At 43.7% G+C, this 544,941-nt stretch overlaps 10 protein-coding genes, 2 long non-coding RNA genes and 2 pseudogenes across 29 annotated transcripts; 7 read left to right on the top strand and 7 right to left on the bottom strand.

The window, feature by feature from the left end:
• Positions 1–2,893: 2,893 nt before the first annotated feature.
• On the top strand, positions 2,894–14,978 carry NENF (neudesin neurotrophic factor). Its single transcript, XM_087439342.1, has 4 exons — positions 2,894–3,107; positions 12,574–12,634; positions 13,393–13,496; positions 14,434–14,978. Exons 1-4 carry the CDS (start codon positions 2,934–2,936, stop codon positions 14,608–14,610), a joined length of 516 nt encoding a protein of 171 aa, XP_087295468.1. The 5' UTR covers positions 2,894–2,933; the 3' UTR covers positions 14,611–14,978.
• Positions 14,979–107,277: 92,299 nt separating this feature from the next.
• LOC147917774 (uncharacterized) lies at positions 107,278–133,011 on the bottom strand. The gene is made up of 4 exons (XR_015548850.1): positions 132,705–133,011; positions 131,147–131,250; positions 108,809–108,983; positions 107,278–107,472 (listed from the first exon to the last, which is right to left on the bottom strand). It is a non-coding gene; the product is annotated as an uncharacterized LOC147917774 (long non-coding RNA).
• Positions 133,012–144,496: 11,485 nt separating this feature from the next.
• Positions 144,497–197,408, top strand: ATF3 (activating transcription factor 3). Of its 3 annotated transcripts, none has more exons than XM_014783333.2 (4): positions 144,497–144,519; positions 190,487–190,730; positions 194,662–194,769; positions 195,948–197,408. In XM_014783333.2, the coding sequence occupies exons 2-4, from the start codon at positions 190,491–190,493 to the stop codon at positions 196,143–196,145; spliced, it is 546 nt and encodes a 181-aa protein (XP_014638819.1). In that variant the 5' UTR covers positions 144,497–144,519; positions 190,487–190,490; the 3' UTR covers positions 196,146–197,408. The 3 variants fall into 3 exon arrangements, with proteins under 3 accessions (XP_014638819.1, XP_014638818.1, XP_004424951.1); XM_014783332.2 differs by lacking the exon at positions 144,497–144,519 and adding an exon at positions 184,862–185,041; XM_004424894.3 differs by lacking the exon at positions 144,497–144,519 and adding an exon at positions 184,863–185,023.
• Positions 197,409–201,472: 4,064 nt separating this feature from the next.
• GARIN4 (golgi associated RAB2 interactor family member 4) lies at positions 201,473–203,324 on the top strand. The gene has a single exon (XM_004425164.3). It carries the CDS (start codon positions 201,473–201,475, stop codon positions 203,213–203,215), a length of 1,743 nt encoding a protein of 580 aa, XP_004425221.1. The 3' UTR covers positions 203,216–203,324.
• A 45,914-nt stretch (positions 203,325–249,238) lies between these two features.
• BATF3 (basic leucine zipper ATF-like transcription factor 3) lies at positions 249,239–261,326 on the bottom strand. 2 transcript variants are annotated; one of them, XM_014783247.2, is made up of 3 exons: positions 261,183–261,326; positions 258,339–258,443; positions 249,239–249,740 (listed from the first exon to the last, which is right to left on the bottom strand). In XM_014783247.2, the coding sequence occupies exons 1-3, from the start codon at positions 261,258–261,260 to the stop codon at positions 249,555–249,557; spliced, it is 369 nt and encodes a 122-aa protein (XP_014638733.2). In that variant the 5' UTR covers positions 261,261–261,326; the 3' UTR covers positions 249,239–249,554. The 2 variants fall into 2 exon arrangements, with proteins under 2 accessions (XP_014638733.2, XP_087295433.1); XM_087439307.1 differs by lacking the exon at positions 261,183–261,326 and adding an exon at positions 258,726–260,598.
• Positions 261,327–294,934: 33,608 nt separating this feature from the next.
• Positions 294,935–331,860, bottom strand: NSL1 (NSL1 component of MIS12 kinetochore complex). 2 transcript variants are annotated; one of them, XM_087439280.1, is made up of 7 exons: positions 331,613–331,860; positions 328,177–328,255; positions 323,375–323,505; positions 321,542–321,596; positions 301,734–301,811; positions 297,754–297,821; positions 294,935–296,459 (listed from the first exon to the last, which is right to left on the bottom strand). In XM_087439280.1, the coding sequence occupies exons 1-7, from the start codon at positions 331,844–331,846 to the stop codon at positions 296,181–296,183; spliced, it is 924 nt and encodes a 307-aa protein (XP_087295406.1). In that variant the 5' UTR covers positions 331,847–331,860; the 3' UTR covers positions 294,935–296,180. The 2 variants fall into 2 exon arrangements, with proteins under 2 accessions (XP_087295406.1, XP_004424952.1); XM_004424895.3 differs by lacking the exon at positions 301,734–301,811.
• A 102-nt stretch (positions 331,861–331,962) lies between these two features.
• Positions 331,963–351,694, top strand: TATDN3 (TatD DNase domain containing 3). 5 transcript variants are annotated; one of them, XM_087439232.1, is made up of 10 exons: positions 331,963–332,067; positions 333,499–333,531; positions 334,435–334,508; positions 334,726–334,810; positions 338,393–338,455; positions 339,604–339,713; positions 339,879–339,934; positions 341,753–341,865; positions 348,722–348,799; positions 350,599–351,694. In XM_087439232.1, the coding sequence occupies exons 1-10, from the start codon at positions 332,002–332,004 to the stop codon at positions 350,740–350,742; spliced, it is 822 nt and encodes a 273-aa protein (XP_087295358.1). In that variant the 5' UTR covers positions 331,963–332,001; the 3' UTR covers positions 350,743–351,694. The 5 variants fall into 5 exon arrangements, with proteins under 5 accessions (XP_087295358.1, XP_087295348.1, XP_087295370.1 ...); XM_087439222.1 differs by having other exon boundaries at positions 348,719–348,799; XM_087439244.1 differs by lacking the exon at positions 331,963–332,067 and adding an exon at positions 332,090–332,251 and having other exon boundaries at positions 348,719–348,799.
• Positions 351,695–359,110: 7,416 nt separating this feature from the next.
• On the bottom strand, positions 359,111–389,814 carry SPATA45 (spermatogenesis associated 45). 2 transcript variants are annotated; one of them, XM_004424896.2, is made up of 4 exons: positions 389,509–389,814; positions 387,352–388,958; positions 365,207–365,521; positions 359,111–359,362 (listed from the first exon to the last, which is right to left on the bottom strand). In XM_004424896.2, exons 3-4 carry the CDS (start codon positions 365,481–365,483, stop codon positions 359,343–359,345), a joined length of 297 nt encoding a protein of 98 aa, XP_004424953.1. In that variant the 5' UTR covers positions 365,484–365,521; positions 387,352–388,958; positions 389,509–389,814; the 3' UTR covers positions 359,111–359,342. The 2 variants fall into 2 exon arrangements, 1 of the variants encoding a protein (XP_004424953.1); XR_015554330.1 differs by lacking the exons at positions 359,111–359,362; positions 365,207–365,521 and adding an exon at positions 383,417–383,986 and having other exon boundaries at positions 389,509–389,811.
• Positions 389,815–398,150: 8,336 nt separating this feature from the next.
• Positions 398,151–398,750, bottom strand: LOC101391309 (dynein light chain 1, cytoplasmic pseudogene; annotated as a pseudogene).
• A 2,388-nt stretch (positions 398,751–401,138) lies between these two features.
• Positions 401,139–404,209, top strand: LOC147917773 (small ribosomal subunit protein uS8 pseudogene; annotated as a pseudogene).
• Positions 404,210–404,676: 467 nt separating this feature from the next.
• FLVCR1 (FLVCR choline and heme transporter 1) lies at positions 404,677–446,360 on the top strand. Its single transcript, XM_004424897.3, has 10 exons — positions 404,677–405,625; positions 410,559–410,703; positions 418,559–418,699; positions 434,758–434,825; positions 435,807–435,910; positions 438,487–438,597; positions 439,306–439,411; positions 439,634–439,745; positions 443,656–443,723; positions 443,890–446,360. The coding sequence occupies exons 1-10, from the start codon at positions 404,888–404,890 to the stop codon at positions 443,962–443,964; spliced, it is 1,668 nt and encodes a 555-aa protein (XP_004424954.2). The 5' UTR covers positions 404,677–404,887; the 3' UTR covers positions 443,965–446,360.
• A 3,210-nt stretch (positions 446,361–449,570) lies between these two features.
• Positions 449,571–464,660, bottom strand: LOC147917772 (uncharacterized). 2 transcript variants are annotated; one of them, XR_015554323.1, is made up of 5 exons: positions 464,546–464,660; positions 455,202–455,423; positions 454,656–455,063; positions 453,681–453,872; positions 449,571–453,592 (listed from the first exon to the last, which is right to left on the bottom strand). It is a non-coding gene; the product is annotated as an uncharacterized LOC147917772 (long non-coding RNA). The 2 variants fall into 2 exon arrangements; XR_015554324.1 differs by lacking the exons at positions 454,656–455,063; positions 455,202–455,423.
• An 11,804-nt stretch (positions 464,661–476,464) lies between these two features.
• On the top strand, positions 476,465–513,974 carry VASH2 (vasohibin 2). Of its 5 annotated transcripts, XM_087439169.1 has the most exons (9): positions 476,465–476,639; positions 477,053–477,096; positions 477,266–477,717; positions 485,901–485,989; positions 489,674–489,730; positions 490,208–490,282; positions 496,164–496,545; positions 497,744–497,859; positions 504,804–506,325. In XM_087439169.1, exons 3-9 carry the CDS (start codon positions 477,442–477,444, stop codon positions 504,895–504,897), a joined length of 1,089 nt encoding a protein of 362 aa, XP_087295295.1. In that variant the 5' UTR covers positions 476,465–476,639; positions 477,053–477,096; positions 477,266–477,441; the 3' UTR covers positions 504,898–506,325. The 5 variants fall into 5 exon arrangements, with proteins under 5 accessions (XP_087295295.1, XP_087295303.1, XP_087295313.1 ...); XM_087439177.1 differs by lacking the exon at positions 477,053–477,096; XM_087439182.1 differs by lacking the exons at positions 476,465–476,639; positions 504,804–506,325 and adding an exon at positions 510,774–513,974 and having other exon boundaries at positions 476,700–477,096.
• A 189-nt stretch (positions 513,975–514,163) lies between these two features.
• Positions 514,164–532,622, bottom strand: ANGEL2 (angel homolog 2). 4 transcript variants are annotated; one of them, XM_004424900.3, is made up of 9 exons: positions 532,421–532,622; positions 529,651–529,976; positions 524,856–525,112; positions 523,770–523,839; positions 522,283–522,704; positions 521,255–521,381; positions 520,784–520,841; positions 518,148–518,311; positions 514,164–516,588 (listed from the first exon to the last, which is right to left on the bottom strand). In XM_004424900.3, the coding sequence occupies exons 1-9, from the start codon at positions 532,477–532,479 to the stop codon at positions 516,437–516,439; spliced, it is 1,635 nt and encodes a 544-aa protein (XP_004424957.2). In that variant the 5' UTR covers positions 532,480–532,622; the 3' UTR covers positions 514,164–516,436. The 4 variants fall into 4 exon arrangements, with proteins under 4 accessions (XP_004424957.2, XP_087295290.1, XP_087295284.1 ...); XM_087439164.1 differs by having other exon boundaries at positions 532,462–532,621; XM_087439158.1 differs by lacking the exon at positions 532,421–532,622 and adding an exon at positions 532,040–532,267.
• Between the last annotated feature and the right edge of the window lie 12,319 nt (positions 532,623–544,941).

Raw genomic sequence — 544,941 nt, 5'->3', positions numbered from 1 at the left:
GCGCATAAGAGACAGAGTCAGAGAGGTAGGCAGAGGCCAGATCGTGGAGGCTGGGTTGTGCTGATCCAGCCCTTGCCTCCCCTGCTCAGCACTGGGTTGCAGGGACTGGCCCTGTGGGCTGGGTTTCCACTGGGTTCAGTCAAGAGGAAGCACTGCTGGGAGATTGGAGGGGGTCAGGGCAAAGAAGAAACCAGGGCTTTTCTTTCCCTTGTTCTCTGCCTCCAGCAGCTTCCCTTCCATGGCTCCAGCTCCTGATGCAAAAACAAAGGCTTTTTGTGGTTTAGCTTCAGCCAGGTGACCCAGGCCCCTAGACTCTAATGATATGATCTCCTCCCTTCCACTGGCAGGATGTTGCTAATCTTCCTGCTGTTGCTAATCTCTGGGTTGCCTCGGGGTTGCTTCTCAGCCTCTTCTATCACCTGTGTAATCAACTCTCAGCATCGCAGCCATTCTTTTTCACAATAGTTCCTATTTTCCTTGCAGGTGACTGACTGATTCCATTTCGAAAAACAAATGTGGGTTCGAAAAACAAATGTGGGTTAGAAGAGAAGGGCAATCGGGGGATGCCTGGAGAAATCCAAGGGCGTATGAACATGCTATTAAATGATAGACTTGTACTCAGCCTCTGAGGAAGGGAGAAGCTTGATCTGATCAGTAGAAATTATAGGCAGTATCTTTTGGCTCAAAGAAGTTCCTAACAAACAGAACTGTAGAGAGAGCAAGGGCTCAAGCAGAGAAGCAGCACACGGTATGCCAGGGATGTTATCAAGGAACATGATGCATCAGGAAGGAACGATATTCTATTCAAGGGTGTAGAAGGGCCTCTTCTAACCCAGAGATCCTGTGACACAGTGTAACATTGATACTGCACGCCGAAGTTTACACAGCCTTTCACGTCCATTGTCATTTTTAGTTTCAACAAATCCTATCAAGGAGGCAGGCCAGTATGTTACTAACGTGGAAATCGAGACTCAGAGTGTTTGTGGACAGATCCTGTGTAGGATCTCTCAGACCCCATGTCTCATCTATCAGCTCTGCACTAGCAGCCCATTCTGTTGAATAAGTAAATGTAGGAAAAGGTGGTGCAGTCACTGAGCAGAGGCGCCGCCTGGTGGTTAGGGGCAGACTCTGAGACTCAGGGCCTGTGCTGGAATCTGGGCTCTGCCACCTACTGTGTGACCTCGGGCAAGGTACTTAAGGTCACTGCCTTTCAGTTGCATCATCTGTAAAATAGATGATAATAATAGTTCTTCATAGAATTACAGTGAGGATTAAATGAGTTACTACACATAAAAGTGCTGAAGCAGACTTGGCACACTTGGCACCCTGAGCTCTGCTTTGGTCTCCTTTGCCAGTTCTCCCAACCACAAAACATTGGCGGGCCCCAAGAACCCAGTCCTTGGTCCTCTCCTCCCTATCTACGTGCACTTCCTTGGCGATCTCATCCACTCTGTGGCTTTAAATACAATCTATATGCCAATGATTTCAAAATTTGTATCTCTAGCCTGGAACTCTTCCCCCAACTCCTGACTCATATACCCAACTGCCAATTTGAGACTTCCACTTAGATATCTATGTTCTCAAACTGAACAAGCCCCACACTGATCATAATCTTCTCCCCCAAAACCTGCTCTCCTACCATCTCTCCTTATCTCAGTTAAGTTGCAACTCCATCCTTCCAGTTGCCCAGGCCAAAACCCTCGGGGTCATCCTTGACTCCTTTCTGTCTCTCAGACCCCATGTCTCATCTATCAGCAAATCCTGTCAGCCACACCCTCAAAACATATCCAGGATCCACCCACTTATCCCTTGATACCACCCTGGTTCAACCCACCATCATCTGTCGCCTGGATTATTGCAGTAGCTCCCATACTCCAGTCTCTTCTCAATAAAACAGCCAGTCATTCTGTTAACATTTTAACTCATCCCTCTGTTCCATTCACTCAGAGCAAAAGCCAAAATCTTTAAAAAATAAGCTGTGAGGTACCAGAGATCTGCCCCCCACCTCCGCCTCATTCACCCCTTTACCTCTCTGACCTCATCTCCTACCCGTCTTCCCTCCTTGCTGTTCCTCCAACAAGCAGGGCACTCTCTGTCCTCAACATTTATGCACAGGGCTTTCCCTGTGCAGAGATTTCTCTCCCCTCCAGGCTACCTCCCCACCTCCCTGAGATCTTTATACAAATACCCACTTCACAGTGGAGTCTTCCCTGGCCAGGCTATTTAAAATGGCATCCCCAATGCTCCCTATCCCTCTGCCCTGCTTTATTTTTCTCCCTAGTATTTATCACCATCTAACTTACTACTTAGGTATCTTACTTCTAGTCTCTCTCTCCTCTAGAATGTAAGCTCCAAGTGAGCGTGGATCTGTGTTGCTCAGCGATGTGTCCCCAGTGACCTGGCACATGGAAGCCCTCAAAAAGTATTTGCTGAATAAATTAATGAAGGAATCCTTGCACAAATGTTAGCTATTATTTCAGTGCATATCTGTGCCGTGCCCTACCTACCCTTTGCAAAAATCCCCTTGGGGACCCGAAATTTAAATACAACTGGGAAGAAAAAAAATCAGCCAAAAGTAAAAGTGAATTAATAAAGTTGAGGTCCTAGTTTATAAATATACCCGGAATGTTGGGCTGTGTCATCTATGTACCTAATCAAGGAACTACGTAGTGTAACGTACGTCGTTCTTTGGCTCAGCTTTCAGTCGGCCGTTTGGAGTCGGGAGTCTTGGGTTGTAATCCCAGTTCCAAGTTTCCAGCGGCGCGGTCCTGGCGGCCGTGCGCGCCCCGCAGCGCGCGGAAGGCGCGGCGTCGGGCTCCCGGCTCTCGGCCCTCGGGGCGCCGGGCGCGCGGGGCGGGGTTCCGGGGCCACGGGGCGGTAGTGCGCGGGCTCCAGCGCCCAGGCCGCCCCCGGCCCTACTCTGCGCGCTCACCATGGCGGGCCCCGCGCCGGGGCGGCTACTGTCGCTGGCAGCGCTGGCCCTGGTGCTGGCGCTGGCCCCGGGGCTGCCCGCAGTCCGGGCCGGGCAGGCGCCGCGCCCCGCCGAGCGGGGGCCCCCGGTGCGGCTCTTCACAGAGGAGGAGCTGGCGCGCTACAGCGGGGAGGAGGTAAGCCGGCGAGCGCGGGCCGAGGGGAGGCCGCGGCGGGCGCCCCCTCCCGGAGCCCGCGCTCGGAGCTGGGCGCGAGGCCGCGAGGCCTGCCGGGCCTCCTCTCCCCAGGCCCGGACGGCCGCCCAGGGATCAGGGGCAGCCCTCGGGAGTCGGGGCGCCCTGCTTCCCCTTCTCCACCAAGCCAGACACCCCAGCCCGCTCTTCCCCGCTCTTCTCGCGAGCTGCCCCTTAGAGACGCGGTTTGGCTAGTCGTCTGTACACAATCCTCAGAACTTTTTTGTTTTTATTGTTAACATCAGCTGGGGACAGACACTTCTGCCTACTCGTCGGGGGCAGTGGCAGTGGAGGGAGGGAGGGAGGCATAGCCTGCTCCCCGGTCTTGGTGGGAATTGGGGCAGGCCCAGGGACGAGCCAGGCTTTCCCTGCGCCTTGTTTCCCTGCCCCTATAGCCCAGGCCTCCTCTCAGACCTGCTCTTAGTGCCTGTGCCCTTGGGGCTGAGCAGGAGCTGGGGGGAGGGCAGAGAGGGAGATGGGAGGTTAGAGACAAAGAGCCCCACCCCAAACACACCCACGTCAAACACACCCACCTGAGTCAGTAGTCTGGAGGTATCCAAGAAACTCCTCAACCACCTGTCCATTTGGGCTGGTGGGGCCCAGTGTGATGGCTGTGGAGGGTGGGAACAAGATGCTGCACGTAAGAAGGGCCGTGGGGGGCTGATGTTACATCGAGGAGGTGGGAGGAACAGTTGAGTGGGGAAATCATTCAGAGTTCAGAGTTAATATGAACCAGCCTCCTGCTTTTACACATGAGTAAACTGAGGCATTCCACCAGTTAGTGGTAGAACGAGCAAGGGACCCAATGTTCTCTTGTTAAAACCCTCTGGCCTGGGCTCCCTAAACCCTAAGTTAACTAAGGTTAGACAAGACTAGGTTCGCAAGGGGAACTCAGAAACCTGGCCCTTAGGCAGTGAAGCTAGTTTGGGCATCACTGTAAAGAGAGGTTGGTTAGAAGCCTGAGTCAATGAGAACACAGAGGGACGGAGGCAGGGATGTGATTGGATGTTAAGGGACACCATGTTTTGGGGCAGCAGGGAACCAGATGGTGCAGAGTCAGGGAATCAGTGCAGGATAGAGTTAACATAGCAGGCCTGTTCTCCTTTGAAAGGCCTGCTTGCAAGAGGGGCTCTTGACTGGTGTCTGGATTTCTAAGGTGTTTCACACATCCCTAACGGATACGGGTGGCTCAGTGTGGGCTCTTTGTACAACAGTGTGTTTATGTTGAACACTGCTAGGCAGAGAGGGCCTACATGGCCAGCCCCCAGTAAAAACCTTGGGATCTGAGTCTCCCCTGGGCTTCCCCGGGCAGAAACATCACACAGGTGTTGTTGCATTTTGTTGCTGGGGAAGAGAGTACTCTGTGTGACCCCTCATGGGAGCGGGGGAGAGCATAAGGAAGTCCACACATGGATTTCTCTAGACTCCGCCTGTGTTGTTTTCCCTTGTGATCCGGCTGTGTGTCCTCATTACATTGCTGTAATAAATCTTAGCTCTGAGTACAACTAGGTGCTGGGAGTTCTGTGAGTCCTGGTGAATTGCCAAACGTGGAGGTGATCTTGGAGACCCCCAGCACAGAACCCAAGGGAAGAAGGAGTTCAAAATGGAGGGTTCGTGCAGCAACAGTGCAGGGGGCTGCGGGATGAGGACTGAGAAAAGACCCTGGGTTTTCTATGCTGGTGTTATTGATTGACACTTAACTGAGGGAAGGAGAGAGGGAAGCTTGAGATGGAAACAGGTTAAGGAAAGAATTGTTTGGGTTGTGGACCCCACCCCAAACCCACCCCACACACTTGTGGGTGTGGAGCCCAGAGGATGTCTGTAGGCAGAGAGAGGAAGAGAGTAAGGGAAGAGAGGGGCAGTGGAGTGTAGCTGGTTGGAGCCGTGCTCTGCTGTGGTTTGCCCTAGGTGGTTCTGGTTTATGCCTGTTGTCCTGGGATAATTATTAATAGCACCCCCTTTCACTCAGAAATGTCACTGTTTGTATAATGCATTCTATGGTCACCCTAGTTAGAGCATTATATGAGGTATTTGGATCATACCTGGGTTTGAGTGCTTGTTCTGCTGTGTGACTTTGGGCAAATTACTAAACCCCTTAGGGTCTCAGTTTTTTTTCAATCTGTAAGATGCTTGTATCAGTCAGGGTTCCACCAGAAACAGAACCAGTAGCATATGTATATATAGACATATATATATGGTTTATTGCAAGGAATTGGTTTATGAGATCATGGGAGCCGGCCAGGCAAGTCTGAAATCTGTAGGGCAGACTGTTAGGAAGGGCAGGCCAGAAACCCCCGGGCAGGAGCTGATGTTGCAGCCCACTGGTGGAATTTCTTCTTCCTCAGGGAAACCTCAATTCTGTTCTTAAGGCCTTTCAGCTGATGCAGTGAGGCCCACCCAGATTCTCCAGGATAAGCTCCTTTACATAGAGTCAACTGATTGTAGATGTTAATCACATCTACAAAATACCTTCACAGCAACATCTAGATATGTTTTCGGTTGAGTAACTGGATACTGTAGCCTATCCAAATTGACACAAAAAACTGACCATCATAATGGCTATAAGAGGAGTTCCTACTTCTATGTATGGGTTTTGTGAGGATTAAATGAGATAGTGATATGCAAAGTGCTTAGCATAGGCCTGGTGTAGTCCCAGCATAGTAAGCCTTAATAAATCTTAGTCGCTGTTATTTTTATTAGCTTATTATTAAACATACAAGCAAGAGGCAGTATAACAGGAACATAATCCTCTTATGCAACTCAGAAATCGAATAAGCTCTGAAAACCAGAAGGTTTTTTTAATAAGTCGATTGACTGCAAAACCTGACCTGATCTGAACTCTTTTGGTGATGGAACCTTTGTTGGAGCTTAGAGGAGTCAATTTATAGTCTTTATTTGTCCTACTTAGTGTGAATATTCTTGTTCATGCTTTACTGTGGAAATATTAATATAGTTGATTATGGGGTGCTGCCTTGGACCTCCATAGATGTTATGGTATGTGCCCCATAAAACCTTTCTAAAATCTGACGAATTCTGAATTCCAGAACACATCTGACCCCGAAGAGTTTCCGCTGTGGGATTGTGGACCTGTATAACAAGTCTTTCTGAAACATCTAGCAATGAATGTCTTGTTTCTACTGTGAACTTTTTGGATGAGAGCCAAGGCAGGCCCACCTGTCCCAGTCCCGCGTTCTGCCGTGTGGTTTGTGGTGAGAGCTCCGGCACCCAAGCAGGGAGCTGCGTAGTGTCTCCAGTGGAAGCTTCAGATTGGAAATCACGAAAGACAGAAGTCCTGGCTGCTGGTGTCTTTCACGGAACCATATATTGTGTTCTGGAACTACCACATGAGGCCCTATGCCACTTCCCTCCTTCGGGGCATGTTAGGTTCTCAGAGTGGTCCACAGTGTGGCTTCCTGAATCACTCACGTGTAGGAGTGTGAAAATGGCTATACTTGGGCTTCGGGCATCAGTCAGTCCTCTTGGAATCCCTGCTGAAAATCCAGCCTCCTTGGTGCCTCTTCAAAGCCCATTCTCCCCGTAATTCTAATAAGACTTGTATAGACGAGGTCATCTGGAGGACCACTCTCGTAGAGAACACATAGGTCACAGAGTAAGCATGTTGAACTAAAATGAAAGTAGGACGAGAAAGGTCTAATCTGTTCCAGAGGGCCTTCCTGTGGTCCTTGATTTCTTCAGCTCTGGTCAAAAGTGCCCTCGGACATAGAGATGTTGATCGCATACTCGCATGGGCAGTTTTTGTCTTGTTGCATCGGCTGTTCTTATAGCAGGGTTTCACTGTTGACAAATTACAGGTCCAAGATTGGCGTTCAGATTTTCAATAAGGAAGAATGTCGTGGGAAGGGCATAGGCTTTAGAATCAAACAGGTCTGAGTCTGAATTCTGGCTTTTTATTTACCAGCAGAGAAACTGTCAGCAAGTTATTTAAACTCTAAGCCTCAGTTTCTTCATCTACAAAATATGTATAGCAATACCTTCCTCACAAGGTCATTATAAAAGTTGTCGTAAGTGACATATGTAAGTATAAGCAATCATATATAATAGATGGAGAGCACCTAGCACAGTAGATACTCAGTAAATGCAAATTTCCTTGCTCGCCCTTTGATTACACCTGAAACATATTAATTGTCCTGAATTACAGGCCCCAAGTAGCCAGCATGTATGGCCGAGGGCCCAGCCCAGGCAACATGATCAAAGTAATATTCTTCTATGACTTACCCTCACATTGAGCTTTTAGAATTGAAAAACAGCATGAATCACAAGCCATTCATGAATTTTGTCATTGTTCTTCCTCGAGAAATAAATGCATTTCACATAAATGTGGGGTGAGGGGCGTCTACCTTCTTCTTTGCTGCTGGTGTTCTAACCTGTATGTCAGATGTTGGCATCTTCAAAAGTTTCCCCGGTGGAGATGAGTCAGTGGCACACGAACAATATTTTCCCCTGCCTTAGTGATGGAGGAAACAGACTGGGGAAGGATTGGTTTATTAAGGAAAGCAGATGTCATGAAGCGGTTAGCTTTAGGGGAGGGAAGATGGGGTGACTTCGAGGATTCTCAGTGGTCCAGAGGGAATGTCATCCTCCACTCTCTAAGTGCAAAACTGATTTTTGCCATCCTCAGAAAATACGTTTTCTGCCTTAATTGCCTTGTAGGGTACCAAGTGCAGGGAGGACCACCCCGCCCTCCCATCCCGGTCATGACTTCTGGGCCTGGGACTAAATGTATGTATTTAACAAACACTTATATAGAGCTAACTCCACCAGGCACTGTCCTAACCACTTTAAAGCATTAACTCACTTAATGATGTCCACACCCCCTTGAGGTAGGTGCAATTATTATCATCTCATTTTTCAGTTGAGGCAAGAGGCATAGGGAGGTTGAGTAACTTGCCCAAGGTTGCACAGCTAGTGAGTAATAGAGGTGGACCAGGCTGTGCTCGCTCCGGCTTGTACAAAGAAAATGAACCACCAAGACCTCCCTCTCCATGGCTCCAGGCAGTGACCTGTTCCAGGGCTATATTGTTTAGTCTAAGAAGACGATATCAGAGTGCAAGCATGACGGGAAGTGTAGTTTAGCTTCTGGAGTTTATTTAGGGTGACGCTGGACCCTGAGCTTGCCAAGGCCCTTCTAGGCTTCAGAGTTATTCTTTGTAAATGGAATTTGTGTGTGCTCAGTCACCAGCTCTCCTTGGAATCTGTGCTAAGAGGGCACGGGGTTACATTTGTTTTCTGCTTTTCTAAAACTTAGCGATAGTGAAAAGTAGGACTGTACTTCCTCCAAAGGAGCCTTCTGGACAGACATGAAGAATATACAGACTGTGAAGGCTGGTGGATGGAGGCAGGTGAATAAAGAGGTGAAACCACACTCTCTATGCAGTAGAATGCTGGCTTGTAGATGTTTTGGTTGGGTTAATGAATATCCTACCCCAGTATACACACACACAAGCTGAAACAAAAGTTCCACAAAACAGTGTTTATTCTTACTATGTGTTTTCTGTTTTCTGTTCTATTTTAAACTTTTTTTTTCTGTTTCACTTAAAAAAAACCTGTTGATAAATCACTAATAGGTTACCAATGCTAATTACAGTTAGAAAAACATGGCCTTAGACCCTTGGAGGGCCCAGTTATTTCTGCGGAAGAAAACATCCTCAGCTGGTTCCCTCTTTTCCAAGGAGAAGAGTCTCCAGGGAGGGACTTCTGCTCTGTCCCAGCTCCTGGTGGAGAGTCTGAAAGTGTCAGCGGCTCAGAGCCGCTGGCTGACTGCTGGGCCCCACCTTCCTGCTGCACCCAGGCTCCAGGTCTCTCTCCCCCAGCTGTGGAAGAGACCCTCCTTCCTCTGCCTGCTGCTTTTGTATCCCCTTGTCATGGTAGCTTGCGTGGCGCTCTCTACTGGCGCTGCTTGACGGAAGGCAGAGAGGAAGGCCAGATGGTAAGGCAAGCCCAAGACCCAGAGGGAAGATCAAGGCCCGGTCTCGTTTATGCAGGCTGTTCCCCTGCTGCCCTCCGTCTGGGTACCTCTGACCCACTCCCCCTGTCTTTCCTCCTGGTCCTGGGTCTTTTGGATGAATTTCCCAGGACACTCACACCCTCTCCACGTCCCAGGCAAGTATGCCGTCCTCGTGCTGTGTGCCCTCTGAGGGGGGCAGGCCAGAAAGCAGACTGAGCCTTGGGTTCCAAGGCTCCAGGTTCCAGAAGCTGCCCTTTCTCTAATTCGCCCTGTGACTCTGGGCAAGTCTTATAATCTCCCCGGCCTGGGTAGCATCCATAAAATGAAGGTGTTAGATGGATCATCTTCAGGACCTCTTCCAGTTTTAACTTAAAATTCCTCCAGAGTCCTTATCTGTCACTTGGGAATTACATTTTTTTCTATCTTTCCTTTAGGAAAATCTCCCGTCTCCTTCCACTTGGTTATCTGATTCCTCTTTGATCTTATAACTTTCAAAACCTAGAGGAGGATGAAGGAAACTTAACATTTCCCTAAACTGCTCCCTAAAGTGCTTTATATCTCTAGCCTTGGTTACAACAGCCCAGTAAGTGGATACTTTTATTATCTTCCTAGTACAGAGCAGAAAACCGAGGCACAGATAGGGTAAGTAATATGCCCAAGGCAACGCAGCTCATAGGTGGTGGCTCAAAGCCAGGCCTGTTTGACTTGAAAACTTATGCTGGGACCCATGACACCATAGTGAGTCCTCCTTTGCTCTCATGGAAAAAGACAGCCCTCCTGCTGTTATTTCAAACTCACTGTGGGGACAAAAAGTGATGTATCCTTCCAGGTGGATGAGGGGGTGGGGGGACCCTGGTGTGAAGCTGGTACTGAGTGTGCGTGTCTTTATTGTGTCCTGTGGACGTTTCTATTCCTGAGTATATGCATTTATGCTCCCAAAGCTTCCATCTACCTTCCTCAGTTGCCATCTCCTGGCCTGAACAGCCATGCCTGCTGGCTCTGCTGTCAGCGGACATCCAGACGTCCGTCTCCACATGATAAGAACTCACCCCCCAAGGCACACTGGTGTTTAACTGATCAGGCTGTTCCTTTCTGTGCAATGTCTGCGTAACAGGAATGCCTCAGAAGTCGCTTGACGTGCCTTCTACCCCTTTGCTTCAGTTTCCTTTGAGCACTTACACCTTCGATGCATAGTTTGATGAGGAGTGAATATTTAACTGTCGAAGAAATGGAGAGTGTTAGTGATCAGATGCCTGTTTTTATATCTTATATACGTGAATGTCAGGTGTATATGCCTGTTTGCACACAGACAAGTAATAAATATCAAAGAAAAAGCAACAGAATGGAAAATATGACAAAATTCCATGGGTAAAATTATAACTATAATATATTTTAAAAATTGATAGGGGCCTGGCTCTGTGGCTGAGTGGTTAAAGTTCCATGCATTCTTCTTTGGTGGCCCAGGTTCGCGGTTTTGGATCTCGGGCGTGGACCTACTCCACTCACCAGCCATGCTGTGGCAGTGTCCCACATACAAAAAAAATAGAGGAAGATTGGCACAGATGTTAGTTCAGGGCTGATTTCCTCAAACAAAAAAAACAGAAGAGGATTGGTAACAGATGTTAGCTCAGAGCAAATCTTCCTCACCAAAAAACCCCCCCAAACCCCTAAATTGATAAAAATACATAATACCACTTCATAAGCAATTGAAGTCAAGGAACAAATAATCACCATGAGGGAAGGGCAGGAAATCATTACAGAATTGCAGCCTGGTGGCTGATTAAGCCCCGCCATTTAAATAACCCTGTTTAGATGAGGGGGAGCAAGTATCCACTGAGGCAGCAGGAGTTCTGGGGACTGTCTGTAGGAGCTAATTAGGGAATAAGAATAACCGACCATTTACTGAGCTCCTGTGCTGTGCCTGTGATGTGCTCACCTACTCTGTTCCCTTCAGCATTCCTGCAGGGCCCGTAGGTGTTATCCCCATCTAACGGTTAGGGAAACTGAGGCCTGAGAGGTTATATGACAGTGAGATATGTTTCCCTGGCCAAGTTCCTTGACTTCTCTGAGCCCCATTCCTCTCTCTGTCAAATGTGGTCATGAAAACACTTGACCTTCAGCTCCACGAGGGCAAGAACCCTAAGGCCCACCCCAACCCCCGGAGAAGGCCAAGCAGCTTGTTCTTGGAGAACCTGAGATTCCTGTACACCCAGCTGTGACGCCCACCCTCACCCCGGCCTATGAGCTGCCTGGCTGGTGTCCCTGTACCCGCGATGGGGCTGAGACAGAGGAAAGACCTGGTCCTGGGTGTCCTGGAACTGTGCCTCTCACCCCAGCCTGAGCCCGACGGGATGGAAGTTAGATATCCATGCCGTCTGCTTTTGCGTTATTCTCTTTTGCGGGGGGATTTTTAAGGTAACATTGTATACCCATGAATATAGCAAAAAATAAAGTATAAACCCATTTTTAGAACTGCGGGGAAACCGTATAGCTTGTATATTTCTAGCACCGTGAACGGTTTTTTGAAGGACAAACTGGGAAAATATGAAAAGTGATTACGTTGTTCATATCCTTTGGCCTGGGAATTCCATATATTGAAATAAGCCTCGGGCCGGCCCTGTGGCTTGGTGGTTAAGTGCGCGCGCTGCGATGCTGGTGGCCCAGGTTCGGATCCCGGGTGCGCATCGAGGCACCACTTCTCCGTTCATCCTGAGGCCGAGTCCCACATACAGCAACTAGAAGGATGTGCAGCTACGACATACAACTATCCACTGGGGCTTTGGGGGGAAAAATAAAATAAATAAAATCTTAAAAAAAAAAAAAAAAAGAAATAAGCCTCAAGGAAATAACTCACCAAATTAGAAACTAACTTGTAGAAAGATATTCCTAATGCTGCCATTTCTAGTTCTAAGGAATTGGAAACAACCCAAATACCCAAAATAGAAGAATAGCTAACCAAACAGGTACACAGTATCACTAATATAAATAAGATACAGCTGTTTAAGTGACAGGCACTTTGGTTATTTCAATACATGGAAATGTTTATACAAAGTAATGTTACCTAGAAGAAGGAAAATATAAAATAGATCATTTACACTGATTACACCCATGCATGTATGTTGACGAAGATGAAAGGAAACTTGGACTGATTTAAATAATTTATCATTTAATATTCTTTTGAATTTTTATCTGCATAGAGTTGCTTCAGTTCCTGATTTTTTAAAGAAAGGTATTGCCATGGGCTTGTCATCATACTTTGTAACTTTTCCAAGTTTTTGTGGACATGACATTGTGCAGGTAGGGGCGAGCTCGCTGAGGACTGGCTGCTTTGTAACTTCGCCCACTGCTCTCTGCATGGCCCTTGGTGGGAAGAGGTTTTACTAACTTGAGCGGGAAGAACTGGGCTCTCCGCCTCCTCCTCACAGCTTCTCTCCTGCTTTCTAGGAAGATCAGCCCATCTACATAGCAGTGAAGGGAGTGGTGTTTGATGTCACTTCTGGAAAGGGTAAGTGGCTTGGCTTTCTGAATCCTTATTTCTGGGGATCTTGGCAGCCAGAGTAGGCACTGAAGGTGTGAGGAAAGGGAAGGAATGCCGGGCAAGTTCCTTCCCCCAAGATTGAATTAACAATCTTTGTCAGTGTTGTACTTCAGCAATTTTTTCCTAATAATGTCATGCTGCTGCTCAAAAGCCTTCCTTGGCTCCGTGTTGCCTACAGAATCAAAGTCAAACTTGATGGTTTACCCTAGTTGAAGCAGTGAGAGGAAAAGTGCTACTTAGCAAAGAGTTGGGATCATAGAACGTTATAGAACATTTTAATGCCATTTCATGGTTTCCCTGATGGTAACTACAAGTGATATCATGGAGGTAGTTTTGTAATGGTTCATTGTTTACTTGATGCCAAACAAAAGAGGTTGAACGGAAATAGACTTGGCTTCCACCAACATTTAAGACGACTGAACATTTTTCCTGTTTGCATTTTCAATATTTTTAAAGCCATTATTTTCATTCTGTATTTTTAAAAAATCACCTCTCAGCCCAGCGTGTATGACTTGTTCCATATCCTGAATTAGTGGAATCTAAACTGATGGCTGGAGCCGGCTAGTTGGACTAAGCGTCTTCACTGCTCTCCCTCTCCTCTGGCCTGGAGCCCTTTTCAGGATTGGGTGGGGTCTCGGAAGCCCCCTCCCCCTGCCGTGTACAGTCCTCCGGCTGCTCTGCATGCACATCCACACTCACACCCTCTTCCTTCCTCCCCACTGCAGAGTTCTATGGACGAGGAGCCCCCTACAATGCCCTGACAGGGAAGGACTCCACCAGAGGGGTGGCCAAGATGTCGCTGGATCCTGCTGACCTCACCCATGACACTGTGAGCCAGGTTACGAGCCTTTGTCAAAAGGTCCCACCCCCCAGTCATGGCCTTTTATCTCTGGGCAGTAGCAAAGCTTCCTAACTAGCTTATTTACATCTCAGTCCACTCCGTGTGGTGGCCAACTATCTTCTTGACATAGAAATCTTACTGTGCCACTCCTACTCAGAAACCTTTCATGGCTCCCCGTTGCCTACAGAGTCAAGTCTAGACTCTAGTGAACTTGTGATCAAACACAGTGATCTTCACAGTTTGGCTCCAGCCTTGGCAGCCCCATCCCTCTTGCAGTCTGCACCCATGGCCCCCAGCCTCTCACAGATTTGCTGTTAGGCTCTGAGACCCACTCCCCAGGCCACTGTTGGTGGCTCAGGAGATGAACGGGGTGGAGAAGCAGAGTCTCCTCCATGCTCATGTTTCTGTGAAGGAGAAAATAGCATTAACAAAAGCCAATTCAGAGTCTAAGTAATCCCAACAGAAAGCCTGGTATTCACCCCAGTTGTGCTCAGATGAGTCAAACTCTTAAGCTGCAACGTTACAGAAACAAATTAAGAAATTAAGGAGGGGGAGGGTGTATAAATCTATAGTGGGAGGTGTGTACAGAGCCGTGGGATTATTTAGGCAGGAGGAGGGGGATGCAGACTGCAGAGTGCGCCCCCATCAACCCCAGGCTGGGGATCTCTGGAGTCAAAACATGATGAAGCCATTGCTCCCCTCCCGTCACCACCTCCCCAACACACACATGCACGCGCGCGCGCACACACACACACGCGCACAGGGTTATCTCTTAAAAAGTCAATTGTCCCTTATTTGGTTTGTTGAGATATTTTTTCTCTTGCATCAGGGGTGTGGGGAGAGTAAGGCGGGGATGGCGAGAGGCTAGTGCCGAGCCCGATTCACTCATCCCCACCCCCGTGTTTCCTGGGCTTTTCTCCGCAAGACGGGCCTCACGGCCAAGGAGCTGGAATCCCTGGATGACGTCTTCACCAAAGTGTACAAAGCCAAGTATCCCATTGTCGGCTACACGGCCCGAAGAATTCTCAACGAGGACGGCAGCCCCAACCTGGACTTCAAGCCTGAAGACCAGCCCCATTTTGACCTAAAGGACGAGTTCTGATGTCGCCTCTGCAGGAGCATGTTCTTAGAGGGTGAGGCAGGGAGACACTCAGGTGCAAAATCTGCAAAATTGGCTGCATGGGCCTCTGGTCCCCGGGTCTGAATAAAGCAGACATTTAACCTGGAATGCTGGATGCCTTTCATTGTCCTTGGTCAAGTGTTCTATCCACCTGAGTATCCTGCCTGCACACCAGCCAGGATAGTAAGAATAGCAGAAGGGGGAAGCCTCCCATGTGTCAACATTGGCTGTCTGGGCGGTGGAATTATGAGTGACCTTTATTTCTTCTTTATATTTTTCTGTACTTGCCAACTTTTCTACTGTGACCATGTTTACTTTAGAATAAACTTCCTGTTTTCACAAAAGGAGAATTCTTCCACAGGTGCCCTCTCCTTGGAGGCTCATCGGCACCCCTTGTAAGGGGCAGCCTTGTGCCGCCCTGTCGGAGTCCTGCTCTCTGTCTCCCTGCCTGGGAGGGGGCCTGCAGCAGGAGGCATCCCCAAGATATGGCAGAAATGGGGAGGATTAGGTGGAGGGGTGGAGAAGGGGAACAGGAGGTATTAAAGGGTCTGGCTTCACACTACACCCGGGAGAGAGTGACACTGTGAATTGGCTTCAGCCCCGTGTGCAGCTAGAGAGTGGTGAGGAGGGCCGGGGCCCAGTGTGGGCAGAGCCTGGTCTGGAGATCATTCCAAGGATGGAGAAGAATCCGCAACACGCTGGACTCAGGTCAGATTTCATAAGGAAATCCCTTTTGAGGGGAGATTTTTCCCTCTAAGGGACATTTGGCAATGTCTGGAGAAATTTTTAAATTTTTAGTTTTTATAACTATAGGTTGCTACTGGTAGATCTAGTATCCGGGGATGTTGTTAAACATCCTACAATGTGCAGGACAGCCCCCCACGACAAAGAAGTATGTCAATTGTGCCAAAGTTGAGAAACCCTGCGTTACACTCATCCTGGAAATTTTACAGTAGAGGTGAATTTTTTTGACATAAAACTTTGTCTTTTATTAAAATAAATAGCAACTACTTCCAAAAGACAATTTTTACCTTGAGCAGAAGAATCTCCTGGGGTTCAAAATGCTGCTTCCTGGGTCCCACTCCCAGGGCTTATGATTCGGTTTTTCTAGAACATGGCCTGGGAACTGCACTTTTAATGATACAGATAGGCCCAGATACACTTTGAGAAACATCACCTGTGCCTTACCAGTCACCACAGGCAGAACTCGTGCAGATCCTCTCTGAGGACCAGGTTGACCTCGCCTTACTCTTTAGTGTGTCCAGACTAGAGAGTACAATGGTGAACTCCTGGGTCCCACTCAGGAGGCTGGGAGCTTGACGGCCATCCAAGAATAGTGGGCCTGGAACTTATCAGACAGGACTCTTTGGCTTGGAATTCAGGAAGTTCATGTGGCCAAGGTAGACTGTCCTGGCACATTCTGCCCCCAAACAAATGATGTACGCATGAATACAAACCTTTGTAAGTCCTTGAGAACACCCGAGAGGTGAAATTTTTTCTTATGTGCTACCTATTTCTCACATCACCAAGCAATGGGTGGGCTAGGATTCCATTCCGTAGAGCCCCGTCTCTGCAGGTGGGCAAGGTCTCCAAATTCAGGTGCCTGGGACCTTTCCAGAACTGCTGTTTTCCCTACTCCCCTCTCCTCCCTATGCCCCCATCAAAGCACAGGTTTCCCTCAGGGCCTCAGCCCCCCACCCCCCCAGCCCTCTCAAGGCATTTCTGCCCAGTTCCCTACCCTGCACGCCGAAGGCCACCTCCTACACCCCAGCAAGGGTCTTCTGTGAATAAGAATGTCTCTCATTTAGAGATTCCAGGTCAGCCTTTGCCAGGACAGAGTGCACAAAACCTGAACAGGCTCCACACAGGGTGGGTGTAGCTCAGGGGAGGGAGACACATACTGGCCTGGGGATTTGCATCACTGTGTGTCTGTAGGACCCAAAGAAAGAAACACACAGATCCCAGGAGCCCAAAGCCTGCACACCATTTATCCCTACACGCACCTCTGCTTGTCATGTTTTCTTTGCATTAAAGGCTTACATCCTCTTTGTAAGACAGCCTAGACGCACCTCTGCCAGGAAGCTTTCCCCTCCTCTGGGGTTCCCTATGGCTTAGCACTCACCTGCGTTGCTGTGATTGCCTATTTATGAGCCTGTCTCCCCCAGACAGGAGAGTCTTGACGGCCCCGCACAGACACTCATCTAGGGTGGCCAACCTTTCCGGATTTTCCGGGTTTTGCACTGAAAGTCTTGCATCCCGGGAAACCCCTCAGTCCTGAGCAAGCCCGAGGGACCGAACTGCCGCAGCTGCTGAGGCAAGGCCTCCTCCCAGCGGAGGGGCTCCAGGCATAGTGGTGAGGCCGTGCGCCGTCTTGAGATGAAGAAGGAAGAAAGGAGTCATGATTCTCTACCTAGGAGAAGAGAAGCCTGAAGGAAAGGCGCTGGGAGAGTTGAAGGGGGTTGGGTTCTCAACCAATCCCCACACAAGGGCAAGTTCAGCCTCTCGGAGGGGAAGCTCGATGCCTCGAGGTCTACAGCAGGTGCCCAGGGCATTGGAGGGTTGTCAATACTGGTGTAATTTGTGAAGTGCTTCCCCAAATCTAAGTTCCTCGTATGAGGTGCAGTCCCTCATAGTCTCCCCTAGGGGAAGCAGAGCTCCTCCTGCTTCACATTTCCCTGCACCCCAGGGTGCTGAGCAATGCCCTCCCTCTCTGTGCTCCCCAGGCCCACAGCTCTACAGGGCCTTCCCCCTGCAGATGGCATGGAGCCAGCTCCTTTGCCATAACAGGGAAGAAGAGGCTTAAAGGCTTAAAAAGGCAGGAAACCAGGCCCTGGAGCATGGAGCCTAGTTCTCTATTTAGAAAATAAGACCATTAAGTATTAAATGCCACAGAGGAGTGAGCGATGGAGCTAACCAGCCCGCAGAAGAGCGGGGCAGAGGGGCCTGACCTAGAGGTGGTGTCATGCAGAGGGCATCTGGCCCTGGTCCCAGCCTGATCCTGGACAGCAGATCCAGACTGAGACACCTCACGTCCTTCTTCAGGCACCCGCTCCAGAGGTCTCCTCACCACATCATTAGCTTCCAGGAGAAAAACCAAGGGTCTGAATAAAGCAACCTCACCCTCTACATTGGCTTCCTTCAAAGGGCCGCTTCTCAAAGTCCCTGTCTCCAAAAAGCATGGTCTGCCTGGGCACTGTCAGCTCCTGGAAATCCATGCCCAGAGCCCATCCCCGCGAGGCAGTGAGTGCCCTGTCCCTGGGCCATCCCCAGGGATCACCTGCAGGGCCCAGAGAGTGCAGATGGCCCTGCTCTAAAGGATGCTGGCTTTGAGGGCACAAAGGCCTTCCTCAGGCAGGAACAGGCTTTTCTGGAGAGGCAGAGCAGGCTGCCCCACAGCCGGTGGGGAAATTGACCAGGCAGAGGTTGGCCCTGCAGCTCTCTATCCAGGACATCGAATGTAATCATTGCCTGGAGAATTATTTAATACCACGTGTGCCGCTCATCTTTTATGCTCCGTTTCACAGCCTGTCAGCCCAGCGCATGTGGTGTAATCTCTCAGTGCCAGAGTTGGCTTTCTCCCCTGGGCTCCCCTGCCAAGGGAGCTGCTCAGGCCATTCTGGGGCATTCCCAACTGGAAAGTGCAAGGAGTTACCATCTCCCGGAGCAACCGTCCACCAATAGGGGCTGGAGCCAGCAGATCTGCCCTCACCCTGAGGTCCTGAGAGGGTCTGGTTCATCTCAGGGGATGCTGAGTCCCAGCTGCACACAGCGTAATCAGCTCATTAACACACCCTTGAATTGGCCGAGCCTCCTTTCCCGTTTCATTCTTCCCAGTCCCCTATGCCTGATCCCATGGATCACTTCCCAGATGTGTGTCCCCGCACATAAGCCTCCACCCCAGTCTCTGCTTTGGGGGAGAACCCAGATTAACATGCAACTTTACTTCCTCAGACACCGACACAATCCCCTTAGGCCAAACTCAGGTTTACTAATAGCATCTTAGACATGTATAGCACTTTACAGTTTACAAAGTGCTCGTTCCACTGACTATGGCTGTGGAACAAATTATCCCCAGAACTTAGTGGTGTGAACCAGCTATTCTTGGTGCTCAGAGATTCTGTGTGTCAGTAACTGAGAGGGCACAGTGGGAACACTTGCCTGTCTTTGATGTCCCCGGCCTCTGCCGGAATGATGGAGGCTCGCTCACTCACAGTTCCGGTGGTGATGCTGGCTGTCGGCAGGGAGCGCCATTCCTCTCAAAGCACGGTGGCCGGGCTGTGCCCCCTTTTATGGCCCAGCCTCTGGCATCAGCAGCATCACTGCCTCTCGCCAAGGCAGCCACAAAGTTCCACATAGGGTCAAGGGGCATTTTGGGAAAACACACTCTGCCACAGTCCCCTCCTGCCTGATCTCATTCGATTCTCATGAAAGATTCAATTTGATTCTCACTCAAACCCCCTCATCTTTGGGTTTGCAGGGCTTAGCTCCATGCCCGGCCCGTGGCGGCTGTGCAGCAAATCACATTCGTCTGGTAGAGAGAGACAGGTCTTAGAGTCCCACTCACCTGGGTTTGACTCCTGGTTTCATTCCTTACTACCTGTATGGTCCTGGAGAAGTTATTTAGCGTCTCTGAGCCTCAGTCTCCTAACCTTTAAAGTGAGGGCCAAAATACCCCTTTCACAAGGCAGGTGTGGTCACTTATGTAATGTGCCGAGCAGACGCCTGACACCTGGCAGTGCTCACTTCCTCTACATTTCCTCCCCTCCTGGAGCTCCACGCCACCCCCACAAGGACTAATGGCTTCTTGGACTTCTCAGTAGGTTCATGGACTGAGGTGAGAAGAAACCTTTCGTTATATGTCCAGGATCTTGGCAACAGGCTGGGGTTGATAGAAGCCAGGGTGACCAGCTATGGTGCTCTCTCTCTCCCCCATCCCTGGGCACTTGCTGCTCAGCCCAGAACTTCGAGCAGTAACCCAGCTCCCCTGATGGAATCTCCCTCCAAGAGCTCAGACGCTGGTTTCCCAGATGCCCTGGAGATTCTCGCAGAGTCCCAAGGGTATTGGGGAAACCCGCTCCTTCCCCCAGGGCATCGCCTGGACTGCAGTCCTGCTTCCAGAGCCTAATATGGGGTGCCTGGGTATCCCCACTGTGGTGCAGCTTGTCCCACCCCCAACTGTACCTGATGGATTGGGTCCCTGCCCAGCTTTCACTTCCCCTGGGGTTGGCCCCTACCCTACACTCCAGAAGTTAAATGACCTGAGTTCCAGAAGGTGCCTTACTCACAGTCTCCCCTTGGCCCTTGCACATGCTCTGCCTGGAATGCTCTGCCCCTTTGCCCACATCACCTGCAAAACCTTGTCTTTGCTTAGATATCAGCTCATCAAGGAAGTGTTCCCAGACCCCTCCCTGCCAAGATGGTACCCAGCATACCTTTGTGGTGGCACCCATCCCACTGCTCTGTAATTGTGTTTTAATTTGTCTCTCTCTCCACCAGGCTGAGATGCACTGCCCTGTTCTCAGCTGTCTCTGCACTACCTAGCACAATGCCAAGCTCCTTCTGTGTTTGATAAAATGAATGAATGAGTGAATGGATTGGTGCTCCCACACCCAGGGCACCCCTCTCCTTGGTGGCCCTCTCCCACCCTACACTCAGGGACGTGGGTCTAAATCCTAGGCCCCGTCCTGGGGTGTCACAACAGCTTCCACCCTCCAGCCAGGGTCTCCAGCGGAGTCCGTTGGGCATCACTTTCAGGATCACTCCTGGACTGACCACACCTGAGCCTTTCTGCAGCCTTGCCATGCGGGGAACATACGAAAATAGTAAGTGGTTTCCCTGGCAATCACCATAGCAGATGGTAAGCAGCATGGACAGTCTTGGAAAACCTTGAGGCTGGGAGGAAAAGAAACCCTGCCTGACTGGTCACTATCCTTTCTGGGCCGGGCAGGGGTCCATCTAAGCTGCCTCTCCTTCTCTTATGGCTTCAGGGCACCACCTGCTCTGAAGCCCAAAGGGGAAAAATGCGACAGAGGTGCTGCCCTTCTGCCCAGACTTCATCCCTGTCAGTCCCTGCACTGCTGCCCCTGTCCCCTCCCTGTGGGGTCACTGAGGTCCTCCACTGGCTGCCCTGCCCTGTCCAGTGCCTCACTTCAGAGGCCACCAGCAGGAGACTCAGTCTTGCTGCCAGAGACCTAGTCTCAGGTGTGCCCATTGTGCCGAGCTTGTCCCAGGCCTCACCTGGACTGTTTGGGTCTCCGCCCGAGTCCTTAGTCCCCCTGGCTCTGGGCCCTCCTCCACCCTCCAGCCAGGCCCACAGCCTTGTCCCTGCCACTTCCCCTATGCCTCAGTCCAGGCCCTGCATGAGACCCTGCTCTTGTCACCATCCCAGCTCCCCTCTAGGATGAGTACAGGGCTTGGGGCTCCCATAGGCTGAGGTTCTGGAGGCCACTGAGGGTGGGAGTCAGGGGGCATGAGCTTCAGAGTGTGCTGGGAGAAGAGAACTGAAAAGCGGTGCCAAAAGGTGAAGCCAGAGTGAGCTGCAGACTGTCTGAGGGAGGCCAGGCTCTAACAGAACCCAAGAGAGGGAAAAACAAGCTGCTGAAAGGGGAAGGGTGAAGACAGAGCCTGGATGGTGACCCTGAGCGGTCAGTATGTGGAAGCCCAAGGTCTCCAGGGGGTGGTTGGTGGAGGTGGTCCTATTTTGGAGCTGGCCTGGTCAGTCACGCTGCAGCTGCCTTCTCCTTGTTTGTGAGCGTGACTTCTGCTCCCCTCTATCCCCCACCTCGCGGGATATCGAGTTTGCTGCATCTTCTTGGCTGTGGTCACCCACACACAGGTAAGCCCACCCCTGTGCTCACCCTTCCCAGCTGAACCCTGCTCCCCGCCTCTACCCACTCACCCCATTAGTGTCGCTGCGGGCCCAGCAGGCCTCCTGTCTCGGTCCACTGCCGTGTTGAAGACAATTACAGTCGTGGCACCTCCTTGAGCCAGGCATGAGCCATGTGCCAGCACAAGTATTTGCTATTTCACTGGATCCTCTGCAAGGAGGGACTGACATTTTACAGATGACAAACTGGGTCTCAGGAAGGACAAGGGAGTGGCCAGGGAAGCCACACCTCTGACAACTAATAGGTCCTGGAGCTGGGATTCCAACACAAGTCTGACTTCCGTCCTGTGTTCCGTCCACTCTGCCTCCTTATACCCGAAGGTCGAGTCTTCTAGGGGACGCCCACCCCGGGGTGGCTGGAATTAGGACGCGGCATGCTGGGCTGGTGGCAGAGACTCTAAAATCCTTGAGGTTCTCTTGAAAGAGACTCTTTTAGACTAAGGACAAGTGATAGAGGTTCAGGGTGCTGAGCCCCGTGGCATCACCCAGAGGGAGGCAGTGGGATCCAGGCCCACCTGTGGGAACTCACAGCCCGATGGTGGCAGCTGCAAGCCACCCCAAAGACAGGAGGCGCTAACAACCACCGCAGGGCCAGCCATGCCCACCTAGAGGCCAGCTGTGCAGCGGCTGGGGGCTGCTTGGGCCCATCTCTCCCATATTCCTGCTGCGGCTGCCCAGGGCCATAAGGTTAGGAGGTGACCCCAGCCTTGAGCAGTCTCTCACTACCCGGATTCCTGAAATACCTCTGCTGCCTTCCTGCCTGAGCCCTCTCACCACCCCCTTCCCATTTAGCCATGACCCTGCCCTCAACCTATAACCAGAACTGTATCACCCTACACTCTCACCATTCCCTCAACACTCAGGCAGTTTCCTTTCCACAATTTATTACACCGGATTTCACATGTCCATCCACCAACTAACCAGATGCATGTTTCATGCCTACCACATGTCCAGCACTGAGCTAGGTCCTGGGGGTTGGGTGGGGTAGGGTGAGGGGAAGAAGCCAGGAAAATAAATCCAACAATTGTGCCTGCTCCTAGGGGCCCCAAGAAGGAGAGCAGTGAACTGAGCTGCAGAGGTTTCCCTAGGACCAGGAGCTGGTGTTCTGAGGGGACCCCAGCCACAGGTCCTGAGCAGGACCAGGCTGGGGCATGAGGTTGCTTGAAGGGTGTTGGGATTTTCATGGAAACCTCTGGGTTGATGGGATGATAGTGCCCCCTGGTGGTTGATTCATGGAACTCTCCAGCAGCTGTTTTGTAAAGCCCTGAGGATTAAACACCCCTCAGGAACTTCTATTTTTGGTTCCCAATATTTCCACAGTGAAAAGCTGACAGGAGCATGAGAGGGATTCCCAAAGGACCCGAAGGCTGCACTGCTGAACTCCCGTGTTCTCCAGCTCTCTGTTCCCCAGGGGTCAGAGCTGCTCCTGGTTCTCAGGTGCAGTTCTCTCTTCCATACCGTTTGATTAAACGGTCCCAGGGCAGTGACCATATGTTCTGTTTGCCGAGTGCCAGAGGAAAGGCTGTGTGCACATTCAGAGTGACGTGTTGGAAAGAACACTGGATCCAGGATTAGGAGGCTTGGATGCCCGCCCCACGTCAGCCTCTAACTAGTGGTGAGATAATAATAACAATAATAGTTACATTTATTCAGCATTTTTCTTCTTTTTTTGCTGAGGAAGATTCGCCCTGAGCTAATATCTGTGCCAATTTTCCTCTATTTTGTATGTGGGTTGCTGCCACAGCGTGGCCGCCAATGAATGGTATAGGTCCGCATCCGGGAACGGAACCCAGGCCGCTGAGGCAGAGCACGCCGAACTTAACCACTAGGCCATGGGGCTGGCCCCACATTTATTCAGTATTTACCCTGTGTCAGGCATTGCACCAAGAGCTTTACGTACATTGTTGACTTTGATCCTCACAACAAACCTCTGAGGTTGGGATCATTATTATTTCCATTTTACAGGTGAACAAATCAATGCACAGAGAGGTTAAGTAACTTCCCCAAGCTCATACATTGTGTGGCAGAGTCAGGACTTAAGCTTGTGTTTCTGGAGACCCACTATGCAACACTGAATTATGAACCTAAAAGAGTCAGAAACTAGTGGGTCCACAGATTGGTGCTTTTCAATGTTCCCCAGGTGATTGTGATGTGGAGCCGTCTTTGGAATCTCTGGGCTCCCACCAGCTCTGACGTTCAATGAGCCCATTGCCTTCCGAGGGTCAGGAGGTAAAGTTGTGACGAGGGAGAAGCCTGGGTTTGGCCCTAATCCCCTCAAGGGTACGGGACACAAGTGCAGCAGAAACGCCATGGAGAGCAGACAATCCTCCCGCCTGCCGTCCTCTCAATCTGGAAATGGCTTGTAGGAAAGGAGAACAATTGCCTTCCACCACATCCTTCTCAGAGTTTGTTATTCCACATACACTGCTAATTCATAGATCTATCATCCATCAATTTATCGCAGCTCATCTAGAACCATTTTATATTTTTAAGTTGATTCAGTTGACAAACCCTGATAGAGACCTACTATGTGCCAGGCACTGGGCCATGTCCTGAGTCTGCCATGGTGAAGGAAGCTGGCATGGCCCTGCCCTTTTGAGGCTGCTACCTAGAGGAGGAGGTGGGCAATAAACAAACCACAAGAAAATAGAATTGCACACCATGACACATGCTCTGAAGGAAATGACAAGGCAGAGTGATGCGGATCAATAGGGTGGCAGAGGTACCTAACTCGACAGAGTGGGCTGTGAAGATCTCTCCGAGGAGGTGACATTTAAACAGAGACCAGAGGAACATTTTTAGCTTGTCCCTCCTATTGGTAAAGGAGTTCCATTGTGTTTTCTGCGTGCCGAGCAATTTAAGGCAGAGCCTGCTTTTCTCTGAGCTCCTGGGATTCTCCTCCAGGACGGCGAGGCGGGCCCTCTTGGCATTTCCTCCCCACATGCCCAGACGTCCCTCCAGAGATGGAGAATTTTGAGCTTCCTTTTGATAGAAGGGTCTCAAACCAGCGGCTGTTTGTGGGTGGGGTGGTCATGGGGCCCAGGGGCTGGCAGTTCAGAATCAGAGAAGTGCCCGCCAGTCAGGGCCAGGAGGTTTGCTGACTTAGCTCTGACACCCAAGGGGCAGGACTCACACTCCAGTCTGCAGGGAGGGTGCTTGCAGTCCGGGGGTGTGTGTGTGCACGCACACACGTGCACAAGAGCAGTCTCCAGCTCCAGCTCCTGGGTGCACCAGTCTTTCTTCTCGTCTCCCTTCTGTAGGGCTGGGGCTGGCACTGGGCAAACTGCTTTTGGCTTTGCCAGCTGCTTCCTGTGGGACTCTGCCAGTAGGAGGTGCTAGAAGAGGGCGAGAAAGCTGGAGGGGAGAGACCTGTGCTTCCTGCTTCCCTCCGGCTCCGTGAGCGGCTCCGTAGGACTTTCTCACCCCAGCAGCAGCAGTGCCTTCCCACAGCAGCAGCTAAATCCAATTTGCAGTTTCCCAGCACACAGAACCAACTTCGTTGCCTCCCACTCATGCCAGAGAAGTCAACACCAGCTGGCAGGCTCCCCCACCTCAGATGTCTGGGTCCCCTCCATGCGGGGCACTCTCCTATTTCTAAGTTTTAATAATTCCAAATGCTTCCCTTTGTTGCCTCGCCCTAGGGGTGATGTTGCTTCCTGCGGTTGCCACCTCCACGACACAGTTTTGGCATTCTCTGACGTTAGTGTCAGGTGGCCCAAACCATTTCCTGGCCTCTGGGGGCCTTTCGTGCCTTGGTGGGCCCAGGGAAGGTCAGAAGCAGTTTTTCTAACCCCGCAGGCGGTCAGTAACTGCTCTCCCCTGAGAAAGAAAGGACAGTTTGTCCTTCGAGAGGTCAATGAGGCTGTTCTCAGCTCCTCCCTGTGCAGACTCTGCATCTCAGGGAGAAGGGACAGTGAGGAGAAAGGGGATAAGTGCCATCTCAGTTCCAGTCGTGTCTGGCACATCCGACCCCACCTCTGCCTCCCTGCTGAACTGCACCGCACCTCTGGCCTGGCCTGTCCACAGACGTTCCCAGGAGGCAAGGCCACAGGCTTCTCTGAGGCTCACACTGCCCCTGAGAAGGTTCTGGGTAAGGGGTGCTGGTTCCCATGTCACTCTGTGAGTGTGGTGGGGTCACACCTCATCCATAGGGCCAGAGCGGAGGGCTCAGGAGGAGCTACTGCACGACTGAGGCACGGCGTGGCCGCCCTGCCCACCCACCCTGCTCTGTCCCCCACGGCCACCCACTCCTGCAGCTGACCCACACGGCTGGCCAGCCAGCAACCACGCCCTGAAAAGGTGGACCCATCAGTTCTTGTCTTGGAAAATTCCAGTTGGGGATTATAGAAACTGAGCAAGCTGAGGGCCTGAGGTGACAGCTCATGAGATAGGCAGCCAAGTGTGAGCAGAACTGAGGAGGAGGCTGGGCAGGGGGAGGAGGGAGAGACAGGAGACTCCGGGACCTTTGGGAGAGGGGACAGAGACGTGGCTGCCTCGGATCCTCGGAGTTTCTGTTTCCTTTCTCATTCATGTCTTTCTTGCCGATAAAACCTCTTTTCCTGAAGTAACTTGACTGAGTCTTGCTTCCGTGCTACCAGAAGAGCCCAGGAGATGGGACCTAAGGGGAGAGTTGGCAGCAAGGAGAACCAAAGGAAAAAAAGGAAAAGAAAAAAAACCCGGCATCTCCTGAGGACCTGCTATGTGGCAGGCCCTGTGTTGGAAGCCCTGGACACACACATGACACTTGAGGTCCCATTGATGGGGGACGGGGTGAGGACTCTGTGGGGCGAGGGCGGAAGGAGAGTCTCAGAAGAAAGGGTGATGAAGAGCTGGAACTTGCACAAAGCGGGTGGCACGAGTGGCAGGATGCTGGGCCCCCAGGCAGGATCAGCTCTCTGCTCTTGTATATTTTCCTTTTGTCCAGCTCTTCTGGCTTTACAGTGACGGGGAGGAATACAGTTTCTCAACCAAAAGCAAACAAAGAAACACTGTGCAAAACATAACCCTGTTGCCAGAAAGACCAGGCTGTGTGGGTAAACACTGGCTGGCGTGCGTATCAGGCTTCTGAGAGGATGGGGACAGCTGGGCACACCTCTTCCACAGGCCCGGCCTGCCATGGGGTGTTTCTGAAAGGGCTGATGTAAAACGCCCTGTCTTTGTTGGGATCTTTTTGCACCTTTTCAAAATCTTTCCTAGCTACCAGCTCGGTGATTCTCAAGCATCTGGGACACCCCTCTCCCCAGCCATGCAAGTCTAGGGTGAAAAACAGTCATATGAACAGGAACTAAGTGTCTTTCTCCGGCTTCGTGCCTGCCTCAGCTGCTGGGCGGGGCCTCTGGGTTTCCCCTTTGGAGCTGTCCCAGAAAGCGTCCTACCTCAGCTGGGGAGCTGGGTCCTTGTCTTTCAGCTCCTCCTCTCTGAGGTGACATCTGCAGCAGCTCCCCTAGTGCCTCCAAAGCTCGAGAAGGTGCTATATCAAGCGGCCGGGGAGGGACAGGGTGGGTGGGATGATGGCCATGCAGGTACCGGCTCCCGCAGAGTGAGCCAGACTGCCATGGTGCATGACACCCTCCCCTGAGGGGAGATGTCCTGCCTCTGTCTAGGGCCACATGTCACTTCCAATGCTCGTGGCCTTGGGCTACCCAGGTCTCACCAAGATCCTTGAGCATGCAGCCTTCCCTGTAGTCTCCTCAGGTGCAAGCCCTCAGGGGCCAGGCTAGAGGCTGACCTGGGTGGCCAACACCAAGTGGTCCCCTAAGCTGTCCCTCCTCCATTCCCTCCCCAGGAACGTGCTCATCACTCTTGGCCAAGACCATCTAGCTTTTCTCTTGGGATGCATTCTTTCTCAAAAGACACCAGTGTACTCCTGGCATCCCAGCCCACAAGACATGTCTGAATGTCAGCAAAACCCTACCACCCATAGATGCAGTTATCCTCATGTTATGGTGGGGAAACTGAGGCCTTGAACATTAGATGACTTGCCTGAGGTCACACGGTCCTCAGTTCCCTAACGCCTAGTCAGTCCTACGTTCTTTTCACCACACTACTCATCACCTCCCAGTTGCGCCAGAAGGTTGTTTCAAGATTGTCACCTCGACAGTCCAGGCCCAGCAGGTCTAACATGGGTGCTTTGAGGTATCATTGTGGTGGCTCCCACCCAGGCCCTGCCTCAGAATCACCCGTGGAACTTTGAAAAACATATGCCAGGGCCCAAGCCTAGGAGATCCTGATAAACTAGATCCAGGTGGGCCCAGGCACAGCACCTGTACGGTCGATTCTCATTATTCTTGGTAGTCATGTTCTATAAAGTCACAGGGAACACTGAATTAGCAAATACTGAACCTTTGCCCCTAGGGGAGATGCAGGGTTACATTCCTACCAGCCTCTCGACGCAAACTTTTCATCAACGGATCAATACATAACCTCGCTTTATGTGTGTTTCTGTTTAAAGACACCTTATTTAATACATATTGTTGACTCATGAATGTTGAACTCACAGCTGACAGCACTATAACTCCTGCCTGAACCAAGCTTGTCGAACACTCATCTTTTCTCCCTAATGCACATCCCAGTCTTCTTGTGCTTCGGAACACCAGACAGCACTTCAGCTCTGCCCTGGCGAAATCACCAACAAAAAGCACAAAAATTTGAAAACATGGCACTAACTAGACAATGAAAAGGACACTTGTTTCCAGTATGGGAGCTGAAACACGAAGGCAGAGCAGTGCCTTGTGACCTCAGCTGGGAATGTCCTGGCAGGCAACTCAAGTTTTCACCAGTCTGCGTGTGTCTGCGAATGACCATGGAAGAACCCTGAGTACTGATTTTGGGGGTAACAAATTTTAGCGAGTAGGTGAATTTGCAAACATGAAATCCACGAAGAGTGAGGATCGATTGTGTTTTCAAAGCTCTGTTTGGCCAGCTATGTGCTGGGTCTTATGGCAACTGGCAGCAGAAGTTGGAAGGTGTGATGGGGGGCATAGAGAGCAGACTGAGGGGCGCTGCTCTGGAGGGTCAGGAACACAGCTTGGGCTGATGCCCACGGAGGGCCTCGAAGCCAGCAGAGCAGGCACCGTGGGTTCTGGACTATGACTTCTGCCCTCCCCTCAGCACCCAAATCACCACAAATCCTGGACTTCCCTGCCTCGCCAAGCTGGTGGCTCAGGATTCAGAATTTGGTTTCCCCACAGAAATCATGTTTGGTGGGTTAGTCGTCAGCCTGGGTCACAGAGGCCTGCTTCACACCTAGGTAGACAAAATGGTGGCATGGTGGGGCCCAGGCTGAGCCCTCACCACAGCTCCCCACCCCCACCCCAGCAAGCCTCCCCATGGGGCTCAGGGCTTCAGGCTCTGAGAACAGGGGTCCTCTCTGCTCCTCGGGGTCCTGACATGGAGGGAGGGTCCTCAAGGTCATCTCAGGTGGAGGGTGAGGACAGGTGTGCCGGGCAGGCTGTGGGAGAGGTATGTCTTTTGTAAGGTGGGGTGACAGCCAGAGTCAGTGTTTTCAGTGGGGAAGGGGTGCAGGCATCTGGGGGTGGGGACGGAAGAGGGGAGTGGATAGGAGGTCTGTGAGGACAGGGCAGGGAAGGGACATTCTGCAGCCACAAGCCTCCCTCCACTTGTGGCCTGCTCTGGCACGGACATCCTCTGAGGTCATGGGCAGGGGCCGCAGGAGCACCCAGCAGCTCCGCAGAAGTTTCACAGTTTTCGAAGACGGGGTGTACACCCGGCCCCTGTTAGACCTGAAGCTGAGGCTGAACTACAGTCTTGTTAACTCTCGCTCTGGAGCAGGACCTAGGTTAGGTGGGACCCTCCTCTCCCACCTAGAGCTGACATATATTGAACACCCACCCCTGCCTCAGACTCTTGTTGCCCCGTCCCCCAAGTCCAGCTGAAGCGAGGATGGGTGTGGGCAGAAGGAGCAGCAGGCACGGCCGACAGAGTGGGGCCCGGAAGACACAGGCTACCAGTAAGCACACAACCTCGTATGTGAGAACGACGCTTATCTGACGCACATCATTTCCATAAGGCACATCGAAGCCTCCTTGCGCTCAGGAACACCCCTGGTTTGACCTGACCCCTCCGTCATCACCTGACAGAAAAGGGTGGAGGCCTGACCTAGCCTGATCCGAAAAGGGGTGAACACAGTTCACAGCTGAACCTTCTCACTCCAGGGCGCTCTGAGCCCAGGGCTCAGAGGAGGATGTGGGTCGAGCCAGGCTGCGCTGGGGAGTGGCCTCTGGTGGCTGACGGCCGATCCGGCTCCCAGGGCGCCCAGGGGGACGAGGGCTTTCCGGGCACTGGGGAGGAAGGAGGTGTGAGGGTAAGAGGCCTCCGGGCTGAGCCGGGGACGGGGGACCCTGAGACCGAGCTTGCATTCCAGGCCTGAGAGTCAGCGCCTGCCAGACACCGACCCGGCCTCCGCAGGAAGCTCAGGGTCCTGCCCACCTTTCTAGTTCACTTGGCTCCCAGCTATGTGGGTGGGAAAGGAGGTGGCCCTTCTGGGAAGCCCTTGTCACTGGGTTATTGCAGCTCTGGGGAGTGTGAGGGGGGTCGCGGGGGTGAGGTTCTTACTTAGAACCTGTTGGGAACTGTGACGTGGGAAGCTCCTTGAACTCATCTCTCCAGAATTTGTCTCACTGTCTCTTTTTAAAGGGTTTAATGTTTACAAGCTGGAAACAGTTTATTCAGTAAAATTATTCAGTGAAAAAAAATCCTCATTGATGATAGTCTTATTTCTTCTTTTCCTCCCTCAATGACGAGGTTATCCAGCTAAACAAACCCATTCCCTCCTTCTCCTCCTTCCTCCTTCTTTCCTTTCTTCATTTAAACATTATTTATGTAACATTTGCTACATACCAGGGGCTGGATACAAGCTGGTTTTTCCCCCACATTGATCCTTTGCTTGTGGGTCCCCTCTGGCTGGCTACACTGGTCCCCACTGCGCCCCTCACCCTCACCAACAGAAACCACCACCTCAGGGGACACCTTGGGGGAAGTGCCCCCACCCACCCCAGGCGCAAGCACAGCCTGCCGGTATTCCCCTTGTTCCTGGCGGCCCTGGCTGAGGTGTAGGATCTGCCTTCCTGGTGGCAGGGGCAGCCTCAGGTGTTTTCCTTTCCCACCCCAGCCTCTCCCTTGAGAAGGTTCAGATGGCCTCACCTGGGCTCCACCCCTGCTGTCACTCCAGCGGCCCAATCACCAAGTGGTTGCTCTGCACAGCTGCAGGAATCTGGGCTTATTTATACTGGATTTCTCTTTTGGACTGGTTTGCGCCTGTGTGTGTGTGTGTGTGTGTGTGTGTGTTTGCACCCCCACGCTCCCCCCATCAGACTGGGAGCTCCCCAAGGGCATTTCTCCTCTTCCTCTCTCTGGACACTTGATCTATGGTCCTGACCAACTGGTCCTGGAGTCCCAGGGAAGGGACACTGGGTACCCAGGCAGGATTTCTAGGGGAGAAGGATCAGAAGGCTGTCTCTTCCCCTTCCTCCTTGTTATCCTCCCACCAGAGCCTGGTGTGCTCAGGAAGGCCACCCCAAATGGGGTTTCCAGGACTCTGGCTGGCAGAGAGGGGATGCTGAACCAGGGAGGCAAGGCTCCCTCAAGGCAGGGAGAGCCCAACCGGGAGGACTCTGGGCTGGTTTTTAAAAATGGTGCAAAGACATGACCCAGGGGTTCCTTGCAGGTGGCCCAGGGCTTGGGGAGTAAGGGGCTGCCTTGGGCGTGGAGGAGGCAGGGCCCTGGCCGGCCCTCACGTCAGTCAGTGTAGCTCCTTCGTTTTATCTGCTGCTGTGTCTGCTTGCGTGTGAAGAGCATGCTTCTGCAGTCTCAAAGATTAGCAAACCTTCAGCCTATCCTAAGCCTACAGCTTTCCTGTGTTCAAAGAATCCTCTAGGTCCTCCATCAGGGGCTGTGGGCAGGAGGGAGGTGCCCACAGCGGCCATGTCACCGCAAGACTCCAGCCTTGAGCCCTCTTTCTGTTGCTAGTTGGGGAGGGCAGTGCCCAGGGCTGGCTCAGGGCTGCATGCGCAGGAAGTGCTCGTGAGAGCCTAAATTGGGAGGGTAGGGGGAGACAGGGACCCTGTGCTTCCCCGGCTCTCAGAAGCGGGGTGGCGGGGAGGGGGGTTGGGGGAGGGGGTCCCAGATTTGTGACATTCACTGGGAGGTCCTGCTTTCTGAAGGAAAGAATCCAAAGACATGGGCTCGGTTCTGGCTCCCACTCACCAGCATGGGACCCTAGGTAACTGACTCAATTTCCTTATCCGTGCAAACGGAGGTGACACCATCTGCCTGTCCTTCCTTGTGGGGTTATACTGTGGAGCTCAGTGTGCTTTGAAAACAGTCAAGTGCTGTTCACACGCAAGGTGCTGCTGTGGCTCTGGGCACTGTCCCCAGGAGAGGACGAGGGCCAGGCTGTCCTGGGGCGTTCGGTGCTTCTGAGCCGAGCTTCACAGGAACTGGAGAGTCACCAGCTCAGTCGTGGGCAGAGGTTCACTTGGGAGGTCACAGCCAGACCCACCATCCTTGTACTGTTTGGGCTTTTGGGAGTTTTGTCAAGAATGGAGTGGGTGTCCCTGGTCAGCCTGAGATGGCTCCAGGGGCTTTGGGGACAGCAGAGCTTTTCTGTTGGGCCTAACATTGGGCCATTCAGAGTCAGCCCCAGGATGCAAATCTCTATTTTCACCCTTCAACCAGCTGAGCTAACCGGCCTGCCCCAATCCAGGGCGGGAACGAGACCCAGCCTTCAACCCGGGGAAGCGGGGCAAGATCTGGCCTGCCTGGCCCTGGACCCTCAGCTGAATGGGAGCCCGAAAGAGAGGAAGCTTGGACCCTGGAGAAGCTCGTATTAGCGGTGGGGTGGTAAATGCCCCTGAGAGATGGGAAAGAAGCATCTCTGGGCAGATCAGGAGCTGCTCATGGCAGTGAGAGTGACCTGCCAAAGGAATGCGAAATAACAGGTTTGCAGGTCCCAGGAGGGGAGCTGCAGACGTGCAGGCCCTCTGTAGCCTGTTTCTCTCCCCGCCCCCCCACACCCCGTTCCACCCTACATCCTCCCCTGTCCACCCACAGAAGGCCTGTCAATGTTACAAAGAACCAGGGCGTCAGGAGGGTGGTGAGTCCCAGGCCGCATGTGCTCCCAGGGCTGCCCCGACCGGCAGGCGTCTTGGAGACGCCTCTATTACAGAAGTCATTCGTGCTCGCAGGAAGCAGCAGCGTGAGCAAGAAATATACAGAGAAAACCGAGATTCTCCTCCCTCCCTGCCAGAGGACTCTGGCCCCATTTGAAGCCACGCCCCCCAAAATAAAATAAAATAAAAACTTGGGAAAGCCAAGGATGTGCACTTACATGTCCTTCCACCTGTGGGTGTGCCTGTTGACAGGTATGTCCGTGTGACAGTCCCCAACTCTAACTCCAAGCATGTAAAATGACGAACCCAGGACTTGATTGTCCATGAGTGTGGGCATCAGTGACTGAGACGAACCAAAGCCAGTCCTCTCTGACGCGGCTGCACTATTTCACTTTGTAAGTTATTGTTTGCTGCAGAGTTAGCTTTCTAGATGTGTCTGGTTCCGGCGGAAATGGAGCCTCATTTGGATTATCTGAGCTCAAACCAATCCGTGGAGTTGGGTGGGCAACCTGAACCGTGACGTGGTTTTTGGGGGGAGGTGAGTACTGGTGGGAAAGCTGGAGTGGGGACTCGGCAGCATGAACTGATTTGAAAGGCAAAAGGCCAAACTGTCCCGGGGTGTCTCTCCCCCGGCCGGAAATCTCTGCCTTTGGTTAATAAGGCCCAGTGTGCAGGCAGCTCTGCACTGGCTGTGTGACCTCGAGGAAGAGGCTGGGGCTGCTCTCCATTTGCCCCCCCAGCTCACCCCACCCTTCCCCGCCTTGCTCTGGGCCCCGGGAGCCTGGCCTGAAGCTGCAATCGTGGGCTCCCTCCTCTGGCTTCAGCTGGATGAGAGGAGGGGGAGGTCCCAGTGTCTATAGCCCTGACTCCCTCCCTGCGGGGCTGGGGTGTGGCTGGTTTCTCTCCCGAAGGCCCCACTCCTCATGGGCAGCCCTCTCCTATGGCTATAGCACACACCAGATCCTGGAAACCATCCCTTTCCTTGTCCCATCAGGTCTGGGTGACAGCAGCTTTGCTGGCTCTGGGCACCCACCAGCCCTTGTTGGTCCCCTAACCCTGCCCACACTCCTGTGGATAGTCTTGTCATCAAACCCTTCAGCTCTGTCTTGCATGTGCCTTCTGTTCCTGCCAGAACTGCCTGAAACACTGATGAAGGCTCTGAGCTCGTTTGCCATCCTTCCGTCAGGAACGACGATGACATCTGTCTTCCCCACCTCTGTCTCACTGGGGCTGGTCTTTTCGGATGCGCTCCCCCTTGAGACAGGGTGGCTCTGGGTCACCTCTGTGTCAGGGTCAGGAGGTATAACAGGGAGGATGGACAGGAGGGCTCCCTTCAATGTTTTCCATGGCAGGTCATGCTGCCAGGGACAGAGATTGGGGTGCAAAGCTTGTAAGTATACTGCCTGGCCTCTGCTTGGATGACCAGCTGGGTGGGGCGGCTGTGCTCTGGGATCAGGACAGGCAGGTCCAGACTGTGGCCCAGCCAGGCTGGGAGGGCCCAGAATGACCATGCTGCTGGAGCCCTGGTCTTGCCGCCCTCTGACCATGATTCCCACCCTCCTGAAGTAGGGTGTGGTAGACAGAATAATGGCTCCCCCAAAGATGTCCCCATCTTGATCCCTGGAACCTGTGAACATGGCAAAAGGGACTTTGCAGATGTGATTAAGTTAGGATCTTAAAATGGTGAGATTATCCTGGAATATCTGCATGGGCCCTAAATGTAATCACGAATGTCCCGTAAAGGGAGGTGGGAGGGTCAGAGAGTAGTAGGAGTGAGGATGAAGCCAAGGCTGGAGTGATGTGAGGAAGGGGCCATGAGTCAAGGAATGCAGGTGGCCTCTAGAAGCTGGAAGAGGCGAGGAAATGGATTCCCCTCTGGAGCTTCCAGAAGGAATGCAGCCCTGTAGACACCCTGAGTCTAGCCCAGTGAGACTGATTTTGGAGATCTGGTCTCCAGAACTGTAAGATAATAAATCGGTATTCTCTTAAGCCACTAAGTTTGTGGTAATTTGTTGTACAGCCACAGGAAACTAATACACAGGACAAGGTCCAGGTCCCAGAGAAGTGGAGACCACAATAAATTCTGGGCTCTGCTCCAGCTACAACTGGCTCTGTTCCAGGAGCAGCTGCCCTCTGGGGCCCTAACTGTAACTTCCCAGGGCCTCAGCATCCTCATTTTTGTCTAGGAGGCACATGTATTTTTTTCCCAGGTGAAATGCTAACACCAAATTACTTTATATCTCAAGGGTCTCAAACTCCAGTGTCATCAGGAGCCATAGGAACCTGGTAACTTGACTGAGTGGGAGGGCATAAGGCAATGGGGAGTGGTGGGGCCTGTGGCAAACTGGAGAATAAATATTTTGCTTAATGATGTCAACTTTACATGACAAGAGCAATAAATCCAGCTAAACAAAATCTATGTCTAATCTATTTATGTGGCTTGTGGACTGGGCGTTCAGGATCCCATATTTACCTGCTAGTTTCTGGCTGACCCCAAAGAGAGGTAGTCCATGACAGTAAAGAATGACACTGGATGTGATGAGGGCTTCTCAGCCCTAGCTGTCCCTTGGAGTCATCCTCCACACCCCCACCCAGACCTCGACCACACCTAGCCTCTGTGTTTTCTAAAAGGGAATGTTGATACAGAGCCGGGTGAGAACCACTGGACTTGCTGGCCAGCCAGCTCTGCTTCATCTCCCTCATCCTTCCCCAGCTGCACAAAACTCTCCAAGTCCACTGTGCGGACATCATCCCCTTAGCCCTAGGATACAACCTCTCTCTTCCCTCTCCAATAAGGGAGGCCCTTGTGTGGAACAACTAAGAGACTACTACCATTGAGTCAAGCTCTAACCAATCCAAACCATGGGTAGGGGAATGGGGCATCTCAGAAAAGAAGGATGGTGTCCCAGAAAATGATGAGAACACAGACGTCATGGAAAAGATCATGGGCTTTGGAGTCAGACAGACCTGGGTGAGTCCCCACTTCACCACTTACCAGCTGTATGGCTTTGGGCAGCATAACCTGTCTGAGCCTCAGTTCTTGCATCTTTAAAATGGAGACAATAATATCTTCTTTGCATTGTTGCTGTGAGGATTAAATTAGATAAAGTATGTGAAGGGCAGTGTCTGGCCTACAGGAGGGGCTCTGTGCACAGACTCTGGAACTGGAAAAGTGGGTTAGAATTCTCTTTAGTGGTTGCCTAACCTTGGGCAAATTACTTCATGCTTCTGTGCAGAATTTTCTCATCTGCAAAATGGGTTCACTGATGTTCTCCTAGTGCTGTTGGGAGGATGAAGTGGGATAGCACACGTTGAGGACTTAGACCATGCCTGGGGTTTGTAAGGACTCCATGAGCACGTGAATTATTTATTAGGTCCATTCTGACATTGGTGAGCCTGTGTCTTCTGTACCTGGTGGGCCCTGGGGTGTGTTTCTGGGATGTGGAGTGGAGAAGTCAGATCCTGTTTCCTGGTTTTAGGAGAGGCTGACCATTTTCTCCCCGCACCTGTCTGCCTAGTTCCTTCCCCCAATTCCCCCAGCCTGGATCTTCCTCTCTTGTTACCTTCTGTCTGTGACCTCCCCAGACACCTCTCTGGCAGCCCCTGGGAGCCCCAGGCCCTGGGGAGCAGGACTACTGGTCTCCGTGGTGTGCCTGGGAGGGGCCTGGGGCTGCCCCCTGTCTGAGAAGCCCCATTAGTCAGCAGAGAAGATGAGCATTGCGCTGCCCTTACTCTGCTGGCAACATGCACATGGCAGGCCATCTTGGATGAATCACTTCCCATGCCGTGTTATGATCCAGGCTCACAACAGAAGCCCTGTGTGCTGCTGTTTTGTGTAGTGTTTTTTTCCATTCCATGATTCAGAAACTGCCAGTCACTCAGCCATGTGATCCCCTAATCTTCTGCCAAGGAACTGAGCGGAAAGGTTTGCTGGAAAACCCTCGAAGGATGGGGGAGGGCAGTTGTGACTGCCAGAGAGGGAACTGAGCTGAGAGCACTGGAAATTGGAACTCGTGAAACCAACATCAGGAAAACAGCATTAGGGGGAGACCAGACCACAAGAGCAGCTGCTGGTGGATGAAGGGTTGTAACGCAGCTGCACAAAGATTTCCACCCACCCCACCCCTGGAAAAATAATGTGCCGTCACCAGACACTGTTTTCATCCACCAAGACATTTTCCATGTGTCTTCAGACTCGGAACTGCTAGGTTCTCGTCCACTGAACAACTGGCGGCAGCCTGGGTCTGATCCTGGCTCCTGTCCCAGTCCTGGGGCACTGTGCCTCCAAACACCATGGGGAGATGGGGAGATCTGGGCTCCAGCATCCGGGTTCTAGTCTCAACTTGGCCATTAGCTTACCGTGTGCCCTTAGGCAAATCACTCTGAGTCCTATTCTTCTATCCAGTTAAAAATGGGATGATAATGGGGCTGATTTGCTGAGAGGATGAAAGGCATGAGGGGATATGAAAACTACAAACCTGCAAAATCTCTTCAAATGTAAGGAAGTGCTGACTTGATGCCCACTCCCTTGCCTCTGCTCATTTAACCCCAAGGGTCTTGAACCAGCTCCCCTGCTCCGCAACTGAACTTGGTCTGTGCACATCAACCAAAGGCCTTCCGCAGACATCCCAGGATTGGCTCAGAGCAGGGAGGTCTCAGGATGGGGCGCCGCCAGTCATGGCGGCACCACCCCTGAACATTGGCAGAGCACTGGGGCGGGGAGGTGGGGACAGGCACCTAGTGCAGAAAAATTCAAAGCCCTATTTTGTCACCAGTGTTGAGCCTTGATAACTCCCTTCCCTCATCTCCCAGGCAGTTACTCACGCCCGCCACCACAGGGCTGATTCCCAGGGCCTTTCCTGCTCAGAAGCCTTGGCTGATTTCAGGAACCTTATGAATTCCCCAATTTGTTGTACTCGTTTTACATTGTAGTGAATTTTAGTAAAATCCTTAACTTGAAAAGAGTTTGTATACTTACACCAGGGACAGCAATAACAATGGAAGAACATTAGCTTAGCTGTTTCCAAACTACTTCTTATGTTTATCTTCATAATACACCTAAGAACTTACACACTGGGGATCATCGCCATTCCCATTGTATAGAAGAGATAAAGGAGGCTCGCGGACACATGTATCTAAGTAGCGCAGTGCTTCCTCACGACCCCATTTCCCCTAGAGCTGAGCCAGCTCTGACTTTGTTCTGACTGGCCCACACCCCCGGCTAGTCCAGAGACAGGAAGCCCTGGGTGGCCAGTGCAGCCCCTCCCCACACGGCTCCCTTGGGAGGGAGTGAATCCAAGTTGACCCAGGGCTGGGCCCAGTGTGGACCACTACAGCCAATCGATTCCTGCATCGTGTCTATTGTGTCTGTCAGCACCCAGCTCACAGACTGTCCCCATGTGGATTTCAGAGATGGTGGCCCTTCAGTCACCTGGGAGCATCTCCGACCTTTTTCCACAAAAACAAGACCTGCCCAGTTCATGTGTTGGGGTGTTGACCTCAGTTCCCCTGATCGGAGGCCCTGCTCCCACTCTGTGTCCCCTGACCCCTCCAGGCTCCCTTGAGCCCCAACCGGGAGCGGGGTAGGGGCTGACTCCACCCCGCCCTCCCGGAGTCGGTGTTCCCTCTGCCTGCTGGATGCCCAGCTGCACTCCATCTGCAGCGTGAGCCATTGTCACACACCTTGGGCCCGGGCCTTGCCTAACTGGCGGGACCCTCCCTGTTGGTGGGGTCTCAGGCTCAGGACCCTTCTCCAGCCTGTCCTGATTTACTTGAGGTAAACAGCCATTCCTCTCGACAGGAAGCAGCGGAGCAAGGACTCGAACCCAGGTCCTGTCATGCCACACCCCGAGTTATCTTGCTAGACCAAGGCAAGGACTGAGGAGCCAGCATCCCCCAAAGGCAGCCTTGGAATGGAGGAAGTGAAGCTGAGAGGCGGGGAGTGGGCCATGAAGAGGTGAGAAAGCAGGCGGGACACAAGGCCCTGGTGGGAAGCCAGAGGCCTCATGGGGGGGCAAGTCAGTGGGTGATGGAGAAACGGTCATTGGGAGTCAAGCAGGAGGGGCCCTGTGTGGCACTCAGACCTGCGGCCACTCTGAGGCTGCCCGGAAGACTGTGGTCGTAATCATAATCACAGGTAGTCCGCAGTGAGCATTTACTGCATGCTAAGTATGGGGCTAAAACGCCTTACCTGTATTACCTCATTCTATCTTCACAGTAACCTGACGACATAGGTGCTCCTATCATCCTCCATTTTACAGACGGGGAGGCTGAAGCTTGGACTGGTTAAACAACTTACCCAAAGGCGTTATCTCGTAAGCAGAAGATCTGAGATGAGAGCCCAGAATGTCCGATTTCACACCCCACTCTCTAACTTCTCTAATTGCTGCTTCTTGAAGAAAACAAAGAAATAATCTACCCTGCCCAGAAGGTGGGTGAGGAGTGTCAGGTCTGTTGAGGCAAGATGAACGTGTTACAGGTGTGTGGGCATTTACCTGGCCTCAGTACGAGGGATCCTGGTGACCCCAGGGAGTGGGCGGCCCCGCGGGGGAAGGTAGTCTTTCCCAAATAAAGACGCAGTTCAGGGCCCCGCACCTGATAGTTTTTATTGTATTCAATTTCACTGAAATAAAATGTGATTTGAGAGGCACTAAATTGTTTTCATGACCCACAAATATGTGGCAACTCACAGTTTAAAAAACACTAGCTGACCATGCTGATAGCTAGAAAGGGAGCGGACTGAATAGTTCACCATCTCCACCTCCCTTTGGATATAAATTTCCCCAGATCACAGGCCGGGCCCTCCCGTTAGTTTGAATGCGGAATCTGCACCCATGGACCGTCTGAAAACACAGATGCTGCAGCAAACACCGGGACTCTCCTCAGAGGTAATATTTAATTGGGATTCATTTAGCCATAAAATGACCTTCAGGGAGTGGGAAACAGGTTGAAAGAGGGTGGTGAACAGGATAGAGGCCAGCTAAAGGCAAAATGCTCCCCAAAGTGGTTTTGAGCATCGTTGTGTGACCAGCACAAAGAGGGGGAACAGCAAGTGGTTATGAGCATAGACTGGGGAGCCAGCCTCCCAGTCCCGGCTCTGTCACCTCAGCTGTGTCACTGTGGGTGAGTCCCATTGCTTCTCTGTGCCTTAATGTCCTCATCTGTAAAATGGGGACACAACAGTATTTAGTTCTTAGGGTTGTGACCTAATCAATATGCCAGTTGTTTATGCTAAACATAAAGGTTTAGCATAAGGTGGCTGACCCGCCCACACAAATTAGGCTCCAACTCTTGCCAGGGATAGTCACTATAAAGAGTAGAGCAGCTCCTATTCAGTGGCATATAAGGGGTGGCGAGTGTTAAAGCCCCAGAGCTGCTATATGGCAATGACGACCCCTGCACCGTGAGAGATCAAAGGTAGGATTCAAAACACTCCCATCCAAAGTCCAGGGTGGTCCTCAGGCTCAATAGCATTCAGTAAATTAATATTCAGACCCATCGTTATCTACATCACATTTCTGCCAGGTCACCTGTTTCCTGTGTCTATCTTCACAGCACAAGTTAACCCTTTCAGCTCTCACCAACGTTCTCTGCTGGCGAGGGCCCCTTTGCCACATCTCCAGTGGCGGCAAGTGCCTGCTGGAGCCAGCACAGGGGTTCAGCCGGTGGATGGCAAAGACTTTCAGATGTAGAGTCCTCAACTCTCAGCGTGCGCTCCGTCTTCTCGCAGAATTTCTGCAAAGCCGAGTTGAAGACCCTCTGAGTGTTGCTGCAGATCTCTCAGAATTGCCGTCAATATTCTGGGGCTCAAAATGTGGGGCAGGTCAGTGGCTTCCTTCCATTTTGTGCATAAGGGGGGTAGTGTGGGTGCCTGGGGGCCCTGGCGCAGCTTTGTGACTCCAGCATCACACAGTGTCCCCAGCACATGTCTTGAATGAACGAATAAAGGAAAGAATGGATGAGTTATCTTCTCTCCGTCCCCACTGACACTGCTTTGCTCAGGACCTCGGCTTCTCTTGCCTGGACTAACTGGTCTACCTCCTACCAGCCCTATCCATGTTCCAATATTCCACACTTTGGCTAGAATGATCTTCTTAAAGTGCAAATTTGATAATGTTACCTTCCGTCATTCCTGTATTACAACTCTGCTTGGAAGGCTTCTGACCGCCTGCGATGCATTTCAAACTCCCTTCGAGGCATAGTCTTAGCTCACCTCGTCAGCCTCCCTTTCACCACCTGCTACAAACTCTACTCTCCGTCCAGTCTTACCAAATACTTTGCCTTCCCTGACGATACAGTGTATCCCCGCCTGGCCCGGTTGTAAAGAATTGCCATGCTCAGTAGAAGCATCGTGTTCTTGGGAAGCTTTCCCTGACTGTAGAGCCAGGAGCTCCCGCCATGCTGGGAGGTTGACTGTTGTGGGGAGCTGCTGAGAAGGTTTGACTGGCTTCCCGGCTCTGACCACTAGAGGGCAGTGGAGTGTAGACGAGCGTCTGGCCTGGCCGCCACCTGAGGCTGGGGCGCGCTGGGGAGTCACCCGGCTGCAGACTCTGCTCTCGCTCTGTCCTTACACACATCGCTGTTGGGGTCTCGCCACACCTCACTCTTGCAACATTGCGCAGCCCCTTTGCGCAAGGGTCCCTTGGTCTCCATCGCTCCATCTCCGCTCCTTTCTGCACAGGGCTGCGCCAACTGCCTTCCTTAACCATTATTTCCATTACCTTCCCTCTTCCTCACCTCACCCCACCCTTCCTCCAGAATATTCAGTAGCTCCTTATTGTTTCCATATTAACTCCAAACATCTCATTTTGGGTTTCTTTTCTTTGTTAAAGTGTTGCAACTTCAATAACAATAAAAAAATGAAAGAAAATATAGTTCATAAGTCCATTCCTGATATGTGCTGGTCTCAGCCTATCAATAACCAATCTTGTGGCTGGAGCAGCCCTTGTAGTTCTTATTACAATTGCAAGACCGACTTCAGCAATAACTATCAGGAAACTTTGAAAAAATAAAGGTTAATTGCTTATAGGACCTGGAAATTACACAGCACACCTGGGGCCACACAGCAAGGTCGAGAGGAGAGAGATAGAGCTCATGGGCCTAGGGTTCTGCTTATACTGGGGTCAAGAGTGGGGGCCTAAGGTGTCATGGGCTCACTTTTTATTGGTGAATTTAAAACGTAAGAGTGGGAATTTAGAGGGTGGGAAGAGAAAAAACAAATGGCCTGAATGGTCAGTTATCAAAATCAAGCAAGGTCTCCAAAACAAAGAGCCTCAGTCGGAGGAGGTGGCCTGGCTCTTTATCTAGTCGTGTGGCCAGCAATGTGTGTATTCGAGATAGCCCTTTTGAAGTGGATGCCTGGGCAATCAAAGCTTAAGTCAGGCACTTGCCTTCCAAAAGAGAACAACCGGCTGTCAGGGCTTACACTACAATCCCGTAATTTTCTTATGTTTTGCTCTCTCTCTCTGTATGTGTACTGTGTGTGTGTATATATATATATATAAATTTTTGTGTGTAATTGTGGTCAGGGCATAGATACAATTTTGAATTTAACTGTTTTGGCCTATTTTGAAATCATAGGCAATTTTTCAAATTACCATTTGGCTTTTTTTTTCTTTTCTTTTTTGGTTTATCGTGGTACCATTGGTTTATAACATTGTATAAATTTCAGGTGTACATCATTATACTTCTATTTTTGCACAGATTACATCATGTTCTCATGTTCACCACCCAAATACTAATTACAATCCATCATCACACACATGTACCATTTGGCTTTATAAATATCAACACGAAGGAATGTCAGCTGAGGTCTTAAGACTATGCTTGCCAGACCTGCCGTCCCATTCAACCATTCCCAGCACGGATTCTGCTGCACTTGGAGGCTAGAATACCTGACAGTCTCCATCCTGGTGTCCACACCGACCAGTCCCTTTCTGAAACACTCTCCCCTTCCTCTCTACTAAGCCACAAGGCTGATCCCTCCAGACCTCTGCTCAAACTCCCCTCTACCAAAGGGTGTTTCCCGAGCAGCCAGCCGGCTGCCTTGCCCCTGCTGCCCACCCTCTCCGATGCAGCTCCAATTTCCCGAGACTGAGACTGCGACCTCCCTGAGGGTGGACCCTGGCTGGAGGTCCCTCCTTCCACCGAGTCTATTAGTGTCCTGTGACGGCTGTAACAAATTACCACAGACTTGGTGGCTTAAAATGACAGAAATGTATTCTTGCACAGTTCTGGAAGCCAGAAGGCCAAAATCAAGGTGTCAGCAGGGTCACACTCTCTACAGAGGTTAGGGAAGAGTTCGTTTCTTGCCTCTTCCAGCTTCTGGTGGAGGTCGGTATCCCTTGGCTTGTGGCTGCATAACTCCAATCTCTTCACATGGCCTTCTCTCCTGTGTCTGTCTCAAATCGCCCTCTGCCTCACTTATGAGGACACTTGTCATTGTCCTTATTGGATAATCCAGAGTGATCTCCTCTTTCAAGATTCTTAACTTAATTACATCTACAAAGATGCTTCTTCCAAATAATGTAAGATTCACAGGTTCCAGGGATTAGGACATGGATGTATCTTTTGGGAGGCCACCATTCAACCCACTACAGTCTCGATTATGAGGCTGTTCAGAGCCAGCCCTCAGGATTAGTGTGGAACAAAATGGGGGCTTCCAAACCTGGCTGATCACCAAAATCACAAGTGTGTGAGTGGAACTTGGAAAAATGCCTCACTCGGGCTCCTGTGGTGATTCAGATTCAGGAGGCCTGGGACAGTGCCTGGGTATCAGTCAGGATCAGATAGGTTCTGCTGCAGTAACAAACACCCCCAACCTCCCAGTGGCTTGACACAACCAAAGTTTCTTTCTTGCTTGCTCCAAATGATCACCTTGGGATGGTTTGGGACTCCTCTATGACTTGTCCTCATTCCGGGTCCCAGACTGACAGAGTGGCCACCATCTGGAGTGTTGCTGGCCTCTGTGACAGAGGGGGAAATGTGGTGAATTTTAAACTGGCTTTTAACGTCAGCTCCATCCAGAGGTGACACTCATCACTCTGCTTACATTTCTTTGGCCACTGCACATACCATGGGGGGGAGTGCAATCCCATACTGCACACCTGGAAGGAGAACTGGTGTATCTATATTTTTCAGAAAGTACCACGGTTTTGGGAAGCATGGGACCACATAGCTCTAGAGGAGGATCCCGGTGACATCCTGTAGCACAGAGTCATGACATCTCTGACTTGGGTCTCCTCACTGACCAGGGCATCATGGAGAGGGGGGCAGTGAGTGTAAGGGTGAGGCATGATGACCTGTGGGTTTTACCACGAGTGCTCTTGTGCAAACAGCAGGAACTCACCCTGGTTAATGAGCTGATGGCAAAGGATATTGGATGGTTCACAGAATTGACTAGAAGCCTGGGAAACCAGGTTCAGGAAAATGGGCAAGGCACACCCAAGGGAGGCCAGGCAGCTGAGAGCCCAGTCACAGCCTCTCAGTCTGGTTAAGACGCCAGTGTAGGTGCTGCTACCAGTGCCACTGATTGCTGACTCTTGACCCCACTTCCACTGATAGGAGTCCTCTCCAACTGCCCTCCCTCTAGCATCAAAGCCCCAAGCACAAGCATCCCACAGGCTGAGCCTGGGTCACACAGGGGCCTAGAAGAGTGACTGCCTCCTACCAAGACCACACACTGGTGGACTCCCCAGCTGGGAAGGGGGCTCAAATGTGGGCAGGCAAAAATCAAAAGACACAATCTACTGAGATTCAACTGCTCCCTCTCCAGAAGGAGCTCATTCTGGAGGACATTCAGGAGTTCACTTGATTCTCCAAGGAGCCCCTTCACTGCATGTTTCTTTAGAGGGGGAGTGAAGAGAGAGAGGGGCAGCATTTGCCGGATCATCTCTGCACTGGTTCCCCAGAGGCCCCCAGTATCCACCGGCAGAACCAAGATGACTAGCTTGGAGGTGGTTGCTCCTCTGTTCACCCCAGAAGGAGAGGGCTGGGGAGGAAGGAGGAGGAGGCAGAACAACCATGGCTCTACTACATGCCTTCACAGAGCAGGCAGCAGTCTGTCAGGGGAAGTTAGGATTTCAGTGAAAACACAGTGTGAAGAGACCTATGTTTGGCTTGAAATAGTTGTGTGAAGTGGCATAGCTCTTTGTCATAAACGTTGGCTGCCAATCAAGTTATTTTGACCCTTAAAAAACACTCTGATGCTTCAGGAAATTGAGTCCATTTTTAGGAGCAGCCTTTCCTCCCAGCCCTGGACCCACACAGACACCTGGCGTCCAGGCAGAGTTGCTGGGGAAGGAGCCCTTGGCCCTGCTCAGAAGGAGAGCAGCTCCAGAGATGAGAGAAGAAAAGCAATATGGGAGAGTCACAATTTTTCCTAAAACAGTGGTTCATAAACCGGACTGCACAGCCCCAGGGCACTCCCGGGGTCCCACATGTGCACAGGCCTAGGTGGAGGGCCACCCGTTAAAACATAGGACACCCAGTTAAATTTGAATATCAGACAAACAAGTGATTTTTCGGTATAAGTATGTCTCACGCAATTTTGGGATATACTTATTCTTTTAAAATTCTTTATTTTTCTGAAATTCAAACTTTGGATGTCTTGTATTTTTATTTGCTAAACCTAGCAACCTCACTTGGGTGTGCTGCTTTTCTTTTATTTTGAGGCTTAGGTTAGATTTTCTTAGAATCAAGGTTTTCACTGCCCCCAAAATAACATTTTTGAAAGTCATGGCTGGCTCTTCATTTGTTTTCCACATTGAAAAACTTAGCTGTGTTGGCTGTTCCATTCTTTCAGCCCGTATTTATTCTATGGAACCCCATGACAGCCCAGGCGCTGTTGCAGACGATGGGGCTAAAATGAGGTGAGTAAGGCAGAGCTGCTGCCCTCCAAGAGCTCTCTCAAGTCATCGGAGAAATCACGGTCAACCACCGATCACGTGTGGTCGGAAGTGCAAGGGAGTTAGCAGTGCGCAGATCTCGGCAGAGCCGTGAAGGATCAAGCGCAGCAGTAACGGGATGCTAACCAGGCACTGCCACGGGCACCCTGGTTTCCACAGGCCCTTGGTCAAAGTTGATGTGCACAGCATTTGGGAAGACGCCAATCCTCTTGGACTCGCTCTTTTCTTTTCCTCTACCTTATTTTAATAACTACCCGGTTAAGACATTAAATAGTAAAGCAACCAATTTCTGTTTCGTTGACTTAAAACATATGACATCGGCAAGACATTTCCTCAGGGCATCTTCAGGATCTAACACCAGGGTGCAGCCCGAGGCCTGCTGGTTCGGGCCGAGGAGAGGACACCGTGTAGGTGTCCCAGTCGAGACTGTCCCAGCCCTTACCACTAACAGGAATGTGGCCGAGAGAAATTAAGAGATCCTGAAGAAGAAGCAACGTTCAAAGGGCAAAATGCTCTCCACCTTATTAACTGCCAAGTAAACACCGCAGTCCTAAGTGTGGATGAGTAAGCCAGGAGGGGCCCGAGGCTGAGAAGGGCAGGGTCACTTTCTATCACCCAAGGGAACAGCAAGGGCAAAACGAGAGGGCTCTCTTATCGGGAACAGTGATTAGTGTCCTTTTTTTTTTTTTTTTTAATCATTAGAGGAAATTATTTCCTTTCTGGAGAGTCTTTCTTCTGAGAACTGGGTCTAGCTTTTGGTGACAGTCCTTCCACACTTGGTCTGGATTGGGCACCTGAAGGTGGGTGTCAGACGGGCTCATGGTAGACGGTCTGAGGTTCAGGAGCCTTGGCCTTGGAGCCTGGTCACACTTGCCTAGGAAGGCGTGCGGTCTCCAGCATGTGACTGAGCCGCGATGGACTCAGCAGCAGTGTGGGCCGTGGAAACGAGGTTCAGAGACCTTTCTGTGTGAGACCAGAGCAACCACGTGCAGCCCCAGGATTACTGAGCCGACCGCAGGCATGTGTAAAGCAAGAGGGACGTTTTCTCCTGCTCCCACGGGAGCTAGAAATAGAACTTTGCCCTTTGTCTTTGAGAAGCCAGGCCTGGCGTGGGTGTCGCCGACCACAGGCCCCTTTGTTCCTCTCTCCCTCTCCTTCCCTGACCTTATCCCCAGCCTGTGGACACTGGCCTGCTCTCGGCCCTGGGGCCGGCGTCTGGGAGAAGGTGCTGTCTGGGCCCTGGCACAAAGGGCTTGTCTGGAGGATGTGGAGTGCTCCCGGCTGCTGGCGGAAGCGGTACAACTGTTTCCTCAGGGCATTAGCATCACCACCAAAGCCTTCCTCAAGCTGACCCTGACCCGGGGCCATTGAGAAACGTTCGGCTTCTTCCTGGCAGTAACTTCAGTGTCAGACACATGCTTCTAGGGGTTTTAAAACTTCATCAACCGAGGCCCACAGTAAGAAATAGCGTGCATTTTGCCTTGCGGCCCGTGCACACATGTGTACTGGATGTTTTCCACACACGGTCCTGTCCATGGCTCCCTGCCCTCAGGCTTCTCTGGGGCTCAGCTAGTGGGCCTCTAGGCAGGAGATGGGAGGGAGGGAGAGGAGCGAGGTAGGTATTCATTCCCTGTGGAGGTGGCCACAGGCTGGCTGGCCCCGTCCCTCGGCTGATGATCACAGCTCCTGTCTGAACCCTTGCCACATCACTCTCTCTGACTCCAAGTTCTGGAAATGCACTCCTCCTGCAAGCCTTTAAGCCTGAGGGTGATAACTAAGCCCCATACTTCCTAGACCTGTCCCTGCACTATCCTTCATGATTTCCCTACACCCTGCCCACATCTTTGTAAATAGTCTCTTTATTAAATGCCCCTCAAATCAGTGTGCCATCTTTTTATTGTTATATCCATGTAGTGTGTGTGTAAGTACATACATAGAACATACACACATGTATACATACACACAAAAGACTCAGGAAGTAACACGCACCATTACTCCCTGATATATGTGATCCTATTCTGTCTAATTGTTAAGAATGCTCATCCCATCCACTAAACTGATTTCATGACCCGCTTATGGATCTCAAGCCACAGTTGAAAAGTATTGCTTTAGGGCCAGCCCAGTGGGGGCAGCTGTCAACTGGCCTGGCTATAGCGTCTGGCAGAGGTCAGCCTGAAACATGATGCGGGGGGTGTCAGATGACTCTTCGGAGTGGATGTTTTACCGGGCTCCCCTTGGGAAGGCTGGACTCCTCTCCAGTGGTAGTTCCTTCTGCGGTCATCACGTTCCAGGGGCTGGTTTTCCACTTTGCAGGCTATAAACCTGAGTTGGCTGGGCTCAGGGGTGACTCACACTGCACCACAAGCATAGATACCACAGTGCTGATTCAGCCACTCTCGGTGAGGATACAGTCCTCAAGTGGGCCGGAGAGCCATGCTCACCCATCAGCACCCTTTCTCTGGTGGGGAATTCTATCCAGAAAGCCACAATGTCATCAGAAGTTGCTTGGCCAGCATGGCCCTAGAGCAAAGGAGTTCTTAGAAGCCCAGAGAACACCTGGGTGGCCTGAGCACCTTCTCTTGGGGGATGCCTGCCTCACCGCCTCTCCTTTGTTCCACATCCTTGCTGACCCATCCCCTCTGGCTAACCCATTGACTCTGTTCTGTCCCCTTCTAAGTCTGAGCAATTGAAGCTTCTTATTTCAGTTCTTGGTGGTGGGGATGGGGTGGCTGTGTCCATCATGGCCTCCCACGGCTGCCCAACAGGTGGCCAGCACATGTGTTTGAGGAGTAACAGGAACTCCCTCTACTTCACCTTCCAGGTGGTCCAGAGATGCGCGGCCGACATCGAGCCAATCAGCAGTAACCTTAAGGGCATGTTTATTGAGTACTTTGTAGAAAGCTAAGTATGGTGCTGAGCACTTTATTAGCACAATCCCACTTCTCTCCCATAACAAGCTGATGAGAAAGTACCAGTTTCCCCATGTTGCACAGAAGGAGACTGAGGCTCAGAGAGGTCAGGTGACTTGGTCGAGGTCACAGCCTAAGCCAACGGCCAGGTGGCCCTAGAAACTCTGTGAATATACATGTGTGCTCTGAAAGGACAGAGGGTGTGCCCCCCCGCCCCCTATAAGCTCTCACTCCCTGAAGCAGGGCTGTGCCCCCTTCTGGAACTTCCCTTCCCAACCTGCCAGCTGCCTGCAGCGCCCAGGAGTGCCGTATTATCCGTGCTTGCTGACAGACGTGGATGGGGGACCAGCCTCTTGGGGGAGGGAAGGCCAGTGGGAGCCTCAGACCACAGGGAAGTGACTCCACGGACGCACCAGACCGCGGTGGATGACTCAGCTGCTTGGTTGATGGACGGTGGACGGACGTCAGTCCTCACACTGGGGCCCTTCCCTTTTCTCCCCGGAACAATAACAAATCCTGGCTCTGTGATTTGGTCACCATGGGAACTAGAAAACATTTGATAAGGTGAGGCCTCCGGGACAGGTAGACTGAGCAGGCCTGGATAAAAACAACCCTTTTCTGCCCCTTCACCTTGAATCCCGGGTGTCTCACCTATTTGGAGCAGATTAGGTAAATAGCTAAGGGGAGCCACACTGTCACCTGGGTTGAATGACCTTGTCCACACCAGAAAGTCTGGTGTGGTCACAAGTCTGCGCCTGTGGGATCTGGCCCAACTTGCTACTGGGAAGAAATGGGATCTCAAGTACCCCTGTCTGTCTAGGTGGCTGAGTACCACATGGTGAGCCTACGCCCAGCACACAAGGGCCCTGCCTTGGACACTGTGGGGAAGAAGGGAGACACAGGTCCTCAGGTCAGAGAGCTCCTGGTCTACTGGGAGCAGGACACACACCTGGACAGGTCCCACCACACATCAGAAATCACTGGGAAACAGCGAGGGAGGTGGACGGGGAGGGGGCTTTTGGGAGGGGATGGGTTTGGTGGAGTGAACCAGAACTCCCCATTCCCAACAAGCCCTAACTGAGTGTGGCACCATGCTTACTCACTCACACACGAGGGGTCACAGGTGACAGGCTTGTGTCTCTTACAGGCTTGGCCATCTCTGCCTTCTCTGCCTGCTGCTTTTCAGTTCTACAGTCCTCCCCCTCACTCACTCAATGCATATCTGGTACCCTCTGTGTAGGGCTCTCTGCTCAGATATCTTGAATAACGAGGTCCCAGCCTCCCTAAGATCAAACAGGCTCACATCCAAACTCACCGGACCAAATGTCTCCTCTTCCCTAAAGCGCCGACATTATTCCAGATTTAAAACCATTCTCCATATCCAGACTGTTGCTGACATCTGAGGAACCTCCTTCTATGAGAGTCCCTCACATGAGGCCCTCCCCTATGGCCACCACCCAGGACCATGTGGCCTCGTTACATGACCACGGTAGCCACTTCCTAGATGTTCTCTTGTTTCGTTCAAACTTCTTCCAACCAGCATTGGTGGTCCTGCCCTAATTTCCAACATTTTCAACTTCTTGTTGGGCATCTCCCCAAGCATTTCAGACTCAAAATGTCTGAGACAGGACTCACATCTTACCCCCACAGACCTCCTTATCTTCTTATATTTCCTCTCTTGGATCATGGCCCACCCAGTCATGTAACCAGGAAACCTTGTTGCCACCCTCAATTCCTCCCTCGTCCCCCTCCCACCCCACTGATGAGCAAGGCCTGTTGACTGTGGCCCAGGAATGGCTTCTGCTGGCGTCCCTGTTCTTGCCTGTCAACTGCCCTGGTGCTCTTGTGGATGAGCGTGCCAACCTCCTAACTTGTCCCTGCCTCCTGGCTCTGTCCCCTCATCCTCCTCCATGCAGGGATCAGAATTCAGTTTCTAACACACAGCTCTGGTCTGGGTGCTCCTGCTCAGAATCCCTGATGCTCCTCACTGCAGAAGAGGGACATCCAGGCCCCTTGGCAGGGCAGGCGAAGGCCTCCCTGTGTGGCCCCCAATCTTCCTTTCCAGCCTCACCTCCCAGCTCTCTCTTCTCTCTCTCTCTCTCTCTCTCACACACACACACACACAGCTCTGGCTACACCACTCTGCTGTCTCTGTGTCTTGCCCTTTTCTTGCATCACCCCCTTCTTCATGCTGACTTCTCTGCCTGAAACCCCCAACCCAGGGAATTCCCACTCCTCCTCAGGGCCCCAAGCCCAGCTCAAATGTCTTCCCAGCCCCACCCCATCTCCCAGGTCCAGGGCAGAGTTTATCACTCTCACCTCTATGCTCCCACAGGACTCAAGTGTTTTCCAGCTCGAGGAGAAGTTCCTGTTTCCAGCCTCCTCCACTGGCCTGCGACCCGCTAATGTGCATCCTGTCTGATTCCTCTCTGCGCCCCAACATCTAGATCATGCGAGGTGCCCCATGAGTGCTGCATGAATCCCTGGACCCACCCTCTCAGCCCTTCTTTCTCCGGACCTCTTTCTACCTGGTGCTCAGCATCTGCCTCGACCTCCCACCTCTGTCCTCAGCCTCCTTCATATGCCAGGACCACCCCGACCTGTCGACCTTGTGCCTTCACGTAGTTCCTTGTGGGCACATCACAAGCTGTGCAGCCTCTGTGCCTGAGCTCCCGTCGCTGTCCTGGGAATCTTCTTCCTCCCTAGTCTAGCTTCTTGCCCATCTTTTCTGCCTGGCAGACTCTTACTCATTCTCTGAGGAGGTGCAAATCCCACGCCCTCCTCAGAGATGCCTTCTCCAGTCCTCTCAGTCAGGATTAATCTCCTCCATCCCTTCCCTCACAGCCTGGAACGTGTACCACACCCGGCCTTCCGTCAGTGCTGTTAACCATGTCTGTTGTCTTCCCTTATCCTGTGGGTCCCCCTGGGGCAGGAGGCATGCCTCACTCATCTCCATTTCCCTGTAGTGCTTTGCACCTAATAGCTACCCCCAAAACGTTTGCTGAAGTGCTAAATCCTGCCATTCCCTGTGTAAAGCCCTGCAGTGGCTCCCTAGGGCCTGTGACAGGTTGGCCACCTTGGGCACATAGAAGAGCCAGTGACCTATCTCTGCTTAATTCTTTGGTCAGCGGGGCTGATGGAGTCCCTGCTGCTGCAGTAGGGTACAGGACCAGGAGGGAAGAGTGGCTCCCTCGGCTCTCAGGTCAGCCACCCCACAATAATACTCGGCCTGCCATGCTGGCTGTTGATCAGCAATTGCTGGAAATTTCCTCAGCTCCCTCCCCACCATCCCTCCGATGCTTACCCCTCCCTCACCATGCCTTGCTTCCGTCATTTCCATCATCCCAAATTCCTGGAGCTGAGTGTGCTGAGACTTCACAACTGCCCCGACCCCCACCTCCCGATAACGCCCCCCACCCAATCTGATCATCCTGCATTTAACATACAGTCTCTGGTTAGTCCAGTCCCTCCCGTCCCTAACACTTTACAGGCAATAACTTATGCAATTCTCCTTCCCTGGAACCCCTCCCTTCTTTTCTCCACTGATCCGAATCCTCCCACGCTACAGGCCCGGGTCTGGTTGCCCCCCCTTCTCCGTAAATTCTGACGCAGAACTGACTCTCTGAGCCACATTACAGTCCTGTTGCAATCAGCAAGCATCACAGTGTTTAATATTTAATTATGCTCTGCACTTTTTTTTAAAATGCACATTTATTTTCTTTCCCCACCTAGATTATAAGCTTCTTAGGGGTAAAACTATTTCTTATTTTGCTGGAGGAGGCAGGTGAACGTAGGCTTTCTCTAAACTCTCTTAGCTTCTTGTTTGTGCACACAATTTTAGTAGGATTCTCTATTAAAGTCCTAATGTCTAACTGATGAAATCTTTCTTGGAAAGCTCTGAAAACAGATCACAGATTACAAGGAAGCCTCAAACCATAGGCTTCCTGGGCTGGGAATTTAGTGGACCAGAAACCCAACTTCTGCATTTAGCCTAGCTGGTTGGGGGATTCCCTGGAGGTTAGAGAAATTAGGATTTCCACACTGTGGGAGAAATCATAGCCCCACCATGCGGTAACTGAGGAATGACGTCCATGAGCTGGAGCAATGCTGTGATGGTTTCATGACCTGGGACCTGTGCCCAGGGGAGGTGAACCACCTGTTCCTCTGGCTGGCCTCACAGAGGAGCCTGGAGCCCGGTGTGTGCGTGTGTGTGAGTGAATCCGAGGGCCTCGTGACGTCCCACCTGGCATGGGGACCATGACCACTTCCTCTCCAGGCCCTCCGTGCAGGGCCGGCTTTGAAGAGGGGCTTTAGCAAACTGACTAGGGCAGGGGAACCCCTGGAAATTTTTATTTGACATTGCCCAACAGCTTTCTTCAGGTCAGGCCACACGGATGTCCTTCAGATTAGGCACATGTGTTCATCATGTGGCCTAGCCACAGGCAAGTCCATGAGTACCTGGGGCCCAGTGCCTCCCGGGAACATGCACAGCGTGAGCTCAAGGTTTGGAAGGGGGGGTCCCCTCAGCCATGCCCAATGCCCAGGGCTCATTTTCCTCGTTCTCCTCCTGGCTTCGCCTCCAGATTCTGCACTTTCATCTGCTGCACCTCACATGACTTCTTTCCTGAGAGCTCGTTATCTAATTGCCCAGGCACAAACTCATCAATAACCTCTACCTGACCCATCTGGAGGCTGTCATCCCCCCTTCCTCTTCCTTTCCTCCCTCCGGGAAACTGTATTTCCCAGAGGTCACTGTGGACAATGGTGTTGGCCCCTGGAGTCGGTGAATGTTGGGGCCACATTCCGGGCTCTTCTGGAGTCCACTTTTCTCAGGCCACAATGTTGATTTAACCATTCACTGAGCACTTTCAACGTGGGCTCTGGGGAGAGAAGGAGTCCGACACATGGTGCCTGCTCTTGGGAACTTGTGGTGCAGCAGAGGACATGAGTACACAAGTGGGTCGTTAGAAGTGCTGTGAGGATAGGGAGACATACAGGCTGCAACACAGGGCAGGCAATGAGAGCCATGTTGGGGAAAGTGGCCCAGGGGAAGCGGCAGCCAAGGGGAGGCCTGACGAATGGTTGGTGGTTGGCTGTAGGCTTGGGGAAATTCTATTCTACCCAAAGAGAAGCCAGAGAGAGCGTGGGGTCTTAGGGAACCGCCAGCAGGTCCCTACTGCTCAGAGTGGAGTGTGAACGGGAAGGGGAGGGAGTGGAGGCTGGAGACAGGCAAAGGGAGACCATGCAGCACCTCCAGTTCATAAAAGGAGACTGGACTCAACCCAAGAGCAACGAGAGCTGCTGAAGGGTCTTAAGCAGGGAATGATGACATTGAGTAACCAACGTTGGAAATGTTTATTTCTATTCATATAACAGAGAAAATTCAGAAGGAAGATTGCTCCTGCCCAAGTTCATAGTCAAGGAGTGGACTGAAGAGAGCCTAGAGATTTGCGCAAGGCCCACAGCGAGGAGGGCCGAGCTGGCACTGGCCTGTGCTAGGGAAGGTGGGGGTCTACAAAGAGGGGAGTAAATGGACAAGCTGGGACTCTTAGGTTGTAACCAACAGAAGCCAACTTGATCTGACTTAAGCCAAAGGGGACGTTGCTTATGAGGGTGCAGGCCCAGGGCAGGACAGCCGGAGATCTTCCAGAGGAGCCCTGATTCAGAGGCAGGATGTTCTCAGGACTCATTCTGTACCTCCCTCCCATGCCTGCCTCTGCCCATCTTCTCCACTCCTTCTCCTTGCTGCCCTTCCTCGGGCCCTCTGGCTGCTGGCAGAGCCTGCTCGCCCCTCTCACCTTGAGGTGGTAAGTCACAGGCTGGCTCTGGGTTCCAGGTCCAAGTTCCCAGCAGAGAGACTCTGAGAGCCCCAGAGCATCTAGTGTAAGCTGCTATGCCCAGGGTGTCACACGTACAAACCCTGGGGTTGGGGCTCACACTGGGCACTGGGGGGTGGTCCCCAGAGAAGGGGGACTGTGTATTAGCAGACACCCCAAAACTGTCAAGCTCAACATGGCATAATCTCCACCCCTCCTGGGCGTAGAGTTATATAGAACTTTATAATCCTATAGGAGGAAAATATACAGATCTCTACAATCCAAAGGATTTTAATGACAATAGCTAATATTTCTGAGCACTTACTCTATGTTGGCTTCTTTGCTCAGTGCTTCACATGTATTTTCTTACTTAATTCTTGTGGTCCAGTGAGGTAGATGCTATTATTGTTTCCAATTTACAGACAGAGGATTCTGATTGAGCTTTCCTGTCCAGTTTCTGAGACACAGCACCCCAGTCTTAGGGCACAAAGGAAGAAAAAGGATGCCTTCTTACCCAGTGGTGTGCTGGTAAAAGTTTAACAACCAGCTCTCTGGGAAAAAAGCTCTGGTTTGCTGATTTCTGGGGTGTAAATACTCCCATCATGGCTGATTTCAATCTACCAACTTCCTGGAGCCAGTTTGAGCCAGCTTCTGCACATACCCCCCCTCACTCCTTTTGGGTGACTCTCAGAGCTGTGTCCAGGAGCTATGTGATTTAGAGCAGAGGTTCTCAAGGTGTGGTCCCTGAACCAGCCGCATCAGCCTCACCTGAAAACTTGTTAGAATTGCAAATTCCCTGACCCCACCCCAGACCTACTGAATTGGAAACGCTAGGGGTGGAGGGCAAGAGCAGCACTCTGTGTTTTCACAGCCCTCCAGGGGATTCTGATGCACACTCAACTCTGAGAACCTGTGGAACAATGGGGTAATGCACCCTTTTGCAAACCCAGCTGGTCCCAGGCTTCATCCTGTGGTCGGGATAATGGGGCTCATTTCCCGCTCCTTGGCAGATGAGCAAACCGAAGCCAGAGGGTGAAGGAGTGCTGGAAAGTGGTAGGTGACTGAAGTGGGCTAAGAAGTCAGCCTTGGTCTCCTCTCCCATAAGGTAATGAAAGGGGGTGAGGGTCTCTGCAGAGTCCCTCAGCCCTGGCCCTCCACAGGTCTGTGAAGTGATTTTGCCCATGGACCCAAGGTGAGTGGGAGGGTGGGAAGGCTGAGCTCTGACTCCAGGCGAATGGCCAGAGCAGAGGGAAGGAGGAGAATCCAGGGTCCTCCAGTTTGGGCTCCTCTGAAGAGGGGGAAATGAGGAAAGAGGCACCTAAAATCAGAAGGATTGGTGGTGCCTGGCCCTGGGCCCTCGAGGCTGGTCCAAAAAGGTTCAGAATCTGAAGTAAGTCCCGAGACTGATGCAAGAGGGGCTGGGTCAGCAATCTCTCTGCCTCAGGTCTGAGGGATGGGCTGGGAGCCTCAGGTCCAAGTTCCACCAAGCTCTCTGTGGGACATGTTTGCTGTCTGGTTGTCTCAACAACTTCCCTCCACCCCAATCCAGATTCACTATTAACCAAAGACAAACAAATCAAGAGCCAAGTATCAGAAGTGATGCAAATTCCGTGTCAGCCCTGGGAGGCCGTGAAACACCTGGGTAATCAGCAAGGGTGTGATGTCCTCCGGAGAAATGCTGGGCTCGCAGGCAACTGTGTCACGTGACGAGGCCCGTGTGCTCTGGTCACATGGCCGGGAGGGGGTTCCCCACTGAGCTCAGTGTTTCTGACAGAGAACCAAAACAAACAGAAACTGTCCTGTCACCATGAAATCCGTAAGTCATGTGATGGGACAGTTTTTCTCCTCAAAGTTTTAGTCACAGAGCGAAGATTCAGAGCAAGCATTACGTAGCGGAATCAGGCCCTGCTGCGATGCTGGCCTGTTTTTTGCTTTGGCTGGAAAGTCGGCTCCACTGGAATTTCAGCCACTCTCCTTTCAGGAAAGCAGCTCTGTATGAAAGAGTTTCCTCAGAGGCACCTGCTCTAGAATTTCTTTAGCAAAAATCCTGGACCCAACACCAGCCTTCCCCTTCCGGGCTGCTGTGTCCCTGTGGTGTCTCATTTGGGCTTGGCCTCTATGTTGGTCCCCAGGGAGAGGTGGGTGCCTGAGCCAGCCACTCCTTCCTCCCAACCCAGAGTGGCCCACACTGGGATGCTTAAGCAGTTGCTGGTCTAAGCTAAGGGAAGGTCTGGGCTTTACGCAGATGAAGCATTCTGCCGAGCAAATGCTGAGCAAAGGCTTGGTGGCAAGTTGGAAGTTTCAGGTAGCAGGGAGGTAGGAGGTGTTGGGGTGGAGGAGGCAATGGCCCACTCCATTCTCTTGCCCCCATTCTTCCAGGCTCTCACTCTGAAAAGCAGCTGTTGGCCACCTGGAGTCCTGGCACTGGGCAATGATGTGGGCAATACAGAAATGCGCAGACAGGTCACTGCCCTTGAGGGGCTTACATTCTATTTTGGAAGATCAAACTATTACAGCCCAACACAGTAGCAAGCAATAGGGAACAGTATGCAAGTTACCACAAACCTAGAACAATGAAGCCTAGAGGGAAAAGCATTGATGGTCCCTGTGCTAGACACACCGCACCTGAATTCTTGCCCCACCACACACTAGCAGCTGTGTGACTTTGGCAAGTTGCTTAAACTCTCTGAGCCCCACTCTACACATCTACAAAATGGAGATAAAAATTCCCAACTCACAGGGTTGTTGTGAAAAATGAAATATTGGTTGCAAAACAGCTGGTAAAATGCCCAGCACATAGTACATACTTGATAAATTTTAATAGTCCCCTTGAATTCTTTTTTTTTTTTTAATTTTTATCTATTTATTTTTTCCCCCCAAAGCCCCAGGAGATAGTTGTATGTCATAGTTGCACAGCCTTCTGGTTGCTGTATGTGGGACGCTGCCTCAGCATGGCCGGACAAGTGGTGCGTTGGTGAGCGCGCGGGATCCGAACCCTGGCCGCCAGCAGCAGAGCGCGTGCACTTAACTGCTAAGCCACGGGGCCAGCCCTAATAGTCCCCTTGATTTCTTTTTGGGCCAAGATAGGCTATAAAAGATGAACCTTTTCTGTCTGGTCTCCAAACTTAGAGCAGATTAGAAGCAATCAAGTCAAAGGAGGCTTAAAAAGAGCAAGGAAAATTAACACATGAAAGCCTGACAGTGAGGGAATACCTAGAAAAAGTATAAAAACAGATGTAAAAACAAAATAGCATCTGGGGACCTGTTAATGTGGAAGCAAATGGCCACCCCACCCCACAGCCTCCAGGCCGTCATCATACCACAGGACAGCAGAATGACGATGTTCACGATGAAACCGTGTTCCATAGCCTCCAAGAAGCCAAGGATGAGCACACTGCATTTAAAAAAGATTTTCACCCAAAATATTTAACATTTTTTAAAAACTGCTTAATGTGTGTGGGGCTGATAAACTTTCAGATATCCAGAAAACTCCCCTGCCACAATTTCCCAGTGGTTGGATTAGCTGGGTTCTTTTGGTTTTTTTTTGTGAGGAAGATCAGCCCTGAGCTAAGATGTGTTGCCAGTCCTCCTCTTTTTGCTGATGAAGATTGGCCCTGGGCTAACATCCGTTCGCCCATCTTCCTCTACTTTACTTGGGACGCCGCCACAGCATGGCTTGACAAGCGGTGCGTGTGTCTGTGCCCAGGATCCAAACCTGCGAACCCCGGGGCCGCCTAAGCGGAGCTCGTGAACTTAACCACTACGCTACCACGCCGGCCCCAGATTAGCTGGGTCTTTACTCTACTTCTCATATATTTATCAGAGAGCTTAGAATTCTGCTGTGTATATCATGGGGGCTTAACAGACAGACCCCTGTTTACCAGTAAATCCATACAGTGTTGTAATATGGTTTATTTTGTTTCCCGTTTTCAACCATTCTGTGCATTAACTGATTTGAGGTCAGAACACGGGCCCCATCTTCTCTTTAACAGCAATAACTGATTATCTCCAGCCCCCCCTGCCACCCTACCAACCTGTCCCTCCTTCTGTATTCCAGATTTTAGTTAATGCGCCTTCATCTACCAGACAACAACGACAACAGCAGTAATAACTACGTGAATGAAATTAGCAGGTAACTGTAGTCCCAGGTCCTGCCTAGAGGGGGCACTCAGCCACAGCCGCTGCCCCAGCGCCTCGGGTACTCTCTGACCCCTGAGCTGCCAAATCTGGGGTGAAACCCGTGGCCCTAGGATTTCCCCCGTCTAGGGACACCCTTGTGAGTGGGAGGAGTCGAGTTCTCTTTCCACTTGAGCTACGCAGGGGACCCGAGGGCAGGAATGTGACCCCAGGTAGAGGGTACCCAGAGCTTCGCTGCTGGTCACTCTGCCCAAGGCGAGAATGTTCCCAGGACTCTGAGCAGCCCCGGCCACCCTCCTCACACGCCTGGCCTCTGCCCAACTCCTGACAGGTGGCAGACTACTGGCTGCTGCCCAAAGCAGGAGGGACTTGGTCGTGAGCAGAGAGACCCACCTGCTCCCCTGCCCGCCTGGTCCTGCCACCTGGTGTCAGGCTCCCACCCTCTCCCTTGCCCTGTCTCCGGGGTCCCCAACAAAGGGGGCACTCAACCCTCAAACATGTCTTCTCAGCTTTCCATTTGGCTTTTCACTTTTGTTTCATGTTAATGTTTTTGTAAAAGTATAAAACAGATTAAATTCTTCTGGGAATTAGCCCATAAGTAAATAAGATATCTCTGTTTAAAAATTCCCACTTGGAGCAATCTGGGCACCTGCATTCCCTTTTCCTTCTGAGCCCTGTCAGGGTTCTGTTCTGGAAACACAATGAGAGCATCCCCATCTCTGAACCTTTCACCTTCCTTCCTCTCTACATATGCACACTGAGACTGGGGAGGTGAGCCTGGCAGGGAGAAGGGAGCCTGGCGGATTCTGGTTTAACTCTAGACTGCCCCATTTACTCTCTGTGTGACCCTGAGTGAGTTATTGAATGGCTTTAGGTTTCTTTTTCCTTATCTCTGAAATGGAAACTGGAACTGCTTCCTCACATGTGAGGATAGCAGGAGAGGCCGCCCCTCCCCCACCTGTACTTAATAAAGTGCCCGGCATGTGGTAAGTTCTCATCTGATCCTACTGTGGCCCATTTCTTCCATGAAGTCTTCCTTGATTATCCCAACTGTGGCAGAGACAGCTAACTACCCACCCCATCCCAACTCCCCTCTTTTTCTTTCCTAACAAAATCCCAATTTTATTTTGGGGCAGCAATGTGTCCAGCTAAGAATCTACGTTTCCCAGACTCCTTTGCAGTTAGGATGTGCAGGGATCACAGGTATGGCCAATGAGATGTAAATGTCAGCTGGTGGGAGGGTTTCTGAGAAAGCTCTTTAGAGGAGGCTGACTCAACTGTGCCCTTTTGCTTCCTACCCTTTTCCCCCTCTTTCTTGTCCCGAATGTGAATGTGATATCTGGAGCCACAGTGGCTTCAGCGTTTATGTCACATGAGGGAAGAAGAACCCAGTTATTTAAGATTTCTATTACATGTAGCCCAAGGTAGTCCTTACGGATATGTGGGTTGATGGCCTTGCCCTCTTCTCTGAGCTCCAGTCACACATATAGTCACAACTGTATTCAGGGAGATTTTGGTCATAAGCAAAGTAGGCTAACAATCTAGACTTTTTGGAACCCCACGTATGGGGAGCAGAGAGTTTCTGATTCACATAGTACGTCTGCGCCCCGAAGCTAATGAGTTCCTGCACTCAAGTTGGTTCTCCATCACATGGTACTTATCTTATAAGAGGAATGAAAGGCAGATGAATGCTGATTGCAAAGCAAACACTGTTTGCAGGACTGATGGATTTGTTAACTCAAAGGAAGCATGGTAGGGAGTGGATAAGCAGAGGCCAGCAGACCTCCAACCCACCTCTGAGGCTTTGGGAAAACTTAGTCCATTCTGTTTATAAGTGTATGGGTTCTAGATGATGGAGAAGTAATGATTCCTACCTTGGGCAGCATAATTATTCACTTGTCTGCATTCTGCATCCCCAACGAGCTCAAGTTTGCAGCTAAACTTAAAGGCACTTACTGTGCACTTCCTATGTGCAAGTTTCTGTGCTAAGTGCTAGGGGGAGTGCAAAGATGAGAAGACCCAGGGCTTGCCCTCAGGGAGTTGACAGTCTACTTGGGGGATGGCATAAGCATATACGATTCTCATATGAGTGTGGGAGGTTGTGGAAAGGCAATCATAGAAATAGAGAGGGATGTGGAAAGACAAAGGAGGAGGAGCCTGAGGCCTGGAAGGGAAGTTGCATCTGAGCTGGGCTTTGGAAAACAACTGGTATTTCAACAGGGGGCTTGCCCAGCCTGGAGGAGCAGCGGGAACAGGCCACAGCGCAGTCCCTGGGCATGGACTGATTCCAAAATGGTCACAGTCTAGTAGGGCTACAGTGTTGGGAGCCTGACGGAGTGAAACTTGGGTCCAGAGTGTGGGAAATAAAGCTATGATTGAGTTTAAAAATAAAAACAATGATGGCCAGCATGCACTGGGTGTGTAACATGTGCCAGCCACTGTTGTAAGTGCTTTCTGTGAATTAATTCGCAACAACTCGATACGGTGAGGACTATTATTCTGCCCATTTTACAGGTCAGGAAACTAAGCTTTCACCAAGGAAAATTTGACTAGTGTCAAACCTCTGAGCAAAGCCAGGATACAGCCCAGTTTGGCTCCAGGGTCCACTCTCTTAGTCACTAGGCTATAGTAGGAAGGGATCAGACTATGGCAGGATGGGGGTCTTAAACACCACCCTAAGGGGTGTGGTTTTCCTTGCATAGATCTGTGAAATGAGCCGGGGGGCCATCAGAATTAGACTTGTGACTCTGATGCACCCCTCTGGGGGGCTCCCTGAGGAAGGGCTGGAGCAGGGAGAGAATAAATGCAGAGGACACATTAGGAGGCCAGAGTCCAAGAAATACTTGAGACCCTGGCCTGGGGCAGGGCCAAGGGGACAGACAGGTGGGGTTCAAGCATCTTCTGCCAAGACAGGCCAGGCCAGAGTTCTCAGTACAGGTGATGTTAACCGATTGGTATTGAGGGAGCAAGATGAAGACTTTAGAGCCGAAAAAGGAGGTAGAGGAGCCTGGGAGGAGAAAGGCTGTTCAGATTTGATAAAACTTGTCCCAAAAATTATCCTACAGGTACGTCACCTGCACATGACATAATGTATGGGCAAGCTTATTCACTGCAGTATTATATATGATGGCAAAAGACTGGAACCAGGCTAAAGGTCCATCAACAGGACACTGTTTAAATACCTTACTGTTTATGTGTACACAGAAATACTATGTTTTTGTACAGCCCGTGAGGTAAGCATGGTTTTCACATTTTTAAATGTTTGGGAAAAAGTGAAGAATAGTATTTTGTGATATGTGAAAATTACATGACCTTCAAATTTCAGTGTCCATAAATAAAATTTTATTGGATCACAGCCACGTTTATTCATTTATGTATCATCTATGTCTGCTGTCCCACTATGATGGCAGAGTTGAGCAGTGTGAAAGAGGCCCTATGGCCTGCAAAGCCGAAAATATTTACTATCTGGCCCTGTACAGAAACCCGTAAAATAGACTGTCTCTGGAAAGCTGCACAAAAAACGAACCATAAAAATTGCCTCTGGGTGGGGACGTCCAGAGGACAGAGTCGGAAAGGAGACTTCTTACAGCACAACTTTTGTAATTTTTGAATTTTGAATCATGTGAATGTTTAACCTATCTTTAAGCTTAATTTGAAATTTAAAAAAAAGAAAAAAATGGGCCCTGTTTCCAATCCTGAATTGAAGGAAGAAGAAGGAGACAGGAAGAAAGTGTGGCTGGATTCTGTCCCTTTAGCGCTGGGTCTGAGTGAGGTCATGGGCTTCAGCCAGGAGAGGTCAAAAGGTGAGCCTGGACCTGACCTCAACCTTGCACTTGCTAAATGACCCAGGACAGCTCCCCTTCGCTGTGGGTGAGGGGTCAGTGCTGCTCACATGCCCAGAGGCCCTGCCCCAGAAAGGGGCAAGAAGACTGGCCCCCGTCTCTCTTCCTGCCAAGGGAACAAGGAAAATGGACAAGTGAACACAGACTTCATCCTCATCAGGAGTTGATAAACAAGAAGCAGAGCGGATTGGGGAATGTGCCATGGTGATAAGAACACAAGGATTCCCAACACTGGGTCCTAGTCCTACCCAGTCACCAACTGTCCCTGTGACCTCAGATAAGTCATTTTCCCTTTGGGGCCCAGCTCCATCCCTGTCAAGAGGGGCCTGGACCAGACTGATAGTCATCCAGCTGCCACTCTCCTGTCCCCTTTGCCCACTCCCACCTGCTTTACCTGTTGGGCATTCCCTCAAGCCTTCAGAGGCCTTGCATAGAAAAAATGACAACGAACCAGTCAAAACAATAGCCAGTCTCACCTACATGGTCTTGAGGACCTGTAGTTCTGTCACTCCATAGCATCCCTGCTACAAGCCCTTCAGGCAGGGAAGTCAAGGGAACACCTTCAGTCACTGGCTGAGTAGCGAGGACACCACAGCCCTGGGTGATGGCCAATCTGGCAGAGCAGCAGCAGGCAGGAAGTGGCTGGAGGAGTCAGTGGGTATGGTGGAGGGCCTCTCTTGAGCAAATCCAGCGCAAGTGCTGGAAATAGCTGTAGCAGCTGCAGCCCCAGAGGGTTGGTCCCTGGGGATGTCCTGCTGGGGGTGGGACACCTTCAGCGGAGGACTCTCCATCTGAGCCAGGTATGTGGCTGCATTGTCCTGGCCCTCATGGTAGGCTGGCCCTGAGGCCAGCCAGCATTCTCAGAGAGTGCTAGGTGTACAGCCCATGGTGCCCTCAGGGCTCCCTCAGGGCTCCCTCAGGCCTGGAAGCCTCTTTTCTCTCTCCTCCCTGCAAGTCCCTATGCCTCATTTATTACCCAGCTCAAAACTTTCCTTTTAAACACAGGAGCCAACTTGAAGGAGTTCGCAATGGCCACATTTGAGATAATTTGAGCAACAAAATAAATAATGATCACAATAGATTATAACTTATAGAATAAGGGTAAAATGAGAAATAATGAGTCTATATTGCTATAGATAAATATTTGAATAAATAAATAAGATAGGGCTGGCCCCGTGCCGTGGCTTAGCAGTTAAGTGTGCGCGCTCTGCTACTGGCGGCCCGGGTTCGGATCCCAGGCGCGCACCGACGCACCGCTTCTCTGGCCATGCTGAGGCCCCGTCCCACATACAGCAACTAGAAGGGTGTGCAACTATGACATACAACTATCTACTGGGGCTTTGGGGAAAAAAAAAAAAGGAGGAGGATTGGCAATAGGTGTTAGCTCAGAGCCGGTCTTCCTCAGCGAAAAGAGGAGGATTAGCATGGATGGTAGCTCAGGGCTGATCTTCCTCACACACACAAAAATAACAAATAAATAAATAAATAAATAAATAAGGGAGAAGGGACAACTCTTTCTTACAGCAAAATTCCAATTAATAAATGTTAGAAGGCACAATGGAAATAGAAAACCACCATTTGGCAAACATCCAGACTAATAATTGTTTTAAGAATCATCAATGGAAACAAACATTTGTGGGTGAAAATGTGATGAGAAACAGGATGTTTACATAACCTCAAAGTATTTCCCCATGAGATGCTTATTAATTGCAAAGGGGAAAATAGTAACTTTCCAGTGGAAAAACCTGGCAGACGCCACCTTACCGAGGTGATCAGAATCAACAGAACAAGTAATACAACATATTGGTTTCATGTCCTGCCTGATATGATGTGCCAAGCAGGGCACATCATCACTTCTGTGGTGTTCTTGTCAAAATGTACAACCTGAGGGAACACCAGCCAAACCCAAATTGAGGGACATTCTACAAAAAAACTGGCTAGTACTCTTCAAAAGTAAGGAACTATCCCAGACCAGAGGAGGCCAAGGAAACATGACAGCTAACTGCTATGTGTGATCCTGGATCAGCTCCTGGACCAGATGAAGGTCATTAGTGGGGCAACCGATGACATTTGAGGTTTGTAGCTAACGTTAATTTCCTGGTTTTGATGACTGTACTGTAAATTTATAGGATGTTAACATTTGAGGAAACTAGGTGAAGGGTATTTTGGAGTTTCTTTGTACTATTTTTGCAACATTTATGGAAGCCTGAAATTATTTTGAAAAAAATAAAATAAAAACCTTTCTGCTTTTGTCCAGCTCCCCCAGAGTCACTCCTGTAGCTGTGTGTAGCCGGCTACTTCACACATCGTATTGCTATTTGTTTACATGTCTGTCTCCCTCAGGCTCCGAGTTCTAGGACAGAGACCATGTCTCTTTATTTGACCTCATCTTCTAAGTCTTGTTCAGATGGAAGCTGGCTCTCTGACTTCCTCTTCAAGGAACTCCCTACTCTACTCCCTTCATTGTCCCACTGTTGCACGACTGTTCTTTGAGTTGCTCAGACCAAAATCCTAGGGATTATCTTTGATGACTCTCTTTTTCTCTCATCCCACGACTAGCAAGTCCTGTTGGGATTCTGCAACAGTTGGGGTTCTTCAGAGTTTATCATCAACCAGACTATTTCAACGCCCTCCCCTCCAGTTCTCTGAGCCAAGCCACCATCATTTCTCAGCTGAACGTGAGCCTCATTTTCTAACTTGTCTCCCCCTACTCGACCCTCAAGTCCCTTATCCACAGAGCAGCCAGGGGGATCTTTTAAAGGAGAAAGTCAGGGCACACATCACTCCTTCCAGTGGTTTCCAATTGCAGTTAGTGTAAAATCCAAATTCCCAGCATGTCCCAAGAGGCCCTACCTGCTGCTCTGGCTTCTGCCTTCCATCTGATCTTGCCTTGAACCACTCTCCCTGCTCTAGCCACACAGGCCTTCCCTCTCTCCCGCAGATATGCTAAGTTTGTTTCCATCTCTGGGGTATAGATCTTCTGCAACTCTTCATATGACTGTCTTCTTCTCAACATTCAGGTCTCAGCCCAAACCTCACCTCCTCATATAGACCTTACCCGATCTGTTAGCTAAAGTAATCCTGGTCTTCCCCAGAACTCTTTATTCCTGTGTTAATTTGTTAGGGCTTCTGTAACAAAGCACCACAAACTGGGTGGCTTAAACAACAGAGACTTATTGTCTCACAGTTCTGGAGGCTGGAACTCTAAGACCAAGGCGTCGGCAGAGCTGGTTCTTTCTGAGGGCTGTGGGGAGAATCTCTTCTATGCCTCTTTCCCAGCTGCTGGTGGTTTGTGGCAATCTTTGGTGTTCCTTGGTTTGTAGATGCATCACTCTGATCTTTCTTCATCTTCACATGGCATTCTCCCTGGGTGCGTGTTTGTCTCCAAATTTCCCCTTTGTACAAGGACACCAGTCATATTGGATTAAAGCCCACCCTAATGATCTCATTTTAACTTGATTACCTCAGTAAAGACGCTATTGCCAAATAAGGTCACATCCTGAGGGAATTAGGACTTCAACATATAAATTTGGGGAGAATACAGTTCAGCCCATAACAGTTCCATGACCCTGTTTTATTTTATTTTGAGCCTATATAACCATCTTAATTATCTAATTTATTTGTTTGGGCTCATTGTCTTTGTCCCCCAACTACAACATAAGCTACACAAGGGCATATTTCTGTCCCAACTTCAGTGATTGGTCCTTCTCTTGCCCTGCAGAGGGGGACTAGCCCCTATTTCTACAGCATGGATCAGGATACTTCCCTCAGGTTGCCCCAGATGAGATGAAAAAGACCTGCCCTCATTCACTTTCCACAAGCAACCCACGTGTGTGCTCCATGTTCATCACTTAGCTCAATGTCCAGTCAAATGTTTGTGGCATCCAACCCTGGGTCCAGAATCTCAGAGCCCCAGAAATGCCCTACACGTAGTAGGTGCTCAGCAAGTACTTGTTGAATGAATGAAGGCCACACATAGTTCGGACTGTGACCCAGGTTTCCTGTCCTCCAGCCAGTGCAGCATAGCCCGATGGTTAAGGGCATGGGCTGTGGAGCTGGACTGCTTGGGTCTGTCACTTAAGCTGAGACCTGGGTACATTGCTTACCCACTCTTGGCCTCAGTTTCTCCAACTGTAAAATGGAGACAATTATACAGTTACCTCCCTAGTAAGTTGTTATATGAAATGAGATCATATGTGATGAACAGAATGGCTAATAGGAAGTGCTTCATGCTGACCCAGGCCTCGTCTTCTAGGCCTGGTCTGAGGTCTGGGAAAGCTCCTGGTGGCCAAAGGAACCAGAGCCCAGGGAGGTGTCTGATCAACTGGGGATGCAGAGGCTCCAGGTTTGTGCTCAGGCGCCCCCTTCAGAATCGCCTTCTGCCCCCAAAGAGCAATCTGGCACTGGAGAGATTTTTGACCATAAAAGCCTTGGTTGGTTACTGGGCTGGTGGGCCTTGGAGTTTCACTGGTACTTCTGGCTGATTGAGGAGAAGAAAAAGGAGGATCTAACTCCTTGGACTCTTTCTGAACCGCCAATGCTTGGTGTGTGGCTTCCAGATGACTCAGCAGGGTCAGTTTCCTGGGAATCAGCCACTCCGGCTCAAAACTGTCCGTGTTGCAACAGGCTCACTCAGCCACCCCCAGAAATGCTGATCCTCCATTCAACTTGCTTCCTGATTTAATACTTATATATAGTCCTACTTACAGAGCTTTCTATATCTGTATGCACTTAGAAACCAGTGAGGCTAAAAATACCCCCTCCCCATACCTCATTTCTTTGTTTTCTGTAGGTTCCTTGTTCTAGCTTTAAGCTCAGGAGACTGGAAATTGCTGCCAGAATGGAGTGACCTCTGGCCGTGGGCAGCAGGGGACCAGAGGACAGGCTCTGTTTGGGAGACGGGGGGATCCAGTCCCAGCCCCAGCTCTGAAGTCAATGTGCTATGATGTTTGGGGATATCCTCCTCCTTGCTAGGCCTCAGTGCCCCTCAGCTGAAGAAGGGATTTCACTTGATGATCTGAGGTGCTTTCTTGCTCTTCTGTTCATTGGCTAAGTGCAATGGTGCTAATGGGAAAAGCTGACACACACATACCAGCACCATTGACTCCTGTTCGTTCATTCATTTAACAAATATTTATTGAGCACTTACTGTACGTTAGACAAAAACCTCTACCCTAGGCAACTTATAGTCCAGTTAGGGGAGACAAATAATAAACAAAGTAAACAAAATATATAGTTAGTATGTTTGATGGTGATAAGTGTCATGGAGAAAAATAAAGTAAAAAGAGGGGACAGAAAATGGAGGGGGGTGCAATTTTAAGGTAGGAAGTTAGGGAAGACCTCCCTGAAAGGTGCTGTCTGTATAAAGACAAGGAATGAAGCTGTGCCCAAGAGGAGTGGGAGGAGCATATAGATACCTGGGGGGAAGCATCCCCAGCAGAGGAGATGCAAATGCCAAGGCCTCAAAGTGGCCTTGTGCCTGGTGTGTCTGAGGCCACTCTGGCTGGAGTGGAGTGGGCAGGGAGCGAGCGCTAGGAGCTCAGATGGAGAGGTAACATTGGCCACTGCCCTGGGTGGGATGAGGCACCATTTGAGGGCTTTAAGCTTAGGAGGGACCTCAGCTGACTTTTATCTTCACAGGATAGTCTGGCTGCCGAGTCAGCTCACAACAGACTGCGGGGCAAAGGGTGGAAGCAGGGAGACTGTTAAGGAGACTATTGCAAACCAGGTCAGGGCTGGTGGTGGCTCAGAGTCGGGGGCTGTGGGGTAATGGGAAGAAGTGATCAGAATCCGCATGCACATTGAAGGGTTTGCTGATGGATTGGGCATGAGTATGAGAGAAACAGAAGCCAAGAGTGACTCCAAGGATTTTGGCTTGAGCAATAGTGGAATTGCCATGAACTCAAAAGGAGAAGACTGTGGGAGGAGGAAAGATAAGGAACTCAGTTTTGGACCTATGAGAAGAGAGAAGCCTATTAGACAACCCAGTGGAGGAGATGAGTGGGCAGTTGGATGTATGAGTCTGGAGTTCAGGATAGAGTCTGGGCCGGAGATACAAATTTGAGAGTCATCAGCAGGTACACATATATGTATGTACATATATGGCTTTATGGTACATAAAGCCACAGGCCTAGGTGAGGTCCCGAGGTGGTGTGGGAAAGTCCAAGTGCTGAGCTCTGGGGCATACCAATATTTAGAGATCAGGAGGTGAGAAGAAACCAGCAACATGGATAGAGAAGGATCAGCCAGGGAGGCATGGCAAACCCCTCTCCAGGCTTCAGTTCTTCATCTGTAAAAGGGGGCACTCTCCTGTGTCCCCTCCCACTCTGATACCTGTGCTTATAAGATGCAGAATGGAGCTGTGCCCATATGGCAGCAGGAAACCTTTCCCAGCTCTTCTCCAGGATGCATGTGGGACCCAGGCTCCCACTTGAGTTGCTCCCTGGCACGGGGGCATCTGCAGATGGCTGAAGCTTGTCACAGTGAGAGGTGTGGAGTGGGGAGGCTGGAAGCACTGCCCCAGCAAGCCTTCTGCAGGCCCTGCCCAGGGAGGGGAGAGGGCCAGGGCTGGAGTTCTCACCTGGGCTAGAGAGGTAGAAGGTGCCTTTATTCAGATATACTTTTCCCCTGTGGGCAAAGAGAAGCTTAACTTTTCTCTTGTTATAGAGACCAAAAGGGGTATAAGTGCTTGGGATATTAATCATGCACATGATTCTGAGCATTTTTAACAAAAAGAAGAAGGGTGGTCTCTAACTGACATCTCTGTCCTCTTCCTGTTATCTCTTGGGATCTTAAAACATTTTTTTGCCCGCCCAGAGGTAATGACCGAGTCAGGGTTTTTTCCCAGGATTTCTAAGATCTAACTTTGGGGAGAGCAGAACCAGCCCTGGAAGCAGCTGGGGTGCCAGGTCCGCAGGAGTCCAGGCCTCAGGGAGTGCAGGCTGGACACTGCCAGGGCCTGACCCTGCTGTGCTCCCACCCGGCCCACGAATCGTCCTCAGAGAGCCCACTATTTAGCACAGCTGGGAGCTCTTGTTTCACTGCTACTAGTTAGTCACTTTCATTGCACACTTACTGTGGTAAGCATTTTATACATATGTTAACGCGTTTTTATATATTGTGTGTATATATATAAACACACCTTTAATCCACAAGAATCCTACTGTAACTCATAGTGATAATTGAATTCGGACACAACACGGTTAGCTCCAAGCTCCCCATCTTTTCTTTATCCTCACCATAAGGAGACTCCAAGCTTTATGCAGTTGAAGTCGGGGTTCTCCTGATGGTGTTCTGATCAGGTTTTGCAGTATTACTGTTTCCTTTTACAGAGGAGGAAACTGAGGCTTAGGGAGATTAATTTGCTTACCCAAAGTCACTCAGGAAGCTGGATATTTGTAACCAGGCATCCTACCTCCGCAGCTGATGGGCTTCATCCCCTTGCCATAGGGCTCCCTTATGCCTTCGAGGTCACCTCATTTGACAGGTGGGGAAACTGAGGCCCAGAGAGGAGAAGCACCTTGCTTTAGGTCACAGAGGGCTCTGACAGAGTTGAGACCCAAGAGTCCTTTCACAGGCTGCCCACCATTCATTTAATAAATACACTCTGAGTATACACCATGGGCATTACCTGGGGAGACGGTGGGAGGCTCTTCCCAGGGCAGAGCACCAGCCTGGTACCTCTGATATTCGGTGGCCCTGTGACACTCACCATGGGCCAGAATGGACACTCACCAGGCTAGACAGTGTCCTGAGGCTGGGAACTACCCCGGGGAGGCAAAGATGAGCCAGCAGGAATCCCGCCCTTAACGGGTATACCAGTTCACCCTCCCTGAATGACAGTGCATCATTGCACCTCCTGCCGCCCAGGCTGGGGCCCTCCCTCTCCCTCTCCACCTGCTGGAACCCCAGGCACCTTTCAAGGCCTGGTTCCTTGACCTCCTCTGGTAACCCTCCCTGCAGAACCCAGTCCTGCTTCCTTTCCATTTTGGTACTTAGTCTAAAGGCCTTTCTCTATGCCCGAGTACTTGGCTGTACAGTATTTGTGTCTGTCTCCCTAGGCAGGGAGAAAGCTCCTCAAGCGCCAGAACCACGACTTGCCCCACTCTGTCTATCTCCCCTGAGCACACAGGCTGATGTGCTGGAATTTAACTTGCAGCATTAATAATTATGTTACCAAGTGAGAATTATAAGAATTCAGAAGGAGTAGAGGTTACTTGATGAAAGAGTTGGTATCCTGCTATGCTTTGAAACACAGGGAGAGATTATAAATGTGAAAACAGGACAGGAGGCATTTAGGATGAGGAAGGGCTGGAACAAAGGCATGGAGACAAAAATTCCAAGGAAGTGGAAACCAAGGGTCATGTATGAGAGGCAGCAATTCTGCCTGGCTGGACCCATAAAAGGGAAAAGTATAAACTAAGGCTGGATCCAGATTGTGGAAGGTATGGACTGCAAGGGTGAGGATTGAAGTTCCCTGCGGGCAGTGTGAGGTCTGAGGATTTGGAAAGGTGACCTCACCAGATGGGGAGCAGTGGAAGCAGGGGGCGTTGTATGGTGCTTTGCAGTTTCCAAAAGGCATTCTACCTGCATTTTTGGCTCACACAATTCTTACCATGTATCTTTTGGATAATATTGTCATCATTTTATGGATAGAAAAACAGGCTTGAAGTCACTTGCTCAAACTCACAATGATAATCATAAGCAGCACAACTGGGCTTGACTCCAAGGCTGGGAGGAGGATGGATTGGAATTGGTAATGGTGGTGTGGCCGGGAAGAGTGGTGATGGGAATGGAGGAGATGGGCTGGTGGGGAGCGGGTGTAGTGAAGAGGGTAGAACTTAACACCACATTTAAAGGGAGAGGGAGAAGGAGGAAGGACAAAGGACAAAGACAGTGCTGGCTTCTTGAGCCTGACTAGGGGAGGAAGGGAGTGCTGGATTCCCCCATGCTGCCTTTTCCAGCCACACCACACTCCGTGGAGTCAACAAGTCTCAACTCAGTGTACAGAAGAAACTGAGGTGAGCATACCAGAAACCAGGTCACAGAAATACAGGAATCCTACGGGGTCTGTCAATACACATATATTTTTTAATCAGGTGAAATGGCAAAAGAAAGAAGCTCTGGCCCTGGCTTTTGGACTCAGTCACAGGTGAGCTCCTGTCCCTACTGTCTCCGCACACAGAGGTCCAGCTGGGAGCACATAGGAACATCCTTTCCCTCCAAGGACCTTGTGGGGACATCAAGAGGAAGTGTGTTTTTGTGGCAGAAATGACTCTGAGTTCACTAAGCCTGTTTCACTTTCCTCCTGGGCTCACAGCTACCTTCATTTCCAGCCCTCGCCCCTCCCCATGTCCACTGAGTTCTGGCCCACAGAATGTGGAAGAGGGAGGTGGCCACTCTCTGACCTGCCCCACAAATGCCTTCCATGTGATTCTTTCTTCACCTTTTTCCCTCATCTGCCAGTAGGATGTCATTGCCCGGGATGACCTGGAAGCTCTGTATGAAGAGGGGAGCATCTCCTTAACCTGGGCTCCCGAATGACAGGGTCCCCTCCCAACCAGGAACCCCTGCACTGGACAGTGAATTAAATAAGATTTTATTATGGTAAGCCACTAAAATCTGGAGTTCTGAGCATTATCTTACCTAATATAGTGTGGAAAAGCTTTTTGAGAGCCATAAGATGTTGTAGGACTGTATGGTATTTTATCGTGTTCATATTTTAAAATCTCAGATTTTCTAGTCTGAGAGGGACAATTTGGAAGGGCTAGCAAAGCCAGGAGATGCTGGTTTGGGTTGTGTCAGGACCAAGGAGAGTTCCCCACACACCAAGGCCCAGCGCCCCCCTGAAGTGACAGCCACCGTCTGTATGAAATCAGCCATCTCTCTTTGCACATCTGAGCTGCTGAGCCCAAGGACCACTCAGAATAAGCCCCTCCTTCATTGTGCAGATGAGGTCACAGAGAGAAAGAGACCTGCCTAAGGTCACATGCGCCTCCCTGGTGCTGTGTGCACACTGGCAAGACTCATTGTCATGGTGGGTGAATTACTGTGGTAGGTTGTTACGGTGATGGCTCCCAACCAATATGCCTCCCTGTTTGCACACCCTTGTGGACTCCCTGCCCACACTGGCTCTGGGCCTGACCAGGTGATCTGCTTTGGCCAATGGAACATCAGCAAATGCGATGCAGGCAGAGGCTAGAAAAGCACTTGTGCACTGGGGCTTGCTCTCTCTTGCTGCTGGGCCCCCTTCTGCTCTGCAGAAGTCTAGGCTAGCCTACTGGAAGATGAGACTACGGAAGCAAAGACAAGTCTTCATGCTGAGTTCTCCTGGACCAGTGGTTCTCACCAGAGGGCAATTCTGCCTTCCAGTGAACATTTGCCAATGTCTGGAGATATTTTTGGTTGTTCTAATTTGGGGGCGGCGGTGGGGGGAATGCTACTGGAATCTAGTGGGAAGAAGCCAGAGATGCTGCTAAACATCTTATGAGGCACAAGACAGCCCACCACAACAAAGAATTATCTGGTCCCAAACATCAATAGTGCTGAGGTTTAGAAAGCCTTCTCTCAACCAAGCAGCCCCCAGCTAATCTCCCAGCTGGCTGCAGCCCCATGAATTACCAGTGGGACCAGGGAGAGCAACAGAAAAATAGCCCCGCTGATCCCAGCCTAAATTGCTGACCCACAGAATGTGAGCAATAAGATAGTGGTTGTTTTAAGCCATTAAATTTTGGGGGATTTTTACATAGCAAAGGCTGATAAAGCACACCTGGCTAATGGTGGTCCATCACTGTGTATTTGCACATATTCTTTATGTAACAGGGCATGCAGAGGTTGCTGAACCCTTGTGCATGGACGCTCCATCCCGTGGATATTTACCCAGCTTGGTGCTGTTTATTATACCCACCCCCCGCCCCCACCACCACCACACACACACACACACCTCTGTTATGGGCCAGCTGATGTTCTAAGTATTCTACCTGTATTTTTTTTTAAACTTTATTTATTTATTTTTTAAATTTTATTTTATTTATCTTTTCCCCCAAAGCCCTAGTAGATAGTTGTATGTCATAGCTGCACATCCTTCTAGTTGCTGTATGTGGGCCGCAGCCTCAGCATGGCCGGAGAAGCGGTGCGTCGGTGCGCGCTCGGGATCCGAACCTGGGCCGCCAGCAGTGGAGCGCGGGCACTTAACCGCTAAGCCACGGGGCCGGCCCAGTATTCTACCAGTATTAATCAGTTAATCCTTACAACAACCCCTTGGAGTATTGCCCCCATTTTACAAAAAAGAAGCTGAGGCTCAGAGTGATTAACTTGTCCAGGGTCACATGCTTACTAAGTGGGGCCAGAATTTGGACATTTGGCCCTGAGTCCATGCCCTTGACTACTACTCCATGCTGTCTCCTGTCAGTTACTCTGCTTTCTGGCTTCTGTGCTCAGGTCTCTCATGGCCCGGCTGCCCCCTCCCCTGCCCCACGACTGCTGCCCACTGGGCTGGTTGACCACTGCTGCTCTCAGGTGGCCACAGGTGTGCCTCTCTCGTGACACGTTGTGCCTCGAAACAGGCCCCTCCAGGAGGGCAAGAGTGACCCATGGTTCCTGGGGTCAGAATCCATCCTAAAAGCCCAGCTCCAATAATTATTCACTATGGGATCTTGAGGATGCCTCTTAACTTCTCTGAGCCTCAGTTTTTTTACTGGCAAAATGGGGCCAAATCATCAGTATACAACCATCAGTGAAGTGCAAGACACAGGTCTAGACACTGCTGATACGAGATAAACTAGGTGCATGAGGTCCCTGCCCTGGGGGAACTCACAGTGGACGGGGAAGGGAAACACAGTGAGAAGGGGGATCCATGTGGACCTCACCGGGTATTTGTAAGGATTGAGTAGGCAATGATTATGAGACCACTTAACACGTGTCTGGTGGAGTAGGTGCTCAGTAGATATTAGTGGAGGCTAAATTCCAGGCTCAGTGGTGGATTTCTATGTCCATGGTTGCACCTTGCTCTCCTTTGGGGGCTCAGGTGCTGGAGCAGGAGGAGGGGAGCCAGCAAAGTCTTGGTGACTTTGAAGACCTTTGGGAAATAAAAAGTAGCTTTTCTTCCAGAAAAGAGTGATAATCCCTGGAATTGTAGCATTTCTCTCACTCTCCCTGGTTACAGTTATTCTCCTCCTACCATTGTAATATAGAGGTTACCAGTCCAGTCCCTAGAGCTGGATGCTTGGGTTCAAGTTCCTTGGGCACCTTGGGCAAGTGCTTAACTTCACTGGGTCCCAGTTTCTCATCTGTCAAATGGGGATAATTACTGACCCTCTCTCATGAGGCCATCGTGAGGACTAAATGAGTTCAAGCACAGAGCAGCACACTGCATGCACTCAGTGTTATTGAAGCTTTAGCTGGTTTTTATCATTCTGCCTTGCCACGTCCCTCTGTACCCTTCCCAATGTGACCTTCAGGCTGAAGGTCATTTGTACCTTTTAGGGGCCATGGAACTTTCCCTCCTACCGTATTCACTCTCCTTTCAGGATTCCTCACTTTGTTCTTCGTTATTGTTATTGTTGATTGCAAGTACAAACGGAATGTGTGATCATTGTACAGAATTGAAACATACAGATGAGCAAGAAGAAATTAAAATCACTTCAATCCCACCATTCAGAGAGAACTATAGTAACATTTGAGGGTCTCTCTCTCTTCAGACTTTTCCTCATTCAATATATTTGTTTAAATAAGTATGTGTATACACTTAGGCCAGAGGGTCAGCATGCTCAGCCTCAGGCCCTCCTTGCAGGCCCACTTATTTGGTTGGGGCACCAGACCACTGTTGGTGGCTTTGAGCCCAGGGCCCTGCAGGTCGGGGGCAGGACCTTTCCACCTGACACCAACATGCTCCCTGCCCCCAGCTGAACCTGGAGCTGCCTTCTCCCAGCTCTGCAATGAATGCCCCATCTTGGAGCTGCTTTTGATCCCTTCCACGGAGGCAGCTTGTTGTGTGGGACGATTGCGTCAGAAGGAAAGCTGTAAGCAGGCCCCTGGGAATGAATTGGGCCTTTGTGTGAAGAGCCGCTCTCTGCTGCACTCCCAGCTCCTCCTAACCCTCTGAAAGCTGACCATGACATTGCTAATAACCAAGACATTGAGGGGATGTGGTGGGAGTCTGCAGAATAGCTGTAATCTGACAACAGCTGGAGAACTTACTAGCAAATGCAAGGGTGACATTTTTCTTTTTTTTAATTTTATTTATTTATTTTTTTCCCCCAAAGCCCCAGCAGATAGTTGTACGTCATAGCTGCACATCCTTCTAGTTGCTGTATGTGGGACGCGGCCTCAGCATGGCCGGAGAAGCGGTGCGTCGGTGCGCTCCCGGGATCGAACCTAGGCCGCCAGCAGTGGAGCGCACGCACTTAACCGCTAAGCCACGGGGCGGGCCCGCAAGGGTGACATTTATCCAGGCTTTCTCAACTCCTCCCAAACCTGGGCCAGTGGAGTCTGCTTTCACTCTCTACCATGGACTTTCTCAGAAATCTTTAAAATCATAATGGCGATAATTTATTGAGCATATATTCTGTGCCAGGCTGTTTACAGAAATTATATTTAATCCTCACCTCAATTCTACAAGGTAGGTAAGGATACAGGCTCAGGAGGGCCAGTGGCTTGACCCAGGCCAGGCCATGAGTAAGAGGAGAGAGAGGTTTGAACCCAGGTAATCGGACTCTAGAGCCCATGCTCTTTATTTTATTTTTTGTGAGGAAAATCAGCCCTGAGCTAACATCCACGCTAATCCTACTCTTTTTGCTGAGGAAGACAGGCTCTGAGCTAACAGCTATTGGAAATCCTCCTCCTTTTTTAGGAGTAGATAGTTGTATGTCATAGTTGCACATCATTCTAGTTGCTGTATGTGGGATGCGGCCTCAGCATGGCCAGAGAAGCGGTGCGTCGGTGTGCGCCCGGGATCGGAACCCGGGCCGCCAGTAGCGGAGCGCGCGCACTTAACCGCTAAGCCTTGGGGCGGGCCCACCCATGCTCTTTATTTTCACATAAAAATTAATGTTTATTTTACCAAAGTGACCTATCCCCAAAGTTAGAAATCAAATAGAGCTACAAGACACGGTGAAAACCAGCAGCCCACAGCCCCAACCCTCTCTCTGTAGACCTCTGCCCTGCTCCCCAGAAGCAACCACTGCCAACTCAGCAGTGGATTTTTTCTGCTCTTTACTCTACATTTTTATACATTTTATAATAAATGGCATTTCCTATTAATGCCATTTCTTATACAATTTTTTTTCTGGAATAAATAATCTCCTCATCCTCTTTCCCATTTCTTAGTTTCTTTTGCTTATTGCAATTTCTCCCAGTTCCTTTAATGGTCCACCAAAGGCCTAGCAACAGTTTTCCCACGACACCCCTGCCATGTCATCTGTCAGTCCTTGCCCTCTCTTCATTGACCCAGCCTCCTCCTCCCTGTGCTCCGTCCTACTGCTTCAGGCTGGGCTGGCTCCTCACTCCTTAGCCCCTCAGTCTTCCCTGTGCCTTTTCCTTTGCTGGAGCCCCGTTCCTGGATGCCATGGCTTGCTCTTTCATGATGAGTGCGGTTTTTGAGTCCTGCATGTCTGAAATGTTTTTATTTTCCCTCCACATTTAATTGAGCATTTGGCTGAACATAAAATTTGGGGTTAAAAATCATTTTCCTTCAGAATTATGAAGGCATTTCTCCATTATGTTCTATTTCAGTGTTTCTGGAGAGAAGTCTGATGCCCTTCTAATTCCCATTTCTTTGTTGATGAGGTGTTTTTCTCTTTCTGGGCTTTCCCAATGTCCTCTTCATCATTCATGTTCTTGAATTTGATACTGATGTGATCTGGGATGAATCATTTTTTGCTCACTGTACTGGGCAGCTTCTATTGAAATTTTTTTACTTTAGTTATCATATTTTAAATTTCCAAGAACTCTTTCTTCTCTAATTATTCCTTTTTCAGGGAATTCTATTCTTACATCATATTTTCTTGAGGGTACTCATTTATAAGTTCTTTTTTTTCTAATTTTAAGGTTTTTCTGCTTGCTGCATGGTCTCTGTTTCCTCTGAGATCCTTTTTTTTCTGTTTGTTTTGACCTCTCTCTTTTACTTCAAATGTCTGGTGATCCATCATATTTAAGAGAAAGGCAGGCTTACAGTGTGGTAGACTTCACAATAGAGTGACCAGATGGCTAGAAGGCTGTTTTACTGGGAATCCTCAAATGACATTTTATTGAGGTCCTTTCCTAGGAGCAGAGGAAGGGGATGAGGAAGAAGTTCAGTCTATCCAGTCTTCCAATGCCTGCCTGGATGGGAAGTGGCACCTAGCTGCTGTTGTTCTAGGAGCAGTAGGGAATCTGAGGGTCCGTAATTTATTTATAGATTTTAATTAATCTCCCATTTTCAAACTTCTACCTCACTGTCACCCTCTGCTGCAACTAGTGTCCTGGAGTCCTGAGCGTCTCCAGGTCAACTTCTACAGATAATAACTCTGGTCTCTCCCACGGAAAAAGAAAGTTGGGGTGGCTTCCTGTTTCTTAGTCCTGGGCCTCTCTCCTGCCTTCTGTGGTACCTGGTACCTTTAAGCACTCAACCCTTGGAAATTCTGTGGAACTCCCTGGTCCCCTTCTTATCACTTCCCTTTTTTGTATGTGGACCGTGACTTTCTCAGCTCTACTCAGTCAGATACTGCTCTACCCAACTGCCCGTCCATAAAAATGTTTGGAAGTCTTTCCTCCCCAGTGGTCTTCTCTCTTCTTCTCTTCATTCTTTTGGCTTAATGCCTTTATAATTCCTGTTAGTGGTTATTTGTGGAAAGGGGTGAATGAGGTGGGATTTGGGAGGCTGTATCAGTTATCCATTGTTGCATAACAAATCACCCCAAAACTTAATGGCTTAAAACAACAATAATTTATTATTTTTTTATGATGCTGTGGACTGAGTGGGTGGTTCCCCTGCTGGTGTCACCTGGGCTCACTCATGCAGTTGCACTCAGTTAGCAGTTGGCTGGGCTGGAAAATACAAGTCGGCCTTGTACATATGCCGGTGGCTGGGACTGGCATTGGCTGGTGTCTCAGTTCTCCTCCATTGGCCCCTCATCTTCCAATAAGCTAGACTAGCTTCCCAAAGGGGTTATCTCAGAGGACAATGTTCCAAAGGGTTAAAGGCAGAAGCTGCAAGGTCTCTTATGGTCTAGCCTTAGAAGTCATGCAGCATCCCTTCCACTGAATTCTATTGGTCAAAGCAAGTCAGCCCAGATTTAAGACGTTTTCTCTTGATGGGAGGAGTGGCCAAGTCACATTGTAAAGGGGCATGTGTATAGGGACAGGAGAAATTGTTGCAGCCATCTCTATCCTATGATAGAGGGAGAAGAAATAAATGTAGGAGAGCAATCCACCAGGTTTAACTGGAAGTCTTCTCATGCTCCTCATAGTACCTCACACCACCTGGGTCTGTTTCCTAGACATTAATATAGGATCTTTTAAGAATTTTGCTGATCAAACCCCCATGGTCATTGGTAGTTGTAAGTATATATATCGTAACCCCACACTGGGGAGAGGGGTAGAGCACATTTGATTGGGTTTCGCAGTAGAGAAACTTGGGATCAAATCACACTTCCACTAAGTACTAGCTCTGTTACCTGAGGTATGTTACTTAGTCTCTCTGAGCCTCAATTTCCTTATCTACAGAATGTGGTTTGGTGTATAGTAAATGAATTAACACATGTAAAACCCATACTTACACAATGTTTGACACTGAGAGGTGTTCAGTCGTACCAGTAAGTGATTTTTTTCTGGGAAAATATCACATTTCTAATAATTTAACCACTGGAGATGGAATTTGAGGAAGAGCCTAATTTAAGTCCAGGCTCTCTACGTAAATGCCTTACAGAGCTGCTGTAAGGACCCAATGAATTCAAACAGATAAAGCAGTAGAAGAGTGCCTGACACATCACACATGCTCCATACATGTTTGTGCACATCCCTGCTTTCTCAGATGGAAGCACCAAGAATAGCTAGGCTCTGACAGGGCCACTGTGATGAACACCACTGCTTGTCAGGTATGGGGGCATTTGCTGCATACAGTGGGGACCAGGCAGCAGCATTACAAGTCACTGTGTCTGCTCTCTAGGGTTCTTCTAACCTCTCTCTCACTCTTGGACAGTCAGCTCGCAGGTGTGCCTATGTCTACAGCTGTGGTTCTTAACCTGGGTTCCATGGGTGAGCCTTGGGGGCTAAGAACCACCTGATAATGCATGGAACACATTGGAGGTGTATGCATTTTTCTGGAGCTAGAGTTCACAGTTTTCATTAGATTCTCAGAGAGGTCACTAACCCCCCAAAATATTGAACATCTCAGCTCTAGAGGCTCTTCCGTCCTTCCAATGTGTATGCTTCTAATGTGATATGGGTTGAGAAATAAAATCGTTTATCATGTTAGAATTATGATTAAAGTAGGAGTCCACGGGACCTGAGAAAGAGCCAGATGGGCTTTCCTGTTGGGGACGGGGTGAGCTTCACAGCAAATGACAATATGGACTCCCGTTGTGCTGCCCAGAGGCCTGCTTTGCATCCTGGCTGGCCTCAGCTGTTTGCAAAATGTGGATGACTGATAAGCGACTCCCAGTAAAGTGGTCTTCACCTTGCCAATGCCATGGACATTTTCAATGTCTGTCTGGCAGTCCATGTGTCCTGAGCCCTGCGTGTATGCTCCATCCTAACCTCTGGGTTGGGGTACCTCAAAGAAACCCCTCACGCTGCACCCAAGAGCAGACAGGGAAAGGTCGGCCCTGTCTGGTGACTTGCAGTGACATCTCTCTAAGGAGATCATCTGCTATTCCTTGACACATGTTTTCTCATACCAGTTCTTCTAATATAGTCACATTTCTGACTAAGAGAGTCAGCTTTTAAAGCTAGTTTTCTCACGAACATGGTGTTTTATAGTTTTTTTTTTCCCCCTAAAGCCCCAGTAGATAGTTGTATGTCATAGCTGCACGTTCTTCTAGTTGCTGTATGTGGGACGCAGCCTCAGCATGGCCGGAGAAGCGGTGTGTCGGTGCATGCCCGGGGTCCGAACCTGGGCCACCAGTAGCGGAGCGCACGCACTTAACCGCTAAGCCACGGGGCCGGCCCATGTTGTATAGTTTTTAAGGAAAAAAAGCAAGCACGGCAGAGCTGCAATATCTAAGCAAGTCTTCCTCTGAAGCTTAATTCTTTTTCATCTTCTTTTGTGACTCAAAGGCAGAGAGAAGAGGGTTCGCCCAAACTCTGTTAAATATTTGTTGGCTGACCCAGTCCTGGGGAGGGTTGTGCACATCCCTTGGAGAGGAGTCAGGGAGTGACCTGGAGCCTGACTCAAAAGCATCCTGGGAAATTCAGTGGCAAGCAGAAAGAGAATTCTGGAGCCTGTTGTGGCCCTTGTAACGTCTAAGCAAATCTACCACAGGGCCCCACCCTTCTCCAACTGGAGGGTGCCTGCCTTCCCCACCCCCGGCCCTCATCCACCCTCGTCACTGGTCAATGCTGACCCTCTGGGAGGGTCTGGAGAGGTGGCCAGGGCCAGGGCAGCTGGGGCCCACAGTGCCAGAGTTAGCCTGCCTATGTATAAGGCCCCTTCCTCTGTGCCTCTCACCGCAGGGATTCGGTGACTCACTCTGAATAAGGCATCATAAATTTCTTCCTAATAACACACTTGTCACTGAACCACTCCAACAATTTGGCACGGCAAGCAATTTGGCTCAGGGCAGCAGGGCCAACAGTTAATCCTCTGTTTATAAAGTGTTTCCCATCGAGGGCTGGTGAGGGGCAAGGACCACCAAGTCAATGTCACACATTCTGTTTCGAGCTGAAATGATTATGTCCCCTTTACAGATGAGGAATGCAGTGACTCAGCCCCTCCAGCCCAGCTGGGACTGACCCCCACACCTCCACCCCAGCAGGCAGCACTGTGGAGGGTCTTGGTGGTAGATACCTGGGGTTTGAATCCTGGCTCTGCCACTTCCAAGCTGGGCCACCTTAGGCAAGGTCTTTAATCTCTTTAGCCTCTCCTTCCCTCATCTGTGAAATGAGGATCATACTAACTCGTGAGGCTTTTGTAAAGCTTCAGTGAGGTACACGTTAGGTAATAAGCTTTCAACACAGAGCCAGCACGCAGCAAGTGCTCATAAGTGCAGCTCTGAGTATTACTGACTCCTTCCAAGGCAGATCCTAGAGCCCACAGGGTCCTCTATCTCTCCCCTGCATTAAACTTTGATTCATGACTCATGACCACCTCCACTTGGCTTCCCGTCATCCTCTTCTTTGTCCCTCTGTCCTTTCACTCTTTCTTCTGAATAAAGAAAGGTGGCTGCTCCTACACTATGTTACTTAATACTGTCAACTAGCATTTGAGGGAGGGATAATAGTTGACAAGGGTAGGAACTGAGGCCAGGCGAGTTTTCGTGACTTCCCCAAGGCCACCAGTAGAGGCGGGACAGAGTCAGGATTTGAGCCTGAGTCTGACTCCCAGTTCATTCTCCAACACAACAGCTCCCAGGGGAAGCCCATGATCAAGGACCAGCTGCCACCGGGAAGTTCCGGATGTGGCCGAGTATTTTTGTCACTGCATTCTTCCCAGGCAGTTCACTCTCTGGACTCTGGACAGTTGCCAAGGAGGTGTGAACGAGAAGGCAGAAAGAGGACTTCCTTTGGGGGTGCAGTGAGACAACCGAGCTGCCATTTACTGAGCCCTTGCTGTGTGCCCTCTATGCTAACGTTGTACATCTCCTTGAATCCACACACACTCCTGAGAACCTGGCCTAGTGCAGTCTCTACTCACAGAGGAAAATGAGGCACAGAGAGGTCAGGTCACTTGTCCCAGTCTGTACTGGGTGTCTGACTGTGTTGTAAATCTCTCCACCCACTGCCCCCATCAGTGTGGCATAAAGCTCAGCCAAAGCAGTCAGCTTTGGAAATCACATCCGAGCTAAATGACCTCAACTCACCACCACGGGCAGAACTGGCAGACCCTGTGTTCCCTCAGGAGCCTCCCAGGCCTCTCACTAAACATCCTTGAGCATCTTTGAGTTCTCGTGCGTTTGTAGTGGGGACGCGGTCAGTGAGGGGCATCTCCTGCTATTTCCATGCATCCCGGTGTTGGGGTGGGGGGCAGAGGCGGCATCAGCTCAGGCAGCAGGATTCCCCTGTGTATGTCTGCAACGGAGCGGGACTTCATTAGAGAGCAAGGCAGGTCCTGGAGCCCACAGGGTCCTCTGTCTCTCCCCTGCACTAAACTTGCCCCTACCCCCACCCCACGAGGATGGGGGCAATCTGCCTGAGAGCAGGTGCTCTGCCTCATTCTCCTCTGTATCTCCATCACCCAGAACAGAGCCTGGCCCTCAACAGACATCTGACTGACAGACTAACAGATGATGGTTTAGCTCACAAAAGCCAGCCAGCCCCAATGATAATCAGAAGCCAATGTGGCAGGAATTTGCTGGGCTGTTGAAGGGTGAGGGGGTCCAGACCACTTCCCAGGCAGCTGCTGTGTGGAGAGCTGAGGTGGAGTGGCACAGGCAGGCTGGACATGACTCAGGAAAGCACAGGTTCAAACCAGAGGAGGGCCACTGCCAACCAGAGAAGCCAACAGGCCAGCTGGGGTGCCACAGTTGGACAGTCCAGGGCTGCCCAGCTGCGGCCTGGGCCTGTGTCATATGATGTCAGGGCTGCTAAAGGACTTCTGCCCCGAGCATTGCCTCCTCTGCCATCACTAATGCTGAGAGTCCACGTGAGATGGGGCTGTGGGGTTGTGGAAATTGTCTGGACTGGCAGCTACAAGATCTAGGTTGGAATGAGCCCCTCTCTGTTTGCTGTGTTTGCCCTCCTAGCAGGTGACATTGGGACTGTCCCTCCATCTGTGGGTTGTTTCCTCTCAGTCCCGCCATCGGTAAAATGGAGATGATGTCTCCCTCACAGGACTGCTGGGGATGAAAGAGCCTAGAACTTGCCCTGCACCCCCACCCTGCCCCGTCACAGTTGAAGATGCTGACTCTGCCAAGATGCCACCTCCCTCAGACGTCTCCCCAGTGTGGTCTTTGCATACCCCAGCTCAGAACACAGAGCGGCTCCAGGCATGGTTCCTTGGGCTTTTCCCTCCAAATTCCGCATCTCCTCCCTACCCACCCTCCCAGCCCCAGAAGCCCAGCTTCCCCGTGGAGCAGTCCCTGACTCGGAAAAGAAAATAATTAGCATAATCACCAGGTCAATTCTCTGCACTCACTTCTCTGTGAAAATAATTTCCCGGTGCCCAGAGGCTCCTCTCACAGCCCCCAGACCAGGGGGATGGTGAGGCTCAGGGAATTGTAGAATCTCAAGCTAATTAAGTGGAAGCTCTGCATTCCTGCTGCTCTGAACACATCACATTAAACACAAAAGAAGCCTCTGGAAAATGTGGGAAGGCACGGAAGGATGGGAATGACAAAGATGATTAGAGGGCTGGAAAATGAGATGGATGTGAGATTAAAGGTTAAGTCAATTGAAGTATTTAGCCCGAAGGAGAAAGGAATGAGGGGCAGGCAACTTAATCATCCCTTCCTGTGTTGTAAAGAGAAGACACCCCCTTGGGTCTTCCCTCCCCTAAGCCTGCATTCTCTGGTCCTCACTCCCTTTATCTCACCATCTTTGTGTTCTATTTATTTACTTGTCAATTCATTTTAACCATTATTAAGCACCTAGGCTGTGCCAGACACTTTGCAAAGTTCTGGAGATGAAAAGACAGAGTCTCTGCCTTGCAGGTCAAGTGGGAGAAATGGGCCCCAAACTGCCCATACTATATATAGAACTATATATAGGACTGGAGGACTACAGGACTGTCCTCTCTCAGAGATAGGAGGAACTGAGGCTTCAGGTGCTATGGGAGCTCAGGAGCAAAGTGCGCCTATCTGGGATCAAGGGAGGTTTTCTGCAGGAGATGGTGCCCAAGTGGAATCTTGAAGAATGAGTCGGTGAGCCAGGTGAGAACAGGTGGGAAGAGCATTCCAGGCAGCGAAAGCTGTCCAAGCAAAGGCCCACGATATAAAGTACGGAGTGAACACAGGCAACTACAAACTGTTGGGCTTTACTGGAGCAAAAAGTAGAGACTGATGTGGTGTGAGGTATGGAGAGAGGGCCAGGCAGGGCTCAGATCCCAAGGCCCTGGGCCCCGTGGTAGGGAACATGGGCTTTATCTGGAAGCAGCACTTCCCAGAATAACACAGATTACATGCAGTGTTAATAGATGTCCCCCTAAAAATAAAAGGTGCTTCTTGGTTAAATAAGTTGAGGGACATTGGTTCTCAACTGAAGGGCAATTTGCAAAAGGGGTCATTTGGCAATGTCTGGAGATACTTTTGGTTGTCCTAATTTGGGCGTGGGGTGCTATTTTGCACCTAGTGGGTTGAGGCCTGAGGTGCAGCTCATCATCCTACAACGCACAGTACAGCACTACAAAAATCTCTGCCCCCTCCTCAGGGCTCCCACAGCCCCTGCACCGGCCCTACTGGATCATTCATCTTTCTGTACTATTATGGTCTGTTTGCTAGTTGGTCTCTCCACTGGACTGTGCAGGTTGAATGGCTGGGTTCAGGTACTCAGTATTTGGGGGAGGGAGCAAGGAAAAACATGAGAGAAGGGGATGTTTTGACAGGGTGGGGTGGTGGGTGTTGCACTGGGTGGAATCTGGCTCATGGGGGACACTCCTGCCAGCAGGATTGGTGAGTGATTCTAGGGGGTCTTTCCATCCTAGCAGCCCCCACCAGCTGTGGCTGGGAGATGTAGGAATCAGACCTGGCCCTGAGGAGCTCACCAGATCAGAGTCAGGGACCCACTCTGCTAGGCACAGAGTGGGCGCTGGGAAGAGCATCCCTTATGGCCAGGTTCTTCTTCCCTGTTTTATTTTTCTCCATAGCATATTTTAAAATACCTCTTTTTTAGTTTACTTGCCTGTCTCTTCTCCTCACTTCTCTTCCTGCCCTAGACTGTCAGCCTCACAAAGCAGGATTTTAATCTGTATTGTTCACTGCTTTATTCCCAGGGTCTAGACTAGTGTGTGACACAGAGTATGTGCTCAATTAAAATGTGTCAAAGCAATGAATGTCTGAATGCCCCCCGGCTATACAGCTCAGAGAGCCTGGGTGCTGGGGCCAAAGTCTACCCCACCTGGTCCTTCCCCCTCTGCATCAGCGGGACCCAGGGAAGTCCCAGGAAGTCTCCCTTCTAAACTATGCAGCAGTTTTTCATTGTCTAGAATGATAATTGCAAAGCTGCTTTAGGGGGAAGATGCAGGAACTTCATACACACACCCCGGATCTTCCCTGAAAAATCTGGGATGATGGACTAACCAGTGGCTGAGGGAGGAGGGAGCCGGCCAGGAGGATGCAAAAGGCCAAGCAAGCTGGCAGCCAAATGAAATTGTAGCCAGTTGACAGGACAACGGCATGAACAAAGGCCTCGCTGCCTCCTGGAACCGTTGCCAAGCATTGTGACACACGGGGCTAATCGCATCTGAGCGAGGTGCTGCAGAGGAGCGGCCCACGCGGCTGGCAGGGCTTCAGTCACTGCCCGCTTGCCTACGGAAGCTCATTCATCACAGCGCTGGGCCAACCGGGCGCTCCCCAATTACACACAGGGAGCACGACCAAAGCGGGGAGAGCAAGTGCCTGCTGGTCCCCTTGGAAACAAATGCAAGAAAATAAAAACTCGTGGGTAGAAGCAGGTGTCCAGGTCTAGCCAGGGTTGCCAGGGAATTTCTGTGTTAATGGGGGGACTGTTTATCCCCAAGGCTGCAGCCCACGGGGCTTCTATTAAGCTTGGGCTCATGGCCTGGGCTATGGGCAGAGCAAGGCTGTTAGAAACTTGGGTTCAAATCCCAGCTGGCCTCCAAGCTGGGGCTTCCAGGCTGCAGAGGCTAACGACCTGACCCTGTGCCTTTGAGCTTTGTGGCCTCAGGCAAGTCAACCATAAAAAGTGTATGTGGGTGAAAGGAGGGTTTGTGATCTGCTCTGCTGACTTAACAGGCTAATCGGGAGAATCAAAAAGATAGGCCAAGTGGAAGAGTCTTGAGAACTGTACATCATGGAGCGCAGGTAGGCATGAGGGGGACGCAGCTGTGTCCTCCCCCTTCCCCCAGGAGGGTGCTGTGAGTAGGGAACAATGGCACCTGGGGGTGGCCTTTAGTTCCCTGTGGAAACCAACTGGCTTTCACAGTACACGCCTTACCTGCAGGAGATGCCTTTTCAGACCTTAGAGTGGTTCTCAAAATCCCATTTAAGGCCCCTTAATGGACAACCTCATGGAGGCCCAGAAACACACAGTTCATTTGGGTTGTCTGAATGTTTACTTTAAGCAGATAAATTTATAGTCATCTCATAATCATATAGAATTTTTCATTTCGTAAAATGCATACAAATTTAATCCTTAAATAACACCAAAAGATAGGCATTATTATGCTCATTTTACAAAGCACAATTTTAGAGCCTCAGAGAGGTTGAGTCAGTTTCCCAAAGTCACACAGCCAGTTTGTATCAGAGACAGGCTTTGAATCCAGTGCTCTGATTGCAGGTTAGATTGGTGCCTGTGGTATAGCCATGACTGTCTCTGCTTCCAGAGTGCCCTCCTCCCCTTCTTTTTTAGAGTCTTTGGTTTGGGGCCCACTTTTGTCATTTGCATTGTTTAACCACCTTCCCTGACAAATCTAAGCAGAACTCTCCTTCTGAAGAGGACAACCTGGAATACAGAACTCCCCCTGGAAGAGCTAATGTTCCAAGAGCTGAGCCTGGGCAACTTCCTCAGTGGGTGCTATTCCATTGGGGTACTGAGCATGCAGGGTACCTTAACCTGGTGTGTACCACACCTGCCCTGAGGAACTGCAATCCCGGGTAAGGCAGATATGACTACTCCAACACCTACAGTCGCCTCTGAAGGTGGTTACAGTAGATCTCCTAGATATGAGATGATGGACACTCTCTCTCCTTAAAATAAGTACGGTCCTCTTACTTCCGTGTGGAGAGCTTGTGTCTAGAATTTGAATGCTGAGACTAAAACAGAGGGAAGAGAACTTTGGTTTATAATAAACATTAAAGGGCTGTCTGATTTTGAAACGGTACTTCACATATGGCCAATCAAGTTCACATCCATTACCACACTTAATCCTTACAATAGCACTCTGAGAGTAGTTATAAACCTGTGAGGTATTATTATTCCCATTTTAAAGATGGGGGAAACCAAGGCTCAAAAATACATAGACGACTTGCCCAGGGTCAGAAGGCTGACACATGGTAGAGATGGGACAAAGACCTATTTCTTCTATCTACAAGTTCAGGGCTTCACAGATGGCCACATTTTTTACTTTCCATGGGTGGGAAGTTAATTAAAAGTAAATTCACGGGCCGGCCAAGTGCTGTAGTGGTTGAGTTCACGTGCTCCACTTTGGCGGCCTGGGGTACACAGGTTTGGATACTGGGCACGGACCTACGCACCACATATCAAGCCATGCTGTGGCAGGCGTCCCACATATAAAGTAGAGGAAGATGGGCACGGATGTTAGCCCAAGGCCAATCTTCCTCAGCAAAAAGAGGAGGATTGGCAACAGATGTTAGCACAGGGCTAATCCTCCTCAGAAAAAAAAAGTAAATTCAAAGATTGGTTAGAGTTAGGGACTTCTAATGGGAATCTCTTTAAATTCCCTGTAACATTATTACTAATCTCTTCTCTAAGAATCATAAAATCAGGCTAATGGTATCTAACCAGCCCTCACCACAAACCTATGCTCCAGTGTCACGGCAGATGGTGAATGAAGATGGAAGGTACGTATTAACAGACTGGCTAGTCACTGCTTGAGGTTAGGTGCATGGGCACTGCCTGGGACCTTGCCTTTAAGAGAGTCCAGGCCTGGCTAGTGTTGCACTGATGAGCACTCACAGAGCAGTGATAGGTTTCTTGCTTGGAAGCCCAGAGGAATTTAAGAATAAGCGTTAATCATAGTCCCTCTCTTCAAGGAGTTTACAATTTGGGAGGAAGGTGAGATTTGTTATGAAATATTTGAGTGGCATGTACAAAACAGAACGGAAGTAAGTGCCCAATTGTTTGGTATATAGTCCAAGAAGGCTTCATGAAGGAAGTAGGCCTTGAGTGGGTCTTGAAAATGGGTAAGACTTGAAGGGGGAGGAAGGAGAAAGGTTTCCATCTGGCAGAGGATGAAGTGCCAAGCAGCAGGCAGGCTGTGGGGGATGCATGGCTCCCAGCACCCTGGTCATGCTGCACGCATTTCCTGGGTCCTAGGACGGCCAGGTTTTAGCGCATCTCTGAGCCTTTGTACCCACCATTTCCTCTTCTAGAAAGAACCTCTCTCCCTTGCTTTCTTGTTCCCCTATCTCTCAGGCCCCATCTACCTGTTAACCCCTGTCAGTTCAACCTCACTTCTGCTGGGAGACTGTCTCTGAACCCCTGCAGAGCTTTGCTTCCTCTTCACGGCACTGACCCTGTGGCCTAACGGTGTGTTTGTAAGCCTGTGTCTACCACGTCGTGACCTTTGAGAACAGGGACTCCCTTCTGTTAATTTTTGCATAGCCATTTGTTGAATAAATATAAATGAAAGATGGAAATACTGATTGACTGACTGAATGAATCTGCAAAAAAGAGAGTCCTGCTACAGGAACATATGGGCTGACACCGGGAACCAGTGGTGCCCCAGGCCAGTAGATGTACTATGCCTAATAAATCTGAGCAGAATTAATGATTCTTCAATGAATGAATGATTGCTGGACTGACTGAGCTTTATACACATTATGTTGAAACCCATCATCACTATTCAGCTAAGTTGGTTGATGTTTTTGTTCTAACCTTATTTCCCTCAAGTCGGTGAGGATGAGACCTGAAGGATCAGAGGGAGTTAACCCAGGGAGGGGTGCAAAGCATGCAGGGCAGCCGTGCAAGACCTGGAGGTGAGAGGGGGTGAGGGGTTCAGCAACAGCTGGCTGGCGATGGGCAGTCTGGAAAAGCAAGAGAGGGAGCCGGAGAAGCGAGCAGGAGCCAGACTGTGAAGGGAATTCAACTGTTTCCTGAGGACAGTAGGACACAATTAGACCTTTAAGCAGTGTGTGTTGCAAGTTATTATTATTATTTTTGTTTTTTAAAGAAAGAAGACTCTGACTGAAATGTGGAGAATGGGTCAAGGCAGAGCAAGGCTTAGAAGCCAGGAGACTGGTTTGAAGGATGTTGCAGAAACTTGGGTAAGAGGGGCTGGGGGCTGAACTAGGGAGGTGGCTGTGGGCACGGAGAAAAGCGGAGAGATTTGAGAGTGAAGGAGGCAGAATGGACAGGACTTAGTGACGGCCGGCATTGGCAGGTGGCCAGTGGTACTGGTGATGGGAGCGGAGGCAAAGGAGTCAAGGATGAGAACGCTAAGGAATCTGGCTTGGGAAACTGTGGATCCCAGCTGAGATGGGGGAATCTGGGGGAAGAGGGACAGTTAGGCTGAGAAAGAGGAAATAGTGAGTTATTTCCATATGCACACTTTGTTCTGAATCTTAATTACATGATACGTATAGATGTAGGTCTAGGTATACATAGATACAGATATGTTACGCTTTTTCAATTAATGTAACAATGTCTTCCCATGTTATTATGGACTCTTCATAAACATTATTTTTAATAAGGGGCAAGCTATAACTATATATGCAAACTGTCAGAAAATGAGTTAGATATGCTGATTGAAGAGGGTTTCCCATGCTCCACACGTGCAAGAGCAGGTCAGCCGCCCATCAACAGCATCTTCCGGGAGAGGCCTGCTCTCAGTGTGGTGAGTAATAAAAAGAGCTCATAAAGAGTCTAAGGTGGTACCCAGGAGGCCCCAGACACTCAGCAGGAGCTGGGGTGTGGCTTTGTCACAGGCAGATAGCCCACAAAAGGGGCAAGGGACTCAGAGGGAAGTCTTGGCCTCAGGGGATGGGGTGGCGAAGATCTGTGACTATGAAGGGGGTCTGAAGAAAACTTTCCCAACCAGCTGGGAAGAGAAAATGAGACTGTGTCTTTAAAAGTATTTTGTAATCTCAAAAGCTGAATACAAATTTAATGGACTATTCATCATTATCCACATTCAAAATCATCAACTTCAAACTGATGAAAGTTTTATCCATCTATAAATATCTATCTATAAAGCAACAGAGGTAGAAAGGAGACTTTTTACTACATTCCCCTTTTGAATCATTCAACAATAATTTAAAAAAATTCTTTAAATCTATGCAAACCAATTTTCTCTTATTAACAGTAGTGATGGAGAAACAAGTCAGATCACCAGGATTTTTTGGCTTGTCCAGAAAGAAACCACAGAAAGAAAGGCACTGACTGCATCTCACAGTGGCTTCGTTCATTTGAAAAGCATGATGCCCATTCCTAGAATAACATTACGTGATCACATATTGAGTTAAAAGAAAATGAGCCAGAGTCTCTTTGGGGGAAAAAGGCATGGCATTAACACACAGGACTTAGATTCCAGTTGAGCTAAGCCTCTTGGTACCACAGTTTTTTCACCTGTAAGATGGGTATAACAAAACTTACCATGAAGAATCACTATGAGACTCAATGGAGATACCCTGCATGAAGGCAGCTAGCACCAAGACCTACAACTCTGTACGGCTGTCTGTGGAATCTTAGAAATACCAACTTTCATGTGCATCCATAGGAATGCTTTTGACTACAAATAACAGAAAACCCTGACTACAATGTCTGAGATAAATAGGGGCTTATTTTTCTCGCTATATAATAAGTAGTCTCTGGAAATAAGCAGTCCAGGGCCAGGATAGAGTGACCAATGCCCAGGTTTGCCCAGGACTGTTCCTGTTTTAGCATCAAAAGTCCTGCATCTTGGGAAACCCCTTGGTCCCAAGCAAAGCAAGAGGCTGACCAGCCTAGCAATAACGGCCATTAATGACACAATCAAGAAAGGTACTTTCTTTTTTTTCACTTGGTTATCCTGACTATTGCTTGTTGCCTCATGGTTGCAAGACGGTTATTGCACCTCCAGGCATCATGTCTGCATTCCAGGTAGAAAATAAAAGGCAAGGGCAAAAGGATCAAAGGCTTTCTCTTAGAGAGGTTTGCCTCTAATTCTGCAAAGAAAGATTTCCTCGAAGACTTGCACTTACATCTCATTGGCCTGAGGTGTTTCATATGGCCACCCCAGCTGTGGGAATAGCTGGGAAAATTGAGTATTTTGTTCCCAGCCCCACTGTAGAAGAAGGCAAAGGGAAAAGGTCCTGAAAGGCTTTTGGGTGGTCAATCCACAGAGTCTGCTACACGTCCTCCCTCTCTATTACCCCCAGCCAACGTTGTGCACCTTCTGTGTGACGGGCACTGTGCTAGGATCTGCAAAGGGTAGAAAGATGAATAAGATACAACCTCCGCACCAAATAGGCTCACGGTCTGGTACAGGCTGACATAAGATAGAGGTGACTAGGTCAGAAGGCAGCCATGACAGAGTCGGAAGTGCTGTGCTGGCAAACATCGCCCAAGGTGCAGGTGAGAATGACAAGGCTGGTGGACTAGCAAGACGACAACAAACACTATGTGCCTTCCAAGTAAGGATCAACCCAAAGATGTGAGGGCAGGACTTGGTAACAAGAAAGCTCCAGGAAGAAGAACCTGTGGGTGTGAGAAGAAGGAACGTGTGTGTAGGTGTAAGTACCTCTCACGTACAAAAACGACCTGGCTTTGGGGACCTCGGATCATCGTTATGGCATTAGGGAGCCATTTTGAAAACAGTGTGCGCATAGGAGGTCTGAGCGACCTTGGAGCACACCCAGCAAAGGGCCGTAAGAACTCCTCACTGAGACAAGTCATCTCAAGTAAATGAGATTCCAAACCTGCCCCTGAGAAGGAGAAGACCAAACCTACATTCTCTGTCTGAGGATCCTGTTGGGTGCACAAGCCCTTGCCTTACCCTTGTTTCCTATCCTTTTGGCCTCTGAAGCCAGCTCCCTCTTCGCTTTCCAGCTTTCCAGCTTCCCAGCTTCTCTGCTTCCCCAGCTCTGTTGCTGGATCCACCTCCAGGCCCAGACCTGGCCAGCCTCTCAGCCAGGCAGTGCAGAGGCTGCTGCCTGTTGCCAACCAGGGGCAGTGCCTGATGCCAGCGACCTGCCCAGGTTCCTGGGCAAGTGGCAGCATGCCCTACCTTGCCCCACTGGTGCTGGCTTGGGTCACAGTATAGCTCCTGCCTTAATCTGCTCTCAGGCTGCTGCTGAGCCACTGGAGCAGACCTGTAACTGTCTTTCACATGCCTTACATTATCTCATAGAAGCATCAGAAAACAACCTCACAAGACGGGGAGAGTTATCCCCTGGTAGCCAGGGAGGAAATGAGGTCCAGAGAGGTCAGATAAACTGCCCCAGATTATCCAGCTGCTTAGTGGTAGAGGTGGGACTCAAACTTGGTTGGATTGTAAGGCCCCTGCTTTCCCCACCATTTGGCACCATTTTTCTCTACACAGCCGAGTCTCTCACCCTGAGTCTCTCACCCCAGTCCCCTTGCCTTGCAAGCTTGTCTGTGCCCAGACCCCTGACTCTAATGGCATCCTCTGGTTGAGGGTCTTGATCACCAGGGACTGTGATGAAGCTCCATTTATTCCTCCACTCAACAGATATTTATTGAGTATCCCCTACATGCCAGGCACTGTGCTGGGCCATTGTATTATTTTCTGGCTGCCTGAATTTGTCCACAGCTGGGACAAGGATCACAGGCTGCCAGAGCTTGCTTTGTCCTCAGAGCACCATGGCAGAGCTGCTTGTGGCCAGCTCAGGCCAGCCCCAGTGGCACAGCTGGGCTCCTCTCCATTTCCCCTGTGCCTTAGTGGCCCGCTCTGGCCTTGCTTCTTGCCCTTTCCTGCCAGACCTGTTTGCAGTCTGGGCCTGGCATGGTCACATCTTAGACTATTCCAGTTATGACAACTCAACTAGTCACTGCTGTCATCAAAGTGAGGTGGTCAGAGGATGGGAAAGAACTGAAACAGCCACCAGATCCATCTGATTCAGGAGAAACAATATGGTGAAAGTGGAGGTTAAAGGAGAACACATTTTGGGGAGGAGGAGCTGCCAATAATCACACTCTCCAACTGGGCGGGCTGTCCTAGAGGGGAGCCATGAAGGTTCAAGAAACAGACTTGGAAGGGTAAAAGGACTAACCCAAGTTCACACTGTTATTGTGTTTTTTCTATTTGTAAAAGGAATACATCTTCATTGTGGAAAATTGGAAAGGACCAAAAAGTACAAAGAAAAAATTAAAAAAGAAGAAAATGGGAAAATACCAAAATTATAAAGAAAAAAAATGAAAATACTCTGTGATACTATTACCCAGAGATGTTAACCACTGTTAACATTTTGTATGTTTACCTCTAGTTTTTTTCTATGCACATGTGTGAATTTATTCTGTGCATACTGTTTTATTTATTTATTTATTTTTGTGAGGAAGATCAGCCCTGAGCCAACATCCATGCTAATCCTCTTTTTTTTTTTTTTTGCTGAGGAAGACCGGCTCTGAGTTAACATCTATTGCCAATCTTCCTCCTTTTTTTCCCCCCAAAGCCCCAGTAGATAGCTGTATGTCATAGTTGCACATCCTGCCAGTTGCTGTGTGCATACTGTTTTATATCCATCTTTTATCACTTAACATTATATTGAGATCATTCCCCCTTAACACCCAAGCGTTTTATGAAAAGGTGGCTGCATAGTATTCCATTATATGGGTGTGCCATAATTTATTCTTTATTTTTGTGTGTGTGTGTGAGGAAGACTAGCGCTGAGCTGACATCTGATGCCAATCCTCCTTATTTTTGCTGAGGAAGATTGGCCCTGGGCTAACATCCGTGCCCATCTTCCTCTATATGGGATGGTGCCACAGCATGGCTTGACAAGCAGTGTGTCGGTTTGCACCTGGGATCCGAACCTATGAACCCAGGGCCGCTGAAGCAGAGTGCGCGAACTTAACCACTACACCACTGGGCCAGCCCCAAAATCAAGGATGAATCCAGTAGTGTGGTTTTTTTTTTTTTTTTGATGAGAAAGATTGGCCCTGAGCTAACATCTGTGCCTATCTTCCTCTATTTTATATGTGGGATGCCTGCCACAGCATGGCTTGATAGGCAGTGCATAGGTCTGCGCCTGGGATCCAAACCCGACAACCCTGGGCTGCCAGAGCGGAGTGTGCAAACTTAACCACTACGCCACCAGGCTGGCCCTGGGTGTGCCATAATTTATTTGACCTATATTCCTAGCTATTTGGGTTGTCCCCCCCCATTTTGTCCTATATAAATAATACTAAGATGAACATATTTGTATATAAATATTTGTGCACATATCTGATTTTTTTCTTGGGCTGAGTTCTGAGGGACAAACCACTTTGGCATGCTCTGTCTCTCTGCCCAGAAAGGGGAGATGGGGGGCACTAGTCACCCCAGGCTTCCTAAACAGGGGTTTAGGGGTACCCAAAGGGGGAGATGCTGAAGCCGGGGACATGGGCACCCCAAAGCTTCACTTCTCTTACAGTTTTTTTTGAATGATCCCTGCTTTATCACTCAGAATTCTTTACTTCAGGAATCTGCCAAAACCAGCTCCAGCAAACAAAAGAAATGGAGATAAGAATGTGGGGCAGGAACTTAACCAGTCCTCAGAGAGGGCCTGGGCAAGAGAAATACCACCCGGACTTCCTCTCCTCTCCCTGCCAGTTCCTGTGGGGCAGTGGGTCTCAAACTCGAGAGTGCATTGGCATCGCCCACAGGGCTCATTAGAACACCGATTGCTGGGAAGCCCACCTCCGAGTTTCTGACTAAGTAGCTCTGGGATGGGCTGAGAACTTGCATTTCTTTTTTTTTTGTGAGGACGTCAGCCCTCTGCTAACATCTGCCAGTCCTCCTCTTTTTTTGCAGAAGAAGACTGGCCCTGGGCTAACATCCGTGCCCATCTTCCTCCACTTTACGTGGGACGCCGCCACAGCATGGCTTGCCAAGCAGTGTGTCGGTGCGCACCCAGGATCCGAACCGGCGAACCCCGTGCCGCTGCAGCGGAGCGTGCGCACTTAACCACTTGCGCCACGGGGCCCGCCCCAAAGAGAACTTGCATTTCTAATGCGTTTCCTGGTAATGCTGATGCTACTAGTCTACGGACCACACTTTGAGAACCATTGCTAGAGTACCACACAGGTGCTGGGGGCAGGACAGACACCTTCCAAGATTGCTACCACATCCTGGTTTGTGAGTGAATCCTACCCTCTCACTGTGATCTGCCTGGTGGCACCAAAGCCAGGATGTTACCACCTCCTGTCAGAAAGAGAGCTCCCCGCCAAAAGGATTAGGCCCAAGAGGAGGATGAGGGTGCTATGACCTTTCCCTGAGGTTATTTCTCTCCCTCAGGGCCTTTTTCTGAGAACTGACTCAGTCAACTCTCAGGCAGTTCTCTCTCAGCCAGACTGTCTTTCCTCTGGCCTGATACCTGGATGCTGAGCAGTGGTTAAGGAGGGTCTCCCCATCTCAGGCCACTTGCTCAGAGGGGCTCCTCCGTTCCCAGTGACAGTCAAGCAGGGATTGCTGGGGAAGTCTGGGCAGCCAGGGCCCTCCTCAGGGTGTGGCCACAGTGAGCCCCGGGCGTGGGGTTGCTTGGAGGCTCACCAGACAGTGACTCCAAGAGGCAGCCAACAGGGGGGAACTTATCATCCACTGTGAAGCCATGGAGGAGCTCACATTCTGGTGAAAACAACAAAGTGACATCCGTGAGAAGTCCTGTAAGATTATAAAGAAAAGGAACCAATATTTACTGTGCTCCTACATGTGCTGGGCACCAAGTGCCTTATATTGATCACCTGATTTAATCTTCCCTCAAAACTGATGAATGCAGAGATGCATCCACATGATGCAGATGAAGAAATTGAGGCACAGAGAGCCTAGGTTCCTTGCTCAAGCTCTTAAGCACTACTCAATAGCTGCTCTTGGGAGAAGCCAGAAAGCCAGAAAAGGGCAGAGGGGAGGAAACTAACCCTTATATTCTTTTACTCAATCATTATATGAACACTCTAAGGAAGGAAGGATTATCCTCATTTTATAGGTGAGGAGACTGCAGCTTAATTAAGAAGCTTCCCAAGGTCACGCAGCTGGTGAGTGATGCCCCAGGCATGGAGCCCAGGCTTGTTAGTGCCCAAAGCCCAAACTCTGCCGTGCCCCACCCACCCCCACTCTGCTTCCCCGGAGTGATTCCAACCCTGGCTTGTCAGTCCCCAAAGCCCAAACTCCCCCCACCCCACCACCAGTGATTAATTCCAACCTGGGAAGGGGGCAGGCTTCAGCATAGATGGCATCGGAACTCAACAGTCAAGTAAGAGTCCAATGAACAGAGATGGGAGGGCTGTAGGCCTGGGAGAGCAAAGTCTAGGGCTTGAAAACGCATGGACTGTCTGTCAGTAGAGGAATGGCACATAATGGCACATTCTTTTAATAGACTACTAACTGGACAATAAAATATCACATATGAATATTTTGACATGCAAAAATGATTACAAAAGAAATATACATTGAAAACTCAGGATATAAAATGATACACGCTAAGATTCCAATTTAGTAGAGATACATACATACGTGCATATATATATCAGCCTGGCAGAAAATACACCATCTTGGTAAGGGAACTTTTCAGGACAGTAGGCTCTGAATGATTTTTATTTTCTTATTTTTTACTTTTCTTTCTGTATTTTTCAAACACAAGGATGTTGTGTTAATTTTAGAGCCATTAAGAGAAATCTTGTTTACCAAGATGCAAGGGCACAGATTCTTTCCTGACACCATCAATGGGGAGAGGATGAAACTGCTTATCCTCTGACCCTCTTCTTCTCCTGCCTTCCTACTTCACAAGTTGATTTTCCAAGACTTCATTTGTGAGCTCTTGATGTTTAATTCACCTGTTCAAAAATAATTTTTGTGAGAGTGGGAGAGATGGCGTTCAATGGGATTTGCTTTGAAAACCTCAGGGAGGGCTCTAATTTAGCCACGCCTGGAACACACACACAGAAGTCCTAGTTTTCTCAGAGCTTTTCCCATCTAGCCAGACTAAGGTGTGATTTCCCCTGAAATCCTCGGCAGACTTCTGGGCACATAATGCTTAAGATCATCTTGCTGTCTCTACCTCCCTCTGCCCTTAAATCATTGCTTGTGTAGAAAGCAAACCCTCAAACTCAAGTTGAAGTTTCTTTGATCTTTTATTTTTTTTTTTTAATTTTTTGTTTATTGCAGTAACATTGGTTTATAACATTGTAAAAATTTCAGGTGTACATCATTGTACTTCTATTTCTGCATAGATTACATCATATTCACCACCAAAATACTAATTACAACCCATCACCACACACACGTACCAAATTATCCCTTTCACCCTCCTCCCTCCTCCCTTCCCCTCTGGTAACCACCAATCCAATCTCTGTCCCTATGTGTTTGTTTATTGTTGTTATTATCTACTACTTAATGAAGGAAATCATACGGTATTTGACCTTCTCCCTCTGACTTATTTCACTTGGCATTATACCCTCAATGTCCATCCACAATGTCACAAATGGCTGGATTTCATCATTTCTTATGGCTGAGTAGTATTCCATTGTGTACATATACCACAGCTTCTTTATCCATTCGTCCCTTGATGGGCACTTAGGTTGCTTCCAAGTCTTGGCTATTGTGAATAACGCTGCAATGAACACAGGGGTGCATGTACCTTTACAAATTGGTGTTTTCAAGTTCTTTGGGTAAATACCCAGCAGTGGGATGGCTGGATCATATGGTAGTTCTATCCTTGATTTTTTGAGGAATCTCCATACTGTTTTCCATAGTGGCTGCACCAGTTTGCACTCCCACCAGCAGTGTATGAGAGTTCCCTTCTCTCCACATCCTCTCCAACACGTTGTTTCCTGTCTTGTTAATTATAGCCATTCTGACGGGCGTCAGGTGATATCTCATTGTAGTTTTGATTTGCATTTCCCTGATAGTTAATGATTTTGAACATCTTTTCATGTGTCTGTTGGCCATCTGTATATCTTCTTTGGAGAAATGTCTGTTCAGGTCTTTTGCCCATTTTTTAATTGGGTTGGTAGTTTTTTTGTTGGTAAGATGCATGAGTTCTTTATATATTTTGGAGATTAAGCCCTTATCAGAAGTATGGTTTGCAAATATCTTCTCCCAATTGTTAGGTTGTCTTTTCATTTTGTTGATGGTTTCCTTTGCTGTGCAGAAGCTTTTTAGTTTGATGTAGTCCCATTTGTTTATTTTTTCTATTGTTTCTCTTGCCCGGTCAGACGTGGTGTTTGAGAAGATGTTGCTAAGACCGATGTCGAAGAGCGTACTGCCTATGTTTTCTTCTAGAAGTTTCACAGTTTCAGGTCTTACATTCAAGTCTTTAATCCATTTGGAGTTAATTTTTGTATATGGTGTAAGGTAAGGGTCTACTTTCATTTTTTTGCGTATGGCTATCCAGTTTTCCCAACACCATTTGTTGAAGAGACTTTCTTTTCCCCATTGTATGTGCTTGGCTCCTTTGTCAAAGATTAGCTGTCCATAGATGTGTGGGTTTATTTCTGGGCTTTCGATTCTATTCCATTGATCTGTGTGTCTGTTTTTGTGCCAGTATCATGCTGTTTTGGTTACTACAGCTTTGTAGTATATTTTGAAATCAGGGAGTGTGATACCTCCAGCTTTGTTCTTTTTTCTTAGGATTCCTTTAGCTATTCGGGGTCTTTTGTTGTTCCATATAAATTTTAGGATTCTTTGTTCTATTTCTGTGAAAAATGTTGTTGGAACTTTGATAGGGATTGCATTGAATCTATAGATGGCTTTAGGAAGTATGGACATCTTAACTATGTTAATTCTTCCAGTCCAAGAGCACGGAATATCTTTCCATTTCTTTGTGTCTTCTTCAATTTCTTTCAGAAATGTTTTATAGTTTTCGGTGTACAGATCTTTCACCTCTTTGGTTAAGTTTATTCCTAGGTATTTTATTCTTTTTGTTGCAATTGTAAATGGGATGGTATTCTTAATTTCTCTTTCTGCTACTTCGTTGATAGTGTACAGAAATGCAACTGATTTTTGTATGTTGATTTTGTATCCTGCAACTTTACCATACTTGTTTATTACTTCTAAAAGTTTTCTGGTGGATTCTTTGGGGTTTTCTATATATAAAATCATGTCATCTGCAAATAGTGACAGTTTCACTTCTTCCTTTCCAATTTGGATCCCTTTTATTTCTTTCTCTTGCCTGATTGCTCTGGCTAGAACTTCCAGTACTATGTTAAATAGGAGTGGTGACAGTGGGCATCCTTGTCTGGTTCCTGTTCTTAGAGGGATGGCTTTCAGTTTTTCACCATTGAGGATGATATTAGCTGTGGGTTTCTCATATATGGTCTTTATTATGTTGAGGTACTTTCCTTCTATACCCATTTTATTCAGAGTTTTTATCATAAATGGATGCTGTATCTTGTCAAATGCTTTCTCTGCATCTATTGAGATGATCATGTGATTTTTATTCTTCATTTTATTAATGTGGTGTATTACATTGATTGATTTGCGAATGTTAAACCATCCCTGCATCCCTGGAATAAATCCCACTTGATCATGGTGTATAATCTTTTAACGTATTGTTGTATGCGATTTGCTAGTATTTTATTGAGGATTTTTGCATCGATGTTCATCAGTGATATTGGCCTGTAATTTTCTTTTTGTGTTGTCCTTGTCTGGTTTTGGTATCAGGGTAATGTCAGCTTAGTAGAATGAGTTAGAGAGCTTCCCCTCCTCAATTTTTGGAAGAGTTTGAGAAGGATGGGTATTAAGTCTTCTTTGAATGTTTGGTAGAATTCACCAGGGAAGCCGTCTGGTCCTGGACTTTTATTTTTGGGGAGGTTTGTGATTACTGTTTCGATCTCCTTACTGGTGATTGGTCTATTCAAATTCTCTACTTCTTCTTGATCTAGTTTTGGAAGGTTGTATGATTCTAAGAATTTATCCATTTCTTCCAGATTGTCGAATTGGTTGGCATATAGCTTTTCATAGTATTCTCTTATAATCTTTTGTATTTCTGAGGTGTCTGTTGTAACCTCTCCTCTTTCATTTCTGATTTTACTTATTTGTGCCTTCTCTCTTTTTTTCTTGGTGAGTCTAGCTAAAGGTTTGTCAATTTTGTTGATCTTTTCAAAGAACCAGCTCTTGGTTTTATTAATTTTTTCTATTGTTTTTGGTCTCTATTTCATTTATTTCTGCTCTGATTTTTATGATTTCCCTTCTTCTACTGATTTTGGGCTTTGTTTGTTCTTCTTTTTCCAGTTCCTTCAGGTGCATTGTTAGATTGTTTATTTGAGATTTTTCTTGTTTGTTGAGATAGGCCTGTATAGCTATAAACTTCCCTCTTAGAACTGCTTTTGCTGTATCCCATAAATTCTGGCATGTCGTATTTTCATTTTCATTTGTCTCCAGGTATTTTTTGATTTCTTCTTTGATTTCTTCGTTAACCCAGTCGTTGTTCAGTAGCATTTTGTTTAATCTCCACGTATTTGTGGCTTTTCTGATTTTCTTCCTATAGTTGATTTCTAGTTTCATACCGTTGTGGTCAGAAAAGATGCTTGGTATTATTTCAATCTTCTTAAATTTATGGAGACTTGTTTTGTGGCCTAATATGTGATCAATCCTGGAGAATGTTCCATGTGCCTTTGAAAAGAACGTGTATTCTTCGGTTTTTGGATGGAATGCTCTGTATATATCTACTAGGTCCATCTGTTCTGAGGTGTCGTTTAAGGCCAATGTTTCCTTATTGATCTTCTGTTTGGATGATCTATCCGTTGGTGTAAGTGGAGTGTTAAAGTCCCCTACTATTATTGTGTTACTGTCTATTTCTGTTTTTATGTCTGTTAATAATTGCTTTATATATTTAGGTGCACCTACATTGGGTGCGTAGATATTTACAAGTGTTATATCCTCTTGTTGGATTGTTCCCTTGATCATTATGTAATGCCTTTGTCTCTTTTTACAGTTTTTGTTTTAAAGTCTATTTTGTCTGATATGAGTACTGCTACCCCAGCTTTCTTTTCATTGCCATTTGCGTGGAGTATCATTTTCCATCCCTTCACTTTCAGTTTGTGAGTGTCTTTAGGTCTGAAGTGTGTCTCTTGTATGCAGCATATATATGGGTCTTGTTTTTTATCCAGTCAGCCACCCTATGCCTTTTAATGGGAGCATTTAGTCCATTGACGTTTAAAGTAGCTATTGATAAGTATGTACTTACTGCCATTTTTTAACTTTTTTTTTTCTCAGTGTTTTAGTAGTCCATCTCTGTTCCTTTCTTCTTCTATACAGAATTGATGGTCACTTTAGTTTGACCTCTGTCTGAAAGCTGTACTCTTTAACGCCCCTCCTCCCTCATGTTTTTGATATCATATCTAACCTCTTTGTTGTGCATTTGTATCCATTACGTTCTAATCATGGAAATAGATAATTTTTCCTATTTGTGGTCTTTTCTTTTCTTTTCCCCTTAAATCAGTCCCTTTAACATTTCTTGTAGCACTGGTTTCTTGGTGACAAACTCCTTTAATTTTTGCTTATCTGGGAAAATTTTGATCTCTCCTTCCATTTTGAATGATAACCTTGCTGGGTAGAGTATTCTTGGCTGTAAGTTTTTTCCTTTTAGCACTTTAAATATATCGTGCCATTCTCTTCTAGCCTGTAAGGTTTCTGCTGAGAAGTCAGCTGATAGCCTTATGGGGTTTCCTTTGTAAGTAACTTGACATTCTCTTGCGGCTTTTAGGATTCTCTCTTTATCTTTAATTCTGGACATTTTGATTATGATGTGTCTTGGTGTGGGCCTCTTTGGGTTTATCTTGTTTGGGGCTCTCTGTGCTTCCTGTACCTGGATGTCTGTTTCCTTCCTTAGGTTAGGGAAGTTTTCATCTATTATTTCTTGAAATAGATTCTCTGCCCCCTTGTCTCGCTCTTCTCCTTCCGGGACACCTATAACACGGATGTTAGTGCGCTTGATGTTGTCCCAGAGGTCCCTTAGACTGTCCTCACTCTTTTTAATTCTTTTCTCTTTTACCTGTTCACCTCGGGTAATTTCTTCTAGTCTTTCGTCCAGCTCACAGATCCGTTCTTCTGTATCCTCTACTCTGCTTTTGAGTCCCTCTAATGAATTTTTCATTTCCAGTATTGTATTCTTCATTTCTGATTGGTTCTTTTTTATATCTTCCATTTCTTTGTTGACATTCTCACTGAGTTCATCTATTCTTCTCCCCAGATCAGTGAGCATGCTTAACACTCTTAGTTTGAACTCTCTGTCATGTAGGTTGCTCATTTCTCTTTCCCTTAGTTCCTTTTCTGGGGTTTTGTCCTGTTCCCTTACTTGGAATGTATTCCTTTGCCTCCTCATTTTGCCTCTTTTCTTGTGCTTGTGTCTACGTATTAGGTAGGTCATCTATGTCTCCTGCTCTTGGATAGGTGACTTTATATAAGTGATGCATTCAGAGACCTGCAGTGTTCTTCCCTCAGTTCTCAATGTTCTAGGGGTGACCCCTATGTGGGCTACGTGCGTCCTTCTGTTGTGGCCTGTTTGCTCTCCCTGTAGGTGCCCAGGGAGGCTGAGTTATGCTCCTGGCCAGCTGTTGTAATGCTCAGCTGCTTGTAGTTGTTGTGGGCCCTTCAGTCTCTTTATCAGGTGTGGGGATCCCCAGCACAGTTGGCTGCAAGTTCTAATACCACATTTGTGTTGCAGTATTTCTTTTAAGTGAGTAGGCCCCCACCCTGGCAGGTTGTTAGGCTCAGGGCCTTACAATTGCTGTAAGCCTCTAGCCTATTATGTCTCTTGTCAGCTCTCTGAGGATTGCAGCTGGGTGGGGCTGGCCTCAGGCACAGGAGCACCCAATTGTATCAGGTTTTGGAAGGTGGAGCAAACCTCCTATGTGGGTCTTTGAGAAGTACAAGTCTTCTGCGGCTGAGAAGCCCTGCCGCCCACAGGTCCACACACACAGTCAACACAGTCCTGCCCCGTGTGAGTGCCCCGACCTCCCCAAGCGTACCCAGTCTCTCCACGGCGGGAGCCCCACACACTCTGCCACCACCCCACACTCTCCACCCGCTCCTTGTGCCCACCCTGCCCTGCTCAAGTCGGCTCAGTTGCCAGGCTGCAGAGAATCCAGTCACCAATCTATGCAGGCCCACAAGTTGCCTGAGGGCTTGTTGTTGGGTGGGGCCAGTCTCTAGGGTGGGCTGCCTGCCCTGGCTGAGCTGGATTAAATCGGTGCTCTAGTGGGTGGAGCAGACCCTGGGCTAGCAGGCCTCAGGGAGAACTCCAATGGTGTCTGTGTCAGCATGCCCACACCAGGCCACAACAATGGCCGCTGCCAATGTCCCAGTCCCTGGAGAGGTCTCACCCCTCACCAAGATGCACTCAGGGCCTATTAGGTGAGTCTCTTGTCACCAAAGCACTGTACACCTTTCTTTCTGGTGATTTTAGGGTGCTTCCTGAAACGGGTGAGTTTGCGTGCGGGCCCTTTAAGAGCCAGTTTTAGTTTCTTTGTGAACCGGGTTTTCTGGGGGTGCTCCCCAGTGTTTTAGTAGCAGGCACAGTCAGATATTATGCCGCTGGTGTCGATTGTGCTGGGTCCACAAAATGCCCACAGCGGGGGCGCTCCCCGGCTCAGGACCCCGTGCCTCCAGGGAGGCTGCGTACCTGTGAGCTGCTCCCGGCGGCCGTGAAGCTGGCGGCTTGTGAAGGCGGCGTTTTTCCTCTCTGGAAGGGAGTCTCTGCCTCTTCCACCTCAGTTAGGATTGTCCGTTGTTGCAGGAGTTCCTCTCATCCAGTTTTCAGTTCTGTCTCAGGGGTAATTTTTCCACGAGTAGTTGTAAATTGGCTGTGTCCACGGGAGGAGGTGAGTTCCGAGTCTGCTTACGCCGCCATCTTCCTCACTTTCTCCCTCTTTGATCTTTTAAAGCTTTTAAAAATCAAACTTACCTGGAACTTAATGATATATAAGGATAAAGTTGACTCCATTTATTTTCCTTTTTATGATTTCATTCTCATACATTTCCATTTATATTTGGGGGAATTTGATACAGATGCTAAAGTATTATGAAAAAAAACTCTGGAGCAGCTATCCCACTACTGGGTATTTATCCAAAGAACTTGAAATCAACAATTCAAAGAGACTTATGCATCCCTATGTTCACTGCAGCATTATTCACAATAGCCAAGACGTGGAAGCAACCTAAGTGCCCATTGACTGATGAATGGATAAAGAAGATGTGGTATATATACACAATAGAATACTGTTCAACATTTAAAAAAATCGTCCCATTCACAACAACATGGATGGAACTTGAGGGTATTATGTTAAGTGAAATAAGCCAGAAAGAGAAAGACAAACACCGTATGATTTCACTCATATGTGGAAGATAAACAAACACATGGACACAAAGAGAAAAGATTAGTGGTTACCAGAGGGGAAGGGGGTTGGGGGGTGGGCATAAGGGGTAAAAGGGCACAAATATATGGTGACTGACAAATAATAATGTACAACTGAAATTTCACAATGTTATAAACTATTATGACCTCAATTAAAAAAAAATATAAAACTCTGGAGCTAAGTAAAAAGAAATCACATACAAAGAATGGCTACCAAAGACTGAAACAAAAAAGTAGCTTCAATTTAAAAACTAGTCCTTGGGTTGACTTAAAAAAGAACTCAAACATTTTCCCCCCCTAGATTTGAAAAGAAACTCTCTTCCTCCCCCTGTATAATTTTTTTAAAGGTCTTGGGTTCCATTTTCAAAATAAGTTCTATATTTTTAAGGTTGACACATACCAAGTAACCAGAAACTGGCCTTGGCTTGGAAAACCTCCCGCTTCTCATAAACATGCAATCACTAGTTTCTTTCAGGATGATGAATACTATTGATTGGCTCAGATCAGCTTGTGACCCAGCAGTGGTATTAGACACTGGCTATAAAACATCTCCTTATGAATTTTTCATCAGCTTGAGTGTCTGCAGAGCTGGGAAGCTGCCTCCCCGAGTGCTCACTCTCCCTCTCCCCCTCCCTCCTCTGAGGGCTGATGATGCCACTCTGTAGGGCCACCTTATTGGATCAAAGCGATTAGCTTTACAGCCTGATTTTCTGAATCGAATCCAATTTCTTTTTCAGGTACAGGGAGCTTACGAGTAGTCACGTGCTTTTTGTTTTGCGATGGCATCACAGGATTACTAGCAGATGCAGTAAACTGAAGTCATTTCCCATTAACTGTATTCCTCATGATACTAAGACAATGTGTCACTCTGCACTTGCACTCCCAAGCATTTTTCAGAAGAAAGAGTGCTTTCAGTAGCTCAAGTAAAAGCTGACAAAGAGGCAAACTCTCGAGAAGCACTGTGTCAGGCACTTTCAAATACCTTAGCTCGTGATTCTCATAATAACCCAGAGAGAGGAGGAACATTATTCTCCCTTTGACATTGATAGAAACTGAGACTCTGAGAAATTTGGTAATCTCTCAGAATTCATGTTGTGGATTTATCAGGCTCACACTGAAGTCAGTGGTAAGGAGAGACCCCAGGTCTCTAGACTTGATCAGGTGGCCAGAGCAAACCCAAGAGTCACCTTTTTTCAAGAGAAGAGGAAAAGCTTCACTCAGAGCAAACCTGTCCCGTTATATCCCCAATGATTCTTACATTCTAGATCTGGACTGCATGAAAAATTCAACTTCTCATGTCTAGAAATTGGGCTTTATTCCCACTTACATTTGTATCCAGGTGAAACTCAGTTAAGGTAAACTTCAAGCACCAATTTGGGGGAGAAAATAAATAACACAAGGTGAGGGAGTGGTCTGTGGAATGGGGAGGGGTAAGATCCGTGGTGACTGGCATAGCGCAGAGGGTTGACAGATTAGCTGCAAGTGTGTATAGCAGCCTTCTCTCTCCTGCATGGCCCTCTCCCTGGCCCTGCTTTCTCTGTAAAGCACAGAGAGTCTGTGAGAAACGTGTAACACACAGTGAGTGAGAGCTCTGAGTCTCTATACTGTGGCTGACTATTGCCAAATACTTTGTTGTACGCTTAAAGGAGGAAGGAAAAAAGTGAAGGAATCAGGAAGTGCCACGTTGTAAATGAAAGCCAGAATTCTTCCTGGTGTCAGTCTCTGCTAAGGGAATCTAGGCTCCACGCGGGAACAGTGGCCAATTTTAACAAAGTGTATCGTTCATTTCATTCACACCAACCTGCATACCTGAGCAATGAGCCTATAACTGCCAAAAACAACAATGCCAAAAGAAATCTTGCTTTGTATCCATCTCCAGGGTGCTTATCACCAGAGCACGACTGTGCCATTTACTCGAGTTTTTGATGTACAGTCATGTGTTGCTTAACAACAGGGATACGTTCTGAGAAATGCACCATTAGATGATTTCGTGGTTGTGTGAACATCACAGAATGTACTTACACAAACCAAGATGGTACAGGCTACTACACACCTAGGCTATATGGTACTAATCTTATGGGATCACCGTGGTACACGCGGTCCGTCGTTGACCGAAACATTGTTATACGGTGCATGACTGTAAATTGTTAGGTAAGATTGAAGACCAGAAACAAACACACGCCTAAGTAGTACCTTCTCCAGAGGCCAGTTAAGACGATTGTGTTGAGATTCCTAAGAAGACTATGTTCTTTTTGCTCCTGGACATTAGACCTTTTCCTATATCCACTGTTTGATTTTATACACTAAAAGTCTCAAATGATCCCAGAGAAATTCCCAAAGTTAGTTATCTAAACCAGATTAAATAGAAAAGTCATGTTGTGGATTCTTCAAAATTCATCAACCTGGCACCTTCATTGGGATATCACGATTTTCTAGACAGCAGCTGTTAGCACATCCATTTCAAGATTATTAAAAACTCACTGGATGACAGGATTCTTTGCCATTCTTTGGTGATTATCTCATACCAATTCCACAGTTTCCAAGCCTTCAGAACTTTCTTGAAAATTTGTATTTATTGGTAAATTTCTAATCAAACAAGATGTACAAAGTAGTGCATTAAATTCAAGGATAGTCATTCTGGAATATCATAGGTGAAAGGAACTCCCACCAGTCCTCTAAATTATTGCCTAGACCCTCAGTCCTCAGTCTCAGTGGACATCTTCTCTGCTTCTTGTTGTTTTATCCTGAGGAAATAACAGTCCTTGGTAGAACATTATAAAGTCATTTCCTTACAACCATGCTCTCCTGAAGATTTGGAAGCCTCACTTCCCCTGTACTTTAGACTTTTCTTAGTAGAGTATCCAAGCTAACAGTGCCCCCTGAGAGAGCTAACTAGTTAAGCCCATAGCTCTTAATGCCTTTTTAACTTGGAAGGGATCTTAGAGGTCACTTTGTTTAACCCCAATATTAAAATTGAAGTGGCTCTTAAGAAAAGGGTCTGAGGGCCGGCCCCGTGGCTTAGCGGTTAAGTGCGCACACTCCGCTGCTGGCGGCCCGGGTTCGGATCCCGGGCGCGCACCGACGCACCGCTTCTCCAGCCCTGCTGAGGCCACGTCCCACATACAGCAACTAGAAGGATGTACAGCTATGACATACAACAATCTACTGGGGCTTTGGGGGAAAAAATAAATAAATAAAATTTAAAAAAAAAAAAAAAAGAAAAGGGTCTGATATCAAGCGATATTAAGAAAGATAAAGTTCAGCCAACTTCTTTGAAACTACAACTGTGATGATGGGGGCTAAATGGCAGGAGAGGATCTTGGAGTCACATGGGTCTTTGAGGGGCACAGTCCTGGTCTCATGACAAAGATGACACAAGATGACAAGGCATCTGGGGAGGCTGATTACATCTGCCTTGCAGTTTGTGGGTGAAAGAGTGGGTTGATTCTGATGACTATGGTGAGCTCTTCCTTCCTCCTATTCCAAAAAGGTGAGTGGCCAAGAATTGTGTGGTTTTGAGATGGCCCTTCACATGAATATCATAGATGGTGCACATTTGTTTATTTTTTATTTTGGTGGAAAATGTTTTTCCTAACTAGTGTGGTGATCATGACGTATTTCTGAATTTCATGAAGTATATTTCTGCATCAAGGTCAGAGAAATAGTGGGGGAGAAACAAAAAACAAGCATAAAAAACCATTTTCTTCAGGCTTTAAGAAGGGGTAGCTACCACCATGGTCAGTGAATAGCTTTCAGGATCACTTTTGTAATCTCATTCGCCCCTAAGCCCTCCACGTCCACTGTGGTCAGGGTTTCACAGGCCCACAAGAAGGCAGTCCTTACGTTTGTGTTGTCTTTAAGTGTGTCCTACAGATTGACGGTCGCCTTCTCTTCCCCACTCTAATTAAAGCCAACCTTCAAATTCAGCTTAGGGACACCCCTCCTGCTATTCCAGCCCCTCACTATTCCAGCTTAGAAGCCATCAGTAGACTCATCCCACCATTAAGCAGAGACTTTACTCAACCCCCAGATTTATCCCTTTATCCTTTAGATTTATCCCTTTAACCCAGATCCCAGTACCTGGTACAGAATGTGAGGTCGATGGTGTCAGTGAGCCAAGTTGATTACTTCTGGCTCTGCTCTTTGTGTGGTTCTTTGCTGCTTCATATGTAGTTTCTCCCAATCTGCTGTCTCTTGCTGTTCCTTATATTTATACTTCTGCATCTTCTTCCAGAGAATCCAGTCCATGCTGCTGCTTTAGGAGGTCATCAAAAACTACTTGTGACTGGCCATTGGCAATGGAATATATCATGGGACCTTATGTGACAGATAGACCTAAACTGTACTAGTGTGTAGTTTGAGAATTTGGGGCAAGTTATTCACTTAATGGTGGGGCATTTACAAAGAAACTAGTCAAACACCTCTATATTTTCTCTCTCCTCCCTCCCTTTCCCACCAAATTTCTTGAGAGAGTAAACTGTATCTACTCCCTTCATCTCATACCTTGTCCATTTAAATCTGATTTCATTTCCCACACTCCCTCCACACATATGCAAACTCTGAAACACTCACTGTAACTTCCAGATGCAATATAGCTTTTCTTGAATTCTATCCTCACTAATCTTACTATTAAGTTTGATGTAGCTGTTAACTACCTTTTTTTTCCCTTAAATATAGATGAATCATACTTCTTTAAAAAAAAATTTTTTTTTTCTTGTGATGAGAATTTTTTTTTCCCCTCCCCAAAGTCCCAGTGCATAGTTGTATATTCTAGTTGTAAGTCCTTCTAGTTCTTCTAGGTGAGCCCCCATCATAGCATGGGTACTGAAAGACGAGTGGTGTGGTTCCATGACCGGGAACTGAACCTGAGCTGCTGAAGTGGTGAGAGCCCCAAACTTTAACCACTAGGCCATCAAGGCTGGCTCTTAACTACCTTCTTGAAAATTGTCTTCCTTCGTCTTCGATTGGAACACAGTTTGCCTCCTAACTCTGACTAACTTACTTCTATCTCCTTCGTTGGCTCCTCTTGTGCCTTACTTAAAATACAAGTACATCCCAAGATTTGTCCTCAACCCAGTTTCTCTTCCTTGTCTATACCTCTTTCCTGGTGATTTTAAGTACTCATACTGTTTCAATTAACACCTCTATGCAGATGCTCCCAGATCTTTACCCCTAGTCCAACTTATGTAGAGTTCAACTTTCATATTTTCAACTGTCTGCTGGATCATGTCTTATAGATAATCCTCCTACTCTTTCAAATGCAGCAGTTTAAAAGTGAACAAATCTTCACCTCCAAACCAGCCCCTCCTCCTAACTTCTCTATTAATATTTGTGCAAAAAAACATGCCACAAACATTGAAATAAGTTTAAAACTGAATAATCTTTCACTCCGCCATCTCCATCAATCCCATGTCTAATGAGGTGACGTTCATTGAGGTGACATATCTAACGAGGTGGCAGTCATTGAATGCCTACTATATGCCAGACTCTGGGGATGTAGTGTAAAAAAAAAATAAAAAAGAGAGGTCTTACCCTAGAGAACCAATTACAAGGGGAGGATAGAAAATTATTCACTCATTTGACGAATATTTATTGAATACCTACTAAAAGCCAGGCACTGTTCTGGGTGTAAAGTCCTTCAATCCTACCTCTGCAGTGTCTCTCAAGCCTACTCTAGCCCAGCTCAGGCCTGGTTAGAACTTCCAGATCTAGATATATATATATATATATATATATTTTTTTTTTGCTGAGGAAGATTTGCCCTGAACTAACATCTGTTGCCAATCTTTCTCTTTTTGCTTGAGGAAGATTCATCCTGAGCTAACATCTGTGCCAATCTTCCTCTATTTTATATGTGGGTCACCACCACAGCATGGCCGCTGACAAGTGGTGTAAGTCTGTCCAGGGCACAGGAACCAAACCCAGGCCGCTGAAGTGGTGCACACTGAACTTAACCTCTAGGCTATGGGGCCGGCCCCCTGGATCAATATTTTTAAAATGGGAAAAATGGGCTTCTTGCCTTTAGTATTTTATTTTTTCTACTAGTAATTATCATATTAGCTGTGGGCTTAAAATAGATACTTTTAAGAAGTATTTGTTTATCCTAAATCATTATGACCAACTTTTCCTTTTTCTTTTCTATATTAAAATTTTATTTGTTCCTTTATCTTCCAAAGCTTCTTAACAGACCCTCCATCCTCCATCTCTGCATGCTACAACTCAGCCCTTATGCTGCCATCAGACAAATATTCCTGTAACAGAGCCCTAAGGTTACTTTCTTGTTTTAAAATGTTTGAAGGCTCAACAAATATAATCCAAATTCTGCAGTTAGGAAATCAAGACCCCCATCCTGAGACCTGAGCTCCAATCTCTCCTTCTGGTCTTACCACCCAGTTCTCTTTCATGTATACCTATTCTCCATCCAAACAGGATTACTCAGTGTTCACAAACATCTGATACTTTCTTTTCTTACCCAAAGTTGTGCCTTCCACTTGGAACACCATCTGGTCTATCTCTATTCACTGAAAGTTTTCTTTTCTCTTTCAAAGTTCAGTTAATTGCTTTATCATTATAAATATTTGTGCCTTATTCTCCCTTATACCTTCCATGGATGGCAAGGACAGAGTTCTAATCACATATATGATAAGTCTATCCACGACTCCACATACAAATTGCAAAGGGGCCTTCTCATTACAGATGCTGAGTAAGTATTTACTAAATAAATGTTACCAGAAACAACTCTCTAGTAGTTTCACATGTGTACATTATTTCTTTTCAACATGATTATAAAGTCTTCAAGTGCAGGAACAATGTTTCTTCCCTTTCCCTTTGTTTTCTACATAGTTCTTGTGCAGAACTATAAACAGAGGAAGAGAATAAATGTTAGCAGAATGAATAAGTGATAAGTTATGCTTTTTCATAGGAAAACACAATATTATATTAAAATCCATAGTCATATTCTAAAGTCTAAGATTAATGCCATGTTTGGAAACTAGGGAAAGAAAAAAACTGTAGCTGGCATATTAAGATCCATAACATTCTTTGGCTATTTTTTTATGTTTTCTAAAGAACTATTGCTTCTCTATAATAAATCTATCATTTTTTATGTGCTTATTTTGTAACTCTACCTCACTGAACTCCACTATTAGTCCTTTAAAAAAATTTATCTTAATTTTCCTAGGAGATAATCATTATTTGTAAAGATAATTTTGTCTCTACTTCAAAATAGTTATATAATTGCTTTCTTTTTCTTATCATATTGCATTGGTTAGAACTTCCAGATCAATATTTTTAAAATAGAAAGAATGGGCCTCTTGCTTTTAGTGTTTTTTTCCTACAAATAATTATCATGTTAGCTGTTGGTTTAAATTAGATATTTTATTTTAAGAAGTATTCATCTATCCTAAACCACTGTGTCTAACTTTTCCTTTTTATATTAAATTTTTATTTGTGCTGTTATCTGATTGCTCTCTCAGAACTATGTAACTTAAGTGAAGTGGAGATTTGGCAACTGTTCAGTGATATGATCAATTATAGACAGCAAAGCCAGATAACTTAAATCATGAGTCATTTTGCCTATCTTTATTGATAAAATTATCAAGAGAACTGATGAACATACATTAGCCTTTGTACCAGTTAGACATGAACTCTCTGGAATAAAGGTAACAAAATATGAAAATGCCAGTGAATTCTTCTATCCTTTCATGCAGTCATTCAACAAATATTTATTGAGTGCTGTGCCAGACACTATTCCAGGGCTGGGCTATGGGAATGAATAAGACAAAGTCCTTGTTCTCATAGGGCTTTCGTTCTAGAGAGGGAAAACAAGAAATTAACAAATAAGTGAGCAAGATATTTTCAGATATTCGTTAAGTGCTATAAAGATAGTAAAAGATGATGATGTATTAGAGAGTGACTGATAGGGATAGGTTATTTCAGCCAAGGTGGTCACAGAAGGCTTCTCCAAGGAGTGATATTTGAAAAGAGACCGACATGACAAGAAGGAGCCAGCTCTATGAAGACAACAGGGAGAGAGCATTGCAGGCAGAAGAAATAGCAAATGCAAAGACCCTACAGTGAGAATGATCTTGGCATTTTGCAAGAACAGAGAGGGCTGAAGAGTAGTGATCAGAAGGAGAACAATAGGACACAAGTTTGGAGTGGTGCGAGGACCAGGTGACGGTGAAAAAATCTAGATTACATGTACTGATGGAAATCATTTTTAAGGATGAGGATAATAATACATTTGCCAAGAGGAAATATTTATACTTAGAAGATTTACAATGCAAGTTATAAACACTTATAAAATTAACTCAAATCTTAAGTAGAAAATAAGCCTAAATAAGGCGAACAAGCTCTCTCCTACATTCTATTCCACATCAACATTCTCATTTACTTGTGTTTTGTCACCCTGAATGGCAACAAAGATCTTGGAACGATAACACGCATTCCCCAGAGCAAAATTTTCTTATGCAACAGATTGTGAGCCAAGATCTTTCTGGCCGTTTAGGCAGTGCAGAGAGACACATCATCCCAACCAGTTAGCCATGGGCTTTCCAAAGCTGAGGAATCACATCATCTATACTAGTTGCAACCTTCATGGTAAATTAAACAAAACCACATGACTTGGTTCCTTTCTTTGTACTCTTATTTGGAGAGAAGAACCAGCAAATGAAACAGTTTCAGTCCCCACTAAAGTTATCCAAAAATAAAGTATGTAACAAGTCTGGGTGACTCAAGATGGTCACTCTCCATGTGTCTTGATTTAGACTATGGGGCTATTTTTGGTTTGTCATAACTGGCTGGCTGTTGTGGTCTCAGACCAGGCCCGGTACCCTGGTCAAAGCAGTGCTTTGTCACAGGACAGAAGCTTGTGGCAAAAAACCTGGCCACTTACTTACTGTCCCTTTGTGAAAGAAGAACACTGAATCCCAGTTGCGGCTAGATCTGCTGCAATGGCCCCCAAAGCGCTGCTCAAGCCTTTGTTAGACTGAGTTTTAAAATTTCATATAGTGATCATGTTTTTGGAAAGAGCAGCTCACCAGTGAGATCTTTTAGGTCCTAATGGTTTTCATGGAGATTAGAATCAGAAATAAGCAGGGGCAGGCTCCTCTACTCAAACATCACCAGGACGTCATCACTCCTTAGGCAAGCAAAGCACTTAGCATAGGGCCTGGAATAGAGTAACCCCTTCATAAAAGTCCCCTAGTTATTGTTGTATCTTACATTTATCTGGCCCCAAAAAGGATTCTTTGGAAGTTTCTGGAGCAGCATTCCAAGACCACTCTAAGAATTAGGCCAGTACTTTTTCACTGGTCTCCAGAAAAACAAGAAAAAAAATTTTTAGAAAACACACACGCATATGCATATGAAACAGTTTAAAGTTATCATGTATCACTTCTTGTTGATTGCCTTTACTCTGATATTTTTGTCCTTCTTACTGAGTTTTTCTTTAAGGTCACATATTCTTTCTTTTAGTAAAGAATGTTGCTAGTAAATGGTAGTAGTTGTTGTTTTAAATGTCCTTATTTGGCAAAATTAAACAGTGGCATCTCAATGCCAATCTCCCCAATTTTTTGGAAATTCACTGGACTCTAAACCCTAAATCTGGGAACCACTAGCCTAGATGTTTATAGCCTCTAGTTGTCTGGCCTATCTGGTCCCTACTATAGTATATGGGATAGATAAATGCGCACTCTGTAGCCTCTTTACCAATTTACATCTTTCTTCTATGTGATGTCTTGTAACTGAAAGCTGGGGACCTGCAAGGGAGGGAAGGGGTGTGGTAAGGAAGCAGGAATAAATATTAGCCATTAATATCACTAGTATTTATATTAGTATAAATATATACTAGGAGCAAGAGGTAAGGCCAAATAAATAAAACACACAAATTCTTAGTGTGATAAGTATGGAAGATCAGGAGGTTTTTCTAATATCAACTTGTAAATGATTTGTTTTGTAATAATATGAACATATTTTAAATATTAACTGCTTCTGTCCCTTCAATGTTTGCTGCCCTTAGTTTTCAATATAAATTGTGCTTTAGACATTCCTTTTAAGAAATATTTAATACCCCAAGGCAAATAGGTTTTTCTATAATTAAATCAGTCTAAATCATTGTTAGATCATGCTTCATGATACGGCTTGTATATAAGAACGTAATAACTAAGTGGCTATTTTTATACTAGCAGGACATCCTGGCTAGAGTACAGGACTCTGAGATGCAGGTCTTGTATTCAGCTAAGTCACTGATTTACCGTATCACATTGGGAAAATTGCTTAAGCTGCCTCTGTTCCATTTTTATAAATTTGCAATAGTAAAATTTGTCACTAATAGCCCAACATCAAGGTTGTTGATGAAAACAGATTATTACAAATGATGACCTTATCTACTGGAGGGTAGTTACCTGTGTATTTGAAGGTCATATAACTACCATATTACATCTATAATTAACAGCATAAGGAAAGAATAAAAATCTGGATTAATAAATTTGCAATGACATAATAACAACTACCATTTATCCAGCATTTATTAGGTACCAGGCATTACACTAAGTGCTTCATGAACATTGTCTGATTTACTCTTTGAGGAAGGCACTTTTACTGCCTTCAACTTACAGTTCAGGAAATTGGGGCTTTTGGAGATAATTCCCCATGGGTAACAAATGCCAGGCTGGGAGGCCTCTTGGGAGACAGGCAGCCCGCCTATTCCCATGGAGCAGTATTGACTCCCTCGGAATCTGTGTGTGTTGACGGGAATCTGTGTGTGTTGACCAGGCTAGTGAGTATGCATTTCCCCCTCCAACACCTAATAAGGTAATATTTTCCTTTGTATTCCTCTAGTTCCTTACATAAAGAATTCTTAATTTCCCTTTGTCTTTTGTCATTTGACTTTCACTTCCTGTTTGGGGTTTTCTGCTTTTATCACTGAGTCTTCATCACTGCCCTGCTTCATTCCTCTTCTTGGTGGATTTGACCTAAGTTCCAGTTTTGGTGCCTTTTCCTTCGTGTTTCGGTTCCTTACGCAGTCTGTGTTTAGCGAGTGAAGTTACCTTTTATGGTTTCCTTCTCTTTTTCTTACTGGAGGTTTTCTAGTTTTCCTATATTCTTTTGATATGTATATGTTTACCTTAAAGTGGTTTACTTTGGAGCCCTCTGGGTTAGACTTCAAAAAGAATTTTCTGAGATAAGTGCTGCAATGTATTAGAATATATATGTGTATATATTTTTTTGTGAGGAGATCAGCCCTGTGCTAACAACTGCCAATCCTCCTCTCTTTTTGCTGAGGAAGACTGGCCCTGGGCTAACATCCATGCCCATCTTCCTCCACTTTACATGGGACACCGCCGCAGCATGGCTTGCCAAGCAGTGCGTTGGTGCGTGCCCAGGATCCGAACCGGCGAACCCCGAGCCGCCGCAGCGGAGCACGTGCACTTAACCACTTGCACCACCAGGCCGGCCCCTGTATTAGAATATTTTATTGAAGAGGATTATAAATGCCTACAGGTTTTTTGTTTTTATTTTTATAAGGAAAGGATAAACAGTGACAGAAAGAAGATGGATGGAGGAATTTGAATGTTATCTTTCTGAGACGCAGAAAGAGAGAGAGAAATTGATGGTCTCCAATGATAGACTTCTACTTGGAGAATTCTGGCCTATTTGTATGATTTCAGTGTCTAGAATAATAGAACTCATAAACAGAAATTATCATCACATTAGATATTTTGCTAGGTAAATTTTGATTTGTTTAGAAACAAAGACATTATTCTACCCAGTGTGCTTTTGATGCATATTACTGGGAGTCCAGGTTCTAAATGGTTTAATGAACTGGCCATGGCAGCGTAGTATACGGAAACAAATACTGGATTGGGAGGAGACCTAGGTCTAGTCCTGGTTTTACCAGTAACTAGCTGTGTAACCTCAAGCAAGTTGTCTATGTTCTCCAAGTCTGTTTCCTTACTAGTACAATGAGTTGAAAGGATTGGGAGACCTACCCCTAAGGTCTTTTCATACCTTACAATTCTCAGTACAACACATTTTTTCCCCTTCTCTGTAAAAACTTGGAAATTTTTCATAACTAAAAGAAAGCTCTCTGGGGAAGGAAGACCATCAGTAACTCGAGTCTTTCCATAGTTAGGTCTGGGTAACTAATACTTCCAAATTCCCCACATATGTGCATATCAGCTATTTTCTAGAGAATGGTAAAATTCTATTGTAATATCCCCTTGTGATTGTGATTATATCTGAATCAAATACCTTATTTAGAGGTTACCTGAACTACACTTACAGAAAGCAACGCATTTTGGGTTTTGTTGTTGTTGTTGTTAAGTAGCAGTTTTACTGCTTAACCTGAAATATTAGATGCCAAAAGTCTGCCTATCTTTGAAAGCACATACAACTCGAAAACAGCTTTTGTGGCTGAAAAGATTATGTAGATACTAAGCAAGATGTTCAGAAGAAACTAAGTGCCCTAGGAAAGCTTCTCTGACCCTAGCATTTGGAAAGCTAATGTTGTTTTCTAAAAGATATAACTAAGGGGGCCGGCCCCGTGGCATAGCAGTTAAGTGCGCACGCTCCACTGCTGGCGGCCCGGGTTCGGATCCCGGGCGCGCACTGACGCATCGCTTCTCCGGCCATGCTGAGGTGGCGTTCCATATAAAGTGGAGAAAGATGGGCAAGGATGTTAGCCCAGGTCCAGTCTTCCTCAGCAAAAAGAGGAGGATTGACATGGGGATGTTAGCTCAGGGCTGATCTTCCTCACACACACACACACAAAAAAAGATATAACTAAGGAAGAAGACCTAAGAGCCTATATTTCAGGATAATGGAGTCTTCACAGAATTTTAAAGTTGGGTGGAGTCTTGATGATCATCTAGTTTAAGCATCTACTCAGCACGGGCATTACCTCCCAACATTCTGGCCATTTGGTGATCCAATCCTCTGCTTTAACATGTCCTGTGACAGGGAGCTTACTACCTCATTATACAGATCATGCCATTGAAAGAGAGCTTTATTCATTGAAAAATTCTCCTGTAAATACTCATTGGGCTAGGTTTGATGGAAGCCATTCTTAGCTGCAAATTGTAGCATATACTTATTCTTTGCCTGCCCCTTACATTTGTGGGTGCCAGGACAAGAGTACAAATGGAGAACCACATGCCATGTGTCTAAATACGTAAAAGTTATAAATCAAGCTAACAAACAGTTAAGTAAAGCATGTTCTATATTCCTAGCTTGACCTTCACAACACCTATTACGGACTGAACTGTCCTCTCGCTAATTCATATGTTGAGGCCCTAACCCCCATATGAGGTAACACCTTTAAGGAGGTAAAGTTAAATGAGGTCAAAAGGGTAGGGCCCTAATCCAATAGGACTGGTGTCCTTATAAGAGGAAGAGACACCAGAGATCTCTCTTTCCCTGCATGTGCACAGAGGAAAGGCCATGTAAGGACACAGCAAGAAGGCAGCTATACGCAAGCCAGGAAGAGAGACCTCACCAGAAACCAACCTGTGACACCTTGATCTTGAACTTTCAGCCTCCAGAACTATGAGAAAACAACTATCTGTTGTTTAAGCCACCCAGTCTGTGGTATCTTGTTATGACAGCCCAAGCTGACTAACACCCAAGTAAAAACTGGTGAAAGCTGTGGTTTTTATATGAGCAAGATATAAAAGTCAACAGAATTTCCTTATTATTAAATATGTCTGGGTGTCTGTTAATGAGCTGACAATGTTAGATGAGTAAAAAAGACATACATAATTCAAAAATACTTTATTATTGCTCTCATTTCAGTGAAGTCTCTTGCCGGGGACTAAGGTAAGGGTGAGACTGCCATTTTATTCAAACCAAAACCTGTAAACATCACATGCTAAGTCTTTCAGCCAACTCCATATTTGAATTATTATCTTTGTGTTTTAGAGTTGTCTTAGGATACAAGCACCATGTAGAGGTTCAGGACTTTTTCTTAAACTTGAGGGCATTTTATTCAAATGTAAAAACATTTTATACACCAAAGCAAAGAAAAATAAAGAAATGAATAAATCTTACATTGTGCCACAAGAACTGAATCACTGTAATTGCATTGTATTGCACATGCAAGTCTTTGTTTTATTCCACCTCCATTTATCTCTGAGCTGCATTTGCCAAAAAACTCGAAGTTAGATTCCAAAGGCAGAGCAAAGACAAATTAGGATCTCCCTTTTCAATCCTCTAAAAGAGAAGATTATAAGTTTATCTATACTTAGGCAACTATCTTTTTGTCTACTTTAATATCATTTTCTTCACAAATGAAAGAAAAGATATAAAAACTAAGTTAATACCTGCCCTTGGTTTTAAGAAGTGCAAAAGAATATAAAATGAAAAGTAAAAATCTTTTTCTTTACTTTTTATTTTTTTTTGACGAAGATCAGCCCTGAGCTAACATCCATGCCAATCCTCCTGTTTTTTTGCTGAGGAAGACCGGCCCTGAGCTAACATCTATTTGCCAATCCTCCTCCCTTTTTTTCCCCTTTATCTCCCCAAAGCTACAGTAGAAAGTTGTATGTCATAGTTGCATAGCCTTCTAGTTGCTGTATGTGGGACGCGGCCTCAGCATGGCTAGACAAGCGGTGCGTCAGTGCGTGCCTGGGATCCAAACCCGGGGCCGCCAGTAGCAGAGTGCGTGCACTTAACTGCTAAGCCACGAGGCCGGCCCCTCTTTTTCTTTACTCTTATTTCTAAGCCCCAGAAACATCTATGAGAGTTAACGACTGTTAACATTTTCTTGTGTAGCTTTCCAGAATTTTTCTAGGCATATACAAGAACCTAACTTTTTTTTTTTTTTCACATTAGTGGGATCATGCCATACATGATCATCTGTATTTTACCTGTTTTTAAACATAACAATTTATCTTGAAGATATTTCCATTTCATCACTAATAGAACAAGCTTATTTCCTAAAGTTCTTTAAAAACTAAATGAGATAATTGTGTATCATTATTAGCACCAGATCTGGGGTCTATCAAGCTCTCAAAAAATATTAGTTTCCTTCCTCTCTTTCATTTTTACAAAGATCACCTGGATTTGTGATTGTGATTCTGGAGGATTCTATTATTTAAATGTAGATGTAGGTGTAGACAGTCACAGAATTACAGAATTTCTGAGTGGACGGCTCTTACAAGTTGCCTGATTCAAGTGATAGAGCCTGTACCCAAACCAAGTCTTTGCTTTCAGTTTGGTGTTCATTTAATCCTCTTCATTTCTAATATAATTTTGATTTTTATCTATTGTTCATCTTAAAAATTAAAGTAGAACATGTAAAGGTGTTAAACAACGGTAATAAACTAGTTTGTGTATACTGCTCAAAAGAAACAAGCTAGTAATTTTCATTTAGAGAAGGTAGCTCAAACCGAAGATAATATATGGTTTATTTGAAAAATATAAATTGTGGCAAAAATTCAAAAGTATTACTTCTGGGAAGGACTTAGGGTCTAGAGTGGAAGACTACTTCTTACTTCTTCCACTGTCTGAATTTATTTGCACATGCATTCATTTTTCTATTTTAAAAACCAGGATTAATATATGTAGGTATCTGGTCAATGTTTAGTGTCCTTGAGTTTTACTGGGGTGGGGGGGTGGGGGTCCATCCCTCAAAGCCTTTAAAATGCTGATGGAAGGAATGGAGATCCAGTGTTCAGGGTGGAGAAGAGGTGGGTAAACATCAAGAATCCAGGAGAGTGCTCTAATACTGGAAAGGAAACAGAATTTGGGAGTTCTTTGTGGAGGATAAAGGAAATGATGATAGGAGCTTATACCATGAAGCATGGACAATGATTTTTTACTTTACAGTTGTTCCCAAAAACATTGGTTTGTTTGAGCATAAGATACAGAGGCTAGCGAAAAAATGTGAAAAGCACAACTACTCAATTTAATTTGGCTGAAAAAGTTAGGGAATAACTGATTGGGCTAACATAATAGTGATGTAGATTAAGCTATCTGGTTCTAAAGAGACTAGCTTGTTTTCCTCCTAAACATATGATCATCAAAGAAGCCACCTAAAGTGAGGTTAGGCAACCCACCACATGACCAAAGTCACCCACTCAGAATCCCATCTGAAAAACGGAAATTCTGAAAAACTCATGTTTACATCACAATGATGTAGTGAAGGCACAATAGAACAAAGCAAAAAAATCTTAACGCTTAAATTTAGGCAATTCAAGTATTCTGTTATTTAAAAGTCATTCAAAGCATAGAACCATAGCATTGGAAGGAAACTTAAAGGTCACTGAGCCCTCTCATTTTACAGGTGAGGAAACAAACAGGGACCCGGGGACCAGTCTAGGTGTCACAGCTAGTCAGAGGAACACCAGCACTAGAATCCAGGTCTCCCAAGTCAGTGCTTTGGTTGTACTACTGCACCTCCTCCCAGAGAATGTTTACTTCTAGTGGTTTGCCCCATCTTATGCCAATGCCCTCTTTTAAAAATGATTTTATAATTTTTTCCCTCTACTAATTGTATGAAATTATAATTTACTTGGGAAAAATGTTTAACAGACACCTAAATTATATAAAGACACTTACTTCCTTTATGAAAGGTGTAGTAAAGTTACGACTGTCCCTCCAATATTTCTGATCCTAGGCTATAGGTATGGGACAGAAGATGGGTGTGAAAATGTGGGTATCTCATTGAAAGATTCACATTACATACCCACACACAAACCAAGCATATTGACAAAAACAGACCATGCCTATTCAAGGGTATCAAATAGATATTGTAGAAAAAAGGATAAGAGTAGAGAGCCTTATTTGATTCATTCCAAAATACTAGCAATAATAATTCACCTTTTGTAGCTTTTGCTAGTCCTTCAAATTCTCTCAATAAGAATTTATTGGGTGCTGTCTATGTTTCCTAAGCTCTAAGGTTTCAAACATGAAAAGCCACTATTTATCACTTAAGGAGTTCACTATTTATCACTTAAGGAGTTCACAGTCTAGGAAAGGAGATAAGTAGAGGCAGCAAGCAGGTTTGGTGTCACATACTAACATTATAGTTAATTGGACAGTGACTTTTAGAAAGCAAATATTTTATAAAGCACTGTACTTGATCAGTTCTTCAATTTTCCAGTTTCTAAAATGTTTAAGAATATTTTATTTCTATCCCATCACATAATGAATTTAAGACTGAGAAACTTAAGTTAGTTAAACAAAGAACATTATCGGTTCTCCCCATAATTAGATGACATAAATATATACAAGAGATCCTTTAGCTAGTTTAACTGAAGTGTTAGTATATGCTTTTGAATATTGATGGGAAAGCAATGAGTCATAGTTATTAGCTGTTAAGATCCTATGGCTATACACTTACTCTTACATACACGTTACCCAATTTCTCTATTGATTTAAGTGGTATTTTTATATAGCAAAGAGCTTCAGAACTTCTGGATGGAGAAAATACAAGATTCAAACAACTGAAAATTATATTTTTTAATTCTTTTTAAAATTTTTTATTGCAGTAAGAACATTTACCATGAGATCTACCCTCTTAATAAAATATTAAGTGTATAATACATTATTGTTGACTATAGGTTCAATGTTGTACAGCAGATCTCTAGAACTTATTTATCTTGTTTAACTGAAACTTTATGCATGTTGATTAGTAACTTCCCATTTCTCCTTCCCCTCAGTCCCTGGCAACCACCATTCCACTCTTTGATTCTATGAATTTGACCATTTTAGATAGCCAATGTAATTAGAGTCATGCAGTATTTGTCTCTCTGTGACTGACATTTCACTTAGTATAATGTCCTCAAGGTTCATCTTTGTTGTCACATATTACAGAATCTCTTTCTTTTTTAAGACTGAATAATATTCCTTTATATATATATACACACACCACATTTTCTTTATCTATTCATCTGTCAATGGACATTCAGGTTGTTTCCACATCTTGGCTATTGTGAGTAGTGCAGCAATGAACATAAGAGTGCTGATATCTCTTTGAGATCCTGATTTTGATTCTTTTGAATAAATACTCAGAAGTGGGATTGCTGGATCATATGGTAGTTCTACTTGGAATTTTTTGAGGAACCTCCATACTATTTTCCATAGCAGCTGTACCATCTGACATTCCCACGAACAGTATGCAAAGGTTCCAATTTCTCCACATCCTCACCAACACCTGTCTTTTTTTGTGTGTGTGTGAGGAAGATCAGCCCTGAGCTAACATCTGATGCCAATCCTCTTTTTGCTGAGGAAGATCGGCCCTGAGCTAACATCCATGCCCATCTTCCTCTACTTTATATATGACGCTGCCACAGCATGGCTCAACAAGCAGTGCGTTGGTGCGCGCCCGGGATCTGAACTGGCGAACCCCGGGCCGCCACAGCAGAGCGCGAGCACTTAACCACTTGTGCCACCAGGCCGGCCCCTTTGGTTTTTTGATAATAGCCGTTCTGAAAGGTGTGAGGTGATATCTCCTTGTGGTTTTGATTTGCATTTCCTTGATGATTAGTGACACTGAGCATTTTTTCATATACCTGTTGGTCATTTTCATGTCTTCTTTGGAGAAATATCTATTCAAGTTCCTAGTGCATTTTAAAATCAGGTTATTAGCTTTTTTACTATTGAATTATAGGAGTTCCTTATATTTTGCATTAGTGAGGGTTCTCCAGAGAAACAGAACTAATAGGATATATACATAGATATATATAAGCAATATATTATAGGAATTAGCTCATGGGTTACGGATGCTGAGAGGTCCCACAATCTGCCATCTGCAAGCTAGAGAACCGATAATGCCAGTGCTATAATTCAGTCCCAGTCTGAAAGCCTGAGAACCAGGGGGAATGCTGGTGTAAGTCCTGGAGTCCAAAGGCCCAAGAACCAGGAGCTCCTAGTTAGAAGCACAAGAGAAGATGGATGTCCCAGCTCAAGAAGAAAGAGAATTTACCTTTCCTCTGCATTTTTGTTCTATTCAGGCCCTCAATGGATTGGATGATGCCCACTCACATTGGTGAGGGTGGATCTTCTTTCCGCAGTCTACCAAATCAAATGCTAATCTCTTCCAGAAACACCCTCACAGACACACCCAGAAATAATGTTTTACCTCTTGGAGATTAACCTCATCTCAGATATATGGTTTGCAAATATTTTCTTCCATTTTGTAGGTTGCCTTTTCACTCTGTTCATTGTTTCCTTTGCTGTGCAAAAGCTTTTTAGTTTGAGGTAGTCCCACTTGTTTTTTGCTGCCTGTGCTTTTGGTGTCATATCCATGAAATCATTGCCAAGACCAATGCCATGAAGCTTTTCCCCAATGTTTTCTTCTAGGTGTTTTACAGTTTCAGATCTTACATTTAAGTCTTTCATCCATTTTGAGCTTATTTTTGTGTACAGTGTAAGAGAAGAGTCCAATTTCATTCTTTTGCATGTGGCTATTCAGTTTCCCCAGCATCATTTGTTGAAGAGACTATCCTTTCCCCATTGTGTATTCTTGGCACCCTTATCAAATATCAGTTGACTGTATCTGCGTGCATTTATTTCCACGCTTTCTATTCTGTTCCATTGGTCTATATGTCTATCTTTATGCCAGTACCACATTGTTTTGATTACTGTAGCTTTGTAATATATTTTGAAATCAGAAATTGTGATGTCTCTAGTTTTGTTCTTCCTTCTCAGGATTGATTTGGCTATTCGTGGTCTATTATGGTTCCATATATATTGTAGAATTCTTTTTTCTATTTCTGTGAAAGACGCCATTGGGATATTGATAGGGATTGCATTGAATCTGGATGGCTTTGGGTAGTAGGGACATTTTAACAACATTAGGTCTTCTAATCCATGAACAAGGGAAGTCTTTCCATTTGTTTGTGTCTTCTTTAATTTCTTTCATCAATGTTTTGTAGTTTTCAGTATACAAGTCTTTCACCTCCTTAGACAAGTTTACTCCCAAGTATTTTATTCTTTTTGGTGCTACTGTAAATGGAATTGTTTTCCTAATTTCCTTTTCAGATAGGTTGTTGTTAGTGTTTAAAAATGTAACTGATTTTTGTATGTTGACTTTGCATCTTGTAATTTTACTGAATTCATTTATTAGTTCTAATAGTTTTTTTTATAGCATCTTTAGGGTTTTCCATATATAAGACCTTGTTGTCTACAAATAGGGACAATTTTACATTTTCCTTCCAATTTAGATGCCTTTTATTTCTTTTTCTTGCCTAACTGCTCTATGACTTTCTGTATTATATTGAATAGAAGTCATGAGAGTGGGCAATATTCCCTTGCTCCTGATCTTAGAGGAAAAGCTTTTAGCTTTTCACTGTTGAGTATGTTAGCTGTTGGCTTTCCTTATATGGCCTTTATTATGTTGAGGTACTTTCCTTCTTTTCCCAGTTTGTTGAGGGTTTTTATCGTGAAAGGATGTTTAATTTTGTTAAATCATTTTTCTGCAGCTATTGAGATAATCATGTGATTTTTATCCTTTATTAATGTGAGGTATCACATTAGTTGATTTCCGTATGTTGAACCATCCCTACACCCTAGGCATAAATCCTACTTGGTCATGGTGTGATTCTTTTAATGTGCTGTTGGATTTGGTTTGGTAGTATTTTGTTGAGGATTTTTGCATCTGTATTCATCAGGGGTATTGACCTGTACTTTTCTTTTCTTGTGGTTTCTTTGTCTGGCTTTGGTATCAGGGTAATGCTGGCCTCATAAAATGAGTTTGGAAGTGTTCCCTACTCTTTTAATTTTTTGGAAGAGTTTGGGAAGGGTTGGTGTTAATTCTTCTTTAAATATTTGGTAGAATTTACCACTGAAGCCATCTGGTCCTAGACTTTTCTTTGTTGGGAGGTTTTTGATTACTGATTCAGTCTCCATACTAGTTTTAAGTCTGTTCAGACTTTCTACGTCTTCATGATGTAGTCTTGGTAGGTTGTATGTTTCTAAGAATTTATCCATGTCTTCTAGGTTATCCAGTTTGTTGGCATATATTGCTTATAGTAGTCTTTTATGATTTTTTAAAATTTCTGTGACATCGGTTTTAATGACTTTTTTTTCATCTGACTTTACCTATTTGGGTCTTCTCTTTCTTTTCTTAGCTAGGTAAGGATTTGTCCATTTTGTTTATATTTTTAAAAAATCAACTCTTAGTTTCACTGATTTTCTCTATTTTTCCTCTTTTCTATTTTGTTTATTTTTCTCAAATCTCTATTATTTCCTTTTTTCTTCTATCTTTGGGCTTAGTTTTTCATTCTTTGTTTTGTTTTTTTAGCTCCTTGAAGTATAAAGTTAGACTGTTTATTTTGAGATCTTTCTTCTTTTTTAATGAGTTTATTGCTATGAACTTCCCTCTTAGTACTGTTTTTGCTGTATCCCATAAGTTTTGGTATGTTATGTTTTCATTTTTGCTTGTCTTGACATATTTTCTAATTCCCTTTTTGATTTTTTTTCTTTGGCCCAAAGATTGTTCAAGAATGTGTTGCTTAATTTCCACATATTTGTGAATTTTCCAGTTTTCCTTCTGCTATTGATTTCTAGTTTCATTCCATTGTGGTAAGGAGAGATACCTGATATGATTTCAATCTTCTTAAATTTATTAAGACTTGTTTTGTGACCTAACATGATCTATCCTGGAGAAAGACTATGTGTACTTGAGAAGAATATGTATTCTGCCGCTTTGGGGGGAAATGTTCTGTATATGTCTGTTAGGTCCATTTGGTCTATAGTTTTTTAAGTCCTCTGTTTCCTAACTGATTTTCTGTCTGAATGTTCAATCCATTATTGAAAGTGGAGTTGAAGTCTCCTACAATTATTGTATTGCTGTTTATTTCTCCTTTCATTTCTGTCAATGTTTGCTTTATATATTTAGGTGCTCTGATGTTGGGTGCATACGTATTTAGAATTATTATATCTTCCTGGCAGATTGACCCTTTTATCATTATATAATGTCCTTCTTTGTCTTTTGTGACAGTTTTTGACTTAAAGGCTATTTTGTCTGATATATGTATAGCCACCCCTGCTCTCTTTGGTTACCATTTGAATGGAATCTTTTTCCATCCCTTCACTTTCAGTTTGTGTGTGTCCTTTAAATCTAAAGTGAGTTGCTTGTAGACAGCATATAGTTGGGTCTTTTTTTTTTTTTTTTAAACCATTCAGTCTTTTGATTAGAAAGTTTAATCTATTTACATTTAAAGTAATTATATAGGCATTATAGTAATTATGATAGGGAAGGATTTACTATTGCCATTTTGTTAGTTGTTTTCTGTTAGTCTTGTGGTTCTTTTATCTTTTTCTCTCTTGCTGTCTTCCTAGATGCTTTGTTGATCTTTTTGTATTGATATGCTTTGATAGCTTTCTCTTTTTCTTTTGTGTAACTTCTATAGGTATTTTCTGTATGTGTGGTTACCTTGCAGCTTACATAAAATATCTTATAGTTATAACAGTCTATTTTAAGCTCATAACAACTTAAGTTAAATTACATAAAAAACTCTACACTTTAACTTCTCCTCTCCACAGTTTATATTGTTGTTGTCACAATTTATATCTATTCATATTGTGTCTCTTTTAACATATTTTTAGTTATAGTTATTTTTAACACTTTTGTGTTTTAGCTTATATCTAGAATTAAAAGTGATTTACCCACCACCATGACAGTAATACAGTATTGTATATTTGTCTATATATTTACCTTTACTAATGAGTTTCATACTTTCTTATGCTATCATGTTGCTATTTAGCATCCTAGCATTTAAACTTAAGAATTCTCTTTAGAATTTCTTGCAGGTCTAGTGGTGATGAATTGCCTCAGCTTTTGTTTGTCTAGAAAAGTTTTCCTCTCTCCTTTATTTTGAAAGGCAGTTTTGTTGAGTAGAGTATTCTTGGTCGGCTTTTTTTTTTCTTTCAGCACTTTGAATATATCATCTTATTCCCTTCCAGCCTGCAAAGTTTCTGCTGAAAAATCCACTGACAGTCTTATGGGGGTTCTCTTGTACATGATAAGTTGCCTTTCTCTTGCTGTTTTCAAAAGTATCTCTTTGTTTTTGACTTTTGACAATTTGATTATAATGCGTCTCAGTGTGGATTTCTTTGGGTTCATCTTGTTTGGTGTTTTGGGGGCTTCTTGGATTTGGATGTTCATTTCCTTCCCCAGATTTGGGAAGTTTTCAGCCATTATTTCTTTGAATAAGCTTTCTGGTCCTTTCTCACTCTCTTCTCCTTCTGGGACTCCCATAATGTGCATATTGGTCTACTTGATGGTCTTATAAGTCCCTTAGGTTTTCTTCACTTTCTTTCATTCTTTTTCTTTTTGCTCCTCTAACTGAATTATTCCCAATGACTTCTTCAAGTTTGTTGATTCTTTCTTCTGCTTGATCTAGTGTGCTGTTGAACACCTCTAGTGAGTTTTTCAGTTCAATTATTGCATTCTTCAGCTCTATCATTTCTGTTTGGTACTTTTTTATATTTTCTATCTGTCTGATGAAATTCTTACTTTGTTCAAGCATTTTTCTTTTGATGTCAGTGAGCATCTTTATGACAGTTGTTTTGAATTATCTATCAGGTAAATGATATAATTCCACCTCACTAGGGTTGGTTTCTGGAGATTTATGTTGTTCCTTTGTTCGGAACACATATGCCTGATTCTTCATTTTCCTTGACTCTCTGTGTTGGTGTCTGTGCACCAGACAAAGCAGGTAATCCTCTCAGTTTTCACAGACAGGCCTCGTACAAGAGGAGATCCCCACCAATCAGCCAAGCCAGAGATTCTGGGGCCCTCTACCAACTCTTTCCCTCCCCAGGGAGAAGCTGGAAGTTGTGATTTTAGTCCATGCACTCTGTTCTGATCTGGGGGGCAGAGAGTTATAGCATTTACCCATCCAAACCACTGTCTCTATTCTCCCCCAGGCAGCTAGACTGCATGAGACCCATCAGAGCTCCAAGGTGCTAGTTCTTTAGGGAGCCCTGGAGAAGTTGGGGCTCTGAACATATGGATCAACTCTTTTCCTCCCCAAGGGGTGGCTGAGAGCTGGGGTGGCTGAGAGCTGGGAATTTCATCCACTATGTGCTTAGCAGCGAGGGAGGATTTATGGCACCTACCAGTGCACGCCACTGTCTCCATTCTCTCTCAGGTAGCTAGATTCTGCCAGACCCATCAGAGTTCCAAGACTTGCAAGACTGAAGCCAGTCCTCTGGGGAGCTTCCCTGGAAAAGCTGGGGCATTGCATGTGTGAACCAACCCCTTCCCTCTCCTGGGAGAAGCTGGGAGCTAGGGAGTCTCTTCCTGATTGTACAGTGCTGTGCCAGGGGCAAGATCTCTGGTGACAGGGTGTCCTGAATCTCCTTACTGGCTTCAGTGACTCTGGTTTCTCATTTGCGTGGAGTGCAAGAGCCTTTCAATTAGTTTCTGGATTTCTCACAAAGGGAATCTGTCTATGAAATGTAGCTTAATTGGCATGTTTGTGGGGCAAGGAGGGTCCAGGGCTTCCTATTTCACCATCTTGCTGACTTTACTCCTGAAAATTACGTTCTTCTTATATAGATTTTTCTAAAGTCAAAATAGTTTGCTAAATTTGTGGGGGGGTGGGACTACAAATAAAAAACTCTTCAACATCTGTGATATAGTCTCACTTAAAAAAATTATTTCTAAATTTATGACAGTTCTATTTACAGGAATACATCTTTCAGTACTTCAGAGATCATTGTTTATAAATCATACCAAGTTTGAGAAAAACATTTTTCTGTTTTTAAAAAGAGCTAAAAATTAACAGTAGTCATGAAAAATAAAAGAACTGGTTAGATATTTTTTACAGTAATGTTAAATGTAGATTTAACTGTGAAGAAATATTATTTCATTGAATCTTCATTTAATATATAGTAATTTAGTTCAGGTCAGAATAGAAGTGTTACTATGGACTCTATTAGGTTACCATGGCATTTTTTAGTCTTCAATTTCAAGCATTTCTAGATTCTATTGAAGACAACAAAAATGCTAGCATACTAATAACTGGCCTGTAAGTGGCAAGCAGGCAGTTTATTACTTTGAAAAATAACACTATTAATAAGCTTCCTAGAAAACAGCAGTTAATAATCCTATACAAATAGAAGTCTATTTTAAGGTTTTGAATTTTAGGATGTCCGAGAGACTGAGCTATTTATGTGTAAATAAACATATTCTAATAGACACAAAACAGATAATAGCATAAAATTTATCTTTCTAAAGATTAGTTCAAAAGTTACTTAAAAAATATATTTATTTCCAATGCTTATTCAATAACTAGTGAAGTATAGGTTAAACAATGGCAAATACTCAATGAGTTATAAAAATTATACTTGATTTTCTATTAAGAATTATTATTAATGGAAAGTATATCAAATGAAAGGATAAGGGGTTGAATTTTTCAAAATTGAGAACTATACAAGTGATATAGTAAATTCTCATCAATGGCTAGGGGTTGATATGCAATAGATAACTGAAAATTCTAGTTAGTTGTCCAAACTTTATAGCTTCTAACTAAATGCAATCCTACTTATTAATATAAGCCGTGTCGTAGGAAATAAATGTTTATGGAAGATTGCTTTGAAGAACATGATAGCTGAACGTTACTTGTCGAAGGAACAAGTCCATCAGAAAGTTTTCTGTCTAGATTGTATTCAGAGTTAGTTTAATGGGAGGGCCAGAAAATCCAGTCTAAAGGTACTAAAACATTATTGAAAATGTAAATGCACTTGAGAAAATTGTATTTACCAAAATTTCTTTCAGAAATTAAGATAGGAAGGCATACTCTGATTAACCATTTGGGGTGGGACATGAGATCACAGTGAACATGCTCCAGTCACCAGACAGGTGCTAAACTGCCTCTTAAGGAGGGCAACTACAGTTAAGAGCTCTTGTTTTGCTTCAAGGGGGCTAGTGTGGGGCAAGAGCTACACTGTGCAAGATAACAGAGAGACTAACCTGCCAACCTCCTTCCAGCCTCCCATGAAGTTTAATGGGGTGCCAATTAACAATAACCTGACCAGCCATTCACATGCCCTTGGTTCACCTCAGAGAGCACTATTTAGTCCTTACAGAATTGCCTTTACTTAATAATGCTTTGGGGCCATTAGATATACTAGAAGAAACAGTCACACGAAACACGACAGTCTATCGTAGGGCAAAGGATCCTTTACATAAGATCCACAATAGGTCTTTTGGGAAACAACTGCTTTGTTTTTATCTTAAGGATATTATGCAACTTGCGACTAAGCATATTTTCGCTTTTGCTTTGGATGTTAGGAAACTTAAGGGCCAGATTTGCCATTCCATTCTTGAAACTGTATAGGTTCAGAGCATGCATTTCTCTCCCTCTTATCTCTAGCTTCTGTTTTCTTACCTAATTTTCTTTCACCTGTCTCCTTCAACTTTTTATTTCAATCTTCCATATTACAAATAGTTTTGAAAGTTACCTCTATTCCTTTGTAACACTAGTTGGAGTCCCTGGTTCCAGCGTCTCACGCATTCCTCTTGGTTTATTCCCTCATTTCGATAGAACACCCCCTCCAGTAGTTTCCTAAGACAAGGGTAAATGAGATGTAACTTTTTTGAGATCCTGCTTATTTGAAATTGTCTTTATTCTACCCTCACAGTTGATAGTTTGGTTGGGCAGAGAAAATTCTTTTTTCTGTGCTTATTAGTCAAGAAAAGTGGCATTCTTTGTTTCATTATGTTCAAAATTTAGCTGCTCTAATACCATTGTACTGGTGAAATTATTTAATAACTTTAGGAAAATAGAGCAGGCAAACAACTTTGAACCACTGTTTTCTGAACCTTAATACTATGTAATATATACAAATTAACACTGTATAAAAGTAAGCTTTTGCATTCTTGCTTTATTTTTTCCAAAATATTTAGATACCTATTTTTTCTATGTTGTTTGTATAACTTCCTTACTCTTTTTTTATTATAGATGTCATATGACAAGATGGCTTTTATAGGACAACCTTACTAGCTCTTTTTTGTTGTTTTGCTCTCAGCTTACTCATTCATTCATCATTCATTCAATCATTAATTCAGTAAACATGTCTCCCTTTCTCAATTTCCCATCATGTCTCCTTTCTCTTCTCCATTGCCACTCTTCCTTCTGAAATCTTAACTACCCAGCTAAAAATAAAATAAAGTTTTAAATTCAATTTACAATTTAGGTGCAAAACAAACTTTTATTTTCATGAGTGAAGGAGGTCTAGTAATTTTTTGTATTTATAATGCTAATAATCCAATTTGATATTATATAATTCAATATATCAAGATTTTAAAATAGGATATAAGAAAAATGTTATACTTTTTAAAAATAAAAATTTGGGGGTCCAGCCCCGCAGCGTAGTGGTTAAGTTCGGCATGCTCTGCTTTAGCAGCCCAGGTTCTCGGGTTCAGGTCCCAGGTACAGACCTACACCACTTATCAGTCATGCTGTGGCAGTGGCCCACATATAAAGTGGAGGAAGACTGGCACAGATGTTGGTCCAGGGCTAATCTTCCTCAGTAAAAAATAAATAAATAATAAAAAAAATAATAAAAATCTGGATTGCAAAACCTTTATTATATGGGCCAGCCCCATGGTGTAGCAGTTAAGTGCACGCGCTCCACTGCTGGTGGCCCAGGTTCGGATCCCGGGCACACACCGATGCACCACTTGTCAGACCATGCTGTGGCAGCGTCCCACATAAAGTGGAGGAAGATGGGCACGAATGTTAGCCCAGGGCCAGTCTTCCTCAGCAAAAAGAGGAGGATTGCCAGAGGATGTTAGCTCGGGGCTGATCTTCCTCACACACACACAAAAAAAACACCTTTATTATAACCATGATGTTCCCACACAATGCTCTATTTTTAAAAAATACCTCAAACAGAAAATAGCAATCTAAGTCTGTTAAAAATTTCAATGATTTAAACTTTCAGAATATTAACCATAAATGCTGCTTATATAATATGCCAAAAACTCTACATTTAATAGTTAAGGACGAAGAATTACCAGCTAGCTTCATTACTTGATAGATGTATGCATCCTAAAACATAATTGTAGCTCAGCTTCTAAAAAAGGCAAAAGAAAAGAATGTTTTCAACAAAATTTGGTTAAAAAAAAAATACCATGAAGGACACAGGAAAGGGTAATGCAGTGATGTCTTCTCTTTATTAAGGTTTCAATAGAAGCAAATACACTCAAGAAACCATTTACAAAGGACACAGCCTCATAATTGTTTTAGAGACCAAAGTCACTTCCCTGCCACTGGAATCTGGTTTGTAAAGACAGAAGCAAATTATACACTAAAGTTCTCAATTTATATTTTTAGGATCCCTACTTTAATACCCTCTGTTTTTGTTTTGTTTTTTTTTGGTGAGGAAGATCAGCCCCGAGCTAACATCCATGCCAATCCTCCTCTTTTTGCTGAGGAAGACTGGCCCAGAGCTAACATCCAGGCCCATCTTCCTCCACTTTATGTGGGATGCCGCCACAGCATGGCCTGACAAGTGGTGCGTCAGTGCACGCCCGGGATCCGAACCCGGGCTGCCAGCAGCAGAGGGCGAGCACTTAACTGCTATACCACAGGGCTGGCCCCAAACAGAGGCTGGCCCTCTGTTTTTATTCTACCAGACATACCAAAGCCAACCAAGTCAATTTAAATTAGGAGGGGTAATGTAATTCCAAGCCCTGGAAACCCTGGAATGAATATACTATAAACCAGGAAGAGCTCTCTCACCTTGATTAAAGCAACATAATTGTGGCAGATGTCATTTGTCAATCAAATAATACACACCTGATTATTTTTGTTTCCTAATCTAGAAGAGGAGTGCATTTTTATTTGTAGCTTTGACAAAAATATCCTTTTAGTGTATTGTGCTTGGTAAATTAACTTTTAGAAGAATGGAAAATACCTTATGTAATTTAATACGTGACAACTATCTATAACAATTGCCCTCTCCCAGTGAAGCCCATCTTCCAAAATCCAACTTAAAATTTTTTTTTTTTTTTGGTGAGGAAGATCAGCCCTGAGCTAACATCTGATGCCAATCCTCCTCTTTCTTGCTGAGGAAGATTGGCCCTGGGCTAACATCTGTGCCCATCTTCTTCTACTTTATATGGGATGCCACCACAGCATGGCTTGATAAGCAGGGCGTCGGTGCACGCCCAGGATCCGAACCTGCAAACCCTGGGCCATCAAAGTGGAGCACACGCACTTAACCGCTGCGCCACCAGGCTGGTCCCAAAATTTTCATTTTTTAGAAGCTAGACAGGCTCAGCCTATCTTTTGAATGTCAATAAAATCTGATTTTGTCCGTGCGCTGTTTAAAATATTCTCTAATGTTTTTATCTTTAATAATATAACAAGGAAAAATAGCATAAAAAATCTGAGAGGGAGAGAAAGTATTCAAAGCAGCACTTTGTTGGGAATGACTATGTTCTGGATATTAAAAGACAACTAGCTTTCTAAGAGCAAATGCTCCAAGGCTCTTCACGAAAAAATGCTGGAGAGCAGTATTATGACATTCATGATGTCTATATAAGGTGTCCTAGGATGTAACAGATTAGTGCCAACTAGCTAAAAATTACTCTAAGAATTTTTATTCTTTCCAAAATTGTAATCAATAAACTTAATAAACAATATTTATTAAAAGTACATAGATCAGGGGCCAGCCCCATGGCCTAGTGGTTAAGTTCAGCATGCTCCACTTCGGTGGCCCGGGTTCAGAGCCCAGGTGCAGACCTACACCACTCATAGGTGTAGGGAGACCATGCTGTGGCGGCAACCCACATACAAAATAGAGGAAGATTGGCACAGATGTTAGCTCAGGCCAATCTTCCTCAGCAAAAAAAAAGTACATAGATCATGGAAGTATTTTTAATTAAATAAGCAATCTCTGGGACGTGAATTCATAAGTCTGAACTCAACCAAGTGAAGTCCCTGCAATGACAGTTGCTTCTGTTGGGGGGAGGGGGTGGAGAGGTTAGAGTCCTAAATTGACAGTGACATGATGGCAGGAGTGAGTCAAGAGTAAGCAATAAGAAAGTTTGGTCCTAAGGAGGTAGCTGAGAGAAGGGAAGCTCATGGCCTCACTGAGCTGTACAGTCAGGGATTGGTGCCTTTCAAAGAGGTGAATGAAGGGGACTGAACAAGGATTCAGGTAAGATTCACTAGTGTAGAGGGAATTCGTTCAAAGGGTTATGTGAATAGAAAATCAGAAAGCTTGGAGTATAATTAGAAAGCTGGGAAGTTATTCTATGGAAGGAAATGGCTGTGCTGTGTGTGCTACTGGGTAAGGGGATTCTGAGTTGGTTACTGATATTTAAACACCTGTACTAATTATGTTTGCCAAGTATGACTGGGGTGGAAGATCTGACAGACATTCTAGATGAGGGGAAAAAAGACCCAGAGATCAAACTATTCTGTGAATCCTGGAGTGGGATGGAGACATTGTGACATAATGTTAAGAGTATGAGCTTTGGAAATCAGATAGATTTGTATAATGGCTGATTTGTTAACTTTACTGGGCCACAGGGTGGCCAGATATTTGACCAAACATTATTCTGGGTGTTTCTGTGAGAGTGTTTTTGGATGAGATTAACATTTAAATTAGTAGACTGAGTAAGGTAGACTGCCCTCCATAATAAAGGAAGGCACTCAACCTTCCTGCCTGATGGCCTTCAAAATGGGACATCAGCTTTTTCCTGCCTTTGGACTCAGAATGGAACTACACCATTGGCTCTCCTGGGTCTCCAACTTGCCGACTCACCCTGCAGATCTTTGGACTTGTCAACCTCCATAATCATGTGAGCCAATTCATTATTATAAATCTCTTTACATATATAATACATGTAACACACATATATATACACACACACACACATCCTATTGGTTCTGTTTCTCTGGAAAATCTAATACACACTGGGTTCAAAATCATGGCTGTTTCTTAACAGCTGTGTGACCTTAAGCAAGCCCCTTAACCTCCCTGAGCCTATAAAATGGAAATAATAATCCATTTAGCACAAGATTGTAGCAAGGATTAATTGAAATAATTTCATAAAGCATTGAGTACAGGGCCTTGCACATATGGCTCAATAAATGAAAGTTGTTATTTTTACTTGTAAGAAGAGAAAAATCCACAAAAAATTAAGGATAGAACTACCATATGATCCAGCTATTCCACGGGCGGGTATTTATCCAAAGAACTTGAAAACACCAATGCATAAAGATACATGTACTCCTATGTTCACTGCAGCGTTATTCACAATAGCCAAGACTTGGAAGCAACCTAAGTGCCCATCAAGGGACAAATGGATAAAGATGTGGTATGTATACACAATAGAATACTACTCAGCCATAAGAAACGATGAAATCCAGCCATTTGTGACAACATGGATGGACATTGAGGGTATTATGCAAAGTGAAATGTCAGAGGGAGAAGGTCAAACACCGTATGATTTCTCTCATTAAGTAGTAGATAACAACAACAAACACATAGAGACAGAGGATGGATTGGTGGTTACCAGAGGGGAAGGGGGGAGGGAGGAGGGCGAAAGGGATAATTCGGCACATGTGTGTGGTGATGGGTTGTAATTAGTATTTGGGTGGTGAACATGATGTAATCTATGCAGAAATAGAAGTATAATCATGTACACCTGAAATTTATACAATGTTATAAACCAATGTTACTGCAATAAACAAAAAATCAAAAGATAAAAAATAATAATAATAAATAAAAAAAAGAGAAAAATCCAAGTGGAACAGGGACTAAAGATGTATTCTTGATGAGGAGGATGATACGAAAGTCAGTTGGAATTGTCCAAGCTTAACCTAGCCCACAGCAAAGTGTCCCTTGTTCTTTCCTTCTAGTCTTCTCACCTATTTTTATGAAAGCTACCTTCTGTTTCATCACACTCATGTAATTCTTGGTGTGGAAAAGTTCAGCTGAAACGCTTTCTAAAACCCTAATTAAAATCTTGTTAAAAATATTCCAAATACATATCACTCTTTCCTTACTTAATTAAACATAGTGAATATAAAAATGTGGACCTTTTGATTTAGATTTTGCAAACGTACTAGGTTATTACTGAAAATATCAGTAATCACTCTAACATATTAGATATTTATTTCCAAAACTAAATCTCTGATAGCAACTTAATTTGCTGTCATTAGCCCTTCATAAAATTGAGTGTGACATCAATTCCAGTTTGCAAAGAGTTCTGGCTAGTAAAACTTGACTGTAAAAATCTCCCTCTCTTTGACAACAGTAACATCTAAGGAAGAGAATAAGTATGATCTCTTCATTTTATATCCTTAAATATTCTCTCAGGGTAAGCATGAAGCATCATTGTGCAGAAACCAGTTCTATTTCAAATGTAACCATTCATTTAGCAACCAGTCTTAACTATCCACAGAAGCAGCAGAAGTTCTAAAACTCCTATTTTTTAAAAAAGTGAAGACTAGCCAACCCCTCTGTGACAAGAAGCTGACTAACATCAGTGTGTAGATTACAGTTATGGCCTGGAGAGCTGGAAAAAGTGCTAACAATCTTGAATCTAAAAGTACGCCACACTACTTAGGTCCCAAATAATTTAGAGTTTGGTTGTTGGTTTTATTTTCCTTGGTTCCCTCCTCATGGATGGTGGAGGTGGTGGGAAGGGTTAGGGTGGGCTTGGAAAAGAGGAAAATGTGTCCCCTACAGCAGCAACATAGGTCTGCAGCTCAATCCTCTGAACTATGAAAAACTCTCCCTTCCCAAAATCTGCAATCTGGTTTGGGAAACCCACATTTATTCAACAAAACAAAACACTACAAAAACGGTAGCTCTTACTACATGCTGGCACTATTCTAGATGCTAGAGATACAAAGATAGACACTAGTCCATAGCCTCATGATTTTAAGTCTAGTGGGAGAAACAAACTTGTAACCAAACAATCACAACACAATGAACAATAACTGAACAACAGATGTAGCTCAAAGACAGCAGGTACAACTTGGGGGCAAGGAAGACTACAGAAATGCTAACGAGCTGCCTACAGGATGCAGGTGGCCCATTCTAAGGCAAAGTAATTTTTAAGGAAAAACTCAATTTCCGGACTAAGAATCTTAACTTCTGAATGTGAGGGCTTTTATGTTAAGGTTCTTATACATTATACATACACACACAATAATAACCCACACAAAGGGAAATTAGCTCACTTTGAGAACATGATTCACCATCATTCACACCTGCTCAATTTAAGACCCTCCCAAACAGGCATTAGGGGAAAATGTGGTAGCAACTGTACAAAACTAGGACAGAGAGACTTCTGTTGCTATATGAACAATATAAAACAGTAGGCATACTTCTGGATGTATTTATTAGATTATAACTGTCAGTCCTTTTAAACTGTGTTAAGATGGTTACCGAATGGGGAATAAAGCCCTCAACACTCGAAGTTTTCATATTTACATCAGAAAAAATCTCCAATTTACGAAGGCTAATGTTTATTTTTGCAAAACAAATGAAAATCACACGTTTGGATTTACAGATTTGTCATCCATTCATGTCATAATTCCCAAAGCTATCCTTCTTCCCCAACGAACTTTCCATTTCTTTTTAAGGGCACAGTAAAAGGTTTTTTAAGGTTATAGCCATCGAAAACTTGAAAGAGAAATTTTCAACGACTCAATAATTACAAAATGATCCCATACTGACATTCCCAGTTTATCACTGTATTTAACACTCTTTTGTAACATCCAACATCCTTCATCTAACAAGATCAAAGGCTCCCAGAACATTGTTTTGTAAGCTGCCTAGCAGACAAACCCTATGAAACCTGAGGTCGCCACGCCAACAGAATGCAGGTCACCGTACCACGGCGGACCACTCTGCACAGTCAAAAGTGCCGTTCACTTTATGCTGACAGAGCTTCTTTCCAGAACCGCCCCCTCCTCCCCCCAAGAACCGGAGAGTGTCGATTTCACAAGGGGTCTGGCACTGCTTTCTTTAAAAACGAAGCTTTTATCTGGTCCCTGGAAGGTCACCTTGGTACCCGCGCGGCTCGGGACCAAGCGTCTGGGCTTTGGGACAACAACGTTGGCTTCTCAAACCGCGACCTTCAGGCCTCTGTGCTTGCCCTGACCCTAGCACGGCCACCGCCCTTCACACCACGGAGGGCACCGTCCCTCCCACTGCCACGCCGAATTCGGACCCGGCGGCTCAGTGGGGGTCCCAGGCGACCCCCCCCCCCAAGCCCGGGGCCTCTCGCCCGGAGACCGCCCCACGGTAGTGACCAAGAGCTGACGCCCCGACAGGCTCTGTCCACTCCTCCTGCCCGAGTCCTCGCCGACCCCGGCTCCTGTTCTGACTTCAGCCCACACCGCACCCCGGCCACCAGGGAACGTTCCAGAACGCTGGCCCTCTCTGGGAAGTCCCAGTCGCCATCCGGGAGGGAAGCCCGATTCGTTTATGGAGCGCCCACTCTGAGGCACGCCGGGCTGGGGGCCGGGCTCGCACGCGGGGGAGACCCTTCGGGCCTTGCCCCGGGAAGCGCCCGCGCTCCAGCACCTCTAGTCGCCGGCGGGCACCCCTCGGGCCGCGCCCTCGTCCTCCAGGAGGACCGACGGCGGCGCAGCAAGGGACCGGAAGAACCGCGCCCCCAGCCCGCGTAGACCCCTCTACCCCCTTTACCTCGCCCGACCCCCCGGAGGCAGCCGGAGCTAAAATTAGAAACAAGCGCCGCGTGCGCTCACGTGCGCCCCGCCGGGCGGGGTCCGGGTGAGTCACGACCCCGCCCCCCCTCGCCGAGGACGCGCTGACGTCAGCCGCTTCCCCGAAGGATGACGTAAGCGCGCCTCGGGGAGGCCGCGAGGCCTGCTGTAGAACGTTCACAGAGTTTCGGTGCCTTAAAGGGACCAGGCTTTGGATCATGAAAAGTCTGGGGCGACTCCACTCACCCACCCGTGGAGTCGGAGCCCATCTTATATCTCTTTGTACTGAAAAGTGTTGGCTGTTGAGATGGTGTTGAGAAAAGGAGAGCAACTGAGCCACATTGGAAACTCCTGGAAGCCTCAGAACCTCCTCCTGGAAGCCCTCTTTGATTAACCAGAATCTGATCCTGACTCAAAAGTCAGGAAGTTTTCCGTGGCCCTTGATTCGCTACCCGTTCACTTACAGCCCCTCTCCATACACTTGTATCTCTGCTGGTAGAGAAAGGCTGTGGTTTGAGTGTTTATTTATATACTCCATCAACTTGGGGCAGCTTGGCCCATTTATCTGTGTCCAGACTCTGTCATTAGTCACGTGACCTGAAACAAGTTATTTAACGCTGGGTGTGAAGTTCCTGAGCTGGTCTCCAAACCCTCCTCTTATGCTAATATTGCCCGAGGAAGTTTCAGAGGCAGGAATCCTGTCCAACGCCTGATCGTTCAGCACTATTGCAGCCTCACAGGGAACCAACAACTTACTGAGGTTTACTGTGTGGCAGGTATTTTCATTATCCTCCCCGTCCCCCTCGATTAATCCTCCTGTCTCCTCTCTGAGGTAGATATTAATTGTCCCCATTTTACTGATGAAGAAGGAAATCTAAGTCTGTTTCCCCAGGTTACACAGCTAAAGAATGGAAAACAGGAAGTCATTCCCAGGTGGGTTGGACTCCGAGTCTGTTTTTTGGTGATAAAGGTGGGCTGTGAAATGTCTTATTCTGGGTGTACTGAGTCCCCTAGAACCAGCTTTTTTCCTTTTAATGCAAGCCCAGTGCCTCTGAACAGGTAACCCAGTCCACGCCAGAAGATCCCCAGAGAAGGAGGGGCCAGGCCTCAGGCCTGGACAAAGGTGAGGCGGGGGGAAGGTGCTCACCCTCAGGTGCTCATGCTGCACTTGGAGGACCTTGAGGGGGAGTGCCTCCTTGACGTTTGCAGCTAGGCACCTCACTCGCCTCACCCTAGTCCCAGCCCCGCCAGGCCCACCCTTGACTCTGTGTTTCCTCTCTTGAAACTAGAGAGGGCATCCTGCTTAAAGTGTCGTCACCTGGCACACCAGCAGCCAGCTCTACCCAGTGCAGAAGAAATACCTTGTTTCTCCTCCATCATAATCCCCTCTCTATAAAGCAACAGAAAATCTCCTATTGGAACAGCATGTTCATGCCAAAAACAAATTAAAGACAGCAACAGCTTCTTGAAGTTTTAAACAAAATGATGGTGCCTGTGTACTGGAAAGGGAGCCAGGTGGGTGAGCTGCTGTCACTGTTATCTTGTGACAGTTATTATTGGTCCTTGGCTGAGTGTCACAGCCCCATCCTCAGGCTACACATGCCAGGTCTACCAGGGGCACTTTCCTCCCCCAGCTCACCCCTGGGAGGCATTTAAACTGACCCCTGTTCCCTCATACCCAGTCTCCAGCCACTACAAAGCTCTCTCCTTTGTGTCCCCTGCTCCTGTCCCCTCTGTCATGCTCCTGACCCCTTTATCAATGGGAGTCACTGCCCACTGCTCCTCTCGTACCTCCAGGTTTTCGGAAGCCTGTGACCAAGCACACTGTGTGTGCTCCCACCACAGCCTCAGAAGGAGATGGGAGGATACCACAGGCAGCCTCAGCTGTGAATACAGCGGTTTCTTCCCTTGTACTGGGGCTGGACACACAGACATGGAAGCTCAGAGCGCTATGGTACCTTCAGGCCAACCAGTCCAGCCCGTTTTATAACAAAGGGGCTAAAGTCCAGGTGAGGTGACATGCCCAGGGTCACAGGGCCTGTTAGGTAGAGAATCCTAGTCGCTTGACTTCCCAGCCCACTGCTCGCTCCATGGATCACACCTCTGTAAACAGTGGGTGTAAATGTATATGGTAAACTGTAACGTGTCATATACGTGATAGAAAGGAAGACAGATGGTGACTTGAAGTAAATATAGAGATGAAATCGTAGGAAAGAATCGGAAAGCACAATTTCTGAGGACCCCCCGCTATTCCTTCTTCCCTTTTCCTCTCTCTCTCATCCAGTCTCAAGATAGGTGAGGGGGTTACTCCTCCCCAGACCTAGGAACCATTTCCCAATGGAATGACGGGATGAGTGGGATTGCCATTTTTAAAACTTCAGTAATCAAGGTCTTGTGTGTCGTTTCAGGTTTTGATTTTTTATCTCCCTGCCTTCACTTCCCATCATTTTCCTATCTCAGAAGCCCCATTAAATGTCATTAAGAGCCATAAATGTAACTGGCCACTAATGTGGAAGGATTGTGATCTCCAGCAAATAGCCCCAGCAAAGAAAGGAGCAGGAATCCTGGGTCTGTTCCCAACCGTGCCAGTGACTCACTGGATGACACAAAGCAAAGGAGTGCCTTTTGTGGAGGGGAGAGACAGGAAGACACACATAGCTGCTTGCCTGACAGAGGCGAAAAGGTGGAGGAGAAGCCATTCGGCAGGCTCCCAGCATAGTGCAAGCTCAGGGGTCCCTGGGTGAATCCAGTTCCATAGCAACTGCTTAGCAATGGCCTGCTGGGTCAGCCCTGAGCTCTGGTCCACTTGAGTGCCCGCCTCTGATGGAGCCACTAAGATGGCTTGGGCTGGATTACGGCACTTACCCTTCATGACATCATTCTCATTGGTTAGGAATGCACCCTGGTTGTTCCTAACTCCACTTTAATAACTTGTTATAGATCTGCCCTCCAGGAATTTATTTGAAACTTGCTTTAATCTATTTATATTACAGCCTTTTCAGGCAACAAGTAGATTTACCATTTATGTAAAAGCACTTAGGTCTGAAAATACAGAACATGCTATATAAGGGTTCTGTTTATAATAATAATAATAATAACACTTCTATAATTTTGTTACATATAATAAATATAATATATTATAATTTGATGATAATCACAGTTAATTCAGATGGTCTCACAGGCTTATTTTTGGTCACTCACGATGTTTGTCTTTGTCTTTATCTCTACACACACCACTCCCCACCCATCAAAAAGTATTTATTAACGGAGTGAGGTGCTGTCATGGGCATAACTCTGCAAGCAAACTTACGCAAACACATTCAGTGTCCTCTAAAGACTTATCATCTATGACCAACATATAGTAGGTCCTCAGTAAATACTTGCTGGGTGGATGGATGGATGGATGGGTGATGGATGGAAGGAATAAAAAAAGAGAAACCCTGTGTGGTAATTGGTGAGACATATTAGGAATGACTGTATTGGGGGCTGGAGGATAAACCTGAGAGTATCATTGGCATGAAGGAAAAAGGGAATGTCCTGATTTTATGGTAGATATGCGTTTATGAGCTCTCCTCAGATTGGCCCTAGAGCTTCTCTGGTTCCTAGGCTGCTGAAATGATGCATGGACAAGGGATGCCAAAGGGACGCCCCCCTGACAGGTGCTGTATGGGTGGCAGGAGTGAGGAGGTAGGTATGTGGTCCAGAAGAGAAAGCCCAGCTCTGTGGCTATCTCTATTTTCAATAGGAATCATACCAGAGTGAAGTTTTAAAAGCCAGGTGATTCAGTAGGTGAATGGCCAAATAAACTGTGGTACATCCAAACAATGAATATGATTCAGCGCTAGAAAGAAATGAGCTATCAACCCATGAAAAGACATGGAGGAACCTTAAGTGCATATCACTAAGTGAAGGAGCCAATTTGAAAAGGCTACATACCATATGATTCCACCTATATGACCTTCTGGAAAAGGCAAAATTATGGAGACAGTAAAAAGATCATTGGTTGCCAGGGGTTGGGGGTGGGGATGGATGAAAAGGTGGAGCACAGAGTATTTTTAGGGCAGTGAAACTACTCTGTATGATACTATAATGGTGAATACATGTCATTATACATTTGTCTAAACCCACAGAATGTATAACACCAAGATTGAACCCTAATGTAAACGATGGACTTTGGGGGATTATGATGTGCCAATGTAGGTTCATCAGTTGTAACAATTATACCACTCTGGTACATCTAGTGGGGGAGAGTGTGTATGTGGGGAGGGCAGGGGGTATATGGGAAATCTCTGTACTTTCTGCTTAATTTTGCTGTGAACCTATAACTGCTCTGCAAAATAAAGTCTATTTCAAAAAAAAATCCAGGTGAGGTGATAACACCTTTCTGTATGTAGAGTTCGGTCCACTGTGGAGCCACAGAGACTTGGGCTGGAATCTGAGCCCCACCATAACCAGCTCTGTAATTTTGGGAAAGTTACTTAACCCCTTTGATCTCAGTTTCTGTAACTCCACAGGGTTGTAATGCCTGCCTCAGAGCACTCTGAGAATTAAATGAAAAACTGTATGTAAAATGTCTAACCCATTACCTGGGATATACGACATGGTAAGAACACACAACCCTCCTCCGCAATTCCTCCCTAATGACTGTAATTATTAAACATTCTGATGGCTGCTAATTTTAAAGCCTGGCCAGTTGAGGAAAGCTGTCTGGGGTGAAAGTGACCTTCTACTAGGAAAGGAATCTGCATGTGGGAGTGGGCATGTGTGTCCTCACATGCTCAGTCAGATGCTGGCCACAGAAGGTCAGATGTGGACTTGAGCCCCGAGAGGCAGTGTCAAGCCCCTCACTCAGCTTTCTCCCATGAAAAGGTCAGGATGATGGCAGGCTGTCATATTTAGATGATGGCTCGCAGAGAAGCCTCGGTGGGTTAGTCACCTATGATATGACATCATATTGCCGCTCAATATAGTAACAGCTTTGGGGGGCAGGGGCGGGGTCAGCTCTTGTTGACCAATCATGCCTTGAGGATAAATTGGATGGGACCAGCCAGGAGTCACGATAAGAGGAGAAATGCTCCTCTAAATTGGTTGTTCCACAGTTTCCTAAGGATTTTCAGCACCTCACCCCGAAATGTGAGTCTTGACTTTACTTTGACTTTGGGGCCAAGCAGGGGAAATGTCAAGGGAGAAAAGTATTTGGTCAGGAAGCCTCTAGCTGGGGGAATACCCATGACGGCCAGATTAACTGTGGTCAGAGTTGGCGCCACTCTGAAGAGGGGTGGAAAAGTGACAAGTTTGGTGCACCAGCTACCTGATGTCGGTATGGCACCCAATGAAATGGTCCGAAGGAGGGGGACTGAAAAGTTGCTGCCGAATTGGGATTGGCAGGTTGGGTTAGGCGTTTTACCCCTCACAGGTTACATGACATTCGTGGGGCAGATCAGCACCCCACTGAGGCAATGATGTTGTCTCAGCCTTTGAACTTAGCCTGAATGAAGGCATGGTTTGAGGATACCACTGATCAGTGCTGTAGTTCATCTGGGGTATTGATTAGTCATATCATAATGGAAAGCCACTGGATTTGGTAAACCCCTTTCTTCCAGTGTATTATCCTCCTTGGCATCTCTACCTCTTGTGGGGCCTTGTGCTTTGGAAATAGAATGCTTTGTATCGGCGGTGTAAGTGCAGAGGTTCACTGGGGAGAGCTGACTCTTCCTGTGTCTAAACTGGAATAAGTCCAGAGAGAGGAAGTCAAGAGGTGAGAGAGAAAAAGGCCTGGACCAGGGGTTAGGAGACCTTGTTTGGCAGCTGGGTCTGCCACTTTTCCAGCTGTGTGACCTTGGGCATCTCTTCAGATTTTGGTTCCTCGTCTTGTCTGTGAAAATATGTGCATTTGGGGTCCTTCCAACCCTAACTGGCAGCTTCAATCCTTTAAGTGTGGATCTCTGTTCTGTTGTGGACAGAGTAGAAAGGGCCTGGGGTCTGAGTGTGTGGCTCTGCTACTCACTGTGCGACCTTGCACTCGGACGCCCCTTTTCTGAACCTCAGTTTTCCCACTTGTAGGGTTATTATGACACATAGGTGAGATAATGTACCTGGAAGCCTTTTGGGAGGCACTACGTAAATGTGTTTAAATGATTCTGAGTTCCCAAGGGAAGGGGGGCGGGGAAGCAGGCTGAGGACCTGATGGTTGGGCTTACTGGCAGTTTGGACTGTGACCAGGGCTAGGAGTGTGAGGAGGTGGGGGTTGTGGTCAGCCCGGCCATGAAAACCTCCAACCCTGTCCTGCTCGGTTCCTCCGTCATTTCCCAGCAGCTCAGCAAGGGGAAACAGTTGAGAGATTGTAAATGATGCTGAAAACAGCCCAAGAGAGTGGCTGCAAACTCTTGTCTGAGAGGACCTGCAGCCTGAGTGGGCACAGCGCCAAAGCGAAGAGGGGCGTGGGGAGCCCCACCGGGGTCTGGAATCCCCCTGCAAATGAGCAGCCTCCTAGCTCCCATGGATGCCTCAGGGTAATAGTCCTGAGCCTTGCACCTCCGGGGCTGCTCAGCATCACCCCCACGGTGTGAAAACACCTCTGAGGGGGAGCCCTGGAGATAACAGATCACAACTGTATATTGACCCGTCTCAACTCATCCCTTCCAGAAAAATCACAGATCCTCCAGAGAAACTCGCCAAATTCCTGTTTATTCTTCATGTAAATGGATTAACCTAGGGTTGGCGATTTTACTTCGACTCTCCCTTTCATGTTGCAGCGAAAATGAAATTGACTCCTTTGAAGCTGTTCTTTGAGCCATAAGCATAATTTCTCTTCACTCCCACCAAAAGGGGGTTTCTCTCTTTTTGAATTTTTTTTATTTTCGAAGCCCCGGGCTCTGAAGCTTGAGAGGCTGGCAGGGGGTGCGGCTGCCATAGGACCAGCATGCTGTCCTCCTGCTGACTCATCTGACATTAACATAATTACGTTTCAGGAGTCAAAGTGATTTTCAAACTATGAGTAATGCGAGGTATTACAGAGAATGTTTACTAGGCAGCCGGCATTTCAGCACTGGAAAGGAACCAGCTGCTGCTAACAGCTGAAATGAGTGAGGGAATAAGAAAATGCTCTCAGGAAAACAACCTTTCTCTCTGGACTCCACTTTTTTGAAAAGGATTCGCATGTGAAAGGCCAGTGAACTTAGAGTTCCTTGAGGAAGGATCCAGATCTAGCATCCTTATCTGAATTCCTGGGTATCTGATCATTTTGTATGAAAAAACTTTTTTTTATAGTCTTTGTTTTCATTTACCCAACTCCAGGGAAAGATGGATTAAAGACTTCAGCAAATTATTTCTTAAAGCCAATTTATTATTAGTATTCATAATTAAAATAGATTAAAGTTGTGTGAAGAAATGTGCTGTTCCTTCGAAGGCAGGAAAGAGGACACAAATCATTTCCCAATTTTAAAGATGGGGAGCAGAAGCCCGTGGGTAGGTGAATGCCTTCTTAAAGGTCCTTTGTCGAATTAGTAAAAGTTTGAGAGCCATCGAGTACAGTGAACCTCTCCTCAGGAGAGGAGAGAGGGGCTCCCGTCCGGTTCCAGAGCTGTGTCTGTCTCTTGCCTCTGTTTCCTTGTCTCATAATGGGAATATTAATAACACATGCTCTCCCTACCTCCCAGGAACAGCCTTGAACTCTGGGAAGGCAAAGACAATGTCTGCCAACCATGTACCCCATATGTCTAACTTGGAGCCTGCACAGAGTAGGTGCTTAGTAAATATTTGCAGAATTAAGGAATGAGATAAGAGCTTTGAACACCAGAACTCTGCTCTTCTGTTTAGTTGGTCTTCTTGCCTTTAGTTCCCCCCGGCTGGGGCCAAGGGAGCTCAGCAAGTGGGGCCGTGCTTGGAGATGCGTCTACTGAAGGCACTAGCACTAACGGAAAAATAACTGCTCACATCCTCGGGGACTAACTGCTGAAACCAGATCAAAGTACAACACTCAACTGAGAAACTCCTTTAGAAAAGGCTCATTCAAAAGCATGGCAGGCGGTCTTCCTCACCAAAAAGAGGAGGATTGGCATGGATGTTAGCTCAGGGCTGATCTTCCTCAAAAAAAAAAACAAACAAAAAAAACGCATGGCAGGACTTTTAATTTCTTTATATGTTGGAGGTAAATCAGGAGAACTGTCTGGCTTCATTTCACCTGCTGATTTTTGTGCTGAGATCATCACTGCAGGGGTAATAACAATCAAGTTAACTGGTGTCTAGGCATTGTGATGGCAGGTGAAAGAGAGGTATTTGGACTGGATAAGCCTTTAAAAAAAAGTTCCACTCTCAGATACTCGTTTAAAGGTATAAAAGAAAAGGAGAAATTATGAAAAATTTATCCTGCCATTTTTTTCATAGGAAAAAATATCCACTTGATTTTATATGCGAGGACGTATTTCTAGATTTTGATAAGCGCTTACAGGTATAGATGCAGTCTTTTACAGCATCTGCAACAGATGACTCTGTTCTCTGGTTCTTTCCCTTCCTGCTTTGGCCTCTCTGCCTTTGTCTCCTTCTTTTCCCTCTCCCCTCCATCCCTAAGTTAACTCCTTCCTTTGATCTTGTTCTCATGTTGCTCTCCTCCCCAAGCATTCCTTCTCATCTTGTAAACTTTCTTATAGCTTCTAGCTAGGTGTTATTCACATGCTGAGTGGTCAATAAAGTTTTTTTTTAATACGAAAAGAAAAAGTCATGAACTAATTATAAGCTCCCTCATAAATAAATTGTTCATAAATAAATCATTGATTACTTTTAAGTTACCAAGCTTAATCACACACACAAATATTCCTGTTCACTTAGGAATGTCTTTGATGAGGTAGTAAAAGTTAATTTTATTAAATTTCATCCCTGAGTTCACGCCCTTTGAATGTTCTTCATTGGCACCATGGAAAAAACGGGGACCCCCAAAGAAAGACACAGAGAACCCTAATCTGCCCTCAACTGAGAAGCCCCAGTGGGTGTGGTTTTTGTGGACTACCTGCATTGACTGATCTCTCCTCTCCCCCCCATTAGTAGTAGTGTTAGGATTACTTCAAGCAGTAAATATAAACCAGTGCATTCAGGGCTAGTCAACCCAAAATGTTTGCTAAAAAGAATCAGATCTGTGGTCCCCTCCCAAACATCAGAGGGTGATGCTAGGAAAGAAAATGTTGCATGCGCTCCCAGTGGCTGTCATTTGGTGCTTCTGCCCTAGGCCGACTCTCCAGTGGGGTAAATCCAGGCTGGGGACATTTCTAAGGTTCTGAACCTCCATTACTCTCTTTGTATCAGAGCTGCGGGTACAGGACAGTCCTGATTGCACATCCTCTACACCATTGTTCCTGCAGGTACATTAATGTTTGTCAGACCAGAAACCCTAATTTGGATTTGGATGACATGGTCACTGTTTCCTAAAGCATCTCAAGTAAAAGGGCTCACTTTTGATCCTGATTTATTTTATAAATATTTATAAATAATTTAATATTAATTTAATAATGTTATTTAGTAGCAAGTTGCTAAACATTTGAGATCCAAATGTCTAGTGCATATCCTAAAATAAACTTTGGCTGTTTAGAACCCTTGTAGAATAAACTCATTCTAATTTTCCCCCATATTCCCCCTTGATCGCCTTCCCCCTTCCTTCCTTCTCTTTTTCTTTCTCTTCCTCCATTTTTACTTCCCTCTCTTCCTTTTATCCTCTTTCTTTGTTTTGTTTGTTTGTTGCCTTTGGCAGACGTTTTTCTAAAAAATATATCTAGAAGAAGTTAAGAAAAGCTGGTTAAGGTGTCTAGGACTGACAGAGACTTTTCATCATCTGCATTTTTTGACTCTTTCCATTTTTAATCATGTGCACATATGCTTTTTCCCAATTAAAAAAATAGTTACCCAAAACAGTGTTTTGTACCCTTCCTGTTTTCATTTTTTAAAAGTGTCTTATTTTTTCCCCCAATTCTAATGCCAGCGTATTTCCTCCTCCCCAGAAGTGAGAGACAGGAACAGCTTCCAAAGAGAAATGGGGAAGAAAGGGAGAGAGCTGACAGAAGTGAAAGGCCTGTGTGTCCACAGCAGGGATACAGGGGAATGGGTTAGCCTAACAGGATAAAGGAATTTTTTGGCCCTTTTTTTTTTTTTTTTTTTGTAAACTCAACATGTAAACATCTTCCCACATCATTAAGTATTCTTCTACAATATCATTTTTAATGGTTGTACAGGAGTCTTAATTTAATATCTTTGTACTGTAATTTATTTATTTAATACTCTATGTTAAACATTTGGGTAATATCTGATTTGCCAATATTATAAATAATGCTGCAGTAAACATTCTTGTAGCTAAATCTTTGTGCATAGCCATTCTTATTTACTTTGAATGTCTCTTCTCAAAGGAGAATAAATATATTTCTCAAATGAAAATAAATCAGAGTATACAAGTCCTGGGGCTTTTGATATATATATATATATTGCTCCTGATGTAATTTTAATTTAAATTTCTGTAGACATGAAGAAATTTCCCCCTGTGTTTATTAACAAGTTTTATTTCCTCTTTATGAATTTTCTGTTCAGAGTCTTTGCCCACATATCTATTGGTATCTTAAAATTTGCAGTGATTTAAAATGTTTTACACATTTATCAAATATATAGACAAAGACTTCCTTGTCTAATATGGGTTTTTTAAAATAATAATCATCCTCTGGCTTAATATTTGCATTTTAATGTTGGCTGTATTGATATATTTTTTGACACACAAAGGTTTTTAGATTTAAAGTAATCAAATCTATCAATCTTTTCCCTTCTGAAGAATCTTTTCTATACAGAACTTTGAAAATTATTTCATATTTTCTTTTAGTTAGGAAAAAACTTTTGAAGGTAAGGTTTACATATTTACAGTGAAATGTACAAATCTTCAGTGGCTCATTCAGTGAGTTTTGATTTGACAAATGACAAATTCATAAACCTACCAAGATCTAGAAATTCAAAGAGTATGGGTTTCTTTTTGAGCTGATGGTTGCACATATACATGATTATACTAAAAACCATTGGTTTGTACACTTTAAATGGGTGAATTGTATGGTATGAATTACATCTAAATAAAGCTGTTAAAATATAGAGAGAAATTAATATCATCCCAGAAAGTTCCCAGTGTCACTTCCCAATAGATCCCACTCTACCCCAGAGACAACCACGGTTTTTAGGTTTCTCATCATGGATTAGTTTTTCCTATTTTAGAACTTTATATAAATGGAATCATACAGCATGAACTCTTTTGTGTAAAGTTTCTTTCACTCAAAGTAATGGTTTAAAAATTCATCTGTGTTGGTGTTTCCGGAGTTTCTTTTGGTTGCTAAGAGTAATATTTTGTTATATGTGTATATTACAGTTTGTTTATCCATTCCTCTATTGATGGACACCTGGGCTGTTTTCAGTTTGGGGCCATTCTGAACATTCTTGTACATGTCTTCTTGTGGATGTATGCTTTCCTTTCTCTTGGGGAAATATCTGGGGGTGGAATTGCTGAGTCATAGAATAAATGTATGCTTAGTTTTATAAGAAACCACCAGATTTTTTCCCAAAGTGATTGCACCATTTTACACTCCCACCAACAACACATGCGAGTTCCAGATGCTCCGTATCCTCGCCAACATTTGAAGTTGTCAGTCTTTTTCATTTTAGCCATTCTGTTGGGTGTGCAGTGGTAGCTTATTACAGTTTTAATTTACATTTCCTTGATGACTACAATTATTGAACATTTTTTCATGTACTTCTAGTTTTTTAAATTTTATTTTAATAGTTCTGTATTACATTTAATTACATCTATTTATCCATCCTAAGTTATTTTGATTATGATTTGAGGTAAATCTCTAAATTTATTTTTTTCTAAATAATCAATTAACCCAACACAGTTTATTAAATAAGAATTTTATTCCCTATTGATTTGTGATGCTTTCTTTATCATAGATTAAGTTCTTATAATGTGGTTTCAGCATATCTATTCTGTGCAATTGATTTGTACATTTATACATTTGTTCTTTTGTCAGTTCCACACGATTTTATTGACACTTGCTTTTAAAATGATTTAACACCTGGCAGGCCCACTGTCTCATCATTCCTTTCCATGTTCAGCATTTTCTTTGCTGTTGATACCTAATTATTCTTTCAGTAAATATTAGAATGATAATGTCAAATTCTGAAAAGAGTCTTACTGAGATTTTTATTGAAAGTATATTGAGCATACAAACTAATTTGAAAAATACTGACATAGTTGCCATAGAACTTGAATATTCAATTTTCTCCTATATTTGTCAGTAACATTTTGTAGTTTTTATTATATGGATCCTTCACATTCTCATTAAACCTATTCCAAGCTATTTAATAGAGGTTTTCAATGTCTTCATTGTTAATTTTTACTATCGTAGGTTAATTTTTTCATTATATTTTTCCACTGGATAGTATTTCTATATAGAAAAGCTATAGGCTTTTGTGTCTCCTTTGTATATTTATCAGTTTTCTTGAAGTCTCATATGAATTCTAATAATTTTTAGTTGAATTATTCTTTTGAGTTTCCAGGAGTGTAATTATATCATCTACAAATAATTATAAATCTGTTTTCTCCCTTCTAATATTTATGCATCTTATTTTTATATGCATACTATTTAACTGGTCAGAACTTCCAGATAAAAATTAAAAATGGCAATAAACTATATCCCTGTTTTATTCCTGAATTAATAATATTGCCTAATAATAATAAAGGATGGATTTGACTGTTTGAAATAAACATTTTGTTATATTAAGAAGGAGTTCTTAAATTTGTAATCATTTTTTAGTAAGGACTAGCTGTTGAATTTTAATCTCTTCTTCATCTGTTGAGAATCTCATTTGGATTTTCTTTTTTACTAGTGGATGTGATATATTATACTATTGGATTTTTCAAATATTAAAACATAAAACCTTTTTGTTTTAGGTTAAACCCTGCTAGGATTGTTCTTTGGATACTCTGTTATCTGTGTTTGGATTTTCTTCTCTATGTTCGCAGTTTAGACAGGTTTATTATATCTTGTTTTGAGCTGTATTTTTCAGGGTTTGACATCAGGCTTATCTCTGTAAAGTAAATTAGATACACTTTCCAAATTTTTCAATGTTTTGAAGAAATTATTGAAGCATAGTAATTGTGTATTCCTTAGGAACTGAAAGATTTTCCCTATAAAGTTTTCTAGGCCTGTATTTTTTCTGGAGGGAATTCTTTCTCTCTTTTCTTTCTTTAGTTTCTTCAGCTGTGATTAGCGTATTTAGGTTTAATACTTCTAATTTTGGTAATGTATATCTTTCCAGAAGACTCTCCATTTCATCTAGGTTTTCAAATTTATAACTTACAATTTTGCTAAGATTGTCTTATGTTTAAAATATATCCTCCTTATTTGATGTTAAATCCCTTCTTTTTATTTCTAATGTTATTATCCACAGGGTTTTTTTTCTTCTTTACTCTCTATAAAGTTTTGTCTATTTTATTGTTTTTTCAGAAAATAAGCTCTTGAATTAATTCTATAATTTTTCCTATTTTCTAATGCATTTAGTTTTGCTTTTGCCTTTATTTTTTATTTCTCGACTTTTTAGGGATTTTATTGTTGTTTTTACAAATCCTTGAGTTGAAACTTTCATTTTTCCTTTCCTTGAAAGTAAGGAAAACATAGACTGTAATTTCACCTTTCAGGACACTTTATTTACATTTCATAAGTTTTAATATGGTGTGTTCTTATTTTAATTATCTTCTAACTGCTATGTTCCTATACTTTAATTTTAGTTTTGTTGAATTTTTGTTCTGTCTTTATGCTTTAATTGTTATTTTGTTTTAATTTCTATTATTAACAGTTTTATTGCCCCTGTGATTAAAGAATTAAGCTTGTCTAATTACTGTTTCTTAAAATATCTCCTATTTTGGTTATGTGCCTTGCAAATACCTTCTCTCATTCTATAATTTCTTTCCATTGTTTCTCATGTCTTCTTTAGTGCATAAGTTTTTTTGTCATAATGTAATTAAATATATCCCTCTTATTTGATTGTTTGTATGTTTGTATCTTATGTCAGAAATCTTTCCCTACTTGGTGATAATAAATGTATTTTCCTATATTTTCTTCTAAAAGTTGCAAACTTTTGCTTTTCACATTTAGGTCTTTAATCTTTATGGCTGGTGTGGGTAGGAATCTAATTTCTCTTTTCTCCCACACAGATAACCAGTTATCCCAATCCCACCATTTTCCCCATTGTTTGTGATGCTACCTCAGTCGTATATAGAGTTTCCTCATTGTCTAGGTTATTTCTGGGCTTTTGTTCTGTTCCATTCATCCATACATCTAACCCCTGGGCCAATACCATCACAGTCTTTTTAATATCTAAATAGCTAATAAGACAAGTCTTGCTACCCCTTCTTCTTCAAAATTTTCTTGACTCTTCTTGTCCATTTCACATGAATTTCAGAATTAGCTTATTAAGAATCACACACAAAACACACACACACACACACACACATTTTTGGGATGTTTAAAATTAAAATTCCATCAGGTCTATAGATCTATATAGAAAAAGATGAACATTTTTATGTTATGGAGTACTCTAATCAATGAACATGGTATTTCTCTTCCTTTATTTAGGTCTTTCTTTATATTGTTCAATAATACTTCCACAGTTTTGTTCATAGAGGTCTTGCACATCTTTTAACAAATTTATCCCTAGGTGCCACATAATTTCTGCTACTGTTGTGAATAGGATTCTTTTTTTTTCCTATTATTTTTTCTAATTAGTTATTATTATTAGGAACACTATTGATTTTTGTATCCTGCATCCTTGCTGAATACTTTTTAGCCCTAAGAGTTTCTCTGTGAATTTTTTTTGAGTTCTTTATGTAGACAATCACATTTTCTGCAAACAAGAATAGTTTTCTTTCTCTTTTCAATCTCTCTCTTTTTCCTTTCTTTTCCATTGCATCAGTTAAGACCTTCAGCACAAGGCTGAATAGAGGCTTATAACTGGTATCCTTATGTTATTCCTGACTTTAATGGAAATGTCTTTAAAATATCACCAGTTGGTATAACATTTACTTCTAGAATTTTTACAAATGGCCTTTATTGGGTAAAGAAAGTTGCCTTCTATACCTAGTTTCCAAAGATTTTTTTTAACCATGAATGAATGCTGCATTCCATGAAATGTCTTTTCTGCATTTATCAAGATGATACTAAAAAAATAAAAAATAAAGGAAAAAATTTTTCTCTTTTAATCTATTAACTTTAGTAGGTTTTCTAATCTTGACTTATACTTTCAACTTAGATTAAATCCTATTTGGTCATGAGTTTCCTTAAGATTTTGTATCTACATGAAAAGTGAGACTAAGTTATAATTTTCTTTACTTGTGCTTTCCTTGTCTGGCTTTAGCATCTCAAAAAATAAGTTGGGTAGTCCTTTTCCTTTTCTTCCCATTCTCTGAAACAGTTTTTTGTTTTTAAACATTGTTTATTTATTTTTTGAAGATCTGGTAAAACCATTTGGGCCTAGTGTCTTTGGAGGTGGGAGACCTTTTGATTAACAATTTAATTTCTCTAATGGCTAACGCTTTATTCTGGTTTCACCTGAATAAATTACCAAAATTTTATTTTTTCTTAAAAATTACCCATTTATTCTAAGTTCCCATATTTATTGGTATGAAGTTTTTATAGTATTTTTTAATGTATTTTTACATCTCCATTATATCTATATCTAACCCCTTTTTATTCCTATATTCTGTGTGTGTTTTTTTTCTTTTTCTTGACCAGTTTTGCTCAGGGTTTGTCTATTTCTGTAAGTTGTTTCAAAAAACCAACTTCTGGTTATATTTGTCTTCCTTGAATACTATTTCTTTAATTTTTTGTCTTATATTTATTATTTTCTTATTTCTGGTTTAGGTTTTTCTGTAGTTCTTTTCTTAGTTTCTTAAGTTGATCACTTTATTTATTTATTGACTTTTTTTTTCTTTTTTCCTTCTTTTATTTTTAAATTTTTTATTTATTTATTTTTTATTGCAGTAACATTGGTTTATAACATTATATACATTTTGGGTGTACATCATTATATTTCAATTTCTGTGTAGATTACATCATGTTCATCACCCAAAGACTAATTACAATCCATCACCATACACCTATGCCTAATCACCCATTTCACCCTCCTCCCTCCCCCCTTCCCCTCTGGTAACCACCAATCCAATCTCTGTCTCTGTTTGTTTGTTTGTTGTTGTTTTTATCTTCTATTTATGAGTGAAATCATACGGTAATTGACTTTCTCCCTCTGACATTTTGCTTAGCATAATACCCTCAAGGTCCGTCCATGTTGTCACAAATTATTGACTTGTTTTTGTTTGGTTTTTCATTTTATTTTTGCAGAATATGTTTCTAAGGTATTAAGTATTCATTGTTCTCTTGGCCAGAACATGGGCCCCAGCACTTTTTAGTGACCTGTTGAACTCTGCTCTCCATCTTATTTTTGTTCTGGAGTTGTAGTTTCACCCTTTTAAACATAAAAAATAGTTATTTTTTACAATTAATGGTCAATTATGTTTATAATATCCTTTAGTAGTTCTTTTAGTGACAGTCTGTGATTGGTAAACACTCTTGGTCTTTGTATGTCTGAAATGTCTTTATTTATCAGGTATAGAATTCTAGATTGACAATTATTTTCCCTCTGCACTTGGAACATATTACCCTTAGTGTCTTCTAGAATCTGTTGTTATCTGTGAGAAGGCTGCCATCAAGCTCATTTTCATTCCTTTGCGGGTAATCCATCTTTTATCTCTGTTAACTCTTGATTATCTTTATCCTTAATGTTCTGCAATTTTGCTGCCATGTGTTTGGGTATGGATTTATTCTTATTTCTATGCTTGGTACTCAAATATACTTTTGATTTGAAGTCTTTAATTCTGAAAAATTCTCAGCAATGATCTCTGTAAATATTGCTTGACTGTCATTCCCTCCTTTCAAAGTTCCCATTAGATGATGGTTGGTTCTCTCAATTGACCTTCCGTGTCTCTTAGTACTCTCTCTTCCCTGCCTAGACCCTGGAGTGTTCCTCATAACCATTTCCACTTCATTATTGTGTTTATTCAGTCCAGAAATTTTCTCATCCAGGTCATTTTAAATTTCAATGATTATATTATTTATTTCTGAGATCTTTAGTTAACTCTTTTTAAAATAAACTTGGTATTGTTTTTACCTCATTTGTTTTATAATTTCTTTTTTTTTTTTTTTTTTGTGAGGAGATCAGCCCTGAGCTAACATCTGCTAATCCTCCTCTTTTTTTGCTGAGGAAGACTGGCCCTGGGCTAACATCCATGCCCATCTTCCTCCACTTTATATGGGATGCCGCCACAGCATGGCTTGCCAAGCAGTGCATCAGTGTGTGCCCGGGATCCGAACTGGCGAACTCTGGGCTGCCGCAGCAGAGCCCACACACTTAACCGCTTGCGCCACCTGGCTGGCCCCTATAATTTGTTTTATCCATCTCTTTTGACACCTCAAATGTACTTATTTGAAAATTTTTGTTAGGCTGGTCTATAAAATCAGTTTCAATGTGGAGTGAAATCGTATCCTGATTATTGACTTCATTGGCTGTCTTTCTTAGCATTAGATTTCTTCATGTATGTTGAAATTTGGATTTGCAGGCTCATTTCAGATGGAAGTCGTGTTTGTTTTGTTTTGTTTTCTTTCTCTCTTTTCCTTATTCTGCCCTCACCCCTCCCTTTTCTCCCACTATTCCAATTGTCCCACCTGGTCCTCCAGCTTCCCAACTCTGAGCCAGAATTTCTGGTGGTATTTCAGGGATGCTACTGCATGGTGGTGGTAGGGACACAGCAGATCCAGTTACTCACTCATTCCCAATCACCAGGCTCTGTCTGCATCCTCCTACACCCCTAGGCCTGCAAATTCTAGCAGCTAGAGCCCAGGCAACTCTCTAGAGCTGTTTTTCAGCCTCTCTTCCCAAGCTTGGGAAACTCAATTCCATGTACCTCCCCCACCATAAAATCATAAGCTCCAAAAGGAGAGGGACTGTATGTATTTTGATCACTGTATACCCAATGCATTAAATAGTACCAATGCACAGTAAACTGAATGAATAAATGATGGCTAACGTTGAAAACTGAAGGACTACACCTTTGGAGTTGAACCTGGAGCTTTGTTTACTCCCAGTCCCCCTGGAGAGTGGTCAGCCTAATACAGAAGGGAACTTGTGTCTATAGAAAGGAAGAAACACTGGTGTAAGAGTTCAGAGACCCTGGTTTCAGGATGGCTCAGCCCCTTACCTAGCTAAGGCACCTAATCATCCTAAAGCCAGAATTCCTCTTCTATAAAATAAACAATCCCGTGGTTGGATGGCAACACTCTATCCGGTGGTGACTGCTTTATCAGCCTATGTTCCAGAGTGAGAATAACAGAGCAGATCCCCGTTGACCCATGATGGATATATAGTGTGAATGAGAAACAAATTCATTGTTTTAAGGCACTGAGAAATTTAGAGTTGTTTGTTACCACAGCATAAGCTAGGCTATCCTGACAGATACGCTTACTTACCTGTATTCCTCCTCTCTACAGATTTTGAGCTCTGTTGGAGGAAGGATCCTCTTGTTTTCACTACTATTTCCCAATTTCCAGTTTAGTATGTAAATATGATAATCGTTCTTTACTCTGTTTTCACCGCTAAGGACAAACATTAAAAGCCAGTAATTATCCCGTATTTACAGTATTCCAATTTTCTGAGAAAATTGTGACATTGTCTAGAATCCTCAGAACTGTCATAAGACTTTAAAAAAGTGTCATGGTGCCCTTTCTGGAGATGAAAAGACAAAACTTTTGACCGGAACATAATTTAATTTTTGTGTGATGACATGCAACATTATTATATGCCTTAGTAACTCAGTGATGCCAACAGGGGCCGACACAATGTGAGGCTCTGCTGGCCCCGAGAGGAAATGCCCCCTCACTGTGATGCTCTTAGAGTGCTTGGTCTTGTGTTTCAATAGGGCTTCTGCTCATTCACTTCTGCCTGCTCTCAGTGTGCGTGCCTCTAGTGGAAAGCTCAGCCACCTTCCTTTGCTCCTGACACTCCCTCAAGGTGGAAAACATGAAAACCAAGAGCTCAGAGGAACGATGACTGGAAAATTCAGTTTTGAGTAGATATCTACAAAAAAGTTTGGCAGTGCCCTGAGGAAAGTGCATAAGCCCCATGGCATCTCTTATGGGTGTCGTGGAGTTTTATTTTCTTGTTGTTTTCACCAATGGAAGCATGCTTTATTGAATTTAAAATGTAAAAAATATTTGTGGTTCCGTAGATATTTGCTCTGCCATAAATGTTATACTTTTTGGTATTATGGTTTAAGAGAAATAAACAGCATAAACAAAATATGGCCTAAACTATGAAAATGCAAACTATACAAATTAAAAACATAAAATAATTACTCATTATCCCAAGGAATACTTAATATATACATGTGAAATATCTTACACGTGTATACAATAAGAGCTTGGCAGTGTTTTGATAGTTGAAGTTGCTAGATATGTGGCCTCTAGATAAGGGATATAGTTACATATTCTTAAGGAAATACAGTTTTATTACGTTCAACAACCTAAACATTAGAACTCAGGTAACAGAATGTTATTTAGAGTCCTCTTTTAATGAATACAAAGAAGCACTTTATAAAAAGCACATTGGTTTCTGAAAAGAAAGCTTTTAAAATGTGTGAGAGGAGCCTGAAAACAATATTCTCTAAGACCAGTGAAACATCTCTCTTCCCGTGACCTATACAGCTTCCAGATTTAGCAAATAAAAATACACAATGCCCAAGTAAAGGGGAATTTGAGATAAAAGCAAAGAATTTTTAGTTCAAGTGTATCTCAGATGTTACATGGGACATACACAAAAAATTATTTGTTGTTTATCTGAAGTTCAAATTTACCTGGGCATCCTGTTTTATCTGGCAGCCCTACCCACCTCACTTTTTTTAACCCTCATTTTGCACCATCCTCTGGAAGGAACCTCGCCAGCCTCTGTCCCAAACTCCATAATTTCTGTATTAGTAAGCTTGCATTAATGCATTTCCACTTACACACTGTGAGGCTTATAAAGAGACTAGGTTCACCAACCAATGGCTCTCAAACCCATTGCGCCCTTGTACAGCACGGCAGCCTGTAGAACTTCTGCAAGGGGAGGGGTGTGTGGGCTCTTCCCCATAATGCCCTATTTTAGTCACAGTCATTAGCGCTGGAGAAAAAACACACTGGTCATGAGATTCACCTTTTGCCATGTCACAAGAGACTCAGTAAAACTAAATGCCTGAAAGATAGCTTGGGAGAAAAGATCTGTCTCCTGGGCTGAGGACTCTGGAAGCTTCCTTCTGAAACAGAACCATGATTTTTTAGCAGTCAAAATCCCTGACATCTCTCCCTGCACAGAGATTGAGCGGCATTTTTTTAACCTAAAATAGAGACTGAGTGATTTCAGGCACATATTCAGGCCTTGCCACGAGACCTGAACTTAGGAGAAACAGGAGGAAACACTAACTTTACTGAGCTCGTGATATAAATACATTGATTTATTTACTCCTCACTCCCACCTGCTGTAGTATGGCCCCATTTTACAAACCAGGAAACAGAGGCTCAGAGAAGTCAAGCCCCTTGCTCAGAGTCACATAGCTAGTGTCAGAGCTTGGATTGGAATTTGGGTCTCTGGGGCCACAGAAGGCCGAGCCCTATTTCCATGGCACCACTTTTCCTTTCTGGGAGGAGGGAAGTGCTAAAGAATGCCAGGGTTGTGGAACGTTCTAGAAGAGATCATGGGATGTCATGGGGAGAATTCCTAACCAATTTCTGGGAGAAGAATAGAGGTCGTGAGGTATAAAAAATGGGCTTCAGTGCTAGACACACCTGGGTTCAAATCCTGCCTCTACCACCTTTTAGCTTTGTAACTTTGTTACCTAATTTCTCTTTATCAGTCAGGATCCCAGCAGGAAAATGATGGTGCACACGAAGGTTTAACTGAGGAGAGTTTAACAGAGAGACTATTAACTGAGGCTTTGGCAACATTAAGGGAACCAACAAGGGATGGTGAAGTACCGAGAGACCGGTAGTAGCAAGAAGCCATTATCACCCCAGGCCCGAAGGGCAAGGGGAGGAAATATTTTATTGGATCTTGGAAATTGGAGCCATGAAAGAGGAGCCGCCTGACAGGAGCTGTGGCCCTGGAGGAACACAGCCACTGTCAGAACCATACCCTAGAACAGAGGTCCTAACCTTGACCTCTCTTTCCCTGGCCAGGAGCCCAGGTAATATGTCTGTGGAGGTCAGCCTCCCAGGGCCCAGAGCAGGGCAGACAAGAATGGAAGGCCTTGGAGGTGGGGCGATATAATCAGAGAACGACAGCACTCAAGCTTAGCATCAGTTTGCTTTTTTTAAAATGGGAATCACAGTACCTACCATGTTGCGTTGTGGTGAAGATTAGAAATAACTTAACTGGCTCATTCAACAAGTATTTACCAAGAACCTACTGCGTGCCAGGCTCTCTCCCACAGAGTGGTCACGGTGATGACCCAAACAGACAGAATCTCTGCCCTTAAGGAAATTATACCTACAAAAAAACCAGATGTTACATAAGTATTTACAAGGGGGAGGAGATAAAATATCACCAGAGGGCACTCATAAATAGTAGCTATAATTATTTTTTAAAGTCTCCCAAAGAGACCCATGTCACATGGCACTTCTCGATTTCTTATATCAGTGTTTATTAACAACCTTCTGAAGAGAGAAAACAGCTGTTACTACCTATATTAGTCACGGTTCTCCAAAGAAACAGAACCAATAGGAGAGATGATAGATAGATAGATAGAATGATAGATAGAAAGAAATATAATAGATAGATGATAGATAGACAGACAGACAGACAGATAGCTAGATAGACAGATAGATTATAAGGAATTGTCTCATGCAATTATGGAGGCTGGCAAGTCCCAAGATCTGCAGTCAGCAAGCTGGAGACCCAGCAGAGCCGAGGGTGTAGTTTCAGTCTGAAGGCCAGCAGCCTGAGACCCAGAAAGAGCTGATGGTTCAGGTTCGAGTCCAAAGAAAACAATATCCCAGCTTGAGGGCAGTCAGGCAAAAGGAGTTCCCTCTTACTCGAAAGAGGGTCAGCCTTTTTGTTCTCCTCAAGCCTTCAACTGATTGGCTAAGGCCCACATTAGGGAGGGCAATCTGCTTTACTCAGTCTATCGATTTAAATGTTAAACTCATCTAAAAACATACAGAAGAATGTTTGACCAAATATCTGGGCACCCTGTGGCCCAGTCAAGTTGACACATAAAATTAACCATTACACTATCCTATAGTCAAAATTCTTTATTAAATTACCCCTCTCTTTCTCCCTCCTGGCTAAATATGACCTCTCTCTTTCCCCTGGAATTTCTCCGAGTGTGGCTCCCAGGCCACCTGCATCAAACTCTTGTGGGGGCTTGTTAAACATGCAGATTGCAGGGCCCCACCCAGGCCTGCTGCATGAGTGTGCCTGGGAGGGAGACTGAGGAATCTGCCCATTTTTAAGCCCTTTCATCATCCAATGGTGCCCCCTCTCCAACCTGCTGGATACCAACAGGGGGAGGTAAAGGGAAGCTCTACAAGGGAAGGTCACCTCTGAGGGCCAGGAGGCCTCCAAAGGCACAGGGGAGAAGGGCCTTGATAGTGAGGCAGAACCACAAGCACAGTGAGGAAAGAGGAAGGCTTGTTAATGAAGCCAGGGGTGGAAGAAGGACTTCTGTGTGTGGCAGCTTTGGGGCTGCTAACTACTGGAGGGCCCAAAGGCCCTGCTGGATCTGCCTGCATATCTACTTCTTCAAGCTCACCTTTTCTGCTCCGTCACACTGAAAGTCTTGCAGTTCCTCAAACAGCCAAGCTCTTTCCTGCCTCAGGACCTTGGCTCGTGCTGTTCCCTCTGCCTAGAACATTCTTATAACTCTTTGCATGCCTGGCTCCTTTTCATCCTTCAGGCTTCAGGTTAAAGAAAGAGAGCCCTCTTTAAAGGGCCCTCCTCAAACCACCCTATTCAATATAGGTCCTCCCTTTCAGCCTGTATTTCACCACCTGTTTGTTTCTCCAGAGAATTTATGAAGATGTGTGATTTTTTAAGTTTGTTTGTTTGTGAAGCAGGAGCAAATTTCATAGGCCACATACTCATAAGTGTAAAATGTAATAGATGATATTTTGTCATTTCTAATTTCTCTGTCCCAGGAAACATAACCTAGTCTTCTTGGGATAAACTCAGCCAGATTAATGATTACAGAGTTATTTCAGGTTGCCAACTCAGTCAAATTCAACATTCTGCCCTTGGGCCTGTTTCTTAAAATGATGGTTTTCCTAAAGTGTAGGTTTCCCTTAGACTTTGGTTATTGACATCCCTGGCTTCCTCCTAAATGACCCAGGTTCCTGTCGTGGGCTCCAGTGCCCTCTGCATCCTCCTTTTCCCAAACTCATTGGGTCATCCAGCCTCTCTCAACTCTCCTGGGTCCTGCCTGTGGGCAGGGGGGGTCTTGACTACTCTTCCTGCACTAGGCTGTGACACTGTCCTGGGCCCATCCGCCTGGATGCCTCCCTCAACCATGCCTCTTCTACCCTTGCACACAGGCTTCTTTGGGAAGTTACTGTGGAAGAGGGTGCAAGTGTCCTCTGTTCTGAGGTTCCCCAATTTTTCATGGAGTTTCTATTATCCTCTGACCCCAGAGATGGAGGGAGACCCACAAAGGCAGCTCCCCTTATTTCTCCCTTTCCTGGTTCTCCCTTCTCTCCCAAACTGATAGAACTTTATTTGGGGTGGGGGGAGGTCAGGGAGGAAATACTCTTCTTGGGCCTTGGTACTTTCTCCCTCTGTACTGCTCAAAGTGCGGTGTTCATGGTGTAGAGGTAGCCCCAGGAGGACATCCTCAGCCCTGAACATGGTGCCCAGCACACAGTAAGCCTTCAGCAAGTATTTGGTGAATGAAAGAACGAACGAACATGGGACTGTATCACCATGAGTTTGCCATCTTGGATGATACTCCTGCCCAGAATAACCTTGGAGAAAGTGCCAAAGAACTTAATTTGGTGACAGTTTCAAATGTCCACTGCAAAGTAGTTGTCCCCTCTCCTCATGAGTGAGAGCATCGTTCTCTGCAAGCCAAAAGTGAATTGGTGTACAAGAAAATAAACACATGCAGTGCAGCACTGGCAACATGCTCCAATCACGTTTGAATTTTATGGGAAGGCAAAAAATAACCAACAGTGATGAGCGTCAAGGCTTAAAATGTGACTTTTTGTTCATGTCAGTGCTACAGCCTTAGGAATCCCTAAGATAGTGGATGAAGAGCTAATTCCCAGTCTCACACTAGTCAGTGCGATGCCCTGGAGAAAGCACAATGAGTGACTTTCTGGGACATCCGTCCACTTGGCAGAAGAGTCTTCTAGGTGCACGGGGCATCATTAGGAGCTTTCTGTCTCTGATAAACATTTGCACTGACTCTGACATAAGCTTTGCTTTTTTCTCTGAAAGTGGGGCGGGTGAGTTGGGGGAAGGAGAGAAAGGAGTTATGTTTGGAAAAGAGATGACCATTTGGAAATTAAAAACAAGGGAAACCAAAAATTGAGCAAAGTGATGTATTTAAAAGATTGTGTTTGATAGGATCTTATGATAATACAAGGCTCAAAATACACATAATTGGCGTTCAATAAATTTGGGGAATGAGTACATTAATAAATAAGAATATTCGCACCTGTGAGCTTTAAATAGACTCTTGAAGCTGGCCTGGGAACTAAAATATTCCTTTATTATATCGTTTATAGGAAAATATGTTTTGCATTCCAAACAACTGACTTGCAACTGGACTTTTGCAGAAGTTGGGGTTGCTGCCAGGGGGGTGGGTGACGCCACCATCTCCAGCCAGGGCCTCTGGTGATCAACCCACAAGTTTGGAAGCCCACAGGCTGGGCTCAGGGAAGCAACCATTGGCCAAGGGACAAAGTATTGTTAACAGGGAAATACCCTGGAATGTGAACCCACAACAGAGGGCAGAAAATGGTAAATAAAATCCAGCCTTTCTGTTTTAAAGTCAGTTGCAACTTCAGTTAAAATGGAGCATTAACCATCATTCATTTGTTCACTCACTTAGAAATACTTGTGTATCTCCATTCTCTCTCCCCACAAGCCCTTTGAAAATAACACCAAAGGGATAAAAAAGAAAAGTATATTAACTTATAAGGGCAGAAAGGACAGGAGGATAGATAACAGCAGACAAGAGATGTCAACAGAATTGTGGAAGATGGAAAGTGGAGGTGGAATGGGGCACATGTAATTAATTTAGCAAAGCAGGAGTCCAAGTGAGGTGCCTGCTAGGGGCATGGGGGTCTCTCTACAGATCCCTGTGAGGCTCAGCATTGGGGGGCACCAGTAACTGCTGGAAGTGAGGGCGAGAGGAGAGGCTGAAACCAGGGAGACTACTTATAAATCTGAATCAAGAGGGTGACCCCTTAAGTAGCTTCCCAACCCCCTCTAGCCAGGTGACTACCCTCCCCACCTTGAAAAGCTTCTCTTAAGGAGAAATTGAAACTGGAGAGGCTCGAGACACACAGATCCCAGGCATGGTGTGGACTTGGACGAAAACGAGGGGATTAAGCGAGACTGCACATTCTGAACTTTGGGACGCTTGGCAGCTTCCCACCCTGCTCACAGACAGCCCCCAACGGGGCCTGTTATCACCAGCCTCTGCCAGAGGGAAGTTAGAGAAAAAACTTAGGGTCTCAACATTGAGGTCTTCCAACGAAGAATCACATCTCATCACCTTAGGGCTTCACCACCAGGCGACGAGGCTCGCCCCACACGGAGAGCCCTGATCCTTTTTTTAGTGCCTCACTCTCAGCTATTAGATTGGGTCAGCAGTGATTATCTTGGGAGTGGGATGAGAGGGTCAGTTACTCTCTTTTTAAATTTAAGTTTAATTTGTATCAAAGTAATACATGTGCAGAGTTTTAAAAGTCCAACAATACCACAAGGCTCCATAATGAAAAATACAACCATCTCCCAGTCCAGGCAAATCCACCCCTGATTTCCACTCTCTGAAGGCAATTGTTTTGCATTCTTTTAGCTGTTTCTTCTCCATATTTATAAATAATGTGCTTATACTGCTAATTTCCTGGTTTTTCCATTTTGGGCATTATCTCTTGACTTCTAACTTTGGATATTTTGGATTCAGCTCTTTTCCTCCACCATCTGCATAATCCCTCCTTCAAATGCTCACAATAATGCCACATATTAGTTGTCTTCATACTGGGTCAATAACTTCCTTTTCAAAAATAAAGGTAATACATGTATATGATTTTTTTTCTGTGACTATGTAGACATGGTTATATTTTTAAAAAGAAAATCATTGTCCCAATTGGAAGCCAACTAAAACATAGCATCATTTTGAGCATAAGAGAGAATCCACGTGACTGGTTTTGCTAGGCATGTTCTCCTTTAAGTGGCAGAGAGGTGGTGACTTTGACCTGGCAGAGAAGGAAATATGATCCTAGCATGCCCCTGGGCATCACAGTAATCCAAATTTACATAGTCATAATAATGCAAACCCTGTCTATTTGCTTTCCACTCTTGAAATCAAACTACCCACAAAGCAAGAAAGACTTAACTATGGTGACGGAGTTGATTATAGATGTTTCCATTCTTGACATAAAAGTAAAGGTACAAATAGCAGATAATGGGAAGTAGATGGGAGAGATGGAAAGAAATGAACTGAGCTAATATCCTCAGCTAACATAGTGGGGATTCAAAAGGTACTGCGTAGACGGCAGAAGAAATGGAGGATTAAGTAAATCATGTAAGTGTACAGAGGGAACAAATAGAAGGACTAAATTGTAAATCAGAAAGCTGGGGGCAGGGAAGTAGGAAGCTAACTCCTCATATTTCATAGAGGTGAGTCAATACACAACATCTTAAACTGACCAAGAAATTGTTTTTAAAATCAGTCTGAATAACTCTTAAAAATAATTTTTAAAAGAGATAGTTGAAAGTAGTGGTCTGTGGAAAGTGGCATGAGTGTAGGGTAAGCACTCTTGGTTTCTTTAGTTTCTCCTCAATTATTGGCTTTTTAAAAATCTTGTGCATATATTACTTTAATTTTAGAAATGTAAAAGAGAGGAATGCATTTAAAAGCACACATTTTTAAAAGTTGAACTCACTGTGAACACAGGAGCCGTGACTACAGATGTTCATTTTGTAATGGCAATCTGTATTATTATTCCTTGAAAAACTGCACATTTTCCAGACATTTCTTTAAATGGGTAATATAAGCTTAATGGGTCTCTTGTTGAGAGACTTACGAGGTTAGCATTGGATATGGGCAACATTAGGGGAGCAGGATAATGTATTTTCATTGCTCTTACTGTTAGCTACAAGATAAGTGAGGCGACCATTTAGACAATAAGGAGAGACTACACAGAAGTGAGAAATATCTCTTTACGATGGACCTGGTTTCTTGTACCAAGCCCTATTTATAGTCTGGAATCTTCTTTTGTTACCTAAGCAGGTCTCTTTTACTTGCCCTGGTCCCACTCACATCTGCAAAGCTAGGTTTAAAGGAGGATTGAAGATTCAAGGTGTAACAAATAACTTTGGACCCCATAGCCAGGTGTCCCAGGTTGTGCAGTGGGTAATGCATTTCCCTTCATCCCTCCTCTTGATCACACTTCTTAGTCAGGAGGGAAAGGGGCTGAGTCCATCTGTGCAAAAACTGTGCCCCTTAGTATGGTCTCAATTTGTTGAAAGAATGAAATTCATAGCAAGACATATAAGAGTATCCACACTCGGATCCCAGCTAGCTTTTCCAGACTCTTCTTCACTTCTGTGTCTGTGCAACAGGAGACATACTCCTTTGTGCCCCCATGCCTTTGTATATCTTGATTCCTCTACCTGGAATGCCTTTCCCCACCATCTTAAGGGGATGCCTTCGAGACCACCTTCTTTAAAGGAGCCTCCCCCACTACAGCCCCCTCAAGCTCCTTAGGCAGAGAGGACCCCTCCCAAATGTTCCCAGCAACCTATACCATCCTCTTGCTCAATAGAGATTCCTTACCTGTACTCAACAATTGTCCCCAGGCCCCTATTGCAAGGAAAAATCTAACGTGATATCTTGACTTATACCTGTGGGAAAAATATAATCCAGAAGTTCATCAAACTGGTTGAGAAAAGCATTAGGTGTTCCAGCAAGGGCAGAGGTCAGGAAAACATTGTCACTGAAGGACACTGCTTTGAAAAAGCAAGCACTCTTTAGACACCGATGGCCTATGGATTAGTCATGGGGAATGCAATAGAACAGGCCCTCCCTAGCCCTGCTCCCGCTTCACAGCATGTGCCTTTCCATTCGGCTGGGCTCAGTTATGTTTGCCAACAGATTTGCAGTGTATTCGTTTACCCATGAGAGTCAGGCACTGTGTAGTCATTTAAAAACTTCTTAATTATGAAAATTTCAAACATGCACATATAGAGTCTCATATACCCATAACCCAGCTTTAACAATGACCGATATTTTGCCAATCTTATTTTATCTATCCTTCCACACATCTTTTTATAGGGGAAGGGAGGGGAAGAGTATTTTAAAGCGAACCACAGACATCTCAGGGTATCTCGCTAACCCATAAGTACTTTTAAAAATTGTGGTAAAGTATACATAACATAAATTTTACCATTTTATCCATTTTTAAGTGTATAATTCAGTCGCATTAATTATATTCACATTGTTTTGCAACCATCACCAGAACATTATTATTACCCTAAATTGAAACTCTATATCCATCAACAATAACTCCCCATTCTTCCTTCATCATGGCCCCTGGTAACTTGTATTCTTCTTTTTGTCCCTATGAGTTTACCTATTCTAGATACCTCATATAAGTGAAATCATACAATATTTGTCCTTTTGTGTCTGCCTTATTTCATTTAGCATAATGTTTTCAAGGTTTGTCCGTGCTGAAGCATGTATCAGAATTTCATTCCTTTTTAAGACTAATAAGCACTTTATAAATAATAATCACAACATACCTAACAAAATTAACAATAATTTGCTAATATCATCTAATTAGCCAGTCTATGTTCATGTTTCCAAAATTATCTCTTTAAATGTCATTTTACAGTTAGTTTGAATCAGGAGTCAAACAGGGTCCACGTGTCACATTTGGTTGATAAGTCTCTTAAGTCTCTTTTAATCAATGATAATTCCTCCTCCTCTTTTTTTTCATGCTATTTATTTGTTGAAGAAACAAGGTTATTTGTCCCATAAAATTTCCCCCATCCTGGATTTGGATGATTGCATCCTCATAGCATTGTTTAATCATTTCCTCTATTCCCTAAATTTCCTGAAAGCCAGTGGTCAGATCTAGGGACTTCATTAGATTCAGGTTCAATTCCCTTGGTGGACGGTGTGCCTCCTATTACATCACGGGAAGAGGTCCGTGGTGTCTGGTGGTCCCACTTCTAGGGATATTAAGATGGATCAGTGAGTTCGGGTGCTGCCAGCCTGATCTACCCACTGACAATACGGCATTTTAAAGTAAGTGTTCTTAAGTCTTTGTAAGTGATATTAAGCATACATATGTGTCTGTGTCTGTATTTATATCAGTCACCATGCTCAGCCCTAGAACTGAGGGCTGTAGATCCTCAAAACTCCCCACTGTCCCTGCTCAATCTGTGATGCTGAATAGCCACTCCTGGAATTCTTGAGTTCTCACATTTCACCTAAGACAGCTATTTCCAGTTAGTCCTTGAGTTGCCTACGAACACGTACCCACTTAGAGCCACACAGATCTACATTCAAGAAATCTTCTCTCACCTGCCTTGATAGTCTCTTCTAATGGCTAAGCTCTCACTGAGAGTGTCTCCCTTCTGTCTAGTTGAGCCCTCTTCCTGGAGTTGAATTCTATTTCCTCTAATTTGGGGCTCCGTGGGGCTGAAGAGCAGCTGGCAAGCAGCCCTTATAGATGGGGGCTGGGGAAAAGACACAAGAGGCTAAGACACATCCCAGGTAGACTACCTGCTTCCTGAATTTAACAAAAGATTGGCAAGGACTAGAACATGTTTTATTGTAACTTCCCAGCCAGGCTTTGTTATTTTTCTTTTAAAATTAAATACAGACATGTTCTTTTTAAAAAGCAAATATTCGGAGAATATGAACTTAAAAAAACCTGACAACATTCCAAAGTTCAGAGTTGACATTGTGTTTATTTTGTGCCCTTATAAATTAGCAGAGGCCAACAAGTGCCAGACTTAAAAAGTCAGTCTACCTCTTACATATTCTGCCTTATTAGGGAAGAAGGATGGAGAACAAGAAGAGAGAAGACAGAGCAGAGACAGTAGGGCAGAAGAGCCTCAGATGAGGGTGGCAGGAGGGAAGAGGAGAGCTTGAGTCTATAGATAGAAACAGAGCATGAGCCAGGATGCTAGACTCTAGATCAGCTATCCAATAGAAATAAAATATGAGCACAAATGTGAGCCGCATATATAATTTTTAATTTTCTAGTAGCCACATTTATGAAAGTAAAATTAAAGTGACATTCATTTCAATCATACATTTTCTTTAACCCAATATATTCAAAATATTTCAACATGTAATTAATGTAAAAATTATTAATGTGCTATTTTACATTCTTTTTTTGTACTAAGTCTTTGAAATCCAGTGTGTTTTACACTTACAGCACATCTCAATTTGGATTAGCCACATTCAAGTGCTCGATGACAACATGTGGCAGATAGCTAGCGTATTGAACTTGAACACATATACAAAAAAGTGTAGATAAGGACCAAATAGATGTGTATCTCTAGGACTCTTTTGTTTGCAAGCGTTAGAAAACCCAGTTCACAATGGCTTAAGCAAAAAGGGGGAATTTACTAGCTCACATAACTGAAGACTGCATAGGTAAATGTGGCTGCAGGCCCATCTTGATGCACAGCCTCTCTCCTCCTGGCTCTGCCCTTTATCTCTGGCTCCATGTGGCAACCCCAGCGGCCCCTGGCTCGCAGCCCCCCACATTCAAGTCCAGCGGGAAAGCCAGTGAGCCTGTCTCTAGCAGCCCCAGCCAAATGCTCCCAGCTGCTCCTTGGCTCTGATTGGGTTCCGAGCCCATTCCTTAACCAGTCACCATGGACCCTGGCATGGTTTGCTTTGACTGGTCACCCAATGCACATGGACCAGGAATGTGAAGGGAAAGGCTTCCCCAGAGGAAAACTGGGAAACTGTTACCTGAATTGGGGTGGATAGATGCTGAACAGCCAAGAAACAATATCAACTATGAACTATGGGAACACAGAGAAGGTTCGACCAGGGCTAGCTTCATGAGTGTGTGATCTGTGCAGTCCCGTTCTTAAGAGGTCTCACACTTGGTTTAATGCTTTGGTGTCACCAGCTTGAATTCTTAATTTTTGAACAAGGGGATCTGCATTTTCATTTAAATTATAAATTACATGGCTAATCCTGGATGTGACTAACATTACATTACATACATAAGGAAATGGCTTTGGAACTGAATTTTGAAAGATAAAATAAAATAGCAATTTTCCAAGTGGAGAGGGCTGGGTGGTGGGGAGGAGGAAGAAATTCCAGGTTGCATAAGCAACAGTGTAGCCATATGAATGAAAGGCTCAATGAGAAACTGAAACCACTAGCGCCTCAAGTGGTTGGGGCTTAAAGTGCCGATGGGGAGTAGCCCCAGCTGAGCTGGAAAGACAGGGCCAGAGAAGGACCTGGTGTGTCAAGCCAGGAGGCTGGCACTCAATAAATAATTCTTGAATGAATTAATAAATACAAGTCAAGTGAATTACAACCTACGAAAAAGTATTTATTTTTTAAACCTATATTATTCCAAATGACCATTACAAAATAACTGCCCAATTTTCCACCTCACTTTTCCACCACAGACTAAGGCTAACTTTTCACCATGTAATGCTAGTGTCTACTGATCTTTTTCCACGGCATGTTAGCAAGGTTAGCATTCCACCTCTGTGACTTCACCATCCAAATATTTATGAATCACAGAGATGTTTCTAAGAACGTGTTTTCCAATTGTTTACTTTATAACAATAATAGTGTGCTTTAATTACAAAGATGACGTTTTAAAACCTAAATAGAACAAGCCTCAATTGTGTGGGAGTTCATTGCTTTGGTGATAAAGAGAAACACAGACAGTGACTCAGGTGGAGCACTGTTTCATTTTCATTTTGTGTTTCCTTTGGTTCTACATGTCAGGACATGTAATAGAACCAGGGCAGAAGTGTGCTATTGGGAACATGAAAGTGAAAACTAAGGCTTTATATGTCAGAATGAAATTACACGGTCCCTATTCACCCAGCCTCTCCCTTTTCAAGGCCAACATGAAAGGGGAAAAAAAAGATGGTGGCTTCCCTCCAGCACATGGATGATGAACTGGTAACATCAGTATTTTGTTCCCAAATTCTTTAAAGGAATGCTAAAGAGACAACACTGCTTCTTCTGAACTGAGAATCTTTTTGAGTTTCTACCACAGACTTATTTCAATTTACATTAAACTTAAGAGGAGAAATAAATATTTGGGTATATGTTAAGTGCCAAGTGTGGACCCTTTGTCCTCCTTGTTCATTCTTGTATTCCTGGCACCTTGAACAACGCCTGGCATGTAGCAGCCACTTGATGAATATTTGATGAATGAGTGAACGAATATATTCCTCACAGCAATCCTATGTAGCTGTGGCAACTTTTCAGGTCAGGAAACAGGGACTAAGATTATGTGCTGGAAATTGAGAGAAAGAGATAATATGTCCAGTTGTCACCGAACCAAGTGGGCTTGCCTCCTGTTGAGTTAAATAAGACTCTACAGCCATCAAGTTGTCTCACAAAGTAAAGTGTATTTGCAGCAAATAGGAGGCCATGAGGAATCATTTCCAAAGTCATGGCATTCCTGAACAAAGGGAAGCAGGAACTTTTATTTTGGTTGGGGAATGAATATTCAAAAAGGAGAGGTAGGTATTCACTTGCACAGGTTCAGTTGGAGAACATGCTTCCACATAATGAGGCCTAAGCTCCTCCTAGAGAGATCTTTGCATTAAAAATAAGGCAAAGGTCATGGCCATAGCTGTCGTGCTGAGGCTTGGTCAGTTTCAGGATGGCTGGTGGTTACATCACCTTAACACACAAAAGGAAAAGAAACAACTTGGAAAAACAGTTAATTGCTTCCAAACCCACCTTTGAGTTTCTCGAGGTGCCTAGTCGGTGACACAGGCAGGTATGTCCAAGGCAGACAGAGACAACACGGGGCTTCCTCAGTGACTAACTTTTATCTGACCAGGTACATGTCTCTTCTGTGGACCTTGGTCAATAGGGAATCATGACAGAAGAAAAGGGACTCTGAATGTGTAACATACTCATCAGATCAACATCTTCATCATCATCGTTGACTGTAGACACAGAGCTTAAATCAAGAATTGAAGAACTGTAAGGAGTTTCAGAATTTATAATACTAGAAGTTCCCGTTTATGGATCATTTGTTATATTCTGGTACTAAGTTACACTATGTTACTATAACTATAAAACTATAATTATAGTTATAGTTGTAACTATATTATATATATAATCAACCCTGCAAGGTAGGTCTTACTAGCTCCATTTTCAATATCCCAGGCCAGCAAGTGTCAGAGCTGGGACTCTTGTTGCCTCCTGGAGCCATTCCCTTAGCACATGTTCCTTGATGAACATAGAAAAAATAGAACATAGAAAGAAAAACTCTCAGAAAAGTACCCAACATTATTCAGTTAGTACAGAATCAGGACTTGAACCCAAGACCTATGTCATTTCCATTTACCTAATGTTCTCAATTTGAGATGAGTACAGTTTGGACTTTCTGTTTTGTTGATGTCAGCCAATGCTAGGTTTAGCAGAACAAAAACTATCTGAGTTTATTGAGGATTAGTCATTCCATTTCCCACCTTAGAAACTATTTTATTCTTTCCTGTATCCCATCTCAGTCCCTGGCATATGGTAGGCACTCTGTATAAGATACACTTAATTAAGCCAGGATTTGATTTGGATGGAATTGCAGTCCTTAATATCCTTCAGTGGCAGGACTGGAAAAAAGTAGGCAACTGTACCCTTTGAAAGGCACAGAATGATACTAGTTTTTACCTTCATTATACTATAAAGTTTATACTTTCATCTTTTAAGAATTAACATGCTGTCATTATAGAAAAGTTGGAAAATCCAGAGATACATAATTAAGGAGAAAAAAAATCACCCACTCATATTTCCACCAACCAGAATAAAGCACTTTTAATATTTTATGGTAATTTATTCTTTTTTTTTCTATTTATGCATGTTGTTTCTTTATAGTTTTTATTGAGTTGTAACTGTTCTGTGTTTACAATATATGTATCTTGCTTTTTTAAACTTAACATTATCCCTACAGCATTCCCTAAGTTATAAGCTCTTTGTAAATATCTTTTTAAATAGAGTCTTATCATAAAAAAAAAACAGACTCTCTCTTAAATGAATGTCTACTTTGTCAATTCTCACTTATGCTAGGCTGAGGATCACTGACTTCTCCTGGTTCCTTGGTGACCATTCCATTGTTCATTAACCACTTTATCAGAAAGCTAGCTAGGATCAACATTATTTTTTTTTAATTGACTATTTTTTTAGAGCAGTTTTAGGTGCACAGCAAAATTGAGAGGAAGATACAGAGATTTCCCATATTACTCCTGCCCCCACACACGCATAGCCTCCTCCATTATCAACATCCGCCATCAGAGTGGTACATTTGTTACAATTAATGAACTCACATTGACACATCATAATCATCCAAAGTCCATAGTTTACATTAGGGTTCACTCTTGGTGTTGTATAGTCTATGGGTTTGGACAAATGGGTAATTACATGTATCCACTGTTATAGTATCATACAAAGTATTTTCACTGCCATAAAACTCCTCTGCCTATCCATCTTCCACCACCCCCTGCCCCCACACCCAACCTCTGGCCACTACTAATCTCTTTACTGTCTCCATAGTTTTGCCTTTTCCAGAATGTCATATAGTTGGAATCATACAGTATGTAGCCTTTTCAGATTGGCTTTTTTCTCTTAGTGATATGTATTTAAGGTCCTCCATGTGTTTTCATGGCTTAAAGCTCATCTCTTTTTATCAGTGAATAATATTTCACTGTCTGGATGTACCACAGTTTATTTTCCATTCATCTATTGAAGGACATCTTTGTTGCTTCCAAGTTTTGGCAATTATGAAGAAAGTTGCTATAAACATATATGCGCAGGTTTTCGTGTGGATATGTTTTCCATTTCTTTGGGTAAATACCAAGGAGTGTGATTGCTGGATTATAAGAGTATATTTAGTTTTATAAGAAACTGCCAAACTGTCTTCCAAAGTGCTTGTACCATTTTGCGTTCCCACCAGTAATGAATGACAGTTCCTTCCTGTTGCTCCACATCCTCGCCAGCATTTGCTGTTGTCAGTGACCTGGGTTTTGGCCATTCTAATAGATGTGTAGTTGTACCTCACTGTTGTTTTAATTTGCATTTCCCTGATGATATATGATATGGAACATCTTTTCATATGCTTATATGTCATCTGTATGTCTTCTTTGGTGAGGTGTCTGTTAAGATCTTTGGCTCATTTTTTTAATCACGTTATTTGTTTTCTTGTTGTTGAGTTGGAGTCAATATTATTGTCAAAGCCTGAGGGAAAACACAGATACAAGCTATGAACCAGTGGGGGCATATTTACGTAGTACTTGGTAATTAACAGTTTGTTGTTAGTGCCTTCCAGTCGATTAACAGTAAATTTCCAATAATCCAAAACAAGATACATTAACCCCTACATTGAACCGTTGGGCCCAGCCTTGCTACCCTTCCTTCTCTCCTCGCTCTCCTCTGAGTCTTTCTGTTGCTTTGATGTCCCCAACATGCTGACGCCCAGGGGCCACTCCCTTCTTTGACATCCTACTGCTAAAACTGTGTTTGTCCCTAGATGAACCCATTAGCCTCCTCCCCACCCCTAGTGCCTATAATACCAATCGGCCCCCTCCTGCCCCACTCCCAACTCTCTGCTCTATAACACCTGAGGTAGGGGACTCCTCTCCTCTCAATCTGTCCTAATACCAAGCTGGTGCCAAAATCCAAAGGCAGGTGCCTGGAAGTTTCCCCAAGTCATCCCCTCCCGTCCATCTACCTGGCCCCACCTCAGTTCAGGCAGCACTGCTTCACCCCAAGGCCCACCAGGCACCTGCTTAGGGCACTGGTAAAGTGAGGAGAAGCCCCCCCAAAATGAGAGAAGCTCAGCTTTAATGAAGAAATCTTGAACTATGCAATGAAAAGATCTAGGGGGAACAAAAGCTATTTTGCTTTTAGCACAGTAGGAGTCTTATGTTTCGTGAATAATTTTTATTTTGAATGAGCGACATATGAGAGTGGGGATACCACCCTCTTCTCAGTTCATCTGGTCTTCACTTGCCTCAGCTGACCAGTGCTGCAGCTTCCTGATGCCTCTGCTGGCATCCTCCTTTCCCATCCAGTCCACCCTCAGCCCTGCACCAGCAATTTTCCTAAACAGCGTCTGCCTGTGGCCATCCACTGCCGAAACACCCTGTGACCCACCTCTCCCCTTTGTCCCTGGGACACAATCCAAACAGATTATTACAACATTCAAAGCCTGTCACAGTCTGTCCCCTGCCACTTGCTCCCCAAATCCCCCTCCCCTCCATGCATACTCCGGCTTGGCAGCTGCTTCACCACTCTCCAAACATGCTACAGGTTTTCACGCTTCTATATTTTCATTCATTGCACACACTTTTACTGTGCCTGGAATGGTGCAAAGAGCTGGGAATGAGCAAAGAGATGAGCAGGGCGCAGCCCCTGTCTTCCTGGCACCCATAGCCTCTGCATATGCTTCTCTCTATGCCTGGAATGCCTTCCTTCCTCTTCTGCCCAGAAAACGCTCAGCCTTCAACATCCAGCTCAAAAGTCACTTCGTCCATCAGCCTTTGCCAGCTCTCCTGGGCAGAGCCTTCCTGCCCCACTTTAGCCCTTATGACATCAGCCTGTCTACCTGTTGTCTCCCTGTGAACTGTGAGCACCTGCAGGGCAGAGCAGTATTACTGTGTACTTGCAGCTCCTGATACAGTCCCCAGCACATAGTAGGTGCTCATTAAATGTTTGCTGACTAAATGTATATATATATAGAGACAGAACATCTGCTTTGTGCTGGATACTGTTTCATGCATGGTAATTTGCCACCTAAACAAGATTTTAAACTCCTCAAGGGCAAGGGATGCTCTTCTATTGCCCTTGTAACTTCAAGGTGTCTACACATGCAATAGGACACAAGCTGAAGAATTGACTGATAGGTATAGACTCCCCAGAGTGACTCACTCCACCCTCAGCCACTTGAGTTTCAAGCACAAGTTCATCATCAGATGATTTCAGTTCATCATATTTTGGGAAACGGAATAAAAGTCCAAAAAGCCCTACTCAGTTTACTCAGTCAATAGCAGGGCTTATGTTTGTGGTTAAAGCAAATTATGGAATAATTGCAAATTTGGCAGATGGGATAGTATCACAGAGGGCAAAGGGATCTGGAATTTGTCAAGTGGGAATCTTCTGGGACTTCAGGAGTACGGGAAGGTCGACTCTAGAAGGTTCCATGCATTCAACAAGGGAGGCAAGGCTAAAGAAAAATAAGCACATGGAAAGCTCTCTAAAATTTGGGGGATAGGATAGCTTAATGGAAGTTTTGAAATAAGTCAGACCTGTGTTTGAATCAAGTGCCTATGAGCAATTTTCTTAACCTTTCTGAGCTCTGGTTTCCTCATCTGTAAAACCGAAATAATAATACCTACCCCACAGGGTGATTATAAGGATGAAATAAGATACTTGGTATTTTTTAAAGTGCTTACCATTGTGCCTGATGTATAATATATGCTCAGTAAACAGTAACTACTAAATATGACCTGGCTTCACATTGATTTTTTTTTTTAATTTGTTATAAAATCAGTCAGTAAGTCAGCCTGAGAGAGAGAGCTTTCCACTGGAGTCTAGACATTTCAGATGTCTCAGGGTCTTATGTGACTTGTTAGCTCCAAGAGTAAGGCATGAAGAGGGAAAAAAGTAATATTTATTGAAGGCCTCCTGAGTCTTGAAGTCTTGAAGGTGCATTGTTCTTTAATCTTCAATATCACCTTGTAAGATAGATATTATCCTCATTTTACAGGAGAAACTGAGGTTTCAGGATCCACCTACAGCCAAGTAAGAGGTGGCAATGTGGGGATTTGAACTCAGTTCTGAGTGCAGATCCAAGGTTCTTTCTGCCTTTCCTGGCTCCTACCCCTCCGCCACTCACCTTTTCAGCTCCAAGGATGCTATGCATGGCCAGTCACTAGTGCACGATGCCCCTGAAATGTTACTGGTCACTCTTCTTAGAATCAGCTGTTCTTCACCTTGGCCCCAATCTTGGCAAATGGAGCATCTCCCCAGGCACAGGGCAAAAAGGGGGCTCAGTAGTCAGATGGCTACCAAGGTTCCTTTCCATGTAAGAATTTATGATTCTGAGATCGTGGAGAGCTGCTTTTCCTCTCTGAGCTGAAACCCACTCATCAAATGAGGACACTAAACCACATCAGCTTCTCAAGTTTTCCCGTGAGCACTTGCTGAGAGGCAGTTTGTGCCGTGGTTAAGCACCCAGACTCAGGAGCCAGATTGCCTGGGCTTGAATCCTGCTGTCGCTCACTAGCTGTGCAACTTCTGGCAATTGTTTCCTCTCTCTGTGCCTCAATTTCCTTATCTGTAAACTGGAGATGTTCACAGTACTTACAGTTGTTATGAGAATTAAAGGCATTAACTATATGTAAAGGGCTTTGCACACAGTCTAGAACACAGTGAGTGCTACATAACAGCATTTGCTGATGTTATTTTACACGGAAAGGCAGAAGAGAGCGAACTAATTCCCCTAGGGTCTAGGTGGTGGCCCATCCCAAGCCCAAAATGTATTTGATATCTTCTCCCTTTCCTTAAAAATTCTCGTGTGACTTACATTTAAATTCAACATATCCATATTTGTTTAATATAAAACAATATTTAAAGCACTTATTAAGACAGACACTTCAGTAAGATCTCCCGTTTCCCTCCTGGCTCTGGTGCACAGTGGCGTGCTCATGTGCATGCTCAGCCCAGTTTGATGGAAGTAAATGACTTCCAGGGTCCTTTTGGCTCTGATGTCTTGTAGTTCAGAGAATTACCACCAACCTGCTCCAGTGGCTGCCTACCTGGTATCACCCATGCCACCGAGCAGAGAGAGATGCCAGAGCTGAGGCGCAGCGAGCATTCTGTCCGGAAGGCATGGGCAGAAGCATTGCTCCAGCTCTTCTGCCTCTGTACCACTCACCCATGCCAGAGACTGGATTTTCTGTCCTCAGGTGAACAAACAAAAAATAAAGGGGGATGGAAAGTAGAGAGGGGAAGGACTAAAGGCGATGCTCCATGGGAAGAAATGCCTACAGGATATTTTTGTTCGGATGTTGGGAAACAAGGAAAATGCACAGGTAGCCACAGTCACTGGGGGCCCTTCCATCTTCCACTATGTCCCGTATAGCACTCAAAGATAGAAATTAAGACCCTTTCTCTAACCCCATTTAAGCCACCTAGGCAATGATGGAATTTGATGTCCGCTCCTCAATAATAAGGATTTAAATTTGTGTAGCACTATAGCAAAATATTGACAACACCTAAATGCTAAAAGTAGTGAAATGACTGAGTAAATTATATCACATCCATTGGCCATTAAAAATTACGGTGCTAAACCTCAGGAGAGTGGTCACCTCTGGGAGGTGGAGAGAGGCAGGTGTGATCAGGAATGGTCACCTGGGGCTTCTAAGTACTAGAGGTGGTGCTGGTTTACTTCTTAACTTGGGTGATAGGTCTCGATGTTTGTTTTATTATTAAAATGAATATATATGTTCTATACAATCAATCATCTGTATGTACGCTACATTTCACAATAAAATGAAAAACATATTTTTGAGAAGAAAAAACTATGGTAATAAAGACCACATACAATTCACAGTCATACGCAAAAGAGCAAATTTAAAAGTTGCATGCAATCTGAGTCACAACTATGTTTTTAAAAATCATATGCATGAGAAAAAAGACTGGAGAGAAACACACCAAAATGCTAGTAGTGTTGAGATTATGAGTAATTTTTTTCTCTTGCTCATTTCCCAAATTTTCATAATGGTAAAAAAAATTATACTAAGAATATTTCCCCTAAAGGAATCTTTAAAAGGATGATTCTTTTAATTATTTTCAAATCACTCTCACATCTATTATCTCATTGATTCTTACAACAACCCTTTGGGGGAGTTGATATTAAATAGTTCTATTTTATAGGCTGGAACACAGAAGAAGTGTTTATGACTTGCTCTAAGTCACTCGGTTGGTTGCAGGGAAACCTTCAAGTGGATTCCAGGTCTCCCGAATCCTGATAATCCCCTGGCCGCTGGGACTTCATCTTGGATGCCCAGGGCTCCACTCTTATTAAGTGTTATGAGAATTAAAGGCATTAACTGTATGTAAAGGGCTTAGCACACACTCTGGAACACAATGAGTGCTGCATAACAGCATTTGCTGATATTATTTTACCTGGAAAGGCAGAAGAGAGCAAACTAATCCCTCCAGGGTCCTAGGAATATAACTTTCGGTGGCTCATCCCAAACCCAAAATGTATTTATCTTCTCCCTCACTCTTAAATCCCTACTCTTAAATGGGAATAGCTGCTACCTGGGCTTTGGTCCAATGGTCCAAGGTGGTTGTCTATGGCAGTAGAAGATAGACTACAGACAAGAAGGTCCCCAAAGATGCCATCTCTGCCTGGGGTGCACCTACACCCCCTCCTTTCTATCAAGGCACCAAGTCCGTAGGTAAAATTCCTTGGAAATGTTGACAGAGCAAGAGAGAGATTGAAGACAGGTTGTCAGGACCACCGGCTGTGTTTGAAAATCAAGTTGTACAACGTTTGTCAACTCTAGTCTTTGGAAGGGAAGAGATGATTGAAATGAGTCTGTCCTTGTGCTATTCAATCCCTTCCCCCTGCTTCCTTCTCTCCCTGTAGCTTTCTTAGGAGAGGTTGCCAGGGACTCCTGAAGCAGGATTGTCTCAGCAGAAGGTGTCCATTCAAGAGCCCCAGAGCTCAGTCCAGCGCCCCTCATTTCAGAAGGGAGAGTGCCTTGCTCAAGGTTATCAAAGGCAAAACCAGACCAGAAACCAAACCCCCTGCTCCCATCCCAGGGCATTACACTGGGTCATTGGGAGCCTGAAGCACTGGTCTGCCCTGCTCTGGGGAGAGCCTGGGGTGTGTACCAGAGTCGCGTGGAGAATGGGGATCACTCTCATTGTTTTCTGTGTGGAGTATCGTCTCTGCTCCCCTGAAGATGGTCATCTCTGGGTACAACTCGACTTCATCCACAACTATTTGCCACTGACTAGGGGGACAGAATGGGCTCCGGGAGAGATTCAGGGGTATCCTCAGAATGCCCTCCTTGATTCATAATTAATGATACCACTACTGAAGACTGGCTGTGTGCCCCATCCTCAATGCATCCTCCCAACAAATTTACGGGTTAGCTGCTAGTGTCAGTGCCATTTTTCAGCTGTGGAAACTTAAGTGCAGAGAGTGAAATGACTTATCCAAGGTGACGCATTCGCTACGTGCTGAATCCAGAACCAAAGAGCCAGCTTCCACACTTCAGAGCCCACTTCAGAGCCGTGCTTCCCTGAGGTTCCCGAGTCACATTTCGGAGATTCTTAAATTAGTAATCCCCACATTCAAACTGACATTATAGAAGGTTTTGGCTTTGGAAAGTAGGACAGAGAGGAAGAAAATCCACCCCACTCCCTTTCTGAGGTGAAGAAGTGGGTTGAGCCAGGAGGACAGGGCTGCCAGTACCCTGCTGCTTCCTGGAATGATCTTACCTGGTGTTTAACCCCCTCCGTTGCTCTGTGAGCAAACAGGATCTTGGGGTTTGAAGAAGAGTAATGGGGGTGGAGGCAGGAGTGGAAAGGGACTGTTCCCTGGACCAAGAAACTGCTAAAATCTTTAAATATCTCTTGAACTTTTTTTTTTTCTTTTGGCTCCCTGCAATGTTTTGGTGTTTAGATTCGGTTGCCACGAGGGGGGCTGTTTTTAGCTGCCTAGTTCCTTCCCCTCCCCTTTTAACTTCTTTCCCTTCCTTTTGCACATGCCCCAGCACGAAGTTTCCAATTCTTATCTCACTCAGCAAAATATACCAAGGCTGGTCTCAATGTGGATTCCCCAGGCGGTTCTCCAGTGTGAAACCTCAGCAATATTCAAGTCTCTGCTTAACCCTCTTTCATTGAGGATTAACCCCTGAAATAACCCTAGCCAGGGCTTCCTTCTCAGGGGGGAGAGGCATTCTTTGCCTTTGTATGGAGAAGCATTTTGGTCTGGGGAAGTTTTCCTGCCTCTCCTCTAGATGGTACAGAGTGTGCACATTGGACATTGGTGGCATTAACTAAAGTCAGGGTAAAATGAAGAGGCACAGGACTCAGATACTGATCACCCTGGTGGCACACACCTTGGGGATCTTCCCTTCCACTGCTCTTTCCTAGTCTCTCTCCAGGCATTTCACAGTTCTCCTGGGGGCTGGGGGCAGGGAGGCAGGCTGGAGTAGTTTTTGTTTTCCTTGGATAAGAGTTTCATTCACAAGGAGGTGGACTTACTTCTCTGTCAAGATTCTTATGCTTTTAGAGTTTCAGTGGGAAAGCAGGCAGAGAGTGTCAGGCTCTGACTTCGGAGAAGCGCTGACAGCATTTCTATCCAGGTGTGACTTGGAGATTCAAACTCAAGAATTTTATTAGAACGAAACAATGGGAGGCAGGATGGTAATAAAAATAAGCTGACCAGGGGTTGTGGACTTCGCTGTCTTGATTACCTTTCTCTTGCATTGTTTTGTGGAGGCTGTTCTGTTTGTTTACCCTATGCCCTAAATGGAATTTCCCCTTAAGGACAGGACTAAGCCTCCACGAATGTGGCTTGGATGTATTAATGGAATAATAGTTTAAAATGTAAACTGGTTCAAGATTTCTGTAGGCACTTCACAGAGGGGAAAAAAAGAAAAAAGCTTTCACGTGTTCTCCCCCATCTCCTTGTTTCATTTTATAATGGTGCAATTTATTCAAAGCTAGTAGATAAGTAGATATAACAGATAAGTAGAGAATCCCTAAAACTTTCATGTGAATTTGCAAAACACCCTTCCTTCTGGTCTCGCGGCGTTCTAGGGGTTGTGCCTACATGCCCGGGGTTTACCTGCCTGCGGGGTTTACCGCAGGAGGGCGGGGAATGGGAGTGCGGAGAGGTGTGAGGCGGTATGGGCGTGGAGGCTGGAGGGTGGCGCCGGGAGAGCCGTTACCACGGCGAAAAGTAAAGCAAAAACAACCGTCTCACGCTTCCCGCGCGACGCTACTGGAAACCTGGTCATGTCCAGGGCCACATCGCGGAGGATCCTGCGTGGAACCCCGAGGTTCCCAGACGAGCAGGAGGAGGGGGCACTTCCGAGGCCACCCTCCTCCTTGTCCTGGGCCCAAGGCTTGGAGGGGTGGGGGGTATTCTAGGTGAGGCTGGGGCTTGGGGGAGAGGATCGCGGGTGTGGGGGACTCAGTTTGACCTGCAGCTCAGAGGGTCTCTGCCCCAGACTGCTGGGCAATCGGAAGGGCTGGGGAAAGGGACAGGGATTTCCCGCGGGTGCGGGACTGTGTATTTAAGGCGGAGGGGGCTGCAGGTGCGGTGGGGTGCGACTGTGGGCTAGACCCGGACTCCGAGACCCTTCTGGCTCTTACCCCAAATTGCCAAACTATGACCGTCAACCGCCTCTCTCCCAAGAGGCAGGTAGAAGAAGGTGTTTCTGCCCCCGGCCGTGCCCCCACACCCCGCGGGCGCGCGCGGGTCACCCGCCCAGGCAGGTTCGAAACGTCGCAGGCTACACTCGCGTCCATGGGTGTCCTTGGGCAGTTGAGAAGGTCCCTGGTTCTGCCGCTTTCGAAGCCGAGACAATTGGAGTCGGAGAATCGGAACGGGGAAATCGATTTTTAAGGTTCAAATCCAGTTCTGCTGAAGCCTTGGCTCGAAGCTGGGGCCATCGGACCCCGCCTTTCCCGCCACCCGGGCTCGAGGGCGGAAGGGATTTCTGCTACCCGGCCTCATTTCGGCTGCGGTCAGTGCGCCCCGAGTCCGGGCCGTCCTGTCGCAGCCCAATCCGCTCTGGGCGCAGAAAAACGTGTGAAAGCCGAAGATGGGTTTTCCCTAAATCTTGCCTGAGATCGAGGTCACCCTTGCCCCGCCCGGCCCGCGGAGACCGAAGCACCTTCTCTTTGCTCTCTCCCTGGCCGCTCGGCTTCAGCCCCACTCTTATCCCCTCTGATTCGCCTCTGATCTCTCCAGGTCTCTCGTCTTTCGATGGTCTTGTTCGTTTCACTGAGAATCTCCCTCTCAAACACTTTGTGGTTGTTAAAAAATCCTAATCCACACCGTCCTACCACTCGCCCTCGCCCCAGAGGCGGGTTCCCAAACGGCCCGGAGGCGGTTCCGCGTGTGCGCTCGTGTCGGCTGTGCCGGAGCTGCGGGCGCACGGTGCCCGCCCAGCGCTGCCCTCCGCGACTGGGTTAACCGGCAGCCTCCTCGCGGTCTCTGCCGCGGAGGTCACCCCCGGCGGGTAACGGTGTGGAGTCCCGGTAGGGTGCCTTTGGGCACCTCTCCCACACCGGAGACCAACGCTTCTGCCCCTACCCCGCCCCTTACTTGAGAAGGGGGTGTTTAGCGTGGGGAGGAGATATTTTCTTGAAGCTCTAGAAAATGACCACGCATTTTAGAAAAAGGTCGTGCCCGTTTCCCAGCCTCACCTAGTCTGGGCTGCGGCCAAGACCCGCCTCTCCATCTTCCCCCCCAAACCTAGCGGAGGGAGAGATGCCAGCGCGGTGGAGTCATGCCGCTGGCTTGGGCACCATTGGCTCATGCCTGGAACACGCAGCGGCGAGTACGCACATCTGGCGGCCAGCCCGAGCGGCTCCGGTCCTGATATGGAGAGAGAGGACGGGCGGGTGTGTGTCCGAGCGTGCGAAGCCGGGAGAACGCGCCCCGGCCGGCTCCTCCCCAAGCTTGCATCACCAGTCCCCGCTTTGGCCCCTCCTTCCCCCGCCCCTCCCTTTGCCCAGCCTAGTTCGGCTGGTTCTCTGGGGAAGCTATTAATAGCATTACGTCAGCCTGGGTCTGGTAACCCAGAGTAAACGGGCGTGTCGCCAGCCTGAGAGCTATAAAAGGGGTGATGCAACGCGCTCCAAGCCACAGTCGCACGCAGCTAGACGCGCGCTGCACAGCGCTCTCCCGGCGCAGCAGTCCGAGCCGACCCACCAGCCCGCGCGCCGGCCGTGCGTCCTCGGTGTTCGCCCGCCGGCCCCACAGACAGACAGACAGCCCGACCCCGCCCTGACCCCGCCCGCCCTCTGGACCCTGGCCGCCCGGAGGGGAGACAGGAGGTGAGCGCTGGAAGACGAGTGAGTGAGCGCTGCGAGGGTGGCTCGCTTTCATTCCCTTTGCGACCCTCTAATAACCAGTCCCCCGATCCCTGCGCCCACCCCCGACCCGCATGCCCAGGCTCCAGCTTCGAAAGAACTCTGGCTGAACTTCTCCCAGACACGGCTGCTCCTCAGCACTTGGGAAAGTTTCTCGCAAAGAACTTTCTCTTTTGACATGGGGCGCGAAAGGTTTCTGGTGAACAGGAGAGGTCGGGCTTCCGCTCCTCTCCGCCCTCGGCACTTACTTACCCCACTAGGAGCGGGCGTGGGGAAGTGGGTGCGCGGGGGTGTCTGAGACTGTCCGGCTCGCCGTCCGGCTCCATCCCTCGCTTCGTGTCCGGGCACTGCCACTCCCGAGCCCAGCCTTCCGGAGGTCCGCAGAGAGGCGCGGAGGCCGGGTGCTCGCGGAAGGGCTGCGCTAGGGACCGAACGGAATGAATGGGGAAGGGACGGGCGAGCCGGGGGCGCGGGCGCGGCCGCTGGGGGTCGCCCTGCGCATCGCGGAGCGCTGGCTCAGGACCGTTCAGGGAGCCGGGAGCGAAAGTTAGTTGGGATAAGTTTAGAGGTGGCAAGCACTCATGTCGCTGTCCTGGGGCAGAAGGCGGAGAGGACTCCCGGCACAAGCTGATGTTGGGCTTCTGGGCCGGAGGCTTCCTGTCCAAGTCCCTCACACGCTTTTCTCTCATACCTGTGACTCTCGCTCTGGCTCTCTCTCTGGTGGGTTCTCGGATTTCTTTGCTTTGCGTCCGTGGAGACCCACCGTGGGGGGAAGCGAGGGTGCAAAGCCAGTTCAGATAATTGGGAGAACGGCTTTGTGGTCTAGTGGCCAGGCCCTGAGAGCTTATACTACACTTGATGTCCTTGAGCCTCAGTATCCCCAGCTGGGAGATGTGGGCACATAGGCACTACTGGCCTTCTTTGCTTGTTTGCGAGCACCAGGGGGTGTTTGGACTGGATAACCAGTAAAGTCCTTTCTGGCTAAAGATTTTCAGATTCTAGAGTGGTGTAATTGAAACAAAAGGGGCCGGTGAGGGGACTTGAATGACTTGAATGAGGAGGGTCGCTATCTAATGTCACCGACCAGCTTCTGAGGCAGTGGGGGAAAGGGGCCTTCTCTGTGGGGCATCTCTTCCTTTCCCAACTTTCTTCCCATTGGATTGGTTCTCATTCTCTGCTGCCCCACACCCCATTTTCATTTCATCTACTTACTTCCTTTCCTCCTAACCATTTTCTTTTCCCTAATTTCGTTACCTACTTCGCATATGCTCCCTTACAAATAGAGGAGTTGCTAAATCCTTGATGAAGCCAGAAAAAAAATTGGGGATGCTAGAAAATCTGGGTGCTCTCCAAAGTGTGGGTGACAGTCACATCTATTTGGGGCCTCTGTCTCCCCAACTGTAAACGAAGGGGAAATTGGTATTACTGTCCCCCTTGTTCTGTGTTTAGCATTTGTTGTAGAATAATGCTACAACATATAGGCTCTTGCTTTGAAGATATCCTGGACAAAGCCTGGGGTGGTGGTGGGTTTTGCAGTTGTTAATGTCTGCACAGTTTCAGAGACAGCATGGCAGGTGGCAATCCAGGCCCATACTGTGCATAAGATACAGACAGCACCCAGCACCTCTGGCAGCTGTTGGAGCCTTCTGAGCCTTCTTGTCTTAACCCCACCCTTCTCTCTCTCCCTCTTGGCCCTTCCTCTCCATTGTTCTCTTTCTTCTATACTCTGTCCCTGTCTTAGTCCTGTCAAAGCCTCCTCTGTAGTGGGTACCAGGTTACAGGACTATGAGGGGTAGATGACCCCTCATCTACCTTTGCCTTATTGGTTGATCCTCATAGTGTTGGATCTCTTTTGGTGATGGAGCAAAATGAGCAGCGGGTGGGTGGTCAACAGCTTGGCCTGGGCTGGGGCACTCACCAGCTTTATGGCCTTGGGCAAGTCACTTTCCCTTCCTGGACCTCACTTTACTCAATTACAAAATGAAGATCTGACCTAGATGACTCTAATATTGGGTGTTCTATCCCATTGTATAGAGCCCAGGCAGTATTGGTCTCATTTTACAGACAGGAGACTGAGGCCCAGAAAGCGTGAGTGACTTGTCAGTGGGTGCTCAGCTTGTGAGTGGTAGTGATAGGCCTGGAAGCATGGTCTCTAGTCCTGAAGTCTGGACACCTACACACCTACAGCCTTCAAGTAAGCTGGGAGAAAGACCAAGATATGAAGTTATGAAAGACCAACATTGGCTTCCTACTGTAAGATGTTTTATGAGCAGTGCTTACTGGAAAGAGATGAAAATTAAAAGTGAAAATTCAACGTTGTTGTAGCTACTAGGAAATAAAATCTGGGAGCTGAATTTCCAGTTACAGAAATACATGAGTAAAGTTTCACTTTCTTGAAAATGATGAAACCAGTGATATGACATGATTTCTGATTGGAGATAATGAAGCAGAAGCAAAATGCGGGTTCTTTGTAGCAAGCCTGGACAATTTTAAGATCAAAGGAGAAATTCAACTCAGAAAATCCCCAAACATATTTTTTTCTTCAATGAGGGGGATGTTACAGGGGCTCAACTTTTGGAAAAATTGAAGATTTAACTTCATTTTCCTTGTTGGGACACAGCCTGAGTCTGAGCTGAATCATAAACCTTAAGAGAATCAGTCAAGGAGTAACTAGAAAGTATCTCAAGAAACTAGGCTTTAGCAGAGAAAGCTCAAATCTCTACAGATACAACTGCTTTCCTTTCTGAAAGGCTTTTAACATTTTTACAACCTATTTCCATCCCTAAGTAAGCCCACCCAATGCTTTTCATAAAAACATTCCATACCACTGACATTCTTCAGTTTCTTTCATCAGGACTGCTGACTTTACACTAAGAAGGAAAAAACAATCTCAAACAGCAGACTCCAAGCCCTGAGAGCTCATTAATAAACTTAGTTGAGTGGTGAAATGGAACTACGCTCAACTGCAGTGGAATTCAAACTACCCATGTAGAAGGGGGCCATCCTGTCCTCTCAACAAAGGCCAGCCCAGTGGTAGCTCTGAATTCCATCCCCGATCTATTGGGTTTTTAATAAAGTTGGAAAGGAAGGGAAAACATGAATGCATGGGAGAATCTTAAGTCTCTGGCTTTAGAAGGCTGATTTCTTAGAGTTTATCACCTGCCAGAGATGTATCCTTCCAGCATCCTAACATTATAGGATTAAATTAATAGAAGAAATCAGTTCTGACCCACGACACAGGGCTTTGGGAAGAGAATTACATACATTTCCTGGGTTTCTTTGAATAGTCAACAGTGGCTCCATCAGTGTATCTTAAATCTTAAGGGGGAGTTAGAGGTCAGAGTGTTCTATTCAGAAGTGTTTGAGATCAAAGAGAGTGACCAGTCACCCTCCCACCTGGACCCCACAGAGTGTCTGTCAGAAAGCCAGCCCTGGGCTGGAGAGATCCCTGGGAGGCCCAGTAATAACATACCTCCTCGTTGCATTGTGTTTTCCAGGGCATATTTGTGTGTTATTTCCTCAACTCCTTGCACAACTCTATGGGAAAATAGGGCAATTGTTATTCGCCTTCCTTTACAGAGGAGAAAAAAGGCACTGGGAGGTATAATGATGACATATGAGTAACTGGGCCTCAAATCTTGATCCTCTGACCCCAGTCTGGGAATTTGGTGGATAAAAGACACACTTATACCTCCTCCCGGAATGCAGGCAGCAGCCTGAGTGTGCAACCTGACATAGAAAGATCAGCAATTCATTACACAAAGTTCAAGTTTTCCCTGTGGCTCTTTGCTTAGTTTCCCCTCCATTGCTTCAGTTCCAGGACCCCCATCTACCCCCAAGCCTGCCCCAACCCCCCAAGAAGAATTTGCTCTGTTTTTTTGTTTATTTTTGCAATGTGGAACAATAATCTATATTCTATAAATTAAGGGTGTGAGTTCTGGAGTCAAACTTAATTCCAAATCCTGACGCTGCCTCATGCTAACTCTGTGACTTTGGACAAATTATTTAGCTTGTCTAAACCTCAGTTTAGGGGCTAGGACCTAACTCGCTGGGTTCCCATGAGGATTAAATGAGATAATGCACATAAGGTTCTGGTACGAAGGAGGCACTCATTACATGTTAGTGACTTGCCAAAGAGCTTCCTGTCTGGCTGGACTTGGCTAAGGACCACAGGTCCCCAGATTCAGAGGGATGCTCCAGGGGACCACCAGACAGTCCCCACACTCATCGCCCTTAGAGAACTGACTGCAGGGATGAGGGGGGGCAGCCACTGCTGGAGGGAGTATACGGCAGGGAGAGCTTTATAGGAGGCTATTCCAAATTGGAAACATGGAACTATTAATATTTCTACCCTTTATTTTCCTTTTGCTGTCCCTTTGAGTTCCCTGGGCTATTGAATGATAGAGGTAGATGGGCCCTCAGAGGCCATTTGATTTGACTGCCCCTGCCCCATTTCACGTCATCAGTTGGGCAGTCTCCAGTGGTCAGCAGGCATTGGGAGCAGCCGGTGCCAGGTGCTGGGCCAGGCTCTGGAGAAAGTGACCGTGGAGACTCAGTCCTCGTGCTCCAGGAGTGCTCAGCCCTTTGCCAGATGAAGACTGAGCCTCATAGAGCTCAGGTCACACTGCTCCTTAGTGCCAGAGCCAGTCCCAGTTCCTTGTCTGCCCCAGCTCAAGCCTCTCCAGACACCACAGGGCTGAACAACACCCCCAGAAGAGGTCGAAATTCTTAGCTCTTCACTTTTCTTTACTCTGAAGTCTTTTGCTTCACCAACCTTAACCTTACGAAGGGGCTACTGGTCCCTTGTGACCTGAATCTCCACACCCCAGCCCGGGCCAAACTGGGGCAAAGAAACACACCTGCTACAGTTACCGTCCTCATTCTCATTGACTCGGACCCAACTTCCCCACAGAGAAGCTCCAGAGATCCATTTGCTAAATTCAAGGGTCCCCCACTCCTTGCTTTTACCTCCACTCACTGATAGATCTAACTTGATTTCAGATGCCTTCCAAGTTTCTTTTTGAAAAGGAGACTGAAAATGGGGTTACACAATAGTCTCACTGATTTTTTTTTTTTAAATGCCCTTCCTCTTTCAGGACTGTTTGAGGCTACATTTGCATATATGCACACCAGCCAAAACTAATAGCTCTTGTGAATTCAGAATAGCCTGAAATTCAGAACAGCCTGAAATGCCACCACTTATAAACTTCATTTAGGCATTTTATTCACATTACCAAGCTGTGTATTTTAAGAACCTGTTTTACTCAAGATGAGGACGGCATGAAATGAAAACAAAAGAGAAGCCCGAGTCTTTACGGAACTTTCCTCTGGGGGTGGGGCTCTGGTGTTGGAGGTTGTAGGTGTGGGGGGACTTGACCCCATGCCCCCAAATCCCTGAAGTAGTTTGGGTTTCAATGTGTCTTTCAGCAAAATGATGCTTCAACACCCAGGCCAGGTCTCTGCCTCGGAAGTCAGTGCCTCTGCCATCGTCCCCTGCCTGTCCCCTCCTGGGTCACTGGTGTTTGAGGATTTTGCTAACCTGACACCCTTTGTCAAGGAAGAGCTGAGGTTCGCCATCCAGAACAAGCACCTCTGCCACCGGATGTCCTCCGCACTGGAGTCGGTCACTGTCAGCGGCAGACCCCTGGAGATGTCAGTCACGAAAGCCGAGGTAGGTTCTACCCCAGGTGCCCATTCTTTCAGCACTTATTTATCACACACCTGCTCACCTACCACGTGCCAGGCATGCTCTAGGCAGGAGGCTGCAGTCGTAAATAAAACACAGAACCACTGCCCACAGGGGGCTTACCTTCTACTGGGCAATACACAATATGCAAAATAAGTAAATACATAATATGAGAGACAGGGGCAAAGGAGAAAACTAAAGCAGCGAAGGTGGACAGGGAGAGTGGAGTAGGGGTTGCTGCTTTAAATCAGGGTGGTTAGGGGAGGCTTCACTGATGGAAGAGCCTTTGAGCAGAGACTCCGAGGAGGAGGAGGGGGCCATATGGGTATCTGGCAAAAGAGCAAGAATAGGCCACTGAGCAGGGAGTGTGGTGGGTGCCTCGGAGGAGTAGTAAGGTGGCCGTGTGGCTGGCGTGGAGTGCGGGGTGGGGAGTGAGTAGGAGCTGAGGTGATGGGTGGGGGCAGATCACGTTGGGTCTGAGACTATTGTAAAGATACAGCCGTTTACTCAGTGAGGTGGGAAGCCGTTGGAGAGTTTTTGAGCCAAGGAGTGACATGGTCCGAATTATAGTTTTAAATGCTCACCCTGGCTGTCATGTTGAGAATGGGCAGTAGGGGCAAGGGCAGAAGCAGTGTCTAGAAATGAGACTGTCGCAGTAATCCAGGTGAGCCAAGGAGGGTCTGCATCAGGACGGAAGCAGTGGGGTGCTGAGAAGTGGTCGGCTTGAAGGTAAAGCTGTGTCTTGAAGGTAAAGCTGATTTACTGATAGATTGGACGTGGGGTGTGAGAGAGAGGACTCAAGGGTGACTCCAAAATTTCTGGCCCGACCAGCTGTAAGGATGGAGCACCCATTTGCTGCTGAGAGGAGACTGTAGGAGGTTGAGTAGGGCCAGAGCAAGAGTCTGTCCTATTGGACACCCCAGTGGTGGAGGTATGGAGGAGGCAGTTGGATATGTGGGTCTGGAGTTCAGAGGAGAAGCAAGGCTCGAGATAATTGAGTTGGAAATCTTCAGCGTATGGATGGTATTTAAAGCCTTGAGTCTGTTTGAGGTCATCTTCTTTGTCCAGTTGTTTGGAAGAAGTACAGAGTGTGGTGATTATTGTCTTCACTAAAAGGACCCAGGTGGCCAGAGTGCGGAGCAAGGACTAGCCAGCCGTGCTCACAGCTGTGTGTGATGCTCATAGCCTTGGTACAGGTGTCTGCTCCCCGTTCACTTCTCTCTCTGATGCTTGCACTGCTCCCCACTCAGCAACCTTTTATGAGACACCTGGAGTCACAGACATGGTGAGAAGTCTGGCAGGTGGTTGCTGGTGATGCTGTGGTGGCTCAAGGACTTCAGAGCCAAGGTCGTGGCTGTTTTGTGGTCCTTTCCCTGCTGGATGCAACATAGGTGTGTTTCAAGCTTACCTAATTGGCATGATCACAGCCTTTGGGCAAGGGGTGGTAGAACTGGCCAAAAAAGAACTGAGTTTAAAAGGAGGTTGATTAAAACCTTAACAATTCTATAAAAGGGAGTGAGGGGAGATAATAATGCCTCCTGTGGAGGATTGATCTAAGGGTTCAATGAGATGATATTTGTTGAGGGTCTAGCAGAGGGCCTGGCTGATAGTGAGCATTCAGTGACTGGTAGTGGGGACTACCGTATGATGCTGTATCCATAAGGCATTACTAGGGGCATCGGCTGTGCCCCAGTTAACCTCAGAAGAGGTCATCAGTGCCCAGTCCAATACTGGACAGTGCAAGGTGAACCATGGGACACTCAAGGAAAGTTTTTTAAATGTTCTAATTAAATATCTTGAGATAACAGGATGCAATGGAAGTAGCAGTAGGATCCCCATAGAAGGAAGGAAAGCATTTTGGAAGGATATTTGGAGGGTTCTCCAGAGGAAGAAGCAGGCAGCCTCCTTCATGGAAATACTCCTTACAGCCACCCAACTCACCTACTGTGATTCTGTGTGCACCAAGTGACCTTCTGATCTTACGTCAGTTTAACAAGTAGATTTTCCTACTGGGAAAAGAATTTACCAACTGACCTAGCTGAATATTCTGGTCCCCTGGGTCTCTGTAATTGTCATCTTAAAATAAGACACTGAGCCTGTGAAACTCTTAGGCATCCTGTGCATTTGGGCAGCATGAGCCTGTACCCCATATCCCAGTCCAACATGCTGGAACGAGGCAGCTGTGGCCAGGAAATGACACAGGATGAGGAGCAAAAGGCCTGGGTTTTATAGCCTACTGGTCTGGAGACCATGAGCTGGTGATTCCTGGGCCTCCTTCAGCATATTCCTACCAGCCACTATTACTGCTACTAACAGATCAGTATTTACTTGTTGGCTGAATTCCTCATTTCCATATGAGTAATCCTCAGAGATTGAACTAAATGGCCTTTAGAAAAGCTTTTCCATCTCCGACAGTGTGTACTCTGAGAATTGCTCTACTTCCAAGTACTTCCTCATATGAGAAAACCCTGAATCCTCTCCCACAGATCCAAAACTACCTGTAGGGTTGCAAAGGAAGTGCTGGAGTTGCTGAGTTCTTGATGAAGACATTGATGGTGAGGCTAATAATAATAATAACTAAAGCTTACATAGCACTAACTATAAGCTAAACACTGTGGAAAGCATCTTACATATATTAACTAATGTGACCCTCATCATAGCCCTATTAGGTAGATAAGATTATTGATCCCATTTTACAAATGAGGAAACTGAGGATCAGAAGAGTATGGTTACTTGTGCAAAGTCTCACAGCTAATAGGTGTTTAAGCTGGGATTCAATGGCAATTTAGTCTAAACCTGAATGTCTGCCTGTGTGGTTCTGAGATCCAAGATGTAGAAGGTGGAAATGCCTCTCACCATATTTCCCCCTTGAGCTTTGTTTGTCTAAATCTCAAGGCCTCCCATCTAAGTCCAAGCAGTGTCATCTAATCCAAAGGACTAGTAATGAGGTGATTATGGCGTCCCAGGTTCTCTTTGGTTTGAGGTATGGCTCCTACACCCTTTCCTGCTGTCCAGAGCAGTGACAGGTGACATGACAAGGTCTGACATTAGCCTAAACCATCACCCACTCAGCCCACGATGAGTGCTTCACCCTAGCTGGACTCTGGTCTCTAAGCCAAGTGCAACGGCTGGACTTTGCTGATTCCCCATCAGATGAAGATGAAGTCAGGATCAGAGTGAACTTCCATAGTGGACCAGATCCTAAAACAGGACAGGGTTTTCTTCTCTGAGGATCCCCAGGGCTGGCTCAGGGTGGGACACAGAGGAAGAGATCAGTATTTATTTGGTGGATGAATCAATGGATGGTTCTAGTTCACCACCCACTGGTGGCACCAAGCCATGGACTGATAATGTCACATTGGTTGGGAATGCTCTTGGGTTCCTCTTCTCTAGGAGCTCCACCAGCTTCTCCTGAATTCAGAAAGGAGGTGTATGATGCTTGAAGTGAAGATAGAAATGAATTGGGCTGCCCTTGGGTCTTGAATCAAAGAAGAGGCAGGGGAAAGGGTGGCTAGGTGCTATTCTTGAGGTCATTCCTGGTTCTAGCGGAAAAGTCATATTTACCAAACAGAATCTATTTTCTCTAAATAATTACAGTTGTTATCAGTAGTTATCAATTTGAATATCAAACTTATATTTCAAAATCTAAATGCATTTTTTAAATAGGCCAAATTTGAATTTACTAATATTGCCAATATAATTTTAACTAACAATTCTTTGGTTTTCATTATTCATTCTTAAGCGTGTACGTGTGTGGAGAGGTTTCATGCAAAAGTCTAGGGCTTTACTTCTTCTGGGTCCTTCAGCATTAGGACTGCCCTGGTTTGCCAATTTTTGCTGGCAATAAAAGGCAGTGTATTTGAGGTGGGTCACATTTCTTGCCTCCCATTAAGCATGTGCCTCTTGTATTTTATAGGTTGCCCCTGAGGAAGATGAAAGGAAAAAGAGGCGACGGGAAAGAAATAAGATTGCAGCCGCCAAGTGCCGAAACAAGAAGAAGGAGAAGACAGAGTGCCTGCAGAAAGTGAGTGCCTTTTCCCCTCACCCCTTCCTTTGCTCATGCCTGTTCCCCACCAACCTCATGTAGCTCTCAGGAGAGTTAAAACATCCCCTACCCGGAAGTGTTTTCCCAAGAAGGGCATTGTAGCTGGTAGCAGAAATGCCAGTTGCGGAATGAGGAGGTAACAAAGCTGTTAGCACAATGAACATGACTCTGGATGTATAAAAAGCAGGTGTGTGAATTAAAAACCACAGGATCGTCTGATGTGCAGATTCCTAGCAGCCTCAGCCAGTCCATACACGTCCAACAGCTTCCAGGCTGCAGGATTTGTCAGCCTAGTTAAAGAGGCTTCACTTGCCTGTCTTCCCGAGAAAAGGAAGCTGCCAGCTCGCATTTGGCTCACTATGAAAAGCCTTTAATTAATCTCTTCAAACAAGTCATTTCCTTAATCCACGATCAGTGGTTACACTTTTTTTGTGTTCCGGTTTAGTTCTTGCTCTGCAGCCCTTCTCCTTGGCTCATCCAATAGTCTGAGCTCCTGGCTGCGTTCAGCCGGCTCCCCTTCCGGAAGGGAGCAGCATCGGTGGGAACGGCATCTGTGGGAGGCTGTGGTACACTCTTTCCAGTGTACACCCTCCCCCAAGTGTGGACAGGCCAGGGCCAAGTCTTCACCCAGGTCCCACAGGTCCTCAAAGTTTTGTTGATTGCTTCAGGGAGTCAGTGAAAATTAAGACATTTTGTATGTTGCCATATACATTCCTTCTGGGGAGATGAGCTTCTCAGTTGAATCAGTGACTCACAGAAGACTGAGCACGACAAGTTTGGATTTCTCCCCAGCCCCCAAGGCCCTTGCAAGTCCAGAAGACCTGCACATGGGCTGTTGGCCTCATGCAAAGGAGATCTCTGGGTCATTGGTTCTACTGCAGCTTCCTTACTATTAGTGTCACAACCTGCCTCAACCTTGAGTGGATACTCAAGGGCATCTCTGAAGAAGCCTGCAAGTTCAAAGGCTTCTCCAGGGTCTGGATTCTCCCAAGCCTACTGCTGCTGTCCCAGCTTTGTGGGGCACTGTAGCAGGGAACCAACAGCATTCCCCTCTGCAGGCCATTCCCAGCATGATGAGCCCTGAGATGTCTCCGAGGCCTCCCCCTCCTTGCTGGACCTTGGCTCCATTCCTAATAACTCTGTTGCTTGTCCCCCAGGAGTCGGAGAAGCTGGAGAGTGTGAATGCTGAACTGAAGGCCCAAATTGAGGAGCTCAAGAATGAGAAGCAGCATTTGATATACATGCTCAACCTTCACCGGCCCACGTGTATTGTCCGGGCTCAGAATGGGCGGACTCCAGAAGATGAGAGAAACCTTTTTATCCAACAGATAAAAGAAGGAACATTGCAGAGCTAAGCAGCCGTGGTATGGGGGCAACTGGGGAGTCCTCATCGAATCCTCCTTTTATATCCGAAACCCTGAAGCCATTGGAGATCTGACTTCCTGTGCACCTCTCGAATCCCAGCAGCAAAGAACCATCGAGGCAGGAGGGCCCTTGGTGACTCAGCTGGGCCTTTCCGCTCTGCCCCAGAGTGGACTTTGGACCAGGGCAAGGGCAGCTTTTGCCTCAGCTCCAGGATTTAGGCCTTAATATACTGGCCATCTCCAAATGGCCCCTGGTTAGGGTCCTGCCCGCCTTTTGTCTGGATTCTACAAAAACCAGGACCCCCACCATTAGGATTCATGCAGAAGAAGTGTCTGTACCTTGGGTGGGTGGGGTGGGGCTGCTTCCTCTGCCACCACTGCCACTGTCACTCATAGGGGACATGGAGTGAGAATGGCATTTAGCGAAGTTGTGCAATGGCCAGGGTTGTGCTTTCTAGCAAATATGCTGTTATGTACAGGAATTACTGTGTGCAAGGCATTTGTTTCAAAACTAGGCATTGTGCTCTTCTGATGTTGTTTCACATGACACTGGTGTGACTTTTTCATGACTTTCCTCAGATGTGGTTTCTGAGAGTTTGGAGGGCTATCACCATGTGCAGTGTCTTACAAAATGTTCGGGTGGCCAGAAGAGCTTGTCAGCCCCAGGGGAAAGGAATTCTGCCGGCCAGCAGTGCAGTTTTGTGCCAACAGAGAAGGCCTCCTTTCCCTTGGCATCCAGGCATTAATGCAAAATTCATGAGCATGACTGTAGGTCCTCTGTTGCAAACTCAGTTATAATGTCCCAGGAAGAAAGCAGAAAGAAAGTCCAACTTCCACAGGGTTAGGACTCTCTGCTCAGTGACTTAGGTCAGGAGTTATTTCTAGGCCGGAAGAGCCAAAGAATATTCCATTTTCCTTTTCTTGCAGTTGAAAACCACATTCAGTAGAGACATGTTTGAAGCCAGGTGATGCCTAGGCTTTAGCATTATTGGATGTTAATGGCATTGTTTTTGTCATGCGGATGTTTGTTGAAATCTGGCCCAGAGCATTTACAGCTTTGAGAGGTCATTCACACTGGCCGCAAGGACTCTGGCTGCTGTCTGTTTCAATTCTGATGTTTCTGTGAAATCCTCAGAGTGTTTAATGCAACTCAATAGTATCATTACAATTTTCTGTAAGAGAAAATATTATTTATCCTAGTATTCCTAACCTGTCAATATAATAAATATTGGAACCAAGACATGGTAAACTTAAGTGTTGTGCTGGTTTCTGTTCTTTTAAATTGGTTGGTTGTGAGGTCCAGTTATTCCCTGCCCCTTCCTTCCCCCATTGGAGGGGGGTTGTTTAGCTTTAAATAGTCTCCAAGTGACGTCCTTTGTTCTTACGGGTGCCACTTGGTGGGATAGTTGACTTCTAATCCTATTCCTCAGTCCGTGGCATCTGATGCTCGATTTCTCATTGACAAACTCTGGGACCAAGTATATCCTTTAGACCAACTGTTTGGTGTTAAGATAGAATTTTGATATAAAATCTGAATTGATCAATGCCTCAACTATCAGTTTCTATACACGTATAAATGCCTGAAACGTACATCTGTTGTCCCAACTTGAGCCATGGACACCTGACATTCTTCCACAGAACTCCTCTTAAAGTATTCGCTTGAATTACATCTGTTAATGTCCAAATGTGTGTCTCATTGTTGCAAATATGTATTCAAACATTGGAAAAGAATGGGGGGAGAATGGGGAGGAAGAGAGAGAATAATTTTAGATGGGATAGGTGTGATCATTCAAAGAAAGGTATTCTACCTAATTTTCTGGAATCTCCAGGGCATATGATTCCTTCGGTCTGGAACAGAACCAGGTTCTCTTTCTCTTTGCCTGCACACACATGTTAACACTCACAGGCTAGAAATAAAAATTGGCTACTCTGCTACAGGCTTCCTTAAACATTCGATTCACACACATGAATGGTGTACATGCTCCTTTGAACTCATGTATGGTTCTTTTAAACTAGCACCTGTAACACAAGTGTCCTAATTTTGCTGCTTTAATTGCACATCAGGGCTAGTTCCTAATCTGTAAAGAGCCATCTGGTGGCTCCACTTCTTTCAGGAAATAATCTGTTTTCCTTATCTTGGCGGAGGGGAAAAATTCCTTGCATTTACCCCCTGGTTGTGGGTATAGATGCCACCAACCAGTCATTACGATATTCAAGACAAATTTTAAGCTGCCATGGACAATGGATTGGAGAGGATGGAAAGGGGTAGTGGCTACGGCAAGAAAAATTGATCTGAGAAATGCACTGTATATGGTTAGTGGAACTGTAAGTTCTTTTAAGAAATACATTAAATATAGTCTTGTTTTCTGTAGCCAAGCTTATGTTTTGATACTTTAATAAAAAAGAAGGATGAATATGTGTTTACCATTACGTTGTTTAGTTCATCTTGTTTCACATTTGGCAGAGAGGGAAGGTTGGGGGGGTCTGAGAGAATAAACTTGGATGGGACCTTCGCCAGAGTCAGACACCTAGTTGGACAATGTCTTTTCATTGGGCTGCATCTTACTGGGGTGGTGATGTCACACTGGCAGGGCATGGAAAGCCCTCCCTCCTTCACTCCTTCCCTCCTCTCTCCTGCCCTCATCCTGTCCCCTTGCCTTTTGAACTGGCCTGACATCTAATTCAAGAGTAAAGAGCTTTCAAGGGTTCTGGCCCAGGACGGGTTCTGGAATTGAAACTTTCACTTTCTGCCAAGAGCTAAAATGCTATTTTCCATCTTTATCCTAATTTCTCCCCATGGGCTTTGAATGAACTCTTGAAACCCATACCAAACTTTCTCTTCTCTTCCCCATCCTACACTCTTTGGTTGTGTTCAAGCAGTTTTCTGTGGAGTGAACAGTGTTTTCATGGATCTGCTCGAGGTACAATCTCAGAGGAGGCCAAGTCTGCCTGTTGAGCATCCTTCTGTGTTCTCATGGTGGCTGTAACCCCAGAAGCTTCTCTATTTATCTGATCAAAAACTGCTCACAGGAAGGAATTCACACTGAGGCTTAAAGGGCCAGTTGAGAACTAATGCTAATAATAGCTAACATTTATTGAGTGAGACAATAAGCTCAACACTTTACATGCATTCTCTCATTTAACACTCACAGCAACTGTTAATAATGCCATTTTACAGGTGAGGAAGTAGAGAGCTAAGTAGCTTGCTCAAGGTCACACAGTTGACCTTTCTAAAGCTGAAACCTATGTTTTCTAACTATAAGCGTTCCGAGCAAGAGTGTATATTTGTATGTGTGTGTGATAAAATACGCATAACATAAAATTTATCATTGTAACCATTTTAGCGTGTACAACTCAGTAGCATTCGGTTCAATATTGTGTAACCATCACCACTATCTAGTTCCAGAATTTTTCATCACTCCAAAAGGAAATCCTGTATCTATTAAGCAGTCACTCCTCATTCTCCCCGCCCTCCAGCCCTAGGCAACCACTAATCTAACACCTGTCTCTGGTTTTCCTTCTTCTGGATATTACATATAAATGGAATCACACAATATGTGGCCTTTCATATCTGGCTTCTTTCACTTAGCATAATGTTTTCAAGGTTCATCCATGTTGTACCATGTATCAGTACCTCATTCCTTTTTATGGCTGAATAATATTCCACTGCATTGATAGACCACATTTTGTTTATCCATTCATCTGTTGATGGATGTGTGTGTATTTTACCAGAAAGATAGCCTTCACCCCCAAGGAATGGATCTCTAAGGTAGGATTTCAGGCATGACATCAAACTGGGAGATAAGAGAGTTGGGAGCAGGGGTCTTTCTCAGAACTTTCAAGTAACGATTTAGAAATCACTTATTCTGTGGCTAGCTCTGTGGGAGTGGCAATAAGGCAGGGGATACAATCATACATGCTCTCCATGGGTGTCAATGCTTCCAAACCACTTCTGCATGATAGGGAGATTACCACAGGAGGGCGTTAGGAAGGCTCCTGGAATTGAAGCTTACATCTTGGGTTTACTCCCTCCCCATTTCACTGGGGGAGGAGGGAAGAAAACTGGAGGTCTTAAGAGAGAATAGCTAGGTTTCCACACACAGGCTGTTTGCACAAGAGTAATGGAGGGGAGGAACTGAGGCGACCCCCCTGGATAATTTAATCCCCAATTCAGCCCAGCCTCTGTCTGAAGCAGTTGTCTTGGGTTCTCCCCATAACATATACACACATAGAATTATGCAGCTTCTAATAATGCAGCAAATAGGTCTTCTTGAAGGTAGTTAAATCAGTCCAGTTTGAAAACCTTTGGCTGGCCCAAGCTTTCTTTGTGAGGCAAAGTACTGTAGTGGTTCAGAACAGAGGCTTTAGAATCGGCTACACCTGCCTTCAAATACTGCCTCCACTCCCACTAGTTCTGTGAATTTAGGCAATGACACAACCTCAATTTCTTTACCTGTAAAATGGGGACGGTAGCAACGTACCAAACTCAATGGATTCTTCCCAGCATATGTGAAGAACATAGCATGGTACCTAGGGAAAGCAATTTTTAATGTTATTATTAAAAGTCATTATCATCAATGTTTGCTGAGATTTTATGAAAGGACAGGCTAAGGACTAAGACTGCCAATTCTAGGTTATTCAATAAAATTAAACCATGAGCTCAAATGGTTCAATTTATGCCATCATCTTACATTCTTATAGATTTTGTCCAGTTACTGAATCTTTCGAACTTGGAGGAGGAAAAAAAAAGCAGCCACACAAAATTTTCCCATTTGAAGCAATTTTTATTTCGCTACCCACCTCAGTCCCCGGCAGGGTGGGCCTGTCCTCTGTGGTGTCGATGGGGTGTTTGAGGGGAGGATGGTGGCCCTACCCTGAGGGGGTCCCTGAGGGATGAGAACAAAGGGGTATGTAACAGTGACAGGTCATAAAGGGCAGCAGAGGATAAATATGGCCGCGCAGGGAGTTTAGGGAGTGGACACTTCTCTCTCCAGGACTGCAGTTCGCAGCAGCCTCTCAGGGAGATAAAAAATAAGAGGCTGTACATCTCTACAGACCTGAAGAGATTCAGTCTGGGGTCCAGGTACCCTACAGAATCCCCACGGCAATCGTCTGAACTCCCACCCCAGCCCCTGCCTCTGGGAGGCTCTGAGGCAAAGGGGCGGGGCCGGTGGGGTGGGGTGGGGTGGAGAGACTTGCCATAGAGCCACCTGTGTGACACGGGAGCACCGCTGCTCCCTCCTCTGCCAGCAACGCGAAGGAAGAAAAGACCCACGGACCTGCCTTGCCAGCGCTGCTTGTCATGATAAAAGACAGTCATGACCAGTGAGTCCCTGCTACCATATTACACGGCCCAGAGTGGCTCCAGCGTGGGCATGTTCAACACCGCCATGGGGAAACTGCAGCGACAACTGCACAAGGGAGAATACGACATATTCAGGTACGCACCTATATTTGAGAGCGACTTCATCCAGATCACCAGAAGGGGAGAAGTGATCGACGTGCACAACCGTGTCCGAATGGTGACCGTGGGCATCGCCTCCACTAGCCCCACCCTCTCACTACCAGACATCATGCTGCTGGCCCGCCCGGCCACCGGCTGTGAAGAGCACGCCGGGCGTGGCCAGGCCACCAAGGGAAAAAGCCGCAAGGCTACAAAGACCCTAGAGCTCACCAGGCTCCTTCCCTTGAAGTTTGTAAGGATCTCCATTCACGACCGTGAGAAACAACAGCTGCGTCTGAAGTTCGCCACTGGCCGTTCCTGCTACCTGCAGCTGTGTCCCCCTCTGGATGCGCGGGAAGACCTCTTTGCCTATTGGGAAAAGCTAATTGGCCTCCTGCGACCACCAGCGGACGGTAACAGCAGTACGTATGTCATGCCAACGGAGGACACGATATGCATGCATGAGGAAGAGGACAGCAGGAGCCCTGCAGTGGCGGACTTCCAAGGAAAAGGGGATCAGGAGCAGGGCAGCATCAGGAGCCTTCACGTGGTCTCTGAGGTGGCTGGGGCCACCTCTGCAGCTTTTGCTGGGGGGGAGGGGACCCAACATGACTCCCACAAACCCCCTACCATGCCCGATGTAGCCACCCCAAACACAAAACCTACAGAGCTTGACAAAGAGTCAGCAGCAGGGGCAATGACAGAGGCAGCGGCAGCAGCAGGGGTGGCAGCAGGCCCCACAGCAGGAGATTTGAGCTTGGCAGTAATCAAGTCTCCTGCCCCTGAACAGCTAAGCACAGCCACAGCCACCAAAGGAAGCAAAACCAGCATAGCCGTTGAGGACGCTGCCAACACATCCCCAAAGAGCATTAAAATGGCTTTGGCAGGTGCTGCAAACAAGTCCTCAGAGGGTACTTCCAGCGTGTCCACTAGCCTCTCCCCGGAGGCCGGCATCACGGTGGCAATCGCAGGAGCAGAAACTACCGCCAAGACTGCTGAGGAACCGCTCATCTCAACCTTGCCAAGGGAAGGCCACATGAGTGACCAGGCTGGAAGGCAACGGCGAGCATCCCAGGCCAGTGATGAAGCCCACCAGGGAAGAAGGGAGCGAAGGGAGAGAAGGGAAAAGGAGAGAGCGCTCAGGACCTCTGGTCACCTCAGGGCAGCTGAAAGCCGCCACAAGGCAGGGGGAGACAAGATAACCCAAAAACCATCCAGAGGGTCCTTAGCCAGCCCTAGAGCCTCGAGAGATGACAGAAAGGAGAAAAGCCGCAGAAGCCCAGGGGGCAGCAGGCGTGTCACCACGCACAAAGGCATCAGCCGTGCTCCCATCACAAAGGAGTCTCACAAACCAGGGAGGAGCTTATCTACAACTAGTTCAGGTTCCACAACCAAGAGACTCAGCAGGCTCAGCTCTTTCCTGAGGCACGTCAAAGCCAATCTTACTGCAAAAACAGTGGCCTCACCACCTGATAAAGGCGTGGACATCTTGACTGAGACAGTGGAGAGGAACAGCATGGAGGCCATCATAGAGACAGCAGAGAGTGGCCAGGGGCAGGAGATCCTTGGCAGTGTGACATCTGAAATGGTGGAGACAGTGAGCTTTGAAGCCCCTTAGTAGGACCAGAGCTGGAAGCTGCAAAGGGACCAGGGCTCAGGGAAATATCCCTGGAGAGCCTATTCCAACTTTCCTTACTGCAGTTTAAATAAAGAACTATACAATCTGAGAATGGCATGCTGCATTCTGTCTGAATTTTTATGTCCTGCAGCCCAGGAGTGACCACAGAGTGGATTTTGTGATGTCAGCTGTGCTGCAGCCTGAGACCCCAGTGTCCAGTCAAGAGTAGCCTCACCTCACACTTGTGCTCAGCAGAACCAACAGGAGTGCTCCATCTTGCCTCAATTCCTTTCTGGCTTGGTTCCCCAGGGCCATGGCTTAAAGTCAGACAATGGCCTGGGAAGCTCTACCTGCACCATCTCCCTGTCCTTTTTAGAAATATTTCTTCCCCCCGAGAAGGTCCACAGGCAAAGCAAGAACAGGACTCACATCCCCTCGGGCTATTCAGGGGAGGGAAGAGGGGCAGCTGCATTCTTTGGCCATCAGAAGAGGGCGGACTCTTGTCTAGACTCAGCAATTCCATTCCTAGGTTCTTCATTCCTGGAGAAACACGTGTTCTAGGAGACAATCATGAGAATGTTTCTAGCACAAATAATTTCATAGCAAAACATTGGAAATAGCCCAAAGTTCCATCAACAGAATTGATAATACAGTAGGATATGAATAGAGAGGAATATTCAATAGTGAAAAAAGAACAGCAGCTACACACATTAGCATAGATAAACTTCTCATAATTTTTAAAAACAAGTCAGAATAGGATATAATTCCACTTACAAAACAGTTCAAAAACAATATATTGCATAGGCTACACGTTTGATAAAACGACAGAAACAACGGTAAACACCAAATTCAGGACAGTGGTTTTCTCTAGGGTGGAAAGGCAAGAAATCAAGGAGGTAAGCACAAGGCTTTCAGGGCTGTTGGGAATTGTTCTCTTAAGCAAGGTGGTGGGTACGTAGGTGTTGTACTTTTTTCATATTTTAATATCTCCAAAATCAGAGTGGTCCTACAATCGCCACGGCAGTTGTGATGAAGTTATTGCCTCGGACATACCTTAACCAATGCCTTCCCCTTATGTTTTCACTCCTGTGTATGCCCAGAGGTGATAAGTCATATGTCTGAAAAGGCTGGTCTCTTTTGTTGTTGTTAGTGCCATCGAGTGGATTCCAACTCCTAGCAACCCCGTGTACAGCGAAGCAGAACCCTGCCTGGTCTTTTTGTGCCATCTTCTCACCTTCCAGCTACTCCATCAGACAATGCTCTGCTGCTATTCATAGGGTTTTTAGGGCCAATTTTTCAGAAGTGAGTGGCCAGGTCCTCCTTCTTACCCTGTCTTAGTCTGGAAGCTCCATTGAAACCTGTCCACCATGGGTGACCCTGCTGGTATTTGAAATACCAGTGGCATGGCTTTCAGCATCATGGCAATATGCAGCTGCCACAGTATGACAACTGACAGATGGGTGGTGTGGTTCTCTGACCAGGAAATGAAACCCGGATGGAGGCGGCGAGAGCACTGAATCTCAGCCACTAGACCACCAGGGCTAGCCTGGTCTCTTTAAATTACATTTATTTCAGGTAAATTATTACAAGAACCTTTGTTTGGGTATTAGGAAAAGGAGGAATTATACCCCTCTTCTACAGATGAGAACACTGAGGCTCAGAGAAGGTAACTTGTTCCCATCACACAGTGGGACCTCTGCAGAGCAGTGAGCCAGCAGCCCGTTACTTTATGCAAAGCCCTGTCTGGGACCGACGTGGGGATGAGGCAAAGTGAACAAGTCTAAGGAGACAGGGCCAGCACAAGAACCTGAGACATCAGCGTTCTTACCACCATGTTCCAAAACTCCACAGAGATGAGCAAATTTACTGGATTGAGGGGGGGTGGGGCTGGGGAGACTCCTGGTAGCGAGCCACTGTGAGTTGGTTTTCAAACTTAGTGAGCTCATAGTCCTTAGCTGGCCTTATCTCAAGAGTCCAGACCACCCTTGAGCTGCGTCTGGCTCCCAGGCTTCAATCCCCAGCCTCTGGCGTGACTTGCACTGCAGCCATAAACAGACCTCCCGCCTGGAATTCCAAGGACCACTCCTGACTGGGGATGCCTCTCTCTGCAGCCCAGTCCTCCCCCGGCTGTGAATTAATCTTTTGAAAGCTAGGCTCAGAATGGTTACTCCATACCAAATCTTCAGCAATTTGCTTCATCTGGGGTTTTGAAAACAAATCCTTAAACTTCACGTGAGGGACAGTATTTGTTAGGTCATGGCAACCTTGTTGCTCGTGCCTTCACAGTTTGTGACTTTCACAGACCTCATCCTGGGGGGTGGAGACAGGTCTCTTCTGTTAGTAGAGGGAACGGTGGGCATGGGGTAGGGCCTTAGTGAGGGAGGAGGAGAGTCCGGGACCTACACACATCCACTGTTTCCTCTGGCAAAACAAGGTTCCTGACCCCAGGATGGGGAATTATTGGAGTGAGTCAAGTTATTCTTAAGAAAGAAGGGAACATGCCAAAGATTAGATACAAATTGGCCCTGTGAGGAAAACAACCTCAGAATCATTAACCCAGAGCTTCAGAGAAGTCCGGGGGGCTGCAGGGAGAGAGAATTAATGGTTTACTCGTGACTAGCTTTTCCCTGGACTCAAGGTGGGGAAATTACAAAAAGATCACATCACATTCCTTTGATCTTATGATTTACACACAGGCAAGTGCAGGTAAACATGAGTCTGGAGGAAGAAAATGCAATAACAGTATTTGCATAGCACTTGGCTGTTTATAAAGTACTTTAACGGAGGTACCCTCTTCTGATTCTCACATCTCTCCGTTTTGCAGATCATCCAGTGGGCGAGTTCAGAGCATTTAGAGAACTTGCTCAAGGTGGGAGGTGATGGTGCAGAGAGGGAGCAATCCCAGGGCAACACCTTTCCTGTAGCACCTACCATGTACCAGCCCTGGGGTCCTGCATGGAGGTACAGAGATGTGGAGGAAACAGGACAGGTGTGAGTAATTATCACAACTCCGAGTCACAGATACAATGAGAGATGCATGTTCGGGGAACAGGATCCATTCAGAGGAGGGGTTCTGGGGCATGGGAAGGAGTTGGGGGTCAGGGAAGGCTTCCCAGAGGAATTGGCAGTTTTCAGGATGAATAGGGCTCTGCCAGGTGGAGGAAGTATGGTGAGCAAGGGTAAAGGTGGAGGAGGTGCAGGGGAGGGGTGGGGAGAGCATCAGGCCATAGAAAAGAACGTGTGCAAAGTACAAAGGCTTGAAACATCACGTGTGTTAAGCGATTACAAGTATTTCAGTATTGCTGGTTGGAGGGCAAGGGGAGAGGAGGGACATGAGGCTGGAGAATCAGGCAGCTGGATCTTGGGGGGCCTGGGGTGCTGTGTCAATGTCCGGGACTTGTGGAGCCACTGAAGGCCAGTACCTGATAGGAGAAAGATCTCCCTGGCTTCAGGGTGGAGATTGATGGGAAGAGGCTGTCTGGAGACAGGGGATCCTCCAGGAAGCTGTTCCATTAATCCTGGCCAGAGATGGGGAGCCCTGAACCTGGGTGGCGGTGAGGAGACAGAAGGGGGCGGAGTCAAGAGATGTTGAAGAGATGAAACAGGACAGTTTTCCATCCCACATCCTGAAAGACAGGGAGCTCATGATTTAGGCCCAGCACTCATCTAAAAGGGGTGAAACTGACAAAAGTGGAGGTGTCTTCCCCCTGTGGTGACTGTTGGTCAGTAATAGGGGTGGCGAGAAGAGAGGCTCATGGGAAAGCAAGAAGGAATGTGTGAAGATATAAAACGACAGCTTCTAGATGGCTAAGGGGGAAAAAATCAGGATAAGGCAGCCAAGGGGCGCTGTGGGGCTTCAGCACTTGGAGATCTTGGAGAGAAGAGACCCCTGAGCGGTTCCCTGTTCATCTGGGCAGGACGAGTTCCCACAGAGCCCTCATCTACTGGGCAAAGAGTCGCCCGGGAGAGCCCCTTGTGGCCACATCTCAGTACTGCAGGTTGGTGCTTGCATGAGGGGAGCCAGGACTGAGGATGTCGCAGTCACCGTTTGTCACACCACAATTAGCCTAATGCCAGAGGTCTGAGCTGAGGGAGGCAGGGGGGTCTTGGTAACGAGGATGTGTCTCATCCAGGCTGCATGGTTCTATGTCCCTGCACCGGAGTGGCAGAATGTGGAATGGCTGCAAGAAAGGTCCCCTGGGAGGCTGGGGATTCCAACTAAAGGGATAATGAGTAACCGCCAAGAATAGGAGTGGGGTGGAGTTAGTGTCGGGGTCCCTCTGCAGCCTGGAAGTCATTTGAGAAACAATTGTTGAGCACCTACTAAGGGCAAGATGGGAAAGCAGGGACCATGAAGATGTTTGCGCATACACACACACACACGCACGCACACACTAGTAACACAAATCAAAGTGTAGTGGTGGCCTCAGGCAGTATAGAGAAAGGCAGAGAGATAACAGGCTGAGCGCTCCTGGCAGAGGAAACAGCACAATGGAGAAAAAGAAAGACTTGGGAGATTTGGGGGCTTGGGAGATGTTCATAGATGGCAGACATGTGCAGCATGTCCAGGGTGTACTGTGCTTAGGGGATACAGTGGGGTGTGGGAAGTGGGGAGAGGGATGAGGGTGCCATGGGAAATGAGACTGGAAGGAGAAATGAGACCATGACATAGAGGAGAGACCCAGAATGCTGCATAACCCCCCTGAACCCCTGATCTTCATTACTGCAAATGGAACCTGTAATCCAGGGTGAGAGGTATGCAGAGCTGAGTTCTCCAGGAGCACAAGGGCAAGGGAAGCCCTAATTAGTTTCTTAAAGACCTATCCTTTGCTTTGAGATCACATCCTTCCTCCTGTTTTTTAATGTTTTATTTTGAAGTATAACATACATACAGAAAAGTGCACAAGTCATAAGTATACCACTTGATGACGTTTCACAAAGTGAGCAACCCCATGTAACTAGCACCCAGTGAAGAATCAGAACATCACCCCACCCCTAGAAGTCCCCCTTTCAGTCACTAAAAGGTAACCACTATCCTAACTTCTAACACCATAGATTAATTTTCCTTGATTTTCCACTTTACGTAAATGGAATCACGTAGTATATACTCTTTGTTTTCTTTCCCTCAACATCATATTTATGAGATTTGTCCTTGATTTTTCTGGCAATAATTCACTCATTTTCATTGCTATATGGTATTCCATTATGTGAATATACTACAATTTATTTATTCATTCTGCTGTTGATGGGCATTTGGGTTATTTCCAGTTTGGGGCTATTAAGAATAGTGCTGCTATGAACATTTATTTACAGATCTTTTGGTAAAAATATACATAAATTTCTGTTAGGCATATACTTAGGAGTGGAATTGAATATATGCATGTGTTCAGCTTTACATGATACTGTCAAGCTATTTTCCAAAGTGGCTGTGCCATTTTATATGACCATTCTGGTTGTTCCATGTCGCTGTCAACATTTGATATTGCTCATCTCTTTCATTTTATCCATTCTGGTGAGACGTAGTGACTTTTCTCCCCTTTTCATGGTAAAATATACTTTTTAAACATATACTATGGTGACCTATAGAAAACACTAGTTTTGTTGTAATGTCTTTAATAGGCAAGATTAAAAGTTGGCTTCCAAATTAGTTTTGAAATCTCACACATCTCTGAAATCTTGCAAGTCTTGTTTATACATTTTTAAGGATTTTTCATTGCAAGGGGGCTTATATATTTAAACCTCTCCTACCATCCTGTTCCAGTACCTTTTGCTTTATAACAAACCAAAACTTTATGACTTAAGACAACAGTCATTTTCTTATATCTCACAGATTCCTCTACATCAGGAATTTGGGCAGGGCTCAGCTATGCAATTCATCTGCTCCCTGTGGTAACAAGTGAGGTTGATCAGTAGTCTGGTCTGGAGAGTCAAAGATAGCTTCATTCATATGTCTGGTGCCTTGAGGGAAATGGCTAGAATGTGGGGCTCAGCCAGGATTATCAATAGGAATACCTACATGTGGCCTCTCCAGCATGATGGTCTCAGGGAGTCAGATTGCCTTCCCTCAGAGCAAGTGTCCCAACATAACCAAGTGGAAGCTGCTTCTGATTGAGCCTCAGAAGTCACCCAGCATAACTTCTACCACATTCTATGGTTACAAGCAAGTCATAAGGCCAGCCCACATTTAAAGGGAGAGGAACTAGACTTGACTGTTTGATAGGGAAATGGCAAGATCACATTGTAAAAGAACATGTAGGGTGGTAATATTATCACGGCCCTCTTTGGAAAATACAATTCCCCACCCCCCACCCCCATCCTAACAAAGTAAACCTGGCCGGGATGTACCTGGGGAACCCTGAGGTAATTGTGGCAGCCACCCCTATCTTTCATACTTTCTCTCTGCTTATCTCCCCCACTTTTGCTTTTCCCTCTTTTCGCTTTATTTTCTTACTCCCTTCTCTTCCTCCCCACTTTCAGTTAACTGAACTCACAAGGTCTCCTACTGGACATTTCTTAGTCCTTCCTCCCCATCTCTCCCCACATATCTTCAAGCTCTTTGACCTCTGGGTGATAGATTACTGGACACCTAGAACCATAGCATGTCAAGCCCGAAGGGTCTTGACTAATGCCAGATGCACTTTACATATGAGGAAGTTGCAGCCCAGAGAGGAGAGGGATTTTCCCAAGGTCTTACTTCAAGTAAATAGTTGAGTTCTGGCTAGCACAGCACAGAACATAGCCTACAGTGAGTCTCAAAGAATGTCAACACTTACCTTTCATTGCTGACTTCCTGGAACTAAAGCCTCTTGTTTCTGTTTCACGTTCATTTCCTCAACATTACATTGTCGTTTTTGCCTCTTGGTCAAGGAGCAAAACCAATGCTGTCAGGCTTCCGTGCCCAGAGAGACCTGCCTCAGTCCTGGCCTGGGTCCCAGCCTTAGAGATGGATGAGGGGGCTTGTGGGTGGAGCAAGTTGGGATCAGGGTAGCCAGCCCCCCTCAAACCACTCACTACACCCCAGATATAAGTAGCTCCTTTCTGATCCCGAAGTCTTAAGAATTCCCTGAACTCTAACATCGACTAGCAGCCTATGGGTCAGTTTTGAAACTTTCTGGGCATCCAGGGCTGATGAATTTAACTTAGGCTAATGGCAACTGAAGTTGGGTTGAGGATAAATCCGAGCTGACATAGGGCAAAAAGACACAACTCTATGGCCAGGCCCAAGAGACAACAAGTCTGTTATGTTAAAGTCTTGTTCCTCTGATAACAACTCCAAACAGGAGGAGGCCAGGGCCCAGAATGGGGACCCCGGGCTGGACGATCAGATATCCCACAGCGTCAGGGGCTGGATCTTGAGGGAAGACCAAGGGCTGGAGGAAACGCAGGTGCTTGGCAATGGGCGCTGAATAGTTAATGATGTGGAGAACAGCCTGCTAAGAAGCCTCTCATAACTTTGCGATCCACCAGCTCAGTGCTTTCAGCCACAAGAAAAGAGCTCTGCAAACCGGTGATAAGCTGCGAGTGTGACCTGGGTGTGCTGTCAGGGAAGTCACCTTGAGCTAACAGTGAGAGATCCCAAGGCTGTCTGTGTGCCTGGGGCAGGGAGAGAAATGGCATCTGTGGAGGACTCTGTGGACAAGAAGGGATTGAAATAATTATTTTCATTGGTGCAGCCTGTAACCTCCTTTAGGGGAGTGGCTGTGTCATATTGTTTCTGGGTCCCCAGGTGTAGCACAGAGCTTGGCACGTACTAGGGGCTCCATAAATGCTTGTTATAAAGACCTGCCGTGGTCCACCTGTCATTCCATGCACCCAGGCACATTCCATCCTTCCCTATGCCCACTCTTCCCCTCCTCCCAGCAGCCTCTGCCAGCTCTAACTGAGGGGAGGCCCAGGACGTGGAGAGACACCACTTAGGATTTTTAGTCCCTCTTTGCCCACAGATGCCAGACTAGCCGACCCTCCCCAGGGGCCCCCTATTGGGCATGGTAGAAACAAGTCACGGAGGCTCTCACGCCTTTCTTCTTGCTGGGGTCCCTCCCTCCAGCCCATGTGTTCCTTCCTGCCAAAAAAATAAGGGAGCAGTTTCTTTTCCTTCATACTCCCTTTCTGGGAGAAAAAAAGAGAACCATCATCAGCCATCAGTGTCATTTCCCAGCCCATGGTTGGCCAGAGCCCCCTTCTGGTCCTCATCCACATGGCCTGCCGCTGTGGCTGCACCAACTCAAGTGGCAGCTGCCACACTGAGCACAGAGTCAAGAAACAGGGAGCCCACCCTGTGTTTCTCTCCAAGTTCTGCAATCTTTTTGTTGCATCTTATTTGGGGCTGCCGCGTGTAATAATGGTAGTATCCATTCAGTGCTTCCTCTCTGGCAGCTTCTGTCCTAGGAACTCTATAGGGATTACTGTGTTTAGTTCTTTCTCTACAACTCTAGGAATCAGGCGTTATTATTCCCATTTTACAGATGAAGAAACTGAGGCACAGCTGAGTTCAAGTAATTTACCCAAGGCCCCCAGTAGTGAAGCAAGGATTAAATCCCCAAGGGTCTGACACTGGAGCCAACACTCCTGACCCTACCAGGGGCTGACTCCATGGAAAACACGGCCTTAGAAGGTATCTGACCCTACACTGTGGCAAGTGGCCAGCCTATAGCCGGCAATCAATAAACTGTGGCTTAGAAGCTGGGTACCGTATCAGGTACCACCCTCTCCCCTGGCTATGGAGACCACTCCATTTCCTTCTCCTCCTCTGCCACAGGCAGCACCTTTCACTCAGGCTCAGGAGTGCGTGGGCTATTAGGGGAATGAGCTCCATGTATGGGTGGAGTGGCTTGTTCCTTCTTCTGGAAAAACAACCCAAAGTCTCATCCCATATTAAAATCTGCTATCTGCACTCTCAGGCTGTGACACCTCAGACAGTCCCTAGATAGACTCAAGGGATGACTTTCGAGGCCCCAGCAAGAAACTCCAGACTAACCCCTGCCTGGCCAGAGATGAAAGGAGTGGTCCCCAGGGAACCTGCCTGGCCACACACTCTCTAACTCTGATCATTATCTTCCTAGATGACAAATGTCCACTCTCCGTTCTAACTAGCCATGCAACGCTTGCCCACCAACTTGCCTCTACTTACCTATCCATTCTTGCTCCTTCTTACCTCTCCCCTCTCCTTTTCCTACCCCAGGGTTTCCCTCCCCATGGGCTGTCTCAATCTTCAGTGAGACTCTCTGTCTGCCCTCCTTCCACCCCTGCCCCCAGCTTCGCTCCTTTCCTACCTTTACTCAGATCTGAGCATCCCTCCTCACCCAGCTCCTGTCCCACTGAACCTAACCCCCCACACCCACCACATGACTCAGATCCCCTCTCATAGGCACCAACACATTGAGAATGAAGCTTCCATGTCCAGAAAACAGAGGACCCCCAATAGAGTTCTCAGTGTGCCCAGGGTGAGGATCTGCAGGCCAAAGACATGACAGGACCTCTTGCTTACAAGTCAGGGCTGCCTCTCTTTGAGGCTGAGGCTGCCTTCCTCCGCCAGCTCCCAGAGACACAAAAGCTAGAGCCCATTTGCATTGATTCCCTGGGTTGCTTTGGCTCAGAGTCCAGGACTTGGTGGCATGCTAATTCATGCAAACTAAATGCAAATGAATATAGAAAACTATGTGACCCTGGATTTACTGGAAATCAGAGGCTCCCCTGATGGGAAGAATTAGGGAAATTTTGGAATCTACTTCCCAAGAGAAATTTAAAAATAGAGTGGCCTCCAGTTGGGGGTTGGGGAGGGATGTAACTGGAAGTCATTCAAAGGAAGGAGCATATCTGGGTTCCGTGTCGTTTCTAAGTGACCCAGCAAAAGTCAGAGGAAGAGAAAGCATCTGGCCGCCAAGCCTTCCCCCTTTCTCATCTCTTGGCTCTGCGCTCTGGTTCAGCTCCATGCACTGTCAAAACCTACACACTGGAGGGCAAAGCACCCAGGGCGTTACTGCATCTTTGGAAACAGTGGCAGTTTATCTATATCCTACTTCCCACGACCACACTCTGCTATTCTCCTCTCCCATTGCACTTTGTACATTGACCCTCTTCTACTTGTCCCTCATTGGGTATGACTGGTCAAGGGGGTGTGACTGGTCAAGAATGTTCTGGAACCTGGCCAGGCGGCTAGGCCATCTGGATGTTCCTACAAAGAAGGCCTCAGAGGTTAGCTCTGGGGTCAGTCCACTCAGGCACAAAGTCTTAGACACCTCGCTTCCAGGAGGAAGGAGAAAAGGATCACTCCAAGAAAAGACAGGAGAGGAAGGTGGCCTCAGAAACAACAGCCCATTCTTCTGCCCCTAAACTGAGACATGCTGAATAACTCCAAAAGGTAAAAACTGACATTTTCTTAAAGATTTCAAGAGAAGAAAAGGTTTTTCCAAAATGTTTCCAATAGTCTACTCTTTCATCAGAACATTTTTACCTATATTAACATAAATGCTTGGTGCTGCCATGGAAGCCATTTTCTTCTGGTTCTTTCCTCCATGTAACTAGAGATCTGCTGCTCCTGGCTATGAAGGTCATAGTCCAGCAAACCCTTAACACATGCCATTAAAAGACCTTAAGACAAACTTCCCGAAGATTCAGGGACCACCTTGGTGCTTCCCCGGGAAGAGATCACCCAAACTGAACCCTCCACCCCTAGGTGACAAGGAGCAGTGTGTATTGATCCATGTTTCCCTAAATAGAAAGAAAGTTTGTGGAGGGCCAACTTTCAACTAGTCAGTATTTGGGGTTACCCAGAGGAAGGAAAAAGTGCTCATTTGTATATTTAAAAGGAAAGGGCATATTGTGCGTCAAGCATGTTATGTATATTATATCCTGTAAGTCTTACTACAGTCCCACTAGATATGTATCGCTCCCATTGTACAGATGAGGAAACTAAGCCTGAGAGTTTAAGTCACTTGCCCAAGGTCACACAGCTAATAAATGGTTGTGGCAGAACCTTCTATTGCTCGTTAGTGTCCATTTTCTCCTTTTCTTTCTAGGCATTTGTTAAACTACATTTTCCAGCCCTCTTGCTGTTAGGCTGGCCTCATCACTGAGTTCTGGCCAATGAAATGGGGACAGAAGTGATTTTTGTCACTCTCAGGCCTGGTCCATAAAAACTTCTGTCCGTCATCCCCTTTCCCATCACTATCTGGATGACCCAGGGCATCATGAAGCCATGTGATGAAGATGGGAAGAGCTTGGTCTCTGAATGACTACATGGAGAAGAGCACCCTTCTGCCACCTGCACTGGACTGTGACTTGGATGAAATAAACCTTCACTGTGTTAATCCATGGAGAGTTTAGCTTATCCTGACTAACAGCACGATGAAGGCAAGATCTGAAGCCAAGTCCATCAAACTTTAAAGACCATCCTCTCTCATTAAGCCATATTGCCACACAATACAGCAGAAATATAAAAGTCAAACTATAAGATATTATCTAATCCCGCATTTCACCTCTCCCCTGCCATGCGTCTTCCACAACCAAGAACTAGATGCCTAAAGATTTTCAAGGAAATTGGGTAAACAAAAACACAAAATCAAGCAAGCAATCGACAAATATTTGTTGACGACATACTACCTACTGAACGTAGACAAAACTACTCTGTTGTTACTACACGTCTGGAGAAATCCTTTCAGCATTTATGCCAAGAAAGGCTCTCTCCGCCACCTCCACCTGAGAACCACCTCCACCTGAGGCTTCATCCCATGGGTGTGGGGTTATGACTTTGGAGGACACGGAGTCATCCATGGTCATTGTGAAAGCATGCCAAAGCCAGTACCAATGATTTGCAGCTCACCACTGCATCCTGTCACCCCTGCCCCGAGCCAATGAGAGTTGAGTCAATATCGTATAACGACCACACTATGATCATGGCAAAAAGAAACATACCTAATTAATCAGCCTCTCCTCCACAGGCTGTCAGTCTACCAAATATAAACTAAGATTAACCAATAGTTTTGGCGTGATAGACTCAGTCTAATCTGATTTTTAAAAGAGAGGGAGGCAAAAGATTATTGCAAGAAGGGAAAAGAAAGGAGTAAAGGGTTTTAAAATTTTCTACTGAGATAGGAAATTCTGCAAGTGTAGTTTGCAGGGGCTAGAAGACCTCTCCTGTTCCCTCCAAACATTTCCACCGAGGTTCTATGCTAGAGAATTATTCTTAGCCTTAACACTCTGTCTCTCCCCCTTAAAATGATGATCTCTCTGAAAAAATAATCCACAACTGTCTTATTAGTTAGTTATATCTTAGTGTAATGCAAGACTTGGTGGAAACTGGTGTTTATTGAGTTCTTATCATGTGCCAGTTATGGTTCTAGGATCTTAAAGATCCTTAGGCTAGGTATAATGTGGGCATGGCCTTGCGGCAGTGAGCTGGGGTACAGCAGGTGCCCACCCATGCCCAGTCATTCCTGGCACAACAGCAGCTGGGCACCTACACTCACTCAGACCCCTGGGACACCTGTTGTCCCTGAACCTGTGCCCCACCAACAAGTGCTGACAGACCTCAGGATCCTGCTGCCTGCCAGTCAGGGCTTCATCCACCCTGAATTCCCTCAACTCATGTGGGGCCCCAGCATCAGGCCTCAGCTAGCTGCTTGAGAGCCTTGAGGTCATGACCTCTGCCCCTTGCTCTCCCAGGAGTGATGAGGGTGGGGAGGTGGGGATGGAGGATAGGATAGGGTGAGAGGCAGGTATGGGCTTTTTCTTTTTAGCAATGTGATTCTTATCCTTGGTTCTCCCCCTGGGCTAATGAACTGCCTGGGAAGTGTCTGATTTTATATTTGAGAAGAAGAATACAGACTTTTGATCTGAAAAAATTTTTAATTTAAAATACATTATTTTACTCAAGTTTCACATTGTACAGATGGGCAAATTGAGAATCAGAGAAGCTTAGTGATGGCCCCTGGCCACAGTGACAGAAGTAAAATTTGATCTCAGCTTTGTCTGATTCCGAAGTCCCTGCTCATGGCACTATGCTAGTGTTTCTTAAACTGGGCTGCTCTTCAGAATTACCAAGGGAAGAGTTAAAAATACAAATTCCTGGGCCTGTCCCTGGAGGCCCGCATCATCGATGGGGCAGGGCTCAGTAATCTGTGTTTTCACACACGCTGCAGGTGCAAGTGAAGAGGAGCCAAGTTTGGGATGTGCTAGGCTGTGTCTTGCAGCAGGAAAGACAAGACGGTAAGTGGAGCAGGGATGCTGAGGGAATGAAGGAGGAGGGAAACAAAAGGGGCCTTCTTGGGTGTTGCCCAGCACTGGCCCTGCTCAGACTCTGGAGCCTGTCACTTAGGAGTTGAGATCCTGGAAGATAATTAATGAAATCAAGAAAAGGCCTTGCCAGCCAGCTGTTTTCCTTTCATCTCTGCTGTGGAAGGGGATACCATGCCTATGGAATTCTGCTGTGAAAGGTCATCTGCAGACCTATTTTTAAATTCACCAGAAATGAAGAAAGAAAAGCCCATCAGGGTTCAGAATGTGCTAGTCATTTTCCTGACTCAGTCAAACCGCCTTGATTTAGTGCTCAATGAAAGGCAGCTGGGATGGAACTGGCTGCCACACTATCTTGGAAGCCAATTCATGAGGAATGGAGCCCAAATGGGCAGGAGGGTACTGTTTAGCCGTGAGGAACTGCATGGTTACCTGGAAAAACATTTTAGCACATTTCTATACATAAATGGGTGCTGCAGGAGCTCTCCCTGCGAACAGTAGTAACTGCCGCCGTTTATTGAGAGCTTACTTTGTACAGGTTCACAACCCCTTAACCACAGGTTGACTATATAATTTATCACCCAAACTGGGCAATTCTGAAAGTAAAAGCTGGGAGGGCTATTAATAATTTCACCAAGACCACAAGTGTAAACCGATGTCCCAAGTAAACTGAGATGTAAGATCACCCTAACCCTAATCCTAACCCAAAACCCCGAGGCCAAATGTGTTTCAAATTTAGATTTTTTAGATTTTATAGGCAATACTGTACAAATGTGTGTGTGTGTGCGTGTGTCACGCACACATAAATACCCTAGAGGGATCTGGGGCAGCACCTCATAATCACACACATTATATTTCTGCAGCAAATGTATGAATATTCACCATAAGTGGGATAAATAGACACTTCAGGTCAAATGTTGCCACCAATGATTTATGAAAAATACTTTTTTTCAGAAAAATTTGGAAAATTCTTTTCCAAACTGTGGAAAGGGCTTGTAGGCCTGTACCAAGAGCTCTGCTTTCCATAGAGTGGCAGAGATGTCCCACTGTAAATGTCCTCTCCTCCTTGGGTAGCAGAACCTCTAATTTGTATTTGGGCCCACGGCTGTCTGGAATAAAGACTATTTCTTTGCAGCTAGGTGTGGTCACGTGATTAAGATCTGGCCAATGAGATTTGTAAGTAAAGAAGATATGATTAGGGCTGATATTTAACCCGTATGCACAAGTACAAATGTACCTGTTGCTTACAACTGGCATCCATTCTGATTAATTGAAATCCACGCTGTTAAATATTTTGAAAATGACTTCTGGTGTGAAACTTCTAGGAAGTCTCTTTATTTTTTTTATTTTTTTTATTTTTGGTGAGGAAGATTAACCCTGAGCTAACATCTGTTGCCAATCCTCCTCTTTTTGCTGAGGGAGATTGGCCCTGGGCTAGCATCCATGCCCATCTTCCTCTACTTTATATGTGGGACGCCTGCCACAGCATGGCTTGATAAGTTGTGCATAGGTCTGCACCCGGGATTCAAACCTGTGAACCCCGGGTGACGAAAGCAGAGTGCACGAAATTAACCACTATGCCACTGGGCCGGCCCCTAGGACATCTCTTAAAAGGGATGGGATGTGCTCTTCTCTCTCCCTCCCTCCTCCTTCCTGCTGGCGGGAATGTGGGCATGATGGTTGGATCTTGAGCATCCACCCCACTCTGGACCACGAAGATGAGGACCACGCCTTGGAGAGGATGAACCAGAAAGTTGGAAGGATCTTGGTCCTGGGTGACTCCCTAGATGGCCTGACTCTGGACTTTTTATGTGAGAGAATAAAACCTTTTTGATTTAAGTCACTGTTCATTTGTGTTTTCTGTCACTCACAAATCAACCGGTATTCTCGGATTTGCTCTTGACTATGCTTCATAACAAACAACTCTGAAATCTCAGATGGCGATCCCATTTATTTCTCATTCAAATGGCTGCAGGTCGGCTGGGGGGGCTCTGCTTCAGACTGTGGGCAGTATTCACCTCCGTTCCACGCTTCGCTGCATTCTGGACTAGTGGACACTCAGGTGAAGCTCAACCACACAGACACCTTTAAAGCTTCTGCTAGCATGATGCTCACATTCCACTGGGCAAAATAAGTCACAGGACAGTTCAACATCAAGGAGAGGGGATGAGGATAGAGCGAACACCTGCTAGTGGTCGTACACAGAACTAACACTCGTGTGAGCCAGTCCTCCAGCTGCACACGCCTCAGGGGCTTCCAGGCCTCACTCCCAGCACCACGGAGAGCCGCTCCTCCCAATCATTGCCTGAAACTCCCAGTATGCTGCCCTCCCCGCCCTCCTGCCCCCTGAGGGCACTACCAAGCAGATGACAACAGGACAAGAGTCCCTTCTGTTTACTCTCACGTCTCTGTGGCCTCCCCAAGACCACACACCAGGCTGCACAAGAGTATCTGACATTCTTGCCTTAAGCTGGGGGCTCTCCTACCTTACATTTGCATCTGTCTCCCAAGGGCCTCCTTCTCCCAAACTTCCTTTGAGAGTTCCTGCCCTGTCACTGTGTGTAGCCCCCACCCCACATCCAGGGAGAGCGAGGGCACTTCTGGAAGTGTCCTCAGGAGAGTCAGAAAGTGCATTTCCTACAGTTCCCCCACAAACCTCTCCTCAGGCCTCATTGTTCAACTGCCAGGACCCACCCCCACCAAACATTAACTGAGGTTTAGGGAGAAGATGAGGTAAATTAGCATCAGACATACCGAAAAGCCTGAAAGAAAATACCAAGAGAAGTTGGGGGGCCGAGTGGGTGCTGAGGAGACCACCCACTCTTAGCCAACAGGAACCTGGGTCTAAGGGAAGAGCAGACCTGGCAGATTTTGCCTGCCTGACTGTGTAACCTCTGCCAAACCAATCCCTTTTCTGGGCCTCCATGTCTTTATTTGTTAGAAGAGAGGATTATCCTTGATGGCATTTAAGGTGTCTTCCAGTTCTGACAGCCTGTGACCTAAGGGGGAGGGAAGGAAAAGGAAAAGGCCAGAGTGTAGATACTTGGAAGGACACAGCACGGTGGTGGCCCAGTGAGCTGGGGGTAGCATGAGGCTAAAGTTCAAGTTCTTTGGCCCTTATCAAATTGTAAAGTCCACCAAGCTCAGTCCTTACCTGCCTCTGGGCCCCACTCAGGACCATGATCTCAGGCCACAAAAATTGTGCACAGCAGGGGCGCCATTCCCCCTGACTACAGTATGGATGACACCCCCTGGAGTTGTGCAGCTCTGGCCTGGTCTCTCACCACTCCCTGCCTTAAATTCCAGCAACTCCCAACTACTGCTGGTTTCCAGCACATGTGTAGAGACTTTTGGCCTCCAGGCTCTTACTCACGCAGTCCCCTCTCCCTGGGATACCACTGTCCCTTGGCCTCCCCTCCCTCACCCCATCTTCCCTGGCTAACGCCTACTCATCCTCTAACACTCAGCTGAGGCTTCCTCCTCGCTCAGGTTCAGTGCTCCTCTGCGTTGCTCCTATAACGTTTTATCATTGTACTCACTGCATCGTGTTGTCATTATCTGCTTGTGAACTTCGAACTCCCACCCTGCTAGACTTTGAGCTTCTTGAGGGCAAGGACTGCACCTTATCCGTATTCTTTTATGCCCGATATCTTTCATAGCACCCGACACATGACAAATGAGCAATCTATGTTTGATAAATGAATGAATGAATGAACTGGGAGAGAAGAAAGCTGGAAAGAATGTCATATGTGGATGGTGTAGGCCAACTTTATTTTCACGGCGCCTCCATTTGCCACATACATCACATCTGCAGTCCGGTGAAATCATGCTGAATAAACACCTTAAGGTGTTAAAGGAGGTGGCCTTTAAGCTAGGAAAAGAAATCGCCAAGGGAAGAAGCTTGGTATTCGATTGGAGGGAAAGAAAAGCCTTGCTTTAATGATGACGGGGGAAGAGTGAATTTGGGGTGCGAGGTCTAGTGGAGCAGGACAGTCAGGAAAGGAGTCTTGAGGAGAGCGGGCCTTTGAGGAATCATTGAGAAGGCTGGGTTTGGCGGGCAGATAGAAACTGAGCTGTCACACATCTGTGGCTCCCTCTGGACAGGGAAGCCCCTACAGCCCGGCCAGGGAGGAGGAAAGAGGCTCTGAGTGGGAAATCTGAGGGTGAGGTGTGTGAGGGCAGTGGGAGAACTTCAGCTGAATGAGAATGAGTCACAGGGGAACCCGGATGGCAGAAGGATGGTGGGCTCCCTTCTCCCCCTTCTCTCACTCCTCCTTGCCTTGCCCAGAGTGTCCAGAGCTGCCGCAAGCCTGGTGATCTGAGCACCAGTGGTCAATCCCTCCACTGGAGGTCCTGGTGAGAGACTTTGTGATGGTCCCTCAGGAGGCTATTTAGTGGGCCTGATAATCTGGGGGAAAAAATTGTTTTAAAGAAGATGATTAAAATTGCATAATGATTGGATTTGAATATTCAAGTTGAGAGTTTGATAAGGGAATGTTTCTTTTCAGATGATGCAACAACCACCATTGTTGAGTTTCTTTGCCAATGTTGAGTATGCACCAAGAGGAAGGATTTAAATATTTGAAACGTTTAAATTGTAGTGGATGTAGGAGAGGACATTGGACACGCCCTAAGATGATGACCCCCTCTGTGGGCCCTGGTGGGGAGCCTCCTCTGTCACCAGGTGTAAGGATGAATCCTACCCTGAAGCCTCCATCAAAGAGGTCACTTAGCAGCAATTAAAATGCAGGCCATTACCTCAGCGAAGCCCGTGGCTTTGCCCTCTCCAGAGCCAGGAGCAGCCTTCCCAGAACTCTCAAGGCTCCCCAGCCTGACACCAGGCTCGGGTTTCATTTCACGTCTCACGGTAGGATGTCAGCCCTGACTGGGTGCGTTGTGCATGCGCACGTGTTGTGCTGTGTGCACATGTGCAAGTATGTGCATGTACATCACCAGCTGTGCGCTCTCTTGCCCCATCCTTCCCTCCACTGCAGACCTGGGTACCTGGACTCAGGGATGGTGAAACTGATGCTGTGTGAACATATGTTCAACTCGTGTTAATTGGAGGTCGTACAGATGACCAGAAGTTTTGCCTCAATACAATAGACGTTGCAAAATCAGGACCTGCTTCTCTCTGCCTAACCAATTCAGCCCATCCCCAAATTACTGGAGATGGAACCTGTGCCCTGAGGAGCCTCTGCTCCCATCAGTGTCTTCCCTGGGGGGCCGTCAGAGAAGACCCGAGGGAGAAGCAGCTGCAAGTATGGCCCTAAGATCACACTCGTCCCCAGTCCAGCTTCCTCGGAGACAACGTTCCTTCTAATGTTTGCTGTTTGTTTTTAACCATATTCTTCCAACTCCTTGAAGCTGTGAACAGCTAACCACACTGCAAACTTGGCTGACATAAATAGGTGGTAGTGTTGTAATCAAATTAAACTTGCCCAAGAGTTAATAAGACTTGCAAAATGATATGAAGCACATAGTCATTACTTTGCTTCCTGGCAATTCCTCATAGTGGACATAAATAAGCCCAGTCACCACTTGATAAGTACTGCATTTCCCAAGCCACAGGCTTAATAGAGGCTGTTCAAATTCTTGGATATTAACTGGGCCGTCTGGCTTTGGTTTTTCTATGGAGCGTCCAACTCCTTTTCTATTGGAGGAGAATCTCCCATTATATAAGGTCTTGGTAAGTGGCCACTTTGCATACTAGAAAGGCCAAGTGCTCCTTCTCTCTGCACCCAGGTGTCCAGTCATAGGCCTGAATCCCAGCCTGCGTCAACACGATGCTTCTGCCAAGACTTCAATCTTGAATAAGTGATGAAAAGCACAGAGGCACTAGAACTCTTTCGCAGTGAGGTGGGGTCCATACCAAGCCATTCTTGCTAAAAGGCCATTTTTGTGCTTCCTGCTTCTTTCCTGCCTATTTCCTCCAGACTCACCCATACCTTCCTTCCAATAAATGCCCTTTCTGGTTACAACGACCAGACGCTGTCTCTGTTTCTTGGTCCTGAGAGCATTCCTCCTGGTCGTGGCAGGCACTGTCAATAACCCACCCAATAGCTGCTCCAGCGCTTTCTTACTAACAGAACCCCGAGTTTTCATTTGTTTGTACATCTGCCTGGCCCAAGTGGCTGGATCATGATTGGTCAGTGCCAGTCCCTTGTCCAATGATTGGTTTAAGTCTAGACCTGTGACCCAGTTCTGGCCAAAGAGATCACAGAGGAAGCTGCTGGGAGCTTCTGGGAAAGATTTTCCTCACTGATTGCACCCTTAACCCCCTTTCTTCCTGCTTGGGAAGCTGCTACATGAGAAGGAAAGCTTGGCACCACTGCAGCCATCTTGCCACCACTAGAGGAGACAGCGGTAGCCCTGGAGAAGGCAGGGAAAGGAACTGGAAGAGCCTGGGTCCTTGGCGATCTCTCAGAGACTCATGCCAACCCCAGAATCACCTCCCTCCAATCTGCAGATTTACTGTTGTGAATCAGCCCCTATCATTTAGTTCTTTATGTCAAGTGTTTTGTTATATGCAGCTGAAACATGCTGACACACTGATTCACTCACTGTATTCCAAAATAATTAATCACATATTGTTGGAGCTGGAAGAGACTCGGAAGATCAGCTTGCTTTGAGTCATTTTGTAATAGAAGAATCTGAGGCAAATGCAGAGGCAGAACCAGAAGGGGAACCTGAGCCTCCTGAGTCTTACCCCAAGGCAGATTCCTCGAGCCCCAAAGGAGACTGAGCGCCCAGGGCAGGGGACTGGGTGGGGTACCACGTGGACAGAGCCTGGATCCTGCGTCTGAGAGTCGTGGGCAAAGGGGCAAAAAAGAAAGACAGAGCAGCCTAGGCTTGGGTAGGGCTGCAGCCGGAGACACCTGAAACGCCAGAGTCTGAGGAAGGCCAAGATGTGTCCCCAGCTCTTTCTGTCAGAGCTCACACAGCCATACACTCACAGACACACACACACACACGCACGCACGCACACACACGCGCGCACGCCTTTGCCTCGGCTCCACTTCCCAGCTCCCAGAGTCTCTGGGATCTGCTGCTTCCCCACTGGCCTGGCAGCGAGGTCCTTTACCTCTCACAGATGAGTGCTTTTTGTGGTTTCTGGTTGGTTTCCTGCCCTGGACTTTGTTCTCCTTCACAATTTTCCTTGCAGCTGTGCTTAGACCAAAGAGAGCTTGAGGAGAGGCTAGAAGCTAACTTTTAATTTAATTTAAAAGCTGCAAAAGAGTGAACCAAGCCTAGTGGTAATATCGGTTATGGACAGCTGCCAGCTGGCGGAGGTGCCAATGTGCTGTGATTTCTTCAGGGGCTTCAGAAAGACTCCCCTCACCCCGCAGCCACCGCCCAAAATCACACTTTCTTTGCCTGGGAAATCAGCACCTAAAATTCCACCATTAGAGATAGAACGTAAATATTCCTGGGAGACAAAACTATTCATAATATTCCTCAAGGTGGATGAGTTTCTATGATCCGTTCAAGAAGGCAGGCATTGGGAGGACTAAGGGTGGAGTGATGGTTAATTTTATGTGTCAACTTGGCTGGGCCACGAGGTGCCCAGATATTTGGTTAAACATTATTCTGGGTGTTTCTGTGAGGGTGTTTTGGGATGAGAGTAACATTTAAATCAGTGGACTTTGGGCAAAGCACATTGCCCTTCATAATGTAGATGGGCCTCATCCAATCAGTTGAAGGCCTGAATAGAACAAAAAGACCAGCTTCCCACAAGTAAAAGAGAATTCTCTAGCCAACCGCCTTCAGACTTCTCTACGACATCGGCTCTTCTGAAGACGACAGATGGTCTTCAGACTGGAACTGCAGCATTGGCTCTCCTGGTCTTCAGCCTGCTGGCTCACCCTGTAGATTTGGGAGTTGCCAGCCTCCATAATTGCATGAGCCAGTATATACACACACACACACACACACACACACACACACACATACACACAGTCTATTAAATCTGTTCCTCTGGAAAACCTTGATTAATATAAGTGGACCAGGTATATTGGTGGGTTGAGGGTAGCACCAAAAGATTCCCTTTTTTCACCCAGGATAATCTCTGCAAGTCTGTCCTGCTGACAGAGCACACACTGACTGAGCAACAAGAGGGTGGAAGAGACAGTGATATCCCTTCCAAGGAGAAAAGTTGGGCAAGGGGAAGATCAGGGAGGAGGGTGGTTGAGGGTGTCAGGCCATAGTGTGCAGGACCTAAACCATCAGGGTGAGGAGTGAGGAGTTACATTAGTAGTGGCCACTAGGGAGTCACTAGAGGTTCTTGAGGAGGAGAGTGGCATAATCTAAAAGCTAAATCTGGTGGCTGTGCGGAGAGGGATTGAATGAGGGGACTGATGTCAGGGAGCCCAGGGAAGACATAATGAAGGGCTGAACATGGGCATGGGGGGATGGTAGGAAGGTCATGAAAAAGGAACAAAGTAGAATCCAGGTGACTAGGTCCCCAAAGACATGTGGGAGGAATGCTGACTCCATTAAAGGGAACTGGAAAGTGAAGCCAGAGAGCTGGTTTATCTTTGAGTGTAAAGTCCTTGTAGGTCATCAAGTGGAGATATTACTGCAATGATTATTGGCTGACACATGTTGAAAACATAATTTCTACCAGGCACCATGTTATGCCCTTCACATGCATTATCCCATTTAATCCTCACGGCATGCTAATGGGTAGATATTAGTATTATCCCCATTTTACAGATGAGGAAACTGAGGCTCTAAGAGGTTCAGTACTTGCCCAAGTTCCCACAGCTTGTAAGAACCCAAGCTCCTTACTCCAAAGCTCCTAACAACTTCTAGGCTCTGGCACTTGGGCAAGAGGTCAGAAGCTGGTCCATGGCCACAGAGATGACAAGGTGGGGGTCTTAGGAATGTCTGGGACCTCCAAGGAAATTTGGAGGAGGAAAGAGAGAGGAGAACTAATCTTTATCGACTACCCTTAGACAAGTCACTTAACCATCACCACCCGTCCGTTCACCTTTAATCAGACCTCTTAGAGCAATTTCCCTATTCAGCAGGGTTTAAGCGGGGTTTGGAGTTAGTGTTGACATCCCACTAACAGCTCACTAGCCACAGCGCAGAGTCACAAGGTGGGGCCAGGGGTAGGGGGGCAGGTGGGGGTCACTGTACTTTTCACTTATTCCTTGGGAGCTTCACAGATAGTCTGGGATGGGGAGGCACTAAAGAGACAGGAGAGTAGAGAGGACGGCCAGAGGAGGAGGGGAGATGTAGGAGGACGGAGAAACAGGGAAGGAAGGCTCGAGGGAGCTGGGGCCACGGAAGCATTTGCCCTCTCTCAATCCTCACTTTTATCCATCAATATCCCCACCCTGGGCTTCTTGACTCCCTTTTCGTCTCCTAAAAGAAAAGAAACTCAAGAAAACACTTATACTGAAACCAAATTGATCCCCTTCTCCTCCAAGCCAATCCCATGGCCGTGTCTATCAGGGGCACCCCTTCTCTTAGTGCCCCAGACACTATCTTCGATGCCTCCTCCTTCCTCATCTCGCATCCCTGCAGGAGCCAAGTCCAGGCCAATTAACCTCAGAAACTTCTGCTTCATCAGGCCTTCCCTGTGACCCCATGAGAAAGGGGGTGAGCCTTGGGCAGCTGGAGGAAAGCTCCAACTCCTCTACCCCTACCCTCACTCAGGGCCTGGCAGGGAGAGGTGGGGATGGGGCGTGGGCAGTAACCCACCTTCAGTCCTCCCCCTTCAAGTCTGTCTTCCTCATCCAGGCCTGGGGACCCAGCACACCCTGGGTTCCTGACAAGTGTCTGTGGAAGGAATGAATGAATGAACGAACATGAAAGAAAAGGTGCTGAGAGCAGAGGCTGTGGGATGGAGGAAGCTGCAGTCTCCTTGGCTGGCAGAGCAGTGAGTCACAGGGCTCTCCACACCTCCAAGGCAAAGCTCTGAAAACCATTAGCAGGCCAATAGCTCTGACTCAGGCCCAGCTGGCACAGAGCTGGCTTCAGTCACCCTGCTGCAGAGTTCACACACTGGTTGCCCATCCCTGGACCAGCAGCCTCACCTTCCATACTCAACGGCCCCAGCCAGATCCAGTCTCAGACTTTCCACCATTGCCTTATTTGGACAAGGGTGGGGGGGTGGAATCTCCCAGCAGGCAGGGACTTTGGCTCAGGGCCTGTGTACCCCCAGGGTACACCGCAGGTGGTGGATAAATGTCAAGGAAAGAAAATGGAGTTATCAACTGCTCATTGGGTGCTAGTGTCTTGAGCACACAGATGTCATTCAGGCCTGCACAGCAGTTCTGGGAGGCGGGTCCTCCTGAGCCCATTTGTGCAGATGAGGAAACAAACACAGGCGAAGAAGTTAAGAGACTTCCCTAAGAGCGCACGCTATTTTGGTAGCAGAGCCCGGGGGTTGGTTCAAATCAGATATTTTTGCTCTAAAGGTCATATTCCTTCCACTAATCATAAAAACTCCAACGGATCTGGGGCTGGAGGAGGAAACTCGGGCGTCCCAAAGTCCGAGAGTTAGTGCTCCTCCCCTCTCCCAACCCAGGCTGAGAGGGGAGGGCAGCAGCTCCTTCTAGGCCCAGGGATGGCTCCCTACTGAGGTGTTGCTAAGGCTGGGTCTCTGCAGCCTTTCAGATGCCGAGGATGCAGAAAGGTGGACTCCCTTCTGAGACCTACAGGGCCTGGGTAGGGCCTGGTTGTCAAGGATGGGCCTTCTGGTTCCCCCTCAAAGCCCCAGGGCCTCCTCCTTTTACTGGGAGCCTTGCGGCCCAGACCAAACAGCCAGAGGTGAGGATACAAGCCTCACTCTGGAAGGACCAAGTGTCCCGTGAGTGAGAAGAGAGGCAGAGCAAATGAGTCCGCCAAGAGGAGCCCATTTGGCCCTTGACCTCAAAGCAGGGTGAGCTGGTTGACTGAGTGTGCTCGGGCAGAGAATTCAGTCAAGAGTGAAGCCATCGTAGGGCAAGGCCGAGGCAGGTTCACGTCAGCCCACCCAGCATCCAGAAGCATGCTCGGGTGTCTGCCAGGCAGTGTGGAAGGGCTCAAATCACAGTCAGCCGACTCCAACCAAGTCTGTGCTCTGCCATCCAGAGCTCTGTCCCCTTGAGCAAGTCACTCCACCTCTCTGAGAACCCTTTCCTCATAATCATCATACACTTCAGAAGACTGTGACAAGCACCAAACAAGATGGTGCATGTGCGTGAGGCGCTGCCCCACGAGGCATATGGAAGAAATGGAGAGAAGACATTAAATTAACATTTGCTGACGGGAACTGTTCTTATTACTAGCTAGGTGTTGGGTCTTCAGCTTTTACTTGATTGGATTTGGGTTAATATTCCCCCATATCTCCTCATTCTCCCTTTTGATGTGTAGCTGGGTGGTTGGGGAATGACAACGAATATTAATTGAGGGTCTAGTATGTGCTAGATTAGTCCTTCTCAAAGTTTGGTCACAGGACAGATTGTACCAACATCTCCTGAAATGCAAATTAGAAATGCAAATTCTTGAGCCTCACCCCACACATACTGATTCAGAAACTCCAGGGGGGGCCCAGTGACTTGCATTTTAGTAAGTTCTCTGGTGATGCTAATGCATGCTAAATCCACTGCGCTAAGCATTTGACATGATATCTCATTTAATTCCATAAAAGCCTAAGGAAGTGAGAATGAATATCTCTGATTTACAGTTGAGAAATGGGGGTTCGGTGAAGTTATGCCATATCCTCACCTGGCAAGTGAACCCCAGATTTGAGTGACCCCTTGCACTCTTGCCCTTTCCCCTCCTTACTACAGTGCCTCCCAGAAGTGGGATGGTTTTGTTCCAAGAGGGCTTCCCACAGGCAGACGTGGGAGGCAGGAGTAACTGGTGACCATGGAGCATCCCCCTGGGCTGATGAACAGAATAGCCAGCTATTTTTACGTCGTTTGCAAGACCAACCGGACTGTTATCTTTTATGAAAATAGGCAAATATTTGGCACTAGGGCCGACCCACTACTGAGCTGGCGCTAAGAAGGCATCACTACTAGTTTGCAATGCGCCCAGAGCCCCTCCACATGCCAAACGTGAGTTTCAGCAGCTTTGAGACCTGTCACGGCCACTGAGGATGGTGACATCGTCACTGATGTATTGAGCTCCTACTGCTTGAAGGCATTGTTCTAGAGACTTGCAATGTATTCTCCACCCAGCGTTACTATGCCCTTTAATAGATGAGAAAATTGAGGCCTAGAGAGGCTCAGGAACAAAAGCTCTTAAGCAAGGGACAGGGTTCTGGCATGCCCAGCTCTAAGGATCATTCTTTCCATTATGCTACCCTCTAAGAAGCCAGTTCTCAAAGAAAGGCGAATCTGGTCCTGGCCTCGGCACCCAGGCTCTCTTCACCGCTCGGCTCCCCGCCCCAGGATAAAGACAATTGGAACCCACTGGCGCAGGTGGGGAGAGCGCCAGACACCAGAGCCGGAGGAGCCCAAGAGAGACCTGTCAGCGGCCACAAGATGGCGCTGTGGTTCAGGAGACTCGGGCTCCTGCCTGACAGCCTCTCCGGGGATCGAGGACCAGGACCCGGGACTCTTGGACGGGACCCACCAGGTCAGAGCTGGCCCGCGAAGGACCTGACCCCGGAGGCGCGGAAAGAGGCTGTTGAAGACGCTCTCCCAGCTCCCACCGGAGTCTCTCTCCCCTCCCTCCTCTCCCTCGCCCTGGCGTGGAGGCCGCATCAGGGAGCGCATGACCCAGCCCCGGCGCTGGGACTCAGCGACTCCCAGGCAGCGGCCAGGAGAGCCGCTTCTCCCCTCCCCTGCCCGCCCTTCCTCTTCCCCCCTCAGCTCCTCCCCTGCCCCGCCAGCCAGTCCTAGCCACCGCTCTCGCATGTTACAATTCAAGCACGGTCACAATTTGAGGATTTTAAATATTGCAAAACTAAACATCGAAAATGATCTCTTCGCCGTAAGGCACGCTCCTACTTTTAAAACTCAGCCTTCGACGTTCCTTCTTTATCTCAAGCATAAATTACAAATAGAAGCCAGAGTCCTGTGCCTGCTGTCACCTCTCTTTCCTACAGTCCTTTCCCATCTCTTAAGAAAAACACGCACAGGGATGTTTGTGCACACGCGCGCTGAGTGAGGCAGAATTCTAAGTTCAAATCCTGGATCTACCATTAAAAATTTTGTGACACCAAGCAAGTTCTTTAATCTCCTTAAGCCTCATTTTTCTCATGGATAAAATGAGAGTAGTACTAGGACCCACCTCGTGGGTTGTTGGAAAAATTAAATACATATAAACCACGTAGAATAGTGCTTTGACACATAGTAAGTGCTTAATAAATGTTACCATTATTATTTCTTTTCCTCTGACACTATGTGCACCAGGCATTTGGCATTCAGTACAGGCAGCCTTGTGTTTTTGGCTGAGTTTTCATATAGGATGTCCCCTGGCCAGAGGGCTGTCTTAGAGGGCTCTATGCTCAGAAACACCCAGCACAGGCCCTTGCCTGACACGCTGTAGAGTGGGTCATAGGGGTCACCACAAACCACCACCTCTGGCTGCAATTCTGTCTCCATCTTTTCTTCTCTCAGGTGGTGGGTTCTTACACAGACCTGCTGGTGCAGTTGCTGTGCGCCCCCTCCTCTGCCCTTCTCTGCTGTGGGCATGTGGTGCCCAGCTTTGAGTGATGAGAGCTATAGCCTTACATTCTCCTCTAGGCCGGGAAGCCCCTTTTGCTCCCCGGAGCTGAGGGGATCTTTAGAGTGGGTGGTGCCAAAGCTTGTTTTGTTTCCACTCAGGATTGGAGAGCCTGTGTGCTCCATGTAAAGGCCTGCTTGGGCGGAGGGGAAGAAACTGGCTCTAGAAACTTGGCATCCAGAACCTTAGCCAGATTAAGACAGTGTGGAACTCTTGCCTCTGCTGTGCATGGCCACACAGGTTAACAAGTCGGTTTGTAGATGTTTGTGTCTGGAGTTCTTTGGGGTTTCTGTTTATGTCTTTCCTGACTCTATCTCTAAGAGTCAGGTCTTTCCTCAACCTCTCTCTCTGTCTTGCACTAACCAGTGCCTGGCAGAAGGCCTTGTTGGCAGTGCACAATCACTCCATGTGTGTTGACTTACTGTCTGCATATTGGCTCTGGGGGCTCAACCAAGCCGGATCCCAAGCAGATCTTTAAAGAAGCTGCGATCCAACCCATTAGATTCCATCAGAGGGCCCTTCTGAAGCCGTTCACCGATCACTCAGATGTCAATAAAAAGCTAACCACATATGCAAATGAGGGTGTTGGAGGTGTTAGGGTGACCTGGAGTGGAAAGGGCTTCTGGTTCCTCTAGGAAGGCTTCCTGGTTTGGGGGGTGATGGGCTAAAGCCTGTAATTGAAACGGATGCACTTTGACAAAGTGAGAGGAGGGTGTGGTTTCAGGCCATAACTCACCCTTTCCTGGTTCAGGTCCTCACTTGAGTCATTCCAGAGTTCCCCTGCCAGCCACTGGGAACATTCCAGTGTATGACATCTCTCAGGAAGCTAGCTGAGTTTCCCGGAAAACATCATCCACAGAGAGCAAACCTACCACCTCTACCCCCAGATCTTTCTCAGAAATCCTACTGTGTGCAGTGAGGAATGAATGGAATGAAGGTTGAGGATTAATCAAGAACCAAATATTGGGTTTGGGGTGCCCTGGTTACTATCTGGTGTCTAGTCAGGGAGCGTGATGACACCCACTCTCTGGGGGAAGACACATTCAAATGGGAAATGTGAGTGGAGCCCAGGGAAGGAGGTGTCTGGGGGGTCCTGGATATCCTGAGCTCTTGCTCAGCTGGCAGAGTGGGGGTGGCACAGACAGCTGCTCTCTGCAGTCCTTGCCTCTTGTTTCCCTATTGGGACTCTGAGACGGAAATCTAAACCCTGTGTCTCTGATTCATTTACTGTGAACTCATCAAGTTGGTGTTTGGCAAGAGTCCTTGGATGTCTCGGAAAGAGCTTTTGGTTTGGTTTCGTTTGTTTTTGTCGTGCTTTTCTGTTGAAATAGGAAGTCCATTTGTTGCCAACAATAAAATGAAAAACTAGATTTGAGGTTGGACCGGGGCACAGGAATTAAGATTTTATCCTTTGCATGTCCCTATTTTTAACTGTGCAATGCAAAACAAGTAATAGCTAACATTTAATCTTGCAAATTGAGTTCTATTATTATCCCCATTTTACAAAGGAGAAAACTAAACCCCAGAGAAGTTAAGTAAATTGACCAAGACCACATAGCTAGTAAGTGGTAGCCTGATATACCTACGTAGTGCCAAGGGCCTGTGATACTTTTGGGGGCTTATTAAAAAAAATGCTTTTTTTTTTTTTTTTTTAAAAGAAGACACAGGCAGAATTAGAGAATAAAAGTAGCAGTTATCGGGTGCCCACTGCCCCACTGTAGGCTGATCACTGGGTGAAAAGTGACTAGGACACCACGTTGTCCCCTCCCTGGGGAAGCCAGGCCCACATCCTAATACACAGCAGCCTGTGTTTGACAACGTGCTACAGGGTTTGGACCAGGTTGATCACGAGAGGCTTCATGAGGGAGCTGGGATTTGGGGAGAGAAAGAGTTAAACAGGAAAGGAGAGAAATGGGCAAGTGGCGGTATTTTGAGGAATGAGGAGTTCAGGCCTAGTTGTTGCTTAAACTCACAAGGATTATCTTATATAATAGAAGGGTAAACAGAACTTTTGTTTTGGTCCATAGTTCTTTCTTGTTAGATATTAACTAATACTCATTCTTTAGCAGTTAGTGTCCACCAATAATTAGCAAATTGTCCAAAAGGTCAGAAGAAACCGTCTCACTTCCTTATTTTTGCATCTGAATGACAGACTAGGCATTGCAGTGTGGTTTCCATGGAGCCAACTGGTTGTTTACAAACAGGGCTCCCCAGAGCAAGGGCCTCTGGACCAGAGGGATGCCTCTGGACAGGGGACGGCCAGGGGCTGGGGGTCTTTCTCCCTGCTTCAACCTGAGCAAGATAGATATATGTAATATGTGTATGTAGGGCTTCTATGAAAGATTTCATTTTTAAGAAGGGATACCTCTGAAAAATATAAATTTGAAAATCACTACTGTAAAAACTTCAAGAAAGGTAAATAAGAACTCCAGGAACTAATTTATTTATTTATTCTCTGCCTCTTCCCGGAACAACCAAAGGTGACTTACAAAAATAGATATGACATAGCAAGATTTTTTTTAAAGTAAAGAAGGAAATGGGAAGAAGGAAAAACAATGGTCATAAAAAGTGGTAAGGTTTAGGCATCAACATCCCTGCTGAGGGGCTGCCGCTTGTGGGTGTGGTCCCCAGAAGGGTCACATAGACACAGCCATTCTCCATCTGCAGAAAGAGGAGATGACATCCTGGGCAGGGCCCTGAGCTCCCTGTGGACGCTCCTAGAAAATTAGTGAGAGTCCTTTAGAGGAACTGTTTGACCTCGGACAGGCATGTCCTCCTCCCTCCTGGCCACTGTCCTTACCCTCCCCTTCCCTGAAAACCCACAGACCAGGGCGAGGGGAGGGCTCTGCCTGCCCAGCTGGCTGTCCTCAGTCCTCTGGCCACACCCCCCCACCACCACTACCCTGCACACACCAGTCACCCCATCAAAAATTATCAGAGAGTGACAAAACCCAGAATTTCACACTCAAAGATCTCTACTAAATAAGAATAGCTGACATTTATGTTGTGTTTATTCTGTGCCAGACACTGTTCCAAGCACTTCATATGTGTAACTCCTGTGATTCTCACAATGACCCTACGAGGTAGGTACTATTATTATCTCCATTTGACAGATCAAGAAACGGAGGCATAGAGAGGTTAAATAACTTGCCCAAGGTCATACAACTGGTGACAATGCTGAGATATGAACCCACTTTGGCTCTGTGCTCTTAACTAGCCGCCACACAGCCTCTCAGTCTGCCAACACATTACAGCAAGCTGGCTCCGAGTGGGAAGTTAGGTATGCCGTCGCTGAGGCTGAAGTCTCAAGTTTTACCCTCCAGTGGACCTCTCAGCCTCAATCTGGTATGTCCTGTTTGGTGGCTGCAGGGGGCACCTTGCGCTCTGCCTAACCGTTCATTGGTGTGATAGATCCCAGGGTCTGAGGCTGTGAGGGAGCTCAGGGCAGGCCTTCCTCACAGTGGAAAGTGCAGTAGGCAAACTGAATATGCAAGATGGCATCGTGGTTGGTCCCTAGTTTCATCTTATTGACAACAATCATTATTGTGCCTGATGCCATTTAGAGCCAGATGCTGTTCTGGGCATTTTATATTCATTATCTCATTTCATCCTCAAAGCAACTGAGCAGGCAGGAATTATTAGTCTCACTATTCGGTGGAAGTTGAGACGTAGGTAGGTTAAGTAGTTCCCTAGAGGACACAGTTAGTTCACTCTGCCTTCCCCCAGGCCATGGCACCTCTGCTCTCTACGTGGTCTCCACTCTTGTGCCCTTGTGCCCCAAACCCATTTGCACAGAAGTTCCTGTATGAGCGTTCTCTGGATCTTTCTTTGCTTCTGTTCCTGCCTCAGACTGTCAGTTCCTCAAAAGCCAGGGCTGTGTTAACTAGTTCTCTTTATGTCCTCCCCTCTCCAATGCCAAGGGGCCGCACACGAAGTTCTTCACAAGGTGGACCCTAGTTAGATGCTCCAACTTCACGGCTATGACTCTATTAGCAGCTGGCACCTCTGGCAGAAATGCAGAAATGAGCCAAAAATCTAATTCCCTGATCCTTCATCACTCCCCACAACTCCTCACTTGCCTAGATGTGCAGAAAGCATGTATTTGTCTAAACACCCCAGAGAAATGCCTGCCTGTGAGCGTCCAAAACCCAGCCACACAAATGAGACAGTAGCTGTAGGCTGGTTACCAGAGCCATTTGTGGCCACTCACACCCACACAGAGCCCAAATACTGGCAGGAAAACCCTGCTCCTCCAAGCTCATCCCTGCCTTGATGACCCAGGGAGAGACCATGCAGCAATTTCCTCAGCAGCCTCTAAAGCAGCCCCTTGACTTCCCTGCTGATCCTCCTGCACACCCACCCCCAGCCCCACCCAACCCAGGTGGGGAGAGGTGATAATAAATGGGCTGTCCTCGGCTGTCTGTCATGGCAGGGCAGCAAAAATGATCACTCAGCCTTGCTCAGGAAAACACATCCACCCAATCCCCAGCAATCCCTGGGCATACAGGGGCTCGAGAAGGAAACTGATGCTGGCCTGGCTTAGATCTGGGGAAAGCGTCGTTAGTCTGCACAGTGCACAGACTTCGTGACGACGGAGTGTGGGACCAAAGTTTACTTTTGTGCAATCTATGAGGAAACTAATTTCTCAGCAAACTAATTCAATTGTTTGTTCATTTATTCAACACATATATGAGAATGCACTAAATGAGGGCTAGAAAAAAACCTAAAAATGGCCCTTGTTGTCAAGAAAAAAATGCATAAGATAATCAGTCGTAGCACCCTAGCCTATGGGAGAGACTCGGGCATTTCAAACTGTTTCGAAGCCCTCGCGTTTAGCAGGAAAACAGACCTGTGAATCTCAACTTATGCTTCCCTCTTCGTTGGAACAGACTCACTCTTTTTTAACCGTCTGTCACTCAGTGATAATACATATCCTTGAAAGAAATAAAAGCCCTTGTGCTTTACAATATTTAAATAATTTGCTTTTTAAAAATTCGGACTGTGCTCTCTACCTCATTATTCTAAATTAATGAGATGACCCCGAAGAATGACTTTAAAAATCACTTTGGCTTTGGAATGTGCTCGATCCTTGCCACTCAACATTTGGTCCACAGACTGGCAGCTGTGGCATCAGCTGGGAGCTTGTTAGACACGCAAACTCTTCAGCCCCCAGATCTCCTGGGTCAGGATCTGCGGTTCTGATCCCCAGGTGCTACCAACGCACGTCACAGTTTGAGAAGCACTGTATTGGGTATTATCTTCACGGGCAGTGACTTTCCTTGCAGAGTTTTTCTCAGCTCCCAACGATACTTAGAGGGGCTGGTCTTCTCTGAGCATGTGCTGTGTCTGGGGACAGCCAGCCCTGGGCCTTGTTGAGGGTGCCGGGAGCAGAGAGGGAACAACCGGAAGCCTGCAAGGACAGATCACATAGGGGGGTGTGCACGTCGTGACCTTGGCAGCTGGCCTCTAGATCAGGAGGAGCAAAGGGGAAAGAAGCCCAGGAAGCAGGTTCTCCCAGGGGGCAGTGGGCAGCAGGGCGTGAGGGTCTGGACCCTGTGAGGGGAAAACCGGTCTTGATGCAGAAGGTAGGAAGGGAAGAGAGAAGCCCTTCTGCATCAGCAGTGATGCACACACTCTGTTTCAGCCTAGCCCTCAGAGTGGGTGGTCAAAGGCAAGGCACCAGGCTGACAGCTGGGCTCAGGCCCAATTCAGAGGTCCTGGCCTGTCTGCTGCTGACTTGTGCTGAGAATATGAGAGAAACGGGCTGTGTTCCATGGGCAAGGAGATAAGAGCTGGCCTTATGAGCCTCCAGCTGACAGACCACAGGAAGACAAGGGGGCATAGGGCTGGCCCTGTCTTAAGACAACCCACACCAACTGCTGCATGGGAAAGCTTGTGTAATTTTCCCTGGACGAAGCCCGAGCCCCCAGGATGAGCACAGGTAGCAGCCATACCACTTCACTCTTTTAAGGCGGCATTCCAGTACTCTACTCCTCCTCAGCATTTCCCAGGCAGAAGTCAGACACCAGCTCGCTGTGTCCCCCAGAATGCAGCACCTATACCGAGCCCTTTGAGTTACCTGTTGAATTCCTCTTTCTTGACTTGAGGGTATGGAGGCAACCCTCACAAATCCCTTCACAATCTCTTCTCTCCACCCTTTTCTATCCTCGGTGTAGCGGAGAGGTTTCAATAGTCACATAACCAGCTTTCAGCTACTTTTGTGGTAAAAACTGCATACAATCTAGCTCTTCCTTTGGAATGTTGCATCTACTATAACTTGGTAGCTGAGTCAAAACTTCAACATTACTTCTCGTGGTATGTAGAATAGGAAAAAAAAAAAAAACCTGGGAAAACCCTAATTGTTTATCAGTGTTGGTTCAGTAAATTTTAGAACTTCCATTCATGGAACATTATGCAGTGATTAAAAAGAATGAAATCTGTCTCGATGTGTGAACATGAGATAGTATCCAAGATGTATTATGTTAAAAAGCAAGTATCTAGTATTGCCTTATTTGTGTCTAAAAGGAAAGGGAGAGATGTTCACAGACGTGTCTTTATGTGCATAGAATATTTCTGGACGTACATACTAGAAACTGGATTGTCCACTGCTTCAAAGTAAGGAGACTTCAAAGTCAGAATTGTGGGGAGGGACTCAGTTTTTACTGCGTACTATTTGGCATTTCTGAATTTCTTTTTTTACTGTATGTGTATATTACATTTGCAATTCCCAAAGGGTTATAGAGTTATTTTAAATGGGGATTATGAAGACTAATGTAGCAACATGGAAAATTTTATGATGTAATGTTAAGTGAAAAAAACAAGATCTAAAGTCATCATGTATGTTCCAATTTCAACCATGTAAAGATAAGCAAAGAAAAGAAGACTTGACGGAAATGAGTAAAAGTTGAGGAGTTTTGTTATTGTCCTGGGATTTTCCATACATATAAAAATCAACTTTATTGAAGTATAGTTTATATATAAAAATGTAATCATTTGAAGTGTACATTTGGATGAATTTTGACAAATGTATACACACCCATATAACCATCACCACCATCAAGTTACAGAACATTTCCGTCATCCCAAAAAGTTTCCTTGTACCCCATCCCATTCAATCCTGGCCCACGATCAGTGATGTGTTTTCTGTCACTATAAAGCAGATTTGGCTTTCCTAGAGTTTGGTATAAACAAAATCACACAGTATGAACTCTTTTTGTGTGCTGGCTTTTTTTGCTCAGTGTAATGTTTGTATCCATCCTCCCCTTCTTTTTTAGTAACTGAATCCTAGGCAACGTACCTAGCTAAAAGATTACACCTCCCACCCTTCCTTGTGGCCATAGGATAAAATGATGGCCAAAGAAACATAATTAGAAGGGTCATGTGGGAATTCTGGAAAGGCTCTATAAAACTGAGAGACAAACACCCTTTTTCTTTTCTCCTTTCTCTTGCTGTTGGCCTGGAATATGGACCTGATGAATGGAGCTCCAACAGCCACCTTGGAATATGGAGTGAGTCTCAGGATAAGCAGGAAAAGAAAATGAGCCTGGGTTTCTGATGACACAATGGAGCTGCCATACCAGCTTGACTCCCTTCCTTCCTCCCAGACTGCTTTTACATGAAAAACAATATATATGGGTTTTAAGCACAAATATTTAGGGTTTTTCTGTTATTGGTAGTTGAAACTAATTCTAATTGCTCCATAAGCCTTCTAGCACTATTTGATTTTTTTAATTATGCATATGTTTGATTAAAAATTAAATTTTAATTAAAAAAATAAATCTATATTTAGTGTATTTATTATAAAAAACAGTTCAAGAAAAACACCACAGACCAATATCTCTCATGAACATAGGCGCAAAAGTTTTTGACAAAATTTTGGCAAACTGAATCCAGCAACATGTAAAAAGAATAATGATGTGCCATTATCAAATGAGGTTTATCCCAGGAATGAAAGGTTGATTCAGCATTCAAAAATCAATCAAGGTAACTGACCACATTAACAGAATAAAGGGTTAAAATCAAATAATTATCTCAATAGATGCAGAAAAAGTGTTTGAAAAAATTCAATATTGCTTCATGATAAAAACTCTCAGAATAGAAGTGAACATCTTGGGCCGGCCCCGTGGCTTGGTGGTTGGGTGAGCGCGCTCCACTGCTGGCGGCCCGGGTTCGGATCCCGGGCGCGCACCGACGCGCTGCTTCTCCGGCCACGCTGAGGCCGCGTCCCACATACAGCAACTAGAAGGATGTGCAGCTATGACACACAACTATCTACTGGGGCTTTGGGGGAAAATATAAATAAATAAAAAAATCTAAAAAAAAAAAGAAGTGAACATCTTCAACTTGATAAAGGGCAATTCTGAAAACAGTACAGCTAACAACTTGCTTATAGTGAAAGAATGAAGGCTTTCCAGTAAGATGGGAACAAGGAAAGGATGGCTGCTCTTAACACATTCATTAAATATTATGCTGGAGCCCTTAGCCAATGTATAAAGCAAGAAAAAGAAATAAAAGGCATAAGACTTGGAAAGGATAAAGTAAAACTTTCTCTGTTTACAGGCAACATGATTGTCTACATAGAAAATCTCAGGGATTCTAAAAAAAACCCCAACCCAACTAGAATTAATATGTGATTTTAGCAAGGATAAAGGATATGAGGTCAATATACGAAAACCAATATACCAGCAACAAAAACTTGGAAAATTATAATCTTATAAATGCCATTTACAATAACATCAGAAATCATAAAATACTCAGGGATAAATTTAATGACAGATGTGTAAGACCTCTACACTGAATATTATAAAACACTGAATATATACAAAACATTATATAAACTGAGAGAAATTAAAGAACATTGAAAATAAATGAATAGATATGTCACATTCATGCACTGGAAGACTCAATATTATCAAGATGTCAATTCTCCCAAATTGATCTACAGATTCAATGCAATCCTGTTTGAAAACAGCTGTGGTCTTTAGACATTGATAAGGTGATTCTACAACAGCACAGAGGAAGGAAGAATAGCTCTCCTTAGGTAATGCAGAGGAGGCTCCTCAAAGGAGATACCATTTGAACTTGGAGTTGAAAATGACTAAGTAACTTACCAGGTGGAGACATTCATGAAGGGCATTGATTTACTTAAGTTTTGCTAATCTTTAGGAACTAAAACTCATCCCATTTGGTCAAATGAGGGGATTGCATGTGGAACTGTTCAGGAGATAAAGTCTCATGGAAATCTTTGGTGAGACCTCATGAATTCTGGGCTTGGAGGGCACTTCTGGATCGGAGGCTCCTCTCTTGGCCTCAGCAGCTGAAGCCCATAAATCTTTAATGTCATCTCCTGTCTGTGTCCATCCTCTCTTGCCTGCTCCTACCATCTGCTTTATTCTCTCTGTGCTTCTGGGTATGAAGCTGGAAGGATAGGTTAGAACCAGGTAGAAAGGTCTTATTTGGCCAAGCAGGTTGGTTTTTATCATTGCAGCCACTGAAGATTTTTAAGCAAGAGAAAGAAATGATCAGATTTGGCTTTTAGGCAGATAATTCTGACAGTGTGTGAAGAGACTAGATAGGCAGGCAGACCAGGGAAGAAAGTATTCCAAGTAAGACATAGTGAAGGTCAAGACCAATGGATCTCAGGAAGCGGGCCAGGTGGTGTAGTGAGTAAGTTCTCACGTGCCGCTTTGGCAGACTGGGGTTCGTGGGTTCAGATCCTGGGGGTGAATCTACGCACCACTCGTCAAGCCACGCTGTGGTGACGTCCCATATGCAAAATAGAGGAAAATTGGCACAGGTGTTAGCTCAGGGACAATCTTCCTGAAGCAACAAAAGAGGAAGATCGGCAACAGATGTTAACTCAGGGCCAATCTTCCTCACCAAAAAAAAAAAAAGACCTATGGAACTCAGTGAACATGGGGATTGAGTAGTGGCAAAATACATCCTACCTTGGTCAAAAATGTTTACATCCCCTTAGGAAACCGGGGGAAGAGAGTCAAAGCATCTGCATTTTGAAAAAAACTCCCCAGTTGATCTAGTTGAGAACTACTGGTCCAAACAAAGTGACACCTATGGGGATAGAGAATTGAGAACAGATGGAAGACAGGGACTGATCTGGGGACCAACTGTACTGAGTAGAAAAAGAAGTCCAGGTAACTCTGCAATTTCCAGCTTGAGAAGCTAGGTGGATGATGGTTTCATTTCCCAGGATTTGGGAAATGAAGAGCAAAGTAGGTTTATATATGGGAGTGGGGGCTGAGAAAGGTTGAGAGAACTATGTCTGCACATCCCACAGAGAGCTCAGGAATTCAATCCCACTGAGTGTGCCCAACAAGCAGAGAGCTAGATATGGACGGACTCCAGCAAGCCCTTTAGTTTTTGCCTCCATAGAGCAGACCCTGCTGGTGAGAAAGGTGTTCTTTGGGCTAGACAGATGCTGAGTCCTAGGGATCTGAGCAAGCATAAAGCAATTTTCTCCATGGTTTTGTTGTTGGTGTTGGTGTTATTTAGCATGGACTTTGTTAGTCCCCGGCCAACTGGCCCTTGGTTTAGAATGCTGGAACAAATTTGACCAGCATATCAATAAGTTCCAGGATTCCATTCCAGTTGTTCCACTGAAGAGATTTCAATGAAGAGACAATTAGGGATGTGGGCAGGATTAAGGGAACCAACAAAGGGTGTTTGGTACCCAAGAGACATCAACAGTGGGGAGATGTTACCACATCTAAGCCTGAAGGGGCAGAGGGAGAGGATGGTACTACTGGGGCCCAGTGCAAATGAGCTGTAAGGAGGGGCTGCCACTGTAGGAGAAGCTATAGTCACGGAGGAATGCAGGCACTGCCAGAACCGAGGCTCCAAATCAGGGACAGTGGAGACATACCCCAGCCGACCTCTCCCTCCTTTCACCCTGCAGTCTCCTATGGGTGCCTCCCACTGGCTAATGCCAATTGGAAACCAGCCATCAGGGGAGCAGGGGATGCAATATGTAGGGGTCAGCCTTGTGGACACAGAGCAAGGCAGAGAAGGGTGGAGAATGGATCAGGTGTATGGGGGGCAAGTGAGATACACCAACATAGCCTGCATAAGGCAGTGGCCTGGGTAACTCTGTGGAATGACAGAAAAACCACACCACAGGGAGTCAAGATACTTAGATTCCTGCAGGCCTGACCCTGCCACACACCAACTGTCCTAAAGGCCACACTGCTGGCATCTTGGGCGTCGACTGCTTCAGCTATAAAATGAATAGGTGGGACCACATGACCTCTGAAGCCTTTCAACGTAGGGTCCCTTGACTCTACTGTCAGTCACCTTGCTCTCTCGCTGAGCATAGACTGTGCTGGGCGCCGTGCTCTCCGCTCCCAGGGCACCGTGGCTGACAAAGGGCAGCACTGGAGAATCCTGGGACTGGCCAGCACGTGGGACTAGACCTGTGCTCCTCTCTTCCAGCGAAGCCTGGGACGTGCAGAGTCAACGAGGGACTTTCTAAAACGTACTTTTCACTGCGATGAGGTACATTCAAAAAGAAAGAACGGTGTATTCATCTCCAGAGAACAGCAGCTTCACAGACCTGTGCTGCTGCCGCTTTGAGTCCTGGTGCCCCCAGCTCAGTTCCTGATAACTGAAGATGAAACTTGAACAGCAAAAGGGAAGTCTCCTGTCTCCTGCAGGGTATCAAATCCTGTTTCTAGACAGTTTCAGTTCTTAAAGACACAGGATTCCATATTTTCTCACCCAATAAGCTGGAAGGCAAAGAACCTCCAGTGACCACCAACCACATTTGCATGGCCCTGGGGTGAAATGGAAGTGCACCGCAGAGCCTTTCTGAAATCCGGGTTTGAAAGGGGGTCTGGATATTTCTGAAATGTATCATCATCTTTCTCCTTATTCATGTAAGGAATTAGTCTGGGTAGGTGCACAGATTTTGCTCAGTCTGATCTGGGCCCAGAGTGCCTGTTATGCTTTTTACTTTCTTAGCTGTCTACAGGGGTCAGATGACTCAGGGAAATGCATGGGAAGATCTGTGCATGCTGGCTTTGGCGTCACTCTGGGGGTGGCCTCAGGGAGATGTCTGCTCCTTTGTTGTTCCCGTGAAGTGTCCAGAGCCCAGAGCCGCTGGAGAACAGCCCGAGGTGACATGTGTCAGGATCTTGCTGCCTTCAAAGCCTTTATTTGCAAATACAGGTTCAGTTATGTGTTATTAGTTTCGTGGGCTCTGTAGCTTCTTAAAGAGGATAGAGGAGGGAAAAAAGAAAGACAAAGAAGAAAATATGAAAAAGAAAAGTAGTTAGTAAGGGTCTCCAAGCATGTGAAAATATACAATAAAGAAAAAAAGGGTGACGTGTCCACTGAGAAAGAAGAAAAGGAAGTGTTTCCACAAAGATTCTGTTTAGGCCCAAGAAGTTTTCTCACTGAAGCCAGACACCAGAACAGGTAGATACAAGGTGCTGTGGAAACTTTCACATCAGGATCCATTCATTTGCATACTCATTTATTTAAATGAGCAATAACAATAGAATGGGATGTGTGCTATGATTCATGGACAGAGTTAAGGGAAGCACATAGTGAGAGCACCTAATCAAACCTGTCGGGGATCACAGAAGGCTGCTGGAGAAAGTGACGTTTAGCCTGTGACATAAAGGATGCTTAGGAGTTGGAGAAAAATTAAGGAGGAGGAACAGCAAATCTGAGAACTTGATTCAGGATAACACAGCCCAGGACAGCAGAATGGGAGAAATGGCCCTGAAAACTCGGCTCCTTGGAGGTGACAGTAAAGTCAATACACTGCCTGGTTCCTCGGTGTCTCTTTCCACATGCAGTGAACATCTTCCAACAATATTAGGATCATTCGACCCTGTGCAAAATAAACTTCAAAAGAAAGACAAAATCATGGCTTTTATTCAGATATGAAATGAATAGGTGTGAACATTTTTATTTACTAAAGATTAAATAAGATCATAGAGATTAAAGATCATTAATCAATGGCGGAGCTGAGCAGTTATAACCAGTTCAAAAGAGAATCCAAAGAACAGGCGTATTTACAGATTTGAAATATTGAAATGAATGAGCAAATGGAGGCAAACTGGTTTTTCAAGGGAGAGGGAGGAAGGAAAGTAAATTGTGTATAGGACATAATTTGCATGTCAATAGATAAGAATTATTTTGCATTGTTATCAATTAGCTACAATTTACAGAGTTGTGAAATAACTTGAAGACACTGAGAGATAATTGGATAACCTGAGGACTGCCCTCCAGACAACGCAGAGTTTTCCCTTGAACTTTTTCCCTAGGAGACCAACCTTTCCAAATTTCTTTCTTTTTCCCTCCAGGCCAGGGCCACTGGTGATTTGTGTATCCAACTCCTCTCTGCACACATGATAAGTTAAGTAACTCTAAGCAAATATTAAAGACTTAAATAGTAATGATTGTAGAAAAAAATATAATTTTTACATTATTTACATTTAAATACAATTAAAGATAACAACTGAGGAGATTTGTTTCCTCTGTGTATTTCTGCCCCATGCCTCCACTTTCATCATCATCAACCTATAGTCACTTTCAATATTACTGTTACAAGGACTTTATGAAGCAACTTTACTGCTGATTTATGGGAATTCCTAATTTACAACAGGCAAACTGACCCAGATGAAGAATTATAGGAAGAAAGGCAGTAGTTTAGGCCTATGCTCTTAAAGAGGGAAACGATGAGAAACTCATATCACAAATAGAATAATATTAAGTGATTTTGGGGGGTTGGAATGGGGATGAGGGCTTCATTGGTATGAAGATTAGGGAAGGAGTAGCCACTCATTCAATCAATCATTCAAACAGATTATTTTTAGTGCTTACCATGTGCTAGGCACCTTGTTAAGCAAACAGGAATATACAGATAAATAAAACACAATTCCTGTCCTGTAGTTACGTACAATCTAAGCAGAGGTGTTCCCTGTTGGAACCAGATGGAGAAAATCATTAGATTTTCCTCTGCTCAAACTGAGGTCTGAAGGTGAGATTTCAGAAGTTGTATGATAAGGTGGCCCTTCAAGGTGTGTTAGGGGGTGTCTTTCCCTTGCTGGTCCTGCCCACCCCCTACACACACAATGGGTACTTAACTACTAATTGTTTGAACAATAGCTAATTCATAAGTTAGTAATAATAATGAATTATTAATAATTATCTTATTATTTTAAAATATTTTATTATCTGTAAAAATAAATATTGGTTTATTGCAGTAATTAATTAATTAAAATAAGTAATCACTTACAAATAAAGTTTAGTAATGATTAATAATTCTCAAATTTGCCGCAACAGTTCAAGAACTGCCGTGCGGTATACTCGATGGTTCTTTCCATTCTTTTACCTCAGGAGTGGCCACCACTGCTGTTTCTCCAACTCTTTTACTTTCTCAATTTCAAAAAATACTGCTTGGCGAGTCGAGCCTTCTGTGGGTTTGTGACATTTTGGAAGGTACTTTTTTGCCCTGCCGCTGGTCTAGAGGAAAGACTGTGAGGAAGCTCGGTGAGCACCCGGATGCTGGGCAAACAGTCCCGCTTTCCAAGCCCCTGGGCGAGGGTGCCCACACTGTTCATGGATGAGTGGCTGTGGATTCAGACAGCACAGAGCGCGGATTCAGAGCAGAGCAGAAGCTGACGCCCTGCATGAGGTGACTGAGAACTTAACCCAGTTCAAGAAGAGTCTGGATAAATGGATGGATAGATAAGTAGTGGGTTATTAAGGAAAATCAGGGAAATTCCAAGAACATCTCTGGCCTTTCAGGATGGTGTCTTAGAATGCAAACACTGGACTCTCCCTCGCACTTTCCCTGCATTGTGGTCGGAATTCTGGGCCAGTGGCCTTTGGTCTGATCTGTGATGACATTTCTGATCTTCTTAAGAATATCGTACGAGAAAAGGTCATGCTAGAACACCCAGATGAGCAGGTGAGCTGTCTCCAGGGGCAGAGTCTGCACTGAACACAGCCCCAGACCTAGGACACCGGTTCTTCAAGCATGTCATGCGAAGCACACCAGCCCCTGCTAAATACAGACTTTCAGTGTGGGTCATGCCAATGGTGATGATGTCCATGGCCATGGTAGTGACTACATTGATCTCTTTCGTTCCCAAATAGATAGGGGGGATAATTTCGTCAAAGTGGTCAATTTCCAAATGAGCAATCCAGGAAAGTTCTCTTGACTCCAAGCATAGAGCAGTTTCCAGACACTCTGGCCTTGGCTACCTCCACTCTCACACCTTAAGTTACATGACTTTATTAGGGGGCTTCCAACAGCATACCCTCCTGGGGATTCAGCATAACTTTCCCAGGAGCAGGGATGATTTAGGTTCAGAGCTCAAGGATCCCCATCACCCTCTTCCCTTCCTCCTTCCCTCTTCCTTTATTCCTTCTCTTTGTCCTTCCCTTCCTTCCTTTCTCCTTCCTCCTCTCCATTCTTCCTTCTTTCTGCCCCCCCTGGCTTTCTGTTAGAAGCCTGTTTGCTGTAGCATGGATGACTCTGCCAGGACTTCCTGGATATCACGGGAGGGCAGACGTGTCAGTGACATTCGGGGCTGCCCCTTTTCTTCTAGCTCCTGTTAGGGCAGAGCCTGCTGCCCGGGTAAGTACACTGGGACTGTGGAAACTCTAGTATTGATGGGAAAGAGGAGAGGGGCTTTTGGGTCTCTGGCTTTCCTGTCCGTTAGAGTCATCATTCTCAACCTAAGTTTGGGGCCAAAATTGGGGCCTGATTCAGTGATGGAAACCCCAGGCTTCAAGGCTGGGCTGGTGCAATACAGGGCGGGATTGCGGACAGGAAGTGGTGTGGCTGCGTGGGTGGGAAGGAAGGGCTTCCTCCCTCTCTGACACTTTCTATGCTGAAGGGGCCTTTCTCAGCCTGCCTCCCTTCCCCCCAGCTCAACAAACAGCCACTCTGAGACTTAATGCAGTTGCTAGGGATGGGATTTTCTTGGTTGTATGCACACTGCTGCTGTTGTATTCACACAACTGTTCCTCTTGGAATAATATGATAGTTTCTCAAATTTATACAGAATTTCTACTTTTTCAGAGTAGGAGTTGGGGAGCTGAGACAGCTCCTCACGTTACTGGGATCTTGATAAGGATGTTCTTAGCAGCCAAGCTCAGGGAACATTCGGTTTTCAGAACACTAGTCACATCTCCGCTTCTCTTGGAGGGCACTTGGCCCCAGCACCATGACTCACTACCCTGGGCTACCCTAGTTTTGGTTCCCTGACTCCAAATTTACTGTTTTGACATCAAAAGTGGAGGCCTAACCCTCCCTAAACGTGAGCTCAACCTCAATGAATACACAGTGTACGGAGGAAGCCCCTGGCAATCAGCAGCTAATCTGAATAAAGTTCTTGATCGTAGATAAGGCAGTTAGCACATTGGAGCCAAGCTGCTGGATCTGGGGGATTTTTAGGAGACACCACTGAAGGGCTTGGAGGAATCAAATATGATGCTGACCAGGTTTCTGACCAGGGGGATGATGGAGCCCATTATCAAACAGGTAAAAACAGATTGAGAAGCATGTTTGGAGGGAAGATGATGGGATCACGAGTACAGCTTTGAACACGTTGAGTGGGATATGCTTGTGAGGTGTCCTCTCAGAGACATACGATGGGCAGTTGAATAGACAAGTCTGCCCTGAGGAGAGAGCTGGGTTCTGGTACACATGTGGGTGTCATCTGTACAGGGATAGGTGGTGCCTGAGGTCCCAAGAAGAGGAGCCCCTTTATACTGAGAAGCAGGTAGAGAGAGAGGAAGAAATGCAGAAGCCAGCGTCACAGGCTGTTGGGAAGTAAAGGAAGATAAAGCCTGAGATAAGCCCATTCGATTTCGCAACCAGAGATTACTGGGGACCTCCAAGTGGGCAGTTTCAGTGAGGCAGTGGGAGCAAAGGTAGGTCTTCTTATGACAGAGACTGACAGATATTCACCAAATCCAGTTCCTCCACTCCCTGGGCACATGGCTCAATTTCATTTCCCAACCTCGCCTGTAGCGGGGTGAGGCTGTGCGATTGACGTCTGGCCCACAGACTGTGGCAGAAAATGATACACTATCACCTGCAAGATACAGGCCCTCCCCACCATCCTTCACGGGCACCTCCTCCCGAGTCTCCCACTCAGAGTAGAGGATCCAAGGGGACCCTAAGGCCTTGGGGGCACAGAGCAACTAGACAGAAAGAGATTGGTCCCTGAATTATTATGTGGAGCCAGGGGACTCAGGCCAGTGGGGCCCACAGGCACAGACACCATGTGGTTAGCAGTGGAGTGGGTGAGCAGCCAGACAAACAGCAGTGACAGTAGGTGTCAGACAGATCAGCGGTCAGGACAGCAAGAGGGGTCTGAAGCCAGGAGAACACGGAAGTACTGCAGGATCTGGTTGAGACCCAGCCAGAGAGTAAAGCACTCCCTTCAGGGACAGAAAGTGCTGGGTTGAAAGACAGCAGCAGCACAATGCCTGCAGGTATAAGGCACACACTTGATGTGTTCATACTCAGCCACACAGGCCCCTGGGAACCTGGCTCCGAGTTCACCCTTCGTGGATGGGCTGCTCATCTGGACTGCACAGTCCTGGCCAGCCTTGTGAGGTGCTGACAGAGGGTCACACCACATTTAGACACCAGCTGAGCAGGACCCTGCCCCAACTCTCCTTGTGGCATGGCTTCAGCCTGGCTATCAACTCTACAGTGGGTCAGGAGTCACACCACCTGGGGCTGCAACCTGGTTCAGCGACTCACCCACGGGTGACCCTGAGCAATTCGCTTTCCCCTGCTGCACCCCTCATCTGCAAAATGAAGGGGTCAGGCTGGACGATTTTAAAGTCTCTTGTGCTAAATAATTCCACCATTCCCCTGAGACAGCTGCATTCAGGAAGCTTCGGCTTTGTACTGCCAGCAGGCATCAGCCCTGTTCTCTAGCAGCGGCCTTCTGATGCCTCTGACAAGGGAAATCTTGCAGGCAGCCGTCAGCCTGCAGAGTTAGAGACCAGGAAGAGCTCCTCATAGGCAGGGGAAGCCTTTCCCAGGAAAGAGGAGGCTTGTGGGAGTAGCCAATACAAATACTTGCACAAAGTCAGCAAGTCCATTGCCCCTGGCAGGGGCTGCATTCTATCTCTTTCTTGTTTCTTCTTTTTTAACCATGTACATTTACAACAAAGCACTTTCCTTTCTGTTCCCATTTCTCGTTTCCTTTATGATGCAATGTATCCACCCTCCATAACTCCCTCATTCCAGGGAAAAAGAGAATTGGAGAGGGATAGGAAGTGCCCTCCCATTTTGCTTTTCTCGCTGGGGCCACCTTCAACTTGGCTTGGTTCTGCTTTTCCTTAAAGAATAGAGTTGGATGGGGGCTGGCCCCGTGGCTTAGCGGTTAAGTGTGCACGCTCTGCTACTGGCGGCCCGGGTTTGGATCCCAGGCGTGCACTGACGCACCGCTTGTCCGGCCATGCTGAGGCCGAGTCCCACAAACAGCAACTAGAAGGATGTGCAACTATGATATACAACTATCTACTGGGGCTTTGGGGAGGGAAAAAAAAAGGAGGAGGATTGGTAGCAGATGTTAGCTCAGGGCTGATCTTCCTCACAAAAAAAAAAAAAAGAATAAAGTTGGACGGGACTTTTGAAAGGAAAATGTTCTCCTCTCCTAACCTACCCAAATGGTTGTTTAAAAGAGACAGATTTCCCCATTCAATTGGGAATCAGACTAATATAAAGTAAATTTGTCCCCTGATCCTATGCCTATTTATGGAATGGGAGGTGACCCAGGAGTATACAGAGCAGCTGGGAAAACCAGCCTGGAATAGAAAATCCTCCGTGACGGTCCAGCATGGGTGGGAGAACTGACCAAGATGGAGGGCTACGCAAAGCATAAGACAAGCACGAGTCACACCCAGCACGCCCCATCGTGACCCAGCTTGGGTGGCAGGGAAGTCCCATGGGCCTTGACTCTGCAGCCCCCAAAGGTGCCTCCTCCATCTAGCATGGATGTGGCTGTAGGCGAGATGACCAGAAGGGGGATGCAAGACCCACAAGACGCAAAACAACAGAAGATGACCTCTTCAGGAAGAGGAAATGTATTGTGTCTCTAAATTCCAAGAACCTGGCAAAAGGAGAGATGATAATCATCTTTATTACCCAAATTCCAGAGGAAATGATTCTGCATAACAGCGGAACCTACTAGCTGCCAAAGTGGATAAAAAGTGACTCCTGAGGGTGCTCTCCCTGCCTGGATCCACTCGAGGCTCTGAGAGTCAGGTGCCTGCGGGAGTGTCTGGCTGAGCTCAGTCTGCTGAGGACACGGCCGGAGCTCCGAGGAGGTGGCCTGGCCACAGGTCCCTGTGTACACAAGATGCGGAGAGAGCCCTCCTCCCAGGTGTAAAAAAGACCAAGGCTCCTCACCCGGCAGAGGAGGATGGTCCTTGGGCTTCATCGGGGCAGGCAGCCGGCCACAGGGTCCGGCCGTGGCACGGGCACAAAGTTCATGGGGCACAGCAGCAGCGGGCACATCTTCTCATGCTCCTTGAGGGCCTCGCTCAGGTGCTTCAGCTCCTCTGTCAGCTTCCCGATCTCTCTCCGCAGCACTGTGTTTTCTTGCTCCAGGCACTCATATTCCTGGGGAAGGCAGAGAACGGACAAAATCGTCTCTGAAACCACATTCTCTTCCTCTGTCCTCCTGGCAGATCTAACCCGCGCCAGGATGCTCACCTCCTTCCCAGGAAACCTTTCTCGTTAACCATGTCCCCCTCCACCACTCATATGTATTCATTTGTTTAATGTCTCTCTCCTCCCGCCAGGATGAGAGGTTCATGAGGGCAGGGCTTTGATTTTCGAATCAACTTTATTGAGGTCTAATTTACATATAATATCTATTTTAAGTGTATAATTCAGTGAGTTTCGACAAGTGTAAACAGCTATATTGATCAAGACATAGAACATTTCCATCACTCTGAAAAGTTCCCTCATGTTCCTTTGCAGTCAGCCTTTCCTCCCCTCACTGCTGATCTGCTTTCTAAAGGTCTCTGTTGGGTCCACTGTCATAGCCCCAGCTCCTGGAACAGTGCCTAGAATATAACAAATGTTTCTGGAGTGCTGAGTAAATGAATGAAAATACCCCTCGCCTTGGCTTTGCTCCAACAGTCATTTGTTAAGTTTCTACCACATCAGAGTTCACAGAGGCTTACAACTGGAGGGGATCATAGAGAGCCCTTAGTCCAACCCATGCAATGTAGAAAACTTCCCTCTGTAATTCTAGCTCCGTGCTGGGCAGAGGGTGAATTACAGAGGGTGCTGGGCACACTCTCCTTCAAAGGACGGTCCTTGCCATTTCTGAGCTGCTCCATTACAAAGCTCTTCTTTGTACTGATCCAAAATTTCTCTCTCTTTCAAACCCACCTATGGGGCTCGGTTCCACCTTATGGAACCACATAGAGTAAATTCAAAACTTTTTCAACATCACAGTTCTTGAAACATTAAGAGACAGCTCCATACCACTTCCCCTTAGGTGTCCTCTGAGCTCAACTGTCTCAGGTCCTCTGAGTCCCTTGGGTTTTAGGACCTTCAGTCCCTTTGCCCTCCTGGAGGCCATCCCCAACACACACGCCAATTTGCCAGGAGCTCTGAGAACATATTACTCCCAAAACGCAGTGCATGATTCCAGGGATCGCCTGACCATGCAGAGGGCAGATGTGTAGAGATGGTCTGCTCTGGGCTAGACCCAAGCCCACAGCCATCTTGCTCTGGGGATTTTCCCTGAGCTGGCAGAGAAGTGCAAGCTTCATCTGCACCTGCTGCTTCACCGTCTATACTTGGATGATTGAGGTTTTGGAGCCCAAGGGCGGGCTTTACATCCACCGCTACTGAATTTCACCCTGTTCGCTTGGGCATCTTCCAGCCTAGCAAAATCTTTTTGAATCTTGATTGTGTCAGCTCATGGATTAGTGATACCACACAGCTATCAGCTGTCCACTAACTTGATAAACCGGTCTTCCTTCTCTTCATCCAAGTCATTAATAAGTTCTACAATACTCGGCCAACGGCAGAGCCCTATGGCATACCAATAGAGACCCTTTTAAGGCTGACAATCTCATTTAAATCTTGCTGAAATGTTGTTTTCAATAATTTCTAGGTTGATTCATATGGTTAGGCTTTGTTGTACCATGCACACCATGCATTTCCTGAATTGGGGGCCCAATCTTGTGATGGATTTATCCATCACATCTTTCTTCTTACTGCTATTGTTTAAGAAATATCATTAAAAGTCTGATCTTCTTACAGGCCCTGAGGCACACACAAATTCTCAACTCTGCCCCTGTGCTAATGCGGGTTCTCCTCAACTGGACTGCCTTCCTCTTTTTCTGTGTGGCCCCAGCTCAAGCCCACCACCTCCAGGAAGGCTTCCCTCATCACAGCACCTAATAGAACCACATCTCTCATTGTGTGTGCTGTTCAGTCTTGTATCATATTCAATCTTACTTATGTTAAATAAGATCTCTCCCCAAAGATCAGAAATATATAGGACATAGGGGCCTCTGCTACCCTCTCCTGTACCCCTGCCTGACAGGTCCTAGTGCCAGCATCTACGTGCTCAGTGACCCTCAGCCTTAGTCCTCCATCTCCATCTCTTACCCACTTCCTTCCCTCCTCCCGCTCTAGGAACCTTCCTCTCTCTCAGAACAAGGGATCCAGAGGGGCTGCATGCAGAGGCCATTTGAGCTATTCCTCTGCCTCTGCCTTTCCCAGGCAGGCTCTCAGGGTGGTCTGGAATACTCTCCAAGGCAGCAGGCCTCACACTTCTCCCCGCAGGCTGTCCTGGGTCCGTTTGGCTTCAGGAGTACGTGGCCCCATTCTGCCTTCAGCCCTCCTCCATGCCTACCACCCCCAACTCCTCACGCTCTCCTCTCGCCTCTGACAAGCTCTAGCCCTAGAGTCAGAATACAAACCAGCGACAAGCCCTCCACGGGCAAGGGGAGGGTCTGGATGGGAGGATGGGGATGGAGGCCTAGGTATCATAGGAGAGGAGGGAGAGAGGCTGTAGTTCTGTGTAGAGTGCATACACACACACACACACACACCAACACACACACACACACACTCTCCACCCTGCAGCTAGAAATGCTCTTCACCTCCAAGTAAGATGGAGAATAGATTTGAATGGTTCCAATGAGCTAACATTTTAATTAGATTCCAAAGAATAGGAAACTCGCTTCCTGTGGCAGAATATTCCAGACTGCCTTTCTGTATTTACTGAATTGTGTGGCAAGATGCCGTGAGCTTCTGAGCTTTATCTCTTGAAGTCACCAGGGGTTGTGCCGCCTCAGGCCTTCCTGAGGGACCATCGCCTTCCCCAAACCCCAGCTCAGAGGGGCTTCATAGCTGCCGTCACAGGCCACCCAGAAGGCCCCTTGTCTGCCTTCTCTGCAGGGACTTTCTCTCCTGGAATTTAAGTTTTACTCATAAATCTGCTGAGGGACTTTTATCAAGCTGAGGAATCAAAAGGAGAGAAGTCAAAATCTTCTTCAGGTGAGACCAGTTCAACAACAATACAAAGAGGAGCCGGGAAGAGAGGAAGGGGAGGTGAGAGAACACTGAGAGGGAGCAGAGCGGAAAGAGGAAGACCCCCTCCACACCGAGAAGAAATGACCTGGACTCAACACCCGTGGAAAATAATCAGAGCACATTAGACCCTTTGTGATTTCTGAAGAGATGATCAGTTTAGCCCAAATTTTGCTGAGTTTTGAATCCTCTCCCCCAGGAGGTTTTGAGGTTACCGTGCTGCCTGCCCAGGGTATTTGCCAGGACATAGTCACAAAACAGAGACCTAAAAATTAGAGGCGGTGAAATCACTGCAAATCCCAGATCTGCCTCAGAAAGTACTGTCTAGGACAGTGATTCTCAACTGGGGTGATTTGGCAGTCCCCAGGAGACATCTAGAGTGTCTGGAGACAGTTGGGGTTGTCACAACTGTGAAAGGTGGTGCCACTGCATCTAGTGGATAGAGGCCAGGGGTGCTGCTCAGCATCCTACAGTGCACAGGACAGGCCCCACAAGGAATTATCCGGCCCCAAATGTCAATAACGCCGAAGTTGAGAAACCCTGCTCCAGGCATCTACCAGAGGTTGATGGAGGAATGTGGGGCTGTCTGGGAGGATTCGGGGTCCCGGATGCCTTTGAGGCAGAAGAAAGGATCAAAGACTGGTAAAGAAGCTAATGTGGGTACCCGGGACCAGGTGTGACAACGAAGGGGGTAAGGAAATGAGAGGGAGGCAAAGGCCATCAGAGGTCACAGTCACACACAGACCACATTCCACCAGCGAGAAAACAAACTCTGAGAGGTATGGTAACTTTTCCAAGGTCACGCAGACTTGGGACGTGATTGCTGATTTCAAGGTCAACTGAACTCTCATGCGATGACAGCAATTCTGCTTTCGCTTGGCAGTGCCTGGGCCCAAATTTCCCCATGGTGGTTACCAGCAGTCAAGGGTAGTAAGAGCTCAGGATTTTACAATAAGTCTATTTCCAAGCTTTAAGCTAATATACTTCCCAGCACAAAAATTGTGTCACCAGCAAGGGCTGTACAAATTAGTGTCATCATCAGTTTCTAAACCAAGTGGGGACTGACATGAGGCATTCTCTTAGAATATGCAATATCTGAAAAAACCATGGCAACACATACCACAATCATGTTGCCCAAGAATTTTGTCAGTTTGTGACATTTGGGGCTCCTGAGGATGGCATCGCTGCTTTCCTTTTCTGACTCAAAATTCTTTCTCAGTCTTACACCTTGGTGTGCCTGGCTCAAACCAGTCTGACCCACTTCTGAGCCACTGTTCAGCTTGTCTAGAGACCTGGACTGTTCACTTGGGTTCTCATTTGTGAACGTGGACTCAGGCGTGTGCCTAATGTTCAGAGATGAATAGAGGTCGAAATCCCCATGAGAGGTGTAAGCGCCTTGAAGGGATGATTTGAAAAGCCACCGTGAACACCGAGGTACACAGATACTCATTAGGAACCGCTTCTCATCACTGCAGTCCGACTTCTAACAACCACTACCCTGAGGGGAAATTCAGACTGAAGAGCAACCCTAGTCTCTCTCTGGTTTTACCAGCTCAGGCCCTTCCCCAGCCCTGCCCTCCAAGGAGGTCCTGCCTTGATGGACAGGCCTCTGGCTCTGGACATGGAGAACTGGGAGGGAAGGGAGGCAGCCGAGAAACACAAGAGCTGGCACAGGAGAAGGTTTTTCAGGGTGTTGGAGGTGAGAGAGGCTCAATAATAGTTGGGGTGAGTGAGCGAGGTGGGCAGGACAGAAAGGTGGGAATTTTAAACATCTTGCCCTACATATTTCCCTTCATGGTATTCAAGAAAGGCAAATAAAGATCTTGAGTTACTTTGAGATATTTAGCAATGCTACCCCACAGTATGGGACAGAGGAGTTTATGCGATAGAGGCTTCACTCAAAGCTCTTTTGATGGGCTAACCCTGCTCTCCCGAGGGAGCAGCAGGCAGTCATGGCTACCAGGTGGCCTTTTGCTGCACCCCTTGGTGTCTCCCAATTAGCTGGCCTCATTCCAGGTTTGAGGGGAAAGTTTCTATGCACTGTGTCGGGCTCTCACTTTCCCCACCCTAGATGTGGCCTTGGAGCCCCAGGGGCCCCAAGGGGCTTTCTGCCGTGACCCCTAACAGTGTGCTAGGCACCCTGCCTTCAACTCACTAGAGCACAGTAAAATTATTCTTCACGGTACTTTTTTGTGTGTGTGGGGAAGATTAGCCCTGAGCTAACATCTGCTGCGAATCCTCCTCTTTTTGCTGAGGAAGATTGGCCCTGGGCTAACATCTGTGCCCATCTTCCTTTATTTTATATGTGGGACGCCTGCCACAGCACGGCTTGATAAGCGGTGTGTAGGTCCACGCCTGGGGTCCAAAGCTGCAAACCCTGGACTGCCAAAGCAGAGTGCATGAACTTAACCACTATGCCACCGGGCCAGCTCCCCTCAACATATTTTTTAACCAGACACCCACTGTCAATAAGGAGATATTTTTCAAAGTTTAAAAAAGAGTCTTTTTTTTTTTTTTACTACATTTACTTTTTTTTTTTCACTGTGTTGGCCATACAGAGCATAGATCCCTATAACTATGATGCCCTTCTGGAAGGAGCCAAGGAATTAACAGGGGAGGGATTATACATGTGGTGCCCTTCAGTCCAGAGATGACGTTCCTCGTCTGCTACATGTATTTCCATGTTCCTAAGCCAGCCACCTGCTCCCTCACACCATCTTGTGACCAATGACACTTGTGTGTAGCTCGTGACAGCAAAGGTGTGGGCTACAGCTTTGGGGTCTGTATATGGATGGAGCCACTGTCCCGGCCTCCTTGACACTGTGTTTCTCAACAAAACTGGCCTTGCTGAGGTGATCTGCCAGTGGTGCATGATCTTGATCCACTCTCCCACCTCCACAGAGAAAGAGGAGAAGGGGTGTTCTTCCCTGGAGGAACTGGGTTTCACATCAATCAGCCCCATTTCTGGAGAGGGCACTTGGCATAATTAGTCATGTCTACAGATAGCAGAACAGGTTAGGAACCCTATAGAACCGCCTCTCACCCACGGTTCTAAGAGGGAGTAGGCAGAAGTAAATGTGGCACCACCCCTAAGTTTCCCAGGCACCTGGTTCATTTGATTATCAAATCCAGCCATGACAGAAATTGAGAGAGACTTATTTTTTTTAACACTGTAGTAAAGTATTTATGTGACCGTCTGTGGTAGGCGGAATAATGGTCCCCAAAGACGTCTAGATCCAATCTCTGGAACCCGTGAATACGTTACCTTACATGGCAAAAGGGACTCTGCGGATGCGATTAAGTGAAGAACCTTAAAACGGGGAGATTATCCTGGATTATGCAGGTGAGCCCAATGTAATCACGAGGGTCCTTATAAGTAAAACAAGGAGTCAGTAGACAGAGAAGGATATGTGACAATGGAAACAGTGTCAGCCGGCCAGTGCTGGCTTTGAAGATGGGAGAGGACCACAAGCCAAGGAACACGGAAGCCTCTAGAGGCTGGAAAAAGCAAGAAAACAGATTCTTCTCAGAGCCTCCAGAAGGAATGCAACCCTGTCAACACCTTGATTTGAGCCCAGTGAGACCCATTTCAGACACCTGACCTCCAAACCGTATGATAATAAATTTATGTTGCTGTTAAGCCACCAAATTTGTCGTGATTTGTTACAGCAGCCATAGGAAATGAATATATCTTCCTTGGGAACTCCTGTGCTTTGCAAAGACAGGAATGAGAGCTTACTCCTCTCTTTGTGACCTAAGGGCAATGCCTTGCCCATAGGAGTGCTTAATAAATATTTGTGGAATGAATCTACTCGACCTTGCTCCATGAAATATCCTATCCAAGTCATTTAGTCACCGCTACACACATAATCACTTGGGACTTACAACGAAGCGTCTTCTAGTGTTTTTTGATGTTAATGCACCTGGCTGGGACTAGAAGCTTCATGAGAGGAAGGGCCCAGGCTGTCCAGCTGGCACATGTGGTTTGAACACAGGGCCATGCACTGTGAGTAGCAAGTTCCCTCGGGAGTTATTTGGTAACGTGAAGCTAGAACCAGGATTGCTCCAGGAGCAAGGGGGAAGGAAGAGAGGAGGCAGAGGGCATCCCCATTCTTCTGTGGAAATTTTACAAAACAAATAAAGGCTAAGAAGGACCGTCCCTGACCCTAGTCTGAAGACCATAGTTTCTTTCTACGGCCCAGCCTTCCTACTTCTAGGAAAGAATCTGACATTTATAATTTATGCCATGCTATGAATTTTTATCAGTGGGTCACCTCTCCCCAGAGTTTGTGCATCGCATATCTGTTCTCTGTTTATTGTTAAAGGGTTTTCAGAGATTGTCATTCCCCCTCATAACACCTCAGAATCTCCTACGCTGTCAACTCCCCCAGAGTGGCCCTGCTGAGACAATCTACGACAAGAAAGCATGGCAGGAGAGAGCTAAATTAAAATCCTTAATTATTCACACCAACCCTGTGCAAAGACAAGAGCACGGGACTGTCACCAATTCCTTGGACAGATCCTCGGATGCCTTCAATGCCAGGTCCTGATATGGGGCAGTTCCCAGGTCCTGGCTGTGCGATTATGTGGGATTATGTATAGGGGTTGAGAGAAATGGAAGATTTTAGGATAAATCCCAGGTTCCTGATTTGGGTGATGAGAAAGACGTCTAGCTCCATTAACTACAATTTGAAGACAGTGAGAAGAGAAAGTCTCAGCGTAAACAGACACTCCATTATGACTCTGCTGCATCCAAGGAACCTGAAGCAGACCCATTTGGAGACATCTAAGCAGACATTGGAGATATGGGGTCTAGGGCCCAGGACAGAAGTCTTGCCTGGAATAATCAATGCCTACCTGACAGTAATCAATGTTGGCAGCTGATATCGGAAGAACAGATTAATAGATTAAATCTTCCTGGGTGAGAAGAAAAAACAGCAGAGTCTGAAACCCTGGTCACCACCACCATTTAAGAAAACAGACAGTTAGAAAATCTAACAAAGAAACTGAGAAAAAAAGTGGTTAAGAAGGTCAGGGGAAGTAGGAAATGTGGTCTTTTAGAAGCTAAGGACCTTGAAAGCAGGTTTCAAGAAGGGGAGGGTCAATGGTGTCAAATGTTTCAGCAAGGTCAAGCATGACAAGACTAGAAAGAGGGCAGTGCCAGGGCACTAGTGGCCTCAGTGGGTGCAGCCTCTGTAGGAAGAGTGTGTGTGTGTGTGCGTGTGTGCGCGCGCGCACGCGCGCTGGGTGGGGAGAGGGGAGCAGAAATGAAATCACAGAGGATTAGGGAATAAACAGGAACTGAGGACATGGAGACAGCAGGTCTCTTTTTAAGGAGCAGAAAATTGAGGGATGAAAAGAAAAGAAATGAGGCACTAGCTTGAAAGGGAATCAGGATCAAGAGGAGATCTCATTTTGTTTTGATTTATAATGAAGGAAACTTGAGTGTGAGATGCAACCAGTGGGTGAGGGAGAAATGAAGATGCCAGTGAGTGAAGAATCAGAACACTGGGCTGGAAGCATGCAGCAGAATCAGATGTGCATGCGGCTGAATTGGTGACGAGCAGGACGTGACCTCAGGGCCACCACCACAGTGCAGGGCGGAGGACAGCTCCTCTCCGTGGCCCTAACGTGGCTCTGCCCCAACTACAGTCTCACCTCGTGGAGTTTGTCGGCCTTCTGGGTCTGCTTCTTCCGACTTCTCTGAGCAGCAACTCGGTTTTTTTCTCTCCTTCGGACCTTCCTGTCATCATCCTCAGGGCTCTGGGGGAAAGTGTTTGGTCAGGTGTGACGCTGAGGCCCCTCGCCTCACCCTTCTCTGCCCTCTCTTCACTCAGCGTTGCTTATCGAGCTTCACCATCTTATTTGCAGTCACAGGTGCTCGTTGCTACACCAGTAGGAGAACAGGAGCCCCTTGTTATGGAGCATTCACCATGTGCCATGGCTGTGCTCAGCTGTTAATCCCCATGACCACCTTGAGAGTGTGTGGTGTGACCGCCATTTAAAAGATGAGGAATAAGAAACTCAGAGACGTTAGGAACTTACTCCAGGTATCACAGCTAGTAAGTGGGTGAATGGGAAGTGGAACTCAGGTCTGTTGGACTCCAAACCAACGTTCATAAACCTCTACCCCACAGGGCGTGAGCCTGGAAGAGTTGTGGTGTCAACGTTGTTCATCTGAGAAGGGGAAAGGCAGAAGGCATCTGCGATGTGGAACTTGCTATGTGCGAGGCCTTCTATTACCATACACAAACAGGTACTCTTGATATGGTCTGCAAATCGTGATGACACACAACTAATTGCAACCCCATCACTCTATCAACACCTCAAATGATCTTAAACACTACAGGCAATATGCTCATTTGAACAACGCTTGACTGACATTTTCTTTCACAGGTCAGAGCGAATCAGAAAGCACATTTATGATGCGTCTTGAAAGCTCTTGGCTATATAAGAGATTTAACCAAACCTAGTCAAATCCTTCAAGAGTTATCCTGAAACAGGCCGGCAGAAAAATGCACCTACCATGGTAAAAACACTCCATTCAGTTATAGAAAACATGGAGAAGTAAAGCAGTATTTGCTTCCAGAACCCTGTGAGAAGATACTAAGGAGTGGGGGGTAGAAATACTACCTTTAAAGAGTTTAAAAGCCCAGAGGTTAGTGGGATACAAACACAGGAAAGCCACTCAATTATTAATATTAATGGAAAGCAAATCTGATAACATAAAACAATGGATATTTTCAGTTATCATTTTATCTAGTCTCATATTCCAAACAAGAGGGACAAATATCATCTCCCCGAGTTACAGCCCGGTAAAGAATTTTCAGCATATGCAAGAATATAAAGCGATAAAAGGAGAATGAATACCATATACAGAAATAATATAACACACAGAAGAGGCCTGGAGACAGTGTTCAAGGAAACAGACAAGGTGTTAAAACATAGTCTTTTAGAGGCAAAGAAGTCTTGGTAAACACAACCAGAAGAAGACCACAGAGGGGAAATGTGGTGTCAAGGACAGAACTTTAGTGTAGAAATGCATGCTTCTGGTTTTGTCTCTTACTGTCAACTTGGCCTTGGAGACATGGCTTAAATTCTCCGAATTTTCAGTTTTCTCATTTATTGTGTGATTCATTCATTCTTTCAATAAGTATTAACTGTTCCTGCCATGTGCCAGGGGCCTGTCCTGGGCACGGGAGATCCACGCCCTGAACAAACGGTCAGTAATCTCTGCAGCCATCATTCTAAAAGCCTAATGCTTGGGGCTGGCAGAAGAGAAAAGGCGAATTCATCCTAGCTCCTAGCACCCTGTGTGCCCTCAATAACGTCTGTTGAGGTTGCTGCTCCTTTTTAATCAATCCCCCACAGTGCCTGTCACCAAATCATGCCTCTCTGTTCATAATCAGAAAGTCACAGGGCACAACGAAGCAGGCTGCATACTGCCCTCTGGGAGCTGACGCTAAACCGGACTGATCACCTATCACATGGTCCCCCCGACAGCCCAGCAGAAACGTTTAATCAAGACAGGACGTGGGGATTAACATATTATTAACCATATCTCAATTAGTTCTCATAAAAATCATGAGAGGTTGAGATTATTATATGCATTTTACAGGGAGGGAAACTGAGGCTTGGAGAAGTTAAGCAAGTTGCCTAAGGCTACTCAGTCTGTGTGTGGCAAATTCGAGGCCCAAACTCCGATCCGTGTGACTCTCTAGCGTCACCCGATGACACTACGGGCCAGGCACCGAACTGGGAAGAGGGGCATAACGACGAAAAGACTCAGTCCTAAAGAACCTGAGTGGGAAGTTCTCGGACGGCCGTTCCTGCGGGCAACCTTGTCTCAGAGTACGCAGTTGGAAATGTGGCCGGGACAGCGCGGGACTGGATGCGGGCGAGGGGTTTCCACCAGCGGAGGGGTGGAACCTGCCAACTGCGGGCCCCCACCCCGCACCCCCAGGCTGATCGCTCCCGAGTTCTCCATTCGGGCGGCAGTCGGAGGAGGGTAGATGTCGGGAGCGCCTGGGCACCAGCCGCTCCTTCGGGCTGAATTTCCCCTCTCCGCGCCCTGGCCCCCCCGCCTCGGAGCGGCCGGAAGGGCCACGCGCGCCGACGGTGGGATGGCAGCAGGCGGCGGCGCAAGGATGGCGAGACACCCGGGGCAACGCGGACAACACGTGCCGGGGAGCGTGGACCGGGCCCGGCCCCGCCAGGCGTCGGCGCCCTCCGGTCTCTCCTCGTCCCCGGGCGCAGGAGCTGGTTCACCATCCCGGACGCCGCGGGCACTGTGCGTGCGCCCGGGTCGGCCCGGCAGAGACGCACGCCCGGGCTCCTGGACCGCCTTCGGGCCCCCACTCCCTCTGGTCTCTGGCTCCCGCAGCGCCCTCCACCCCAGCACTCAGCAATCACCACCCGGGAACCCAGCGCCCAGCTCCTCGCGCCCCCCGGCACCCCCACCCTCTCATCCCTGCGGTCCTCCTGGGGCTTCTAGTTCACTACCTGCGGCTGCGGCTGGTTCCCGGGTGCCGCGACGCTCCTCTGCAGGACGCTGCCGGCGGCCGGGGGCCCTTGCGACATGCCGGGCGCTCCTCCGGCCCGGCCCGCCCCGCCGCGCAGCCTCGCGGAGGAGCGGCCGCGCGGCCCGCCGCGCCCTGCACGCGGGGCGCTGCCTACCGGCGCTCGCCCGCCACCCGCATCCTCGCGCCCCCGCACCTGCTGGCCGCCGGCCCTCCGCCCCGCCCCCGGGCTTCCCGCTCTCCCGGCTCGCGCGGCCGCTGCGCGTCGCCCGGGTTTCCCCACCCCCCGGTCCCGGCCCGCCGTCCTTCCCGTCCCCAAGTCTGCCCCGCCCCCTCCTTCTCCCACCTCCGCCTCATTTCCTCCTCTCCCCGCCCTTTCGCCGCGCTTCGGGGTCCCAAATCCCACCCCTGTCGCGGCTTTCCGCTGGGGCCCCTCTCTTCGTGGAAGTCACGTGGTGGCTCCGAAACCCTGGAGGCAACGTGAAGCCCACCCACAAGAGGCGACGCTGGGGCGGGCGCAGGTCCGGGAGGCGCGGCGCAACTTTTGGGGTCTTTCAGCCGCTGTCGGAGAACTCAGCTTGAGAAACACAAGTGGGTGGTTTGGGGTTGGTGGTTTTTCCCCGGGTCCCATCACGGCATCTTCCTGAGCATCAGCCCCGCCTCCCCCCAGCGCAGGGGTCACGGTTTCGGGGGACTTTCTCCGCGCGGATCAGTCATCCCGGCGCCACTCTCACTCCTTCCGAGGCCCTCGGTCTTCCCGCCCGGGAGGCTCAGGCCAGGGCAGGGGGCAGCCGGCTTTACCGAGTCCCACTGCGCACCCTGAGAGCCACGGGCGCCCCAGGGCCTTTCTGCGGGGAGCACCTGCTCTGCCTTCACCGGTCCCGCCGGGCTGTGGGAGGGAGCAAGGTGGGAGCACCCTGGGGCCGCCAGGGTGAATTCCCTCGGTGGAGGGTGGGGAGGAGGAGGTTGTCCGGGAGAGAAACAGTGACCGGGCTTCCCTGAGAGCGAATCTGCCACGGTGCAAGTCACTATTGACGGGTTCGGGAATCTGGACTCGCCATGCTAATGTTAAAGGGGCCAGATCCTTTCTGTTTTTCAAGATTCAAGTGGCAGATGCGTGACTTCACGCCAAACTGGGGACGGGTTAAAGGGACTGCGCTTTCCTGTCCACCTACCTGTCAGTTACAAGATGCCAAGTCAAGCAGTGTTGTTACGTGGTCCCAGCAGAGAAACAACGAGCGGTTACGGGTTTGTGGTCTGCATACTGTGAACACGGGCAAAGAAAGATAACCGCGAACCTGGGTGGGAGGGTGAGAACCAAGACCAGGAGATCAGACGTGCCTTTCGAGTGCGGTCGCTTAAGCCTTCAGGCTCGCGGGCAGCAGCGGGGATGCGGCTCGGGCACTTCGGACTCCCAGTCTAGTGCACGTGGCTCTCTGCCAAGATTTAAGACCCTAGCAAAACCTTTGAAAAGCAGCTTGCGTGAACTTGGCTGCCGGGCAGAGGGCAGGAAAGCAAGTGGAGATTCTTGTCTGTGTGAGCAGGGGCTTCAGCCAGACAACCGAGAGGAGAGTGCAGGTTCTAGGCAGCCGGAGGACAGAGGGTGGGCGCAGCACTTTAAGCGACAGTGCCGTACCCCACACCGCCAACGCTGCACAGGGGAGCTATCTCTACACTCGGTTATCTGCCTAGATTTCTCTTCTCATCTCTCTTGTCCTTTTCATCACTCATCATAACTCTTGGTTGCCCGCGGGGCCACGCAGGCACCCCTATGTGCCCAGCACAGCCCTCCACACACAAGTGCTCAGTAAATTTATGGCAGCAGGTCGACTGATAGCCCTCATTCTTGGAAACTTAACAGGACTCTTAACAAGATAGGGAGACCTCTGGGTCAGGTAGTCTTGAATTTTCAGAAGTGCTTTCCCTCCGCAATGTTGTTTATGAGTGGAAAGGGCAAGGTAAAAACACAGCGGACATTTAGGTGCACTCCCACACCGCATTTTGGTTATTGCTACTTTCCTGTTCTCACTGAGCCACACCGCATTCCAAGTCCTCTGGGGCTGTACCTTCCACCTCACTCCTCAGGGAGCCTGAACCCTCGCCCCAACACACAAGAACTCTTCATATAGGCATTGGCCTGCTGTCTTAGTTATTCAAGGGTTTCTTCAAATATATTTAAAGGAAGAGTCTTGGTTAGCTAGTTACCACTTAAGGAACAGATCAGTTTGACCTACATAGCATACATCAAAGTGAATGGATTAAATAATTAGACATAGAAAATAAAATTAGGGAGATAAAGCAGAATTAAATCCTTTATTAAAGCCCTGGGGATAAGACAAAATGGATAGAATTTTCTAAGATGACATGTGATAGAAGAAATCACATTGGAAAGATCTGAATTTAAAAAGAATGTTAAATTGTTTTAGATGACAGTATGACCAGAAATTAAAAATGTATAGATTGGGAAAAATATTCACAGTAAATATGACAAAGAGTTAAAATCTCTATTATATATAAGCCCATGAAAAGGAATAAGAAAAATATTGAGACAATCTCCCAAAGGTAAACTGAACAAGTGACATGAACTGGCATTTCCCAACAGAGGAAATAATCAAGGAAAATAAATAGAGGAAAAATACATATTAAAATAAGAAACGTTTTAAAATATTAAATTAGCAAAATAAAAAGTTGTATCAAATGCTGGTGAGAGTACGGTGAAATTAATACTCTCATATTTCACTGGCATCATTGTAAGTTGGTACAAACCTAATGGAAAGCAATTTTATTGTAACTTTCAAGAACCATGCAAGACTAATCACGTTTTACTGAGTTTTCCCTAGAAAACTTCCAGAAAGTCATCCTAGGAAGATCATTGAAAATACTAAAGAGAAAAAAATACTATATGCATTAAAAGTTCATAATAATATTTTTGAGTGAAAAATTGTAAGCAACATAAATTTCCAATTATAGGTGAATGGCTAAATAAAATATGTTATAGCCATGGGGTAGAATATTATGAATCTTTAAAATTATATGGCAGACAAATTTGCCACATGGAAGATTTATTTAATATGAAGCAAAGTGAGAAAAAAATCAGGATACAAAAAGTACAAGTATAACGTATAAAAATGTGTGCATAACATTACTGTACTGCACACTTAAAAATGGTTAAGATGGTAAATTTTATGTTGTGTTTTTTATACCACAATGAAAAAGTGTGTGCATATGAGAAAAAATTGGAAAAGAATACACAAAAGGGCTAGCTTCTTTGTCTTGGTGGTGGGATTATAAATAATTACTTTTGCTTGTCTTTTTAAACTTTTTGAAAAATGGTTTTATAATGTTAAAACATTTTATATTTACAAGTGATATTGCCTTCCCTGACCCTGAGCTCGTTTGTCACACCAGAATGCCAGCACCTCTCTGACCAAGTAGGATGCTCTAATAACAGCCTGTTTTCTACTTTTTTGTAATATTTGCTGGCTCATTTTATTCTCCTTAAGTCAAAGGAGGAAGAAAAATGAAAATGAAGAAAAGATAAGCAAGAACAAACATTCCAAATGTCTTCTTTTCTTCTTCTACTTATCTTTTTATTTGTATTTTTTTCCTTTGAACTGGGAAGAGAAATTATATTAGAGGATTTGGCAATTTCCTATTACTACCGCAATGACCCTGGATTACATCTTTGGAGGCAGGGAGAGGAGGTGTAGGAGGTTTATAGCTCAGTGATCAAATCCTCTGATGATTCACTTCACAAGAAGACGGTTATTTATAAAAACGAGTTGCTCAAATGCTAGAAACCTTGCCACTATTTCACCTTTATTTTTTTCTTTTAGGGAAACTGGCCTTCCAGGAAAGGCACTTACACTGCTCTTTCTCAGGAGGTGGTCCTGTGGGCTTCTGCTGGGGCTAGAGAAAGGAAAGTTTAAGGCAGAGACCCCTGCGTTTGCTACAGTCTGGCATTGTCTCAGGCACTGTTCTAGGCACTGGGGTGCTGCAGATCCGCACCTCCTGGAGCTCACATTCTAGAGGAGGGAGACAGACGATAGGCAAAAGTATTTAGATGATGATATGGAGAAATATAAAGCAGGGTCGAGAAATAGAGAGTAGTAGAGGGGAAAGCAGAGTACAATTTTAAATAGGGAGGTCAAGCAAGCTTTACCTGAAGGAGGTGAGAGAGGGAGTCATGTGAACAGTCCAGGAGCAATGGTCCAGGCTGCAAGAACAGCAAATGCAAGAGCCCCAGGGAAGTGTGCCTAGCCATTCCAGAAACTGCAGGAGACTCATATGGCTGGAGCGGAGTGAGGAAGGGCTGGATACCAAGAGGTGAGATCAGAAGGCAAAGGGCCAGGTCCTGCAGAGCCATCTGAACTATTATTGGCTTTTACTCAAAGTGAGATGGGAGAACGTTGCAGGCTTTTGAGCAGAGGTGTGACGTGACCTGACTTAAGTTTTTACAGGATCACTTTGGGCACTGTGTAAAGGACAGACTGAAAGGGTGAGGAAGAAACAGGAGTGAGGGTTTGGAAGACGTTGACAGCGATAGAGGCTGAGGCAAATTTGCCAGGAAGTCAATGATCAGAAGCCTCAAGGCCCCTCACTTGCACAGACCCCTTCCAAGGCCTAGAGGGGCCCTAGCAAAGTGTTCACGTGGTGATAGGTTGTAATAAAATTTGCAAAAGTGGGATATTTTAAGCGTAAATGGTTAAGACCACTGTCTCTTTTCACCGCGACTTCCCCCCAGTCCCTTCATGTCTGGTGATGTTGAAGTGGCGGTGGGCATTTGGGGGACCTTGGGAAGGAAGGTTTGTTCAGAGATATATTATATATTGGGATATATGTGTGTGGTTTGCAATCACTTCTGTCGAGAGTCATATTACTGCTAGTTATATGGCTTCCAGGAATATTCCTACTGTCCACTGTGCTAACTCACCTGACAAGGTACATTGTACTGAGACATGAACATTCCTACACTGCCAGCCACCAAATCTATGTGGGTGGCAGAAGAGAAGCAATGTTTGAAGTATACGGCCCTGGAAGCTAATCTCTGAAAATTCTTCAGATCGTCGCACATGTAAAATTATAAGCAGAGGATTCAGTTCTTGTTATGTCTCATCAAAACAGTGTTCCCTCCTGCCAAGAATGAAGTCAACAAGACAGCTTATACAATTATAAATGTACCATAAGGAGTTTGTTGTTGTTGTTGTTAATGGGAGTGGCATATTTAATAAAGCTTGAATATGGCATTTTAACTGCTATTTGGAAATATGTTGTGGAACATTTTCAATCAAAGTTAAAAAGTACAGACTCTTGATTTGTTCTTATATGAAGGGCACCATCCTTTGCCAGCTCTAAATTTATTTGTGTATTAAAAAAACTGGGAACAATGTATAAAATTAATGAAATGTAAAAAAGAGATAAAGATAAGCAATTAAAATCAATCGAAAATTTTCTGACCTCAGTAAGCAAATTGCCAGCTCTCAACTTATTTGTGTATTTAAAAAACTGAGAAAAATATATAAAATTAATGAAATGTAAAAAAGAGATAAAGATAAGTAATTAAAATCAATAGAAAATTTTCTGACATCAATAGCAAATTGTAAAAACAAATTTTGGATTATATTAGAAGCAATAATTCATTTAGAAGAAAAACAGATAGAAGCAATGAACAGGTTCTTGTACTGTCTGATGATCCAGTAATGAGGCAGAGTGGATTATATAAACACAATGGAAAAACACAATTCTTGCTGCTCACGTCTGAAATATTGGCATTGGTGAGGATAATATGCTACTACAATGAGGACATTGGTAACAAGTTGGTTAACAAATTGGTTAATGAGTGTCATCAATTCTAAGAATATTTAAGATGAATCACTGGAAAAGAGAACATGACTGCCCTGAAATATTACAACTTACCCGTTAAAAAACGTAGAGCTTTTCCCAAATCTGACAACAATTCTAAAAAATTACATGACATTACTAATAATGCATTGTGAGGCTAAGAGAAATTATCTGACTATTTTTTTAATCAAATTTTCATTCACCACATGGAAAGACTGAATTATCTTTCTAGTCTATTTATAGAAAAATGATATTACAGAATCATTGTCTTATGAAGAGAGCAAAGAGTATGCAGAAAAAAGTATTATGGAGGTATGTCAGGAAATATGGTATTTTTCTTAATTTTTTTGATGTTTTTGGTATTTGTCAGTTTTTTAAATTTGTCATTTGTTATACCTTTTTCTTTTTTTGGGGGGGTGAGGAAGATTTGCCATGAGCTAACATCTGTGCCAGTCTTCTTCTATTTTGTATGTGGGTCGCTGCCTCCGTATGGCTGACAAGTGGTGTAGGTCTGTGCCCGAGATCCAAACCTGTGAACCCCAGCTGCCGCCGAAGCACAGCACACCGGACTTAACCACTACGCCACAGGGCCAGCCTCCTGTTGTACCTTTTTTTCAGAATGAGAAAATTACATTCTTAATTCTAGTCCTGTTGTTCAACCATCAATGACACTGTAGTCGAGATGAGCAGGTAGCTGGCACCTAATAGTCAGCTACCTAACTTTACAACCTTTAGTATTTTTATGATTCTTGCTCACAGGTGATAGTAAAGTCTAGAATCAATTGAAAAGCACATAGAAGAAAAAGACTCCCTGTTATCCAACCATCCACACAGAGATAACTCTGTTAATATTTTGGCGTATTGTTTTGTTTTGTTTTGTTTTTTTATTTATTTTTTCCCCCAAAGCCCCAGTAGATAGTTGTATGTCATAGTTGCACTTCCTTCTAGTTGCTGTATGTGGGACGCGGCCTCAGCATGGCTGGAGAAGCGGTGCGTCGGTGCGAGCCCGGGATCCGAACCCCGGGCCGCCAGCAGCAGAGTGCGCACACTTAACCGCTAAGCCACGGGGCCGGCCCTGGCATATTGTGATGGTTAATTTTATGTGTCCACTTCACTGGACGAAGGGACACCCATATAGCTGGTAAAACATTATTTCTGGTGTGTCTGTGAGAGTGTCTCTGGAAGAAAGTAGCATTTGATTCAGTAAAGAACATCGCCCTCACCAGTGCAGGTGGGCATCGTCCAATCCATTGAGGGCTCAACTGGAGCAAAAAGGCGAAGGAAGGGTGAATTCTCTGTCTCTTCTTGAGCTGGGACATCCGTCTTCTGCTCTTGGACATCGGAGCTTCTGGTTTTCGGGCCTTCGGACTCCGGGACTTAACACCAGTGGCCTCCTAGTTCTCAGGCCTTTGGGCTCAGACTGAATTACCCCACCGGCTTTCCCAGTTCTCCAGCTTGCAGACGGCAGATTGTGGGATTTCTGAGCCTTCATAACCATGCAAGACAATTCCTATTAAAAAAATCCCCTCTTATGTATATATCTCTATATGTCCTATTGGTTCTGTTTCTCTGGAGAACACTGACTAATACACATAGGTTTCTTTCTCACATTTTTTAATGCAAGTATGTACACATATATGTATTTATGTGCATGAAATCACACTCTAACCTGCTTTTTCACTTAAGAACATCATAAACCTCTTTCCATGACAATAAATATGCATCTACATCATCATATTAAATATGCATAGTATTCCATTGTAGAAATATACCATAGCTGATGTATCTATTACTCTTTGTTTACAATTATTCCATATGTGTAAACAACATTGTTATAAATATCATTGTATTAGTCTGCTCAGCCTGCCATAACAAAATACCACAGACTGGGTGGCTTCAACAACAGAAATTTATTTCTCATAGTTCTAGAGGCTGGAAAGTCCAAGATCAAGGTGCCAGCCAATTTGGTTACTGGCGAAGACTGTTGCTGGCTTGTAGATGGCCGCCTTCTCCCTGTGTCCTCGCACGGTGGAGAGAGAGAGAAGTCCCTCTTTTCCTCTTCTTATAAGATCACAGTCCTATTGTATTAGGGCCCCACGCTTATGACCTCATTTAACCTTAATTACCTCTTAAAGACCCTATCTCCAGATACAGTCACATTGTGGGTTAGGGCTCAACATATGAATTTGGGGGACATAATTTAGTCCATAGCAATTGTTGTACCCACATATTTCTGCATTTGTCTGATTATGGCATTAGCTTTAATTCCTAGGAATACAATTGCTAATCAAAAGGAATATACACATTTTCAAGGTATCTAACACTGTGGGAGATCAAGATTTGGCCACCCTGAAATATTTCTCTTTACTTTGATTATTTTCTCTGACGGACATTTGACCTTCCCCAAACTGCCTGAAGAATTTAACATAGAAGACCTGTTCCAGGAAGGAGTTACTATCTGATGGCTGTAATATAATGTAAAATAGATGTTACAATAGGAAAGGCACCAACGGGCCCCTCTTATCAAAAATTCTGTCTCTTCCCAGCCACATTCTCTAGGTGGCCCTGCTAGGAGTTGCCAGACAAACATTTACATTTATAAGGCAAATCTCCATTTGTAAAGGTATCTCCCTCTCTGTATTGGGAAGAGGGGGGATGACCTCATTTCTAGAAACTTATCAATGTGGAAGGTGAGGCCTTAAATCTGCATAATAACCTTACTCTTGTTTACTGTGCTTTTCTGGTAATCTCCCGTAACTGACTCCCCCCATCCCCAACATCCTCCTTTGTCTTTGGCTGAACACAGTATTTAAGATGAGAATCTCTGCTATCATGTTGAGAAACTCAGTTTCCATGGTTTCTCCCATGTATACATGTTATTAAACTTGGTATTATTTTCTCCTGCTAACCTGTCTTTTAATTATTTGGCCAGCCAGAAGAACCTGAAGGGAAAGGGCGGAGGGAGATTCTCCCTCTTCCCCGACAACACATATTACAAAATAGCCTTGCAATTAATAGACCTGCCAGCAGTGTATGAAACTCCTACTAGCTAATTAGGTACCATTTTTAGATGGATTACAGTTCAGGGTCAGAAGAACTGAACTTGTTTCTCAGGTCATTTGTTGGACTCCTGATAAGGAAGGAAAAAAAACAGGAACAGATACATCTAAGACGAAGGCCTGCCCAAGACAACGTGTGAAGTGTTGTTTTCAGCAACTTCCCTTCCATAGCCCCATCTATCCATTTCCCGGAGCTGTCTCCCTGGTGCCCAGGATTCCCTGAGGGGCAGGCAAACCAGGTGAAGCTCTGGGCTCTACAGCCTAATCCAAAAAAAAACTTAATCCTCCATGCAGACTTCCACCCCTCAGGCTTTTGTCTCCCCTGTCAGAGAGGAAAGGCAAGGACAGCCAGTCAAACTGGGTATTCATACTACCTCTACTAAAGGTGAGTTCATGTTAAAAGGAAAAGTACAGAAGATGCATTGACACAGAGGACAAATACTGAATGGTGGGATTTTAGGTTCTATGGCTCTAGAAGTGGGGAAGAGATTTGGGGAAGAACCTTAATCACATTATATTAGGTTATTATCCTCTTGCTCCTATGTATAGAATTGACCCTGAAAAAGGAGAAAGGAAAAAGAAAAAGGCAAAAAGGGGGGGGGAGGAGACAGAAAAAGAAAAGAAGTTACTCATGGCAAGATGCCAGTGAGTGACTCTATCTGGACCATAGAAGGTTCTGGAATAGAGGCTGAGAAATTGAAGTGACTGGTTCTATACCTGTTCTTGTTCTGTCTCTCTCTCTGTCTGTCTGCCTCTCTCTGCCTCTCTGATCTCTGCAGCTCTGACTGCCTCCTAGTTGTTGCTGCTCTGAGCTCCGTCCTCCATCCTTGGCCCTGCTCCTCCATTCTGAATCTTTCCATCTAGTCTTTCTCCACCAAGACCTTTCTCCTGGGCCTCTCTCTTGGGATAGCCCATGGACACCTCAGCCTCAGCATGAGCAGCACTAAGTTCATCATCCACCCAAACACACTCCACTGTCCCATAGTCTGGTGCCAACAGCTGTCCAGCCATCCCAGCAGAGAGCATGGGGGCATTTTCTGCCAGCCCCACACCCAATCAATCTCTAAAGGCTATGGTTCTTACACCAGGGCTGATCTGGGTTTTGTGGGGCCTGAAACTGATACCACTTAGGGCACCCTCTTTAAGAAAAATAATTAAATTTAGATGTTAAAATTAAAAATTAAATATAAGAAAATAAATCTTAACAAAATACCACAAATACGACGAAAATTCAGAAAATGGCATACCTTTTTTTTTTTCATCAATGGCTAAAATACTCCATATGCTTTTATTTCATATGTTTTTTGGCTGTGTACTGTTTGACCACCTCTTCCTACAACAGTGCTTTTGAAAGTTATTTTTACAGAGATAAGAAAGATCATTCAATGTTTTCTTTGTTTGAAACTATTTTATTACTGATAGTTGAGATACATAAATCATGTAATTCTACAGAGATATACCTGCTGCTCACTCCCTAAAAACACAGGAGTTCTCGTCAATTCTATTCTGTATGATTCCCATCAAAAAGTCTGTGTATGTATAGCTGTATCAGCTGCAATGTCAGATACATGCCAGACAGTGAGAACTGCCTTTTTGACTAGGCTTCTGTGAGAACCAAATCCCCCACTTTTACATAGCTAATGGTTGGAAGAATCAGCCACCGACTAGCTTTGACTCTGTATATTTCAAACTTCCACTGCCCGCTTACTTCTGGTGCTGGCACTGTAGGACACATTCCTATCACAATCACCTCTGCCCTGCACCTTCTCATCGCCATGCCAGGTGAGTTGGTCTAGTGGGTGTTGGGACAATCCTAGAAGCCATTCCTACAGCAGGATCCTGGCAAAAACAACTCTATACTCCCAAACTAATTGTATACCAACTCAACTCCCCTTCACTCTCTCTCAAAAATGCCCATGGTCACCCCAGTGCCACTAACAGAAGAGGAAATATGTTGGAGGGAAAGTTGGAGTGGAAAGAGATAATAGTCTTAACTAAGTGCAGTTAACATATCTTTCTTTTGCAAATTTTACAAAAATATATGACCACATGAACACAGTGCTCTGACCCCACCCGGGGTCTTGGAAGGGTATAAGTGATGGACCTGCAGCTTACATTTCACTAGTTTCACAGTAAATCCATTTCTGCTTCTATCTCCAAACATCTCAGGAATCCCTCCCTCCTTTCATTTCCCCGAACCCCCACATCTTCTTTCATTTGGACCATAGAACAGCCCTGTGATAGGCCTTCCTTCTCCTGCCCTCATGGGCCTTCAGTCCACCTAAAATGCAAAATTGTCACATGACTCCTGTATTTAAAACCTTTCCTTGGCTCTCCTTTGTCACCAGGATGAAGCACAACTCCATTTGGCCTCCGCGGCTCTTCCCACCTCTCCAACCTTCTCTTCCCCCTCAACCCACCTCACCCCTTATGCTCAAGCAGTGAAAGGACTGCTTGGGGTCCTCCAGACCACACCAAGATGTTTCCACTCTCTATGGCTGCTGTCTTTCTGCTTCCCTCTTCTCTTTTCCACACATATCCCCTTCCCACCCTAACTCAGTTGGCTTAATGAACATTTCCTGCTCTCTCAAGAAGTGGCTTAAGCATCTCTCCCTCCATAAAGACTTTCCTTGACAATCGGAATTAACTACACACTTTTTTTCTCCACTACTCTACTTGTTTATAAAGTTTGAAATTTTTTTTATTTATATAAGAAATACATGAATGTACTCCCATCATAAAACACATTGTCAACCATTACAGAAAAATTGAAAGTGACTATCACTCCCTTCCAGTCATTAATTTGGTGTGTATCTTTTTAGTTGTTGTATATATATTAGTGCCCTCCTCCTCATTTACACATCTCTCTTCCCCTACTAGATTCGAAACCCTATGAGGGCAAAGGCAAGGTCTTATTCATCACGCTGTCCCCACTCCCCAACCTAGTGCCTAGTTGTAGGAATATACAGCATTAGAAATAAGGGCATTGAAGCGCAGAGAGCTAAAGAACTTGTCCAGTTTTACCCAGAATAGTGGTGGAATTAGCATTCAAACTCAGGCAGAGCATGCACTTACTAAAGGTTTAATTGACTAATATATACACTGGGGCAAGTGGCATGTGAATTACAAGGGCTGTCCCCAGACAAGGTCCAGCACATAGCATTCAAGTAGATGTGAGTGTGCTTAATGACTTATATAAGCATCACGTTAGCATACTTCACACACAAGTAATTAATTTTTCTTTTTTCCCCCTAGTTTTGTTTCCTATGGGAAGACATCTAGTAAAATAGTGTTTTAATTCACTGTGCAATGCTGGTATCTAGCGCAGCCCTAAATTACGGCATACTATGGGAATTATAATGGCCTAGTATCTGAAGAGATTGCTCATTATTCTCTTCAAGACATTTGTGACTCGCTTTAAAAAACAATTTCACTCATTTCCAGTAGGACCTACCCCTATCTACGACTAATTTGTGGTTTCCTTGGAGGCATCTCTGACTTCTGGTTGAGTCTAGCACAGAGTTGGGCTCATGACACAGGTCACATATCTGCTGAATGAGTAAGCTGTGAAGGACTTCCACTGGCAACGCAGTAGATTTCATTAGAAGGAGAATAATAGCTTTGGTATTCCCCCAAACATTCAAGATAGGTACCTGGGGCTGCTTTGAGATATCTCTTTTCTTTCTTAACGATTGTCCATGCTGTTGGCTTGTTTAGGGCAGAAAAGAGCTTTAGGTTTGTGTAACAAAGCACCACAGCCAGCTTCTCAAAGGGAGTGAGCTAGTTTGTTATTTCTATCCAATAGACCTCAGGTACATAAAATGGGATTAATCTTTATTCTTGGTTCTTTATACTCTGTCATCATTGTTTCATGATGGACTTCTTTTAATTCTTTGTTACTTATTTATTCATTAATAATATAACAAACATCTCTAAACCCATCACCTAACCCAAGAACACTGAAAATCTCTTTTATTTACTTCTATGCTCCTGTCTGTTGAGTCCCCCCTTCCCCCCAATAATCCTAAATTTTGTGTTTATCCTTTTGTTGCTGTTCTTTTATTAAACTTTTTTTTTTTTTTTTTGCTGAGGAAGATTCACCCTGAGCTAACATGGGTGCCAATCTTTCCCTGTTTTTTAGTATGTGGGCCTCCAGCACAGCATGGCCGCTAACAGAGCAGTGTAGGTCTGCACCCAGGAACCAAACCCAGGCTGCCAAAGCAGAGCATACCAAACTTCACCACCAGGCCATCAGGACTGGCCCTTATTAAACGTTTTTATTTTGAGATATTTGTAGGTTCGCTTGCAATGAGATCCCATATGCCCTTTACCCAGTTTCCACCGTGGTAAAATCTTGCAAAACTATAGTACCATGTCACAACCAGATATTGACATTGATACAGTCACAATACAGAACATTTCCATCACCACAAGGATCACCATGTTGCCAATATCTTTTGCTTGGCCCACCCTCTCCTCAGCTTAACCTGCCAATCTGTTCTCCGTTTCTATAATTTTGTCATTTCAAGAATATTGTATAAATGTGGTCATGCAGTATATACTCTCTTGAGATTGATTTTTTTTACTCAGCATAATTCTCTGCAGAATCATCCAGGTTGCGGTCTATCTCAATAGTTCATTTTTGTTGCTGCTGAGTAGTATTCCATGATATGGATGGATCACAGTTTCTTTAACCAACACCCGTTGAAGAATACCTGGGTTGTTTCTAGTTCTTGGCTATTATGAATAAAAGTGCTATAAACATTTGTGTACAGAATTTTGTGTGAATATAAGTTTTCATTTCTCTAGGAAAATACCCAGGAGTGCAACTGCTGGGTCGTATAGTAATAGAATGTTTCGTTTTTTTAAGGAACTGCCAGTGTTTTCCAGAGTGGCTGAACCATTTTAAATTCTCACCAACAATGTATGAGTGATACTGTTTCTCTGCATGCTCTCCACCATTTGGTCTTGTCACTATTTTTTATTTTAGTGATTCTAATGGGTGTGTAGTGATATCTCAGTGTGGTTTTAATTTGCATTTCTCTAATGGCTAGTGATGTTGAACATCTTTTCATGTTTTTATTTGCCATCTGTATGTGCTCCTCAGTGAAATATCTCTCTGTGTTGATGGGGTTCAGGGCAGGCTGCACCAAGATGTGCCACTCTGGTGTGCAGATTATTTTGAGCTGAAGACAATAAAGGCTCAGAAGACTCAGGAAGAACACTTGACCTTCCCCAACTGCCCTAAAATAATTTAACATAGAAGGCCTGTTCCAGGAAGGAGCTAATACCAGATGATAGCTATAATATAATGTAAAATAGTTCTGCTAGAAAGACACCAACAAACCCATTTTGGTCCAGCAAAACGTGTTTAACAAACATTTGCATTTCCATCTTCATGTAAATTGTCTTCCTCCCCTCTGAAATCCCAAATCACTACCCCAGCATCCTCATTGTCTTTAGCTGAAGATACTTAAGCTGGCAGCTTCAGCTAGATGGTGGAGTTGCTCAGTATTTTCTGAGTTTCTCCCATGTATACATGTTATTAAACTTTGATTTTCTCCTGCTAACCTGGCTTTTTAATTATTTGACCAGCCATAAGAACCTTAGGGAAAAGAGGGGGAGGAATTCTCCCTTTTCCCCCAATAATGTCTTTTGTCCTTTTTTTAATTGGATTGTCTGTTGTTATGCCGTTGAGTTTTGACAGCTCTTTATATATTCTAGATACCACTCTTTTGTCAGATATGTGATTTGCAAATATTTTCTCTCATTCTGTAGCTTGTCTTTTTATCCTTTTAACAGTCTTTTGCAGAACATAATTTTTAATTTTGATGAAGTCAAATTTACCAGTTTTTACTTTTATGGATCATGCTTTTGGTATCAAGTCTAAGAACTCTTTGACTAGCCCTAGACCCTGAAATTCTCTTCTATTTTTTTTCTATATGTTTCATACTTTTTATTTTATATTTTATATTTAAGCATGTGATCTTTGTTGATTTTTTCTGTAAGGTGTGAGTCTTAGGTTGATGTTCAATTCTTTTTTATCCATGTATGACCAATTGCTCCAGCACTATTTCTTGAAAAGACTATCTTTCCTCCACTGAATTGCTTTTGCGTCGCTGTCACACATCAGCCGGACATATTTGCATGGGTGTATTTCTGGGTTCTCTCTTCTGTTCTATTTATATACGTATCGATCTCTCTGCCAATACCACAATGTCTTGATTACTACAGATGTATAATGTCTTGAAAATTGATAGACCAATTCCTCTCACTTTCTTCTTTTTCAAGATTGTTTTAGCTATTCTAGTTCCTTTGTCTTTCCATATAAATCTTAAAATAATCTTGTGTATATCTACAAAAAAAATTTTGCTGTATTTTGATAGGAATTGCATTAAATCTATATATAAATTTGGGGAGAATTGATATCTTTACTAGGTTGAGTCTTCCAATCCATGAACACAGTACGTCTCTCCATTTATTTAGATTTTTTATTTCTTTCATTAGCGTTTTGTAGCTTTTAGCATACACCTCCTGTACATCTTTTGTTAGGTTAACATCTCTTTCTCTTTTCTTTCTTGAGTGAATGTAAATGGTATTGTCTTTTAAATTTCAATGTCCATGTGTTCATTTGATTTTTGAAGGTTTATCTTGTGTCCTGTGAATTTGCTGAACTCACCTGTTAGTTTTAGGAATTTTTGGTAGATTCCTTGGGATTTTCTATGTAGGCAATCATGTCATCTGTGAATAGGGACAGTTTCATTTCTTCCTTTCTGATCTGTATACTTTTTATTTTCTTTTTTTTAACCTCACTGCACTGACTAGAATTTCCAGCACTATGTTGAATAAAAGCTGTGAGAGCAAACCTTCTTGCCTTGTTCCAGATCCTAGAAGAGAAAGCATTCAGTCTTTCACCATGAAGTATAATGTTAACTGCAGTTTTTTCGTAGATGTGCTTTATCAAATTGAGGAAATTCCCCTTTATTCCTGCATTTCTGGGAGTTTTGATAATGAATTGCTGTTGAATTTTGTCAAATACTTTTTCTGCATCAATTGATATGATCATGTCATTTTTCTTTTTTAGTCTACTAATATGGTGGAATATATTGATTGATTTTCCAATATTGAACCTGTCTTGAATCTCTGGAATAAACTCTATTTGGTCATGGTGTACAATTCTTTTTATATATTGCTGAATTCTACTTGCTAATATTTTGTTAAGTTTTTCCCTATATTCATGAAGGATGTTGGTCTGTATTTTTCTTTATTTCACACTGACTTCATCTGGTTTGGGTATCAGGATAATACCAGCTTCATAAAATGAAATGGGAAATGCCCCCTTTTCTGTTTTCTGGAAGAGATTGTATAGAATTGGTGTTAATTCTGCTTTAAACGTTTAGCAGAATTCTCCAGTGAAACTGTCTGGTCTGGAGATTTCTTTTTTGGGAGATTTAAAATTATTAAGTCAATTCCTTTAGTAGTTCATAAGGCTATTAAAATTATCTATTTCATATTGGGTAGGATGTGGTCGTTCATGTTTTTCAAGGAATTGGTCCATTTCGTCTAAATTGTCATATCTATGTATAATTACTCATAGTGTTCCTTTATAATTTTTTTGATGTCTAAAGTTTCTCTAGTGATATTCTCTGTTTCATTCCTGATTTTGGTAATCTGTATCTTCTTTCTTTTTTTCTTGGTCAGTCTTGCTAGAGATTTGTCAATTTTGTTGCTCTTTTCAAAGAATCAACTCTTTGTTTCAATGGTTTTCTCCATTGTTTTTCTGTTTTAAAATTTTATTGATATTTATTATTTCCTTCTTTCTGCTTGCTTTGGACTTATTTTGCTCTTTTTCTAGGTTCTTAATGTGAGAACTCGAGACATTTAGTGCTATAAATTTTCCTCTTGGCATTGCTTTATCTATGTCATGCAAATTTTGATATATTGTATTTTCATTTCCATTCAGTTCAAGGTATTTTTTTCAATTTCCCTTGAAATTTCTATTTGACCATGGATTATTTAGAGGAGTGTTTACTCCAAGTGTTTGAAGATTTTCCTATTATCTTTCTGTTATTGATTTCTAGTTTGATTCCAACGTGGTCAGAGAATACTCTCTGTATAATTCTAGTTCTTTTTAATTTGTTGACTTTTGTTGTACAGCCCAGGAGATAGTCTATCTTGGTATATGTTTCATGCACACTTGAAATGCATGCATATTCTGCTGTTGTTGGGTGGAGTGTTCTATAAATATTGATTTGATTATGTTGATTGATGGTGTTGTTGAGTTCTATATCCTTGCTGATTTTTGTCTAGATTGTTCTATCAATGATTGTCAGATATCTTAATTTTTGCCTATCTTAATTTTGCCTATCAGATGGAAAATGTTATCTTATTGTGGGATTGATTTCCATTTCACTGAGTTCCAGTAAGATTGAGGATGAAATTAAATATTTTCCTTCCTCCCTAATTGCACTGTTTAAAACATGTAGTTGCGGCTGGCCCCGTGGCTTAGCGGTTAAGTGTGCGCGCTCTGCTGCTGGCAGTCCGGGTTTGGATCCCGGGCGCACACCGAGGCACTGCTTCTCCGGCCATGCTGAGGCCGCGTCCCACATGCAGCAACTAGAAAGATGTGCAGCTATGACATACAACTATCTACTGGGGCTTTGGGGGAAAAAATAAATAAAATCTTTAAAAAAATAAATAAATAAAACATGTAGTTGAGACTTTACTAATTATTCAAACCTATTGCTTTTTTCTCTTATTTCTGGTTTTCGTTTTTGTTTTTGTTTTTACATATGTAGTGACCCCTGCTGATGCGTCTGAATAGAGAAGCCAGGAATATGTCTCTGGGTAATTCTCCTGTTTCTCCATCTGGCACAGTGCCACAAGCAGCTAGACACACACTTGCGTCAAAAACCTCCAGTGACTCCCCATTGTCTCAAAAATACAGTCCTAAAATTTAGCCTAACATTTAAAGCCTATATGATGTACTTCTGGTTTAACTAACCCAGCTGCGTCAGCGCCTCGCTGCTCCCCAGCTGAGTTGGTCCCTGTCTCCACACTTTCACCCATGTCTTTGCCTCCACCTCGAGAGCTCCCGGTCAACCAAAATCCTACTTAAGTTTAAAATATGGCTCAGGGCCGCCCCGTGGCTTAGCGGTTGGGTACATGCGATCCGCTGCTGGCGGCCCGGGTTCGGATCCCTGGCTGACACCAACGCACCACTTCTCCGGCCATGCTGTGGCAGTGTCCCACATACAGCAGCTAGAAGGATGTGCAGCTATGACATACAGCTGTCTACTGGGGCTTTGGGGGGAAAATAAATAAATAAATAAAATTATAAAAATAAATAAATAAATAAAATAAAATAAAATAAAATGTGGCTCAAATGCTCTGTCTATGGAGATTTTCTTGATTATACCAGCTGGAAGTGATTGCCCTTTCCTATTATCCTACAACGTCTGTCATAGGATTTGTATCACAATGTACACATCTGGGAAACCACTGGGTGGCCTCATGTCAGTGATTCAGACCAGGACTGTCCTGTTGCTTCTTCACATCCATTTCTTGGCTTATAGGCAAACTGCATCTCCTTCATTAATATTCTAGCTCACGTGACGACCAATGTTAAAATTCCATCAAATGACCAAATTCACCAAAAGTGATATATGTAGCAAACCACCAATTTGTTGAGCAGAAATATGTACCACCTATACAAGAGATGGGAAGAATGAATTATTCAGAATACTGATAAATTCATACTGTGAAGTGAATTCTATATACACGTCAGTTGGATGTGGGAGATGAACTATTTTCTCAATAGCAAAACAACTGAAAAATGTAATTAAAAAAATCTAACTTGTTTCTTTGCGAGTGGAAGTGGGCAACACTCCACTGAATCTTTAACTTATATTTCTTCAAGCTAGGTGATAGTTTCAGTAGACTGTATAATATAAAAGGACCTTAAAAAAAGTCCTATTTTTTTTTCCTCCCCAAAGACCCAGTACATAGTTGTATATTCTAGTTGTGAGTCCTTCTAGTTCTTCTATGTGAGTCACCACCACAGCATGGCAACTGACACATGAGTGGTGTGGTTCCGCAACCAGGAAACGAACCTAGGCCACCAAAGTGCTGAGAGCGCCAAACTTTAACCACTAGACCATCAGGGTTGGCTCCTCTATGTTATTTTTAAAGTAAGAAGTCCATGGGCCGGCCCTGTGGCTTAGCGGTTAAGTGCGGGCGCTCTGATGCTGGCGGCCCGGGTTCGGATCCCGGGAGCGACCCGAGGCACCACTTCTCCGTTCAATGCGAGGCCGAGTCCCGCGTACAGCAACTAGAAGGATGTGAACCTATGACGTACAACTATCTACTGGGGCTTTGGGTACAACTATCTACTGGGGCTTTGGGGGGAAAAAACTGAATAAATAAAATCTTTAAAAAAAAAAAAAAAAAAGAAGTCCAGGCAAGTTTCTTACAACTTATCTACATAAAAATAGCCGTGAATTTTTGTGTCTCATATGGGTGAAATTTCACATAGCAGGCAATTCCACTCTTTATTAAAAATTGAACTATAAATTTTTAAGTCACAGAAGACTAGAAGACATTTTTTAAAATAAAGATTATCATCTAATTATAAAAATGAAACATTTATTATAGAAAAATTAGACAATAACAATGATAATTATTATTGATAATTTATAATAAACTATACATTTAATTAATAAATAGTTAAAATAATTATTGTTACCATCCATAATCCCTTTACCCAGCCACAACTGCTGATAACATAAAAGGACCTTGGTGAGATTGTTCTAGATCTTTTTTGTTCTAATCTAGACAAGACTATACCTGATCTATTTTTTTTTTTAGTGAAGAGTCTGTACCTACCCTCAGTGTTCCAGGACTTAATAATGCTGATGGTTGGCAGTTCTTCATGTTTATTTTTGGTTCCACATGCTGTTCTTCAAACCCATTTCCTCTTGTTTTCTCCTCAGCAGAGGCAGAAAAGTGATGGCCTCTCTCCTCTGCCTAAGAACCTTCCACGGAACTGAACCACCACGCCTTCAACCTGCTCTTCTCCAGAAGGAAACAATCAATTGTCTTTCTCCTTGGCATTTGAGTCTTGTTTTCCAATTATTTGATCACTTTGAGGTCTCCTTGGAACCTTCTAAGAGGCTTGAGAGCTGGGCATATTTTTCCTAACAACTCATTGACTTGGTTGTTAGGCATTCTCCTTCCTGATAACAGGGGGCCGGATCAGATGACTTCTGGGGCTTCGTGTCACTTCTGACTTTATGTGCCTCTTTGTGGAGCCTGGCTTAGGATTTTGCACATGGAAAATCTGTAGTAAGCTTTACTGGCTGTCTGACTCAAGAGTGTGGTTCCTGATAAGAGCCACAAACAATAAAGGCAGTTCCAGGAATTTGCTGGTTACTCGGTGGTGGATCAAGCAGAGAAACGATGCAGTCCTCCCGCTCAATTCCCACTCGCTGCTCCCCACATTCATCATGAAAGGGATGGTCATAAAAAACAGTCTGAGGGACCCCTCCTTGCCCCTTGCAATGTGCTCCCTGGCAGGGGACATGCCCTGGGGATTATGTTCTTCAAGGAGCTCAAGCTTCATAGGGGATTCTTAACTCAACGTGGACTGGAGCTCTAGGCAGTTGGGGCTCACCCAGGTTGTCTCCTCCTGGTTTCTTGGTTTCTTTCCAAGGAAGTCACTTTTAAACGTGGTGGTGTTGAGGCTGTGCATCGCTGCACCCTGATACCTGTGAACCTGGGAGATACAGCCATGTTCGTCCTGTGCCTTGATCTGAACCCCTCTAGAAGTAACTGGGAAGCCAGAGTGGGTGGGACCCTGAGCAGTGAAGTAACTCAGACTCAGTAAATGCTCAACCTTTGCAGAAGAATTCCAGACACTGCCAAGCTTTTGCAGAAAGTGCTGGACTATTCTGTCAAACGTCTTCCCAAATTGGCCCTCCATTCTTTGAGAATGGTTATTCGCCACCCCTTTCATCCATCTGACTCTTGTGTCTTGGATTTTTTTTTAAGGTCATACCACTTGCCCAGAATATCCCCAATCAACCTCTTATCTTCTCCCATCATTCAAAGAGTTCCTGAAACCACCTCTTCCAGGAAGCCTTCCCCGACTAACTAGAATAACGAAACCTCCTGGCCTCCCTCCGCACTAACCACTCTCCTCAAAGAACTTCCCCTTTGTTTCCAGAGAACCTGAATGCTGCAACTTATTTATTAGCTTAATATGTGTTTTGAGTACATTCTTAGGAAGGATATAATAATAAGTGATGCCTTTCAAGAAGTAGGATGGTGTCTTACTGATGTGCAAATGACCTCAACACATCAGAGCAGCAAATCAGTGCTATTGCTACAGATGTGACTCAGCAGGTAGTTGCTCAGACTTTGCCTTCAGAACCTGAACTATATTTTCAGTGGTGCTGCTTACATGAGCAACATTAGCCAGAGGCTTCAGCAGTGGTCATTCAACAGATGTTTACTGAGAACCTGCCATGAGCCAAGCACTGTGTTAGATACTGGGGATGATGTGCCCACCGAAAATTTTTAAGACCGTTGTGGTGGCCCATCAATTTGGTGACCCCTGATGACCCATGCCTCTCAGCATTCATGTCCTTGTGTAGCTCCTGCCCCCACCCCTTCTTACATCTGAGCTGGCCTGTCACCTGCTTTAAATAATAGAATACAGTAGAAATGATGTTGTGCCGGTTCCAGGCTTCAGCCCAAGAAGACCTGGCAGTTTCTGCTTTGGCGGTTCGGGGACCCCTGAGCTACCATGTAAGAAGTCCAGCTACTCTGTTGGAGAAATCATGTGGAGAGGCCACTTGGAAACGGAGAGGCCCTGAGACTACAGGGAAAGAGAGAGAAGCTCGGCCATCCCAATTCCAGCTGAACCCAGCCTCCAGCCAACCCACTAACTGAATGCAGCCATGTGAGTGACCACCAGCAAGACCAGCAGAAGAACCATACAGCTGAGCCCAGTTCACATTGTAGAACTGTGAGCAAATAACGATTTGGTTGTTGTTTTAAGCCACTATTGTTGGGATGATTTGTTATACAGCAATTAGTAATTTTTTAAAACTCCTATAATTCCTGAAAACAAGAGAGGAGTATATGATCCTCCAAAGTGGCTTCAAGATACTTTGATAGACCAGATTCTTAGAAATTGCATAATCAAGCAGTGTCATGGTAGCAATAGGTCTTTAAATAAACTAGCCCATACCAAGTTCTTAGATAAGAATTAACCCATCCATCTTCCCTAAAAATAAGCTATAAAATAAATGCAATCCAAAAAAATTACCAACAGGATTTTTTTGGCATCTGATGCTAAAGTTCATGTGAGGATAAGCAAAAGTAGCCAGGAACTTTCTGGAAAAATAATAATAACAAGTGGCAGAGGAATAGTCTTAACGTAAAATAAATATACCATAAATCTATAAAAATTAAATAAGTTTGGTATGGGCATATGAATAGAACAGAATAGAAACAGACCCAAATATATATTAGATTTTATTAAATGAAAAATGTGGCATTTCAAATCAGTGAAGGAAAAGAAGTACTATTAAATAAATAGTGTGGGGACAGGTGGTTAGCCATCTGGAAAAAAATAAAGAGATCAATTCTCCCCCCTAAACTATTACTCTCCTGGGTAGTAGGAGAAAAACATAAGTACTAGCGTTAGTCCAGCTCAGAGAATCCAGTGTAATCCAAATATTTAAACAGTTTTGAGGAGGCTGGCTCTTTTGGATGACTTGGTAACTTTCAGATTTCCTCGTTCTTTGACAAGATTGCATCTTGCATTCAAGAACCATCTGTGCAGGTCCTTGTACCCTCTCTGGCCCCTCTGGTCTCCATGGTAATGCCCCTGTCCACCTGGCATCTGGGCACAGGGGATGTTGTGGTTTACAGGGTTTGGCCCAGGCTTGTGGCCCTCCCTGACCACTTGGCTCACCTCAGCTCCCAGTGGCACTGCATTACCCCTGAAGACAGCTCTGACCCCCATTTTACCCTCTGGTCTGATTGTGATGGATGAGGGGCACGGGGATGGTGTGCTTCCAGGCTGTATTCTCTCAGCATCCCTTCAACCTACTCTAGTCTGAGACCACTCCCCGGAGAGGGAGGTGGGACTCTGAGTCTACCAGCTTCATCCTCTTCACCTTCCCACAACTCACCAGGGGCAGAAGGACAAGGGTCTCCCTTCTCTCCTGGACTGTGCTTATAGCTAGTCTACCAGACCTGGCTCTTAATGTGTTACATGGAGGCTAATGCACATTAGAAAATCCTTTTCTCTATAAACAAAATACGGCACTCAGGACTGGCCTTGAGACTCACAGCTGTTCCACGGCCCTTTGTTCCCGGAGGGGCCTGTGCTCCCCTCCTCAGTGCTCAGCCTTAGACAGAGAAGGCCGGCGGGGCACAAGGTTTAACTGAATAAACGAAAATACGTCAGTTTATTGTTTTTAAAACATTATCTTTGTAACAGACAGTACACAGATTTGGAAAACATACAATTTCAAGAAGTAGTCAACTAAAATTATTTCTTTTATAACTTCGATTAGTATCACACACATGCCACCAAAGAGAAGGACAATGAATTAAATGAGTGGCACATAATTCTCTGAAAAACTTGATGACAACTCTCTGGAGCTTGCTTTGAAACCTTATTAATTCACGGTTTGCCAATTCAGAATTTCTTATAACTGTAATCCTGAACAGGCAGGACTGTTAGCTTCCCACAGTGAAGGAATGGTTGGCTATGAGGATTTATAGTTCCCAAGCAATTAACAGCAAAAGGACGTATTGAATCTCCTTAAGATAATCAACTGCTTTAAACCACTTTGGGCAATTTCTTAGATGCTGCTGTTACCGGGGAATATTAGCTGTTCATTCACTCCTGGAAAATTTAGAAATGTTTGTTGTTACCGTACATTGCTATAGGCCATTAAAAAAAAAAAAAAAAGCCAGCGGGGTAGCTGTGGTGTAATGACAAGGAGATCTGAGACCAGGGCAAGCGCCTTTACTGTGTACCACGGGGAGAGACTGGAGGTGGGGCTTGGAGTCAGGCCACCTCACTCTACTCTGTATAGTCTGCAGACCCTGGGAAGGCGGCGGGTGCATACCCTCTCTCACCTCTCTCTCTGCATCCTGGAAATGGAGATGGTAACAGCCCCACCTGATGGATTGTTTAGAGGATTAAATGCGACGATGCATAGGAAGCTCTTAGCGTGTTCCCAGCACATAGAAGCACTCAACACATGGTAACTACTAGTCTTTTATTACTATTACCTTCAGCAAATAAGTTGATAAGGATGTATTGAAACATGTACAGGAAAGTATTTTTGTACAATTCTGGGCATATAGTAGATTCGTTATATATTTGTTTTAAAAATATGTTGCTTTAAACTGTTCTATAATTCACACTATTTATTAATGGCCTTTCACCCAATTTTGCTGCACTGTTACAGTTGTGGCTTTACTTAATCTCTCCCTTTTCTTTGGGTGATCTTTTATCTTGAACTACCAAGAGTAGAATAAATTGTCACCTCATGCAGCTAGAACAAATCTGACATCGTGGGTTTGTTTAAACAATTTTTTCAAATCGGATTTATGGAGAGATATGAAAGAGAAAAGGAATGTTGTTAGAGAAAAATGGTTTCTGAGAATTCTGAGGGTCTGGTCTGATGCATTAAATAGTGAATGGAACCACGGGCTTATCTGCACATCGTAGATGCCATTCCAAGAGACCTCTGGGGAGTGTGATACTCCACAGACAACATGGGGTAAACTTGATCACGATCCCTTTCTTGGCCACATCGCAGCCTGTCCCTCCTCTGTTCCTCTCTCTCTGATTCAGATAACAGCTGGGGTGGGGTGGGGGCGTTCCAGGGCAGAGCCTCCAGCAAACTGAGTCCAGAGGGCAAGGCTGGGAGTGTTGGGCGTGGAGGGTGGGGATCACAGAGTCCATCACTTGTGCAGAGAGCAGTACAGCGTTTATTTATATCTTTGAACTTTTCCTCCTTTTGAGTGTGAAAGACAAAAGAAATGAGGATTAGTTTTCGTAAGGAATATTTCTAGGGAAGCAATCATTTGTCAAATTTGATAATTTCCTTTAGAGAAAAATGCTTGGGGGGTCAGCCCAGTGGCGCAAGCGGTTAAGTGCGCGCTCCGCTGCGGCGGCCAGGGGTTCTCCAGTTCGGATCCTGGGCGCGCACCGATGCACCGCTAGGCAAGCCATGCTGTGGCGGCATCCCATGTAAAGTGGAGGAAGATGGGCACGGATGTTAGCCCAGGGCCAGTCTTCCTCAGCAAAAAAAGAGGAGGATGGGTAGATGTTAGCACAGGGCTGATCTCCTCATAAATAAATAAATAAATAAAAGAAAAATGCTTGGGTTGGGCTTATAACAAAGACAAATTGCAGTAAGCATTAAGATTTGCTGGTAAATTACAGGAATTTCTTAGTGTTCCATCATAGTTTCTGAAACCAGAAAAAACAATTTCTAGTAAGCCGCTAATTCCACAGACATCTCAAAACCCATGAGTTTCACTCACATCTTCCCTCTGGGAGCCTGGAACCCCACAACAGTGCAGGATTGCCCCCGGCTCCTGGGCCCTTCCCTCCACCCTATTGGATACCCAGCTGCCACTGATGTCTCCTGTGACCAATGGTAGATTGCTTGTGGGCAGGGTCTGTGCCTTGGTTTCCACGCATATATCCACACACCTTAGCGCACTATTTGGATTCAGTGAGTATTTGTAGAATAGAAGAAGGCATGATTATGAAAAATGATTTTAAAATATTGTTTGGAATGTGATTGGGCAAGATCATAAGGCTCAGGAGCTGGGATCTGTGGGACCTGGAGCAGAGGTGTCCTACAAGTTGGCCAAATGTTATATTCTACCTCTGTCATTCCCTAATTTCTACACCCTAACGGGATCAGAGGCGGGCAGACATGGCAAATATAGAATATGACAAAGCAGAGAGAATTCATACCCCGCACTTATTTTAACCTTTTTCCCACCAACTTTTTTCACAGAGAAGGAAATGAAGCAAGATAAGCAGGTCAAAGACTCCCCTCTTCTCCCTTCCTGACCTACTCTTCTGGCTCGACTGTAAAATGGCTCAAAAGCAAAGGAGCTTCAAATGCAGGAACGAAGGAACAAGGGAGCTCGAACCTGGGACAAAGCCGCTGAACCAGCTGCAGAGGGCAGGGATGGGAGGACTGAGCGCTGCTGGGGTGAAGCAGGCAGCAAAGAGCCCTGAAGGGGGAGGGTAACCACAGGCGGCTTCATGGAGGAACTAAACCTCAGAAGAGTTTGAAAGAACAAAAAGAATGAAACGCTCAAGTCTCAGACTTGGTGAAGAGGGGCATGGAGGGGATTCCCATCAAGATGACACAAATGGACAGAGAGTTCCAGTGCCAACATGGCAGATGTGGGGCACAGAGCCACACATGTGGGCAGCTAGGGAGGCCTTAAAATCCGTGACTAGGTATGAGCCCAAAAGCATGGGAGCCATTCTCTGAATGAGGCCAGTCAAGTGACTGTACAGACTGCCCGATCTTGCATAGGCTCAGAATCAGCCGGAGTGGGGGACCCTGAGGAGGGAGTCCTCAGGGGCATGGGGACTAGGCTTCGGCCTTAGTAGCCAGGAGACTCTAGAATTCTAATTCAGGTGAGTTCCCTAGTGATTTGCCCCCAGTCCTTTAAATTCTACCCCTCAACGCCGCCCCCCCCCAACGCGGTGAACCCATCTTTTAAGTTCAATTAGTAATGAATATGAATACCACAAGTCATTAGTGCCTGAGACTGTGATCTAGGGGAACTGACAAGTTAGAAATTTGCAATATGAAATCATTCATTCATTCAACTAATATTTAGCAGAGGGCTCACAGGGTACAAGCAATGTAGGGATACAGCAATGATTTACGGGAGGACTCTTCACCACTGAATCTTCAAATGAATATTATACTAATCTCCCCAAATCCTTTTATATAAAATCCCCACAAACCCTTCAGTGGTTCTCTAGAAAGATATTTTTTTCTTTATTTTTGTACACAGATGCTTGATAATAGAATCTATTTGCAGAACAAATGGTCGGGGGAGGGAAAAAAAACTCCAAAGAAACCAAAACTAAACTCTCAGCTAAAAACAGAGACTACAAGTCTTATCTGAAATATACTGAGATAATGGAACTGAAAGCCTGCGAAAGCCTCTGAGGTATAATTTGTTTCTTAATTCTCAATGATATAAAGAATGGAAGATAGTGTCAATGGTAATTCATATTCACTTGCATATGTATTACAGTTTTAAAATCATTTAAAAATCAAATTTATTTTCACACAAGTATTACATGCACATAATTTAATAAATCATGGATTATGACAAAAGGCTTATAACAAAAAATATTGGTCCCTTGGCCCACTTCCCCACCCTAGGTTCATCTGCAAAGTTAACTGCTGTCCACTCTCTTAGCTGTTTTTTTCTGATATTTACTGAATAATATGCATATTGTCCTATCTCTTGATTCAGCTATTTTAGAGATTATGCACTGACTTTCAATTGTTGCGAAGATTTCACTCCCCAACATTCTCCTTTCGTGGCTGATATTCAGATGGTACGCAGTCACAACCACATAAGTTGTTTCAATACCGCAAAATGAACTTCTGTACTGGTTCATACAGAAGCTTCCCCAGTGCCCCGTCCCTGCCACTCTGGCTGCTCCAGTTCCTATCCTGGGACACCCTGGACTTCCCCAGGACCCAGCAGCTAAGGGGGCCCTCCAGAACCCCGCTGCGGTGCTTTGACCACTATCCATTCTGACTGTCCTGTGCCTGTGCTGTACGGATTAATTCCCAGTCCTCTAACTCTCACAATATAACTGTCCCCATTTTTTATTGAATTCAGATTTGGGGTGTTCATTATTATGTCTATATAAATATTGTTCACTGTGGAGCCAATTTGCAACTATGATTACCTTTATTTTCTTGTACAATTTTCTGCTTTTACTGTGGTGAATAATTGCCTGTTAGTTTATTTCTTTGGACATCTGAATACTCCTTTTTACTCTTTTCCAGGTAGTTAAATTATCTCTTGTGTTGTTGGTTATATTTTCTCCTGACAATCTTTCTTTTGGTGTCCTACGTATTCATATTCCAACCTGGTCTGACTGGACTCTTCTCCAGATCTGCTGAATGTTAGTGTCCTATGGACTTGAGTCTGCTGCTGTCTTGGAGCTTCTCTTTCCTACATCCCATGGCTTCCTCTTTTTTGATTTACTCTTTGAAGTGGAGTACATTCTCTAGCAGTAGCCCCAAACCAGATGCTTTGGAGGTAATTTTATTTTTTTTAGAAATTTTGCATGTCTGAGAACAAAGCTTTTGGCTAACCTCACACTTGATGGGTAGTTTGGCTGGGTATGGAATCCTAGGTAGCAAATCATTTATATTAAGAATTTCCAGGGCCGGCCCCGTGGCTTAGCGGTTAAGTGCGCGCGCTCCGCTACGGGTGGCCCGCGGTTCAGATCCCGGGCACGCACTGACGCACCGCTTCTCCGGCCATGCTGAGGCTGCGTCCCACATACAGCAACTAGAAGGATGTGCAACTATGATGTACAACTATCTACTGGGGCTTTGGGGGGATAAATAAATAAATAAATAAATAAATAAATAAATAAATAAATAAAATTATTTAAAAAAAAAAGAATTTCCAGATTGTAAGTCCAGAGACTTCCAGATTCTAGGATTGTTATTTAGTAGTTTGATGCCATTCCAATTCTCCTTTCTTTATGATCTTTTTCCCCTGGTGGAAGCTTTTAGGAACTTACTCTTTATCAAACATTTCTCAGTGACGCGCTTTGGGGTGGGAGTGATTTCGGTTTTTTCTTTCTTGTCTTTTTTCATTCGTTCTGCTGAATACTCAGTCTCCTTTTTCCACCTGGAGTCTTGGTATCCTTCAGTTCTGGGGATGTTCTTGTATTATTTCTATTTCTTTACTCTCTTTAAAATGAGATATACTTCACACGCCATACAAGTCACCCATTTAAAGTGTACAATTCAATGGGTTTTAGTATAGTCACAAAGCAACCATAACCGCTATCAATTTTAGAGCATTTTCATCACCCCCAAGGGAAACCCCATACTCATTAGTAGTCATTCCCCATTTTTTGCACCCTCTTCCTCCCTCCAGCCCTAGGCAACCACTAATCTATTTTCTGTTTCTATAGATTTGCCTATTCTGGACATTTCATATAAATGGAGTAACACAAGAGTCTTTTGTGAATGACTTCAGCCACTTAGCATGTTTTCAAGTTTCATCCATGTTGTAGCATGTACCGTACTTCTTATTGCCAAATAATATTCCATCAATTGGATATACCACATTTTATTTATCCATTCATCAGTTGATAGATATTTGGATTGCTGCTACAAACATCCATGTACAAGTTATTGCATAGGCATGTCTTCAATTCTCTTAGGTTTAGACCTCAGAGTAGAATAGCTGGGTCATATGGTAACTGCATTATTTCTTTGATAATTTTGACTCCTGTTTTTTCTGCACTCTCTTCTGGAAAGGATATTGATTAGATATTGAACCTTCTGCATTTATTCTCTTTATTTTTCTCTTTTCTAAAGATTTTATTTATTTATTTTACTTCCCCCCAAAGCCCCAGTAGATAGTCGTATGTCATAGCTGCACATCCTTCTAGTTGCTGTATGTGGGACGTGGCCTCAGCATGGCCGGAGAAACGGTGCGTCGGTGCCCGCCCGGGATCCGAACCCAGGCCGCCAGCAGCGGAGCGCATGCACTCAACCGCTAAGCCACGGGGCCGGCCCTATTTTTCTCTTTTCTAATTTGCCATCTCTTAATCTTTTTGTTTTACATTTGGGAAAATTTCATATTATCTTCCAGCCCTTCTACTGAATTTATTTCAACTTTTACACCTTTAGTTTTCAAGAACTCTTTCTTGTTTACTAAAGATGTTTTAATATCATGTTTTTTCTTTTTTTTCTTTTTTTTTTTTAATGGATGCACTATCTTCTCTTATCTCTGGGAGGATGGTAATTATTCTGGCACTTTGTTTTGGATTTATGTCTCTTTTCTTTGAGATCCTATTTTCTCTTTCCTTTTTGTTTTCATTCAGTTAACCAACATGCATTGAGAAACTATCCTATGACAGTCACTATTCTAGGTGCTTGGGATACATCAGAGGACAGAACAGAGATTCCTACCTATGTGGGATTACCAAAGCCTCTGTCTTTGGAGGCTTCCCTCAAATGTCTGGTGAATCTCGATTTGTGTGTGTGTGTTTCTTTAGATAAAACTTACATAAAATGCAGAAATTTTAAATGCATTGCTCAATGAAATTTTACATATGTATACAGCCATGTAAGCACCACTCAACTCAACATAAAGAACATTTCCCTTACCCGAAAAGGTTCTGTGTCCATTCCCAGTTAATATCTCACCTCTCCCCATAAGTAACCACCACAGATTAGTTTTGCCCATTCTGTGATTTCATACACGGTATGTACTCTTTTGTGCCTGGCTTCTTTCATTCAATATAATGTCTGAGATTTAATTGTTGTATCAATAATTCGGTTTTTTAAATTCCTGTGTAGTATTTCATTATGTGTATATGCCACAATTTACTTTTTCATTCTACTACTGATGGATATTTAGGTTCCTTCCAGTTTTTAGTATGCCCATTCATTTTTGAGAGTGAAATACAAAAATGCTTCTGGGAGTGAGTGGGGCTAAGTGAGTGGGGCTTAGAGACTAAACGGCTCCACAGTAGGGTGATTAGATTGGCAAGCTGGATAAGTGGTTTGGGACCACCAAATATCACTATCTGTATATCGTTTCCCTGGGGTTGTTCAGTTTCTCAAAAGAAGGATCATCCAAGGTGTGAGCCAGGCTGCCAGTATTCTGGAACCTCAAGTCTTACCATTCCAATGCAGAATTTCATTTTGACCACTTTTTGTTTGAGTTTCACCCTTCCTCTCCAGGGCCTCTTTCAGTTTTTCCAGAAAACAAGGTCCTTTGGCAGAGGCAATTACTGACAGTGAGTGGAGGGGATGAGGACACGATCTCATTTTTAGGACCCTCCATCTCATGTTAGCCTTTTGTGGTGTCCTCCATCTCTCAGTTGTCTAGAGATTCTGGGGGTGAATTGGATTTTTCTTATTAATGTCTCTCTGCAGACACTTACGTTTGATCTCCCTCTGATCTGCTAATTCATTACTCTTTCCTCCATACACTTTCCTTCTTCATATGCTATGATTTGGGGCAACAGACCTCCTGGTTTCATCAAAAGTTGAGTGTTTCTCTTTCTTGTAATTGCTATTTTGGGGTAAATGCTACACAAAGAGGAAAATGGATTCAATAGATTTCCACTTCCTTTCCCCTCCTTTGTTGAAGTTAATGGCTCCTCACCACCAATTCTAAGAGCTGAAACTGCCTATCTCTTTGGGTTCACCTGTAGCCAGTCTCTTTAGACAAGATCCATATATACTCACCTGATGGTCCTCCAATACACCATACTCTCTCACAACCCCCTGCTTTGGTAAATTCTCTTCACACTACTGGGAATCTTCATCCCTGATTATATGTCTAAAATATTCAGACTGCTCAAATGTCGCCTCCTCCATAAAGATTTCCATGACTTCTGCCCAAAGTTCCCCATGCATACATCTATACAGCATTTGCTGCATCACATGATCGTTGTTCACATGCTCCTTCTCCTCACTAGAATATGAGATTCTTGAAGACAATGTTTACCCCATGAGTTTTCATTTCCTTTATCAAACCAAGTAATAATAGTGCTGATAGAATGCTCACTATGGACACTACATGCCAAGTACTAGTCTAAGGACTTTATATTATGAATTCATCTACTTCTCATAACTCTGAGGTAGGTTTTATCATCACCTCTGTGTTACATGAGAAAACTGTAGCACAAAGATGTTAAGTAACTTGTCCAACGCTATTTAATAATGGTAGTGCAGAAATCTGAACCCAGATGATCTGGCTCAGAGAGTAGGCTCTGAACCTCTCTGGCTTCTGAACTGAGTAGGTGCCTAACATGTATTTGTTGAATGGATGAATAAATGAATGAAGGTGGATAGGGAAAAACCAAGGCTTCAATAGAAGTCAAAAAAACTCAGTCTCAGAGATAGCCACATTTTGAAGCAAATGAAAAACCTGATTTTATTGACCTTGTTCTCTATGCAGCCCAAGCCATGAAGACACAGGAAAAGAGGTCTAGGGTAAGATTTCTGTTGTCTAGTGTTATGGACTGAATGTTTGTGTCCCCTCAAAATCCATATGCTGAAGCTCTAACTCCCAGTGTGGCTCTATTTGAAGATGGGGCCTCTAAGGAAGTAATTAAGGTTAAATGAGATCATATGGGTGGGGCCCAATCCAATAGAATTAATGCCCTTATAAGAAGACACTAGCACTCTCCCTATCCTCCATCCTGCAGGAAGGAAGCGAGACCTTGCCAGAAACCGAATTTGCTATCACCTTGATCTTGGACTTCAAACCTCCAGAACTATGAGGAATTAAATTTCTGTTGTTTAAGCTACACAGTCTGGGCTATTTTGTTATAGTAACTCCAGCAGACTAATACAGCTCCTATGGCTAAAGTTTGGAAAGCACAGATTTTCCTTCACTGATTTCAGAAACCAGCTGCTTTTATAGTGTTCCCTCTCTTAGAACTGGATTTGACCTTCTTGTGTTGCATTTTTGTGTTTGTTTTTGTTGAAAAGAAATTTTAAGACTCCATCCAATCCAGCCTTCTTTTTACCACAGGGAGGTCAACATTTGATTTTCTATTTTTTCCTTCGACATTCCCTACAACTATAGACTTTCTTAGTTTTCATCATCTTAGCTAGCTAGTTCTTTGTCTAAGCAGAAATTCAATTTCTCTCCTTAAAAATGTATACTTATCCAATATTATTACTGACATCCGCCATGTCTATCTTAGTTAATAATACTAATATATTTTCTTTCCCAAAGGTATTTCATTTGGAACTCTGCTATAACTGTGGAGTGCAAACTTTGGGCTCTCTGAGGGATTTCAAGTTTCAACTGACTGTCTGGGGGCTTTAAAATAAAGCAAACTGGGCCGGCCCGGTGGCTTAGCGGTTAAGTGCACGCGCTCCGCTGCTGGCGGCCCGGGTTCGGATCCCGGGCGTGCACCGACGCACCGCTTCTCTGGCCATGCTGAGGCCGTGTCCCACATACAGCAACTAGAAGGATGTGCAGCTATGACATACAACTATCCGCTGGGGCTTTGGGGGAAAAAATAAATAAATAAAATCTTTAAAAAAAAAAAAAAAATAAAGCAAACTTCTTTTTTTCAATTATAAAAATTTCCAAATACAGGACTAGAAAGAATATATCCATCACACAGATCCAACATTATCAAGATTTTTGCCTCATTTGCTTAATCTATATCTTTCCCTCTTCTTTTTTTCTTTGCTGACATATTTCAGAGCAAATCTAAGACATCAAGTCATTAAACTCTAAAAAAGGGAGACATTTTCTTATATAAGCACAACACAATGATCTAATCTAGGAAAATTAACAATACTTTCATGTGCAGGCTTTCGAAGTGAAACAACTTATACAGAATTTTACATTATGAAAAAGTTAGCACTGAATTAGAATAGCAATACTCTGCAGCCTCAAAACAGTTTTAAAGTGAAATTTAGTACGCTCTGAAATGCAGGGTGCTGACCTACCATCCTACTAAAGCTGACTCAAGAATGCCTAAGACAACGCTTAAAAACACACAGTATCAAGATTTCAGTCTTCGTACATTATTTTAATAAAAAAGACACTGCTGTGTACAAATATACAGATCTCAAATTGTAACATTAAAATACAGAATGCAATAAAGTGGCTTTGTAAGTTTTCTTCACTGAGACAGACTTTCTGTCACATTTAGACATTTATGACTATTAAGACATAATAAACAAGAGAAGTACAGATTTTCTGACCTCATGATTAGTAAATCCCTCTGCAAATGAATGAAGGTACACAGTCATCAAAAGAGGAAACAGTTGGGAAGTGAGATGGCTCTGCCTACACTGTATTAATCCGAGTAGCAAACACAATAAGAGCTATAAGAAACTAGCTAAATGTTAGAAGTACAGGCAAAATAGCTTTCTCAGACTTCTACCAATGATGATATCCTCGATATATAAACATCCTTAAATGTAAAATAGTTCAGTATGACTGCATCTATATTTGTTCCACAATGACAATTTGTTAACGTATTAATCTGATATATACTTTTGAACTTGAGTCATCTAAAAGAAATAATGAGAAATCCTGAAAAGAAACTATTAGTCCCGAGTCAAATTATGATTAAAAGTTAAAAGGTCTATGGAAAATAAAAATCTGGGAAAGAAACGTTGGCTACACGCCAATTTTTATTTCTAAGAGAAAGTCTTGCACAAATAATAGTCTTCTTCTTTGTCTTACAAAACAAAAACAAAAAATCCTAAAATTAATCCTACAAATCCAAATTAGCTGAACTTGGAGTAACAAAGCCAAAGCCAGTCTTGTCATCTCCACATTAATTTGATAAATCAAACAGCATCAAAAACAAAAAAAATCTGCTTCAGCTCCTGTGCAGAACTGATGACTACCTCCAGCACTTAACTAAAGACAACTGCTACATAGCTCTTTTTTTAAGAAAGATGTATACCCAAAAAACCCAATAGAATATGTTACTCATGAAATTCCATAAAAGCTGTTAAGGCAGCCAAAAGTGGATGGCACTTGACAGTAAAAGTTTGCACTCTTAATGCCCATTGATGGGCTTTGTGTCAATATTCAAAAATCATGCTTTTCATCAGCTATAGATGAATAGTGAGGAAAGAAATACAATATTACACCAGATCCCAGCATAGAGCTACTATATTTCTATAAAGGAATCACTAAAGAGTTATTTGTTGTTGTAAATGAAGTCCTCTGTAGGCATTAGGCTGTACGCTAAATGCTGATAGTGCCTAATTTCAACTCCCAAGATAAACAAAACGAGCTTATGTATCAAGATTAATTCTCTTTGGCCGCAATGGATACCATTTTCTCTGGGGGCAGTCTTTAGTTTGCTTTCTTTTCAGTACTATGTCAGTGGTTGTCCTGGTAGAAGTCTCTGTTGGTGTGGTTTCTATTTGTGTTATAAGGTTCTCAGGTTTAACATCTGGTTTCCCGTAACAACTGGAAAAGACTTCCTGGTGGACTCTCTGGAGCTGGATAATAGGCTGCATCTTTAAAACTTGGGAAAATCCATCTCCTTGTTCAATTAATGCAGGCAAGGACTTAAAAAAAAAAAAAGAAACAAAAAACAGTTATACGCAACATTAGTCTCAAGTTACAACACAAACACACAGAGACAGGCAGGATACTCCAGAATTTTAATTCTTCGGGTCAAGGTTTTTTCTAAGACCTAATTTTTTGGGTCATAGATATTCGACTTTACCTTAAAATACCAGTTTTAGCTGAGGAGTTTTAGCCAAAAGCTAAGACTAAAAAGATAAGTTCTATTCCTACAATGCCTGGTAGTAAATAACACTTTGGTAAACAGGAGACAGAATTTCAGAGCTAAGGATTTAATGTCTGAAATTACATATTTTAGGATAGTAAGTATTTTAGAAATCTCAATCATCAAGAGCAGGGATCAGCACATTTTTCGTGTAAAGGGCCACATAGTAAATATTTTAGGCTCTGGGGCCTTACGTCTTTGTCACAATTATTCAACTTAGCCATTATAATAGTTAAAGAAGCCACAGACAATAAGTAAATGAATGGACATGGCTGTGTTCCAATAAAATTTTATTTACAAAACAGGTGGCAGGCTGGATTTTAGCCTGGCCCACCACAGTTTGCCAATTCCTGATCAGGAACATGCTAAGAGAGAAGCATGAGCACCAGAAAGCCATGGAATCAATACAAACCACAAAAGAATGTTATAGAAAATTATCACAACAGGGGAAATTCAGGAGTTTAAAAATAATTTTCATATACTAGAAATCCAAATGTTTTCCTGTTTGGGTAAGATCAATGTCAAGAATATAAGCAATTTTATTATCATAATATTAAGACTCCAAGTTGGATATGCCGTATAATATAGCGGTTAAGAGTACAGGCTCTGGAGCCAAACATCCAGGGCTTAAATCCTGGCTCAGTCATTTATTTGGGCAATCATCTTAGCCTCAGTAAAAAAGGGAAACAGCAGTACCTATCTCACAGGGTTACTGTAAGGATTAAATGAGCTAATACATGTGAAGTACTTAGGTGCTGCCTGACCCATGCTAAATGCTCACTAAATGTTAGCTGGTATTACTATCCAAAATTGTTTGATGGACTGCTAACTCTCAGAACGCACATATATAACCAACCTTTAAAGAAGCCAGGTATAATACAGGCACATAGTAGGTGCCTAATAAATGGTAGTTATTCTGAATATTACTGTCGCTTAATAAATTCATTAAAGATCTATTTAAAAGACTGAGAATTCCTGTTACAACAGACTAAGACACATATGGATGTTGAAAGCAAACACTTAGCTATACATGTCCGTCACTTTATAATTTTTTAGCATGTAGCTTTTACCTTCATGACTTCACTCATCTCCTTAGCTATTGTTTCTCCTCTGCATTTCAAATTTTCCATACATGAGGCTGCAAAGAAATCGCCAAACAGTATTTTAGGTTTTTTATCTAGTACCAAGTCATAAAAGACATGCAGACGCTACCTGGAGAACAATCTGTTCGGACTATTCACCTTAGCTCAATCTTTCTTAGAATACTTTGTAATCTATTAAAACAAGTGTCCTATTAAATTTATCTAGATAAATAAAAAGACTGTGAAAATATTACAACAGTAGAGTAAAACTAATACTTACAAGCATAAGATGACAGATAACAAGAGTTGATTATAAGTAGTCTTAACACTGTGTGCTCCTAAAAGAGAGACTGTTCTATATATTATCTACCACTATGTTTAACATCTCCAAGCACTATCATCATATTTTAAAATGAAAATAGGCTAATATTTGACATGTGTATTACTCTTAATTTTTTACAAGTAAAACATATTTGAACTTAGAATATACAATCACGCTGCATCGAGGACACCTAGATGGAATTTCTGGAAAATAAACATCTGGAATAGATTGTCAGTAATATTAATTTTTCTTTCCTTACTTCCTTGATCTTTTCTGATTCCTAATACATTTTAGTTTCTTCCAGTCTTTGTTACAAATGTTCATGACTACCTTCATAACAGAACTGCATACTCAATGATACAGAGGGATAAAAATCCAAAGCAAAATTAGAGATAAGAAAAATCATTTAATTATGAAATCATCTAGAAATTAGTTTTTAGAAGAGCAGTTCTCACCAGAAATTTCTTAAAGTCTAAGCAAGCACCTAACTATGTTAGGAGGGTCACAGCTTTGTTGGCTTCAAGAGACTGGCCAATAAGCCAAGAAAAGAATTTCTTTCATAGCTGCTATTCTTTTCTGACTTTACTTCGCTCAAAAAATTGAGAACACAGAAAAAAAGGAAATGAATAGCAAAAGCAACTGAGAGAAAGAGGGCACTCAGAAGGAGAAAGGCAAAGACATCACAATGGCCTCAGGAAAATAGTTCTTAACCTTTTTTTTGTTACCAGAGATTTCTCTGGCAATTTGTGAAGCCTATGGACCCGTTCTCAGAATATTTTTGGGTATTTGTTTTTTAAATTGAAGTATAATTTACATGTAGTCAAATGTAGATCTTAAATTTAATACTCAATCACCTTTGACAAATGTATACTGAGACACGGGACACCAAGACACTTTCCATCACCCCGGAAAGTTCTCTTATGCCCCTTTGCCAGTCAATCTTCTCTACAAGAAGCAACCACTCATCTGATTTCTATCATTATACATTAGTTTTGCTTACTCTAGAATTTCACAATAATGTTTTAAAATAAAACTTAAAAATTCTATTACTGTGCCAGCCCCGTGGCTTAGCGGTTAAGTGCGCGCGCTCCGCTGCTGGCGGCCCGGGTTCGGATCCCGGGCGTGCACTGACGCACTGTTTCTCCAGCCATGCTGAGGCCACGTCCCACATACAGCAACTAGAAGGATGTGAAACTACGATGTACAACTATCTACTGGGGCTTTGGGGGAAAAAAATAAATAAATAAAATTATTTAAAAAAAAAAATTCTATTACTAAAAAATTTTGAGAGGTAATTTAGTATTCTTGGCCCCTGACTAGAAGCCCCTGTGCTTCTTTGAAATAACAAGATCGAGTGGCAGGTCTAATAATTACCATAATATGAAAATAATGGGTATAAACAATATTGTGATATATCTGTAACAACTGAAATTGAAAATATCTGTGGCTTCAAGTAGCAACAAAAGTTTCAGGTACTCCTAATACTATCAACATTACCTGCATTCAAAATTGAAGGAAATGCTAAATTTCAGTTTGAGGTTAGTAAAAATAACAATGTAGTTTTTCCTATCTAAGTTCATAGCCCCCTCATATTCTAAGGACTCTTGCCTTAGAATAATAAGCTAATTTAATTTCAATTCTTTTAAGATTTGGGGAGATCCCCCAAAAGCACTCAGGCAATTATTTTTTCCTGGGTATGGCAAATAAATGATCCATCCTTTGGTACTCTTGTGGCAATCTGGCTTCCAGGCAGGCCCACACTCACCTTCTCCCCCTCAAACTTGCACATCGATGTGAGAGTTGCCCATTCTTCCAATGTTTATTACATATTTTACCAGCACTAGGTACTCAGCGTAAGGAAAAATGGTCTTTGCCCCTCAAAGAACTTTCAATTTAGAAGAGAGAGACACATAGAAACACGCAGAAACAAGTCAGTATTTTTTCAAAATCAGCTCATTTTCCTGGGCAGTCTCACATTTCCACAAGCCCTGCCACACATTCCACCCCTTGCCTGAACTGACCACTGCCCTGCTACAACAAGCTCCCACTGTGTCCTGAACAGTCCTAGCAGAATACCTGCAAGACTTCATTGCACTAATTTGTTTAGAATATGTTTCTCAAGCCTATCGGACCCAACCTCCCCCTTTAGAATATATTTTGTAAAGCTCCTTTACTATTCTAAAATAAAATTCATAGACAATATTTCTATATACATAAATAGAAATATAAAGGAGAAACAGATATTTACCATAATAGAATATTATTTAATATGTTTAATATGCCTAGATCCACCTATACCAGAAGATGTAATGAAGTATTCAGATACTTGTACCTATTTACATCAAGTAAATTTGGATTTAAGAAAATTTATATCAGAAGCCACTCTATATAGAAAAAGATCAGAAGTATGGGTAGAAAAACTAGTGTTGTATAAGAAATAATAGATTAGATTTATTTGAATACAATAAGAAGGAAGAAATAATCTTAACAGAGTATATTAACATACCAAGACAAAGTACAGGCTGTTAAAATAGTGAAAATTAGGAGCTCCAATATTTCTACAAATGAGACGGCCTTGTTAGAAGTGTTGTGTCAAGGGGCCGGTCTAGTGGCATAGTGGTTAAGTTTGCGTGCTCTGCTTTGGCGGCCCGGGGTTCACAGGTTCGGATCCTGGGCACAGATCTACGCACCGCTTATCAAGCCATGCTGTGGCAAGCATCCCACGTATAAAGTAGAGGAAGACAGGCATGGATGTTAGCCCAGGGCCAATCTTCCTCAGGAAAAAAGAGGAGGATTGGCAGCAGATATCAGCTCAGGACTAATCTTCCTCACCAATAAAAAAAAAGAAAAAAAAGTGGTGTCAAAATAATTCCCTACATTACAACATAGGAAGGTGTAAGATTATATCCTACAGAAAACATATTTCCTACTCTGAAATTCCACCTTAATTCAGGCTACTTTCAGTATATGCATTCACTTAAAAAGACTTTAGAGATCATACCATTGAAAGGCAATGGAGTATAGAGGATGGATTAAGCAAAAACATGAATGTGAGAAACTATAGAGAAAATATGTGATTGACCTATGTGGACAGATTCAGAGTAAGATTAAAGACAAGCAATCTAAAAATACAATTAAATTTTTAATAGATTTTTTAATATTAAAATTTTAATATTCACATTTCTTAGAGTACAAAAATATAATTTTTAGTATTTAATGTGGCAATAATAGGAAATATTTTCAAATCATTTCTATTAATAAAAAGAATGAGATTCCTGCATGTTGTGTATTTCTATTCATTAACATTTGGTTCTAGTCCTATTAAAAGGACTCACAAATCTTCTATTACATATTTCCCATCAGCTTTGTTGCTTTTCTAATAACTATATACTGTACCAAAACTCTTTGCAATTAAAAATGTTGGAAATGCTCTAAGTAATTCATTGTGTTTTGAAAAAAAGGGACTATGAAAGTCCTAACTGAATCTAAAACACTTCATAGTTAATGATAAAACATAGCTCTGGTTGCAAAGATTTGTTTACTTTGTTTCTTTTTAGTTCAATTTACCTTTCCTGCACATGTTAACTAACAGAGATAGAAAGAATACTTGAAGAAATATGATGATGTAAGTCAGAATAGTGGTTACCTCTGATGGCAGCAGAATACTGAACAGAAAGGAGCACAAGAAAACATTTCTGGGTACTGGAAACGTTATATACAGTGTCTGTAAAGTTGGAAAGCAGGATAAATGTGTCAGTTACATTTTCAAATAATATACTCAGTATCTTTTTCTTCAACCTCAAATTGCCTTTTCAGGTGAAATACTTCTAAATTTAAAGCAATGGGTCCAATTGTTAATATGTAAAAAATACAATAAATACACTATTTTCCCTATGTTCTCAGATTTTTTTGGACACTTTGGATTGTATTTATTGTACACATGAAAACATAATGGGCACATTATTTGAAAATATAACCAATATACTGTTTAAACATAAGTTTATCCTGTTTCCCAACTATGCAGACACTCAGTATATCTCGATCACGGGGGCAGTTACATGTGTTTACGTTTATTATGTATATACGTTCAAGTTGTGTTCTGTATGTTATACCTCGATATATACACACATACACACAATAATGAACAAAATCTTTTTTTTAATATAGTACGCTCTCTTTTTTTTTTAATTTACTTATTTACTTAGTGTGTGTGAAGAAGATCAGCCCCGAGCCAACATCCATGCCAATCCTTCTCTCTCTGCTGAGGAAGACTGGCCCTGAGCCAACATCCGCGCCCATCTCCCTCCACTCCATATGGGACGCCGCCACAGCATGGCCCGACAAGCGGCACGCTGGTGCACGCCTGGGGTTCCGAACCAGGGCCACCAGCAGCGGAGCGCACGCACGCACGCAACCGCCACGCCAAGGGGCCGGCCCCCCAAAATCTTTTTTAACATTTACTCTAGAAAGTTATCTTACTTTTATATATAGGGTAAGGCAATTATATTCTTAATGCAATTGTTATTGCATGATTTACAAAATAATCTATCATCTAAGAGATTCTTAATTTTGTTATAAACACGTGCCACCTTCAAAAAATTTCTCTATAAACCCACACTAATGGACAATAGCTATTTTCTCTGTTGCACAATGACAATGTAAAAAGTGCCAAGAGTAGTTTGGTTTTATGTATAAAATGTAGTTAGGTCCCAGGCTTGGATAATTATAAACAGATTTTCACACATGAATGTCTGGTGGAATATTCTAAAGTTCTGCTGGACATAGAAAACATGTAGTATTCCTGGCCCCTGACTACAAAATGCCAGCTGTACCTTCCCATTACTGTGGTAACCAAAAGCTTCCCCCCACTTTTTCAAAAGGGCCGCTAGGGGGCAGTACCGCCTCCAGTGAGAACCATGGTACTACTTATCTTTCAGACTTCCTTGGGAACAAGAACCTCATTCTCCTAATCTTGGACTGCCCAGTGTTGAACACAGTGCCTGACAAGTACAGTAGGTGCTCAACATGTATGATGGGCCAAGGCTATGAGAGAGCGTGCTGTGCAGGCACAAAGGAGGGTGAGGTTAATCTAACAGGAATTAAAAGGAGAGTAAAAGCTTCACAGATGTTATAAAACAGTTGCCTTAAAAGAGGATTTGGTGCTGCATGGCTGGGGGTGAGTGGGAATAGGAAGTATGTGGTAGAGGATGTGCTATACCAAAACAAAGGAATAAATCAAGAAACAAAAAAACACAGGAAACATGATCCAAAACAGAAGAGAAGCAAAGGAAATTCCCAGGAAGGTGAGGAAAGGAACAGACAGGATGAAAACTTTGCAGTAGGCCTAGAGAGCAACCAGTCCCAATTAGAATAGGAAGACAAAAGCCTTCCAGAGGAATATCACCAAGAAAAAGGAAAAGGTTTCAAAAATGAACTTGATGGATAACGTGAAGAGTTTACCATATTTGAGAGGAATTTTACAGTTCTATTGAAGTGTCTGGGAAAGATTTAGCGATAGATACAATAACAAACAAAGCAAACAGAAAAAAAAAAGAAATTATTCCTAAGGGGATGCAAAGCTGTTGAAGAGAATCTAGTAATGATTACCTGACTTATACTGAAGAACACTTATATAGTCATAACAACATAAATACTAAATACTACTGAAAAAAACGAAAGACTAAAAGTGAAGCTGATGAACGTAGATTAGATTTTTGCGAAACTTGGCTACGAAAAGAAAGACAGTTCAGGAAAGAGAAACACAATGAGTGAAAGCTTTCCCTAGCTGACCCTCTGACAGCCCATTCTTATAGTAGTATGGGCTGGCACACACGGCCAATCAATCTCATGCAAGACCTTTAGCAACCCCGTGAAGCAAGCAGGTTTCATCAGCCTCCTTTTATAGATAAGGAAACAGAAGCTGAGAGAGCTGAGAAACATACCCAGAATTGAACAGAATTAGAACCTACATCTCCTAGAATCTTAAAGCACAATGCCTTCTATATTCTATATGTAACTTTTCAAAAAATCACTTTGCCAGGAATTATACCATACTCATAAGAATATAAGTTAACAAATGGTCAAAAATTAGCTCCAACATAAAAATCTCCTGAAATAAAAATAAACTATCCTGGTAAAGAATTAAAAATAGAACAATTTTAGAGTTAAATCTTTTTTAACTATTAACATTACAGTACCTTTTTTTTTTAGTTAAGTGAATTAAATTCCCTTCATGGAAAACTAAGGAGCATCAATAAATTTAAGAACAAAACCAAACACATAAAGATTAAAAAAAAAAACCACAAAGTGGGGAAAAACAAACACACAATTAAAAATGATCATTAAGTATGTAAATATGTTGCCTGTAAATGCATCAAAAAAGCATTTTCCAACATTAATATCTGCTAAAGAAATTTCAAAATATATAAATTTTTCACTCTCACTCAAGATTTATTTTTTTCTCTTTCCATATGCTCTTTTTATTGATGTCACAATAGTTTATAATATTGTGAACTTTTAGTTGTACATTATTGTTTGTCAGTCACCACAGAAATGCATCCTTTCACCCCTTGTGCCCACCCCCCAACCCCCTTCCCCCTGGTAACCATCAAACTGTTCTCTCTGTCTGTGTGTTAGTTTACCTTCCACATATGTCACTCAAGATTATTTTAAACTGATTTTTCACTTTTTGTAACTAGTAAGAGCATACAGGTACTCTTGATACACAAACATTTGACTTCAGAATGTCTCACATGCAGATGGCTGGTCCCTACCATGCAGGAGATGGGGACAGGCTTTCTTCAGAAGCATTCCCAATGGCTTTCTTCTCCATAGCCTTGATGGGAACATCTTCGTGGCACCACTATTTACCCTTCTCCCCACAAACAAAGGTGTTTAGCGATCCAAACTATTCCCCACAAAATCCTATTTAAACATTACGTAGTATAACTACATGTGCATCTGAAATGTGATTTTCCTAATATTTTTCATGATAAATGTGTAGTATTTCAGCTACATCATAGGTTAAATAGGTCTTTAAACGGTAGCACAGAAACTCATCCATTTATAATACCACTGTAAATTTTTTTCAGGGGGAAATGCATTTCCAATTCCAAAGTTCAGATTAAATAGGAATTTTTGAAACATAACCATTTGTAAGCTGGTGACTACTTGTAAATATTCTGGCAGCAGCTTAAGCAAGTCGGCATCATTAGCAAAGAAGAGGAACTGCCTGTAAGGCCTCTGCTTGTAGGGTCAGCAAAAGAACTGGAAGTATCATTAAGTCCACTGTAGAGAAACTTAAAATAGCTCCTTGTCATCACTACATGTTGAGTGACAGGAAAAATAAAAGAAGTTTCTTCAATTAACTTCAAAGAACTCTTTAATAAAGAAGACAACATGGAAGCAATTATTAGTTTTATTAATAGGATCACAAAAAGTTATAACTGACAAATGAAAACTCACCTTACTGGTAGACAGCTAATCAGAAGACTGCTGCAAGGATATTAAAAAAAAAACAAAAAAACACAAAAACAGTTCACTCTTAAAAATGTGGAAGTTGGGCATCCTTGAGTACACTGCCTTCCCTAGTTACTTGCTTTCTAAAGCATAGGGAAATGAAAAAGTGGAAATGAAAGATTGAGTAATGAACCTAGTTTTGCTTTCAGGTCACACTGCAACTGACTAAACTAGGAAACATGAACTTCCAAAGGCCTGCACAAATTCAGAAATTCAGCAAAAAAGCATTAACTAAGTCCTTCCTTTCTATTTCCAATATATTTTATGAATATGAATGAGCAAGTATGCATAACATAGGATATCTGGCTTGTACTGGTTTCTAAAGAGGTAACTAAAGGCATGAATAAGAACCATGAATTGAAAAGTAGCATCTCTGGTGAAAATGAAACCAAAAACTCAGCAGTGATTTATGACATTCTGGAAGATAACTCTTTACTACAACTTAAAGAGATACATTGAACACACTTGCTAGGTGGCAAGTAGATAATCCTCTGCATTCATTCCTACCTGCACCTCACCACCTCCTTCAGGACTGAAGAGTTGAATCTCTCTTAAGGCACCACATACTTTCAAACTCCTAGCTTGTGTTACCTGGCCTCGGCCAAGTCTCTGACCTTATCCTATAATGCTCTTTCCCTCTATTCCCTCTACTACAGCCTCACTGGTCTTTTGTTCCATAAACAGTCAAGCTCCTTCTTGACTTAGGAACTTTGTTCTAGCTCTTCTCTCTAAATGAAAAGCTCTTCCTCTTGAAAGTCACAAGATAAATTCCTTCTTGTCACTTCCTCAGAAAAGTGTTTCCCATCACCTAAACACATCACCCTGGCACTGATGTTACTTATTTATTTTTATATTTGTTTATACTTTTCTTTTCCCACCAGAATGTAAGCTCTATAGAGCAAGGACCTTGTCTGTGTTGCTCACCATTATATCTTCCACAACGGAAAACAGTTCTGGCATATAACAGACATTCAACAAATATGTTCAATACATGGATGAATACCAGTCACTCAGTCAGTATTTACTGAGCATGGTGTTGTATGCTGGCCACATATACTGCAAATACAAAGTAAAAAAAACTCATGGAGCTTTCAGTTTTGTGAGAGACCACAAACAAGGAAATACACAAATACTTATATACTGTAACAAGTGCTATTAAGGAAATAAACAAGTGTTATGACAGAGAACTGGGGAGAGGTTATTTTAACTAGGGTAGTTAGAGAAGATCTCTCTGAGGAGGTAACATTTAAATGACAAAGAAAAATTGAGAACCTTAGAAGCACTGGGGAAAAGCATGTGTGAAAGTGAGGCACTTTCAAAGAACTGAAAGATGGGCACGGGGCTAGACCAAAAAGGAAAGTGCCTGACATGAATTTAGAGAGGTGGGTGGGGGCCGGATCACGTAACAGAAGGCTAAGGAATTTCAAGTTTATTATATATTTTTTAAAATTGGAATATTTTAGGATTTTAAGCAGAAGAATGAAAGCTGATTTGTGTTTTTAAGAGTATCCTAGACTTCTAGTCAAGTTGGTCTTGGAAGTTCACAAAACTATCCACCTTTGTCCAAAACATCACTGAATAAATATAGAAAATTAAAGGGACATACCCCAAGCATATACAAAACAAACATTTTTATGAATCAGAAAAAAGTAAAAGAGAAAAAGCTGTTAAGTCAGGCTACAGCTGCAGACCCACTGGTAGGTAGATGGCAGGTAGGCAGTAGGTAACCAGGAATTTGCTTCCCACAAGATAAAAGGGGCTCAAAGTGCTTCAGAAGAGCAGGAAATAGGGAGAGTCAGCTTCACTGAATGACACCAAGGGCTGAGACGGAGTTTTCCTACGCTGGAAAGGAGGCTGAAAAAAAAATGCCATTAACCACTGCCAGGAGCTGAAGCATATTTAAAGCTACACCAGAAGCGATGGGAAGCAGATAATGCCTCAAAGCCTGGGCCTGGACCAAGCTGTCTGCTGACTCAGTGACTAGATCCACTATCTCCAATATTACAGTGGAACAGGGGCCCCACCCACGCTGCCAATTTAAGACATGGTTGTTGCCTGGGATTGTTCAGGGGCCAGGTGGAAGGTAACCACAAAACTACTAGACAGGAAGCTGGGAAAGCAGCAATAGGAAAATAAGCACATGAAAAATCTTTAGTCAAGAAGTGCTTACAAATCAAAATTCTAAAATACATGAAGAAATTATAACCATGAGAGACAGCTAATATAACCAATATTAAGGAGAGGAATTTACTGTAGATGGAATAAAAACAGAGCAATCTGAAAATAATTTTTAAATGTTTAGGATCCTCTGATAGCTAAACGAAACTGTAACAGATATTGCAAAAAAAAATAAATTATGAAATAAAAACAAAAATAATACAAAAACAGAAGAAATGACAGAGAAGCAAAGTTGAAGGATTAGGTTCAAGATTTTCTAGAAGATGGGAGTCCTCAGATCGAAAGTATACATGCAGACGTGAGTAGGAGATGGGAGGAAAGAGGAAGCAAGCAAAACAAATAAAATACCTCCCCCACAACAAAAAATATGCATATAATCTATTTAAATAAAACTGTGTGTGTGTGTATAAAAGCATGAAGAAATTACCAATAAAAAGCATGCAGTTGAACTATATGTTACATTGTTGAGTGGGGGAAAAAAGTCACAGAATAAAACATTTTTGTATAATACTTACATAAAAAAATAAACAACTCAAACCCCCCTGTCTGCCTGTGTATAAATGCACTGATAAGATCTAAAATTAGACAAGGAAGCTGTTACAGTAGTTGTCTATTTGAAGGTGTATGGGATCAGGTAGACTTGAGAGGACAGATTATGCTGGATTTTCCTTTTCTACTATATATATATACACCATTGATTATTTAAAATTTTATATTAAGCTTACCTTTATTAAGAGCACAAAGACTATTAAAATATAACACAATTTAAAATATAATCACAGTTTAAAATAATAATAAGGTTAGATCTATGCAGTTGAACTGGAAAATTTCCACCATATATTTAGGTTAGAAGAGTAAGTTGCAGATAATTTAAATACATAAACCAATTTTCTGTAAAATAAATTATGGCTCCAAAATGTCCAGTGCGTATGTGTTCTTATATTATTAATATGAGCAGAGAAAAATGAATAAATGCATTCATACCAAGTTAACGTTGGATATCTGAAGGGGTAGAGGATGGGAAAGGAGAAAGCCAAAAACAAAAAGTAAAAAAATAGAATGCTATCCTTATTTTTTTAAAGAAAAGAGCATGTATAATATGATCCCATTTATGTAAAATTATGTATTTATTACATAAATATTTCTTGAGTGTATTATGTCAGATAATGATCTTAAAGCTAAGGGATACAGAAGTGGAAAAACAAAGTCCTTGTTCACAGGGAGTTTACAATACAGTGGTGGAGAAGGGAGGGGAAAACAATAAAATAAACAGAAATTATACAGTAATGTATGTGGTAGGAATAAAAAAAGCAGGTTAAAAGGGACAGAGCATGAGCAAGGGGGTCAGGAGGGATCCGACACAGGCTGTTAGGGAAGACCTCTCTGATGAGGTAACACTTTGAACAGAGAGCTGAATGAAGCGAGAGTCAGAAAGGTAGTTTCATACAGGAACCAGGGAGGAGCAAGTGTGAAAGCCACAGGGCCAGCATGTGTTCGGCATGTCCTTGGGGCAACAGCAAGAATGCTAATGTGGCTGGAGCAGAGTAAGCAAAGGTGAGAGTGGTAAGAGACAGGGTCAGAGAAGAAATCAGAGTAGCAGCCAGGGACCAGGTCAGAGAGAACCTTGTCAACCAATGGAAGATGACAGGGAGCCACTGGAGGGTTTTAAAAAGGGGGTGACATAATCTGATTATGCTTTAAAAGGAATCCTCTGGATGCTGTGTGGAAAACAGGAATGGAAGGAAGGAGACTGGTCTGGACACTATTGTGGTAGTTCTGCTAAGAGAATACGGTGACATGGATAAGAGCAGTAGAGATGGATTTATGAAGTGACTGGATTTGGAATATGCTTCCAAGGTAACGGCAGTAGGATCTGCTGGTGGTCTGAAGGTGAGGGCATCAAGAAATATATCATAATACTGGTCACTGGTCATAAACATGTTTAATAGTGGTTATCTCTTGGGTACGTGATTTCATGAAATTTAAATTTGTGTCTTATGCTTTTAATATTTTTGGAAGGTGCATGTATTTTTAAGTAATCAAGAAAAAGCAATAAAGTTAATGTCAATGTAAAAAATATAAGAAACAAGTACAAAACAAACACCATGCTAGATAAATAAAAATAAATATCTAGACATATCGTGGTAACACTGCAGAACATTAAGAATACAAAGAAAGGGGCCGGCCCCGTGGCTTAGCGGTTAAGTGCGCGCGCTCCACTGCTGGCGGCCTGGGTTCGGATCCCGGGCGGGCACCGACGCGCCGCTTCTCCGGCCATGCTGAGGCCACGTCCCACATACAGCAACTAGAAGGATGTGCAGCTATGACATACAACTATCTACTGGGGCTTTGGGGGGCTGGGGGGAATAAATAAATGAATAAAATCTTAAAAAAAAAAAAAAAGAATACAAAGAAAATCTGAAAAATCAGGAAAGAAAAACTAGATTATCTATAAAAGAATGGCAATTAGATCTCAGGAGACTTCTCATCAACAATGAAAGTCAGACAATCAGATTGGAAAGCAAGAAGTAAAACTATCTCTATTTGCAGATGACATGATATAATCTTTTATATAGATAATTCTAAAGAATCCACTAAAAAACTATTAGAACTAATAAACGAGATCAGCAAGATTGCAAGATACAAGATCAATATACAAAAATCAATTCTATTTCTATACAGTAGCAATGAACTGAAAATAAAATTTTTAAAAATTCCATTTACATTAGCATCAAAAGAATAAAATACTTAGGAATAAGTGTAACAAAAGAAGTGCTAAAAACTAGAAAACTTTGTTGAAAGAAATTAAAGAAGATCTAAGTAAATGGAAAGACATTTGTTGTTCATGGGTCAGAAAACTTCATATTAAAATAGCAATACTCTCAGATTAATCTACAGTTTCAACACAGTCCCTATGAAAATCCCAGCTGGCTTCTTTGCAGAAATTGACAAGCTGATCCTAAAATTCATATGGAAATCCAAGGGACCCAGAGAGCCAAAACAATCTTGAAAAAGAACCAAGTTGCAGGACTCACACATCCTGATTTCAAAACCTACTGCAAAGTTGTAATAATCAAGACAGTGTGGTACTGCCCTAAGGATAAATACACAGATCAATGAAATAGAACTGTAAGCCTACAAATAAACCTGCACATTACAGTCAACTAATTTCCAACAAGGGTGCCAACACCATTTAGTGGGGTAAAGAATAGCCTTTTCAACAAATTGTGCTGAAACAACTAGATATACACACACAAGAGAATGAAGCTGGAGTCCTATCTCACACCATAAACAAAAATTAACTCAGAGTGGATCAAAGACCTAAATGTACGATAAAATTCTTAGAACGCAGAAGCATAAATCCTCACAACATTATATTAGGCAACAGTTTCTGAGATATGACACCAAAAGCACAAGCAACCAAAGGAAAAAAACAGATAAAATGGACTTAACCAATGCTTGAAAATTTGTACTTCAAGAACACCACCAATAAAGGGAAAAGACAGCCCACAGAATGGCAGAAAATATTTGCAAATCATATATCTGATTAGGGACTAATTTCCAGAATATATAAAGAACCATTATGACTCAACAATAAAAAAATAAATAACCCAATTAAAAAATGGTCAAAGGATTTGAATAGACATTTCTCCAAAGAAGATATACAAATGCCCAATAAGCACATGAAAAGATACTCAACATTTTTAGTCGTTATAGAAATGCAAATCAAAATCACAATGAGACATCACTTCACACCCACAAGGATGGCTATAATCAAAAAGAGATAATAAGAGCTGGTAAGGATGTGGAAAAACTGGAACCCTCATACACTGCTGGTGGGAATGTAAAATGGTGCAGCTGCTTTGGAAAACAGTTCAATAGTTCCTCTAAAAGCTAAACGTAGAGTTACCATATAACCCAGCCATCCCATTCCTAGCTATATATACTCAAGAGAATTGAAAACATATATCCACTCAATAACTGTACACATAGCAGCACATTCATAATAGTCAAAAAGCTGAAACAACTAAAAAATGTCTGTATACTGAGTGGATAAATAAAATGTGGTATATCCATACAATGGAATATTACCTGGCAACAAAAAGAAATGAAGTACTGATACATGCTACAACATGAATGGACCTTGAAAACATTATGCTAATTCAAAGAAGCCAGTCACAAAGAACCAGATATTGCATGATTCCACTTATACGAAATGTTCAGAATAGTTAAATCCATAGACAGAAAGTAGGTTAGTGGTTGCCTAGGACTGGGCAAGAGGGATGAGAGACTGGGGGAGAATGGCTAAGGGGTGTGGGGTTTCTTTTCGGAGTGAACAAAATATTTAAAGAATTGATTATGGTGATGGTTGCATAACTTGGTGAATATACTAAAAGCCACCAAGTTGTACACTTTAAATGGGTGAATTATATGGTATATTAATTATATCTCAATAAGGCCATCAAAAAATGAGTGTCAAAGATAATGGTGTAATACATTCAATACGAAAGTAAACAAAACAAAATTCAAGAGCTAGGATGAAATAAAAACTAAGAGTCTACCACCCACAGATTTTTATTCAAAGTACCTGAAGAAGCACTCCAGCAAGAAGAAAAGTGAACCTAGAAGGAAGGTATAAGAGTCAAGAAACAACGGTAATTACAAAATTTGGAAAATTTTGTTGACAAATTTAATCATTCATTCAGTGCAAAAAAGTGTAACCAGGGGCCGGCCCCGTGCCTTAGGAGTTAAGTGCATGCGCTCTGCTACTGGCGGCCCGGGTTCGGATGCCGGGCGCGCACCAACGCACCGCTTCTCCCGCCATGCTGAGGCCGCGTCCCACATACAGCAACTAGAAGGATGTGCAGCTATGACATACAACTATCTACTGGGGCTTTGGGGAGAAAAAGGGAAAAAAAAAGCAGGATTGGCAATAGATGCTAGTTGAGGGCTGGTCTTCCTCAGCAAAAAGAGGAGGATTGGCATGGATGTTAGCTCAGGGCTGATCTTCCTCACACACACACAAAAAAAGTGTAACCATTAAATTGTATTTTTTAACAAGAGAAGAACTAAAATTCTAGATACAAATAAGAAGTTTAATTGGGGAGGGACTGTGCTTATTCAGTGGGTACAGTGTACTAAGGTCTTTGTCCTGCCCAGAAGAGGACCTGAAATACTGAATAATTTCAGACTTGATTAATTTTAGAATTATAGCATGCTAAAATTTTATAGGTAACAATAAAGGAATAGGAACATAGCATATATCTTCCAAACCAGAAAAAAAGAAAAATGAGAAAATAAAGAAAATTCTAACATGATAGAAGGCAAAAAAAAAAAAAAAAGGAGGGAAGGGAAATAGTAAAAGAAAACGCCTATATTTGGAAACTAAAAAGTATTTAGAGCTGAACTATGAAAGTCCTACATGTCAACACTTGGGGATGGAACTAAAGCAAGACTTAGAGACAAATTTGTAGCCTTAAATGCATTTGTTAAAAAATAAGACAGAAATAAACTAAATGTTAAACTCAAGAAGCTAAAACTAACACAGAAAATTCAAGAAAGCAGGAAGACCATACTAAAGACAAGATCAGAACTCAAGGCACCAGAAAACTAAAAAAAACAATAGAGAAACTCAGCAAAAATAAAGTCTGACTCTCTGAAAAGATCAATAAAAACAAAGAAATCTAGAGCAAGATATCAAGAAAAAAAAAGAAAGCATAAATAAACAATATTAAGAAAGAAAATATTCTTTCTCTTCATATACGGAGTAGAGATTTTTAAAATTATAAGCAATTACTATAGACAGTTTCACACAAATATATTCAACACATGGATCAAACAATTTTCTAAACAAATATTACCAAAATTGATTCAAGAAAAAACTAAAAATCTGAAGAAATCAATAACCATTAAATATACTAAATCAGTTAAATCAACATCATCCCCCCACATACTAGGCTCAGATTGTTTTTTAGATGAATCAACTCTTCAAAGAAAAAATAACTTCTATCTTTACGGACTCTTTTATGAGAGCAGCATAATCTTGAGGAAAAATGAGAAAGGGACAGTATGTTTAAAAATACCACCTATTGGGGTTGGCCCCATGGCACAGTGGTTAAGTTCTCATGCTCCGCTTTGGTGGCCCAGGGTTCGCAGGTTTCCATCCCAGAAACGGATCTACACACTGCTCATCAAGCCATACTGTGGTGGCGTCCCACATACAAAATAGAGGAAGACTGGCACAGATGTTAGCTCAGGGACCATCTTCCTCAAGCAAAAGCAAGGAAGCTGGGCAACAGATGTTAGCTCAGGGCCAATCTTCCTCACCAAAAAAACCACATATTCATTTTTTTATGACTAAAGATGCAAACATAGTATAGGCAAACATACTAAATAAAGTACAAGTATAAAGTATAGGAAAATTTAATACAACAGTGTATGACAAAAAAATATATTAATGAGTAAGAGGTTTTCTATATGAATGTAAAGATAATCATCAGAAAAATCTGTCAATGTTAATTTACCATATTAAGAGTTAGAGAAAAAGCATATGATTTTGGGGTACAAGGGAACTTTATAAGGGGTGGAAAATGTTCTACTATATCTGAATTGTGGTGATAGCTCATAGTTGTATATATTTCTCAAAACTAACTGTATGCATAAAATGGATGTATTTTATCATATGTAAATTATTCTTCATTAAGTTGGTTATACAAATATATGATCTCAGTCAATGCAAAAGAAGTGCTCAATAAAATTAAACACTTATTCATAATTTTAAAATTTTATGACCACTACCACCACTACTATTCAACATTATACTGGAGGTTCTAATCACCATAAGACAAAGACGACATGTAAACTTGGGAAAAAGACAAAACCCATCATTACTTGCAAATGATATGATTATCTACCTTTTAAAAAATCTAACTGAAACTAGATAAACCATTAGAACTAATAAGAGGTCAGCAATAAAAATCAATGGTGTTCTTCAGACAAGGATGCCCACTGTCACCACTCCTATTTAACATAGTACTGGAAGTCCTAGCCAGAGCAATCAGGCAAGGGAAAGAAATAAAAGGGATCCAAATTGGAAAGGAAGAAGTGAAACTGTCACTATTTGCAGATGACATGATTTTATATATAGAAAACCCTAAAGAATCCACCAGAAAACTTTTAGAAGTAATAAACGAATATGGTAAAGTTGCAGGATACAAAATCAACATACAAAAATCAGTTGCATTTCTATACACTAACAACGAAGTAGCAGAAAGAGAAATTAAGAATACCATCCCATTTACAATTGCAACAAAAAGAATAAAATACCTAGGAATAAACTTAACCAAAGAGGTGAAAGAGCTGTACACAGAAAACTATAAAACATTGCTGAAAGAAATTGAAGAAGACACAAAGAAATGGAAAGATATTCCGTGCTCTTAGATTGGAAGAATTAACATAGTTAAGATGTCCATACTTCCTAAAGCCATCTATAGATTCAATGCAATCCCTATCAAAGTTCCAACAATTTTCACAGAAATAGAACAAAGAATCCTAAAATTTATATGGAACAACAGAAGACCCCGAAGAGCTAAAAGAATCCTGAGAAAAAAGAACAAAGCTGGAGGTATCACAGTCCCTGATTTCAAAATATACTACAAAGCTATAGTAACCAAAACAGCATGGTACTGGCACAAAAACAGACACACAGATCAATGGAATAGAATCGAAAGCCCAGAAATAAACCCACACATCTACGGACAGGTAATCTTTGACAAAGGAGCCAAGAACATACAATGGAGAAAAGAAAGTCTCTTCAACAAATGGTGTTGGGAAAACTGGATAGCCACATGCAAAAAAATGAAAGTAGACCCTTACCTCACACCATACACAAAAATTAACTCCAAATGGATCAAAAACTTGAATCTAAGACCTGAAACTATGAAACTTCTAGAAGAAAACACAGGCAGTACGCTCTTCGACATCGGTCTTAGCAACATATTTTCAAGCACCATGTCTGACCAGGTAAGAGAAACAATAGAAAAAATAAACAAATGGGACTACATCAAACTAAAAAGCTTCTGCACAGCAAAGGAAACCATCAACAAAACAAAAAGACAACCTAACAATTGGGAGAAGATATTTGCAAACCATACTTCTGATAAGGGCTTAATCTCCAAAATATATAAAGAACTCATGCATCTCAACAACAAAAAAACTACCAACCCAATTAAAAAATGGGCAAAAGACCTGAACAGACATTTCTCCAAAGAAGATATACAGATGGCCAACAGACACATGAAAAGATGTTCAAAATCATTAACTATCAGGGAAATGCAAATCAAAACTACAATGAGATATCACCTCACACCTGTCAGAATAGCTATAATTGACAAGACAGGAAACAACAAGTGTTGGAGAGGATGTGAAGGGAAGGGAACTCTCATACACTGCTGGTGGGAGTGCAAACTGGTGCAGCCACTATGGAAAACAGTATGGAGATTCCTCAAAAAAATCAAGGATAGAACTACCATACGATCCAGCTATTCCACTGCTGGGTATTTATCCAAAGAACTTGAAAACACCAATGCATAAAGATACATGCACCCCTGTGTTCATTGCAGCGTTATTCACAATAGCCAAGACTTGGAAGCAACCTAAGTGCCCATCAAGGGACGAATGGATAAAGAAGATGTGGTATATATACACAATGGAATACTACTCAGCCATAAGAAACGATGAAATCCAGCCATTTGTGACAACATGGATGGACACTGAGGGTATTATGCAAAGTGAAATAAGTCAGAGGGAGAAGGTCAAATACTGTATGATTTCCTTCATTAAGTAGTAGATAATAACAACAATAAACAAACACATAGAGACAGAGATTGGATTGGTGGTTACCAGAGGGGCAGGGGGGAGGGGGGAGGGAGGAGGGCGAAAGGGATAATTGAGCACATGTGTGTGGTGATGGGTTGTAATTAGTATTTGGGTGATGAACATGATGTAATCTATGCAGAAATAGAAGTATAATGATGTACACCTGAAATTTATACAATGTTATAAACCAATGTAAAAAAAATAATAAAGTAGACTATAGCCTATAAAAAAAAAAATCAATGGTGTTCTTAAATACCAGCAATATTCAATTATAATATGTAATCCCAAAATGTTACCATTTACAATAGCTACAAAAAGGCAAAGTACTTAGCAATAAATAAAAGATGTGCAAAACCTATATAGAGAAATTTATAAAACACTATTTTTTTTCTTATAACGATCTTTATTAGGTGTTTTTAAACACTTCTCTACATACATTACAGAACGGCTATCACATCCATCCCCTTAAATAACACTGTTTTCCATGTAGCAAGCAGGCAGCACTCTTACAACCATCTTTATTACCTGCGTTTATAAAACACTATTGAAGGACATTTTGAAAAACCCAAAATGAGATATAATATGTTCACAAATGGGAAGACATTATATTGGAAACACGACACTTTTCTCCAAATTAATCTGTAAATTACATGCAATACCAATCAAATCTCGCTAAGATTTTCATGCAATTTAACAAGATGATCCTAAAAATTCCTATAGAAGAGGAAAGGGCCATGAAGAGGCAACAAAATTTTGAAGAAATTGCAAGATATCAAGCCTTCTTAAAAAACTACAGTAACTTAAAAAGTGTGGTAATGGTACAGAGACAGCCAAGTCAACCAATAAAATTAAAAACAGAGCCCAGAAACAGACCCTTAAAATATGTAGAAACTTGTACATGAGAGAGTGGCATTACAAAGCAGTGGAGAAAAGATGGGACTAATCAATAAGTGATGTTAGGACACCTGGCTATCAGTATGGTAGAAATTAGATCCCTTCCTCATAAAATTTTTTTTAAAATTTCAGATGGATTCAAGGCCTAAACATGATAACCAAAACTGTGTAAAGAAAATAACAAAGGATTTTTATGTCACTTGGGCAGATGATTTCTCAAAGACACTGAAAGAACCAATTATAAAGGAAAAAAACCTGTAAATCCGACTACACTGAATTTTAAAACTTCTGAATTTTAAAACATATATAAGGTCATAAGACAAGCCAAAAATTGAGAACAAATATTTACAGTGCTTATAACCAAAGGACTGACATCCAGAATGCGTGTGTGCATATGTGTGTATGTATATGTGCCTGTGTGTGTTACTCTTAGAAATGAACAAGAAAAGTTCAAACAACCCAGTAGAAAAATGGGCAAAGAATATACATAGACAACTCACAGAAGAAACTGTAGGGTCAAAAAACATAAGAAAGGATGCTCAACCTCACTTTAAATACTACTGCATGCCCACCAAATTGGCAAAAAAAAACCCCAGAAAGCCTGACTAAAAATTGCTGGCGAAATGTGGGGAAGCAGGAACTTGCATATACTGCTAGTGAGAATGTAAACAGATACAACTACTTTGGAGGGGCAGTAAAGCTCAAATATACTAAAACTGAACAGAAACAAACTCTATAACCTAGAAATTCTGCTTCTAGAAATCCATCTCAGAGAACTGGTGGCATATTTACACTATATAAGGAGACAGGTATAAGAACATTCATTGCAATACTGTTTATAACAGCAAAAAAGAGAAACAATCTAAGTGTTCCTCAGCAAACAAATCGATAAACACTGGTGTATTTATACACTGGAATACTATATATTAGCTAAATTAATAGAAAGCTATGTGTGTATACAATGTATACCTTAAAATAATGCATAGCTTATAAGACATCTAACTGGTAAAATCGTAAGAAAATGATCTTTATATTAAAAACTGAGCTGCAGAATGATATGATCAGTATGATAATTCTTTACATAAAAATATACAAACAAATGTCATACGTTTATGGATACGTATCTATAAAGTAAAAAGATAAAAACATGGATAGGAAGGATCCACACAGCTTGAGGATAGTGCTTACTCCTAAAGTAAATGGGATGGTAGAGGGGCACAAAGAAAGTTTCAACTGTTTCCATACACTTTAGTTCCTAGAGGGTCTAAAGCAAGTTTGGCAAAACATGAATAGCCCTTAAATATGGGCGGTAAGTACAGAGATGTTCATTACGTTATACTCTGTATTTTCTTTATGTTTGAAATATTTCAAAGGATTAAAAAAAATCAACTCTACCTGATATATATAGAATGGAACAGAAAAGAGCAAGAGGAAAACATGAAGACTTCCTAGGAAGCATTTGTAGAAACCCTGGCTAGAGAGATGGTGACCTAGAATAGAGGTGACAATAGCAAGATGAAGAGAAGTGGATGAATGTGAGATGATTATTTCAAAGGAATAATTTGTAGGACTTATTGACGGACTGCATATGAGGAGTTCAAGAGAGGAAAGAATCAAGGTTGACTTCTGACTAAAACAATTTGCAGGTGAAGGTGCCATTTACTCAAATGGGAAAAACTGGGAGAGGATTCAGTTAGAGGGCATGAAAGAATCCTATTTGATGTTGCTCTCTTATTTCTTCTACTCAGACAAAAGCTCTTTATGGGGAGAAACTGTCTGTTTTATCCCTGTATCTCCCAAAGTTCCTAACATAATTATGCCAAATCAATGTGATACACATTGCCTACGTATTGTGTTTTGAAAATCAGATAACCTTCTTCAAAAGTGTCAGCTTTCAAATAAATTTGATATCACTTAATATTCCAATGACAAAAAGAAAAAAACTTTTAAGAAGTTCCAACAAAAGTTTTCCCATGCAGCTTATTCAGATTTTTAGGTCCTATATAAATTTATGCTTTCCACTTTCCTCCTAAGCCATTTAATTGGTTTCATATGATTTTACCAGTTAAACGTATTATAAGCTATGCAATATTGTAAGGTATACTACTGTAAATGGGTTAGGATTTATCATAGGGTTATTATTACACAGCACCTCTTTACAAACCACTACTTAACGTATTTTAGTTATAGTGTGTGTATAGAGCCACTTATCTCATCCCATTCATACCACAACCTCTGTAAGTGGGCAGGACATTTCTGTAATATTTAGTGACAAGAGCTGGAATTCACACCTAAAGCATCAGGCTCCAACTCTAAGATTCGCCATAAAGAAACTGAGGCTTGAAGAAGTCAAGTGACTTCCCCAAGGATGTACGACCAGTACGTATAAGCTAATTTTGCTGTGCTTAAAGACCTGATCCTATTCTAAGCTTATGAACATTATGAAAATGTATAATGACAAAATCTCAACATTTCCCCAAAGTTAGATTCTAATTATTCCTTTGCTTACTTTTGAAATCAGAATCATATGATACATAAGATTTTCTCACTTATACTATATAACTGGAATGGTGGGAGTAAAATCACATAGCTTTTCTAAGGATCGTTTAAGTAAATTTGTTTTCCCTCCTAAGAGGTTACCAAGTTTCATTAGAGGTGAATTAAATGTAGCTAAAAAATAATACTTGAGCATATTATGAAACTACAAGTTTCAATTATTATTTTTATGTTGTTCAAAATGAAAACAAATATATGTTAACCACTGCATTTTGGCAACTATCGTTTTTAGTGAACTATGACAATTAAGTGTTGGGCCCTAGGTTAATTTTTATTGTCAAACACAGTGAATGCTGTGATTTTAACCAATTTCAGAATATCTTTATGCTCGTACTTTCCCCTCTCAGTTTATCCCATCAGTTTGGAAGATTTGGAGAGGGGAAGGGGGCGTGTCAGAAAGTAGTTCAGAGTTCGACAAAGGTAAGGTACTCAAAGCCATAAGTATAAATATCCCATACAAATAAATCAAGGTCTTAACTATTTTTTCTAATAGTTCAGAAATGGTAATTTTTTTTTTGGTGAGGAAAATTAGCCCTGAGCTAACACTTGTTGCCAATCTTCCTCTTTTTGCTGAGGAAGATTGGCCCTGAACTAACATCTGTACCCATCTTCCTCTATTTTATACGTGGGATGCCTGCCACAGCATGGCTTAATGAGCGGTGCATAGGTCCGCCCCCAGGATCTGAACGTGTGAACCCTGGGCAGCTGAAGCAGAGCACTCGAACTTAACCCCTACGCCACAGGGCCAGCCTCCAGAAATGGTAATTTTGAGTGCCAAAGGCAAATTCCAAAAGATCTCTTAGGAAAATTGTTACAAATTTTAAAATGTGAGAATAGAGCCATTTAAAAGCATGTATGATCCATATTTCTAGCAATGCCAGTTCTGTTGCTAGATTTTCATAAGTTTGTATCAATTTTATTTGTTTTAGAGGATGCATCTAAACAGAAATGGAATTAAGTTCAAAGGCATAACAAGCATGTATATCTCTTCTTAAGTTGAACATTATATTCTTTTGGATTTTATTCTGTCAACAATGAGAAACCAATGAAAGTTATTGCACTGGGGAGTGACACCGAGAGAGTGCTTTAATAGTATAACTTTGGCTATAATGCAAAGAAAGGATAATATAATAGCAGTTAGAGATGGAACGGTAATATAATAAAAGTTAGAGATTGGGAAAGCATTATAATAGTCAGGAGAGAGCTTTATCAAGTCCATATTCCTGGGTCCTACCCCTGGAGATTCTGAGTCAGTAGGTTTAGAGCAAGTTCTCATAATTCTAAGTGAAGAGCTAAACATGGATGACTGATAGTGAGTTAGAGCATCACAGGGAAAATACTTTTGATGCTGACACCTTTAGAAGAATATCAAGAACTCATAAAAATTACATGCTGATGCTTCATTTCTACCACAAATGAACATTGACTCACCTGGATCAGGATCATATTTTAGGTCCAACGGCTGTACAACTGGGTGGTACTGCTTCTAAACATAATATAAATTAAAACAGATTCAATTTAACCACTTAATGCCTCATATAAATATTTCCTTCAGTTAATGTAAGTAAATATACTACATAGTCAGTAGCATCATCATTTGCAAAGAAAAAAACATTAGATCTTGAAATCTGTAGGGAAGGGAGGGGAAAAGAAGATCAGATCAGTCAAACTAAGTCCGAATTATACCTTTTATAGTATTGCCACCTACTGCATACATTAAGAAATAGCACTATAAAAAAAGTAAAAAGGGGCTGGTGTGGTGGCATGGTGGTTAAGTTCACAAGCTCTGCTTTGGCGGCCTGGGGTTCACAGGTTCAGATCCCAGACGTGGACCTACCCATGGCTCATCAAGCTGTGCTGTGGCAGTGTCCCACATACGGAAAAAAAAAAAATAGAGGAAGATGGGCACAGATGTTAGCTCAGGGCCAATCTTCCTCAGCAAAAAGAGGAAGATTAGCAACAGATGTTAGCTCGGGGCTAATCATCCTCACCAAAAAAAAGTATAAGAAGAAAAAGCAATCAAGCAAATTTAAAGACACAGAGATTGATTTTTGTATTTAAGTACAGGGTAGTCTCCATATTATAAATGGACTGTGTTTCAAAACTTCATTTTAAGACAAATGTTTGGAACTCAGAACTCATATTCTCACAGAAACTGTTTTAAAAAGTGGCGAGGCTACTACCACGTCAGCCCACTAAAGCCTATATACTCTGTGATACACTGGGACTACAGTAGCACAACTAAAGGAATAGGATCCACAGTTCAGGCAAAAAGAAAGAGGGAAATGTTCCTCCTTACTCTTGCCCAGAGCTAGCAGGAGCCAAAAGGTTTTTTTAAAAAGCTGTCTTTTTATCCTCACTCCATCCATTTTGCGTGACTTTTTAACTCTCCACAGGAGTACCTCACCTACGCCTGTGAACTTCCTTGCTTTTACACAATACTGATTACCAGGCTTTTTTTCAGGGAGGGAGGGGTAGGAATAGGGAGGGAGACACTGGAAAATAAATACATTTTGAATGTTTTTCCTGAAGAAACTTTAAAGGGCGGGGGGATAGAATGGGGTATTTCTTTAAAAACTAACTGCTATGGAAGAAAAACATGAAAAATTCTGCTTATAAACACTTTCTTTCTCTTAGAATGATGAAAATGTTGAGATAAAGTACTTGCCTTTGCTGCCCTAAAACAATTCATTAAAGGAAAGCAACTGGAAGATTTATATGTGAAACTATGCTAATTTCAAAAACTAAGGACAAACAGAATAGCATAATCTAAAATCGAAACGTGTTTCTCACTCCAGAGGCAGTGCCACTCCCAGCAAACCTACTTCCACCCTGTCATGATTTTTGGAGCAAAACAAGTTACACACAGTTCATATAGCCAATTTCAGTGTTATAAACAGGTACTCAATCTTCACCATCAATTTAACTAAAAGCTCCTCCAAAATATATAAACACATACAAATAATGTGCCAAACACAAAGGACAAATAGAAATAAGAGGTTTAAAAGATAAATTTCTTTTTCCTTCCTGGTCTCAGAATTAGGAAGTCATTATCAGTCTTCCATCTTCAAATTCTACCTTAACCTACTATAACTTAGAACAGGAAAAGGTCTTCCAAGAGACAAAAGGTAGTAATTGAGGTAGGAAAAACAAAGAAAACAAAATGTCATTTATCTCCATGTGGATCTTATACTTTATTATTTTTTTACTATAGTAAAATAGACATAACAGAAAATTTACTATCTTAAAAGTAAATCGTCTTACCAGAATTTCTTGTTTTGCTTTTATGGTTTTGATGACACATTCAAGGATCTTTCTGGGATACTGCTTACGTTTTGTGGCTACATCTACTATGATTTCATCAAACTGATCTTCAAGCACTTTGATATCAGAATCTATTTCAAAAAAAAAAAATCAAAAAAATTCCTTAAAACACATTGTTTATATTCTATATGGAAATGTAATCTAAGTAAACTAAATTTAGATAACACAAAATAATTAAGGAAAACAAATATGGCAAGTTCATGGATGCCCCTACTTTGGTGACTGACTCATTTACTGATTGAACAATCAATTATTGAGCACCTATGGGAAGCCAGGCCTAAATCAGAGAAATACAAAGATGAACATAAGATGATCGTTGCTGTCTATGAGCTCCCAGTTCACTGGAAGAAACAGACAGATAATTGTAAAGCAACTTGATGAATGCAACAGAGGTATGAGCAAAATGCTATCAGGAGACAGAACAGTGGAACACTAACTCTGCCTGCGGAATTTAAGACTTTAAAGAGAAAGTAACATTTGAGCTGGGCCTTGAAATGTAAGTATAAATCCCCTGGATAAAAAAGGTAGGGGAAAAAATGCTAGAAGCATTTTAGGCAGAAGAAACAGTACTTGTAAGATCACCGAGTATTTAGAAAGAGAAAAAGTTCTAAATGGCTGCAGGATCAAGTATGAGGAAAGAAGGATGGTAAAATATAAAAGAAGTAGATTGGAAAGGGCATTTAATATCAGGGATCCTAACAAGTTTTGACTTTGTGGTGTGCTGAACCAAAGCTGTGACAGTAGCAGTGAGTGGAGTAGCTAGATCCAAAATAGGACTCAACTGGACAGACGGCAGGAAAAAGTGAAAGCTATGGTGACTTTACAGTATCTTTGATGTAGCTAAAACTATTTTATCAGATACTTTCCTGAGTTTTAAAATAGTGACTCTCAAACTTAAGCAGAATGAATAATCGCCCAGAAAACTTGTCAGAAGTTCAGAAAGTATAAGTCAGCAGGTCTCTGGGATGGGGCCCAGAAATTAAGCACCTCAGATAAGATGAATGCAGGTGATACACCAACCTTATTTTGAAAATCATTTTAAAGAGTAACAAATATTAAGTAGTTAAAAATACTGAAGAGCTAGATCCTCAGCTTAACTGATCTAGATCATACGTGTTCTGCTATACCAAATGTGGGGAATGGATCAAATCTATTTATTTTATTGGGTAGAAGCTTTATTAGGGAGAAGTCTGAAACATGATACATATTTTTGGAAACCTTTTGAGAATTGCTGATACATATCAGCATATATGTACATATCAGGTAAAGATTAATAAGGTATATCAGGTATGGTCTTTCATTCATGTAACAAATATTCATTAAGTCCGACTAAATTACTTCTTTTGCGAGTATTATGAAAGACACAGTCATCTCTTATTTTGAATACTCATTTAAATGAGCAGCCTTCCCTAAATTTTAATTTATCCATTAAAAAAGTTAAATCACTAACCTGAAAGGAACAATGTACTATTTCACAATCAGTTAAAAAAACACAAGTCTTCCATCTAAATCGGCTATGTAGGGAGGAAAATGGTTTCTTAGCGCCACCTAGCAATAAAGCTACAAAACTGAAATGTAGAAACAATTTGAGCAGGGAAGAATGTCATTAATTTCACAAATATTTAGTGGGTGCCTACCATGTGCCAAGCTAAGTGCTGAAAACATAGTGATGAGAAAATCAAATATAGTCCCTGCTCTCAAGGAGCTTACATTTTCATTCTTAAATGTGCCTAGTCAAGCCTCCTGAATTCAAGTACTTTCAGAGTAGTTACAGGGACAGGGAGGAAGAAGTTGGTTTCACTTGTATTTTTGTTCCTTCACTCACTCACTCATTTATAAACAATCTCAGTGAACAAAATATACAAAAACCTCTGCCCTTGTGAAGCTTAGTTACTGCTTCTACTTACTAGATCAGATCCAAGTCCCATTAATTCTATCTGCCTGACCCTGTCTTTTTCTCTCCTTTCCCACAGTCTCAGTATAGGACTTCACCATCTTTTTGCTGTACCACTGCAATTACCTCCCTAAGGTCTGCCTGCCTTAAATTTCTCCCTTCTCCAATCCATCCCCCACATAGCCAGCACTTAGCATTCTATAACACAAACCTTTTCATCTAATTCTACTTTAAAAACCTTCACTGGTTCCCCATTGCCTACAGGATAAAGTGTCAATTCCTTAGCATATCCTGCAAAGCTCTTTGTGATCTGGACCTAACTTATCTTTTTTTTTTTTTTAAAGATTTTATTTATTTATTTTTTCCCCCTAAAGCCCCAGTAGATAGTTGTATGTCATAGCTGCACATCCCTTTAGTTGCTGTATGTGGGACACGGCCTCAGCATGGCCGGAAAAGCGGTGCGCCGGTCCACGCCCGGGATCCAAACCCGGGCCGCCAGCATCGGAGAGCAAGCACTTAACCGCTAAGCCACAGGGCCAGCCCTGGCCCTAACTTATCTTTCTGGCCACATCTGTCATTAGTTTTCCCAATTCACTTCTGACATTTCCTAAACATATCACTCCTTTGTGCCTTTATGCATGCTGGGTTTTTTGCTTCAAAAACTACCTTCTTTCTGGGCCGGCCCCATGGCTTAGTGGTTGAGTGCATGCGCTCCACTGCTGGCGGCCCGGGTTCGGATCCCGGGCGTGCCAACGCACCGCTTCTCCGGCCATGCTGGGGCTGCGTCCCACATGCAGCAACTAGAACGATGTGCAACTATGACATACAACTATCTACTGGGGCTTTGGGGGAAAAAATAAATAAATAAATAAATTGTTTAAAAAAAAACACAAAAAAAACTACCTTCTTTCTGCCTAGCACACTCTCATTTATTAAATGCATTTAACAACAACGTACTCTGTCTTCTCCCAGTTCCCAAAGCATATCGTGATTCCTTGTCCATCTTCTTCCATGAACAATGAGTTCCGAAATGGTAAGAACCATGTCTTTTCATCTATTTCCCAGCATTTGGCATAGTGCCTGGCATTTATCAGGTGCCCATGAAAGAAAGTGAAAGTGTAGTATTCTCGACTATTTCTCCTCACAGTTATAAGGGGAAAAAGGGCCAAAGAATAGCTATACTCCGCCTAGTCTGCCCACCTGTCAGAAAATACATACCTTAATCTCTATATTGATGAATCATATTGCTAATGGCAGTGACCAAACAATAAGGCAATTCCAAAGTGACTTCACGGAACAAGTGAGATAAAGACACAGTAAAAGTTTGGGTGATTCTGATACACAACTTCTCCCCTACTAATTGGCAATCACTCTGATAATATTCGGGAAACCTGATATTATTGTTTTTACTGTTTTAATACATAAACCAGAAAGTGAATTTTGTGACTTTGAAGAGACAACTCTAATAATAATCCCAAGGATCACACAGTGAAGTCTTCTGGGCAAAGTATTATCTTAATGTTGAGAAGAAAAATTATAACCAGAGAAGGTTACCTGATAGGCTTGGAATCAGCTCAAGCGTGTAACTGGATAATCTGAACAGCTATCAGTGACATCAAGCTATGCTGATCAGATCTCTGTAATATCACCATGGGGACAGACAAGACACTCTGACCCTCTTGTCAGGGTAGCCCTTCCCCAGGACATGGCTGGAGAATTCTGCCTCTCTTCCCACACTGATCATTCCCTTTCAACCAATTTTTTTCCTTCCTACACTGATCATTTTCTTTCTATTAAAACTTTGATTCCTTTAGACAGGTGAACACCACTAATCAGGGTACAATCAAGTCTGCCTTGGACTGTCTTCTTAAGGAGCTTTCTGCCATTATGGACTTCATCCTTTACATGGAACTCTCATAGTTTAACTTCCCATTCTAAGGGTACTTCACTATCTACTCTAAAGATAACCTGTAAAAATACAGGTCGATGGGGCCGGATCGGTGGCACAAGTGGTTAAGTGCGCGTGCTCCACTGCGGTGGCCCAGGGTTCGCCAGTTCGGATCCCAGGCACGCACCGAGGCACTGCTTGTGGAGCCATCCTGTGGTGGCGTCCCATACAAAGTGGAGGAAGATGGGCACGGATGTTGGCTCAGGGCCAATCTTCCTCAGAAAAAAGACAGGAGGATTGGCCTCAGATGTTGGCTCAGGGCTGATCTTCCTCACAAAAAAAAAAAAAAAACAGCTTGATTTATAAGGTATTAATCATAGGAATTCTCTGGGCCTGTTGCTTCATCTGGGGGTAGTTCTACAGTGTTTTCCAATAAACTATTAACAAGGATACTTTTGATCAGAAAATTAATCAGGGCCGGCCTCGTGGCTTATCGGTTAAGTGTGTGCGCTCCGCTGCTGGCGGCCCGGGTTCGGATCCTGGGAGCGCACTGACGCACCGCTTCTCCAGCCATGCTGAGGCCGCGTCCCACATACAGCAACTAGAAGGATGTGCAGCTATGGCATACAACTAGCTACTGGGGCTTTGGGGGAAAAAAATAAATAAATAAAAATTATAAAGGAATACTTTAAAAAAAAAAAAAAAAGAAAATTAATCAGATGAAAGTCCTTTTGAAAATGCCAAATAGCATATACGAAGGATCTGGTACCTACTGTGTTGCCTGCCAGAGATTAGAATTCAATAGTCTTCTAGATTAGTTTCCTCTTTTCCCCCCCAGGAAAGGATTTTTTAAAAAGAAGTGACACTGAAAATAGGGATTAAAAAACAGCATTCAAAATAAAATCATGTACAAAAATAACTCAGAAATTAATGACAGAAGGAAAAGGTTAAGTCACATACCCATGAGACAATTATCTGAAGTTTCCTGCCATGCTTGTCCATTAATGCTGACATTCTCTTGCACAGCTGACTCAAAAGTCTGCAAAAAATTCACAATATTCAAGTCACTAAAAATAACTTTAAACACAGAATTCAAACACTTTGGCAAACTAACAATATCAGTTTTGTGACAAAGAATATAAAGAAAACTAGCAGACTAGCCTATTAGCATATTTATTCTTTTCAATGAAGATTCCGTTTTCATCAGTGATTCCACCTACATTTAGCTCTGATAGCTATTATGCTACCTATAAGAATATTCGATACAAAATTTTAGAATATTCTTGCAAACAAAAAATATACTTCCTAAATGAAAGAAGATATAAAAGCTAACAAATTTGGGCTCAGTTAAATCTCAAGGGTATAAGTACTACATATGCTGCTGACTGTTAATGTTAACGGGGGAAAACACACGCTTAAAGAAACTGAAATTTATTTCTACTTTGTAAAGGACTATTTTTTTATTTTTTTTGTGTGAGATCAGCCCTGTGCTAAAATCTGCCAATCCCCCCCTTTTTTTGCTGAGGAAGACTGGCCCTGGGCTAGTATCCGTGCCCATCTTCCTCCACTTCATAGGGGACACCGCCACAGCGTGGCCTGCCAAGCAGTGCGTAGGTGCGCAACCAGGATCCCAACCGGCCAACCCCGGGCCCCGGGAGGCCGCAGCGGAGCGGGCACACCCAACCGCTTACGCCACCAGGCCGGCCCCTGTAAAGGACTATTTTTTTTTGAAGTACGTAGGGATGAAATGACATGAGATCTTCGATTTGCTTTAAAATAGGAAGTGTAACAAGATTTTGATCACTATTGAATTGGGTGATGGATGTATGGGTGTACACTGTATTAGTCTATTTTTTGAAGGGTGAAAATGTTCATAATACATTGAAAAATAAAGGACTAAAAAGATTTGGCAGTACCATTCAAATTTTAAAGGCACATTCCCTACTACCTAACAATTTCACTTCTAGTAACGTATCCTAAAGGACTATTCTCATACTATGAATGTTTATTTCAGCACTGTTTGAAATTATGAAATATTAAGGGAAAAATACAAAATCTAAATTCAAAATTAGGAGAAAGGTTAAATATACAATATATCCATACCAAGCAACACTTAAAAAGAATGAAGTAGGGGCCAGCCCAGTGGCGCAAGGGGTTAAGTGCACGTGCTCCGCTACGGTGGCCCAGGGTTCGCCAGTTCAGATCCCGGGCGCGCACCGATGCACAGCCATGCTGTGGCGGCGTCCCATATAAAGCGGAGGAAGATGGGCACAGATGTTAGCCCAGGGCCAGTCTTCCTCAGCAAAAAAAGAGGAGGATTGGCAGATGTTAGCACAGGGCTGATCTCCTCACAAAAAAAAAAAAAAAAAAGAATGAAGTATATCTCTATATAACATTGACAAATAACAGTCAGACATTGGTTTAAAAAAAAAAAAAAGGTTGCTGACAATAAATCAGCATGACACTGTTAATGTAAAAAAATAACAACAAATAACTGAAAGAGAAAGAGAGAGAGAAAGTTAAAGCCATTAAAAAAAAGGGGGGGGCAGAAGGTTTACTCCCTCCAAAATAGCAAATTATTTCCAGGAAGGAAGAGGGATGGGGGAGGAGAATTCAAAGAGTTTTGCTTTATGCTATCTTGAATTTTTTACAATAAGGACTTATTCTGGGGCCGGCCCCGTGGCTTAGCAGTTAAGTGTGCGTGCTCCGCTACTGCTGGCCCGGTTCAGATCCCGGTGCACACCGACGACGCACCGCTTCTCCGGTCATGCTGAGGCTGTGTCCCCCATACAGCAACTAGAAGGATGTGCAACTATGACATACAACTATCTACTGGGGCTTTGGGGAAAAAAAGGAGGATTGGCAATAGATGTTAGCTCAGAGCCAGTCTTCCTCAGCCAAAAAAAAAAAAAAAAGAGGAGGATTAGCACAGATGTTAGCTCAGGGCTGATCTTCCTCACAAAAAAAAAAAAGGACTTATTCTGTAAATTTTGTACAATTAAAAATAAACATAAGTCAAATAATGACTGATATTACAATGAGTTACAGTATATAGTCTACACTTTTAAGATTTTATAAAGTAAAACCTTTACTTTATGTATGAACTTCCAAGGATTATCTGAGAATACAAACTGTTTTCATAATATTCATTGCACAGATGTACCAATACTATTTTTTAAAGAATATCTGCTACTACATTATGTGGTTTTAGATAGATACGTCAACAAAACTAAAACCTCTGCCTTTTATCTGCTCCCTTATTTAAAATAAAACACAAATGAATTCCCTTGGTAGTGAAAATCTTCAAACCTTTACCTTCTAATTCACTTTATTGACCATTAAATAAGGTATAATAGATTAAGCTGAGTGCCTTCTTCTGTACGGTTAATTAAATGCTCTAATTTCCTTAGCACTTCCAAAGATGGGGCAAATTCTAAGATCGTTACACAACAAAGCAGTCTTCTCCCAAAAAACTACTAAAAATGTCCTGAGGTGTGTTTCTACTCTTGCCTTGCTTGCTAAGAGGGAATGACATAAGAGCCACTGTATACAAAACTAGAATCACAACTCACGTAGTGTTTCTTCATTCTTCTTCCACTTAACCTTTATTTTTATTGTTTGCACTGTGCTCATTCACACAAGCGTGCTGCATTATAAGCTGCAAACTTTTTTTCTACATATAGACTGTGTGCTTATTTATGACAGGCACCAACCCCTCAATTTGTTGCGTATTTCCCCCAAAAACTATCTTCTTCAGGGCTTTGCAAAATATCTAAGAAAGGAAAGGGAAACGTATTATAAAAGCCAGTGTTTGATCTTAGATAGCGAAGTTTATACTCAAGACAGCTTCCTTATCTATTTTACCTTCGTAGGGAAAACATATTCACCCTCTTTACAAGATGTTTTACAACAGGCAAAAGGAAAGGCCAAAAGCTAGCCTGGTGACTGACTTCCAGAATTACCTTTTCCTGGAGAATTCCTCATAGAATCTATGTCTGCACCGTCCAAGAAGGGAACCACTAGCCACGTTATGGCTACTGAGGACCTAAAATGTGGCTAGTGGCAAAAGAGATGTACTGTAAATTTAAAACACGAGATTTGGAAAGCTTAGTACGAACAAAGAATGTAAACTATCTCATTCATCTTTAGATTAATACATGTTAAAGTGATATCTGGGATTAAATAAAATTTATTATTAAAATTAACTTCACCGGTTTCTGGACAGCACCAGTCTAAGTAACCCAGTGGACACTATCATCTATTTCATCCCCCAGGCTGCTGCTACGGCGGCGTGAGGGCACCGTTAACGCTGCTGAGGCCTGGCGTAGGCTCACCCTGAGACTCGGGGTGTGGGGTAAGGGGGTGATAAGACAAGAGGTGGCTACAGGGCCCGTACCCACTGCGCATCTCGCAGGGCGGGCTCTCGGATCTTCTCCGGCAGCGCCTCCCCGAGCTTTTGCACGATGTGGCCGCACAGTTCTAGCACTTCCGTCACGGCCCGCTTCGAGGTGCAGTGCACCCGGAAGTCCTCTCGGGCAGCGGCGGGGACCAAGGCCTGGTCGTCTGTCCCGGCCATTCGCTCCACGTCCCGCGGAGGGGCAAGGACCACCGACTCAGGAACCCCCGCCATTTTGCCAGTTTGAACTGTGGGCGGGGACTCTGGGAGCGGAAGTGCGCGTTCCCACTGAAGGAAGGACCCGCTTCCGGCCGGAAACTGGGCCCGCCGCAGCAGCCGCGTTCCGGCTGAGGCTCCGCGGGCCTGTAGCAGGCTGCAGCGGCGCGGTGATGGGGGAGGTGTGCGTAGGGCTGGTGGACTGTCACTGCCACCTCTCCGCCCCAGACTTTGACCGCGTATGTGAGAGCGACGCGGGGCCCTTGGGGGCGGGGAGGTCCCGTCCTTGTCCCGACACGGGCTCGCTTCGACGCGGCGCGTGCTCCAGTTCTGAGGGGAGAGAAGCAAACAGAAAGAGCACACACAATCACAGTTGCAAAATGTTTCACCCGCTACATTGGAAACTAGAGGACGAAGAGTGGGGTCTGTTTTAGGGGGGGAACCTCTCACGAGGCCATGCTTCATTTGGGGCTGGAAAGACAAAGAGCCAGCCAAGCCAGGAGGTGGTGTATGGTGGTGAGGAAAGCAGGCAGGTCGCAGGCCCCAGACAGGATGGAATTTGGCACATTCATGCTACCAAAAGTCTGGATGGAGCCTGATGAGCTGGAAAGAGAGAGGCATGAATCAAGACTGAAGAGTTTGGCAGGAAATAGGTGAGGTAGGTCAGTAAGGAGTTTGAATTTCATTAGGAAAGATAACGCGGATCCAGTAAAGTGTTCTTTTTTTTAACAAAAAGGAGAGTGACAAGATCTGATATCCATTTAAAAACTGTTTCACTGCTGTGTGGCAAATGGATAGAGGAGAGCAAGAGTGGAAGTTAGAAGACCAGTTGAGGGGCTTTTGCAGTATGTAGGCAAGAGATGATGGTGGTTGCAGGGGAGTTTGAGAGAAGCAGATGGAGTCAAGGTATATTTTAGAGATAGAGTCTATAGTACATGCTGAGGAATTTGATGTGGAGAGGGAGGGAAAGAGAGGACTTGAGGATGCTGTTGGAGGATGGTGGTGCTGTTTACTGAGATGAGGGAAGACTGAGGTTGGCCAGAATAGACAGAAGGAATGGGTTTGTTAAGGAGAAAACAGAGTTATGTTTGGCACATGTCGCAGGCTAATATCCAAGTAGAGATGTCATATGATTGTTTTAAAATGTGAATTCTGAGTTCAGGAGAGAATTGTAGGCTGGAGATAACTCAGTAACGTAATGATGATATTTAAACCTGTGGATGTGATCACTTAAGGTGAGTACAGAGAGAGGCGCATGGGGTCCAGAAATCAGATAGAGGAAAGAGAGCCAGTTAAGGAGACTGAAAAGTAGCAGCCAGTAAGAGAGTGGTGTTGCCGAAGCTGAGAGTGGAAAATATTCCAGGGGCAAGGAGTGGACCCATGAGGAGCTCTTCATGCTGCTGAGGGGCAGCGTACGAGGATGACAGAGAAGTGGCCTTTATATTTGACAACAGCAGTTTGTGTTTTAGTGGAGTGAGAACAGGAGCCAGATTTTACTGAGAGAAAGAAAGAATAAACAGAAGGTGGGTCAGTGTAGGCTCTTCGCTTTCCACCAGCCTGTTCCTTGCTATCATTGTCATTTATGGTGCCTCAGCTGCATTGATATTACACAGCCAAAGAGCAGTTACTTATTCATCTCAAATAATTGTGATTACTTATGCTTCTTTTAGGATCTGGATGATGTGTTGGAAAAAGCCAAGAAAGTAAGTTAATATCTATAATAGCCCTTTTTTTTTTTGGTTTTCCTACTAATTTCAAGCTAAAACAGCTTGAAATTCAGGTATACTGTGTTGATGTTGCTTCAGTAATAATAAGTTAATAATAAGTAGCATTTATTAAGTATTTACTATGTGCCAGGCACTGAGCTAAGACCTTTCTGTACTTCATCTCATTTAATGTTTAACAACAAGCTTCTGGGGGAGCCACTATTTTATAGCTAACCATCCCCCATTTTATAGATGAGGAAACTAAGGCCTAGAGATTACTAAGTAATCCAAAGAGACACTGCTAGTAAAATGGTAGAGACAACACAGTCTGAATCCAAAATATGTTCCTGCAGCCACGATGCTTACCAGCAATATGGAACAGATTGATCCATCTGTCAGTTCTGAAGATCTTGGATAAATAATAAAAGTTTTCTGGAATATTTTGATTTATTTGGGAAAAAGTTATTAATTTTTGGAAGTGTTTATGAAATTTGTTATAACTAGTGTTTTGTGGTCTTCCCATGGTGATAGTCAGAAATGGTTGCCAGGATATTTTTATATATAGCTGTCTTTCACTGTAGCAGCTTAATTCGGAGTGTGGGCATTGGAGATACGCAGGCCTAATGATCTTGGGCAAGTTATTTGATTCCATCCAAAACTCTGTCTCCTGATCTAGACAATGGGCTACAGCAATGCCTACCTCATAGGGTTGTGTAGATTAAATGTGGTAATATTTATATTCACTGAACATAGTGCCTGAAAGATGGTAAGTACTCAGCGGTATCCGTGCGTGGATGAGCAAGGATAACTAAAAGCACAGAAAACTTTACAATTTTATTTAATTATGTTAGATATATGTATAGTTTGAGACTCTAACTACTCTGTTCTTTTTTGTTTCAGGCCAATGTTATGGCCCTTGTGGTGGTTGCTGAACATTCAGGAGAATTTGAAAAGATTATGCAACTTTCAGAAAGGTATTAACTTGTTAGGAATTTAAAGAGTTGCCAGTAAGGACATAGTTATGATGTCATATTTATAGTATGAAAGATCATCCATTTTTAAAGACAATGAAAAGGAAAAATCATATTAATGTGGCCCTAAAAAGAAATTCTTTTCTACTTGTTCTTTAGAGTAACATTGTAGTCTACTTGTCTAGTATTCCTGCTTTCTTAATTCATTCTACATTTTCAGGTATAATGGGTTTGTCCTGCCATGCTTAGGTGTTCACCCAGTTCAAGGACTTTCACCAGAAGACCAAAGAAGTGTCACATTAAAGGTAACAGGCATATAAAACAAGAACCATTAAAAAAGATAATACCTTTTGACTCAGTAATCCTACTCTTTCTGATTTATATTCTGAGGAAATAATCCAAAAGAAGGAAACTCTATCTTCTTTCACAAAGATGTTTGTTAAGAATTATTTGTAATAGAGAAAAAGTGGAAACAGCCTAGAGGTTCAGAAATAAAGGAATAATTAGTTAACTTGTAGAGTGTTAAAAATAATGCATTTCTAGAAAATGAGGATTATAAGGTTTATGTAGCAACTTGGAAAATGTTTACAACATAATGTAGGGAAAAAAGCGGAATACCAAATGATCTATTCACTGTGAGTGACATCCATGTAAAAATATATTCTGTACAGAAAAGACTGGAGAGAAAAACACAGAAATGATCGTAGCTGTGATGGTCTGGTAGGATTATAGGTGACTTGTTTTCCCATTTTTTATCATGTTGTCACATTACTTTGATAAAAAGGGATGAAATATCCAGAAAAAGAAAGATACAGATTCATTGGTGCAGTGCTAAAAAGGAACAGATGAGTTCAAGTACACAGTATCTTCTTTGAACATAGAACCATCACTCTAGGAGTGCTCTCAATCTGTTAAACTGCATTGCTTGGGGCCGACCCCGTGGCTTAGTGGTTAAGTGCGCGCGCTCCGCTGCTGGCGGCCCGGGTTCGGATCCCGGGCGCGCACCGACGCACCGCTTCTCCGGCCATGCTGAGGCCGTGTCCGACATACAGCAACTAGAAGGATGTGCAGCTATGACATACAACTATCTACTGGGGCTTTGGGGGAAAAAAACAAATAAATAAAATTAAAAAATATATATATAAACTGCATTGCTTTTATACTCTCTCTAAAAAAATCCTATCGGCAAGATCTCACTGACTCACAATAGTCAATATGTCTTACATTTCAGACTTGTTCCCTGACTCAGCATTAGGGAGGTACTTTATTACATCATGGGATTGATAGCCCTATTTTGATGACGTGAAGACTTGTTGGTACCTATAAAAAAAATTAAGATATGAGGGCTATCATTTTTTATTCTAATGAATCTGTATTCCTACATTGCTGATTTTGAAACAAAATTACTTAAGGTAAAAAGAAATGCTTCTCCTGTAGCTCTCCTGAGTTGTGTTTTTTTGTTTTTTGGGGTTTTTTTTGTGAGGAAGATCAGCCCTGAGCTAACATCCATGCCAATCCTCCTCTTTTTGCTGAGGAAGACTGGCCCTGAGCTAACATCCGTGCCCATCTTCTTCTGCTTTTATGTGGGATGCCACCACAGCATAGCCTGACAAGAGATGCCTCGGTGTGTGCCTGGGATCCGAACTCGGGCCGCCAGCAGCGGAGCGCGCACACTTAACCACTACGCCACGGGGCCGGCCCATTCTCATGAGTTGTTGAGTGTGATAAAATCAGCTAAATTGCCAGAGTTACAGTTCCCAAAATGTTGGGGATCATAGCAGAAGAGCATTTCCTTCATTTATGTAGAGCTTTATAATAGGTATTTGTTTAATGAGTCAGTCAGTGAGTGTTTACTGAACACCTACAGCATGCCAAAGAGCTCAGTGCTCTAAGCACCATAGAGTAAGATCCCTGTCATGGAAGCTGGATTCTAGATGGGGGCAGACAGACATCAATAATTAGATGCAGGAACAGGAAAAATTTAGGGAGCACTAAGTGCTTTGAAGGCAATAAAACAAGATTATGTGATAAGGATTGTGGGTGCTGGTTTTTAGATTGTGTAGTCAAGGAAAGCCTCTCTGAGGCGGTGACATGTGAGCTGCAACCCGAATACTACAAAGGAATCGGCCATGCAAAAAGAGAGGTCAGAGTGTTATAGACAAAGGAAAGAACTAAGCACGAACGTCCTACTGTGGGAACAGGCTTGCCGTGGTCAAGAGATAGAAAGAAGGCTGATGGGACTAGAGGGAAGGGGAAGTAACAGTGGTGAGGTCAGAGGGATCGGGCAGGCATCACCCCATCCAGGGCCTGTTGGATTTTAGTTTACGTCAGTCGGGAATAAAGCGAGGAGTGACAAATGTGATTTAGTTTCAAAATCCCCTTGGCTATGGTGTGAAGAGTGAATTTTGAAGAGGGTGGAAATGGAAGAAGAGAGAATAGTTAGAAGGCTATTGGAAGAGTCCATACGAGAAGCGATGGTGGATTGGACAGGAGTGGTAGCAGTGGAGGTGAAGAGAAGTGAGTGGATTTGGCATATTTGGGGGATGAATATGGAACTGATACGGCTGTTTAACTTAAAAAATAATTAAAATACCAACAATATATAAGTAATTCTAGATTCTCAAAGCAGATATGAACTCATCGATTCTCAGGATAGCCCTCTGGAAAAGGCCCGAGATAAGCAGTTTTTCCTATTTTATTCCTAGTGCGCTAGTAGTCCATACCATAGTGTAGTTTTCCATATTTGTTATAAGCCCCTAATAAGTGGTATAAAGCTAGGTATGTAGTAAGCATTTGTTAAATTAACTTGGTTTATAAAATGAAAATTGCCTATCATCACACAAATCTTTCAGCATATTCCTGAATTAGTTCATTCAATAAGTATTATTGCCAGGCACAGTTTAGGCCCTGGGGATGCTGCGGGAAACCAGTTTCTCTGGCCACAGTCTGCTGCCCCCCTGCAGGGAGGGCATGTGCTCTCCAGTTGGCTCCTGTCCCTACTTGGGCCACTTGACTCATTTCTGTTACAGCCTGACCCCTGTTCGAAAGGTTCTGAAGACTAAATGTTTTCTTGAGTAAAAAATCTGTTGTAATTATTTAAAATCCTTCAGAATAAATCTCTCCTTCCTCCCTTTTGCCTTCCTTCCTTCCTTCCCTTTCTTCCTCCTTCCTTTCCTTCTCTCTCCTTTCTTTCAGCAGCCTGGGCTTTTGAATAGCATAGTGGAAAAACAGGAATTTTTTCGTGTATTTGTCTTTTCCTTGCCTAACAAGGGAACCCTCAAAGGGTGAATTCTCTTTAAGTGGGAATTGTAGCATCACGGAAACTAGTGGTACACAGTTACTTCGATAGTTAACACACAAGCATATATGTGATATTTAATGTTTGTATTGTTGGACCTTTAGGACAAAATAGGCCAAGCAGGACTATAAAAACAAAAGAAATGAATGAAAATAGTGCAAAGGACGTATGGGATTATCACTATTATAAACTCACAAACCATAATTACCCTAAGAGGAGAATATAACTGCACTCCCAAAAACTCACTCACAAAAGTAACCACTCAGTGGCTTTCTTTTCTTGCTCAGCAATTCCAGGAAATCTAAATCAGTCCTCCTAAATGCCAGGAAGTGCCTCCTAAACAGAAAGAAGTGTTTAAGTGGGAATCTTCCTAAAAAGTCATATTCTTGTAACTCGGATGGGTGTGGTATTTTTCTACTCAAGTTTCCATTGTAGAAGGATTACTATTCCTAGTTCCTTAACTGAGGTAAAGGTATTGAATCTATGTAAAGGACCTAGTATAGCATAGTGCCTGGCATATAATAAGTGTTTATAAAGTATCAGTTTCCTTCTCCTTCCATTTTAACAAATTTACTTTTTTTTCTCCCAGGATTTGGATGTAGCTTTGCCCATCATTGAGAATTATCAGGATCGATTGTTGGCAATTGGAGAGGTAAACACGTGTTAGCTGATCAAATGACTTCTAATGCAGACTTTCGTATGATATATGAAAATAATCCTTAATTCAGTGTTGATAGTAACTAACTTGGATAATTATGTTCACCTTGTTTAGCTAAATAGTTTGTTGATACTTCCTCAGTAAGCAAAAGAGCTTAGGGATGAAACAGTAGAAAAACCCCATTATAGGCTTGTGTTAATGGGAGAAAACTACTTTAATAGAATTTCTAGGGCCGGCCCCGTGGCTTAGCGGTTAAGTGCATGCACTCCGCTGCTGGCGGCCGGGGTTCGGATCCCGGGCGTGCACCGACGCACCACTTCTCCGGCCATGCTGAGGCCGCGTCCCACATACAGCAACTAGAAGGATGTGCAGCTATGACATGCAACTATCTACTGGGGCTTTGGGGGGAAAAAATAAAATAAATAAAATCTTTAAAAAAAAAAAAAAAAAAAAGAATTTCTATATGCCTTGCTGTTGTGTTTTTGCTTTTGCTTAAATAATGAGTCATCTTTCTGGTTAATTAAAATACAAACATACTTTAAATAGGCCAAAAATTTGTAATTAAATAACATTTTTAACTTAAATTGTATTTGTAAAAAATTTTTATCACTTGGTAATAAAGTCCACTTCTAATTGAAGATGAAAGATAAGACTAACACTTAAATTCAGAATATGGCTTATAGCAATGCGTGCCGAAATACTATCAAGGGAAGCAGTCATCTGTAATCGTCACTGTCCAGTTGGTGACCACATGCAGCTGTTGAGCGCTTGAAATGTGACTGATCTAGATTGAGAGGTGTTATGAGTATAAAACACACAGAGGATTTCAAAGTCTTAGTACCCCCAAAAAAGAATGTAAAAGAACTCAATTTTTTATATTGATTATGTGTTGAAAGAATAATATTAGTATATAATAATAATATTTTGAATATATAGGATCAAAATAAAGTATATTATTAAAATTAATTTCACCTGTTTATTGTTAGTGTTTTTAATGTGGCTACTAGAAAATGTAAAGTTATATATGTGGCTTGCATGTATGGTTCCCATTATATTTTTATTGGACAGTACAACTCCATAGTACATCTTTTGGGGTTCATTAAACCATAAACATGTACTTCTGGTTTATTTTTCTGTTACAGGTTGGACTAGATTTCTCCCCCCGATTTGCTGGCACTGATGAACAAAAGGAGGAGCAAAGACAAGTCCTAATCAGACAGATCCAGTTAGCCAAAAGACTCAATTTGCCTTTGTAGGTTAATTAATCTTCTTTCTATGTTAATAGCTGTAGAGCAAATTAAATAACGATTCTCCTGAAATGGAGCTCTACATTTATTTTTCTCTGAATTACTTTACTAGAACTAAAATAGTACTTTCAGAGTAAGTACTTAAAAGAAATTTTTTTGTTGTTAAACAGAAATGTTCACTCACGCTCAGCTGGAAGACCCACGATCAGCCTCTTACGTGAGCAAGGTATTTAGGTTCCTGGGAGAAATGTGCCCAATGTTTAGGTTTGACAATTCCCGTCCATATTCTTGTAGAGCAAGCCAGATTTTTAAAGGGAAGGGAATGGGACAAGGGAAAAGGGGTGGAAATAATAAAAGGGGTGGAAATCAACCAAGGTGATTTTGCAAGTCAGCCTACTGTTTATAAGGCTTTCAGTGTGATTATGATATTTACCAGGCCGGGATAGAGCAAATGAAAAATTGGATCAAGTAGTTTATATTCATTGATTTAAAAATTATTAGCTGCGGGCCAGCCTGGTGGCGTAGCAGTTAAGTGCGCACGCTCCACTGTGGCGGCCCAGGGTTCAGATCCCGGGCGCGCACTGACGCCCCACTTGTCAAGCCATGCTGTGGTGGCATCCCCTATAAAGTAGAGGAAGATGGGCACGGATGTTAGCCCAGGGCCAGTCTTCCTCAGCAAAAAGAGGAGGATTGGTGCCAGATGTTAGCTCAGAGCTGATCTTCCTCACAAAAAAATAAAAAATAAAAATTATTACCTCCAGTTTCTTGATCAGCTTAACCAGCTGATTGATGAGAGGGTGGAAAAAATAAAGCAAAGAAAAACAATCACATTGAGTTGCTGTTTTGCATGTTTTCTGGCTGCTGCTGCAGAAGATGGTGTTATACAGATTGTGGCCATCGTACGTAAAATGCACTGTCATCTTCACCAGTTGTTCCTAATGTAAAAATATATCATGTAGCATTACTTTTCAAACTTTTTAAAGGGCCATCTCCAGTAAGAGATATACTTTATTTCAAGACTCAGTATATAAACATACAGAAAACTGACAAAAGTTTAACAAGCAAATTATTTATGTGTATGTGTGTATCAGCACATATAAGTGTGTGTGTGTGTGTATGCACACACATACATATGAAGTGCATACTGGTCAGTTGTGACCCACTAAATTGATTTCATAACTCATAGTTGGAACCCAGTAATGGTCACAACTACCATTTGAAAAAACAGTATGAAATAGAGAAGTAAATATAATTACCTGCAACTAGAAAGCATTGTGTTTCTCAGTGATGAGTACTGAACACTTCTAGAATCACTGAGAGCATGATTTTTATGCGGGCTGAGCAGCCATCCTTTAAGAACTGGAGGTGATTTTATGAAGCCAACTCTGACTATTGAATTTGTCAGTCCTTTAGCTCCCCACTTTTTCTTCCACTAACATTCTTGCTAAGGACTATTTGACTGCTTAGAAACCTCCTATTAGGAACAATAATTTGACAGTTCACAAACTTCTGGAAAAGATTTGATGGTATAGGAAGTTTAAATAATTGTTTAAAAATTTGTATTTCAATTTTAATAATTTTATTCTGCAGATTAAGAATTTACTATATTTTTATTCTACAGTGTTTGAACACTGTACATTTATCCACCCTTTAGAAGTCATAGCACCTGGGGCTGGCCCGGTGGCGCAAGCAGTTAAGTGTGCACGCTTCGGATCCCTGGTTCGCCGGTTCGGATCCCCGGCGTGCACTGACGCATCGCTTGGCAAGCCATGCTGTGGCAGCGTCCCGTGTAGAGTGAAGGAAGATGGGCACGGATGTTAGCCCAGGGCCAGTCTTCCTCAGCAAAAAAAGAGGAGGATTGGCAGATGTTAGCACAAGGCTGATCTCCTCACCAAAAAAAAAAAAAGTCATAGACCTCATCTTTATATCATAATGATCAACGTTTACTTAAAATTTCTGATCTCTGTTGCTCAATTTGACTAATGGGAAAACCTCTCATTAAGGAAATAAAATGGAACCCTAATTTATCTTTAATTTTCGAGAGGTGCTGACAAAGTGCTGCTACATGCATTTGACGGTCGGCCATCTGTAGCCATGGAAGGAATAAGAGCTGGGTACTTCTTCTCAATTCCTCCTTCTATCATCAGAAGCGGACAGGTAAATCCTTTCATTGAACCTCATCTTACACTTTGTGAAATACACTTTAAAATGTAAGCCTTTATTACATACTTCTGATAATATTCTAGTTACATTAAAAAAATTAATCTCAGGTCCCTACCTCACACTTACATAAAAATTAACTCAAAAATGGATAAAAGACCTAAATATAAGAGCTACAATTATAAAACCGTTAGAAGAAAACAGCTCTGAATCTTTGTGACCTTGGGTTAGGCAATGATTTCTTAGATATGACACCAAAAGCACAAGGAACCAAAGAAAAAATAAATAAATTGGACATCATCAAAATTTAAAACTTCCACAATAAAAAATCTTTTTAACTTTTATGTTTCAAAGGACACTATCAAGAAAATGAAAAGATAACCCTTAGAATAAGAAAAATATTTGCAAATCATATACTATCTGATAAGGGTCTAGTATCCAGAATAAATAAAGTACCATTACAACTCAACAATAAAAAGACAAATAACCCAATTAAAAAATGAGCAAAGGATTTAAATAGATATTTCTCCAAAGAAGACATAGAAATGGCCATAAGCACATGAAATGATGTTCAACATGGGGCCAGCTCCATGGCATAGTGGTTAAGTTGAGCATGTTCCACTTCGGCGGCCCGGATTCGTGGGTTCAGATCCTGGGCGCAGACCTACAGCACTCATCAGCCATGCTGTGGCAGCAACCCACGTATAAAAAGTAGAGGAAGATTGGCACAGATGTTAGTTCAAGACTAGTCTTCCTCAAGAAAAAAATGAGGAAAATTGGCAACAGATGTTAGCTCAGGGCTAATCTTCCTCAGCAAAAAAAAAAAAAAAAAAAAAAGATGCTCAGCATCATTAGCCATTATGGAAATGCCAATCAAAGACAAAATGAAGTATCACTTCACACCCACTCAGTTCCTCAAAAAATTAAACATAGAGGATGACCCAGCAATTCCACTCCTAGGTAGACACCCAAGAAAAATGAAAACATATCCACACACAAATTTGTACATGAATATTTATAATAGCATTATTCGTAATAGCCAAAAGGTAGAAATAACTCATATGTCCATCAACTGATGAGTGAATAAACAAAATTGATATACCTATATAGTGGAATATAATTCCATCATTAAAAGGAATGAAGTACTGATTCATGCTAAAACATGGATGAACTTTGAAAACATTATGCTAAGGAAAAGCAGCTAGACACAAAAGACCACATGTTATATCAATCCCTTTATATGAAATGTCCAGACTAGGCAACTCCATAGAGACAGAAAGTAGATTAGTGGTTACTAATGGTAAGGAAAACAGGAAGTGACTGCTAACCAGGAGGGGGTTTCTTTTTGGGGTGATGAAAATGTTCTGCAATTAGATAGTGGTGATGGTTGTACAACCTTGTGAATATGGTAAAAACCGCTGAATTGTACACTTTTAAAAGTTGAATATTATGGTATGTGAATTACATCAATAAAAAAAGAAGTGGAAACTAATCTTAGTTAATTTACCTTATTTCATCAATTTTAAGACACTTGTGTTTTTCATATTTTATTGTCTGTGAAATTGAGATACATGTTTCAATCAATGGCACCTTAAATTGTATGAAATATAGTAAGTATCAGTATTCCAAAACTAGCGTAAGTAAAGAAAGTACAGAATTGAGGTATAGCTAAAAAATTTGTTTAGTATCTCCAATAGCAATCATCTCTCTGTTTTATTGTGTTTTGAATTGTAGTTTTTAAAGTCAGGTTTATTAAAGATTATACCTATAGTGATTCACCCTTTTTAGATAGAGAATTCTGGGTTCTGACAAGTATATACTGTCATGTAACTACCACCATATTCAAGATATAGAATATTTCCATCATCCCAAAAAGTTGCTCTATGTGCCTTTCTAGTAAATCCCTCCCTCCACCCCTAGTCCCTGGGTACCACTGATCTGATTTCTGTCCCTATGGATTTACCTTTTCTAGAATGTCATATAAATGAAATCATTTATGTAGGTGTTTGAGTCTGGCTTCTTTTACTTAACTTAATCCTTTTGGATTCATCCATGTTCCTGCATATATAAGTAGTCCGTTCATTCTGATTGCTGAGTCACTTGCATATGATTGTTCCACGGTGTATCCATTTACTAGTTGATGAACATTTGGATTGCTTCCAGTTTGGGGCTATTATGAATAGAGCTTCTATAAACATTCACATACAGATCTTTGTTTGCACATGTATTTTCATTTCTCTTGCATTAATGCCTAGAAGTGGCATTGCTGGTTCATAAGGTAAGTGTACGTTTACCTTAATAAGAAACCATCAGGGCCGGCCCCGTGGCGTAGCGGTTAAGTGTGCACCCTCTGCTGCTGGCGGCCTGGGTTCGGATCCCTGGTGTGCACTGACACACTGCTTGTCAGACCATCCTGTGGCAGCGTCCCACATAAAGTAGAGGAAGATGGGCACGAATGTTAGCTCAGGGCCAGTCTTCCTCAGCAAAAAGAGGAGGATTGGCATGGATGTTAGCTCAGGGCTGATCTTCCTCACAAAAAAAAAAAAAAAAAAACCCTGTCAAACTGATTTCCAAAGTGGCTGTACCATTTTGGATTCCCACCAGCAATATGTCAAAGTTTTGGTTCTGCATCCTTGGTCTTGTAATTTCTGTTTAGCTATTCTAATACATGTGTAGTCACGCTCATTGTGGTTTTTGTTTGCATTTCCTCAATGGCTAATGACGTTTAAAAGCACATCTTTTCATGTGCTTATTTACCATCCATACATCCACATCTCTTTAGTGAAATTCTGTTCAAATATTTTGCCCCATTTTATTTGGATTGTTTTCTTATTATTGAGTTCACAGAGTTCTTTATATATTCTGGATACAAGTGTTTGTCTGCTATGTCCTGCAGATATCTTCTCCCAGTCCTTCATTTTCTTAACAGTGTCTTTCAGAGAGCAAAAATTCTTAATTTTCATGAACTACAGTTAATCGATTTTTTTTTAAGATTTGTGCTTTTAGTCTTGTATCTAAGAAATCTGTCTAACCCAAGGTCACAAAGATTTTCTGTTATGTTTTTTTCTAGAAGATTTATAGATTTAATTTTATGTTTAAGTGTGTGATCTATTTTGTATAAGATGTGAGGTATGAGTCAAGGTTTTTTTTGCCTATAAACGTCCAGTTCCGGTACAGTTTGTTGAAAACGCCATAATTTCTCCATTTACTTTGGCACTTTAAAAAAATAATAAATTCGCCATACATCTGAGTCTATTTCTCATTTTTTGATTATGTTCCATTGATGTATGTCTGTCCTTATGCCAGTATCACACTATCATGATTACATTAGATTTATATTAAGTTTTGAAATCAGATTGTAGGAGTCTTCCAATTAGTTCTTTATTTTCAAAATCATTTTGGCTATCCTAAGGCCTTTGCTTTTCCATATATATTAGAATCAGCTTGATGATTTCTACAAAAAACACTGGATGGGATTTTTATTGGGATTCTATTGAATCTATAGATCAATTTGGGGATAATTGACATGAACACAGTGTATCTCTTTATTTAGATCTTTGATTTGTCTCATCAATGTTTTATAATTTTTGTCGTAAATCATACACATATTTAGTTAGATTTAGATTTAGTTAAATATGAGAAGTATTGCATAGTTTTCATTCTATTTTAAATGGTACTGGTTTTAAAGTTTTAGTTACCAATTATTCATTGCTAGTATATAGAAATATAGTTGATTTTTATATATTAAACTTTTATCAAGTGACCTTGCTGAATCATTTATTAGTTCTAGTAGAGTTTTGTAGATTTTTCAGGACTTTTTTATGTAGATAATCATGTCATCCATGAATAAAGGCAGTTTTACCTTTGTCTTTCCAATATTTGTGCCCTTTATTTCTTTTTTTTGTTTGTTTGTGAGGAAGATCAGCCCTGAGCTAACATCCATGCCAGTCCTCCTCTTTTTTTGCCGAGGAAGACCGGCTCTGAGCTAACATCTATTGCCAACCCTCCTCCTTTTTTTTTCCCCCAAAGCCCCAGTAGATAGTTGCATGTCATAGTTGTGCATCCTTCTAGTTGCTGTATGTGGGACGCCGCCTCAGTATGGCTGGACAAGTGGTGCGTTGGTGCGCGCTCGTGATCTGAACCCGGGCCGCCAGCAGCGGAGCACGTGCACTTAACCGCTAAGCCACGGGGCTGGCCCAACCTTTATTTCTTTTTCATGCTTCATTTAACTGGATACAGCTACCAGTAGAATGTTGAATAGAAGTGGTAAAAGCAGACAGCCTTGCCTTTTTCCTGATCAGGGGGAAAGCATTCATTCTTTTACCGTTGTTTGATATTAGCTGCAGGTTTTTCATAGATACCTTTTTATCAGGTTTGGGAAGTTCCTTCTGTTTCTAGTCTGCTGAGAGTTTTTATCAAAAACAGATGTTGGATTTTGTCAAATGCTTTTTCTGTGTCTACTGAGATGATCATATGGTTTTTCTTTTCTTTTTTTTTGCGGGAAAGATCAGCGCTGAGCTAACATCCGATGCCAATCCTCCTCTTTTTTGCTGAGGCAGATTGGCCCTGGCCTAACATCCGTGCCCATCTTCCTCTACTTTATGTGGGACGCCGCCACAGCATGGCTTGACATGCGGTGTGTTGGTGCGTGCCTGGGATCCGAACCCACAAACCCTGGGCCGCCGAAGCAGAGCACACGCGCTTAACTGCTGCGCCACCGGGCTGGCCCCCTTGTTTTTCTTTTCTTAGCCTGTAAATTATATTGATTGATTTTCTAATGTTGAACCAACCTTGCTTTCCTAGGATGAATTCTACTTGTTTGTTATATATTATCCTTTTTATAGTTTTTTAAGATAGAACCTAGGATTATTTACTTGAAACTTTTCTTATTTTGTAATATAAACATTTAATGCTGTAGTTGCATTAGCAGTAACCACTTCTTGTAGTTACAATCCACGAATTTTGATATATGCTGTATTTTCACTTTTTTTCAGTTCAAAATATTTTCTAGTTTACCTTGTGACTTCCTTCTTGACCATATCGATTATTTAAAAGTATGTTAATTTCCAAATACTTAGGAATTTTCCTGATATCTTTTTGTTACTGATTTCTAGTTTAATTCTGTTGTGTTCAGGAAACATACATTATATGATTTTAATTTTTTCAAATTGGTTGAGGTTTGTTTAATAGCCCAGAATATGGTCTATCTTGGTGAATAGAACATACACACTTAAAAAGAATGTGTATTCTGCTGTTGTAGGGTGGAGTAGTGTAGAGGTGTCAGTTAGGTCAAGTTAATTGATAGTCCAAGATTATTTTTATTTTTCTTTTATCATTTGCAGAGAAATTTCTTATTTAGTAGTAATCTTTAGCTGTGGTATCGTTTCTTTTCTAAAACTAAAATGCTATTTTTTTCTAATTTTATTTTATTTTATTAATTAATTAATTTATTTATTTACTTTGTGAGGAAGATTGGCTCTGAGCTAACATCTGTTGCCAATCCTCCGCCTTTTGCTGAGGAAGATTAGCCCTGAGCTAACATCTGTGCCTATCTGCCTCCATTTTGTATGTGGGATGCCACCACACATGGCTTGATGAGCAGTGCACAGGACCGCCCCCAGGATTCGAGCCTGCGAACCCCAGGCCATCGAAGCGGAGCACACGAACTTAACCACTACACCACGGGGCCAGCCCTTTTTTTCTAATTTTAAAGATAATATTTGTACATTATAGAAAACTGAAACACCAGAAAGGAACAAATTTCAAGTCAACTTCAAATCCTACCACTCAGAGATAATCATTGTTAACATTGATTCAGATAAAATAAGGAGATACCTTAATCTTTTTGTTTGTTTTGAATGAGCTTCATGGATAGCTGTTTGTGTCTATAAATATGGACCTACCTCATCTTTAAAATGATTGCATAAGATTTCACAATATGGATGTACCATAATTTATTTAAGTATTACCTTAAGTAAAGGTTAAATTGTCTCTAGTTTTTCACTGTTATAAACAGTGCTTCAGTGAATACCTTTGTACATCCACAAAAACATATGCACACTTGTGCAGTTATTGCCTATAAATGGAATCATTGAGGAAGAGGGTGTACAGTTTCAAATGTTTGGTTAAATTGTCACATTCCCTTCAAGAAAGTTTATACCAGTTTAACTTTTATTTACCAACAGTGTATGAGCATACCAGTTTCCCTGCTTTGAAATTTTAATCTTAAAATATTTTATTTTAACAGTGTCCTACTTTGCATCATGTGTCTCCTTCCTATTTTTTATTTAAAAGTGCAGCGGCAGCAAGAGAATTATGTTCTTGGTATAAAACTCCTTGAGTTAATTGCTTTCCTTATAATCCAGTCAGAAAATAATAAACAAGAAAATAAAACCATCTACCACCCGATCTGAAGTTTCAAATGTGCATATGAGCTTTGGATTTATAAACATAAAGCCGTGAGTGACTTAAAGTAGATGGTTGAGAGAAACACTGAGTGTGGTGGTGGTGGAGAAACAATGGAAGTCTCTTCCTGGGATCTTTCAGTGGGCCTGTGATATCAGATGTTTGGCTTTCTTCCTGGGTGTACCTCATTTTTTGCTATTGGTTACTACTCCTTGGATCCCTGGGGGCTTTGGATAATTTTAGGCAATGAATGTTTCTGTTTAAATCTGTTAGTAGTGGAATGAGGACAACAGAGTGAACGTTTATTAACTGAATATTAAAGCATGAATTTTAGGTTCTTGCAGAGTAGGGTTCCTTGGCATATTCTTTGTCATGGTTTAATGCTCCTTTTTTTTTATCTTTATTTCTCATGTTTTATACTTACTAGCTTTCTCTTTTCTCTAAGAAGCAGAAACTCCTGAAACAGTTGCCTTTAACTTCAATTTGCTTGGAAACAGATTCACCTGCACTGGGACCAGAAAAACAGGTAAATGATTTTCTAATTTCTACATTATTTAGATTGTAGCTTTCATTTGAGCTATTTTTAGTTTAGCTGTGTTTCTCTTTATAGTGTGAATACATTGAAATCCTATTTTAATGCTAGATTAAGAGGTTATATTAACTTAATTTCAGGTCTTTTCTAAATATAGCTGTTGTGCTCCAGAGAAGATTATTTGATATGGGCCATGTCCTAATTTATGTAATAATGAGAGCCAGACCAGTATAGTAAAAAGCTCAATGTCTAGATTCAGAAAGACCTGGATTCAAATCCTGTCTCTGCTACCCACTAGCTGTGTGACTTTGGGCAAGTTACTTAATCTCTCTGAAACTGGTTCTTATAAAATGTGGACAAAATAATAAATGATAAAATACTTTAAAGTATTACAGTGAGCAGGGCCGGCCCCGTGGCTTAGCGGTTAAGTGCGCGCGCTCCGCTACTGGCGGCCCGGGTTCGGATCCCGGGCGCGCACCGACACAACGCTTCTACCGCCATGCTGAGGCCGCGTCCCACATACAGCAACTAGAAGGATGTGCAACTATGACATACAACTATCTACTGGGGCTTTGGGGAAAAAAAATAAAATCTTAAAAAAAAAAAAAAAGTATTACAGTGAGCATTAAATGAAGTAATGTATATGAAAGCACTTAGCAGTATCTGGTATATAGTAGATGGTGAATAAATGTTTATCTTTCTTCTTTTAATTAGCATGTTAGGGCCGGCCCCGTGGCTTGGCGGTTAAGTGCGCGCGCTCTGCTGCTGGTGGCCCGGGTTCGGATCCCGGGCGCGCACCAATGCACCGCTTCTCCGGCCATGCTGGGGCCGTGTCCCACATACAGCAACTAGAAGGATGTACACCTGTGACATACAACTATCTACTGGGGCTTTGGGGGAAAATAAATAAATAAAATACAGTTTAATTAGCATGTTATAATGAGGCTGTATTTCTTTCAGTACAAGTATTGATATAGTCATAGATTTATGTGATCTTTGCTGTACATTTTGTTATTGTAGGCCACAAAGAATCATATTTTAAATATTGCTACTATTTTAAATTATAATCTTCTGACAGGAAGCCACAGTATCTGCTTTATTTCCTTTAGACAGTACCTATTACAATCACCTCCCAATGTGTAGCTTACTAAGTGCCCTGCTGCCCGTGAGATCTGTGTCTCTGTGCCTACCAGATTCAGAGGACTGGCACTCGAGATTTAGAGGTTTGGGAGCAGTAGTGATTGTTAATAAACTATGATTATTTGTGATTGCTATGTGCATTTTGCTAATTAATATCCAGTTAGTGGGCCGGCCTGGTGGAGTAGCGGTTAAGCTCCTGTTCTCCACTTCGGCTGCCTGGGGTTCACAGGTTCAGAACCCAAGCATGGACCTATGCACCGCTTATCAAGCCATGCTTTGGCTGCATCCCATATAAAGTAGAGAGAGATGGGCACTGATGTTAGCCCAGGGCCAGTCTTCCTCAGCAAAAAGAGGAAGATTGGCAAGGGATGTTAGCTCAGGGCTAATCTTCCTCACAAAAAATATATATATATATATTCCAGGGCTCTTTTCAAGAGCAACATAGACTTACAATCAATGTTATAGCCATAGCTTTTAAGCTGAGGTTCAGGACCTTCTCCCCAGCCTCACCTCCTTCCGCCACCCCCAATAAAAAAAAAAAAGCTCATCAGGTGTTTTTACCAACTCATTTTTTTCTGTTTTATCTGCAGTCTCCAAGGATTGCTTCCCTTAGGTGTCATATTTGATTTAGTTTCTGCTTTGTTCTGTTTTAGGTACGGAATGAGCCCCAAAACATCTCCATTTCAGCAGAATATATTGCCCAGGTGAAAGGGATCTCAGTGGAAGAAGTTATGGAAGTGACCACGCAGAATGCATTGAGACTGTTCCCCAAGGTTCAGCACATGCTCCAGAAATAGCTTCGAAACCAAATCGACTGCAGGGGGCAGCATTTGAGGACAAGAAGTGTTCTGATGAGGAGTCTGAATTGAGGAAGCTATATTATATAGAGATTTAGAAGATAATACTATTAGAGAAATTTTTCTCTTAGAAAAAACACTGGGCTTGAACCCTGAAACCCTGGGTTCTAATTCTACCTTGCACTGCTTTTCAGTGAAAAGAGTCCTAGCAGGGGCTGGCCTTGTGGCATAGCGGTTAAGTGTGCACGCTCCACTGATGGCGGCCCAGGTTCGGATCCCAGGCGTGCATCCATGCACTGCTTGTCAGGCCATGCTGTGGCGGCGTCCCATATAAAGTGGAGGAAGATGGGCCCAGATGTTAGCCCAGGGCCAGTCTTCCTTAGCAAAAAGAGGAGGATTGGCATGGATGTTAGCTCAGGGCTGATCTTCCTCACAAAAAAAAAAAAAAAATCAGGATGGGAAAGAAGCACATTGAATTTCTCTGGTAACCTTAACCCCAGAGATGTCTTGAGCCATTAGCCCTGAAGGATGCCTTGCAATTGGTCAGTAGCCACAATTGCCTGTTTATTAGTACTTTTATCATGGAAGGCCTCTTGTTGGGGGCTCAGGAGAAAAGCCAGAAATTAATTAGGCCAGAAAGAATACACCCTTTGGAATCAGACAAAGGATCAAGCCTATGAAGTTTTATCCCAAAACTGCGTGCAGAACAAGTCCTAGGGGAACTTCTCCCCAATCCCCAGAGTTCACAAGAGATCTCCATTCAGCCTCATTTCCCAGGGTTCCTCTCTGAACTTGGGGTGTCTCATATAGCTACCCTCAGCAAAGCTCATCAATGAAATGCTGTCACCAAACAAATTTACTTAACTAGTGAACATATATTATCAGGGAAAGTCCATTTTAACAGACATTTTCTGAAATCAGTAGTTACCTATAAAGGAACTCTACATGCAAATCTGTTTTCATCTCTTTCCTCCAACTTGCTTATCTTGGGACCAACTGGAAGCATTTATTAACGTAAGTTAGGGTGTTTAAAATTATCATTGAAATACCTAAAATTCTTTACAATATATAGAGAAGGCCAGCCTGGTGGCGTAGCGGTTAAGTTCGTGCACTCTGCTGCGGCGGCCCAGGGTTTGCAGGTTCAGATCCCGGGCACAGACCGACACACTGCTTATCAAGCCATGCTGTGGCAGCATCCCATATAAAGTAGAGGAAGGTGGGCATAGATGTTAGTCCAGGGCCAATCTTCCTCAGCAAAAAAAAAAAGAAGAAGAAGAAGAGGATTGGCAACAGATGTTAGCTCAGGGCTAATCTTCCTCACAAAAAATAAATAAAATAAAATGTATAGAGAGGGGCCGGCCCCGTGGCATAGCAGTTAAGTGCATGTGCTCAGCTGCTGGCAGCCTGGGTTTGGATCCCGGGCATGCACCGCTTGTCAGGCCGTGCTGCGGCGATGTGCCACATAAAGTGGAGGAAGATCGGCACGGATGTTAGCTCAGGGCCAGTCTTCCTCGGCAAAAAGAAAAAAAAAGGAGGATTGGCATGGATGTTAGCTCAGGGCTGATCTTCCTCCCAAAAAACAAAAAAATAGAAAATTTCTTACAGTTCCTTCAGAGTGCCAATCAGTCTTGCTCTTTACTAAATCTCTCCAGGATTATACCAAGGCTTCCCTGTGGATTTCCCAAGCTATCTGCTAGAGCTGAGGATGGTGGATTTTGTAGTGTGGGGCCCCCTCTCCTCCTCTCTGGTTCTAGGATACATGTGTAAGGCCAGAGTCACCAGATCCACTGCAGCGGAATTCAGAGAGTGGGAAACTTAGAACCATGAGCATTGGCCTGGGTCCTCCAAATGCCAAAGAATCCTCATAAGAGAAAGTGTTATTGTGGAGGACAGCCTCACTGATGGTTAATTTTATGTGTCAACTTGGCTAGGCCACAGTAGCCAGAAATTTGGTCAAAAACTAGTTAGAGATATCTAGAATATATTTCTGTGAAGGTATTTTTCAGATGAGATGAGCATGTAAATTGGTGGGCTTTGAGTATAGCTGATTACCCTTCATAATGTGGGTGGGCCTCATCCAATCGGTTGAAGTCCTTAATAGAAAAAAGCTGACCTCCTAAAGCAAGAAGGAATTCTGCCAGCAGACTGCCTTCAGACTCAAACTGCACATCAACTCTTCCCTGGGTCTCCAGCCTGCTGGCGTACCCTGCAGATTTTGGACTTGCCAGCCTCCACAATCATGTGAGCCAATTCCTTCAAATGAATCTCAATCTCTCCCTCTCTCTCAATATATCCCATATATATAATACACACACACACACACACACCCCACTGGCTTTATTTCTCTGGAAAACCCTAATACGGCCTCTACTTACAGGAATTCCAGGTTGTGATATATTTAACACTGATCAGGAAGCTGTAGAAATCATTGCTGTTCTAACACAATGCTGGCCCTTTCACAACCTCTGATGACTCTGTATTAGCTCATACAAGGGCTAATAATTGGGACTTCTGGGGTCTGGGGGTCGGGGGAAAGAGAGGAGTAGAATGTGAGGTTAAAGGTAAAACTGAAGACAAGTAGAAGATGGAGGAATGCTTTATAGCTATGCTCAGTAGAAGTTTTGGGGGTTACAAATCTGGAGGGGCTGTCTAAACTTCACTTGATCTATCCCAATGCTTCTAGGAAAATAACATCAAAATTATTCTATCTGTTCTCATACATCTGCCCTAACCTAAAAAATCTTCATAGAATAATGTTCTCAGGGACTTCCAAAACAAATGAGCACCTTACAAAGCCAATCAATACATTTTGTTACTCATATCATAGATATCTGATGAATTATCTCTTCCTAAAGCTATGAAAGGACAGTTCAAAGAATTTCAACAATTGGTAAGAAGGAGAGATTTATTTTATCCTAATGAAAAATCTTGGTTATCTAGAAATCTGAAGGGTAATTATGCTGTAAAGATTTTGCCTACGTTTCCACATCATGACTGGTCCTATCTTCGCTGCTGTAACGAAGAGACTAGGTACACACACGAAAGGTTTTGTTCATTCTAATCCCAAAATAATGACAAAAATAAGCAGAGTAGGGAAGCAAATGAGATTTTTTAATGATATGCAGAATTAACGAGCCAAAAGTTTTCATTTTTCATCAGGGAGAAAAGTTCTGCTGAAAAAAGTGCTCTGGAAAGACAGGAGAGAAAAGCGATATATTTCTCCCTGGAGCTCCCTGAGGGAGCCCTCCCTTTGGCTGGGGTTTCGGGAGGAGGGCGACTGAATCAGGATTCACTTGAGGGCACCTGAAGTTCCGGTCAGACCTAGGGCCTGCTCACTCCAAAGAAGGCCTAATGATCTCTGGTTCTTCTACTTTCTCCTCAGCACTTTGGAGTGTTCTACTTTTGTTTTGTTTTGTGTTTTTAGTTTTGGGTTTTTTTTTTTTTTATTGAGGTCATATTGGCTTATAACATTGGGTAAATTTCAGGTGTACATTAGTATATATCAATTTCTATATAGACTGCATCATGTTCACCACCAATAGTCTAGATTTTATCTGTCACCATACATATGTGCTCCTTTACGCACCCCCCATGCACTTCCCCTCTGGTAACCACTAATTGGTTCTCTTTATCCATGTGTTGGTTTATCTTCCACATATGAGGGAAGTCTTACGGAGTTTGTCTTTGTCTGTCTGGCTTATTCCTTTAGCATAATACCCTCAAGGTCCATCCATGTTGTTGCAAATGGGACGATTTTGTTTTTTTTATGGCTGAGTAGTATTCCATTATATATATATACCACATCTTCTTTATCCATTCATCAGTTGATGGGCACTTGGGTTGCCTCCACATCTTGGCTATTGTGAATAATGCAGTGATGAACATAGGGGTGCATATATCTTTTTGAATTGTTGATTTCATATTCTTTGGATAAATACACAATAGTGAAATAGCTGGATCATCCAGTATTTCAATTTTCTGAGAAATCTCCATACTGTTTTCCATAGTCGCTGCACTAGTTTGCATTCCCACCAGCAGTGTATGAGGGTTCCTTTTTCTCCACATACTTTGTAAATATTATAATTTGAATTTTGGTGGGGATAGAGATTGGTTACTCACTTTAATTTCAATCTAGAATATCTATTCTTTCAATGAATACTAAGTAACTGCTATATTCAGGAATTGTGCTGGTGCTATATTGTATGTAATTTGTTTTTAAATACTTCAGGTTAAACAGTATTATACATATGTTTGTCTTAGTTCATCTTCATCTGTATGCTAAGGAGCGACTAGTTAATATAGGAAATGTAAACTCCAGGGGTGGTCAGTTAGGATGGTCAGTAGAAGAGACTGATGAGGGGCCATCTCTGTAGGCCTTACACAAGTGCCTCAGCAACCTTCCATTCAGTTAACACCAGAGGCTTTATTAATTAACATAATGATTTCTCATTGTGATTTCATGGTGAAACAGTGAGGCTCAGATATTTGGATTAGCTAGATACGCCCCTCTTGCATGAGCAAGAGGTATTTTTAAATGGTTGAAAAAAATCAAGAGAATAATAATATTTCAAAATACATGAAAGTTACATGAAATTCAGATTTGTGTCCATAAAGTTTTATTGGACCACAGTCATGCTCACTTGTTTACATATGTCTGCGTTCATTCTACAAGAAAATTGAGGGGTTGTGACAGAGACCACATGGCTGTAAAGACTAAAATACTCATCCTTGAGACTTTTACAGAAAAAAGTTTGCTGACCCCTGGCCTATACTTTTCAGCATTATGCCTTCGGCCTGGGATTCCTTCTAGTCTGGAATTCAGCCCCTAAAGAGGATTATGTCACTTGATTTTGACTGGAAGGCTCAATCCCAGCTAGAACAGTGGTTCTCATTCCTGACTGTACTTCAGAATTTCCAGGGGAGCTTTTAAAAAATTCCAGTGCCTAAAGCCCAACCCAGATCATTCAAATGAGAATTGCTGAAATCAAGGCCTAAAGAAAGGAATTGTTTAAAAGCTCACCAGTTGTTTCCAAGGTGCAGCCAGACTTGAGAAGCATGTACTAGGAAGTGGAGTGACTCATTCAAGAAGGGGATTGTGAGGGTGCCTTAATCTGCAGTGCTTCTCAAACTTTAATGTGTATATAAGTCATCTGAGGATCTTGTTAAAAGACAGATTCTATTTCAGTAGATCTGGGGTGACACCTAGGATTCTGTATTTCAAAAAAACTCCCAGGGGCCGGCCCCGAGGCATAGCGGTCAAGTGCGCGTGCTCTGCTGCTGGCGGCCCGGGTTCAGATCCTGGGCATGCACCACTGCACCGCTTGTCAAGACCGCTTGTCAAGCCATGCTGTGGCGGCATCCCACATAAAGTGGAGGACAATGGGCATGGATGTTAGCCCAGGGCCAGTCTTCCTCAGCAAAAAGAGGAGGATTGGCATGGATGTTAGCTCAGGGCCGATCTTCCTCACAAAAACAAAACAAAACAAAAAACAAAACTCCCAGATAATGCTGATGCTGCTGGTCCATGGACCACACTTTGAGTAGCAAGGCAAGAGCAAGGACTTCATTGAGCTTATGGAACATATTCCACGACTTTTATTTTTGCCTGCTTAGTAATAAATATTTGCGTGGCAGAGTTCCATCTGCTTTAGATGAGGTGGTCGGTAAAGGCCTCTGAGGAGGTGACATGCTAGTTGAGATGCTGAAAGGTGAGGAGCCAGATCTGAGATTGGGGAAGGAGGCTCCCAGGCAGAGGGAGGAGCGGATGTCACGGCCCTAAGGCAGGAGAGACTCACTTTTGAGGAACTGACCTGTCTATGTGACCACAGGTTGACAGAGGTGATGTTTGGTTTATTTCATTGATGAGAAAGATAACATTACAAAAGGAGATGCCTCAGGTCATCCTTGCCGGATACATCACCTTGAAATCTGTTCTTGAAATAGAAAATCAGAGGAAGTCTGTCACCCTGTGCTCAAGGCAAAAGAGAGTTGAGTCCCGGAACCCAAACCTTGGGTGAGTGTAACTCTAGTGTGATATCTGTGCTTCAGATTTTTCTGTAGAACAGCCTCACAGACTCGTGAATGAGGAAGAGGGTCCTCCAATAAAAGAGAGGAATAATTTGAAAGAGGTTTTTCACTAAAACCTCCAAGGGAAACTTCCTCACATCCCCTAGTCTCTGCTCCTCCCCTGGCGCTTTAAGTGGAGCCAATTTACCCACCCATCACACTGTAGGAAAGAGAGAAAAGTGCAGGTTTGGGCAACACTTTCACAGCTGAGTGTCCTTAAACCTGCCCACCCACATCCCTCCATTGGCTGGGTCCACCGTCCAGCCCTAGGATTGCCTCAGCCCCTCTTGTTCAGGAGGTATTATTTAGATGGCAGCGTCCTGGTTTCCACGGCTGCTTGGCTTCTGGCTCTGCCAGGCCCCTCCTTTTGGACACGTCTGCAGTGCCAGGAAAGAGATGTAGCTCTCCCACTGTGGCCTGCAAGACCTTCTCCAGGGAAGAGGCATTAGATGTTGGTAGCTTCAGCAGCAATGGTGGGCCACACTGAAGTCTTTTCTGGAATACCAAGGGTGCCACAGGAAGCCATCCTGCACAGGCATTAGTGGGCTTGACTTGGGAGCTCACCTGCTGACAGCTCTACAGGAAGCCAGAGCAGAAAAGGAGGAAATTACTGATCCCCACGTGGTTACTGATGGAACACATGCATCCACAGATATGAAACACTCCTGGGAGCGTTGAGGGAGGTGGCTGGACTTGTGATTTCAGGTAGGGTCAGAATCTAAAATATATATTGTGACTTTTGAGTTTCTGGTTTTAGCCTGAGGCCATTGTAGGGTATATAGAGGAGGACAGAGTAGAAACACCTAAGAGGGAAAGGGGGTGGGAGAAGGAGGTGGTATTTAAACTAAATTTCATTTAAACTAAAGTTAGCCAGGTGAACAGAATGGGGGCTTGTGGCAGAATAAGGCAGAGAACTGCAAGTAGTTCCATAAAAACAGAGGTGTATGGGGGAGGAGGTAGGAGGGGATTATAGAGAAATGAGGTTAGAAAAGTTGTTAATTGTTTTATACATAATCTGACACTCATTTACTATGTGTTTATCTCCTATGATTCACATTAGATTGAGCCAAAGAAAGATTGATGCTGTATATGAGTCTTTTATTTGGGCTGCTAACTATTGGGAGATAATTCTCCACAGATCTCTAACATTTCTACAATCTTGTGCCAGAATCACTGACAGCTTTTGTTCCAGACTGTCTCTTCAAGGATGTTTGTATGGCCAAGGGCCTTGGGAGACAGATATAAGGTCTCCCACTGGAGCAGAGGGCAGGTTTATTTACTGCCCTGTATAATAAAGAGAATGTCTTCCTCCAGGCTTGGGAGGAAGGTTGGGTTTCTTAAACTCAGGAGTCTTCAGCTGTGAGGCAAAACCTCTACGTGTGTAGCATCTATCTGGGCAGTTCCCCATTGTCCCTGGGGTCTGCAGCGGGGGAGTGTGGGGGAGGGCAAGGGGAACCAACCAGAACATGAGGCTTGTGCTACTTGCTGTGCTCTGAGTAATAAAGGCCTTTGCCTCTGAACCAGGAGTCGTGCCTTCTGTCAATGCCCATGAAACCGTGGCAGGCTAACCTCATAGCTCTTGACACTAGGTGTTTGCCATTTTGAGAAGCAAAAAATTAGCTTTGGGTCTGGCTTTTTTTTTTACACACCCTCAGAGTTGATGAATCTTATCCGCACTGTGCCCTGGTGCAGGCCTAGCTGAGGTAGGGTTTTAGGCCAGTTGACGGATCCATATCCCTTCCAATATTAAAATGCTTTGGTTTATGAATCTGAGCTTTCCATGGAGGCAGAGGGCAACCAAATAAAAAGTGAATGTCTCACTGATGTAAAGACAAATGCCAAGAAGCAGCTGGGTTCCAGACCAGGAAGTGCTCAGCTTGCCATATGGAATAGGCTATTAACTCATACTACAACAAGGAACATAAGCTGAGTTAAAATTTGAAAATTAGGCTGCTATCCAAGAAGCAATGACACAGAGGTGATAGTAGCCAAATAGGATTTGGCCATGAGATGATTCTAGCAATGGCCACTTTGGGGATAGGCAATGAAATACAACAAAAGTCTCTATAGGCACCTTCTCAAGGATATGTACTTATTCAAATTATCAAAATCATAGCTCTAGTGGAGTAAGTTAATGTAATTAAGCAAGAGAAGCAAGTTTTAACTTTGAGAAACTTTAGCCTTCAACTTGATTAGTGGGGTTGGTCAACATATTCCACTAATTTACAGAAACAAATATAAACTATTTAAACATTTTATATTAGTAAAGAGAAGATCACTGTAAAGTGAACTTTTTGGTCATTCATCTTTGAAAGTATCTTTAATAACTCAAATCTTCTCTTCAAAACATCTAAGTCTAAATGATGGAATGGAATGAATGAAGATGAAATATGTTATATGTGACAATAAGATATTTTCTTGGTTATCTAGTGAATAATTTTGTTTGACTTCTTTTATAATTAATATTTGTAAATAGAGAGACAATGAAGAAGGATCAAAGAGGTTGTATTTCTGTGCGTCTCTGGAGATGCACTTTATCCAAATATGGCATTATCTGAAAGAGAAATAAGAAGTATTTGTTATAGAACTTACATTTTATAGTTCCAAAATAGCCCTGAGGGCAGAGAGGATGAGTACTATTTCATAGATACAGAAAGTAAGGTTTAGAAACACTAAATGACTAAAACCATGAGACTAGTCAATGGCAGAAGCAGAACTTGACCCCGAGTGCAATGGACTGTATATCTGTGTCTCCCCCAAAATTCCTATGTTGAAACCCTAATCCCAGTGTGATGGTATTTGGAGGTGGGGCCTTTGGGAGGCAATTAAGTCATGAGAATGGAGTCCTCGTGAATGGCATTAGTGCCCTTATCAGAAGGGGCCAGTGGGGCTGGCCCCATGGCATAGCAGTTAAGTGCGTGCGCTCTGCTGCTGGTGGCCCGGGTTTGGATCCCAGGCGCGCACGGATGCACTGCTTCTCCGGCCATGCTGAGGCCGCGTCCCATATAAAGCAGAGGAAAATGGGCACGGATGTTAGCCCAGAGCCAGTCTTCCTCAGCAAAATAAAGAGGAGGATTGGCATCGAATGTTAGCTCAGGGCTGATCTTCCTCACAAAAAAAAAAAAAAAAAAGAAGGGGCCAGAGAGCTGGCTATTTCTGTTGTGTGAGGACAGAGCAAGAAAACAGCCCTCCAGGGGCCAGCCTGGTGGCGCAAGCGGTTAAGTGCATGCGCTCTGCTGTAGCTGCCCGGGGTTCACTGGTTCAGATCCCGGGAGTGCACCGACGCACCACTTGGCAAGCCATGCTGTGGCGGCGTCCCATATAAAGTGGAGGAAGATGGGCATGGATGTTAGCCCAGGGCCAGTCTTCCTCAGCCAAAAAAAAAAGAGGAGGATTGGCAGACGTTAGCACAGGGCTGATCTCCTCACAAAAAAAAAAAAAAAAACGCCCTCTGTAAATCAGGAAGAGCGCCCTCACCAAGAACCCAACCATGTTGGCACCCTGATCTTGGACTTCCAGCCTCCAGAACTGTGAGAAATGAATATTTGTTGTTTAAGCCACTCAGTCTATGGTAATTTTATAGCAGCCTGAACTGACTAAGATACCCGAGTTTCATGTTTTTCAGGCTAACATGTTTAAGTAAAACTGCCCCTCCAGCGCACACCGACACACCGCTTGTCAAGCCATGCTGTAGCGACGTACCATATAAAGTAGAGGAGGATGGGCACGGATGTTAGCCCAGGGCTAATCTGCCTCGGCAAAAAGAGGAGGATTGGCATCGGATGTTAGCTCAGGGCTGATCTTCCTCACCAAAAAAAAAAAAAAAAAAAAAGGACTGCCCCTCTTTTGGCCTCCGCATCTCCAAGTGGAAGATTGAAGAGAGAGCTTGGAGATCTCCGGCTAAGAAAACTCCTTCTCTGGTCTTCACATCCCTATCGATAGAAGCAAAGAAGAGTCCCCAGAACTCCGAGTGTTCTTAGCAAAATCCCCAACCTCCCTCACCTTTGACACTCATAGCCTCAGCACCACTTGAGACCATTAGGACTAATCTCGTTCTATCCCTTATCACTGTTTCCACTGGCTACCTGAGGAAGCCTGAGAGTTCTGGGTCGTCCCACATGCCCAGGATCCTAACCTTCATATGGCTCTATGGGCAGCAATGCACCCCCTACCCAGCACCTCCTATCCACCCCCACCCAGCTGCTTTATGTTTCCCCAGAGCACTGATCCACTTACCACTACCTGCCTCTACCCACTGAAACCTAAGCTTTACGAGGCAGGGGTTTTATTCATCACTGTATTGCCAAGCACATAGAATAGTGCCTGACAGAAAGTAGACACTCATAAATATTTGTTGAATGAATATGTTTCTTCCTCTAACACAGATACGTACATAGGAGAAGAGGAAAGGGACTTCTAATTCTTATTGTCTATGTCTAGCAAAATGTACCTTCTTATTATCCTCTTCCATTTCTAAACATTATTCTCCAAGGTGCCAAGGAAAACTCTAGGTTTGTGAGCCATGGTCCAAGGGCATGGCTACTGGTCTCAAAAGGAGTGAGGTAAGATCCACCATTACTTCTGGAAAAATATATTCCATGCCCCAATATTTATTCAATCAGCAAACAAATATTTCCTGAGTGCCTAATTTGTGTCAGACACCATTCTAGGGACTGAAAATAAAGCAGTGAAAAAAGTTACCATCTCCGCTTTGAAGGAGCTGAGCACCAGGGAGTGACAAACACTATGGAGGAAAAGAAAGCTGGGGATGGTGTTGTAGGGTGTTGGGGAGTTCTATTTACATAGGGTGGTTTCTGATTAATTGACTTTTGAACAAAGATCTGGATAAAGTGAGGGAAAGAAAGAGAGCAAGTTTCCGGCAGAAGGAACAGCATGTGCCAAGTCCCTGAGGTGGGAACCAGTGTGGTATGTCCCAGGTGGTGGCCATGAAATGAGGCCAGGGAGAGTAGAGGAGATAAGACTGAAAAGACAAGCAGGGACTTGTTCCTGGAGAGCTTATAAGCACAGGATACGTGAGTGTGGTTTTTTTTTGTGTGTGTGAGGAAGATCAGCCCTGAGCTAACATCCATGCTAATCCTCCTCTTTGTGCTGAGGAAGACCGGCTCTGAGCTAACATCTATTGCCAATCCTCCTCCTTTTTTTTTTCCCCGAAGCCCCAGTAGATAGTTGTATGTCATAGCTGCACATCCTTTTAGTTGCTGCATGTGGGACGCGGCCTCAGCATGGCCGGAGAAGTGGTGCGTCGGTGCGCGCCCGGGATCCGAACCCGGGCCGCCAGTAGCAGAGTGCGCGCACTTAACGGCTAAGCCACGGGGCCAGCCCAATGAGTGTGGATTTTATCCCACGTGTGGTGTGAAACCATAGGCAAGTTTTGAGCAATGTATATCTAATGTATTTTTTAAAAAGATCACTCACACTGTTGTGTGAAGAAGTAAATGTGGGAGCAGCCAGAGTAGAGGCCAGGGGAGAGTTGGGAGGCCCCTGCTGCACTTTGGGAGAGAGATGACGATGGATTGGATCAGGGTGGTAGCAGTGGTCAGATTCAGGATGGAGTCTGAAGGAGGAGTTGACAGGACTTCTGACAGATTGGATGTGGGATGTGAGACAAAGAGAGTCAAAGGTACTCCTAGATCTTTGACCACTTTCTGAGATGAGGAGGGGGCAGGGGTGAGTGTGTGTGTTTTGGGGTGGAGGATAGGAATTCTTCTTCGGCCATGGTAAATTTGAGATAACATCAAGTATAGGTGGCAATCTGATCTATGCCATCTGTTAGATGTGTCAGGAACTCAGCAGAAAGGCGAGGGCCAGAAATAGAAATGTGGGAGTCATCAGAATAGAGATGAGATTTTAAGTCCTGTAACAGGTCAAAGACCAGCAATCTGTCTAAGTTGAGATCGCCTAGAAACTAAGTGAAGATGATGAGAAGAGGGCCCAGTAATGAGCTTTGGTGTTCTTCAACATTCAGAGGACAGAAGAGGGCCATCTTATATGAAGAGGGTGTTATTTTAGAGTTAATAATGTTTATCATTTGACTCATTACACATGTTCATATTAAATGAACATATGATGTTATGATGTTAGAGATAATGTCCCATCTCCTTATTAATCCTTATTTTACAAATGAGGATTTTCTCTTTGCATCTGCTGGCCTCCTAGGGGAGAGGGTACACTCTCATCTGTTCTCAGTCTAGTGTGGCAGACCCGAACTTTTGTTTGAAATGAGAGAAGGTCTCTTTTGGGATGAGTTCACCTTTGGAACCCCCAATATACCTTTTTTATTCTTGATTACATTTAAAGTTGAAACCAAAGACCATAAGTTTGAAGCAGAGATTAATGAGAAAACTATGGGAAAAAAAAATTTAATAAGCTCTTGAGAATACACAGCACTGGGTCAACAATTACCTACCATTTGTTTAGACAAGTGGTTCTCAAACTTTTAGGTTTCCGCACCCATTATACTCTTAAAAATTATTGCAGACCCTATCAAGCTTTTGTTCCTGTTTGTTGTATCTCTCAATATTTACCATATTAGAAATTTAAACTGAGAAAAAAATTTAAAACTCAAGAATACAAGTCCACATTCCATTAAAGGTCAGAGTAATGATGTCACTACACTTCACATTGCTTCTGGAAAACCCCATTGTACTCTCATGAAAGCATGAGAATAAAAAAGGCAAATAGTATCTCAGTAACATTATGAAAATAGCTTTGACCACATGCACCTCTGAAAAAGACTTGAATACCCAGGGGTCCCCAGACCACTCTTTGAGAATTACTCGTTTAGACTAATAAAGAAAGAGCATGTATTTACATACCAATCACCATAACCTTCAAATGAAGTCTATACTTATTCTGTATCTTGTCATCATAAAATTGAGTTTCTGTTTAAGTCTGTTTACTTAAAGGGAACTAAGAGCTTTTCTGCAATTTTTAAAGGTTTCTTTTAATGTTCCAGAATTGTTGGCTTATACTCTTGCTATCATTAATGTTGGTTATGGAAATTACATTTGTTAGACTCTGTTTTGTAGAAAACTATGTGTATTCATGTAAAGTGGTAAACTATGTTTGTCACAGGAGGTGGAATTTACCCTCCACTATTAAACTGGTGAGAACCAACCTACTAGCTGTGACTTAACTCATCTAGTTCCAGGCAATTCAATCAGAATAAAAGATTACGCAGATTTGCTTAGAATTAGGAACACTAAGGGCATTCCTCCTTGTGAAAGAGTTCTTTTTTTGAGTAAAATAAACAAATGACTGTTACAGATTAACTTTAAAACACAATGGAGAATCTCAATTTTCCATGCCATTCTGTCACCCTGTCTACACCACTAACCAAGAGCATGAGGCAAATGTAAGTCACAGTCCCCTCATCAAAAAAGTTAGATCTCCAATAGGGCGATTCTTTTGTTTCTGATCTAACTTAATCATTTGTTGGTTGTATTTAATATAATTACATTCTCCTCTCTTTTTTTTTTTTTTGTGGTGAGGAAGACTGGCCCTGAGCTAACATCCATTGCCAATCTTCCCCTTTTTGCTGAGGAAGATTAGCCCTGAGCTAACATCTGTGGCCATCTTCCTCTATTTGTATGCGGGATGGCGCCACAGCATGGCTTGAAGAGCGGTGCGTAGGTCTGCACCCAGGATCTGAACCTGTGAACCCTGAGCCGCCTAAGCAGAGCATGAGAACTTAATCACTGTGCCACCGGGCCAGCCCTTCTCCTCTTTTTTTTTTTTAATAAATGAAAAAATATACCATCAGTTGCTTGCCTTGACTTAGAAACAAATATTCACAATCAAGGTATTTACCAATTCCTCTTGCTCCTCCTGCAAAATAATACTACCACCACCGCATACCCTCTGTGCCAACCTCCCTCCACATTTTATTCTTGTTTCTCAGGGTTTTTTGTTTAATACTTGTCATCAAAATCATTTCCATTGTATCTCAATTTTGCACATGAAATTTATACAGAGGCCACGGAAATTGGTGTGATAGGAGGCTTCAGGAGTCTTCGGTGGTCTATTATAATTTATCTAGAACAACTTTTCTCACAATGTGGTTCTCAGGCCACCAGCATCAGAATCACCTTAGCCTGCTGAGAATGCAGATTCCAGGACCCAAACTAGAGCCCATCGGATGAGCCAGCCTGGAGCTGGAGCCTGCAATTCTGTGAGCAGAAGAAAATGAGAATCTCTGGTCTATAGTAGATCTTACATCAACCAGCCTAATTTCCTGCTGCTTTTAACTTCGGAGAGATTGCCTTTAAACGATCCCAAAGCAATACCTATGAACCTCTTTCAACCCCAGAAATTCTTCCTAAGTTTACTTATAAATCCCTCCTGTTGATTGGGTGGGAATCCTACCATAACATCTTACTTTTTGGTGGAAAGTGCTTTTTCTCCATGTGAACAAGGAGACTCAGCGTGACCCAGAAGCTCCTGTCACTGTCGGGAACAGGTTCTTTGATTTGGGTGTGAGTAAAGGACTTATAGGCACCACTGAAATGCCTCTTTTGAACTCGCAATAAGCTGACTTGATTGCTTCTTTCCACCAAGCAGTGGGAGTCACGCTTTTCATTGATCTCCTCCAGGAGATGTTGTTTATTTGCTTTACGGTTTTTAGTGATTTCACTAGTTCTTTTTATAGATGCCATTGTGTTGACAAATCAGTCATCAACTGATTCTTGCTGTCCTGTAAACAAATGAAAAAATACTCTCAGTTGCCTGCTTGACCTAGAAGCTGGTATCCACAATCAGGTATTTACCAGTTCCTTTCTCCTGCCAAATACCACCACCACTGCGCCCCCTGCCCCACAACTCACTCCCTTTTTTATTACTGTTTCCTAAGGTCTTTTTGTTTTTTGATGTTTCTTCAGGAAAAAAAAGTTCAAAGGAAGAGGGTATAGTAAGAGAATATATTTTGTTTTTGACACTAATACTGTGCATTAATTCTTGCTTTTAGGAATTTTCCTTGTTTCTTCTGATTATAAAAATAATATATATTCATTGTAGAAAATGTCAAAAATACAGAAAAGCATAAAGTAGAAAAACTAAAATCACTCTTGATCCAGAGACAACCAAATTAACATTTTGGATGTTTCTTTCCCAAGAAACATCCAAAGGGATTTCATTACAAAAGGTACAGAAAAATACATTACATTGGCTATGGTAGAACATAAATTTAAAAATGTATAAGTGATGTTAAGAATTTCAGAAGAGCTTGCTTGTGAGGGCTGTAAATTTGTTTTTTCAGGCATTTGAAGTGCTTAAAAATCAGATATATTACATTTACAAAGAAATTTTAAAGTATTTAAAGAACTTGTATTAACTAAGTTTGTAAATGGAATGATTACCTCTAGTGTTTAGTCTTTTCAACTTGGGTTAACTGAACATTAATTTCAGAAAAAATAAAGGTGATCATTCTTTATACAAAAATAACTCGATTTAGAAATAGAATACAAGAGTCATATGTTGAAATCAAAGATTGGCCGACAGGTTTTTAATGTTTTAATTTTAGAAAACCAGTATTAATTTGAAATCCAAATAACTATAAATAGTCCTTTCTACACACAAAGGCTCCTCTCAGACATTAAAAAACAATCTCACATTAACATTTTATATAGGTGAACAGAACTTCCACTTAAATGACTATAGTCATTTAAATATAGATTTAAATATAGATTATTCAGACAAACCTCCCAGTGAAAACTACTAAAAGCGCTAGAGGAAAATATTTTTTTTTTATTTTTTTTTTTATTTTTTTTTATTTTTTTAAAGATTTTATTTATTTATTTTTCCCCCAAAGCCCCAGTAGATAGTTGTAGGTCATAGCTGCACATCCTTCTAGTTGCTGTATGTGGGACGCGGCCTCAGCATGGCTGGAGGAGTGGTGCCTCGGCGCGCACCCGGGATCCGAACCCGGGCCGCCGGCAGCGGAGAGCACGCACTTAACCGCTAAGCCACGGGGCCGGCCCTAGAGGAAAATATTTTTAAAAATTTGTTGATAATAAAATGACAAGAGAGTAAGGAAATATTAGGCCCAAAATGAAGAGAAAGCAAGAACAAGGACCTAGAGAAGTAAACAGAATCTGTGCTTTCCCTGAGGACATTTTCAGATCCCAGAGGGTTAGAGAAGAGGACAGAGAGCACAAAAATCAAAGCCCAAAGCCTATGCACAGTGGAGAGTCTAAAGTAGACCTTTTTCGGGCCGGCCCCGTGGCTTGGCGGTTAAGTGCTCGCGCTCCGCTGCTGGTGGCCCGGGTTCGGATCCCGGGCGCGCACTGACACACCGCTTCTCTGGCCACGCTGAGGCCGTGTCCCACATACAGCAACTAGAAGGATGTGCAGCTATGACATACAACTATCTACTGGGGCTTTGGGGGAAAATAAACAAATAAATAAAAATTATAAAGTAGACCTTTTCCATATTAAGTTGGGACCCAAAGTGTTACCTGCTCAGGGTAAGAGTGAACCAGAAATAAACTCATATTCCATCACCAATTTGCAGGGAGAGTGTTGCCTTAGCATTAATCACAGTTCTGGGGGAAAAAAATCCCTCCATCAAAAGTTATAAGCACTAGCTGACTCTTGTATGCATTTTCAGCCCAAATTCACAACCAGGGTGGTTACAAGAAATGTCAGGGTGAGAAACAAGGGTGGTTATGTTACTGAACCTCTTAATTTCTTTTTTTTTTTTAAGATTTTATTTATTTATGTTTCCCCCCCAAAAGTCCCAGTAGATAGTTGTATGTCATAGCTGCACATCCTTCTAGTTGCTGTATGTGGGACAAGGCCTCAGCATGGCCAGAGAAGCAGTACGTCGGTGCACGCCCGGGATCCGAACCCAGGCCGCCAGCAGCGGAGCGTGCGCACTTAACCACTAAGCCACGGGACCAGCCCTGAACCTCTTAATTTCAGTTTCAAGTGCCCAATGCTCAGTAAGCCAAATACCAAGACATCAGTGCTTGGAGATAAAGTTTTATTTGAATTGGCCAAGACGAGAAGACGGGGGCATGGGTTCTCTCAAATCTGCCTTAACAAGAGAAGAAAATAGGGGATTTTATAGAACTAAGGGGTGTGGCAGGAGGTGTTTCAGAGGAAAAAAAGGGTAATCCGTGTTTCTTTCCTCCCGATAAGCCCCTGGGCAATCTGACTTCTAGGCATCAACAGCAGCTGGGGGCACATTATCTGGTGATCCTTGAAGGCATTCTCTTTTTTCTGTAAAACAAGCTCATAAATCTTTGTGACCCTTGAGTTCCTCCTCAAGTTAACCAGGAAAACAGCAAATTGACAAGATTAACTTCTTCTCATAACAAGGTCAAAAGGTAATCTTATTGAATATTTACAGTAACCCTCAGGTACCCAGCTGAAACCTCAAGCTCAGAATTTACCTGAAGGGGTTCCAGGCTAAGAATATATCCAAGTGCCTGACAGAAGCAGGCTCAAATCTTTTCTGGAAGAACTTCATCCTAGGCCTCTGGGAATCCCCAACAATACTTTTTCAAAGATGACAAATAGCACATAGCTGAGGATAACTACTCAAGCACACAAGTAAATAAGGCATTGTGAAGTGAGAACAGTAGAAACAAATCCATGAAATCAACATACATTAGAAGCATCAGATTATAGAACAATTATGCATACTACACTTAAAGAAGTAAGAAAACAAGTTTGCAACTATCTTCAGAAAACAAGAAACCAAAAGAATTTCTAGAAATTAAAAAATGTTATTAAATAAATTTAAAACTCATTGTATGGGGGGCCAGCCTGGTGGCACAAGTGGTTAAGTGTGCATGCTCCACTGCGGCGGCCCAGGGTTCGCCGGTTCAGATCCCAGGCGCACACCCACGCACTGCTTGTCAAGCCATGCTGTGGTGGCGTCCCATATAAAGTAGAGGGTGATGGGCATGGATGTTAGCTCAGGGCCAGTCTTCCTCAGAAAAAAGAGGAGGATTGGCATTAGATGTTAGCTTAGGGCTGATATTCCTCACAAAAAAAATAAATAAATAAAACTCATTGTATGGATTTAGCAGCAGACATGGATTCAGATGAAGAGAGAATTAGAGAACTGGAGGAGAGATCAGAAGTAATTATCCTGAATGCAGCACAGAAGAACAAAAAGATAGAAACTATGAAAAAGTTAAATATGTGGGGACACAGTGAGAAGGTAAAACCTATGTGGATGTCCAGAGGAGACGAATGAGGCAGAGGCAAGATTTAGATAGATGTTTGAGAAATATCCAGAACTGATGAGTGGTACCAGTCCATAGACTCAAGGAGCTCATAGAATACAAGTCAGGATTTTTTTTAAATCTACATTTAGATTACAGTGAAATTTGAAAAACACTAAAAATATTAAAAGCCATCAGAGAATAAAAGGAGGGGCAGTTTGACTAATAGCTGACTCCTCAACAAGCAACAACTAAAGGCATAAGACAGAGAAATTATATTTTCAATGTGCTACAGAAGTTATACAGATGGTAAGTCAACACATAAGAAGATGCTCAGCATCATCAGTCGTAAGGGAAATGTAAATCAATACTACGATGACATACCACTACATACCACTAGAATGACTGAAAGTAAAAAGATTGGCTATATCAAGTACTGGTGAAGATGTGGAAGAACTGGACCTCTCATACCTGCTAGTGAGAATGTAAAAAGGTAAAACCGCTTCAAAGAAAACAGTTTGGCAGCTTCTTAAAAAGTTGAAAATATACCTACCATATGGTCCACTCCTAAGTATTTACTCAACAGAAATGAAATTCTCCATACAGTGTATGAAGAAATTATTTGTACATTCAAAAACTTGTACATGAATGTTCATCACAGCTTTTTTTAATGAGTGAAAGTACTACCAACCCAAATGACCATTAACAGCAGAATGGATAAACAAATGGTGGTAAATCCATGTAATGGATACTTCTCAGTTATAAAAAAGCAATGTACTGGGGCCGACCCGGTGGCGCAGTGGTTAAGTGCGGGTGCTCCACTTTGGCAGCCTGGGGTTTGCAGGTTTGGATCCCAGGTGCACACCGATGCACCGCTTGTCAAGCCATGCTGTAGTGGTGTCCCATATAAAGTAGAGGAAGATGGGCACGGATGTTAGCCGAGGGCCAGTCTTCCTCAGCAAAAAAAAAAGAGGAGGATTGGCATCAGATGTTAACTCAGGGCTGATCTTCCTCAAAAAAAAAAAAATCTTACAAGTATTTATGCCTGCAGAAAATAGTTGTCCCTGAACAGAAGGAAATGCTTTAAGGGAGAATAGGAATTCTGGACCTTTTTCCCCCTCCTTCTTTCCAGAGCCACGAGGAAGGCTAGGATTTTCTGAAAGATGGTAAAGAATCGTCTCAGGCAGTTATTGCCGCAATAATGAGGCAAAACTCAGTGTCATACAACAATAAACGTTTATTCTCGAGCTCCGTAGTGGATTGACGGATCTAGGCTGAGCTCACCTGAGAACTCGGCTTCAGGCTGAGAGTCTGGTCGGGCTTGCTCCCTGCTGAGAGTTGAGCTTAGGTCTGCTCCCAAAATTTTAGGACTGGGAGAAACAAGAAAAGCTATTTTTCTCTAATCCAATGTCTCTGACAGAATCTAACTCTCCTATTCTCATTTTGTTTCTGGGAATTTTAATAATATAAGAGAAAAAAAATTTTTAAGGTAAAGGATATGAGAAGAAAGCAAACTTTTTTTTTTTTTTAAAGGAACTGCAGTTTAATTTTGTCATCTCTGGCATATGCAGCTTTCTCATTTTATATTTCTATTGCCTATCTCCCTTGGAAAATCCTTGAGCTCATGCCTCATATCTTTTACAATAACTTGGAGTTTGAGCTCAGTGTAATGTAGGAGCCCAATAAAAAGCAATTGACAAATTGACCTTCTTAAAGGTACAACTTCAGCAATGTTTGCTCACAAATATGAAAGATAAATGTACAACCGACCAGAAAATGATCCCTTGGTATTTAAATAAACAGTTCTTTAGGCAAGATGTCAACTGCAAAAGTGAAAAGAGAAGATGTCTTTTCAAAATTGGACGTAGCACGTTTAAACTGAAGGAAGACAAAATATTTAACACACTCAATTAACACTAAAGAATTAGATTGGACTCAATAAAGCTAACTCTATTCCAATCACCAATTAATTATTCAGTATAATGGAAACAAAATATGGATGAAATAAATCTACAAATAGTTCAAATATCTCATTTTTGTCATTAATTTCAGGTTCCTTTTACTAGAGATATTAATTCATCAGAAATTAAACTTTTTGAATTCTATCTCCTTTAATACTTTCACTCTTTATCCTCTCTGGGGGATGTACAAATGAAAAACAAATGGGGACATGACTAAAGGAAAAACAAAAGAAAACAAGGGAATTATCCCTTTTGTATTTTTGAGCTAATTTATATTTTGCTAAAAGCTCATTATATGGGTTTACTACAAATGAAATGTAGATATCTTAGTTAAAAGTTCACTGAGAAGATCACAAAATTCAAACTTATTATAAATCACCTGAAAACTGAAATCAACTAAAATTAAACACAGCAATCGAATCTAGTGGTAAGAGCATAGATTTTGGAGACAAAAAGACTTGGTTCCTATGCAAGCTATGCTAACTGTACAACCTTGGTTAAGTTACCTTCTCTGAGCATCAGTTTCCTTATATGTTAAATGCAAGTAACACCCAACTGACGTAGTGTCACAAGGATTAAATGAGCCCATGCATATCAAGAGCTCAGTACAGCCAACCCTCAATAAACAGTAACTTTGATACATTAATTAGGCACTGTGAAAAAAAAGGATTGGTTCAATTGGATAAATAAATGGTATTTTTTGTTCCTCCAGTTACTAATCTATTTACTTGCTGTGTGACCAGGACCAGCTACATAATGTTTGGGGCCTAGTACAAAAGGAAAATACTGGGCCCCTTGTTGAAAAATCCCAGAGGATTTTAAGATGGCACCAGCAGAACATTAAACCAAGTGTGGGGCCGTTATGAGTGTGGGGTCCTTGTGCAAGTGTAGAGGTCCCATGCCTGGTAAACTGGCTCTGTGTGTGACATAGGAACTGGTCAATTTCCATGGTTAATTACCCAGTTTTACAATCTCTTAAATGGAGATAAGTAATGTGTGTAACCTATGGCTTTTTTGTGCGTGTGAGGAAGACCAGCCCTGAGCTAACATCCATGCTAATCCTCCTCTTTTTGCTGAGGAAGACCGGCTCTGAGCCAACATCTATTGCCAATCCTCCTCCTTTTTTTCCCCAAAGCCCCAGTAGATAGCTGTATGTCATAGTTGCACATCCTTCTAGTTGCTGTATGTGGGACGCGGCCACAACATGGCCAGAGAAGCGGTTCGTCGGTGTGCACCCAGGATGCCAGTAGCGGAGCGCGTGCACCCAACCGCTAAGCCACAGGGCTGGCCCTAACCTATGGCTTTTTAAAGGGCTTTGAAAATATTAAGCATGTGTATACAGTAGCTCCTCATTATTCTGTATTTGCAAATTTGCCTATTCACTAAAATTTGTTTGTTATCCCCAAATCAATACTTATGGCACTTTCACAGTCATTTCCAGACACGCCCAGAGCAGCGACAATTTTCAGCCTCCTTGATACACACGTTCCCAGTCGAGGTTGAACAAGGCGACACTCTGCTTTCTTGTTTCACCTCTCATTTTGTAAACGTGTCCTTTTCCCAGTCTATTTAGTGTCACATATTTTGCATTTTGGTGCTTTTTGTTGATTTCGCTGTTTAGAATGCCCCCCAAGCATGGTGCTGAAGTGCTGTCTGGTGTTCCTAAACAGCAAAAAGGCTGTGATGTGCCTTATGGAGAAAATACATATGTTGGATAAGCTTTGTTCAGGCATGAGTTATAGTGCTGTTGGCTGTGAGTTCAATGTTAATGAATCAATAATATATATAAATAAGGTGTCTTTAAACAGAAGCACACATAAAACAAGGTTATATATTGATTGGTTGACAAAAATGTTGTGACCAGAGGCTCACGGGAACCTACGCCTGTATTTCCTCTGGGAGCAATGGCTCAATATTTGTTAATTCAGTGTTCAGAGCCACTTTATAGAACATAACTACCACAATAACAAGAATCAACTGTATATATATAGAAAATATACCACTGTTTCTATAGGTATATTATTATAAATTACCTTTGACATACAGCAACCCAAAGCCTGTTTGAAGTCCACTGGTGTGGGTCAGCCCACTGAGATGTTACCCTGGTGATGGAATGATGGATCTGTGCCATTCCAACCTTGTTCTATTCCTAGAACCCTGGTTAAGAGATGTTTTGGAGTCAGAGAGACCATTTACTTATTACCCATGTGTCCTTGAATAAATTACTCAATCTCTCTTAATATCAGTTTCTTTGTCTGTAAAATGGGATAGAGACACCTATTTAATTGTTGTGTGTGTGTTTTGTTTTGTTTTTTGAGGAAGATCAGCCCTGAGCTAACATCCATGCCAATCCTCCTCTATTTGCTGAGGAAGACTGGCCCTGGGCTAACATCCGTGCCCATCTTCCTCCACTTTATATGGGACGCCGCCACAGCATGGCCTGACAAGCGGTGCATCAGTGTGTACCCGGGAATGAAACCCAGGCCGCCAGCAACAGAGCGCGCACTTAACCACTATGCCACAGGGCCGGCCCCTAATTGTTGTGTGTTTATGTGTATGTGGTAGGAGGTAGGGAGGGAGTTGGAATTAAATGAGATATGCAGTTAAAGCTTTTATTTTATTTTTTTGTGAGGAAGATCGCCCTGGGCTAACTTCCGTGCCCATCTGCCTCTACTTTATATGTGGACGCCGCCACAGCAGGGCTTGACGAGAGAACCCTGGGCCGCCGAAGCAGAGTGCACACACTTGAACCCCTACGCCACCAGGCTGCCCCCAGTTAAAGCTTTTGTGCCTGGCATCAAATTATTACGTTTACAGATATTTCTCAAGCACCTACTCTGTGCCTCATGCTGTTCTGTGTACTGGGGACAAATAGGAACCTGTCCCCCTGGAGCTTATAGTCTAAGTGTTTGTGGTAGGTACTTAGCAAATTGTAGTTCTTTTATGGATTTTATTAAAACTTCATGTTTTACTTGGAGAATTATTTTATTCATTTTTTTCCTCAGAAGAGGAAGCCTCTAGATAAAAAAAAAAAACTTCAGAAATACATTTCAGAAATACAAAAGTCATCGTTCTTTTTATCTCTTTACGAGAATTAGTGATGGAAGAAAGAAGATTGGTATGGAAGGAAGCAGTTCACAATGCCAGAGAAATTAATTCCCTGAAGAACTTCAGGAAGGCTCAGCAAAAGAAACTAGACCACCCAGCTCTAGGGAGACTAGGGTACAAAAACCGCTGAGACCAACACAGGGCAGTTGCTAAGAATAAAGAGGTATTTTTTCATTGCTTTTGTTTGTTTATTTGCTTTTTAACAAAGCTCCCAGATAATGCAAAGAGGTCTAATCAGTTGGGCACAACCCTGGCACGTGATGGCAAGGGGCTATAGCCAAATCTTCCCTTCTTAGAGTGCAACCTGGAGGGAGCTTTCTACATCTATGAGCCTCAGCTTCCTTAGCTGTAAAATGGGGCTGATATCAGTACAGAGCTATTGTGAGGATTAAAGAAGATAATGGGTGACAGAACATTATAAATTATAAAGTATAATACAAGCATTGTGAGTTTTCCTAAAGTGTATCTTAGATTGTTAACTCAGAAAGTTATGTGCACTGTGCCTGAGTAATGCTATCATTATTTTACAATGCCATAATTTGCCACATAAGAAACCCAATTTGAATAATTCTTTAGCCAACAATTTTTCCTTACTCAAAGGTTACTCTCTTGCCAGAGATTTCAGGCTATATTCTAAGGTTACTCCTAGCCCCATTTCCTGGACTTACTCTGGTTTGCTGCCCACTTCAACCCTTAAGAAGGTCTTACTTCATTCCCACTCTAAGTTATGGGATACAAGGCTAGACGTGCACGATTATGGCTAACTATGTAAAATGAATTTAGGGGCCAGACCGGTGGGATAGTGGTTAAGTGCGCGCACTCCACTGTGGCGACCCGGGGTTCGGATCCCAGGCGCACACTGACGCCCCACTTGTCAAGCCATGCTGTGGCAGCATCCTATATAAAATGGAGGAAGATGGGCACAGATGTTAGCCCAGGGCCAGTCTTCCTCAGTAAAAAAAGAGGAGGATTGGCAGATGTCAGCTCAGGGCTGATTGTCCTCACAAAAAAAAAAAAAAAGTTAAAATGAATTTAAACTGTGTTTAGTTACATTTCAGAGGGAGAGAGGGCATGATTTAACTTATGATATAAATTAAATTTTAAAATTTTGCAGTAATAGGGATGGCGATTTTCCTAATATTAGTCACTGCCACCTAAAAGTATTTACTGTATTAGATGCAAGTGATACTGTGTGGCATGAACTGCCAGTAGAAGACTTTTTTAGGTACTGAGGATATTATAAAATAAGATATAAGATCTAGTCTACCCCACTCTCATCAAGGGACAGATCATCCATACAGAAAATAAATAAGGAAATAATTGACCTAAACAAAACACTAGATGAGATGGACTTAATAGACATATACAGAGCACTCCATCCAAACACAGCAGATTACACATTCTTCTCAAGCACGCATGGAACATTCTCAAGAATAGACCATATGTTGGGAAACAAGGCATGCTTATATAAATTTAAGAAGATTGAAATCATAACAAGCATCTTTTCAGACCATAATGCCATGAAGTTAGAAATCAACTAGAAGGAAAAAACTGGGAAAATGAGAAAGCTGTGGAGACTCAACAACATGCTACTAAACAACCAATGGATCATTGATGAAATTAAAGGAGAAATCAAAGCATATCTGGAAACAAATGAAAATGAAAATACACCGTACCAACTCATATGGGATGCAGCAAAAGCGGTTTTGAGAGGGAAACTCATAGCAATACAGGCCCACCTTAACAAACAAGAAAAAGCCCAAATAAGCAACCTCAAACTATGCCTAACAGAATTAGAAAAAGAAGAACAAGCAAAGCCTAAAGTCAGCAGAAGGAGGGAAATAATAAATATCAGAGCAGAAATAAATGAAATTGAAATTAAAAAAAACAGTAGAAAGGAACAATGAAACAAAGAGCTGGTTCTTTGAGAAGATAAACAAAATTGACAAGCCCTTAGCCAGACTCACCAAGAAAAAAAGAGAGAAGGCTCAAATAAATAAAATTAGAAATGAAAAAGGAGAAATTATAACAGATACCACAGAAATACAAAAGACTATAAGAGAATACTATGAAAAACTACATGCCAACAAATTGGACAATCTAGAAGAAATGGATAGATTCCTAGACTCATACAACCTCCCAAAACTGAATCAAGAAGAAATAGAGAACCTGAATAGACCAATCACAGGTAAAGAGATTGAAACAGTAATCAAAAACCTCCCCAGGGGCCGGCCCCGTAGCTTAGCAGTTAAGTGCGCGTGCTCCGCTACTGGTGGCCCAGGTTCGGATCCCGGGCGTGGACTGACACACCGCTTCTCCGGCCATGCTGAGGTGGCATCCCACATACAGCAACTAGAAGGATGTGCAACTATGACATACAAGTATGTACTGTGGCTTTGGGGAGAAAAAGGGAAAAAAAGGCGGAGGATAGGCAATAGATGTTAGCTCAGAGCAGGTCTCCCTCAGAAAAAAGAGGAGGATTGGCATGAATGTTAGCTCAGTGCTGATCTTCCTCATAAAAAAAAAAACCTCCCCAAAAATAAAAGTCCAGGACCAGATGGCTTCTCTGGAGAATTTTACCAAACATTCAAAGAAGACTTAATACCTATCCTTCTCAAACTATTCCAAAAAATAGAGGAAGATGGAATACATTCCCAACACATTCTACAAGGCCAACATCACCCTGATACCAAAGCCAGGCAAAGACAATACTAAGAAGGAAAACTACAGACCAATGTCCCTGATGAACATAGATGCAAAAATCCTCAACAAAATATTGGCAAGCCGAATACAGCAATACATTAAAAAGATCACACACCATGATCAAGTGGAATTTATACCAGGGGCACAGGGATGGTTCACATCCACAAATTAATCAACGTGATACACCACATTAACAAAACGAGGAATAAAAACCATATGATCATCTCGATAGATCTTTTGACAAGATCCAGCATCCATTTGTGGTAGAAACTCTCAACAAAATGGGTATGGAAGGAAAGTACCTTAACATAATAAAGACCATATATGACAAACCCGCAGCCAACATCATACTCAATGGTAAAAAACTGAAAGCGATCCCTCTGAAAACAGGGACAAGACAAGGGTGCCCACTCTTGCCACTCTTATTCAACACAGTACTGGAGGTTCTGGCCAGAATAATTACGCAAGAAAAAGGAAGAAAAGCAATCCAAATAGGCAACAAAGAAGTGAAACTCTCGCTGTTTGCAGATGACATGATCTTATATATAGAAAATCCTAAATAATCCATTGGAAAACTATTATAAATAATCAACAACTACAGCCAAGTGGCAGGGTACAAAATCAACTAACAGAAATCAGTTGCATTTCCATATACCAACAACGAACTAACAGAAAGAGAACTCAAGAAGACAATCCCATTTACAATTGCAACAAAAAGAATAAAATATCTAGAAATAAATTTAACCAAGGAAGTGAAAGACCTATACAATGAAAACTATAAGACATTATTGAGTGAAATCAATGATGACATAAAGAAATGGAAAAAGATTCCATGCACTTGGATTGGAAGAATAAACATAGTTAAAATGTCCATACTACCTAAAGCAATCTACAGATTCAATGCAATCCCAATCAGAATCCCAAGGACATTCTTCACAGAAATAGAACAAAGAATACTAACATTCATATAGGGCAACAAAAGACCCCGCATAGCTAAAGCAATCCTGAGAAAGAAGAACAAGGCTGGAGGCATCACAATCCCTGACTTCAAAACATACTACAAAGTGTTAATAATTAAAACAGCATGGTACCGGCACAAAAACAGACACACAGATCAATGGAATAGAATGGAAAGTCCAAGAAATAAAACCTCATATCTACGGGCAGCTAATCTTTGACAAAGGTGCTAAGGACACACAGTGGAGAAAGGAAAGTCTCTTCAATAAATGGTGCTGGAAAACCAGACAGCCACTTGCAAAAGAATGAGAGTAGACTATGTTCTATCGCCATACACAAAAATTAACTCATAATGGATCAAAGACCTGAAGGTGAGACCTGAAACCATAAAACTCCTGGAGGAAAATATAGGTAGTACACTACTCGTCATCAGCCATAAAGGGATCTTTTTGAATTCCATGTCTACTCAGACAAGGGAAATAAAAGAAAAAATAAACAAGTGGGACTTCATCAGATTAAAGGGCTTCTACAAAGCAAACGAAACCAGCATCAAAATGAATAGGGAACCCACCAGCTAGGAAAAAATATTTGCAAACCATATGTCTGACAAAGGATTAATTTCCATAATATATAAAGAACTCACACAACTGAATAACAAAAAAACAAACAACCCAATCAAAAAATGGGCAGAGGAAATGAACAGACACTTCTCCGAAGAAGATATACAGATGGCCAATAGTCACATGACAAGATGCTCAACATCACTAATCATCAGGGAAATGCAAATCAAAACCACACTAAGATAGGGCTGGCCCTGTGGCTTAGCGGTTAAGTGTGCGCGCTCCACTACTGGCGGCCTGGGTTCGGATCCCGGGCATGCACCGACGCACCGCTTCTCCGGCCATGCTGAGGCCACGTCCCACATACAGCAACTAGAAGGATGTGCAACTATGACATACAACTATCTACCGGGGCTTTGGGGGAGAAAAAAAAAAGGAGGAGGATTGGCAATAGATGTTAGCTCAGAGCCGGTCTTCCTCAGCAAAAAGAGGAGGATTAGCATGGATGTTAGCTCAGGGCTGATCTTCCTCACAAAAAAAAAAAAACACACTAAAATGTCATCTTACACCCGTTAGAATGGCTAAAATCACCAAGACAAAAAGCAACAAATCCTGGAGAGGCTGTGGAGAAATGGGAACCCTAATCCACTGCTGGCGGGAATGCAAACCGGTGCAGCCTCTGTGGAAAACAGTATGGAGATTCCTCAAAAAACTAAAAATTAAAAATGATCCAGCTAGAGTCATATATATGGTGATGGACAAACAAAAATGTACAACCCAAAATTTCACAATGTTAGAAACCATTAAAACATCAATTAAAAAAAAAAATGATCCAGCTATCCCGCTATTGGGTATCTACCCAACGAACCTGAAATCAGCAATCCAAAGAGGCTTATGCACCCCTATGTTCATCGCAGCATTATTCACTATAGCCAAGACATGGAAGCAACCCGTGTCCCTCGACTGATGAATGGATAAAGAAGATGTGGTATATATATACCATGGAATACTACTCAGCCATAAAAAATGACAAAATCGTCCCATTTGCAACAACATGGATGGACCTGAAGGGTATTATGTTAAGCGAAATAAACCAGAAAGAGAAAGACAAACAGTGCATGATTTCACTCATATGTGGAAGATAAACCAACACATGGACAGATAGAACTGTTTAGTGGTTACCAGGGGCCAGGGGGGTTGCGGGGTGGGCACAAGGGGTGGAGCGACGCACTTATATGGTGACTGATAAACAATAATTTTACAACAAAATTTCACAAAAAATAAAGTAGTATTTCTGCCCACCCCCAAAGAAAAGATCTAGTCTCTGGCTTCAAGAAGCTCAAATCTAAATAAGAGATAAATACACAAGGGAAAAGCTAAGTAACATCGCCAGGAAGAGTTCAATGAGTGGCTGTAACAGTGCTACCAGGTCAGAAGAGGTATAACCACAGTCCCACTAGGATCAGTTTGAACTGACCCCATCATATCAACAGAGTGATTAAGAGCTGTTTTCCAGGGGCAGTGAGCCAAAAAAAATTGCAAGTCATGTCATCAGAGCATGGGCAGAGGAGAAAATCTTGACCTGAAATAACACCCAGAGCCAAACATTCACCCCTTCACAGAACCAAAGAACTGGGACGTGACTGGAACTTGAAAGTCGTACTCTCATCAGTGACCGGAACTTGAAAGTTAGACTCTCATCAGAAGCAAAGTACCCATTGTCTAGGAAGATCCAGTGTTAATGCCCCTTCCACATCTTACCATAAGTGTTAAAATTCTCCAATCAAAACTTGCCCCACCAGCATTACCATGTATCAGCCTATTCCCCTAACCTCTTAGGTTTTGCCCCAAGCCCTGGAGTGGCCAGACAGATTTGAGAGCCTTGCCTCTTGTTTCTTTGCTGGTCAACGTCACAATAAAGCCTTTTCGTTTCTCAAAAAGCTGGTGGCATAATTATTGGCTTTTTACGTGCATTGGGAGGAGAACCCCCTTTTTGTGCTGTAACAGAGGAAGAAGACTCTAGAGACTCTACTCATGGAAATATACTAAGGAAGGGAATTGAGCTGACCTGGACAATAAAGGATGGGTAGAATTTGGCTAAACTGAGAGAAGATGGAGAGCATTTCTTTTTTTTTTTTAATTTTTTTTTTTGTGAGGAAGATCAGCCCTGAGCTAACATCCATGCTAATCCTCCTCTTTTTGCTGAGGAAGACCGGCTCTGAGCTAACATCTATTGCCAATCCTCCTCCTTTTTTTTTCTCCCCCAAAGCCCCGGTAGATAGTTGTATGTCATAGTTGCACATCCTTCTAGTTGCTGTATGTGGGACGCGGCCTCAGCATGGCCGGAGAAGCGGTGCGTCGGTGCATGCCCGGGATCCGAACCCAGGCCGCCAGTAGCGGAGCGTGCGCACTTAACCGCTAAGCCATGGGGCCGGCCCCTGGAGACCATTTCTTAGCAGACCATGAGGAAGCTTGCATGATAAACATGCACATGGCATACTGGAGGCACTGAGTAGACTAATGTAATGTGATTTCTTCTCTGCTCTGCTGTAGGTATTGTCTCCAATCTATACACTCAGCCACACCCAACTCCTTCACCAATCCTGACCAAAAAGGTGGAGTTTCAGCAACGTCACACTCACAAGCCTGGAGATCAGGAATTAGTCTTGCTATGGTAGCCAATAAATATCTACTACTAGACTAATGTAATATTGTGATTTATAATAAGAAATATGTATGTGGTCTTCATCCCCGTTTCTGGCACAAAGCTTCTAATATGCTTGGAATTTCCCATGATGAGCACGATAAAGTTGTCTTTTATAATGTTAATGACATGACTTTTGGAAAGCACCTATGGATGGGGCTGGTTGCCAGGGGAGCCACCCATGTGATTAGAGGGTTGGAACCTTCGGTCCCACACCCAACCTGCAGGAGGGAGGGGCCAGAGGTTGAATCAATCACCAATGGCCAATGATTTAATCAATCATCTGTATGTAATGTTTTTGTTAGTGTTGTCTAGTCCATTAGTGACCCTGTGTACAGCAGATGGGAACCCTGCCTGGTCTTTTTGCACCATCCTCTCACCTTCTGGTGCTGTATCAGACAATGCTCCACTACTATTCACAGGGTTTTCATGGCCAACTTTTTCAGTAGTGGCTGGCCAGGTCTTTCTTCCTGGTGTGGGGGATCAGAATTGGCCACCTCAAAGTATGTCTCTTTGGCTTGACTTTTTTTTTTTTTGGTGAGGAAGATCAGCCCTGAGCTAACATCTGCCAATCCTCCTCTTTTTGCTGAGGAAGACCGGCCCTGGGCTAACATCCACGCCCATCTTCCTCCACTTTATACGGGTCGCCGCCACAGCATGGCTTGACAAGTGGTGTGTTGGTGCGCGCCCGGGATCCGAACCGGCAAACCCCGGGCTGCCGCAGCGGAGCGCATGCACCCAACCGCTTGCGCCACTGGGCTGGCACCTATCTTACATTCTTTTAGGCAGTTAGGGAGAAGCACAAAGTTTTGTTCAGAGTCTTTTGTTCTTAAAAATAATCAAGCCAGGGCCGGCCTGATGGCACAAGTGGTTGAGTGCGCGTGCTCTGCTGCAGCGGCCCCGGGTTCACCAGTTCGGATCCTGGGCGTGCACCGACACACCACTTGTCAAGCCATGCTGTGGCAGCGTCCCATATAAAGTAGAGGAAGATGGGCATGGATGTTAGCCCAGGGCCAGTCTTCCTCAGCAAAAAAAAAGAGGAGGATTGGCAGATGTTAGCTCAGGGCCAATCTTCCTCACAAAAATAAATAAATAAATAGATAGATAAATAAATAAATAAATAAAAGAATGTAAGATAGAAGGCCTGTTCCTGGAAGGAGCTAATATCATAAGATAACTATAGTATAATGTAAAATAGATGTCATAGACAAAAGGTACTAGCAAGCCCATTTTTATCAAAGTTCTGTCTCTTGAGTCACATTGTCTATATAGATGGTCCAGCAAATACTTGTTCACCAAATATTTGCATTTCCATCTCCATGTAAATTTCCTTACTCCCCTTTGAAGTCCCAAACCACTACCCCCAACATTCTCCTTTGTCTTTAGCTGAAGATGTTATTTAAGATGGCAGCTTCAGCCATTCTGTTGAGTTACTCAGATTTCCTGGGTTTCTCCCATGTATACATGCTATTAAACTTTGATTTTCTGTTATTCTGCCTCATGTCAATTTAATTCTTAGACCAGCCAGAAGGACCTAGAGGGTAGAGGGATAGTTCTTCCTCCACTACATTTGGTCTGTCTTAGTCTGGAAGCTCTGAGGAAACTTGTCCACCATGGGTGACCCTGCTGGTATTTGAAATATTGGTAGCATAGCTGTCAGCATCACAGCAACATGCAGCTGCCACATTATGACAACTGACAGATGGTGGTGTGCTTCCCTGACTGGGAAATGAACCTCAGCTGTGGCAGTGAGAATGCTGAATCTTAACCACTATACCATCGGGCCCAGCTGCCTGTGTAATGATAATGAAGCCTCCATAAAAACTCCAAAGGTTTGGGTGTGGAGAGCTCCTGGGTTGGTGAACACGTGGAGATTCAGGGGAGTGCTATGCCTAGAGAGGGCACCGAAGCTCTGTGCCCTTTCCCTCGTACCATGCCCTATAAGTCTCTTCCATCTGGTTGTTCCTAAATTATATCCTTTTTTAATAAACTGGTAATCTAGTGAAAAAAAAGAAAATGTTTTCCTGAGTTCTGTGAAAGGCTCTAGCAAATCAATCAAATCCAGAGAAGGGATTTCGGGAAACTGGATCTATATACAGCCAGTTGGTCAGAAGCACAGGTGACAACCTGTTCTTGCCATTGGCATCTGAAGTGTGTGTGTGGTGTTAAAAAGAAACAACAAGCCCATAATGGAGTCACTTATACTGAGCCCAAGACTTAATACCCAACCTAATTGCAGTTTCAGCTTAATTTAAATTTTAAACTGATCAGTCTGAAATTTTAAACCAATTTAAACCAATTGGAGTGGAATTTTAAACCAATCAGTCTGAAATTTACTGATCAGCACCAGTGAGGTAATCTGCATGATAATGATGTGGGGCCGCTGAGTCACAAGTTGAAAAAGAATTTTCAGACATGAGCCGCTCATTTGTGCACCTTTATTTTGTGTTCAGCATTGGGACAGGACCCACGGGTAGTACAGAGCTTCGTGGGGACAGGATGCATGGGCAGTAAAGAGCTGCTGCATGGACGAGTCTGTGCGGGGCCATTATATACGAGTTTAGCTATTTTCAGTATTCCATAAAAATGTCAAAGGAAAAAGTATTAGGTGGTCTGGTCAGCCTCAAAGATTAGGGCATGGGGGTGGATGAATGAGAAATGCCTCAAGGAACACGTAAGCAGGAGATTAAAGTCATTGATTACCTCCTGAGGTAAATTCCTTTGCTCCCAGCCAGGGGCGATTGAGGAAGTAGGGGTATGTGAGGTTGAGTGGTGACCAGGTCATACTTCCCTCTGAACCCTTGACCCCCAAAATCTTTGGGAAATGAGTGACAGTCCATCTTCTGTATCTACTTCCTGCTGAGTATGGGCATAGAGCTGTCCCTAAATGGGGATTGTGTGACTGGAACCAGGGACTTCAGATGACTGAAATGTGGCTGCTGCAGAGTCAAGTGCAGACAATGTAGTGACCGTTTCAAGATGAGAGAGAATCATCTGTCGAGAGGGCAAAGTTAAGGAAGTGAGTCTTTGTTGGCAACTGACAGACAAACAACAGAGAAGACAGCATCTTGTTACTGCACAAAGGGCACAATCTGCTCGCCTCGAGACAAAAGCCAATCATCAAGAGGCAAGATGGTGGAAGAGAAAGGGCAGTTTATTACAGCTTGCTAGCAAGGGGGAAGATGGCCGACTAATGTCTCAAGAACCATCTTACAGAACAAAGACTACAGGCCAGTTATATAGAGAGCTGGTCTCTGAGTAGGGGAGGCATCTGGCCCCACTGTGGGGGCATCTATCTGATTACTGGGTGGAGGCATCTGGTCTCAGGGTGGGGACATCCATCTGGTCTTAGTTCCTGGCAGTCTTTTGTTTTACTGGATACACATCAGAGACTGGAGCAACGCCCTATACCCTGATCTTTCAGTTGTCAATCTTTCAGTTGTCGTTGATGATGGCTATCAGCACAGACTTTCTGCCCCGGGGGTCATCACATCACATTCCTCAGGAGCTCAAAAGAACAAAGTTATCAACTTACAGCAGCTGGGAGGGGCCGTAAAGTCTAGAGTTAGTCAGAGGTCATTCCAAGTCACAATATGGTTTCCTCTCTACACTATGGCTTCCCGTAGTCAACCCTGTATTGAGCAGGTATCAATAGTACAATTAACAGAATCGAGAGGACTGCTAAATCCAATAAGGAGAGCTTTGATAGTCGTCCAGAACCCAGGACCCCAGGATGAATTTAGCCAATCATTAAAAGAGAGTATGGGGTCTGACATGGACTTGATTTGTTTCCCATGTCTTCAAGTAAAGTGGTGACATTATTATGGTAATCAGGAATATATACACAGCATTCAGTTTTAATGATGGCACAAGTGCCACTGATACTGGCTCAATACAGTGTTGACATAAGGGAAGCCATATTTTAGAGGGGAAACTTGTTTTGTTTTTTGTTTTGTTTTGTTTTGTTTTTTTAAAGACCACAGTAGTTTATTTATTTTTTTCCCCCAAAGCCCCAGTAGATAGTTGTATGTCATAGCTGCACAGCCTTCTAGTTGCTGTATGTGGGACGCGGCCTCAGCATGGCCGGAGAAGCGTTGCGTCGGTGCGCACCCGGGATCCGAACCCCGGGCCGCCAGCAGCGGAGCGCGCGCACTTAACCACTAAGCCACGGGGCCGGCCCAAGAGGGGAAACTTGTGACTTGGAATGTCCTCTGACTAACTCTAGACTTTATGGCCCCTCCCAGCTGCTGTAAGTTGATAACTTTGTTCTTTTAAGTTCCTTAGGAATGTGATGTGATGACCCCCGGGCAAAAAGTCTATGCTGACAGCCATCATCAATGACAACTGAAAGACCAGGGTGTAGGGCGTGGCTCCAGTCTCTGATGCATATCCAGTAAAACCAAAGACTGCCGGGAACTAAGACCAGATGCTTTCACTCAGTAATCAGATGGATGCCCCCACCCTGGGACCAGATGCCTCCCCCACTCAGAGACCAGCCCTCTATATAACTGGCCTGTAGTCTTTGTTCTGTAAGATGGTTCTTGAGACATTAGTCAGCCATCTTCCCCCTTGCTAGCAAGCTGTAATAAACTGCCCTTTCTCTGCCACCAGCTTGCCTCTTGACGATGGGCTTTTGTCTTGCGGCGAGCAGATTGTGCCCTTTGTGCGGTGACACCACCCTGAGCAGCAGTTAAAACGTCTGGAGCCATCCTGTAAAGGCATCTATAAAGACCAAAAGACATTTATATCCACGGCAAGGAGGTATTTGAGTAACATCAAGTTGCCAGTCCTCTCCAAGGTAGGTGCCTTGCCTTTGTACTGGCTGAGAAAGTGGAGGCAGCTTGAATCCTCCTTCAGGGTTTATTTGTGCACAAACAGCACAGACTCGACAAACGTGTTTTATAGTAGAAATTAGTCCCAATCCATCAAAAAGTTTGCCTGTTAATTGTGTCCGGGAACGTTTGCCCAAATGAGTAGCTTAATGAATCCCATTAACTAGCTTCTATTGTAATTCCTTAGGCACAAAGAGCTTTCCTAGTTGGTTTTTAAACCAAGATGTCGGCTCTGAAGTGTCCTGCAAAAATCCTTTTTCCTGTGCTAAATTTATTTCTTTTTCAGTATATCTAGGAACAATATCACCTAGACTAAGGGGAGTAGGAAGAAGAACGAGGAGGTAGGTCTCATTTTGCCGCTCGTTTGGCCTTGGCATCAGCAAAATTATTTCCCTGGCTTCCAGATCTAAAATGACTGTTTTCTGGCCAGAGATAGAGCCCTATGTCTCGAGGTGATCTCAGACCCCAGATATTGAACCCATTGTACAGAGATTTGGGCCTTGGTGGGAGTGACACGATAGCCGTGTTGGGCCAGGAAGTTGAATGTTGAGTGTTAAAATTCTGTTAGCATCAGAAGTTTCTCTGGTAAGATACAAATTAAGATGTCATCTACATATTGTATTAACCCACTGTCTCTAAGATTTAAGTCTCGTAAATCTCATTCCAATGCCGAGCCAAATAAGTGAGGGCTATCTCGAAAACCCTGAGGCAAAACAGCCCAGGTCAATTGGACAGGCAGGGCTTCATTACAGAAATGCCCTTTGAAAGCAAAAAGCAGTTGAGAGTTCTCTGCCAAGGGCATGCAAAAGAAAGCATCTTTGAAATCCAAAACAGTAAACCATTGTGCACCCTCAGGTATTTGAGAAAGAATAGTGTAGGGATTAGGTACTGTGGGATGAGTGGGAACAACAGCCTCATTAACTATTCGCAAGTCTTGAACCAAATGATATTGGCTGTTGGGCTTTTTAACAGGCAAGATAGGAGCATTATAGGGCAATTGAACCTCCAGAGAATCCCGTGTTCCAGAAATTTAGAAATCAGGGGCTGAAGTTCTTGTATAGCTTTAGGCCTCAGGGGGTACTGTTTACAGGAGGAACACAAGTTGGGTCTTGAAGAGTAATAGAGGAGTGGCAGTGATGGCTCGTCCAGGAAGCGCACAATCCCATACTTTGGGATCCACCTTGTTTAGTAAATGGGCAGGAATATTCGGAGGCATTTGTTGACCTGTGGATCCAATAAGGAGTGCCACAAGCAAGTTATTTTCTCCCTGCGTCAATAGGAATTGACTTCCCAGCTTGGTCATTAAATCTCGACCCAACAACGGGGTGGGGAAAGTAGGCAAAACAAGAAAGGAATATGACAACACCTGATCTTGATATTTACAAGTCAGGGGATAAGTCTGAATGCAACCTTTTGAGTCTCCATCTATCCCCACAATCTTATGGGATGATTTACGTGTCGGACCAGCATGGCAAATAAGGACAGGGTAAGTGGCTCCCGTAACAATAAGAAAATTGATTTGCTTACCTTCCACATCCAGAGTAACCCGAGGCTTAGCCTGTTGGATGTCAATGGGAGCCGGACTGTCCTCTGGGCCCCTCTAGGTTGAATCCTCTAGATTGTTTCCTTGGGCGGGGAAATGGGTTCTTGGCCCCCTCTCACTCTGGAGATGAGGACAATCCCTCTTCCGATGTCTCTCCTTTTTGCAAAGAGGACATGGCCCTGGAGGCAGATCCTTCTTGAGGCATTGCTTACTCCAGTGTCCCAGCCGTTGACATTTAAAACAGGGGGACTTCGGTAGACCCCCATCATTAAATTTAGCTTCAGACCCCAAATTCCTCTGTCTCTGTGGCCAACCCACAACTGCAGCCACTAAGACATGAGCCTGTATCTTACCCTGGACCTTAGCCCTGAGGTCCTTATCTTGTTTGATAGCCAGGTCTCTGTTATTGAAAACCTGGGTGGCCACCTCCATTAGCCGCTGGGTGGGGGTTTGTGGCCCTAGGGCCAACTTGGTTAATTTACACCAAATGTCAGGAGATGACTGATTGATAAAATGCATGTTTAAAATAGTGATGCCCTTTGGAGTGGCAGGATCTAAGTTTTCGTATTTACAAATAGCCTCTGCTAGTATTCCCTGAAACAGGGCAGGGTTCTCATCTGCTCCTTGTGTGACTTCCTGAAGTTTTTCAAAATTCACAGGTTTAATAAATCCTTTTTTCATTCCCTCTGTCAGGCATGTTATCAGATGATTTCTTTTTCCCCTGCTCATCCTGATAATCCCAGCCAGGGTCTGTGTCCAGCACTGCTGTGCCCCCTACAGGATATCGATGTCAATCTCTAGCATGGAGCTCATCAAGGAACTCTCGAGCCCCAGCCCAAATGCGTGCTTTCTCATCTGTAGTACAGCATTGAGTCAGGACAATATATGTATATCCTGCCATGTTAACTCAAACATCATGGCGAGTTGCTGAAAGCCATCAATGAACTTAGAGGGATTTTCAGAATATCGTCCTAACTGAAACTTTATTTGAGCCATAGTCTGACATAAAGAAAGGGACATGGTCTTGAATGTTGCCCATTTCTCCATCAACTACTTCCTGAAGGGGGAACTGACCAGAATTATAGGATGCCCCGCTGCGGGTGTGTCCTGCTGGACTTAAGGGGTCTTGTTGTTTTGAGCCCTCAGAGGAAGGAGGAGAGGTAGATGTTCTTTCTACATCAGGAGGGGCCTCTGGGGTTGTAGGTGGAGGCCTTAGAATTGGTCTGACCAGGCAGTCGTCGTCTAAGATGTCTGCAGTCTTGTCGGTCTTTTGGGGAGTAGCCAAACACATTCGACAAACAGCCCAGAGGTCAGGGTCCCAGCTTTAAGCCATAAATGCCTGGACATAGGGAATCTCAGACCATTTCCTCAAACGTCAGCAAAAGAGGTCCAGTTGAAAAATGGTGTTAGAATTTAGAGTTCCATTTTCAGGCCACTTTTCACTGTCATTTAAGACATATTGGGGCCAGGCAGTGTTGCAATAAAAGATTAGTCTCTTTTTCTTTAGGTCTTGAAGCTCAAATCCGGCCCAGTTGTCTAAGAGACAACCCAAAAGGGAGTCTTTGGGTATAGAGCTAGAGGCTCCCATGTCCTATGGAAACAGAAAAGAAATAAGACAAAAAGAGGCACGTTACCAAAAAATCCCCCTGAACCTATGTGCAGTGTCCTGCCACAAGGTTACATCGGGTTCCTTTAGCAAGGGGCAATTGGGGCGTCCCCAAAGTTTGTCCCCCAGTAAATCTTCCCCATTGCCTGGCCAATGGGCGCCTGGTGAATGGTCTCAAGAGAGAGAAACATAGAGGTCAGAGTAGAAGCTCTCAGCTCAGAGGGACGTTCTGCCCATCCTTTATAACCGTCTCCCTATGAGGAATTTCCCGAGCTCTTGGCAAGCTTGGTACTTTTCCTCCAGCTGGATTCCTGTTGTGGGGATTGTCTCTTGGCCCAGGATAAAGTCATAGGCAGGAGGGAAGGGATACAACTCCGAGTTCCGAAAGCGAAACCTGCCACTGGAGTCTTAAGAATTGCGACAGTCCTAATGACTTTTAAGTGGTCGACTCGTACCCATTAATTCATTGAGAATAAGGACAGTTTTTCAAGCAAAGAACAGAGTAAAGTAAGGAAGAGGAAAACGGCACACTTACCGAAGCGGTTGGCTCAGTGGATCCCCGTAGGGGCCACCAAAAATGATGTGGGGGCGCTGAGTCGTGAGTTGAAAAAGAATTTTCAGACATGAGCTGCTCGTTCGTGCACCTTTATTTTGTGTTCAGCATGGGGATAAGACCCATAGGCAATAAAGAGCTTCCTGGGGACAGAACCCATGGGCCGTAAAGAGCTGCTGCATGGACGAGTCTGTGCAGGGCCATTATATACGAGTTTAGCTATTTTTAGTATTCTATAAAATGTCAAAGGAAAAAGTATTAGGTGGTCTGGTTAGCCTCAAAGATCAGGGCATGGGGGTGGATGAATGAGATCTGTCCTTGCATTCCAAGGTAAAGTATGCCTCAAGGAACACACAGGCAGGAGATTAAAGTCATTGATTACCTCCTGAGGTAAATTCCTTTGCTCCCAGCCAGGGGCGATTGAGGAAGTAGGGGCATGTGAGACTGAGTGGCAACCACGTCAATAAGATCCCCCAGACAATCCTTTTTTTTCTTTTGCTAATAACTTCCTTGACCCACCCTGCTTCTGCCTATAAAAACCTTCCATTTTGTACAACTCCTGAAGCACCATTCTATTTGTTAGATGGGATGCTGTTCAATTAGTGAATCAGTAAATAAAGCCAATTAGATCTTCAAATTTACTCAGTTGAATTTTGTTTTTTAACAGTGGAGGGGGCAGTTTTGCAGGCTTGAGCCCTTAACCTGTAGAATCTGATGTAATGATACTCATTCATTCATTGAACATGTATTGAGTGTTAATTTCCAGATATGATGCTAGGAGTGGGAGATTCAAAGATGACTTAGACAGTTGCTGCCCCCAAGAAGCTTATAGTTTTTTGGGGGAGACATACACACTGATAATGCTAAAAACAGTATCTTAAATGTAATGATGGGATAGGGCAGGGAAGAGACAAACATATTAATGTGCTTATGTTTTCTTGTGAGCTGCCTCAAATCATTTTGGAAACATTCATAGATTATAAATATATTTTGTTTACATATTGTAATAATAACATTATTACTCTCTCTTGTAATTGTTATACTAGTATTCTCTTCAAATTCTTGTTGGAATAATGTGGGGCATTCAATTGCCCACAAATAAATATATATTATGTTATGTATTATATTGCCTACCAATAGCTATCTTTGCCTTGTCTCTTTTCTACCTCGAATTCGTCTTGCACACTAAAATTGTGTTTTCATCATTCTACTTATCCAGTCAAGAAATTTCAGTGGTTGCTTAACATTTAGAGAATAAAGCTGAGGCTCCTTAACTTCAAGTTCAAGGCCTCCAATAATCTGGCCCTGACTGCATTCTTTTCATTGCAACCAGACCAGTTGCCCCTGTCGGGGGAAGAGGGAGAATCTCCCTCTGCCCTTTTTTTTAAGGTTCTTATGGCTGGCCAAATAATTAACAAGACAGGTTAGCAGGAGAAAATAATACCAAGTTTAATAACATGTATATATGGGAGAAAGCAGGGACACTGTGTTTCTCAACACAATAGCAGAAATTCTCGTCTTAAATACCATTTTCTGCCAATGACAAAGGAAGATTTTGGGGGTGGGGGGAGTCAGTTACAGGAGATTACCACTAAAGCACAGTAAACAAGAGTAAGGTTATTATGCAGCCCCAAGGCCTCACCTTCCACATTGATAAGTCTCTAAAAATGAACTCATCCCCCTCTCTTCTCAAAACAGAGAGGGAGATACCTTTACAAATGGAGATTTCCCTTATAAATGTAAATGATTGTCTGGCAACTCCTCGCAGGGTCATCCAAAGAATGTGGCCAGAGAGACAGAACTCCCGATAAGATGGGCTTGTTGGTGCCTTTTCTATTGTAACCTCTATCCTACATTATCTTTATAGCAGTCATGATAGATCTGTTCTAGGAAGGAGCCACCATGTCAAATTCTTTAGGCAGTTAGTGGGGGAGGTCAAATGTCCTTCAGAGAAAACAACCAAGGTAAAGAGATAGATTTCAGGGTGGCCAAATCTTGATCTCCCACAGTCCCGCCTTTGAAACTAAAAGTTTCACAGTCCTTTTGAAACTTAAAGAAGTTTCATAGTCTAGAAGCTGAGTTGGTAGATTGTTTTATCTCACTGAACCCATTTCTTCGTCTTGATAATAGATCAGTTCAATTAAGTTTATTTTAGAAGGTAGTGATGTAGGTGGGCTCTCAAGGTTAAACCTATATTGTGGAAGCAAGCAATCAAGTATTTAATAGAAGCATTTTTATGGAAACAAAAGAAAAACAAGGTTAATGGTTGGAGCAAATTGTAAACTAATTTTTGAGTTCAGAGGACAGCCACTGAAGAAGAATTTTAGATGTCAGCATCAAAGCATCTTTTGTAGTTTAAATGTCTCTGATGGTGTTGTCAGGTCATCTCTTAAGTTTATATCAAGTCTATCAGCTTTAGTTTGTAAGGCTTTAGGAAAAAGGGCAGGTTTAGTTTTTAGTGATTCTAAATGAAAATGATGGAAAAAATCAAAAACATTAGTTTGGATATCTGTAGCCAGATGTTTCAGGAGACTAGAAGAAATCAGGATCTAGTCTAGTCAACAGATATAAAACAAAAACCTTAAAAGAAAACAAAACTAGGACTAATATCCGTAAATGTATATTATAGTTTTTACTGAAATATAATTTTTTTTTAAATCACCCTCATTTTTATTAAGATAGCCAAATTAAAACTAACTAGTTTGTAAAATAAGTCTAGTTTTAATAGAGTTGGCCCAATTATTTACATAAGTACAGCAAGAATAGCAGTTGATCACATAGGCTCTTTTAAATCTGCTTTGTTGGAACTTTTTATAAGGAATCTCACATTGGACTTTAAAGGCCTCTCAAGGCCAGGAAAGCCAAGCCAAGGATTTTGTCATTAGACTTTGCCTGTAATATCTATAGATTTGGGTGAATTTTTTTTTTCTGAGGTTTTTTAAAAATATTTCGAGGTTCTTTGTATCTGCCAGATAAGTGACATTTTTTATTTATTTTGGTAAGTGCTGTTTGGAACATAAAGGTACCAGGCCAATATTTCTACGTGGCTTTATTCCATAAAGTCTAATCTTTATTTTTCAAAAGCTGTATGGTTATATCGCAAATATGATGTTCCAGTCACAACCTTGGTAATATAACCAGTGTTTCCAATTGTGTCCTGTTATAAGGAGAACAGATTTTTACTGAACTTATGTAAATAACTATATTGCCATGAAAACAACAATATTCACTCACTAAGAGTTTTTAAATTCGAGGGATCAGATAGAGAGAAAAAGATAAATATTTTCATTTTATTTACAAAGGTATTATTTATCAAATTGTTATAAGTCATAGCTATCTCGGGAGAAAAGAGAAAAAGTTTTCTTTAAATCTGAAAAAAACATTAAAAATTTAGCAATACTTCAAATGAAAAATCATAAAAATTATAATCAACCTTATCACTTCATTTAGTCCTGTGTAATCTATTTTTCATCCCAATCTTTTTGTTAGTAGCTTCATGAAGTTATCAGTCTCTCTATCAGATTTCTGTAATTTTTTACCCAGTTCAGTTTTATGTTTAGAAAGTTTGTCAGAAACTTGTATTCTAGAGTAAATATCAGAGTCTTTTTCATGAATTTTTTTGAAGTTGAAACATTTTGTAAAAGCATTAGAGCAAAGAAATGTCTGTAAACAAGAAGACCTCAAAATGGCAATTGACAAAGAAATTTGGTTAATTTTGTGACATACAACACTTTAAAATAATAACCAGAATTATGACTGATAATCAGGACAGATCAGCATTTCAGTAATGTTATATAATTTTAAAACACCTATGTCAATAACATTAACCCATAAAATACCACCTAAGCAGGCTTATCATCACTTGTCTCACAATGTTTTTTATGTAATTTAACATACTGAATAAGCCTAATAAGTTTAGTATCTTTCTCTTTATAGGCAGAGAGCAAATTTTTTTGAGAAGTTCCAGGGCCCTTTGAAAATTTTCAAAGAAAAAAAGTAAAAAAAAGACTTTATTTAAGATAGGAATTTTGGGGAGCTTGTCAAAAATATAAAAAGTCAAAGCAGAGCATTAACAGTCTAAAAAGCCTTAATAGAGAGACTTCAGTCTTTTGAACACAGGAAATTATTTTAACAGGTTTTTTTTTTTTTGGTAGACTTACTCAAAGGTAAAGAAAAATCTTTTATAACCTCTTTATCAAGTTTAAGCAAATTATCTTTTTACGAGAAATTTTAATTTTGTACCAGCTTATTTCTGTTATTAAAACTCATTTACTTAATTAAATTTATTTCAATCTTAGCCAACTTGCCTATGTAAAAACTCTTTTTCTAGAATTTTTCTTTTACAAACTTTTTATAACTTTTTTTTTACATTTAGAATCTTGTGGTTTGGAAAATTTATAAACACTTCATAACTTTTAGAAACATGTTATTTTATAGTACAATCTTTTAATAAAACACATGTTTACCAATAGACCCAAAACACCTTTTAGTTTTCTTGTAATGAAAAGCCAAAAGTAGACAAATGTACATTTAGCAATCAATGTCTAATATCTTATCTTATTTGGAAATGATGATATTCAGAGAATTTTTTTTTATAAAATTTAGCAAAACTCTAAAGTTTTAAGTCACCAAAAAGAGTTTGGAAGCTGTAACCACCATAACACATAATTATTGTTTAAAGTTCACCCAACATTAATCTTTTTCACAACTATTTAGTTACTTATTTCCAATAACTATTTAGATTGCCTATAACACTTCATAAGACTTCAGATAAAATTAGCCATCATTTAAATTACTATTTTTGTTAACCAGTTCTGTAATAGAAATAACATCAGTTTTTTTTTTACAAAATTTCATGTAAATTTCATCACCTCTTATACCTTTAAACATAGTTATCATTAAGATTTTTATCAATAGGTCTTGGTCTTTTAATTTTGGACAAGAGAAGCATTCTCAGTCAGACATTTTAAAACATACTCAGGCAAAGTTGATGTAACCTCTTTATATAAAATTAGCTCAAACATTCCAACATTTATAATCTTATCAACACTTATACTTTTACATGTTTTTAATTTAATTGTAACCTGAGTCAAGGTCTTAAGGTTAGTCAAATTTTTCCGTTCCTTTTTTCTGGCCTTTTCTTAGGTACCAATTAAACAATTATGTGAGAGCTCTCAAAACAATTTTTTTCCCCCAATTTAGAAGTTTTTCCAATTTAAAGGATCCGTCGTCTGGCCATTGACGAGTAGGATCTTTATTTGTATATTTATTCTAATAGTGACTCGAACTAATAAGCCTTTTTAAGGAAAGACCCGGAGGTAACTTTCTACGCTTCGAATAAATCTACTATGGACACAAAAGGCATCCCTGGTGAGGGCGCAGATGATGTAGCCCCCATGATCCACAGAATTCACTCCCAAAGATATTCAGAAAAAGTAAAGACCTTTGTTGTACAGGCGGTAAGGATGGTGTAGTGAAAACGGTGTCTCCGGTCTCCCACAATAGTGTGGGACGCCTCCAGTCACAGACCCGCTAATCTGTGACACCGGGCAGGCAATATTGGAATGGGATTTTTCTAGCACTAACAAGCAACAAAGGTTAAGATGACAAAAGCCCTTGTGGACTGGGCCCTTTATGACAAACTCCCCTGAGAGCTTGGCACAGCCGGACAAAGAGACAGTTCGGAACCCCAGTCTACTCGACTGGCCACCAAGGTGCACCCCGGTAAATTCACCTTCCGTGTGGTGGAGACCAAGGAGAATATTCTCACTGGTCACAAAGCCAAGTTTTCTCAGGACACAGAACAAGACAGAAGGAAAAACCTCATCCGGTTTTGTTTGTTTTTTTTTTTTATGTGCACAATGACAGCTTTAGCCACGCCTTAGGTCTCTTGGAGCCAGAATAATATCTAGCGGGGGGAGGTGCCGTGGGGTTGGGGACTGTGTGCTTTACAGAGTACCTTGTCATTGCACGGACATTATCTTGCAGTTGGCGGGGGACCTGTGTCATCTACCCCATTCCGTGACCCAACTTATCCTGTCACGGGAGTCTTCTGAAAGTGGCGAGCGCCCTAATGGCTCTTAACTGCTCGACCCGTGCTCACCAATTTTGCGGCCTTTTTGGCTTCCAAGATGCCCTCAGCAATGGGCTTCACTTCACGTGCATATTAACCCACAGCAAAGTTTGTAGACGCCGGTCTGGTGAGACCCGCAAACTCACCAGTCTGTGGGGCCGGCCCGGACAGCAGGCTTATAGGGCCTATGCCTGCGTCCTACCCTATGGTATTTCCTTCTTATGACAAAAGACACAGACAAAAGAGAAAAACAGAGACTACCTCTGGGAGGAAAAGGGATCAAGATTAAAACCAAGAGTACTCTACCAAATTTAAACCAAGAGTCACTAAAAGCACAAGAAACTAGTTTCCCAAATATTTTCTCCTGCCAATCTAAATTTAGAAAGAGAAAAAATTTTCACCATTTCCTTCCGCCGGACTCCGCAGATAGAGATTCCGGGAGGCTGACATGGTAAGAAGTCTTACTTTTTGCCGGCTTTCGTCAGGCATTCCCGTATCTCACCATCTGCAGTAGTCCAGGGAGAAGGCAGGTCTTCCAGCCAGAGAAGGCAACTTACCAGCCAGTGTGGATCCTGCCAACTACGCCAAAACTGTCGGAGAAAGAGGGAAAATCTCCCTCTGCCCTTTTTTTTAAATTTTTTATTTATTTTATTTTTTGCCCCCAAAGCCCCAGTAGATAGTTGTATGTCATAGCTGCACACCCTTCTAGTTGCTGTATGTGGGACTCGGCCCCAGGATGGACAGAGAAGTGGTGCCTCAATGCGCACCCGGGATCCGAACCCGGGCTGCCAGCATCGCAGCGCGCGCACTTAACCACCAAGCCACAGGGCCGGCCCTGCCCTTTTTTTTTAAAGTTCTTATGGCTGGCCAAATAATTAACAAGACAGGTTAACAAGAGAAAATAATACTAAGTTTAATAACATGTATATATGGGAAAAAGCAGGGACACTGTGTTTCTCAACACAATAGCAAAAATTCTCATCTTAAATACCATTTTCAGCCAATGACAAAAGAAGATTTTGGGGGTGGGGAGAGTCAGTTACAGGAGATTACCACTAAAGCACAGTAAACAAGAGTAAGGTTATTATGCAGCCCCAAGGCCTCACCTTCCACATTGATAAGTCTCTAAAAATGAACTCATCCCCCTCTCTTCTCAAAACAGAGAGGGAGATACCTTTACAAATGGAGATTTCCCTTATAAATGCAAATCATTGTCTGACAACTCCTCACAGGGTCATCCAAAAAATGTAGCCAGAGAGAAAGAACTCCCGATAAGATGGGCTTGTTGGTGCCTTTTCTATTATAACCTCTATCCTACATTATCTTTATAACAGTCATGATAGATCTGTTCTAGGAAAGAGCCACCATGTCAAATTCTTTAGACAGTTAGTGGGAGAAGTCAAATGTCCTTCAGAGAAAACAACCAAGGTAAAGAGATATATTTCACGGTGGCCAAATCTTGATCTCCCACACCCCAAATGGATTCCAATTCCCACCCACATGCCTTTTCTCACCATGCAGAGTGTCCTCTTCCTCTCCAGCAATGTGAATGTGAACCTATTTTGTTTTGTTTCCCATAGCCCCTCCTGAACTTTCCTGGCTGATTGAGCTCAGGGTTCAATAGTGACATAGGTGATACTCATTACTGACTCTACTTTGCTACAACTCAGTCCCCAGCCCCTGCCACCACCACAGCCCTCCCACCCAAAGCCCCACGGACCTTATCACCCTTGGTCCATAACCTTCACCATAGGAAGGCTGTGTGCAAGTGCATGTGATGTATATGTGTGTGTGCACACTCATGAGTTTACCAGTGCTTGCTCTCAACTCTGGAATTGCCCCCCTTCATCTCTGTCATCCATTTCAGACCTGCCCTCTCATTCAGTTGCTTTCTGGGCTTCATACTTGTTCTTTCCTTTGCCTAGACCTCTGGATTAGGAACTTGATTTCTCCTTGTAGCCTGGCTCCATCTGGCACTTCCTCTAAATACGGTTTTCAGGAGCTATTTGTTCTCGTAATTCTAAGCATATACAACCCTTAAGACTCTTTAGGAGACATTCTGGATTGGCCAGGGCTGGAGAGGGAGATTGGAGGTCTATTTTCATTGGTCCAATACCTTCAACACGGTTTCAGTAAATGAACTCCCAAGTAGCAGATCAACAGGAAACACATAAAGAGGTTTGCACAATCTTTTTAGTGCAAATTGGGCAATGAAGATATTAGTTGCAATAGGTGAGAAGGGTGAACAGAGGCAGATTTACCATCAAGTTAATATAGCTTAAGCTTCAGGTTCTCTTTGAAGGTCTTGGACCTAATTTTGTAATTCAATTTTGACGTCCATTTCTTTTTTTTTCCTCTCCAACAGACTTTTTTGGAAAGGAATGGATTTTGAGGAGAAAAAACATGGGACAGGAAGATATGGAGTAGAAAATAAATAAAAATGTAAGCTGTTTTGCTAATCGTTTTATAACCACAACAAATCAGTACAGAGCACGCCCTGTACAAAACAACACATTAAAGTTCAAAGATCAGGGGCCGGCGTGGTGGCGCAAGCGGTTAAGTGCGCACGCTCCGCTGCGGCGGCCCGGGGTTCGCTGGTTCGGATCCCGGGCGCGCACCGACGCACAGCTTGGCAAGCCATGCTGTGGCGGCGTCCCATATAAAGTGGAGGAAGATGGGCACAGATGTTAGCCCAGGGCCGTCTTCCTCAGCAAAAAAAGAGGAGGATTGGCGGATGTTAGCACAGGGCTGATATCCTCACAAAAAAATAAAAAATAAAAAATAAAGTTCAAAGATCAAAGTGTTCCCTTAGACAAGGCTGAAGATTTCAGTCCCCGGTATGTGGAATTTAGGCTGCAAGCCTTGTTTTTGGAGGGATCACTGGGTGTGTGGCACAGTCCATGCTTTTAACCAGATTTGAATAGAAAAATGGCCACTTGGCCCAGGTAGAAGTAGATGTAGTGTTTGGTTTCATGTGTCACATAACTACCAAATTTCCTCCCCACAGGTGAGGTTGTACTTATTGTCAAACTCATTCTTGATACGGGCCACACAATCCTTCTCTATATTCTGTTTCTCCAATGCCCGAGTAGCACACTCCACCGAGTCCTGGTGCATCTCCTCCCACTATCATATCAGCATTTTTGATCATAGTCTTTCAATCACATGTGGTTACCATGGAACAGGGGCTGGCAACGGGTCTCCTGCAGGAAGGGCTGGTGAGGCTCAGACTCTATGAGAGCTGTGGTAGCTACCCAAGCCACAGCACACCTTGATGTCAGTTTCTTAAAGAGATCCTCAAAATGATTAAGCTTCAGACTCCGAAAAACCTGGATCAACCCTAGGGGGTGAGAAGAGGTAGTACAAGTTTCAATCAATTCAAATAAAGCGATTAAAACTTGGACAGAACTTTGCAAAAGAAGGTGTGGGTTTTTAAATTACTAGTAACTCAAGAAAAGGCTGAGGCTAGCCCTGTGGCGTAGCGGTTAAGTGCTCGTGCTCCGCTGCTGGCAGCCCGAGTTCGGATCCTGGGCAGGCACTGATGTACTGTTTGTCAGGCCATGCTGTGGCTCTGGTCCACATAAAGTGGAGGAAGGTGGGCACAGATGTTAGCCCAGGCCCAATCTTCCTCAGCAAAAAGAGGAGGATTGGCATGGATGACAGCTCAGGGCTGATCTTCCTCACAAAACAAGAGAAAGGGCTTTTTGTGCTAACGTGTGACTTGAGAGAAGTCAACCTGGAAATATAATGCTCAGGTCCCAGGTCCTTGCCTAGGGCTTCTGGTCATAATCTCAACCAAACTGAGATAGTGAATCTCTTCTCTTGGTTTGATAAATGACTTTACAAGAAAATGAAGAAAATCATAATATTGTACTGCTTTTGTAATCATAATAATCAGAGTGTGTTTTGTTACTTTAAATGTTTGAATGATTAAGCGATCCTGGTGTATTAGAAAATCTGACTTATTAGACTTGTGATTTTAATTTATGTTTAATTGCTATTCCACTTGTAGTATTTTTATTTGAAAGCTCTGTGTAGGAAAAACACACTCTTCCTCTTGTGTGTTTCTCCTTTACTCTCACACTACTATCACACTCACAACACTTCTGGAGCCAAATGTGTAGGTTTTTGTTTTTCCATGCCAAACAATTCTGCAACACCAGCTGAGCGTTCTACAGTTCCACTCACTTCTAACACTATCATCCTGGAGATAGTGTCAGATCCCACAGTTAAGGTCTCAGTCCCACAAAACTGCACCTCCCCCCACTTCAGATGCCAATCACAAGTCCACGTTGTCACCTGAGCTTCTAACTGATTGATTGGCTGTAAATTGGAGGTTCCCATGACTTCCTCCTCATGTTCGGTTAATTTGCTACAGCAGTTCACATAACTAAGGAAAACAGTTACTTACTATTTACCAGTTTGCTATAAAAGGATATGATAAAGGATACAGATGAACATCTAGATAGAAGAGATGCACAGAGCAAGGTATGTGGGAAGGGGCATTGAGCTTCTGTGCTCTCTCTGAGAGTGCCACTCTCCCAGCACCTCCACGTGTTCGCCAACCCAGAAGCTCTCTGAACTTCATACTTTTGGGATTTTTATGGAAGCTTTATCATGTAGGCATGATTAATCATTAACTCCATTTCCAGCCCCTCTCCCCTTCCTGGAGAATGAGGGGTGGGGCTGAAAATTCCAACCTTCTCATCATGGCTTGGTCTTTCTAGTGACCAGCCCACATCCAAGAGCCCACCAAAAGTCACCTCATTAGAAGAAAAGACACTCCTATCACCCAGGAAATTCCGAGGGATTTAGGAGCTCTGTGTCAGGAATTGGGGTCAAAGATCAAATATTAAAACAAAAGATGTTACTAGTACTCTTATCATTTAGGAAATTACAATAGTTTTAGGAGCTCTGTGCCAGACATGGGAGGCAGAGACCAATATATATTTTTTCCATTATCTCACAGTTCTAAAAGAGTTTCTTTGTAAGCGGTACTTCACTGTTTAAGAAAATTCGTTTTAATCAAAAAGTTTTAACTTATTAGGTTTGTAAGTAGTGTTTTAAATGCTTTGGATGATTTGTTTTGTTAGATTTTAGCAATGGCATACTGGTAGATGTAGCATTTCCCAATTTTCATTGTGTAAATACTCCGATTATGGCCAATTGGAAGCTATCAATGTGATGTCACTGAGCTGAAGTTGTGAAGCGATGCACTCAGCTCTCCCAAGCCTGTGCATGCTGGTTTCAGCACATCACTACTTGTAAGTCAACCTTGTCAGGTGCTGGATGAGCCTGAGAAAATCACACATTATATTTCAGAATGGCTAAGGGAATATAAATATATGTATTTAAACTTAAACGGTATTAAAATGGTTAGAGGAATTTGAGATTTGTGAGATTTGTAAGTTAATTGAACACTGAGTAATCATGAATCAAAATTTTTATGAGGACAATTTTTTTTTAATCAAAAGATCTATAGATAACAAAATGTGTGTATTAAGCTTGAGGGCTTTTTAAAATAAAGGATTTGAAATTAGCAATTTAATAAATTAAATATTGATTTAAACACAAGTAACCATGTTTTGGTTTTCCTGAACAAAAAATCCTCCCTTGACATTAAAAAACAAACAACATAAGCTCAAACGACAATGGCTGGGGGTAGGAGAGCAGCCAGGGGTAAATGTGTGAAGGGAAATCTCAGGTTATCTTGCTTCAACTTCTTTATATTTGTTATTCTGAATCTCATCATCTTTAAAATTAACGTTCCAACTAGTTAACCCGATAAATTAATTCATGCTAAAAGGAGTAGGAACAAGTTATTATATGGACAGTTAAATGTGATTTGACATTGGTTATACTTAAATCACTCAAACGCAAATTTTAAGCCAGACAGGAAAGGCAGGAGCTAATTTAGTAAATCCTTGGAGACGTTTTGGGGCAGGAGGCTCTGCCCTCTGCAGAATTAAATCCCTAGCAATTTCCACCAAAATGTCCACGTGGTTTCCACCATCGTTCTGTGCCACTACAATGGTATGCACGAATGTCCTGGCTGATGTTCTCAAGAGTATCAACAATGCTGGAAAGAGACCCAACCGCCAAGTTCTCATTAGGCCATGCTTCAAGGTCTTTGTTTGGTTTCTGTGATGTTGAAGCATGATTACATCGGTGAATTTGAAGTTACTGATGATCACAGAGCTGGGAAAATTGTTCTGAACCTCACAAGCAGGTTAAACCAGTGTGCAGTGACCAGCCCTAGATTTGATGTGCAACTCAAAGCTCTAGGAAAATGGTAGCAAGAATCTGCTCCCATTCCGTCAGTTTGGTTTCACCGTACTGACGAACTCAACTGGCAGCATGGACCAAGAGAAAGCAAGACAAAAACATAGGGAAGGGAAAATCCTGGGATTCTTTTTCTAGGAATGTAATATATACATACAAATAAAGTGCCTCAGTGGGGGAAAAAAGTACACATAGGAGGACCTGATTTCCAGCCTGTTCCACTCCTCCATTCCCAATGTAATCTTTCCACAGAGTAGAACAGTATTCCACAGAGCCTTGGCCGCTCAGGCGGACAGAGCACGGTAACAACGACGCAAACTGGAGGCAAGCCTGCTAAAATCTACCCCTCTCCCCGTGAAACATGGATTTTACACCTAGTGGCATTGTTCTGGCTTGCATCTTACCCTCTTAGCTTACGGGAAACCTTTGCTCAGGAACAGCCACATCACTCCTAACAGCATCTTGGACCTTGGCTCCTGGGTGTCGTTCAGATCTCAATCACTGAACCACTACTTACTCAAATCTCTCTCAGACTTGGCATTCCACACCCATAGTGTAGCTCAATCTCATCCTGACTCCCAGTCAAGTAATGCTCCCAGTAGTGTACTCTCTGGCAGAGATTAAGTTTCATGTTATGTTAAACATCCTAACATATGATATAAAGTATTATTCACGCCTAAACTGGTTAAAAAGTATCTACCACCAAAACCTCAAGAGAGAGGAGGCAAAGGTAAGAGATTAGAATGGCACTACAAAGAGATACTGCTGAGGTTTCCCCTTTCTGTACTCCATTCTTTATGGAACTTGGTTGAAATCAGTTATATGAATTTTGTCCGGTCCTTTCACTGGAAATATCTTATTTTACTTTTCATAAATCATAGAAACTTAAAGTCAGAAGAAATCTTAGATCTCACATAGCTCAATTTGCCATGGAATTTGAGAACCCTAACTATAACATACCTGGTCCAACATAGATATCATCTAACTGTTGTCTAGTTATGTCACACGGCAATCCATTCAAATGTTGACCACCTCTGATGATAAGGTTAGCCCAAGTGTAGTTAGTATACGCCATTGTGTGCTGCCCTTTAGGTGCATCCTCAGAGCACCCTCTGGGGAGGGGCCTTACAATCATAAATTCAGTCTGAAAGAGGTTGGAGTAACTCCAGGACAATCCAAGCAGGCTTAAATAGACAAGATTGGGGTCAAATCTAAGATAACATGAGAATGATATATGACTTTGAGAAAAGATATGAGTTGATAATAATGGCTTTGGGTAACATTTACTGAGTATTATTATAGATCAGAGGTCAGATACCATTTAAGTTCTTTAAACTTATTAGCCATTTATTTCTCACAACAATCTCATGAAGAATATTGTCCTCATTTTCCAGTTGCAAGAAACTGAGGCACAGAGTAACTAGTCCAAAGTCATACAGCTGCTAGTAAGCGAAAGAGCTAGGATTTGAGTCCAGGTCAGTTGGCTCTGGAATCTGGACCCTTAACCACTATAGTAGACTACCGTAATAACTGTAACTAAAAATGCCTAGACCATGTGCCAGGCATCACTCACCCATTAATCTTCATAGTAACAATCCCGTGAAGCATGTACCATTACAGAACAGCTAAGTAACTTGCCCAGTGTTGCACAACTAGTGAGTCTGAAGCTGGGATTCAAATCCAGGTAGCCTGGCTCTAGATCTGATGCCCTTCCCCACTACTCTAGACCCCCTTAGTGGTATGCTCCATGTAGATGGTGATGCTGTCAGATACAGAGCTGTGTCATGTGCAGGGAAAGCAAATGACAAGGTGGGCAAGAATAGGATAGGTGCCAGATGGTAAAAACACGGAGAGAAATTAGCTGCTGACTGGAATCCAGGATACCCAGAGGACTCCCAACCCAACTCTTTTTGCTAAGACATAGAGAAGACAAATTATCTGTAAACAGCAGGAGCCTACACAATCAAGAAAGAATGGCCTCCCTGAAGGAGTACATTCAGGAAGCTGTCTCTGCGCAGAAACGAAAGTTATCTTTCAGATCTGGCAGAAGATTATCTCCAACGCCCTCTGGGTAACAGGAAAACAAAGTCTAATATAATTTGCCAGTTTCTGGTTTCAGGAAGAGGGTGGGAAGTTTGCAGACACCAGAATGTTTACTGTGAACATCTGGAACAGAAGTAGGACTGAGGCAAGCAAAGCAGGGTCCATTTAAAATTCTATGCATTGGATTCCCTTTCAGCTTTTTTGTGAGCTATGTAAAATGCCTCTGAATATTGAATAATAAGTTGTGCTGCATTTTAAGCAATGCAATTAATTCATTTTTCAGAAATCCATAAAATAAACTTAACTAAAACTGAAATCCTTTGGATTCCACATTTAATTGTTCATTCAGAAAACATCGCTCAATAATCTAAAATAATATCTGAATCAATGTTTAGAAAATCATATTTTGCAGGGGAAATTTACAAGTTCTTTTAAAAAAAAAGATATGGATCTATTTACAAAGCAAGTAATTATTTAAAATATTCAATAGTAATTCAATGCTCGTTAGCTGCAGTCATTCAGTAAATATTTATTGGACACGTCTGCTAGATACCGTTTCAAGTTCTCAGAATATAGCAGGAAAAATCAACAGAACTTTGAGCCCGGCTGTCCTCCTCTGCTTCCGGCAAGGCACCCCGCTCCCGCCCGCCCCTCACGAAAGCTCCGCGTTGGCCCCCGCGCCGGCTGATTGGCTGGTGGGCGCCGCGCGGTGAAGCGTCGCTGTCGGGGCGGGGCGACCGCGGGTTCCGCCACGCGTTGGGAGGAGTGCTTCGCTTGCGGAACCGGGCAACGTGGTGTGCGTTTCGCGGGCCACACCCGGCCTCCCTCGGCGAGGGAAAGTGTCTCAGGAGCGGTGGGCCAACGGCTAGGGGTTGGGGTGCAGGGAGGGCCTCAGGTCCTGGGCCGGGCGTGCAGGGCGGGGGAGGAGAGCGGGGCGCGAGGCGGCGCCGGGTGCCCGGGGACATGGCGCGGCCGGATGATGAGGAGGGGGCAGCGGTGGCGGCCGGGCACCCGCCCGCGAAAGGCTACCTCCTGGTCCCGGGGGACGCGCCCGCCGACAAGGTGAGCGCGGAGCTGCAGAACGGGCTCAAAGCCGGCTGCCTGGCGCTGAATGGGGTTCCTCGGGACAGCCCCGCGGCCGTCTTGGGAGCCCTGGGCAGGCCGCAGTCTCCGCCGGGCCCGGAGGAGGAGACCCAGGTCCGGCTGCTGCCCGCGGGCCCCGGGGAGAAGACCCCAGGGCCCGAGGGCGCCCAGGTGGCCCGGACGGCGCTCTCCGCGCGGCGCTTTGTGGTGCTCCTGATCTTCAGCCTGTACTCGCTGGTGAACGCCTTTCAATGGATCCAGTACAGCATCATCAGCAACATCTTCGAGGGTTTCTACAGCGTCTCCTCGCTGCACATCGACTGGCTGTCCATGGTGTACATGCTGGCCTACGTGCCCCTCATCTTCCCGGCCACCTGGCTGCTGGACACCAGAGGCCTGCGGGTCACCGCCCTGCTGGGCTCCGGCCTCAACTGCCTGGGCGCCTGGGTCAAGTGCTGCAGTGTGCAGCAGCATCTCTTCTGGGTCACCATGCTGGGTCAGTGCCTGTGCTCCGTGGCGCAGGTGTTCATCCTCGGTTTACCTTCCCGCATCGCATCAGTGTGGTTTGGGCCCAAGGAGGTCTCCACAGCTTGTGCCACCGCCGTGCTAGGCAATCAGGTAAGGACTAGGGTGCTAGACGAAAATCGCACCCTTAAAGGAGCAGAAAAAGTCATAGGCCGTGTGAGCTAGGCGTATGGATGGACACTCAGGAGGCATTTGTCTCTAAATGAAGGAGAGATGAGTAGTCTTACAAGAGAGGAGACAGTCTTGGATTAAAGAGGGTTTTTGATTTATTTGTAAGGACAGAGCTTTCAAAACCAGTTTCAAGTGACCATCTTGTCATCTTGGAAAATTACCTATAAAATACTTCACTGTTTTAGCCTGTATATGCCTAACATCATAGAAAACTTGTTAGTGCAATAATGAATGAGACTAAGGGAGGTAATATTTTGTCACCAGTATATTCTTTGCAAAAGGAAGGTATTGGATTCTGGGAAATTTGTTCCCATTTTGAGTGGTCAGCATGAACAGCCCCTGTTTAATTTTATATATTAGCAATTAAGAGAGTGCCTGGTACGGAACAGACACTTGTAAATAACTGCTAAATAAATGTTCTAGTGATAAAGGCCTCACAGCATTACTGAGTCCAATTACCAAGTAACAGTAAGAAAATGCAAGACAAATCACAGATCATGGAATCCATTGTAAAAGGGTGGCTTATTTTGCCAAGTCTCTATTAAGGTGCTTCCTAGTCTTTTCTGACACCACAGGTTTAAATTCCGTTAGCATTTAAATAGCATTGCTACGTAGATTGTTTTGTCTGGTTTTTTAAAATTGCAGACTGATTATTGTATTTTAAATTTTACGTATGGAGTCCTATGATACTTTATGTAAATTGTATTGACTGTCCATTCAGCTTGAGGAGAATCTAGTTAAAAATATATCAAAAAAGTCACCTCTGTCTATACATGCTATACAGGTACATATATAAACGTGTTACTACATGTAGCTATGTAACAAAAGAATGTTACTCTTACTTCTGGTCTAACACTTGTTTCAAGATCACAATAAGATTTATTTAAAATCCATAAAAAGACTAACTGTACATGCTCATTGCTTTATATTCCTTTCCCTGAAAGTATAGGAGACGGGATAGCTTGAAATATAATTGTGTATCCAAAATAATTTGTGACTGATATTTTAGTTGGTTGCTTCTGCATGTTTGGATAGGAACTGTTTTCTTAAAGTATTTTACGTTTACAAAATTATATTCAAGATTAACACTTCATTGAGTATGACAGAAGTATTATCAACTCCATATTTATAGATTATTTATTTATTTCATGGATATGAATATTTATTTCATAGATTTATTTATTTATAATATATATAATATAAACATATTTATTATTTCATGGATAATAAATGGAAATGTTTTCTCATAGATTTCCCTCTAACTGACTCAGCACAACTTTGGGCCTTCTTCCTACATTCTCCCTAAGTGTTCTCATCCTTCCTTGACTCCAGTAGCTAGGTACTTGCTCATAACCGCCAATTATGCATCTTCAGCCTACATTATGGAGTGATCATTCATAATAATATTCAACATTATTGAGCACTTACTGAGAACTAAGAACATGGCACCATGCTAAGTACTTTACAGGTATTGTGTCATTTAATTTAATAATGTAAGGTAGGAACTATTAGTCTCCCCATTTTACAGATACAGAAAGTGAGACTTGGAGGAATGAAATTAACTTCCAAAGTCACACAGCTAATTAGTGGCAGCATTCACACTCAATTCTGTCTGATTCCTTAATCCTAGCTTCTAACTACCCCTCTATACTGCCATCTTGCCAACCTGAGAGGACCTTGTAAAACATAGATCAGATCATGTTATTGCCCTGCTTTGAACTTGCCAATGATTTCCTATGGTACTTAAAATCTAAACTTTTTACTCTGGATTACAAAATCTTACTAACATTCTTCTTTTGTTCCTTAACACTAAGCTTGCATTTGCATAAGGCTCTTTGCAGAAACATTCCCTCTGCTTGGAATGTTCTTTCTCCTAGGATCACATTATTACGTCCTTATTGTTGCTCAGCTTTCAGTTTAAATTCTTTTTTTGTGTGTGTGTGTGAGGAATATCGGCTCTGAGCTAACATCCATGCCAATCCTCCTCTTTTTTTTGCTGAGGAAGACTGGCCCTGGGCTAACATCCGTGCCCATCTTCTTCTACTTTATATGGGACGCCGCCTCAGCATGGCCTGACAAGCAGTGCGTCGGTGCGCACCCGGGATCCGAACCTGGGCCGCCAGCAGTGGAGCGCGTGCACTTAACAGTGCCGGCCCCCTAAATTCGTTTTAAATATCATTCAGTGGCATTTCTTGACGATCCCATTTAGAGTTGCCCAGTCACTCTTTTATTACGTCATTGTGCGTTTTTGTGTGTGTGTGTGTGAGGAGATCAGCCCTGTGCTAACATCTGCCAGTCGTCCTCTTTTTTTTGCTGAGGAAGACTGGCCCTGGGCTAACATCCATGCCCATCTTCCTCTACTTTATATGGGACGCCGCCACAGCATGGCCTGACAAGCAGTGCGTCGGTGAGCGCCTAGGATCCCAACCAGCGAACCCCGGGGCCGCCGCAGCGGAGCGCGCGCTCTTAACCGCTTGCACCACCCAGCCGGCCCCTACGTCATTGTGCTTTAATTCTCCATATAATGCTTACACTGGTATATTTACAGGTTTATATGTTAATTGTTATTACTCATCTCCTATCCTCACCATTAGATTGTAAGTTTCATGAAAATAGGCACATGGTCTGAATGTACACAACTGTGTCACCAGCATTCATTACAGTGCCTGGCACATTGTAGATTCTCCATAAAAATTTGTTAAATAAATGAATGAGCTTCAGACTCATATAGATACTGGCCAGCTGGATACTTCCAGTTGAATCTCCCGTATGAACCCACCACTCACAATTTACCTGGCGTCCTCCCTCATTTCTCTTCATCTCTACTGCTGCTGTCTTAGCTTTGGCCAACTGCAGCTCTCGCCCAGAGCTTGCTGACTGCTCTTCCTATCTGTGGCTCTCGCTCTCTTCCCACTCTGCTCCACGTTCATCCACTGTGGTGTTTCTAATGTGCACATCTGTCCAGGGCACTCCCTTGCCCCCTGCAGTGGCTTCCATTGCCCTTAGGATAAAATTCAAGCTCTCTAACGTAACAACATGAGACCCTCCAGATCTGCCTCCTGCCAACCCCTCAGCTTCACCTCTCTCCACACCCCTGTTCCGCACACATGCTCTTTCTCTGCTCTGAGGGGAACTGGGCACTAACAGCTTCTCACAAGGTCTGCTCTCCTTCCTGGCCTTTGTACATGACGTCCCCTTGTCTGGGAATACTGCTTCACTTGGCTAACTCCAATTTCTTTTCTTTTTTTTTCATTTTTTGGTGAGGAGGATTAGCCCTGAGCTAACATCTGTTGCCAATCCTCCTCTTTTTGCTGAGGAAGACTGGTCCTGAGCTAACATCTGTGCCCATCTTCCTCCGCTTTATATGGGACGCTGCCACAGCATGGCCTGACAAGCAGTGCGTCCGCTGCGCCACGGGCCAGCCCCTCAGCAGTCACTCCTCATTCCTCCCTCCCTTTAGCCTCTGGCAATCACTAATCTGCTTTTTCTCTCTATGGATTTACCTATTCTAGATATTTCATATAAATGCAGTCATATAATATGTGACCTTTTGTGTCTGGCTTCTTTCATTTAGCACGTATTCAAATTTCACCCATTTTGTAGCATGTATCAGTACTTCATTTTTTTCATGACTGAATACTATTTCATTGTATGACTAGACCACAGGTTGTTTCTACCTTTTGGCTGTTGTGAATAGGGCTGCTATGAATATTCATGTACAATATGCAATATTTGTTTGAATACCTGTTTCAGTTTTCTGGCTGTATACCTAGGAGTGGAGTTGCTAGGTCATATGGTAATTCTTTGTTTAACTTTTTTAGGAACGGCTGAACAGTTATCCACAGGGGCTGCACTATTTTACAATCCTAGTAGCAGTGTATAAGGGTTCCAATTTCTGTATATCCTTGCCAATACTTATTTTCCATTTTTTAATTTTTAAAATTTTTATTATAGCTATCCTAGTGGGTATGAAGTAGTATCTCATTGTGGTTTTTTTTTTTTGTTTTTTTTTTGGTGAGGAAGATCGGCCCTGAGCGAACATCAGTGCCAATCCTCCTCTTTTTGCCGAGGAAGACCAGCTCTGAGCCAACATCTATTGCCAATCCTCCTTTTTTTTTCCCCCGCCCAAAGACCCAGTAGACAGCTGCACGTCATAGTTGCACATCCTTCCAGTTGCTGTATGTGAGACGCGGCCTCAGCATGGCCGGAGAAGCAGTGCGTCGGTGCGCGCCTGGGATCCGAACCCTGGGCCACCAGCAGCGGAGCGCGCACACTCAACTGCTAAGCCATGGGGCCGGCCCCTCATTGTGGTTTTGATTTGCATTTCATTAATGATTAATAATGTTGAGCATTTTTTCATGTGCTTGTTGGACATTTTTATAACTTTGGAGAAATGTCTGAGTCCTTTGCCCATTTTTGAATTGGGATGTTTTGTCTTTTTGTCATTGAATTGTAAGACTTCTATATATATTCTGGATACTAAACTCTTATCAGATATATGATTTGCAAATATTTTCTCCCATTCTATAGGTTGTCTTTTCTCAGCCTTATTTTGTATATTCTTATACTTCTTTTTGCTTGTGAGCATCTAAAGGGTAAGTACTGTATCTTACACAACTTTTTGCAGCATCATTCAGATAGTAGAAGCTCAGTAAATGTTTGTTGAATAGGGAAGACATTTGTCATCAAGTTCCCTTTAACAGTACGATAGTAATAAAGACATTAGAACGTGGTGCTTTAGAGTTTACAAAAGCACCTTACATAGACTAGCTATCCTCTTATGTTGTATTAATTGCCCGTATGTACTTTGTTCCTCTTATAATAATAGCTGTTAACAGGACTCTTTATTTTACAGCTTGGAACTGCAGTTGGCTTTTTGCTACCACCAGTCTTAGTGCCCAACACACAGAATAACACAGATCTCCTGGCTTGTAATATCAGTACCATGTTTTATGGAACATCAGCTGTTGCCACACTTTTATTTATTTTAACAGTAATTGGTAAGTGAATTATTTTCCCTAAAGCTTAAATAGTAAATGCATGACAAACATGAAAATAAAAATAACCAACCCTGAAAATTTTTGTTGCTAATATCTCAAATGCCATTTGCTAGTTTCATTCTTGCCGTGCACTGCCTTGTTCAGGTAATGAATGCTACAACCCCAGGGATATGTTGTGGTCCATTACATCTGTTTTAATGTTGTAAAGAGTGTGAAGACTAATTCATCTCGTTTATCTCCCTACTAACTTTTCTTCTGTAACTATTGGTTTCAAACATATTACCTGCCTCCTCTTTGCATATTCCTCTACATGTTCTGCATCTTCTGCTAACCTAGCCAGGAACAAGTTCTTGTCATGCTTTGAAATGATGCAGATAGGCTACAACCTTCCTTTTAATGATAAATCCTTCCAAAGATCCCTAATTTAACAATTAACTGGATCTGAAAGTGTTGACCGGCGAATGACCCTGGGCAGCAGCAAGCTGTTCAGCAGAATTTCAAACTGGCAACTGTCTACTTGTTAGGCCACTCAAGCAAAGCACTGCTGCCAGCATTCGTCACTGAGTCCTCTCGTCTGGGCCTGTCTCTTGAAGCAGTCAGTCAGAATCAGCTGCAAGCAGCCATCATCAGTTTGGAAGAAGGTTTGGGAAGGTCTGCTTTTTAAAGTTTATTTTTAATGGGAAACAATTTTGATTTCAGGGAAAAGGATAGGTAAGGTTTATTTAAGTAATACAGCTGCTAACATAACTATAGTATAGTGTTGCCTGTTAGGCACTCAGAATATCTGAAATTGATTTGAAAAGGAAAGCAGCTATGAAGTGGAAAGGCCATCTTTTAATCATTAAAATTTATAGTTAAACTGCATTATAGCTGGAGTTTTAAAATTTATATATTAATTTTTACCATGGCTATCATAGTAATGAAAAATGCAAGTTTTATAATCTCCACATATGAAATCCTCAGTTTTCAAAGACATGTATGCTGAAGACTATGGAGTGTTTCAGTAGAGACTGCCTTTGTAAATGAACTGCAAGATCCAGGTACAGGAAGCTCAGCCCACATATTTAATTTTCTTTAAGATAATGAGCAAAGTGTTCTCTTGGTAGTGTATAAAGTATTTTGATATATCCAATCGACTTATGGTTGGTTTTATGTCTTTAATTAGTCTGGGAGTGGCATATTTGCTGTGTAGAGGCTACTGAAAAAGAACAGATTAACCTTGTACTGTTTTAGCAGTTTAATAAAGTTTTAAGAGTAATTTATATTTTTTTAAAAAACAAACTCTTAAGTTTGCTTTTCTGGTAGCCACATTTGATTTGCTAGATGAAATATGAAATAGAATTTATATAGATTTTTCATAAACGGACCTTTTCGTTAGCAATAGGGATTTTTAAAATATAAAATCCTCTTTCGTTTGATTGCTTATGTATCTTCACATAAATTCTAGTTTACCTTTTTTATTGTCTTTAATAGCTTATCTCTTTGGAAGAAGGGAGAGAGTAACAGATTGTATATAAGATATATGAAGATATGAAATTATGTATGTGACATATATGTGTTTAGAAAATGTATATGAGGAGCTGGCCCAGCGGCATAACGGTTAAGTTGTGCACGCTCTGCTTCGGCGGCCTGGGGTTCACGGGTTTGGATTCCAGACACGGACCTATGCAGCACTTATGAAGCCATGCTGTGGCAGGCGTCCCACGTATAAAATAGAAGAAGATGGGCACGGATGTTGGCTCAGAGCCAATCTTCCTCACTAAAGAAAAAAAAAAGAAAATATGTGTGAGATGCTAAAAATATAAAGTTATTTGTCAAAAGAGGGGACAAAAAATGATAATAAGGGGCCGGTCTCGTGGTGTAGCGGTTAAGTGCGTGTGCTTCGCTGCTGGCAGCCCGGGTTTGGATCCTGGGCATGCACTGATGCACTGCTTGTCAGGCCATGCTGTGGCGGCGTCCCATATAAAGTAGAGGAAGATGGGCACGGATGTTAGCCCAGGGCCACTCTTCCTCAGCAAAAAAAAGAGGAGGATTGGCATGGAGGTTAGCTCAGGGCTGATCTTCCTCACAAAAAAAAAAAAATGATAATAGGTGTGACTGTTGGCTTATCACCCTGTGTTATTTAAGAAATTAAAAGAAAGAGCTATTTATGTACATAATTACTACTCTTGGCTTATGGGTAGACAGTGGAAATAGAAATGGGGAAAAAAAAAGAATGGAAAAAATGGAATGGAAGTGCAATAGAAAAAAGGGCTCATTGTAAAGGTTTGCTTGGTGGCCCATAATCTTAATCTTATGATACTAAGCATAATATAAAAGCAAGATAAGGTACAGTTGTGATATGAAAATCTTTCATTGAAAATTGTGACATTTAAGTAAAAAATTTACCTCTTTTCCTCATATCCAAATATTTACTATTGAGGAAAATGTGAATTATTTTAAAAAGCTTAACTTACTTAAAGGTCCTTAATTACTGGGAGACAGTGCTACTTTCCTCTAAATTCTACCGATAAATACTTTGGAAGCCCAACCAAATCATATAAAATAATTTAGTTTTGCTGATGCTTTTCAGCAACGTGACGTATACTCAATTGGTACTCAGCAGTCTTCCTAAAATACTATCTTGAGGGTCCATGCCATGTGACCCCATTCCCCTCCCCCACGGAGCTTACATGTGAGTGTAATCCATCTAGCGTTTCTAGGAATTAACCCAAGCCTTCCACTGGATTTTACACTAATACCCTATTCTTATTCAGAGAACACTATTATAGCCCCTAACATTTGATTGATTGATATGTACCAAACATGTTTAAAGGCACACTACATGCTGTATCTCATTTAATCCGCACAGCCGTAGGAGCACAGTGCTATTGTTATCATTCCCATTTTATAGATGAGGAAACTGGTGCCAGAATTTAAGTAAATTTAATTTACCCATGGTCACAGTTAGTAAATACTGAAGATGAGATTTGAGGCTTGGCAGTCTAACTCTATATATAAAATATTTTATATAAAAATATACCATTTTAATTTTTACTTAGCCTTATTTTTTGTTCCAGTTCAAATGCCTCTTGTATAAGTGGTAATGTTACATTTGAAAGCTGTTCTTATGCAGCAGAGTACCTTACCATTCTGATTCAGTAAAGTGAGTGGATGACAGAAATCAAAAGTAATGGCAATCAAAATATTTAATATTAAGGTACTTATACATATGAGTGTGTAACATATGCATAATTTTATCTTGACTCCTATTCGGGATATCTATGTATAGGCTGCTATTGTAAACTTTTAACAAAAATACGTTTTACTTAATTTATAAGAATTTCAAGCCCCTGCGATAGTCTCTGATTTTTAAAAATGGCTATTCCTCAAAAAAGACAATGTTTTTTGTGTAGCACTCAATAATTACAAAATTCTTTTACGTTACATCATGTAATCCTCATAACAGGTTGTTGTTGTTATTTCCATTTTATAGATGAGAAAGTTACAGTTGAAAGATAGGAATTGACTTCTTCAGAGTCATACAGTGAAATGAGGCAGAGCCAGGATTTAAACTTATATTTGTTTTATAATAAGTTAATATGTGTAATGTTTGCATGAATCACAGGGACAAATAATGAAATCAAAAGATAATGTGATAGTCTAATTTCAAAAAGTAGAAGTGGTCCTAAATAGCAATAATTTGCTACTTTTTCATCATAGGAGAAAAAATTTGACTGTGGTGCCCAAAAATCCTTTGGCTACTTTATATGCCTGTTGCCAGGGGCAGAGGATAACCGCTTTAATAGTTATTTTATTGGCACAGGTTTTTAGTGGAGAGAAGAGAAGAGGGCGGAAGGCTATTGTTTTTCAGTTTCAAAGGAGAAAGAAAAAGCCATATTTCATCCTTTGAAAGGAGCATTGCAGCGTAAACAGGGCCATAGACCAGTGGTTTTTTGTTCCTCTTTTTCTTCATATAGACTTAAGCCTGACTTTTATTATATTGTGTAGCTGGTAGATACAGCCCTGATTTTGCCCAAAGGGCAGTTGACTACCTGAAACTAAAAGATAACACTAGTATTCAGAAAATAAATCTAGTGGAGTTAAAGACTAGTAAGATTGTTTCCATTTTGCATTTTAGTTTAGATCCAAGCCATTTAGACTTATTTTACCACAGTAAATAAAAACCTAAGTAAGAGACCTAAGCCTCACTAAATACCCATGAGTACCTGGTAAGCAAAGTTTTACATTCTGAAACTTTGTTTTACAACTGCGTCAGTTTTGTATTACCAATATTAATAAAAAGAGGTATCTTTTATCTTAACTAGGACACACAGAGACTTTCAGGAAAGGACAGCAGACATCCTCAACAGTGCAAGGAGCAGATAGGATTAAAGGATGAGGAGGAATTCCAAGAACTTAAGCATTTTATGTCTACCAGTCCTCCAATATTTAAAAAGTAAATATTTATGAGTTATATCTCCTCTTGAATTAGTTATGAGACCTATAAAAATAGAAGTCTGTTTTAGTTTGATAAGTTTTAGTTATATCATAGTTAATCAATGTTTTGGTGAGCAAAGAACTTTAATTTTGTTATTTTTAGCAACAAACAGGAGAATTAGAGAATTACATTATTATATGGAAGTTTTAAGGATCGTTTCTTTCCTGATGATTTTCAAACCTGGCCGGGTGTTGATAGCATTTGGAATTTTGTGTTTAATACAATTCTCAGGTTCCATTCTGGAGGTTCTGATTCATTGAGCTTTGGGTAGAATCTCAAAATCTGTATTATTTTTAAATTTCTACATGATTACGATTGACAGCCAGGTCCATCAGATCTAGCCCACTTTCAAACTGCAAAGCATGCGTTCCTTGTTGGAAGAAAGAAATAGCCACTATAGAGAAAGAGAAAGAAGAAATTCTAATCTTTTAGAAAATATTACTTTTTTCTGAATCCATTTACCTTTTTTTGGTTTTTGAATTTACCCTATTTCATAGTTTTTTTGTTTGTTTTTTAATTTTTTGTTTATTGCCGTAACATTGGTTTATGACATTGTAAAAATTTCAGGTGTACATCATTGTACTTCTATTTCTGCATAGATTACATCATGTTCACCACCAAAATACTAATTACAACCCATCACCACACACATGTACAGAATTATCCCTTTCACCCTCCTCCCTCCCCCCTTCCCCTCTGGTAACCACCAATCCAATCTCTGTCCCTATGTGTTTGTTTATTGTTGTTATTATCTACTACTTAATGAAGGAAATCATACGGTATTTGACCTTCTCCCTCTGACTTATTTCACTTTGCATTATACCCTCAATGTCCATCCATGTTGTCAAAAATGGCTGGATTTCATCGTTTCTTATGGCTGAGTAGTATTCCATTGTGTATATATACCACAGCTTCTTTATCCATTCGTCCCTTGATGGGCACTTAGGTTGCTTCTAGGTCTTGGTTATTGTGAATGACGCTGCAGTGAACACAGGGGTGCATGTACCTTTACCAGTTGGTGTTTTCAAGTTCTTTGGATAAATACCCAAGAGTGGAATAGCTGGATCATATGGTAGTTCTATCCTTGATTTTTTGAGGAATCTCCGTACTGTTTTCCATAGTGGCTGCACCAGTTTGCACTCCCACCAGCAGTGTATGAGAGTTCCCTTCTCTCCACATCCTCTCCAACACATGGTGTTTCCTGTCTTGTTAATTATAGCCATTCTGACGGGCGTGAGGTGATATCTCATTGTAGTTTTGATTTGCATTTCCCTGATAGTTAATGATTTTGAACATCTTTTCATGTGTCTGTTTGCCATCCGTCTATCTTCTTTGGAGAAATGTCTGTTCAGGTCTTTTGCCCATTTTTTAATTGGGTTGGTAGTTTTTTTGTTGTTGAGATGCATGAGTTCTTTATATATTTTGGAGATTAAGCCCTTATCAGAAGTATGGTTTGCAAATATCTTCTCCCAATTGTTAGGTTGTCTTTTCGTTTTGTTGATGGTTTCCTTTGCTGTGCAGAAGCTTTTTAGTTTGATGTAGTCCCATTTGTTTATTTTTTCTATTGTTTCTCTTGCCTGGTCAGACGTGGTGTTTGAAAAGATGTTGCTAAGACCGATGTCGAAGAGCGTACTGCCTATGTTTTCTTCTAGAAGTTTCACAGTTTCAGGTCTTACATTCAAGTCTTTAATCCATTTGGAGTTAATTTTTGTGTATGGTGTAAGGTAAGGGTCTACTTTCATTTTTTTGCATATGGCTATCCAGTTTTCCCAACACCATTTGTTGAAGAGACTTTCTTTTCCCCATTTGTTCTTGGCTCCTTTGTCAGAGATTAGCTGTCCATAGAGTGTGGGTTTATTTCTGGGCTTTCGATTCTATTCCATTGATCTGTGTGTCTGTTTTTGTGCCAGTACCATGCTGTTTTGGTTACTATAGCTTTGTAGTATATTTTGAAATCAGGGAGTGTGATACCTCCAGCTTTGTTCTTTTTTCTCAGGATTCCTTTAGCTATTCGGGGTCTTTTGTTGTTCCATATGAATTTTAGGATTCTTTGTTCTATTTCTGTGAAAAATGTTGTTGGAACTTTGATAACTTGTTGGAAGAAAGAAATAGCCACTATAGAGAAAGAGAAAGAAGAAATTCTAATCTTTTAGAAAATATTACTTTTTTCTCAATCCATTTGCCTTTTTTTGGTTTTTGAATTTACCCTATTTCATAGATTTTAAAGTGTACATTTTTTTCATGAAATCTCTGAAATGGAGATGCCTTTAATAATCAGTAGAATCTAAGATGAATAAGTTTTAGAGATCTGCTATGCAACATTATGCTTATAGTTAACAATTACTGTGTTGTGCACTTAAAAATTTATTAGGGTAGATTTCATGTTAAGTGTTCTTACTACAATAAAAAAAAAATCAATGGCGCGTAACATTGGTGGCAGTTGAGACATGATTATATGGAAACCTTGTATTGATATCTGGCAAGATCATTGAGTGCCGGCATCAGAGCATCTTATATTCAATGAAGTACAGTATTTTCCATCTATCTTAGTTTAAATTTTTGAGTCAATGCTAAAACTAGATTTTAATTTTTGATGTACCAAATTTTCACAGTTCAGCTCTTTCTCAAGTAGTTTTGAATTCTGACTAGCCTAAACTACAGAAATCTCTTCCTAGCCATCTGTTACAGGAATTTGGTAGATCCTTCCCTGCCCATCAAAAGAGCAATCTCTAAATGTCTGGCTGAGAACGCTATGAAATCTATCTCTAACTCCATAGAAACCAGCAGCGCTAGAACTTACAGTATCAAAAACCGTGTATCACCTTTTCTGTCTCTCAGCTTTACCCCTAGATTGTCCATATGCAGCTAGAGTGAGTCAACAAGAAGACCTAGTTCTGCTCCCATGAATCCACCTGGACCTTTTCAGTTCTAGAGGTATAATTGGATCAGATGATAAACTTTATATCAAATATCAGAAGAAAATAATTATTAACTCAAGACAGTCTTCTAAAAGTTCGATAATATATTGGCTTGCTCATATCTAATTACAAATTGAACTAAATTTAAAAATAGAATTGTTGAATGCCTAGTATAATAAAAATTGATCTTGCTTAACTAAAAATGGAATAATCAGCAGGCAAGGTTGTGACATAATATGGTTTTGCAGTTCAGTTATGTGAATTGGCCAAATCTCTGCATTTTAGTCACTTTCAGAGGGCTGAGATGATAATGCCAAATGTTCTTCACTTAGAAATTAGTGAAAATGAAAAGCCTCACTGTAAAAGACGTTCACTACCTCTTTAAACTTAAACTGAATTTAGTCTGCTCACTGAGGAAGATACATATATTTAATTGCCTTTTTATGTATGTTTCCAGCATTCAAAGAAAAACCTCGGTATCCACCAAGTCAGGCTCAAGCAGCGATCCAAGACAGTTCCCCTGAAAAGTACTCCTATAAGAAGTCAATAAGGAACCTATTTAAAAACATTCCTTTTGTTCTTCTACTGATAACGTATGGTAAGTGGTTTTCTTTTCTTTGATGTCTATATAAACCTTGGAGCATTATAGATTCTTTTCATTTAATCTAGTGTTTTTTGTTTGTTTGTTTTTTGGTGAGGAAGATTGGCCCTGAGCTAACATCTCTTGCCAATCTTCCTCTTTTTGCTTGAGGAAGACTGTGCCTCAGCTAACATCTGCGCCAGTCTTCCTCTATCTTGTATATGGGATGTTGCCACAGGATGGCTTGATAAGTGGTGTGTAGGTCTGCACCCGGGATCTGAACCTGCAAACCCTAGGCCACCGAAGCGGAGTGTGCAAACCTAACCAATACACGACCAGGCCAGCCCCTAGTGGTTTTTTTTTTTCCTTCACTTATTTTATTGAGGTCATATTGGTTTATAACATTGTATAATTTCAGGTGTACATATGCATGAAATCATACCGTGTTTGTCTTTCTCTTCTGGCTTATTTCACTTAACATAATACCCTCAAGGTCTATCCTTGTTGTTGCAAGTGGGATGATTTTTTGTCTTTTTTTTTCTTGGTGAGGAACATTAGCCATGGGCTAACATCTGTGCCCATCTTCCTCTACTTTATGTGTGGGATGCCTGCCACAGCATGGTTGATAAGTGGTGCATAGGTCCATGCCTGGGATCCAAACCCACGAACCCCTGACCGCCAAAGCAGAGTGCGTGAACTTAACCACTACGCCACCAGGCCAGCCCCCAATTTTGTCTTTTTTTTTTTTTTATGGTTGAGTAGTATTCCATTGTATATATATACCACATCTTTATCCATTCATCAAATGTTGGACACGTGGGTTGCTTCCACATCTTGGCTATTGTGAATAATGCTGCAGTGACGTAGGTGTACATAAATCTCTTTGAATTGTCAATTTCATGTTTTTTGGATAAATACCCAGCAGTGGGATAGCTGGATCGTATGGTATTTCTATTTTAATTTTTTAATTTTTTGGGAAATCTCCATACTGTTTTCCATAGTGGCTGCACCATTTGCATTCCCACCAGCAGTCTATGAGGGTTCCCTTTTCTCCACATCCTCTCCAACGTTTGTTATTTTTTTGTCTTGGTAGTTATAGCCGTTCGACAGGTGTGAGGTGATGTCTCATTGTAGTTTTGATTTGCATTTCCCTAATGATTAGTGATGTTGAACATCTTTTCATGCGTTGTCTTTTCATCTGTATATCTTCTTTGAAAAAACGTCCGTTCATATCCTCTGCCCATTTTTTGCTTGGGTTGTTTGTTTTTTTGTTGTCGAGTTGTATATATTTTGGAGATTAACTGCTTGTTGGATATATGATTTGCAAATATTTTCTCCCAGTTGGTGGGTTGTCTTTTCGTTTTGTTCATGGTTTCCTTTGCTGTGCAGAAGCTTTTTAGTCTGATGTCATCCCATTTGTTTATTTTTTCTTTTGTTTCCCTTGCCTGAGTAGACATGGTATTCAAAAAGATGCAGCTAAGACGGATGTCAAAGAGTGTACTGCCTATATTTTCTTCTAGGATTTTTATGGTTTCAGGTCTTACATTCAAGTCTTTAATCCATTTTGAGTTAATTTTTGTGTATGGTGTAAGATAATGGTCTACTTTCATTATTTTACATGTGGCTGTCCAGTTTTCCCAGCACCATTTATTGAAGAGACTTTCCTTTCTCCATTTGTTCTTGGCTCCTTTGTCAAAGATTAGCTGTCCACACATCTATGGATGTGTTGTTTTATTTGTGGGCTTTCAATTCTGTTCTATTGATCTGTGTGTCTGTTTTTGTGCCAGTATCATGCTGTTTTGATTAGTATAGCTTTGTAGTATATTTTGAAGTCAGGGATTGTGATGCTTCCAGCTTTGTTCTTTTTTCTCAGGATTCTTTTGGCTATTCGGGGTCTTTTGTTGTTCCATATGAATTTTAGGATTCTTTGCTCTATTTCCATGAAGAATGTCATTGGGATTCTGATTGGAATTCCACTGAATCTGTAGATTGCTCTCCGTAATATGGACATTTTAACTATGTTTATTCTTCCAATCCATGAGCATGGAATAACTTTCCATTTCTTTATGTCTTCTTCAATTTCTTTCAATAATGTCTTACACTTTTCAGTGTATAGATCTTTCACCTCCTTGGTTAAATTTATTCCTAGATATTTTATTCTTTTTGTAATAAGTAATTGTAATAAGCGATTGTAAATGGGATCGTGTTCTCGACTTCTCTTTCTGCTAGTTCATTATTAGTGTATAGAAATGCAACTGAGGGCTGGCCCCATGGCTTAGCGGTTAGGTGCACGCGCTCCGCTGCTGGCGGCCCGGGGTTCGGATCCCGGGCGTGCACCGACGTACTGCTTCTCTGGCCATGCTGGGGCCACGTCCCGCATACAGCAACTGGAAGGATGTGCAGCTATGACATACAACTGTCTACTGGGGCTTTGGGGGGAAAAATGAATAAATAAAATCTTTAAAAAAAAAAAAAAAAAGAAATGCAACTGATTTTTATAAGTTGATTTTGTACCCTGCAATTTTGCTGTAGTTGTTGATTATTTCTAATAGTTTCATGGTGGATTCTTTAGGGTTTTCTATATATAGAATCATGTCACCCACAAATAGCGAGAGTTTCACTTCTTCCTTTCCAATTTGGATACCTTTTATTTCTTTTTCTTACCTAATTGCTCTGACCAAAATCTCCAGTACTGTGTTGAAGAGGAGTGGTGAGGCTGGGCACCCTCATCTTGTTCCTGTTCTCAGAGGGATGGCTTTCAGTTTTTCACCATTAAGTATGATGTTGACTTTGGGTTTGTCATATATGGCCTTTGTTATGTTGAGGTACTTTCCTTCTATATCCATTTTATTGGAATTTTTATCATAAATGGATGCTGGATCTTGTCAGATTCTTTCTCTGCATCTATTAAGATGATCATGTAATTTTTATTCCTCATTTTCTTAATGTGGTGTATCACATTGATTGATTTGCAGATGTTGAACCAGCCCTGTGTCCCTGGTATAAATCCCACTTGATCATGGTGTCTGATCTTTTTAATGCGTTGTTGTATTTGGTTTGCCAATATTTTGTTGAGGATTTTTGCCTCTATGTTCATCAGCGATATTGGCCTGTAAGTTTCCTTCTTTGTGTTGTCCTTGTCTGGTTTTGGTATCAGAGTAATGTTGGCCTCATAGAATGAGTTAGGAAGCATTCCATCTTCTTCAATTTTTTGGAATAGTTTGAGAAGGATAGGTATTAAATCTTTGAATGTTTGGTCTTTTGGGAGGTTTTTGATTACTGTTTCAATCTCTTTACTTTTGATTGGTCTATTCAGATTCTCTGTTTCTTCTTCAGTTTTGGGAGATTGTATGAGTCTAAGAATTTATCCATTTCTTCTAGGTTGTCCAATTTGTTGGCATATAGTTTTTCATTGTATTCTCTTATAATCCTTTGTATTTTTGTGGTATCTGTTCTAATTTCTCCTCTTTCATTTCTAATTTTATTTGTTTGAGTCTTCTCTCTTTTTTTTTTAGTGAGTCTGGCTAAGGATTTGTCAATTTTGTTTATCTTCTCAAAGAACCAGCTCTTAGTTTCATTGATTCTTTCTACTTCTTTTTTTAGTCTCTATTTCATTTATTTCTGCTCTAATTTTTATTATTTCCCTCCTGCTGACTTTGGGCTTTGTTCTTTTTCTAGTTCTGTTCAGTGTAGTTTAAGATTGCTTATTTGAGATTTTTCTTGTTTGTTGAGCTGGGCCTGTATTGCTTAAAATTTCTATCTTAGTACTACTTTTACTGCATCCCATAAGAATTGGTATGATGTATTTTCATTTTCATTTGTCTCCAGGTATTTTTTGATTTCTCCTTGGATTTCTTCATTGATCCAATGGTTGTTCAGTAGCATGTTGTTTAGTCTCCACATATTTGTGACTTTCCCAGCTTTTTTCTTGGTTTCATAGCATGGTGGTCAGAAAAGATGGTTGATATGATATCAGTCTTCTTTTTTTATTTTATTTTATTTTATTTTATTTTATTTTATTTTATTTTATTTATTTATTTTTTCCCCCAAAGCCCAGTAGATAGTTGTATGTCATAGCTGCACATCCTTCTAGTTGCTGTATGTGGGACACGGCCTCAGCTTGGCCGGAGAAGCGGTGCGTCGGTGCGCGCCCGGGATCTGAACCCGGGCCACCAGCACTGGAGCGCACGCACTTAACCTCTAAGCCATGGGGCCAGCCCTGATATCAGTCTTCTTAAATTTATTGAGGCTTGCCTTGTTTCCCAACATATGGTCTATCTTTGAGAATGTTCCATGTGCACTTGAGAAGAATGTGTGTTCTCTGTTTTTGAATGGACTGTTCTATATATATCTATTAAGTCCATCTGGCCTAGTGTTTCATTTAAGGCCACTGTTTCCTTGTTGATTTTCTGTCTGGATGATCTATCCATTGATGTGAGTGGGGTGTTGAGGTCCCCTACTATTACTGCGTTGCTATCAATTTCTCCTTTTAGGTGTTGCTTTATATACTTTGGTGCTCCTGTGTTAGGTGCATATATATTCATAAGTGTTATGTTCTCTTGGTAGAATGTGCCTTTTATCATTATATACTGCTCCTCTTTGTCTCTCTTTGTCTTTTTATTCTTGGAGTCTGCTTTGTCTGATATAAGTAGGGCAACGCCTGCTTTCTTTTGCTTGCCATTTCCTTGGAGTATCATCTGCTGTTCCTTCACTCTGAGCCTATTTTTGTCTTTAGAGCTGAGATGTGTTTCCTGGAGGCAGCGTATTGTTGGGTCTTGTTTTTTAATCCATCCAGCCACTCTGTGTCTTTTGATTGGAGAATTCAATCCATTTACATTTAGAGTGATTATCCATATATGAAGGCTTAACACTGCCATTTTATCTCTTGTTTTCCAGGCGTTCTGTATATCCATTGTTTCTCTTCCCTTATATTTCTGACTGCCATTTCAGTTTGGTGGTTTTTTGTGATGGTTTTCTCAGTTTTCTCTTTATTTGTGGTTTGTGTCTCTGCTTTGATTTTTTTTTAGTGGTTACCATGAGGTTTGTATAAAAGATCTCATAGATGAGATAGTCCCTTTTCTGATAGCCTCTTATCTCCATTAGCCTAAGCAGGTTCCATCCCTTTCTGCTTCCCCTTCTGAGTCATTATTGTCACAAATTATTCTGTGTTGTGAGTTTGTGACTAAATTGAAGTGTTTATAGTTATTTTTAATGCTTTTCTTCCCTTTATCTTTTATGTTATACTTAAGTGTTTACTGACCTGTTCTGATAGCTGCAATTTTCTGATTTTGTCTGTCTGTTTATCTCGTTGCTCAACGCTTTGTAAGCTTTTGCCTTTTTGTTTCAGGTAGGAGGCTTCCTTCATCATTTCTTATGGGGATGTCTAGTGGTGATGAACTCCCTCAGCTTTTGTTTATCTGGGAAAGCTTTTATTTCTGCATTGTATCTGAAGGATAGTTTCACTGGATAGAGTATTCTTGGCTGAAAGTTTTTGTCTTTCAGTATTCCCCCCCCCAAAGCCCCAGTAGATAGTTGTATGTCATAGCTGCACATCCTTCTGGTTGCTGTATGTGGGACGCAGCCTCAGCATGGCCGGAGAAGCAGTGCATCGGTGCGTGCCCGGGATCTGAACCCAGGCCACCAGCAGCGGAGCGCACGCACTTAACCGCTAAGCCACGGGGCCGGCCCTCTTTCAGTATTTTGAATATATTATTCCATTCTCTCCTAGTAAGGTTTCTGCTGAGAAATCCACTGAAAGCCTGATAGGGGTTCCTTTCTAGGTTATTTTCTTCTGCCTTGTTCCCTTAATATTGTTTTTGTCATTAACTTTTGCCAGTTTTACTGTTATGTGCCTTGGTGAAGGTCTTTTTGCATTGATGTAATTAGGAGTTCTGTTGGCTTCATATACTATAAGTCCAGTTCCTTCCCAAGGTTTGGGAAGTTCTCAGCAATTATTTCTTTGAACAAGCTCTCTGCTCCTTTCTCCCCCACTTCACCCTCTGGAATACCTATAATTCTTATGCAGCTTTTCCTAACTGAGTCAGATATTTCTTGAATTTCTTCATTTTTTAAAAAATCTTACTTCTTTCTCCTCCTCCACCTGAAGCATTTCTAGATTTCTATCCTCTAATTCACTAATTCTGTCCTTCGTAATGTGTGCTCTATTTTTTATGGTTTGTAAATTATTTTTTATCTCATTAATTATGTTCTTCATATCCAGAATTTCTGAATGGTTTTTTTTAAGGGCTTAAATCTCTTTGGTGAAGTATTCCTTCTGCTCATTAATTTTATTTTTGAGCTCATTGAATTGTCTTTGTGAGTTTTCTTGTAACTTGTTGAGTTTCTTTATGACAAATATTTTAAATTTTCTGTCATTTAGACTATAAATTTCTGTGACTTCATAATTGGTTTCTGGAGACTTGTCAGCTTCTTTCTGCTCTGAGTTGTTACTGTAGTTCTTCATGGTGTTTGATGAATGGATCCTTTGCTGGCATATTTGTGGTAATATCAGGTCGCAGATTCTACCTCCCAGCACTCGGGGGGATTGGGAGCTGTGTTTTCTGATCTCGCCCCATCTGTGGGAAGTTGTGTGGGTAGGGATGCTCTGCCTTTGCACAGGCTGGCCACAGGTGCTCAGCGGGTTGCTCTTGTGTGGGTGGGGCCTCTGGGCTCAGTGGGCAGGGTGGACATGCTCGGGCTGGCACTGCGCTTGCGGGTGGTTTGACTGAACCGCTGCTGTTGGTGGGTGGCGCACCTTCCTGGGTGCTGTGCTGCCGCCACTCCATGGGGAGCATTCCCATGGGCGGGGCCACTGCTGCACAGTGGGGGCTTCCACAGGCCAGACTGCTACTTTGAAAGCACTCATGTGTGCAGGCCAGGGTGTCCCCACCTCCTCTTATAGTTGCCCCGGCTGCTGTCTGAGGCTCTGTGATCTGGCTCACTGCTGCCGGGGAGGCGGAGGGGTGCACTCACCTAGTCCTGCTGCTTCCTGGAATCTGGTCCACCCACCTTCAGGTGTATGGCTGCATGTATCTCTCAGGTGTCCTGTTCTGTGTAGGGAATCCTCTGTTGGTTAATGAATGTCCGTTTAGTTGTAACTTAGAGGGGAGAGACAAAGGGAACAGCTCAGTTCGCCGTGATGCTGACGTCACTCCCCTTAATCTAGTGGTTTGAGCTTTAATTATTAGATATGTTTAACTCTATAACGATAATTATAGCATATCATAAACTTAAATTTTGAACTAAAAGCAAAAACTTCAGAATGGATTTTCTTACGTTTTTAAAATAAAAATATAATAGATCTGGGGCCGGCCCCGTGGCTTAGCGGTTAAGTGTGCATGCTCCGCTACTGGCAGCCTGGGTTCGGATCCTGGGCGCACATCACCAACGCACCGCTTGTCTGGCCATGCTGAGGTGACGTCCTACATACAGCAACTAGAAGGATGTGCAACTGCGACATACAACTGTCTACTGGGGCTTTGGGGAGAAAAAGGGAAAAAAAAAAAAGAGGAGGATTGGCAATAGATGTTAGCTCAGAGCCGGTCTTCCTCAGCAAAAAGAGGAGGATTGGCAATGGATGTTAGCTCAGAGCCAGTCTTCCTCACAAAAAAAAAAAAAAAGATCTCAAATTGGGAAGCACTGTTGTCTTTTGTGAGTCGCCACAGAGTATTTTAGGTCCTTTATGAACTATAGTCATGACCATTGTAAACATATGGGCAATGTCATTAATAGTTCCTTTCTTTGACCCTGTGGAAATTAGCATCTATTTTAACTCCTCATTCAAAACTAGATTTTAAGGAGGTCACCTTAACCAGTTCTAAGTTTTAAAAACAATTCTCATCCTTCTAGATCTTTCAGGATAGCTGACAGATATACATCCTAACACTGTAGCTTTGACTTCAGGCGCCAACACACATTTGGTTCCATTCAGAGATTTCTGACAGTTTATTTTTTGTTTTTTATATTAACACTGTATATTAACCACCAACACTGCCTATTTCTGTCTTACTTGCCTTCAGAAGTCACTCACTGCTGTTTTCTTCTTTACATTTTTTGGGGAGTACACACCCTGGTACATAAATTGTTTTACAAATTGTAGCAGTTTACACCCTGACCTAAACTCTTACCCTTCTGCCAGGATTACTTCCCTCACTCCCTTTTTTTAGTGGAAATTGTTAAACACAAAAGTGAAACATTTAATCTAATGAATTCCTGTGTACCCACCATCACCCAGCTTCAACAGTTATCAGCATTTCACCATTCTTGCTTTATCTATTTCCTGCACTTTTTCCTGGAATATTTTAAAGCAAATCCCGGATGTTGGAAGCAATGAAGCAAATCATCTCTTCATTAAATACTTCATGTCATAGTTCCTTTTCTTAATTTTGCTGGTTACCTCCACTAGTTAGCTTAAAGTTAAAACTCATAACTAGGAAGTAGAGAAAATACAGTGGCTCACTATTACCTGTTAGAGCAAATTTATTTCTTAGATTGTCGTTTAAGGTGTCTTCTTTCACCGTTTCCCAATACAAAATTCTCTTTCCCAAATTTATAACCAACACCTTGTCACAGACACATATACTCAGACACACAGACATGCCTCTACATGCATATACACTATTAATTCTAATCTCTGTAATTTTATGCCATTATTTCTTTTACCTGAAATGTGCTCCTTTTTTTCCTTAAGCAGTCCTACAACAGCTAGCTTAATGTTTATCACACTTGTTGTTCATATTGTTATTCATTCATTTATTCCATCAATAATTATCAAGTATCAACTAATGTATAATAGCACCCTAGATACTATGTGGGCTAGAAAGAAGCATGATATAAGCAATATATGATTTCCACCCTGAAGTGGTTATAATCCAATTGAGGAGATAACATAATTATATAAACATCTGAAAAGTAAACAAGTTACTTATAACTTGTAAGAGTAATTAAGAGTTATTTATCAGACAGGTAACAACACGAGAAGTTGTATGGCAAGTGCGTGCTAGAAGCCTTCAGAACACACAATTTGGGACAGGATAAGTGAAGAGAAGGAGTGTGGATGGCAGGGAGAGCATCACAGCAGAGGAGGTGGTTGAGCCTGGCCTTGAAGGGCGGCTTAGATTTGCATAGAAAAAGAAGAGGGAAGTGGCACAAGCAAGAGTCTTTTTTTGTTTGTTTGTTTGTTTGTTTTGTGTGAGGAAGATTGGCCCAGAGCTAACATCTTGCTGATCTTCCTCTTTTTGCTTGAGGAAGATTGTCCCTCAGCTAACATCTGTGCCAGTCTTCCTCTATTTTGTATGTAGAATGCCTCCACAGCATGACTTGATGAGTGGTGTGTAGGTCTGTGCCTGGGATCTGAACCTGCAAACCCTGGGCTGTTGAAGCGGAGTGCCTGAAGTTAACCACTGTGCCATGTGCCACCAGGCCAGCCCCAGCGAGGGTCTTTGATGGTGCCTTCTCTGACTACTATGATTTCTGCAGAGTTTGTGTATCTTTTATATCACATCATTTAATTTTTATTTATTTATTTATTTATTTATTTATTTATTTATTTATTTCCCCCCAAAGCCCCAATAGATAGTTGTATGTCATAGCTGCACATCCTTCTAGTTGCTGTATGTGGCATGCGGCCTCAGCATGGCCGGAGAAGCGGTGTGTCGGTGCGCACCCGGGATCCGAACCCAGGCTGCCAGCAGCGGAGCGCGCGCACTTAACCGCTAAGCCACGGGGCCGGCCCTATATCACATCATTTAGTACTTACTTGATTATACAGAAATTATTAGGTGAAATTTTTTTTTTTAGTTGTTTGAATTTTATAAAGGGTTTTCATATATGTTATTTCATGTAACTTTTTGAGACTGAAAGATTATCATACCTACTTTATAAATGAAGACTCTGAGTTCTCTTAATGCTGAATTTTATTTATTTGTACAAAATTCAAAAGGTACAAAGGATGTACAATGAAAAGTTAGTCTTCCCTCATCTCTGTCCCCAGATCACCCAGTTCCCCTCCCCGGAGGCAATCACTGTTATCATCTGAAACTTATTTGTGAGGCTAGTATAACCTTGATATCAAAATCAGACAAGGAAAATGTAAAAGAAAAATTATAGGCCAATTTCACTTATGAACCTAGGTGTAAAAATCCAAAATAAAATATTACCAAAAGTAATCCAGCAATTTATGAAAATGATAACACATCCTGAGCAAGTTTGGTTTATCTCAGGAGTGAGAAATGATTTAGTACTAGAAATTTATGAATATAATTTACCACAGTAGGGGCCGGCCCAGTGGGATAGTGGTTAAGTGTGTGAGCTCTGCTTTAGCGGCCCGGGGTTCGCAGGTTGGGACCCCAGGAGCACACCGACACACCCCTTGTCAAGCCATGCTGTGGCAGCGTCCCATATAAAGTAGAGGAAGATAGGCACGGATGTAAGCTCAGCACCAATCTTCCTCAGCAGAAAAGAGGAGGATTGGCATCAGATGTTAGCTCAGACCTAATCTTCCTCACAAAAAAAATAATAATTTACCACAGTAATAGATCAAAGAGGAAATTTTACCCAGTAACTGAGAAGAAAGCATTTGGTAGAATTCAATACCTAATGATTAAAGACTTTTAGCAAACTGAGAAGAAAAATGAACTTTCTGAACCTGATAAAGTATATCTATGAAAACCCTATAGCAAACACATTCTACAGGCAGAACCTTAGAAGCATTCCCCTTAAGAATCAGTAAGAAGTATCCCTTAAAGCAAGGGTGCCTGCTGTCACCACTCCTATTCAGCATCCAACTGGAAGTCCTGGCTGGCCCAGTAATACAAGAAAAATGAAAACTGTATGAATTGAAAAGAAAAAAGATGCTATTATTCACAGATAATACCATTATGTATACCAGAGATCAGCAAACTATGGCCTGTGAGCCAAATCTGGCTGTTGCCTATTTTTATACATAAAGTTTTGTTTTTTACATGTTGTCTGGCTGCTTCTGAACTACAAGGGCAGTTTTGTGTAGTTGCATCAGAGACCATATGGCCTGCAAAGCTAACAATATTTATTGTCTGGCCCTTTACAGAAAATGTTTACTGACCCCCCTGGTCTAGAAAAATAATGCAAGAGAACCTACAGACAACTATTAGAACTAATAAGAATGAGTTTGGCAAGATTACTAGATATCTGACAATGTGAAAGTATCAATTGCATTCCTATGTATTTACAGGAATTGCATTCCTGTAGAAAGATACCTTTTATAATAGCAACCAAAACTATAAGATGCCTAGGAATCTGCCAAAAGAACTTTATAAATTATATATTTGTGAAACATTAAAAGACATAAGAGAAGATCTAAATTAATTGAGGGGATATACCATGTTTATGGAAGACTCAAGATTACAATGATGTCAGTTAACCTTACAGGCCCATTGTATTAACAAATGCCAGTTGTAGACTTGGATTAATGGAAAGGCCAGATACGAGCACTGCTTATGAAATTAAACAGTTTACTTGGTGAAGGAATTAGAAAGAAGGAGTTGGGTACACTGTAGAGAATTTGATAATATTCTGCGGGGCAGTTGGAGAAGTTTCTCAGCCTCATATTCTTCACCAAAGGGGTCCATAGTTAGGGATCACAGTGTTTGAATGAGTGAGAGTCACATCACACTTTATGAAAGTGCGCCTGTCCCCCTCCATGCCTAGTGTTATATACATAATGTTGGAGCAGACTTGCACATGGGATAGCCCGGGTAGAGACTATACTCCTAGGACAAGTTTTTAGGATTATATACAGTGTCCAAAACTTAGGAACCAAACAGACTAAGATAAATTTTTTTTTTGAGGTAGGGCTATTTGGAGAAACCATGATCCCTCACTATCCCACCTAGCACTACTTGCTATCTGAAACTCAGACAAATACCATACTCCAGATCCAGGTAACAGTATTCCTTGCTATTATAATTCTTTATGCAGACTCTTGCTATCCTTACTCAGGTCTGGAATAGATTCAAGATCATCGTAGGGTGCAGTGCAGGAGAGTACACTCAGGCCTGAGCACAGGCCTCCTTTGTTTTCTTGGCCTCCTCAGGGTAACCTGTGCATTCCTGAACTCAACAGGAAAGAAGTAATAAAGGCCAGCTCCCAGGTTTTTTTATTTTTTTTTTTATTTTTTTATTTTTTAATTTTTTTTTTTTTTAAAGATTTTATTTATTTTATTTTTTTTCCCCCCAAAGCCCCAGTGGATAGTTGTATGTCGTAGCTGCACATCCTTCTAGTTGCTGTATGTGGGACTCGGCCTCAGGATGAACGGAGAAGCGGTGCCTCGATGCGCACCCGGGATCCGAACCCGGGCCACCAGCATCGCAGCGCGCGCACTTAACCACCAAGCCACAGGGCCGGCCCAGTTTTTTTATTTTAATTTACTTTTTTATTGAGGTAACATTAGTTTATAACATTATATAAATTTCAGGTGTACATCATTATATTTCGACTTCTGTATTGGCTAATCATGTTCAATGCCAAAAGCCTAGTTGCCATCCATCACTGTACAAATATGTCCTTTTACCCCTTTCGCCTTCCTCCCACCCTTCCCTTCTGGTAACCACCAATCTATTCTCTGTATCTATGTGTTTGTTTGCTGTTGTTTTTTTATCTTCCACATGAGTGAAATTATATGGTATTTGGCTTTCTCCTTCTGACTGACTTCGCTTAGCATAATACCCTAAAGGTCTGTCCATGTTGTCACAGATGGCAAGATTTCACCTTTTTTTATACCTGAGTAGTATTCCATTGTGTGTGTGTGTGTGTGTGTGTGTGTGTGTGTATACCACATCTTTATTCATTAATCCATTGATGGACACTTAGGCTGTTTCCAAGTCTTGGCTATTGTGAATAATGCTGCAGTGAACATAGGGGTGCATATGTCTTTTCAAATTAGTGTTTTTGTGTTCTTTGGATAAATACCCAGAAGTGGAATAGCTGGATCATGTGGTAGTTCCATTTTTAATTTATTGGGGAATCTCCATATTGTTTTCCGTAGTGGCTGCACCAGTTTGCATTCCTACCAGCAGTGTATGAGGGTTCCCTTTTATCCGTATTCTCTTTGACACTTGTTATTTCTTGTCTTTTTAATAATAGCCATTCAGATGGGCATGAGGTGATATCTCATTGTGGTTTTGATTTGTATTTCCCTGATAATTAGTGACGTTGAACATCTGTTCATGTGCCTGTTGGCCATCTGTATAGCTTTTTTGGAAAAATGTCTGTTCAGATCCTCTGCCCATTTTTTAATCAGGTTGTTTGTTTTTTTGTTGTTGAGTTGTATGAGTTCTTCATATATTTTGTATATTAGCCCCTTATCAGATATATGATTTGTAGATATATTCTTCCAATTGTTAGGTTGTCTTTTCGTTTTGTTCCTAGTTTCCTTTGCCATGCAGAAGCTTTTTAGTTTGATGTAGTCCCATTTGTTTATTTTTTCTTTTGTTCCCTTGCCTGAGGAGGCGTGATATTCAAAAAGATATTGCTAAGACCAACGTCCAAAAGTGTACTGCCTATATTTTCTTCTAGGAGTTTTATGGTTTCAGGTCTTACATTCAAGTCTTTAATCCATTTTGAGTTAATTTTTGGGTATGGAGTAAGATAATGATCTACTTTCATTCTTTGGCATGTGGCTGACCGTATTCCCAGCACCATTTATTAAAGAGACTTTCCTTTCCTCACCCAGGGGTTTTTCATAAGATCTTTAGACCAGCTATAGTCCTCATCCTGCAATCTCCAGTTTAAACAGGATTTGTAATGGAACTTGACTACTTCCAAAATTCTTCTAAGAAGAGTAAGGGCCCAAAACAACAAAGATAATTTTGATGAAGAACAAGATGAGGGACTCATTCTCAGATGTCATGATTTATAAAGCAGTGGTGATTAAGATGTGAGGTATGATCAAGGGATAGGCACTTAGATCACTGGGACAGAATAGAGAGCCCAGGGACCTACCCCTGGGTATCAGTTGGCATGGGCTAGGTTGTATTATAACAATGAAACCCCACCAAAACAACCTTAGTGGCCTAATGCATCCAAAGTTTATTTCTTGCCAATGCTACATGTTCAGTGTGAATTGGCAGCAGTGGTCCGTGCATCAGAGTTACTCAGGGATCCAGGCTGACATCTCAGTACACGCTTCCCTGATTACTAAGGTAGAAAATGGGAAATGTCACTTTTGCTCACATTTGAAGTCACATGGCCATGACACTAAATGCCTGAAAAGAGAAAAACTAGAATATTTGTGAACAGCTCTAATGACTAGAACATTATGTATGTATGAAAACTTGATGTTTGGCAGAAGAGAAACTATATAGTAAATTGTTGTGGGATAATTGATTATCCATACGGGAAAAATAAAGTAAAATTAGGTCTCTACATCATACCATGCACAAAACTGAATTGTAGTGGATTAAAGACCAAAGGGTAAAAATTAGAACATTAAACTTTTAAAAGCAAATATAGGAAGTCATCTTTAGTATTCTTAAAAGAATTTCTTAATGCAAAAAACATAAACTCTAAAGAAAAGGATTAATAAATATGATTACATTAAAATAATGGTCTTTTCTAAAAAGACACCATAAAAAGTGAAAAGACATAGACTGAGAAAATGTCTGCAATGCATATAGCCAACAAAGGTTTAGTACCTACAATATAAAAATAACTCCTACTAATCAATAAGAAAAGAACAAATCAAGGAGACCAGAAGGCATTTATGTGTTTGTGTATGGGTGTATTGCTCATATATGATGCTCAGGCTTACTAGTAATCAAGGAAATCAAAACCAGAGTAAGGTACAATATCACATACGTTCATTCAAATTGGCAAGAAAAATTTTTTTTAATCTGATGAAAACAGATTTTTGCAAGCATGTAGAGTAAGGAACTCTGCTGGTAGTGTAAACTGATACAGCTGTTTTGAAGAACAATTTGGCTATATCCAGAAAGTAGTTCTACTCCTAGATATATATTTAGAAAAACCCTTATACATAAGAACAAAAACAATATTCGTTACAATATTGTTTTAAATAGTGAAAAACTGCGAAAGCCTTATTGACAGGATGAGTTCATTAAATTGAAGTATATTCACGCAATGGACTATTATACAGCAGAGAAAACTAACGAACTAGAACTAAAAGTATCAACATGGATAAATCTCAAAACCGTAATATTGAGTGATAAGAGCAAGTTGCAGATGGCTACAAATAGTATATTATTTATATAAGGTTTAAATACATTTAGAATAATTCTAATTGTTATTTATGGATACACATATATTGTAATATCTAAAATGATAAGCACCAAGATCAGGATAGGGGTTACCTCTGAGAAAGAATAGAAGAGAAGAATAGGATTAGGGAAGGTGTGAAAAATGAATCTGAAGCAAAGATGGCAAAATGTTGTTTGACAAAGCTGGGTGATGAGTAAAGAGTGTTTGTTAAATTATTGTCTGCACTATTTTGTATGCTCAAAATATTTAATAATAAAGAGAGGCAAATAATCAACTCAAGTCTCAGCTAGGTTAAGAGACTTAACTAAAGTCATGCTGTATGTGCAAGGAAACACGAGGATTCAAACAAGTTGTGTGCTTCCTGAGAACCCACTGTTTTTATTTTTCTCTTTTTAAGTATTCTTTAGTTAACACTGTATCACTAATTGTCTCTTAAGTCTTTGATGCAGGGATGAGATCTCTAAAGCAGGAATTCTGCCTTTTGCTTTAACGTTGATGAGCTCGAGTCCATCGCAGGCGCTCAGGAAGCAATCCATTGCATGATTGCCATCCACAGTGTTATGCAAGGGGATGTGATTTATGGTCGGTATATCTGAGTCTAAATGATAATAAAGGTGTAAGGACAAAATTCTACTGTCATAATCTCCAGTAAGTTTAGGTGTTAAATCGATCAGTTCACATCCTGAAAGGGAATAGCAAGAGTTGTTAATTTTCTGTCAGCTGTGTGAGAAACACAATATATTTTCACAACTGTCACCGAGTAGTCCCTATCTCTTTATGAACTAGTTAATGGTACATTTATAGTTTTCTGTTTATTGTTGTAGGTATCATGACTGGAGCATTTTATTCAGTCTCAACATTATTAAATCAAATGATACTGACATATTATGAGGTAAGCGTCTACCTATATCTTGTTGAACATCTGGCCCAGAATTTTTCTTTAGCAGTAGAATTCCTGTTAGCAGGATCATAAGATTAAAGATTTATGACCTTGTTGCTGTAAAAGATATATATTTGTTTTAATTGAGAATACATTTAATATAATTTATAAAATGTACAAGATGGAAAGCAGAAGTTATTATTGCTTTGATAATACCTAATTCTTTTCTTTTATTCTTTTTTAAAGAAATAGTGTGATAGGTCATATGGAAAAAGAAAAGAAAAAATTTTAAGGGAAACCAACACAAATATAAATAAGTAAATATCGAGCTCTGACCTCTCTTTTTTTTTGTTTGTTTGTTTTGTTTTCTTTTGTTTTTGAGGAAGATCAGCCCTGAGCTAACATCTGCCAATCCTCCTCTTTTTGCTGGGGAAGACTGGCCCTGGGCTAACTAATCCATGCCCATCTTCCTCTACTTTATATGGGACGCCGCCACAGCATGTCTTGACAAGCGGTGCCTCGGTGCGCGCCCAGGATCCAAACCGGCAAACCCCTGGCCGCCACAGTGGAGCGCGCGCGCTTAACCGCTTGTGCCACCAGGCCGGCCTCAGCTCTGACCTCTCTTTGTTTTTGAAAGGAGAAAGCAGTTGTAATATGTAAAAGCTATCAGATTAACCTTCTTTTCAGACATCTGTGAATTACTTAAGAATTCTAACAAAAATCATTGTACTTCTAACCATGGAGGATCAGGAAGAATTTCCTTTTTGATTTTTCCTGTATTTTAGGGGATTTTTTTCTAGTTTTAAAGTAGAATGTCCTTTATATGTGCTTTACCTGCCCCTACCCCCCTCACCCTAACACATAGACTGAATCTTCCTATTGTATGCTTCATTTTATCTGATTATTTTCATTGATTATGAAAAGATATGGGAATGTGAAGGATCTATTTGAATCAGAAGTATCTGGTTAACTTCTTAAGAAAATTCTTTTAAGGGAGAAGAGGTGAATGCTGGAAGGATTGGGCTGACACTGGTAGTAGCTGGAATGGTGGGCTCCATTCTTTGTGGCTTATGGCTGGATTATACCAAAACATACAAGTAAGTGAAAATAGATAAATGTATGGTGTACAACCTAAGGTATTTTGATTTTAAAGGACTTTGCTTTTTATTTTAAGAAATTTTGGATTGGGGCCAGCCCGGTGGCATAGCGCTTAAGTGCGTGCGCTTGGCTGTGGCAGCCCAAGGTTCGGATCCTGGGTGCCCACCGACACACTGCTTATGAAGCCATGCTGTGGTGGCGTCCCATATAAAGTGGAGGAAGATGGGCGTGGATGTTAGCCCAGGGCTAATGTCCCTCACAAAAAAAAAAAAAAGAGAGAGAAATTTTGGATGTACTATTACTAAAAGTCTTGGATTCTAGACACTCTTAGGTTCCCTTCACTTCCAAATGTTTCTGTAGTCTATGTATTGTCTTATTTTATTGGTCATATTTATTTCAACTTTGGGAACTTGGATTCCTAATGAACCTTCTTCTCCTCTAATAATACTCCTACATACCACTTCAGAAGTGGTATTTCTATTTTTTTAGAATTTCTATTCTTAAAAAAGCCCTTTCTGAGAAACATTTGACTTTTTTTTTTTTTTTTTTTTTTAAGATTTTATTTATTCAGTTTTTTCCCCCCAAAGCCCCAGTAGATAGTTGTATGTCATAGGTTCACATCCTTCTAGTTGCTGTACGTGGGACTCGGCCTCACGTTGGACGGAGAAGTGGTGCCTCGGGGCGCTCCCGGGATCCGAACCCGGGCCGCCAGCATCAGAGCGCGCACACTTAACCGCTAAGCCACGGAGCCGGCCCAAAACATTTGACTTTTGACAGAAATTTTATACTGCTGTTTTCTCATGTTGTGAGCATAAAACAAACAAAAGTTCTTTCCTGCTAAAAAATTATTATTGAGCATAGGCTTTTTTTGGTAAAAAGTTTTTAGCTAACATGCCCCCAAACCATAGCACCACTTAACTATAATATAATATGTAGTGTTTTCATGTTGTATTAATTGTACATCTATATGGAACCAGCAAAATGCTAATACATAAGAAAAAGGAATACCAACTGGGAGCCTCAGAAGGGGGTTTCAGAGGCAGCATCTCTTGCACTGGGCCTTAACAGAATAGCTCCACTTTTTAACAGGTGTAAACTTCACATAGCTTGGGAGAAATGGATGAGTGGAACTGTGAAAGAATGAATGGAATGAAATGAAATGAATGAATGAAGTGTGGAACTGTGTCCTATGCACCTTTCAAGGCCCAAGATCTGTTTGATACCATTCTCTACACCCTTCCAGAATACCTCTGATCTTGAAATTCTCCAAGAGAGTTCTCCTATAATTTAAGACAGTACTTGCTGCGGCTTTGTTATTGTGAAATGGCAGCTTAGATCGAAACCCATTGATGTGTCGATGAAGGGAGCACGTTACCAAGCAAGGGCTCACCACCTGATTTGCGTAAAGAGCCAATTATTATGGCATCAGCCTTTGGGAAAATCTTTGTGAGATTGATCTGCAAGGAGACAGGAGGCATATGCTCTCAGATCTGTCTCCCTGATCCAGGGCTTGGGACAAAATTTATGAGATGAAGTGTAGGGTGGTCTGAAGTGTGGAGAATAGGTGATTGGAGGTAAGGAGAAGCGAGGTAATTGATGCTCTGCACAAGCATAGTCAAGCTTCATGGCTCTTCGTAGGATGCATGTTCACAAAATGGTGGTGTTAGCATGATTTGAGGGTGGAGTTTTCAGCCCTTCGACATCAAAAAGGTCACTTATCAAGCACTTGCACAGGCCCAGTTGATGAGTTGGTGGTCTCAACTGGCCTGAACTGGACAAGGGGTCTCAGTTCCTGAAAAACCACTCTTAATTACTCTGTTGATAAGATGGGGTCAGTTGAACTGGTCCTAGAGGGCCCGTTGTTACAAGCATACATGAAGGATTAAATTTATTAATAGTCTTTAGTCCATTATATAATGAGAAAACTTGATAGGCATAGAAATGTGTTCTTTGTTACCCTGGCTTGCTTCTCAGGGTAAGTGCCGTTCATTTACCAAACTCCTTGTGTTTTGCGTTGCTCTTAGCTAGGAATTGTGGCAAGAAAATATGATCCCTGTCCTTAAGACCTTTGTGGTCTAAATGGGGAAAATAAAGCATTCACATATGAAAAGTTAAATAATAATATAACTGACTAAAATAGATGCCCTGAGTTCTTCCAGTAGCCATCAAGTGCCAGTTATATAGATAGTAAAATGATAAGGGAGTTTGGAAGAAAGAGACAATCTTGTAAACTGCAGTGGTTAGGAAAGGCATTTTGTAAGAGGTGGAATTTGAATCTTGAAATATGAATAGGGAACTATCCCATTTGGTGGTATAAAAATGATTTTTTCCAAATGAATATTCCTTCCTGCCTAAGCATTGGATATGGTGTGGGTTTTATTGTCTGCTGAATCTTAAATCTTAAGCTTTCAAGTCCATGGTCTAGTGGAAACATTTTCCATAGATAAGGAAAACCTAATCCTGAAGACGACCAAAGAATTAGTACTGTATGGACAGAGCAATGGCTAGCCAGATGATTTTTATGTGCCTAGGAAAATCAGACAAAATACTAACAATTTTGTTATTTTTGTTTTAGACAGACTACTCTGACAGTTTACATTTTGTCTTTTGTTGGAATGGTTATATTTACTTGCACATTGGACCTTGGATACATTATCATCGTGTTTATTACTGGAGGGGTGCTTGGGTAAGCATCAAATGAGTTTAGGAGGAATGACAGCATGCTTTTATAATTCTGAAGTATTGTTACTATGGTTTTTAATTTTTAAAGTTTATCCAAAGGTTCTTTAATATTTTAAACTTTAAAGGATCTAGCCTGTGCATATAAATGTATAATTCTTTAGAAATATAAAAACTAGTTTAAAATTGTTTTTTGATCTATAGGTGAAAAACAGATAAGCCTTACTTAATCCAGGTAACTTTATTTACTTAGAAAGACAACTTAGAAAACTAAAGGTAGGGGCCAGCCCCATGGCCTAGTGGTTAGGTTTGGCATACTCCACTTCAGTGGCCCAGGTTCAGTTCTTGGGTGCGGGCCTACACCACTTGTTGGTGGCCATGCTGTGGCAGCAACCCACATAAAAAAAAAATAGAGGAAGATTGGCACAGATGTTAGCTCAGGGCGAATCTTCCTCACCAAAAAGAAAAAAAAAAAAAGAAAACTAGAGGTAAATTTTTCTCAGAACAAAAAAAATTAGGAATTGTTTGGCTTCTCAGTTCTCATGACGTTGGGCTGGTTGGTGAGTAATAATAGTGCCTTACTTTCACATATCAACTTCAAAATGTTCACTTATTTGATCATTAGAATAAGGCTGAGAAGTAGAATGATTGGATTGCCTCAATATGTGATACTGTCCTGTTAATTCTTTCTGTAATTCTGGATTGGTTTTCTTAGTTTCTTCATGACTGGTTACCTCCCCTTGGGTTTCGAATTTGCTGTTGAAATCACTTACCCAGAATCTGAAGGTACTTCCTCTGGTCTTCTTAATGCTGCTGCGCAGGTAAACCTCTGATTTCTCTTAAACTGAAGATGGTTAGTTTACCGAATATTCTGTTGGATAATAAGTTTGACCATAGTTTTTGTTTTAAAAATTCCACCTTTCAATGAATGTTTCTAGAAGCCAAATCATATGAATAAAATAGTTAAGAAAAGTTCTGGGGAAAACATAACAGTTATGTTAAAGAAGTAAACTTAATAAAAATTATTTCTCATTTTATTTTAGACATTTGGAATTTTATTCACATTGGTTCAAGGAATGCTCACATCAAACTATGGTCCTAAGGCAGGAAACATTTTCCTCTGTGTTTGGATGTTTATAGGCAGCATTTTAACAGGTAAATTAGGGTATTTTTCTGACAAAGTCCTCATGTCATGTTGTCTTTATATTTTTGTGTATATTGATTCTCAGTGGCTTGGCAGAACTCAAAAAAAAAAATGAGATAAAAAGCAGGATATTGTTTGTTTTCTTCCAAGGATATGAGTCTATTAGTTCGTTTTTCAGGTTTCAAACTCAATACACTTACTATGCGTTGAAAACAAAACCGTTGTGTCAAGAGTCAGTCAAGACCTGGAGTGGGCAGACCCGGCCTCAAGTTCTGATTCTGCCGCTCACTAGCTGTGTGACTTTAGACAAGTTTCTTAACCTCTCAAATCCTCCTTTCCTCATTTATATCATAAGGTATTAAAAAGTCTGCCTTAGAGAGTTCCTGTGAGGATAAACTGACGTGATTCGTGAAAAGCTCCTCGTACGGTGCCTGGCACCTAGGACGTACCTAGTCACGTTAGCTGTTATTTTTTTTTTTTTTTTAAGATTTTATTTATTTATTTATTTCCCCCAAAGCCCCAGTAGATAGTTGCATGTCATAGCTGCACATCCTTCTAGTTGCTGTATGTGGGACGCGGCCTCAGCATGGCCAGAGAAGCGGTGCGTCGGTGTGCGCCCGGGATCCCAACCCAGGCCGCCAGTAGCGGAGCGTGCGCACTTAACCGCTAAACCACGGGGCCGGCCCACATTAGCTGTTATTATAATGTGACAGTGGCAGTGAGAAGTCAGATGGTGGTGGTGGAAACAGCGTGTGGAATGGTTAGCCAGTTCTTACACTTCTTAGGTATATAGTCATGCGTCGCTTAACGAGGATACCTTCTGAAAAGTGCATCATTCGGTGATTTTGTCGTTGTGTGAACATCATAGAATGTATTTACACAAACCTAGGTGGTGTAGCCTACTGCACACCTGGGCTATAGAGTACTGATCTTATGGCACCATCGTCGTGTATGCGGTCAGTTGACCAAAACGTCGTTATGCAGCACGTGACTGTAATCAGAGTAGACGTGGGTGGGAGACTAGTGCCCAATCTGTAGAGAACGGGTATGTAAAAGAACTTTTATCCATAGTTTGTCCAGGCACATAAGTGTAAAAACGGATTTAGAAACAAGACTTACGTCCAGCAGTGCTTCCAGCTCCATGTTGTCTTCTACTGTTATTTCCCTTTGTTAATTTCTTTCTGCATTCCTTTACCAACGTGAGAGACAGGCCTGTCAGAAAGATGTGAATCAAGGCTTCTTTTTATGTTTATTGACTACCTGATCATTCTTTTTGAAAGCCCCAATATGAAGTCTTACCAGTGGTAAACATTTATTTTGGAAAAACACAAGCACCTAAGGTCAGTCTTCATTCATTACATTCAAAGAGAGCGAATGTAACCTGTGTCCTCAAAGAAAAACATGCTACCATGGGGGAGTTGTTTCCCCTGTTCGTTTCAGTTAGTAGAAGAAAGCATACAAAACTGTGAAACATGTAATACATTAACTGCCTTAACTACTACTGATCTGTCATAAATAATTCTGTGTTGGTTCTTAAGTTCCAGGAAAGTAACATATGTCTGTCAAATTGACTGTTATTGTTGGATTGTTGGACCAAAAAAGGGAGCAGTTTGGTACTCTGTTTTCACATTATTTTTATAATCAGATTCATAAATGTTAATTCAAATAAATCAAGTCTAGAAAACTAATTAAGAGGTAAAAAAAAAAAGATCTTTAAAATTGTTTTACATTGATACTTTTACCATCTAAAAATGCTAATTAATTTACCTCAACTGTTGAGAATTTTACTGAGCAGAGTGTGATGGGTTTATATATCCAGTATTCATATATTGTCTAGACAGGAAAGGGGGCAAGAAATTCCTGAGGTATGATAAAGGTGGTACCTTTTCTTGTTACATTTTTTTTTCCTAGAGTTGCCGGAAGTTCTTGTTTTGACATAGAAATTGGCATTTGAATGCAGTGCATTTTGCTTTTGCAAGGCTAACAGCTCTCTGTAAAGCATATTATTTGTCCTTAGCCCACTTGTGTCCATTGAAAAAAGTGGGTGATAATGCCATACATAGTGTTTCTAAATTCTATAATTAGTATTAATTCTATAATTAGTAAAAGGAATACACATTTCCTCCTTATTAAAAAATGAGTGGGTAGCCTCTTTGATTTGGTGAATTGTACAACATTGTAGAGCTGATTAGTCAATGGCGATCACTGCTGCAATTTAAAGCAGCATAGTGTTTTAACGTCTAAACTGCTTTTAAATATGGTCTCATTCCACAACATCACCAGTTTCTTTAAAATCATTTAAATGCATTCAGAAAGGCCATATTGACATATATCCAATTAGCTCAGCATAAATATCTGAATTTCTGAAACATTGGTATCAATAATGGAGCAGAATTACAAGGGGCAGTGTGAATTTCAAAGGAAGCATTAGACTAACTTTTAGAACATTGATGTTACTTTCATCTTTTATTTTTACTTTGCTATCTGACTGATTAGATTACTTAATTATCCACAAGCTTGTATCTTCTTGTCTTATTTTACACTCTCCTTGAGCAGTCTATGGCTTTACCGCTTTAACACTAGTAACTTCCAAATCTTTATCTCCAAACCCTGATCTCTTTTACATTTCAGACCAGTATATCCAGTTATATATCTGTCTTCAGACCTAGATGTCCTATGGGCATCTGATAGCACAAGCTGCCCAGAACTAAACTTACTGGGACTGGCCCCATGGCCTAGTGGTTAAGTTCTGGGCACTCTGCTTCAGCAGCCCAGGTTCAGTTCCTGGGTGCAGACCTACACCACTCATCAACGACCATGCTGTGGCAGTGACCCATATACAAAATGAAGGAAGACTGCACAGATATCAGCTCAGGGCGAATCTTCCTCAAGCAAAAAAGAACTAAACTTACCATCTTCCCACCACACCTATTCCTCTTGCATTTTCAGTTTCAGTAACCAAGACCACCATCCATTCATTGCTCAAGCAGGAAAACTCTAAGTCACCCACTTCTTTCTTTCTTCCTTCCCTCCATTTTTCATATTCTATCAAATCACCAAACCATGTTGGTTCTATCCTAAAATATCTCTGAAATCTGTCCCTGTATCACCATTTCTCACGTTCAGGATTGCCATCTCAGCAGAATTAAAGCCTCTTGTCTGACATTCCTGCCTCTGGTCTTGTTGCTGATGATCATCCTCCACAGAGCTGCTAGGTTGAGCTCCCTAACATGTAGGCCTGATAGTGTCTTTCCCTACTCAGATGTAGTGTCAACTCCTTTACACGGTGTACACGATACCTCAAACCCAGCCTTATTTCCTGCCACCTCCCTGTTGTACTTGATGCTCCAGTGATCTCAGACTACCTCTAGTGCCAAGAACAGGTTATACTCTTTCTGTCCTGATTTCTTTTTGCATATACTTTTTTCTGCCTGCCTAGAATGCCTTCCTCTCTCCTCTTACCTGCTCGATAAGTTCCTCCTCATTTTTCAAGTTCAATTCAAATGTGTGTCCTCTGGCAAGCCTTCTCTGATTTCCTTTGGCTGACATAGGCATTTTTTCTCCCATGCTCCCACTACAACTTTTACATACCTGCATCATTGCACTTCTCCTACAATGTTATAATGTTTGCATGTCAGTATTTCCCTAGATCAGAGGGTCCTTTAGGGAAAGAAGTGGCACTTTTGATCTTTGTGTCTTTGGTTCCTAGCATCCTGTATGTGTTCACTAATGAATGACTTGCTAATTAAGTTGGTGGCTTAGAGAGGTACTCTTATTTTTTCAGGCTACGAGATTGCTATTGAATATTATGGTACTGTAGTGTGCTAAATTTGACAATATCCAAAAGGACTTTGCACTGCTTAGAGAAAAGTATATTCATATATACTCTATGGTAACTCCATTGATGCTTCTCTGTTTTAGCATTAATCAAGTCTGATCTGAGAAGACACAATATAAATATAGGAATTGCAAATGGCGATATTAAAGCTGTAAGTAATGAGTATTTTTGTGACTATACTGTTGAGAAATGTGTGCATAGAATAAGTGTGAAACTGATCTATCTAGTCAGCTGTTTTTTATTCCTGAGCCACCTGTTTATCTGTCATAATGGCATATGCCAGATACTATGCATTTATTTTCTGATTCTTTCTACAGGTACCAGTTGATAGTCCCACAGATCAAGAATCAAAAACTATTATGATGTCTAAGTCGTCAGAATCAGCAATTTAAGGTGAAAGGAAAAGTTAATATCATGTGATAATTGAGCAGTAAGGCTTGGTTTATAGATTATGGGGCATGGACACTTAGTTGAAAATTATTATTATATGACTCCTAAATGTTATTACTGTTTTGCTTAATTGTTAATTTAAGCAATATCTTACTAAAAATATTTTCACTTACATCGTTTTAACACTACCATTTATATAATGAATGTCCCATTTTTAGTGTTAAATTGTCGATCTGAAAGTAAGCTTCAAAAGTAAGTGTTTTCCTTTTTTGTAGAAAATGGAAGCTTAGAAGGCTTTAAAATAATATTGAGGTCTAATGCCTTTAAGTCACATAAGAGTACATGCAGTTTATATATAAAAATATCCAGTGGAACCAAGTATGCAATATATTCCTAATTGGCTCTCTTTCCATTGTTCTTACCAACTGTCCAAGCCCCCTCAGTATACCAACATGACCCTCCTAACCCACAAAGGACAGTATTGGAATGAGACTTCCAGATGACCTCTAAGATTTTTCCCGTTTCTTATCTTCTTGTTACAAAGTGCTTTGTAGCAGACACTGTCAATGACTATAAAGACTATTCTGTGTACAGATTGAACCCATGACTTTGGTTTTAGACTTATGTTCTATTTAAGCTAAGGAGCCCAGGCACAGGCTCATTATCTTGAGTTTTTCTCTGTGCTGCCTTCCTATCATGGTATAAATGCTACCACTATATTTTTTCACTCCAACTTGAAATAGAGTAGTTTTGTACCCATTGCCTTTTTTACTCTCATTTTTTTCAGTATATAACTTTCTAGTAAGAAAATTCCATCCTGTATGTTATTGGCTTTTTCATGATTTTTTGTATCACACCTTATACTTTTGCCTTGAAGATTCCTGAGATAAGGAGTCTATAATAACTTAAGATACCCTAGGTTCCCATTCAGTGGAGACCTCTTGAAATGCCATCTATCCTAATTCTCAGTACCATTTTTTATGGTCATTCTCCTTTGAGGAGAACTTTGCCCAGGTATGTGCTCCCTCAGTGTTGGGGGAGTGGATTCTTCTCTTCACCACAGAGTGTACGTAGTCTCCATACTGTTGGAAGAGTCTGCTCTTTTACATGCTCAGGGCAAGGAGAATAGGACCAAATGTGTTTGCACAGTGCCTACCACTGCATTTTGTTTACAGTGAGAATTTGAATATTATTCATGTCCTGACTCTCTAAGCTGATAGAGAGTATCTTATGAGTAATGACGTTTAAGCAGCCATAATATTTATATTATGTCCACATAAACAAAAAGAAAGCCATCAGGTATGTCTTTGAATACCCTTGAAGTGAATTAGCAATTCTGATTTGAGCATAGTATATATGTTGCTTTATATTCAAACTGTAACATTCTCTGTAATCAAACAACAGTAAATTATGTAGACTCTTACCTTGGAGAGTGTGTTGGCAGAAGAACTTAGCTGGGAATCAGGAAGTCCAGGTCTGTGTCCTGGATCTGTTTCTCCTGGCAGCATTTCCTCATGCATATAATGAATGTGTTCAATTTAATCTCAAAGATCTTTTGTGACTCTTCAATGCTTTCATCATGAGGTAGACCAAATCATTGTAGCACAAGAATTTAAATCTAGCCAGAGAAGAATTCTCTGGACAATTGGATAGACAGTGGTGATTGTTACTTTGTAGATACAGGGAATTTAAAATCTGTTTTTAGCCTTTTTATTCAGTTGGTGGTCGCTCAGGCAGAATATGCTGAATCATTACCTTCCTTATTATTTATATCACAGGCTTTATGGCCAAAAATGTACTTAAGGTCCCTTCTCTAAATAATTGGTTTCGTTTTTAAACTCTCTATGTTGTTTAACATAATGATGTACTTGTTGAGTTCCTGAGGTTTTGAATAAGTTATAGATAAAAGTTGGAATACTTTATTTCTGAAAAGATATACATATATGTCATCTGTATTTTTCCTTGTTGATTAGAAAAGATGAAATATGATCATGTGACAAAACACAAAATGAATTGATAATTTTTCTGTATTTTGAATTACAGTTGTCTGTTATATGTCAAACCAGAATGTCATATAATTCTTTGTCATATCTTTGGAAAATGTTGGGTAACCATCACTTGTGTAAATTTTAATCAAATGATTTCAGAAAGAAACTGGATATTTTCAGAAGCTGTTGCGTTTATAAATGTTGCAAATAATATAGCTTTTGCCTTTTCTGAATGTTGGAGAAATGTCTTTAAAAATATGTTTAGGCGTTAACTCAAGAGTGTTGCTGGAAGAATGTCTGTCTGTCTTCAGTCTTTTTTAATGTTCTAATTTTTGCTTTTTGTATTATTTATCCATATGCTTGTTCTTCAGTATTTCAGATTTGAAATAAATTTATTTTTTTAATGTTAATTTTGTATGGCTTTTTTTGTTTTAAATTTTAAGTTCTGATACTTAGGTACACGTGGAGAGTGGAAAAGGATTATATGATTTCAGAATGGGCCAAGGAGGGAGAGAGGTGGTTTGTGGAACACAAGGAAACAGTCAAACCAAGGTCAGGGCTAAAACAGCAAAGCATCGAGGGCTTCATCTCCTTTCCTTACTTTGGTGCCCCCGCATTGGGCAGATGGGCTGCCTGCAAGGAGCCGTCACGGGACACGACACCTAAGCTTCAGGCTCTTCTCTATCCTTCTCTCCCGGTAGCATGTGCCTGTATTGTACCTTACATCCCATAGTACGCGTCACTTTTCCTCGAGGCCTTGCTGATTAATATAATAAAACCAATCTGTAAGTTTCTTCAGTGAAAAATAGGGTACAATAAACATGCACTCTTTGTAAGATTAAATGAGAATAATACATGCAAAGTATTTAGCATAAAGCTTGACATAGCACTCAAAAGGTGGCTACTCTTTTTATGCATTAGTGACTGGTACCTAGCGATGTACTACCACTTATATGTATTTAGATTTGAAGAGAAAAAGTTCAAGTGATTCATATCAAAAGAATAACAATGAGGAAAATTTGAGGTCCTGTGGTGGGGGTCGATAGAGAAGATATTTGGGGAGGAGGGGAGTGGTGCCTATGCTGTTCAAATCAGACCAGGCAGGGGCTGCCCACTCCAGATCCCCCCGGAGCTCATCCTGTGTACTAATAAACTGGTTGGGGACTATGAAGGAAATTGTAATTGAGACTGGAGGCTAGATGATTGATTAGTCTAGGGCTGTGACTCCCAAACGTTTTGGTCTCAGAATTCTTTTACACTTAAAAGTTATTTAGGGGGCTGGCCCTGTGGCGTAATGGTGAAGTTCGGCATGCTCTGCTTTGGTGGCCCAGGTTCCTGGGTTCAGATCTCAGGTATGGATCTATATCGACAGCCATGCTGAGGTGGCGACCCACATATAAAGTGGAGGAGGATTGGCACAGATAGTAGCTCAGGGCTGATCTTCCTCAGCAAACAAAAAAATAAAAAAGCCAAATGGAAAAAAAAAATCACTAAGGAGCCCAAAGAACTTTTGTTTTTGTGAGTTATAGCTGTTGATATTTAGCATATTAGAAACTAAAACAAAACTATTTTATTCGTTTAAAAATAACTTCACTACATCTTAACATAAATTACATTTTTATGAAAAATAACTTTTCAAAAACAAAAACAAATGTAGTGAGAAGAGTGATACTTTTTAATGTTTAAAGAGTGCACAACTCTTTAATGTTGGGCTTTATAGAAGACAGCTGGATTCTCATATCAGATTCTCCATTCGATCTGTGGAGATATACTATTTTGACATTTTTGGGGAAAAGCCTTGCACACATGTGGAGTTGGAAAAGGAGAATTATCTTAAGAGCTTTTTCAGATAACTACAGATATTTTTAATTCTGTGCCAAAATTTGAACTGGTAGTGTCTTAAGGGTTAGTTGCTATGTGGAATCTGAAAGCGTATCAATAAACTTTTCTTACTTTGTTACATTAAAATCTAATGGTCTGGGGGCCGGCCCGTGGCTTAGCGGTTGAGTGCGCACGCTCTGCTGCTGGTGGCCCGGGTTCGGATCCCGGGCATGCACAAACACACCACTTCGGCCATGCTGGGGCAGCGTCCCACATACAGCGGCTAGAAGGATGTGCAGCTATGACATACAACTATCTACCGGGGCTTTGGGGGGAAAAGAGAAAAAGGAGGAGGATTGGCAATAGATGTTAGCTCAGAGCCGGTCTTCCTCAGCAAAAAGAGGAGGATTAGCATGGATGTTAGCTCAGGGCTGATCTTCCTCACACACACACACACACACACACACACACACTCTCTAATGGTCTGTCTTGTACTTTGTTTTCTCACACACACACACACACACACACACACACACACACACACTCTCTAATGGTCTGTCTTGTACTTTGTTTTCTCCCCGCTTCAGCATGGCTGGAGAAGCGGTGTGTCGGTGCGTGCCCGGGATCCGAACCCGGGCCGCCAGTAGCGGAGCGCACGCACTTAATTGCTAAGCCACAGGGCTGTCCCCTGTCTTGTACTTTTAAATAGATCTTTAACCATGCATGGTTCTGTAACATTATGCATTGGCATTTGGAAAATATTTCACTGAATTACGCAGCTCTTCCAAAATATATTTCATTACGTAATGCCAGACAAATCACATTTGTTAATACCTCTGATCTCATCAGAAAGTCTTTTAAGTACTGGGAAGCAGTCAAGCTCATACAAATTTTCTAAAACTTGTTTTGGCAGATGGAGGTTTTTCAAAATGCTAATTTTAGTTTGATAATTTGTTTCTTATCATTGGGTAAAAATTCTGTCAGTTGTTTCTTGAAGTGACACTCACTTCATTGCTTTTTGAGAAAATGCCTGCCAAATACCCAAGTCTGAATGACCATAATTTATCTGCCAATCGTTCTTTCAAGTAAAAATTGTTCTATGAAAATAAGCCTCTAGTTCGGCTTGCAACTCAAATAATTGTACAAGTGCTTTTCCTCTAAACAGCCGTCATACTTTGGTGTGTGGCAGAAGTGTGTTATGCATACTTCTTATTTCGTCACACAATAGTAAAACGTCGTGTACCCAAAGTTCGGGATTCAGTAGCTCTTACTCCTTCATTGAGGATAGTCTTAGGTGAAATTGACTTTTTTTTTTAAACCACAAATGCACTGTGGTGAACAATCCAGTGACCACCAGTGTTACCGAACCAGGTTCATTTTTGCCTGTCACCCAGAAAGCCAATCACTGAGATGAAGAGATTGCAGAGAGAGAGGGTTTAATCACAAGGCAGCCAAGTGAGGAAAATGGGAGAAAAGTCTCAAATCCAACTCCCCGATAATGAGGACTCAGAGATATTTATGGGGGAGGGGGCAAGGTGGTCTGAAATGTGGATACAGATGATTGGAGGTGAGGAGAGGTGAGGTAATTGATGATCTGTGCAAGCGTAGTCAGACTTCATGCCTCTTCATAGGATGCATGTTCACAAAATGGCGGCATCAGCATGACCTGAGGGTGGAGTTTTTAGCCTCTTGACATCAAAAGGTTGCTTATCGGACATCTGCATGGGCCCAGTCGATGGCTTGGTGGTCTCAACTGGCCTGAAGTGGACAAGGGGTTCTAATTCCTGAAAAACAGCTCAAACACCCATTACCATGGTGATCCAGGCTCCAGGAGGATGTTATCTATAGGAACCTAGTGGGAGTCAGATAGCGTATTGCATAAACAGCACAGTTAACAATGGGTGGGTAAACAGCTAAAAGCTATAACCAGGAATTGCAAAAAGGAAAAAAAAAAAGTTTAGTTCCTAGCTACTTAATCATCAATGGCTAACTGTTTGCCAATTTCACCAGTGGTACAGTTGGTGTCTTGGCCCTGATTTGGGCTAAGGCACCAGCAGTTTTATCCATCACTGCCTTTGCACCATGGGAGCAAATGTCAACACAGTGAAAAAGGCAAATAACTTCTTTCTATTATTATTAAAGAGTTTTGACATGGATTCCCTGAAAAGGTTCTTGGGTGTAGGGGAGGAAGACTATCCTCTACCCACTCTGAGTCCTTTCTGGCTGGGCTACAAATTAAATTGACATGAGACTGAATAGCAGGAAAAAAATCAAACAAAGCTTTATAACGTGTATACATGGGAGAAACCCAGGAAACTGGGTAACTCAAGAAAATGGCAGAGGTTCTCATCTTAAAATACTATCTTCAGCTAAAAACAAAGAAGGATGTTGGGGGTTGGGGGAGTCAGTTATGGGAGATTACCAGAAAAGCACAGTAAAGAAGAGTAAGGCTGATATGCAGATTTAAGTCTTTGCCTTCTGCACTCATAAGAGTTTCTAGAGATGAGGTCATCCCCCCTTCTTCCTGGTACAGAGAGGGAGATACTTTTACAAATGGAGATTTCCCTTATAAATGTAAATGTCTCCTACAAAGCATAACTTCTACTTTTACTTGGTTTTCAGAGCCTTGATAAGAATGGGCTTAGCAAGGACCCTCCCAGTCTATCCATACTCAGAGTTATCTATGGTGATGGCCTGTCCTGGGGACAGGCCTTCTATCTTAAACTCTTTTAGGCAGTTAGTGGGAGCGAGGACAAAGTTTCTTCCAGAGTCTTTTGTTCTTGAAAATAATCAGGGTAAAGAGACATGTTTTGAGCGGGCCAGTTCTGATCCCCGACATGGGGACTCCCAAGGGTCTGCTGACCACACTTTGAGAACTACTCTTCTAGAAAAGAGTTCGGCTGTGATCGCCATGGATCAGTGATTGACAGGGTGAGGAAAAAGGGGGAGTGGATGGTAAGAGAGGGGTAAGGATCAAAGGCCTCTGATGAGGAGACAGATGGAAGCAGAGTCATTGGAGACCCAGAAGGAGCCTGGGGGAAAGAAAGGCAGAGCTGGGTAGCTTTATTAACGAAGCCAAAGAGAAGAGAACTGGTAGCTGCAAATGAAGATGCTACCTCCCATGTAAACTAGAAGCCATAAAAAAATGCTACCTCTATCTACCTCATGTCATACCATTTTAATTATAGTAGTGTGATATTGCAAGATAAAGTTTCCAGCTTTATTTAGTTTCTACAAATAGCTAAATGTTGAGGGAAAGTCATGAAACTGTTAGAAATGTAAAATAATACATAGCATTTTATCTGTTACCAGTTACTCTATAATAAATAGGGACTTGAAAATCTAAGACCTTTCTCAGATCCCATTGAGAATCATTAAAATTACATTTAGATTTTCAGTGGGAAAAACTACTTCCATCCAGGAAAAAAAAGTACTATTTTTATTTTCCACAGCACGCAAAGATATATGGGTAAGTAACACATTTCTGGAGTCAACCCTTTCTCCTGTAACCCACTTCCCAGTCTCAGCTTCCTGGACCAAGAGGCCAGCCCCGGCCACTCTGTCCCTCCTGCTCTGCAGGTGGAGCTGGTCATTCACATAGGTGACAACCTGCCCTGAAGGGATATCAGGGGCCTTGACGGGATCCCAGTGCCCGGAAAATGCCTGTATGACATCTCACAGGAGATAAAATATCTTGGGTTCCCTAAAGAGAGGTCAAGTTTCAAAGCACACTGACCACCCAGAGGAAATACCGTATCTTAAATCGGCACTAAGATCCATAGATGTCCTGTGAGCGGGTTTGAATAGGAGGGAGGAGGAAGTGGGATCCGGAGGCCCTAAAGCTTGAGAAAGGAGGAGAATGGGATTCAGGAGAGAAAGAAAAAGACTCATGAATGGAAAGCAGAGGAGCTTCATTTTCCATTTAGACAAATGACGGATTAGGCCTCGTCCTATTTGTCATATGTATTCATTTGCACTTTTCCCTTCATTTCTATTATTTGAAGCCCATGATGAAATGGCAACTGTATAGAAAACAAACTGTCAGAAACCAGTATAAACTTGATTCCTGGCCAGAGCCTCTAGGTTTGATTGATGAATGCTGCCTGAGCACCCCTCTCCTTCTCAGAGAAACATCTGATTCCTCCAGGCACTGAAGTGGTCCCTAACGCCCTGAGGTTAATTGATAGAATAATTTTCATGGAGTTTCATAATGCATAGAAGTGAAATAAGAGTGACCGCGATTTCTTTTTCAGTGAAATGCCTGAATCCTTCAGAACATATTTTGACCCAACACCAAGACAAGTAAGCGCTGAATCATTCTGGCTAGGGCAGGATTTATGTGTGGACGGAGATTCCCACTGTACAATCAGGAGATTAGTACTAAAAAAGATGTCCCTGGAGAGGTTACAGGTGGCCATAGAGTCATTACCTATGAACCTGTGTAACATTTGGTACTATTATTCATAAGACAGTTGCCTTGTATGGTTAGATTATGTTATTTATGAACATTATTTTATTGCCTCTTCTACATGAGGAGCCCTTTGAAAGCATCCATCATGGTAAAACATGGCCTTTGCGAGCTTAAAGTCTTAGATGTGAAACCTGTCTATGATCTTGAGAAAATAATGTAAACCCTCTGAATTTCTGTTTCTTCCTCTACCAAATAGGATAATATTTCCTACCTTGCAGGTTTGTGAGGATTAAATTTAAGTAGAAGGCACACAGTATATCCTTAACAAATCAGAACCATTATTATTCTCATTGTGAGAAACAGTATAAATAGGGACTTGCTGCTGATAACACTTCAGAGGCAGTTCACTGATTTGGGAGAATATGGTGTTTAAGTCTTTGAATTTGACATTATTTATAGCAGCTGCCACTAAGATCGTTAATATCCAAAGTATTTAGCCCCTTCCACGTTCACGTGGGTATTGTGCAAAGAAAATGAAACAAACATGAATTCTGAAGAGACGGTGAGATCTGGGCAAATGGGATGGAAGTCAAGGAACTTGGTCACCAAAGAACCAAATTGAGTCGCACTTGTGGGCAGGAAAAAATGGTTTCTATGTTTATTGCACAACCCACAACAAAGGAGATTGAACAAGCTAGGAGGGGAGCTAGCACCATGCATACGCAATTCTTGCTTCCTCCTTGTTCCCTTTTCATTCACGTGTATGCATAATCCTACTTTGGTATAATACAATTTGTATATTTAACAATAGAAGCATTTTCCATGTTGCTATACAGCCTTTATAACCATTATTTTATTTTTTCCCAGTTTTATTGAGATATAATTGACATATAACATTGTATTAGTTTAAGGTGTACAACATGACTTGATATATGTATATATTGTGAAATGATTGTCACAGTAACTTTAATTAACATCCATCACCCTCATGTAGTTACAAAGTTTTTCCTTGTGATGAGAACTTTTAAGATCTAGTCTCTTAGCAACTTTCAAATAACCTTTATTTTAAATAACTGCATGATATTCCAATGAGACTGATATACCGTAATTTACTTAATGGTTCCCTACTCATGGACATTCATTCATTCACATATTTGACTTTACTGAGCATTTACAATTTTGTCAGGGTTTATCCTAGGAGCTGGAAATACAAAACGGTGTCCCCCTCTCAAAATGCTCAAAGATCCACAACACAAATCATCAGAGTCCTCAGCGCTTGATCAGATGCTGTACAGGCGCGAAGGAAACTAGAGCCCAGGGAGGCGGCGTGCCCTCCTGCGGACGGGACACGGGACACGTGCGGGCAGACTCAGCCCTCACTGTTGGAATCAGGCGTGGCCGTGGCTTTTCCTTTGAACAAAGGAGGACTGTGATGCTTGGGAAGCCCCCATTTCGTTGTTTTAAGCCCCTCATGCCTCTCTGCCCCCCCAGCACTTACCCTCACCTTCCAGTTTGTCACCTTCTCTCAGCTCCCTCCATCTCAATGAGATAAAAAGGCCTGAAGTAGGGGCCGGCCCGGTGTCGCAAGCGGTTAAGTGCACGCGCTCCGCTGCAGCGGCCCGGGGTTCGCTGGTTTGGATCCCGGTTGTGCACCGACGCACTGCTTGGCAAGCCATGCTGTGGCGGCGTCCTATATAAAGTGGAGGAAGATGGGCACAGATGTTAGCCCAGGGCCAGTCTTCCTCAGCAAAAAAAGAGGAGGATTGGCGGATGTTAGCACAGGGCTGATCTCCTCACAAAAAAAAAAAAAAAAAAAGGCCTGAAGTATAATCCGGATTGTGTTTGCATTTTAAATTGGTGTAGTCTAACTGGGTAAAGCTCAGACAGTCTCAATTGTCCAATAAGACAGACTATGCAAAGCTTTGCACCTGCTTGTGTCCCTGAAGTCACTCTGCTTTGGGCTGGTGCCTCCTTGACCTGTGAGTAAATGTGGATTTCCTTGGCACTGGAAACCTGGCATTGGCATTCCTGGCACCGGGCGGAAGAACCATTTCCACCCCCCAAATGGGGAGAGCGCTCCCTCTACTGGTCTTTTCACAAACTGTTTCAGATTCATTGCTGAAATGAGTGTGTGTGAGTGTGTGTGTGTGTGTGTGTGTGTGTTTCGGGGAAGGGGGACAGGGATGTGCCAGTTCATTTCAGCCATATCCCCAAATCAGGAGGGTCATGTGCCCCAAACACACTCACACTCACATTCACATGTTAAACGAGTGAGCGTCCCCCGCCCCCCACCCCCGCCCCGGGCCCCGTCTGGGCAGCATAGCCCGGGCAGTGGTGAAACGTCAGCCATCAACAACCTTCACATTTCTAGTGACACTTCCAGGCCAAATAATGGGATGGTTGGTGAACGTGCTGACTCAGCTTAACCGTTCTGCACAATTTCTGTAAAATGGGAAAGAAGACTGTTTTTCACCAGAGGCTGCTCCAGTGTGGAATCGTGAACACTCCTGTGGCCCTCGGGGTGCCCTCTGGCCACGCTGCTCCAGGCCCAGCCTGGTGGTACAATGGTGGGCTTCCTTCCACAGACATCCCTCAGCTCAGCGGAGTGCTTTCTCCATTCCTCCTCCCTGCCGACCAAAGTAGGGGGCCTGTGCTGAAACACGACAGGTTCATGTTGGGTGAAAGGATTTGAACACTGTGTTAGTTTCCAAGCCAGGTTACTTGGGGATCTGTGGAAACACGCTCTCCAAGTTGGGGTAGACACTTGTCTGAGCCTGGAAGAGTGAAAGCTTCCTTTAGTAGGTGACATCATTCCTCAGTGTTTCTCCCTGTCACATGCTTCTCAGGCAGGCTCCCAAACCTTCTTCACCTGCTGGCGCATCTAGAGGAGGATACTATTTATATAACACACTGGGGCAAATGGATGAGGCTGCTCTGACTGGAGGCCCCCTGGTGTGACCCCCAGTACCCCAGGCCCTGCCTCCCACCCCAGGGCTCAGGGCTCACTATCACGGCATACCTTAACCCAGAGGTTCTCCGACTTGAGGGTGCCTCAGAATCATCTGGAAGCCTTGTTAAAACACAGGGCAAGCGGTTAAATGCGCGTGCTCCGCTGCGCCGGCCTGGGGTTCACCGCTTCGGATTCCGTTTGCCCACAGACGCACTGCTTGGCAAGCCATGCTGTGGCGGCGTCCCATATACAGCGGAGGAAGAGGGGCACGGATGTTAGCCCAGGGCCAGTCTTCCTCAGCAAAAAGAGGAGGATTGGCAGATGTTAGCACAGGGCTGATCTCCTCACAAAAACAAAAACCACAGGGCTGAGTCCCTCTCCCCGAGGTTCTGCAGGTCTGAGGTTGAGCCCAAGAACTGGTATTCCTAACAAGTTCCCAGGTGATGCCGATGCTGCTGGCCCAGGACCACACTTTGAGAACGCCTGCCTGCAGTAACTGCCTGCTGGCCTTGCTTCCCCAGGCAGGCAGAGCCCACACACTGCCTCTTCGGGTGGGTCCACCTGGGCTCAGCACCCCTCCCCATGGATGCTCCCCCGGCTGCCCCAGAAACGCTTCCTCTGGCCTCACTGGACACATGACCTGGCTCTTCTTTTCATCATCCAGATGGGAGGCGTTTGTACTTCCCCCGTGAAGAGGAACTAGGTAGAGATTTGGTTTCTCAGACACCCAGACAGTTCCGAGCCCGGCGGGCGCATCTGTGACTGTTGTGGAGAAAGAACGCAGATGGCGCGGCTGGCCCGTCTCCAGCCTGCCCGGGACCACACGCCACCGGACACCTGCTTCTGTGCAGAAACCAACTCAGCCACCCCCGGGAGCCCTGGGGAGGGCCAGGCTGATTCCTAGAGAGTGTCAGCTGTCGCTCTTCCCTCAGATGTTTATCTTCTCCCTCCCCTTCCTTTTGGGCTGATTCAGAAACAGGGTAGATTTGAGATGGGAGCAGGGGACTCTGCTGTGAGGAAAGGAGGGTTGGAAAAACCAGCTTCTAGGAAAGCAGCTTCCTCCCTGGTGAAGACAGCACTAACACCTCCTTCCCACAGCCCCGTGATTGCCACTAAGCGAGGAAAGCAAGCAACACCTTTACCTGGTTTGGAGAAAAGGTAGCAAAAGAGAGAAGAGGCTCTGCCCCAGAACCTGGGCAGGAAGTTCACCACTTCCAACAGGGAAAAATCCTAGGCTTGACACTAGAGCCTCTTCCTTCTGAGAGAGTAGAGGCTGGGAAAGACAAATGCTTGTAGTCTTGATTTTTATGCTCTAGGAATCACCTAGTGATCCCCAGGACGGCCATGCTGGGTCAGACTCCCACAGGACACCACTTCCCTGAATTATTCACTTCTAGAACGGTCAAGTATGGGTTTGCCTAACCCTTCCTCTGCCTGTTTGTTTCCCCTGTTTTATTTGTAAGGATAATGAGTTGTCTGATAAGGACTTCCTTTTTCTTCTTTAAATTATCTCTTAAAATTCAAGGTCTCCTCTGGGTTTCTGTCTCACAGGTTAATTACGGGATTTGTTTGTTTATTCATTCAACAAACATTTAACAGCGCTTTGGGCCAGGGGTTGGGGTTGCAGAGCCAAGGAAGACCTGATGCCAGCTGTCATAGTCTAGGGAGGACAGACATATGGAGAATTGTAATGGTGCAACAGTGCTAAGGAGGGGTCTGTGCCGCGTGCTGTGGCACATTAGTGAGGATGAACTCGTGGTGGGGGTGCGGTGGGCAGGGAGTGGGTGAGGGAAGTGGGTGGCAGAGCCGATGTTTGAGCTGAGCCTGACAGAAGCATGCACCTGCGCCCCGTGGGACCTCCCCTAGTTTTTTGCTTTTTCCCACACAGACAGGAGTTTCTGCCGTTAGCAAAGTACAAATGCATTTAAAACCTGACCTCCCCAGTCCTCTTTCTAATCTCAAGTTTCCTTCTGGACTGTCTCAGCTGACTTTCCCAAAAGGACATGAGGGTGATATATTTTTGTGTGTTCCTGTCACTTCATCACCCTCCAGGGACAGGTGGGCTCTTGAGAAACGAGAAAGAGTCTCCCGAATTTGAATGGTTTGCAGGAACTCTATCTGGGCAGGGGACCAGATCCCATGATAAACCCAAAACTCAAATTCAGTTTGCACAGAAATAACCAGGGATGCTTGTAATTAACAAACAAAACAACCCCCCTCTAGATTGTTCAAGCCCACTCCCAGAAATGGATTCCCTAGAGCCAGCATGGGGCCGTGGAATTTTTTGCAAGCATCCCAGGTGCTTCTGAAGCAGTTGGGCAGCGGGTACCTTTTCCTCTGAACACTCTTACCACCTATTTGGAGGACTGCCTGGGATATTGATGAGGAGGGAGATTCCTCCAGAAAACAAAGTTCTGGGGGGCTTGGAAGATCTGACCACGTCCCTAGCTTAGGAAGGAGCCCCCAGATAACCACCTGGGGCATCGTCCAGGGTTGGGGAGAGTGCTCATTGGTGGCTCCTCTGCAGAAGGGCCCACAGGCACCATCACTGGTCCATTATTGGCTCCTGACTAAAGGGTTAGGGTCCTGCTTTAGGAGGGGATAATAATCTGCTCCATCTGTTGAGAACATTATACTTCCCAGAGGGCTTCATCCACCTGATCTCATTTGACCATCACAACCACCCTGGGAGGGAGGCAGGTTTTGATTCATATGACCATGGCAGACGCAAAGATGGCTGGGAGGGGCTTCAGCGTCGCCCTGGCTCCCAGCCCCCAACTCACCCCTCACGAGCCTGTCATCTAAGTACAATGGTGTATATGTGCTTGTAGACAACTTCCCAGCACCCCACCTCCTTCCTTAGGACCACTAGGTGCCTCCTGGAAAACACACTGGAGCCTCACTGGTTACAGCCATTTTGCAGAAGAGTCAACTCAGACTCAGCCTCGCCAAAAGCCGCAGAGCTAGAAAAGAGTGGAGCTGGGACTCGGGCAGATTCCCAGGGCTGGCCTCTCTCCTGTTCACGCTGCCTCCTTGGGAAAAGGAAGGCCAGAAAACCCAGGCTGGGAGTGGCTGGCAGCAGCCCCAGCCTCAGGCAGGTAACATGAGCACGCAGGCGCCAGTCCATCCTGGTGACCCAGACCCAGAGGGACGTACGTCTCCAAGGAGGAGTCAGCATGATTATCAACCTTGAGGGGAGTCAGGTGCTGGCGCTCTGAGCCCTGGCACAAACCTGCTCCTGGCGCTTCTGCCTCCCAACTCCCATGGGACAGTTGCCTGGATTGCTCCACGGCACTGGGCCCTGTGCAGACCCCCAAGAAAGAAGGTCTCCCACACCTAGTCTGTCTGGGGCAGCCACCCCTGGTGAGGTCAAGGCAGCCCACTTTCTATGCCCATCCCATCCTCTGGGCCTTGCAGTGAGGATCTGGGTCAGTGACAGAAGGGTCAGTCAGGGAAGAACTTCCAGGAACATAGAGGTGGACCCTCTGGGAGTCTAATTATGATGATGATCATAAGCCACGCTGGCAATTCCCAAACTTGGGGATCCTTGGGATCTTTTGGCAAGGCAAAAGTCCAACGAACCACCCACATACTCCTGAATCAGACTCCCAGAGAGAACTTGAGGTTCGCATATGTCAGGCTCTTTGATGACAATTGTATATTGAATAAAGTTTAAAGCATAAATCCCTCCATGCTTTTCTCGTGTTTACTTGAGTGACGGTTATGTAGTTGTGAGTCTGCAGCAGAAAATGTATCTTAAAAAGTGACTTTGGTTTGGGGTGACCTGTACTGTGAGGTGGCTGTGGCCCAGCTGGTAGACGCAGGGGAACAGTGGGGCCTCTGGAGACCACTATCCCAGGCTCGGCTGGGCTCCTCCACCTGGGGCTCGTGGTGGCCAGGCTGCTCCATGCTGCTCCAGGGTCCCCATCTGTTGCTCCTCTGGACGAGGTGAGCTGCTGCATTGCTCCCCGCTCCTGCATTGTTCTGCTCTGCACCCCCTGGCTAGGAGCCCTGAGGGTGGTGACGGGCACCCTCTGGACGTTAGCCTTGCCCCAGGATGGGGAGGCTGTCCCTCCGACCTGGGGACAGTGGGGGGAGGCTCTCCCTCTAACCAGTGCCCCAGGTCCCTAAGTTGGCTGGAGCTGCCTCCCTTATCAGAGCTGCTGTTGAAGCATTTACAACGGGCCTGAGAGCAGAGAGCAGGGCAGCTAAGGAAGGAGGCTATCTCCTGCTGTTGGATTCCGTGGTTTTCTCAGTGTGAGAACTGCCTTGTGTGATAGTCAGCCCAGAGGGGTTCTGCGGTGGGGAAGTGGGCAGTAGAGAGTGGTGGACAGAGCATATGTAGGCTTCGGTATTAGATCTTAGAGTCAATGTTTGCCCTGCCTCTTACTAGCTGTATGAATTTGGGCAGGTTCCTAACCTCTCTGGGCTGAGACTTAGCACCTGTGTGTTGGGAATTAGGTGTGAGTGGGTTAAACGAGGCGGAGACTTCAGGTTCCCCCCACAGCACCGGATGCCCTACAGACACTGGTTTCCTTGCCCTTCCTCCTCCCCCAGAGTCTGCCTCTCCAGTGCACAGTGGGGACAAGCCAGATGTCAGGACTGAACAGCCTACTCAGCAAGCTGTGTGCATCCCCTGGGAACCCCACAGCTGTCAGCTCCTTCCATAAAAACACAAAATCAGAGCCAAAACCCAGAGGGCTGAACTTCCTGCCCCGCTGTGTCTCAGGTCAGGGGCAAGGGAGAAAGCAAGTGGCCTTTGTCCCCAGCCATTTCCTCCTGTTGAGCTCAGATGTCACCCCCACCCCTGCATTCCTCACCAAACAGGCTGAGGGGCGCCTGCCCTGAGGGATCATCTCATTTTCTTTTCTCCCTCTGCTCCCCACCCCCGGGTCCCCAAGCCCCTGACAGGGAGGGCCAAACCAGGTGAGCCCTCAGGCTTTGCCGCCCAGTTATGAACTGTCCACGGACAGACTTGGGTGAGCCTCCTGCTGGGCCTGTGGATTCCTCAGCGCTTTCCAGAACTTGCTTCCTAACATTCTAGGTACTATTACCAGCGCTACCGCCACAGGCCGAGTTTGTACGGAGCTGGAGGCTGGGCTGTTGTTCCGTCTATGGCCACTGGGTGGCAGTGTGAAACACTTTCCTATCTGCACCCTCGAGCCGGAGCTGCATCCCTGTCGCAGGGATTCTAGACTTGTGTGTGCACCAGAATCACACAGGGCTTGTTTGAACGCTTCTGTCCTGTCTCCTTCTAGCTGTGTGACTTGGGGCAGGTTATTAATCTTTCTGAGCTGATTTTCTGATTCAGCAGGTCTGAGGTGGGACTGAGAATTTGCATTTCTAACAAGTTCCTAGATGATATGGCTGCTGCTGATGAGGGGATAGTGTCAGGGCTAAGAGCCCCTTCCCAGCTCCTGGGAGCCCAGCGGCCTGGGGTCAAACTCCCAGATCTCACAGGAAGCGGGCGGAGGGAGGTGGCCACAGGTCTCCTTCCTGGAAGGCTCCTCCGCCAAGACCCACCGCCACCTCCCCCCCCAACATCCTTTGTCCCACTGAATCCCTCTCCACCAAAGCCCTCAATGGCCAAATAATAACCTTTCTCCAACCACAGGAGCTCAATAGAGGGTAGGCGCCATGGGAGAGAGAACAGCAATTGGAAGAAAGTAACTGGAGAAGGTCAGAGAGGAAGGAGATGCGAAGAGGGTGCCCCGCACATGCGCAATGGTCCCAGTGCCCATCCCAGGCAGGATAACTGCCTCCCATGCTGGGGGCCTGAGATGGGGAGACAGCGGCCTTGCCAGCTAAGAAGACCCCCAGAGGCCAGGCCCTGGAGGCCCCCTCCTGCACTTCTTCCTGGCACCTTTCCCAGGCTCTTTGTGGCATGTGGCTGAGTTCTGGTCAGTGGAATGTGGATGGAGGTGATGCCATTCCTTACCTGGCCTACAAAAGGCCCCCATGTCATCCTCCACTCTCTCAGCTTGTGTGCCACTTGGATGTCAAAGCCCTGACCTGCTTTTGAGGATGATGCAGCCTCTGGCACCCTAAATGATTGCATGGAGCAGAGCACCCCTCCCAGGCCCGTTAGACTTGAATGAACTCCTTCTGAATTAAACCACTGAGATTTCAGGATCTACCTGTTAAAGCATCTAGCATTCTCTTAACCAATGTATCAGACACCTGCCCTGATGGGAAATGAGAAAGAGCAGATGCCACCACAACATACAATCTGGATGGCCTCTCCTTTAGCTTAATCAGAACAAGTACATTTAACTTCTCCCTCTCTAGGACAATGACAGTCACCACCTACTGTGAGCATTATCACGTGCCAGCCACTGCTTTGCCTTCATTAATTCATTTACTCTTCACAACAACGTGAAAGGTAGTACTATTATAATTCCCATTTTGAAGATGCAGATCTGAGGCGGGTGCTGTTAGGTAGCATGTCCAAGGTCACATAGTAATGGCCTCTAGTTAGGAGGCAGAGGCACAGTCTGGATCCAGGCTGTCTGTGGCCTGCACACCCTGAATGACACCATCTGCTCCCCAGGGACTCAAGGCCCTGCCCTCGGCTGTGAGGAGCTGCAGCTGAGTTGTGGAGACATGGTGTGTACTTGAGAGTGTGCATTTGGGATCAGGGGGCAGAATTATTCTGACCCTATGGTCACTTGCTAAATGCAGATATGATGACCCCCACAGTTGAAGGAGGAGGAAGGAGGAAAGGAATGTGGCATTAACGCAGCAAGGACAGTACCTAGTAACCTTAGGGATTTGATGAAATAATGTGCGAGTTTGGGGAACTCTGTGTGACTCAACAGACTCCCAAACTTCCCTTCCCTTCCTGCTCTCTGCACCAGCCTACATACTGCTCGTTAGGCTCGCGGTTTCAGGTCTGTCCAGAGGGTCTGTCTCGGTCACTGTTGTGTCCCCAGCCACTAGAACAGTGCCAGGCACATAGTCGGCACTTAGTAAATGCTTGAGGAATGAATTAACCTGGAGAAACACAGCTGGCTGGAACTTGGCAGTAGGAGCCTGTCCACTTGGAGTCTCAAATCATCGACTCTTATGGGCAGCGGAACTCTCAAGAAGCATCTGGTCCAAGACTTGATTCTATGGAGGGCTGCCTGCCAATCATCCCCTCTCCTTTCCTTAAAGGCTTAATGAACTTCAGGGCTGACTGGGACCTTCAGAAACCATCTAGCCCACGGGTCTCAAACTTGGCTGTGTGCAGTATTCTAGTTTGTGGGGTACTGATGCCTGGACCCTTTAATCTCCTAAAGATTCTGATTTAAATGGTCTGGGCTGCAGCTCCCCAGGTGATTCTAACATGCAGGTTGTGTGTGCACCAGGATTATCCAGTGACCTCGTGGCAGGGCTGAATCCCAAATCCGGCGAGGGCTCTTCTCTACTCCAAACGCATTGCTATTATCTTCTGAAAATTCATTTTAGGATCTCCTGGCTTTTATGGCAGAAGGTTCTTCCCAAGGTCACACCCTTTAAGCCTTTCCTTGATCTGCCCAGAGTGGATTTAGTTTTAATCCAGAGTTTTAATCCAGCCCAGAACGCAGCTTCTCTCAGATCCTCCTTCCTGCTCTGTGCCGTCTTCCCTCTACAACCACGTGCACTGGTGTCTTCAGCTTCTTGGGGTGGGCTTCAACGCACCACCCCTCGAGCAGCTCTTTTCTCTACTCTCTGTCCCCGGCCAGTCTGTTTCTGGCCTTCCTTCCTCCACCTCAGCCGCCTTTAACCCCTCATTCTTCTCCTGGCTAACATCCTCCCAGATCCTCCCTCCCACACTGAGCTGTTCCTGGCAAGACGCAGAAAAAAGTGAGTTTTGCCTCCTTCTTTTTCATTTCTCCTCATTGATGACTCCCCTCAGCTCTGCAAAGGGAGGGCTGGCCCCAGAGGACCCAGCTGGCAAACAGCTAACTTGAGTCCGTCTGCCTCACAGCTGGCAAACAGCTAACTTGAGTCACAGCCTTGGAACCCACACAATCTGCTTTCATTTATTTAAAAAACAAACCACCAGCAGCCAAAAAAACCACAGTGATAAAGGTTTGGTGAAAGATGATCGAGAGTAGGTAAACTGTTCTTTAATCAGCAGTGCAGTAAATAAACCCTCTCCTGGGGAGCCTCACTGAGAGTATTTTGGGCAGTCTGCAAGTTTTTAACCCTCATTAGCCCCAACTAAAAATGGACCCACTGGAATTTTTACAAGGAGCTATTAAGCATCGAGTAGAACTGTCAATACATTGTCACAAACAGTCTTACCAACCCCTCATGAGCACAGGAGGCTGTTTTGTTCCTGTCTTCCAGGGGTGAAATCATTGCTGCTCTCATCCCTGACAAGTTCTCCACCCCCCAGCCATGCCCCTGGGCTCTCCAGAACATTTTCTGCTGCCTTTTAGAACTTTGCCAATCGTTTCTATTTCAAGCATGTTACAGCCAATGAAGTCATCAGTCCCCTATGTGTAAGGAGCTCAGACACCTAATATTGAGCCACCTGATGGTGAATGGGAAGCACCGAGCACAGTGTTTCTGAGCCTAGCAGGTGCTCTACACACAGCTAGGGCATTATTTTCCGGGTGCTTCCTCGTGCAGGACCTTATCTAATCCTACCAGAACTCCCGTGAGGTGGGTGTTATTGGACCAATTTTCAGAAGAGTTACATGGCTCAGCTGAGTCTTCGCAGTGCTCTTTGCACTGACTGTGCCTTAAAGCAATTCTGGATCATGACGATCCTCATTTTCCTGAAGGCAGGGGGTTTAGAGTCTGCACACAGGAATATTGCCAAAGGCAGAGAATCATGGCCAAGGAGAGAGAGAGGAGGAAAAAGGAGTGTAGAAAAACTGTCTAGCCCAGAAGGGGCAAACTGGACATTGTACACCACACATGGCCCGTGGATATGTCTTAATTGGCCTGCACACTGTATCATGATGGCATTTGTTGCCAATAATTGAAAAACCGCAACATTTCCCCAAAAGATCCAGACTTCCAAGTTTGTCTTGAAAAACTGTAGCTCTGAGAACACCAGCCACTTGGCCCACCCTCGGTTGCAGCTGACTAGCGGCTGCCCTCTCTGAAGGGGCCTGCCCTCTCCGGTCTGCCACAGTCCCCACTCGGCTGACTTCACTCATTTCTGTCATCTCCCTGACCCCTGTTGACATTTGAGGTTATGGCCCCTGATCTACTTCCACCTTCCCTCCTCCTATAAGAAAAACAGGACCCTGAGAGGTGAAGAGATCGAAGTCAAAGGCAAACGGGGTGACCTTAAGAAAGCCACTTAGCTTCCCTGTGCCCAATTTCCCCATCTATAAAATGGGAATATTGGTGATGCCTGTCTTAGTCTGCTTCAGCTGCCATAACAAAATACCACAGACTGGGGGGCTTAAACAACAGACATATTTTCTCACAGTTCTGGAGGCTGGAAGTCCAAGATCAAGGTGCCAGCAAATCTGGTTTCTGGTGAGAGTTCTCTTCCCGGCTTGTAGACAGTCACCTTCTTGCTGTGGCTTCACATGGCCTTTCCTTGGTGCCTGCGTGTGCTGCGGGGTAGGGGCAAGCTCTCTGTGTCTATTCTTATTAGAACACTATCCTATCAGATCAGAGCCCCACCCATATTGTCACCAATTAGGCACCTCGAGAAACTCAAAGGTGGGTTTGGAAGCAGTTAACTGTTTTTCCAAGTTGTTTCTTTTCCTTTTGTGTGTTAAGGAGATGTAAACACCAACCATCCTGAAACTGACCAAGCCTCACCACAAGAGCTACACCCATGACCTTTGCCTTGTTTTTAATGCAAAGATCTCTCCAAGAGGAGCTTAGGCCTCATTGCGTGGAAGTATGTTCTCCAACTCAGCCTGCATAAGCGAATACCAACCTCTCCCTTTTGAATATTCGTTCCCCAACTGAAATAAAAGTTCCTGCTTCCCTTTGTTCCAGGACACCATGACTTTGGAAATGATTCCTCATGGCCTCCTATTTGCTGCAAATACACTTTATGAGACAACTTCCACTGGTGTAGAGTCTTATTTAACTCACCAGGAGGCGAGCCCATTGGTTTGGCAACAATATGACCTCATTTAAAATTAGTTTTTCCTTAAAGCCCCCATCTCCAAATACAGCCACACTGCGGGGTTAGGGCTTCAACATATGAATTTTGGGGGGACACAATTCAGTCCATAGCAGTGCTCATTTCCTAGGGTGGTTGTGTGAGGATGGAATGAGTAAATGCAGGAAAAGCTCTCAGAGCAGTGTCGGGCACGTGGTATGTACTCAGTAAACGTTAGCAATAGGATATGATGATAATATTGAGGGTGCGGGCTTCCTCTGTAGCTTTTTGTAGCGCTTCTTCTGCCAAAAGATACGTTTATCATGGGCACCCACCCTGCTCCCCAAACAGCTGTTGTCTTTCATAAGGCCAGGGAAAGTGTTACGATTAAGAAAGGAAGAATTGTGGGCCTATTCCTAATGCTGACCCCTTACCTCAAATTGGATACTCAGGAGCATCAAGGGACACTGTCAACAAGAGATTCCTTGATCCTCTCCTCAGGGAAAGTTGAACCACCTCCCTACACAACCCTGGGCTCACACTCTATTCAGTATACCCAGGCAGACATCCAGCCTCTGAATGTGCTTCCACTCATGGTCTGGATACATGAATGCCTTTTCTCCCTCTTGTGTTAAGTCCTTGTTACATCTAACTGTCTCTCCTTTCCATCTCCATGTGTGTGAAATTCCCCCAGAAGACAATGGGGCCTGTGCCTGGGCCCTGAAGATGGAGGTGCACTCATTGTCTCTGTTTACCCCCAAATCCACTTTCTGCTCTGCTCTCTGCCCAAGAGGCTGCCCTCGGTGGACTGGGGTCCTGTCTCCAGCCCTCACTGGGCTCCTTCAGGTGTAGGGCAGGTAACAGCTTCCAGGTTCCCGGTCCTGGGTTCCTCACCATCCTTAATGGTTCCCTCCATCTTGCCAATGCCTCTGTCAACAGGCCCTTCAAAAATGTATTTCATTTGAAGCTTTTTGAGAGTTTCACCCGTTTCCTGCTTGGCCCCTGACGGGTATAAGCGGAATCTGATCTGTACATAGTTTTTCAGGGGCCAGTGGAGAGATCTGAACCCAGAAAACCTGCTGAGTGGCCAGGCATGATGGGGCACGCACTCATCCCGCTCAGGGAAGATTGTCCAACTCCAATTTCCATGAATATTCACAACACACATCCTGTGGCATTCACCAGATACCTAGAGGTGGCTACCTGCCTTGCCCAGGATGTTACAGGCAGAGCTAAGATTGGCAGGTGGAGCGCCCCTCATATCACTGATGCGTATCATATGCATCTCCATAGCAACAGCTTTAGGTCTCGTTTAGCAGACTGGGCAGGCCTGGGTCAGTGTGTTCCCATTTTCTCTTGGGACACGGATGCTATCTTGTTAAACTTGTTTTATTTTCATCTTCCTAACATGCCAGAGAACCAAAAGGGGAGCTTCCCCACATAACCCCAGCAGTCCCAAGGCATCTGAGCAACTATCCCTCTCTGTGGAATCTCAGGAAAGCCCCACAGAGGCCAAATCCTTGCAAGATGGTTGCTGCTCGAGACTGAGTGTTGTGTCCCTCCAAAATTCATATGTTAAATCCTAACCCCAAAGTGATGGGGTTTGAAGGTGGAGCCTTTGGGAGGTGATTTGGTCATGAGAGTGGAGCCCTCATGAATGGGATTAGTGCCCTTATAAAAGAGACCCCAGAGAGCTCCTCTGTCCCTTCCACCATGTGAGGACACAGTGAAAAGACAGCCATCTATGAACCAGGAGGCAGGCCCTCATCAGACACCAAATCTGCCAGCGCCTGGATCTTGGACTTCCCAGACTGAAGAACTGTGCGAAATAAATGTTTGTTGTTTATAAGCCATGCAGTCTGTGGTATTTTTGTTATAGCAGCCCGAACTGACTAAGACAGTTGCTTTCCTAGGAAGGGACAGACACAGAGCCTCTGACTGCACTATCGAGAAGGAGACAACAGGTTTCTCCCTGGAGGCTGCCATTGTAAGAGAAGGCAGTAGTTTTACAGTAGATGATCCTCTTCTTCTGTGGTCAAAAAGTAGTTCTAATCCAAGAGTCTTAAATTTCTTGCTCCCTCTAGCCAAATGTCCTCAAAGCACCTTAGCACCCTAAACCTGGCAGGAAGGACCATTGTTCAGGGCCCCACTGCTGCCAGTGGATTATTGAGGCCCAGTGTGGTCCTTTCCTTGGTGGCTCCCTTAGTCTTGGTCATTTTGTTTCTAATTCTCCTCCACGTTCCCCCAATGCTGGCGTCCCTTCTCCAAGGGACAGCTTAGAAAAATAGATGAACCTGAAATTCAAGGGACTTCCCTGGGAGGTAAAAGTTTGAAGCATCAGGACAGTAAAACTTTCTGATCATAAGAATGTTTGGAATTGTCTGTGATTACCATTTAAATCTATGTTCTTCCTGCTATTATAAAAAAGACAAGAAAAGAAAAGAAAGCAAAGGAAAAGGAAAAAGAGTTGACTTAAGAGAACTAGGTTTAATCCCCACTTCTGACACTTACTAATTGTATCATCTCAGGCAAGTTATCTAACCTTTTAAAACCTCAATTTCTTCCTTTGTAAAGTGGAAATCATAATGCCTGTCTCACAGGGTTATTATGGTAGACATTTATTATGTTTTCAGGAGTAATTCAGTCCCCATCCTTTTTTAAACTTTCTACTTGGAAATAATTTCAAACTTACAGAAAAGTGGCAAGAATATGAATAGTGCAAAGAATGCACATATACCCTTTACCTAGATTCATCCACTGTTAACATTATACCTTCTTTCCTTCGTCATTTTCTCTCTCTGTACACACACACACTATACACACACACGCTGGTTTTTTTTTTCTGAACCACTTGAGATAAGCTACATATATTATGGCCCTTTTCCTCTATATACCTCATGTATATTTCCTAAGAATAAGAATAAGGATATCCTCTTATGTCACTATAGTACAGTTATTAACTTAAGTAAAGTTAACATAGATACAATACTTTTATCTAATCAAATATCTGTATACCAATTTTGTCAATTGACCCAATAATACCATTTCCACCATTTTTTCCCTGCAGGTCAAGATCTCGTTTATGCTCAGATACCACATTTACTAGTCATGTTTCTCTTTCCTTTTTTTTTTTTTTCCCTTTTTCTCCCCAAAGCCCCAGTAGATAGTTGTATGTCATAGCCGCACATCCTTCTAGTTGCTGTATGTGGGACGCGGCCTCAGCATGGCCGGAGAAGAGGTGCGTCGGTGCGCGCCCAGGATCCGAACCCGGGCCGCGGGCAGCGGAGCTCACGCACTTAACCGCCAAGCCACAGGGCTGGCCCAGAATCTTCACTTTAATGAGACCCTTAGGTGATTTAAAATTTGAGAACTTCTGCCCTAAAAACAGAGCCTGATGCAAGGATTAAGAGCTGATGCTTCATTTGAGAGGCGCTAACTCACAACAGGAACAGTAGGGAAAAAGAGAAGTCAGGCAGGGAAAGCTGGGAAACAATGCAAGGTGATGGGTTTCTACTCCGGCCTCTGCTTCAACTGAGCCTTTAGTGACTAAGCAGGTTGCTTGGCAGGTGTGAGCACTTGATCATGTGGCAAGTCTTTGGACAGGTTGTACAGAGAAACTGTGCCTCAGAGAATTCCAACAATGGGGCAGGTAAGGGAATTTATCTTCATAAACCTCCCATTTCATGTTTCCCATTGGTTGCCCCACAGGGAGTTAACCCCGATGCTTCTGGGTTATATCTAAACTCCATCTCTTTAGGTGCCATTCAGAAGCCAGATTTCACATCCAGTTGTATGGTATTTCATCCAAGTCTGGAAGTAGTAGGAGAAGCCAGAGCTGGCCAGCTTGGCTATATAACAGCAGCCAAAGAGAAAGGCTTAGGCAGTGAAACAGCGTGGAGATGGTTGGCTGCATCAGCAGCCAGGCCAAGGGAATCTGAGAAGGCATTATAAGATACATCCAATACAGTCTACCCATTCACCAATCAGAAAAGTTGTAGGGAGTAACATGTCAATGGATGAGACATTCTGTAAGCCCTTAGTGGTGGTGCTGGTTGAAGCCCTGTGGACAATCAAAGCAAATCCATATACGGTATATATGTTGATGACGATATGATTCTGGAAATCACTGTTCTTTCCAGGACAGAAGGCATGCGCTTCCATTATATATAGCTCCCTTTTCAGACTATGAAGCTGCCAGTCTTTTTCTTTTCTTTCTTTCTTTTTCTTTTTAGAATAAAACACCCTCACTTCTTTTCCAAGAGAGGAAGTACAAATTCATTCAGTTATGAAGTTCCCTTCAAGGTTGTGGCCAGTTGCAATCTCCTAGAAGACCTAAGGGAAGAGGGCCAATGAGTAAAGCTACAGTCAGCTTGATTCAAGCTATTATAGCTGGTCCTAAGGCTATAATCGATATTCATTATCTCCCTTCTCACCCACCCATTCTAGACTTCCTTCACTCTTTTATTTTTATTTATTTTTTATTTTTATTTTTTTATTGATGTTTTAATGGTTTCTAACATTGTGAAATTTTGGGTTGTACATTTTTGTTTGTCCATCACCCCATATATAACTCCCTTCACCCCTTGTTCCCTCCCCCCACCCCCACTGCCCGGGTAACCACAGTCCAGTTTTCTCTGTCCATGTGTTGGTTTATATTCCACATATGAGTGAGATCATACAGTGTTTGTCTTTCTCTTTCTGGCTTATTTCACTTAACATAATATGCTCCAGGCCCATCCATGTTGTTGCAAATGGGACGATTTTGTCTTTTTTTATGGCTGAGTAGTATTCCATTGTATATATAGACCACATTTTCTTAATCCAATCGTCAGTCAAGGGACACTTAGGTTGCTTCCACTTCTTGGCTATGGTGAATAATGCTGCAATGAACATAGGGGTGCATAAGCCTCTTTGGATTGTTGATTTCAGGTGCGTTGGATAGATTCCCAGTAGTGGGATGGCTGGATCATAGGGCATCTCTATTTTTAATTCTTTGAGGAATCTCCATACCGTTTTCCATAGAGGCTGCACCAATTTGCATTCCCACCAGCTGTGTATGAGGGTTCCTGTTTCTCCACATCCTCTCCAACATTTGTTGTTTTTTGTCTTGGTGATTATAGCCATTCTAACGGGCGTGAGGTGGTATCTTAGTGTTGTTTTGATTTGCATTTCCCTGATGATTAGTGATGTTGAGCATCTTTTCATGTGCCTATTGGCCATTTGTATATCTTCCTTGGAGAAGTGTCTGTTCATTTCCTCTGCCCATTTTTTGATCGGGTTGTTTGTTTTTTTGTTGTTCAATTGTGTGAGTTCTTTATATATTATGGAGATCAACCCCTTGTCAGATGTATGTTTTGCAAATATTCTCTCCCAGCTGGTTGGTTGTTTGTTCATCTTGATTCTGGTTTCATTTGTCTTATAAAAGCTCTTTAATCTGATAAAGTCCCACTTGTTTATTTTTTCTTTAGTTTCCCTATAGACTTCCTTCACTCTTGCCCAACATTTCAGCTGGTTTATCTAGATTGGTTGCCTGACTGGGTGGTCTTCACACTTGGGAGAGGGTCTGAAGCTCTTAGTTGAACTGCCCTTATGGAATTGTAATTGCTATCATTGTGAAATTATTGCTTTACCAGGCATGGAAGTACTAAGAGATATCCCAGTGAATCCCCTGGGTTCCCTGCAACCTAGGAGGAGCAATCCAGGCTCCTTGAGGTAATTAGAATTTCTATGCTTTAACTTCTTTCTTTGCTCACCAGCTTGAAGTGGCCAAACCAGCCAAGTAGCAGTCCCCACTTCCAGGTCAGTGGAACCTTACTGTGCACCTGGCAGAGCTATCTCCCTGGAAACCAGAACCTCTCACATAGCAGAGTCCAAAGCTCCAGGGACAAAAAGCACAAATTCCTCAAGGGGAGTCACTGGGTGTAATAGTGAAAGGTGCCACTTCTACTTCCATCCCTTGGTTCCTGGATTCATTCTTTCTAGCTATTGGGGACTAGCATATTGGTCATGAGTTCAAAGCATACTATACCCTGGAGGACTGTGACACAACTCTGCAAAGTATTGTCCCCTAGCTTTGCCTTAACTGAGTTTCAACGGGCTTTTCCACTATATTATCAGGTCAGCTGCTTCTGGGTGTGGGATACATGGCAAGACCAGTACACTATGGTCATGAGCCCATTGTTGCCCCCTCTTTCACCATAAAATGGGTCTCTTGTTCTGAGAAAATGTTGTATGGGGTAACATGTCAATGGATAAGATATTCTGGAAGCTCTAGATGGTGATCCTGCCTGAAGCCCTGTGGGCAGGGAAGGCAAACCCACATATGGTGTTTATACTGATTGTGATAAAGTTAAGTCACTGCCTTCTCCAAGGTAAAACGTCCAATATAAATTTACCTGCTACCAGGCAGGTATCTGGCTTCCTTGAGGAATGCTGCTATATTGAGGGCTTAGCATCTGTCTTTGCAGTTGGCCAGTATAGCTTTGGGCCAGATCTGGCTTAGATTTGGAAATTAAGTGTGGGTCTATGATTTTTCACTATGGTGACTGAAGTCAGCCTTCTGCTCACCAGCTATTCTTTCTGAATATACAAACCAAGCAGCACCCTGATTGGCTACTCATCTATCTCATCCTTGGTAGGGTGACCATAGGTATCAGTTTGACTGGGATGGCCCTGGTGTATACCAATTGTCCCCGTGTGATCATCACTAGCACCCCTTTTCACTCTCAAAAGTGCTCAATTTGGACAAAAAGTTATATGAACACCCTCCCTCTAGGAACACATATTCTATTAGCCAGCACCACGAGTCCCTGCAGAGAAAGTCACCCTGATGGCTCCTCCACCTTGCTGCCCATTGTGGTAAGCACGTCCACCTCGTCCTTTATGATTAAGTGCTCTCACCTGGCCTCTTCAATTCTGGGATTTGGTCATCTTCACTAATAGTAGGGAGCCCAGTTACACAGCAGCCTTTCCTCTACCATCAATCTTGGACTACAAGGATAGCCACTACCAACTGCTCAGAAAGCCTCCTTACTAGTGCATTCTTTATTGCCTTAGTGAAGGGAGCGTCCTCTGGGCTGGCCCAGGAAATTAGGCAGGTGGAGGGTTCTTGAGCCATACTAATAAACTCTTCTAATATTCCCTCCTTCCTGAGTCTTCTGACCCCTTCCTCAACACTACACAAGGAAGTCTGGCTTCTCCACTTTGCTTATTATAGGCCATGGTTGAGACAAGCTTCAAAGAGCCATCCCAGGAAACTATCAGGACAAGCTCCAGGCATGCTTGCTAGAACATTAAATCCTGAGTTCTGTATGAGTATCCCCAAATCAGTGAATTCTCCCCACTGAGCTTTCTGCCTCACCCCCACCTTCAAATATAACATCTTCAAGATCCACTCCCACACACATTTCCACATTTCCTGCCAGTATATGTTAGCCAAGTCCTACAACATCTTTGGCAGGTCTGCTTTTTCTCCCTGGAGCAAGACTTTTTCTTCCCAGTGTGGGCTGTGCTACAGCTTGACTCTGGGTATTGGTGGAGGCAGTAAGTGGTGAGGCCGGGTCTTGAGGAGAACAAGCCATGGAGAAGGGGCTGTTCGCTGGGCAGCAGTATTCACTGGGAGTTTGAAGGGTCGAGACGCTCATCCACTGAGACATCCCTATTCCAGGTCCCAGGGCCCCACCCTTTCCCTATCAGAACTCTGACTTTGACATGGAAGCCTGTGAAGGCCATGCATTTAGTATCCTTTGCAGTTCTGCTACCCTGCGATCAGGTCCTGGGCTTGATTTTAAAAGTCCTTCTTATGGCTGCAGGAAATAAGACTCTCCCTTAAGGTCACCATGCAGGGTGCCTGGTTTTCAGGGTATTCCGTGAGTTGGTAATTAACTGCTCTGAGCCTGTCGTTCTCTGTTTCCAAGATCTCTGGTATCTTATAATTATCATTGTTTCCAAACTGACTGAGTCCCACAGCTACTTGATCTCCCAGTGTCTCCATCGATTGACCCCAGTTAAACACAAGGGAAAGCTGTGGTGCTATCGCATATCAGTTATTACCTTCCCTCTTATCACCAGCAAAGGAGTATATTGATTTCAGACAGGTAGGCAATATAACCTCAAAATCCATCCCGAGGATTTGCTTTCTAGAACCACTTGTGAAACCAATTATCTTAGCTCAGTTTCCCTAGAAAACAGAATCTGAAGCAAAGATTAAATCTGATTGAGAAGGCAGCAAGAGTGAGTGAAAAGGGAAACGGGGTAGGCTAGGATGAGAAGAAATGCAAGGTGATGTGTGATCACGCAGGTAACTGCTTCCCGACCAGCTGTGAAGAGCCATGCAGGTTCCTCAGTAGGCAGGTCTGCTCAGCCATGCAGGGCAGCTCCAGACAGGCTGTGTTGGAAAATCATGACTCGGAACAGTCCATGTAAGGGAGGAAGAAAAGAGAATTTACCTGCCCAGCTCCCTCCCATCTCCTGTTTCTCATTGACCCAAATGCTTCCCACAGGCAATTAATTCCCTAAGATGCATCATCTAGGCCCTCTGATGGCTGCTTAGAAGCCACATCCTGCAGTGTGCCATTTCGTCTGAGTCCAGAAGCAGTGGACGCGTCCGAGACTCCAGACGTGTGCCTGGCCGGCCTGGCTGTGCAGCAGCAGCCAAGAGGGACTTGGCTGGGCAAGTGACTGGTCAGTCCCAGGTGGGTGGACTGCACAGATTTGGGTGGCTGTGAAGGTAGCTGTGGAGCCAGGAGAAAGGCAAGATCTAGCGGATGCGAGGAGACACATGAGACGCGTCTGATACGTCCATTAATAGGCTATTAACATCAACAAGTGGTGCAGCTAGGCAAATGATCATCACTTAGGAGTTTGTCTTGGTTATCTTTGAGACCCTAGCAGCTGGCACTTGAATAATGAGATACTATTTAGACTCAGTTTTTCTTGTTCCAAACCTTTCACTACATGTCTCTGCTATACCAGTCATTATGCCAATGAATGGAAGGGACCATGCTCTCAGAGGCTGAGCATTTTGAACACGTGTCCCTGTTCAAATCACAAGTTGGCCCTGTCCCGTTGTGTGCATATATGGCTATGTCACTCTTATTAACTACCTGAACTTTCAAAACCCATAATCTGCCTGGCCGGGGTTCATTTGAGTGATATGTAACACAAAATACACAAGGAAACAAAGAACAGAGTTGGCTGGTCCACACAACTAGCACAACTCTGGTACGCAAAAGAATTCTGAACAAAAGGGCCTTCCTGCCTCCCAGGCCCTTCCCTGGGACAGTGCAGTTCACTTCAGGAGCCTTCTTACCACCTCTCTGGAAAAGCAGCCAAATCTCACAGCTCTCTTCATATACCACCTCACTTGGCTCCCCACTGCTCCCCACCCCCTGGGAAGAAGAGAACAGACAGTGGGACTATTGGAGATGAACAACACAAGATTTTCCCTCAACTGTCAGGGAGTTCTGAGGTGCCTGGGGCAGGAAGATGAACTGATAACTGTCTCTGGTCCCTAGGATTTTGATTCAGCTAACACTGGATCCAGGCCTTGGTTTAACAGGGTAATTGTAGTTGTTTGGGCTTGGCCTGAGTGGGGACATTGCAGATTGATGCCAAGGAAGGTGACACTTGCCAGACATTCTTCGATGTTCACCAACTGGTCTGGTTACTTGAGCTCTGAGAGCTCAGTTTTCTCCTGAGGGATTGTTAGGCCAAATTTTCATCCTCTGCATACAGATCTTCATCCTGAAATCCTAGTCTCCTGGACTTGAAACTCCGGGGAAGTGTGAGGAAAGGGACGGATTTGAGAGATGAGTGAGAAAACAAGGGAGGAGAATGTTCGAGATGAGAAAATAGATGACTCTCTGAGGCATGTTTTCTTCTAATCGGGAAATGAAAACAGGCAATTATATATTGAGAGGATAATTTTCTTTCAATTTCCTGATTTTTTTCAGGTGTGCTTGTTCCACTTGAGCTATTCAGATAATTTCCTGAATTGGCCCATTTCCTTTGTCTATACGGACCCAAGTTATTACTCTTGTTATTGAATCTCTAAAGGCCAAGGCAGGGGCTCTGTCTGTAGCAGTGCAGGACTGGTCCAGAAGTCCTGGCTCTCAGCTACACTCCAGCACTGGCTCCTTACCAGGCCTTCCTGTGGAAGAGAAGTTCCAGTTCCATTACAAGCAACTTGCAGAGTTAAGCATCCAGAAACTGATCTGTCATCAGTGGCTCTTTGATGACTGCATTCTTAATTCGAGGTTAACTTAGCATTGCCATCACAACCGCTTCACCCTCTCAAAGCTGCCATGCTGGCCTGGAGTTTAAAGAGAGGATATTACGGCCAGGTTCCTAAGTGTCCACGAGAGAGCAAGTCAGAGAATCACAGAACCTGAGAACCAGAACAGACCTCGGAGAGGGAGAAGTCTGCTCTCCTCTTCTCAGAAAGAGAAGCTAAGGCCCAGAACAGGCAAATGGCTCAGCCAAGTGACAAACCTGGACTCAGAGCCAGCCTTCAGGTCAGTAGTTTGACGCTCTTGCCACCTCACCTCTTTCCTTTAAAAAAAGAGGATACCTTTAAGGAAAAGGTGTTTCAGTGGAGAGTGTGAGAGGGCATCCCACTTGACCATGGCTTTGAAGCATCTCTCCATCCCTTCCTCTAACTCAGAAGCTTTGATGGAACAGTCACAGCCTGGCTGACCTCCTGGGTTTTAGTGTTGCATATCAGCTCGCGTTTAAAGGGACTTTATTAATCATGACTAATGTCAGAGAGTACCTGGCTGTGTCAGGGGTCAGTTTTGGGGAATGTGTAATGCAGGATTAAAAAAAGATTTAATTTTGTGGCTTCATGCGAACAGCCGGTGCCTGAACCATCCATCACTCCCTGGTAGCGGCAGGTGACTGGGCCAGCCTTCCTCAGGGAATGCTGTTCTAATGACAAGCCCTCCTCCACCTCCCGGTCACTTCTTAGGTGGCTTTGCTTCTCCCTTGCTTCCCACGGTTGCAAACCCTCGCAGTGCCACGACCCCTGGGGAAACTCGGTCTTCAGTCCCACGGACAACCGCCCCAGCCCCGCGGGGCTTCCAGGACGCGACAGCGATCGGATTTCGCGTGGCTGCCCAGCTCCCCCCACTCCTCTCCCCTCCCGCCGGGGAACCCCCGGAGCCAATCAGAGCGTCGCGGAGCTCCCGGTTGTAGAGTCCGGAGCCCGGGACCCGCCCCTCTTTGTTGCGGTGGCCAATGGGCGCATTCGGAACATCGGCGGCTGCCCGGGTGACTCGGTTATCTGTCACAGAATAACATTCGAGAATGGGACATGGAATGAGGCGACGGCCGCAGCAGCCCCAGCAGCCCCAGCCCCAGGCCCCGGCAGCATCAGCAGGAGCAGCAGCAGCAGCAGCAGCAGCCCCCGCCGCCCCCGCCGCCCGGAGAGGCTCGGCAGCAATGAGGCCGACCGTCCCGAGGTAGGGTCCCGGAGCTGCGGCGCGCCCTTCCCGCGCCCCGCCTGCAGCCGGTCCCTCCGGGTGCCTGGCGCTGGAATTCAGGCAAAGGGGGCGGGGGGAGCTATTTCCACCGGAGCCTGGGGGCTGGAGCCGCCCCCTTGCCTGCCCGGCTCCAGGAGGGCTTCCTGGAAGAAAAGGGGCCGCCTTTGCAAGCCGAAGCTGCTGCTGCGCCCTCGCGCCAGCCCCGGGCGCTCACGTGCCGGCACGTTCTTGGCTCGGCTCTGCTCGGCGCTGGGCCACATCTGGCGACCAAGGAATGTGTGGAGCCTTGCGTGCACCTCCTGTTCCTTCACGCTGCACTAGCTGTCTTTCATCTCCCTACCCCGTCCACTCCGCATCCTCCAGGCTCCTTGTATTTCCCTTCCGGTGTTTAGGTGTTTGTGAAGCTTTGTGGCAAAATTCGAGTCGCCTTTTCTAGGTAATTGCAGGGCTGGAAGCTTGTATTCAATTCCTTGGGGGGGGTCTGTCATCGCGGGGGGGGGAGCGGGAAGTGATGTGGGGACACTCACTGTGTGTCACGGCCCCGGCCTCGGTTCCTCTGGGTGTCCACTTATCCGTGGTGTGTGCTGTGTCTCCACTGATTTCAGGCACGGCCCGTAAGCGGAGCTCCAGCCGCCGTTCCCCCTTCGCGCGTCCTGCGGCAGCTAGAGGCATGGAGAAGGCCGCCCCCGAGGGGCGCTGATCCCCGCGCCGCGTCCTCGCGCACACGCCCCCCGCCGCCGCCGCGCGCCCCCCGCGCCTCCTTCCCCGCCCCGGCCCCACCATGACCGGCTCCGCGACCGACACTCACCGCTGCCCGCATCCCAAAGGCGCCAAAGGCACGCGGTCCCGGAGCAGCCACGCGCGGCCCGTGAGCCTCGCCACCAGCGGGGGCTCGGAGGAGGAGGACAAAGACGGCGGGGTGCTGTTTCACGTTAACAAGAGCGGCTTCCCCATCGACAGCCACACCTGGGAGCGCATGTGGATGCACGTGGCCAAGGTGCACCCCAAGGGGGGAGAAATGGTGGGTGCCATCAGGAACGCTGCCTTCTTGGCAAAGGTCAGTGGCTTCGAAGGAGGGGGTGGAGTGGGCAGTGAGGGGACCGTTTCAGCCAGTACATAGCTAGTAGAGACAATTTCCATTTTCCCGGTCCTACTGCAAACTCTTCTCTCCATTCTTCCCGCCAGCCCCCACCCCCTTGGCTTAATTGATATGTTTGTCTTGGAAACCTTAGAAGGGGAGGGAGAGCTAGGGGGCTTGCTGTCCTGGGACTGTACGGTCGGATTGTGCCAAGGTTTCTTTGAATCTGTAGCCAAACTCTATTTAATTTACTCAGCCCCATGTACACCCTCCTTCAGCAAAAGCTGTCGCCGTCAGTTAGCACCAGCTATGCCAAGAGTGCATAGGCCCCCTCGGGATCCCACCCTGCCCTTCCTCTTTGGAGTCTCTCCATCCTTCTCTGTCTCCCCCTTGCAAATGATTTATTAGGCTGTGAATGAATTTGCAATCAACCAGTGAGACTTCTCAGCGTGAATCATTTCTAGACTTTTTGCCAATTTTTTTTTTTTATGACAGTGACTTTCACCTCTGAAACTTGCAAAACAGTGAACTCTTTTCCCAGCTTATCTGGGCTCCAAGCAAAAAACAAGAGTGGTGGCTATGGCTTAAACGGGACTTTCCAGTACGCATGATGAATTAGTCTCACTGGATAGAGAAAGAGGCTCAGGAGTGAAACTCTTTCCACCTTGGAGAGAAGCCAGTGAGCGATTGGGTCTGGTGGCCAAGGATATTGTTGGTGAAAGGGAGGCAGGGAGATGTGCAGGGGTCACCACATAAAACATCAAAATGCAAACTGGGGGAGAAATGCTGTGGAGGCTGGGGGCTTATGGCATGGCAGATGGTTTCCCCTGCACCCTGGGGGCACTGGTATGGCTGAGAAGATTCCTGGGCAGGTCTAGGAATGCCAGACCTGAGACCTGGAAGGCCATCTGGTTGAGTCCCCAACCTTGAGCATCTGGTGACCTGAGCATCTGAGCCCTGCAGGCCAGAAAGCTATGTGAGCCCTTGGGGGCTCCTGTAAGCTTCCTGCTGCAGTCAGTTTCAGTGTTTTATTACGAGCAGGTCAAGGAGATCATTATGCCCAGAGAGAGTCTTGCCTGCATTAGTGTCAGCTGTAATTACCTTTGCTGAGTCTTCCTTGAGCATGAGAACAACACTGGTCCTGGCTTGCCGTTCTGACTTCAGAATTTGTCCTTACTTAACTGAGCCTTTCTTTCTTGAGGAGCCGGAGCCCTTAAACGTGGAAGAGAGGCGGCCCCAGGGGACAGAGGCCTGTTCCTACTGTCCCACGCTGCCTTTCTAATTCAGCACCCTCAGCATCGACCCTGCTTCTCATTGTGTCTTCATTCTTCTCCCGACCTTGTGTGTGGGGGCCTCCTTTGTCGATGGGAATCACGGAATGTTAATGTTAGTGGAGACCGTCTCTCACCTCTCAGCAGAATCCCTTCCTCTTTTTGAAGACCTCCTGGGAATGGAGGGCTCATCACCTCACAGGACAGCTGGTCCCAGGCCTGGCCTGATTTGGTTGTTGGGACACTCTTTTCTTAAACTGACAGAAATCCTCTTTCTCCCCCCTCACTCGCTTGTCACCACTGATTGTTGTGCTGCCCTTTGAATCAGGGCAGCACATGCTGACTTCCTCTGCTCCTCACAGCCCCTGGAATGTTATGAGACCGTGCTCTGGGAGTAAGGAAGGGACTTGGAGTAAAATCAAGGGACTGAATTCTAGTCCTGGTTGTGCTACCTCTAGCTTTGTGGCACAGGTCTCTCACTTAAAATCTCTGGCCTTACTTTTCTCATCTATAAAATGGGAGTAGACCAGATTTCATGCAAAGTTTTTTCCAACTCTTAAATCCTATGATAGGACCCATGAGTCTCCAGGTCTCCAATGCTGATCTGTGGGATGCTAGAGGTGCACTGGAACCGTGACATCTGTCATTCTACATCTTTCTTTAGTCTTCTTTGTCTACAGGTAGCTCGTTTCACCTTTTCTTACGTGTCGTACTTCCCAGATCAAGGCACTCTCCTCCTCCTCTTTCTAGGACAATTGCTGGTTTGTCATCAGTCAGTTTCCTAAAACAAGCACGTGTGAAACACAATATTCTAAATATTGTCTGAACAGTTTAGAACACAGATTACTACTTCCTGAGACTGTACTTGATGCTTCTGTTATTGTAGTTGAATGCTGTGTTCTTAAAAAAGAGTGTTCCCTCTTTTTATATAGCAGCCATATCGTATTGTACTTTCATAGTAACCAGAAGGTCACATGAGAACTCCTGCCAAGCCAGGACAACCCCAGCCCCAATGTGGGCATTGGTTTTTTGAACCTAAATAAAGAACTTAACGTTTCTGTCTCTTACATTGCATCATCATGGCTGGTTCTCCATCTCCAAATCCACCATGGCATCCCCACTCTTCCAGGTCCCAACGTTCCCCAAACCCTGAACCCTGTGCAGGCCCTGAGATGGGAATGGCTTCAAAAGCTCCTGTTTCCAGGGGCTACTCCTCTCTGATTCAAGGGCTGTTCCTGCACTCAGCTTGGCAGACTTTTTCCTTTGGGCCAAGTCCTTTTCTCCTTTAATTAAGTCAATGTCTTGCTGAGGAATTTGTACAGAAGAGGTGGGGTGATGGGGTGGCGGTGGAAGGGTTGGAGAGCTTCAGGGAGATTAATCTTTTTTGGCAATTGAATGTGGAGTAAGAAGCATAAGAAGTGGATGGGGGAAGGTGTCCAAGGCCTAAGAGTCAGTTCCTTTGACTGTAGGACATTCTGCTAGCAGCCATGGGGAGTTCTGCCCCAAGGTCCAGGTGCCCCACCTGGGGAGGCTCACCTCCTCTGCAGTCTTCCCTCTGAATTTGTGACTGTAGGCTTCTCCCCTGGGGTTACTGGGTCTGAAGTCAGCAACTACTAGGTGAAGGCCAAGGTTTTTCAAGGCTGATGCGAGAAAGCAGCACGATTCGGTTGGAGGGTGACAGAGGATGGGAAGGGAGGCTGGTGCACTAGGAAACAGCTTCTGCTGCTTCTTGAGTGACTCCTCGGGATTCAGCAGGAGACAGCAATTGGTTTCTTAGAGATCCCATGTTTTTGTGCCTTGTTCTCACATTGATTCCAAATTTGGTAATAATTCACATGTAGAGGACTCAGCTTTGCCTAAGTGAAGAAGTGTGAGTGCTGCGGTGAGACTGTGTGTAGTGGGGGCCCCACTCCTGCCCCCTGCTGGCTCACACGGGCAGCTCACTCCCACCTCTGTCCTGAATTCAGAGCCATCCATCTGTCCTTCCTGCTTGGCCGAGGTTATGACCCCTGGGCCTCACTAATAGGCCGCCATCAACAGGTTCCTGGCTGCCCCTGATGCAGGGGCTTGGGGCCCATGCTAGGCTTCTGAATGATGTTCTGTGCTTCTCCTCCATGTTGCCAGAGAAAATTCTTCTGCCTGGTGGTGGCACAGTGTATTTTTCAGAGGAGGGACAGCAAAAGGCTTTGCTTTCTCCTTGTTCTTTCTTGTTAAAGATTTCTGGTGCCTGGGGCTCTTGCTGCCTCCCTGGCTCCTTTTCTGGCTTGCCCCTTCTCTCCCACACGGTGATGCCAGTTACACACCTGTGTCCATCCACATCACTTCCCCTTGCCTTCTTCTGACAGGTAATTGTGTTTGGCAAGAATGGAGGGAGAGAGAGCCTGTCCACAAAAGCCTTGCCTGGTCTTTTTTTTTTTTTTTTTAAGTTATCAGTCATGAACTTTATTTATTTTGTGAGGAAGATCAGCCCTGAGCTAACATCCATGCCAATCCTCCTCTTTTTTGCTGAGGAAGACTGGCCCTGGGCTGACATCCGTGCCCACCTTCCTCCACTTTATATGGGACACCGCCACAGCATGGCTTTCCAAGCAGTGCATTGGTGCGCACCCGGGATCCAAACTGGCAAACCCCGGGCGGCCGCAGCGGAGCGCCCGCACTTAACCACTTGAGCCACCCGGCCGGCCCCTGGTTTGTTTCATTATTCTTCTTGAACAACCATCTTCCTGTCCACCCCACTCCCTCCTCCTACCCCCACTCTGAGGTTCCTCACCCCCACACTATAGGCACAGCGCCTATGTGGAGAGGGTGGTTTTGATCTGTTCCCTCTGGATTCTGCCTTCATCAGCTGGGCTGTGGCTTGAGGTGCTGGATGCGGGCGGCAGGGGGCTGGAACTTTGAGGGAGAGGGCTGTGGAAAATCTCGGCTGGAGTTTAAGGTGAAATAGGGCAGGAAGATAACATAAGGAGGGACTCTCGGGACCCGTCAGGGAGAAGGAAAAAAAAGGAGTGTGCAGTGGATTTTTCATAAAAAGGCTGTACCAATTTATGTTCCCATTGTGCTGTATGAGAGCACCCTCGCCAGCATTGAGTATCCACGTTTCAGAATACCTCTAATTGGAGAGGTGAAAAATGACATTTTGCAGTGGCTTTAATTTGCATTTCTTAAATTATTAGTGAGTTTGAACATTTTTTCAAATATTTATTCATTAGTTGCATTCCCTCTTTTGTGAATTGCCTTTTCACGGCCATTTTTTAAATTGTGGTAAAATTTACATAATATATAATTTACTGTTTCAACCTTTTTTTTTCTTTTTCTTTTTTTTTGTGAGGAAGATCGGCCCTGGGCTAACATCCATGCCCATCTTCCTCTACTTTATATGGGACGCCACCACAGCATGACTTGCCAAGCGGTGCGTTGGTGCGTGCCTGGGATCTGAACCAGCGAACCCTGGGCTGCTGCAGTGGAGCGCACACACTTAACCGCCTGCGCCACCGGGTTGGCCCCCTGTTTCAACCACTTTTAAGTGTACAGTTCTGTGCATTAAGTACATTCACATTGTTGTGCATCACACCTTCCATCTCCAGAACTTCTTCTTTCCCAGCTGAAACTTTGTACCCATTACACACTAACTCCGTGTTCCTCCGTCCCCTTAGTCTCTGGCAACTGCCCTTCTACTTACTGTCTCTGTGGATTTGGCTAGTATAGGAACCTCATATAAGGAATCATCCAATATTCTTCCTTTTGTGACTAGCTTATTTCACTTAGCATAATGTCTTCAAGGTTCATCCATGTTCTAGCATGTGTCAAAATGTCCTGCCTTTTCAAGGCTGAATAATATTCCATTGTATGTCTGTACCACATTGTGTTTATCCATTCATCTATCCATGGACACTTGGGTTGCTTCCACCTTTGGGGACCATTTTTTTTTCATTGAGGCCTAAAGAGTTTTCTTACCACCCTGTATGAACTCTTCGTGAATTAAGGATTTTAACTCATGGTCACCACGTGTCCTCAGGGGGGAAGTGGATGTTTTCATCCTCTTCCATGAGGGTGAGAAGGCATCTTTGTGATGCTCCCGAGTTGAGTGTCCAGGGACTCAGGCCCTACTGATTCTGATTTCCAGTTCCAGAAAAGCGAAGTCCATTTGGGCGTCCCCAGTCTAGACCCCTGAAAACACATTGTTGATGAGTAATAACACAGCTAACACTTAAAGAGCACCGAGTGCCAAACCCAAGTTGCCTGCTATATACATTAGGTCACATAGTCCTCACAGCCAGCCCAGAAGTGTGGAAGTAGGTGATATTCTCCTATTTTATCAGGAGGGAAATGGAGGCTAGGAGAGTTCATGCAGCTTGACCAGGGTCCGTGTTAGTAGGTGGCAGAGCAGGGACTCGAACCTTATGATTATCCCCCAAGGAACCCACTTGGTGGATGGTCCATTGCCCTGTGGGGGCACTGGCAGCCCAAGGTGCTGGTGGGAGCTGACCCCCAGCCTGAGTCCCAGCCAGCTCTCCCAGACATCAGGGTGAGTTGTAGCCTGCTGACATCATCTCCCCACAGTCTCGGCTCCTCTCCCCACGACAGCTCTGCTCCCCAGCTGGGGTTTGGGGAATGTGGCCACAGCTCCTGCACTCGCTCTCAGCTGGGGCTGAGGTAACCAGGCAGCTGTTTTTAAAAGCCCTTGGGCGCCACTAGGCTGCTATTCTGAGGACCAGCTGCCGCCTGCCTCCCACCCCACCATCCAGCTATTGTCAGCTCTCTTGGGCTTGAGGGCGTTGAAATAATTTGGTGGTCAGCCCCCATAGCCGACTCTGAACCAAGTCACTCTGGCTACCGCAGGGCTCTTGCCAGGGGACTGATCCCCTCTGGGGATCCCTTAGGTGGCAGTGATTCTTTGGGGCATTTTTCCATGCTTACCAGCTTTTCTATTAAATAAGTACAAACAGCACTTTTCTGTGTAGGAATGTGTTTGTTCCTCAATAAACTGTATAATTTCCTTCCTCCTTCCTTTGTCCCCTTATGTACCTGGCCTAGAGCTCGGAACACAGGAGGCGCTAAAGAAATGTGTGTTCGCGTCTCCCCTTCTCTCTCCATTTCTCTGTGAATTCTTACACAGAATTCCAGGTATGGGTAGATCGGTGGATGTTACTGCATAAAACAAGGACAAGCTTGACACTTCCTGGTGTTTGTCAGGGCAGAAATACAAGGATCCACTTTGCATTTTGACTCTGCGTGTGTGTGTGTGGGGGGGGGGGTCCAGTGAACAAATGTTCAAATTGGAACATTTTGCTCCCAAAAATGACTCTCTAAGACAGGAATGTGATGTGAGTTGATATGTTATAAACAAAATGTAGTTCGGAGAACAGCTGTGTATGCACACACACACACACACACACACACACACACAGAGCACCTTGGCTGGGAAGTAGACGGCTGGCTGTTTCCTTTCTGTTGAAGGGGCAGTTGCTGTGAAGTAGGAAGCTTCAAAGCCAAGCGAGAATAGAGGCTCTGAGAGGAAAAGAATGTCAAGTAGCCTTTTAAGTAAATGTAGAAGTATGGAAAAGCGTCAGCCTCAAGCCCAGGGGCACCCACCCTCCGGCTTCACTGTGGGGCCTGAGTCTGGAATGCCGGGGAGGGCGAGGGCGTGTCTTTCCGCAGCCTCTGGCTCTGGTGCCCAGCCAGGCTGCCCAGTGCTGTCCCCAAGTCTGTTCACCAGCGGCTTCACCTTCTATCAGCTAAGCACTGAATCCCTGTTTTCTCAGAGAATGGAGCTCATCTGCCCTGAGAGCCCTTCCGCTCTTCCCTACGTGGCTTAGGCCTGGAGGAGCCTCCCCGCTCCTTCCTGGCAGCAGCCCTGTCGGAGTTGCAGGCCCACATGGGCTGAGTTTCTCTGTCACCAGCGACCCCACCCCACCAGAGAGGCTGAGAAACATACAAGGGCAATAAAGCAAAACCACCCCTTGCTTCCCGGGAGTAACTGGATTGGAAGCCCCTGGCTGTCCTCGCTCTTGGCCTCGTTGTCAGGGTTGCTCAGAGCTGAGTGATGTTTTAGCTGTAAGTTCCTGAGAAGAGGCGCTTACCTCCCTCTTTCCAGTCTTTGTCTGTCATCACTCCTTTCATCTTGCCAGCAGGGATTAGAACTCGGTATGCTCAGTTGTAGACACTTGGTGAGTGTTGACCAAGAGGCAGACTAGGAAATGAAGAGGTGACTAGGCAGCCGTGAGGGGTGAAAGGGTGAGACGGCTCGTGAGTCGGAGGAGCTGCCCTTACCTGGGAAGAGTAAGGCATGAGGAGAATCTTTCCTAACCCACCTGGGGCCGGACTTGGGGAAGGGACGCAGTGGGCGTCGCAGGGGGTGGTGTTGAGGAGAAATGGCACCTGTAGTGCCATGTTGCATTTCTTCAGGGCACTGTTCATCTTGTATTCAATGGTGTCCTGGAGTGGAGCACATGTAATGGGTCACACCAGCTATGCAGCAAAAGATGTAGTCGTGCAGTAAAGAGTGAGGATAAATGGAGCACCTCTGTGAACATTCTGGGCCAGGCTTGATGGGGGACACTATAGGACATGGTCCTGGGCCTTAAGGAGACACTGAGGCTCCCAAGGGGAGGCATGCTGTGTTCACACTCACAACATATGGAGGAGGGCCATAGAGAGCCACACACACAGGGAGTGTGTGTAGAGGGAACACAGAGAAGGAGAACTTCAGCGAGGGACCAACTGGTCTGGGGAGACCTCGTCCAGGAGGTACCACTTGAACAGGTGACCGTACCGGGGTGGCCCTCTGCTCTCAGGAGCAGCTCTCCAGTGGTTTCAGCCCTGTGCCTGCCCCCAGGCACTGGGCTCCAGAGCAGCTGCTTGACAAAAAGATCTCTCTCTGTTTCTCTGCAGCCTTCAATACCCCAGGTTCCAAACTACAGGCTGTCGATGACGATCCCGGACTGGCTCCAGGCAATCCAGAACTACATGAAGACACTACAGTATCCTTCCAACCAGGAACTGAGCAGACCCAGCCAGGGGATGGGTGTGGTGATCATAATTCTGGTGGCATGTCTATCCCCAGATGGTCAGCAAATCCTCTCGAAGGTTGGTGAGGCTGGGCACGGAGGGCTGCCTCTATGTAAGAGGCTACAAGGAGTGATAACAGAGGATGTTGTTGCAATGGTTTGAGCCTTCTCCCTTTAAGCAGGGTGGGGGCCAGAACAGTAAGGGGGCAGTGAGGCAGTGGCGGGTCACCTGGAGCCCCTCTTCTCTTCCTCACCTCCTCCTCCTCAGTTGTCTGTTTCCCTCCTCTCTCTTCCTCTACTGACTTTCTTTCTCCCTCTTCCCTCCTAGTGTTCCGTTCCTTTTCTTTCCTCTGTCACATTTTTGCCTTCATCCTGACTACCTGTAATCTACGGAGGCCCACCTGATGCTGCCTGTGGCTCCCCAGGCGACCCAGACTGGTGAGCTTGCTCCATTCCACATGAATGATTGGGCCTCCGGGACGGGGGCCCTCTCCCCTCACTTGAGTTTGAAGAAGAGCTGAGGAGTCCTGTGGGTCCAGGCTGGGTTCAGGCCAGCCAGACTCTGGTCCTTTTCTCCTCCAGTGTTCTCAGGTTGTTTGCAGTCAGGGTTAGACCAGTTCTGAGGGCCCACTCAAGCAACATTATAAAAACGAAGGGGCAGAGGCAGATGGTCCACTCGCCACTGCTGGCACTGTATCAATGATGGGAGTCAGAGGGGAGCTGGGCTGACAGAGGTGTGTGTGAGAGGGTCGGGCTGTTTGCCCAAGCAAGTCAGCTAGCAACCCAGAACTAAGCCAGCATCAGACTCCCTACTGAGGCAGCTGCCGCCACGCTAGCCCCCAGCACATTGTCCAGGAGGTCAAGCCTCTGCTGACCTCTGTCCTTCCTCCTTGAAGACATAGAACGTAGCAGAAAGGATTTCATGGGGCACTGCACACGTGTCCCACATACCCCGGAAGAGGCCTCTCCTCAATGGGCTACAGGGAAGACTCTCCTGTGGATTTTTGTGTCCTCACTGATGGGAGGGGTCCTACCAGATGGGACTATACCAATTGCTGCTCATTTGGGTAGGCAGATTACTTGATTAGCCTCTCAGTTCCCACTTCACAGATTATGAACTCCCCTGCATGGCATCTTCCCAGTGGAATCCTGAAGCGATGTTATAGGGAAAAGGTAGTACCAGCCACCAGGGGTGAGGCAGACAGCCCTAGCCCTGGGAAGGCTATCTGGTGTTGGTGTTGATCCCCAACTGGGACCCCCACGTGGGGCGCTCCATGTGGTCCAGAAACATAAACTCCTGCCAGAGTAGACCTGGACCCCAAGAGCTGAGCCTTCCTGGATGTGACTGACTCCTCACAGAACATTCCAGAAGGTGACAGAATTTAGAATGGCTCCCCACTTCTATCTAGGACGTCTTCACAAGGATCATCTGGCCAGAGGTTAAAGAGAATGAGCCTGGCTGGGAATGCATTGATAGGGGAAAATTTGCATGTGCTTTGCATATCATTTGCTCATTCTCCCGTAAACCCTGCAGCACGTTCTCAGCCAAGTTTTCATTGTTGCCCTGAAGGATCTGCTTTTTCATTTTTCTCTTCTCTGACCCATTGTGATGGTCACTGACCTAGATCACTGACTGCAGAGAGGGCTGGAGAAGGGAAAGCTCCAGCAGGCTGCTGGGGCCATGCTCCCCGTCACCTGGTCATTGGAGCCACCACACAAAGAAGGCAGAGTGTGGCCTCTTTGTTCTACCTCCTGACTAGACTTTTTTATTTAGTTCCTTGGAACTTCCTACTGCTTTATCTTGGACGCAGTGACCGGACTGCTTGGGGCCAGCCCTGACTATAGATGTGCTCAGCTGGGGACATGGAAGGATAAATCTTGCCTTCCTTTCTGACAGCCTCAGAGAAATGGCCAACAGGAGTGCTGAACTTGCATGGGGTTCTGGAAAGACAGGTGCCACCTGAGCTCTGCTACGTGGGGAGAAGTCTTCTGAGGGTGGAGCTGGGCTCAGTGAGTCTCCCACTCTGAAGGCAATGGTTATAAGAGACTTACCCCCCTGCCCACCCCAGCTCACTTTCAGGGGCTAATAACTATAAGGAACTGAGAAAGGATGGCCAGGTAATTTTTTAATTATTTTAGTATAGGGTTGGCTCATTTTACGCACCAGATGTATAAACTAGATCTATGAACGGGGGAAAGCTGGGCATATAAACAGAATTTTTGCCAATTGAATTCTACTTTAAATATACTGGGAATCTCACTGTCTGAATGAAATCTTTGGTAAAGTAAAAAAATCACTTCACAATGAGAATATGTAGCCCCTCATTTTTCTCTTTTACCTCTAGGGTTTTGTATATTGTATATTGTATTTTTAAAAAGCAAGCTTATATTGTTATTGTTTATTCTTATGGCTCATGCTGGTGATTTTCAGGCTGGTGAGCTTGTTAGAACCATCCCCTGGCTCTCGCCCTGAAACTTCCAATTCAACAATCTGAGGTGGGATGACTTTGAATGACATCTAGGGTTAAGACTGTGGCTTGAAGTCAGAACCTCCGACGGTGGAGCCCAGAATCTGCTTGTAATGAGCTCCCCAGTGGGAGTTATGTGTGCTCGTGTCTGAGTGGACTAGCATGTCTGTACCGGAAGAAGATTCCCAACCCTTCTCAGGAGGGTGTGCAGTGCCTTTGGGCGCTCAGCGCCACCCTCTGTAGCTGCCTTTACCACTGTGGGGGCACACATCTAACCTCATACACCCCACCTAAGTTATAAGTTCATGCTTCATTAGCACCTTCCCAGTATGCACTTTTTCTATAGGATTTTGTCTAAGGCAGGAAAGAGAAATGTATAAAGCAACTTTTCTTTAGGCTCAGAAAAAATCAAGATCTGGTCTCAGAGAGCATGATATCAGGGAATCTTTGGTCTCTTTCAGAATGACCTGGTGCAAGTTTTCCAGTCCCCGAGACCTTCTGGGCAACCAGCTAAATCCCAAGTTGTGGATAATGGTGTCATCTTCTTAGATTTAGTAATCAGTGTCAAGTGTCAGGCTAGGCATGAAATGAAAGTGATATCTCCACAGTAAGCTCTGCTGCAGAGTCTGTGCGCTGTTGAGAAACCCTACTGTTTTCCATCTGTCTGTCCATCCACTCTTCCATTCCATCAATTCCATTCATCTTTCGTTCCTTTCTTCATTCCTTCCATCCGTCCCTCCGTCCATCCATCCACCCATTCATCATGTGTCTGTCCACACATCCCTTCACTTATTCCTCATTCACTTAATAATATTTTCTAACTGGAATATGTTGGGCTTTTGCCAGGCTTTATGGGTGATATAAAGATAAAGATAAATAAATGGTCCCAGCTCTCAAAGAGCTTGTAGTCCAGGAGGTGAATTAAGACGTATTCAACTAAACAGAATGCAAAGCAGGTTGAAAATACCTATTATAAAGGTTCAAGGTGCTTTGGGGCCTAAATTAGAAATTAGATTTCCAGGGCAGGACAGTGAGGATTAAGAGGCTGTTGGCTACCTTCTGGCTACTGGACACCTTCTAGAAAGCCCCACTTCCTCATCCTTTTGAGAAATCAATGCACAGCTCTCTCTGCTGGATTACTGAGACCTTTGGAGTTTTCTGTCACTTTCCCTTTACATACTTCACACAGATACAATCATACAGGGACCCAGTTCTTTGAAATTAGGAAAATGAGACCGCTGAGTGGGTAAGTGGTGCATGATCTGTGGGCCCAGGTGATGTCTCTCCTACCTGAGAGCTGCCAACTACCTCACTTACCTTCTATCCATGTATCTCAGGGCTCCAATATCCTAGTCTGTAAGGGATGAGGTGGGGGTGCCCCAGGGCCAGGTTGGAGGTGGGGTTGAGGTCTAGGCTACTCTGACAGCTAGGCTCAGTGGTGGAGACTAACTCTTTCAGGGGGTGGAGGAAGAATATGAATTATGGGAATTATGGGCACTAACTTCCAGGAACTAACTATTGGAGAGAGGAGTGGAGAATTTAGGAATTTAGTTCTGCCAGGTCTGATGTGCTCTAGCACCCACCTGTGAGATGAGTTCTCCCCTTTCTCTCTATATTCCTGCATGTTGCCTAGTGTGGAGACAAGTATGCTGATGGATCAAAAGACAGACCGACTGCATAATTAAATAAATCCTGAGATTCTTCGCTGTGTTCTATCCTACAGGTTAATGGAAACAGCGAAAGAAATGACTCGAGAGTCCTTGCCTATCAAATGCCTTGAAGCTGTCATCCTGGGCATGTATCCTTTAAGTTATGTATGCTTAAGTTCACTCCAAGATGGTGGCCTCACTGTGGGGCTGGTTGTGCCTTTAACATCCTAGATCCACAGAAATAATGCCCGTTGTCTCCTTGGAGGAAAGTGTCAAGCTCCCCTGGTGCTTGTGTTTAACTTTCACCATCTGGAGTTGAACCAAATCAGAGCTTGGCTTCTTGGACCGTCATCAGCATAATCTGTTAGCCTCAGGGCCAGCTCTCAGGCCAGACTCACTAGTCACAAGCAAAATTCAAGGAGACACTCAAGGGGAAATAGGATTATCCAAACCCATCTGCAGGGAAAATTCTAAGAGTGGATCGTGGAGGAGATCAAGCAATGATGTAGTGTCCTGACTCTACAGAACATAGAGAAACAAGGGTCTGGTCTCTCCCATACTTTCCGTTCCATTTTCCACCAGACTAGCGGCTCCTCAGGCTGAGGGGAATATGGCCCAGAAAAACTGTGATGGCACCGACTTATTGGTGATGATGACAGTAGAGCATGATCTGTTAGAAGAAGAAAGAAACTCCCAGTCCTTTAGGGCAGATGGCTGGAAGGAACAATGACCAAGGGAACACGGCAAGACATGAGCTTGAGAGGTGGTTCCAGGTAAGACCAGTTAGGTCCTTGAGTGCTGTGCTGAGAAATGTCATCTTTTTCCAAAAGATCATGGGCAACCCAGGTAAAAGCTCTGCAGCAGACGTGTGACATGATCCCATATGCACTTTAGACAGGTTGCTTTCAGGGCAGACTGAAGGGCAGACTGGAGAAGGCTGGGTGGGGCTGGTTCTGCAAAGCTCGTTAGGAGCTGTTACATGAGGGAAATGGTAATGCTTGAATCATGATCCTGGTGATGGGAATGGATTTGAGGGGACAGTTTCAAGAGATATCAAGGACCTAGAATTTACAGGATTTGGAGGCCAATGGGGTGCAGGAGTTGGTGAGGAAGGAGTCAACAAGTACAAGTTTCTGGATTGGACTGGAGGGATGAGAGCGACAGAGAGGTGAGATACTTCAGCACTGACCTGAACTAAGACAGTAGCAGTGAAGGTGGAGGGAGGGAGTTGGAGGTGTCATCCACACCAGATGTGAGGAGTTAGAGGAGAAAGAAGTGATGACTCCACATTTCTGGCTTGGAAAACTGGGTGATTGGACAATAGTGCCATAGTTCAAGGGACGACTTAAAGGGGAGGGTCAGATTTATAGGGGATGAGTTCAGATGTGGACATGTTGAATTTGAGGTGCCTGTGGGATGTCAAGTTGGGGTGTTTGGAGTGTGGCACTCAGGAGAGAGCTCTGCATTAGAAATACAAATTTGGGAGCTGTGAGTGTTTAGGAGGTGGTAGTTGCTGTTCAAGGATTGAGAAGAGAAAAAGATAGGGATGAAATCCCACTATTTTTTGGTCTAGCTGGACATACAGAGCCCATGACAGAGACTAAGAAGGAAAGTTAGAAAGGTAGAGGGAAAACCAGGAGAGAAAGAAGATACAGAAGTCAGCAGAAGAACAGGTGGCTTAGAATCAGACTGGGAACGGTAGGATAGGGCTAGTCTGTTTTCCTGGTCTCCTGGACACTTTCACGAAGGTGGAATTTCTGCCCATCTACAGCCTGCAAAGCGTGGGCGGCCTTGCTCCGAAACAAGATTGTCCACAGGTGCCCAGGCTGACATTTGAAAAATGGGAACTTGAGCCTAATTGAGGCCCTTCCCCAGCTCTCCTGTCATACCTCCTCCCTGCTCCCCACAAAGGAGATGAAACGTGTCCCTGTGGAGCCCAGCAGGAGGGCAGGACAGGGTGGGGGCAGATGGCTCAGCGCCCCACCGTTTCGTGGCAGGAGTCAGCCACAGCTGTTGGGCGGAGCCTCCTGCAAGTTTTATGGGGGTGAACAATTGGGGATTTGCTGGAGATCAGTGAGGGAGAACACGAGCGCTGGCCCTTCACTGGGTGGACCAGCTACCTTCAGACCCTTGCTGACGGAGGTCTGAGCACCTGGACAGAGGTCATCTCGCTTTATACAACAGTCTTGTACACAATAGTCTTGTCCCTGTGCAATTTTAGAAATCCAGGCATTACTTTAGTTTACCTAAATGACCTAAAACCTGTTGGGATTGTGGAGGATAGACCTGTGCCAGCCTCTGGGGCAGTCCAAATCAGATGACAGCATGCTCTTGGTTTTCCTTTGTTCTTACTGGTGTGACATTTCAGAAAAGTGCCGGGAAGGTGGGGAGGCTGGAGAAATTCAGCTCACACTGCCGAACTCAGGGAAATTTGACTTTTGCACCCAGACAAGAAACACAGACCTGATTTCTGAAAGTTGCAGCATCTTTGTCTTTGCTCTGTGTCAGCATCCGTGTGGCCTGCTGTACAGGGCACAGTGAAGGGCATGACTTGGGTCGTCTGTCTTTCTCCCACCGGCCCTTCCGCAGGTCCTGAGAAACAAGTGGGGCCTTGACGACATTGAAACAGGTCTGCTTGGCTGCTGCTTGGAAGCCTGTATCCATTGGCTTGTCCTTCCTTGTTTTCTCTTGTTTGAGTTCAGGATTCATTTGTGAAGAGCCACTTCTGTTGATCTTGCTTGAGCGCGTGTGCACACTCACATGCATGCTGGAGAGACAGACCTTTGGTTCCAAATTATTTTCTGAAGCATGGCAGCTCTTTTGGGGGCCTCACTGACCCTGGTGGGGCTCAATCATGGCACTAAAGTACTATGGTTTTTTCAAATAACAGGTTCGATGGTAGAGGCAGGTTGGCCGTATCCCCAGCAGGCTGGATTCTGGGCAGATCTTCCAGGAGCTTGGGGCACTGCTGCTTCCTTTTCCCTAGAAAAGCTGAGGCTACTTCCCTGCCCTCATCCACACTTCCTTGTGCCCTTCCTCTCTCTTCCCAGATGCTCCAGGTCCCAAGGCTTTACTGATTGCCCTAATGATGGAACAAATCATCACGATCGGTGACTTATGACAGGGTGAACTGGTGGTCTCTTCTGTCCCCTCCCCACGCCCTCTTTTCCGTTTGGCTGACTGCTTGTCCTATAAGACTAATTCTGGTGTGGTCGCACGGAGGCCTCTTCTCTGCCTCCCTGAGATTGCTGGACTTGCCTCTCTTACAGCACACATCACATTGTTTGTTTTTTTTTCAGTTTTATTGAGATATAATTCACACACAGCACTGTATAAGTTTAAGGTGTATAGCATAATGACAACATACATATATTGTGAATGTGGGGTTTTAAAAAATTGTTGTAAGATAGTCATAACATAAATTTACCAGTTTAGCTATTTTTAAGTGTACCGTTCAGTGGCATTGAGAACATTCACACTGTTGTGCAACTATCATCACCATCCATCTCCAGAACTTCAACTTCTCCAACCGAAATGCCATGTCCATTAAACACAGGATCCCCAGCCCCTGGCAGCTACCATTCTGCTTTCTATCTCTACGAATTTGGCTACTCTAGGTACCTCATAAAGTGGAATCATACAGTATTTATCCTTTTGTGACTGGCTTATTTCACTTAGCATAATGTCCTCAAAGTCCATCCGTGTGGTAGCAGGTATCAAAATTTCCTTCCTTTTTAAGGCTGAATAGTATTTTATTGTAGGTATACACCAGATTTTGTTTATCCATTCATCCACTGATGGACACTTGGGTTGTGTCCACCTTTTGGCCATTGTGAATAATGCTGCTAAGAACATGGGTATACAAATATCTGTTTGAGTTCCTGCTTTTAATTCTTTTGGGTGTGTACCCAGAAGTGGCATTGCTGGATCGTATGGCAATTCTATGTTTAATTTTTTGGGGGAACCACCATACTGATCATATTGTGTCATTTTGAGTCTGTGTCCCCACCAGATTTCCAGAGAAGGGCTACATTCTTCATCTTTGGCTCCACAGTCCTACCTAGCAGACTGTCTGGCACAGGAGATACTCGCTCAGTAAGTGTTTGTTATACTGACTTAAACAACTAAGGAATGCTCTTATTCTAGCCCCAGAGAACTCGCCCCGGAAAGCAAGTAAGAATTTAGGTAAGAGGACTGAGAAGGACGTGATTTCACTCCCTTACTGCCAGTTGTTCTCACATGATGAGGTGAAGAGAAAGCAGATAACCGTTTTTATGGAAAGGAACCATCTGTGATTAAATTGAGGGCAGAGGACAAGGCTGACGTCAGGGCTGTGGGCTGGGTTCTATCAGCTTCTTTCTTTTAAGAGTACCTGGGTTAGCCCCCACACTGAATGCAGTCCTTTTAAGTGTAAGGAAATGTATCCTCCAATCTAAAGTTCATTCTTTCAGCAAGCATGACCCAAGCACTTCTGTGTGCCAGGCCTGTGCTGTGCCCAGGGTACGGGTCCCAGGATGCACAACACAACTCCTGCCCTCACAAGATACAAACAATGACGCTGCCCAATGATTAAGTGGCAAGTGCTGTGGGAGTTCTTGTGGAGTGTTGGGGGGGGGGTGGGCTGCTTAACCCACACTGAGGGAGGTCGGGGAAGGTATCAGCCCCAGGAACGGGAAGGGGATAGTAGTGAGGCTGTTCCAGTCGGGGTGCAGCCTGTGTAAAGAGAGTAAGCCCATAGCATCCTTATCACTCGTGATTCTTATGAGACCCCAAAGATCTCTGCCAGGTTTGAATCCCCCGCACTGTAAGGCTGATGTGTGAGTGAAGCCGTAAAAGATGTTACACTACAATAGGGACATAACGTAGTGTAGCGTGTGTTTAGTACCATATTTTTTAAATTTTGCAGATCACTTTGGTCTCATAGCTTTGTAAGGTAAAGGTCATTTAAAATTTTCAATGATATTTGACTTCATATTATGGGGGAAGTTAAGCCACATTTTGGCTTAAATAGGTCATTGTGGCCACTGTGTGGAAAGGAATTGGAGTGGGGGCAAGACATGGTGAAGAAAATTCTCAGAGCGTGGAGAACGGTACCCACTGACTGAGCACTCCCCATGTATAATGTTAAGAACCTGGATTGTTATTTTAGTAGAAACACTCTGGAGTCACCAAAGTTTTTCATCAGAGACTATTATGAGTTTCCAGTATCCCTCTCCAGAGATGCTGGGTCCTTGGGTCACCATGGCCTTGCCAGGGCTGTCCAGGGACTTTGAGATGGACTTGAAGGTGTGGTGCCTCTTGTTCATTGTTCCAGCCTGTGGAGTCAGCGGGGCAATTACTTGAAGCTGCACCCTGGGGCATTGCTGGGCCCAAACTCAGGTGATGGTAAGAGGCCCGGTTACTCAATGCGAATGGGCCAGTACATGGAGAGAGCCAAGCAGTGACTCTAAGTAGGTTGGGGACTGAGGGGAGCCTGAGGTTCTGGAGCTGCAGGCAGCTTTCTGTGTGGTACCCAAGGCTGCTGGCATGGGTGTGCCGGAGCCAATGGGAGGAGCAGACAAGGTGCAGATGCCACCCATTCTGATGCCTTTCTCTCCCTTCTCATCCAGGTAGTCCATCAGCCTGTCTCTCTTACATCTCCATTGCCTTGTCTTGATTCTGGTTGTCATTTCTTCCCTGGACCATTGCAGAGGCCTTTAATTCCTGGTCTGTCCCACATACTCCAGCCAGAATTAATGTCTGAGAACATTGTTCTGACTCCATAAAAAAACCTTTATTATCTCGTCATCCCCTGTAGAAAACTAAGGGAGGTTAAAGTTCTTTGTTATTGTTTTGTTTTGCATTTATTTAATTACTAAAGATAGCAAGTTTTTCCTCTTTGTCCCAGGTTGGTTTGGCTTTGGTATGCACCATATAGTAGGTACTCAAAGACATCAAGTGAATCCCTATGGGCCACTTTCCCTTCCTGGGAGTCCAAGCTCTGTGAATTGTCAAGGCCTCCTTTCTCTTCCTTGACTCAGATTGTCTCAGATACTTAACCAATGGACAGCCTTCCATTGAGCGATTCCCCATCAGCTTTAAAACCTACTTCTCAGGAAACTACTTTCACCACGTCGTGCTGGGGATTTATTGCAATGGCCGCTATGGCTCGCTGGGCATGAGCCGAAGGGCTGAGCTGATGGACAAGCCGTTGACCTTTCGGACTCTGAGTGACCTCATTTTTGACTTTGAAGACTCGTACAAGAAATACCTGCACACAGTCAAGAAGGTCAAGATTGGGCTGTATGTCCCCCATGAGCCTCATAGCTTCCAGCCCATTGAGTGGAAGCAGCTGGTCCTCAATGTCTCGAAGATGTTGAGGGCTGACATAAGGAAGGAGCTGGAGAAATATGCCAGGGACATGAGAATGAAGGTAGGTGCTGTGAAGGCAAATAAGCAATGCAAGAGAGCTCTTTCCCCTTTCTCTCTCTCTCTCTTCCTCTTGCCCCATGCCCCATATTCTGGGATGGTCAGAAGTTTCTTGAGGTTATCTTGCTTAGTAGCCACCATATTAAAACCAAAAAGGTAAGTCATTCGCTATTTGATATAGACAAAGTCTCTCTTTGCATATACTACTTCAAAAACCAGAGCTAAAGTCAATTTAGATGTTATGTCTTGGCCTGCAATTCCTTCTATGAAATCAAATCTAAAATGTTAGTAATTTTATATTAAGGCTCTAGTTTTGTTTTGTTGTTTTGTCTTTATAATAGGGTGACCGATCACCCCAGTTTCCCAGGACATGAGATTTTCAGTACTTAAAACCGGGAAAGTCCTGGGCAAATCAGGATGAATGAGTCACCCTGCTTTATAATCTATTTCAGAGTCACATTATATCTCTGCTTTGCTTTATAAATTGCAAAGCTCTTTGACATAAAATTCTGACCTAGCATCACACTACCAAATTAAAGAGCCATCACTGCGCTGGTTTTATATGAACTATACTCATAAGCCCTTCTTCTTTCTACCATGTCACTTCCAAGGTGACGTGATGCCCGCTGATCTTTGTCCCTTCAGGGCTTGTGGAATCGCTGAGAGAAAGCCTTAGCAGACACTGAGGACCACAAGGGGAAGGGGTTATGCTGACCTCAGGCTTGGTTTATATTTAGCACCTGGGGACTTGTCATCTTTGCTCTGCGGGACCTGGAATGGAGATTCTCGATAAATTGAAGCCACTCTGTGCATGTGTGTGGGGTGGGAGAGCTGGAGGGAGAACAAGCTGGTTTCTGGGGCAATGCACAAGGGACTCTGCCTTCACGAGAGTGGAACTTGCTGAGCAGTCAAACACAGCCGTAGGAGGCTGAGGCATTGGGCTCTGATTCTCTCTCTGCCAGGGAAAAGGGGGCACAGTGTGATCGTGTCACCCCCGGGAAGTGGCACCCTTGCTTCTTGCCAGTGCAGAATGCGAGAGGAACATCTGTGTCTCAGACCTCCTCCTCTGGAAGTCTTTCAGCTCAGTGCCTTCTAAACCATGGGATCATGAATGGGCTGGGGGCTGGGATGCTGTGCTGTAGGAAGATGTGAGGGCGGGATCTGTTAGGAACCAGTGTAGTAACTCCTCATATGTCCTTCAGATCCTGAAACCGGCAAGTGCCCACTCTCCAACCCAAGTGAGAAGCCGGGGGAAATCCCTGTCCCCTCGAAGGAGACAGGCAAGCCCCCCGAGACGGCTCGGCAGGCGAGACAAGTCGTGAGTAGCATTTCCTCTTTCTCAACTCAGGACCCAACACACACATTCGTGGGGCTGTCCTGGCCCATGGGGACAAAGCTGTGTCCTGGGCTTGGCATTTGAACCAGACCGAGATCTCCAAGAGGACTGCCCCTCATGCAGGGGACAGCTCTCATGGAAAAGATTCACCATGCACATCACTCCCATTGCTCTTACGCTACTGACTATCAGTTGTAGACACAGATGGAGGGATAAGCCTTAGGCAGCATGAGGTGAAGAATAGCCCGAAATCCCGGCAGCATGGAAGGAGCCCTGGGCTTAGAATTAGGACACCTGGGTCTGGAGCCAGCTCAGCTGCTTATGAGCTCTGTGACCTTATGCATGTCATGTTACCTTTACGGGCTTAAGTTCTCTCACCCCAAAAATGAGATTGTTAGAATTGATGAATTTCCTAAAGCCCAGCAGAATTTCTGGCTCAGCAGAAAATGTGATCGCCCTTCGCAGATGGCGGCATCAGAAATACCCACAGGCTCATCTTCTTCCTTGGCTGACTCTGCTCTCCCCTGTTTTAGCCCTGAAGCTAGTGATTCCACACCTACTTCTCAGGTCAAAATGACCCACTTAAGAAATGGCAGATTGGAGGGGCCGGCCCGGTGGTGCAAGTGGTTAAGTGTGCGTGCTCCGCTGCGGCGGCCCGGGGTTCGCCGGTTCGGATCCCAGGTGTGCACTGATGCACCGCTTGGCAAGCCATGCTGTGGCGGCGTCCCATATAAAGTGGAGGAAGATGGGCACGGATGTTAGCCCAGGGCCAGTCTTCCTCAGCAAAAAAAGAGGAGGATGGGCAGATGTTAGCACAGGGCTGATCTCACACACACACAGAAAAAGAAATGGCAGATTGGAGATGCTGAGGATGCCCAGATTAACCCGTGATAATCTACGAGCAAATATTTGGGCAATAATTATACAAGGAAAAAAATAATACTTTTATTACTAATAGCAGCATGCTGTGTCACATGAGGTTCTCACCATGTTGGGGACCATGTGGTACAGTGCACAGAGGTCCAGGGTGAGCCCCAGCTCTGCTGCGCCATGAGCCTTGTGCCTGGGCAATCCTTAGGGAGCCTTAGTTTCCTCATCTGTCAAAGAGGATAAAAATGCTTCCCCTGCCTATCTCACCAGGTGCTTGTAAGAAGCAAGTTAGAAAATGCAGTGAGAGTGATTTGTTAATGGTGAACTGCTTTTACACAGTGTATTCTTATTATCACATCAATCCCTGTAGAGTAAACAGGGAGAGTTTTACAGTTTTCCTTTTCAGATGAAGAAACCAGGACCCACAAAAGATTTGTTATCTGGTGCTAAGTCTTGTGCAGCTGGTCAGTGATGGTCCTGGGGCTAGAACCCAGGTCCCCTGACCCCGGGAAGGTGGCAGGGGAAGGGAGTATTGGTTCTGTTTTTGGAAGAACGGGAGGGGACGAAGTATTGTCAGGTCCAAGGAAGGTTCCTTGTTTGATTCCCTTCCACTCCCCACTGCTGACCCCAGGGTTCAGCATCTACAGCCAGGAAGGCCTTGGCTAAAATGACTGGAGTCCAGGGTTTGAAAGGGGAGGAAGATGACGGGGGAGGGCTGGGGGCTCCTGCAGCAAGAGAAACTGGAGATCAGGATGGTTTCAGCATAGGTTTGTCCTTTTAGGGAGCAGGACTGCTTCAAACCTTTCACACATGGCCTCTGACCCTAATCCTGCCCATGATGCTGACCGCTGCTTTTGACTCTTGACCCTGACCCTAACCCCAGCTCTCCTCTCTGATTCAGACATCCATTCACTCAACAAAGTAGCAGTTGTCTCAGAGGACTATGAACATGTAAGCCCTCCCCAGAGGGTCATTTAGCATAGAGCGAGTGACCCAGAAATAGGAATCTGGTTGCTCATGAAGCAGGGGCGGGGGGGCCCTGTAGTCTGATTTATTATCCTTTCTGCCCATGGAGGGCTGAGTTCTTCCTGAGGCACTCCCAGTCTTCAGCAAACACTGAACAGTCCGTAAAGTCCTGTCTGCCTTCTAGACTGGAGTCCAGAGCACACGAAACCCTAAGCATTCTACCGGATGGATTTCCGCACAGAATGGCAGCTGTTGGTTTTTAAGGTGATTCCTGTTGGATCCATTTTGCTGGGATCCACAGGAACTTGGCAGTCCAAGGCATGTTAAGTTTTTAACCAGAAAAAGTTACGATGATTGCCCAGGGAGAGTAAAGCCAATAAGATTGTAGAGCCTGGTTGTGGAGACAGAAGTCAGGGTGATAAGCTAAGTGGTGGTGGTGGTAGTGGTGGTTTGAGAAGAGTGGAGGAAGAAGGTGAGCTTGGAGTTTCGGTTGTGGAATTTGAGGTGCTTCCTAGGCATCCGGGGGAGTGTCCTAGAAGCTGCTGAAAATGCAGATCAGGAGTTTGAGCAAGTTGGGGAATAGAGATAATGATGTTAGTGCCATCTACCTAGAAGTGACAGTTCAAATGATAGCTGGATAAGTTTGTGAGGAAAGAAAGAAGAGAGAATAGAAAAAGAAGTGATGTCAAGGCCCTGAGTAGGCCAGAGGAAGAAGAACCAGAACAGGAGATGGGGAAGGAATAGTCAGAGAGAGAGAGGGTGGATCAGGAGTGTGAAGGGGCATGCCCCTGCCTGCAGAAGACAGCTGTTAAGAGGGTGGGAGCCAAGGAAGGGGGGAAATCAGGGAGGGTTTAAGGTGGGTGAGGAGGTAGAAGTTGAGGGACTGTATGTTCCATGGCGTTTATCCTACTGGTGAAGGAGGCTGAGTCATCAATGGCAGTGAGGAAGACAGGGCGGGTTATCAGTACCGGGTGATGAAAGGGCTTCACGCAGCACGAGGGCCCAGCTGAGGAGAGATAGAAGGATCCTATAAGCCTGTCCCCCAACTTGAGCAAGCATAGAATCACCAGAGGGCTTGTTACAACAGATTGGCGGGTCCTCCCCCAGTGCTTCTGATTCCGCAGATCTGGGTGGGGCCTAAGAACGTGCTGTGCTAACAACTTCTCGGGATGCTGATGCTGCTGGTCCGGGGACCACACTTGGAGATCCACCGTTTGATCAGTCAGAATGGGAGAACTGATTTGGGGGTTGACCTTAAAAAATAACAGAACGTCAAGATGAAGGTGTTGAGTCTGCTGAGAGGGGCAGATGACGCCATCGAGTGTGATTTAGGGGCTCAGCCCTGCGCAGTCCTGCCTGGGCCTTGAGATAATGTGGTTGCTGAGGTGAAGTTACAGGGTGTGACCCTGGCCTGGCCCTCATGGTTGGGCCCCACTGAAGTCACTCTGGGAGGAGCCCAACTGTCATTCTCTTGGGGGCCAGATAGAGAATCCTGGTTCTCAGTCATCCCCAGGCCATGCCCATAGCCTAATCTCTGGCTACTTTGTCATGCAGCCAAGGCAAGTGACCAGGCCGCGCCTGCAGACGACAGCTGTTAGACAGTTGAATGCAAAGCCACTTTCTAGTGTCGGGCCCACTCGCCCTCTCCCCTCCTGCCCACCTAAAGCATGGGAGTGGGCCTGGGAATGGGGAGGAAGACTAGGGAGAGGGCAGTAGTCACCAGAGGGGTCAGGGAGGAAGACCTGCAGGAAGGTGGGGATTCAATTCCATCACGCTCCTCCCTCCATGCCCCGGAGTCCATCCCAGCCCCAGCAAGGCAGTCCCCGGGAGCACAGAGGTGATGGCTCATGGTTCAGGAAAACATACACTTTTAAAAAATGGTGAAAAGTGGCTGCAACCAGCCCCTGAATCCCCCAGACCCATGCCCCGTCCCCACAGCCCTTTCTCCTGGGCAGAGCACTGATTCCCAGGAGTCTTCCTTCAGGAACTCTTTCCAATGGGTCAGAATTTGGGGCTCTTTTTTTCCACAACGGTCAGGTGGCCTTGGGAGCGTTTGACCATTGAGGGAGCCCAGGTGGCTTGTGGGTTCCTGTGGACAATTTGATATGAGCAAATCCAGTAGGACCATGGTTAGTCTTGGTGGTGGAAGCTGTTGCTACCAGTTTTCTCTTTTCCCAGTGTTGGGAGGTTAGGAGGGGAATCTAGAGGGCAAATATCTTGGCTGAAGTTTCAAAATGGATTGAGGTGTTATAAGGAGGGAAGATTCTCTCCCCAGTTCGTCCTAAATCCTGACTTCTGAGTCCAGGGCTGGGCAAGGGATTACAGGGGCTACCATGTAGGAAGAGAAAAGAGAGATGCAGGAGATGAGAGGAAAATGAAGGGCTGCTAGCGGTGGGGCCCCCAAGAAGAACTGGAGCACAAACCCCTCCCTCCTGCTCCAGATCCCAGCTTCCGCCATTGCTACAGGCTAGAACCCAGGACACCTGGTTCCTGCAGGTGTTTCTGGAGAAAAGCAGCTTTTCAGCTTCTGCCTACGGCCTTCAGCAAGCAGGCTTTTCTCCAGGTAATCTTGCTTTTGGCGAAGAAACGAGAAAGTGACCGATTTGGTTATGACCCAATAACTCCACCAAGCTCTGGGCATCCTACTTACTGTAGAATGGTCAGGTCTAGGAAGGAGTTGGTGACTCTATCATTATGTTATTATTTCAGCATTACATAAGGCCATCAAGTCACTTCTAAATGTGTTGGGTGCCATAATGAGGCTTGGGAGTGGCCCAAAGGTTGGAAAATTACCATAACAGGCAAGAGGCCCACCAGCTGTGAGGGCCCAGCCTGTGTCTGTGCGTGGATAATTTTAGTGGCTTTATTTTAGTGGCTTTATTTTAGTGGCTTTTTATCCCCGTCCACCTCCTCCTTGCAGCTGGAGCTACTTCCAGCCCTGCATTCCTCTCCATTTTTGCACTTGTCTGAATAATCCTTCTGGAAAGGAGGATCGGTGTCATTGGGTTGACAAAAGAGTCAGCTGAGTGGAAGGCAAGTAGCAATGACTGCGCTAGCATCAGCTGAGGCAGAGTTTCAAGAGGGAAACAGGGGCTCCCCCATCCCTCCGCCCACGGGTCCTTTTTCTCACTCTGCTTCTCTAGGAGTGTTTAAAGCACTTTCCAAACAGAATAGGCAAGGTGTTTCCTGTGGTTCTTAAAGAAGCAGGGAGATAGAGGTTGAGATCCATGTTTAAAAGGCCTTCCGTGAACTGAAACCAACTCCTTCACAACTCTGGGCCTCAGTCTCCTTGCAGCTCTTCACTGAGGGGCATTCACCATGGTTCTCAGCAGGGACCAGGATGCCATCTGGGGGAGAAGGGTTAGAAATGCCTCGGAGGGGAAGTTTTTGCTTATCACAGTGATAGCAGGCGCTCCCATTAGGGCCGGGGACCAGGTTCGGTAAATGTCCTGCAAAATTCAGGACTATCCTCCCCCATAAAGAATGGTCTGCCTAAAATGCCAAGAGTGTCCCCGCTGAGAACCATGCATGCCCCCTGGGGTCCTGTCCATCTCTGGTGGTGCACGGCTCTTGGCTGCTGCCTGGGACCTGAACCTGGGAGAGCAGGGGTGAGCAGACAGTGGTTTTCTGGCTCGGCTGCCTGTGTGAGCATGAAAACAGCTCATGCCAATTGCAGTGAACACGTGGAACATTCTTCTAAATTGGGGCAAGAGTCCCTGAGGACCGATGAGAACATCTTTGTCTTCTCTCCCCTGTCCAGCTCCTTTTTCCCTCTGTCCCTCCTCTGCTCTTTGCTATTCATGATTCTTTTCCTCCCTCTTTGCTTTCCCTTCTTCGTCATCTGTCTCTATGATGGTTCATGGCTCTAGTGGGCTTTGCTCGCCCTGCTGGAGACCCGCAGGGTCACTGAGGTTACTAAGCCCCACCTTTCACTGCTGGGCCACAAGCTAGACAATGGAATTCCTGCTCCATTCTGTCATGAAGGATCATGCAGATGCCTCCAGGCATCTGGTTGAGTGAGGCCCCAAGTCGTTTCTAAATGAAGTCATAATGAAGTCATAGAGAATCAATTTGGTTCCATGGTCTAATCACATTGAAGACATTTTGAATGGGGCCCAAGAAGTCATTCTCTTTAGATCCCAAAGGAAAATTATTCCCAAGAGTGGAAAGGAGAAAATTCCTTAGCATGGAAGGTGGAGAGGGGAAAAAAAAGAGAGAGACAGCTAGAAAGGCTGTGGAGAGAGAAGTAAAACCTCTAAGATGATGTGGAGTTTCTTTCCAGAAGCCCAGAGAAGGTAGCTTCCAACTCAGAGGACTGCCCAGCTTAGTTCTCCATGGGATTTCATATGGTCCAGGGCCCCCAGGAATGCTTGAAGAAACCAGGACAGAGTGATGGGCCTTTTCAGGAAAGACCGCCACAGGCAGTGAGCCAGGAGCCTCCAGACCTGACTGTTGTAGATAGTCCACACGGGGTTGGGGTTCCTCAAGGGGTTCTCTGTCACAGAAAGGAGAGGTGAGATCAGAGCCGGGAAGATGTGCCCTGGAATCTCAAACAGTGGCCTGTGGCTCTTGGTCTCTGGCCAGAGCCTCCTGCCTGGGGAGGGCTTGAAAGAAAGGGCAAAGGGCTGGGGATCTCTTCAGAGCCGAATCTTGGCTGAGATCTGATTACACAGTAACTTCAGCTGTCTGTCTGTCAGCTGCCAGCAGTGGTGCCTGCAGTCCTGGGAAGTAAGGAATGTGAGTGAGGAGCAGGACTAGCTTTGAATGAGGGTGACAGGTGGGAAGGAACTGCTCCCCCATCCCAGCCTTCCTCCAGCTGAGGCCTACCCAAATAGGCCATAAATCCTAAATGGGGGCCTGGCCTGACCTAATTCCCGCCAGACTAGACAAGACAGGAGGGCCTGGGGTCTCCACTTAAAACTTGTAAATGCTGGGCCAACACCACCCCTGATTTAATCTGTTCCATACCCTTAGCACTGAGGACTGAGAGGTTAATGTTAGAGTTGCACCTTATGTCCCTTTCTAGAATCCTGAGTCCTTGTGAGTGTGTTTGTGTGTGAGGGTGATGGGCATGTGCACTCCCCCCGCAGGAGTTGTGACCTCAGGGGAAACAGGAGCAAGAAGCATGAATCGACTGACTGGTGGCCTGTGCGTCCCCATCAGGCAGCCCTGAATTGGACATAGATGGGCTATGTCCCTGAAGTATCTCATACTCAGAGGGGAGAAGCAAGAGGTAAATTTCCATTGGAAGAAAGGGAATGGACTTGAGCTCCACTGAGATCAGAAACTATCTGTCTTGGTAACCCCAAGACCTACAAGGTACTTGACACAAAGTGTTGCTTGATAAATTCTTGTGAATGAGTAAATAGCAAGCAAGTTTCAGGAGCCCCGCTCTCCTGGCTGCCACTCAGGCCCATGACGCATCCTGCCCAACAACAGCTGAGCAGAGAGAGGGGGGTGACACGGCCCTTAGTCAGAGGTGCAGAAAAGGGACTGGGGGATTTAGAGGGCACCCTACAGGCTGTCCTTCCACTTACTGCTTCTTGTCTTAAACCCAGTCTCACACAGACACACACCACCTTCTTCAGCCCCAGGATGTGATGTCATCCTCACTTCAGTCCCCAGCACGCTGCCATCACTTTCTGGTTCTGAGGCTTCTTGTGGCTTCACTGATACCAACATCCAGTCCAGCTGCGCTCTTCCTGGGCACGGAGGCTGCCTCAGGGTGTGTGAAAGACTAGATGTGCTGCCTGGCACACGTAGGAGATGGTTCACTCTCCCTGAACTGTCAAGGTTTAGGTAGCAGCGGCGAATACTAGTAGTATTTCCCACAGAATACCTTGGAATTCTGTGGGAATCTATGGAACCACCACCCCATCCTCCGCAACCTACCTCCCCCTCTGAACAGCCTCTGCCACAGCTGACTCCTGGGATGCAGGCCGAGGTTGGGGTTAAGGGGAGACTTGGGACCAGGCCATCAAGCAGTCACCCTAGTTCACCCAGGATACATTTACATGACGACAGCTGAGGCTGGGATTATCCATTTGTGTGCAGAGAGAAGAGCCCCCTCCTTCCTTCCACAAAGTGTGTCAAAGGAAACTTCAAGTCCCCAACTCTGTTTCCCTTAAAACAAAAGGCGGCCTGAGAGCCTTTCAAAAGGAAATCCTTTGATTTTTTTTTTCCTTGTTTGGACTGGGGAGGGGTTTGGAGAAATGTATTGTTCAGTCTAAAATAATAACTCTGGATCTGATGAGAGGTTCTGGGCAAGTGCAGACCCAGCTGAATCATCATCCTGGTGCCTGTGTTTCTTAAAAATAAATCCCCTTGCAATATCCTAATTATAGCTGGGGGAGCACTTGGAAGAGGCCTCTCCACACACAACAGCGCACCCAGCTCTGGCCCAGAGACGAGCTGGCAAGGACTGAACAGTATTTCTGGCTGGGCCCTACAGGCAGGTGGCATGCTGTGATAACCCACTTCTGCCCCTCGCCAGGCCAGGAAATTGCAGCCAGTGTTGCTGTAAAAGAAAAGGGTTTCATCTTCCAGGCAGTTCACCGGGTATCTCAGTTTAACTCATTTTCTGCCAGTATTAGCCTTTTTTTTCCTCTGGGTTCTGGGTAACTGGGGGGAAGTGGGAGGGGTGGGGATACAGAGGGAGGAGACAACGTATTCCCTTTCCTTTGGAAGCCCTCAAGCTGTCGGTGCAGCACCACATTCAGCTTTACAAGTAGGTGGGTTCCCCAAGTGGCTTTCAGAGGTAAGGTAAAGCTGCTACTATATAGAAAAAAAAATTCTTCCTACTCGTTAATTCTTAGAATGTTGTCATGGTGACTTGAATTCCTAGCTTTGGACTTTGTTAGAATAAAAATATCCCATGATAAAGGTAACATAATGAAGCCCTATCAGCCATTTACATGTTAGTGAGAACTTGACCAAAGTTTATTGAGAAGTAGAGGATATTCAACAGTGGAGATTCATAGATGAATTTACTTGATCCCTGTTCTCAAGTTGTTCAGTCTCCAAGGCAGGCACAAGGATTATGAGCCTGCAGGCTTCTTTAACAGATATACAAAAGGAAATGCCATAGCATACAGAGCAAGGAGCAATGCATTGTGAGGGAAGGAAGTCAGAAAATACTTCATGGGAGAAGTGCCATGTGGGTTGGACCTTGAAGGGATGACAGGAAGACATGGGGGAGGGCATTCCATAGCCAAGGTACAGAGGCAGGAGAGGCCGTGGTGTCATCCTCAGATGCTTGGGAGGATGTTTTGCGTGGGGAATGGGAGGATGGGGGCAGTTTGCATCATACTTAAGGGCACGCGCTCTAGATCCTGGGGACGAACCCTGGCTCCACCACTTGCTAACCCTATGACTTTGCTTTGAGCAAGTCCCCTGACTTTCAGCCCCTCTTTTTCTTCCTCTGTAAGACAGGTAGTCACAGTATCAACCCCATAAGGTTAGGGTGAGAATGAATCCACGTAAACCTCTTAGAAGAATGCCTGGCACAGAGTAAGTGCCTGATAAATAAAAGCTATGTCTAATGGTGATTTCTCAGCATCTGGAAGGTGTGGGGGGACTGATGGAGGTGCCAAGGAAAGGTCTAGAAAAAGGAGGCCAAAGACCCCCAAATGCAAGTGTATCTGTTTTCAAGGGTGCCAATAACAGAACGTAGGTAAAGGTACAGGGTGAAGTTTTAAGAACACACAGACTTGAAAAAATGTGGTGAAAATTCTGTTCCTCGCCACTGAGGGGCTTGAAAGGGGGGAAGTCAGATGAGTGGCCAAAAAATGGCTCCTGAGGAGGTGGCACGCCTGTGGCCAGTGGCCTCTGGCTGGATGCTGCAGCAATCCCAAGAAAGCCCACATAAGGCCTGAGGGGCAGGGTTTGTTCTCTCCTGGACCCACCCTGTCGCCTGTCCTGCCACCGGCATTCCAGCAGGTGCTGCTGGTCCCGGGACTGAGGGAGAGAATGTAGCTCAGTGCGGTGCAATTCCTACACCTGAACAACAGTAGGAAGCTGTCTAACTAGCATTATTTTCATATATGAAGGGCAGCACATTTAGTTTCAGAAGGAGAAGTGTGACTTGGTGTTGAGGAAGAGGCCAGGCCAGGAAGAAAGCATGTGCAAGAAAGTTCAGAAACTGGGGCGAGCTAATTGGTAGGTGCTGCAGGGACCCCGGAAACAAGGGATTCTCTTGTTAGGCACATGGAATTGCCTAATTTTCAGAGACAGTGGAGATCTAAAGGGCCACCATGGCTTAGGTCCTACGTAGTGTGCAGGGCTCCAGGAAAGAAGACTGACTCTTAGAAGTGAGTCTCCAGACTTCATTTAGGGTGTGGCCGCTTCTCCCGAGTGGAATTATAGAGAACTTGCTAGGAACATCTTCTTATTCGTACTAACCTTCCTCAGGCTGATGCAACACCCACCGCTGTTACTAGCATCAGTCTGAATTAGCGTTGTATTAGTGAGTTAATGGAGGGAAGTGGTACCAGTTAGGATCAGGTCTGGCCATGGGCAAGGTTAGGTTGAAGCTATGCACCATAATGTGACTCTCAGGACGCTCAGCAGAGGTGGTAGGGAGCTTCTTACTGCTTTGCCTCTTTAGTGTGCCACCTCGAGGGCCAAGCTCCAGCCATCACTTCCACAAGAAAGAAGAGAAGGGGAGAGAAAAAGATGAAGGGCACGTGCCAGGTGTCTTTTGAAGAGGTGCCCTGGTAACTGACTACCACAGCACACTTCCACTTCAGTCTCATTGGCTACAACTTAGTCCAACGCCTGCCCGGCCTCAGGGAGGCTGGGAAATGTAGTTTGTATTCTAGGCAGCTCTGTGCCCAGTGTGGATGCTGAGGGGCAACTAACAGACTGGGCCACACACAGATCATTAAAAACATCAGCTAAGAAAATCATCCAATACAAATGTAATTTATATTTGGATAAGGAATATATGCTTACATAGTTATACTACCAGGAGATGTAGAGAGGAAATCATATCTTAATTGCTCTACGAAATGACCCCCATTTGATCCTTTTCTAAAGCAAGGAACGCATACGGGTACTTCAAGCTTATCCTTTTGCAAGTGAATTTTTGATTAAAGTGGGGCACACTGAGGAGGGATGTAGATTTATCTTTCTAACCACATTTGCCTTAGGCTGATGCTAACTGATGGGGAGTCTGCTTGAGGCAAAAAGCCCCATATTAGGTATTTGTAAAGAGGACACCACCCAGGAAAGGAAACAAAACAGAGACTTCATTTCAGGCTTTATGACAAAATGGATAAGGTACGTATGGACTCTGAACCTGACTTGTCTGCAAGAACCCTAGTTCTGTCCAGATTACTGGGCTGAGTACTAGGGCAGAAATATAAGTTTGTTTGAACCTGAAGCAAAAGTGTGCTCCTTTTAGCCATCTACTTAAGAATGGTCCTCACAGTGGCCCCTGGGAGCCACTCTGCCAGGCTTGTAGGCAGCGGCTCTGTTCATCTCCAGGGAATGTATGGGCTGGAGGCCCCCATCACCCTGAAGGTCAGAAGCCTTGAGCTCTTTGATACAACAAGCGGGGGCTACACGCAAGAAAGTGCTGGGATTTCTACCCACAGTCAGCCATATTTATCAGCATCATCTGTGAGTTCCGGGCACCATGAGAAGAGACAAAGAAATGAGGCGTGGTTCCTGACCAATAAAGCAGGGCACGTGGTGAAGCTGAGAAATATGTCCCATGCAACACGGAGAAAAGTAAAATTACAAGTCATTTTAGTAGTGCTGGGTGGCAAGTCAGAGGTTTCTTGACCACTTGCAATAATCGAGTTTCAGAGAGGATGATCACAGACTGTTGATGACTAGGCAGAGATGGGACATCTCTAAAAAAAAAAAAGAGAGAAAGTCAAAGGAGGGAGAGGGGGAAAGAGAGAATAAGAAGATGTAGGGTGGTAGAATTTGTTGCCCAAATTTGAGCCTAATGTCCTTGATTAAGCAGCACCCTTGATAGAAGCTAGCTATTGATTTCTGGTTCTGTCAACATTGAATGAGTTGGACCACATTCGTGACAGGGGAAAACCATTTGCTGTTAGGAAATCGTTCGAAGGTATAAATCAAGAAACTTTTAAACAATTATATTTTCATTTCGGTCTCTTTTTTAACACTTAAAACAAGGTTCATGTGTAACCTAGAAATGTCTTTGATCTTTTTACAAAGATGGCTAAATATGAAACTTTTGAAGTAGAACTCACTAGACATATTGCATATCCTAAACTTGGTTTATAGTCTTGGTTATTTCTTATCAAAGGTGAGAAGAGGCTCATTAAGAAATGGAAAAATTATGAGATAAATTGTGAGAATGCTCAGGCATAGTTTTATATTGGGAAGTATGTAGGCAATGTCTTTATGAAGACAGATGACGTGCTCCTGAATGATTTTTTCCCCCAGGTTGATGTACTTTCTTACATGACTTCACATAAATGCTTAGGTGTAGTTTTATATTGGAAAGTACTTTAGAAAATGTATTTAGGGAAGAGAGATGATTTGCCACTGAATGATTTTCCACATTGACATGCTTTTTCAGATGAATTCTAAAAGATTCACCCTGATTTTAGGTATTCAAGCCCGGAATAGTAACCCTCTATCAAAGACAACTGAGAATCTCTCCACGAAAATCTGAGTCACCTGTGATGTCTGGTAGTTGCTGGGCTTCCCCCAGGGCACCAACACTAGGAAGCCAAGGTTTCAAGGAGATTTGGCTCAGATTTTTAGTTCTGCTGTAATATATTTGACTTTTTAGACCTTCCCAAATTTTACAGATACTGTGTTTTAGAAGTTATAGTGTGACCAAATTCAGGCTTGAAGTTGAACAAATTCATTTGGCAGCCTGTAAATTTTTTGGCACTCGACGCTGGAAAGCCTGTTAAAATGTTCCCTAAAACCTAGAAAGGTGGACTTGAGAACAAGAGGTAGAGTTGGGAGCTCAGGCTGGCAGCAGGTCTCAGGAGGGGGCGGAAGACTGAGTAGAGGCCCCTGAAAATACTGACTGATATTTCTCTCCCATCCCTTCTCCCCTCTCCTCTTAGGCCTGCGCTGCCAGAAAAGAAAGTGGGTGATCTCAGCACTCTGAATGAAGTGGGCTATCAAATCCGAATTTAGGCAAGCCATACCAGCCAGCAAGAGGGCTTCTATGGTGCTTCTCTCTGCACTTTACCCAGCACCTTCAGGAGGAACTGCAACTATTTATTGAGAACTTGTGAATTTTATTTTTAAGGATTCACTTGGAAGTAGAATCTGAGTGGGTGGTAACAATTAACTTTAAAAAATTCACAAAAGGGCAACCATGAAAAAGCCTACAGTAATAAACCCCACTGGGGTTGGACTGTCTCCCTCACTCCAGACAGAATGATGATACTGTAACTGTAGTTTATATTTTTCCATTTACCTACTTTCTTTTACTTGCTTTGAACATTATGCCTCATCAGTAGTAAATGTTCATGAAATCCTCCCTTCCACTTTTGATATAGTAAGGCAACTCAATCAGTATTAATGTCTTTTTCAGCAATAACAGAGGCAAAGATTGGTGGGATTTTTTTTTTAAGCAGTCAATATTACCTCAGCATCTTGGCATCAGATATGCAAACTTAATGGTGTTTTGGTTTTTTTATATTCTATTTGTATTGTTTCCCCAATATTTCCCATGGGGATCTTCACAAAGTTTGGAATTTTTTCCTGGTGCACACATGTGATGAGATTTAAGGTATTATATGCAAGTGTTTTACTAAAAAGCACTGAAATTCTTCTGGCAATACAGGAAACCATTTTCAGGATCTTGCAGTTACTTCTTTCCTAATCTTTCTTAAAGCATTCTCTGATAGCAATTTTTATTCTTTCAAAACAAAACAGGAAGCACGTTCAGAAGCTAGTCTATGTTCTGTCACTAACATTTAAACTTTGCAGACTCCAGCAAAAAGCACAAGAGGTCCTGTGCTGTTATTGCGATTACCTCTGACAAAAACACTCAGAAAGGCAGAGGCCAGGAGTGAATCAGTAGGTCTTGAGAACCAGATAACCTTTCTGTTCACATTTCATCTGATTTTTAAACTGAGTCAGGCCTTGATTCTGAAGGACTCACTGTTGTTAGAGATGTGGTCTGATGTCTTATATTAAGACCAGATGTGGCATGATGTGATTATTTTCCAATACCTTGCTTTTAGGTACCACTTCATGACACTGAGGAACTGGTATTGGGAAATGCAATGAATTAGAAAAGCAGAACCTTTTTTTAAAATGGAAAAGTCTTTGGGTACAGTTTTATACCTTACAGCGTGATTTAGTCCATGAAGCACTGTATGAGTGTCTGGCCTGCATATGGTAGTTACAGTGTAACTTCTGGCTGCAGCCCACACAGAATAACTCTAACAGCATCCCAAGTCTGTGTGTCATCAAAAGCAGGAGTACAGCTTCTATCTCATTTGTTTTATCTTAGCAGCCATACCAACTCATGAGACCAAAAGGCACATGTAAGTGAAGTCTGCCAGTCAACAGAAGAGTTATTTCAGTCTCCGTGTTTCCCCTCTGGCTTTCCTTGACTGAAGGTGATTTTAGGAAGGGAGTATAAAAATCAGAATCTGCTCAGATTCTTTACCAATAAAACCTCATGGAAAGAAAAGGACTTCTTCCTTCAGCCATGCACACATGAGCTCTCTTTACCCTAAAAATCAATGTTATTAATGGAAAGTAGCGTTTTCTTTAAAAAGAAGTCGGATGTCCTGTACATGAAAAGGAACCAAGTAAGTGTACATCTCAATTAGATAAAAATACAGCATAAGTTAAAAATTCTGAACTTAATCACTTCAAGAATAGTATTATCAGTTAGCAGAGTTTAAAATGAGTTATCTTTGTTTATCTTCACAAGACAAACCCATTTGCAGCCTCATGGCCACATGTGTTTAGATGTTTGGGGTAGTCAGTGAATCATTTCCTTCTCATTCTAAAACAATACTGACTTAGCTCTCTCTCTCTGAGATATAAGATAAGATATATATGGATATATATATCTTCTGTTTATCAATCTGAAACTTTATTATATCCAACAGTATACTACTAATAACATTGCAGCCATTCTAAGAGCTTGGAAGAGGATTTTCCAAGTATTACTTAAGTACTGTCCCATCTAAAATATAGAATGTCAATAGTTGCATAGCCTCTTGGTTCCCACAAAAAAGGAGAAAAGAATAGGAATACAAACTGTTTTTAATATGCTGATGAATAAGCCTTAAAATTGCCAACTGGCTTGATCATTCAATTAGTAACCTGATTTCTTCCACACTTACTCTTTGATTTTAAGATTCATTTCCCCAAAGCAAGAGTTAGTCACAGAAACATGAAAATTAATTTAAAATGTTCTTAGTTGTCATTCTATTTTTATTGCTTATGGACTAGGCTAATTTCTAAAAGATATGGAAAAGGCACCAAACTTCTAAATTCTAGTGCAGTAATTTAATTAAAATGATAGTAAGGCAAGGGAAAAAAAAATATGACATGATTTATCCCCAAAATTGATTTTAAAACTGGCTATAATTCAAAAGACAAAAAATAAAACTATGAAATGATGTGAAATCTAATCTTTAAAAAAGCTATTAATGCAAGAGAAATTTTATGCTTAAGGCCATTATGGCAATATATGCAAAGTTTAAATGAATGACAGAAATCTTGATTTTAGACTACACATTGTGCTGTTTTGAGTACACTTTACTTCAGAAAGTGATATTTAGTATTTTCTATACACTCTGAAATCATGAGCATTTCACTTTTTCTAAGTCAATTATTTCATAAGGATTTTATTAATAGATATTGGTAAATAGAACTTTGGAAATCTTAATTCAGTATTCTTACTATACCCGAGGCTTTTGTAAGCTATAGTTTTATGTACAACCTTGTACAGTTTTTTTGACATACAATTCCGAATCTTGTTTATTCTCTTGGACTTTGTTCTGGCCAATACATTTTTTTTAAATCTTTAAAAAGAACTGTGATTGTTTTAGTGGGTATTTTTCTAAGTAAATGAGAACTTGTATAATGGTATTTTAGAGAATGCCAGATAAGTGCATGTTTCAAGTTAATGTCTTTCTCATTACTTGTATGTTTATACACAGCATGAGACTTTAATAAAACCATCCTGGAAACTTAAGGACTGGTTTTCTTCTAAAAATGTAAGATGGTATAATTTTTTTTTCTTGTCCTCTGATTACATACTTGTCCTAGTAAACTAATTTGTCACTCTCTCACCTTTGTCTTCTACAATTTTCAGACTCTATACTAAACATCACTCTATTGTGGCACGTTAATTCACTTATATTTTAGCATCACCCTAAGTAATAAAGGCTGAAAAGGGTAATGAAATAGTTTAGAAGAGGCAACAGGCCAGCTTACACAGCTTAGTACACCTACCACAAAACCTGCAGGCACAAACGTACTAGTGTAATAATTTATTAGGTAATTTACAGGTACAAAGTGCAAATGACTTGATGTCTCTGTTTCCCCAACCCCTTGAACTCTCTGGATTTCTTAGTTTGTGAGGAAAGCAAAGGGTTAAAAGCAGACAGTTGCTAAATTCCAAAACAAGACAAGATTTCAAACATGTATATTATCTTGATATCAAAAGGTATAGTAAAACCAAACTTTCATTATCCCACAATATTCCTTTCCATTTAAAACTTGGATAGTATAGTACTTGAGACTGAAGATTTGGTTTCAGCAATTAACCAGATTTAATTGCTTTCGGAAGGTAAATAGAAGGCTCTGACAGTTACCAACTCTTCTGACCAAAAACAGTAGAGACAAATAGATAATTAGTTTTAATGGAGCTTAAAAAACCTGTGAGAAGGTTACCTTGACCCTTTGGCCTCCAGTCCACAAAATAATACTTCATTCTGTAAGCTAAAGTGGAAAGCAAGTTTATGGATTAACTCTTTCGAGCACATGAACAGGGCCTAAAATCACAATATGTTAATCAGGATATGAAAAATTAACTTTTCACAGAGGTTTTCAGAGGTGTTAGTTTGTCAAGAATGACCTATATATAGAGTTATTTGTTAATAAATTCACACAACACAAAGCAGTAATTAATCAATGGATTTTCATTTTTCTTTCCCCTAAACTAAAAGGGGATAATTATACTGTCATTATTACTTAATGATGACTATATCTGCTAATTAGGACATTTCATAATATTCTGAAAACTTTTACTAGAAAATGTGGAAAATCCTAGAACTATAGTTAATACTATAGGTAGAAACCCAAAAAATGAGAAATTAAACATTTTAAAGTACTTATTACAATTTTTACTAGGCAAATCCTTATAACACACATGCCTTTTTTGGGGTATTCATCTGGTTTATTTTTTTAAAAAATAACTGTAGTAAATGCTTTAATACAAAAACTTAAAGTCCAAGACTATAAAGTTAACTACTGCTTTCTAATTTAAGCTGAAGCTTCTATTAAGAAAACCCATTGTAAAAACTTTTATAATTCAGTATGATTCAATATAAAATCACTACTTAATAAAAATGCACACAATTCTTGATCCCAAAGTCTAAAAAAGAAGAAATTTTCACTCTTCATGTTTTAAAAATTTTGATTCCAACACTCATACAGAGCCAACTGCAGGATTTATTAGACCTGCTCTTAACCACTTCATAAAAAATGTTAGCCCCATCTCACACAGCTGTATCATTAAAAAGCAAAACAAAACATTTTAGAAACAAAATCACTAAAACAGTTAAAATTACTACTTAAGAGTATTAGGTCTCCAAGTTGGTATCTCCCCACAACAGATTTGCTGGCTTCCTCAAACTTCTGAGGTAAAACAAAAATAATCTTATAGCTGCCCTTTTGTTCTGAAGACAAGTTTCCTAATAAAATAAATGTCTACAGAATTGGTTCAGTAAAATAAAATCTCTCCCCCAACCCAGGGACCTTTCCTTGAAACTGAATAGAAAAAAGAAACAACTGCTAGGGAAACAGGGGCATAGCCCAGTCTCTGCCTTTCTCAGGCATCCTGTGAGGGTGTCTGTCACAGGATGGAAAGAGTGGGCTTCTGTAGAGCACCTCATCCTACCGGTTACGGTGACCTACCTTCCCCAACAAAATGCAGGCATTTTACATGGCTCAGGATAGTAAAAAGGTGGATTAAGCAATCTGTACAATTTTAAAAAGCATTATCAAGCCCTCTCAAAAAGAAACTAAAATGGTTGGTTGTGAATGACTGTGAATGACTCAATGATTTCTGAGATGAACTAATTAGGACGCAATAAGCATATGGTTCTCCCAGTGAAATCAGGCCCTCTGGAGGGAAACGAGTTGTAGTTTGCAAGAACTCAAAGATACTTTGGATCCACTCACTGTAAAGCTTGCCAAAAACATGAAATGAAATTCTTTACTAAGAAGACTAAAGAAGATGCACTATATTTAAAAGTCATGGTCAATTTTACTGGGATTTAGAATAAAAAATATTTACAACAAACAGCATTTAGATCTCACTTGTCAGGAAAATATTTTTTCATTATTAAAAAAGAAAATTGTTGTAAACTTGTTTCTTCTGTTATCTGTTTCAAGCATTTAACAGAACCTCTTCAGAAACTCCACAGCACAAAAATAAACAACATGCAAACTCTAAGAACAACTTTACAGTCTTTGAAAAATAATATAAATTGGAAAGAAAAGTATATATGTAATTAAAGCAGAGTCAGAGCTCCAGCCTGAACTTAGCCAATAAGGGCAGGTGGTCTGAAGAGTTATTTTCATTTGGAAGTCCATTCACGGTCCACAAGTCTTGCTCTGTAAGAAGTGATAGTCTAGCCAGAAGTTTCAAGCCACCAACCAAAGCAACTTCAGCTCCTACATTAAAGAAACACATACATATTTAGTGAAACCGTGTCAACGGGCTATTGTAAATTAATCATATAAGTCTTTTTTCCTAAATAACGATGATAGAGAACTTGAGACCCCTCTGGAAGTCAGTTTTTAGAATGTGATTCAAGTTTTACTGAGTTATAATTTAATTATAATTCTCAAACAGCAGTTTCAGATTTTTTTCTATTTCAGATATTTCTATTTCAAGTTATGCAAATAATCTTTAGAAGAAAATATCAACGTAATATACAACAATGCTAAGAGTAATTTGATATTAACAACTACATAAGCAATTCATCCAGCAACTATTTTGTAGTTGCATAAAACCAGACAGACCCAGCCACAGCTGAGTAGGAAGTTTATAAGGTGACTGGAGAATAAATTAGTAAAGTTTGGTCCCAGAGAGTCAGTACCCACAGAAGTAGAGTAAAAGATGACATGCTCTTTGTTAATTAACATTTGAGATTCTGGTCCATGACACACTCCCGCCACCTAGTGAATGTTTACGGCAATGACAACTACCAGAACCATTACAAATTCAAATCTGTAGAGTTGATCTAGTGAGGAGGAGCAAGCCATCTCCTGAGTATTACTAATAAGGTTATCCTCAGTAGGAAACAACAAACAAACAATGGAAAAAGGGAAAAATAAAAAGAGCACAGAAAAAAATGGGAAAATCAGAAAAGATAAAGCAGCTGCCCACATTTTTCTGAATGGTATTTTTTGACTTCCAATTAAGCTGCATTTTCTTCCTCACTTTGAATCCTTTAGTTAATATCTAAAATCAGATTTTCATTGAATCATACAAGGAAAATGTTTTATCATCTTTGCTTTTTGAAAACACAGTCATATCACAGACTTCTCTTTCTCAGATCCAATACAGTCACGTGCCACATGATGACGTTTCGGTCAATGACGGACCACATATCCAACGGCGGTCCCGTAAGAATTAGTACCGTACAGCCTAGGTGTGTAGGAGGCTATACCATCTAGGTTTGTCTAAGTACACTCTGTGATGTTTGCACAATGATGAAATCGCCTAACCACGCATTTCTCAGAACGTATCTCGTCGTTAAGCAACACATGACTGTATTCCAGGGTCAACCTGACAAATTGTCTATTGGCAGTATAAGCATGTTACTACAATGAAGGCAGCATGCCTTAGTAAAATTTAAGCACAAAACTATATGATGATCATTAACACAATATATTCACTTGCTGTCACAGGAAAACAGTAAATTTATGGCAAGTAAAACCAAAGGGCAATATGAAAGACTTCTAACTCAACAGCTGACTGGAATTGGAGGGTAGAGCTGAGGATATAATTTGCTTAGAGGTGTTTTACTGCCTCCATCTTTTGCAGGTAATTAACTGATTTATTCCAATATATTACCAATTTATCAAACATATCACCAATTTAAAAATATTTTTAACTTCTAAATCTCGAACTTCAACTAGATGTTTAGCTAACTTTTGCAACTTTAGCCTTGAGATTTTAGTTGCTGTGTTCTCTAGCAGAACTTAAGATTACATGCATTCTTTACCCGGCTGCCCAGCAGCATCTTCCTTTTCAGCAGAATAGAAAATATAATCCACAGTTATGGCACTTCGGGAATGACAGGTGGTCACTTCTGGAATTCCAGTGTCAGGAAAATAATGTGAATAAACAGATGACAAGCTGAAATGGTGCTGTAAATTCGAAGATAATCTAAATTGAAAAGAAAGAGTGGTTAGCATCCATCAACTTTTTCATGATTTTTATAATTCCTCCTATTGAAAGCACTTTTTCATTTACTTTCCAGACAAAGCCAGACATTAAGACAAACTTTATTTAAATAGATCATGTCACAATTTGGCATTCATTTATTCATGTGGTTATATATAAAACCCATTAACAAGGCTGTGATACATGGGGGGAAAAAAAGCTCAATAATTAACATACCAATGTGATTTTTTATTAATTATAACATTTTTGAAAGCCTCCATTTACTACTGAACATGTATTCTAAAACAATTTATAAATTTTTTTTGTGTGTTTTTAAGAAAGAAAATCAAAGTTGCTTTCAGGACTGCTATCTAGAACCCACCATACTTTTGATGTCAAAGGGGCCATATTTTTCTACAATCATTCTTGCTATGATATTTGAGATAATTTTGCATGCATCTTAAAATAGCTTCTATAATGGTTTACACTCACCACACACTACAAATACATGTGATGTTATGGGTAAAGGTTTAAAAATAATTTCCTATTAATACATCATGAATGTTAATGATCCTCTATGTCATGAAAGAAAACAAAATTAGAAAGAAATTTTTTTAATTCATCCAACAGTTACCAAACATCTACTAAGTTCCAGGCACTACCTTAGGAGCCGAGAATACACAGATAAAGATGTTGCTCTGCTTTTAAAGAGCTCACATGTCAATGAACAAAGGTAATTCCTTCAAAATGCCCTTACTTCCAAGTTTTAGCAACTTTTTATGTCTAAGGACTTATATTTACAATATTATTAAATGTAAAATAGGTCTCCTGCAAACTGTTATCTTACTATCAACTTTCCAGATATCAACTATGCATATAAACACACTGTATTTAGATACTTAAAAGTATCTTTTCTTATACCTCATATTGCTATGAAAAGATTTTAGAATTACTCAAAACTGTGTGTTAATCAGATTAGCCTTTTTTGTGTGTGTGTGAGGAAGACCAGCCCTGAGCTAACATCCGTTGCCAATCCCCCTCTTTTTGCTGAGGAAGATTGGCCCTGGGCTAACATCCATTGCCAATCCTCTTCTTTCTTGCTGAGGAAGATTGGCTCTGTGCTAACATCTGTGCCCATCTTCCTCTGCTTTACATGGGTTGCCGCCACAGCATGGCTTGATGAGTGGTGTGTTGGTCCACGCCTGGGATCCAAACCTGCGACCCCAGGCTGCCAAAGCAGGGCGCACGAACTTAACCGCTGGCTGGCCCCAGATTAGCCTTTTTATTAATCTTACTCAGGGAAGTTTTTACTATATTTCAAAGGTTTAATTATAAATTTTTAAGTATTCTTTTTTAAAAATTCAAAACAATTGCTTCCTTTCTTACTAGGCTCTTTTATATGAGACAACATTTTCTCAAAACAAGATAAGACTGAGAAGTAGATAAAATGAATGAGAGAAGATTCTAATTTGGTCCCTAACTTTATTTTATTTATTTATTTTTTTTAATTTTATTTATTTATTTTTTCCCCCAAAGCCCCAGTAGACAGTTGTTTGTCATAGCTGCACATCCTTCTAGTTGCTGTATGTGGGACACGGCCTCAGCATGGCCGGAGAAGCAGTGCGTTGGTGCGCGCCCGGGATCCGAACCCGGGCCGCCAGCAGCGGAGTGCGCGCACTTAACCGCTAAGCCACGGGGCTGGCCCATGGTTCCTAACTTTAAATGTTAAAAACCAAAACTATAAAAGAGCCACAATATAAAACAATCAGGACACTTCAAGAATCTCTCAAAGAGACAGGATTTAAGTTTCCATCTTGTTGTATTAACATACATCTGTTTGTCAACCTTAGCCCCAAACATTCATACTTCTTTAATAATAAGGAATCTAGGCATCTGCATCCCTCTACCTCTGACGACCTTTTCCTGTAGTTCAAGACATAAGTATAAATAATTATCTTTTCCCCCGGCATATCTTTTTTGGATCAATTCTCCTATCGATTGTTTTGAGGTCTAGTAAGTCAAAGGAGGCTAACGATCCTTCTGAAATCTAAAAGATATTTTTCTGTGATCTTGACCTTTGTTTAAATATGTAATAGCAATAAATTTCAAAGAGTACTAGCTGGCCCACATCCACAGACACGTTCCCTTTAAATAACATTGCTTAAGCACTCACTATGTGCCAAACATCGAGCTTTACACGCCTTGTCTCATCTAATCCTCATAACAACCCAAATTACAGATAAGGAAACTGAACCTCAGAGATGTTAAGTTTCTTGCTCAAAATCACACAGCTACAAAGCAGCAAAGTCAGGATTAGAACTCAGGTCTATTTGACTTAAGAGCCAGTATGCTTCACCAGCATCTGGTGAATGAAGACTATCACTGTCTTCATTGTTTAGCCAAGTAATTGTTGAGAAATGATTTTTTCACTCAACTAAAGCCAGCAAATGTCTACTGTTGCTTTCCAGAACTCACTTTTCAGCTGTCACTAGGACCTCTGTTTTGTCCAGCTGTGTCTGCGCTGGATCACTGTCTATAAGAACAAAGAGAAATATATTAATACTATCAATATATTGTTTTGTTCTAGTTTGTCTCAGTATAGTTCTCTTACTCTAGGAACAATATTTAAGACATATCTAGTTTAGACAGATGCCTAGCTAAATGTTTCATCCTGGAATCTATATATTTTGATGGTCTCCGGAATTAGCAAAAATAAGATGCAAACATTTTCAAAGCAACATGCAAGTAATTCATGCAAAGATAATTTTGGAAGTTCAACTTCAGGTAAATTTAGAGCTCTTTAAAAAAAGGAATAAGCAAACAACTATATGTTTTTATACAAGAGCATTCATCCCTGAGATGTTACTCCTTTAAAAATTTAGTTGTATGTCTTCAAAGGGAACACTATTATCAAGAAGACTGCCAAAAGGTATTGCAAACACTTACCTGTCTTTTCTACTTTTGGTACCTGCTGTACCTCATACACACAGTTCTGTGAGATACCTAGGTTTGGGGGCCAAATTGGAATAGATAAAATTCTTTGTCCCCGTGAAGACTGTTCCTGGCCAGATACCTAAACAAAATTTCAACAGGTATCTTAAGTGAATAGATTCTAATTAGTTTATGTATTGAAAAGTTTATATCTTAAATAAAAGGGAATCCAAGAATGGTAAATACTATCCTTTATTCATTATATTAAGGGATTATTTGTGCTTATAAAATCTTCTTCAAATTCAGTTCAGAAAGCACTTATTATTTACATGAAAATGGCAATCTGTTCCTATACATGTTTTTCTCTAATTTGGACATCTAAATGATCTATAGCTTTGGACTAACACTGCCCCTCCTTTCTTGCTACCTGCAATATAGCTCCTATTATAAAAAATACTATGAAAGATCAACTTTTACAAAATTTTAAACTACCACTCGAAACTCAGTGGTCGAGAGCGTATTTTGGCTAAAAATACTGAAGATGAAATGATCTAAAGTAAGCAGAAGAAAGCACAATGAAAATAAAAACATGGGATAAATTATACTCAGCTAAAGAATTAAAATATTTATCATTATGTAAAGGAAAAGGTATGTAATAAAGAAATAGTAAATTACTGTTTTGCCAACTGTATTGCCCACATTCAGCATTCAAAATTCTATTCTACCATCTCGTGAGTAGTTCCTTGTTTATGAAGTATTCATGTCTGTCAATGCTTTTATTTTTCTTCTTCTCGTCCATTTTGGATTTTTTGCTGCCTGCCAATTCCTTCAAACAGAATGTTGTCACGAATAGATGGAAAAGATGAAATTCAACCAAGTGAATATAATTACTTATTAGCAGTTGTGGAAAATCATCACAGCTTGGTAAAGTGAGGGTAGTGGATCATGCATGGTTTTCAACTAGCCCTGTGATGACTATCCTCACATTACAACAAACTGAGCTACTAAGACTGCCTCCTAATGACGATGAAGCGAGTACTTACCTTTCCTATGGCAAGTCCTTCATAATTCAATTTTCCTTCCTTTATAAAGCTATAGAGTGGAGAACCAGGAACAGAATTAAAGTCACCACACATAACAATAGGGCAGAAACTGCCATCTTTCTGATGGGCAACACTGGAAATCTCTGCCAGGAGCATTGCCAACTGGGTCAGCTTAATATCACCTCGTCTTGGATTATACAACAGATGTGTGTTAGCCACGCAGATCGCAGGAGAGGCAGTGCTTGGAATTCTGGGCTGCAAGAGTAACACTAATCCAACATTGTCTCTGTCCAACAGTGGAACATCAGGGCGGTAGAATTCCACTGGGTTCACTGATAAGAGTGAAAATTTGGAGTGTTTGAAGCAAATGGCACAGCCATCAGGTTTCCTTCCTGTCCGCATCTTGTATTCACAGTGATAACCTATAAGAAAGATGGAAATTTAAAACAAGGGACTGTCATATATATATATGGCAAAACACAGCTCTCCTAATATTTTTGAACAATGTTTACCAAAGCGTATTCTGCAAAACATTAGTAATGTAGGATGTTAATAACTGTTAGAATCAAAAAAGTTTGGGACTGGGTCTAATACGTCTCTTTACTGGCAGACTTCAGTTTTAAATATGCTAATGTGTATTATAATACTCTCATTTCCATCCTAGTAAAAGTCAGAGTCACACACAGACAGTAAGGCCTTATAATAATCTACCCCCTCTCTCCCCTACCCCATTTCTCTGACCTTTTTGCCTCTAGCTTTTCCCTCCACTTTATGTGGGACGCTGCCACAGCATGGCCTGACAAGCGGTGTGTCGGTGTGTGCCCGGGATCCAAACCCAGGCCGCCAGCAGCAGGGTGTGCACACTTAACCGCTATGCCACAGGGCCAGCCCGTAATGTGCTATTCACTTATTTATTTGGTTTATTGTCGGCCTTTCTCCACTAGAATGTACGCTCCACAAGAGCAGAGAATTTTTTTTGTTCACTGCTATATTCCCACTGCCTAGAACAGTGCATGACGTACAGTAAGCACTCCAAAAATATATGCTGAATGAATGAATGCAAAGTAGGCAGCATTTCTCAAACGGATGACCTGTTTCTTGAAGTGTTTATTCATCAAACAAGTTTTTAGCTTCTATCCATTAGGCACTGGTAGACACTTGTGTTATAATGATGAACTAGACAGAATGGTCCCTGATTTCACAGAACTCAGAAACTTAGGGGTCTGGTGCTGGGCAGAGCAAGTCCTGAAAAGGAAGTTAAGAGATTCTTACACATCTTTCCGTTTGAATTAAAATTATATATCAACACAAAAGTTTCCACTTGAAATATCTCAATCTTTTCCTGTCTTTTTGAAATGAGTATTAGGTTTTTTCAAAATTAAGATTTTTGGCCCCAATATGCCACACATCTTTGTTAGCAAGTTATGCTTTAACAACACACAAATCTTAAAGAAGTAAATTTGGCTAAAATAAAAGTTACATTGTACCCAATGATTCCAAACTTGGCCTGATCTCTGTTCCATAATGATCTTCTTGAACTTCTTGCAAACAAAGTACCTTAGAAGAAAAAAATGGCTTGAATTAAAACAAAGAGATGCAAATATGAACTTTCTGGTGCTTTCAATTTTAAAAACAGGCTTCTAAAATTCTAAAAACCTGATGAAAGTTGAAATAAAACACATAATTCTTTCTTTTGTAATTTATAGATCTATCCAATTACTGTTTCCAAATCTGATCAGTTCTCAAAACCCTGGCCTTTTTTTTTTTTTTTTGTGAGGAAGATCAGCCCTCACCTAACATCCATGCTAATCCTCCTCTTTTTTTTTGCTGAGGAAGACCGGCTCTGAGCTAACATCTATTGCCAATCTTTCTCCTTTTTCTTCCCCCAAAGCCCCAGTAGATAGTTGTATGTCATAGTTGCACATCCTGCTAGTTGCTGTATGTGGGACGCAGCCTCAGCATGGCCAGAGAAGTGGTGCGTCAGTGAGTACCCGAGATCCAAACCTGGGCCGCCAGTAGCAGAGCGCACGCACTCAACTGCTAAGCCACAGGGCTGGCCCAACCCTGGCCTTTCTTTAAGCACATGAAGCTCTCTTACTATCCGAAACTGGTATTTCCGAAAAGAAATAATTTTAATTTACATGTCAGGATATTTTTCCTGAATTTACATGGTCATTAGTACTAAATCTTTCTAGTCTTTTCTTAAGAGGTGATTTCTTTGAATGCCATCATCTAGATTAATTTTTGCATGATTTAAATTTCAAATCAAAAGAAATATTTATGAAATATTTATTGAATACTTAATATGTTGCCAGGCCCTGTCTTAAAACTGACCAATACTTAAAACTTTTTGGATCTTTTTTGAAAAGTTAGATGATTATTTATAGCAACAACCATTAGCAAATGACTCTTTGGAAGTCACGATACCTTGTTAAAAACTGTTCCATCACTATATGTAAACATCTTCCCTTCTTACCCCACAAACAAAAGGGATAAAACCATTTAGTTTACAAATGAACCATTTAACCCAACTTTTTCTTGTGTGAAGAACTCTGATGATATTTTGCACTTACATCTGCATCAAAGTGTTTAATTTCTTTCAGAATATTGGGAAACCTAAAACTCCAGTGTAATACTGGCCGCCGGCAGTGTCTATAGAGGTGTGAATTGTCTTCCAATAAATCTTGTGAAAGTATATTATAGGACATCACTGAAAAGTCAAACTTGTTCTCACTATCTTCACATTTGGAGTCAACATCATTGTCTCCTAGGATCTTCGTTTTTTCTTTATTATGGTTACATATATATTCCCAATGTCGTGTTATCGTGCCTATTAAAATATATTGGACAAAATATAAATTAATAAAAACAGACCATATATTTTCCTGTACATAAATATTTTCTTGCCTTTAAAAATTCCCATAGGCCATCAACAAAATGTTTTTCCCTAGGAAATGGCAATGTAGCACTGTTAACTAGAAGTTGTCAGCAAACTGATTACAAAGTAAAATAATATATTGACCGACCAAGAGGTACAAAACAGGTTTAAAAAGATCTAGCAAGTCATTCTGGAGGCTGGGAGTGTGTGTTAATAAAGCTGAGACTATACAGGAGCTGTGGTTTTCATTTCTTGATGGTTAAGCAGCAGCTCTGCCACTGACACGCTTAGCAACTTTATAGCCATAATAATATATTTGTATGTCACAGTTGGCTTTTCAATAAGATGACTTCACATCATACTTTATTCTGTATTAATAAGATAAGATCATCAGTTGATTAACGAAGTTCCAGAAACAACTCATCTCAGAATTCTGGTTTAGACATGAATGAAGTATGTATAATGGCAATATATGAAGCAGTATTTAGTGTCTCAAACACTAAAGTGGAACAATGCCAACAAAATGAACAAAATAAATCTTTTTAATGCACACCGAAGCAAAAGTTAAATGTAACATAGTTACAGAATGCTAGTAAATGATAATGGCTGGTTGACAAACCTAGCATGCAGCAACCAGGCATGTGTGATAGTTTATATTCAGCAAAGACATCATGTACCCTGAAAAAGTGATGAAAAGAGAATCGAAAAGCATGAGATTTTGCAATTATAGGCAGTCCTCGACTTAGAAATGACCACCATATATATTCACCTTTAACTTTGTCTACCTCACCCCACCATTTAAGAAGATAAATACCCTTAACTGCCATGGAAGCCATGAAGAAAAATGTGGAAATTTTAGAGAATCTATGAGCTCAAACGAAGGAGAAAACAAGAAGTGGGAAGAACTCGGGAAAACAGACTTAGAGGTGGACTTCCCAGCATGATTAGATTACACGAAGAATCTCAGCTCTAGACTCTCTCCTTTTTCCTGCATGACGGTTTTCACTTCACTGGATTACAATGGCTAAAATTTTGCCAACTAAAAATTAAATGGAGGAAAAATATTCTGTACACAGCAGAAAAACAGACTAAAAGGAAATACACCAGAATTTTTAAGAGTAGTTATCTCTGAGTGGTAAGATTGTGGAAGATTGTTCCAAATCTTCTACAATGACGATATATTTACAATCAGAATACCAACACACTCTACAAAAATGCCAATGAAGTAAAAATTGAAAAATACCCTCTGGTAAAGGAGTTTAATTAGACTGCTTTCCTCAAAATCTAAATACCCGTATCTGCTGCACTGAAGGAATAGAAATTTTGGCCAAAGGATGGAAGAGGAAGATAACTTTTATGAATAGTGAAGTCTGAGTGGAACAAGGGAGTTGGAGACATGATACCATGAAGGTACTAGGAGCCTGAGGTGAAGGGTAAAGAAAAAAAGTAGAAGGAAAGAAAACCAAACTAAAGCCTTCAACTATTACAGAATTTATCCTAGAGCTTGTCCTGTGCCCGGGAAAGGGAAGGAAACTATCTCCTTACCAGTTCTTCCCTGAATATGGAGAATTCTATTCTCAAAGGCCCAGAACTAAGGCTAACTGTACCAGCTCAGAAGAGCTCCTTTGAGATTTATAACATAGTTTCTATGGGGAAAACAGAACCGATTCTCAACAAGTGATTATCTAGAACACAGTTCATTCATAAATTGGGGACTGCCTATAATGGTTTTAGCCACAAATCATAAAGTCTTCACACATATAGGAGATGAAAAGGGCTCTAGTCATGCAAACAAAATGTAACCTATTGTCACAAAGTTATATATAAAGTTTTAATGTGCTGGTGTCACCAGCACATTAAAATAAGAAAGATGAAAAGTCTAAAAAACTTGTTCTTATTTTCTTGTAAAATATGTATAAGTAAAGGCATATAAACACTTTAAGATTTTTGTAGTTCTAGCAATTAAGCGTTTGTTAAGCCAATTCTTTGCAATTCCATTTTTTAAATAACCAAGACCATCAGATTATCTAATTAACGCAGTGGCTTCCAAATTTCTAGAGCTTATACAACCCTTCAACATTACCAGAGAACATCAATCTCTGGTATGTTGGGACTGGGGCTGGGATGATGGGGCAAACACATTTATCCTGCTTTTAATAAACATACAGAAATGTGTTCGAAAGCTAGGGTTCCATGGAAGACAATTTGAAAACTACTGATGGAGTGGATAGTCTTTGGCCTTCATATACTTCACAACATAAATTCACACTACAAAAGCTTATATACCTTCCATGTCAGGAGGAACAAGGTGATCACAGCAGAGAAGACAGATGAATCAAAGAAAGTAAGCAATAGGCCTGATCAGGTTTTTAGGGTGCCTAATTAAAAAGTCATAATTGTGTCACACAAATCCTTCAAATACCACTTTAAAGTGATAGGCAAGTTAGCAATGCTGTTCTCTTGATTGAAAAGGATTAGTGAAATATCAGAAGTCACAAATATGGCTTAACGAAGAGCATTTTCCTTATTCACAATACCTAGGAAGAATGGACATATAAAGAGTCAGGTTGCAATCAAAGTTTATCAGTATGTAAATGTAATTCCCCATCCATTAAAGGGAAAACAACAACACTACAATTTTCCGAGTACCTACTATGAAGCCAACAGTGTGTTAGGCACTTTGACATGTCTCATTTCATCCTCAACAGGCTTTCAAAGTAGGCATTATTTTAAACCAGGAAACCAAGGAGGAGAGAGGTTCAGTAACCAGTCCAAGTTCACACGATTAGTGGTAGAGCAGAATGAGAGCAGGGAGCGGTTCCTAAGCCCATGCTTATGTCACCATGCCACAGCTCCTCCTGACAGCACACCAGTTAGAAAAGGCTCAAGAAAAGAGCAGCGTGCTGACCTGATGAACAATGTGAATACGTGAATGAAAAGCAATCTCATGTCATCATATAGCCCTAGATTTACAGATTATGGATTGTTCTTAGGAACCTAATTTTAATGCCTCTAAATATACCTTTCATTCATTCAAACAAATATTTGTTTATAAACACATGCTGTGGTTAAATACTATACAAATAGATTTCCACTTCTGAGTGCTTAGAATTTATACTCAAACATGTAGTAGAATTTCTACATAAAAGCACACTAACTAACTAACTTTTTGGTTAATCTTCTAGCTCTGACTTCCAGGTGAGACTCACTCTGAATGTCTTCCTTTGACAAACTTAGGTCAGCTCCCTACACAGTAACATCCACAAGGCCTATTTTGAAATATCGTCTGAGGAATTATCTTCACTGAAAACTATAGCTGAGTAAGAAAGACAATTCCAAATTCTACTTAGATAATTCATGTATACTTTGGAGGTGGGGGACAGAGCTGGCAGCACAGAGGGAGTCTAGTAAATTGTTTAGAGTAAAAAGAATATGAGAAAAATTGAAACAATCAACATATGTAGAAAAAATCATTTCTCAAAGTCGAGTAAGATGTGGTTCCCTTTTTAAAAGATAAAACTTCCCACAGATTCTCAAGATTACATCTATAGATTCCAGTATGGGAAACACAGATTTAATAAGCTAAAATCTTATTCTATATAAAAAAAATCTTTCATTTATGATTGTTTCTACTTAAAAGTCCTTTCATTTTACATAAAAAAGTTAGCATTAAAAATGAGAACAGGAAATTTAATTTTTTTTATAGATCTATGGACTCCCAAGAATACATTCACCAATTTCTTGGAAGTCTAAAGACCTTTGTTCCCAAAACCCTGGATTTGAAAATTATTCTTAAATTAAACCTACCATTTTAATCTATTCCTCCATTCTTTTCCAACCTTATTCTATATGTAGAGTCATTTCTATTTTCACTGTCAGAAATACACAATTAATAGAAGACAAAAAAATAAAGCATTCACTTAAAAAAAGAATTTATTTTTTCCTAACAGAAAACTTGTTGGTGCTATTTGAGTCAATCCTGACTCCCAGGAATGCCGTATAGCAGGGGGTCTTTTTGCGCCATCCTCTCATCTTCCAGGTGCTATATTAGACAATACTCCGCTGCTATTCATAGGGTTTTCATGGCCAACTTTTTCAGAAGTGAGTGGCCAGGTGCTTCTTCCTAGTCTGTCTTAGTCTGGAAGCTCCGGTGAAACCTGTCCACCATGGGTGACCCTGCTGGTATGTGAAATACCGGTGGCAGAGCTTCTAGCATCACAGCAACACGGAGCTGCCACAGTATGACAACCGACAGACAAGTGGTGTGGTTCCCTGACCAGGAAACGAACCCAGGCCACAGCACTGAGAGTGCCAAATCTTAACCACTAGACCGAAAGGGCTGGAAAACTTTAGCCAGAAAACTTTAGCTAAAAACAAACACCAAACACCTTTAAAATCTGCATGAGATTTTCTTAAGGATTAGAAATGAAAGTTTCACCTTAGTCTACGGCTTATGTCTATTTCTGCACCAAGATAAATGTTACCTTTACCTTGGTGTTTTCTTCGTTTTGATGAAGGCTCATCTCCCTCAGAGTTCATGATGTAACTAGAGAGATGAATCAAAGATGTCTGGCTCAGGTTGTCAGGTCTCCAGTTCCAGTACTGAAACTGAGTTCTAGACTCAAACAAATAAGATGGTCTCCAATTTAGTGAAAAATGCCTACTACTGAAGTACGGGTAAGGAGCACGAGAGTAATGTCCAGGCCACCTCATACAACTAGAAATATGTCTGTTCCAGCAACACCTTTGCAGATTCTCCCACGGTGTAGTCCAGTCTCTGCCCAGACTCTTCTGGTGGTGGGGTAACATGGGGTATCTAAAAGAAATAAATACACTCCTTGAGGTACCACTTTTTGTTCCACTACAGTACACAAAACCTAAATCTGTTTCCTCAAGGGAAGATAATGTCTAATACTCAAAATCTTACTTCTAAATCTGTGAAGAATGGGGAAGGGAGCAGCCATGATTTAACTACTAGTAGCAATATCTCAATATCTCTAAACAACTATGAATGGTATCTTAACACTTAACATAGAATCCACCAGGCTCCCAAAACACCATATACATGTCAAAAAGCCCACGGTCAACTGAGAGATCAATCAACCATCAAACTGGTATTCAGAGTAGCTTTCTAGCATCTAATAAAACTCACTGGACAAATAAAATCCACAGCAAACAAAATACTTAAATCAAATATAGAACACATAAGCTGACTATAATTCAAGTGAATCCTCCAACTTGGGTTTGGAGTAAAAACAGGTTTCTGCAGTCTTTTATACCAGGGTTATATTTTCCAAGCATCTCTATAGCTAAGAAGACAAAAGCCTATCACAACTTCACAACTATCTCTCTTGCTAGTCAGTGGGTGGATAATTTATTTTTCCATTCTTCTTTTTTTTAAAAGTATGTTTCTCCTTGAGGGAAATGAAAGAGGACAGAGATTACTTACTTACTTACTTACTTAATCAATACTCCAAATCCAACAGCACCAATTTAACCTACCATCTAAAATATCTCCAGAGTAGTGTTAACATTATTTTGAATAGATATGCTGCTCTCAGGCTCTCTTAAGAAACAATGCAACTCAAGCACCACCTTGTTCTTACTACCCTATACTGGCAAAATGTTAGGATTCAGAGAATGACTTTTATCCTTTTCTCCAGAATTAATCAAAGGTACATTTCCAAGAGTGTCAATAATGTCCACTTCTATCTCTAAAGGAACTTTGGTTAAACTGTACTTAGTATTATTTGACTTTTATATGTTCTTTTCATTTTAACAGCATTTAAATTTTTTACTATATATTTTTGCAGCTTATGCAGTCTCAAATTGTTCTCTAAATTCAACTTAATTGTAAATCTTTAAAGACATGACATGGGCAGACTATCCTGCTTTGTGACAACTCTGAAAGCCATAGAGATTTGGGCACTTGCTCCATTCATTTTCTATGCTAATAAGCTACCCTATTGAAATATAACACTTGTACTACAAAACTTATTCTCTATATTCGTAGTTAACTTATATAGACGTCTTTTTTTTTAATTTTATTTATTTATTTATTTATTTATTTATTTATTTATTTATTTATTTATTTATTCCCCCCAAAGCCCCAGTAGATAGCTGTATGTCACAGCTGCACATCCTTCTAGTTGCTGCATGTGGGACGCGGCCTCAGCATGGCTGGAGAAGTGGTGCGTTGGTGCGAGCCCGGGATCCGAACCCGGGCCGCCAGCAGCAGAGCGCGCGCACCCAACCGCCAAGCCACGGGGCCGCCCCTATAGACGTCTTTATTTCTTATGATGAGCTCCTTCGAGGCCAGAGCTTTCTTATTCAGTTTAATCCTGGTCTCTTCCCAAGTGCCTAGCACAATGCCTGGCACACAGCTGGTACTCAGGAAAACAATGTTGAACTGAATTGTCATCAAGTCCCAGGGCTATAGGAGTTAACACTAGACCCCCCATAACTTATGTAATAATTAATACAGTGCTGTGCTTCCCATGTGTGGTACACGAGTCGGTTTCATATGGCACACAATTAAACATATTGATTTTTAATATCTAAGTGTTTATCTTAAAGTGTATTAGGAAAAAAAACCATAATCAGTACATCAAACCCAAGATCTCGCGGATACTGCTTAGGGCGACGCTAATGTAAGCAGCATCTGCTAAAGTGGATTTTTAAATTGACTTTTAAATAAAGTCAATTTCAAAATATCCAGTAAGCAATGCAGAGGTGGAACAAGAATTTGATAATAATCATAGAGGTTGGTATACAAGTGACTAGAGTTTGAGAGACACTAACACACCAACAAACAACAAACCCCTGGGCTTGTGTGCACCACGCGCGCCTCCCTCCAGGTCAGGCCGCCCCGGGACCTACTGCGGACAGGCGGCCTCCCCGCAGACGGTCAGCCCCTGGAGGGTGCTGCGAGGCCGGGAGGCTCAGGTTGGCTTGGAAGCTGGATTTGGGGCAAGCGGGCCGGGCTCCACGGCCAAGCCTGGTCGGGAAGGCACGAGCCTGGCGGGCGGCCGATATGCTCCGCGCCCGGGCCCCGAACCTCCTGGACCCAGCGTCCCGCCGGCTGCGCGCCGGCTTTACCTATCCCTCAGGCTCTCCAGAGGCTCGTCCCGGCCGCACCACCGCCCCGACCCTCTTCCTCCTCCGTCCTCCCACCCAGCCACAGCCCGCCCCGCCCCGAGTTAACCCGGGCCGCCCGCGCCCGCCCCTTCCTCCTCCCTCCCGCCACCCAGCCCTACTGACCGGCCTCTCCCCACCACACAGCGGCCGTAGCCCCTCCTCACACAGCGCCAAGCTTCCATCTTCCCCTCTGCAGGCGTCCAGTTCTCAAGCCCCGTGTTCAACCTCAACCTCTACGTCCGATTTGGCGGCTGAAAGCACCAGAGGCTCCCCATCACTAGACGTCGGCACTCCGGGCCCGGCTGCAAGGCATGCTGGGAGGTTCAGTCGCGCGCGCCGCCAAGTCCCCATCTTGCGCCGCGAAAGTCACGAATTGCCTCAACTCTGAATTGCGTTCAAGAAGCATGCGCAGAGCGTGGGAAGCATGGGCAGCCATTTCGGAATAGGGCAAAACGCCCGACATCTGTCTTAAAGAAACAGAGAGAAATAAACAAACTAAAGGCTGAAAAAGCGTTATTAAGGCCTATGTGTGGGCGGGTACCGTGCGGTTACTGTTTGAGAGCTAAGAAGAAAAAAAACTTGAGCGTATTTTTATAATGACCTTGGGATTCGAAAGGTGCATGGGTTCCCATAGAACTGTGGTACCAAGGATTTTTGCAATTAATTTTGCCGGAACACATCCACGGAGCTCACTTTTAAATGTACGTGTGTGTCTTGAGTGTCCACCTTTATCAAATTTAGTATAGGACTCCAGATTCTTGAAAAACATTATTTAAATGGAGACCCCTCCAAGAGACAGAGAGAGAACGAGGGAGAGCTGAGGAAGAATAAAGTGGAGGGAGAAGAGGGGAAAAAGATAATGGAAGGCAGGATCACAGCTTTTATAAGTTCTTTGGGAGAGCAGTGGAGTAATTTCTTGGAATGGGTTTTCCTTTTTTCTCTTGTGTCAATGAGGAATCAGACGCATTTGAAAAACTTTTTCTTTCAGTATAAATATACGTAGTTGATTCTCGTTATTTGAGGTAGCGATGTTCTATAAAGTTACTGCATTAGTGAATACTGAACCATTGCTCCTAGGGGAAATACAGAGTTAGGTTCTGGTCACAACATTTTAGTCACCTAATCAATACACAACCTTGTTTTATATGTGTTTCTGTTTAAAGACACTTTAATGTAGGCTTTTGATTCATTAACATTGAATTCATGGCCCATAGCACTGTAACTCATGCCTGACTGAAGCTTATGGAACATGTGTATTTTCTCCATAAGGCACATCACAGATTTCTTGCACTTAGGAACACTAGACAACACTTAAGATTAAGGTTGAGGGCCATTTTAAACAACAAAATCAACCACAAAATCAAAAAATGTGAAAAACGTGCCACTGAAGGGACCGTGAAGAGGACACTCGTGTCCAGCGTGAGAGCTGAAACAAGAGGCTAGAGCTTTGCCTCCTTTGACCTCAGCTGGGAACATGCACCTTGGACAACTACATTTTTCACCCCTCTTGCATGTGTCCATGAATGACTGCAAAGCACTGCAAGTATTGGTTTTGGTGTTACAGATAAATTTTAGTGAACAGGCAAATTCGCAAATATGGAATCCACCAATAATGAGGATCGAGTGTATTTCCGTTTTATACTGCCCAATTTTCTAATTGTACTCATAATTTTGCAGTCTATTAAATTTATTGACTAGTAGTTTCTTGTCAGTATGTCTTATCTCCATAATGAGATTGTAAGTACCTTGTGAGCAAAGGCCACGATCCATTATTTTCAAAATTTACCTGACCAAGTGCGAAGTACACAATGGATGGTAGATAAAACATTTTTGAATGGATGGTTAACACTGGGCCAGAATTAGAGAAGACCTGTGAATGAACGGAACCTTCTCCCTCTAGTACACTCTATAAACTCTGGTTTTTGATGTGTAGGGAGAAATGTAGCACTCTGAAATAAGCAAAAGAGATTAATGGATATCCTTTCAATGGAATGCTAGAGTTTGGGGGATTATTTGATCCTAAAAGATATTCACCTTTATCTTGGATTAGACTTTTTTAGAATTCTGCTGGTAATGCAAATGTTCTTGTCTTTGGACATGTGAATGAATTCTATCCAATGGAGGGAGAACTCTCCTCTGTAGAAAAAGCCAGTTTTGCATCTATTTGCAAGTTCAACATTCCTGATCTGTGAAGTGTCTGCTTTTCGGATTCTCCTTGAACAGATTGTAACATCTCTCTGGTTCCCTTATTTAATGAGTCAAAGAAAACTATTTTGTATGATTTTACTTTTTTTTTTTTTTTGAGAATTATCCTTTAATGGTTTTGCTATTCCCACGGAGATGCCTAATGTATTCATCTGACAGCCCGATGAACTTCATCACCAGAGGAGTGCACCTCGTGGATCACTAAATCTAGGTCCTTTTTTTCTTGCTCCCAGAGGTGAATCTGAAGCACAATAGGATTTTTTAAGCCTCTGTTTTCCTCATTTAAGTTGTCTTCTCCACCAATTTTGTGTTTTGTTTTGGTTTGTATATGGCCAATAAATTTTTTCCTTCTGGTGGCAGCAATGATCGGGAATTTGGTCATATGGGCTGACCATTTGTTGATCTCTGTAAAAGGATTAATGACTTACAGAGATCTGTTTTCTGTTGAGTGAGAGACAACAGAGAATCTGGTTTGTTAGTCTTATTTGTTTGTCTCTTTGTCCATTTTGAGCTCAACTCAAGAATTCTATGTCCCCTGGGAAGAACAGCTCTTCGATATCTAGACTAGTGAGTTTTTGTTTTATGTTTCTGTGTTTACTCTTGACCCATGGCAGAAATTGTAGAAATTGTAGAATCAAAGCCATAAACTTCCCTGTGCCTGTGGGTCTATGTGTCTCTTATTCATAAAGGTTTTTACGTCTCATTATGTGAGTATGAGATGTCCTATATCTGGAAGGTATTAACAAATTAAATTATAAAGTTTATTTTATTAAAGGAGCTCTTTTCTGATTGCCTGTAGAGATAAATAAGCACTTATATAGTTACATGAAAACAAAGAAATAGAAATACTTTAAATGTGATATACTTAAAATAAAAATATATTATTCTTATAGAAACTAACTCAGAAATATTTTAAGAATCTAAGTTCACATAATTAAGGTCAATCTCTACTGAACATGTAATTTCCTTCTTGAAGTAGTTTAATGTAATAAGAAATGGGCAGAGAGAGATGCTGTTTGATATTTCAAAATACCATCCCACCATAGTTGCAGAAGTAACCAGGGATTGAGGCAGTGAAGAAGAGTGGTCAAGAAAACCTCAGAGTCCAAGGTCTCTACTAAAGGGAAACTAGTATTTTGGACAAGCATACAGAGATTCATCTGCTACTAAGGGAACTGCTTAAGAGCTCAGGAACTTGAATCAACTGGGCTGCGGTGTGAGTAGACAATATGGCAATAAGTATGAGTTAAACCTCACCCAGAGGGACTGATGTTTGAAAGAAAATGGAAGTGCTTCAAAGCCCACATTTCAGTTATATGAGAATTCTTAAGAATTCTCTGCCCACTGGGAAGGAGAACAGCTCTTTAATAACTGGACTGGTGAGTTTTTGTGTTTCTGTGTTTACTCTTAATCCATAGAAGTTGTTCTTTCTGCCAAAAATTAAAGGGGATAATTTTGCCTCTCTCCTCCACTGGAACCGCCGGGGCTGATTATGGAGCAGAAAAGAGAATGGAGAGGTGCAGTGGCATGATGTCAGAGAGTGTCTCTCCTTCTGAGGAGTAAGACACTGGGGAAGTGACCATTTGAGCTGTCTGGTCTGGGACATACAGATTGGATCAGCAAACAAGGCAGAACCAGGATTCTGACAGAAGAAAAATCCAGAACAGATTGAAACAGAAACATTTTAATTTGATACATCTGGAGAAGGCCTTCACTAGTTTCCAGAGGACAGGAGGAATGAGAAATTAATACATATTTGTCAAACAGTACAAACTTTCAGTTATATGATGAGTAAGTTCTGAGACCTAATGTGTAGCATGGTAACTATAGTTAATAATAATATATTGTATACTTGAAATTTGCTGAGAGTAGATCTTAAGTTTCTCACCATAAACACACACAAGATGGTAACTATGTGAAGTGATGGATATGTTAATCAGCTTGATTTTGATAATAATTTCAAAATGTATACATATATCCAAACATCATATTGTACACCTTAATATATACGATTTTTATTTGTCAGTCATACCTCAATAAAGCTGGGGGGAAGAAAGATGTTAATACCATAACAAGAGCATAGCACTTGTAGTTTGTTAAGTTACAATTTAAATAATCTTTCCAGATATTATTATGGTTATATCTCTATACCAGGTGGACTACAATGACATTCGCAGTTAAGATTCAGTCATTCATTCATTTATCCCAACACCCAGCTTAAGAAATAAAGTAGTACAAATATAGTTGAAGCCTCTTGGTGCCCCATCCACAACTGCTTCATCTCCCCAGATGTAACTGTTATCTCGATTTTCATGCTTTTCATTCCCATGTATGCTGTTATATTTTTCTATGTGTGTCAGTATTCCAAACAACATATATTTCATAGAACATATTTTAAAACTATATACGAATGGCATACTCTGTATCTTTCTGCAACTTGCTTTTTATTTCAACAGTATATTTTAAGATTTACCTATGTTTATACCTCTAATTCTGGTTCATTCATTTTTTAATACTGTACAGTGTTCCAAAGCCACAATTTATTAATCTTTTATCCTGCTGATATACATTTATGTTGCTTACGGTTTTTTGCTATTATTACTAATGCTGTTATGAATATTCCTGTATGTCTCCGTGTTAACATTTGTGATGTTTCTTTACATGTTCCCAGGGGTGGAATTCCCAGTAAGAGAAAATACATCCTCATCTTTAATACATGTTGCCAGGGAGCGGCCCGGTGGCGCAAGCGGTTAAGTGCGTGCACTCTGCCACGGCAGCCCGGGGTTCACCGGTTCAGATCCTGGGCACGCACCAACCCACCACTTGTCAGGCCATCCTGTGGCAGGCGTCCCATATAAAGTGGAGGAAGATGGGCATGGATGTTAGCGCAGGGCCAGTCTTCCTCAGCAAAAAGAGGAGGCTTGGCGGATGTTAGCTCAGGGCTGATCTTCCTCACCAAATAAATAAATAAATAAATACATGTTGCCAAGTTGCTCTCCAAAGTGGTTGTACTTCCACTAGGTGTATATAAAAATTTCCATTGCTCAAATACTAATTTTATTTCTATTCCTAACAAAATTTCTAATAAAAGTTTTGTCATCTCTATCCTCTTCCTAAATAAGACAGGAACTTTACCAGACTTTAATTTTTCATTAGACATTTGCTGCCCAATTTCCTGATTTACTTTTTGTTCCCTCAAAATTAGTCTTTTAATAGTAAATTCACCAACATATTTATAACAATTTCTTTGCTTTTTGTTGTTTCTCCTTTTAGAAAATATCTGTGAGTGATAAAATCTTTTAGTTTTTATGTCACTGATAATATCTTTATTTTGGTTTCTCTCTTCAGTGACAGTTTAGGGTTTGGTATGGTTTGAGACTCATTGTTATTTTTCCATAATATTTTTGGGATATTACTCATTGTATTCTAACCTCTACTGTTGCTGATTAAAAAGGTACTCTATGTCTAAATGTCATTCCTTTGCTGCTGACCTGTCTTTTCTCTTGTTAGTTTTTAAGATCTACATTATATATGTGGGATTGTTTTTGTTTATTATGATTGACACTCTGTGCAATTTCATTCTGAAGATGAATTTCTTTGTTCAATTCAGAAAATGCTGACCCATTGTCTCTTTGAATATTGTTTTCCCACCATTTCCTCTGTTATCTTTTTCTGGAATTCCTATTAGACCAATATTAAAACATCTTAAGTGGCCAGCCCGATGGCACAGCAGCTAAGTGTGTGTGTTCCGCTTCAGCGGCCTGGGGTTCACAGGTTTGGATTCCGGGTGCACACAGACGCACCGCTTGTCAAGCCATGCTGTAGTGGCGTCCCATATAAAGTGGAGGAAGATGGGCACAGATGTTAGCTCAGGGCCAGTCTTCCTCAGCAAAAAGAGGAGGATTGGCATCGGATGTTAGCTCAGGGCCCATCCCCCCCCCCCAAAAAGTGTCTTAATTCTTTTGTCTCTTGACTACTCGTAACCACTCCTCCTCCTCCTCTCTTCTCCCTCCTCTCCTCCTCCTCCTTCCCTTTCTTCTCCTTTTTCTCGCCCTATCTCTCTGTGCTAAGATCTGGGTGAATTCCTCACTTCTATTAATTCACTGATATTTTTCTTCAACTGAGACCAGTCTCGAGTGTCTTTTGTCTACTGAGTGTTTATTTCAATGACTATATTTTGTTATTTCCAGGATTTCTGGTAGATGCTTTTCTAATCAACCTTTTTTGTTTTATTTCTACTTGCTTTTATAATTTCTTGTTCTTTTTTTCCCTAACTCTCTCAGAGAATACTAAACATACTTATTTAAAAATTCATTTTCAGATCATTCTGCTATGTCCATTTCATCTGTAATGAATTTTATCTCCTCTTTTTTTATTTTGTTGGTCACTCTTCTGAGTATGAATTCTCTCATGTGTTTTGGAATTTTGATGTGCAGACATCCGGATTAGATTTGTTTTTCTTTTCTCTTTCTCTGTTAACCCTGTCTGTTTTAGTTGCCTTCATTTTCCCCCAAGGGACTCTCAGACTAGAATCAGGTCTTATGTTGGTGGCTTAGGCCTATCTAGCTATGCTCTTAAGAGATACTGCAGATCCAATCTTTGAGCTAGTGGACAGCTTGACCCATGTGCTGGATGTGAAGCTGTGTCACCTTTCTCCTGCCTCCCCAGGCCATGGCTCTGGAAGTGGTCATTGCAGCTCTTTTCAACCTTTTTTTATGGGTGAAGAAGCCCCTAGTTTCAGCAGTGAACCTGAATCCATTTCTTCCCTTTCCTGGGAGGACTTTTGGTTCCTGTTGCCCAGCAGGAGCAAAATTCCTAGACGGGGAGCTGAGCAGGCCTCAACCTTGTTGTTTCTGGGCCTCAGAGAAGTTTATAGCGGTTCTGAGCTTGATAGTCTTTTTTTGTTTTGTTTTTCAATTTCTCTTTTTATGTTTTATCTCTCATTGCTATGTGTTTGGAGCAGACGACATCTTCAATGCAAGAACTTATAAGGTAGCTGGAAGTACAGATATATTGTATTATGTAATGTCCAGAAACAATGTTTTATAAGCTCAAAGTCTGTACCTTAAAAATCATGGGGATACAGAGATTCAGTGGAGCACAGGAAATGGGAAGACTCTTAAGAGTCAAATAGACCTGGGTTTTAACACAGACCCTGACACTTCCCAGCTGTGGCATTGGCAAATATATTACCTCTTCGATTACAGTTACCTCATCTCTAAAATGGAGATAATAATACTTATTAAATATTGTGAGGATTAAATAAAATATAGCAGTGAAGTATCTGTTATAAGACACAGAGAGGCAGAAATGTTTTGTTTTATTTTGCATCAACTTTGTGTGCAAAACAAACTTGAACACACAGACTTGGTTAAATAAACTAGCATATACTGAGTAGATAATACACATAGAACTTTATGCAGACCCTTTGGGAAACAGTATGGAAGAAATTAGAAACAGAATAGAAAGAGTTATAAAATCAAATGAAAAGTAATATAGTATAGATTCAAAATGTAAGGTATCCATCTGATACTTTCAGGTTTTTAGCTAAGGATGGATATGCTAATGTATAATAACCTTTTTTTTTTTTTTTTTGTGAGGAAGATTAGCCCTGAGCTAACATCTGTTGCCAATCCTCTTTTTGCTGAGGAAGATTGACCCTGGGCTAACATCCGTGCCCATCTTCCTCTACCTTATAGGTGGGATCCTGCCACAGCATGGCTTGATAAGCAGTGCATAGGCTGAGCCCGGGATCTGAACTTGTGAACACGGGCCGCCAATGGGAAGCGTGTGAACCTAACCATCACGCCGGCCCCTAACCTATTTTGAACTATGGATTCATATAAATTTCTCCTATTCTTCAAGAAACTTTGTATTCTTTGATAATGAAAACCTCCCTGTTAGTGAAGTTACATAATTATATATACATGTACATAACATTTATATATAAATATGGAGTACAAAAATTATTTTTGCCCTTTTGCTCTTAAAAAACAGGATTTAAACAGGATTTGGCAACCTGTGACTTGCAAGGAAAAGCTGAAAAATAAAGACGAAAATCCAAATTTGAAGTGTCTCTCAACTCCCACACATGTTCTTATACTTCACTCTCAACCTCCAAATTCTAGAAAATGTTTCTGTATAACCTACCAACTCTCTCATTAAAAATATCCCAGGTTGTCATGGTGACTATAGTTCTTTCCCCTGCAGAACCCTGTAGTCTGATGCCATGGTCTCCTAATTCCTTATGGTTGTGGAATCTTTTCTTTCTTTTTTTCATACTGTTTCTCATTTTTTTCAGCCTAATATTACATCTGAGTCTGCTAGAGTGGTGGCACATTAAAGATTTAATTTGAAGCAGGGAAGATTTAATTAATGGTCTCGCAATAGTCAGTAAATTGGTCTGGAAAGCTGATGGAATCCTCCATGAGTATATGTTCTGCAGTGGTCCTTGATGAAAACATTGCAACACTCAGCCCTTGCTGGATTTCTCATTTCTTTCCGAACCTGTATGGGCTGATTAAATTAAGAACTCTTGATGTCCAGGCTTTTAACACAGAGGTACACTGATATGAATTTGGTAGTCAGGATATAAAATTCAGGTTAGCCTTTCTCTTCCCTCCCATCCCTACACCGTTTCTTATTCCCATTTCTCAGTCCCAGAATGGGGGCTTTGCAGATTTGGGAATCCTTATAATGCAGAGACTTATGGATGTTATGGAAGTGACCTCACCTCTGGAAAATTATCTTGCTGCCCAGTTTGGTCTGTTTTAGGTCTCCTAGAGTTATCTTTCTGGGAAGGTATTAAAGAGCAAGGGCAGACTTCAGCAGGGGATGATTGGACAGAGAGGAGAATGAAGAAGCTGAGAAATGGAATCGCAGAGGAGAGCATGAGAAAGCTGCATGTAAGAAAGCAAAAACACTTTTTGTGGCTGTATAATACTCATTTGAGGAGAGAAACCATGTCTTTTGTTTGTCTAAATAATAAATAAATGGCCATTTGGCGGTAACTTTACCAAGTATTTTGACTCTGCTCATGACAAAACTAGACATTTACGTGGAAGCAGTATATGTCCTTCATGAAGGCTAACATTAAGGTGTAAGGTATGTATCACTTTATTCTCTTTAATGAATCTTTGGTTCATAAATAGTTACCTAAACCTGGGAAGTCTGGGATCCTAGAGGTCAAAAAAGAATTAAGGGAGTCTTTGAGCTATTATAATATTTTGAAAAATCTGATAGAAATTGAAGAAAAGTTCTCAACAAGGTAGCAAAGGTTTACCAAAACCTCAAGTTTCTTTACTTTTGACTGATATTATATAAGTTTAATATGGGTATGTTTTTTATTTCGTTTTGGTCAGAAGCTCAGATCAATAGTTATATGTTTATGATTTTGGCAAAAAAGATAAAACAAATAATTATAACAATATATTTAGTTGGTTTGGCAGGAAAAAAATCTTTAGAGCCTTGGAGTTCATGCATTCAGCAAATCCCTCTTATCTTTGTGCCACTGTGACAGATACTGGGGTACAAATGCAACGGAAGAACAGCCCCTGCCTTTAAGGAGCTCACAGTGTAATGGGAGAAAAGCATGTCATCCCTAAATTAGCCTACGCGACATGTCACTGCCTTGTAATAGGCGCCATAGCAGAGATGTAGAATAGAGAAGTGGTAGCAGAGAGGAATGGGCACCTAATTTTTCTTGAAAAGGAAGGTGGGAGCTGTGAAAGAGGGCTTCAGAGAGAAATTATTCCTTGAGTAAGCTGTTTCCTGAAGGCTGATTGGGGGTGGTGTGAGGTGGGGATTTCAAAAGAAACAGATGGTTTTGAAGATCTGGAGGTGCGAAATTGCAAAGGGTCTGGCTGAAACCCAGAGAAATAAGTGACAGGCGAGCAAACACCAGACATGATAGATCCTAAAAACTATGACAGAGAAATCATGGCAACAGGATCCACTAAACAGTTTTACAGAGGAGTGGCATAATGACATATGCTTTTAAAGTGGATAATTTTAATGGGAGTATGAAGGATGGATTGGAGGGGGCTAGGTTTGTTGGAGGGTAGTTTTTATTTCCTTAAAAATTTTTTTTAACTTATTAATTGGTATACAACATACACACAGTAAAGTACACAAATCTTGAATGTTTAGCTTGAGATATGTTTTCATATGTATACACTTATGTAACCACTAACCAGATTATGAACTTTTCTGCATCCCAGAAGAGTCTCTCCTGTGCTTCCCAGGCAATACCCATTATACCTTCCATCTTCCCTCCCTACCCTCTGTGGATAGCCACTATTCTGACTTCTATCATCATAGATTTGTTTAATTGTTCTTGAACTTTATATAAATGGAATCATAGAGTATGTATTCTTATATCTGGCTCTTATGCCCAACGTTATGTGTGTAAGATTCATCCTTGTTGACACATGTAGCAAGAGTTCATTCTTTTTAATTGCTCTGTAAATTCCATTGTATGATTTTATACTAAATTTAACTTATCCATTTTACTGCTGATTAACACTTGATTGTGTCAGATTTTTGGATCTTATGAATAATAGTGCTATGAACTTTCTTATGTGTGTCTTTTTTAATGGATATACCCACTGACTTTTCTTTGGTATATATCCAGGAGTGAAATTGCTATTACTGTCAGTATTTTTACCCTTTAGTCATTCTGGTACCACAATCTGTTAGGTGGACCTTTGGGCTGTTTCCATTTTGAAGCTATTATGAATAAAGCTGCCATAAATATTCACATATAGGTCTTTATATGGACGTATATTTCCATTTCTCTTGGGTAAAATACCTATGAGTGACATTTCTGGGATATCTGATAAGTGTATGTTTATAAGAAACTGCCAAACTGTTTCCCAGTACGGCTGTATCATTTTGAATTCCCACCGGCAACCTATGGAAGTTCCAGTTGCTCCTGTCCTTGTCAACATTGGGTAGTGTCAAGCTTTTTAAATTTTAGCCATTGCTGTAGTTGTAAGATGATAACTCATTGTAATTTTTTTAAAAAATTGAGATAAAATTCATATAACATAAAATTCACCATTTTAACCATTTTAAAGTATACAATTTACTAGTTGTTAGTATATTCACAAGGTTGTGCAATCATCATCACTATTTAATTTCAGAACATTTCCATCACCCCCAAAAGAAACGCTATACCTCCCAATTCCCTTGTCCCCCCCTCCCCCATCCCGTCAACTGCTCACTAGTCTCCTTTCTGAGCATTTCATATTAATGAAATTATACAATATATAGACTTTTGTGTCTGGCTTCTTTCACATAACATAGTGTTTTCAAGATTCATCCATGTCGTAGCATGTATCAGTACTTCATTCCTTTTTATGGCTGAATAATATTCTGTTGTATGGACATATCATATTTTGTTCACCTTTTCATCAGTTAATGGACATTTGGGTGGCTTCCACTTTTTGGCTGTTATATATAATATTGCTATAAACAGTCATGCACAAGATTTTGTGTGGACATGTTTTCAATTCTCTTGGCTATGTAGTTAGCAGTGGAATTGCTGGGTCACATGGTAACTCTATGTTTAAGATTTTGAGGAATTGCAAACTGTTTTCCATAGGAGCTGCATCATTTTAAATTCCCACCAGCAATGTATGTGGGTCCAATTTCTCCACATCCTTATTAATACTTGTTATTGCCTATTTTTTTAAAATAGCAATCTGTATTAGTTTGCTAGGGCTACCAGAAGAAAGTACCACAGACTGGGTGGCTTAAACAACAGAAATTTATTTTTTCACAATTCTGGAGGCTAGAAGTCAACGATCAAGGTGCTGGTAGGGTTTGTTTCTTCCAAGGGCCTCTCTTCTTGGCTTGTAGATAGCCATCTTCTCTCTGTGTCTTCACATGATCTTTCCTCTGTGTGTGTCTGTGTCCTAATCTCTTCTTATAAGAACATGAGTCATATTGGATTAGGGCCTACCCATATGACCTCATTTTACCTTAATTGTCCTCTAAAGGCCCTATTGCCAAATTTAGTCATATTCTGAGGTAATAGAGATAAGGACTTCAGCATATTCCATGGGTTCTCTTTTCACTTTCTTTATAGTGTCCTTTGCTGCACAAAAGGTTTTAATTTTTAATGAAATCAAATTTATTTATTTTTAGTTTGGTTGCTTATGCTTTTGGTGTCATAGCTAAGACACCGTTTCCTAATCCAAGGTCACAAATGTATACACCTATGTTTCCTTCTAAGAGTTTTATAGTTTTAGCACTTACATATAAGTCTTTGATTCATTTCAAGTTAATTTTAGTATATGGTGTTAGTTAGGAGACCAAATTCATTCTTTTGCATGTGAATATCCAGTTTTTCCAGCACTACATGTTGAAAAGACTATCTGCCTGTCCCCCCCCACCCCCCAACCTCCAATCCCATTCCCCTCCACCCTCCCCAGCCA

The sequence above is a fragment of the Ceratotherium simum genome, chromosome 2 (assembly GCF_057802395.1).
Source record: "Ceratotherium simum simum isolate JZ-2026a chromosome 2, ASM5780239v1, whole genome shotgun sequence".
NCBI lineage: Eukaryota > Metazoa > Chordata > Mammalia > Perissodactyla > Rhinocerotidae > Ceratotherium > Ceratotherium simum.
This window is presented reverse-complemented; position numbering and strand designations above follow the sequence as displayed.

Bases quoted from the DNA above. Each gene is read 5' to 3' on its own strand.
- NENF (XM_087439342.1), top strand. From the start codon at position 2,934: ATGGCGGGCCCCGCGCCGGGGCGGCTACTGTCGCTGGCAGCGCTGGCC. The intron at 3,108-12,573 runs GTAAGCCGGCGA...CCTGCTTTCTAG, and splicing joins CGCGCTACAGCGGGGAGGAG to GAAGATCAGCCCATCTACAT. The intron at 12,635-13,392 runs GTAAGTGGCTTG...TCCCCACTGCAG, and splicing joins TGATGTCACTTCTGGAAAGG to AGTTCTATGGACGAGGAGCC.
- ATF3 (XM_014783333.2), top strand. From the start codon at position 190,491: ATGATGCTTCAACACCCAGGCCAGGTCTCTGCCTCGGAAGTCAGTGCC. The intron at 190,731-194,661 runs GTAGGTTCTACC...TGTATTTTATAG, and splicing joins TGTCAGTCACGAAAGCCGAG to GTTGCCCCTGAGGAAGATGA. The intron at 194,770-195,947 runs GTGAGTGCCTTT...CTTGTCCCCCAG, and splicing joins AGACAGAGTGCCTGCAGAAA to GAGTCGGAGAAGCTGGAGAG.
- GARIN4 (XM_004425164.3), top strand. From the start codon at position 201,473: ATGACCAGTGAGTCCCTGCTACCATATTACACGGCCCAGAGTGGCTCC.
- BATF3 (XM_014783247.2), bottom strand. From the start codon at position 261,260: ATGTCGCAAGGGCCCCCGGCCGCCGGCAGCGTCCTGCAGAGGAGCGTC. The intron at 258,444-261,182 runs GTAGTGAACTAG...ACTTTCCCCCAG, and splicing joins GGAACCAGCCGCAGCCGCAG to AGCCCTGAGGATGATGACAG. The intron at 249,741-258,338 runs GTGAGACTGTAG...TGCCTTCCCCAG, and splicing joins AGGCCGACAAACTCCACGAG to GAATATGAGTGCCTGGAGCA.
- NSL1 (XM_087439280.1), bottom strand. From the start codon at position 331,846: ATGGCGGGGGTTCCTGAGTCGGTGGTCCTTGCCCCTCCGCGGGACGTG. The intron at 321,597-323,374 runs GTAAGACGATTT...TATTATGTTTAG, and splicing joins AAGCAAAACAAGAAATTCTG to AAGCAGTACCACCCAGTTGT. The intron at 301,812-321,541 runs GTGAGTCAATGT...CCAACTTTACAG, and splicing joins AAAATATGATCCTGATCCAG to ACACTGTATATAACGTTTCC.
- TATDN3 (XM_087439222.1), top strand. From the start codon at position 332,002: ATGGGGGAGGTGTGCGTAGGGCTGGTGGACTGTCACTGCCACCTCTCC. The intron at 339,714-339,878 runs GTAGGTTAATTA...GTTGTTAAACAG, and splicing joins AAAAGACTCAATTTGCCTTT to AAATGTTCACTCACGCTCAG. The intron at 339,935-341,752 runs GTATTTAGGTTC...AATTTTCGAGAG, and splicing joins CAGCCTCTTACGTGAGCAAG to GTGCTGACAAAGTGCTGCTA.
- SPATA45 (XM_004424896.2), bottom strand. From the start codon at position 365,483: ATGGCATCTATAAAAAGAACTAGTGAAATCACTAAAAACCGTAAAGCA. The intron at 359,363-365,206 runs GTAAGATGTTAT...TTTCTCTTTCAG, and splicing joins AAAGCACTTTCCACCAAAAA to ATAATGCCATATTTGGATAA.
- FLVCR1 (XM_004424897.3), top strand. From the start codon at position 404,888: ATGGCGCGGCCGGATGATGAGGAGGGGGCAGCGGTGGCGGCCGGGCAC. The intron at 405,626-410,558 runs GTAAGGACTAGG...TTTATTTTACAG, and splicing joins CCGCCGTGCTAGGCAATCAG to CTTGGAACTGCAGTTGGCTT. The intron at 439,412-439,633 runs GTAAACCTCTGA...ATTTTATTTTAG, and splicing joins TTCTTAATGCTGCTGCGCAG to ACATTTGGAATTTTATTCAC.
- VASH2 (XM_087439177.1), top strand. From the start codon at position 477,442: ATGACCGGCTCCGCGACCGACACTCACCGCTGCCCGCATCCCAAAGGC. The intron at 477,718-485,900 runs GTCAGTGGCTTC...GTTTCTCTGCAG, and splicing joins ACGCTGCCTTCTTGGCAAAG to CCTTCAATACCCCAGGTTCC. The intron at 489,731-490,207 runs GTAAGTGGTGCA...TCTATCCTACAG, and splicing joins AAAATGAGACCGCTGAGTGG to GTTAATGGAAACAGCGAAAG.
- ANGEL2 (XM_004424900.3), bottom strand. From the start codon at position 532,479: ATGGAAGCTTGGCGCTGTGTGAGGAGGGGCTACGGCCGCTGTGTGGTG. The intron at 522,705-523,769 runs GTACAATGTAAC...TCTTTCTTATAG, and splicing joins GCCAAGTTTGGAATCATTGG to GTTATCACTGTGAATACAAG. The intron at 520,842-521,254 runs GTAAGTGTTTGC...TTGTTCTTATAG, and splicing joins ACCAAAAGTAGAAAAGACAG to ACAGTGATCCAGCGCAGACA.